At 49.3% G+C, this 562,818-nt stretch overlaps 12 protein-coding genes, 5 long non-coding RNA genes, 1 other non-coding gene and 3 pseudogenes across 29 annotated transcripts; 13 read left to right on the top strand and 8 right to left on the bottom strand.

Annotated features, from left to right (window-relative positions):
• The first annotated feature begins 8,337 nt into the window (after positions 1-8,337).
• Positions 8,338-9,284, top strand: LOC123581419 (annotated as a pseudogene).
• Positions 9,285-19,446: 10,162 nt separating this feature from the next.
• GAREM2 (GRB2 associated regulator of MAPK1 subtype 2) lies at positions 19,447-34,537 on the top strand. The gene is made up of 6 exons (XM_045447478.1): positions 19,447-19,682; positions 22,479-22,619; positions 28,594-28,724; positions 29,417-30,457; positions 31,434-31,603; positions 32,098-34,537. Exons 1-6 carry the CDS (start codon positions 19,571-19,573, stop codon positions 33,113-33,115), a joined length of 2,613 nt encoding a protein of 870 aa, XP_045303434.1. The 5' UTR covers positions 19,447-19,570; the 3' UTR covers positions 33,116-34,537.
• Positions 34,538-35,759: 1,222 nt separating this feature from the next.
• Positions 35,760-84,605, bottom strand: HADHA (hydroxyacyl-CoA dehydrogenase trifunctional multienzyme complex subunit alpha). Its single transcript, XM_045447479.1, has 20 exons — positions 84,497-84,605; positions 76,002-76,043; positions 75,838-75,908; positions 74,196-74,329; positions 71,411-71,549; positions 70,364-70,483; positions 67,464-67,566; positions 58,150-58,272; positions 57,542-57,660; positions 55,253-55,309; positions 53,277-53,386; positions 48,221-48,355; positions 45,566-45,737; positions 42,943-43,029; positions 39,315-39,455; positions 38,809-38,877; positions 37,835-38,030; positions 37,026-37,140; positions 36,339-36,484; positions 35,760-36,250 (listed from the first exon to the last, which is right to left on the bottom strand). The coding sequence occupies exons 1-20, from the start codon at positions 84,561-84,563 to the stop codon at positions 36,105-36,107; spliced, it is 2,292 nt and encodes a 763-aa protein (XP_045303435.1). The 5' UTR covers positions 84,564-84,605; the 3' UTR covers positions 35,760-36,104.
• HADHB (hydroxyacyl-CoA dehydrogenase trifunctional multienzyme complex subunit beta) lies at positions 84,573-124,630 on the top strand. 2 transcript variants are annotated; one of them, XM_045447481.1, is made up of 16 exons: positions 84,573-84,597; positions 93,476-93,550; positions 93,657-93,701; positions 101,712-101,811; positions 105,538-105,582; positions 110,664-110,763; positions 114,635-114,722; positions 116,303-116,490; positions 116,797-116,977; positions 118,117-118,238; positions 120,538-120,617; positions 120,698-120,745; positions 121,342-121,429; positions 121,753-121,827; positions 122,231-122,395; positions 124,077-124,630. In XM_045447481.1, exons 2-16 carry the CDS (start codon positions 93,484-93,486, stop codon positions 124,110-124,112), a joined length of 1,428 nt encoding a protein of 475 aa, XP_045303437.1. In that variant the 5' UTR covers positions 84,573-84,597; positions 93,476-93,483; the 3' UTR covers positions 124,113-124,630. The 2 variants fall into 2 exon arrangements, with proteins under 2 accessions (XP_045303437.1, XP_045303436.1); XM_045447480.1 differs by lacking the exon at positions 84,573-84,597 and adding an exon at positions 84,839-84,951.
• A 2,418-nt stretch (positions 124,631-127,048) lies between these two features.
• On the bottom strand, positions 127,049-127,886 carry LOC123581415 (annotated as a pseudogene).
• Positions 127,887-130,289: 2,403 nt separating this feature from the next.
• On the bottom strand, positions 130,290-130,393 carry LOC123581838. The gene has a single exon (XR_006704049.1). It is a non-coding gene; the product is annotated as a U6 spliceosomal RNA (small nuclear RNA).
• A 4,306-nt stretch (positions 130,394-134,699) lies between these two features.
• ADGRF3 (adhesion G protein-coupled receptor F3) lies at positions 134,700-144,766 on the bottom strand. Its single transcript, XM_045447482.1, has 13 exons — positions 144,207-144,766; positions 142,732-142,792; positions 142,186-142,326; positions 141,544-141,717; positions 140,822-141,067; positions 139,900-140,109; positions 139,251-139,394; positions 138,884-139,080; positions 138,302-138,481; positions 135,995-137,374; positions 135,482-135,523; positions 135,331-135,393; positions 134,700-134,874 (listed from the first exon to the last, which is right to left on the bottom strand). The coding sequence occupies exons 1-13, from the start codon at positions 144,288-144,290 to the stop codon at positions 134,815-134,817; spliced, it is 2,982 nt and encodes a 993-aa protein (XP_045303438.1). The 5' UTR covers positions 144,291-144,766; the 3' UTR covers positions 134,700-134,814.
• A 2,042-nt stretch (positions 144,767-146,808) lies between these two features.
• On the top strand, positions 146,809-150,132 carry LOC123581408. Its single transcript, XR_006703727.1, has 3 exons — positions 146,809-147,381; positions 149,005-149,977; positions 150,080-150,132. It is a non-coding gene; the product is annotated as an uncharacterized LOC123581408 (long non-coding RNA).
• Positions 150,133-150,195: 63 nt separating this feature from the next.
• On the top strand, positions 150,196-156,900 carry LOC123581407. The gene is made up of 3 exons (XR_006703726.1): positions 150,196-150,227; positions 151,515-151,754; positions 156,129-156,900. It is a non-coding gene; the product is annotated as an uncharacterized LOC123581407 (long non-coding RNA).
• Positions 156,901-164,330: 7,430 nt separating this feature from the next.
• SELENOI (selenoprotein I) lies at positions 164,331-211,522 on the top strand. Of its 3 annotated transcripts, XM_045447471.1 has the most exons (10): positions 164,331-164,566; positions 181,866-181,934; positions 182,396-182,504; positions 184,613-184,687; positions 190,598-190,860; positions 191,815-191,923; positions 198,028-198,076; positions 199,451-199,631; positions 201,878-202,060; positions 204,674-211,522. In XM_045447471.1, the coding sequence occupies exons 1-10, from the start codon at positions 164,510-164,512 to the stop codon at positions 204,770-204,772; spliced, it is 1,194 nt and encodes a 397-aa protein (XP_045303427.1). In that variant the 5' UTR covers positions 164,331-164,509; the 3' UTR covers positions 204,773-211,522. The 3 variants fall into 3 exon arrangements, with proteins under 3 accessions (XP_045303427.1, XP_045303429.1, XP_045303428.1); XM_045447472.1 differs by lacking the exon at positions 201,878-202,060 and having other exon boundaries at positions 164,348-164,566; XM_045447473.1 differs by lacking the exons at positions 201,878-202,060; positions 204,674-211,522 and having other exon boundaries at positions 164,346-164,566; positions 191,815-191,864; positions 199,451-199,498.
• LOC123581401 lies at positions 185,850-186,131 on the bottom strand (annotated as a pseudogene).
• Positions 211,523-211,640: 118 nt separating the features above from the next.
• Positions 211,641-258,128, top strand: DRC1 (dynein regulatory complex subunit 1). Of its 5 annotated transcripts, none has more exons than XM_045447467.1 (17): positions 216,096-216,337; positions 227,248-227,335; positions 231,537-231,649; positions 233,588-233,771; positions 234,373-234,510; positions 235,448-235,534; positions 236,404-236,526; positions 243,971-244,110; positions 247,285-247,419; positions 247,694-247,926; positions 250,206-250,315; positions 251,549-251,638; positions 252,183-252,269; positions 254,887-255,071; positions 256,113-256,256; positions 256,599-256,701; positions 257,884-258,128. In XM_045447467.1, the coding sequence occupies exons 1-17, from the start codon at positions 216,186-216,188 to the stop codon at positions 257,938-257,940; spliced, it is 2,169 nt and encodes a 722-aa protein (XP_045303423.1). In that variant the 5' UTR covers positions 216,096-216,185; the 3' UTR covers positions 257,941-258,128. The 5 variants fall into 5 exon arrangements, with proteins under 5 accessions (XP_045303426.1, XP_045303423.1, XP_045303422.1 ...); XM_045447466.1 differs by having other exon boundaries at positions 250,203-250,315; XM_045447470.1 differs by lacking the exons at positions 216,096-216,337; positions 231,537-231,649 and adding an exon at positions 211,641-212,261 and having other exon boundaries at positions 250,203-250,315.
• A 530-nt stretch (positions 258,129-258,658) lies between these two features.
• OTOF (otoferlin) lies at positions 258,659-353,399 on the bottom strand. Its single transcript, XM_045447465.1, is given in 48 exon segments — positions 258,659-259,586; positions 259,588-259,602; positions 259,604-259,712; positions 261,798-261,898; positions 261,990-262,168; positions 262,284-262,525; positions 262,657-262,755; positions 264,388-264,476; positions 264,860-265,002; positions 265,676-265,836; positions 266,487-266,657; positions 266,756-266,883; positions 267,219-267,356; positions 267,671-267,805; positions 267,931-268,067; positions 268,916-268,982; positions 270,944-271,075; positions 271,473-271,502; positions 273,043-273,173; positions 273,674-273,836; positions 273,939-274,100; positions 274,584-274,703; positions 274,864-275,025; positions 275,728-275,862; positions 276,212-276,336; positions 276,417-276,606; positions 276,984-277,136; positions 277,475-277,591; positions 277,745-277,835; positions 277,962-278,062; positions 278,650-278,770; positions 278,889-279,069; positions 279,583-279,691; positions 280,147-280,370; positions 282,335-282,521; positions 284,444-284,630; positions 284,989-285,148; positions 287,709-287,793; positions 288,181-288,243; positions 291,801-291,932; positions 298,008-298,062; positions 298,532-298,658; positions 300,262-300,335; positions 313,066-313,247; positions 315,705-315,804; positions 322,534-322,622; positions 337,607-337,665; positions 353,134-353,399. Coding segments are annotated over 48 exon segments (6,165 nt in total). The 5' UTR covers positions 353,213-353,399; the 3' UTR covers positions 258,659-259,361.
• Positions 288,659-295,085, top strand: LOC123581403. Its single transcript, XR_006703725.1, has 3 exons — positions 288,659-291,099; positions 293,962-294,051; positions 294,730-295,085. It is a non-coding gene; the product is annotated as an uncharacterized LOC123581403 (long non-coding RNA).
• On the top strand, positions 300,226-303,159 carry LOC123581402. Its single transcript, XR_006703724.1, has 2 exons — positions 300,226-300,425; positions 302,059-303,159. It is a non-coding gene; the product is annotated as an uncharacterized LOC123581402 (long non-coding RNA).
• Positions 353,400-356,911: 3,512 nt separating the features above from the next.
• FAM166C (family with sequence similarity 166 member C) lies at positions 356,912-369,844 on the top strand. 2 transcript variants are annotated; one of them, XM_045447458.1, is made up of 4 exons: positions 356,912-357,051; positions 366,688-366,961; positions 368,183-368,295; positions 369,637-369,844. In XM_045447458.1, exons 1-4 carry the CDS (start codon positions 356,978-356,980, stop codon positions 369,779-369,781), a joined length of 606 nt encoding a protein of 201 aa, XP_045303414.1. In that variant the 5' UTR covers positions 356,912-356,977; the 3' UTR covers positions 369,782-369,844. The 2 variants fall into 2 exon arrangements, with proteins under 2 accessions (XP_045303414.1, XP_045303415.1); XM_045447459.1 differs by lacking the exon at positions 356,912-357,051 and adding an exon at positions 363,699-363,787.
• A 1,661-nt stretch (positions 369,845-371,505) lies between these two features.
• On the bottom strand, positions 371,506-423,614 carry CIB4 (calcium and integrin binding family member 4). 3 transcript variants are annotated; one of them, XM_045447463.1, is made up of 7 exons: positions 422,910-423,137; positions 422,466-422,500; positions 414,831-414,927; positions 383,981-384,122; positions 374,141-374,250; positions 373,191-373,279; positions 371,506-371,700 (listed from the first exon to the last, which is right to left on the bottom strand). In XM_045447463.1, exons 1-7 carry the CDS (start codon positions 423,045-423,047, stop codon positions 371,670-371,672), a joined length of 642 nt encoding a protein of 213 aa, XP_045303419.1. In that variant the 5' UTR covers positions 423,048-423,137; the 3' UTR covers positions 371,506-371,669. The 3 variants fall into 3 exon arrangements, with proteins under 3 accessions (XP_045303419.1, XP_045303418.1, XP_045303417.1); XM_045447462.1 differs by lacking the exon at positions 371,506-371,700 and adding an exon at positions 372,106-372,461 and having other exon boundaries at positions 422,910-423,155; XM_045447461.1 differs by lacking the exon at positions 371,506-371,700 and having other exon boundaries at positions 372,940-374,000; positions 422,910-423,614.
• Positions 423,615-473,144: 49,530 nt separating this feature from the next.
• On the top strand, positions 473,145-510,936 carry KCNK3 (potassium two pore domain channel subfamily K member 3). The gene is made up of 2 exons (XM_045447457.1): positions 473,145-473,633; positions 507,726-510,936. The coding sequence occupies exons 1-2, from the start codon at positions 473,351-473,353 to the stop codon at positions 508,652-508,654; spliced, it is 1,212 nt and encodes a 403-aa protein (XP_045303413.1). The 5' UTR covers positions 473,145-473,350; the 3' UTR covers positions 508,655-510,936.
• On the bottom strand, positions 500,822-535,437 carry LOC123581397. The gene is made up of 5 exons (XR_006703723.1): positions 535,322-535,437; positions 530,180-530,219; positions 528,091-528,148; positions 516,503-516,637; positions 500,822-502,647 (listed from the first exon to the last, which is right to left on the bottom strand). It is a non-coding gene; the product is annotated as an uncharacterized LOC123581397 (long non-coding RNA).
• Positions 535,438-535,464: 27 nt separating this feature from the next.
• On the top strand, positions 535,465-553,157 carry SLC35F6 (solute carrier family 35 member F6). Its single transcript, XM_045447460.1, has 6 exons — positions 535,465-535,681; positions 544,217-544,289; positions 545,047-545,218; positions 545,471-545,683; positions 546,494-546,604; positions 548,168-553,157. Exons 1-6 carry the CDS (start codon positions 535,605-535,607, stop codon positions 548,635-548,637), a joined length of 1,116 nt encoding a protein of 371 aa, XP_045303416.1. The 5' UTR covers positions 535,465-535,604; the 3' UTR covers positions 548,638-553,157.
• Positions 553,158-553,778: 621 nt separating this feature from the next.
• CENPA (centromere protein A) lies at positions 553,779-561,316 on the top strand. Of its 2 annotated transcripts, XM_045447454.1 has the most exons (4): positions 553,781-554,068; positions 559,346-559,455; positions 559,977-560,054; positions 560,372-561,316. In XM_045447454.1, exons 1-4 carry the CDS (start codon positions 553,975-553,977, stop codon positions 560,504-560,506), a joined length of 417 nt encoding a protein of 138 aa, XP_045303410.1. In that variant the 5' UTR covers positions 553,781-553,974; the 3' UTR covers positions 560,507-561,316. The 2 variants fall into 2 exon arrangements, with proteins under 2 accessions (XP_045303411.1, XP_045303410.1); XM_045447455.1 differs by lacking the exon at positions 559,977-560,054 and having other exon boundaries at positions 553,779-554,068.
• Positions 561,317-562,818: the final 1,502 nt, after the last annotated feature.

Genomic DNA, 562,818 nt, shown 5'->3' with positions numbered 1-562,818 from the left:
ACAGTATCTCTCAGGTGAGACTGGAGTGTTAGTGGTTTTTTGTTCAAGAACCCAGTGCCTCCAGCCTTGCTGTTCGTTCAGGTAGGCCACACCGGAATCACCTGGGAGCCTGGGAGAAATGCCGAATCTCAGCACACACAATCTTACTGAGTTACAATCTGCGTCTAAACAAAAGCCCTAGGCGCAGCAGATTCCAATTTGAGAAGGGTTGACTTCCACTGTTCTTCCAGAGCCAGCCCAAATCCCACCAGCAAGGGCACCCGCTCCTGAGCAGGGAAGGGGCTTCTGCTTCTCCGTACTGAGAGGAGCCCTTGTGACCTACCTTCCCCCGGGGCAGACTTCCTTGGTTGCAGTTCACTGTCTCCTGTTGGCTCATCTCATTACCAGACTGTAAACTCTGCAGGGCGGGGACCCTGTCTTGTCCCCTTCGTGTCTTCACAACACTTCACACACTGCCGCAAGAGCTCAGGACGTGGGGTAAGTGAACCAGCGACTTTTACTTCTGTTTCTTTCAGGCCACCTCATTCCGCAGGGACTGCACTGGCCTCCTCGTTCCTACGGCCACCTTCATGCACTCACATTTGTATTACAATTTGAAGGCAACTCTGAATATGACTTTAAGAGAATTTTAAAATTCAAGCCTAGGGTCTGTTCCGACTGACCACTTCCGGATATAGGACAGATTGGTTGATTCCTGTGGATCTCCATTCCCTTGTCTCTAAAAGCGGGTGGACCAGAAAGTAATCTGAGACTCCTTCCCGCAGAAATATCCTAGATTGCTGGTTCCCCTCTGCTGGATTTAACCAAGATTCACAGTACTTTTAACTCTTGCCGGTTGGCTGGGGTAGTGCGGAGAAACTAGAAATTAAATGTAGAGTCACCGCGCCACCTTGTGACCATTTCTGGGAACTGCATGTCTCCATTGTGTCCATGAGAAATTTTCCCAGAGCCCATCAGTGTGAGATCCCGTCGTGTCGAATTTATGGTAAACATAGCCACACAAAATTAAGTGGGAGATGCAGACTTCCAGTTATGGAATAAATAAGTCATGGGAATGAAAGGTACAGCTTAGGGAATATAGTCAATGATCTTGTAACAGTGTCGCATGGTGACAGATGGGAGCTATACACCCGTGGTGAGCACAGCATAAGTATAGACTTCTCGAATCACCATGTTGTGCACCTGAAACTAATGCAACACTTTATGTCATTTGTACCCAAATTTAGAAAATATATTCAAAGACAAGTGACATCTGTGAGGATTAAAAGTTTTATTTATGCAAATATTGAACTAAGTCTTCTAAAAATGAGAGATGGGGAACAGAGCTAAAATGTCCTAGAGCAGAAGTTACAACCTCAATGTTTTCAGAGAAGAATGCCAAAAAAGAGTGAGATTTGCCCTGAATCCCCAGTTCCAGGATTTAGGAGCACCAGGTACCATTGAGATGTCAGGCATGTGGCCATAGATGGAACGGGACAGGTAGAGAGTCTGTATAAGAAATAATGGGGGCATCTGGCTGGCTTGGTCGGTAGCGCGTGCGACACTTGACCTCGGGATTCTGAGTTTGAGTCCCATGTTGGGCGCAGAGATTACTTAAAAGAATAAAATATATGTATTTTTTCATGTTTGTTTATTTTTGACAGAGTGAGAGCCAGCAGGGGAGGGGCGGAGAGAGAGGGGGACAGAGCAGGCTCTGTGCTGACAGCAGAGAGCCCGACGCGGGGCTTGAACTCCCAAATGACCTGAGCCAAAGTCAGAAGCTCGACTGACTGAGCCACCTAGGTGCCCCCCCCATAAAATCTTTTTTTAAAAAAAGGAATAATGGGGTCCCCAGGTGTCCCTGATCATCCCTTGCAGCCGGGAGTTGCAGGTTTTTATCTTGAAGGTTTATTATCTGCAGAAATGGAGTGACAGAGGTTCTGGACTCAAGGGCACCAGGCATAGGGAAAGGTGGGGATAAGGTGCAGGGTCAAAAGCAGGGCAGTGAACGGCTGCATCTTGAATGATGGGTTCCTCAGACTCTTGCCTTCTCACCTCCATTCCCCCAGAATTTGGGGGTGTCCAGGCAGAAGATGAGAAGATCTGCTCTGGGAAACCTGGCGCAAGAGAATACTGTCGCTTGGAGTTATACCACATAAAAGGCCAGCTCGCTGTGGCTTATGCTGTGCTGAAGGTTTCCAGTCACCTAGTTGGACATACATGAAGTTTTCAATCTACCTGAAACATATATGAAATCGCTCAAGCATACAGAAAAGTATAGAAAAACGAATAAAAATCCACGTACCCGATACCCAGACTTAACCGATACTTGCATTGAATCAGATATTCAGTTCTTCGTGGTGACATAAAAGAGAATAAAACAACCAACAGAGAGACAGAAAAAGGAAACAAAACAAAACAAAAAAAACCTGGAGAAAACCAAAGAAAAACCTCAAATGCACTTTAATGAATATCCTTGGATACAACATGATGTTGAATTCATAACATCATGTAGGATGCTGGGGCGCCTGGCTGACTCAGTCTGTAGAGTGCGTGACTCTTGATCTCAGGGTTGTAAGATCCCTGTGTTGGGGGTAGAGGTTACTTAAATAAATAAGAATAGGATGCTATATTTTAAATGTTTATTTATTTTGAGAGACAGAACAAGCGGGGAAGGGGCAGAGAGAGAGGGAGAGAGAATCCCAAGTAGGCTCCGCCCTGCCAGCACAGAGCCCTACTCCTCCTCGGGGCTTGAACAACCAACCTACCTGTGCCGAAACCAAGAGTCAGATGCTTAATGGACTGAGCCACCCAGGTGCTTCAGGATGCTATTTTAAAACAAAACAAAACAAAACAAAACAAAAACAATGAGAGAGAATTCACAAAAATAAAAATGGTCAACTGAAATAAAAGATTCAAGAGAAGAATTAGAAGGTGACAATGAGGGAAATCTCCCAGAAAGTAAAACACACAAACTAGCAAAAGATGGGGGGGAGGGGGGGGTGGGGAGTGGAGAGGGAAATGGAGACATGGAGACAGAAAAGTGGAAGAAATGGTAAGGAATTCAGAGGGCGAATCCAAAGGCCACAATCGGATTAATTGGAGGTCCAGAAAAAGAAAATAGGAAAAACAGAAGGACGGTGATCATTGGAGAGAGAATGCAAGAAAACTGCCCCAAACTGAGAGATACTAGTCTCCAGATTGAAAGGGCCTGGCACAGAACGAAAAACTACCCTGCACCAAGGAACGTCATCATGGCATTTCAGAACCGCAAGGATAAAAGAAAAGATTAAGAAAAAATAAAAAGTATGGGGGGGGGGAATACAAAGGATCAAGAACCTGAATGATATACATTGTCCTAAAGTAATGCAGGCACTTAGGAAACAATGGGGCAGTATCTTCAAAATTCTGAACGAAAGGGATGTTCTATGTAGAATTTTGTACTTACTCAATTTACTGTCAAATACAAAATGACATACTCAGATATACAAAGAGTTAAATTTTTCCTTCCCTTGCTCACCTCAGGAATCTATTACAGGACGTTCTTGCAAAATGAAAAAGTGCCCCAAGAAAGAGGGAGTCCCGAGTCCCAGGAAGCCAGCCCTGGACGGCTGTGCAGCTGGCCCAGGAAGCAAGCCGCCTCCAGTGGCCCCGGAGGACGTGGTCTCCAGAACAAGCAGGAGGAATCATATTAGTGCATTGTAAGAACTGTAAGTGCGTAGCCAAATTCTCAAGAGAGCAAGCACAATCTGAGGGACAGATAGGTCACCTAGAGATCTGGTTGTGGTGCTTTAATTTACAGACGCCGAGAGATGCCGCTGGACATACTCATGGTCACACAGCTGATGGCACCTGAGCTGCAGGGGGGCCCAGGTCGCTCTCTTTTCCCCATCAAGGCCATTTCCACTTTGTCCTGGCACCTCTACTCTTACTGGGCAACGAGCAGGATGAAGCACAGGCTTGTGGTGACCTGAAACCTTCCCGTCAGGGCTGTGATTAATCCTCACATGCAGTAAGAGGCAGAAAGCAGGGGTGCAAAACTCCAGCCCCTGGAACCTCCCTTTTTAAACTGGCTGCCACAATTAGAGAGGAAGCCGTTACTCTGGGCAAATTCTCAGCGTTGACAAAAATGGACTGGATAACTCAGAGGGAAAATGTTTTCTAGAGAAATGGCTCCAAACCACCTAGAACAGGGGGAATCTCTTCTAAGGGCACAATATTGCACACAAGGGCAGGAAGACCACAACTTGAAACATGCTGAAATATCTCTAATACTTAGCAAAAAATACAAGCCTTCTCCTTGGGATGCCCAGCTCCAACAGCCATTTCTCTGCTCTGCTTTATGCCAAATTCTCCGAAAGCGCCGTGTGTACTTGTCCCCAACCCTTCTAGAGCATTCCCTCAGGGCTCCTTCCCCTCCACCCCAGCCAGAGAGCTCCTGCCAAGGTCAGAGTGGCCGCTCACTCTTGAGATGTTGCCTCAATCTCTCCTTCCTGAAACACTTGCTTCACCTGGCTTCCAGAACCCTGCTCTCCACTCCCTCCCCTTCCCCCTCAGTCTTGCTGGTGTCTTCCTCTTGACCTCCAAGAGTCAGAGTGTCTCAGAACTCAGTTCTCAGAGCACTTGTCTCCCCTTTATCTGCACTCATGCCCCAGGGAATGCCATCAAACTCCTGGCTTCAGACACCATGTTTGTCCTTTTATTTTTAAAGTTTATTTATGTATTTTGAGAGAGAGAGAGAGAGAGAGAGAGAGAGAGCGAGCCAGCAGGGGAGGGGCAGAGAGAAAGGGAGAAAGAGAATCCCAAGCAGGCTCCACACTGTCGGCACAGAACCCCACGAGGGGCTCGAACTCATGAACTGTGAGATCATGACCTGAGCTGAAGTCAGATGTTCAACCGACTGAGCCTCCCAGGCGCCCCTGCCAGCCACCTTTTATAATCTGATTTCAACTAATCCTGACTTAGGATATACACTCCTTGCATCATTGTCCCCATTTAGCACATAAATAAATGCAAGCTCAGCAAAGTTACGTAATTTTCCAAGGTCACACAGCAGGGAGAAAAACTTTGGTTCAGTCCCAGGCGGGTCTGACTCACAGAAGTCTATGCCCTCATGAAGGGCTATTTTCACTCCTTGATATTTATAGTAAAAATAAAGCAGTACTGGGGACCTGGATGGCTCAGTCCATGGAGCGTGTGGCTCTTGATCTCAGGTCGTGGGCTTGAGACCCATGATGGGTATAGAGATTACTTAAAAATAAAGTCTTAAAAAAAATGAAGCAGTACTTTAGGAAATGATATAAAAAGTATATACGCTACGATATCAAAATGGGACTTTGGATCACACAGAGGTGTAGGTATACAATTGATTAGCGTTTACAATTCCCTTTTTCAGAACCGATTGTCTTTATTAATATTTAATTTCCCAGAATACTGTAATAATAAGAATTCACATTAAAAAAACAAGTAGATTCGTGTCATTTCCAAAATAGCACTACATTAAACAAGTATCAATACATTTAAAAAGATTGAAATCATCAAAAGGCCCCTTCTGTCTTGAAAATTACAATGAGATACCACTTCACACCCGTTAGGATGGCCGTAGCAAAAACAAACAAACAAAACCAACCGAAAACCCCACCGAGAAGACAAGTGTTGCTTAAGATGTGGAGGACCTGGAACCCAGGTACCTGGCTAGTGGGAATGTAAAATGGTGCAGCCACCATGGAAAACAGTTTGGTGGCTCCTTGAGAAATGAAACATAGACCTACCAGATGACTCAGCAATTCCACTCCTAAGCCTGTAACCAAAAGAAATGAAACAAACAAGAACCTGTTCCTGCGACTAAAGCAGCACTGCTCACAATAGCCAACAGGAAGAAAGTACCCAAATGTCCGTCAGTTGGTGAGTGGATAAACAGAATGTGGTCTGTATATACATTGGGCTATTTTTCAGCCTCAAAAAGGAACGAAGTACTGATATATGCTACAAAAGGGATGAAATCTAGAAGACATTGTGGTTAAGTGAATGAAGCCAGACACAGAAGACCATGTGGTGTAGGAGTCATTTATATGATACATTCAGAATAGAACAATCCTAGGGGCACCTGGTGGCTCAGTGGGTTAAGCATCTGCCTCTTGATTTGGGCTCAGGTCATGAGCTCGTGGTTGATGATACCGAGCCCGCATCTGGCTCCGTGCTGACAACAGAGCCTGCTGGGATTCTCTCTCTCCCTCTCTCTCTGCCCCCCGCCCCCCCCCCTCAAAATAAATATTAAAAAAAAAAAGAAAGAAAAATCCCAGAGACAGAAAGTAGATTAGTGGTTGCCAGGGCTGGGGAAGAGAGGGCCTGGGGAAGGACTGCTTAGTGGGTGTGGAGTTTCCTCTTAGGGCGATGAAGATGTTCTGGAACTAGATAGCAGTGATGGGCACACAATGTTGTGAATGTACTAAATGCCACCGAATTGTACACTTTAAACTGGTAAATTTTAGGGGCATCCTGGGTGGCTCAGTTGGTCTTGATTTTGGCTCAGGTCATGATCTCATGGTTCGTGGGTTCAAGCCCTGTGTCAGGCTCCGTGCTGACATTGCGGAGTCTGCTTGGGATTCTCTCTCTCTCCCTCTCTCTCTGTCCCTCCCTGCCCCCCACTCCTTCTCAAAAATACATAAGTAAACATAAAAAAAAATTAAAATGGTAAACTTTATGTTGTGTTACCACAAGTTTTTTTGTTACCATAGTTTTCAACAATAGCATTATATCGTTTTTCATTTTATCAGTGGTTCAGTAGTAAATGCTTTTCTTTAATAGAATTCCACTTAGAATACAAATAAGTTGAAATATATAATTTGCTAAAAACTTTGAAATTCTCGTGTAACTGCCAGTGATTTCACAGTGAGTTTGGAGTTTCTGCCTTTATCGGGTATCTACTTGTGAGGCCAGGATATCTACTTGTGACATGAGGATCGATCCAACTTACCAGGAGGGCTGTCCAGTCACTGTGTAGGTGACTGGGTAGGAGCTCAAGTTCTGGAAACTCCTTGGCTTGACTAGATCAGTAAGCCCGGGCCTCTCAGTTGCTGCCTTCCACCCCTGCTGCCAGGTGGCTGGAATCCTTGTTGTAAACAGCTGCAAAGCAGTGTAAGGGTAAATTTGTGGTTGATTTTCCTGGTTATGAAAGTATCAGCCTGTTGTACTTTTTTTTGTGATGGGAATAATTCCATTTCCCGAGGAAAAGGGGAAGCTGCCCTTTTCCTGTTCTGATTCAGATGTAGGCCCATATGTTAGTTCCTAGGATTTGTTGCCTTCTTCAAAATGTCAGATTTAAATCTGGAGAAGGAAGCTAACACTCTTTGGTAACCGTGAATATTGTCCACGCTCTATCCACTGCTCAGATTGGTAGAACAGAAGTTTGTAATTTTACTGAAGTCCAATTTCTCTTCCATGAATTTTTTCTTTCATGAATCGTGCTTTTGATGTCGTATCTAAAAAGTCATCGCCCACCCCAAGTCACTTACGTTTTCTCCTGTGTTAACTTGTATGAAATCTATAGTTTTGTATTGTGCATTTGGATCTAGAATCCATTTTGAATTAATTTTTGTGAAGGGTGTAAGGTCTGTGTCTAGATTCTTTCTTTCTGTATTTTTTTTACAATTTATTTTTAAAGTAATTTCTATACCCAACTGGGGCTCGAACCTACAACCCTGAGATCAAGAATCACGCGCTGCATGGTCTGAGCCAGCCAAGAGCCTCTAGATTTTTTTTTTTTTTTTTGCGTGTGGATGTCCTGTTGGTCCAGCAGCATTTGTTGAAAAGACTATTCTTTCGTTTGCCATTGAATGCCTTTGCTCTTTTGTCAAAGATCAGCTGAGTATATTTGTATGGGTCTATTTCTGGCTCTCTATTCTCTTCCATCGATCTAATTGTCTCATTGCTCAGATGGGAATTTCATTGGAATTATTGGACGGTCCGTCTCAGCAGACAAAGGCAAAGCTGTTAGATGCTCAGTGAATTCATTGACTTGATTCACTCAAAAGATGTTGGACACTTTCTACAGTTTTGCTTCATCGTTTGCTGTCGCTTGGGCCCAGAATACACGAAGTCCATCCGAAATGTTTATTCAAGCAAATGTGGTTCTGAACAGTATGAACGACACCCAGCGCAGAATCTCTCTTTTAGAAAACAATTTGAATGAAGTCATTCTTAAAGGATTCTGAAACTTGTCATATTGTGAAAATAAAAATATTTAAAAGCAAGATACAAAAAGGATAATGAAACATCAGATTTAAAAACGTCTTAGTTGGGGGGCGCCTGGCTGGCCCACTGGGCAGAGGTTGCAATGGGATGGGGAGCGGCGGGGGGTGGGTTCTGAATTCAAGCTGCACCTTGGGCATAGAGCTTACTTAAAAAAAAAAAAAAAAAAAGCGTCAGGCACCTGGGTGGCTCAGTCAGAATGCCAGATCTAGATTTAAGCTCAGGTAATGACTGTAGGGTCATGGGATCGAGCCCCCACGTGGAGTCTGCTTAAGATTCTCTTTCTTCTGCCTGCACTTGCTGGTCTGACGGCCAAGGGTGGGCACAGGTCCTTGAAGGCCCATAGCTGCAGACCAGACAAAAAGAAACCTTGGGGCCCCTGGAGTGTGGGCTGTCGGGGCGTTGGGTTGGCTTTTCGTGCGTGGTCTTGAGGCTCCTCTGCTGTTCAAGGGAGTGCGATGATGTCGAAGCGGCCACCCACACTGGTCAAACCAGGGCCAGTTAAAATGTTCAGATCTCTGTATACGTTTGAACCCAGAGCTGCAGATGAACTGTACTTTGAGGAGGGGCGTATTGTCTACACCACTGACCTGAGAGGTACCAGCTGGTGGAAAGGCACCTCCAAAGGCAGGACCGGATTAATCCCAGGCAACCGTGTGGCCAAGCGGGCAGAATCCATCGCACGAGGCTGCAAACAGAGACGATTTGCGCTGGTTGAGAGAGCGTTTGGACTACGGGGTCGGTGTTAACGGCTCAGACAAAGCCAGAAGCACTACTTTATCCCGGGCCACACAGATACAGGGGGAATGCTGTTCATTCAGCCGAACATTGAACTGAACCAACAGAACAAGTTGGGAGACACAGCTTTGCAGGCTGCAGCCTGGAGGGGTCATGCAGATATTGTCCAAGAACAGACTTCAGAAACGATGAGAAGGAGCTGGCCCTGGACCCGGCCACTAACACTGCCTTTGCCTCTGTGCCGAAAAAGACACGGGGAGCAGATGCTGAAGAGACTCATAAATATGGAGAACAAACTGAGGGTTACTGAGGGGTTGTGGGAGGAGGGGATGGGCTAAATGGGTCAGGGGCACTAAGGAATCTACTCCTGAAACCATTGTTGTAATACATGCTAACTAATTTGGATGTAAATTAAAAAAAATAAAAATAAATAAAACAAATTAAAATTAAAAAAAAAAAAAAACAAAAGACAACAGAAAATCATCAGCTATTCTGAGAAAAATAGACATTTTAAGAAACTGCTAAAAAAAAAAGATTCTCCCTCTCTCTCTGCCCTCTCCCCCCAACTCTCTATCTCTCTGTCTAAACAAACAAACAAACAAATAAATAAATAGTTTTGTAAAAAAAACTTTTAGTGAGGGCGCCTGGGTGGCTCAGTCAGCTAAGCATCTAACTTCGGCTCAAGTCATGATCTCATGTTTCATGAGTTCGAGCCCTGAGTCAGGCTCTGTGCTGACAGCTCAGAGCCTGGAGCCTGCTTCGGATTATGTGTGTCTCTCTCTCTGTCCCACCCCTCCTCATGCTCTGTCTCTCTCTGTCTCAAAAATAAACATTAAAAAAAAAAACAAGTCTTAGTAAGAGTGAAGTTTAATTCGAAGAAATTTTACAAAATAAAAAATAGGGATTAAGGAAAGTAATGAAACGTATTGATCACTTAGGACTTTCTTAAGCTTAAAATACTATTTAGAGTCAAAAGGTTTTGTTTAGGATAAACATGTATTATTTATTTTTGTAAAAAAAATTTATGTTTATTTACTTTTGAGAGAGACAGAGTGCAAGCTGGGGAGAGGCAGAGAGAGGGAAACACAGAATCCGAAGCAGGCTCCAGGCTCCGAGCTGTCAGCACAGAGCCCAATGCCTGGCTTGAACTCACAAACTGTGAGATCACGATCTGAGCCGAAGTTGGACGCTTAACCCCACTGAGCCACCCAGGTGCCCCTAAACATGTATTATTTAGTTAAAAATAATAACTAAACGAAAATGAATAAAGAAACATATTCATTTAAAAAATACACAACTTATAAGAGGCATAGTATGATTTACTGTGTTCGGCACTATTGACCCCAAACTTAAAATTCTAGCTTCCTGAGGTAAATATTTCATGAGTTATTTATTTTTAGGAAGGAGCATTTCAGAGACAGCCTATAGGTAAGGATTAGGTTTCAATTCCTCTTTCTCCTTACAATAGTCTCTTTTTTATGATAAACCATAAACACACAGAAGAAAAAAAGCCCCTTGATGGGTTCCTTTCCATGTTTTCTTTTGCAATAACAAGCTACGTTCAGTAAATTGCCAGTCAATCAAATTGTGGTTCTTTTATATCTTGCTGTGTTCTAAGTAATTTCCTAATTTACACCACAGAAATAAGAAGGAAAGTCTTCAGTGAACTATTCTTAACTGTAGAGGATGAATAAAAGTGAAACTACCACAGTGTTATATCCTGACTTGAATGAGGACTGAAAGTCAACAAATTAAACTCAGTTTTTAAATGTCCTTACGAATGGCTCAGCTAAACTTTTTAAGATTATTTATTGGGGCGCCTGGGTGGCGCAGTCGGTTGGGCGTCCGACTTCAGCCAGGTCACGATCTCGCGGTCCGGGAGTTCGAGCCCCGCGTCGGGCTCTGGGCTGATGGCTCAGAGCCTGGAGCCTGTTTCTGATTCTGTGTCTCCCTCTCTCTCTGCCCCTCCCCCGTTCATGCTCCGTGTCTCTCTCTGTCCCAAAAATAAATAAACGTTGAAAAAAAAAAATTAAAAAAAAAAAAAGATTATTTATTTATCTATTTTAAGTTGTATTTATTTAAGAAATCTCGGGGCGCCTGGGTGGCGCAGTCGGTTAAGCGTCCGACTTCAGCCAGGCCACGATCTTGCGGTCCGGGAGTTCGAGCCCCGCGTCGGGCTCTGGGCTGATGGCTCAGAGCCTGGAGCCTGTTTCCGATTCTGTGTCTCCCTCTCTCTCTGCCCCTCCCCCGTTCATGCTCTGTCTCTCTCTGTCCCAAAAATAAATAAACGTTGAAAAAAAAAAAAAAAAAAGAAATCTCTACACCCAACGCGGGGCTCAAACTCACAACCCCCAGATCAAGAGTCCCCCACAACTCCGATGTGGCTCAGCTTTTTTTGTTTTTTTAAGTGTATATATTTATTTTGAGAGAGGCAGAGACAGCGCGAGTGAGGGAAGGGTAGAGAGAACCCCAAGCAGGCTTCACACCCCCAACGCGGAGCCTGACATGGGGCTTGAACCCATGAAACCGTGAGATCATGACCTGAGCCAAAATCAAGAGGCGAACACCTAACCAATTGAGCCACCCAGGTGCCCCTGGCTCAGCTTGTTGTAAGAACACATGGTGACAGTACCCTCATGGCACTCCAATCATGAGCAGTAAGAAAGACTTTCAGACTGTTCTTTGGTCTATGCAGCCTGCCAGCAGAGAGGGCAGTGATTATTATGGTGTTGCATCCACAGAGATAAGCAGCAGGTGGGCAGGATTGTGGACACTTTTCCCTCAGATGACAACACAAGCTTCTTACTTGTCATTTCTGATGAGCATCTCTCCTCTGGACTCAAGATAGTACTGCCTAGAGTACCATCCACGGATCACTAACAGGAAGCAGCAGTTCTTGAAGAAATGGCTGAGTCCATTCTTAGGCGAGGCAGGGAATGCACGGAATGACCCTGGAACATCCTGTTGTTCCAGAAAGTAAGAAAAATTCCAAAGAATTATGGGACCATGACGGTGGAACCCAGGAACTAGCTGAAAGATGCTCCCACTGGTCAAATAGACTTCAGTGTGAGCATCACAATAAATGAAGAATTTAGAAGAATTTGTGAATTGTTAATAAGTAAAGGGAGGGTGGAGGGCAAGGTCCTCTTACTGTAGAATGCCAACTGATTCATGAGGAAATGATATAGTTAGGAAATCAGCATGTGGCAACCATCACAGTGGTAGCTGGCCGAGGAACCAGCAATGGATGCTATCATGGGATGTGAGAGTGTACTGGAAACAGCATGCTGACTCGGTCAACATTTTCCCACCAACTCTTTATTAATCACAAACGGGAAAAAGGTACCTTGGCAGTGGGGACACCCAGCAGACACCGCCTTAACTTAGTGATCCGAGTTAATATGAATAATGGGACAAACTGACATCACCTGTCTCCTGATGCAACGTGCTGAGTATTCCTGACAGTGACGCATCAGCCCAGACTGATCATTCTACAGAGCAAAGGGTCTATATTCTTGGAGATGGTCAATTTCTTAGAAGTTCGACAAAGGCTGAGAAACTGTTCTAGATTAGAGACATAACAACAAATTACAATGCATGAGCCTAGATCTTAGATTAATCTTAAAAAAAAAAAAAACTCTATGAAGTATAAAGGTCAATATTGGATAATAAAAATTAGATATGAACTGAATATTATGTATTAGGATTAAATTTCCTGAATTTAGTAATTGAATTCTAGCTGTGTAAGAGAATGTTCTAGTTCTTAGGAAACACACACTGGGCAAAGCAGCATGATGTCTAGAACTTGCTTTCAAATGGTTCAGAAAAAAGAAAGAGTAATAGGTATACGTGGTGAATATGGGACTTTGTGGTAATATTCTTGCAACTTTCCTATTGGTTTAACTTAAAAAAAAAAAAAAAGGCTTAATTGGAAATTAAGTTGGGATACGTCATCTACTTCTGGTGATGGTTGAGTAAGATCCTGCCAGAGCAACTTTACACAGGAAAAGAAAAAAAAGAGAGAAACTCTGGATTCAACACATACACACACACACACACACACACACACACACACACACACACAGCTAAATTAAGCCCCTAGGGAGTGGACTGTAAATACCAAACAAAAGTAAAAGGATATTTTTAAAGGCTGAAAAAAAAAAAAGTGTGTCAACTCAAAATTCTATATCCAGCAAAAACGTCTTTCAAGAATAAAGGTAAAATAGACATTCTTAGATAAAAGATAAGAGAACTTACAGATTTGCACACAACAATTGCTAAAGAAAGTCCTACAGGCTGAAGGGAAATAATACCAGGTGGAAACTTAGATCCTTAGAGAGGAGTAAAAGACCATCAGTGGGTAAGTGTAAAGGTCTGTTATTTTCTTCTTAATTTCATTATTATATGTGTCACTCTTTTTAAAATCTTTTTTAATTTTTAAAAAAATTGTTCATGTTTTTATTTATTTTTGAAGGAGAGAGACAGAGCATGAGTGGGGGAGGAGCAGAGAGAGAGGGAGACATAGAATTTGAAGCAGGCTCCAGGCACTAAGCTGTCAGCGCAGAGCCCGATGCGGGGCTTGCACTCACGAACTGTGAGATCATGACCTGAGCCAAAGTCGGACGCTTAACCGACTGAGCCACCCAGGCGCCCCTAAAAAAATTTTTTTTAATGTTTATTTTTTTTTGAGAGAGACAGAGGGTGAGTGGGGGAGGGGCAGAGAGAGCCTGACACGGGGCTTGAACTCACAAACTATGAGATCATGACCTGAGCTGAAGTCGGATGCTAAACTGACTGAGCCACCCAGGCGCCCCTATATGTGTGACTCTTTAAAGTAAAAGCAATGCCATTGTCTTGTGGGGTCAATAAGATGTATCTAGGAATCCATCTAGCACTATAATATATCAGAGAGGGGATAGATGGGTCTATATCTTACAAGTTTTCTACATTTAGTTTGGAACAGTACTGGGTAAATGTAAGAATGAATAATGTAATCCCTAGAACACACACACACACACACACACATACAGACAATGGAAAGAAGTATAGCTAAAAAGCCAGTAGAAAACGTGGGAAAAAAAATCTTTAAATAGAAAGAAAAAGAGGCAGGGAAGGAAGAACAGAGAACAAAAAAGAGAGGGGACAAACAGAAACAAAATATTAGGACTAGAAGGGAACTGCCTCACCTGATAAGTCACCTACAAAAACTCTACAACTAACACCGTACTCAATGGTGAAAGACGAGAGACTTTCCTTCTAGAAAATCAGGAACAAGGCAAAGATGTCCACTTTCAGCTCTCTGATTCAACCCAGGACTAGAGGTCCTAGCTGGTGTAGTGAGACACAAAATAAAGGGCATACAGATTGGAGACAATCAAATAAAATTGTCTTTGTTTACATAGGCAAGCAATTATGTGCATAGAAAAATCCCAAGGAAACTACAAAAACAGAAATGAAAACTGGTAAGTAAATTTAAGAAGGTTGAAGTTCGCTGTATACAAATCAACAGTGTCTATACAGTAGCAACGAACAATTGGAAAAATTGTCAGCCGACAGACATGTAAGGACACGGTCACAATTCTGAGTCTGTACAACGCATAGCTAGAGTCACTCACTGGAATAGTTATATTATTTATTTAAAAAGATTTTTTTTTATTTTGGGGCACCTGGGTGGCTCAGTCGGTTGAGCATCCGACTCTTGATTTTGGCTCAGGTCATGATCTCATGTTTGTTTCAAATAAACACTAAAAAAAAAAAAAAAGATTTTTTTTTAATTTTTAACTAATCTACACCCAAGGTGGGGCTCAAACTCATGACCCAAGATCAAGAGTTGCATGTTCTACCAACTGAGCCAGCCAGATGCTCCATATTATTATTTAAAAATTTTTAATGTTTTATTTATTTTTGAGAGAGAGAGAGAGACAGAGCACGAGTCTCGGGGAGGGACAGAGAGAGAGGGAGACACAGAATCTGAAGCACGCTCCAGGCTCTGAGCTGTCAGCACAGAATCTGACGTGGGGCTTGAACCTACAAACTGTGAGATCATGACCTGAGCTGAAGTGGGACGCTTAACCGACTGAGCCACCCAGGTTGCCCCCCCTTTAAAAAATTTTATTCAATAATTAACTCATATACCCCTTTAAATGATGAATCACTAAATTTTATTCCTGAAATCGTTACTACAATATATGTTTTGTAACTTGTATTTAAATGAGAAAAATAAGTCATATACCCCATAAGGAGCGAGTTGGGGAGGGGCAGAGAGAGAGGGAGAGAGAGAATTTTAAGCAGGTTTCACACTCATCGAGGAACCCAATGCGGGGTTCAGTCCTACAACCCTGGGATCATGACCTGACCGGAAATCAAGAGTCAGCGGCCCAGGCACCCCAGTTGTCTGATTCTTAATGTTGCAAAAGACAATCTGCAACAACCTGTAAACACAGGTTGAACAAAATGTTGGGGCTATATCCATGGAAATTACTTAGGGATTGTAAGTGAAATGAAAGGCAACTCCAAATAAAGCAAACGGTTATGTATGTTTAGTGCATGTAGTAAGTGCCTAAATTTGAAATAAAGAGGTAGTGAAAGAATTTTTCTTTTTTTCTCTGAAAGAATTTCTTTTATCAAAGAAACAGGTTGAGTGAGGACACTCCCTGGGTGTCCTATGAGGAGGGAAATTGGCTGCTATCCCCAGAACCCTCATGTGGTCCGGGTCCCCCCCCCCCCCCCCCCCCCCCCCCCCCCCCCCCCCCCCCCCCCCCCCCCCCCCCCGCCATCGGAGGCCTTCCCCCACCCCAGAGGGCGCTCGCCCTGCTGCTGTGAGGTCCCGCTGCGCCCTCTGGTGGGCAACAAGATGCCTGCTTGGAGAATATTCTCATACCAGAATCTTCCAGGTGAGCAGGGCCTGGGATACCGTCGGGTCCTACTCCCTCATTTGTATGCAAAGTTTAAACTGGCTTCTAACAAAAAATGCCTCTTCACTGTATAAAACTTCGAATATTTTAAATTTAGAGAAACAATATCACTCCATGACCCAGACACAAACATTTTAACATTAGAGCATGTTCCCTTTGATTGTTTCTTTTCCTTATTTTCATCCATTCATGAAATGCTATCCTGACTTTTTTTACATTAACGCTATACAATGAGAATTTCCCTAAATCATTGCAATTCTTTTGTAAGCATCCTTTCTAATGGGTGCGTGGCCTTAGACATGCCTAATGACAGTACAGCTGCCCAGTCCGGATACAAATGAGGAGACACAAATCATATTTATGGCAAAATCATGGTGATGGTGGCACAAGGTGATGAATACGCTGAAAACATTGAATTGTATAATTTATTAAAAATTTTTAAAAAATGTCTTATTTATTTTTGAGAGAAAGACAGCAGGTGAGGGGCAGAGAGAGGGGGAGACACAGAATCCAAAGACAGGCTCCGGGCTCTAAGCTGGCAGCACAGAGCCTGACATGGGGCTCGAGCTCACGAACCGTGAGATCATGACCTGAGCCAAAGTCGGACGCTTAACCGACTGAGCCACCCAGGGGCCCCTGAATTGTCTACTTTCAATGGATGAGTTGTTACAGTATGTGAATTAGATATTTCAGTAACACTTTTAAAAAACATATTAGGAGGGGGAGTAAGCAGCTACATAGAAATACGGGGGTTCATAAGCATATTACCTCTACCTTTGTGTACGCTTCGAATTTTCTAAAAGAAAAAGTTGGATGCAATATTTCCAAGATTTCTCAGAGGTGCTTACCCAAATGCTCTCTGCCCTCCCCCAGTTCATGGACTCAGAGACGGCTCTCTGTCCGCTAGACGGGATGGGGCAGGGCTGTTGCACACACCTCCCCAGCCACTTCAGGCCCCTTTCACCATCTTTCTACTCCGTTGACCTCTCTGCCCCACTCGCGGCCTGCTCCACTAACCCCTGCCGCTGCCTGGCCTCTGGGCCAACCGTGGGCCTCTACCAGGCTGTGTCCCCCGCCCTGCCCCCTACCTCCCTCACCGTACTTCGTGGCTGTGTCCTGCCAGCCATCTTCCAGAAACCTCAGCCTAAGAGCTAAGAAGTTCTGACTCTAAGCGAGGCTGCGTTCCTTCCTACATGGCTCCTGAGGCCCAAGCAAATCAAGGGCTATATGCATCTGGGCACTTGTGTGGGGTCCCTGGGAGGTTGGCCAACCGTTCAAAAGCCCTGGAGAGACTCCGGAACAATTTACAAAAGTTAGGAAATGGGTCCAACAGGTTAGGTGGTTCTGCCCGAAGTCTCACACCAGTGTGGTCCCTGACTCAGCCCAAATCCAGAGCTTCTAGGGCTTCGGGCATGGAAGATGAAGGGTGGTCCGGGGGAGAGAAGATTGCAGGAGGCACCACCGAAGGCACGAAGGGACAAGCAGGGCTGGCGAGGAGGAAGGGCGACTCGTGACGCACGGTGGGAGCGCAAGCGCCGCCACAGGGACTTGGCGGCCAGGTGGAGGTAAGTAAGGGTTAAGGAGAGATCCAGGTTGCGGGGCCAGGTGAAAGGTGTTTCCTTAGTGGGGATGGAAGATAAAGGAGGAGCAGGTGCTAGCCAGCTTTTTGAAATGGAAGGTCTCTGAATGCCGCTGGAGGGGTGAGGGCGCCTGGCCGGAAGCTGAGGTGGGACGGTACACGGGGCGTCTACATCCGGGGCTCACAGGTGTCTCTCGGGGATGGGGTGACCACATGGCCCAGTCCTGGTTTGCACTCTGTCCTAGAGTCTGGTTTATGCCTCTCGTTCCAGTTAGCACCTCTTTCACTCTCAAAAGTGTCCCCGTTCGTTCGGGTGACAAATTATATGGCCGTCCTACTCAAGAGAGGGCCTGCGGGGAGGGAAAGAAAAGTGACTAAGCCAGGCTCCTTTCCCTCACTTCCTTCTTTTGGCCTCCTCATCCTCCCGCCTTCATCCCCTCCTTAGACACTCGTATTTCCCCCTTTCTCTACCTCCTCCTTCCCTTCTGCCCTGTCTCTCTTTCCCACTTCCCCAGGAAAGAACTCACCCCCACCCCCACAGACCACCCCAAGTCACAACTCTGGTGGCTGAAGGAAGAGCGAGCCGGGGGACCCCCTGCCCAGGCTGAGCAGTGGACAGCGGGCCTGGGGCGAGGCGGCCTGGGCGGGACAGGGAGCGGGGCCAGCGGGGTTGTGGGGTTAGCCCTGGCTGGAGGCCTGCTTCCTAGTCCTAGTCCGGCTTTCCTGTTTTGTTGTCTCCGAGCGAAGCATCCTGCCCTTGGAGTTTCCCGTTCTGACCTCTGCAAAATATGGAGATTGAACAAGTGACCTGATGTGAATCTTCGCAAGGAGAAGTTGTGTTCATCTTATTTGATGCCAATTTTTATGGTGGTCGGGTCACACGATGTGGGAGGTTAGTCACCTTGAAGAGATGGTTTGTGTTGAATGTGTGTGGGGGTGGGGTGGGGGGGGCTCCCTGGGTGCAGAGGCTGAGAACTAGCGTCCATGGGGCCCTTTAAGGACCAACCTAGGGCCCACGGCCCCTCGGGAGCCCTGCACCAGCCCCTGGTCACCTGCAGAAGGCGGGCAGACACATTGAGGGCCAAGGGGGTCCTCTGGCAGGGTGGCCCTGCTGAAGTCACCGCAGCTTCTGAGAAGGGGCTTCCCAAGAGGAACTCCGGAGCTGGAGCCACGAGGGGTTGGGAGGAGGAGGTGAGGACAGCAGAAAAGGAAGCAGGACTTCAGGGCCTGAGAGCGGGGACGAGGGGTTCGGCAACTGCCTGAGAGAGAGGAGTCCACCAACGGTCACCCGCCCGGAGCTGTCCGCTCCTGGGCAGAGCGGGAGCAGCTTACACCGCGTGTGTGTGTTCTGGAGCTCTCTGACCCCCAGGACTTGGGAAAAGCGGTAAGAAGGCAGGGGGAACCTGGCAAGTGCTCTTTAGTTGGGGTTCAGGGGGGTGAGTACCGGGAAGGCAGTAGGTTTTGAAGCCAAACCAGAATTCAAGACCGAGCTGCCACTTGACCTCTCTGAGCCTCAGTTTGCTCATCAGCAAAATGGGGTTCATGAGGCGGCCTCGCAGGCTGTTTGAAGCCGGCGGTGATAAATGCCCTGGAGACCACGACCGCAGCTGCCGAAGATCAGGAGCTTCAGGGGCCGGGGCAGGGCCGGCGGCGACTCCAGGAGGCCACCGCACGAGGGGCTGAGGAGAGGCGCCGCTGCCGGCGGGGAAAGGGGGTCCAGATCCACCCGCCGGGGTGCAGGAGGCTGACCCCCGCCGCTCCCCCGCCCCGGAGGTGCCGCCGCGCGTCTTCCTTTTCCCTCCAGGCGCGCGCCCGGGGTTCTCCGAGCCGGGCTGTCACCTGGACGCCCGGGCAGAGGGGCGGGCGCGCGGGGTCGGGCGGGGAGGCGGGACTTGGCGGCGGGCGCGGGCCGGGGGGTGGGGCGAGGGCCGGGGGGCGGGGGCCGGCGCCCCGCGGGGAGGCCGGCCACGTGACGCCTGCAGCCCCGGCCGGGCCACCAGGCGGGGAGCGCCGCGGCGGCCCCAGGAGGTGGCGGCGGGGCGCGGGAGCCCGGGCCGCGCGGGACTGGCCGTCGGGGCCCCGGGACGGTGGCCCCGGGGGCGCCCATGCCATGGAGAAGCTGGCGGCCGGGCTGGCCGGCCTGCGCTGGAGCATGGGCGCCTTCCCGCTCGACCTCATCGTCAGCCGCTGCCGCCTGCCCACGCTCGCCTGCCTCGGGCCAGGTACTGGGGTGCGGGAAGGGGGGCTGGGGGTCCGCGGGGAAATCGGGGGCTCTCTGGGCAGGTGCTAAGGGGGCCGTGACGATGTGGCCCCTGCCCTCCCGCTCCCGGCTTCGGCCTCGCGCGGCTCCCGGCACGCTTTCCCTGGAGACCCAGGGCCCACGAGCCGAGGGTCCACCGCCTCCTGGGCCCTGCTCACGGGCACCGGACAGAGATCCGGGACAGGGACTGAGACCAGGTCGGGACAGAGTTTTCCCGGCCAGCTAGAAGCCGGAGCGCGGCGGAGGCCCCGCGGCCGCCCCGTCGGTGCATCCCTTTCCCTGCAGCCCTCAGACCCCCCGCCTGGGCCGCGCCCCCCTCCGTCCCTTTGTCTCCCGCTTCTCACCTCGATCCTCCCGCATCCCCTGGGCCTCGGACTGCGTCTTCCCACCGCCGCCACCACCCCCCAGCCCCGATCGGCCCCTGTTGGCACCCTTCTTGCGCTCTCCTTTCGCATCCCGGGGAGCAGTCTGCGGCCCCCGGCGGGCAGGTCACCTCGGGGAGAGGCCCGAATGATCGGGCCCTCCCGCCGGCCGTGCCCCCAAGTCCCGGCCCTCCCTCATGGTTTGCCCCACTTCCCAGGGGCCCAGGCTGCTCTGCCGATGGGACTGTGCATGGGGCCCCGAGAGGGGACGCCTGGAGGCCGCACGGAGCAAGGGGACCGTTTGGAGGAAGGGGGGGGGGGGCGGCTGCTTGGCTGGAGGAGGGGCGGGAGCCGGGGCTGGCAGCCAGGCCGGGGGTTTTGTGTGCGAGAAGAATAGGGGTTTGGCCCGCGTTGGCACACTCGCTTCCCTGAATGCTAATGGGGCCCGCGGCCACAGGCTCCTCTCCCCTCCATGGGGCCCGCAGCCCCTCCTCCGATCCGCAGCGGGGTGGACTGGGCACCGACCGGGCTGCGTGTCAGTGTCCGAGCCCGGGGCCGTCGGGCAGGAGAGCTCAGCAGCCCAACGTCTTGCTCTCCAGATCGTTAGCGAGTGATCCCGAGGCTGTCCGCGTCAGCATCGAGGCTGTCCCCTTCTGCGTGTGAATGGGATAAGCTGGCCCTAGGTTCTGCCTGGCCACTTCCCACACGTCCTCTTTGGCATCTCCCTTTCCTGGGGGTCCTTTCTGAGCTCCCCAGTCCCAGCAGGCCTCCTCTGGGCTCCCGTGGCGCCTTGGCACCCCTGACTTGAATCTGTACACGTGTTTTTATAGTTTATTGCCTTCACACTGGGCTCCAGGCTCCTTGAAGGAGGATATCCCGCTTAACAAAGATTCTGGACTTACCGGATGGATGAGTGAATGGACAACTGGTGTGATGGCCCAGCTGTCTGCCTGTCTGTGACCTGTCTGTGGTGGCTATGGCTGTGGTCACTGAGTGCGAATACGTGAACAAAAATGTGTCTTTAGTCTTAAAGGCCCTACAGCCTATGCATTTGGGAGAGGCCCCTGTAGTTGCAGCCATGGGACTGAGTTGTGTCAGTGGGGTGACAAGCTCCTGTCACTAGGCCCAGGGGCTGTGCTGGCTCAACTGTTGGGGGCCATGAACCATAGCCTTTGGTGTGTGCCTTGTGTGGTTGTGAAGGGTTGCAGAGTAGGAGGGCTTCCTCTGCCCCAGGACATGAGGGGTTGAGGAGGAAAGCTCTGACCCCCTCCAATGCAGTGGGAGCCTGCCCCACTCAAAGGGCCTCCCCACACCCTCATGGAGCCCTCAGTCATCAGGATAATCAGGATAAACCACTTCCCATTTCCTTGGGTGGCAGCAATTTAGTAAGTTGTGTCTGAGAGGGCTGGGAAGGAGGCGTCCCCCCACCTTCCCCCTGCCCACCAGCTGCATCCAGGAGACCAGGCCCCTGGAAGCTCTCTCTGGGCCAGCCCCTCCTGCTCTCCTGGAAACCGTTGCTGGGGTTGGAGCCTTCTGGGCCCAGGCCCCTCCCAATACCTCTGCCCTAGTGCAGCTTCCCCCAGAACTAGGTTCCCCCTTCAAGCTCCCTCCCCCCCCACCTCATCACTGTGTTTCGAAGACAGGGAGGGTGAAGGGCTGACAAAGGGAGAGCCAAGAAACAGCTTCTCTGAGAGGGGCTAGGGGTTATCGGAGACTTTGTCCCCTCTCCTTTGAGGTCCCCTGCATGTAGGAGACCCTTGTGGCAGTGGGTAAGGAGGGGCTGCCCAGGAGAGAGCCAGGAATCTCTGGGGGCCCCTCAAGCAGGGATCCACAACGGATAGCCCATCTCAGCCCTGTCTGTGCCCCCGACAAGGCCCTCCTCGCCTGGCTTAGGCATTGACTTGGGGGCTGAGAATTCTGCTGGTGGTCCTGAGGCCCAGCTCTAGTGTCTGCTCAGGGAAGACCTCACCTAGTTTGCTGCTCCCGTCTGGGAGTACCCAGACACCCTCCACTCAGCACCTCCAACGTGGCCTGTTTTCTGGGTTCACCTCTCTTTCCACCTCCCCGTGGGCCCAAGTGCTCTGGGAGGGCGGGGCTGGCTCATCTGCCAGAACCCCGGCTCTCAGCACAGGGCCTGGGACAGCAGGCCGTCCAGGCGAGTGGTGAATGAAGGACTGTGGCCGGGGTGGTTGCTGGGGCCCCGTCAGGAGCCAGAGCCCTGGGAGACCAGGCGTGACTCACAGCCCTGAGGCCACAGCTGACAGCGCACCTGTCCCCTGAGCGGTGTTGACCTGGACAGGGATCGTGGGCAGCCGTCCCCAGTCGGGGTCTTGGTGAAGACGTTAGCCTCCCTCGTCCCTCCTAATGTTCACTTTACCTTTCCTTCCTCTTCCCAGGGGAGTATGCTGAGGGTGTCAGTGAGAGAGACATCCTGCTCATTCACTCCTGCCGCCAGTGGACAACGGTGACAGCCCATACCCTGGAGGAGGGCCACTACGTCATCGGACCCAAGATTGACATCCCCCTGCAGTACCCAGGTGTGCCCAGCCAGGGACAGATGATATAGAGCCACTGGGGGATGCAGGCAGGAGGGTAGGGGGTAGGCCTTGGGGGAAACTGTTAGTGACCACCCTTTGCCTGGAGCCACAGGGATGAACGAGGGCATGGCTGGCCGGGTGGCAGTTAGGGCCCTGTGGTTTTCATAGTTTTTCTGGGGGAGTCCTGGGTTTCTGCTTGCAAAATTTTGATTCACATTTTATTTCGTTTAGTTTTTTAAACATTTATTTTTGAGAGAGGGTGAGCGCGAGTGGGGGAAGGGCAGAAAGAGAGGGAGACACAGAATCCGAAGGAGGCTCCAGGCTCTGAGCTGTCAGCACAGAGCCCGATGCGGGGCTCGAACTCCCAGACTGCGAGATCATGACCTGAGCCAGAGTCAGACACTCAATGGACTGAACCCCCCAGGCGCCCCATTCACATTTTATTTTAAACTGATGATCTAAAAATTAACCCCATTCTCACAATGCTGCAAATCAGACCTTAACCCTAACTAGAGACCTTGGGTGTGTACTGTGAGCTGCCTCATTAAGGCTTTTTTTTGTCCAGACCCTCGAAGAGAATGTCTCGTGCGGGGATCTTCTCAGTGGTTGGCGTGCAACCAAAATTCTTCAGAAACAAAGGGATGCTCAGGCTGACTTTAGAACTGCACTCGTCCACTCTAATCCTGATTTTTCCCAATTCTTGTGTTACACTCCTTGTTTTCACTGACTGGCTTTATCAGCGAATGTGAAAATTTTACACTTAAATGAGATGATGCTAATGAACTCGTACTTTTATCTGTTATATATATGATGTTGATATCTTACATACGATTTTGTTTGAAGAGAGGATTCTGCTGCTGGAAAGCACAGCCCTTGTATTTTACACGTGACAGAACAGAGGCTTTAAGAGGGAGGTGATTTGCCCAGGGTCACACAGCTAGGAAGCAGCAGAGCAAGGGCTAGAACCCAGGTGACCGGACTCCTGGGCTGATGCTTGCTTGCACCACACCAGCGACGCAGGGCTGTTGTCACCTGGGTGGGAAGGGTGGGAATCAGGTGGCCCCCTCCAGAGATGCCCCTGTGTGCCCCAAAGATCCCACAGCTCCTGCGTGTTAAACACACGCCGCCCTCCAGATGCTGAGCTGAGTGTTTCGTCATAACATCCTCACGGCAGCCGTGTGAGGAAGTCTTATTAGCTCCGTCTAACTCACAAAGTGAGGCTCCGAGAGCTCTGGTAGCTTGCCAGTTCTGTGTTTGTGACTGCTAGTCCCCTTCCCCTGCCCTAGTAGAAGTTGGGAACTCCTGAGCTGGAGCTGGGAAGGCTCCCATTCCTTTCCTCCTAGGTATTGGGGTCCCCAGCCCTTCTTGGGTCTCCTCTGAGCCAGGGGGACAGGACTAAGGCTTTTGCTCTTTACAAACAACGCTGTGAAGTTGGTACCCCCATAGCTCCCACACCCCATTTAAAAGATGAGGAAACACTCTGGTGTCTTTCTGACCCGGGGTTAGGCCCTGAGCCTGGAGCCCTTGAAAGGCCTGCTTAGCAGCTAGAAACTTCCCAGCCTGGCTATCTGGTATTGGTCCAGGAAGGGGCCCCAGATCTTCTTGGGATGAAAAAACAAAAGATTGGGAAAAGCCCTCGCTGACAGAAGTGTGACTTTACTGTCCCATTTCAGTTGTGTTATTAAACATCAGGGAAACCAAGGCACAGAGCCTCCTAGGGAAGAGTGAGTGAGTGCAGGAGGCCTGGGGCCCCTTCCCTTATGCAATCTTCTGGTGCCCCTGTGTGCATGTGGACGGTGTGGTCGTGGGGCAACAGCTGGCCTGCAGGGGAGTCGCATCCCTAGCCGCATCTTTCCGGTGGGTGGCTCAGTGGCCCTAGTGGGGGAGGGGAGGGACGGGGTTATAGCCTGGAAGCGGAGCGCGCAGCCCGACGCTAGTTCCTCCTAATGAATTAATAATGACGTGGGCGGGGGCAGTGGCGAGACCCCGGAGCCTCAGGGAAGGCGGGGGAGGGGAGTGCAGTGCAGCGCCCGTGGATTCGGGGGACCTGGCTGCCCGGAGAAGGCCCCCACCGCCCCGCACAAGGGGCTAGGTGGCTCAGGTCAGCGTTGGCCGGCATTCTGGGAGCTAAGCCCTGTGCTTCCATTTCACAGATGGGAAAACTGAAGCCCGGAGAGATTAAATAATTCGCCCAAGGTCGCGCGGCTGGTTGGTGCCAGAGATGGGATTCAACTAGGTCTGTCCGACCCCAAGCCCGTACATTTACTCACCATTCTTTAGGGAACGGCGCGGCCGGGGTCGGGTGCTAAGAGGAGGGGGAGACTGCTCTGGCTGGAAGGGACGCCAGGGAGTGCGAATGTGACGTAGGAGGGAAAGGGCAGGGAGCAGGGGCAGGCTGGGGTGGGGCAGGTCCCTAGGGTGCGGGGGCGCTTGGGGTCTCACTACCGGGGAGGCAGGAGAGGAAGCTGCCGGGGGGAGCGAAGGCTTCCAGGGGCTGGCGCATCGCTCCCGGGAGGTCTCCCTTCCTTCCTCCCGCGGTAATGACCGGTGCTGGGCCCGCGCTGCGGCGGAGGGGGTGGTGCTGGCTACCATGGTTACATCGATCCGCCGGCCACATCCTCTCCCGGCTGCAGCCCTGACTTGGCTCCAGCTCTCCCCACAGGGGGCAGCGGGCAGCTCTCCCCGCTTGGTTGCTTGTGGTGGGGGGCTTGTGGGGGGGGGGGGAGGCCGCGGGAGGGAGGGGTGGCACCCGCAGTGGGATGGTAGCCGCTGTGCGGCCCCTGCTGCCCGACCCCCCACCCCCCCCCCACCCCAGACCCCCGTTCCTTGCCAGGCGCCTCCCCAGTCTCTCGCCGCTGCCCTGGAGGGCTGTGGCACATTTCCTTACAAGGGTCTCCTCTTTCTCCTGGGCACTTTCCCTTCCCTTTCTCAGCTTCACTTCTTTCCCGCTTCTAGGTGCTGACGGGCTCTTGGTTCTTCATTCTCAGCACGTTGGGGGCGGGGGGGGGGGGTGTCCTCAGTCTGGGATTCTGGCTGGGTCTGGGGGGCTCCAGGACCCACATACTGTATACAACGCGGTGTTTGTGTTCACGCCAGGAGGACGCTGACATTTTTTTCTGGGAGGAGAGTTCCCAAAGGGTTGAGATCCGCCCTAGCTGAAGACCCACCTGTGGGTTCAGTCTGTACCTCCCACCCGGAGTCCTTGAGCCCTGCCCGAGCTTGCTCTCCCCCCTCGGAGCACCCCTTGGGGGGCCTCACTTGGCCTCCAAAGGACTGGCTCCTGCCCCACACGTTACTTCCAGGTTCCCAGTTTTGACTAGCAGCTCTGCCTGCTCCGGTCGTGTTGGTTTTTCTGTTTTTTTTGGTAGTGCCAGGTTTTTATTTAAATTCCAGTTAGGTAACATACAGCGCAATATTAGTTTCAGGAGTAGAATGTAGTTGAGCGCCCGGTGCTCAACACAAGTGCCTTCCTTAACACCCATCCCCCATCGAGCCCATCCCCTCCCCCCCACCCCGCAGCCTCCCCCAGTAACCCTCAGTTTGTTCTCCGTAGTTAAGAGTCTGTTTTGCCAGCTCCATTTCTGACCCGGCTGGTGGCCTGCGTCCTTTCCTCCCCCTACCTGCACCTAATCCGCTGCCCCAGTCTGCCTCTTGGTCTGCTTGATTTTGCCATTTCCCCAGTGGCTGTCCCGGCTCTCCTGCAGAATGACCTCTCTGCTTTCTTTATGGAGCTCAACTTGGAGCTTGGCATTTTCTTGCTCAAAACACTGCGACGGCTTTCATTTATTTTTTGGGCTGTGAGATGACCGTTTATTGAGATATTTTCCTTTGTCGTTCTTAGCCAGCTGGGTAGTCCGCTGCATCAGGTCATACAGGCTGTCCTGAAGGGGGCAGCCTTCAGCATTGCAGCCTACAGACTAGGCAGTCCCCAAGATCTCTTTAATGGTTCTAGAGCATTCTCTAGCTAAAGATGCATGCTGCTTTTGTTGGGCAACGTTGACAGTTTCGTCAAAAGTGAGACTTCCACCGCGCGTGATGTTTTTCTGCTTCTCTCTGTGTCTTGGTGGGTCCTTGAGGGCTTTGATGATCAGAGCGTAGGCGGAAGAAGGTCCCACTTCAGTGTGGGCCTGTTTGTTCTGAGTGGTCAGTTTCGCTGTCGTCCTCAGACCTTTCTGATCACCACTTGCCTTGGCGATGTCCTCACTAACCTTTTTGGGACGCGCACCCAGGGGCCGGTCTTGGGGGCTCTGCAGACATGGCAGTGACTACCCCACCAGGGCACCTTCCGTACGTGACTTCGATCTTTTGGGTGTCGGACTTAGGTGGCCTGGCGGAGGTGGCTGGTGTCAGATGAATCCGGATTCAGGACGATGGGAGAAAGTGGCACCTTGGCTTCCTCTGAGCTGAAAGCCAAAAGCTCATTTCTTACTGAGCAAAGTCTTTCTGCCTTAACCTGGCATTTAGAGCCTTTCATAACCTGGTTACTGCTTTACATGCCGTTGGCACTTTCCTCAAGTCCTGGGCATAGGCACTCACCATTTCGGGTAGGCAATCTGCTCTCGTGACTCCTGTTTTTAAAAAAAATTTTTAAGTTTATTTATTTATTTAGAGAGAGAGAGATAGAGCAGAGGAGGGGCAGAGAGAGAGGGAGAGAGAATCCCAAGCAGGCTCCACACCATCAGCACGGAGCCCGACGTGGGGCTCGAACTCACGAACCGCGAGATCATGACCTGAGCTTTACCCGACTGAGCCGCCCCGGTGACCCTGTCTTGTCCGTGCTATTTCTTCCATGTGGACTGTCCGTTCTATAAACCTTTTTTTTTTTAATGTTTATTTTTTTATTTGGAGAGAGAGAGAGAGAGAGAGAGAGCACAAGCGGAAGAGGGGCAAGAGAGAGGGAGAGAGAGGATCCTAAGCAGGCTCCACAGTGTGGAACCTGGTGTGGGGCCCGATCTCACCACTATGAGATCATGACTTGAGCCAAAATCAAGAGACGGTCGCTTGACTGAGCCACCTAGGCGCCCCTGTAAAACTCTTTTCATTCTTAAGATCCCCTCGGACCGTCAGGCGGGTCTTTGGCTCTTCAGTCACGAGTGTGTTGTAGCAGCTGTCCCGTCCTGCCATCATTGGGTGCTTTGTGTCGCACCAACTCTATCTGGGTCATCTAGGCTTGTACCCTCTGTCTCAGGGCACGTAAAGGGTGTATGTGACCAGTGAGGTGAGACAGTTTATACAAGGGGGTCAGCTTCATGGATTATCCTCGTTCTTTTAAAGTCTGTGCCTGCTGGGGGCATCTGCCGGGCCAGCTAAAACAGCCCTCGACCGCAGGTTAGGAAAGCCTCGTCGGAGGGAGGGAGGAGGTTTTGTCGGGCTCAGGTCAGAGGCCTCTGGGATGTTGCACCAGGGGCTCAATGTTGGACCAGGGCAGGGTCTGGGAACAGAGCTCGAGTCTGAGCAGCCCTCCTGGGGTCTCCAAGGCCCGGGGCTGAGCCCCTGGTCTGCCAGGTGCATCGGTATGGATCGGCAACCCAAGGTATGTGCGTTGGATGCCAGATCCAGACAGGACCCCAGATCGTCTGCTCCATTGCCCTCCGACGAGGACCCCGAGAGGGGAAGGTCACAGCAAGTCAGAGTGGGGCTGGGACGAAGCCAGGAGCCAGCATCTCCAATGCGACACTGATGGTTGGAGGCCAGTTTTGTCTGCAAGCGTTTGGCTGCCAATGTGCATTTGGATTTCTCTGGGCAGGCAGCTGCGGACCTCCTCACCCACCCACAAGCTCTCCATGGGGTTCTGGTTGCTAGGTCTGTGCTCACCTGCCCCCCTTGAGCCAGCTGCCTGGCCCCTTCCACCTCAGGCTGCACAAACCTGCCTTTCTGCAGTCTCGGTTCCAGAGGGGCTGGCTGATGCGAGGGGAGCAAGAGGGGGGGACCGGCGGGCAGGCGTGCCCTAGCAGCCTGTGTTTGTCCTTCGTAGGGAAGTTCAAGCTCCTGGAGCAGGCCCGGGACGTGCGGGAGCCGGTGAGGTACTTCAGCAGCGTGGAAGAGGTGGCCAGCGTCTTCCCTGACCGCATCTTTGTGATGGAAGCTATCACCTTCAGTGTCAAGGTCAGTCCTTGCCACACCAGGCCTGGTGTCCCCACGCTGGTTGGAGGGTTGTCCTTAGGGTCCAGGAGGCAGAAGGTGTCACAGTGGCCCTTGAGGGCCTTGGGCCATGTCAGAAGAGCCAGGTGTATGACCCACTGGCCTGCAGAACTTCCTGGAATAGGTGAAGTGTGTGTGGAGGGTCCTGCCTTGACTTGGAGATCCTCAGGGCAGCCCGTCCCTTCGGTAGGAAGAGTGGTCGTTGGGGGCACACAGTCCCGGCAGACCCCCACTGGTGTATGGATGGCTCGTTTCTGTTTACAAACCCTTATCCACCAGTTTATTCCTCTTCACAGTAGCCTTGAGTAGATGGAGTATTGTTACTGCCCAGATCGTATAGGCAATGATAATAAAAGTTGCCATTTACTGGATATTTTAGAAGTATGGCACACCAACATGTTGCAGTTCTTCCAAGTAACAGTTAACACACGAGGCAACTCAGGCCCCAGAAGTAGCTCATTTAAGGTTGCACGGCTGCTGTGTGGCCTCTCCGGGAGGGAAGGTGGGTTTCCTGACCCTGCAGTCCGGTGCTCTTGATCCTGTCTCAGCCTGGGAAAGGCTCCCGGGTCGGGGAGCGCGGGGGTGTGCGCGCGCCTCAAAGGAGGTCTTTGCCTGGGCCACCGGCTAAAGCCCCACCCGGTCTCTGAGATCCGCAGGTGGTGTCGGGCGAGTTCAGCGAGGACAGCGAGGTGTACAACTTCACGCTGCATGCGGGCGACGAGCTCACGCTCATGGGCCAGGCGGAGATCCTGTGTGCCAAGACCACCAAGGAGCGCTCGCGCTTCACCACGCTGCTGCGCAAGCTGGGCCGGGCCGGGGCGCTGGCCGGGGTGGGAGGCGGCGGCCCCGGGGGTGCGGGGGCCGCGGGTGGCGGCGGCGGCGCCGCCAGGCCCGTCAAGGGCAAGATGCCCTGCCTCATCTGCATGAACCACCGCACCAACGAGAGCCTGAGCCTGCCCTTCCAGTGCCAGGGCCGCTTCAGCACGCGCAGCCCGCTGGAGCTGCAGATGCAGGAGGGCGAGCACACGGTGCGCGCCATCATCGAGCGCGTGCGGCTCCCCGTGAACGTGCTGGTGCCCAGCCGGCCGCCGCGCAACCCCTACGACCTGCACCCGGTGCGGGAGGGCCACTGCTACAAGCTGGTCAGCATCATCTCCAAGACCGTGGTGCTGGGGCTGGCGCTGCGCCGCGAGGGCCCGGCGCCGCTGCACTTCCTGCTGCTCACCGACACGCCGCGCTTCGCGCTGCCGCAGGGCCTGCTGGCCGGGGACCCGCGCGTGGAGCGCCTGGTGCGCGACAGCGCCTCCTACTGCCGCGAGCGCTTCGACCCCGACGAGTACTCCACCGCCGTGCGCGAGGCACCCGCCGAGCTGGCCGACGACTGCGCCAGCCCGCGCCGCGCGCGCCTCTGCCTGCCCGCGCCCCCGCGTGCCCCGGCGCCCGCCCGCGCCCCCGGCCCGCCCGGCGACGGCGAGCAGGAGTACGTGAGCCCCGACTGGGCCGGCCCGCCAGAGCCCGGCGCGCCGTCCGCCGAGATCCCCTACGAGGAGCTGTGGACGCACCAGGCGGCCGAGGGCCTCGCCGAGGGCCGGACGCGGCCGCCCCCCGGGCCCGACCTCATCTCCTTCGGGGCCGCCGGGCCCCCTCGCCTGGAGCCGGAGGCGTCGCCGCCTCCCGTCCCTCCCAAGTCCGAGGCGGTGAGTGGCCGGGGTGGGAGGCAGGGAGGGGGGCTGGGGGTGTCTGCTCCAGGGAGGTGGCCGGCCAGAAGCAAGTTCTCCTGCGCCCCAGCCTCGTAGCTCCGCCTCCAGCCCCTGGAGCGTGTGACAGAAGGTGTCCCAGGGGTGGGGGAAGGAGAGAAGGACAAGGAGAAGGACGCTGGAGCGTTTGTGGTATACCAGGGCCGGTGTGGATACCAGGGACGTAGATGTATATGGTATGTAGATAACCAGGGGCGGTGGCACTGGGAGTTCTGGAGACAAAGATGCTCGTAGGTCTCTAGCTTGAGAGAGTTTGGGGATGAGCTCAGAAGGCTCCACAGAACAGGAGTCCTTTAAGTTGTCCAGGGAAAAGAAGGTCCCGTGGTGGAATAAGTTTAGAAAACGTAGTGGATGATTCCTAACCCGCTCCCTCCTCACTTAGGAACCACAGAACGCTGGTTCATTAAAGGCTCTGAGAAGTCCTGCACTAAGGAACCCTATCTGTGCCTACTGCAGAATTTTGCAACCACACTGGTCCACAGAAGTGGACTGCAGCCGTTAACATCCCAGGGAGTCCACTTGGAGTATTTGACCTATAAGGAAGGGATCTTGATGACCGATGGCCCTTTCTTCTCCTTGTCACACCATTTTCTTCCTCTCCTTTTCCTTGAGGAGGGAGTAGGTTTACTTATCTGTTTTGGATCTCCTCATATATATTCTTATATTCACGATGGCTTTCCAAGGCCACAGGAGATGGTGTGTATGTCATGGGCTCTCGTGGAGTGAAACAGGCTGGAGAGACTTAGAGGGCCGGGGTGGGTGAATGGCAGAGGTGAGTAAGGCGGGGATAGCCTCTTGGCAAAGTGGGGCAGTGTCCATCCCAGACACCCTCCTCGCCCAGCTGCTTGGGAACGGCGAGGCAAGGGGTGTCCGCCGCCTGGGGACAGGACGTGGAGTCACGGCCCTCTGCCTGCAGGTGAAGGAGGAGTGCCGCCTGCTCAATGCCCCACCTGTGCCTCCCCGGGGTGGCAATGGCAGTGGCCGGCCCTCGGGCAGCCCCCCGGTGCCCCCACGCTTCCCCAAGCTGCAGCCCATCCACTCCCCCAGCTCCAGCCTCTCCTACTACTCCTCTGGCCTCCAGGATGGGTGAGCCCCCTCCTTCTCTCGGTGCTGGGTCCTCCGGAAGGGGCCTGGGGAGGGGAGCCGGTGCTGAGGAAGAGTCCAGGCCTGGGGGTTCGGAGGGCGTCCGTTCCTGAGCAGTACCTGAGCTTGAGGGCGCTGGGGGCTGGGGCCACGCCTTGCTTTCCACCTTCTCGCTTCAGTTTGTTCCTTTCCTAACTGGTGTCGGTTGGGTGGGGACACGGCCCGGGTTCCCTCCAGACTGGGATCTGCCACGGGATGGAGTGCTCCTTGCCGTATGAAAATTTTACGTGATTCAGATTCAGCGTAGTCTCATTTTCCCGAGGGTGGGAGAGCCTGGAAGGAAGACTAGGGCAGTCCCGGGCGGGGGAGAGGGGGAGGGGTGTCTCAGGCCTTAGGGGCCGGGGCGTGAGCCGGCGTTGCTGAGACCAGCGTGGCAGTCTCTGCCCTGGCAGAGCGGCCTGTCGCATTTCCGTGCGTATCTGTGTCTCTGCCCGCAGGGCAGCCTCCCGCAGCGGCAGCGGCTCACCGTCACCGGATGCCTACTCCCTTTACTGCTACCCGTGCACCTGGGGAGACTGCAAGGCCGGCGAGGCCTCCGGCCGCCCACCCCCGGGACCCCTGCCCTCCACCACGCAGCCCAGCCAGGCCGCGCGGGCCCTCGCAGAGCCCCCGAGCAGTCGGGCTGCCTCCGTCTTGGGGGCTGACACCCCCGTCAAGGCGTACCACGGCTGCCCGCCTCTGTTCAAGCCCTCTCACCCACAGAAACGCTTTGCTCCGTTCGGAGCTCTCAACCCCTTTTCGGGGCCTGCCTACCCCTCGGGCCCTTCCGTGGCCGCCTCTCCTGGGCCCACGACCACCTCGGGCCCCCTGGCTACCTCCAGCCCTGCTTTTTCTCCAGGCCCAGGCTCACCAGGCCAGGCCTACTCAGCTGCTCCCCCCTCCTGTCCCACCTCCTCCTCCTCCTCTTCCGAGTGGCCAGAACCAGCCCTGGAGCCCTTTGAGCTGGGCCAGGGTGTTTCCCCGGAGCCCGAGCTGCTGCGCTGTCAGGAGCCCAGAGCTGTGGGGGCACCTGGGCCCGGACCCTGCCTCTCGCCACTCGGACCCCCCAAGGCCTTTGAACCAGAAGGTCTGGTGCTGCGGCAGGTCCCCACCCCACTGTCACCGGTGGCCCTGCAGGGGCCTGAGGCGGGCGGAGCTCGGCTCCTTCTCGCCCAAGGGCGCTTGGAGGGGCCTCCTGCCAGTCCCCGGGAGGGGGTCGCAGGCTGGGGAGGCCGGGATGCCTCCTCCTGGCAGCCCCCCGCTGACCTGTCTGCACTCTCCCTGGAAGAAGTCTCTCGAAGTCTGCGTTTCATCGGGCTCTCAGAGGACGTGGTGAGCTTCTTTGCCAGAGAACGCATTGACGGCAGCATCTTCGTGCAGCTCAGCGAGGACATCCTGGCCGATGACTTCCACCTCACCAAGCTGCAGGTCAAGAAGATCATGCAGTTCATCAAAGGCTGGCGGCCGAAGATCTGACGTTCCCGGCTCGTAGCTGCGCAACTGGAAGCTGGCACGGAGGCCCCGGGGCTGCAGGGGGACAGCCTGCGGGACCCAGGAGCCAGTCCCGCCTGCGAGGAGAATCTATGCCAAGACTGAGGCGGCCAGGCAGCCCCTCAGAGTGAATCCAGACACACTTGGAAGTGGGGGACTCTGGGGTCAGACCCCTACACGGGGACATCTGGCCTTTGTCCCCTTGAGTATGTGGGGAGGAGGCTGGAGGCACCGGGGCACACCTGGGCCTGGGGCCACACTGCTGTGATTCCCGTGGAGGAAGGGCATCAAAAGCTGGCCTTCGCGGTGACCTAACATCTTCCCGTGTCCTTGTGCGGAACTTCACAGGCCTCTTGCACTTCTCAAGCTTGTAGGCTGAGGTTAGAGACCAGGGAAGAAGATGGTCCGTAACTTAAGCACAAATTCCCCAAGTGCCCTCTCCCCTCTGCCCTGTGGGCTTTTGGCCTAAGCTGCCCCAGAGTCTGGGTGCCGTTTCTGTATCTCTGGGACGCCCTTCCTTCCCCCTTCTGTGAATCAGGGCCCTGGCCCCGAGCACTGGGGTAGCGAGCACAAGCCTGTGCCACCGTGCCTCGGAGGCTCCAGCTCTCGGTGCCGGTTTGCGGGTGAAGACCCTCGACGAGAACGGCCCTGCTGTTGACGTGCTCTAGTTGGGGAGCCGGGTGGTCCCCTGACGTCTCCGGTGCCCAGGCTTCCGCCTTCCATCTTGCCAGGCTGGGTCCGGTCTGCGAAGATTCTCACTCCGCCGAGGAGCAGGTAGATTTAGGCCAGCCGCTCCTGGATTCTGGAGGCGAGTGGCCTTCAGTCTCTCCCACTTCCCCTCTGCTCCCACTTCGCTTGATTCTGGCCAGCACACGGTGCCGTCCTCTTGCTCTCTGTAGCTGGCACAGGTGGGGTGGGTGGGGAGAAAGCACGGTGGTTTGGGGAGACCTGCTCGTTCCCCGTTCCTGGAGCCCAGGCCTCCTGCACTTGCTCATGTGCGCCACAGCAGGCCCTCGTCCCCCGGATCTCGGGCACAACCACCTGCTTGGCACCCGGAGGTTGGCCGTGGTGTACGAGCACCCATTACTCCCCAGCCCCCCGGGCTCTCCGCCTCCTCACCCAGGACCACACTAACTCTCGTGCCGCTGGCCTCAGGCCCCGGGTTACAGGCCTTCTCTTCTGCCTTACCTAGCCTTCCTAGATATTTATTTCCTGTTTTTCTCTTAAGAGTAGTGAAGCCATGCTGGTGCTCAGGCCCTGAGCTGATGCCTCCGCTCCAGGGCAAGGGGAGTCGGGAAGCAGGACACACAAACTGACGCTGAAGCATTTGGTTTCCTTGTCGATCCCTTAGTGAATCCTCCGGGACTAGTGAAATAAATGCTAGAGCACTGGACAGTGCAGGTGGAATGCTGGGTGTCAGCGGCTCTCTTCTTCCGGAACACAGGGACCGACAGGTACAATGTGTAGGCCTCCAGGCAGAAGGCTCTGGAATGGGTGTGCCCGTGGCCCACTCCTGGGTTCTCTTCTGAAAACCCCTCATCAGCCCCTACCCTACAAGAACCTTCTAGCTCCCTCAAAGGTTTCAACATCATTCCTACTTTCCATTGCTGCTGAGTGGAAAACTCCAGCTCGCCAGCCAGGCCCCAGGTTTTTCCTGCACTGGCCAAATGCCTGCCTGAGGCTCTCCCAGAGCGCCCTTTAGGAGCCCGTTAATGGCTCTGGTGCGAGGACCCGTTCTCTTTTGGTCACCTGAGAACCCCTAGCACCGAGGTGGCTTGATTTTAGAGTCTGGCTTTGTGGCAACCAACCAATCAACCAACGGTGAGTAGTCAGTCAAGCCGGAGCTAAGCTCCCTGCCCACTGGTCCCGGCAGAGCTGGGCCCGGGATGGTGTCTGGAGTCCCGGCAGCTGGAGCAGACGCAGGAGCAATGGGTCACGGTTCAGAGCCCGACACGGTGTGACTCGTTAGGATTCTGTGCACACGCGGTGGGGGTCCTTCTGCCAGGCTGGTCGGGGGCCCCCTAGCCGCTTAGACTGGGTAGCGCTTCTGCCGGAAGGTGAGCGTAGGGCCTCTCCGGCCCAGAGGGCACCACGAGGGCGGAGGGGGGGCTCTCGCAGCGTGTGGTGCTGGCGGGCCGCTCGGCCTTCGCCCTGCTCGTTGCGCTGATCATCCACGCATCCATCCTTCCGTGCTCTGGGGCAGCCAAGACGTGCAGGATCTATTGGCCAGGAAAATATTCATTCCTGTGCCTCATGCCCATGCTGACATCCTGAATATGCGTCCCGCCACACACACAATAAACCCTGGGTGACATTGTGCCATGAGGAAATGCCATCTGGGGAAAGAAGCCTCTTAAACCCCGGCCTCCAGTTCTCTCGCCCTTCACCTGCTCTGGTCAGGCGGGCCTCTTTCCCACGGCAAGCAGAAGCCTGCCCAAGTCTGTAAACACAGCCGGGTTTCGAAGGGTTTAGTTTGTGAAGTCCCCTAAATCCCCCCGTGTCAAGGGGCTGTCTAGAACTCTCCCAACACATGCACACCCCGAGAGCCCGAGGCTTTATTCTGACTCCTTGAAGGACGGGTTTAAACCAGAAGGGCAAAGAGCGAAGAAAAAGGAGCATACAGACAGGCTGAGAAGAGCTGGGTTTTATTGTTCTCGTGTACTGGGTAGGGTGCAAAACTGCCCTCCCGCCACTGGCCCGGGGGCGGGGGCAGGATGGTTCCAGAGACTCTGCCATTTTGAGTGTCAAGGCTTATGGGTTCACGAGCACGGTGGGTTCCACCTTCTAACATGAAGTGCAAACTAATTCACCAGGAGGGAGAGACAGTCCTAGCTGAAGGCACTTGAATCCCAGCACACCCCAATGCCAGAATTTGTTTTCCTTCTGGTTACCCTGATAAATCTAGATGCCACTCTCCTGGAGAGCCAGCACTGCTGGCAGCTGTGTTAGCCAGGGGGCAGGGTGTGAGGGCCTGTCACTGGTAGAACTTCTTGTTGGGGCTGTTAGCGTGGTCGATGAGCAGCTGGCACGGGGTGAACGGTTTTCCGTAGGCAGCCTCGTACTTCCTGAGCCTGTCCACTATCTTCTGGGCGCCATACAGATCCACATAGCGGAAGGGCCCTAAATGGAGAAACAGGACTTCGTTGAAGGCGACAGCAAAACGAGCTCTGGGGTAAAACAAGCTACTTTCCCAACTTGCGAGACCAACCTCCAAGGCACGGGGGAAAGCCAAGCCCGAAGACGGCTCCAATGTCTCCCTCTGCGGGCGTGGCCAGGATCCCTTCCTGCAGGCACATGATGGCCTCATTCACAAATCTTGTCACCAGGCGGTACTGGAGGTCTTCGTCAGAGCAGCTGCCGAGAGAGAGGGACGCTGAGGTAGATGAAGCGTCACGGGAGGGACGCGGGAACTGCGCGTGCGGGAAAGAGGGTTGCTGCCACCAGAGCCCAGAGGGTCAGCCAGGACGGAACTTCCAATGCTGGAGAGAAGGAGCCACTGGGAAGCCGCCCTTGCCCTTGGAATAGAGTCTTAGGGCTGCTTGTCCTAATCGGCCTGAAACTGGCGCTTAGAACAGCGGAGGGGAGGGTGGACAGGATCTCTTGACATCATCAGCTGCCAATTACAAATGATAAAAATGGTCTGGGGCTTGAAGGGACCCAGGACAATCGTCTTTCTAGTTCTCTCCAGACCTTCAGAGGGAAGGCTGGAACAGGGGTCTTTCCAAGGCTTGGCTGCAGTCCCCACCCCGATGCTTGGCAGAAAGCGAGTAGGCGCGTGGAGGGCAGGAGTATTCTGGTCAGGCAACGTGAGTATAACAAAGATGGAAGAGGACTGAGAAACTTTGGGCTGAAGAGAAACACGTTTCCACACTATTAGCTACTCAAGTTAACTCACACGTCAGACTTAGGAGGCACCTTCAGACTTGCCAAAATACCATCCACGTCAGAATTCAAACTCTTATTCTTCACGCCCTCCTGGTAGATGTAAAAGCCCTTCCCAGACTTGCGACCTAAAAGAAGCCGGAAAAGGGAGGATTACCATTTCTCAGGGCGCCAGCCTGAGGATTCTCTCCTCTGCTAGTCTGCTGCGAAGCTCTAACCTCTCGACCGTACTCCTGACCTGGCTGGCTGGCTAACCCTGGAAATTCGGTGTTTGCCAGCAGCGTTGGCAGAGAAGGAAAAATGACGTTGTGTTTCCCGGAGCCTGGAACTCTGTGTATGTGGCTGGGAAAGGCCACCTGGATCGGCTTTAAAGTCCAGACACGCAATGCCAGGCCCTAGTATGCCGTGTTCCCGGTGCCGATTTTGCCGCTGCTTCGACGAGAGAGAGAGAGAGAGCCACCTCTGCCGGGCCTCCCTCATATCCTCTGTGTTAGAAGCATCACCTTCTCTGCACGGGTGGCCAGACAGCATGGTGACGCCTGGGTGCAGAACTTGCTCCTGCAGGATGGCAGGTGTATTCCAGGCCTTGGGCCCCGATGAAAGTGCCTGTCAGTCTTGCATACCTTGGGCGGTGGCAGAGCCTCAGGCCAGAGTCCTGCCTTTGTCTGTAATCTACGGGCCCAGCCTAAGGGGTTGTCATGAAGTCATTTAAAAAACTCCCCGTGACACTGGGCTCTGTGTTTAGGAAGAACTCTTCCACACGGGCCTTCTGTAACTGTGTGTCTCAGGAAACTAGAATTACGTGTCTCTGAGGCTACTCACCTAGGAAGCCCCTGGACACCATCTGCTTCAGCAGTTCTACGCTTCCACCTTCAAACCGCTCCCCAAAGGCTTTGCCTAGATCTTCTGCCACATGTTTTGCCACGTCCACGCCAACTTCATCGACCAGTGTGGCAGCACCCACGGGAAAGCCAAAGCTTGTGGTAAGGGAATCCAGCTTCTTAGGGTCAACTCCTTCCTGAATGGGAGGTAAGCAGGGAAAGGCATTCTGGGCCCTCCCACAAAGGCTCCCCATGCCGGCCCTCCGAGACCGGGCTGCCGCAACACCCACTTCTCCCCTGGGCGCCGCCTGGCCAGGCCCAGGACTGGGGCTGTTCCACCCAGGGAGGCAAAGGAGCTTGGGGAGCCAGGAGGGGGAAAGTCTGAGCCTTCCCGAACCCACAGCACTTTAAGGAATGAACAAATTCATTTAGAGATGAACACATTGTTCATTTCCTTCTCGTTTGCAATTCTGAATCTCGGGAGTAATGAGATTCTGCGGCACACAGGGCAAAGTCTCCCATAACTAAGAGAAGAGGCCTCGCCACGGAGCAGTGCTGTGGAGCCCTCCGAGCCAGCGTCTGACGAGTGCCCGGCGAGGAGGTGCCACCGGAGGGGTGTGTGCAGCAGAAGCCGGTCCAGCACCCATCAGGCCAATGGGCCTGCGTGTTCTGGATGGTCCCTGCCTCCAAGGGGATGCAGAAACCGTGAAGAGCATGTCGGGAGGCCCTGGGCCTAGTGGCGTGGGGAGGCGGTTAAGGGAGCGGAGCTAAAATTCTGCCCACTGTAGGGCAGCAAAGCCCATGATTTCCAACCACCGTGTGGAAGGACCAGGCAAGAAGATCCCCAGGCATCTTGGGGATGCACCAGGACTTAGTGTATTAGAAGGAAGCCTGTTCCTCATCCCGACAGAACCAATTTCGAGGACTGGCGTAAGGGGTGGAAGATGCCTCCAACATTCCAAGAGCGGTACCCACCTGGAGGATTCGGAGGACTTCAGACATCATGGGTGCGAGACACCGGGTGGTATAGAAGCCAGGTCCGTCCTGCCAAGGGACAGAACGTGAGTTCAGCGGCTCCTCTGCTTCAGGTGCCACCCAAGTGTGATAGCAGGCTCCCTTCCCCAGGTGTCGCTTCAAAATTCAAGGCGGCTTATACTTTCAAACAGAATCGTTAAAATTACATTGCAGGGGAAGCCACAGCCAGAGCGGCATGGCTTCAACCAAACGGCACAGCACAGGGTTTCACAGTCACCTGAAAGGTCTGGAATGGCTGGGAGAACCCGCCGTGTCCCAGACACTCCCCTCTCAGACCGTGACTCAGCAGTACCGTCCGCAGCACTGTCCATGAGGCAGACAACCAAGGGGAAATCATACCCAAAGGTGACATATTTGCCCCAGAAGAGGTGTAAACAAGCCTGGAGGTATAAGGAGTCTTGACAGAACTTTCCCCAAATCTGCCACTCTGTTTCACAGCTCTTTACCTTAACCACAACGATGACCTTCCCCTGCTTGAGCCCGACTGCCACGACGGAAGCAGTTGTGTCTTTAGAAGTTTTCTCGGTTGTGATAATCTCCAGCAGTTGCATCTTGTCCACCGGAGAGAAGTAGTGCATGCCGATCACCTGGCAAGGGGAAGGCAAAGCCGACAGATCTAAGAACACCGAGGAGAGAACCCGCCAGCACGCACGCTTTGCTGGGAGAGCAAGGGAGAGCAAGGCAGTTGGGATACAGGAATGCTGCTCGGCACCGCCGAGCCGTGTGGCGCTGGGGGTTCTCTGAGAAAAAGTTCAGTATGTGCATAGGGCTCATCGGAATCCTCTTCTTCCATCTGCTTCTAGGGCTTTTCACTGAGGGCAACAGATCCTACTGACAATTAGCACCAAATCACAGCGAATGGCCAGATTAGATTTATCAGGGAAGAATGAACGAAGGTTCCACTCACATTGAGGATACTGAGTTTAGGTGAGAGGGCCCACTTTTTCTGGTGGGGAGGCAGAGGGAGGCAGAAGAGTCAGTATGCCAGACTGTCAGAGCTAGATCTCGAGTTTACAGATGGGCCTCACCACCAGGATACCGGGTTTAAATAACATTTATCAACATTCAAATGCACCTGAAGACTCATTAAACCAATGATTCTCAAAGTGAAGTACTGGACCAGTAGCATTAACATCGCCTGGGAAATGTTCGAACTGCAAATTCTCAGGCCCGCCCCAGACTCACATCTACTGAATGAGAGACTGGGGGCAGGGTCCAGATCTGTGCTCAAGAAGCCTTCCAGGTGATTCTGATTCATGCTGAAGTTGAGAACCTCCTTCTTAAGCTAACAATTGGTCCTTCCAAACTCAACTGCTGTGGGAGAGAACAATTTAACCATAGAACTTAGTTTTGCTCCCTCTACCCTCACCTTAATTGTAGGATAGAACTAATAATATCTAATAATATAACTAATATAATAACAGCAATACTGATTGCTGGCTATGCACTGTTCTTTAATACATTTGCCATTATTCCTTACATTTAATCCATCGCTCTGTGAACTAGCCAGTCTTATCTAGATGAGGAAAAAAGACATCAGGAGGTTAAAAGTGGTAGCTCAGGGTCAGTTAGTGAATGGCAGTGGGATTCTATCACAGTTGGCCTGTTTCCAAAGCCTGCCTACCCTCCATTATGTAATACACACATCATTTACATGTTCCATAAACTTACCAATCCAAAAGTTACTTTTCACCCCTCAACTGTTCTTTAACTAATGTCTAAAGCATTTAAAAAGGCAGGTCCTTATTCAGACTCAGTACTTCTGAGCAAAAGGAATTAGCCTATATGACATATAATTTATACACAAAATGTACAGACTTAAAAGTGTTCATATTGATGGGTTTTAACAACTGCATATACACTCGTGTAATTACTACCCTAAGCAAAATGTATTTACATCACTCATGAAAGTTGTGCCAAAGGTGACCAACTTGTCCTGGACTGCTGGGACTTTCTTGGTTGGAGCACTGGAGGTCCTACGTCCCAGGAAAGCCAACAGATGGCTGGTGACCCTACCTATGCCCCTTTGACCTTAATTTTATATAGAAAAGCAGAAGCAGGCGGCAGAAGCTATCCAAGATACCTGGAGGCCAGGACTGCAAAGCATGATGCTTGTTCCACTCCACTGGGAAGATGAGAAGTTAGCATCGAAGATTCTCCTTTATGGACTTCATTCATTTATTTTTTTTAAATGTTTACTTATTTATTTTTGAGAGAGACAGAGAGCACAAGCAGGGGGTTGGCAAAGAGAGAAGTGAAGAGAGAATTCCAAGCAGGCTCTGTGCTGACAGAGGGCTTGAACTCACGAACTGTGAGATCATGACCTGAGCCAAAATCGGGAGTCAGATGCTCAACCAACTGAGCCACCAGGGTGCCCCTCCTTTATGGACTTTCAATGTTGCAGAGGTGCTCAGAGTGATATGACATGGCCAGACTGTCCATCTACCTTTGTACTGTTTTTGTGTCTCCCCTCAGTGTCACACTATCAGCTGCCACTTCTCCCTATGACCTTCTCCTGCCATCCCTGAACCTGCCTCTATCAGGTCCTACATCACTTCTGATCTGCTGTGTGCTAGGAAATGAGATTACCTTGCATTAGCAAACTATTAGAATAGGAATAAACAGACTTTTGTGTTTTCAGTACAAGGACTTTGTGTTAACAAATCCAGCTGCTTAAAGGTCCTTTATATTTCCTGCCTACTTTTGGCTGACTCTGGCTAGCTGAGGCTAATTGCTATCCTCCAGAGAGGTGAGGTGTTTTATTTCTCCTTGGGTGATTTCACTTTCCTGGTGTTACTCTGGTAGACAGAAGCCCAAAGATGAATCTCTAAGCATCATTCCAAATGCTCACTGAAAGTGCTTCTACCCTTTCGTGTCCTGGTGGGAGGTCTGAGTGAACCCACAGGTGGACACATCTCAACACACTTCCTGATTTTCCATTCCTGGATATGAAGTTGGAACCAAACAGGTCTCAGTCACCGGTGTCTGCTCTGTAGCTTATGTGAGATTTTGGAGTATCCCCTCTTATTTTGGGGTCTATTTTTATTTTTAAAAGTTCTTTTTTTTTAATTTTTAAAGATATTATTTAAGTGATCTCTACACCCAATATGGGGCTCAAATTCACAACCCCGAGATCATGCGTCACACATCACAAGCTCTACAGACTGAGCCAACCAGGTGCCCTTTGGGCCTATCTTTAAATACCTTATTATAGGGCACCTGGGTGGCTCAGTCAGTTAAACATCTGACTTTGGCTCAGGTCGTGATCTCACAGTTCGAGGCTGCTTGGGATTTTGTCTCCCTCTCTCTCTCAAAAATAAATAGACATTATTTATTTAAAAAAAGATTTTTTTAATGTTTATTCATTTTTGAGAGACACAGAGAATCAGACCGCGAATGGGGGAAGGGCAGAGGGAGAGGGAGACATAGAATCCGAAGCAGAATCCAGGCTCTGAGCTGTCAGCACAGAGCCTGATGTGGGGCTCGAACTCACCAACTGTGAGATCATGACCTGAGCCAATGTCGGACACCCGACGGACTGAGCCACCCAGGCGCCCCCAAAATAAATAGACGTTAAAAAAAACCCTATTATAATAAAGGTAGGTTTCATTATTCTTTTATGTTTATTTTTGAATGAGAGTAAGCAGGGTAGAGGCAGAGAGAGAGAGGGAGACGGAGAATCCCAGGTAGGCTTCGTGCTGTCAGCGCAGAGCCCAATGCGGGACTCAAACCCACGAACCATGAGATTGTGACCTGAGCTGAGATCAAGAGTTGGATGCTTCACTGACTCAGCCACCCAAGCGCCCCAAAGAAGGTAGGTTTTATAGTCTGAACCTAAAAAATCAGAGCCGTTAGGGATGCAGATCACCCGTGAAAGTATACTTTCACTGTGCTTCCCTTACGCCAGCATCTCACAGTGGTCATGGGATGAGCTGCTCTGTGCCCAGTTTTTGGGGAGACCCCACCACCCCTCTACTTCACAGTCCACACCAGTCCCTTCTCATGCTCTAAGTCTTCCTCAGGGAGCCTGTGGTGGGAAAACATTTCAGGGTTTTCCCTCCGTTCAGAATTTACCTTCTCAGGTCTTTTGCTGACAGAGGCAATTTGACGGATGGGGAGAGCAGACGTGTTACTGGCAAAGACACAGTGATCCGGAACCACCTGCAAAGGAAAAGCATTTAAGAACGTGTCACGTAGGCCTGAGAGATGACTGCAGTCCAAACAAAGCTAAAGGTGACACCTGGGTCCAGCCCCGCTCTCCCCCAGAACCACTCAGACAGTGGATACTATTTGCCCAGGACTTCCGAGATGGGGAGTGTGTCAGCCTTGTTCTCTTTCCCATTTAGCTGCCTTCTAGCTCTGGCCCTGGCATCCTAACCTGGAGACTACACCTCGGCAGTTAGGTAAATGAGACAGCTCAGATAAACACTGACAAGATGGCTTTGAATCAAATCTCATTCGTTTCAAGAGCTGGCATGGGTGCCAATTCCTCTTCTTGTCTGGATCTGCACTCAAGTCTGAAAGCTCATGATACCCCCACCCTTCACTTTGATAAGAACAAGCCATACCGTACATGCCTAGCTCATTTTATGGTGTTATTAGAAAATGGTACACCACGGTAATTAATCTACGGCACGTGAATACTATTAACTATTAGCTTTATCAACCTGGAGAATAGTCTTTAATACAGACTGTGTCATCATTCTGTCCATGATCGCAAGTTATTCATGTTTTTATTCAGCTGCTTATATAAAAACATGGACAGCGCATCTGTCAAAATTGTGCAAACTGGGACAGGCAAAATTTTAACATCAGAGATGGGAATCAGGTTCAAGACACATTCAACACACTGAAAGGTGAGTATAAAATATTGTAACCCGGCAAAATACTGCATTAAGATTTTTTTAAAAAGAAAAAAGGGAAAACTCTAGAGAGGCCCCTGGTGGACGAAGCCTGGCTTAGCGGTCAGCTTGTGGTGAGGCCCCCAGGATCTCAGTTAATCAGCAGTGAGTTGACAGCAGAGTGTAAGTGCAAGGAGCTAACGGACTCTCTGGGGGCATGTCTTGGCGGTGAGGCGTTTCATGCTGGTGGTGAAACTCTCTATGAAGAGCAAACCAGTGTCTCCAAAGGCGGTTGGCAACAACACCCCCCCTCCTCGTTCCGGCGTCTCTCCTCCCATCCAGAGGTGGAGACTGCTTCCTCCCTCGAGTCTCGTGACTTGCTTTTACCAACGGAAAGCAGAAGTGAGGCGCTGAGCTCCAGGCCAGGCCCTGAGAAGCCCCACCGCTTCTGCTTTTGCTCGCTCGGCAGCCAGAGGCACCGCTGTACAGGCTCGTTCACAGTCTGCACTTCTCTTGATCTGATCCCTCCTCCCTCTCTTCTCCTTGGCCGCTAGTTTCCCAGCCGCTAAAACTAACAAACCTTTCTCCATGCCGGCACTCCCAAACCCAGACACTCCGGAAGCAAATACCATCACCCAGTCACCCGGCAGACGCTCTTCTCTCCATGTTGCCTGTGTCTGCTTTTGTCAGTCCTGAGGGTCTACCTGCCACTGCCTCGGCAGGTGCCCCCGGAGCCGTGGGAACACCACCTACACACGTGAGCTGACATGCCACCCGGCACAGACGGAACATAAATCTACCCGGCTCTTCGAACTTTTCCCCTCAGCTAATCGACATCACACTCTGTCAAAAGGGAAGATTTTGCAACGTATGGACTTCAAAGTGGAAGCTGTCCCCAAAAGAGCTGCTTGTCTTTAGTTTCTAAACCCCCCTTAGGTTCAGTCTATCACACAGCAGCGACCGTCCTCACACAGAAGGGCGTCGTGAGGGTACAGCCACTACTCAAGACACCCAGAGTACTGCCAAGTCTGTGCCATTTCATTTGCACGATTTATTAGCCCACGTTCTATTGATATAACTATAGGCTGGTCAAGACCCCGGTTCTATCTTGTGTCTGGATTATTGTCATTTCTTCTCTGGGCCTTTTCTTTATACCACCCACTATAACACTTGTTTTATTTATGGGAGGTAGAGCATTTGGGGTCAAAACCAAAGCAGCATTTCCACAAAGTGAGCATCTGAAACCTGCCAGGGGAAAAAAATTTCTCCCCTACTTCCTTTGTGGACTAGACCTGAAGAAGTATAGTTACGGCTTGTAGCCAAGCAAAAACGTCAAGAAAGCTGGCTATGCTCCATGAGGTTATCTGTAGGTCTGGGTGACTGAACTCCCACAGAATGCTAATGAACCCTGTGCTTAGGTTAATAAACTACTTGATTTTCTTCCCTCAGGACTCAGATTTGACTTTTGTAACTACGTAGTGTGCACAAATTGACATAAAAACTGATGTTTGGAGGGGCGCCTGGGTGGTGCAGTCGGTTGAGCGTCCGACTTCAGCCAGGTCACGATCTCGCGGTCCGTGAGTTCGAGCCCCACGTCAGGCTCTGTCTGGGCTGATGGCTCAGAGCCTGGAGCCTGTTTCCGATTCTGTGTCTCCCTCTCTCTCTGCCCCTCCCCCGTTCATGCTCTGTCTCTCTCTGTCCCCAAAATAAATAAATGTTGAAAAAAAAAAAAAACTGATGTTTGGAAATGAACAGCCCTATAAAGGGAACCATGAGTTTCTGTTTAAAAAACAAAACAAAAACCAGCCCGTGTCCTCCACTCACTGGGATTCAAGTACAACAGGCCTCTTACTTACCGCTTCTACTTCCTTTAACACTCTGTGCTTAACATTAAGATCCTCAAAAACAGCTTCAATCACCATGTCGGCCTTTTCAAAACCCTGGTAATCGAGCTGTCCAGTCAAGTTGCTGAAAATGGAGTCCCTTTCAAATGATGTTAGAGCTTTCTTCTTCACTTTATCATTCAATCTAGAAGAAACACAGTCCTAGTCAGAGTGGAAGAATAGGAAACTTAACATCTACTGAGCGTCCATGGGCCAGACGGTACACTATGTATTTTCAACCAATACTGTGAGGCAGTTATTTTACTCCCATTTTGAGAAAGAAGAGTTCCTCAAACAGGCTCAAAGGGATTCACGGGCAAATGGCTAGGTACTAGGGGGCCAAAGACAGGCTGGCCCCCAAATCCACATTCTTTCTCCTAGAAGATGCCTCTAAATGCAGAACTTGGGGCGCCTGGGTGGCGCAGTCGGTTAAGCGTCCGACTTCAGCCAGGTCACGATCTCGCGGTCCGTGAGCTCGAGCCCCGCGTCAGGCTCTGGGCTGATGGCTCAGAGCCTGGAGCCTGTTTCCGATTCTGTGTCTCCCTCTCTCTCTGCCCCTCCCCCATTCATGCTTTGTCTCTCTCTGTCCCAAAAATAAATAAACGTTGAAAAAAAAATAAATAAATGCAGAACTTACATAAACTCTATTACTCCTGAAACAGTTAAATTTGTCCAGAAGAGTAAACGCAAACACTAGAGTGGCAAAACAAAGGAGCAGCTCTATAACTCTCTAACAGAGGGAACACCCCACACGTGTCCTAGACCACATGGACTTCTACCTGATTACGCATCATTTTGTTATTCTATAATTAGAACCTTCTGGAAAAGAGACCAAGCATGACTTCTTATATTCTTTATTTATTTATAAGTTTGTTTATTTATTTTGAGAGAAGAAGAGAGTGCATAAGCAGGGGAGAAGGGCAGAGAGAGAGAGAGGGAGAGAGAATCCAAAGCAGGCTCTGTGCTGTCAGCATGGAGACTGAGGCAGGGCTCAAACTCACAGTGAGATCACGATCTGAGCTGAAATCGAGACTCAGATGCTTAACTGACTAAGCCACTCAGGCACCCCTATTTCTTTTATTCTTAAATCCACTTCCCAGTTAGCATGTGGTAGCACATTGTATTGATTACATAAAATATTAACTCAAGGTTTCTTATTTCCCATAGGGAGTTAAAAAGGATTTCTGCGATTTAGACATTTAACTGATTACTTTTCACTGCCAAGAAAAACAGGCTCTCTTAGGTTTTAATCTGACCACACTTTCAGAATAACTGACCTAGAGTTTTCCTCTGAAGGAAGAACAGAGCTGAATCACATTCACTAATTTCCTTAACCAAAAGAAAAATTCAAGCCACAGGGTAAGTTCAGACAAGTATTCAATCAAATTTCTTGGTTTCTGACAACTGTGTCAGCAGTCAGCAAACAAAATGCTCATCAGAGTTCAAAACATCATTAGTTGCTCTAATTCTAATGCCTAATCTTGAAACTGTCTTCAAGAGAGGCTAGGAAACACGTGTATGCCCAGTCAGCAGTATGGTGAGGGGCACCTGCCAGAGGCTGACGTTTCTGAAGCACAGAGGGAAACGTGGGGCACCTAACTCCAAGAGAGACAGAGTGGCACCTGTTCTCGAGCAGCAATTTCTCATTTCAGTGACCGTAGGAGATGGTGTTTGGGGATGCTTACATGCTAGTCTCAGGGCAACGCTGTTATCTAGCTAGCACATGCCAATTTTTGGGGGGGGGGGGGCTCAGAATCGTTTACTCCAACTCCTTGCTATCTTACAATAATCTGCCAAAATGATTAAACCTGCCATGTCTTGGGTAGCACAGTAGTAGCAGCAGAAGAGTCTCTGCAGAAAAGAGGTCAAACATGATTAAGCTACATAACGCATTGAAGAAAAAAGCTCATTCAACTACAAGTCACGTGTAGGGCAGTCCAAGTGCAGCAAGCTTATTCATTACACTGGAGCGGAGAACTGAGCTGAAACCAGTTCCTAGTTTGGCCAAGCTGCTGCTCTGCTTTTCCCCCTCTGCAAAACAGGGAGTGGGGACCAGGGGAGGAGGAGGAGGATGTGGGCAGGAGGGAGAATAATATTCACCTTTTATTAATTCAAAGGTAAGATGGAGACACATTCTGTAAAGACTCAGACATTGTGCAACCAAATCTGTTACCTGCTTCTCCACAGTAACGCAGCCAAGAAATATAAGGTACACGAGTTTTGATCCCAGCCCCAACCTTCAATTTGCAGTTATGACACATTTCCTCACATCCTCTTCTTCCACAGAGTCATGCTGTTTCAATGTTCCATGACAATACAGCAGTGAAATGGAAACTATCAAAATTCACAAACACGAGGATTTCTAGTCTTGATACCAAAGCGTAAAATAAATGGCATTTAAAAATATCTGATAGTTTTCTCTTCTGCATTCAGACATTACAGATTCCAGTGATGTTCATGGTTTATAATATGTACAACAATATGAAGGGAAAGGAATCACGGTTTCTAAAAATCAAAGGAAACAGCTTAACTACTGAGCATCCAGTACTCACCACGTTCAGGAAAAAGGAACCTGTAATGGCAAAAAACAAACAGCATTCTGCTGACAGAGGCGGAGAGCTGGCTCACCCTTTGAACACTTGTTGCTGTCCTCGGTCCAGCCCGGCTAGTGTAGCATCTTTAAGGATGGTCTTTATGCCCTTATCCACAGACACCTGGGCGATGCCGGCCCCCATCAGCCCTGCACCAAGAATGGCTAGGTGCCTAGAAGGAAAGCATAAATGACTTTTGGTAAACTTATCACTTCAGTAAAAGTGGGAGACTGTCCAAGTTATAATCCAGTACACCAACTAAAGTGGGCACAACGATAAGGTATTTTAAACAATTTTTATCTATAAAAATATGCCTTTAATAAGTGACTGATTTTCGGAGTTAAATGCAAAAATCCATTAGATCTACAAGAGTTGGCCTACACAAGAAGACAGAACTATATTGATCTTCAATCATACCTTAAGATCACTGAGAACAAAACAACCTGGTTTATTCTGAAGTCAACATGAGTATTTCTGTTTTCCAAACAAAAGCCAATTTGCAGTGATGTGTCCAAAGACATACCACTTCTTCCACTTAACTTGTTAGTGATTTTACCATTTTCCAGTAAGTTTTCATTTCTCCTGAAATTTGTGCCAATTTTACTCCTTACATGGATTAGATCAAATTCTCCTGGATGGCTTCTTTGCTTCTAGACCTAATCCCGCTATCCCCCAATACCTCCATATATCCACATTATTTTTGTCCTCTCAATTACATTCTAAGCATTTCATGGGCCAGAGATCATACCTGATTACTCTTTTTAAATTTTTAAAAATGTTTTATTTATTTTTGAGACAGAGCGTGAGCAGGGGAGGGGTAGAGAGAGAGCGAAACACAGAATCCAAAGCAGGCTCCAGGCTCTGAGCTGTCAGCACAGAGCCCGACGCGGGGCTCCAACTCACAAACTGTGAGATCATGACCTGAACCGAAGATGGACGCTTAACTGACTGAGCCACCCAGGCGCCCCTCTTTTTAGTTTTCCATAGTTCCGGAGCAATGTGCCATACTCCCAGAGCAAATAAAAAATTTTTTCCAGAACGATTTCCTTCAAAAAAGAAGCCTAAATTTACAGCACTATGTAGACATAAATTAGAGTTGTAATACAGGTTAAAGTTTCATTCCTAACAATTCTGATTATAATGTTCAGAAATCATATTTATGACCCAAAAAAGGAAACCTAATTTCAAGTCCTGGAAGCAACTTTCAAATGTAACTTTGTAGTAACGCACTTACATGGTTAATGTTAAGAAACTGGAGAACAATGAGAAAACAGGATAGAGACATACATATAAAGAACAGACTGAGGGGCGCCTGGGTGGCTCACTTGGTTAAACATCTGACTCTTGACTTCAGCTCAGGTCATGATCTCACATTTCATGATCGAGCCCTGCACGGGGCTCTGTGCTGACAGCGCAGAGCCTGCTTGGGATTTTCCTTCTCTCTCTGCCCCTCCCCACTCATGCTCAGTCTGTCTGTCTGTCTGTCTGTCTGTCTGTCTCTCTCTCAAAAAAAACACAAAAAACAAAAAACAGGGACTGAAAAGATTGATACGTTTATTGTGTGAAAACTAAAAATTTCTGTTAGACAAATGACCACACAAAATTAAGATAAACATAGGATAGGAGGAAATCTGCAACATATAGCAGCAAAGAATTACAACTTGGGAAATAAAGAACATGCATGTTATCAATTAAAAAAAGACAACCCAGGGGTACCTGGCTGCCTTACTCAGTGGAGTGTGTGACTTTTGATCTCACGGTCATGAGTTTGAGCCCCAAGTTGGCCATGGAGATTACTTAAAAAACAACAAAAAAGGACGGGATGCCCGAGTGTCTCAGTTAAGCATGACTCTTGATTTTGGCTCAGGTCATGATCTCATGGTTTGTGGGTTTGAGCCCTGCATTGGGCTCCGCATTGACAGCATGGAGCCTGCTTGGGATTCTCTGTCTCCAGCCCCCTCTCAAAATAAATATACTTAAAAAAAACAAAAAACAAAACAAAATGGACAACCCAGTAAAATGGGCAAGGGCTTATATGAAGCAATTCACTAAAGAAAAAACCTCAAACTGCCAATAAAGATGCTCAACTTCCCTGGGAAATGCAAATTAAAATGGGATATTCTTCCCCTACCAGATTAGCAAAAAGTTTAAAAGCATCAGTGAAGATGTACAAAAACTGCTTTTTTCACTGCATGGCTGATGGAAGTATGCTTTGCCCTACTTTGGAGGGCAAATTTCTTACAGCTAAAAATCACATACTCTATGAACCAATGATTCTACATCTCATTCTGTACTCTAGTGAAATGCACTTATGTACACAATGACAGGCTGTGATGAACAGTTGTGCAATGTTTGTAATAATGAAAAATTGGAAACAGCCATCAATCCAGCAGTAAAAGATTAAGAGGAAGGAGTTAATTGATATGTACCAATATACATAGTCTCCAAGTCATACCACTGAATAAAAAGAGCAAGTTACAGGCTTTATACTGAAGGGTCCCTTTTATATTACAACATTCAAACCATAAACACAAAACAGTATCAGTTAATATTTAATCTCATTTAAAACAGTTTTCTTAACGTTTATTTATTTTTGAGACAGAGAGAGACAGAGCATGAACGGGGGAGGGGCAGAGAGAGAGGGAGACACAGAATCAGAAGCAGGCTCCAGGCTCTGAGCCATCAGCCCAGAGCCCGACGCGGGGCTCGAACTCATGGACCGCGAGATCGTGACCTGAGCTGAAGTCGGACGCTTAACCGACTGAGCCACCCAGGCGCCCCTAAAACAGTTTTCTTAGAGAGAATAAGAATGCATTCTCTGCATAAAGAAATTAATTTATAAAACGAGAAAACAGATAAGGAACTCAAGTCATTATCCAAGGTGAGGGGGAAGAGCCCAGAGAGACAGAAGTGGAGGAAGCAGAGTTGTTACAACTGGGAAAGCAGGAAAAAGGATCCCCTTTCTTCAGTTCTTCGAGGTTTTTTATTCAATTCTGTTCAACCTATTCTGCCCTGAGAACCCTATAATGAATTCCCAATTAAATCCTCATTTCTAAGATGATGTTACCTTTTTCCTCAATTGATTTCCCAAGTTAGATCAATTCTTATATCATCCTATTTTTCTGCCCATTTAGTTCTAAGTTTTTGAATGTCTTAAAAAATTTTTTGTTTTAATGTTTGTTTTTGAGACAGAGAGAGAGAGACAGAGCATGAGCAGGGGAAGGGGCAGAGAGAGAGGGAGACACAGAATCTGAAGCAGGTTCCAGGCTCTGAGCTGTCAGCACAGAGTTTGATGTGGGGCTTGAACTTACGAACTGTGAGATCGTGACCTGAGCCGAAGTCAGACGCTTAACCTACTAAGCTATCCAGGCGTCCCTAAGTTTTTGCATTTCTGAGCCAAGGTGATTTTTTCTTATCTGCAAATACTTATTTAAGGATATTTAATTCAAGTTTGGAAGTGTTGTGTTACAGTTTTCTTCTGTATTATGGTTGTTTTTTGTATTTTGATTCTCATTTTTTTATTTCTTCTTATAGGAGATTCATGTGGATGTTGCCTATCTTTTTTGTGTATTTGGTATAACAACACCTTTCCAGATGGTATATGCTATCTACATATGACAGTAAAAAATATGCAGACAGGGGTCTGCATATATGAATCATACTCATATATGAGTTTGGAGTGGCTCATTAGGTTTCTTTCTTTTTTTTTTATTAAAAAAAAATTTTTTTTTAAGATTTATTCATTTTTGAAAGACAGAGAAAGAGCATTGAGCAGGGGAGGAGCAGAGAGAGGAGACACAGAATCTGAAGCAGGCTCCAGGCTCTGAACTGGCAGCACAGAGCCCGACACGGGGTTTGAACTCACTGACCACAAGACCATGACCTGAGCCGAAGTCAGACGCTTAACCGACTGAACCACCTAGGCACCCGTTTATTTTTTATTTTTTTAATGTTTATTTTTGAGAGAGACAGAACACGAGCAGGGGAGAGGCAGAGAGAGAGAGAGAGGGAGACACAGAATCTGAAGCAGGTTCCAGGCTCTGAGCTGTCAGCCCAGAGCCTGACACGGGGCTCGAACTCACAAACCACGAGATCATGACCTGAGCCAAAGTTGGACACTTACCAACTGAGTCACCCAGGCGCCCCAGACTAGAGGCCTGTTTCATGCACTGTAGGGTGTTTAGTAGCATCCCTGACCCCTGGCTCATTAGATGCCAGTAGCAGCTGTGACAAACAAAAATGTTTCCAGACATCTTCAAATGATGCTGCGGGGAGGGGGGGGGGGGGGGGGCAACAATGCCCAGGATGGAAACCACTGAGCTAGAAGGTGAGTTTAGGAGCATTATTAAATTTTGTTTTTTAAATGTTTATTTATTTTTGAAAGAGAGAGAGAGAGAGAGAGAGACAGAGAGACAGAGTGCAAGCAGGGAAGGGGCAGAGAGAGAGAGGGAGACACAGAATCTGAAACAGGCTCTGGGCTCTGACCCATCAGCACAGAGCCCAATGCCGGGCTCAAACCCACAAACTGTGAGATCATGACCTGCGCTGAAGTCGGATACTTAACCAACTGAGCCACCCAGGCACTCCGGAGCATTATTAAATTTAAAATGCTGAAGAGCTATTGGGCAGTATAGCATTGAAAGGCTTTCTGAAAAGAAGAGACATGAAACAGGCAAGTAGAATCTTTAATGTTTAGGCTGTAAGGAAAAGCCTTTAATAATCTGAACGAGGCTTTATATTTTTAATGAGAAAGTATAGTTCCCAGAGATGGTATCTCAAGTCACAGGGAGAGACAAGACCATTAAACAGCGCAGAGTGTGTTTGGTTTGGGAACAGGGGATGCAAACCAGACTTCCAGGGGACATCAATAGTGAGACAAGAAAGCCTCTATAGAAGCCCTTTTGTGGGGTGGGGGGGGGGGGGGGCGCGCCTGGAGAAAACTCAGCCCAGGCAGCACTTTGAAAGTCAAAAAGTTCTTAGTAGGAAAAGGGATCTAATGTGCTCAGGACAGAGGAGGCATAGGGAAGACCGAAGGTATAAATCTAGCTCTGTAGAGAAACCCACAAAGGCGCCCTAGGTGGCATTTAACTTACTTCACATCCTTCTGCGGAGTTCCAAATTTATTCTTCTTACATAGGACCTGACCATGATAAAGTCCCATCAAGGCCTTTGATTCTTTGGTCATTGCAAGCTCTCCAAATTTCTGAAAAGTAAAGGAGAACAAGAAAAGGTGGAACTTCACAGTCTCAGTGACGGGGGTTCCTTCGGTCAGATTTGTCTGCAGAGCAGAGGTAACACACGTGAAGCCTTGGGTGCTCTGGGGTGCGGTAGGGCCTTCTCACCTGCAGCACTTTCCGACAACTGTTTTGAAAACGCTATGGATACATCGGAGCTCTCAGACTATGTACACCAGAGGTGGTAGTAACCAACCTTTTTCATGGAACTGGAGTGTCAGGGCCCAAACAGACCTGCACAGTCATCTCAACCAACCTTCTCATTTTAAAGGCTGGAAAGAGGAGGCCCGGACAAATTAAGCTTAAGACCACACCACCTAGAGTGACAGAAATCGAACTCACACCCAGGCGGTAGGACTCCCAACTCTGGTCCACCCCACGTGACACCTGCCACTTTGAAAAGTGCCCTAATACTTATGGAGAGCAAATCTCAGCATGAGACTTAGAGTCTGGGTTTGACAGAACCGGGTTTGAATCCTGACCCTGCCATTTCCCAGTTGTGAAGCTTTCTTTATCCTTAAACGGGAAAAACAACACGTATTTTACAGTATTGCTGGAATTAATGAGAATGCTAGTAAAGTGACTAGGGCCTCAATGTCAGCTATCATCATCATCAACATTACTAGAATTAACTGGTATGGTTACAGATAGCACTTCAAAGGAGGAATCCCCATAATAAAGTTGTTCTCATGTCCTAATATAACATGAAACAATAGAACATAAAACAATGTTCTACCAAATTTTTTTTAATTACAAAAAAATTTTTTTTAACGTTTATTCATTTTTTGATAGAGACAGAGCGTGAGTGGGGGAAGGGCAGAGAGAGAGGGAGACACAGAATCTGAAGCATGCTCCAGGCTCTGAACTGATAGCACAGAGCCCGATGTGGGGCTTGAACTCATGGACGGTGAGATCATGACCTGAGCTGAAATCGGATGCCTAACCGACTGAGCCACCCAGGCACCCCTAATAATGTGGAGTCTATTCAATAAACCAGTGATATTCAAAGTGCAGGTAGAGATCCATCAGTTGTCGTAAATTTAGTGGGCTGTGGTAAGTAGAACCGATAGGACATGCTGCATACAACGTACGTGGTGAGGCCAACAATTGATCTGTGAAACCTAGGCTTCAATTTTTCTGTACATATGTATACATGTACCTGGATCGGAGACAAAAGTCTAAATCAGAGTGGACTGTAATAAGCGACCCAGTACAATACATGTTTTCTCTCGAACTAGTCCCAAGCTCTTCAGATACCTTTCGTCTTATTATCAGAGAGCAATCCATTCTTCAAGGACTGCTTAAAACTTAAAAAACAACCCACACCACTTAAATCTGCAATATCACCAACTTGTTGGAAAAGCGGGAAGAGGTAAGGCTGGTTCATATGCCCCTCTGTCTTTTAGTGGGTATGTGACAGTTCCTTCCATTTTCTAATTCACCAAGAGAGGCTGGCCTTCAAAGTCTTACCTCAAGGCCCTAACAAGTAAGAAACATAATTTTCTATCAATGTATTCATTTTATCACAACAAAACCAGCTCAACTCAGAACAAAAACATCTAAGTGATTCATTTTGAAAGGATTAGAACTCTGGCCCTGCTCTCCCTAGTTAAACCCTCATTACTGAAAGGAAGTTCGAACAGCTGGGACCACCAAGGTGTTCTTTAGTATCTACTCACTCATTGAGATTAGTCAATCCTAAGCAGTGATAACCACTGGAAGAAAAAAATTTGGGATAGGCTTTGGGCACTTTTTCTTTTTTCAGCTTTATACAGAGTTTTAGATCTTGGCTTTCCTGTATCTAGTAATAAAAAGTTGAAAGGAAATAACTTTACCTGAGATTCAGAGACATAGCCAGCATCATTCCCTTGCTCAATTCCAGTCTTTACCGCCTAAAAAATACATAAAGCACCTGTTCATTGTTGCGATGGGTAGGCAAGATGTCTAATAATGCTGAATAAAATTGCTAGTTTGTTAGTATTCAAAGAGTAAGTCAAAAGTCTGGAGTTGGAGTAAGAAAGCCAGGAGGACTGAGCGGCTGCTTAAGACTGACTTTATTGTCCATCTCCGAGGCCTTGCATAAAATCCAAGGAAATGAAACAGAAGGGAACAAATAAAAGTCAGAGTAGGAAAGGAAGACAGAGTTTCCACAGCTCAAACTCTACCTCCTTATCCACCTCTAGACCCTGTTATCTTGTCAGAGAGAGAGAGACAGAGAGAGAGAGCTGCCATCAGCTCTGTCCATTTCTTGGATTTGGAGCGCTGCCCAAGTCCAAGAAAAGATTTCCCTTTTCTTCTTAATTCCCTTCCCTCCTGCTTAAATTGCTCTTCCAGACTGTCCCCTACTTTCCTAACACAGGCACATCCCCAGAGGTCCCCCCTGAGCCCTTTTCTCCCTCTGTGCATTCTTCCCTAGGCACATCATCTAGTTTATCATGTGGCTCATGAACTCTATAGATTCAACTTAACGTTTGGGGGAAGTACTATCTCAAGTACAATGGCAAGTATAAATGATGAAGAAGTGACCCTGTAATCGCTCACCATAATTTATGGGAAAGACAAATTGATTAAAAACAAACAAACAGATAAATAAACCTACATTCTTAATTGACTTGTGTACACTCCTGTTGCTTGAGTTTCCTGAAACATCTAAACTCAACACTTCTAAAATTTAACTCACAATCTCTTCTCTTTGGCAATTCTGTTACTACCTTCGTGTTTTTACTGTTCGACCTTGGGGTCTCTAACATCAAGTCTGAGTTACCAAGATGGCTTCCGACTTCAGGTGTCTACTTTGTCTCTCCTTCTAACCTGTTTTTACTTGCTACTACCATGATCTCTATGATCTATCCAGAACAAAAGTCAAATTTCCAAACTCATTACTTGTCAATCTTCTAAAATCTAGGCTCATTCTGCCTTCTGGCAGACATTTCACTATTCTCCTACAAAAACGACCTCATGAAATGTTCCCTGTAGAGCCTCATGCTTTCTGGCTTCTGTAACTTTGCTCAAAATGCCCATCCTACCAGGTACTACTTTCTCTTCGCCTACTCTCTATACATTTTTCAGGGCTCACGTCAAATTCTGTGAGGCTCTTCCTAATCTCTCTGGTTCATAGTGATTGTTCCCTCCTCTGTGCATTTAACAATCTTCCTCTTTCCCCATTATCTGACAGTGATCCCATGCTGGCATCTAATGCCTCTTGTACTCCAGTTACCTGCCTTACCACATACACATGTCTAATCTCCCCAGCCCAGGCTGGGAGATGAATGGGGGAAGGGAATTACGTGTCATATTTTACACATTTTGGTGTCTTTTCCTCAAAACATATCTGTTGACTGATTTATTCTCCATATTTGAAGTCTTTTGATTATATGTTCTCTTAATCTTCGACTTTCTGGATTGAAGACTGAAGAGTTTTAGACAGAAGTTCTTAACCCTGTGATCATTTTAATTATCCTCCTTGACCTTTTCTTTTTAAAGTTTATTTACTTTGTGGGGGGAAGAGAGAGAATGCGTGAGCGAGCACAGGGGAGGGGCAGAGAGAGGGACAGAGAGAGAATCCCAAGCAGGCTCTGCACTGCCAGCACAGAGCCTGACGTAGGGCTTGAAACCACGAACCAAGAGATCATGACTTGAGCTGAAATCAAGAATAGGAGGCTTAACTGACTGAGCCACCCAGGCACCCCCTCCTTGATCTTTTTCAGAACTTTTCTGTATCACTACATCTTTTTTATAATAATGGCAAAGGAGAAGTCAATGAAATATTTTAGGTACTGACAATGGTTTAGACTGAGGCCATCAATTTTGTTTTGACTACCTCTTAATTAATTCCCAATTTTTTACTGGCCTTGTTATACTGATATAACATAGGTTCCTTTCCTGGTTTATAACCGGTAGTTAGTTTTAAACGCATTATGCCTGGCACTACTTATTACCAAATATGTCAGTTTATGAGCCCTCACATAGCTTGCTATGCTCCTCCTTCATTTTTAGTGAGTACTGCACTAGCAGAATTAAGAACTTTAGTACTGGAACACATGGTTCAGAATGGCAATAAAGGATACTGCTCTATTCAAAGGGAGGAAATATGAGAAATGTGGGATTATGGGGTGAAAACTCACATCGATTATTTTCAGAGGTGCAGGATAAAGGCCTTTGGTCTGTTTTCGTACTTTTTCTTCCACCTTTTTATAAATCTGTTGCCTGACAAATGGAATGCTCATGGCATATGATGTCAATTCTGTATAAAAAAAAAAAAAAAAAATGCTTTTAGATACTTCATGGAAAAAGCCTAGCCTTCCTTGTTAGTTTGTTCTGTAAACTCCATAAAAATGCAATAACTGCAGCTATCTGAAAGAACTTCTCTTTACTCTAATATAAAAAATCCAAATTGCAACCTAAGCACTTCTATACACATGGTTTAATTAGTTGATAAATGCTAAAGCTGGGTGTTGGGTGCACGGGTATTTATTACACTATTATACTATTATTCCACTCTCGTATTAATGCTTAAAATTTTCCAAAATAAAAAGTTTAAAAAAACGGCTTTAACCAACCAGTGTAAGGTTCAGAACCCTAGAGCAGAGTTGTTGTTACACTCCTTAAGGATGCCTCTATGCTTGGAGTAGATAATGCATTTATTACCTCTTTCTCATTTCAAATTTACAGCAAATAAAATTAAACTCCCTGGAAAGAACCTTTGTCTCTGTTCTTTAATAAAGACACTCACTTTCTACTAATCCTTTGTCTCTCTTTAGAGAGATTTTCTTATCAGATAGTTCTTTGGCAAAAGTAACTGCAACTTCTTCTAGATATTCAATTGTCCGTTCCTCTGAAGGTTTTAGTCCTGGTCCTGTAAAAATGAACACAATAGATTGGAATGTAAATCACTTTCAGCACAGCTTTCCAAGTCAGACAAGAGTCCTGAACTATGGACTCAAAAAACAAACAAACAAACAAAAAAAAAAAACCCTGAGCAATGGTGCAACAATGTCCTCTAGATAGAAAACAAGGTCTTAAGCCCTTTCAGTCTGGCTTCCAACAATTCTGAGTCAGATGAAGAAGGTCTCATTAGGCCTGTATTCTTGCTGCAAAACTGGACAAAAATGAATAAATCGTAAAATCACATTTGTAAAGAAACTAGAGAGTGGTGGAAGCAATGAGGACCATATGAACTAAAATTCCAGAGAGAGAAAAGCCTGTCTGAGGTGAACTGATGGTTGCTGGACATTTTCTTTTCTGAGGGTATGTTATGCTTTTGGGTGTCGGCTGAAGATTAGACTTGGCTCAAGCAGAAGGATGCTCCTGTGGGCAAGTGAAATGATCAGTTTTTGGTGGTCATGCACAAAAGATCAGAAACTAGAAGAAGCCAAATGCAAAGCTAGTCTTCCTCAGGGAACATTTGTGGAATTCTAAGGTTGATATAGGAAGCTGGAAGAGCTGTGTCAAAAAACTAGAGAGAAATTTCAGTTATCATAAAATTTAGTACACAAAGTACACTTCTATACAGAAAGGGGCATGCTAAAAATACGTAACTCATTTTCCACTTCAGGCATCTGCCCAATATTGAACTTGCTTGAGGCAAGAGACTAAAGAGCTAGGCCCCAAAAATTCAAAGGCTCTTTCTACAGAGCTGTAAAAACAGACATCTATCAGGCTCTCAGTCAAAAGCCTGGCAGGAGGGGGTAGCTGCAGTTGAAAAGGCAATCTTGTGCAATCTTGCAGTATTTAGGAAACAAAGTCCTGAGAGTGGAGGAGGCTGAAACAAATACACAAGCAATCTCTCCCTTAAGACATTTGCACTCTTTTAAAAGTGTGTGAAGGAGGAAGAGAAAGAACTAAGCCCCAAACTTCTGAATGGCAAATGCGCACAAGGCCCACGAAAGTCACAATGAACTTGTAGAGAGGCCAACGCAACTGGAATTTGCGAAGGAGAATATCGAGAGTAGCTGCTCCATGAAAAGAGAGCTCCAGAGATCTACAGAGGGGCCCTCGAAACTTTGGCCGAATACTGTTCTCCACATGCATGAAACGAAACTACCTGAGGCTTCTTTTTATAAAGGCATGAAAAGAAGCATGAAAAAAATGGCCTAAAGACAAGACGCAAATTGACTGATAGAAACAGATGCATAAACGAAGATAGAATTAACAGACACAATGTTAGAAAGGCTATTGTAAATTCATGCCATATGTTCAAGAAGGTAGAGGAAAACAGAGACTTATGAAGAGAAATTGAATACATAAAAGTGAGTCAAATATTACTTCTAGATATGAAAAAACCCAACACCTGAAATGAAAAATACACAGGAGTGGATTAATAGATTATAGTCAGGAAACTTGAATACATGGCAAGTATTGTATATATATTCTCTATATAGAATATATGTTTCATTCTATTTCTATATATTCTATTCTATTTCTATATATAGAAAATATACACACTGAAAAAGAAAAACTGCTTCATTTTAGGACAATATCAAGTAATCTAACATATGTGAAATTGGAACCCCAGAAAAAGGGTGGGGGGAGATAGGAAAAATTGGAAGAAATAGCCAAAATTTTCCAATTTAATGAAAACTAGAAGCCCACTATCCGAGAAACTCAATGAGTCCCATGCCTAACAAACATTAACAGACAACAGCAACAATAACAAAGCCAGGCACATCATAAATAAATAAGACCAGTAATAAAGGGAAAGTCTGAGAGCAGCTGCGGGGGGTGAGGGGGGAGAGAGACATACTATACACAGAAGAACAAAGATAAAAACAACAGACTTTCTATTAGGAATTATGCAAGCCACATCATAACGCTGACATCTATAAAGTACTAAAAGAAAAATACTAGAAACGTGGAATTCTATAGCCATCAAGAATATTTTGGGGGGCACCTGGGTGGCTCAGGTCCGTTAAGCACCCGACTTGGGCTCCGGTCATGATCTCATGGTTCATGAGTTTGAGCCCCGCCTGGGGCTCTGTGCTGACAGCTCAGGGCCTGGAGGCTGCTTCAGATTCTGTGTCTCCCTCTCCCTCTCTGCCCCTTCCCCACTTGCACTCTGTCACTTTCACTCTTTCAAAAATAAACATTAAAAAAAAAAAAGAATATCTTTGAAAAATGAAGTTGAAATAAAGACTTAGTCAAACAAACCAAAAGGTGAGGATTAATTGTCAGCAGACCTACTCTACAGAATATGTCAAGTGAAGCTCTTCAGCTGGAATAATATCAAACCAAAAGGGAACGTGGAACTACACAAAGAAGAAAGAGCACCAAAAATGCTAAATATGTGGGTAAATATGAAAGACTCCTTTCTCACTTTTAATCTATTTAAAAGATAACTGTTTTGTTTTTGAAATGTTTATTGCCCTTCCCTTCCACAAGATATCATGCTGTTCATTATATTGATGGTATTATCCTAAATGAATCTGGTGAACAGGAAGTACCAACTACTCTAGACATTTCCAACTAAGTGAAATTTCTAAGGGTCCGGTGGTGTGGGGCATGGTGACATCCCTTCCAAGGTGAAGGATAAATTGTCACACCCGGCCCATCCTACCACATAAAACAAGGCACAACGCCTACTGGGCCTTTTTGGATTTTAGAGGCAACATTTCATTCGGGTGTGCTACTCTAGCTCCTTTGCTGAGTAACTCAGAGGCTGCTAGTTTTGAGCGGGGCCTAGGAAGAAAAACTATTTGGACCATATGATTCAGATCTGATGGGGCATGAAGTGTCAGTGCTAGATAGAGATGCTGTTTGGGGTACAGGCACTTAGGAATTTGGAGCAAAGCCCTACCATTCTCTGTGAATAACTACTGTCCTACTGACAGATAGCTTTTGGCTTGTTAGTGGGCCTAAGTAGAGACTCAAAGCTTAACCATGGGCCAGCAAATCACCACGTGACCTGAGCTGCCCATTACGAAACGGATGCTGTCTGGCCCACTAAACCATAAAGTTCCGTGTGTGCAACAGTACTCCATTATCGAATGGAAGTGGTATATGGGAAAATGGGCTTGAGGAGACCCTAAAGGCACAAGTTGTATGAAAAGGTGGCCAAAATATCCCTACTCATTCTCTGTCCCAGTCTGCCCCTAGGGCCTCACAGGGAATTTCTTATGACCAGATAGATGACTGGGGAAGAGAAAACTCAGGCCTGGTTTGTCCACAGCTCTGTGTGATATGCAGGCGCCATCTGAAAGTGCACTGCTGCAGTCCCTTTCCAGGACGACGAACCCTGGTCACCAAGGGGGTGCGGGCTGCTACTGCACAATGGGAGTAAGGAAGAGTATGGCTTGACTGTGACAGATCTCTTCGGGGGTCTCTTAGTGCTACAAGGACCTGTAATTACTTAATGGAAAACTACAACAACTCAATTCACGCAGTACTGCTAGTGGCCCAGACCTTCTAGGAACAAAAGTCACCCTACTAGGCAAAGAACCATGACCAACTGAGGTACTTCCTGGGGGCAAAAGGAATATGGAACGGGAAACAGAAACAGGTAGTTATAAACCCCTGCTATGGCCACATGACTATTTGTAGAAATTGAGGCATCCAGCCCCTGGCCAAAAACCGTTAAGTGTGATTTTTCAGGCCCAACCACAGGCAATTAGAAAGGCTTTTACCCAGCAGGCCTCACTGGGAAAGCTGTCCTTCCCACAATCGACTTGGGGCACAGCCAATGCATCACAGACTTTCATGGGACTTGTAGTCAGTAACTCAGGTACCTCTTGCAGGCTATGCTCTTCCATATATTTGCCTTTTTTGCCCAAGTGCCTCATTTCTGTCTGTTTGGGACCTCCAATCAGGGTCGTCTTCAGGTGCCTCTGATGAGGCCTCCTTATTGGGGGAAGAAAGAGAAACCTTAAAGATACTTCTACTCTTGAGTCAGTACTTTTCCACTCCTAGCTCTCACCATTTTAAATAGCGAAATCACAACCGAAAAGCACACACACACAAAAAGAGAAGAGCATGGCACTAAACGGACCACGAAAAGGATACTTGTTGGCTCTAAGAGCTGAAATAAGAACGCAAAATGTTGCCTTGTTTGACTTCAGCTGGAACACGTGCACTGGGAGATGTGAAATTTTCACCACTCTGTATGTGTTTCTTAATGACTGCAAAAGCACCATAAGTATTATTTTGGGGTCACAACAGATTTTAGTGAGTAGGTAAGTTTACAGATAAGGAACTTGTAAATAATAAGGCTCGACTGTAATCACAACAAAATTAAACCAGAAATCAGTAACAGAAAGATATCTGAAACATCTGCAAATATTTGGAAATTAGGTAACACACTCGCAAATCACACACGGGTCAAAAAAATAATGAGAAATCTTAAAATATTCTGACCTTCATGGAAGTGAGAACATAATATTAAAATATGCAGATAAATAAAGCAATGCTAAGAGGGAAGTTGATCGCTTCAAATGCTTATGTTAGGAAAAAGGCCTGAAATCAATGATCTAAACTTCTACCTTAAGAAACTAGAAAGAGAACAAATTAAACCCAAAAGCAAGCAGAAATAATGAGATAGCCGAAAACAATAAAACAGCAAACAAACAAACAAAAAACAGAAAAACCAGGGGCACTTGGGTGGCTCAGCTGGTTGAGCGTCTGACTTCGGCTCAGGTCATGATCTCAAGGTCATGATCTTCGTGAGTTTGAGCCCTGCATTGGGCTCTGTGCTGATAGCTGGGAGCCTGGAGCCTGCTTCTGATTCTGTGTCTCCCTCTCTCTCTCTCTAACCCCTCCTCTGCTCAGCTCTGACTCTCCCTCTCTCAAAAAATAAACATAAAAAAAAAAAAACCAGAGAAAAACCAATGAAACTAAAAGCTATTTCTTGATAAATTTCTAGCCAGACTTCTCAAGGAAATAATAGAGAACACACAAATTACCAATATCAGGAATGAAAGAGTATAAATGATATATATCATTACAGAGCATAAAGATATCGAAGGAATAATAATGAAGTATTTTGAACAACTGCACTGTAACAAATTTGGAAAGTTAAATAAAATGGAGAAAATATTTTTTTTCCTTTTTTAAAAATTATTTATTTCTTATTTTTTTAAATGTTTTATTTTTGAGAGTGAGACAGAGACAGAGTGTGAGCGGGGTAGGGGCAGAGAGACAGAGAGAGAGACAGAGAGACAGAATCCAAAGCAGGCTCCAGGCTCCGAGCTGTCAGCACAGAGCCCAACACAGGGCTCGAACTCATAAGCCATGACATCATACGCTGAGCCGAAGTCGGACGCTTAACCGACTGAGCCACCCAGGCGCCCCCAAAATGGACAAAATCTTTGAGAAACAAACTACTACAGCTCTCACTCAAAAGCAAAACAACTGGAGAACCTTATTCAATAACCCTATATCTATAAAAGAAAGTGAATTTGTATATATAAAAAAAAAAAAACAAACCTTCCCAAAAAGAAAACTCTACATCCACCTGACTTCACTGGTGAATTCTATCAAGTAAAGAAGAAATAATACCAATTCTACAAATATTCTTCCAGAAAATAGAAAAAATAATTCCAATTCATTTTATGAAGCCAGCATTATTCTGATACCAACACCAAGCAAAAATATCACAAGAAAATTATCCTTGAGACCATTAGCTCTCATGACCAGACATAAAAGTCCTGTACAAAATGTTATACAAAGGATAATACATTATGATCAAGTGAAGTTTATTTCAGGAATGCAAGTCTGGTTGAATAATCAAAACTCAGTATAACTGATATTACTAACAGACTAAAAAAGACAAAAACCACACAATCATCTTATTAGATGCAGAAAGGCTCAACTGTACTCTGCATTTGACAAAATTCAACATCTATTTTCAGCGAACTGTAAAGGGAAATGTCTGTAATCTGATAAAGGGCATATATAAAAAAGCTATAGCTAACACTATACACTCCACAGCATCAGAGTGAATGTTCTTCCCCTAAGATAGTACCTGCTTTTACCACCTCTACCCAATACTGTACTATGGATCTTAGCCACTACAGTAAGTTAAGAAAAAAATAACAAATGCCAACCAGATGGGGAAGGAAAAAGCCAAAATGTCTATATTTATAGACAACATTATTTACACAGAAACTCCTTAGAAGTCTATAGAAAAAGCTACTAGAATAAATTTAGCAAAGTCACAGAATACAAGGTCCATGTACAAAAGTCAATTATATTTATATATACTAGTGATTAGCAATGAGAAATTAAAGGTAAAATAGCATGATGTCCTAAATGTATGAAGCACTAAGATATAAATTTAACAAAATGTAAGATATATTCAATGAAAAGTGTAGAACACCGCTGAGAGAAATTAAAGACGAACTAAATGAAGTTATACCATACCCATGATGAAAAGACTCAATATTTTAAAGATGTTAATTCTCCTCAAATTGATACAATGATTCAGTGCAATTTCAATCAAAATCCTAGCATGTATTTTTGTAGACATGGATGAGAGGATTATAAAATTTGTATGCAAATGCAAAGAAACTAGTATAGGCAAAATAAATTTTTGAAAGAGAACCATGATAGAGGGGGTCATACAACCTGATTTCAAGATTTACTAAAACACAATAATGAAGACAGTATGCTATTGGCTTAAGTAAAGACATTTAGATAACTGGAGACAGGAAATCCAGATACAGACCCAAACACCTGATTTTTGACCAAGGTGTCAAGGTAACTCAAGGGAGAAAGAAGAGTCTTCTCAATAAACTGTGTCAAGAGATTGGATATTCATTTGCAAAAAAAAAAAAAAAAAAAAAAAAAAAAAACCCAAACAAAACTCAATCTACCTCATATCATCATAAAGTTAACTTGAAATGGGTCACAGACCAAAATGAAAGAGCTAAACCACAAAACTTCCAGAAGAAAATACAGGAGAAAATCTTTGTGGTCTTGTTAAGAAAAGATTTCTTAGAGGTGCCTGGGTGGCTCAGTTGGTTAAGAGTCTGACTTCACTCAGGTTATGATCTCACGGTTTCTTGAGTTTGAGCCCTGCATCTGGCTCTCTGCTGTCAGCACAGAGCCCCCTTTGCACCCCTCTCTCTCTAAAATAAATAAACATTAAAAAAAAAAGAAAAAACAATTTCTTAGATACAACACCAACAGCATGATTCATGAAAGAAGATCCTGATACAATGGGCTTCCTTCAAAATTAAGAATTTCTGCATTTAGAAATGAAAAGACAAGCTGCAGACAAGGAGAAAATATTTGCGGATCTCACAAAGGACTTGTATCCTAATAAAAAGAACTCCAAAAACCTCAATAATAAGAGGGGGCACCTGGGTGACTCAGTCGGTTAAATGGCTGACTTCGGCTCAGGTTATGATCTCACAGTTCAGGAGTTTGAGCCCCGCATCGAGCTCTGTGCTGACAGCTCAGAGCCTGGAGCCTATTTCAGATTCTGTGTCCTGCTCACACTCTGTCTCTCTCTCAAAAATAAATTTAAAAAACATTAAAAAAAAAACCTCAAAAAGAAAAACTCAATCAAAATAGGCAAAACATCTCAACAGACACTTTACCAGAATATATACAGAAGGCATACAAACACATGAAAGAAACTTAATGACTCTGGTCATTAGAGTAATATAAATTAAAACCACAATGAGATATTACTACACTTCTATTGGAAGGTCTAAAATTAGGGGTGCTTGGCGTCCAACTCTTAATTTCAGTTCAGGTCATGATCTCGTGATTGTGAGACTGAGCCCCGCATTGGGCTCTACACTTAGCTTAAGATTCAGTCTCTCTCACTCTGCCCCTCCCCTGCTCATGCTCGCGCTTGCTCTCTCTCTTAAAAAAAAAAAAGAAAAGAAAAGAAAAGAAAAAGCTCTAAAATTAAAAAGACTGACCTAGCAAAGTGGTTGGTAACTAGAACTCTCATACACTGCTGGTAGGAATGCAAAATGGTATAACCACTTTGAGAAAACAGTTTGACAGTTTCTTAAAAGCTAAACACACATCTATCATATGATCCAGCCAATGTACGCTTTGGTATTTGTCCAAGAGAAATGAAATATACATCCACGTAAAGACTTGCGGATGAACGTTTACAGCAGCTTTATTTTGAACGGCCCCAAATTGGAAACACTTAATTTCCATCATTTACTGAATGGATAAACAAATTATGGTATACCTGTACAATGGCATAACGTTGAGCAATGGGAAGGAATTGTTGATATATGTGACAACTTGGATGAATCTCAAAAACATCAGGCTAAATGAGAGAAGACACAAAAAGCTATATACTAAAAACATCCTATTATATGATTGGGGTAGTGTTTACACAGCTATATACACTTGTCAAAACTCAAAGTGTACATTAAAAATTGGTAAATTTATTGTCACATAAATAACATCTCAATAATGCTGTGTTGTTTTTTTTTTAAAGAGAGAAAGTGCACATGCACGGGAGGGAGAGGGGCAGAGAGACAGAGTACCTCAGGCAGGCTCCACCCAGTGTGGAGCCCGACACAAGGCTTGCTCTTATGACCACAACCACGACCACGAGATTATGACCCGAGCTGAAATCAAGAGTTGGATGCTTAACTGACTGAGCCACCCAGGTGTCCCTCAGTAATGCTGATTTTTAAGAAATGCAAGACAGTGACAAACACACAATGTGGAATAGTGGTTTCCTTGGGTCAGAGGAGGAAAAGATGCTGTATGGAGGAAGTGGCACATTGTAGATGTCAACTGCTGTTAATATCCTCAGGTTGTTTCATACATGTTTATTGTAGTATTAAAACAGATGCATAAAACTGAAGGAAGGTTTTTATGAATAATGATACAGGTAATTTAAGAACCAAAAATAATGACTTGATTCAATTCTGTACTCTTGATGTGCAATTTATAAAATAAAACAAGAAGTTGGGGTGATGTTGGAAATGATTTAGTATTAGCTATACTTAGAAAACTTCACTCTTCAGAATGACTCATTTCTTAAGAGTATGAATTTTACTCTAACCAATATTCAAGACTTTAACTCTTTAATAAATAAATTCATAAGGCCCAACTCTGAGGCACGCTACCACTTACCCAGGGGTTCCACCAATTGGTCAACTAGTCCCATTTTCTTTGCTCTGTCTGCACGAATGTTTCTACCAGTCAACATCATGTCAAAAGCAGCAGGCACACCCACCTAACATGCAAGCAAGGATCAGAGTACAGGGGAAAAAATATGAGAGTGACAATTACAGTTTACAATTCATTCAACTGAGCAAATATTAAAATGAGAAAAATCAAACCAGATTTCTATGCTATCTACCAATCAGTTAATTTTTATACACCAATACACGTTTTAGGTAACTGTGGGATTAGACACCTCCAGTGGAAGCTAAAATGTCTGTATTTCTTCTTTTAATTCAAATGTTAAGATTTCTGTCTTATGAAATAGATAAGGTAGAGAAATAATTTCATGTTTCCTAAAATTCTGCACTTACATAGTATGTCATTTATATAATATTTAAAATTCCTTTTTTTTTTTTAAATCTTTATTTATTTTTTAGAAAGAGAGACAGAGCATGAGCAGGGGAGGAACAGAGAGAGAGAGAGAGAGAGAGAGAGAGAGAGAGAGACAGAATCGGAAACAGGCTCCAGGCTCTGAGCTGTCAGCACAGAGCCCAACGTGGGGCTTGAACTCACGAACTGCGAGATCATGACCTGAGCTGAAGCCGGATGCGTAGCTGACTGAACCACCCACGTGCCCCGATACTTAAAATTCCTTTATTGGAATTAGTGGAGGTTGAGAAACCTGGTAGTTTTGATAATGTCTTCGATAAAGAACTTTAGGCTTAAATGGGTGCCTGGGCCGCTCAGTTGGTTGAATTGACCAAACCAACTCAGTTGGTTTGACTCTTGATTTCAGCTCAGATCACAATCTCACAGTTTAGGGTACTGAGCCTCATGTTGGACTCTGCCCTGACAGCATGGAGCTGCATGAGATTCTCTTCCTCTCTCTCTGCCCTTCTCCTGCTTGTGTACACTTTCTCTCTTTCTTTCAAAATAAATACACACTTAAAAAAATGTAAAAAGCATTTTAGGCTTAAAAACAAAACTCAGCCAGGGCTTCTTATGCAGTTACTAGAAGAAAGGTTTCTAGCAACATACCAATTAAACAACAAAAGAAACTCAGCAGTATTTTCTATACCCATATCAATTCTTTCAATAAATTCTCTTGAAAATTTCAGTAAAGGAATGCACACTTATTATCAGAAAATTAACACTATAAATCTTCCCATTTTTCCGGGCCCGGCTGATATCAACTTCCCCACAAAGAGTATTTCTGCGGAGCCTTGTTTTCACTGAGCAGTCAATGGTGCCCAAAGCTGTAAGGCTCAGTGGGCCCTCAAGTCGGATATTGAGATTGCTCTGCGGCCTCCAGGTCTGATATGCTTCCCTTCTCCTTAAGAATTCAGAAGTCTGGGGCGCCTGGGTGGCTCAGTCGGTTGGGCGTCTGACTTCGGCTCAGGTCACGATCTCGCGGTCCGTGAGTTCGAGCCCCGAGTCAGGCTCTGCACTGACAGCTCAGAGCCTGGAGCCTGTTTCAGATTCTGTGTCTCCCTCTCTCTCTGACCCTCCCCCATTCATGCTCTGTCTCTCTCTGTCTCAAAAATAAATAAATGTTTAAAAAAAAATTTTTAAAAAAAGAATTCAGAAGTCTGGTTGGCTGCTGGTTCTACAGAATACAGCAATGAGATCATCCAAGTCAGGAGAAAGGGCTGCCTCTTATATTTATCATGAAATATGACCCATGGATTTGAAAAACCGGTAAAATGGTACTGTGCACAGAAGGAACAAAGTAAACCGTAAGTTCAAAGGGCACTGGACTGGCTTAGTCGGTAGAGCATGCAACACTTGATTTTGGGGCTGGAAATTTAAACCCCTTCATGGGTATAGAGATCACTTAAAACTAAAATCTTAGGCGCCTGGGTGGCTCAGCCAGTTAAGTATCTGACTTCAGCTCAGGTCATGATCTCACAGTTCGTAAATCTGTTGAGTTCCACATCCGGGTCTTTGCTGTCAGGACAGAGCCCACTTCAGACCTTCTGTCCTCCTCTCTCTTTGTCCCTCCCTGCCTATGCTCTGTCTCTCTCAAAATAAATAAACTTTAAAAAAAAATCTTAAAAAAAAAAATCTTTAAAAAGGTAAAAAAAAAAAAAAGGTAAAAAGGTAAAAAATAAAATCTTTAAAAAACTGCAAGTTCCAGAAAGACAAACATATATCTTATTTATCTTTATACTTCCTCAGAGACTAACAAAGAACCTTGATCAAATAAATAAATAATTAAAAAAACATTTTTTTAAGTTTTAAAAATGTTATTATTTATTTATTTTGAGAGAGAGCACGTGCATAAGCAGGGGAGGGGCAGAGAGAGGGAGAGAGAGAATCTCAAGCAAGCCTGATGCGGGTTCAATCCCATGAACTGTGAAATTATGACCTGAGCCAAAATCAAGAGTTGGACACTTAACCGACTGAGTCAGCCAGGTGCCCCCTTGATCAATCATTTTGATCAAGGAATTAAAAAAATAAAAAGTGGAATTGAAAAACTAAACACCAGGAATAAAATTTGTTATTTTTTTAAAAGTTTATTTGTGCACACATACACACAAGCGGGGAAGGGGCAGAGAGAAGTGGTTGGGGCAGAGAGAGGGAGAGAGAGACTCCCAAGCAGGTTCTGCATTGTCAGTGCAAAGCCCGACATGGGGCTTTGAACTCACAAACCAGGAAATCATGACCTAAGCCAAAGCTGGATGCTTAACTGACTGAGCCACCCAGGTGCCCCTAAAATTTGTTGTGGATCCTATACACTCGTATTTTATTTTGGTTCTAAATTCTACAATGAATACCCATGTTATGCCTTTTGTACCAGAGGAAATAGATCTAAAGGGGCCTATAGGTAATGAGGTTCTAAAGGTCACAAGGGGGCTTATACTCACCATTTTGGGCAGCCTTTGTGTGCCTCCTGCTCCTGGTAAGATCCCCAGCAAGACTTCAGGGGTACCTAATACTGTTTTCCTATCTTTTGTGGCTATTCTGTATTGGCAGGAAATGGCAAGCTTCAAACAAATGAAAGAAAATCAGAATGTTAGAAAATGTACATTTATAAAACCTTAGGTTATGTGAGGGTCTAAAGATTACTTAATGCAGGAATGTGCCCACAGAATAAATGGAAATTCACTAGGCTGGCATTTGATGCTTTCTATAATTTCTCTTTCTAGCCTTATTTCATACTTTCTCCTTAATTTATTAACCTTTTTTTGGGGGGTGTGGATCTCCCTAAAAATCTGCTGAAAGCTATGGAAGCTCTCAATAGAAAAGTGCACACACCATGTCCATTGCATGCCAAGTTAAGAAGGCCTGTACCATCTAGAGACCCTCCTTTTCAATCAAGAAGGCCTACTTATGATGTCCTAATAGGTTTTGCTTACCTTTGTCTTTGCTCATACCATACCCATGGGTGGAATGATTTTGTCTTTTAGGACCAGGCATATGTTTCCTTAATTAATATATATCAAAGTGTTTATCACAGAGCTCAGCATGTGATAAATGCTCAATAAATGTTATTTTATTTTTCCCTCTCTTTTCCTACATGCTCCAGTCTAGTAAGCATCTCTTCTCAGATCTGACATTATTCACCATCTTTACTATTTACAAAGCACTTACACACATATTATGCTCTGTGTGTCTCATCTAGACTTCAGTAGCTCAAGAGCATGAATCACACTTCTGAATCTTTGCCCTGCAAACCTGAACCAGGTTTTTGGAATTGAAAGAGACCTTAGAGATCTAGTTCAAAACTTCTAAATTTATAAAAATGAATACATCACACTTTGGTTTACTTGCTCTGTGCCATGAGGATGACTAAAAAGCTGATTCTCCTCCAAGAACTTTTTGCAGGCAAAACAGTAGCCTACAGGTTAGCAGTTTGTAATTCCCACCAACATGCTCAACAGTGTCTCAAAGACTTTGGAATAAATCTATACCTCAAGTCCTCCTCCTAAGCAGGATCCACTGATGGCAGCCACAATAGGCTTTGTGGACTTCTCAAGTTTCTCAAACATTCTCTGGCCTTCCTGCGATAGCTGCGTTACCTCTTCCGCGCTCTTACAAGAGGCTAACATGCTGCAGCAAACAAGAAAGCAGAGAAAAGAAACAAAGATGAAATTATACCCTACTTTGGTTCAATATGTCATCCACTGTATCCTTACCCTATCATATATGTCAATACTTGATAGTGAATCTTCAAATACTCAGAAGTTTAAGAATGGTTTTGCCTCAGATAGCACTAATATCAGCTACATCATCTCTCCATAAAGAATGTTAGATTTCCGGATCCAGAGAACACGAAACAAAACATGTTGCAAAATTTTATTTTCTATTAAAAAAATCATTAGATTACAAAACTCTGTACATGAGAAAAAATTCATCTTCTGGTAAATATTTTCCTATCACATTAAACATGTTCACTATAAGTAACCCTCAGATTGAACGCTAATCAAAATGACAGTGGAAAAAAAACGCTTTCAAGTTGTTTTTGGATCTCCTAATGATTAAAAAAGATTCACCACACTAATGTTGCATTCAATGTCCTTTCATTTCAGTTTGTTTCACTTGCTACTTTGTTCTTGAAAACATTTAAACTGTGGATTTTGTATGTTTGGTCAAAGATAACAAGTTTTTGTCATTTTATATACTGGGAGCTGCTCAGCTAGCTTCACAGAAGCTGCAAGTATTTTCCCATGGATACAGAAAGCTACAGCCAGGTAGCTTAGTGAGACATCCGTGTCTTTTTTTTTTTTTCAATGTTTTTATTTATTTTTGAGACAGAAAGAGAGCATGAGCAGGGGAGGGGCAGAGAGAGAAGGACACACAGAATCTGAAACAGGCTCCAGGCTCTGAGCTGTCAGCACAGGGCCCGACGCGGGGCTCGAACTCCCAGACTATGAGATCATGACCTGAGCTGAAGTCGGACGCTTAACCAACTGAGCCTCTCAGGAGCCCTGAGACATCAGTGTCTTGCTAGGCTCAAATAACTGAGCTAGAATAAAAAGCACTTGATACAGATAATTTTGCTTTTTCTAAGAAATACACATTAAATATTTATAAATTCTTAATTACTATGCATAAACAAAAAGAGTACACAATGTGGAGCAAGGTTTGAAACTATACAGACATCTTAGGTACAAATTACTCAGCCTATAATGCAGGCTATCGTTGTATAAGGTACAAAGAATAATATAACAAATACTCATATTTTGACAGAATTAACAACTGTTAACATTTTAAGCCATTAAACTAACACTAAGCATCTCACCTGCTTATAAATGTTTTAAAAAATTTTTTTTAATGTTTATTTATTTTTGAGAGACAGAGTGCGAGCAGGAGAGGGGCAGAGAGAGAGGGAGACACAGAATCGGAAGCAGGCTCCAGGCTCTGAGCTGTCAGCACAGAGCCCGATGCGGGCTCGAACTCACGCACTGTGAGATCATGACATGAGCCAAAGTTGGACGCATAACTGAGTACCCAGGCGCCCGTTTTTAAAAAAAAAAAAAATTTTAATGTTTATTTTTGAGAGACAGAGTCCTTATAAATGCTTTAAAGAACTGTAAACAAATTATATATGCATAAATCTTACCATTAAAAAATAACAAAATATTAGCTGCATCACTAAAGTTCACTCTGACAAACTCAAGTTTTTAACAGTCACTTCATTTACCTTGAAACAACCATTTTCGAATGTTTGCAGTGTATCCTTCCAGACCAACGACACGTTTGTATCCATAAATAAGACATTTTATGTGTGATTTTAAAATGTTTACATAAACTAGGGCGCCTGGGTGGCTCAGTCGGTTAAGCTTCCAACTCTTGATTTTAGCTCAGGCCATGATCTCCATGGTTCATTGAGTTTGAGCCCTGCGTCAGGCTCTGCACTGTCAGTGCTTGGGATTCTCTCTCTCAAAATAAATAAGCTTAAGAAAAAATATTAAAATGTTTACATAAACTACATACTGCATAGAACATTCTACAATTTGCTTTTTTTTTTTAAACTTAACATTATGTCTTTAAGTTCTAACATTATGTTGTGGATCTAGTTAATTCCTTTGAAGTATTTTGTAGTATTTTATCATGTGAAAATACCACAGTTTACTTATCCACTTCCCTATGGACTGACACTTAATTGCTTTAAATTCTTCATTATTTTAACTACACAGGGCTGAACATCCTCATAAATGGGTCCTTAAAAACAAAGGGTGGGATTTCTCTAGCATGTATAGCTAGAAGAATATCACTGAATTATATGATACATACATTTCAATTTTATTAAATGCTGCCAAAATGTTTTCCAAAGTTGCTGTACCAACTGGCATTCCTGCTAGTAATATATTAACTGTCTCATTTCTCCAAGTCCTTATTAACATGGTATTTTCAAACTTTTAAATATTTAATGGTCTGTTGGGTTTAAAAAAAAAAAAAGAGGGGCACCACATTGTTAGCTTAATTTTATAGCATTTTTTTTATTCTACTCAAATATTTTTCTTAGAACTGCTTTCAACCTCTTTAAGGAAAGGTTAGTCTTACATGGTTTAAACAACAAGCACCCCCCCTTTTTTTTTTTTTTTACCAACTTTAACACACTTGTGTAAATAATTTTAAAAAAGAAAACTCAGAGAATTTACTTCTGTCGTCTTTTAAATGGAGGAATGATTAGGCCTAAGAAACATACTATTAGCCAAGATCAAAGGTGACTTCAAATTTCTGAAAACTTACTTGATGTCAGCACCTGCAATAAAGCAGCCTGGCTTTGATGAGATAAGGACGGCACTTCTGATTTGATCACTAGCCCAGATTTCATTCATTACTTCTATGAACTCTGATTGCAGTTCTCTGCTTAGTGTATTTACCTGCCAAAGGGAAATACATATAAATCTAAGGGTTTAAATCTGAAGTACCAGATGTGCAAATCACCATGAAATGCTATTTTGATCGTAGGAACTTTGTTTATCCAGCAGAAATATATTGTTAGAAGCAAGAGAGGCAGGGGGGAAAAATCTAAACCCAGTAGTTTTCTATTCAGCTTTGGCCAACCATAAGCACCCTCCCTTTAAAAATAGATCTACTCAGGGGCGCCTGGGTGGCGCAGTCGGTTAAGCGTCCAACTTCAGCCAGGTCACGATCTCGCGGTCCGTGAGTTCGAGCCCCGCGTCGGGCTCTGGGCTGATGGCTCGGAGCCTGGAGCCTGTTTCCGGTTCTGTGTCTCCCTCTCTCTCTGCCCCTCCCCCGTTCATGCTCTGTCTCTCTCTGTCCCAAAAATAAATAAACGCTGAAAAAAAAAAAAAATTTAAAAAAAAAGTAGATCTACTCAAAGAAGCAACTCAGGGTCATACTCTTAAAGAGTTCAAAACATATGCAGGCTACAAATAAGTCTATGGAATTTGTTGGTATGGAAAAGTTTGTATAACATTAAGAATAAAAGAACTCAAAATTAGACCTATAGTATGATTTTACTTTGTAAATATTATTTGTTGAAACTAGATTAAATGTTAAAAGTGGTTATCTTTGGGTCTGTAGTATGAATGATGTTATTTTCTTCTTTATAGCTTTAAAACTTCCCACTGTAGGCATGTGTTGTTTTGTGTTCAGAAAAAATGGTCAACTTAGAAAATTCGGAAAAAATAGCTTAAGTTTGAATCATTGGTCAGTGGGCACCAAAATTTACTCTAGTGAGGAAGACTGGCTCTTGTTTTCCTTAATTTGTGATAGTTGTTAATTGCCTCCATTTAGGTACTGCTGTTCCCTCTAGACCTCTAATAATAAAACTTGACACCCATTTTAGATGGGGGAAAAGCATGAGCTCCTGCAACAGAGGTCTTCTTGGCAAAGACTGGATTAATGCTTTGTTGAAGTTGCCAAAAACAAATGAAGCTCCACTTGGAATAGAACTTGACTTCCAACATGTGAACTGCACTGTCATTCCAGTTCCTCAGGAATCTTAACACCCACATTTAACCCAGGCAATTTTCTATGGATAATGACTACAGCGGGCAGGTAATGAAGAAAGCCTGTTTAACAACAGGTAGTTAAGATGGATAGGTGAGTTCTGACTCTTATGAACAGAGCGTGCGCTTTGGTTCTTATCTAGTAAATCACCTCCATATTCTACACAGTAACAGAAGGCTAATTTCACTAGTCCTTGATGTTAACCTGACACTTAAGGTCAACTAGAAGGAATTCTTAGTCAAGGACCTCTGCTCCAGAAAACTGTATTCCTTGAGCAATTTGTCAAACTATTACAACTACAAATTCATATAAGATTACTGTCAGACTGGTGGATTTCTCTTTCTTTCTTATTTAGCACTGGATTCATGAATGTAGTTAGTAGACATAGACTGCAGCAAGTTAAATTAGATACCTTTGAATTGGGTGAGTTAATTCGAACAACAGCCACATCCCCTTTGACTCCATAGTTAATATGGGTTCTGGCTAAAAAGAGAAGGATAATTTATTCGTAAACATGTTTATTGCCAAACAAATCTAAAAAGCAATGTAAGCATGTCGACAAGAAATTAAACTTACTTAGCAAAGCAGAGGATGCTGAAAAGTTGCGGCAGGTATAACCTGCAAGAAAAAGGTATTCAAGTTTAATTACTATTTTGATTCAAATTCAATTACAAAATTAAGAGTTTCTGTAGTACCTGCTAAATATAACAAAGCTGGAATTTATAACCACAAAAAACCAAAATGAGATTAATGTATTCTGGGCCATGATTGTGACTACTACCATACCTTTTTCATTTTAATTATCAGCTTATAAAATTATTTAGATATTAAATGTGGTAGGTAGAAGAATCCCCCCTCAAAGATGTCCAGGTCCCTGGGGCACCTGGGTGGCTCGGTCGGTTAAGCATCCACCTTCTGCTCAGGGCATGATCTATCTCACGGTTCACGAGTTCGAGCCCCACATTGGGCTCTCTGCTGTCAGTGCACAGCCCACTTCCGATCTTCTCTCTCTGCCCCTTCCTCGTTTGTGTGCGTGTTCCCTCTCTCTCTCGCTCAAAAATAAACATTAAAAAAAAAAAGATGTCCAGGTCCCAGAAACTGTAAATATGTTAGGTTATACGGCAAAGGAAATCATGGGTACGAATGGAATTAAAATTGACCCAAACACAGGGAGAGTAGCCCGGATTATCCAGATGGGCCCGAAGTAATCACAAAGAAGAGAGAGTCAAAGAGGAACAGATAGATGGCAACATGAGAACTTAGTCCTACTTTGAGGGCTTTGAAGAAGTCAAGGAATACAGGTGGCCTTGGAAACTAGGAAAGACAAGGAAATGACTTCTCCAGAATGAACACAGAGCATCCTGAATGAACACAGCCCTGGCAACACCTCTGATTTTAGCCCAACGAGACTCGTTTCTGACATACATAATAAATTTGTATTGCTTCAGACACTGAATTTGTGGGAATCTGTTAGAGCAGCAATAGGAAAGAATTCCAAGTAGGCTCTATGCACAGCACGGAGCCTGACACGGGGCTAGATCCCATGACCCTGGGATCATGACCTGAGCCGAAATCAAGAGTTGGACGCTCAACTGACTAAGCCACCTGGACACCCCACATCCTCTTGTATTTTTATGGAGAAATGATCCAAAGTAAAATTATATAGAATGGAATATTAGCCCTAAAAAAGAATGAAATCTTGCCATCTGCAACCATACGGTTGGAGCCAGAGAGTACTATGCTAAGCAAAATAAGTCAGAGAAAGACAAATACTGCATGATTTCACTCTTATGTGGGATTTAACAAACGAAACAAATGAGCAAAGGGAAAAAAAGAGAGAGGCAAACCAAGAAACAGATTCTTAATTACAGAGAACTGATGGTTACCAAAAGGGGGTAAGTGGGAGAATGGGTTAAATAGGTGATGGGGATTAAGGAATGTACAGTAAGGAATCTGTACTGGACTACAGATCGAAAGTAAGGAACACTGGGAAATTCCTACGCAAAAATTCAGTTTGTTCTGGGCATTACTCTATGTCCTTTCTAGCATTGAAGGGTCACCTTTGCCCCGCTCTCATACAAATGTCTTGCTCTAAGCAGTAACCAAGCTATTCTGGAGGCCAGCACTGGGTCCGTATCTGTTAGTTACAACTTCCAAACTTCTTTAAAAACACCTTGCTCTTTCTTCCTTTCTCTTTCATATTCATGCTGCACTTCAGACCACATGTCACTTCAAACCATATTAAACCACTTCAAACTACGCCTCTTTGATTGCTTTCTCCTCCCTACCCACATCTTCCAAACCTTGTCCAATATCTTAAAGAAGTTTTCTCTTTAGCTCTAAAAATAAAAAAAATCATCCCTTGATAATTATTAACCGTAATAGCAGTACACAGGAAACACATGTATCCAGGAAAAGGCATAAGTTTTAAAGTAATATCAAATACAATAAAGAATTAGTGCTTTATTATTTTGTAAATGTTTATTTTTCAGAGAGAGATAGAACATGAACGAGGGAGGGGCAGAGAGAGGGAGACACAGAATCCGAAGCAGGCTTCAGGCTCTGAGCTGTCAGCACAGAGCCCGATTCTGGGAGCTGTGAGATCATGACCTGAGCTTAAGTAGGACGCTTAACTGACTGAGCCACGCAGGCGCCCCAAGAATTGGTACTTTAATAATATCCAGTGGCTCCTTCATGTATCCTTCTGTGCTAGCTTTCCCTCAGTATTTATTTCCTTCTTTTTAAAATAACTTACGTACATTTACCTTTATCAATTCATACACTAAATATTAGTAAATTTAATTTCTTTCCTTTTATATATTTTTTCATGATAAGTGCACTCTTTAATCCCTATCACCTATTTCACCCATGCATTCTACCATCTCCCCTCTGGTAACCATCAGTTTGTTTTCTATAGTTATGAGTCTGTTTCTTGGTTTGTCGCTTTTTTCTTTTGGTTGTTTGTTCTTTTTTAATTAAAAAAATTTTTTTAAATGTTTATTTATTTTTGAGAGAGAGCACAAGCAGGGGAGGGGCAGAGAGACAGGGAGACACAGAATCTGAAGCAGGCTCCAGGCTCCGCGCTGTCAGCACAGAGCCTGACACGGGGCTCAAACCCACAAACTATGAGTCATAACCTGAGCTGAAGTCGGCACACTTAAACAACTGGGCCACCCAGGCGCCCGTTTGTTCTGTTCCCTAAATTCCACATGAGTGAGTTCATATGGTATCCTTCTCTGACTTATTTCACTTAGCATTATACTCTCTAGCACTACTCACGTTATTGCAAGTGGTTAAGATTTTATTCTTTACAGTTGAATAATATTCCATCATTATTTCATTCTTAGTTACTAGTATTAAAACTTTTTTTTATGTCTAATTTTCAGTGAAACCATACTGCATTTGGACTACATTAGGGGCTATATACAGTCTTGGAATCCACAAGCATAATTAGAGTGTGGAGTGCCTGCCTAACTTAGGAGTGCATTAAAAAAAAAAAAAAAAAAAGGTTGGGGCATCTGGGTGGCTCAGCTGAGCCTCCAACTTCGGCTCAGGTCTTGATCTCTCAGTTTGAGAGTTCGAGCCCCACATCGGGCTCACTGCTGTCAGCCTGTCAGGGCAGAGCTTGCTTGGGATCCTCTGTCCTCCTCTCTCTGCCCCTCCCCAACTTGTGCTCTCCAAAAAAAAAAAAAAAAAAAAAAAAAGAATACTACCATGACATAAAATGACCAACATGGTTTAATTTTATTGTTCATTACCTTTGATTATCACTGCATGCTAAGGCAGTCTTAGACTCTTGAGATCCCTCAAAATCTAAGCCAGATAAAGGTAAGGGATTTGGAGAATGAGAGAGTAGTCACAGAGAGAGACAGATGGTCACAGGCTGGTGGAAAGGTTCAGCTGCTGAGAGGTTACTAGGGATTTTAACCTTTTTTTTTTTTTTTTTTTAACTTTGAGAGAGAGAAAGAGAACATGACTGGGGGAGAGGCAAAGAGAGAATCCCAATCAGGCTCTGTGCTGTTAGCACAGATCCCAACATGGGGCTTATGTTGAGGGTGGTCTATATTTGACAAGGAGGCGGGGACCCTTCTGGATTACGGAACTAATACACATGGCCAAAGCAGGACCCAAGAGACAATGCACCATATCTAGCTGGACTGGGATTCCCACAGCAGTATTGAGAAGTGATTCCAGGCATTAGAATCAGCTGGGGAGGCTCAAATATACTCACAGATGTCTGGGCGACATACAACCTAGAACCACAGGATCAGAATTTAAGGGGGCTGGGCCTCAGAATCTGCAGTTTTTAGAAAGGAGACTGAAACAGCAAACAAGTGGGCATGTGGGAGCCACTGATTTGGAGAACGCACTGATGGTGCAGTGGATTAGGAGAGGGGCGGTCGCGGTAACCAAGCCTCTTGCTTCCTCTTTCTTTCCCTCTATCCTGCAGTTCTTTAAGGGAGAGGAGAAAGCGCAGAAAATAGCAGCTTTGCACTGGTCTGAAAGGCAAGCAACATGTTAAAGAAAACTGTGGATGACACAAGCACCAGAGTCAGGTGATCTTTAGCTCTGTCTGCATTTTTCCTTTAAGCAATCCAAATCAGCAAGACAAAGGACCTGAGTTAAAAGACTTGGGTTCAAACATCAAGTTTATCATTTACTAGCTATATGAACAAGTCTCTTAGAGCATTTTGGCATTCTTATAAAGATAGAAGTAAAAGTGATATAATAATTATAAACGTATCTGTAAGTCACAGGGCTACAACCAAATAAATTAAGATAGGAGAAGCCAGCCAGCCATCTCCTTAACCACCATGCCTCTACCTCACTAATGATATACTTCCCTTCTCTGCTTTCCCATCTTTTAAAATCTGTACCATCTGTATTTACCAGTCTTCTTTCTTTATGTTTTGTATCATGGCCCCAACCTTTTCCACAAGGCGTTATCAAGAGATTCCATCTGTAATGATCTTTCTCTCCCCCGCCAATTTTGACCCTTATTATTTACTACTTTGTTCTTTAATCACTGCATTCCCCCAACTAAAGAGTATGCTCTTCCAACATCATCTCACAATCATTCATTGATTCAGCAACACCAAAAAATCACTGTGGCCTGCCATGCACTGTTCTAGGCACTTGGACTGAACAAAAAGATAAAAATCCTGGTCTTTGTGGTGCTTATATTCTACAGCAGCAGGGGATTATATATATCAGGAAGAATATCATAGGAAGAATCAGTCTCTCCTCAGTAGAGATAAATGAAGAAGTGAAAATAGGTCTGGCATAAAAAGAACTTTGCCCGTAGGGTGGAAATTCCAGTGGGAGGGGAACAGGGAATAGAACAGGGTAGAGTGGATGAGAGTGGGGATGGACTGACTAGGAATGCAGGGTGGGAGGGATGGGGTGGAAAAACAGCCGAAAAACAAGAAACATAAACATATGTAAAAAAAAGTAAGTTAGGAGGTAAGTGCTAAGCAAAAAGAAAATAGAGCAGGTGCCAGGGCTCGGGCATGGGTTGCATTTTTAAAGACCAACTATTTGAGACAACAGGTTGGTGCTCATTAGCTTATGGATCAAACCATTTTTTAATGTTTTAAAATGTTTATTTATTCTTGAGGGAGAGGGAGAGACAGAGTGTGAGCGGGGGAGGGGCAGAGAGAGAGGGAGACAGATTCTGAAGCAGGCTCCAGGCTCTGAGCTGTCAGCACAGAGCCAGACTCGGGGCTTGCCGTGAGATCATGACCTGACCTGAACTCGGACGCTTAATGGACTGAGCCACCCAGGCGCCCCATGGGTCAAACCATTTTAAACTCTTACCACTAATCTGCCTTTGCTGCACACGCACCCATATACATATACACAACACACCTCCTCCAAATCAATAAAGACAAAAAATGAAGGGGAAAATAAGGGTACAAACATATCTTGAAACGAATTCAAGCCATAGTAGAGACAAAAAAAAAAAAAAAAAAAAAAAAAGAACCAAGGGAAAATAAGTGTATAAATGTATCTTGAATTCAAACCACAGGCAACTAAATTAAGTTGGTAGCCACAAGGTAGCTTTGCTTTTGGAATCTAGCCGTATCCATTACCAAATCTGGACAGCTTACTCCATAGCAGCTAGGTGAACTTTAGCCTATATCAACTGTGCCAGCAAAAGAGATAAGCCTTTGTCCTACTTCTTAATCATCCCAATAACTTAACTCAAAAGATACCTACAAGACCTAAAACTACAGCAGTGGAGAGAGTTGGATTACAAGGACACAAATTTCAATACAAAAATGTTACTTGGGTTATACAATCAAAAGCTTTTCTCAATATTCAACCCTGGGGGAAGCCATAGGATTAAGGAAGTGAATCAAATTTGTTTATTTATTTATTTTTTAAATGTTTATTTATTTTAGAGAGAGAGAGCTCGAGTGAGCGAGCAGGGGAGGAGTAGAGAGAGAGGGAGACACAGAATCGGAAGCAGGCTCCAGGCTCTGAGCTGTCAGCACGGGGCCTGACACTAGGCTCAAACTCTCTAACCACGAGATCATGACCTGAGCCAAAGTCGGACACTTAACCAACTGAGCCACCAGGCACCCCGGGAAGTGAGTCAAATTTAAATACACATCTTCTACTTCGGTATTTGCCTCTAATTCATTTCCTGTGAAATTATTTTACCACTTACATATTAGAAATCGAGACTGAGGAGCGCCTGGGTGGCTCAGTCGGTTATGCGGCTGACTGGCTCAGGTCATGATCTCACGGTCCCTGAGTTCGAGCCCCGCATCGGGCTCTGTGCTGACAGCTCAGAGCCTGGAGCCTGTTTCAGATTCTGTGTCTTCCTCTCTCTGACCCTCCCCTGTTCATGCTTTGTCTCTGTCTCAAAAATAAATAAATGTTAAAAAAAAAAAAAAAAAAAGAAATCGAGACTGAGGAGTAGGAATTAAATAAAATATCTTGGTCAAGTTGTGGCTTTCATTTCACAGTCATATTCATAATTACAGAATTTGTGGAGGAGGAATGGGTTAGAACTTTGAGGATTAGAAATCAGTTTCAAGAAAATTTACCCATCCACCAGTAAATGTTATAATCTCATTAAACATTTGTTAATGACCATGGCACAGATTTTCATTTAGACTCAGTATTATGTTGAGTCTAAATGGCAATCCAGGTCGCAGGCAATTTTGAATCACTTTCTAGACATGTTTTCAAAATTCCTAAGTTGCTATTCAAAGGGGGTAATAACTATAATAAGCCACATTTTCTTATTGGTGAAAACAATGCAAAATATATAAACATTTATATGGGTATATATATTTCTATACAAAAAATATAGAAAAGTTAAGCTTCTCATTTATTCTCAGATATACAGAATCATAGTTCTTTAGGGCAGGAAAGAGTTAATAGCAGCATGTACTGAGAATTAATGAAAAATTGCTTTTAACCTAAAATAACTCCTTTGAAGTTCTCAAAAGTATTACTCCCCATTTCACAAATGAGAAAACAGACATAGAAATTAATTGTCCCAGGTCACTAAAGAATAAAAGGCAGAGCCAGATTCAAGCCTAAAAGACTCCAAATTTAAATGCTTTGAATTGCTCTTTCATGGTATTTCTAATGTCTAAGAAAATCCAAAAGTCTCATTCATTTCACAGGTGAGGAAAATAAAGCTCGGTTACACTAAGATATTTGTTCAAAGTTACACAGCTAGTTAGTGACCAGAAATCACACGACCTGACCACCACCTCAGTGTTACACAAGCTGCTAATCCATAAGAAGTACCTTAAAACCAATGAGGAGGCTAGTTCAAACATACATATTTGATTTCCAGAAAGCCTTAAGCCACAAATGTGGAAAAGAAAACAAGACAAAACTGTAAGGTAACATGTCCAAATGCTAACAATTACTGTATGTATTAAGAGAATGGGTGACTCTTTTTTCTTAACCCTTCCCCAAACTTTACATTTCAATTTTTTGTAATATAATGATTGGTATATACACACACAGCAGTCCGGGGGAGACTAAAATCACACGTTGAAATAAGAAGGCAGAAAAAGACTGAATCATCCAAAATTAATCCCTTACAGCAGACCCCAGCTAGGTCTACAAAAAGCATACTATTTCGGTGGTCCAGGAGGAAGGCATATTACGAGTTAAAATTCAAACTAGCCGGTATTAAGTGTAACATGCAATAAAAAGGTCACTTTTCACCTTACAGATTTGAGATGGGAGGAAAATGCTTGATTTTCCCTAGGCACCCACTTTAACCCTTTCACTGCCAGTCTGAAAAGAAAAAAGATAATATAGCTAACGCAAGCCTAACTGGGTACCATCAGAAACAAAATTAGAACAGTGCTTAAAATTATCTAACATTTTATTCCTTAAGGTACACGTATCTTATTTTTTCGACACTCCGCCCCCAGTGTGTCCACAGGCAGGACAGTGGTATTTGAGTATTTTTTAAAAAAATGTTTCTTCTGGTAAACTGCAGAACCTTCCCTTGAAATTTAACATACTAGACATTCACACCGGGATTACTGGAAGTGCAAGAGTCGAGCTCTCTATTGAAATGTGGTAATAGGCACACCAAAAAAAAGGTTTTGTGGGAAAGCAGCGGGGAGTGGCAGTAATTTGCAAAGCTGGTTAATACCACCTAAGAAGCTTTTAAGACAGCTCTTGTTAAGAGTAAGGTGCGGTGGGGCCACAAACGTGACGGATTTGGATTGCCCCAGTCCTCCTGGAACTCCTGATCTAGAAGGGACAGGTCCGAGGCCATCGTAAAAGAAAAGAAGATGGGCATGAGCACAGAAGTGCCACGAGAATTGCGGAAGGTGCCAGACCCGGGAGACAGGACTCATAAACGTTAGGGGTTACGGAGCCTGAAATCGTTGCAGGGCATGGGAGCAGTGAGAGAAGAGGTGTCAGTGTGCGCAAGGACACAGGAAGGGGGTCCAAGAGGGGCATCCTTTCCTTGCAGCCAGGACAGAGTTTCCCAGGCGGGGCTGGAAGGCGACAGCGAAAGGGAGACGCGCCTCCCCAAGAGTTCTGCCTGGGGCTGCGGGGTGCTCCCACCCAGGTCTCACCTGGGCAGCGAAGCGTCCTGGAGGCAGTGAAGCGGCGGAGACTACCTATCGCCCGGGAGGCCACCATCTTGAGCTGAAGAGGACGAGTGGAAAGCACTCAAGTGGGGGCTGCGGGTGGAGGATTTTTCTCCTTCAGCCTGGCCCCAGCCAGGCGCCCGACATACTGCCTGACTAAAACCCCCAATGTCGAATTGCCCTGGCTCCTTGCCGTGCCGTTCGCTTCCAGCTAACAGGGCGGGGAGGACTCTTTCTCCGCTGGAAGGAAGGTGGCCCATAGAGGAGGAGGCGCAGTGCTCGCTTTTCCATACAGGCGGCCAGTGGGCAGCCCGCGGAGTTCGCTGGCGGGAGTGAGGGGTCCTTTTGGGCAGGACCCGCCCCTTGGTCACGTCTAGTCCAGGCACTTGGGTTAAAACCTTGCTTGCCCGCAGCGAGAGCCGGAGAGGACTGAGGCTAAGGTGAGTCGAGGCGTGCGCTTGGCTTTCCGCCTGGTCTTTCCCAGCGGCGACATCTGCCTTTTCTTTCCCGTCTACTGCATCAGTAGCCGCGGCCGCCTCCCTTCTCGCGGGGAGGGGAGTTCCAGGGAGCAAAATGAGGCCCCTCGGACAGGGTCTCCAGGACCAGTGCAATAAGGACAGTAACTGGGACTTGCTCGAAGTCGGTAGCTCTGAGTAGCGGTGTCATCTGTGTCTTTAAACTTATCACCGCAAGTTAACGAATTCTTTGCTCGTGTGTCGGCATAAAGCGCTGGGCTATGTTGCGTTGTGTGTTTTTGTTTCATCCGTTTTGCCTGTAGCCAGGTCAGCGGCAATAGAAATTTAGAACGGGGAGTTGGGATTACCGTACACCAGCTACCTGGAGCGGGCCTTGGTCACGTGACCTTTTCGGGCCTCCAGTGTGGGAGGAGTAGAGCTATTCTTCTATCCTGCTGGGAGAGCCAGGGCTCCAGAGGATTTTCTAACGTAGGAGGGGCCTGGCCATCATCTGGTCATTTATCCACTTTATCGATGAAGCCCGTGAATCAGCGTCAGCGGGCTCATCCATGGCCACAGGTGGTGGAAATAGCACTAGAGCCGCTCTACTAACTTCTAGTCACGAGCTCTACATTGCATAATAGTTTTTTGTGTGTTGAAAAGAAGGGTTCGAGGCCTTAATGCAATTGATTCCAAAACGAAATAACGTTAATTTGCAAAAAGGATTCTTGATGATCTCCAGAAGCCCTCCAGCTCATAAGATTTTTTTTTACAGTTAAAAAACTTGTCTCCTGCCGTCATAATGCTATCTTCTGCATATAATTACGTTTAGCCACATTATTTAGATAAACGGTGGCAAATTCTTATATTAAGGGCTAGATAGTAAATAGTTTAAGTTTTGCAGACCCATATTGATCTCTCATATATTCGTTGTTTCGTTTTCTTCAGTTCTACAGTTCTTTAAAAGTATAAAAACTCTTTTTAGCTAAAGGCCTGTGGACTGTAGTTTGCCATCCCCTTTTGGCTCTTGACATTTTGTTCCTTGTACTCTCAAAATCATAAGTTCCATCAGAGCAGAAATGTTATGCTTATTGTGGCTTACATAGAGAGGAACTAAGTGTATTTCTGCCACCATCCATTAGTATTAATAACAAACATCTTTGACCCTTACTGTGCATATCAGGCACCGTTCTAATTGCTTGTCTGTATTAATTTAGTTATTCCTCACAGCAACCCTATGAGGTATGTACTGGAATTATCTACATCTTACTCTAAGAAAGATTAACTTGCTTAAGGTCAGAAAACTAGGGTGGAGCCAGGATTTGGCTTTAGGCTGATTTTAGAGTCTGTGCCTTCCATTATATTGTCTTTTTTTTTTCTCTATTTCATTTCATTTTTTATTTTATTTCTTAAATTTTATTTTTTAATTTACATCCAAATTAGTTAGCATATAGTGCAACAATGATTTCAGGAGTAGATTCCTTAATGCCCCTTGCCCATTTAGCCCATACCCCCCCCCCCCACAACCCCTCCAGTAACGCTCTGTTTGTTCTCCATATTTAAGAGTCTCATGTTTTGTCCCCTTCCCTATTTTTATTTTTCTTCCCTTCCCTTATGTTCATCTGTCCTGTGTCTTAAAGTCCTCATATGAATGAAGTCGTATGATATTTGTCTTTCTCTGACTGATTTCGCTTAGTATAATACCCTCTAATTCTATCCATGTAGTTGCAAATGACAAGATTTCATTCTTTTTGATTGCCGAGTAATACTCCATTGTGTGTGTGCGTGCGTGTGTGTGTGTGTGTGTGTACTACGTCTTTATCCATTCATCCATTGATGGACATTTGGGCTCTTTCCATACTTTGGCTATTGTCAATAGTGCTGCTATAAACATGGGGGTGCATGTGTCCCTTTGAAACACCACACCTGTATCCCTTGGATAAATGCCTAGTAGTGCAATTGCTGGGTCGTAGGGTAGTTCTATTTTTAATTTTTTGAGGAACCTCCGTACTGTTTTCCAGAGCGGCTGCACCAGCTTGCATTCCCACCAGCAGCGCAGAAGAGATCCCCTTTCTCCGCATCCTCACCAGCATCTGTTGCCTGAGTTGTTAATGTTAGTCATTCTGACAGGTGTGAGGTGGTATCTCGTTGTGGATTTGATTTGTATTTCCCTGATGATGAGTGATGTGGAGCATGTTCTCATGTGTCGGTTGGCCATCTGGACGTCTTCTTTGGAGAAGTGTCTATTCCTGTCTTTTGCCCATTTCTTCACTGGATTATTTGTTTTTTGGGTGTTGAGTTTGATAAGTTCTTTATGAATTTTGGATACTAACCCTTTATCTGATGTGTCATTTGCAGATATCTTCTCCCATTCTGCCAGTTGCCTTTTAGTTTTGCTGATTGTTTCCTTTGCTGTGCAGAAGGTTTTTATTTTGGTGAGTCCCAATGGTTCATTTTTGCTTTTGTTTCCCTTGCCTCTGGAGACGTGTTGAGTAAGAAGTTGCTGCGGCCAAGGTCAAAGAGGTTTTTGCCTGTTTTCTCCTCTAGGATTTTGATGCCTTCCTATCTTACATTTAGGTCTCTTCATCCATTTTGAGTTTATTTTTGGGTATGGTGTAAGAAAGTGACCCAGGTTCATTTTTCTGCATGTCGCTGTCCAGTTTTCCCAGCATCGCTTGCTGAAGAAACTGTCTTTATTCCATTGGCTCTTCTTTCCTGCTTTGTCAAAGATTAGTTGGCCATACGTTTGTGGGTCCATTTCTGGGTTCTCTATTCTGTTCCATTGATCTGAGTGTCTGTTTTTGTGCCACCATTATATTGTCTTAATGACACTGTAACAGTGAACTGTTAAGCCGCTCCATTTGGCTTTCATTACTTACCTAGGGTGTTTTTCCTTTTCTTTACACCCAGGTGCCTGTAACCTCATGCATCTTTCTATAGTTCCACACCCTGCTCTAGACTACTCTGCTGAGTTTCCACGCTTCCCAAATTCTTGAGTTCAAATGTCTCTTTCCTAAAGGTTAGAGCAAATGACAGTAAAGGTCAGCCTTCCATAGGGTAGTTTGCTTTGTCTCTTTTTTTAAAATATATTTTTAATTATTGATTTCATAATATTTTTCAGAAACTACAGAGAATAAAATAAATATACCTATAATTCCACTACCCAGAGATAACTACTGTTAACATTTTGCAATGTATTTTTCTGGACATTTTTTATGCATTTGTGTACTTACATACATATAAATATTAATTTATGTAGAGTTTTTTTTTTTTTTTCAACGTTTATTTATTTTTGGGACAGAGAGAGACAGAGCATGAACGGGGGAGGGGCAGAGAGAGAGGGAGACACAGAATTGGAAACAGGCTCCAGGCTCTGAGCCATCAGCCCAGAGCCTGATGCGGGGCTCGAACTCACGGACCGCGAGATCGTGACCTGGCTGAAGTCGGACGCTTAACCGACTGCGCCACCCGGGCGCCCCTAATTTACGTAGACTTTAAAAGTAGAATTAAACTGTACATAAAAAGTAAAGTGCTCATTGTAACAAAATTTTTTTGAGAAGACAGAAGAATATAAAATGAAAGCCCTTTCTTCATTCCGTGTGTAGACTCGTAGCTTTATGGACTTGTTTCTCCCTCTGCAATAAGAGGGTGTCTTACTGTATATATTCTGCATGTTGCTTTTTCATTTAATATATATTGTGGACATCTTTCCACTGTCAGTATTTACATGTATACTTTGTTTCATTTTTCTTTCCAAACTGCTGTGCAGTGTTCCATGGTATGTTTGTAGTGTGTTTAACCATTTCCTACTGGTGTGCTTTTACATTAGTTCCAGTGTTCCACTGAGGCAAACGGTGCTACAATGAACATCTTGACTATTTCTGTAGGCCAGAGATCTGTGTATGCTACATATACGTCTTGAGTATTTCTACAGGTTAAAGACCAATTCGAGGATTCACAATTCAGATTTTGTCAGATGACTAAAAAGTGCCTGCCAAAAAGGCCTTAGCAGTTTGCACCACTACCAACTGTATATGGAAGTGCTCAAATAGATCCGTTCTTACTAGAGTTATGTATTAACCATATTTTTTATTTTTGCCAATCTTACAACCCCACAGTGATACCTTGTTTTGATTTTAAAAATATTTTTATTGTTAGTGAGGTTGAACACTTAATATTTTGTTTATTTGACATTTTTACCTCTGTGAATTGTTCATTTGTTTTTGTCTTTTTAGTGGTGTATCAGTAAGGAGGCTTTTAGTTTCAAAGAAGAAAATTAAACTCAGCTTGGCTTATCAAAGGGGATTTACTGACTAATAGCTGAAAAGCACAAAGGGAGGATGGACTTCAGATATGATGCAGTTTTCCTTTTTTCTAGTTTCCTTTTCTGAAAGTCTCAGCTCTGTCCTCTTTTGGGGGTCAGCTCTCTATGCTTAGACTAACTTTTTTCATGTTTGCAAACTGTGGTAGCTGTGCCAAGCTGCAGAAGGAAAGATTTATATTCCAGAATTCCAGGCAGAAGATTTGCATGTCAGACTGACTAGATTATCACCAAGTCAATACCAGCAGTCAAGTCAATACCATGCACAATTGTTTTAGGCCTTGGTTATCCGAACCAATGATCTTGACAAAGAAAATGAAATTATTCTAATTGGTTTAAACTCTGGAGTTGGGCTGGATTCAATCCCATGTAAACGACATATGGCAACTGCATAGCAGGGTGAAATGGATATTTGGGTGAAAACCACAGATTCCATTGTATATTATTTCTCTTTTTTCTGTCATTTGTAACAGTTCTTTATGGATTATGGATACTAACCCTTTGTTTTACTTAAACCTTTGTTTTATGTGTTACAAATATTTTTTCTGAATCTATTGTTCGCCTTTTAACTTTCTTTTAGTATCTTTTGCTGTGTAGATATTTACACGTTAATTTAATCATATCCATTAGTTTCTCTTTTCCTTTATGCCTTCTGGATTTTATGGCATATGTTGGAAGCCTTGCCCCATATAAGATTACGAAAATATTCTCTGACACTTTTTTCTAGTACTTTTATAGTTAACTTATGAATAATTAGATTAATCTGTCTGGACTTGATTTGTGCATGTATGAGTTGTGGACCTAAAGTTTTTTCCAAATGATTAGCCATTTCCCCCAACAAATCCATTGAATAATTCATCTTTCTCTTGTTTATTTGAAATGTTATCTTTATTACATACTTAATTCTTTTGCATTTGAGTGTGCTTCTGAACTTGCTACATCCTGTTCTATTGACTAGGTTTATTGGCTCCTGTGGCAGCGTTGCACTACTAGTTCCTCGTGTTGTTTTTTAATTTTTTAATGTTTATTTTATTTTATTAAAAAAATTTTTTTTAATGTTTATTTATTTTTGAGACAGAGAGAGACAAAGCATGAATGGGGGAGGGTCCGAGAGAGGGAGACACAGAATCTGAAACAGGCTCCAGGCTCCGAGCTGTCAGCACAGAGCCTGACGTGGGGCTCGAACTCACGGACCGCGAGATTGTGACCTGAGCCAAAGTCGGCCGCTCAACTGACTGAGCCACCCAGGCGCCCCAATGTTTATTTTTTTTGAGAGAGAGAGCGCGTGAGTGGGGGAGGGGGAGACACAGAATCCGAAGCAGGCTCCAGGCTCTGAGCTGTCAGCACAGAGCCCGATGCAGGGCTCAAACTCCTGAACAGCAAGATCATGACCTGAGCTGAAGTTGGATGCTTAACTAACTGAGCCACCCAAGTGCCCCAGTTCCTGGTATTTCTATAGAAAGTTTTGGTATCTATTGGAGCAAGGTCCCCCACACCCACTCCTTTTTTCTTTATCGACATTTGCTTGATTATTTTTATGATGCTTAAGATGAACTTAAGGGAATTTGTATCCAGGACTCATGTGGCATCATGGGTAGCTTCTGGAAACAGTGGTGCTCATCTCATGGGCCAGTTTGTCTCTCCCTGGCCAAAGTCTTTTGAGCATCCCTAGGCCGGTGAGCCTGGAGTTTGGATTCCTTCATCTCTTTTCAATCCATATATCTGGAAAAATGGGATTTTTTTTTTCTTTATTGAAGTCATAGGGCATCCTCTCTTTAGTCTGTAAAGAGCCAAGAGAAGTTAAACAAGGCTTTTATATTTTCTATTGTATTTTTGTAACAAATTACCCCAAAATTTAGCAGATTAAAACAAAAATTTATTATTTCATACAGTTTTTGGGGGGTGACTTAGTTCGGTGGTTCTGACTTAATTTCTCATGAGGTTGCAATCAGAATGTTGCCCAGAGCTGTCATCATCTGAGAGCTTGCCTCTGCTTGAGGGTCCACGTCCAAGCTCATGTGACTGTTGGCAGGAGGTGGCAGTTCCTCACCATGTGAATCCTTTCACAGGTGTTGGCTCGAGATGTGCCAGCTGGCTTCCTCCCGGAGTGAGGGGTCAGAAGGACCAAGAGCAAAGTTGCAGTGTTTCTTATAGCCTGATCTCAGAAATGACACAGTCACTTGTGTTGTGTTCTTTTGTTTACATGGGCCACCTGCTGTATGATGTGGGAGGCAACTGTACAAGGATGGAAATACCAAAAGGTGGAGGTTATTGGGAGCCGTCTTGGAGGCTGGCTACCACAGTCTTCATAGGCAAATCTCACCAGCTTTTTTTTTTTTTTTTTTAATTAAAACATGTTTCAAAATTGAGAAATTATGAAAGACAGACAAATGACAAGTCTTCCTTACACCTTGCCCCCTACTTACTCAGTTTCTTTCCTCTTTTTTTTTATTTTTTAGGTTTATTTACTTATTTTGAGAGAGAGAGAGAGGTGGGGAGGGGCAGAGAAAGAGGGAGAGAGAATCCCAAGCAGGCTCCACACTGTCAATGCAGTGACACTCACAAACCGTGCCCAGCGAACTCACGAACCGTGAGATCGTGACCTGAGCCGAAATCAAGAGTCGGACACTTAACCAACTAAGCCACCTAGGCACTCCTCAGTTTTCTTCCTTTTTAATGTGTTTTTCTAGTTTCAGGGATATTTTTACACAGATACAAGGAAATAACATACATTATTTTTTCTCTTTTTAACATGAACAATACCTGCTGTCCCCTATTTTACACTTTTTCCATTTAATACAGGTTACCAATGTACTATATGGAACATAACCATTTCCTTATCTTTCATAGCTGCATAATATTTCACTGGGTGGTGGTTGTTTGGTTTACTTAACCAATTCCCTATTGACTCTTCTAATCTTTCACTGTTACACGCAGTAATGAAATGCATCCTGTCTCGTGTGTAGGTAACGTCCTTGAAATAGATTCATGGAAGTGGAATTGCTGGGTCAAAAGTTCTAGGCAACTGTAGTTGTGACAGTGAATTGCCAAATTGCCCTCTGTAGGGATTGCCCCAGTTTGCCCTCTCTACAGTAGTATGGAGAGCTCCTGCTTGTGTATACTCTTAACACACAGTGTATCAAACCTTCCAGCCTTTGCCAGTTTCACAGGTCAAATATTCTGTCTCTATGGTTTCAATTTGCCTTTCCCTTAGGAACTTCTCTTCATGTATCTAAGAGCCATTCGTATTTCTGTTTTTATGAATAGTGTGTGCATATCTTTTGTCCATTTTTCTTACTGATTTGTAGGAATTCATTTTTGAAGAATTTAGGGAAGCAGTGTATTTTAAATATTTTTAATATGTAGGGTCTTTTCATTTTTTTGTTATTTTGAAACAATAGCGAGCTTATTAAAAATAGCAAGTGCGGGGACACCTGGGTGGCTCCGTTAAGCTTCCAGCTCTTGGTTTTTGCTCAGATCAGGATTTGTGGGTTCAAGCCCTGCACTGGGCTCCTTGCTGACAGCAAGGAGCCTGCTTGGGAGTCTCTCCTCTCTCTGCCCTTCCCCAGCTCGCTCACGCTCTCTCTCGCTCGCTCTCTCTCTCTCACACACACACACAAAATAAATAAACTTAAAAAAAAAGTCACAAGTACAATACATGACCTTTTTTTTCTTACAGCAGTTGGTAGTAAGTTGTTGACATGACACTACACCATTCCTAAATTCTTTAGTGTACATTTCTTCACATACAAACATTGCACAAGGCATTATATCTAATCACAGCATAACCTTCAAAGTCAACAGATTAACATTGGTGGCTTCATGGTCATGTCCAGCAATCTCTCTACTCCTTTGACCCTAGAGAAGGATGTAACCTCTGGAGCTGGACTGCCTGGCTTCAGATCCCAGCTCTGCCCCTTACCTGCTGTGCATCTTTGGGCAAATCACTCAGTCCCTGTGTGCTTCAGTTTTCTCGTCCCTACAAAGAGTGTAATAATAATGCTTAAAATAGTGGTTTACGCACTATGAAAGCCATGTCAATGTAGCTATATTATCAGAGGAAGGATAGTTTGTAATACAGTAATTTTATAGTACTTTATAGCCACCATGGATAAGATGAGATCATAGACTATAAGCCACAAAATTGTTCAAGTAACCCAGGGTATATTTTTGGTCTCCTCTTTTTAGATTTCAGAATGACTTCCATCTTGACTTACACGCTTAAAAATCTTCCCAGTACATCAAAATGGGCCCTCAGATTTTGTAAGTATTTCTTCTTTCTTTTTAAGATTAGAGTTGGATTTATAAGTAACTTACACAGATATTGAATTGTTCTGCTTTTTGTAAACAGTCTGTTTTTATCTTCCAGCTTTAAGACCTCTAAGCTGTTCCTCCCAGCTACGAGCTGCCCCAGGTACAGTAATTTATAAAGTAAACATTTCTGGTTTAAAAGTTAGATTCTAGATTTGTGAATTATGAATAAAAACCAAGACTAATTTGCCAATTCTCTCTTTTTTCTGAGCAACAGGAACATCACGATTGCCTTCACATTAAAACAATATAGGGCTAGCCAGTAATAACGTTACATGGTGTAGGGTTGCCAGGAGGCTACTGATGGACTCACGGCAGTTCCGTGTACCTTGCTGGTCAGTGTAGTCGGCTGTCAGTCCTGGAAATGATTAGAATACAGACATTTTGAGACAAAGTTCGCTTTTTTACATTCGCGGTGAATGATGTGGGCTTCTCTGTCAATCCACATGCGGGAGAGGACCCATTCCTGAAATAGGGGTGATTGGGGAAGTCGTTAATAAAAGAATGTTGTTTAGTCGGGAAATGTGGTTGAATTTATATGGTCATGTAGACCCTTGGTAAGCCCAGTGTAGGTATGTAAATCTGCTGTAGGTATGTATCTTCACTGACCAGAGCTAAAAACACTCTGACGTGTTCATGCCATTATTCTCTTTGCCCGGATCCTATACTGACCTATGATTTAACGATTTTGGTTTTATGATGCTATTTCTACTTGGACGATAGCTTAATAGAAAAGCATCTTGCCAGGATTCAGAAGACCTTTACTCTGTTCCATCCAGTTCTGTCTCAAGTCACTGTGACCTTGAACTGGTCATTTTACTTCCCTGTGCTTTAATTTCTTTGTCTAAAAAAGAATAACAATTGTAGTCTTGTTAGAGTCTCAGATAGTTATGAAGGTATCTCAAAGCACTTTGAAAACTAAATTCAATATAAGTGAAAAATGGTATTTTTAGATACATACATATTTTTACGGTTTTTTAAAATGTTTTTTTAAGTTTTTTTTTTTTTTTTTAATTTATTTGAGAGAGACAGACAGCAGGAGTGGGGGAGGGACAGAGAGAGAGAGGGAGAAAGAGAATCCCAAGCAGGCTCCATACTGCTGGTGCAGAGCCCCACGTGAGGTGCAAACCCACAAAACCACGAGATCATGACCTGAGCCAAAACTAAGAGTTGGATGTTTAAATGACTGAGCCACCCAGGCACCCCTATATTTTTACAATTAAAAAAAATTTTTTTAAAGCAGGATCCCTGCGCAACATGGGGCTTGAACTCATAACCCTGAGATCAAGAGTTGCATGCTCCACTGGCTGAGCAGCCAGGCACCCCGATATTTTTATATTTTACATATAGTATGTTCTCAGAGGTCTATTGCCTAATCCCATCTAGCGAAGTTTAATGTTGTCTTATAACAAATAGATTTCTTCTAGCCTCTAAAGTCTAGCTAGAGTATCGATTTGTTTTAGTCTCATGAAGAATAATTCCTTTCTGTCTCATTTACCTTTTCCCTAATTCAGATGTTTGCCCTGATGCCTTTGCTATGCAGTCACATAAATAGACCTGATTCTTGCCAACTGGGAGAAGGTCAAACCGAATACCAACAGAGGGAAAGCATTTACCCAGCATTTAGACTATTTTTCTTTATACTTGTTTCTATCTCCACAACTGTATTGCAAGCCCTTGTGAGACCTGAACCTTTTTACATCCCTGGTGTCTAACAATGATTTCTTTTTTTTTTTTTTTTTTTTTTTTTTATAATTTAACTTTATTTTTTATTTTTTAAAATTTACATCCAAATTAGTATATAGTGAAGCGATGATTTCAGGAGTAGATTCCTTAATGCCCCTTACCCATTTAGCCCATCCCCCCTCCCACAACCCCTCCAGCAACCCTCAGTTTGTTCTCCATATTTATGAGTCTCTTTTGTTTTGTCCCCCTCCCTGTTTTTATATTATTTTTGTTTCCCTTCCCCTTACGTTCATCTGTTTTGTCTCTTAAAGTCCTCGTATGAGTGAAGTCATATGATTTTTGTCTTTCTCTGACTAATTTCACTTAGCATAATACCCTCCAGTTCCATCCACGGAGTTGCAAATGCCAAGATTTCATTCTTTTTGATTGCTGAGTAATACTCCATTGTATTACACCATACCACATCTTCTTTATCCATTCATCCATCGATGGACTTTTGGGCTCTTTCCATACTTTGGCTATTGTAGATAGCACTGCTATAAACATGGGGGTGCATGTGTCCCTTCGAAACAGCACACGTGTATCCCGTGGATAAATACCTAGTAGTGTAATTGCTGGGTCGTAGGATAGTTCTATTTTTAATTTTTTGAGGAACCTCCATACTGTTTTCCAGACCGGCTGCACCAGCTTGCATTCCCACCAGCAGCGCAGAAGAGATCCTCTTTCTCCGCATCCTCACCAACATCTGTTGTTGCCTGAGTTGTTAATGTTAGCCATTCTGACAGGTGTGAGGTGGTATCTCGTTGTGGTTTTGATTTGTATTTCCCTGATGTTGAGCATTTTTTCATGTGTCGGCCATCTGGATGTCTTCTTTGGAGAAGTGTCTATTCCTGTCTTTTGCCCATTTCTTCACTGGATTATTTGTTTTTTGGGTGTTGAGTCTGATAAGTTCTTTATGGATTTTGGATACTAACCCTTTATCTAATGTGTCGTTTGCAAATATCTTGTCCCATTCTGCCAGTTGCCTTTTAGTTTTGCTGATTGTTTCCTTTGCTGTGCAGAAGGTTTTTATTTTGGTGAGGTCCCTGTAGTTCATTTTTGCTTTTGTTTCCCTTGCCTCTGGAGACGTGTTGAGTAAGAAGTTGCTGCGGCCAAGGTCAAAGAGGTTTTTGCCTGTTTTCTCCTCTAGGATTTTGATGCCTTCCTATCTTACATTTAGGTCTTTTCATCCATTTTGAGTTTATTTTTGGGTATGGTGTAAGAAAGTGTTCCAGGTTCATTTTTCTGCATGTCGCTGTCTGGTTTTCCCAGCACCATTTGCTGAAGAGACAGACTGTCTTTATTCCATTGGCCCTTCTTTCCTGCTTTGTCAAAGGTTAGTTGGCCATACGTTTGTGGGTCCATTTCTGGGTTCTCTATTCTGTTCCATTGATCTGAGTGTCTGTTTTTGTGCCATAACAGTGATTTCTGTTGATGATGATCGTGTGCAGGAAGGCACATGATAAGACAAAGGAATGTGACCAGCTGGTGGGGTGGGGGTGGGAGGCATATGCTGAACAGGTTTTAGGTTGCAATAATTTTATAACTTACTCCTCTTCAAGCTCATGTGAATGTCCTTGCTTGACAACTCTTAGGATGAAGGATTTAGAATAGAGGGATACAGAATTTGTTGGTGTTTTCAGTCATTAGACAGACTGGAGATTATGGGCTGGTTCAGTGTTTATATGTTATGTATCTATATACACACGTGTGTATACCACTGGGATAATATGTAACACATATCTGCTTTGACTTTAATTATATATGTAAAATATAGAATGTGTATCAGCCATAAAATCCTAGGTTTTGGAGTTGGGAGGAGCCTTTTGAGGCCCTCTAGTTCAGCAAATAGTAAAGTTTTGGCAGGGCAGGGACTTGAACCCAGATATTTTAATCCCCAACTCAGTTTCTTAGAATACATTGTGGAATACATAAAAAGGAGCCTTTGAGAAAATTCTGATGTGGTTGGGAGCCAGTGTGTACAAGAAACAGAATGAGAGACCGTTGGGTGACTTCAGTACATAATGAGTAGCAAATATTATTTTTAAATGTGGCTTGTAACATTAGTTTAATTGCTTTATAATATGCCAAATTGTTTTGAATAGCCAATTTTTTCCCTAGAGGTTGCCAGAAGTTCAGAGGCAAGAACCATAGGTAACCTTAGTTATCAGGGACAGATTTCCTAGGAGGTGGAATGTGAACCAGCCTTGAGGGATAAGTAAAAATTAGCAGAGGCCACTCGGGTGGGAGGGTACATGAATGAAGGCAGGGAGGTTGAAATGAGCCCACGAGCAGTGTGAGGGACTGGGGCTCACTCTTCTTGTTACGTGTTGAATAGGGGAAAATGCTTTGGGAGAGTTGAGGTGGAACCTAGTGAAGCCGGGAATTCATTAGAAGAGTTAGGAATTTGAATCGTATCTGGAAGCGTATAAAAGGGACATGTGGTCAGTGGAAGGACACGATGGCATGTCATCTGACTTCCCCTTATTTCTTTATTGTGTCCAAGGTCAGTCACGAGTAATCTGCACATCTTCCAATTTCATGGCCTCTTTCCAGTCCTCATTCTCCTTGAGTATTGAATCATTTGACCATCTTGTGCTCCTTGATTCTCTCCTGCTTTTGCTGTCAGGCATTGATCTCTACTGACTCTCCTGCTGTCTCTCAAGTTCACCTTCTGTCCCACACCTTCCCCCTGCCCTCTGAATGTAGGGAGGTCAACAGATCCAAGTCCTTAATTGTGAGTAATGGACCTGCTCAAGTGAAGGATAAGAGGGCTTGAGTGTGCTGCAGCTGGGAAGGCGGTAGGAACCAGGAAGCCCTAGGGGCCAGCTATGCTGTCTTCTCCTGGACATGTGGTGTGTTCTTTCCTGGCTTTTCTCTTCTTTCTTTACATCTTTCTTCACTCTGCCTGCTGGCTTCTTTGCTCACTCAAGGTTTTTGCTTCACCATAACTGGCTTACAAGTGACTTCAGTTTACCAGTGCCCTGGTTTTCCCTCAGCATCCTTTCAGCTTCCACTAATTAGTATTTGTCTTCATGCTTCTTTGGATAGATTCCTAAGAGAGAGAATCTGACTGGCACAGCTTATCACTTACAGGTGGGTGACATGGGTTACTGGCTGGCCACTCTCTGGATTGTCCTTTGGTGGTCCAGGACCCACCTGGAATCTAATCAGCTTTGGCCGTGGGCTCAGGGATCAGATGTCTGTGGCTGCCCAGCTCCCTTTAGAGGGGGGATGGGTGAGCTGCTGCTGTCAAACCTGCCTCTTGTTCTTCCGTGTTCCGAACCGCAAGTACCTCTTGGGTCTCCCATCTACACCCCATTTGTCTTCAGAGCTTTACCTCGTCAAGTGGACATACCCACCTGGATGTCTCTCTGTCACTTCGAAGTCAGCATATTTAGGAGTGAAGTCATGTTTTTCCCCAAACCGGTTGTTACTCTGTGTAGAATAGTTAGGTTTTCTTAGTCTCTAAGCTTCCTTTATAATCCTGTTGTCCTTTCTTTCCATATCTGATTGGTCACCAGGATGCCTCGTCTTCCTTTATAAAATCTCTTGTCTAGGTCCCTTCCTTCCATTCATACACTGATACTGCCTGTATCCTGGCTTTTAGCACCACAATCTTGAGTCTGCCAGAATCTCCTTGCTGATCTCCCTGTGCCTTTGTGTCCTGCACCAGTACACCTCTGTTACAGCTGACAGGGGAATCTGTACCCCATTTTATCGTGGTTCTTAGCTCTGACCACTGTTGCCTTCAAGTTGATTGTGGATATTTATCATAAATAGTTCTCTATGATATCAGTAGGTGTGGTCAGGTCAGAAGACTGTACATAACACATAAGTGTATGCATGTATGTAACTTCAAAGAGAAAAAAGTTTGAAAGTTATACACCAAATTAGCAGTATCTCCTTCAAAGGAAATGATAGGACAGGGGAGGGCATCAAGAGGGAACTTTAGTTTTACTCTCCATCTTTTAGAGTTGTGTGTTTTTGTTTTTGTGTCTTTGCCACAAGCATGTATTCATGTTTGTGTTTTTTTTAATTAAAAAATTAGAGAAAGGTTGCTCTTTTTTTATTGAAGTATAATTAACTCTGTTATATTAGGGTCAGGTGTGCAACGTGATGATTCGGCAGTTCTGTACTTAGTGCTCATCAAGATAAGTGTATGCCCAATCCCTTTCGTCTACTTTACCCATTTCCCCCACCTACCTCCCCTCTGGCAACCCACCAGTTCTCTGTATTTAAGAGTCTGGTTTTTTGTTTGTCTCTTCTTGTCTTTGTTCATTCGTTTTGTTTCTTAAATTCCACATATGAGTGAAATAATATGGTGTTTGTCTTTCTCTGACTTACTTCACTTGGCATTATACCCTCTAGGTTCATCCATGTCGCAGATGCCAAGATATCATTCTTTTTTTATGGCTGAGTAATATTTGATTGAGTGCGTGTATGTGTGTGTACACATCACATCTTTATTCATTCATCTATGGGTGGGCGCTTGGGTTGCTTCCGTATTTTGGCTATTCTCAGTAATGCTGCAGTATACACAGGGGTGTGTATATCTTTTTGAATTAGTGTTTTTGTATTCTTTGGGTACGTACCCAGAAGTGGAATTCCTAGGTCATATGGTATGTCTTGTCTTTTCTTTTTTCTTGTCTTGTCTTTTCTCTTCTTTTCTTCATTGCTTATTTATTTTTGAGAGAGAGACAGAGTGTGAGTGGGGAGGGGCAGAGAGAGAGGGAGATACAGAATCCAAAGCAGGCTCTACGCTCCAGGCTGTCAGCACAGAGTCCGACGCACGGTTCAGACTCACGAATCATGAGATCATGACCTGAGCCGAAGTTGGGCACATAACTGACTGAGCCACCCAGGTGACCCTAGATCATACGGTATTTCTGTTTTTAATTTTTTGAAGAACCTCCATAATGCTTTCCACAGTGGCTGCACCAATTTGCGTTTTTCCCCCCAGTAGTGCACAAGGGTTCCTTTTTCTCCACATCCTCATTAACACTTGTTATTTCTTGTCTTTTTGATTTTAGCCATTCTGACAGGTGTAAGGTGATCTCATTGTAGTTTTGATTTGCATTTGCCTGATGATTAGTGGTGTTGAGCATCTTTTCATGTGTCCGTTGGCCATTTGTATGTCTTCTTTGGAAAAATGTTCAGACCCTCTATCATTTTTAATCAGATTATTTGGGTTTTTTTGGTGTTGAGTTGTATAAATTCTTTATATATTTTGGATATTAACCTCTTACCAGATATATCATTTGCAAATATCTTCTTCCATTCAGTAAGTTGCCTTGTTTCGTTGATGTTTTCCTTTGCTGTGTAAAAACTTTTGATTTTGATGTAGTCCCAATAGTTTATTTTTGCTTTTGTTTCCCTTGCCTCAGGAGACATATCTAGAAACGTACCGCTACAGCCAATATCAAAGAAGTTACTTCTTGTGCTCTCTTCTAGGAACTTCATGGTTTCGGGTCTCACATTTAGATCTTTAACTCATCAAAGTTTATTTTTGTGTGTGGTGTAAGAAAAAGTAGTCCAGTTTCAATTTTTTGCATGTCGCTGTTTGATTTTCCCAACACCATTTGTTGAAGAAACTCTTTTCCCCATTGTATATTCTTGCCTCCATTGTCATAGATTAATTGACCATATAAGCATGGGTTTATTTCTGGGCTCTCTGTTGTGTTCCATGGGATCTGAGTCTATTTTTGTGCCAGTCCTATACTGGCACGAAGGTTGCTCTTTTGATGTTGGAAAGTAACTATATAAATTGAGTCAAACAGAATCGGGAGGCATTCTAGGTTTTTGCAGAATGGCGATAATCACCAACCAAATGGCTTTTATTTCTACGTAAAAACAAGAATACTAAGCTATGTGAAGAGTAGATATCGTTTATTGAGACTCCTTTTTTTTTTTTTTTTTTTGAGATTTTTATTTTTTAAAGTAATCTCTATACCCAATGTGGGGCTCAGACTTAACAACCCTGATATCAAGAGTTGCATGCTCTCAGTTGCATGACTAAGCCATCCAGGCACCCCGGGACTTCTAATATTAAGGGAAGACCTGTGACACATTGGCTGCTCTCAATGTGATTGTCAAACACTTGATAACAAGAAACAATTTTGTTAATGGCATGAATACTCTCATTAATGAATATACCATTATTAGGTATAATCTCTGTATTTACCTTAAATATCGTTTGGAAACTTGTAAATGCTAGTCAGCTTCTTAGCCTTTTTTAAAAATTTTTAATTGAACTGGTTTGGTAAGTGGCAAATGCAACTTGGCATTGAATGTTGTAATTCTTCTTAGAATGTCTATTTTTGAAAATGTAAAAAGTCATCTGACTTCATATATTTGAATTAATAGTTCTTTGAACTTTACCTTAAAGCCGCCCAGACCAAGTCGAAGAAAACCTTAGCCAAACCCAATATAAGGAATATTGTGGTGGTGGAGGGTGTTCGCATTCCATTTTTGCAGTCGGGCACTTCGTAAGTATTAAATGATTGTGTTCTCTTCTTTTTTTCTTTTTTCTTTTCCAGCTTTATTCAGGGTATCACTGGCAAATAAAAAATGTATATATTTAGGTTGTACGACATGATTTTTTATGATGTACAATGTGATGATTTCATATGTGTATACGTTGTAAAATGATTACTAAAATCCGGTTAATTAACACGTAACTTTATTTATTTCTTCTTTTAAGACACTTTCAGAAGTGGTCTTTGCACATGTAACCCAGTCGGTAATACTGTCGCTAGTGAGTTAATGTATGCATAGCATTCTTTATGAAATTAATACAGAATCAGTCAGGCCAGTGGTAAAATAAAATGGCAAAATTTGTTTTTCATCCTTTCTCATGAACAAGCCTAGTATAGTTTTAGATTGAACCAGGCCAATTTTGAAAACCTAGTGTGGATCCAGATGCCTTGGTTCCAGCAGAGGTGTGCTTTCCTTGTCTGGAGATAAGTACCTTGTTTCTGTCCTTGTTCAGAAGTTTGAATACTGAGGCTGTGGGCCAGTGGGTATTCAGAAGGGCCTTTAATTCATTGCTTTAGCTTCCTGATCAGAATTGCAGTTGACAGGCTGGTCGAAACCCCAGCATAGCACAACCCCAAGTAAGTAGAACCAGAATGATCCTAGATGAGCACAGAAATCTCCTGGAACCAAACTGCTGTTCTCCTTAGACTTGTCTGCTGCTTTGTATCCCCAAGTGGGGCCTAGTCTGTCCAAAAGCTGATAATGGGCTTTGGTAACTAGGCACAAACTAAGTGAAACACTAGTTCTGTTTTGTTTAGGTTGTTTTGATACTCATATTTTGAACAAGCAGTCACTAACTTACTGCACTGGGGAATGTTGGGCATCTGCTAAGAGGAGTGAGGCCTATCAATATATACTAATATAGAAAGTTTCTGAGGATGTGTTAAGTGTAAAGAGCAAGGTGCAGAGCAGTGTGTTTGTCAAAGATGCATACCTTTGTGTGTGTATGTACATACACAAACAGTAAATGTTCTTTTTTAAACATATGGTTTAGAACCTAGAGAGTATTTTCTTATAGAATTAATGCTGTAAGTGAGTGGTGGTGAAGATTCTTCACTCACCCTCTTGTCTCAGCATCGTAAAGCCATTTTTCTCTATAATCTTTTCCTCTACTGACAAGAGCAATAAAAGTAAGAATCTCAAGCTGTAGCAGCAGGAAATTGAGGACAGGAGAGCCTCGTACTTCGCAGCAGCAGGGTAGAAAAAGAAAGTTCTGTCAAGAGCAGAAAGTTCTAGGCTAGGAAGACAATTCTTTTTTTGTAAGGGTTGCTTATATACTGTGTAGGTATTTATTTCCAGCTGTTTTACTAGTTATTAAGAAATTTGAACACGTTCAGCTATATCATTTACTTACGTTATTTAAACTCTTTGGTAATTAGTATTAGCCTAAAGTTTGATTTGAGATATTCAGCACATTGGTATGGGGTTCCTTTTGTTGTTTGTGGTTGTGTTTTAGTTTAATTCAGGATCTTAACTGACTGAGATGACAAAGTACGTGGGCAACTTAGTGGTACAGAGAAGAGAGAAACTTGGAATAACATAAGAAATTAAAGTTGATAGAAAAGAAGGAAAAAATTTCAAGGTAATATTTATGTAAAGAACAAAAGTGGCAATATAGCGAGAAGAATTTATGAAGAAGACAAATAAGTCATGAGATTGATGTTATGATTGAGGTGACAAATAGGTCTTCTATATATAATAGATGATTTTCTAGGTGGAAAAAGATCTTCTTCTGTTCAATTTGAGGAAACTTTGCTTTTAACTTGAGTGCTATTTGGAAGACAAGGTTCTTAAAAGGGGAGGGCATTTGGGAAGCACTCATAAGAATGGATGCCAGCAGTGGGATTTGGGAATCTGCTAATCATCCTTGTAGAGAAGGGTGTAGGAATGTGAGCGTTAACATTGTAAAATGATAATTTAGTGTTTGGACATTTTAAAATTGACACACAATGTTTCCCCAGATTATTCTGTTCAAAATTTGAGGGAACTCCTTTTACCTCTGAAAGATTTGGAAAACTACAGATAATTCTTCTGTGATTCAGAGTTAAAATAAAAACATTTTTGGATTTTTAGGTTTTGATTTTCAGGAACTTGTAGAATGAACTTATTCAATCCAATGGCCTAATCTTTGACTTAAAGGGAATTTATTTTTGACATTGAAACAGAGTTTGCGTGCAGAGCTCGGTTTCTAAATACCGTTCTTCAGTATAAGGAGCCAGGCCTGCCTAGAAGAATGACCAGGGCTGAGCCAGAGAAAATACAAGATGAGGCTGGAGCATTTTGTAGTGCCTGGAAGTGAAGAAGTGCTTTCAGAAAAAAAAAAAAAAATGACACGAGAAAAGGACAAGGGACCAATCTGAAATAACTTCCAATGATGAAAGCTAGAACAATTTGACCAATAAAATAGAGTATTACATCATAACCCAAAGAATAAATATTTATGTGAGTCCCATCTTACATAAATAAATAAATAAATAATTGAATAAATACATAAAAGAGAAGGGACACATCATCTTTACCAAAGAATTTCAGCTAATAAATATAGAAGGAATGATGAAAAGAAATGAATCACCATTGGAACACCACAGTAGTAATTGCTGCAAGGAGGATTTATGAATGAATGCTAAAATTAGCAGGTGAGAAATGTTGAGAAACGAGATACTTGCGTTGCCTCAACTCTTTCCCCCTAAATATTTAATTACTGTGGTGCTTTTAACATGTCCATAAATCCTTTGTTATTCCTTCCAGTAGGAAGTAGAGCTGAATTCTCCTCCCTTCGAGCGAGGTCCAGACTGGTGACTCACTTCTATAGTCAACTTGAGTACAGAAAGGGAAAAATAGTGATGAAAACTGGCAGATACTGCTTTAACCAAGTGATTCACTAGTAATAAGTCATGTTGCTATCATGCACGTTCTGATATGAAGCAATGAGAAGGGCACTTCACTTCTCTCATATTCTTCCCCCAAACCCATGACCCTAGTCTTCAAATGTCAAGGTCACAAAGATAAGGAAAGGCTGAGAAACTGTCACAGATTGGAGGAAACAAAGGCATGACAACTAAGTACATGGATTTGGTCTTAGAACAGAACAGGAAGCAGGCATTAGTAGAAAAACTGATGAGATCCAGATAAAGTTAGCAGCTTAGTGAATGTTGTAGCAGTACCAATTTCTTAGTGTCGACTGGTGCATCATGGTTGGATAAGATATTAGCATTAGAGGAAGCCAGGCAAAGGGTATTCAGGATCTCTGTTCGGTCTTTCCAGTTCTGTCGTAGATCTTAAATGACTTCAAAAAGTTTCCGAAAAAGTCCTAATACATCCCTCAGGTCCCTTTGGACGTTGAAAAATAATCTATTTTAAAAAATGAAGTAAAGAGAACTGAGAAGATGGAGTTTAGTTTTAAAGAGCGTGTAACATATGTCATGATGAACAATAAGATACTGGGCCACATCTTGGTTAGATTCTTAGCCAGCTCAGTAGGAGTTCAGGCCCGCCAGATTGCGAAGGATGACAAATAGTAGTCACAATATTGCTTCATTTAGAATGCTGGACTGCCTTAGATCATGAAGTGCATTTGCAGGAGCATATTAGATGGTATCTCTAGGTATTTCAAATAGAGTGAAAACACTGTTAATGTTCTAGGCTTTTAGTTTAAATTGTTTCTTTTCTTTCCTCAGATATAAGGAACTGATGCCACATGATTTGGCTAGAGCAGCACTTTTGTAAGTAGATGCAGTTTTATTTTAGTTGTTACTCTAGTTTTTACATGTGAAACATGTTTAATAGGATTTCCATATCTAGGATATATTACTTTTTATGTCGTGAGAAACACACACCTACTAGCTTTTTCAAGATTTACTGACGCTGCATTTTGGCCACGTGTGCAAAACAAATTCAAGCAGCTGGTAGGTGTCAGCAGTGTTTATTTTGCGGGCTTGACAAACAGTTTCTTAGTGTGACAGTATTCCTTCACGAGCACTGTAGCTACCTAGCTAGTTATAACCGATCAATGCAAATACAATGTATGTATTTGGTGATTATTTTATTTTATTTATTTATTTTGAGAGAGAGAGAGACAGAATGTAAGCGGGGGAGAGGCAGAGAGAGGGAGACACAGAATCAGAAGCACGCTCCAGGCTCTGAGCTGTCAGCGCAGAGCCCGACATGGGGCTCGAACTTACAAACCGGGAGATCATGACCTGAGCTGACTAAGGCACTTAACCGACTGAACCACCCAGGCGCCCCTGATGATTGTTTTAGATGGGAGCTAATATTTACCTACAAAGAAGCCTAGAATGAGACTTGAAGATCCATGTGTAAGCCAAGTAAGAATGTAAAATTAGGTATGGTTACAGGAGATTGAGCCAGGTGAGTAATTTGGTGAAAGTCCTACAATGTGTGGCTGTTTCTGCAGCGGGAGTAGCATGTGAAGCATCACCTCATTCATTTTTCATCAGTGCCTTGTTTCTGTGTCTTCAGAAACCAGCCACAGGTCTCTTCTAGTTTGAAAAAACCCTCAGGTGACATTTCTGCCCAACTGATTCTTTTTCTTCTCTTCCTGGCAGACTTTAAAAATGAATGAAAGCAGCAGTTGCTTCTCTTTTCTTACCATTCATTTCCTTTAATCTCGTAATAATTATTTCCATTCCTACTGTTCTTCAGTAACCATACTTTCGGGAGCTTCTCTCTGTAATGGCTTTTGTGGTCACTAAATGCACAGGCCTTTCCCCAGGCCTTTTCCCAGGCCTTGGTCTCTTTGTATTCTCTAGCATTGACCTGTCAGCTGTACTTGACCCCGTCTTCCTTTGACTTATTCATATTATGCCTTTAAGATTTTCCTTCCATCTTCTGAATGATTTTTCCCTACTTTAAAAAACTGGATCTTTCTAACTTTCCTACAAGTATTTCGCAAGTTTTAGTTCTTACAGCATTGCATTTCTATGTATGCATGCTTTTCCTTAAAAAAAATCTCATCTAGTTAATCTTTATTTTGTTATGTGGAGGGTTCCCAAATCTCTAAACTTGACCCCTTAGACACTTCCAAGTGCAGTGTATCAAAAATAAAACTTACCAGGGTGCCTGGACTCAGTAGAGCACATGACTCTTGATCTCAGGGTTGTGAGTTTGAACCCCACATTAGGTATGGAGCCTACTCAAAAAAAAAATAAACAAAAATTGAAAAATAAAAATTATCTTTTCCCTAAAACTAGCTTGTTTTTCCATTAAAAAATGTTTTTAATGTTCATTTTTGAGACAGAATGCGAGTGGGATGGGGGTGGCGGGGGGGCGGGGGCTCTCAGGCAGAGACAGAGGGAGGCACAGAATCTGAAGCAGGCTCTAGGCTCCCAGCTGTCAGCACAGAGCCCGACATGGAGTCAAGCTCAGCGAACCGTGAGATCATGACCTGAGCTGAAGTCGGATGGATGGTTAAGCAACTGAGCCACCTGGTTACCCCTTGTTTTCCTATTTCTTTTTTTTTATTTTTTATTTATTTTTTATTATTTTTTTAATGTTTTATTTTTGAGACAGAGAGAGACAGAGCATGAACAGGGGAGGGGCAGAGAGAGGGAGACACAGAATCTGAAATAGGCTCCAGGCTCTGAGCTGTCAGCACAGAGCCTGACGTGGGGCTCGAACCCACGGACCGTGAGATCATGTCCTGAGCTGAAGCTGGCCACTTAACCGACTGAGCCACCCAGGCGCGCCGTCCTATTTCTGATTATGATCCCAGACTGGTGCTTTGCAAGTTTTTCCACAACTTCTTGTTTTAAAAACTGTCAAGTGTACAATAAAATTGAAAGAATAATATAGTGAGCACCTAAATACCTCCCACCTAGATTTAATAATTGTTAACCATTTGGCCATGTCTATATAGTTTAATAAAGCATTTGACAGTGAGTTGCAGACATCTTGAAACTTCAGCCCTAAATACTTCAAGTGTTTATCTCCTGAGCATAAGGACCTCCAGGATGTTGTTACTACAGCTAAAACAGTAACAGTGATTCCATAACTAGTAATGTTCAGTTCATAGTCAATTCCCCCATAATTGTTCCAAGAATGTCTTTTCTTTCATTAGTTTTTTTTTTTTTTTCCTCCAAACCAGGACGCATTTTCTTTCATTAGTTTTTTTTTTTTTTTCCCCCCAAACCAGGACGCAGTTGAGGTTCATATTGCAAATGGGATAGGTCTCTTTTAGTCTCTTCAGTTTAGAACATTTTCTTTCTCCCCCAACATTTCCATGCCCCAAAGGACAGGGACTTTTGAAAACTCTAGGCCACCTGTTTGATGGAATGTCCCGTATTCTCGATGTTTCTTCATGGTGATATTTAACTTCCCTTATGAATTTCCTGTAAACTGGAGATGCGTTCTAGAGGCTTGACTAGTTTCAGGTTAAACTGTATTTGGGAAGAATGCTTTATGGGTTTACGCACGTGGTATTCTGTCATGTCAGGAGGCACATGATATGTGATACTAAATCTAACCACTCAGTCATGGTCAGACTGCCAGGTCTTTTGATTATAAAGGTACATTTTTTTCTTTTGCAATTAGTAATCTGTAAAGTGGTATCATAGCACCGTGTGACTAGCCCATTCCCCAACGGTCTTTCACCAGATGGTTTTTAGCATTCATTGACAGTTTTGCCTGAATCGGTTTTATTACATCAGAGGTTACAAATTTATGATTTTTCTAATTTTGTTATTCCTCCTACATTTATCGGCTGGTATTTTTCTGTAAAGAACAGCTTTTCTTTGTTTTAAGACTTAACGAATTTTTACTTACTGTGTTTTTTTTGAAGATTTTATTTTTGGACTGCCTGGGTGACTCAGTCAGTTGGGCATCTGACTCTCGATTTTGGCTCAGGTCACGGTCTCACAGTTCATGAGTTTGAGCCCTGCGACGGGCTCTGCACTGACGGTGTGGAGCCTGCTTGGGATTCTCTGTCTCCTTCTCTCTTTGCCCCACCCTTCCTCTCTCTCTCAAAAAATAAAATATATAACCATTTAAAAAGATTTTTTTATTTTTAAGTAAGCTCTATACCCAACACGGGGCTCAAACTTACAACCCCAAAATCAAGAGTCGAATGCTCCACTGACTGAGCCAGCCAGGTGCCCCATTTTACTTATTGTGTCATAGCTAAGGTTAGTCAATATTCTTTTTGAAGCTCACGCATTTTATCTGTGGGAGCTCCTGTCAAGTTGTTTCTTTTTTTTTTTTTAAGTTAGCTCTGCACCCAATGTGGGGCTTAAACTCACGACTCTGAGATCAAGAGTCGCATGCTCTACTAATTGAGCCAACCAGGCACCCCCAAGTTCTTATGTCCCTTTGTTTTTTAGCATAATGTTATTTTCTGAGGTATAACTTGAATATAATAAAAATGCACAGATTTAAGTGTATAGTATGATGAACTTTGACAAATGTGTACACCCATGTTCCTGTTTTTATATCCCCTTAGTCTTTAAGTACTTTCTTATTTTTGGCACAAAAAAGATCAGTGAGATTTACTTTGTACTTGTCTTGCCTTAGACCTAGCCTCAGTCATTTTTTTTAAAAAAGCTTATTCCTGGGGCACCTGGCTGGCTCAGTTGGTAGAGCATGTGACTCTTGATCTCAGGGTTGTAAGTAAGTTTGAGCCCAGTGTTGGGTTGAGAGATTAATTAAAAATAAAATATTTAGGCACCTGGGAGGCTCAGTCAGTTAAGTGCCCGACTCTTGGTTTAGGCTCAGGTCATGATCTCATGGTTCATGAGATCAAGTCCTGCCTCGGGCTCTAGACTGACACCAGGGAAGCTGCTTGGGATTCTCTCTCTCTCTGTCTCTCTGTCTCTCTGTCTCTCTTTCTCTCTTTCTCTTTCTCTCTCTGCTCCTCCCCCACTCTCTCAATAAGTAAACGTAAAAAACAAAATAAAATCTTTAAAAAAAAAAAAAGTAAATAAGCTGATTCCTTTAGTGGGGAATGGCATTTAGAAACCAAGTCTGAAAAAAAAAAAAAAAAAAAAAAAAAAAAAAGAACCAAGTCTGAGTTCAAGATTGGCTCATTCCTGGGGCGCTTGGGTGGCTCAGTCGGTTGGGCATCTGACTTTGGCTCAGGTCATGATCTCACAGTTCATGAGTTTGGGCCCCGTGTCGGGCTCTGTGCTGACAGCTCAGAGCCTGGAGCCTGCTTCAGATTCTGTGTCTCCCTCTCTCTCTGCCCCTCCCCTGCTTGCACTGTCTCTCTCTCTCAAAAATAAAATAAACATTAAAAAAAAAACCCAAAAGATTGACTCCTTCCTTTCCTACTGGAATGTGACTGCTTCTAGTCTCTATCAGTGGGTAAAACTAGACAAATGTATAGCTTCAATTATGGGTTTATATTGGTACTCCAAATTTAAATTTAATATACCTGGGATTTTATTTCATCTCTTTGATTTTATACTTGTCTCTCTTTTCTCTTTTGACTGAAACTTTGGTTCCTATTAACATTACTATATTTATGTATCTGCTTTATCCTTTTCTAAATTATTTAATGTTTTATTTTTGAGAGAATGCGTGCGAATGGGGAGGGGCAGAGAGAGAAAGAGGACAGAGAATCTAAAGTGGACTCCACACTGACAGCAGTGAGCCCGATGCGGGACTTGAACCCATGAACCACGAGATCATGACCTGAGCCAAAGTCAGACGCTCAACCAACTGAGCCACGCAGGCACCCCTCAAAATGATTTTTGATTCTTCCTATTTAGCTTGTCATTTTAAAAGAATTACAATGTTTTATGTGATGACCTGCGGCACTGTCTCGGTTTTTATTGCTTTGGACTTCTCTCAGGGGTTTGCTGCATCGGACCAATGTCCCGAAGGATGTTGTTGATTATATCATCTTTGGCACGGTTATACAGGAAGTGAAGACTAGCAATGTGGCTAGAGAGGTGAGTAAAACGAACTTCATGTTGTTCCGAGAGATTGATAGGAGAATCGATTGAATTTCAGTGAACAGAATTATTCTTCAAAAGTTATTAAAAAGTTTTAAGTAAGGTTATATTTGACTTAAAATGTGATTTTACAATTTGAATAATGAGTGTTATTTAATGTTTGAGAGAATTATAGTATAAACCAAATGACTTGCCCTGTACTAGCGTATATTCATACTATAAGTCAAATCAATTATTTGAGCTGCTTTGGGATATGTTCATTTTTCTATCCCTTAGGATAATAGAGATCGTAGGGAAGTATGGCTGATGTGACCTTGATAATGTTACGGTGGCTACTAATTAACTCAAAATTTCAACACTATGCAAAGAACTTATTTCACAACATGGTTTTTGTTGGAGGTGGCATTGCTGATTCATTTGTTCCCATTAACTACATGACACATAGGGTGTGTGTTTAAAACCATCTCATAGGAGTTTACCTTTACCCTAGTTGGCATAGCTCCAGGTAGCGTTCACTGGTGGCAACTGAGATTATAACAGACCTTAAACCTTGTGTGACACGTCACACAGGCATTTCCTGGTGAAGAGTCCAAACACATCTTCTGGGCTTTGTTTCAATTTGAAAGTGATTATTTGGATAAAGTTGGCTCCAAAGCACATTTCAGCGTGTTAAGCATTTTCTTTATTTCTAGCTTTGTGCCTGCCGTATCTGTGTTCAGTGCAGTTGTGGGGGCAATAATTTCCATCACTGTCAGCTAGGAGGGGACATGAGCAGGGCCAGAAGTATTGGTTCTGCCCCACATTTTTACCTGCCAGTAAATGCTAATATTGCTGAACATCTGGTGTTACTTAAGCCCACAGAATCGACTGTAGGATGTTAGGGAGGCAGAAAAAAAATGATGAACAGAAAATGGTTTTTTTCCCGTCCTGATTTTTTTGGTTTTTCCCTGGGCTTTCACGTTTCTGACTGGGTCGAATATGACAATTTTACGACTGCATCAAGCTAGTCATAATACATTTGCAACTTTTATATTCTGCAAAAAGCAAAGTGGCTCTTATAAGAGCACTTGAAAACTAGATACCAAGCGTTTCAGTTTTTTCAGTATTTCCGTTCTAATACTTAAAGCCGTAATGTTTTTCCCTAAATTCTGTCAGAAAATTTTACATCCATGTGCAAATCGCAGCTATGAATTGACGTGTGGTAGTTGCCTCTCCCTGCCCTGTACCAATACCAGGGGCATTCACTCCAGGGGAAGGTTGCCCTGGGGGAGGATGTTATGAGGATGTCTCTCCGTAGTTGTATTGTAACCTAAAAGCTAATGTACCTTCCAACTAGAGAGCTTTTGAAGGACCTGTTGTCTGTATTCGTCATGTTTGTAGGAAATGCTAAAGATTTCTGTTGCTGAGTTCCCATGAACCTGACTTTACTGAAAGGCCTCTGCAGATTTCCCTGCTCTCCTCCTTGACTGAGAGGCGTCTTCCTCCTTTTCTCTTAGTGTGCTATCTAGAGCCTAAGCGTGCCTTGAGAGCTGTTCAAGCTTTAAATAGAAGCATGTGGACAAGGTTCCCCAGAAACCACTTCTATTTAAAGCTCTTTCAGGGCTGAGAGTCAACTGGGGCCAAGGGTGGGATACGTGCTAGAAAGGACCTTATGAGGATCGGGCCATACGACCTGAGTGCCCTTTACACTTGGCCCACTGGTGTGCTCTCCTCCCCTGGCCCCTGGAGATTTGCTTCTTTCTTCCTTTTTTGAATTGGTCTGCATTGAGAGGCTGACGTGCCGTTGCCAGGGTGTAGTTTTCAGCAGAGTAGGTTGGGCACTGAGTATCAAGTCTACCTAGAAAGACCAGAATAAGGTTATACTGTATGTATGGTACTATGACATACTTCTATTTCTACAGATGATGATATATGGGTAGTGTAAATATAAAAGCAGGGCGCCTGGGTGGCTCAGTTGGTTAAGCGGCCGGCTCTTGGTTTCAGCTCAGGTCGTGATCTCACGGTGTTTTAGTTTGAGCCCCATGTCAGGCTCCACACTGGCAGTGTGGAGCCTGCTTGAGATTCTTTCTCTGCCCCTCCCCCACTCTCATGCGTCCTCAGGCGCTCCCATGCGCGGGCTCTCTCTCTCTCTCTCTCTCTCTAAATAAACTTTAAAAAAGTAAAACTTATTTAAGAAACATTCAGCCTTCCTCATCTCGACTTTGGAAACAGGTTTATTTTACCAAATTACAGGAGATCTTGTATTCTGAGCATAGTTAAATAGTTTCAGAAAAGGGCCACTAAAAAAGAATTCCCCTCATGGGAACCAGAATCTCATAGTTAAATAGTGGTGGTGGTGGCTGGTGGGGGGATAGTGAGAGCATTATTTTTAAAACGTAACTTTAATGTTATGAAATATTTTGTTATTGTATCTATGCATTAATTCTTAAGCAAAAATGGAATCAGACATTGGTTTTTTTTTGGCAGCATTATTTTCCCCAATAAGTATTAAAATAATAGGTGTCTTCATGTTATGTGTAACGTTTACTGTGCCATAGAGATAGAGGCCATTTTGCAAGATTAATGGAGGGCCTCGGTTCTTTTTTTTTTTTTTAATTTTTTTACATTTATTCATTTTTTTTTTTTAATTTTTTTTTATTTATTTTTTTCAACATTTATTTATTTTTGGGACAGAGAGAGACAGAGCATGAACGGGGGAGGGGCAGAGAGAGAGGGAGACACAGAATCGGAAACAGGCTCCAGGCTCTGAGCCATCAGCCCAGAGCCTGACGCGGGGCTCGAACTCACGGACCGCGAGATCATGACCTGGCTGAAGTCGGACGCTTAACTGACTGCGCCACCCAGGCGCCCCTACATTTATTCATTTTTGAGAGGCACAGAGAGACAGAGCACAAGCAGGGGAGGGGCAGAGAGAGAGGGAGACACAGAATCCGAAGCAGGCTCCAGGCTTCCAGCTGTCAGCACAGAGCCCGACGCGGGGCTCGAACTCAGAAACCGCGAGATCATGACCTGAGCTGAAGTTGGATGCACAACCGACTGAGCCACCCAGGCGCCCCTGGAGGGCCTCAGTTCTTGTCAAGACCCCTCAAATTGTTCTCTTTTGAAGCGACTATTGTGTCATCATCCTGGACAGGTTTGTCTTTTTCCAGTTGGTTAGCTGGTCTGACCTTATTTCAAAGATGCTTACTTGGGGCTTAGGCACTTTTGCAAAGTTTCTTTCATCAACTTGAACTCCTCCTTAATGGCAAGTTTTCCAAGTTGCCTTTGCATTGGGTCTTCAGGGTGCTGTCTGAATTCTGTGGCAGTCACAAAGAGAGACGGACTAGCAGTGGGAGGAATGAGTGGAGAGCAGGCAGGGACCTGAGTGGGAAGGCTGTTAGGGGAGTGGTTGGTTCTTTAGAAATCACTTTCTGCTTTGGTAACTTTTGCTTTGCCACCAAGCCTTTCAAGTGCAGGAACACAGATCGTGAGGATCTTACTCCATGACCTATTTCATCCTTCCACCAGGTGGATTTAAAAGGTTTACTTCAAGGCTATTTGGAAATTTAGATTAAAATCCAGTTATGTATTGATGTTCTTGAAGTCCCAGAGCACAGCATTGCTAAGGAATTAGGTGACCTGTAGCCTGTTCACCACACTGGAAACCGGCTACCAAGAATTTCATAGAGCGCTTGTCGGTTAATGGCTAGATGAAAAATGAGTGGGCCATTTCCATGATGGGCCTAATTTCATTCTGAATGTTACTCTGTAGAGTATTAACCTCAAACCCTTTCCTGATTCACCACACGGAGAAGTGGTGCTCAAATGACATCATTTCCACGTAACGCTTCCTTTAGAAGTGACCGTTTCGTTCCTGTATTTCCTGAAGGCTGCCCTGGGAGCTGGCTTCTCTGACAAGACTCCTGCTCACACTGTCACCATGGCTTGCATCTCTGCCAACCAAGCCATGACCACAGGTATGTTTACTTGAAAGCAGAAGGTACATGTTAATTCTCCTTGGTCGTTTATACGATCATAAAAAAAAGTACTCTTAACAAAAGTATATGATCAGCAGAGATCTCTGAATTTGTGTCGTTTTTCAAAAATAAGGTCATATTTAACATTTTCGATTTTCGAAGTAGTTCTCATCTTTTCTTGCTGTCTATGCCTGAGGGACACAACCATTCATGTAGTTTCTCCATCAGTAATGTGGCTGGCCACAGCAGGGATTATCAGCTGGAGAAGTATGTCTCTAGGAGGGTGCTTCTGAATTTGAGCCATGAATAATTTATAACCTGTTGGGTTTTATTTTTCTTTTAATTTTTTTTTTAACGTTTATTTATTTTTGAGACAGATAGAGACAGAGCATGAACGGGGGAGGGTCAGAGAGAAGGAGACACAGAATCTGAAACAGGCTCCAGGCTCTGAGCTGTCAGCACAGAGCCCGACTCAGGGCTCGAACTCACGGACCGTGAAATCATGACCTGAGCCGAAGTCGGCCGCTTAACTGACTGAGCCACCCAGGCGCCCCTAACCTGTTGGGTTTTAAAGTCAGGTGAATCCCAGGGCGGCTGGGTGGCTCAGTCAGTTAAGCATCTGACTTTGGCTCAGGTCATGATCTCACGGTCCATGGGTTCAGGCCTTGCATTGGGCTCTGTGCTGACAGCTCAGAGCCTGCAGCCTGCTTCAGATTCTTTGTCTCCCTGTCTCTCTCTCTCTCTCTGCTCCCCTCTCCTCTCAAAAATAAATAAACATTAAAAAAAAAAAAATTAGAAAAAAATGGTTAAGTTAGGGGAGTCTAATACATCCCCATGAAGGTTGTGGCCCAAGTGATAAATCACTGTGTAAGAAGTACAGACTCTTTCCTCTGCTTTCTCCCCACACCTGTGGAATTTTAATAATTAGTTACAAATTCTCCTGACAAACTCTAGCAAAATAGTGGGACATTTTGCAGTGGCAGTGCCTGTTGTGAAAAGACCGAAACCTGAAAGATGACTGTGCTCTTTTAGTGACATCAAGGCCAGGTTGCAGCCTGCCTCATGAGTGGCAGAAAATGATGCCACAGGCCGTGACTGGGGGCATTCACCACTCTATGAAGCATGTGACAACTTCCAGATAGAGCAACAAAATACTCGCCAGTGGCCAGAAAGAGGAGCAGAGGCTGCCTTACATCTTCAAAAGCTAGACTTTCTCTAGCTTGTAGTAAAAATTCCTGTTGTAGGGATCAAAATCTTTCTGAAAACTAAAGCTGGGAGTTTGTAAAATATGCAGAATGTTCTGGTTTAGACTGATTTGAGGGTTGGTCCAGTGGATATTTCCAGAAGCTGTTGTCCATATGGACTGAATGAAACTTGTTTTTCTCTAGTGCATTGAATACAGTTTTAGTCATTCAAAAAAATTATCTTAATCCCTCTGAAAAAGTTAAAATCGTAATTACACATGTTATAGAATGCTGATAACTGTCGTACAACAGGAATTTAATCAAGAAGCTTCAATTATCAGTGGTCCGTTAATTTCTGCAAAAGATGTTCATGTTCCTGTAACCTGTGCCCTGTAGGTGTTGGCTTGATCGCCTCTGGGCAGTGCGATGTGGTCGTGGCAGGTGGTGTAGAGTTAATGTCTGATGTCCCTATTCGTCATTCAAGGAAAATGAGGAAGATGTTGCTTGATCTCAATAAGGCCAAGACTCTGGGTCAGCGGCTGTCTTTAATCTCTAAATTCAGATTGAATTTCCTGTCACCTGAGGTAAGACTTGGGACCTCTTATGTAAAGACCTGTGCTTCCAAAGCATCCCACTGCAAAGATACATAATTAGTTATACGGTCGGTTATGCTCATTTGTAGATTCTATTAGTTACAGGGAAAAGTTAATTATTTGCTCAAGATGGGGAAAAAAGATGGTGCTTAGAAAATTTGAATTTGTAAGCCCTCCTTAGAGACGCCCTGCTCACAAAAAGCTTCTCCTGTCTTGGTCTTGACTTTCCCAGATAACCCTGGGCATGGTATAACACCTGTTGACAGCGTACCTGATCCTGTACGTTCCCTTCCCCAGCTCCCTGCGGTGGCCGAGTTCTCCACCAGTGAGACCATGGGCCACTCTGCAGACCGACTGGCCGCTGCCTTTGCTGTTTCTCGACTGGACCAGGATGAGTACGCGCTGCGCTCTCACAGCCTGGCCAAGAAGGCCCAGGATGAAGGACTCCTGTCTGATGTCGTGCCCTTCAAAGTACCAGGTAAAATGGTTTCCTCAGCTTTATAAAGGAGGATGCTTCATGCCACCTGTTAGGGAGTTCTGAGAGTTCTGAATCGCTTCTGAAACTCCAAAAGCCCCAAATGACTTCTCAGTAAGTATGTTGGTTCTGTTTCCAGAACACTCACTTTTAAACATGGACTCAAGGTTCGATTTGTGTTGTAATAGGTCAATATTTTATTTTTTTTAATGTTTATTTATTTTGACAGAGAGCATGTACACAAGTGGGGGTGGGGGCAGAGGGGGAGAGAGAGAGGGGGAGGGAAGGAGACAATGAATCCCAAGCAGGCTCTGCACTGCCAGTGCAGAAGAGTGCAAGGGGTGGGGCTTGATCTCACAACCGTGAGCATGACCTGAGCCGAAACCAAGAGTCAGACATTTAACCAACTGAGCCACCCAGGTGCCCCACAACATTTTTAAGAGAAGTTTTCATAAGAGTCTGCTTTTAGGTCTTCCTGCTGTATTTTAGTTTTTATGTAGATGCCCATTTAAAAATTCTTCATTCATGTGATTTCTGAATAGAAGAATAGCCAAATGTGAATAAATACCTTAAGAAAGTAGGGTGTCCTGGGCGCCTGGGTGGCTCAGTCGGTTAAACGTCCAACTTCAGCTCAGGTCGTGATCTCACAGTTCGTGAGTTCGAGCCCCGCATCAGGCTCTGTGCTGACAGCTCAGAGCCTGGAGCCTGCTTCCGATTCTGTGTCTCCCTCTCTCTGCCCCTTCCCCGCTCATGCTCTGTCTCTCTCAAAAATAAATGAACATTTAAAAAAAAAAAAGAAAGTAGGGTGTCCTTTTGTTAGATCATTTAGATTATTTCCCAGATGTCTTAAAAATATAGTTCAGGGGTGTCTGACTGGGTCAGTTGGTAGAGCATGCGACTCTTGATCTCAGGGTTGTAGGTTCAAGCCCCATGTTGGGGTAAAGATTACTTAAAAAAAAAAAAATCTAAAACCAAGTATTGATTAAGATTCGATGACATCTTAATAACTGTAAAAGATTTTCTCTTTAGTAAATAGCTATGGTTTACATTTCATTTGTTCTTACAGTTTTTAAAACATTTCTCTGGAGAAGATATATAAAGCTTGTACTTCTTTAGAGTTAAAAAGTTCATGTTTCTTTTAGGAAAAGATACAGTTACCAAAGATAATGGCATTCGTCCTTCGTCTCTGGAGCAGATGGCCAAACTAAAACCTGCATTCGTCAAGCCCTATGGCACAGTGACGGCTGCAAATTCTTCTTTCCTGGTAACTATGTGTGCCCTATGTGTTTACTAGTGACTTTTATATCTGTGGCCTTTCAGTAGAAAAGCCTACAATAGATCTATTTATATGTATTATAAATAGAGGCGTAAACATCTAGTTATTCATTATAAAAATATTAAAATGGGATTATTAAAAAAAAACAAAAAGAAGCCTAGTTTAAGGCCTTCAGAGTCACCTAATCTAGCCACCATTCTGATACAAAAAGCTGTTCACTTCAGGCATTTAACCAGTCAGGAAGCTCTGATGAGCTCTCCTAGGCACTGGGGGTAAAAAGGCCAGTGATGATAATGCCAGGAGAAGATGTGATGGAGGTTGTAACCTCAGGCTAACAGAGAAGACGCACACGGGAGGAGTCAGAGAGGCTCCGTAGAGGACGTAGCATCTGAGCAGCAAATCTTGAAGGAAGGGTACAAGCCAGTTCAAGAAGTGTAATAAATGCATTCTGGGCAAGGGGAACAGCAAAGAGGTATGAGAGCAAGGGTTTCTTTGGGGAAAAGCTTGGTTGGAGCATAGGATGTGAATTTGAGGAGTTGTATGAGATGTGGAAAGTAGGCAGAGAGTGTGACAAGTTATCTTTTAGCTCCGCTTGTTAGAAAATGATGCTCTATACTGATCCCCAATTACGTTACTATAAGCAATTTCTATAAGCGTTTTCCTATAAAACATATAGAATAAGTATATCTACCCTCATTTCTTGGGGTGGTGGTCTTATTTATCAGCATATAGCTTCATGTCCTTCCTTGTTTTTTGGCTCCTCCTTAACTAAACATCCCTTTGATTCTGTTTCTGCTCATAAGATGTGGTTTCTTTTCTCCTACCACCTTGGGGTATAGTCCTCTGGATAGAGTCTAGCTGGTCAGCATTTCTTTTACAACGTATCTTCCTTACCTGCACGTAATGGACCCGGAAACCTGGGTACATGTTGACATGTTTGACCTTGTTAAGTGACTACTTAACGCCCACTCTTGGGCTAGGGGAGGGGTGCCTGGAATGGTTCCAGCAGGATGGCACGCCACCATCTTGTTAGGCGTGAGCGGTGAAGGACTGGTTAGATAATCATTTCCACAACCAAATTGAATGATAGGGCCATATGGGGTGGGCTATACTCTTGCCAGATCTGAACTTCCTTGATTACTTCTGGTGTGTGCTAAAGGGGCAGGTTTAGTCATTGGAAGTCAGAAATACAAATCATCAGAGGCAGCACATCACAGATAGGTGGGTTTTGGGCAATGTGTTGATGCACCACATTCATTGTAACTTTGCAGAATGGCACATTGAACATATTAATGTAATGTCCATAAACCATTACTATGTATGGTCACCGCTGTTTCCAGACCTTATGGCTCCTCTGTTGGTGGTAAGGTAGCTCCATCGTGACTTCAGGGTTACTAAGTTAAAATAATATCATAGAATGTGGTAGAAATTGTTCTTATGTTGCAAACTCCGAAGTAGTGGGTTTTGGATTTTTTTTTTCTTTTTAATGTTTATTTTTGAGAGAAAGAGGGCAAGCAGGGGAGGGACAAAGAGAAAGGGAGACACAGAATCCGAAGCAGGCTGCAGCTGTCAGCACAGAGCCCAACGTGGGGCTCAAACTCACGAACCATGAGATCATGACCTGAGCTCAAGTTGAACACTTAAACGACTGAACCACCTAGGTGCCCCTGGATTTTTTTTTTTTTTTTTTTTTTTTGAGCTTTCTTTTAGTCATGGTATAAGGCTTTTTTTCAGTGGTAGCTCTTTGTCTCTCAACTTGATTTCTCAGTTGGTAAGAAGTATATGGGGTGTGTCCAGAGAGGAAAGACCATGGCTCTAATGTTCTCAGCTGCCTGCCTGTTTCTTTCATATTACCTCGAAGCCTGTGTTTCCTTCCACAGGCAGGAAACAAGTTCAGAAACAGTCCATAAAATGTAAAAATAAGTAAGTAAATGAGAGACTATTTTAATTCATAAGATTTCTCATATTCTGTGTCAAAAGCAAAAATCTTTTGGCTTAAGTTTATTATGAATACATACTTCTAATGTTACCTATTCTCTTTGTCCATTTTGATAATGATGGTACTTTTTGACAGGTTTTTCTACCCTCTTCCTTAAAACAATGGGTCAGTGTGTGTATTTGGGTCACCCATTAATTATGGATAAAATGAAAATAGTTTTGTTTTATAAAATCTCTGTATACAGTGTAATTAGTTGATAGATTCAGGAACACTACATAGAAAATGGTTGTACAGAGACTTCCAGAAAGGCTGAAGAATTTAACGTTATTGTTCTGCTTAACATTTCAGACTGATGGTGCATCTGCAATGCTGATAATGGCAGAGGAGAAAGCTCTGGCCATGGGTTACAAGCCAAAGGCATATTTGAGGTAAAGTAAATGTTCAAATAAATGGCCGCCTCAGTTTCTTTATTTTATTACTGGAGCTAACCCCTCTGTTTTTTACCTAGGGATTTTGTGTATGTGTCTCAGGATCCAAAAGATCAACTTTTACTTGGGTAGGTAACAGTGTAGAAATATCCTAGGACTATCATTAGAAGTATTTGATTACCCACATTTGTTATATAGATTTTAAAGTACATTAAGTTCTGAGTTCATAATTGTTTTGTGTGTTGGATTCTTAAAAATAATCCTTTACGTTGGTATATTATTTTACAGTTTTGGATTTTTTTTCCTCTTTTTTGTATACATTTCTACATATATAATGTATTCTTTTTTCATTAAGGTGTCATAAGCATTTTTTCATATCGCTACATAGTCTTTATAATGGCCTTTTATGAAAGCCTCATAGTGTTTAGACTGTCTTCCCATCCCTCACAGCTCTGTGTTTTTCTAATTCTTCACATTATTTGTTTGCCCTTCTCTTTCATAGTTTGTTTATTAGCTATATCCCTGACTCTAGAATGTAAACTTTGTAAGGACAGAGGCTATGTCTGTTTAGTTCACTATTGTGTCCCCAATACTTAATATTTGTACAGAAGCAGTGAATGAGTGGAGGGCATTATAATACCTTATGTAAAACTCACCTTGGAGGATAAGGAGTTCTTAGGTTAAAAATTAAAGTTTTAACACATTACTTATTTTTTCTTTTTAGACCAACTTACGCTACTCCAAAAGTTCTGGAAAGGGCAGGATTAACAATGACTGATATCGATGCTTTTGAATTTCATGAAGCATTCTCAGTAAGTCACTTAAAAGATACATATCAAAGGACTGTAATCATAAAAAATGTATTGTGTTGGGGAGATCCAAGTGTGTTTCATGATAGTGTTATAAAACACAATAGAGCTTTATATTTGAAATACTGACCTATACTGTTGGAAGGGGTGTTAAGTGGGGGGAATCCAGTCGTGCAGTTTTGAAGACATACCTTTTGCTGTGATCTCTTAGAGGGCCTTCAAAAGAAGCAAGTGTTTCCTTAGGAAGATTTCACTGAAAACAGATGTAAAGATTTGCTCAACTTTAATGTCAAGGGACATTAATAACAAGGTCCTTTCCCTTGTAGGGTCAGATTTTGGCTAATTTTAAAGCCATGGATTCTGATTGGTTTGCGCAAAATTACATGGGTAGAAAAACCAAGGTAAGTGATTAAAAGCATGCTTGAATTCCAAAGCACAGTAATATTTGGGCTGTTAATAAAAATATGAAGGGGAAAGCAATTCCTTTTTAGGAAGAATTTTTTATTTTATTAAATGTATTTATTTCTTAGTTGGAAAATAGTTCCTGGAAATCTTTAGAAAAAATGAAAGTAAAATTCTGTTTTGTCTTTTGTTCTTCCAGTTCTGGTGTTAGGTGAAGGTAAATAGACAGTGGCTTTCAGAATTGACCTAGAATTTCTTTCTTTACAATAAAGTAATACGTGACGTGTCTCAAGTTAGTCATTTTCTCCATCTCTGTTACCTTCCTCTTGCTAGGAGTCTGGCCTGATTCTTAATCTTAAGTAAACTCATCATTATATTTGTGTCTGTTTTTGTGGGAGCCAGGTTGGGTCACCTCCTTTGGAGAAGTTTAACAACTGGGGTGGATCGCTGTCCCTGGGACACCCATTTGGAGCTACTGGCTGCCGGTTGGTCATGGCAGCTGCCAACAGATTACGGAAGGAGGGAGGCCAGTATGGCTTGGTGGCTGCCTGTGCCGCTGGAGGGCAGGTATGTCACAGCAGCTTCAGAGGTGCTTCTGGAAAGTCATTTTCTTGGAAACCAAACCAGCTCATTCCAAGCACGTTTCATTTGGTTCACTTTGAAGCATCCTTAGAGCAGTATTTCTGATGACAGACAACTAAAAAAAAGCAGCCTATTTTGAGGGAGGAGGGTACAACTTTAATTCTTGATAGTACTTTGGAAGGAAGATAGTTTTTAAACTCGAGCTATTTCTATTCCTAAAATAATGTTTATATATATTTTTTAATTTTAAAAGGAATACATCCTCATTATGTTTCTATATACAAAAAGCGTGTAGAAAAAAATTAGAGCCGGGGCACCTGAGTGGTTCAGTCGGTTAAGCGTCTGACTCTTGGTTTCAGCTCAGGTCATGATTTCATGGATTCGGGGGTTCAAGCCCCACATCGGCCTCTGTGCTGAGTGCGAAGAGGGATTCTCTCTCTACTTCTCTCTCTGCTCCTCCCCCAGTTGCACTGTCTCTGTCTTAAACTTAAAAAAAAATTTTTTCTTAGATAAAATTTTACTCATTTATCTAGTCACCCTGAGGTCATATTTATAAAATCTCTCCGAAAAGTAAATTATCTTTCCTGAAAACTGAATTATACCTTAATTGGAAAATTAATCTACTGCTGGATAACATTGCTGTTTATTTGGGGGGAATTTGTTATTCTACAGATTTCTTTCATTGGCCTTACTTGCATTACAGACACAACTTCCTACCTGCTACATATGGCATTTCACTCTGGGAATAAAATCCAAAAGGAGGGCTGATTGTAATCTTTTTGTCCCCAGTCCTGAGGGAAACAGATCTGGTTTTCTTCCAGATTACAGAAACTTTCTGTTGCTGATCAAGATAAATAATAAGCTATATAAAAGTTTAAACATCTTGCATTTAAAAGCCTTTATTTATGACCTGTCTCAGAAACTGAAGAAACAAGGGGTCAGTTATTTGTAGGCTAGAGTATTTCAGACTTCATGATGAAAAGCACTTTTCAGTCTGTGTACCTTTGTCCAGAGAAAACCATAGTCAGGACTGGAGCCCCCCCTCCCATCTGTCTGTGCCAGGCTTAACTGAGGGAGATAACGAGGGCACAGTATCGTGCGGGGTGGGCAGCCCACGTGGGTTAGTGTCTTGTGGTTTCTAGTGTGTGCTCCCTGGTTGTTCACCTAGCACACACAGTAAAACCCAATACGGGATGCTTTTGTGGATGAATGAAGAATACCACCCAGTACCTTTCTTCTAGAAGTTTACAGTCTGGTGAAGGCGAGAGGAGGTGATTAAAAAGTATATTAAACTTGGCATTGTTTCATCAAGAGCCAAATAAGGGATGCAAATGTGACTGGGAGACCAGAGGAGGAATCCTGCATTGTGGATATAGAGTAGAGTATCTCAGCGTTGTCTCTATTAACATTTGGGGCCAGATAATTATTTGTTATGGGGGGTTGTGTTCCATGTTGTAGGATGTTTAGCGGGATCTCTACCCACTAGATGCCAGTGGCAACACTCCCCTTGCCCATACACACACAAGATCACACAGTGTTTGAAAGGCACGCCCAGGATCGGACTCCAAAGCCCGTACTTTTCCCATTGTTCCCTTTTGCCTCAGGACTGGCTGGATTCATTGCCTTCCGTTGCTCTAACGGAGCTCTTTTTTTTTCTCCTTTACAGGGCCATGCGATGATAGTGGAAGCTTATCCAAAATAATAAGGAGAGGTGACCTGGAGTTTCTGCGCAACACTCGCACTAGGCAATGCCATTCCAATGCATTACTAACTGACATCCTTAGTTCCTATCTCCTCTTAGGAAAAGACAATTTGTGGCCTTCTGTTCAATACTTTGCAATTAAGCCTTGCTAGTATTCTGAGCTTTTCAGTAATCACGGCTTACTACTCTTTCAGGGATTTCTTAATCAGCAGAATCTCTCAGTGTTATGTTTAAACAGTTGTTTGGGGGCTCTATTTTCATTAAATACTTAAATGAGTGGTTGCAGTTCAGGAGAGAGGTTCTCTGAGATTTGGAATCATCTTTGTAACATTTGCAAAGTATACTCCTTCCTATTTGTGACCTAAAGATGCGTGTTTTCTATAAAATACAAACCAATGTGCCTAAAGAAACTTAATTATGGAAAGGTAATTCAGAGTTTAAATTTCACTGAAAACTTACAGTAAATGTTTAGATATATAAGTACCCTGTTACACTTAATAAAGTGAGGGAGTATTGAAGAACTGTTTGCCTTAGTTATTACCAGAGGTAAAGCGTGGTTCCCTTGGCTTGGGGGCAGATTTTGCCTTTAATTACTCATTTGTAACTTTTAGCCATTTTAGTCAGTCATGTGGCTGCTAGGGGTATAAAGAGGGTCCTGCTTTAGAATAACACCTTTTTGGGGCTCCTGGGTGGCTCATTCGGTTGAGCATCCGACTTCCGCTCAGGTCACGATCCCACGGTTCGTTGGGTTCGAGCCCCGCGTTGGGCTCTGTGCTGACAGCTCAGACCCTGGAGGCTGCTTCTGATTCTGTGTCTCCCTCTCTCTGCCCCTCCCCTGCTCATGCTCTGTCTCTCAAAAATAAATAAATGTTAAAAAAAAAAACAAAAAACCATTTGAGAATAACACTTTTTTCCCCATTGCTCCTTGGGGGTAAATTTATTTCACTGTTTGGAGATGTCTCTGCCAGGATTTAAGTCAAGTAAAGTAATTTTATAAATAAAAACATTAAAAACCTTTTTAAAAAAGGGGTGCCTGGGGGGCTCAGTTAAGTGTCCGACTTTGGCTCAAGTGATGGTCTCACAGCTCATGGGTTTGAGCCCCACGCTGGGCTCTGCTGACAGCTCCAGGCTGGAACCTGCTGCAGATTCTGTCTCCTTCTCTCTCTCTGCCGCCCCTCCCCCCCGCCTGCCCGCCGTTTGCGCTCTCTCTCAAAAATAAACCTTAAAAAAAAAAAAAAATTGCCTGTGTTGAAATAAGAACTTTTGTTTATGTGACAGAATGGAAAGACAAACCACAAAAGGGACAAAGATACAGATACATCCTACAAAGGAGATACGTCTCTCTCTCTCTCTCTCACGATCTATGTCACCCTGATACAGATCTATCTTTCAAGGGATCCAGGTTATATGAAGAATTCCCGTACATCAGAAAGAAGAAAGATGACTTACAAAATAATGGGCAAAAGATATGAACCGGCATTTTTTAGAAAATAATGTAGAAATGGAGAATAAACATGAAAAGAGGCTCATTAGTAATGAAAAAATCAAATTAGGATCATAATGAACTATTCTTTTATACCCATCAGGAAAAATGAAGACTCAATATCAGGTGTTGATGAGGATGTGGAACAATAGGAACGATCACACACCGCTGGTGAGAATACAAATTGATATGAACCACTTGGAAAATAGCTTGGCATCTTGTACATTTGAATAGGACACACGGTCTGTGACCCAGCACAGGAATGCCAGGAGACGCGTGCAAGAGAGTGCATAGCAACATTGCTCTTTAATAGCAAAATATTGTAAATAACAAATGTTCATTGACAGGACAGGTTCAAAAACAGGCAAAACTTAAGTCTGTTTCTGAGAGGCCTACGTATGAGATAAAAATGTTTTCTAAAACAGTTAAGGGAAGAGAAAAGAGGTCTTTCATACAGAAGAATTCCAAATAATACGTGTAGACTCCGTGCTCCAGGAAGTGGGACATGTCCGTCCTCGGTTGAGTGTGGGCTGGACTTCATGTCTCAACTCCAGCAAATAGAGTATGAGAAGGGAAAACAAGGCATCTTTACAGTGGAGAAACATGGCAAGCACTAATTTCACTAAGTGGCCAAGGTTAACATCAGTGCTGGCATGTAGATACCACATACTTCCGGCATAATGTGATCAAAGGGGCACTTCACTTCAGGGGTGTTCTTTCCAAATACCCATTAGCCCAGTTGGCTCATAAAAAAAACATGCAACACAAACTGAGGGACATCTACACAGAATGTGTTCAAAACAATCAAGTTCACAAAAAATAAGAGAATACGGAGAAACTCAGACCAGAGGAAGCTAAGGAGACATGACAAATGTACTATGGTATCGTGGGTTGGATTTGAAACAGAAAAAGGACATTAGTGGAAAGATCTGGAAATAATGGTGTTTTGTTTTTTACCTTTTTACCCTCTTTAATCCTATAATCACAAAATAAGAAAAGTTTAGATTTCAGTTGATGTTAAAGTCCGTTTCTATTTCTAGTGGCTTTTAAAAATTTACATACTAGATATATATTTTGTAAAAAATCAAATGAATACTTATAGGCGCGCCTGGGTGGCTTAGTTGAGCATCAGCTCTTGCCTCTGGCTCAGGTCGTGACCCCAGGGTCATAGGATTGAGCATTGGGCTCCACACTGAGTATGGAGCCTACGTAGGATTCTCTCTCTTTCTCTCTCTCTCCCCCTCCCTCCCTCTGCCACTCTTTTCTGCTCGCTTGCATTTTCTCTCTCTGTCTCTAAAATAGTAAAAAAGAAAATGTCATTGCCAATCCACTGTACGTACTATAGGGGAAAAAAAAGCATAGCTTGAGATTGATTTTTCTGTTAACTCATTCACTTTAGTAGACCAGTCCCAGTGACCATCTGAAGTATATGAAACTCAGACTTACAGGCTCTTCAGCTCTTCCTCAGACTCTGGTTGCTACTGGTCACTAATACTGTCAAAGATGGACTTTCAGACACATCTTTCCTAAGGTTCAAAAATGGCACCTGGTGGCTCAGTCGGTTAAGCCTCTGACTCTTGATTTAGGCTCAGGTCATGATCTCACAGTTCCTGGGCTCAAGCCCTGAGTTGGGATTCTCTCCCTTTCTGCCCCTCCCCCGCTCATGCACACGTGCACTCCTGTGAAGGATCTCTCTCAAGCCTTTGTTTTCTTGTTCAAGTTGAAATATTTGTTCCAGTACCTTGCACCCCTGTTGCTTATCAGTGTCAATGGCTTTCCTCATTACTGCTGTCATTTCCGTTATCTGATCAACATGCAGTTGGAATTTCTGATTTGCTTCCAAGTGCCTCCTCTCCGATCCATGTTGAGATGTTTCAAAGGTGTGTCAGGATGCATCAAAGAAGACTCCAGAGCTGTTACAACAACCCATGTCAGTCTGGGAGTGCTGCTCTTTTGACTTCATCATTATATCCAGATCATCTTTTTTGCTAGCCGTTAGCAGTCTAACTATGGATGTTCTTCCAGGGATGTATGCAATTCTTTGTTCTTTGGTTGTACTTCTCTGATTTGTCTGCTTTCTTGCTGGATTCCCATAACCAACGCGGACTGTGGCCAATGTCTTGCAACTTCGTTAAGTTCTTGAATTTCTTCCTGATCCTGCTCATCACGTCTGCTCACTTGTTGAGAGCGGTGGTTTGCTCGGTGGGAGATTCTGCTGCGTCATCATGATCTCTCAGTCTTTCAGCAAGCGCATCGGCATCAGTGAGTGCCTTGTCAGTTGTGCAACTCATTTCTAAAGGAGTATTCTGGTCTCCCTCCCCTGCAGCCATCAGCTGTGGTGTTAGGACTCAAAGCCTCTGCTAACTGGGGCCCACGCGCCCAAGGGAAGAGACTCCTCTCGCCTGTTCAGCTTCTTCAGCGAGCAGACACAGAACCCAGCAGAGGCAGTCAGTGGAGGGGCGGCTGGAGGGGGCAGCAGGGCTGAGCCCCATCACTGGCCCAAGGAGACCCTTCTGGAGATAAGTTGGTTTTTGTTTAAGCCCAGAAATAAATCTGATGTGGTCCAATGATTTTTTGGCAAGAGTGCTAAGACCGTTTAACGGAGAAAGGACAGTCTTGTCCGCAAATGGTGTTGGGAAAATGGGCCACCTGCAAAAGAATGAAAGTTGGACCCTTACCTTATACCATGTACAAAAATTAACTCAAAGTGGATCAAAGACCTACACATAAGAGCTAAATTGATAAACTTCTTAGAAGAAAACAGGAAAAGCTACATGACATTAGATTTGGCAATACTTCCTTGGCCGTGACACCAAAAACCCTGGCAACGACAACAACTAAATAGGTTGGACTTCATCAAAATTAAAAATTTCTGTGCATCAGGGGTGCCTGGGTGGCTCAGTCGGTTAGGCATCTGGCTTTGGCTCAGGTCATGATCTCATGGTCCGTGAGTTCAAGCCCCGCGTCGGGCCCTGTGCTGACAGCTCAGAGCCTGGAGCCTGTTTCCGATTCTGTGTCTCCCTCTCTCTCTGACCCTCCCCTGTTCATGCTCTGTCTCTCTCTGTCTCAAAAATAAATAAACGTTAAAAAAAATTTTTTTTAAATAAATAAAAAATTTCTGTGCATCAAAGGGCAACCTATGGAAGAAAATATTTGCAAGTCATATATCTGATAATATCCAGAACATACAAAGAACTCTTACAACTCAACAACCAAGAAATAACCCAGTTTAAAAATGGGCAAAGGATTTAAATAGGCGTTTCTCTAAAAAACATATACAGATGACCGATAAGCACATGAAAAGATGTTCAATATCACTAGTCAACTAGTTCAACATCATTAAGCAAAACTACACCGAGATACCACCTCACATCCGTCAGGATATCTGTTATCAAAAAACCAGAAAATAGGGGCACCTGGGTGGCTCAGTCTATTGAGCATCTGGCTTCGGCTCAGGTTATGATCTTGTAGTTTGTGAGTTCAAGCCCCGCGTCGGGCTCTGTGCTGACAGGTCAGAGCCTAGAGCCTGCTTCTGAATCTGTGTCTCCCTCTGTGCCCCTTCCCTGCTCGCTCGCTCGCTTGCTCTCTCTCTCAAAAATAAATAAAAATATTTTTTTAAAAAAACCCACAGAAAATAGCACACGGTGGTGAGGATGTAAGAGAAACCAGAGCCTTTGTACGCTGTTGGTGGGAATATAAAATGGTCCAGCTGCTATGGAAAACAGTATGATCGTTCCTCAAAAGATTAAAAATAGAATTATTATATGATCTAGCAACTCCATGTCTAGGTACGTACCCCAAAGAATTGAAAGCAGGGATTTGTGCACCCACATTCATAGTGGCATTATTCACAAGAGCCAATAGGGGAAAGCGACCCGAATGTGCATTGACAGCTGAATGTGTGTATACACACAGTAGAGTACTATGCAGCCTTATAAAGGGAGGCAATCCTGTCACGTGCTACAACATGGATGAACCTTAAGTGAAATAAACCAGTCACAAAAGGACAAACACTGTATGGTTCTACTTATATAAGGTATACAAAACAGTCACCTTCGTTGAGACAGGAAGTAGAATGACGGTTACCAGGGACTGGAGCGGGGGGAATGGGGAGTTGCTGAATAGGTATAGAGTTTCAGTTTTGAAAGATGAGTTCTGGAGATTGGTCGCACAGCACTGTGAATGTACCTTCCACTGTGCAACTGTACGCTTGGTTAAAGTGGTAAATTTTCCGTGTTTCACCACAAAAAAATGTTCTTAGTGTTAAGTTGATCGCATTCAGAGTAGAAGTTACCTCTGGGCGGGAGGCAGTGGGATTGGATTGGAGAGGGCTTTCGTGGCGTCTCTGAAGTTCTAGGTCTGCAGTTAAGTCACGTTCACCCAGCTTTACATAAGTTATATGCTATTTCTAAACATTCTTTTTTTTATATTAAATATAATTTATTGTCAGATTGGTTCCCATACAACGCCCAGTGCTCATCCCAACAGGTGCCCTCCTCAGTGCCCATCACCCACTTTCCCCTCTCCCCACCCCCCCCCACCCACCCTCAGTTTGTTCTCAGTGTTTAAGAGTCTCTGATGGTTTGCCTCCCTCCCTCTCTGTAACTTTTTTTCGCCCTTCCCCTCCCCCATGGTCTTCTGTTGAGTTTCTCAGGATCCACATATGAGTGAAAACATATGGTACCTGTCTTTCTAAAAATCTGGAACGCTGCACGAATTTGTGTGTCCTCCTTGCACAGGGGCTGTGCTAATCTCTGTATGGTTTCAATTTTAGTATATGTGCTGCCGGAGCGAGCACTGTTTCTAAACATTCTATGCGTAAGAGAAACTGAGCGATTTTCGGTAGTGTGACTGCTACAAAAGACGACCCTTGGCTGTCATGGTTACAGATGCCTCCATCTAAAGTACACATTGCTGGGGCACCTGGGTGGCTCAGTCGGTTAAGCGTCTGACTTTGGCTCAGGTCATGATCTCACAGTTCGTGAGTTCGAGCCCTGCATCGGGCTCTGTGCTGACAGCTCAGAGCCTGGAGCCTGCTTCGGATTCTGGGTCTTCTCTCTGCTCCTCCCCTGCTCATGCTCTGTCTCTCTCTCCTTCAAAAGTAAATAATAACATTAAAAAAAAAATAAAGTACACATTGCTATTTGTTCTCAGGTACCTCGAACTGCTTACGCTATTTTTTTTAATGTTTATTCATTTTTGAGAGACAGAGAAGGAGAGAGTACAAGTGGAGGAGAGACAAAGAGTGGGGGACAGAGGATCCAAAGCGGGCTCTGCCCCGACAGCAGACAGCCCGACGTAGGCGGGGCCGGAACTCACAAGCCGTTAGATCAGGACCCGAGCCAAAGTCAGATGCTCAACCCAGTGAACCGCCCAGGTGCCTGCCCCCCTCCCCGGTTATGCTCTTCTTAAAGATCCCAACTTAAGTGCCTCCCTTTTCATATAAAACTTTAATTAGACCCTTTGTTCCACCAAATAACCATTTGGGAGGAGAGCCTTGACTTGCCCTCATTTTCATTCACACTTCAGAAGTGCGCTTCCCCGCCTTCGCCACCGGCCCTCCAGCTGTTTGCTTCTCATGGTCTCTGATTCTGAGCAAAAGTCCCTGTTCTTGCTGTGGTCTGTATAGTTCATTCATTCAATAAATACTTACTGAGTGCCTGTTACATGTCAAGCATATTTTAGATGCTGAAGCTACAGCAACCAGCAAACCAGACACATTCTTTGCACCTTTGCATCCATCTTTCCAGAGAGAGGAATCCTAATTCTCAGCCTATCTTCTCCCCCTACCCTTTCTCATTTACGTTTTAAATTTTTTCTCCAGGTCTCTCCAATTCCAGTCTCTCTCAAGGAATGAAAAGCAGTAGCAGAGTCTCCAGTCTTCTTCTGGGACTTAATGGATGACTCAGAGGTCCTCTGTCTGTGTCTGCTGTGGTTTATCTGGGACTCTGAACTGGGATGTATGCTCTTTCAATGAAGAGGGATCATTGGTTGAAAGGAAATGGGAGAATGTGGGGATGAAGGACAAAAACACTGAGGAAAAATACTACTCTGGAAAGAAATGCATCATTGTGAAAGAGACCAAGCATTTAGACATGTTGGCAATGTTTGTACCTGCCCTAAACTCAACCAGGAGCCCCTTTCCCCCTCCACGCTTAGGGAACTGTCAGCGATCACACAGAATTGATTCCCAAAACAGAAGTCCAAGCTTCCTCGAGAACCTCTAATGTAGTCCACCCTTCTGTACAAATCTAAATTCCAGGGGGTATTTTGTTTATGGGTTTGTTTTTTGTTGTTGTTGTTGTTTTTTGTTTTTGTTTTTTTTTTTTTTTGCTTGACAAGTTTCTATTTTTAAATATGCAAAATGTTCAGAAGAACTCTTTCAAAATAATGTTTTTTCTACCATAGAAACACATGCTCATTGTAAAAAATAATTCAAATAATATTTACAGAGCAAGAAAAAAGTGAAAAATCAAGTAGCAAGATACTGTTAATATTTTGATATCTCTCTTTTTCAGTGCACACATATTTGGACACAAAGGGACCCAATTTTGGTATGGACCAAAATTGGCTGGTATAATGCTGTTCTGGAACCCTTTTATCTTACTTAGCTGTAGAGCCTAAACATTTTCCCATATCAGTAGGTGTAGCTATATGTCGTCATTTTATTTATTTATTTAAAAAAAAAACTTTTTTTTAACGTTTATTTATTTTTGAGACAGAGAGAGACAGAGCATGAACGGGGGAGGGTCAGAGAGAGGGAGACACAGAATCCGAAACAGGCTCCAGGGTGTCAGCACAGAGCCCGACACGGGGCTCGAACTCACAGGCTGCGAGATCGTGACCTGAGCCGAAGTCGGCCGCTCAACTGACTGAGCCACCCAGGCGCCGCGATATGTCGTCATTTTAAATGACCACATAGCACTCCTTTGGTAGATATATCCTCATTGGTTTTACCAAGTGCGCTTTGTGGAGGATATAAACACACTGGAACGCACATCCTTGGTACATTCATCTGCTCACTTGTCTGCTTATTGCTTTAGGCCGTCTTTTTAGAAATGGAATTTAGAAATGAAATCTTTACTTTCTTATATTTACCTCCAGAACTTTCTTTTCAGTCTTTCTTTATGTGACAACCAAGGGAACGAAGGCTTAATGTCACTTCATTTGTCAATCCTAATGTGTGTTTTTAGCAGCAAAGCATGCATTGAGTGTGTGTCGTCATTTGAGAAGGAAATATGAGAACGTATATTTCTACAGAAGCACACTCAGGGGTCTCTGCTGCTTTTAAAGCGAACGCGTATTATTTGAACTATTCACAAATTATTTTATAATTTAAAAAATTAAGACTGTAAATATTAATGAAGTACAAGGGCAATTGAGACAGGACCCTGTGGCCAGGGAAACCAGCAGGCAAAGCCCTCGCTGTTTCAGTGGCTGCCCGCCTCCCGTGGGGGCTGGAACAAGTCCGAGGCATAGAACGGTTACAAGTGCCCTGCTGAGTTGGTATCTTCTATTTGAACGAAACAATTGAATCCATGTAGGGAACTATTTAGGCTGACTTCTGTACAATGAAAATACACAGATCCATGTTTATAAGAAAACTGTTTTCAAGAGCATATTCATTTCAACAGAAAGCATTCCCATTCCATTTTATAAAAATAGCCATGACTTTTGTAATTTAACAAAGGCTCATTCATAAGAATTTTTTTCCATTTCTCTAGTTGAAAAATTTTTCAGAACCCTCCCATCCTCTTGTGGATTCCACGAGTTGATCAATTAGATGTCTTGGTATCCTCTCAAGGCTTTAAAAAAATTTTTTTTTCTTCTCCATATCTGGTCTTAGCTTGAGCCGGTCACATTTATCGATTGATTGATTGATTGATTGATTTGTTAGTTTATGTTTTTGTTTACTTTTTGAGAGAAAGAGAGCAAGGGAGGGGCAGAGAGAGAGGGAGACACAGAATCCCAAGCAGGCTTTTTTGCACTGTCAGCTCAGAGTCTGATGTGGGGCTCGAGCTCATGAACCTTGAGATCATGACCTGAGCCCAAATCAAGAGTCAGATACTGAACCGACTGACCCACCCAGGTGACCTGAGCCTGTCACTTTTAAATGCCCCTTTTTGTCATCTTGTTGCCTTAATTCTTAGCGGTCTGTGGCAACTTCCTCTCTGCTTTAAAATCATTAATGCGCTCTTACAAAGGTTCTTAGATCAGTGATTGTATACATTCGTACATCGATGAAACTTACAGTTATACTGATATTGTTGGAAAAGTTAAAGAAAGAGGGACCTATTAACTTCACCTTTTCCTAAACTTTGAAAAGAAACGAACCAAAATCTGTCCTTCACTTTTAGTGTTTGCAAGAGTAGAGTTCCTGTCATCAGTCATCCTTTCATCATAGCTATGGAGAAGAAATAATCAGAAAAGAAATCACCGAGTAGTTAAAAATAAAACAATTTTTAGCAAATCTATCTGTACCAGGAACTGTCGATTGGTCAAAAACTGGTTGAGACGGTTTTACTTGCAATTATTTTGAACTTTAATATCTGTCGATTACGTTTACAGCAAAGGCAGGCTTATTCAACAGGTAGCTTTAGCTAGTTTTTCATGCTCTTTTTGCTTGGATAGTTTAGGGGTGTGGGCAGGTGACCTGCGAGAGAAGGGAACGTGACGAGTGGAGACATTAGCCTGTCTGTGCGGGGGCGCTGAGCTCTTGGATGGGGGAAGGGCTCAGAGATCCGGGCCATGGCTCATCCTGGTGGATTCTGGCACGTTCCCCCAACTCCCTCGGATGGGCTCTGTGTGTGGTTCACTCAAAGCCTCTGCCTTCTCCGCGAAAGGGCTCGCCCTGAAGCTCTGGGCTGGTGAAGCAGACCTTTCACCGCCTCTGCAGGCTGCCCACCCCTCTGGACACCAAGCCCACCAATGGCGATTCCTTCAAGGCAAGGGTTTTCCAGGACGATTAAGAATTTGCCAGCGCACAAAGGAATTTTCAGAGTGGACTGAACCAAGGCTTGGTGGTGGTAAAACTCCCTGCTCTCTGAGGTCTCCACCTTCCCCATCCCATCAAGAAATGCCTCTGCTGGAAAAGTCTGTTTTCCACCCGTGGGCCGGGACCGTCAATCACGTGAAGAGGAGCCTTCTTGGCCAGGAAGCCCTTTGCTAGCCTCCGCTTCCATCCATGCCACGCACGCTGCCCCCAGGAAGGCCTGCTTCTCACCTGGTGTCTTCACTTCTTCCTTTGCTCTGCTCCGGGATGTAGGTTTCATATGTAGCCTAGGAAGGGGCCGGAAGGCCCAATTGCAGGGCAACTATTATTATTATCGACTCTCTTTTGATGAGCTTGTGCCCATTTTCACATTCTCACCTGCCTGGGGCCGCAGTAGCCCTAAGGAACTTGGTTCTCAGCTATGCTGACTCCCATGCTCACCGATCCTACATTTCCCTTCATATAGTAACTGGAGGCAGATTTTCAAATGGAGAAACCAGGGGCTAAGAGAGTCCCCAGCAGTCCAGGTTGTAATCAGGAGCCCAGGAACCTGACTCCGACTGCTCTGACGGAGCTCCTGTCTCCATCGTTGGGGACTTCGAGCCTGGAAAGCGCTCATTCTAGAAGACAATCCCAAGCTTCTCTCAGCCTCTAGCTGTGCCTGTCTCCTCTCGGGAAGGCTGTGGAACGGCTGCGTCTGACCCCTTAGTGGGAGAACTGAGAATTTGAAGCCAATAACTCACCAGGGAGATGGTGGAGTTGGGGGACTGGGAGCGGCAGAAGCGTTTGAGTAAAGCCTCTCGTACCTGCAGGACAGGTAACGCCCTCGTTACGCCAGCCAAAGTCCTGGCCTGGGCACCGCAAGTTGGGCGGAGGTTAGGTGGGCAGACTCACCTTCTTGTCCATGAGGCAACCAAACAGTAAGATGAAGACACCCTTAACGGGGGGATACGGGGATAAGTTAGTCATGGAGGAAGGAATCAACCGAAATCGACTCCCTCCCCCTCCTCTTCCTTCAGCCTCTGTCGTCCTGTCTAATTTGTGTCCCGAGGCTTCCCATCTAGGGTTTTCTGGGCATTAGCACCACTCGGTGCATAGAATCCATTTCAGGTGCTTCTCTGACCACTTTGGTTACCAAGGGAATATCAATATCAGTTTGGGTACTGACAATTCCCTGACGTCTCTGCCCAAACCAGATACTGTTTCGCAGATGAGAAAACCAGAGCTCCCAGAGGTTTGTCCAAAGTCCTCCCGCGAGTCCGTGGAGGGACTGCGGCCCAGACCTACGTCTCCTAAAATTCCTGAGACTGCTTCTCCTGCTCCACCTCGACCCCTCCTCGAGAAGGCACTGGCAGTGACCTAGACCATCTAAAAGGGCAAAAGCACAGCCGGCGCTTTATCACCCACCTGGGTGGTGTTGAGAATCGTGAAGATGTAGTGAGGCACTGTGGAGACTTCCTCCAGCAGGGTGGCCAGGCCCAGCCCCCAGGTGAGGCCGAAGATGGGCGTGAGAACGAGCAGGGCTTTGATCACCGCCAGAAGGGCTTGGCGCCTCTCCGCCCGGGGCCCCTCTGACGGCAAAGGCCTCAGGAGCTTCCGCACGGCCATGGCGAGTACCAGCCCGTTCACGCCCACTATGGCCAGCACTGGCCCCACGAAGGTGTAGAGCGCCCCTCCCTTCCCACTTAACCAGCACGCCCCCTCCCTCAGGTATTGCCCTCGGGGTAGGTAGAGGGCCAGGGCGGCACCTGCAAACCCCATCGGGCACACGTAGCCGAGGACCACCATCAGGGAGAGTACTCGGCACTGGGACAGCTGATCGAAGACGAAGAGCAGCTGGTGGGCCAGCATCAGGGCCTGAGCCAGCATCCAGAAAAAGGTGGCCAGGTAGAGGAAATGACAGAGGAAGGCAGCGGCCAGGCAGAGCGGGCTTCGGGGCCCCGGAGGAAGCAGTGGGGCTCCCAGGAAGCAGGCGTCTGCGGCCAAAAGGCAGAGCACCACATTGAGCAGGGCCGTGTGGCGTAAGTAGGCGACTTGGCTCTGTACCACCACTCTCCAAACCAGCCTGTACACACCTAGGCACACAAGCAGTGCCACGATGGAGGCCCCCAAGCCCGCCTGACTCAGCCGCTCCAGAGTGAGGTTTTCTGGAAGAGTGTTTGGGGACATGAGGACGGAGAAAGCGGTGAGGTGCCGACAGACGCACCGGGTGGTGGGGCTGGCACGAGCTGACTGCACCTGGCACCCTTCGTCTGACCAGCCCCCCTTGCCCCGGAAGAGGCTGTGGTCCCAGAAGACACAGTGCGGAGTGCTACCCGTGCCCCCGAAGTCCATGATGACTTCTCCCTGGTCGAAGGCCTGCCCACCTGCCATGACGGAGATGGCGAGGACCAGGCCAGGAGTGGCATAGACGGAGTCCCCCAGCCCCTGCCCGTAGCTTGAGGGCAGAAGGCGGTCCAGTTTCTGCAGCACCAGGCTAGTAATACTGACGTTGGTGCCGTTACGGCCCAGCGGGGCCAGGGAGCACCTGGGAATGTGGGCCCGCAGTGGGGGCCGAGTGGGGAAGGAGACTCTGTAGTCAGCGGGAAACGGCCCAAGCAGCTGGGTCTGCAGCCGCACGTTTTGCAAGCTGAAGGAGAAGGGGTGATCCTGAGGGCACAGACTGCGTGCCAGGGTCTCCACAGCCAGCAGGAGATCTGAGCCTGTCGAGGGCTTCTGGGCCTGGGCTGGGGTCCACAGAGAGCTGGTGTCCAGGTCTAGGACCTTGTCTGTGGTTTTCAGGAGAGCCTGCAGCACCCAACAGAGAGAGCCCAGCAAAGAGATGAGCGCTGGCCACTAGAACCCACGGCGCTGCGTCAGGGGCGCTGGGAACCAGAGGCCCCAGACCTACCTTTCCTAGGCTTGCGCAAGAGACCCAAGAGGGGAGGGAGAGGGGACGGGGAAGACAGGCCCGAGAAGGGAGAGTTTCTAGATGGGAAGAATGGGCAGCCGTTGGGCTAACCACCAGGGTGGCTTCAAGTACGTGGTCTCCCGATGTGCATCCAGCGCCTCCATCTGACGACCTTTCTCTCGCCTCCATCCCTTGGGCCACCCAGGGTGAAGGGGGCCCCTCTCCAATGCCTTGACCCCAATAGGTCTGTAAAGCTAGGAGTGGGGCCCAGTGGTTAGCGGGCACGATGTTCTGAAGTGGAAGGCCACATGCATGTCTGTCCACCCACGTGTGACATACATTCCCAGATAGGAAGAGGGCGCAATGCCATTGGCGCTGGTTATTCTTTTGGATGCAGCTTAATGGTCATCAGTCGTTGCCCAGGCTGGGAGCTGGTTCAGGTGAGTCCAGCAAAAGCTGAGGGCGTGAGGACCTCCATGTAGGTATCGTGTGTGTGCGTGTGTCTGTTTGGGCGCGTGAGTTTACACCATATCCACCCATCTCCGCGTGTACATAAATGCTTCTGAACTCGTGTCTTCACATCCCTTCCTGCCTTCCCCGACCTCCCACGTGTTCCCAGCCTCAGACCTCGTCCATATTCCATGGCCTTGGAAACCGATGTCCAAGGGGCGAGATGGACCAGGAGAGCAGACACTCAGACTCTCTCGAAAGGTCTGCCTTCTGACAGCCCATGGTGATGCCAGAGGGACAGAAATGCCCAGAGGTAAAGAGCTTCGGGTCCCCACCACCCCGGCGGCCCCCCCCCCGTGGCTCAGAGATCTCACCTCCAGGGCGCTGCGGTTAAGCTGTATTCTGGCATCCACCACCACCTTGGCCAGGAAGGATATGGTGCCCAGCAGTGCCAATAAGTCAGAGGGCGAGCTCACCACCATCGCCTGCTCCGACAGCTCAGCCAGGATCTGTGGCGCCTCCACAGCAGGCCAGCCCTGGCCTGCCCGCAGCAGCTGAGACAGACCAGACACAGCAGGAAGTGGTGGGGGGGGAGGGGGGGATGGGCAAGTCGTCACAAGGGAGGGGCCACTCCTCCCCCATCCAGCTCTTTCCTCCCCAGCCCTGCTCCAGTCCCCGGGGGAGCGGGAAGCCACACGGAAGGAACTCACACCCGTGTTAGTGGGCTGGACACTTGGTGGGATTAGGATTGGAGGAGAGCGCCCTCCCCACCATGAGAGTCCCGGGCATCTGTGGCCCCCACCCTCACACCCTGGCTCTGCCAGGCTCCGGTTCAGGGAAGGTGAGGGGCCTCCAGGCCAGGCCTCAGGGGGAAAGGGTTCTAAAGCTAGGTCCCAAGCGAGAAAGGGGTAGGTCATGGAGGGCGAGGCCCGGAGCAGCGGGGCCTGAAGCTTTACCCAGGCTCTGTGAAACAAGGCCAGGACCCCTGCGTCCGTGCAGCCACCGTGGATGGGCTCCCAACTGCCATCAGGCCCACAGGTCCGCTTCACCACACCTGTCCTGTTCACTGGACACGGGGCCTGTGCCACGTGGCCAGCCTTGGTGACATTCCAGGCAACAGCTGAGGAGTCCTCAGGGCAGGTGGTGTCTCCGTCTGAAGAATGATATCAAGGAGGCTCAGCAACCGTGGTCTAGCCCCAGCCTCCCCCGCGTTCGGGGTCTGGAGACTGGCCGTGTGGCCCAGTGTGGGGGAAACGTCGAGGAGCTCCCAGGGCGAGCAGGTGAGAGCTGGACCCAACCTGCTGGACCCCGAGCCCCACATACCCTGGATGATGGTGACAGAGACGGGGACCCTGAGAGGGGTCAGTCCTGGGCTCTGCAGCTCACAAGTATATGTGGTGTCAGCGGCAGGGCAGCGCTGAACGGTCAGCACGAGGCACCAGGAGCCTGGCGTGTTGACTAAGGAGGCTGAAGGTGACACGAGAGAGAGGGGAGCGGTTACTGGGCCTGGAGCAGACCCAGAACCCGGCAGGCCCAGAGATGCCCTTTCAGTCTCTCTAGCAACTTCAGAAGCAGATGATGCCGTGGGGCAGAGCGGAGTTGTGTGCGAGCATCAAACTGCAGAGGCGGAGCTTGGATCTTGGTGAAGGGCGCCTGGGGGTCTCTAACCAGCCCCAAGACTCGAAGCCAGCTTGCAAAATGGGGACTATCATCAAAGGAACTTCACAGAGCGTGTGGCCAGAGTTCATTAAGGTCGTGGGAAAACATTTTGTGAGCAGTTATCTACACTCATGCGGTTACTGCTGTATCAGGAGGGTTAGGATCGCTCACGGGGTAACTACGGTATTGAATGAACTTGGACCCGGAGCCCCACGTTGAACTGCAGCCTCTCTGCTTCCTGGGAGTTGAACAGCCAGCTGCTTGGAGAACACCAGCTGCCCCTTGTCCCCTGAGCCAGACACAGCGCTGGTACCTTTGCTGCCCTCTGCGGGGCTCCAGGAAGCCGTGTAGACCAGGTGTGTGCTGGGGAGGCAGCAGCTCAGCTGGAAACCGGGGCTGGTGGCGCAGGAGATGGAGAGCTGGTCGGGAAGCCGGGCCACGTCTGTCGCCTGCAGGGGCACCTTCACCACCTGGTACAGCTCCCACCTGAATCCCTGAGCTTCGAAGCGGCACATGTACTCACCTGCAGATACACACCTGCTGTACCTCCCGGCTCCTCCGGCCCCACCCCTGCGCCGCAGAAGCTCTCCTGCCCGGTCTGGCCTCTGCTTAAGCCCAGCAAGAAAGATCCCTGCCTGGGTGGCTCAGTCGGTTGCACATCTGACTTCGGCTCAGGTCGTGATCTCACAGCTTGTGGGCTCGAGCCCCACTTCGGGCTCCGTGCCGACAGCTCAGAGCCTGGAGCCTGCTTCGGATTCTGTGTCTCTGCCCCTCCCCCACTCGTGGGCGTGCACGCGGGCTCTCTCGCTCTCAAAAATAAATATTAAAAATTTAAGAAAGAGAGAGACAGAGATCCCTGCCTTGGAAGGGGTTTCTAGGAGGAAAAGGACTGGAGAAGAGGCTCCTAACTTTTGTTTTTAATAGCCTGGAACCTCGAATCCTAAGGTGAACCTCTTCTCCACCAGGAGATGCCTTTCCAGCACTGCCCGCTGCCACTGCAACATCTTGAAGAAAAACAGGCGTCTGTTCTCGGCTAAAATGGAAGCCCATTCTCTCGATTGTTCACATCCGGGCCTTTGTTTCCCCAGAATGGGAAGATGAAAAGGGAAAAGAAGGGGAGAGAAGAAGAGCAGGAAGGAGAGGAGAGGGAGGAGGGGGAAGGCAAGGTGCGGGAGGAAGGACAGAGAGAAGAGGAGGACGGAGAAGAGAGATGAGAGGAAGGGCAGGCTGGCTACCTGCCCATTTATGCGAGATGTTGAGGATGCTGAGGACAGCCTGGCCCGGGCTGGAGGTCAGGGACACCTGTGTCCCCGGCTGCAGGAGGATGGGTCTGGGGCTTCCCGCAGGCCGCAGGAACCAGTTTCGGTTGGTGGTCTCATGGCTCGTGACGAGGGTCAGGTTTAGCGTGTTGCCAGGCATCTGCACCTGGGAGTTCAGGCTCAGTGTTCCGGGGACTGTGGGGAGGCAGGAGGCAGGGGCCGCTTAGAGCATGAATTGTGGCCCTCCACGTGGCTAAGCTCTCACTCCTTCCCCATCGTCCGAAACCCATTCCTCCTCGCTTCCTCCCCACGCCCCCAATACTGTTTTGTTTTGTCCCTGGCTGCTGCAGTCCAGACCTATCTGTCATTGGGAACCAACGGGGAAGCCTTTTGGCCGGTGATTTCCACTTCCCTAGGTAACCTGGGGCCGCCGGAGCCCCTTCCTGGCCTTCCGGGGTCAACAGCAGTTACTCTAGCACTTTCTCTCCATGTCCATATGTCTCAGGAGCTCTGTTGTTCGTTCGTCTCCCTACTCGGGCCCCAGGCTCAGGGCTGTGATCTGCCAGGATAACTGGCATTTCTCCCACCACCGGGAGCCACTGGGCTTGGGCCGGCTGGCAGAAACACAAGGGTCAGAGAGGAGAAAACACGGGCTTTCACTTGGGCCCATTGGTTTCCAAGTTCCCAAACCTCCTCACCAGGTGGCAGCAGCTGGCAGTACCCGGCTTCAGGAGGGCCGAAGACCAGACAGCCACAGGGCCCGCGGCTGCGGGGACTCCGGCAGGGACGGCGACGGGAGCAGACACTGGCGTTCCACTGGTACCCAGGGAGGCAGGCACAGTAGGTGCAGCCATCGTGGTGGACATGACACTCTGGGGCAGAAGGAGGGGACGAGAAGTGGGCAGCCTGTGTGAGACAGCCAGGTAGTCAGGACCCGATGCCCGAGAGGCTCTAGGGCTGGGTGCCTGGAACAATCCCGAAGTCACAAGAGCCTCAGCCATCCGGGACTGCCTCCTCAGGCCAGGGTTCAAAGCAGCGGAGGTCCTGCTGGGCAAAGTCCTCAGGGGTGGGGGCGGAGAAGTGCCAGCCCACCACCAGCTGCCTCTTGGGCCTCTGCAGAGTTTCAAAGAGGGGGGCATAGAACAGGAAGGAAAGGGTCTGTCTGGGGGGGAGATGGGGAAGGAGCTGGGCCATGCAGACCCTCCAGGAAATGGAAAGGGGCAGCCGTTCAGGCAAGCTGGCCGCAGGCCTGGGAAGCCCAGGTTCCTTTCCGTCTGAGCCTCCTTCCCCCACAAGCAGTGTAAGGGCCGCGAGGCAGGGCTCCGTAGAATCCCCCCTACCTGTGGTGAGGCCGAGGCCCGCGAGAGTTGCTGGGGGAGAGGAGGCCGAGGCAAAGGGGGGAGTCAGGGTCCTGGAGAGTGTCAATGGCCAGGTCTGATTTGAAAAGTCCAGCTGTACATAGACTGAGACCAAGACTGATTCTACAGAGGAGAGACAGCAAGGCCAGGGTCCCCTTCTGCCTCCCACACCTGGCTGGTGACTGCCAGGACCCGGGGCAGGCCCCACCTCCCATAGGTCAGCTAGGAGCTGACAAGCCTCAAGAGGGCCATAGCCCTCGCTAGCTGGGGTGCGGTCCACACGCAGCTCCACGCCACCCTTCCCCCCAAACCCTCAGCTCATAGACGAGCCTCTCCAAGATGGAGGATTTTCTCAAGGCCTCTCAGCCAGAGAACTGGAATCTGGACCTGTGCGGCCGCCATGACCAGCCGTGGATCGGTACCTCCACACGGGTGCCCTCTTCAGCCTCATTCCCCGCTCCCTCTGCTTCCCCCGCTTCCCCTCCCTCCCCTCACCCCTGCCTCCTCCTCTCCACTCCGTCCACTCACCACCTGCTCCGCTCTTTTGGTTCAGTTGCTGCCCCGATTCCCCTCCAGCCTGACTCTGTCCCTGGAACAGAGCACGAGGAGAGACCTCTGAGAGGGGGCTGACCCCACATTTCTTCCAGGGACACCTTCTTCCCCAAGCAACTTGGGGACTAGCCTGAGTCATTTGGCATGACTCTACCTCTTGGAAGCTCTTCTCTCTTTTTTTTTTAATGTTTACGTTTGAGAGAGAGAAAGAGAGAATGGGGGAGGGGCCGAGAGAGGGTGGGGGGACAGAGGATCTAAATTGGGCTCCGTGCTGACAGCAGTGAGCCCCAATGTGGGGCTCGAACTCATGAACTGAACTGTGAAATCATGACCTGAGACGAAGTCAGACGCTCAACCGACTGAACTCAGACGCCCCTTGAAGCCCTTCTTTTTGCCTGTAATCCAGCAGGCACATCAGGAGGGGAAAGCAGGCTTCTGGGAGGAGGCGGCAGGGATACAGCCCCAAGGACCCCGCCAGGCCCTGCAAATGCCACCTGAACCCAGGAACCAGGCACACCCTGGAGAGTCAACATGCTTTGCTTAGTTCCTTCCCGAATTTACCTGTCCCTGGGCCTCTAGGCTAATTGAAACGCTGTGTCTGGAACACCAGTGGGGAGGGCTGGGCAGAGCTGGCTGGGGCTCAGAGGCTTGGGGACTTCTATTCCCTCCGAAGGAACTGCGACCGAGGGTGGGCATAAGGCAGCATCTTCCCTCGGTCTCTTGTTCCTGTAAATTATTTCCTCACCAACTCCTCCCTCTCCCAAAGTTGTACGTGAATGTGGGTATCTATCCAGAGACAGATACAGATATAGATATGGGTATGGATACAGATACAGATACGGATACAAATACAGGTACAGAGAGATACAAATATAGATATAGACGCTACCTGGGAGAAAACAGATCAAAAAGTGTTAATTCCAACTCTGCTGTCTTTCTTCAGATTCTCTCCTGTCCTCTATGCCGGTGGTTCCCAAATCTGGAAAACTTTTCTTTCCTTTTCATTTTTTAGTTTTAATTTATTTTGAAAGTGAGACAGTGTGAGCAGAGGAAGGACAGAGAGAGGGAGACACGATCCGAAGCAGGCTCCAGGCTCCGAGCTGTCAGCACAGAGCCCGATGCGGAGCTCAAACCCACAGGCTGGGTGGTCATGACCTGAGCCAAAGTCGGATGCTCAACCGACTGAGCCACCCAGGCGCCCCTTTTCTTTTAATTTTTAAAGGGCAAGCTTGACTGGGAGAGCCTTCTGGCATCACTGGAGTTCACAGTGACTCAAAGAAATAAAAGCTATCCCACAGCCTGGAAAATAAGACTGACCTCTCAGAGATTTTACAACAAACTGGCCTTTCTTTTTTTACATGACTTCTCCCCCTGGCCCTTGCCCCTCCACCTGTCCCTTCATCCACAGCTTGCTGCGTCTTACCTGGGTCCTCCCCCCGAGTTTTACTCACAGGTTGGGATACTTGGGCAGCTGGTGACCCCACCAGAGGGAGAGTCACAGCCAGGAGTAGCAGGGGGACAGCCGAGTAGATCATGGCTCAGTGGATCAGTCCTCCTGAGTCCTCAGGCTGCTGCATGATGCAAATTTCCTCCAAGAGGAGTTGGCAAGGCCCAGCACAGCCGGGATGGGAGGGAAGAGGGGACAGGAGTCGCCAAATTTACAGAGGAAGTGCTACAGCCTGTGACTAAGTCACATGGGCATCTAGGTCCCTGTGGGGCCACCTGGAACCCACATGCCCCAGTGAGAATGGTCTGCTCAGGTTCTGGGGTCTGAACCAAGAACTCAGTGAAGTGGAGACGGCTTGGGGCTGGGGGGGGGGCTCCTAGGTCACAGCCAGCAATGTGTCAATAAGCTAGGTTCAGTCATGTCTCCAGGGATCTGGGAAATCTGGATTGTCCTGAAACTTCCAGGAAGCTGGGTCATTGATCCCAGAGCCCAGAAAAGATGAACATTAGGGCTGTATGTATCACACAGCCTAAGATAATTTCCAGAGTCTTAAATTCAACAAAGAACCTGGGAAAATGCTGGGAGAGATTATCAAGTAATTTCACAAAATGGTTTTGAAGTGAGGATGGCTTTTCTCAACGTTTATTTATTTTTGGGACAGAGAGAGACAGAGCATGAACGGGGGAGGGACAGAGAGAGAGGGAGACACAGAATCGGAAACAGGCTCCAGGCTCTGAGCCATCAGCCCAGAGCCCGACGCGGGGCTCGAACTCACGGATCGCGAGATCGTGACCTGAGCTGAAGTCGGACGCTTAACCGACTGCGCCACCCAGGCGCCCCAAGGATGGCTTTTCTAAACAAGACACAAAACCCAGAAAGCCAAAAAGAAAATGAAGCTTTAATTTGGGGATGAAAAGGGCATTAGGATAAAAAGGCAAAAGGTAACATGTTTGTAGTATGATGACTGAATAAAGGGCCAACCTTAACATAAGAAATTTTTATCTTACAGCATTAAGATAGAACACGGATAAAAATAAGAAAAAAAATCAGTTTACTGAAAAAGCAATGTCAATAGTTTGATATACATAAAAATCCACACTGAAATAAGAAAATACTGTCATCTACTAATTATCAAAAGACAAGATATGTATTGATCATATTCAGTGTTGACAGAAGTGTAGTGATATGTGGGTACAAAAATGTGTGTATAAGGATGTTCAAGGCAGAGTTATTTGTGATAGTAAATGAGGTAAACAACCAAAATATCCATTCAAAAGGGACAATTCCAAACAACAAGACATTGTTGTGGAAAAAAAGTCAAACTCTATTTTGGACTGCATCTCAATATATATGGTGAAGTTTAAAGTGTATATTATGCTCACCTTTATGTAAAAAAAGGGAATCTATATTAAATACCTGTGCCTTCTACACCTAGAAAAGATATTTCTAGAATGGCTATTTCTGGAAAAACACATCAGAAAGTTGGCGAGTGTTGCTTCTGGGAAGGGGAGTAAGGATCTGGGTGTGTCTGGTATATATTTTTTCTTAACAGAAGCATGTATTTTTGTAATCAAAAAAAAAAAAAAAAAGAAAGGGTTGATTTAAACACACACACACACACACACACACACACACACACACACAGATCCTAGAGTAAAAATCCAGCCCCAGTACATTTCTACTTCACTACCTCCTCAAGTCTCCCCTTGCTAGACGGCTATGGAAGGCATAGGGGACACACAGAACAAATACATGCATGGGAAACAAAGACTTTGTAAGTAATTCATTTCAGAAAGCTTGAAAACGGTGAAGAATCGAGTTTGAGAACCAGAGTGAGAAGCTACAATGCTGGGCGTGGGATGCTATCAGCATGGCGAGAGCCGTGCAGTGTAGCGGCAGGTGGTCTGAGACGCTCCTGGGGGATACAGGACACTAACAGCATCTGCCACGGTCACCAAAGTGCACCAGTCAAAGCATGAAGTGGCCCCGGACAATGCTCGACAGGGGCTCCAGAGGAGCAGGGACTACAGAAGAGAGAAATGGAGCTGTTTCTGTAATTTTAGAGAAGTTCGACACATCCGTGCCAGCACAAAACAATGCCTAGAAAAGATTGGAAGGAAATGCTACAGGCTCTACAACGCGTCCGTTGGCTTGACCTCAGGATTCCCCAGGACCTAGTACCGTGCACCAGAGGCCTTAAGTAATATTTGTTTCAAGTGAATCAATCCACAGATGAAACACACCAAGATGTTAATGGTGGTTCTAACTAAATGGTAGGATTTGGCATGTTTTTCTGTGTTTCTGTGTTTTTCAATTTGGTACTCCATAATGGAAAAAAAGCCTTAATAAAAATGTCAAATCTTACAGTCTCAACTCCTTTCTTATGTACCAACCGGGTTCAGAGTTCTTCATGTTTGCCCAGGTGTCCTCAGTTGCCAGGAAGCACCTGCAGGTTGACTCAGGTCTCAGGCTTAGGGTGGGGTTCAGACAAACAGGTACTTATTGCTGCCACCAACGTACTCCCCAAGTCCAAGGCCAACCATATGGCTATTGGCCTCTATTGGCCTCTGCCCTGCCGGCAGCTTTTCGGTTGCACCCCGGGCAAAAGAAATTTCTTTTCCATTCCTTTGGGCTTTGAGCCCTCCAGGACACGTCAGCAGGGTCTTCGATAACAAAGGTTTGCGATCTGGGCTTCTCTTATCTGTATCCAAGCAGGTTATCTTAAAACCTCCTTTACTATATAAACTACTAATAGGTTACTAAAGAATAAATGTAGCTTAGACCTTTATCCCATGAGAATCCTAACTTCTTATTCTCTTTCCACCAGACATGGCATTACATTATTGGCAACAGTAAATGATAGATTGTTAGATTGGGAAGGGAACTTAGCTGAGATATTGATGCAGGCAGGCTGGGTCCAAGGATCCATCGTGGCGGGGAGGGGGGGGTCCTGCAGGACCAGGCAAGAGGCTACAGGGTAGAAGTCAAATGCAAGCTAGGAAGAAGAGAAAACAGAGTTTACTGAATAGCACGAGTGACAGAGAATAACAGATGAGTGCCTGGGAGACTCAGAAAGGAAAGGAGAGTTAGTCTCATTGTAGCTTGGGGTTAGCGGTTTATATTGGAAAGGGGTCCTGTATACGTGTTCCTTCAGGAATCCAGGGTCGGTCCCATCAAAGGTGAGTGACCGGTGAATAATAGGTTTTCTCCCTTCTGTCCTTCCTTCCTTCCTTCCTTCCTTCCTTTCTTTTAAATATATTTATTTATTTTGAGAGAGACAGAGACAGCATGAGTGGGGGAGGGGCAGAGAGAGAGGGAGACAGAGAATCCCAAGCAGCCTCCATATTGTCAGCAAGGAGCCCGATGCAGAACTCGAACTCATGAAACTATGAGATCATGACCTGAGCGAAACCAAGAGTTGGATGCTCAATCAACTGAGCCACCCAGGCGCCCCGATAGGTGGTATTCCACAAATCGTTGAAGGTGGGGACTACTGATGCCACCTTCAGCAAGGTTTGTTTGACGCTAACGTTCTGGAACATATTTGGGATCCGGCCCTTCTTAGATCCTGTCAGGTGTTTGGGGCCTGAGGACGAAAAATGATGAACTCTCTTGCTTTCCCCCTTGGAGTGGAAACCCGAGTAGCTTCTCTGGTTTTTACTCAGATGCAAATAGAAATACAGAACATGAGTCAATAGGGCCGAGCAGGAAAACGGAGATGGGGCCTTTTAAATTTTTTTTTTAACGTGTATTTATTTTTAAGACAGAGAGAGACACAGCATGAACGGGGGAGGGGCAGAGAGAGAAGCAAACACAGAATCAGAAGCAGGCTCCAGGCCCTGAGCCATCAGCCCAGAGCCCGACGCGGGGCTCGAACTCACAGACCGCAAGATCGTGACCTGAGCCGAAGTCAGACGCTTAACCGACTGAGCCACCCAGGCGCCCCGAGATGGAGCCTTTTAAAAATGGAGTCTCTTCCTCTTAAATACAGAGAACAAACTGAGGGCTGCGGGAGGGGAGGTGGGTCGGGGCGGGGGGGGGGGGGGTGGTGGTTAAATGGGGGATGGGCACTAAGGAGGGCACTTGTTGGGATGAGCACTGGGTGTCATAAGTAAGAGACGAATCACTGGGTTCTACTCCTGAAGTCAAAGCTGCACTGTATGTTAACTAACTTGAATTTAAGTAAGTAAGTAAATAAATAAATAAACAAACAAATAAAATGGAGTCTCCTCAGTTTCCCTATCTCAGTATTATCTACTTCAGCCTTCTCACTTATAGAGGAGGAAAAGGAGCCAAGAGGAGAAACTGACTTGGCAAAGATCACACAATTAGTGGATGGCCGAGCCAAAGCTTAAAGCCAGGCGTTCTGACTTTGAATTGAGGGAATTTCGATACAGGGAATTAAGCTGGATTAATTTTAAATATAGAATAACTAGAACTTCTGGCTACAAAAATGAATTAAAGATAATATGAGATAGCATTGATCCCACAAAGAAAGCAGTTCTTCAAAAAGGCTTCTTTTCCTAAGGAGGAGAGGAAAATAAATACAATCTAAAACCAGGCGAGGGTAGGAGGGTATGAATCAGGCAGTTTCTTTGGAAGTCAGCTCATGAATACCTTACTTATCTAGAGGTCCTTAATTTGGCAAATGTGACCATTGGGAACAAACCTGTGATCTACAAGGAAAAATACAAGATACCTTATACAAAGCACCAAAGGCTTCCAGATGGTAATATAACTCCATGAAAGAAGTTTTGTTTTTTTGTTGTTTTTTTTTTTCTTTTTCTCCTCTGAGTGAACAGCTATGTATTAAGGTTTGATGAGGGGCAACTAATGGAGAAGCAGACACAGGAGTCAGACAGCTGGGGATCCAAATCGGCTTCATTACGGGAAGAGCTGAGTGGGAGAAGATGGTTTGGATCTCAGCCAGATGAACTTCCCAATACATCCTCCTCGAGCTGAATTTGCGAAGCTGGACCCTGACACAGCCAGGCATCTCCGGGTCTCCCTTGCGGGGACGGGCTTGCTGAGAGCGAGTCTGGAGGACGGGCCACTCCCAAAGAGGGAACACCCAGAGCCTGTTCTGCATGTCTTATCAAGCAGTTAAACCACTTTTTTGCTTGGGGAAGAGGTTGGGGGGTGAGGGGGGAACAAACGGTCTATTCTTCCGGGGAGGAGAATTTCCCTCCCTTCAGTGGAAAGAAAGGGGAGAAGAATTGAAGAAGCTTCCTTGCCAGCACCATCCAAGATGATAACAAGGTTTGTTTCAATATTCTAGTGAAAGAGAAAACTGGAGAACTTCACTTAACTAATTGACGAAATATACAAATGGGTAGATTTTATCAAGTCAGTAAACCTAGAAAATGCGTTTCAATATAAGCCATATAGGAAGGTGTGCGAGAGCAAAACATAGTAGGTACTTGTACTGGAAAACCTACTTTCATGCTTATATTCTACTTACTTTTTGACTCGCTTCCTAGAATTACCTTCCATCCATAATCCCCGGGTTACTGTGGAACTAGTCGTTTTACACGTCATGCTGCTCTCTGATCACAGTGGAGTCAGTGAGGACACATCTAATGCCACCTTGGGAACATTTCTCTCTTCTGAGATATTCTAGGAGTTGGGACCTAGTAAGAGCCTGAGGTCGGAGCTGCAACACGTAAAACTCAGCAGCTACTGTTTTTCGGCTGCGTGGACTGGGGAGATGGTCCGGGCTCAAAGGAAGAGTGAGACTAACGTGTGGACGGAAACAGAAGAAGGGAAAATTGGAAGGTGTGTGGAAGAGGGAAGGAAACGGACAGTCCATCGTTTCAACTTTAGTTTATCCTTTCTTTTATTTTTTTCTTTTAATGTTTCTTTATTTTTGACAGACAGAGCGAGCAGAGGAGGGGCAGAGAGAGAGCGAGACAGAGGATCTGAAGCAGGCTCTGCGCTGTCAGCGGGCGATGCGGGGCTCGAACTCACCAACCTCGAGATCACGATCCCAGCCAAAGTCCGACGCTTAACTGACTGAGACACGCAGGTGCCCCCAACTTGAGTTTATTCTTGATGCTTATTCGCACTCCTGATCTTGAGTCCCATCAGGGACCCCAACTTCTTTCAATGATTTCCCTTCTTGCTTGAGCTAGTTAGGGCAGGTTTCTGTTATTTATAATTAAAGGAATGTGTATGGACACGTGCTCAGAAAAGCCAAGGCAGCTATAATAGTGGAAAAGTGGTTATTATATTAAACTACAGGATTACAGGACCTTGTGATTCAAGACAATCACTTCATCTTTCTAGAGCCCTCACTTTTCACATCAATACAATGAAGGAGTTGAATTATATGATCTTTGGAGCACAGTTGACCCTTGAACACGATGAGTTTGAACTGCGCGGGTCCACTTATATGCAATTTTTTTTCGGGGCGCCTGGGTGGCTCAGTCAATTAAGTGTCCGACTTCGGCTCAGGTCACGAGCTTGTAGTCCGTGAGTTCGAGCCTCACGTTGCCCTATGCTCTGCCTTTTATTCCCATGACCTATTCATTCCATACCTGGAAGTCTGTACCTTCCATTCCCTTTCACCCCTTTCACCCATCCCCCTCCATTCCCTTTCTTATGATTTTCTCAAGATTTCACTTTCTCTAAGTTACTTTATTATAAGAATGTAGTATATAATATATGCAACACACAAAATATATGTTAATTGACTGTTTATATGATCAGTAAGGCTTGCCCTCAACAGTAGGCTATTTGTGGTTAAGTTTCTGGGGAGTCAACCGGTATACGTGGATTTTGGACCGTGCTAGGGGTCAGCACCCCTAACCCTTGAGTTGTGCAAAGGTCAACTGTACTTTAAAAATGTTGTTCCGCTTCTTTCTGGCCTTCATGGTTTCTGATGAAAAATCCAAGGTTATTGTTCCCTTGTGAGTAATGTATCATTTCTATGGCTGCTTTCAAGGTTTTTTCTTTGTCTTTAATTTTTAGCGGTTACAAGGTGGCTAGGCGGGGCCTTTTTTTAAGGCTTACCCTGTTTTGGATTCACTGAGCCTTTTCCATACGTAGCTTTATGTGTCCCATCAAATTTGAGCCATTATTTCTTCAAATAGTTTATCTGCACCACATTCTTTCTCCTCTCTTTCTTGGACTCTAATGCCAAATATTAGACTTTTATTTTCTGTATTTTTTCGTAGACCTGTGTTCAGGTTTTCAAGTTTTTTCCCTCTCTGTTGTGAATAACAGGTGTGATTTAGTTAAGGATGTTGAGACAGGAAAATTATCCTGGATTATCTGGGTGGGCCCAATGTAATCACACACTTCCTTATAAAAGGATGACAGGAATATGAGGGACAAAACAAAACAAAAACGATCTACAACAGAAGCAGAGGTTGGAGTGATGCACTTCGAAGCTGGAGAAAGGGACCACGAGCCAAAGAACGCTGGCAGCCGCTAGAAGCTGGAAGAAGGAAGGAAATGGATTCTTCTCTGGAACCTTCAGAAGAAATGCAGCCCTACCGACATCTTGATGTCAACCCTGCAACATTCCTTCAGACTTCTGATCCTCATAACTGTAAGATATGACGTTTGTGTTGTTTTAAATCCTTATGTTTGTAGTAATTTGTTACAGAAGCAATAGGAAACCAATACAGAGTCTATGCAGTAATTAAAAAAAATGATGATTACGGTATTACCATTTGGTTCTTTATATTTTCTGTCTTCGCTGAGACTTTTCATCTTCTCATTCAACAGTGTTCATACGACATTTTTATTTTTATTTTTTTTTATTTATTTATTTTTTCAACGTTTATTTATTTTTGGGACAGAGAGAGACAGAGCATGAACAGGGGAGGGGCAGAGAGAGAGGGAGACACAGAATCGGAAACAGGCTCCAGGCTCTGAGCCATCAGCCCAGAGCCCGACGCGGGGCTCGAACTCACGGACCGTGAGATCGTGACCTGGCTGAAGTCGGACGCTTAACCGACTGCGCCACCCAGGCGCCCCTATACGACATTTTTAAAATACTTGCCTTAATGTCTTCTTTTTGATCATTACAACGTCTGCGTCATTTCAGCATTGGTGCCTGTTGATTGTTGTTGTTTTTTCTTTTTTTTCCCCACGTGAGTTGAGATTTCCTATTTTTTTATATGCCAAGTAATTTTGGATTGTATCTGGACATGTGATATTATGTTATGAGACTGCAGGGGCGCCTGTGTGGCTCAGTTGGTTGAGCGACCAACTTCGGCTCAGGTCATGATCTCACGGTTTGTGAGTTTGAGCCCCGCGTCCGGCTCTGTGCCGACAGCTCAGAGCCTGGAGCCTGCTTCGGATTCTGGGTCTCCCTCGCTCTCTGCCCCTCCCCCACTCATGCTCTGTCTCTCTCTGTCTCAGAAATAAACATTCAAAAAACTTTTTTTAATTTAAATCCTATAGAAAATGTTGCTATTTTTGTGTAAGCGGGCAATTGACTGGTTTGGTTCATGTCATGAGATCTGCCCAACCTACCGTGGATTGTATTTTTCACATCAGTTCCCTTTTCACCAGCCGGCACAGTGCTCTTCAGGTCTGCTGCGTATATGCCCCCTAGTGGTCAGCTTGCGCCCTGGTGACGGTCTGTCTCTTAACTGTAGTTCTATCTACGGTATGCTGTTTGGGGTCAGATTCACGCAGGCACAACTGGAAGATGAACTCAGGAGTTCATAAAACTCAATGGGGTCGTTTTTCTAAACTCCCTCTCTCTCAAGTTAGTCAAAAGACTCTGGAATGATACTCTTGTCAAAGTAGCAGGCACGTAGCACACTTACAACTGTCTCCATTGCATGTGTTTAAAAACATTGTTAAGAGCATTGCAGAATGTTTATCACACCGATTCCCTTAAGTAGCACTCTTCTCAAAGTAGCACAGCACTCTTATAACCATCTTTATTACATTTTTAATTTATTTTTTTTAATATAATGTACTGTTAAATTAGCTAACATACAGGGTGTACGGAGTGCTCTTGGTTTTGGGGTAGATTCCTGTGATTCGTCACTTATATACAGCCCCCAGTGCTCATCCCAACAAGTGCCCTCTTCAATGCCCATCACCCATTTTCCCCTCTCCCCCCACCCATCAACCCTCAGCTTGTTCTCTGCATTTAAGAGTCACTTATGGTTTGCCTCCCTCCCTCTCTGTTGGTAACGATTTTTCCCCCTTCCCTTCCCCCATGGTCTTCTGTTAAGTTTCTCAAGATCCACATATGAGTGAAAACATGGTATCTGTCTTTCTCTGACTTATTTCACTCAGTAAAATAGCTTCCAGTTCCATCCACGTTGCTGCAAATGGCATAATTTCATTCTTTCTCATTGCCAAGTAGTATGCCACTGTATATATAAACCACATCTTCTTTATCCATTCATCAGTTGATGGACATGTAGGCTCTTTCCATAATTTGGCTATTGTTGAAAGTGCTGCTATTAACATTGGGGTACATGTGCCCCTATGCATCAGCACTCCTGTACCCTTTGGATAAATTCCCAGTAGTGCTATTGCTGGGTCGTAGGGCAGTTCTATTACATTTGTGTGTGTTTTTTAAATTTTCTAAATGAATTATAGAATGACAATCATATCCATCTCCTTAAAACATTTTCTTAAATTTTTTTTTTTTTTAACGTTTATTTATTTTTGGGACAGAGAGAGACAGAGCATGAACGGGGGAGGGGCAGAGAGAGAGGGAGACACAGAATCGGAAACAGGCTCCAGGCTCTGAGCCATCAGCCCAGAGCCCGACGCGGGGCTCGAACTCCCGGACCGCGAGATCGTGACCTGGCTGAAGTCGGACGCTTAACCGACTGCGCCACCCAGGCGCCCCTAAAACATTTTCTTTATAGCAGGTGAGTGGCACTTTTACAGTCATCATTATTACATGTGTTTTTAAACACTTTTCTAAATTTAGAAGAGCTAAGTATTCTTACAACACTCAAGGGGCACCTGGGTGGCTCAGTCGGTTGAGCTTCCGACTTTGGCTCAGGTCATGATCTCACGGTCTGTGAGTTCGAGCCCCACGTCGGGCTCTGTGCTGACAGCTCAGAGCCTGGAGCCTGCTTCGGATTCTGTGTCTCCCTCTCTCTCCCCATCCTTGCTCACGTGCTGTCTCTCTCTGTTTCTCAAAAATGAATAAACATAAAACATTTTTTGAAAAAAAGGAATAATTCTTCTGCAGGACCAGGGTGACGGTGACCATGGCTGCCAGGGACCCCAGCCACAGGCACCTTCTTCATGAGAGAATTATTTCTTCTAATATATACCTAGGCTTTCATTTCTCAAATGAAATTTCTAGCACTGCATACAATTTAAAGGCTGTGCCTGTATAAAGATGGGATTTTTAAAAATAACCTATCGAGAGGGCTTTATCCTACTTAATTCTCCCTTGGCTTGTTACCTATTGCCTTAGTTGCAAGCCTTATTCCTTTATTTATCCCTTCCCACTTTATAAAATGTTAGAACTGTATGGTTTTATGCTAAATTGTAGGACTTTACAGTTCTACGGTGTTAGCTCTGCACACTTTGCTATAATGTTCTGACAGATATGTCTTTAAAGGTAGTACATTTGAAGCAACTCTACCAAAATAATAAAAGGCCCGATAATAATAATAAATAAAATAATAAAACACCCAATTCCTGGTATTCTTCTGTCTTTCCCTACTGGTCACCAATACATTTTTGGTTGGAAGAAGTTTGTATGTGTTATTTTGTGCTTTTCTTTTAAATACCATGCTGTTTTACCTTTTTAAATTGAGATAAAAATTCACTCCACGTAAAATTTTAAAGGGTACATTTCAATAGTTTTTAATATATTCCCAAGGTTGTGCCACCACTATCTAATTCCAGAACATTTTCATCACCCCAAAAGAAACCCCATGCCTGTAAGAAGTTATTCTCAGTCCTCCTCACCCTCATTGCCTGGCAATCACTAATCCACTTTCTGTCTCTATGGGTTTACCTGTTCTGGAAATTTCATACAAATGGAACCATACAATATATGGTCCTTTGTGCCTGGCCTCTTTCACACAGCATAATGGTTAAAGGTTCATCCATGTTGCAGCTCGGATCAGGCCGCCATTCCTTTTTGTGGGTGAATAATATTCCACCGTGTGGATATACACATTTTGTTCATCCATTCATCAGTTGAAAGACATTTAGGTTATTTCCATTTTTTGGCTATTATAAATAATGCTCCTGTGAGCATCATGTACAGGTTTTGGGGTATATTCCCAGGAGTGGAATTGCTAGGTCATATGGTAACTCCATGGTTAACTTTTTGGGGAACCGTCCAACATTTTTGCATAGGTGCTGCATCATTTTGCAATTCTACCAGCAACACACACAAGAATTCCAGTTTCTCCTCATCTTTGCCAACAATTGTTATTTCCTGCGTTTTCCTCCTTTTTTTTTTTCTTTTTTTTGCAACCACTCACTTTTTTTTTTTTTTCAACGTTTATTTATTTTTGGGACAGAGAGAGACAGAGCATGAACGGGGGAGGGGCAGAGAGAGAGGGAGACACAGAATCGGAAACAGGCTCCAGGCTCTGAGCCATCAGCCCAGAGCCTGACACGGGGCTCGAACTCACAGACCGCGAGATCGTGACCTGGCTGAAGTCGGACGCTTAACCGACTGCGCCACCCAGGCGCCCCTCACTTTTCTTTTTAATGACTGTATATTTTACCACATTGGTTTACCATTGTTTACAGTTTGGGTCCTTAATTCACTGGACATTTTGATTGCCTGCATTTTCCCCCTCCAGTGATAAATATGGCTCTTTATAAATCTTGGCAATAAAGATTCTTTTCTTTCAGCTTACTTCCTGGACGTATATTCTTCCAGTGTGGGGTCACTAGGGTAATGAATATGAAGAGTTTTATAGGACTCCCTGGTGACAGCAACACATATTTCTTTATCCCCTCACAGTTCATTTAATTCAGTGAAAGCTTAACAAAGCCCCTCTCTTCCTCGCCGCTCACTGGGGGGTGAGCAGCCATCTCCTACTTGGCATCACGGCTGCCCTCGGACCTTTGGTGAAGCCCGAGATCATTAAAAAGAGGACCAAAAAGTTCATCCGGCACCAGTCAGACCGATCTGTCAAAATCAAGTGCGACTGGTGGAAACCCAGAGGCATTGACAATAGGGTACCCAGAAGTCGATGCCCAACACTGGTTATGGGAGCGTCAAGAAAGCCAAGCATGTGCTGCCCAGTGGCTTCTGGAAGTTCCTAGTCCACAACGCCAGGGAGCTTGAAGTGCTGCTGATGTGCAGCAAATCTCACTGTGCAGGGATTGTCTACAATGTGTCCCCCCAGAGACCCGCGAAGCCATGGTGGAAAGAACAGCCCAACTGTCCCTCAGAGTCACCAGTCCTGATGCCAGGCTGCACGACGAAGAAAAGTGAATAGACAGCTCATATGCATACTGTGCTTATGTTAATAAAACCATAAAAGTACCAAGGCGGGGGGGGGGGGGGGGGAGGGCGGCGAAGGGACTTACTGAGGACTTGCTGAGTACAAGGCATTATGCTAGGTTCTGGGGTTTACAGTTGTGGTCCTTACCCTCAAGGCACTCAGAATCCAGTAAGACAGATAAGACAATAGAAAATTTCTGGGGCGCCAGGGTGGCTCAGTCGGTTAAGCATCCGACTTCGGCTCAGGTCACGATCTCGCAGTTCGTGACTTCGAGCCCCCGCGTCGGGCTCTGTGCTGTCACCCCAGAGCCCGCTTTGGATCCTCTGTTCCATCCCCCTCTCTGTCCCTCCCCAGCTCGTGCTCTCTCTCTCAACAATAAACATTAGGGGGTGCCTGGGTGCCTCAGTTGGTTAAGTGTCTGACTCTTGATTTCGGCTCAGGCCGTGATCTCACAGTTTCATGGGTCCAAGCCCTATGTCAGGCTCTGCGCTGACAGCACGGAGCCTGCTTAGGATTCTCTCTCTTCCATTCTCTCTACCCCTCCCCCACTCAGGCTCACTTGCTCTCTCTCTCTCTCTCTCTCTCCCTCTCTTTCTCTCAAAATAAAGAAATAAGCTTAAAAAACAAATACACATTAAAAATAGAGGATTTATAACATGTAAGTGTGAAGAAAGAGGTACGTACAGTGAGAAGGGAAACAAAGGCAAGAGAAATGTAGCTGAAATTGAATCTCTTTACAGCCTGCAGCCCACTGATAGACACCTGAAACACGCAGAGCGTGACCTTCCTCAAGCAACTCATGGCTGCCTTACTTCCTTCATGGTTTTGTTTTATTAAAGACTAAAAGTAACCTTATCTTAACAGCAGCTAGCCCCTCAAGGTCCTAAAAGCCTTGCTTTCAAGTTTCTTAGAGACCTACGCGATCCCTAACCCCCACTAACTTAAAAGTATATAATCAGTCACTCCTCACGACCCCAGTGCAGCTCTTTCTTCCCACAGGTCCTGTCCCCGTGCTTTAATAAAATCACCTTTTTTGCACCAAAGATGTCTCAAGAATTCTTTCTTAGCCATTTGCTCAAGAGTCCCATCACACAGGATGCTCTAGAAGCGCAGAGAAACAGTGGGATCAAGCCCGTGTCTGTGTGTGTGTGTGTGTGTGTGTGTGTGTGTGTGTGTGTGTGAGTTAAGAGGAGTCAGAATAAAAACAGAATTCAGAGCAATCACGGAGGAAGATGTTTCAACGAAAGACAGCAGGCAGTGTAAGCGGATGAAAAGTCAGATAAGAAGTCTTAAAGAGTCTATCTGATTTAAGAACAAAGTGAGGAGCCCCGAGGCAACCATTTCAGGAGAGCTGGTGAGGTTGGAAACCAGAGTGGAGAGGGTTGAGAGTGGGTGGGAGATTTGGAAGCAAGAGACAGCTTATGTTAATTAAAGCCTTGGGACAAGGGGTTTTACTGTTTTTGTTTGTTTTGACTTCTCTTTGATCAATACCTTAAAAGAATTCATGGGCAATTTAGTGATTTCGAAATCTTTTCCTGATGAAGCTTAACTTACTGTCTCGTCTTCATTGTAGCTAATCTGGGGTGGTAGAGTGTTTGCAAAGATGATTGCAATAATGCCCTCCCATTCTTCTGTGCAGGCCTCCTTGCCAGGTGACTTTGTCATTCCATCCATTAAGAGGTGAAATCTAGAGGCGTCTGTGTGGCTCAGTGTGGGTTAAGCATCTGACTTTGGCTCGGGTCATGATCTCACGGTTTGTGGGTTCGAGCCCCGCGTTGGGCTCTGTGCTGACAGCTCAGAGCCTGGAGCCTCCTTCGGATTCTGGGTCTCCTTCTCTCTCTGCAAGAAGTGAAATCTATTTTCCTTCCCACGAATCTGGGCTGGCCTTGTGATTTACTTTGTCCAGGAGAATGAGACAGAAGTGACACTGTGTGATTTCTGAGCCTAGGCTTTGAAAGGCCTTGCAGCTCCTACTTACCCCCTCTTGAAACAGCCCAGCTAAGCCCACTCCAAATTGCTAACCCACAGAATTATAAGCAAATAAAATGGCTGTTATTTTAAGCTACTAGGTTTTGCATGATCTGTTATGTGGTGATAAATAACTTTTACATCTGCTTCACCTTTTGTTTTCTTGGGGCACCTGGGTGGCTCAGTTGGTTAATCGTCTGACTTCGGCGCAGGTTATGATCTCACGGTTTGTAGTTCGAGCCCCGCGTCCAGCTCTGTGCTGACAGCTTAGAGCCTGGAGCCTGGTTCGGATTCTGTGTGTGTGTGTGTCTCTCTCTCTGCCTCTCCCCCACTCATGCTCTGTCTCTGTCTCTCTCTCTCAAATATAAATAAACATTAAAGAAAAAACCTTTTATTTTCTTGCAGCTTATGCCAACTGATACAGAATTTCATTATGAAAGACTATCATAGTATCATTAGTACACTTGAAGAGCTGTTTCTGTATCTCATCCTCTAGATTATTTATTTAAATTTTTTTTCCATTTATTTAGTTTTGAGAAACAGAGTGAGACAAAGCGTGAGCGGGGGAGGGGCAGAGACAGAAGGAAACACAGAATCTGAAGCAGGCTCCAGGCTCTGTGCTGACCGCTTGCTCGGAGCAAGTGGTCAGCACAGAGCCTGATGTGGGGCTTGAACCCATGAACTGTGAGATCATGACCTGAGCCGAAGTCAGACACTCAACCGACTGAGGCACCCAGGCGCCCCTAGGTTATTTATTTAAATGTTAAATCAACATCTATGAGATTTCAGAGTTTTTAGAAAGTTTAGTTTTGGTTCCAACCCTTTGTTTCCAATCTTCAAGTCAATTCTCTGAAACAAAATATCTCAAACTTTTAACAGTGAACTTTTCTTTTTTTTTTTTTTTTTAACGTTTATTCATTTTTGAGAGACAGAGAGACAGAGCGTGAGTGAGTGGGGGAGGAGCAGAGACAGAGGGAGACACAGAATCCGAAGCAGGCTCCAGGCTCTGAGCTGTTAGCACAGAGCCCAATGCGGGGCTCGAACACACTGACCACGAGATCATGACCTGAGCTAAAGTCGGACGCTTAACCGACTCAGCCAGCCAGGTGCCCCTAACAGTGAACTTTTTAAAGGGGGTGTGGTGGGAGGCGGGAAGAGAGAAACTTGGAAGAGCTAGGGCATTGGATGGTACTGGTCATTCACAGAATGCAGTAATAATGTATTGCTTGTGTGGCATCCACGTTTTATTCCATTTTGCATCTCCATGGTCTATAATGGTATCTGTATTTGGCACATGGCTGGAGTGCAACAAGGATACAGGAGGAGATAACGAACTGCTATTTCTACACATTGTTTCATATTTGTAAGCCTTGTTTCCTGAAAATAGAACCAGCTTCTGCTAGAGTTCTGGTCTAGCAGGCGGCACAGCCTTGGGTATATCAAGGAAGATCTCAAAGCCCTATGCAGTAGATATCTATGTTGACAACCATTGCCTGAACTCCTGCCCTAGATTTCTGGGGATTCTTACAGGAAAATGAATTACAGCAATATTCCCTTCTCTCTTGCTCCTCTTAGGTTTCTCTGCTGGTATCTTTCTCTTCCACGGAAAACTAAATAACTGTTGATCTCAACTCCAATGACTCAAAGTTTTAGGAAGACAAAAATAATCCTCAAAAATGGAGTGTCTTGTATGGCTCTATGTTCAAATTGAAATAATAATAATAATGAAAAGAATAGTGGTTATATTTGGTTGTATCTGCAGATCTGGCATTAGATGAAGCCAAAAGGAATAAGGAGATGAGGTGATGGCACTCTGGCTACCCATCTGAATGATTTGTACTTGGTTCACCTAGAGTTCTGCTTCCACTCTAGTGCGATAACAATGGGGCTGGGGGATGTTTGTGTAGGAGGGGTATCAACTCTCTGCTTGGAAAATCAGATGCTGGGTCATTGCCAGAACTTCAAGAATGCTCAAAGTAAGAGTTTGCCCACTATAAAATTTTGCCTGAGATCAATTTTTAAAAAAGATTTTATATTTAAGTAATCTCTACACCCAACATAGGGCTTGAACTCATGACCCCGAGAGCAAGCGTTGCATGTTCCACCGACTGAGCCAGCCAGGTGCCCCTGCCTGAGATCAGTTTTTTTTTTTTTTTAAGTTTATTTATTTTTGAGAGAGAGAGAGAGAGAGAGAGAGAGAGAGAGAGAGAGAGCAGGGGAAAGGGCAGAGAGAGAGGGAGACAGAATTGCAAGCAGGCTCCGCGATGTCAGCACAGGGCCCACTGAAGAGCTTGAACTCACGAAGGGTGAGATCAGGACCTGAGCTGAAGCTAAGAGTCGGATGCTTAACCCATTGAGCCACCCAGGTACCCCTGAGATCAGTTTTTTAAAAATAACTCTCCTTTTATGTATAATAGCCATGCTCATGAATAATGGCTATAAAAGAATAATCATTCATCTCCAAAACAAAGAATGGTAAGTATGTAGAGAGCGTAAATAAATTACTAGACCTGTCATTTTATTCTTTAAAAAAAATTTTTTTTTGACATTTATTTCTGAGAGACAGAGCGTGAGTGGGAGAGGGGCAGAGAGAGAGAGAGAGGGAGACAGAATTGGAAGCAGGCTCCAGGCTCTGAGCTGTCAGCACAGAGCCCGACACGGGGCTCGAACTCATGAACTGTGAGATCATGACCTGAGCCAAATCCGCACACTTAACCAACTGAGCCACCCAGGCGCCCCTGTCATTTTATTCTTACTTCATATGACACTAGGTTGAAACTTTACAGTGATTATCTGGGTTTTGAATGACTATGGACACAATTGAGTTTGTATTCAAAGGTTAAGGGAACAAAAATGACCAGAAAACCATTGGGAGGCAGGTGGGATGACAAGTCACAGAACAGCAGAGAGCCTCCACTGACTTGGGGAGTGGGAAGTACAAAGCAGTATTAGCTTATACTGAATCTCAGTATGTTGCACAGATCTTTTCTGTGATAATTGATTGATGACCCATTCAAATAGAGTTCTCTACACATTTTTACTTAGGATTATGTTTTTGAAAAATGTGAAATACAGCAAAAACCAAGCAGACAAAACTTAACTAGAGAAGGTTCACTCTAGCAAGGGAATTCTATTTTTAAGAAACAATAAGCAATTTAATGAGTCTGTTCAGTTCTTTCCTAGTTTTTTTTTTTAACCCCCTCTAGCCTGATTTAAAACTGACTTGTGAATTTTCCCTTTTTAAATATCTTTTATTTATTTATTTATTTTATTTTTAAATTTTCTTTTTTTTTAACGTTTATTTTTTTGACAGAGAGAGACAGAGCATGAATGGGGGAGGGGCAGAGAGAAAGGGAGACACAAACCGGAAGCAGGTTCCAGACTCTGAGCCATCAGCCCAGAGCCCCAGGCAGGGCTGGAACTCACGGTCGGTTAGATCGTGACCTGAGCTGAAGTCGGACACTTAACTGACTGAACCACCCAGGCGCCCCTCCCTTTTTAAATATCTTACTGTGGTAAATTGTAGAAGCAAGGTGTAGTGGAAAATTATTTTAAAATTATTTAAAAATTTGATGACCCGTGCTCTTATTCCAATTTTACCACAAACTGGGTAATTTTTGCGTGAGATATAATAGAATACTTCTGCCGTTCTGTTCTGTACAATTAGAACAACTATCTGGCCCATGGCTCAGGCTTGTTAAGCTGATCTAGTGAGATACCAAATTCCTTTGAAAATCATAGAACTTATTATATAAGGCATCAGTATTATTTTAAAATGCAAACCAAATCAGTATCTTTTTATAACCTTCCTTGGGAAACCTCGGCCATTTTTATGGCTTTAATAACTTATGTTGGAGTTTTTAACTATGTTAGTCCTTAACTTCCAATTTTCTAGGTATCTATTTATCTGACACTCTCATACTTAAAACTAAATAAAGCAGGAATGCCACGAATGAAAACACTTTTTTTTTCCAGTTTATATTACAAAGGTGGTAACATTGCTTCTAGCACAAATATTTTCTATGATGATTATTTTGGAAAGCAGAAAGCGTGGTCAGTGTATGAGATAGAGAGGACAGATAAGCGTCAGTGGGTGATGGATAAGCACAGGCCTTATATCAACAAGCATTTGATGCGAAGATTTTTTTTTTTTCTCTTCATATTGATTAGAAGAAACACACAGCAGATGAAATCTGTAGCGTATTACTTGGGACGGTAGCCTCAGTCTGATTAATACATTGTCCAAAACACATATTTAGGGCAGAGACCTTGTCAATTCAGTTTTCTTATCAGTACACAGAAGGATTTTAAATACAGTACATGCACAAAGGAAATACTTTTACACGTCGAAGAAGGTGGTTTCATAGTTTTCCTTTCATTAGAGGACATTTTCTTCCTAGATTAAAGGGAGATCCACATTTCTAATGTCCTCAAAGCAGACACTGCACACCATAGCAAAGAGATCGCTGCTCATTCATTCAAGGAAAGGTATTGACCATGTATTATCTGCAAGGCACTGGACTATAAGGACAAGGGAAAATTAAGGTGTACAAGATACAGGTCCTTTCCTTAGGACAAGTGAAGGAAAATGATGTTCAAGTTTATTGATCATCTGCCATGTATCAGGTGTGATGATAGATGCTTTATATCTATTACCTCATAAGAACCTTGTACTTTAGAAAGTGAGATGAGACACACGCAGAAATAATATTCTTGGCATATATTGAGCACCAAATAATTATGTTTAACGAGTTAATATAAGGAACATAAGAGATCTTAGAAGAATCACCCTTGTTTCAGAGACCCAGAGACTCAGAATCTTTCTTAGGTAGTGGTTTCCGACACCAAGAACCTCATTTCGTGTTGGGTTGACCACTTCCGAGCTGTATAATTAATGGCCTGATCCTGGGCAAGTTAGGTAATCTGAATTTTTATTTCCTAATCTGCGAAATAGGGAAAGTGCCTTCCACTTAATAGTATTGTTATGGGGGTTGGTGATAATGTATATAAAGTTCCCCTTATAGAAGGTGCTCAAAAAAAGAAAAGGGAGCAATTATTACTGTTTTTAAATTTTATTATTAGCTTGATACACACTAGCCATTGATCTAGTGTTCTTTCTACTATTGGCTCCAGTTACGTGCATGCACTTCCTGCAAACGCACTTAAAGATCCCTAGAGACTCAGAGACCAGTGCTTTTATCTGGTTGGAGACGTGAGCAATTTCAATTTGCAACAGTTTGACAGAGCGGAGAGCGAAGAGGTCTGAGGGGTTCGTCTCCAGCGCCCTTCCACGCCACTTTACAGACGGAAAAAGCCTTTCCCCGAGGCTCCCCACTGGTTTCTCTACGTCCAATCACCTTCCTGAGCTCCTACAGCCTGCCAGAAGCCGCAGCGCGCCGGGCACACACCCTTTCTCCGGCAAGTTCACGTCACGGCTCTTTCCTGGGTACTTCTGAACTGGTTCGCAGACAACCACCGCAACCCGAACGAAACCAGAGAACCACCCCAACCCCCGGAGGGAGGAGCAAGGCCCCCTGGGAAATTGACCTTTTACCTCCACTCTCGCCTTACTTCAGCTCACCAATTTTGACGTTAGCGAATGAAGAGACGAGAAGACCTGGAAGGCGGGACTTCGTGTTGTCCGATCCACGCTGATTGGACTGCGACGGCGTGAGGGGGCGGACCTCGTGAGCAGGCTAGCGATCCTCCCTCGGTGGGCGGGGAGAGGTGGAGGCTGCGCTTGCGCCCTGGGAGGCGGCGGAAGTGGCCTGAGGCCGCTACGCGTGCGCGGTGGGCGGAGCGCAGCTCTCCTACCACCTTTGCCTGCCCAAACCTTCCCATCCTTGCTCTGCCGGTGTGGTGCTCGTGTTTCCGCACCTCGTCGCGGAGAGTCGCTGCCGAGTGGGCGCTCGGTGTTCGGGTCGTCATGGCTGGTTACGAATACGTGAGCCCGGAGCAGCTGGCTGGCTTTGATAAGTACAAGGTAGCGCGGGGCCCCGCGGACGTCCCTCTCCCTTCTCGTCCCGGCCTCTCCCTGGCGGCTGAGGGGCAGGCGCGGTCCGTGTCACCTTGTGCCGCGTGGCCCTGGGCGGGCGGGCTGGCCGGCGTTTCCCCGGGGGTCCTGCCGAGACCTGGGGCTTAGGGGTCAAGGTGCGTGGGAGCATCCTAGGGCCGCCGCCTTGACTCGGTACCCTCCCCGGGGGATTGCCTCTACCTTAGGAGACCTCTCCACGGGAGTGGAACCAGAGAATTCCCCGCGCTTCTTTACTTCATCTTCATCATCATCACCACCACAATCATCATTATTAGCTGATGCAGTTCCTTTCGTGGTGTCTTAATTGTCTTCATTTTAATGAAATCTCCACCCGCCTCTTGCACACAACTTCAGATGGAGCTAGTCTTTGGCAGATGAGGCCCGGGGAGTAGGAGTAACTACTGAGGTCGCACTGCTGATGCACTCCACTTCAGTAGCTTGTGGCGCTTGGGCTGCCAGATGAAGTAAATGTGCACCGAACGAACTGTGTAGTAGAAAGAGCGCGGGCTTTGGAGCACATAGAAACCTGATCCCAAACTCTAATTTCTTTACTTGGCTTTGGGCCAAATAATAGTCTCTATGGTGCAAAATGATTATAGGAATTTGAGAAGGGCCTGACACGTAATGAGCCTCCAGTCAATGCTGGTTGTTAACTTTCCTCCAAATCTGGTTTTACTCCGCTGCTCCCTTATCAGTGAATGACTCCCCTGCCCATCCAGTTTTCCTAGCCTGAAATCTGGGCTGTAACCTTTCATCCTTGCTCTCTGTGTCGCTTTCACTCTCAATTCCTCTACCTCACCCACCAACTAGTGAATCACTAGGTCCTGTACCTTCTATCATTTTTAGCCAAAGCTAGACGAGTGGTTCCATTACCACTCTTCCCACGTACGCTTTAAGTCATCTTTTTATTTTAGAATACTTTTAGAATAGATTCACAGAAAAATTGTGAAGATAGTGGAGTTCCCCTATGCTTCATACCCAGTTTTCTCTATTAACATCTTAGATTAGTATGGTACATTTGTCACAATTAACCAATATTTACACATTATTAACTGAGGTCTGTACTCAGATCTTCTTAGTTTCTACCCAATGCTCTTTTCCTGTTGTGGGATCTCATCTAGGAGATCACATTTCATTTAGTCGTCCTGTCTCCTTAGGCTCCTCTCGGCTGTGACGATTTCTCAGACTTCCCTTGTTTTTGGTAACCTGGATAGTTTTGAGGAGTTCTGGCTATGTATTTTGTAGAATGTCCCTCACTTGGGATTTGTCTGATGTTCTCATGATTAGGTAAGGGTTATGGGGTTTGGGGAGGAAGAGCATTAGATGAAGTGCCATTTCATTGCGTCATGTGATAAGTACGTGCTATCAGTATGACTTGTCACTCACTGTTGATATTGATTTGGGTCACCTGACCAACGTAGTGTTTGTTAGATTTCTCCCTGTAAGGTTACTCTCTTTGGAAGGAACTGACTCTGCACAGCCCTCACTTGAGAGTGGAGAGTTATGCCCTCCCTCCTTAAGGGCAGAGTAGTGACATAATTTGTTTGCAATTATGTACGGGAGATTTGTCTTTTCTTCCCATTGTATATTTATCCAACTATTTATATCAATGTGGATTCATGAATATTTAGTTTATACTTGGGGTTATAACCTGGTACTACTTTATTTGGTTGCTTGCCCACATTCCCTTTTCCCTCATAGTCTTTTCTCTGGTTCATAGTGATCTTTAAAAAAAAAAAAATGTGCATCTGGTCACATCACTCCTTTGCTTAAAACCCACTACTGTCCTCTCATTGCTCTTGGAATGAAGTCCAAACAGTCCATAACATGATCTACATGACTCTGAATGTCATGGTCCTTGCTGGTCTTCGGCTTCATGTCCATGTCATGCCTCTCACTCTCTGCCCCTGACAGCATTAGTAGCCGTCTCCTCCCTCCTGCCATTTTTTTTTTGCTCACATCTTTAAGTAACGTTGTTACTTCCGCCAGGAATGTAGCTTCCCTTCCCGTTTATATTCATCTTCATGTCTTAAATGTTACTTCCTCAGAGAAGCATTCCATAAGCTCTCCTCTCTTCTCTTTTCAAAAAAACAAAATGTTTATTTTTTGAGAGAGAGAGACAGAGCACATGTAGGGGAGGGGCAGAGAGAGCCGGAGACACAGAATCGGAAGCAGGCTCTGGGCTTCGAGCTATCAGCACAGAGCCTGATGCAGGGCTCAAACCCACGAACGGTGAGATCATGACCTGAGCTGAAGTCGGACGCTTAACCAACTTGGCCACCCAGGTGCCCCTCTCCTCTCCCCTTAAGTGTGCTGTCAGAGCACCCTCTGCTCCCTTATGGAATTTGTTAGTGTGTTTCCCTATTAGAACGTAGTATCCAAGGTTAGACTTGTACGGACCACCACGACCTGAGCACAGTACTGTTGTGCATACTAAGAACCCATTAAACATATGTAGAATGAATGGATTGCTGAAGGAAATCATAATGGATTTGGCCTAGTTGGCATTGGAAAAACTGCAAAGGACCGTAGCAAGTCATATAATACATTCCAATGCTTTCAAGCAATGTAGTATCATACAATTTTGACCTGGGGTGCTGACATGTCTTAAAACTTAAGTGGAAAGAAGTTCCAGAGCCTTCTCGGTAACCATGACTGGGGCTTTACAACTTCATTAAAGAAGGTCATTAACCCAGATACCTCCTGTTTTGCCTTCAGCTCTACCCCCCTTTCTGTTATCTCTTCTGCACTGTAAATATTGACATAGAAAACTTTTTCTGGGAGGGGGGAGAGCGGAAAATGGGTGATGGGCATTGAGGATGGCACTTGTCGGGATGAGCACTGGGTGTTGTATGCGAGCCAATTTGACAACTATGTTAAAAAAAACAAAAACCAAAAAACAAACTTTTTTCCCCTACTAGGATCTGCTTTCTGGGTAAGTGCCAGTAGGATAGCTGTTTCCTTTGCAGCAGGGTCTGTAATATGGAATCTACTTTTTCTTATAAGCAGTGTTCCCTAAATTTATATTTCCAACTAGGTAGGTGTTCTAGTCTACAGGAAATTTTAGTGTGCTTTTCTATTCCTATCTTTTCCACTCTTCCATTATCTGACTCACTTCCTGTGTCTGACAGCAGATTTCCTATCATCCTGGAAAACAAAGGTCATTTTAACAAGTGTCCAACGTTCACGAAACTATAGCGCGTTGATGTTATTTTAAAAGAAGGAGGGTCACAAATGTATAACCTCAGCTTCTTCTAGTAGAGGGTTCCTTACTGAGTATTGTGTTTATATTAAAAATATGAATCTAAAGGTGTCTCAGGAAGAATCTGTGTAGTCAGTTTCACTGGAATGTGAATTGCCCTAGAGACACTTCCTTCCTAAAGACCACACATTCCCATTGTGTGGTCTTCACCAGTAAGTGCTTTATAAATGCTTATTGAATTAAAACAGCTTTTTTTTTTTTTAAGTTTATTTTTTTATTTTGAGAGAGAGCACAAATTGAGGAGGGGCAGAGAGAGGAAGAGACAGAATCCCAAGCAGGCTCTGCACCATCAGCACAGCCTGATGTGGGGCTCAAACTCACAAACTGTGAGATCATGACCTGAGCCAAGCTCAAGAGTCAGGCACTTGACCGACTGTGCCATCCAGACGCCCCTAAAGCAGCTTTAAAAAAAAAAAGGTTATTTTTGAGAGACAGAGACCGCGCATGCGTGCGCACATGTGAGCTGTGTAGGGACAGAGAGAGAGGGGTTCAGAGGATTCAAGGCGGGCTCCACGCTGATAGCAGAGAGCCCGATGTGGGGCTTGAACTCATGAACCATGAAATCATGATCTGAGCCGAAGTTGGACGCTTAATCGACTGAGCTACCCAGGCGCCTCTAAAACAGCTTCTGAAGAAGATCATCCCATAAATGGGTAAAGACTCAAAACAGTCAAGAGATTTTTATTCCCTAAGGTGACCCTACATATGACAGCAAAGAGATATAGAGAAAACTTGATAGTATAAAAGCTGCTGGTGGCAAAATTACTTTTGGTTAGTTTAATTTCTTTGTCTCCCTAGAGGTACATCTGAGAGCTACAGTTGGGAACCTGGCTGTTATTCAGAATAACTGCGGATAGGTTGTGCACATGTAGAGTGGTAATTAGATTTCAGTAGTAAGCAACTAAGACGATTGCTTTTCGGTGCAGAAGAAAGCATGGGATGGATTGTATGTTATGTGCTGTCTTAACACCTGTGTTCTCCATCGAGTTACCACAGTTTTATTAAGCAGGTGAATCATTACTTGAGAATCTGCCTTCTCTGTTAGAATATGAGCTCTGGGAGGGTAGGGCCTATAGCTGTCTTATTCAACATGACCAGGGTCTAGTGTATGAACAGAATAGGTGCTCAAGAAATATTTATCCAAGGAATGAAAGTGTAGAAGAATATAAAACATTTTGGAAGTGTGGTAAAAGGGAGCTGTCCATCTCCTGGATATCAGAAGGATACTTCTGTATTTTGAATGTGAAGACGTCAGGGCTTTAACTGCCATTTTCTCTGTTGCTTATTCATGTACCTTTGGACAATTATATTGAGGGATTTTACCTTTGTGAGGCTTAGTCCTCCTTTCTACCTGTCCTTTCTTTGGACAGGTCTTTATAGTTGAAGGATTTTGCCACTTAGCTAAGGGTGAAACGTCTGTCGTGGTTTATGTAATCTGGCCTGGGGGAGACATAGTTTAATTGACAGTGTAACAGTCAGTTTCAAATTGTATCATTTTGCTTCAGAGAGGAGGTAAGTGTGCTTTGAAATATTTTGTTTGGTTTCATGCGAATAATTTTATGATGAATTGGTTTCTGCTGTTACGGTAGTTCTACCTTGCATGTCAAGAACAGCCTGATTACGGGACCTATGATAATTGTGAATTAATTAGTGTATCGCAGTTAACAGGTTGTAAAGAGAGACTGTGTGCATCCTGATGGAAATGCTCAAAGAATCTAGCCTTCACCCTTACTGGTTCATACAGTTTGATTCCGAGTATTCAGTAAGCATCTATTGAGGGCCTGGTCTGTGTCAGGCATAGCACTGGGGCTGCAAAATTAAGCTAGTGGCATATGGGCAAGTAGATAGACAGCTATAGATAGTTAGTAAGTGCAGTTAGGTAAGTGCCGGGCACGGTGGGAGAGGATAGGGAAGCAGCTCCAGGGAGTGAGGGTTAAAGCTGAGAAAGGCTTCAGGGAGAGGATGGAGGGAAAGGCAGAGTTCAATCTAGAAAGATCAAGCTGAGTGGGTCTCACGTGACCAGATGATGACTCGGGAGTAAAGGAACAGAGGAGCAGTGGATTGTAAAAGGAGTGAAGGCCTGGGAGTATTTGCTGGGAACCCTCAGAGGGCAGATTTTAGGCATACGGTGGAGGGGCAGGAGAGGAGGCTGAAGAGAGGGAGGTGGGGCTCTGTCACAGGGGATGCATGCTTTGGTGGAAAGGGCTTCTAGATTTTATCCTTTAGGGAGATCTGTGGTCTAAGGACTATCAGCATCAGCATCGCCTGGCAAAGTGTTTAAATAGCAGATTCCTAGCCTGACTTTGGGAGATCCAGATTAGGTAGATTACTGTTATCAGCATGTTAAATACCTCAGGTGATTTTTAGGCACATTGTCATGCTCTAGGCTTGGGGCAGCTGTTTGATTTTAAACAGGAGCAGATTTTAATTTTAGGAAGGTTGCCTTGGCAGCTTCCTAAACGGATGGAGTAATCTGGAGACCTTTTAGGATCCTTCTGCATAAACTTAGGTAAGAAATGAGGGAGGCCTGAATCTAAAAGCAGTGGCGTGGGTATTTTAAAGATAGAAGTAAAAGCTGGTTAACCTGCCCACTGAATTTGGCCAGCAGATATGTTTAATTTGGCCCACACGTACTTTGTTTCAAAAATTGGCGTCTTCCCCATAAAAAAATCCAGATTTCTGGGCTAGTTTGAAAAACCAGAATAGTGAGGGGCGACTGGGTGGCCCGGTTGAGCGGCCGACTCTTGATCTCAGCTCAGGTCTTGATCTCAGGGTCATGAGTTCGAGCCCCATGATGGGCTCTGTGCTGGGCCTGAACCTACTTAAAAAAAAGAAAAAAGGAAAACTAGAAGAGTGGAAACATCGGCCCAGAACTTCCTCTTGGCAAGACTCCCCTGGAGCTAAATGGTGCCTGCCCTGTTTCAAAAAGGTATTTGCTCTCCAGTTTGCCATCTCCCTACCAGTCTGCAAACTTCATTCAGGCCTGCTATGTTCAGTTTATCCTCCCCATCCCTGTTTGTGATCCCTGATTTAAGATCGCAAACTGACAGAACACGATGAGTGACCAGCTGGAGGTGTTGGTGGTGTGAGGGAAGGGATGAGGGATGAGGGGGTAGGTGTCTGGGATGACTCAGGTTCTCTGGTAAGATGACTGGGTGGGTAGAGGCAGCAGTCACCGCAATAAGGGTTTTGTGAAGCATTAACTCTGGAAAGGCACCTTGGCAAGAATAGCACCTGACATTTGTTTTGTCTAAGATTTAACCTTCTTGATTTCCTATCTCCTGAGTAAACAAACTCATGAGAGACTGACCCTTCTAGCACAGAAGCATAAGTATAATTTAAGTGATAAATGATGCTGAATCTGGCCGGATAACAGAAATCTTTTGCGCAGGGCTCTTCTCTTGGATGGGGCCCTGTGAAGGTGTGGTTTGTGGACAGGGAGTTGAAACAAAGTAAACTTCATGTTCTAAAGAAATAGCACTTATGGATGCATTATTCTCTACTAGAGGAATATTCTGTAATGATATCAAAGATCAGAACACTTCTGGGCCACAGTAGACACATGAGAAATTCTTAAACCTGATTTTCACTTACGGCTGCAGGCCAGCTATAGTATGACATGTTAGTGATGGCGTTATCCAGATACGTTACAGTTAGTTCAGACGTAACTCATCTTTAGTTGTGCGTGGTCTCCTTAAGTAGATCGAGGGAGCTGCCCATTCCCACCTATAAACACATTTATAAGGCTTGAAAAGCATTTTAGTGGCCTTAGGTATAGATTTGTAAATGGCTCACGGAGAGAATTATTTTTGTAGTTGGCAGAGGCAGAGGAGTCTCTCAGAAGCAGCGAAAGAGGGCTGGGTGGGGGACTTCTGCAGAATGACGGAGAAAAGTCAAGGTGGTGGGAAGAAGGTAGGTCTACTTTTAGGTACTATTTGGAAGAAACATCTTGGTTGTTTTACTCTTTTCTGAAATATCAATTCACTGATGATGGCTTGTTTTCCTAACTCCTGTAATGTTAAAATGTGAAGAACTTTGCTGAAAGAGAATTTGCCCAGCGCATCAGGGAGAGTTGGAGAAATGTTCTAGAGAGACTGGTAGTGGGAACCGAGGCACGGAGACCAGGAAGACCGTGGTAAATTAGGCATAAGGAAGTGGCTCTGTGAGGTACTGGGCTGAGCCTGGTGAGCCCAGTGAAGGAAAGTTGAAATGGCAAGGGCAATATTGTTGTAAATACTGAGTAATAATAATGACAGTGATAGCAGACATTTATATAGCATTTACTATATGGCAGGCATTGCTTTAAGTGCTTTACATATATTATCTCATTTAATGTTCACAAGTGCCTCTTGAGGTGTAGGTACTAGTACTTTACTGAGACACAGAGATTTTAAGTAACTTGTTCAAGGTCCCAAAGCTGAGATTTGAACCCAGGCGGTCTGGGTTCGGAGCCCATTTTCTTCATGCTTTGCTTCCTCTCAAATCTAAGAATGAAAGGTAGGCTTTGCCTTGCAGTTCCTGGGTGTTTTGTAGCAGATATAGAAACATCCAGTAAAGACCTTCAATGACATGCCTGATTGGGTTTGTGTCTAATATTTGCAGATGGGAAACATGCACAGTGAAAAAGAAAGACGTGTTTTTGTTTTCTTTTCCCCCCATTTAAAAATTATTACCAGAGGTGAGTAGATGACTGTAAATTTACTAGTCTTACATTTTGTTGAGTATTAAGAACATTTCATATAGTATTAGCTTTAATTGAGGTAAATGTCTTTTGATTAAATAAGTGGCTTTGGGTCTAATTTTTGTTTTTTGTTTTTTTTAGTATTTATTTTAAGAGAGCGCAAGTCGGGGAGGGGCAGAGAGAGAGGGAGAGAGGGAGAATCCCAAGCAGGCTCCGCCTGGTCAGTGTGCAGAGCCCCACACAGGGCTCGCACTCATAAAACTGTGAGGTCGTGACCTGAGCCAAAATCAAGAGTCGGACGCTTAACCGACTGAGCCACCCAGACACCCCTGGGACTAATATTAAGTTAGAAACTACATATTAGCGTTACGACCGTGAGTAACAGTGTCTTCTCTGACCAGGTTTCCTCATCTGTGAATAGATCACAGATTGTAACACTTACAAATAGTAACTCACTCAATTTTGATACTGATCTGCCTCATAGGATCATTATCAAAATTGAGTGAGTTACTATTTGTAAAGCACCTGGCACATAGTGCTATATTAATGTTAAGTAAATAGGAAATAAAACTTGACATTTGTGCTTCCCTGTTTGTCAGCATTGGCTAACATAAATGGACATGTGAACCCACACCACAAGAACTTATAAGAGAAAGGGTATTTTAAGAAAGTAAGTTAAGGGTGACAACTTAATGAATGGGAAGAGTAACTGACAGGTCACCGTCTAGCTTGGGTCCCACTGATAGTCTTGGCCTTCAGATTTCGCCTCTATTTAGTCATATCAACTGGCAGAGTAGGTAAATCTTCTCAAATGTTACTCTCCTGTTTAAGAATCTGCAGTACCTTCCATGTGTTTCCCATGCATTTGATAATACAGATTTCCTCTGTAAGGATTTCTAGTTTCTTCACTACATGACCCCTGCTTTTGTCCTCTCTTCTTAGAATTTATTATAGATTATTTAAGTTTAGCAAGCAAATCTGTCGTCATGACTTGCTTGTTCTTGCTGCTCTAGCTTCTCCAATCTTCTGTCACCACCTTCCCTCTGACTTGTTAGCAGATGGAAATGATAATATTGACTGAAATGAGATCTCCTTGCCCACGGAGTCATGTTCTGTTATTGTAGTTCTTAAAATCTTGTATTGATAAAAAAGTCTTTTAAGAAATTAAAAAATTTTGTCCTTGGGTTGGTTGGTCCCTCCCTCCCATCCTGTTTCTTTGTTTTCCTTCCTTCCTTCCTTCCTTCCTTCCTTCCTTCCTTCCTTCCTTCCCTTCTTGCCTTCCTTCTCTTTTCCTTCTCTTCCTTTCTATCCTCCCTTCCTTCCTTTCCTCCCTTTCTCCCTTTCTTTTGCATTTTAAGTTTAGCTTTGGTGTTTTTATACCACAGATTGTTCTAGCACAATGCCTTGTACTCAGTAAATTTAGTGAGTACTTGCTGAATTTTATTATATCGTGTCTCGTGCTTGCACTGCAGTATTTGAAGTTACCATAAGGAGGAATAGGCGTTGGTCACCAGACTAATGGTGTGGTTTATCCCTCAGCCGCGGAGTGGTGGAAGTGCCGTTAATGTTTGTTTTCAACATTGAGGAGAGCAGTGCTCCTCAAACCTAGGCGTGCTTCCGAATCACCAGGAGGGTCCGATAAAAGAGATGGCTGGGCTCAGAGTGTCTGATTCTGTATGTCTGGGGCAGGGCCCGAGAATTTGGGTTCAGTTTGGTGATTACAGTTTGAGAACACCTCATCAAAGAGATATTCAATTCTATTGCAATCTGAAGAGCAGTTGAAACCAAGAAATGGATGTAGAGCAGTAAGAAACTCTGTTACTGTAATGTAGTATGGCAGCTCTCAGGCATCAGGTGTTCTTGATTTTGTGGGTAGGAGCCTCAAGATGGCTCTTTGTAGAAAAGATGATGTAGTGCTTTCCGAACTGTGCACTAGTTTCCTATTGCTGGGTAATGAATTATCACAGACTTGGTGGCATAAGACAGCACACATTTATGATCTCACATCCTCTGTTGGGAGTCTGGGCATTGTTAGCCAGCGCTTCTGGTCAGGGTCTCACCGGGCTGCAGTGAAGGCGTCATCTGGGCTGTATTCTCATCTGGAGCTTGGGGCCCTCATCCAGGCTTGTGTGGTTGTTGGCAGTCTTCAGTTCTTTCCAGCTCTAGGGCTGAGGCTCTTAGCTCCTAGAGCTTTCCCATTTTTCCCTGCCCCATGGCCCTCACCACAGGCAGTTCACATCCTTGCTGTTTCCTTCATAAAAGTCAGCAAGAGACTCCTCCAAACTGCTAAGACGAAGACTTACATAATGAAATGTATCATGGAAGGATATCTCATCACCTTTGTCGTAGAGTGTATCCTAATAGGCAGTGCCATCTGTCACCTTTGCTATATTCTGTTGGTTAGAAACGAGTCACAGGGTCCACCTCAGGGGAGTGGAATGAACCATCAAGGGGAAGGGATTGCTTATACAAGGGCTCGACTCACTGGGGATTACTTTAGGTTGTGCCTGCCACAAATTGGAAGACAAAAAGTGTGTTTTGGAGGATATTATGAGAATAATGATTTCAGTAAATTGGGTTTAGGTAGGTCACGATTGTATTTGAGCCAAGGAAGTGTAGTCTGGTTTCAAACAAAGTGATCAATTTCATAGACGTGTTTCAGGATGAATCAGAAAGAACTCACAGTTTGGACCTTTCTGTTTATTAGCTGTTGGGATCTTTGAATTTTACAGTCTTTTACACTCCCAAAAACGTGAATAATTTTGGAACTCAAGAATTTTGGAAATAATTTTTAAAAATTAGAAATGTCATTTTGAGTTTGCTTGCATTCTGAAGTGATTAACATGAAGTGCAGTTTATGAGCTACTGTTCACTTGTACTTGAGCCACATTTTGTGGATTACTGCAGCAAACTAAATGTGTTTTATAAGTGTGAAGCTTATATTTCAGGTGGGTAAGGACGGGCCTTATATTAAAATTGATTTGACGGTAAGAGCCCGGTTCTCCTTATGCTGTTTAGAAGACAAACGAAGCAGGGGAAATCTGCTGCTGATTGTAGATAGTAGAGCATTACTTGGGACAGTGGCCTCAGTCTAATTAATCATTTGTCCAAAGCTCTGTATTTAGTGCAAAGGTGTGTCAGTTCATATCCGTTTTCTTATCAGTACAGAGAAGGGATTTAAAATACAGTACCTTTATAAAGGAAATATTCCTATGTCTAAGGAGGTGGTTTCATAGTTTTCCTTTCATTAGAGCCCATTTCATTGTTAAATTAAGGGGAGTCTTGGGGCGCCTGGGTGGCGCAGTCGGTTGAGCGTCCGACTTCAGCCAGGTCACGATCTCGCGGTCCGTGAGTTCGAGCCCCGCGTCGGGCTCTGGGCTGATGGCTCAGAGCCTGGAGCCTGTTTCCGATTCTGTGTCTCCCTCTCTCTCTGCCCCTCCCCCGTTCATGCTCTGTCTCTCTCTGTACCAAAAATAAATAAAAACGTTGGAAAAAAAAATTAAAAAAAAAAAAAAAATTAAGGGGAGTCTCACATTTTTACTGTCCTCAAAAATGTGTACCTCACAGCATATTTGGAAATAATGTAGAAGTTACTGTACTGCTACTAGCCTCACCCATAATCCTCTCTGCCTGATGTACTTTAAGTCTCATAACTGGTCTCTGTTTGCACTTTGGTACCCTTCCAGTCCATTTTCTGCACTGTAGTCAGTATGACCCTTTAAAAATGTAAAGCAGGACATGCACTGGGTTTACAATAAAATCTGGCTCACTGTGGTCTGGTCAGGCGGTGCAGGCCCACCTCTCCAGTCTCATTTACATACCTCTCTTCCTTGCTCACTAGACCATAGCTGCGCTGGCCTTCTTCCAGTATTCAAAGTATTTCTAGCTTTGTGGTCTTTGCACATTTTGTTCTCTCTGCTTGGAAGGTAGCTTGGCACGCACTCCCCTCCCTGCAATATGCGTGGGTGTGTGCATGCACACACGCACACGCTGCCACACATGTATTCTTTATTTTCTATTTCATTTCAGGTATAAGTTACATATAGATGCACAGATCTTAAGTGTCTAATTTAATGACATTAAAATTTTTTTTTTGGATTTGTTTTATTATTTTTGAGAGAGAGAGAGGGAGAGAGAGAATCTCAAGCAGGCTCCGCGCTGCAGACTCGATCCCACAAACCGTGAGATCATGACCTGAAATCAAGAGTCAGATGTTCAACTGACTGAGCCACCCACGTGCCCCTAATTTCATGAATTTTTACACATGTATATACCCATATAACCACCACTGCGATCAAGATAATCGAATTGATTCTGGCAACTCAGAAGGCCCCCTTTCAGTCTTTCTCATCAAACTACTATTATGACTTCTTTCGCCATAAATTAATTTGTCTGTTTTTGAACTTCATATAAATGGAATCTACAACAGCATGTTCTCTTTAGTGTCTCACTTCTTCACTCCCTATAATGTCTCATATGTTCCTTGCCGGTCTTCTCATCTTTTAGGACCCAGCCGAAGTGTCCCTTCCTTAGTGAAGCTTTCTCTGACCACTCAGACTAGGCATACTCCCTACCCCTTGGCCTCTTGCAAAATACCCTCTTATTCCTTCACAGTATTTAACACAACGTGTGATTTTTCTTTGTTTTTGGGCTTATCGTCTATCTCACAAAAGACCATAGACTTGGTGAGCATAGGGAACGTTTTAGTCTTGTTCATCATTCTCTTCACTGGGCCTAGCAAAAAGTTGCCTGGTACAATCATAGGTATTCAATCATAAATATTTGTTGGCTTTCTGAATGAATGAATGAGTGAAGAATGAACGCTGCTCTATTTTCTGCCTTGTACTGAAGTAAAAAAAAAAGTTCTGAAACTTTCTGATTTTTGGCAAAAGGTAATGTAAAGTAATTCTGATCTTACTAAGATTTTAAGAAAATTTCTTCTCATGGGCAAGATGGACTAATTGCCATAGGTGACGGTACCGAATTCTATACCTAAGTAACAATTATTCAGTATACCAAGAGCAATCTTGAGGGAAAAGTTCAGAAGTTCTATCTTGATCAGCATTTTTACAGAGACTTCAGTGAAGGTACTATTATTAGCATGACATGCTGAGGGTTTGGCGAGGCATAACTATCACCTTGATAAGTGAGTCTGAATCTGAAAAGATCTGGAAGGGATAGAAGGATGAGATAAGATAAAATAATAAGATAAAATGTGGTAAGATAAATGTAGAGTCTAGTACTGGGTTCCAACAGGCATCATATTAGTGTAGAGAAAGGTAGTTTAGCAGTCCAGCTGTGTGGTTGTGTTTAACTCTGCAGAATGCTTTTGTTGCCATAGGAAAGTAATATGTTGGGCATCAGAGAAACAAGTCATTGAGGAAGAGGGGCTTATGGTCATGTTCTTTCTATTTACTCCTGCACCACATGAAATGTTTCTTTTGCCCTGATCACATGTTCGTGTTGGCTTAACAACATTTTGGGTCGTGTGGAGTATAGATTGTCAAACTAAAGCCCTCAGGCACTTGTTTTTGTGAATAAAATTTTACTGGACCACAGCCGTGCCCATTTGTGTACTTATTTTCTGTGACTGCTTGCTTGCTTCAGTGGTAGTGTTTGTTACAGAGACTGTATGGCCTGCAGAGCCTAAAATATTTACTATCTGATGCTTTCCGGAAAAGCTTTCCAACCTCTGGTCTAAAGACTAGACCTAGATGAGGAAGAAGATTGAAGGCATGGCAAGAGGAGCAGCAAGAGGGACATGAGATGTTTAAGCAGGTGAAGAGAAGAAGTGGGTAGGACAGGGAGAGAGCAGTCTTCAAATATTTGAAGCACTATTGTTTGGAAGAAAAATTGGACCCCTGTCTGCTTAACTTTGTAAGACAAAATGAAAACAGGATAGAAAATACGGGGCAAGGGGAGGATCTTGTTAGTGTATAGAGAAGTTAGTTTAACATGGGTTGCGTTGCTTCTGGAAATAATGAGTTTTTTGCCCCAGAGGCATTTAAAAGGAGGCCAGATGATTGTTGTACCTGTTTGCATAGGCAAGGGTCAGGCACATAAGACCTAGACATCTCCTGAACGCTTATGATTCTGAGATTTTCTCAAACCCAGGCTATGGTTTTCAGCCATTTCTCCAGGGTGATAGCTTCCTCCAGCCTTGCAGTCTGGAGATCAAGCAAGTCACAGTGAGCTTAACAGTGGATTGCCTACTGGGTTAAGATACTCGGATATATGCCATTCCAATAGAAAATAAAAATATGTTTACTGAGCATTAACAAATACCTAAATCTAGTTTAACATCTTTAAAAGTGTATGTTTTACTTATTTTTTCATGCATGTGGAAGGTCTGAATCATTTTTTTTCCTCCTGTTGACTCACAAGACAGTTTTAAGTTTCTTTGTTTATACTAAGTGATACGTGATCTTGAAAAATACTCAGGTGTGTAAGGCTAGAGCACGGAGTGTTCTTTAGGTTTATTGTTTGCTACCTTTTGTGATCTCCTATTACATTTTCTTGCTTACTTGAGCTTAAATGTGGAAGATCCATTTAGGCAGACTGACTTTCTTATATTTAGCTGTTTGTTCTTTTCATACTACCGATCTCCTGAAGTAGAAGTTTAATGGTAAAACTTCAGGGTTTAAGAAGAGGAGCTTTTCAGATCAAAATACTGTCATTTAAGGACCTCTTTGTAGTTCTAAATTAAATAATGGAAAACTGCTGAAAGACACTCATTCAGCAAACATTCCAATTAAGAACATTGTACTTTGTACACCATATTAGGTACTCATGTGATGTCTTAAACAGTTTCCTTCTGATTTGGACTTCTTACAACTTTTGTACTCTGCAGTAGATGGTGGACTTGAAATGTGTGGTTTCCCCGTTTATCTGACCCACTGGCTACATCAAGTGGGTCTGGGTGCGGCCAGGGCCTCCCCCTTGTTATTGGCAGCTGCCAGGGGCTCCTACTCGTTCTGTGTCCTCAGGTGCAGAGACTTAAATCCAAGCAGTCCTGTCAGTTGAGGACCCCTCATTCTGCAGAGGTGTAGATGTAGCTGTGTCTATTATGTGGAAAGGTTTTGTGGCCTGTAGAGAGCCGTGCAAGTACCAGTTTTATTTTATTTTATTTTATTTTATTTTATTTTATTTTATTTTATTTTATTTTATTTTATTTTATTTTATTTTATTTTATTTTATTTTATTATTTTATTTAAAAAAACTTTTTTAGAGAAAACTTCTTTTTTTTCTTAAGGTTTATTTTTAAAAAAAAATTTTTTTTTTTTCAACGTTTGTTTATTTTTGGGACAGAGAGAGACAGAGCATGAACGGGGGAGGGGCAGAGAGAGAGGGAGACACAGAATCGGAAACAGGCTCCAGGCTCTGAGCCATCAGCCCAGAGCCCGACGCGGGGCTCGAACTCACGGACCGCAAGATCGTGACCTGGCTGAAGTCGGACGCTTAACCGACTGCGCCACCCAGGCGCCCCAGGTTTATTTTTTTAAGTATCTCTCTGCACCCAATGTGGGGCTTGAACTCGTGACCCTGAGATCAAGAGTCCCATGCTTTTCCAACTGAACCAGCCGGGTGCCCCACAAATTGGTTGTAGTCAGAACAGTAACCTGCATTTAAGTAGCCTCCCGCCTGGAGTCTGGCCGAAGCCGCACAGCCTCTCACTGTGGCTGGCAGAGTTCTTCTCCGTTTTCCTCCCACCGTGTAGCTCAGGTCCTTTGTCCCACTGATCCCATTTCAGTCGGAATGGGTTGGAGAAATGAAGGTACTCAGACATGGAGTCTGTTCGATCATTTTGACTTAACTAGTTATCTGTCTTTGCTCCAGTATTTTAAGTTATTTCTGTTTATTTACTATTTTTGTTCCATCACACTTGTGAGTCTTGAAACACTGATGAGAAAACACTTCCTGTGTATTCAAAAGCATTCAGGGAGAAATTTGACCTTTATGATTTTTAAAAAATTAGATATTCAAACACTTACTACTAATTTTATGTACATACTAAGCATAAATATAAAATACAAGACTTTTCAGGTGGGGGGGGGGTGGGTGTTCCTGGGTGGCTAAGCCAGTTAAGCATTCAACTCTTGATTTTGGCTCAGGTCATGATCTCATGGTTTGTGGGTTTGAGCCCCACGTTGGGCTCTGTGCTGACAGCGGAGCCTGTGTGAGATTCTCCCTCTCTCTCTCTCTCTCTGCCCCTCCCCTGCTTGCTGTCTCTTTCAAAATAAATTAATTAATTAAACAAAACCCAAAACTTTTTGGGGTGTCTGGGTGGCTCAGTCCGTTAAGTGTCTGACTCTTGATTGAGGCTCAAGTCATGATCTCACCGTTGTGTGACTGAGCACCGCATCGGAGCCTACTTGGGATTCTTTCCCTCTCTCTCTGCCCCTCCCCTGCTGTCTCTTGCACACACTCTCTCTCAAGATAAATAAATAGACTTAATTTAAAAAAAAAAACAACACAAACTTTTTTTCAGACATTTGACTCTTTGTGACATTGTGTAAATGTCAACTGTACGAATTAGGTAATATTCCCACTCTTTGAGGTGGGAATGATCCCTTACCAATTAAGTATCCCTTCTTCCCCACACCTAGTGGAGTGCTTCCAGCATGCCAGGTACTCCAGTATGGGTGTATCTATTTGTTAAAATCTCCTTTGAATTTTTACTGAATAACTCCATAATTAGGGAATAAACTTGATTACCACAGAACCCTAACCTATTGTTGTCTTCCGTTGCTTATGTATGTGATCCGTTTTCCTGCTGTAAAGGGATCTGTCATCCTTTGGTGGTTAAAGCACAGTTAGTAATATGTAATAGGTGGAACTCATGCGTATGGTTAATTTGCCTAATTTTTATGGCAGACCTTTGGGGTAGAAGCTATCATCCTCATTTACAAGCGGACAAACTAAGGCAGAGATGAAGTAACCTGCTCGAGGTTGCACACTTTAGTAAGCGTATTCGGAGGAGGTTGAGAAAGTCCGTGTTTGAATGTACACAGTGGGAGCGTTTTTGATCTTGCATTGTGAGTGAGACCTTGTAAGCAATATAAATCTCCCCACCGAAACAGTGTAACACTATAAAAGTTGGTTGAGTGAAACAGAGAAACGTGGCTGTACTTGACTGTCTTTGCCCTATTTATATTGTTCCTCCAGTTTTGTTATATAGACCAGGACATCATGTAAACAGACATGTTCTCTGGGTTATTTTTGTAGTATTACTTCCGCTCCAGGATTATTGTACTACTTGCCAGTGTGCAAGGAGAACTGAATATTTTCTTTTCATTTCTTAACAGTACAGTGCTGTGGATACCAATCCACTCTCTCTGTATGTCATGCATCCATTTTGGAATACTATAGTAAAGGTAAGACGATTAATAGGCTTGTACTTACGTTTTAGTAAGTTGTAAGTATTTTAAGGAGTGTCATGGATACAAGTGTTTGTTTAGTAAGATGTCTAGAGAAATTACTCTCTCATTCTCCTTTCCCTCAGTCACATACCTTTTGATTTATTTTATTGTTGAAGTATAGGTTTATATTCTTATACTAGAATTTATCATTTTTATAAAATGCATTTAAACATTTTCTAAAATAAATAATATTATGATTATAAGTTTGTTGATTATAGAATTTAAAATACAGAAAACAGAAGAATGAAATGCTTATTTCTATCAACTGAACATTGTGGTTTACATTTTAATATATATACCTCCTAGATATGATCTGTCAAGTTTATAGCTTTTATTATGACTTAAATTTCATATTGCATAATGGCCAGAGCTCTTCCTTTACTTTAATTATTTTGTAATTATTTTGAAACAAATAGGTATTTCCTACTTGGCTGGCTCCAAATCTGATAACCTTCTCTGGCTTTCTGCTGGTTGTGTTCAATTTCCTACTCATGGCATACTTTGATCCTGACTTTTATGCTTCAGGTAAGATTATTACTTTAATATAAAATTTAAAATGCCTAAATGGAGAAAAATGACATGTGGTTATTTTCTGGTTCAATTGATATGCTTGTCTGTTGGAGAAGTTCTCGATATTTTAAAGGTATGTAAAATGTTACAATTGGGTGTAAAAGCTAAGTTGTGTTTTCACAATCTGTTATGCATATTTCCATTAAGTTGTAGAAACCAAATTGGCTACTTAATGTAGATAGGCTGTCTAAAAAGCAGTGGGGTTTTGATAAATAAAGAATAATTGGATTTACAAGAAGACAAAATATTTAGGACTGTGACACTTTGCCTGAAAGTGAGCATAAGCAGGGTCCAACGTATTTACCAGTTCCAGAAATATCCCTTATCTTTTTCTTTTTTAAATTTTTTTTTTTTTAACGTTTATTTATTTTTGAGACAGAGAGAGACAAAGCATGAATGGGGGAGGGTCAGAGAGAGGGAGACACAGAATCTGAACTAGGCTCCAGGCTCTGAGCTGTCAGCACAGAGCCCGACGCGGGGCTCAAACTCACGGACCGCCAGATCATGACCTGGGCCGAAGTCGGCCGCTTAACCAACTGAGCCACCCAGGCGCCCCTCCCTTCTCTTTTTCTAATGATGCAAGAAAAATCACCCCCGGCCTTTGACGGGAATGTGATCTCTCTTTCCCTCTGCTCAGCATCCACATTTGCCTTGAATAACTCCCAAGTTTCCTGTGAAAATGGTTCTTAGACCGTGAACATTTATTGACAGAAGTCAGTTGGGGAAAGGAGAAGAGAAATGCTTTTGGAGGCAGTTGTTGGCCTGCTTCCACCCCAGACTCCAGTGTTTTCTTTCATAGTTGTTCCTGTCTTCACATTCCCTTGCCCTGTTTCTGCCCCAGGCCATAGGACAGAATCTGGCTGTATTTGGGATGAGGGGGGATAAATGGCCGAAAGAGTTTATTTTCATTGCTCAGCCGGTTGATAGGGTTGAGAGGAATAGAAAGATGGAGGTAGATGAATAATTTTTGCATTCTAAGTCAGAGTATGTATTTTCCAGTAAGAATATTTATCAATGATGTAGTAAATAGTCTTAGTGTTATAATTCACTGGTGTTGTGGGGTTAGCAGACTTTTGTGGACTGACCTGGAGAAATTAAGTCACCAACAACATTGTTTTTTTAGGAAAGTTCAGAGTTTCAAAAACTTGCAACTTGATCCTATAGAAATTCTGAATATTGAAACTGTATGTATGCCTACCTTTAGCAATTGAAATTTTAAGCCATAGCTTTTGTACATGTAATCAAATGACAATCGAAGATCATAAGGTACTATGTGGATAATAAGATTAAATTTTATCAAGCATGGTTTTGATATTAAGCGGCTTTTAAAAATTTGTATTTTAATCTTTAGAACGTCTTCAAAAGTTTCTTTTATAACTAGAAATATTAATTTTTCTAACTACTCTAACATTATTTACTAGTTATTAAGAGGGCTAAAAATATGTAAATATTATGTATATTTCCCCAAATCATAGAAACTAGAGGACCAGATAAACCATCTAGTCCTGGTATATTTGGGAAATGGAAGATAGGAAAGGCTAAACGATCTATTCATGGTCACACGGCTGCTTGAATATAGAGCCAGGACTGGAACCCAGACCTTCTGATACTTAGTCACCCAAATGAAAAGGTCTTTTGTTTAGCTAGTTAATAATGTAGTGAGAAAATATAGATTGAAGGTTCAATACATGTTTGTAGGATATTTGTCAACAATGAAGATCGGATTAAACACAAGCAATGTTTAAGTTCCAAAAACATTACTTTTCATTCTTAGCATGTAAGTAATTTTCAGGTAGAGATGAACAGTCAGTTTTGAGTTATGATTAAAGCTCAAAACAAGTGCCTATTGTTTATGAGGGGTTGGGCAGTTACTTCTTTGGTTTTGTCAGTGTCCTGATGTATTCTAATATTTACCTAAATCTGCATTAAAAGTGTATTGTAAACTTCTATTTAACTTCTATTTAATAGAACTTCTATTTAATAGAAATATTTCTCAATGGCAGTGTGTGCTGTAGTAAGAACGATCATACTTTGTATTGAAGTCTGAGTGTTTTCCTTTGCAGCACCGGGTCACAAGCATGTACCCGACTGGGTTTGGATTGTGGTGGGAATCCTCAACTTCATAGCCTACACTCTAGGTAAGAAATTGGCCAATATTCATTTTAGCCAATGGCTGGTGACTCTTTCAGCAAGGATAGCCATCCACTAAATTAACATTTTCTCCTATGCTTAATTCATTTTAACTAGGGCTTACTGATTTCCTATTCAGTATAATAAATATGTTTTTGAGTTTCTCTCTGGAAAATATTGTCATTCATTGCTAGGGATGCAGAGAATAAGATATGAGTTGGCAAACTGCCTCTTGCAGGCCGACTCTGTCCTATTTTTATAAGTAAAGTTTTGTTGGAACACTGCTATATTCATTCCTTTACTTGTTGTCTATGCCTGCCTGCCTGCTTGCTTGCTTGCTTGCTTTCTGTCTTTTTTTTTTAACGTCACAAATAAGACTTCTTATTTGTCACCATTAAATGACTGAATTTTAAACAGATTCTTGGACTGGTGGCTCATATCCATCAGCTCGTTCAACTTTAGCACTGGTCTCATCCCCAGTAGCGTTTCTAGAACTACTGCCTTCACCATGAAGCTCCATGAGCTTTCCCAACTCAAACCTGGGCTTCTTTAGCACTTTTACTTTTCTTTTTTTTTTTTTTTTTTTAAATTTTTTTTTTCAACGTTTATTTATTTTTGGGACAGAGAGAGACACAGCATGAACGGGGGAGGGGCAGAGAGAGAGGGAGACACAGAATCGGAAACAGGCTCCAGGCTCTGAGCCATCAGCCCAGAGCCCGACGCGGGGCTCGAACTCACGGACCGCGAGATCGTGACCTGACTGAGGTCGGACGCTTAACCGACTGCGCCACCCAGGCGCCCCGCACTTTTACTTTTCTAATGAAGATATCATGGAGTGGATAAATAGATTGACATGCCTTTTCTGTGTCTTTTCCGATGCTGTCTGGAATCAGTTTATTGACCAGTGCTTTCAAGTCATTTGTCTGCACCTCTCGGGTTAGATTTCCATTGTCTTTTTCTGAACACGGTGGACCTGTTGGTGCTGAGCCTAAAGGCCTTCCAAATCTGATTGTTGGGTTTTTTAGTAAAACCAACACAAAATAGATGAAGCAAATAACTGTCGGTGGCTTGACATCAACATGAGCTTCAATCGTGGTCTGCCATTTTGTGACCATGGAACTTTCCTAGAATTCCACGGGTGAGATCCACACAATAGAACTTAGGCAGTTTCTGCCCTGAACATCCTCAGTTATTAGCTTGGATTTTCTAAATGCAACTTCATCATTCTGTAGATCAGCAAGGCTCACTTAAAAAACACAACCCTTGAGGCCATCAGATGCAGTTTTGGCTCCCTGAGTTCTCGTGACTAGTGTTTTTCCAATATTTCTTGTATCAAGCGTAGCTGGTGCTTTCACTTCATACTGATCTTTCCTAGCAAATGGATCAACCACTTTCTTCTTGGCCCCCTTTTTTGCTGCCTTTTGTAAGGCCCTTCTTCTTACTGATTGCCATGGCTCTGCTCGGGGAGCCAAAAAGGCTCTATGCTTGCTTTTTGCAACAAAGACAAGGTTGAGTAGTAGCAACGGTGTCTCCTGATGACCCATAATGCCTCAACTATTTACTATCTGGCTCCTTACAAAAAATATTTACCAGCAACTGGAATAAGACGTCATTTTTGCCTTCAGTTTGGGAAACAATGCCGACCTGTCAGATAATTGTGGAGTATGGAGAGAGCTGCTACAATAGAGCACAGCGGGGAAACAGGAATGAGTGGGAGAATAAGAAAGTAATTAATTCTTATTTGGTGCAGGAGGTGGTGAGGGAGGTCCCTGTGCTAGGCCATAACTGTCTATGTTGCCAAGAATGCTTTTTGTTGGTTCTGTTTGCATGGCTTGTCCTGCATTCTCCTATTCTCCTTCCCTGCTTTATTTTTCTCCATAGCACTCAAAACCATATGACCTACTTGTCTCTCTACTCTAAAGCGTACATTCTTTGAGGACTGTGTGCCCAGTATTTAGAACAGTACCTAACACATAGTAGGTAGTCAGTATATAGTTTTCATTTTTATTTATAAAATTTATTTTTTTATTACTTTTTAAAATGATTTTTAAAAAGTTTATTCATTTATTATTTCTGAGAGAGAGAGAGAGAGAACACAAGTGAGGGAAGGTCAGAGAGAGAGAGGAAGACCCAGAATCCGAAGCAGGCTCTAGGCTCTGAGCTGTCAGCACAGAGGCCTACACAGGGCTTGAACTCATAAACTGCGAGATCGTGATCTGAGCCGAAGTTGGACGCTCAACCGACTGAGCCACCCTGCCCACCCCTCCCCCCCAGCTTTTCATGATTTTTTTAAGTATATAGTTTTTAAGTGAATATAAAATACCAGACCCTGACTTAAAGTTGCTTAGATCTCTCAGATAAAAATGACTCATAAAACCAGTATAATCTGGTATATGATTACATGCTGACATTGCAGGTGACCAGAACTGCAAGAATTTGGGGAAGGAAGAGAGTGAAGTCCAGAAGAATTAGGAGAAAGCTTAGTGAAAAATTACATTTTAGGCAGAAGCTTTTGCATATTTGTTCTTAAAGATGAGCAGGTTTAAAAATTCTGCTGTAGGGGCGCCTGGGTGGCTCAGTCAGTTTAGTGTCCCTCTTCAGCTCGGGTCATGATCTCATGGTTCAGTTCATGTATTCGAGCCCCACGTCAGGGCTCTGTGCTGACAGCTCAGAGCCTGGAGCCTGCTTCAGATTCTGTCTGTCTGTCTCTCTGCCCTTCCCCCGCTCACACTGTCTCTCTCTCAAAAATAAATAAAAACATTAAAAAATTAAAAATAAAAAAATTCTGCTGCAGGGGTGCCTGGGTGGCGCAGTCAGTTAAGCCTCTGACTCTTGATTTTGGCTCATGATCTTACGGTTCATGGGGTCGAGCCCTTCTGTGTTGACAGCATAGAGCCTGCTTGGGATTCCCTCTCTCCCTCTTTGTCAAAATAAATAAATAAACATTTTGAAACATTAAAAAAAAAATCTGCTCTAGGGTTTGGTTGCAAAGGGCAGGGAGGAATAGGGAAAAAGGTGAGAGTGGCCTGAGGGCTCTGACTTTTAACGGCAGGTCATAAGAGCTTTTTGATATACCATATTATCTACCTTTTTCACATCCACAGTTTTGGCAAAAATCCTGACCGAACGTGAACTATTTGTTGCAAAACTGCCTTGAACCAACATGAGGCAACTTTTAAACTATATTCTACTAGTGTGATTGTTCTTACATTTTGCTGCAGAAATATTAATGTGTTTGATCACAGGGTGCTGCTCTGGGTCCGCCTGAGGTGTTTTTGTTTTGTTTTGTTTTGTTCTTTTGTCATAATATATGCTATATACCCTGAATTACCTTTCTGAGAAAACATTGTGTAACTTTGCACACCCCAGACTGGTGGAGCTGGAATGGGTTCAGTGGGAAGATGTACAAGACCTAATTAGTATGCAGTTCACGGATTTAGTATTTGTAACAAATGCACAGGAGTTGCCCTGCAAATAGTAAATTAAGCCAGCAAATAATGAGAAAAGACTTTTTGGAAATACTTCAGCTAGCAGAAATGTTCCTAACGCTATATAACAGAGATCTGCAGTATTTGGGCAGGAATCTGGGATTCATCCTCTCATGTGTTCCTTCAACAATATTTTTAAAGGCCTTCTTTTTGGGGAAAAAAAAAAAAAAGATTTTTTTAAAGTTTATTTATTTATTTTGAGACAGAGAGCACAAGCAGGGTAGGGGCAGAGGGAGGAGGGGGAGAGGGAATCCCGAGCAGGCTCTCCACTATCAGCACAGAGCCCGACGCGGGGCTTGAACTCCCTAACTGTGAGATTATGTCCTAAGCTGAAATCAGGAGTCAGACACTTAACCCAGGTGCCCCTAAAGGCCTTCTTTGCCACAAACTGAGCTAGACACTGGGATAATACTATAGTGAGCAAGATAAGCACAGGTAATTATCGGAATTTTTAATTCCTGAATCTTTACTATTAGCCTAATCCTGCTGCACTTGTTAATAGAACTGTTTCTTTTGGGGAGAAATTTTTATAGTTCAGATTTTTTTTTTTTCCTTAATATTGTCTCTCCTACTAGACTCACGGTTCCTGAGACACCACAGGAATTGTGTCTTATTTATAGCAGGGTGGTTGGTTCTTGCACAGCGTGCAGAGCAATGCTTCAGACTCTTTTTTTTTTTTTTAAGTTTTATTTAAGTAATCTCTACACCCAACGTGGGGCTCGAACTCACAACCCTGAGATCAAGAGTCACGTGCCCCTCCAACTGAGTCAGCCAGGCGCCCCTCAGACTCTTCTTTTTAACTAGGTTTTACTGTTCTTCCTCTCTTTTTCTCTCCCTACACCCCTCACGCCCCAGCTCCTCTGTTTCTGCCCCTAAATGAAGGTGTTTCACTGTGCTGTATCCTCAACTTTCCCTTTCCTCTTATTCCCTCGATAATTCTGATCACTATTGAGATGACTCTTGTGTTTCTATCTAGCCCTCATATATTTTCTGAGTTGTTAGTAAGTACCTGAGGTTGAGTTGCTTGACATGACCATGTGGATAATTCTGCCAACAGTTCAGTTTTAGCATCTAAACTTGTACTCAGCATCTTTTCCGTCAGGCAGGCTCTTTGGACTTCCCCATTTCCACCACTCTCTTAGTTACCCAGATGGGAAATCGGGAGGATCTTCTGGTCCTTTAGCCTCACCACTCATCTTTTGCTGCATTGCCAGTTTGACTTTCTTAATATCTCACCTGCCTCCAGCCTTTCATTCCTGCTGTATTCCATGTCAATGCGGGCCTTACTGGTTAGTGTTCTCTCTCCAGCCTGCCATTCACACTGCTGCCAGGTGAATCTTCCTGAAGCACGTCACTACCTTTACCCCTGTCATTCCCGTATTCACATCCTTTTCGTAGCTCCCCATACTCCCTGAAACTTTTGAGCTGGCTCCAGCCTCCCTTCTGGCCTCTCTACCGCCCTCTTTACCTACTGGTTTCCTCTGGTCGACCTAAACTACTTTGGCGTTCTCTGAACACGCATGTGCTTTTCCATCTTGGTGTTTTTACTGATAGCACTCCCTCCTCTTGAAACAGCATACTCTTATCTACTGAAATCCAACTCATTCTTTGTGTCCCCACTCAGGTTTCATCTGGTCTGGAAGGCCGTTCTTGATTATCTTAGCCTGAAAAGTGCTTGTCCCTTTTCCGAACTCTTTTGTGGTTTGGGATGTACTGTATCTTTAATCGCCATGTTTTGTCTCCGTTCTCAGTTATAAACACTGAGGACGCAAACTTACTTTATTTGGGGATTATTCTTATGATAATCTTCACAGCATCAGGAACAGTGCCTTGCACAGTTTCAGTACATTTAATTCTTACATTTACTGAACACCTGCTGTGTGCAAAGCCTTTTCTGAAAGCACTTAAAATCGGGGAAGGAGCACATCTGTAACAAAGTGACTGTAATTTCAAACAAGATGAAATAGGTGTTACGACTGAAGTTCAGGATGTTTTTGGATCCTAGAGCAAGGAGTGGTTAGATCAGTTGTGATGAATAACTATTGCATATTCTCTGGAGGCCTGAGAATTTGTGGCTAGCAGAACAACTCAGTTGTTAGTCCGATTTGGAAGAATTCAGAGTCCAACTACAATGCTTTGTCCTCACATCTAAAATTGACACCATTTAGTTGACGTAATATACTTTAAGTTTTAGGTTAAACTCTAAGAAATTAAGGTGGGTTTTCTTGTTTGTTTGTTTTTTTCTGAAATCTTTGAATTGTAGGAATTAGAGGTTGGATTTTTACAGTCCTGGCTGGTCGCTGTACTTTAGTTCATCAACATTCCTATGATACGCTGATTTGTTTTGTGTTTCTCCAGTTTGTTAAAGAAGATTTTCTCCCTGCGGTACCGATGTTGACCTTTTCCCATGGTAATGTGTTTCTGTTGCAGATGGTGTGGATGGAAAGCAGGCCCGGAGAACCAATTCCAGCACCCCTTTAGGGGAGCTTTTTGACCATGGCCTTGATAGTTGGTCATGTGTTTACTTTGTTGTGACTGTGTATTCCATCTTTGGACGAGGACCATCTGGTGTCAGTGTTTTTGTTCTTTATCTCCTACTATGGGTAGTTTTGTTTTCTTTTATCCTGTCCCACTGGGAAAAGTATAATACAGGGATTCTTTTCCTGCCGTGGGGATATGACATTAGCCAGGTGGTAAGTATGTGTTCTGCCTTAAATTTTCAACAGTGCTATGAATTTTTTGGGGGGAGGGAGAAGGGAGTAGTCTTTGTCATTGTCATTCCTTCTTTATTGCCCTTATGCTTTTTTGGCCAGAACTGATGTGTGCTTTTAAAAAAATTTCCTTTTTATCTTGTATTATTTGTTGCTTATGTATGAAAATCTCAAGCACATAAAAAAGTAGGGATAGCATAGTGAACCCTTATGTACCTGTTCCTTAGGTTCAACGGCTATATGGCCAGTCTAGTTTCATGTATACCCTTCCTCCCAATTATTTTAAAGGAAATTCCTGATACTATGTGATCAACATTTTCCCATCTATCTCTAAGTAGTAAAAGCACTTTTAAAAAAACATAATCACAATGTCATTATTAACTAAAAAATGAGCAGTTTCTTAATGTTAATAAATATTCCTTTGAACTGTTGATTTTGTAAAGAGAGAGATGCACATATAATTGTTGCTTTTTTGTCTTTACTGGGAGCTTTCAATGAGTAGAGATGCTTGTTTTCTTTTACTTAAGAGGCTTGCTATTAACTCTCCCTGCCTTTGAATCCCAGCTTTTTGTGTTGCCATTTTGCCCATTTGTACCTAAGGTCCCAGTAAAGCCTCAGACATTGGAATGTTTGAAGAAAGTGATCGGGTAGGCAAATTGGACCGTGACGTACCTTAACCGATTCCTGAAGTGCCTTAAAGTGTTCTAAATTATGGCCAGTTGTTTGCATTGTGTAGAAGTTAGTTATTTTATGGCATCGTTGGCTAAAAAAACCGCAACTTTTAAAGGGAAGAAGACTTGCCACATTATCAAATTTAAGTGTACTTCTTGCTTTTACTAAAACTACGAGATTTAACGCTGCGTACAGCATTGCGGGCTCCTTGACCTTTCCAGCTGTTAATGCCTCTGTATGCTTTTGTCTGCATTTTCCTTCCAGACTATATCTTTTGTCTACATAGTGACTGCGATTGTGGGAGTTGAGGCCTGGTATGAACCTTTCCTGTTTAATTTCTTATATAGAGACCTATTCACTGCAATGATTATTGGTAAGAAGCTCCATGTTGAAGCCTATTTTAACATCACTTTGTTATCCAAGCCAGTGTTTCATTGATTACGAGCAGTAACACCTGTCCCTCTCTCCCGTTCCCTCCGGCGAGCAGAACAGCCCTATAGCCCTGTAGGGTTTCAACCAAACCAGTAAGGAAAACAAAATTCCTGTGTTGTGGTTTTTTTGTGTGTGGCACCAAGCTGTTTCTAGTCCGAAGAAAATAAATACCAAAATCGCATAAACCTCGTAAACTAACTGTTTAAATGAATCTAGACTGTTTGAGAGGATCCACATTTAGGTGGACATTTGGTGTAGATTTCGTGCCTATCTCAGAATTGAAGACCATTAGTTTGTAGGAAATAGATGACACAGATTACTTTGTAATACATTCATTGGAAAGTTGTGCTATTCTCCTCCCATACTCTCTTTTGCCACCGGATATTAGGTAAAGGATTTTGGTAACAATGTTTTATTTGGTAAAAAATTTGGATCGTGGTAACGTTTCCCTTTTGATTTTAGCCAGAGGGAATATCTACGGGATGATTAACTGAGTGGGGCAGTGTTTTCTATGCAAAGAGGAAGTTATCTGGGCTGTTACTTCGGGGCACTAGGAGTGGCATTGGGACCTCTGTAGAAGAAAAAAACAAAGCAAAAAAAAGCAAGCTGTCGGCTATTGCTCTGTTCCCTTATCTGAAAAATAACCCCCCTCACTACCCAGTGCGCCTTGCTAATAGAATGGGCGTTAGATAAAGCTTAGAAACGGCTGAGAAGCTGGTGCGTTAGGCACTGGCTTTTAGGCAGTGGTTTGGGCCGTTCTCTGTTGCTCTGGTCTACAGATATTTTAGAACCCTGCTGTAATCTTCCAAATGTTCTTTTTTCGGGGGTTTTTGTATGAACGGATTTCTTTAGCCTGACAAGGCTAGCTTCTTTTCACTCCCACCACATAGTGAATCTTCTGATTTAAGTGGCTAGTCTTGTGGCAGGATTGTTGCATTTTACGTTGAAGTGTTCAACTTAACGAGAAGATGGAATCCTCTGAGGTGTGAGATATATTTGGGGATGGTAAAGTGGATACTTTTAATAGACACATAATTTTCCATGTAACTTATGAGTTTACCTGAATTCTTCTTTCTGAAAACAAAAGCCCACATGTTTCTGTATAAGTAAATAAAGCAGCTTTCCCCATACAGGCATACCTTGTTTTATTGCACTTTATTGTGCTTTGCAGATACTTGTCTCTTTTACAAATTGAAGGCTTGTGGCAGCCCTTTGTTGGGCAAGTCTGTCAGCACCATTTTCCCAACAGCATTGGCTCCCTTCATGTCTCTGTCTGTCAGATTTTGGTAATTCTCACAGTATTTCACACTTCTTCATCATTATTATATTCGCTATGGTGGTCTGTGACGTGCGGTCTTTGATGTTACTGTTGGAATTGTTCTGGGGACACACAAAGCACGCCCACGGAAGACGGCCATTTAATAGACGAATGTGTGTGTCTGACTGTGCCACCCACCCTCCGCTCTCCCTCTCATTTCTCTCCCTCTCCTTGGGCCTCCCTATTTCCTGAGACACAGTATTGAAATTAGGCCAGTTAATGACCCTCCAGTGGCTTCTGAGTGCTCAAGTGAAAGGAAGAGTCACACGTCTCCCTCTTTAAATTACAAACTAGAAGTGATGAAGCTTAGTAAGGGGGGCATGTCGAAAGCCGAGATAGGCCCAAAGCCAGGCCCTTTGCGCCACACATTTAGCTAAGTTTGTAAATGCAGTGGAAAAGCTCTTGAAGAAAATGAAAAGCGCTCCTTCCTAAACACAAGAATGATACGAAAGCAAGAAGCAGCCTTATTGTGACATGGAGGAAGTTTTAGTGGTCTGAATAGGAGATCAAGGCAGCCACAACATTCCCTTGAGCCAAAGCCTAATTCAGAACAAGGCCCTAGCTCTCTTCACTTCTAGGAAAACCGAGGGAGGGGAAGAAGCTGCAGGAGAAGCGTGAAGCTCACAGAGGTTGGTTCGTGAGGTTTAAAGGAAAGAAGCCTCGGGGCGCCTGAGTGACTCAGTCGGTTAAGGAAAGAAGACTTCTCTGTGTCGTAAAAGTGCAGGATGAGGCAGCAAGTGCTGATGTAGGAGCGGCAGCAAGTTCTCCGGATGATCCGCCTCAGATAATTCAAGAACGTGGCTACACGACGCAACAGATTTTGAGTGTACCTGTAGCGGCCTTAATATCGGAAGGAGATGCCATCTAGGACTTTCATAGCTAGAGAGGAGAAGTCAATGCCTGGTTTCAGAGCTTCAAAGGACAGGCTGACTCTCACGGTAGGGACTAATGCAGCTGGTGACTTGAACGTGAAGCCAGTGCTGATCGACTATTCTGAAAATCCTAGGGCCCTTAAGAATTTGCCAAATCTACCCTGCCCGTCCTCTATACATGGAACAACAAAGCCTGGACAGTAGCACATCTGTTTACAACATGGTTTGCTGAGTGTTTTAAGCCCCCTATTGAGATCTGCTCAGAAAAAAAGGATTCCTTTCAAAATATTACTGCTCATTGACAAGCACCTAGTCACCCAAGAGCTCTGATTACAGCGTACAATGGGATTAACGTTGTTTTCCTGCTTGCTAACAAAGCATCCATCCTGCAGGAGCTTGAAGAGTAATTTCAACTTTCAAGTCTTATTATTGAAGAAATAAATAAGATTTATAAGGCTGTAAGATCTGATAGATCTAGGCAAAGTAAATTGAAAACCTGGAAAGGATTCAGTATTGTAGATGCCACTAAGAACATTTGTGATTCATGGGGAGAGGTCAGAATATCAACATTGACAGGAATTTGGAAGAAGTTGATTCCAGCCTTTATGGATGGATGACTTTGAGGGGTTCGAGACTTCAGCGAAGGAAGTAACTAGCTGTGGTGGAAACAGCAAGAGAACTGTAATTAGAAGTGGAGCCTGAAGCTGGGACTGAATTACTGCAATCTGGTGCTCAAACTTTGTAGCAGATGAGTTACTTCTTATGGATGAAAAAACAACATGGTTTTCTTGAGATAGTATCTACTGGTGAAGATGCCCTGAAGATTGTTGAAATGACAACAAAGGATTTCGCATATTGCATAAACTAAGTTGAAACAAAGCGGTGGCAGGATTAGAGAAGATTGACTATTTTGAAAGAAGTTCTACAGTGGATAAAACCCTATCAGACAGCCTCACATACTGTAGAGAAATTGTGAAAGGAGGAGTTAGAAGCTTCACTGGGAAGCTTCATTGTTTCTTGTTTTGAGAACTTGCCACAGCCGCCCCAATCTTCAGCAGCCACCCCCTGATGAGTCAGGAGCCATTAGCCTCAAGACACGACCCTCCACCAGCAAAAAGACCGCACCTCACCGAAAGCTCAGATGATGGTTAGAGTCTTAGAGCCATAAAGTATTTTTTTTTTTAATTTTTTAAAAAAATTTTTTTTTTCAACGTTTTATTTATTTTTTGGGACAGAGAGAGACAGAGCATGAACGGGGGAGGGGCAGAGAGAGAGGGAGACACAGAATCGGAAACAGGCTCCAGGCTCTGAGCCATCAGCCCAGAGCCTGATGCGGGGCTCGAACTCACGGACCGCGAGATCATGACCTGGCTGAAGTCGGATGCTTAACCGACTGCGCCACCCAGGTGCCCCATGTATTTTTAAATTAAGGCAGGCACATTTGTTTTACACATAATGCCATTGCACTCTTAATAGACTACATTATAGTATAAACGTAACTGGGAAACCAAAAAATTCACGTGACTTTCTTGTGCTGTTCGATGTTTGTTTTGTTGCGGTGGTATGGAGTCAACCTGTAATACCTCTGAGATATGCCCGTCCTTTTTATGGAAAGCACATTAGGTGCCGTTGAGAGGAGTAAGAGAAGATGTGGTATGTCTTTTTGGCAACCCGTATAGAGCTCAAACTTCCCACATGCTTGCTGTATTTAAGCTAGAGCTATTTCAAGATATTTTAAACTCAAAATACTCTTGGTAGCAAATCTTTTGCCAGTTTGTGTCAGCCTGCTTTCGACACCTCAGCGTCGCAGTGATTCTGGGTCAATTGATTCAGCCCCGGTTCCCTACCTGTGCTTCCCAGCACGAGGCCAAGTCACCTGCTAAAGATTTCTGAGGACACCAGCCTGTCTGCTCCTTCTCTCTAAGCTCTTCTGACTTGAGGAACTTTGTTCCAGTTGGGCTCGGGAGTGGCAGAGTAATTCATCTTCCCAGATGGGATTTCTGTTTGGTGGATTCCAGTCTTTTCATCTCATTTTAGCAGAATGTCTTAGGAGCTGTTTTGAAGGAATCTCTTTCTGTCGTTGATCCTTCAGGCCACAGCTGCACTGACCACCTTCTCACCCCAGGCCAAGTGTGGTCAGTGGGAGTCTGGAGTGTGTAAGCTGGGGCTCATCTGTTGAGTGACAGTGAAATATCCAAATGAAGTATCCAGAAACTTGCCACATGTGTTGATTTGGAGTTTGACAGAGAGAAAGATCAGGAAGTTACATCTCTATAATCTGTAGAATCAGAGAGGTTTTTTTTTGTTTATTTATTTTTAAATATTTGTTTATTTTGAGGGAGGGAGAGAGAGTACATGCACGTGCATGGGTGGGGGGGGGGGAGAGAGAGAGAGAGAGAGAGAGAGAGAGAGAGAGAGAATCCCAAGCAGACTCCATGTTGTCAGTGCATCGGGCTCAGACAAACAGTGAGATCATGACTTGAGCTGAAATCAGGAGTTAGATGCTAAACTGACTGAACCACTCAGGTGCCCCGGATCAGAGAATTTTAATGTTTATTTATTTTTGAGGCAGAGCATGAATGAGGGAGGGTCAGAGAGAGAGGGAGACCCAGAATCCGAAGCAGGCTGCAGGCTCTGAGCTGTCAGCACAGAGCCCGGTGTGGGGCTCGAACTCACAGACCATGAGATCATGACCTGAGCCGAAGTCGGAAGCTCAACCGACTGAGCCACCCAGGTGCCGCCACCCCCCCCCCCCCCCCCGCCAGCAAATCAGAGAATTTTAAAACTGCAAGGGACATTAGGAAATCATTGAACCCATCCACATTGGACAACTGTGGAGTCTGAAGCTCAGAGAGATTGTCTGATTTGCCCAAGAGTACATTGCCAGCTTTTGGAGTCATCTGCAAGAAGCTTCTAGTTAAAGCTGTAAGAGAGGATTCTCTGAGGGAGGATAGAAGCACAGGTGAATGCCCAGTTAGGAATGCCCAGGAGACAGAGTTGCCAATAAAGGACACCACACGTAGTAGCTGGATGGCTGACAGGAACATTGGGAGGATGGAATCACAAAGGCAAAGGGAGGAGAGAATTACAGTTAGTGGAGAGTCAATGGAGTCCTCTCACTTAGAAGTCAGGAATGAAGAAAGAATATCGAATCTGATCATTAGGAGAACTTGGTAAATTCACGAGTGCAGTTTCTGCAGAGGGAAGGCAGAAGGAATAAAAGAGTACTGAGGAAGGCCATGGAAAAGTCTGGCGAGTGATTGGGAATAGCAGAGTCAGCTAGCAGAGAGCGAGGGCGGCAGAAGCAATGGTAGGGCTTCCTGGGAGGGCTTCTTTATTAGGTCTGAGGGGAAAGAACTGGTGTCTGTGGGCGGAGCGGGCGGAGAAATGAAGAATGCTTGGGAAAGAAAAATCAGTGGCAATGGGAAACCGCGGAATCCATCGGTAATTCACACTCGTGCGATTTACTGTATGCCAAGCCCTGCTCCAGGTGTCTTTACGTGTAATAACTCACTTATTTCTCAAAAACCCTGCGGGGCCAATTCTATCTCTGGCTTATAAAAGAGGAAATTGAGGCACGGAAGCGTTAATCTGCCTGAAATCACATAACCTGTGGGCACAACCGAGATTCGAGCCCAGTCTGGCTCCCGAGCCTCCGCACTGAACCACCAGACTGCCCTGCTGCTCTTCTGGTTGTCACTGTTGTTCAGAAATGTATTTAATTTCATTACAGAAGTAAACCCGAACCTGCGAATTACTGGGTCTAAAACTATTACATATTTTGTATGTATTCGATAATTATAAAAATCCCTCTTGAATAACAATTCACAGTAATTTAAATATTCTCCCTTTTAGGCTGTGCATTATGTGTGACTCTTCCGATGAGTTTATTGAACTTTTTCAGGTGAGTACCTTATTTATTTGGGCAAGAAGTGTGACAGTTGTTAGATGAATTTTAGGATCTGTTTTGCTTTTGGAACCTGGACATTTTGAGAAGGTCATAAAAGCTGTATTTTGAATCTGGGATGAGTTTAGGACCATTTAGGGTATCTACAGTGGCTGTGTGGTCATTTCAACCACAGCACAAACTACTAGTTCTTTTGTTACAGTTTTTGGTTCACCAGACAAGTCTTCTAATTTGTCATTTTTTGTGAGTGAATTGGGAAGGAGCGTGTTCCCGTTGAATAGTGACAGGTTTACGTCCTTTTTAGAAATTGATGGTAAGTTTTTATGAATTGATTCTGTGTAAGTTTAGTCGGCATGATCATAAAATTAAATTTCTGAATTTGTGTAGTTTGGGACCAAACCCCGGATCTATGCTGACTTCCAAGTCGCACTATATAAAAATTCCCGCCCCGAGGAGTGGGGCCGGGGATACTGTGGGAGTTGCCTGGGCAGAGTTTCATTTCTCTGATCTGCACTTCACCTTTGCTCAGCCACGCTGAATTTTCTTACGGGCCCTGAAAGTACTTTGCTGTTTTCTCTCCTTGGTAATTTGGCCCCCACCTCCCTCTAGTGCGGTCTCCTTTACGTGAAACACTTGTACTTCCCACTTCATCCTTCAGTTCTCAGATCTGTCTTGCAGAATCCTCTCTGTCAAGCCACACTCTATGAATCTTCCCTGTCGATGGCAGCTGGCAGCCATTCATAGAAACCATGACATTTAAAGCTCTGAAGGCCTTAGAGATTGAGACATTTCCTCTTCTTCTAAGGATGAGGTCCTCATCAGGCAATATCTTGTCCAGAATCATGTTGTCAGTGACAGAACCAAGACGAGAATTTGGGGCTTTGTTCAGATGAGCAAACATGTATGGGAGTGTGTGGCCAGAGACAGTGAGATATGCTAGGACAGTCTCAGTGCAGAGTCGTCCGCTCTTAGATTCTCTGTCACTTGGTATCATAACAACACAGCCAGGTACTTGCTAGTGCTGTTTTGTGTTCATTTTATTTCCCCTCGTAGAGCATAAGCCTTGTAAAACAAAAGATCAGGTTTTATTTATCTTTACGTTCTGGAGGCCCCGGGGTCAGAACACTTCCATTCTAGTCCTGGCCCTGCCACTTGGTAGGAAGTTATATAAATTTGAATTCTCACGTTGTCACTTAACCTGTCTGTAAAATGGGGTTTAGTAATGTCGGTTCTATGTGTGCTGTGGGATTATTGTGAGTGTAAATTGAGAGGATAAGTGTGAAAAAAGTTTCAAAACTACAAAAGTTACAAATACGGAATGATTTTTACATTGTAATAATGTTCTTTGTATTACTTGATTTTTTTTTTCAGAAGCTATAAAAATAACACCTTGAAACACAATTCAGTCTATGAAGCTATGGTTCCCTTTTTTTCTCCATGTTTGCTCTTCATTTTGTCTACAGCATGGATCCTTCAGTCACCTTCAGATATTTTAGAGATACATCCTAGACTATTCTACTTTATGGTTGGAACAGCCTTTGCCAACATCACAGTAAGGTTTTTTCTTTTTCTTTTTTTTAATGTTTATTATTTTGAGTGAGAGAGAGCACATGCAAGGGAGGGGCAGAGAGAGAGAGGGAGAGAGAGAGAATCCCAAGCAGTCTCCTCGCTGTCAGCGCTGAGCCCAACGTAAGGCTCGATCTCACTAAGTGTGAGATCATGATCTGAGCCTAAGCCAGGAGCCAGATGCTTAAGCTGAGTGACTCAGGCGCCCCAGGTTTTTTTCATCTAAGTCATATCTAAGGAATATATGACAAAATGTGATAATTGGAGAAATCTTTAGAATTAAAAATAAACAGATTTTAATTTTAAGATATTTTATAGCAGAAACTTTAAAGAGTAATAAACCCAAACACAGAACATGCTAAAAATTATTTTTTCCTTTTCCAGATGGCTGCAGATCTAATGATTAGTTTAAGGAAACTAAAAAGGGTTTTTGAGAACACACACACACACACACACACACACATTTTTAAATCAGCTGATTTTAAAATTAAGAACAGGTGTAAAAACTTTGTAATAAATACAACATATTTTTCAAAAGCCCTTTCTCTGCCATGGCCCAGCAAGACAGCAGCCAGGAGAGATCGGGCGCAGTTGAGAAGAGACCTTAATAGTCCTGACAACCCGGGAGCATGTGCTCTAGCTCCGGTCAGGTCCTTAATAAGTTTTTACTTTAAAAGCTAGCCACTGAGCTTATGTTTCCATGTGTGTAATACGTGTTCATTGTCACTGGTCCTACTGATTTCGCAGGGTTTAAAGATCTGAAAATAATACATTGTATTAAAAAATTATCTCTGAAGGAATAAAAGTAGATTTGAGTAAGGTATTGGAAGTAAAGGAAGCCAGAGAGGTTTTGAGGTGTTAAAATGACAATATGACTGAATTGGAGATAGCATCTCTTCATCACTATAAAGAAACTTAGGTGTATGGAGCTATACAAGGCTATTTTGAAAGTTCTTTTCAGATATCACACCATCTTAAAATCGGGAGAAATTCCTTTTATCCAAACTGTTACCTAGCGGAAGAATGCCTTCTATAGCATCCTTACTAAATTATTTTCCAGCCTTGTCTGACCCACACTCTGAGAGTCCACGGGTTTGGAGGTGGGACAGGGGTTCCGTTGGGCTTCTGAGCAGTTGAGAACTTCTGAACTTAATAATGTCGTGTAACTGTGTTGGCTCAAGTACTGGAATGCTTTTAAATGTTGGAGTGACTTGTTTTGAAGTGCTTTGCTAAATGACATAGCAGATAAAGGGCTAGTATCCAAAATCTATAAAGAACTCACCAAACTTCACACCCGAAAAACAAATAATCCAGTGAAGAAATGCGCAGAAGACATGAATAGACACTTTTCCAAAGATGACATCCAGATGGCCAACAGACACATGAAATGATGCTCAACGTCACTTCTCATCAGGGAAATACAAATCAAAACCACACTCAGATACCACCTCATGCCAGTCAGAGTGGCCAAAATGAACAAATCGGGAGACTATAAATGCTGGCGAGGATGTGGAGAAACGGGAACCCTCTGGCACTGCTGCTGGGAATGCAAACTGGTACAGCCACTCTGGAAAACGGTGTGGAGGTGCCTCAAAAGATTAAAAATAGATCAACCCTACGACCCAGCAATAGCACTGCTAGGAATTTACCCAAGGGATACAGGAGTGCTGATGCATAGGGGCACTCGTACCCCAATGTTTATAGCAGCACTTTCAACAATAGCCAAATTATGGAAAGAGCCTAAATGTCCTTCAACTGATGAATGGATAAAGAAGATGTGGTTTATATATACAGTGGCATACTACTTGGCAGTGAGAAAGAATGAAATCATGCCATTTGTAGCAATGTGGATGGAACCTGGAGGGTATTATGCTAAGTGAAATAAGTCAGGCAGAGAAAGACGGATACCATATGTTTTCACTCATATGTGGATCTTGAGAAACTTAACAGAAGACCATGGGAGAGTGGCAGGGGGAAAAAAAGTTTACAGAGAGGGAAGGAGGCAAACCATAAGAGACTCTTAAATACAGAGAACAAACTGAGGGTTGATGGGGGGTGGGGTAGAGGGGAAAGTGGGTGATGGGCATTGAGGAAGGCACTTGTTGGATTGAGCACTGAGTGTTGCATGGAAGCCAATTTGACAATAAATTATATTTTAAGAAAATGAAGTGCTTTGCTAATTAAATTTTCATTCTTTTTTTTTTTTTTTTTTTCCTTTTCCCTAACTTCAAGTGTCAGCTGATTGTTTGTCAAATGAGCAGTACTCGGTGCCCAACTTTGAATTGGTTGCTGGTTCCTCTTTTCTTGGTTGTCCTGGTGGTAAACTTAGGAGTAGCCTCTTACGTTGAGAGCATTCTCCTGTATACCTTAACAGCTGTTTTCACTCTGGCCCACATCCATTATGGAGTACGAGTGGTGAGTCATCTAGAGCAAAATTGGTTCTATTTGGTTCTTGTAAGTAGTAGAAAAGTGGCGAAGGAAAAATTTCAAAAGAAAGTTGCTTATGAAAGTAGCTGGAAGAATTGGGATAGTCCCTATAAATATTGGATAATATCCAGGTACATAATATCAGATATTGTTTCTCTGATGAGTATGTTACAGTAACTACAAATAACTTTAAAACTCAATAGTTATTATGAGGAGTTCTTGTTTTTAGGTACAAATGTGAACTGTTTTCTTGGTGAATGGAATTGTAAGCTCTTGTGTGCTTTTAGTTATATGAGACCAAGTAATCCCATTTGTTGATTATCTATTTCTATACTTTTAAAAAAATTTTATTTATTTATTTTTAACGTTTAATTTTGAGAGACAGAGAGAGACAGAGACAGAGCACAAATGGGGAGGGGCAGGGGGAGAGGGAGACACAGAATCCAAAGCAGGTTCCAGGCTCTGCACTGTCAGCACAGAGCCCGATGTGGGGCTCGAACTTGTAAACCATGAGATCATGACCTGAACCGAAGTCAGACGCTTAACCGACTGAGCCACCCAGGCGCCCCTATTTATTTATTTTGAGAGAGAGAGACAGAGAATGTGAACAGGGAAGGGGCAGAGCGAAGGAGAGAGAGAGAGAATCCTAATCCTGACATGGAGCTCGAACTCACAGACGGTGAGATCATGACCTGAGCTGAAGTCAAGAATCGGATGTGCAACCAAGTGAACCCCCCCAGGTGCCCCTCTATACTTGCTTCTTTAGCTTTAGGGGAGTTTTTATCAGGAGAATTATAGAAGAGAATGGATTTAAGAAGTATTTTGCAAACCTTAATATTCTCTTCTAAAAAGAGACTAGTTTCAGGGCAAATGGACTAAGGTAGATATAATAAAATGAAAATCAGAGCCATGCAATTTATTTTCTTTTCCTCACACTTTAACATTCTTTTCTAATCATGTATTTTAGCATGGTCTTATAATTATGGTTTTTAATTGTACAGTATTCCAGCAAGGAGATTACTTAATAATTACCCAGTTTACTTAATTATGATCCAGTTATTTTAATCATCTAGGTTGTTTCCAGATTTTCACCATTACAAATAAGGTTGGAAAAACAACAACAAGAACAACAATAACAATCTGGAATAATATATTTTTCTTTATTTTATTTTCTGAGGATAATTTCATAGCATTGAGGTTATGTAAAAGGGTATTCATGTTTTTATGGCTCTTAAAATACTGCTTTTATTTGGTATGCTTGTTTTGAAAGGAACTCTACCATGACTCAGTTTGAGACACATGTCTTCTGTCATAATATTTTAAAATGAGCGCACCTAGGGGCACCTGGGTGGCTTGGTCGGTTACGTGTCCGACTTCAGCTCAGGTCACGATCTTGTGGTTTGTGAGTTCGAGCCCTGTGTCGGGCTCTGTGCTGACAGCTCAGAGCCTGGAGCCTGCTTGGGATTCTGTGTGTGTGTGTGTGTGTCTCTCTCTCTCTGCCCCTCCCCCGCTCAACGCTCTGTCTCTCCTTCAAAATAAACATTAAAAAAAAACTTTTAAATGAGCACACCTGTCATGCCTTTTACCTTGTATATGTTGCTAAACTTCGGTTTCTTCCCTTAGTGTTCTCCCCAAAGCAGCCTACATTTGTTAGAACAAAGTAGATGAAAAAAATCCACGATAACTATGGATTGTGACATGAGGACATAATCATTTATGTTTTTATTTATGCATACTTAACATAAATGCTTTATTTTATGTCAACACTCTTAGGCTTTTATATTTCACATGCATGAAGTAGAATATAGTTGTAAATTTATACTTGTTCTAATTTTTTACAAACCTTCAGAAGCATATCTTTCGGAAACCGTACATATACCAAACCAAACCAAAAAACCTTTTTCGTTAAATTACAAAGGCAGTATATTTTCAGTGTTAAAAATCTGGAAAATAAATCAAAGTAATTGAAAAAAATTCTAGGAATATCTTTTTTGTCGGTCTTTGTGCTCTCTTGCCACGTTTTGCAACTTCTGACCAGAAGGTGAAACTTGCAAGCTACACAGAACATTCATTTGAACTGTTGAAATATAAATGACAACAACAGAACTAGAACTTTGGTAACTGACACATAACCAAGGTCTTGCCTGCCCACTAGGGATACCCTAACCTAAAATGTAGAGATCTGCTTTTCTACTGTTTCATCAGGATTAGGAATGATTATCTAGAAATGCTGTAAGCAGTTGAATAGAGAGTCTATATATGTAAATATTAGACCTACTAGATATTATTGTGTCAACTAACCCAGTAGATTTGGGTGTGAATCTGGGTGGTCTGGAGGGCTCTGGAAGAAATTCTAGATTTGGGAGTTAGGCAGACCCATGTTAAGTCCTAACTGTCCCAGGGTAGTTCTAGTATTCTGTAGAATTCTATGGCCCTCTAGCTCTGTAGCTATCCTAGTCCACAAAAGCCTCTTCGTTATTTCTGCTGAGTTTTGCTGTTACAGTCGGTAAATTGTTGTCTCCAGTGGGTGAATTTTGTGTGCTTTTTAAAAATAATTAGGAATGTATCTGTCACCATCTCATGTTCTGATTTTCTATATAGGTAAAGCAGCTGAGCAACCATTTTCAGATTTATCCCTTCTCATTGAGGAAACCAAACTCGGATTGACTAGGAACGGAAGAAAAGAGTATTGGCCTGTAATCTACAGAAGGAAGTACTGTAAATAAGATGCTTGTAAATATTTCATCCATCACCATTGAACTAAACTGATCTGCTTAACAGACACGGGAACTCAGTGTGTATAGTACTTGGACAAATGATCTGAATTTACGAAATTTTGGACCTACTAATTCCCAACTTACTTTTTATAAAACTGTGTGGCATTTTGGTTAGGCATAATGTACTTTAGACCAGCAAAATGTTTCTAGTGATGTTAGCTTCATGAGTCCATGATGTTTTGGTTCGTACAGAGTTAAAGATGCTTTGTTTTTATTTTTAGAGCCCCCAGATTGGTTTAGGAACACTGATAACATTAAGAAAACCACAAAATGTTTTCATATTTGATACTGTTTCAGTAGTAGGTCTTTCGCTATGGAAGTTATCAATAGCCCAAATCTAATACGGGGAAAAGATAAGAGGAAGTTACTGTTAACCGGAGATGCCAAATGATTACAGAACAATATACAGTTGCCAAATACTCATTTCTCTTTCCCATGGAAATGCCTTTTGTCCTCATGTGCTAAGAGAGCTAATATATATATTTAGATTCTCTAGTATTCTGGCTCTCTTTCTTGGGAACAGATCTTGACAAATGGTTTAATTTAATTTAATTAAAAAAAATTTTTTTTTTAAGTTTATTTACCTAGTTGGAGAGAGAGAGAGAAAGAGAGCACAAGTGGAGGAGGGGCAGAGAGAAGGAGAGACAGAATCCCAAGCAGGCTCCACGCAATCAGTGCAGAGCCTGATGCGGGGCTCGAACTCACGAACTGCCAAGATCATGACCTGAGCTAAGATCAAGAGTCAGACGCTTAACCGACTGCACCACCCGGGCGCCCCCGGTTTAATTTTCTTTTAAAGAGAAATATTCTATTGATACTTAGTAGAGAATGGATCATAATTGTAGCTCACACATTAACATGGTTCATCGTTTAAATGTGGTATTTTCCCCCTCAGAGGCAAGTTGGTGAGATTTGGTGCCTGCAAACTATGATTATATGAATGCATGTGACAGTCCCAGTCCTGTGACAATTACTCGTAAGGAACACAGATAAACTTCCTTATAAGAGAAATTTACCTTGGAGTTAGAAATCTCACGAACCTCCCTATGAATTACTGCTATGAACCTCACTCTGAAATTAGTTTCCTGATTCAATTTGTTCTTCCGTTCGTCTGTCCTGTCTCTTTTTTTGTGGAGGAGAGAGTGCTGTGTTTTTATTTCATACAGGATAAGGAAGTAGAAATTCTTTCTTCCCCAACTTGCCCACTTCTCCACTTCCCCAGTTGAAGAAAACTTTTGAGATATATGCCTTACTTAGTATCTACTCTCTTTAAAATGACTTGGAATAATTTTTGAGGTTTACTGACAGAGGTAAAAATCCCTTTGACTTCAATGTGGTTGTTTTTTAGATGACACCTTCTCATGACTTTCTTTTTGACTTTGTCTCCGTGTAGTTTGGTGGTGGTGAAATTTACTTGCTGATTTTCCTTTATTTTCCACTGAATGAAGTTTGTGCTTGAATGAAGAGTGTATCTTAAACCCTTTTTTTTTTGGATGGATTGCACTTGGATAAAACTGGCACCACTGTGTTGATATGTAATTAAATTCTCTACCATTATTTATCTATGAATGTGACCATCGTTAAATTTAATTATAATGTATTCCTTTTTAAATTTCAGTCTGCTGCTTTGTAAAAATAACTATAATTGATATTTCAGGTTTTAAATTTGTAAATTCTAATCATTGTCATCCAGTTTATTAGAAATGAGGAGTCAAGGAGCTAACTCATGGTTCTGTACTCATTTTTAAAAACGGCTCGTAAAGGTTGAGGTATATCTGGTGACTTTTTCTGAGACTGAAAATAGGTGAGAAATTGATGCAGGAAAATGTGGGTAGTGATTCCATGTTTGTTAGTAACTTGCCATCATGGAGGTCAGAGAATGAATGAATTAAGTAATGGTAACTCTATTTTTTGTATACCTTGTTCTTTGTCATCTGCAAAATTGAACTGCATCAAGTGTTATTTTGGGCCGGGAACAAAGCTTCATTCAAAGGTTTCTGAGCTAATCATTTTACTATTTTGTTGACCTTGTACACAGAATGAGAGTAATCTGTATTATATAAGGAAAGAACTGATAAATATTTATTAAATGACAAATTTGGACCACAGGCTTTCTTCACCTTGTACAGTATAGTTATACACACACACACACACACACACACACACACACACACACACACACCCTTTCTGGCATGGGGTCGTGTCCTGTACTTCTGGGGCTGTTTTACCTCAAAGTGTGTTCTGTTCTCTTTCTACTGCATTAAGTTTATTTGAAATTATTTGTGCCTGTACCGTATATTTCCCTACAGTGGTAAAGAATTATGCCATAGTTTCATTGGCACCGTTAGATGAAAGAAAGGTGGCCGTCAGCAAGGTAAAAGTGAAACTGAGTGTTTCAGAATACTGTGGACTTGTGCATCGTTAGTATACTGCTGACGTTTTCTTGGTTTCGTCTGCCATCTTGAAGTGCATCTCGAAAGCCCCATTTGTTACGTAGTGATACAGCAGCTGAAGCAGGACTTCATTACAAATAGCTCTGAGCATTTGTGTCATGCCAATTACCACCGCATTTCCAAAGTATAAATATAAATATACAAGATCTTTCAGGCTTCTGCATGATGCTTTGGGGGTGAGTGGACCACCCCAGCCTTTCTCCCAGCATACGCTGAGCTGCCTTTAGGGGAGCAATGGCGTGGTTGGCCACACATGCATGTTTTCTGTCCATTTCAGAGTAGAGTGCCTTAGCCAGGCCGGAGGTTTCCTTTGTGTCTCTGCTGACCAGAGTTACCCAGACCTGTGAGAAGTTTCTTGTCAGGTTATGGTATGAAACATGCCCTTTGGTGCTTGACAGAAATTAATTCCCCCACATTTGAGGGGGGCATGGGATAGAAAAATCTTTACCTGACTGGAGTATGTTATTGCCGTCTTTCCCAGTCCTTTACTAACATTCGTGACCGTCAGTGCATCGCACAGTTTAAAATTGTCACGGGTTACGGCAGCGCTCCTCCATTCGCACACAACCGATGCACACAACCGGGTAATACACAAACAGCAAAATCGTCCTTGGCATTTGAATCGCACCATGCTTAAAATGCTCTTAATTCTAATTTTAAAAAAGCTCCGTGCTGATCAGTCTAGAATGTACTTGTACTACTACCAACATGTCACTTACTTTAGTAGAGGTTTGGGGAAGAGGAGTGTACGTCTAGGGTTGCCCACATTCTAAGTAGGTACCAAAAGAGTATTGATCATGATCCGGAGTCTGGGCTCTGGGGGAACATGCAAGAGAAAAAGCAGGCATCGGGTCCACTTTAAGGAGAAAAAGGGGTCACCTTAGTGCCCAGTGATCCTAGTGCAATACAGAATTTAAACTTCTCACATTTCAATTTAAATCGTCATTCCGCCACTAATTTCAAATTCAAAGGTGAATTTGGAAGTTTCCTAAATGCTCAGTTTTCCAAGAATTTATCTTGTAGTCCGTTGAAAAACCTTTGGAATGTACCTTGCTTGCCAAAGTAGACTTTGATTCTATCACCTGTGGAAAATAAAAAGGTAAACTGAAGGTGTTTGAGTCAAAGGCTCCATTTCCCCTTTCTATTCTAACTAGAAGCCTGTGTGTGACTCTTCCTTTCATTCTTCTGGGCTTCCTTTGAACTTGCCACCACCGAGGACAGAGGTGCCAACTTGCTCTGTAGCGCCTAGATATTGCCACATTCCAATCTCCTTGATTGCCTTAGATCTCTTTGCTGGTCTAGGACTGGGAATGTGCTGGAGGCAACAGAATGAAGCCGATGGGCTAGAACTTTTGGCTGTGGGTCCCCAGAAAGGCCAAAAATAAATACAGAAATCTTTGGTTGCGTTGATTCCTATGTTCAGAGTGGCCTTTAGCAGTTCTGGACTTGGTTGAGCACTCTGTGGGAGATTTGTGAAGTCCAGGTAGAATTTTCTTTTTCTTCTCAAGTGTCTTTGTAAGGCAGCATGCCCTTTCTTGAACACCCTGTGGGTGAATAACCTTCCTAAATTAGCTGCCGGTACTGGAACCTTCCAAGAGGAATTTTAATTAGTATGCTGCATTTGAAGCACTTTGACATGTATATTTTAAGTGACAGTTTTAACAGGCAAATGGTGTTAAACTAATCACCGTGAAACTTGAAAGTGTGATGCTCTCTCTGTTTTAGGAAGCTTAAGTAAATTTCTGATTTTTCTTTTATTAATTTTGTGACCCATGTGACTTGCGTAGTTTACTTTCCGTCTTTGACAGTGGCCCAGATGACTGGCATTGGCAGGCAGTTACGCTAGGGTTTCTGGTAAATACTGGTTGTCGAGCTTTTCCAGAGAGAGTGGCGACATGTACCTTCTTCCTCGTGTGAAGCCGTGGGAGTGGAATCTGCTGGCTGATTCGTTGCAGGGCTTCCACAGTGCAAAATAAATGTAACCTTACTTTCTAACCCACATGCTAGTACTACGCTTTGCTCTTCAATAAACAAATATGCGAGAGATAGTAATCTAGCGGATTTTTCTGGTTTGTTTTTAAGCGGGGACCTGCTCTTACGTCAGAGAGATCTTAAATGAGCTAATATTTAGGGAAGCAGAAAATGTTCTGCCATCTGTAGCCGCCTCACAGGTGGCCGGAGTGAGGAGACTGTGTTGCATTCGGTCAGAAAGGCCGGGTTCCCAGAATTGGAAAGTGGCACGTGGACTGGTTTTAGAATATCTTAACAAGGGCTTATCTCTATAGGAAAGTCCATGTGGACCTAACAGAAGGATTGCGTGGTCCATTCACATTGTCTTACTCTTCACAGAATCATTTGTAGAAAGGTAGGCTAAACCAAAGTGGTGCTGTTTTTAAAGCTTGTGAATTGGATCATGGCCATAGAGTACCTAATGCTACATGGAACTTAAAGTCAGTATTAAAGATACCAGGATTGGCTAAATGCTGGGGATGCTTTATGGCTCTTTGGCTAAAGTCTTCTCTTGAGCAGTTTCTATGGGTAACCATTAAAATTTGGAATTGATTTTGTTTTTTTATTAAAACATACACAACTTGCCATGAGCCCAAGATTCTTATATTCTTGACGAGCACTTTTTAATTCCAAGGAGTAAGTTCTTGACCTTACGTGGAACACGTTTAGTTAGTACTTGATATTACTAACTCGTTACCGGAGGAATGTTCATTTCACAAGATCTGTGAATGTTGCATTTTACATCTGTGTGAATTACTGGTATCATTCAGCATCAGACTTTAACAACTGCTGATTGAAACTGCCCACAGTATTAACATTGTAGGTTATTTTGTTTAGATAACTTAAACGAAATGAGTCAGCTTTCGGGAGACAAAGACCCAGCTACATGTAATGACATGCTCGTTCCAAAACGTGCCAAGAAAGCAGACTTCAGTGTTACACTCCAAATTTTAGTTGTTTTATGAAAGTAGCATTTCCTCTGGGTAGTGGGGAAGCAGTGAATTACTGCCCAGGTGCAGACTCCCTGACCCCTACCTCGTCCCCTTCCCCTGCCGTAGGACAAAACAGGTTACATTTGTAGCCACCTGTAGGAAAAGAAATGGCTACTTTTCTGAGTAAGGCTTCGTGCCCTGTGACTAAGGACAGGTGGCAGGCATCCTGCCGAATCAGTTAGTACCTTGTGTGGCTCAGACCCGTTGCAGTTTGCTGTGTGTGGTATTCTGGAACAAGGACGGCTCCATGCCTTCTCAGGTACCTATTAGCAACACCACTTACGCAACTGGAACGTGTGTGCCACAAGCAGAGTGTGTCAGTGAGATAAAGGGGAACACAAAGTCTTTCATTTCCTCTTTCAGATAGTTGAATGGAGCATATTCATAATGGGTCTGTCTAGAACTTGCTGTGTTCGTGGTAAGTAATGTAGCATTTATCTGGTTATGTGTGGTGTGTGTATATATACGTATTTAATATGTACACATAGGTTTTCTGCATATCTATGTATGATATATTCATATATACATGCAGTGTGCTCTTGATTATCTGCAAAATGGTACACCCTCGTTAGATTGTCTCTTCCCGTCGACCTAATCGGCACGTAGCCCCTAACTCCGAAGCCTCTTCCTCCTCTAGAGCCACAGTCGTTCCTACTTGCAGTTCATCTCAATCCCCACGGAAGGCCCTTGTGAAATACGTCTCTTTCTGTTTCCCTTCCACCAGGGATTGTGAGCCAGAAAGACAGTTTTTGAAGAAGACGGCTGCTTCCATCAGGTTTGAGTCTTCTGGCTCTGAATGGTGTTGGGGCCCATCCCTGGCCAGAAGGCAGCTCTGGGAGCAGTTGTTGTGCTCAAGAGCTCGAGGGGGGAAGAGATCTAGCTCTTGCAGAAATGGGGCTTTACAACTTGCTTAAAAGTTCCTTATCTGCAGTGTTGTGAAGTCGTAGACAGTTTGGTCCACAAATAGATCCTATCACTGTTACTTTTGCATCGTTGGTGTTATTGTTCCCCATTGCTGGCCCCGATAATCAAGACCTGACTGTTTCTTGCCAGTGGATTCTGGAAGCCTTGCCTTCTGAACTGGATTTATGTTTATTTCTGCTGCTGTGAACCCCAAAAGTAATGCAGTAGGTTTTAATTTAAAATTGTTTCATTCTATTATTGATAAATATTTATTGTAATAAAAGTAAAGAGTAAATAATTTTTAAATCCTTTTAACTGTTTTCAGATTGTCTTCTTTATTTTTCCTTGGTAGATGCAAGAGGGGAGGGTGCTCTGAGGGAGAAGAATGCTGTCTCAGAATCACTGATTACTTTAGAGCAGCATAGTGCAAGGTTTTTTGTTTTGTGTGTTTAAAGAGTGATCCGCCTGCTTGCTCCTGGGTGTTCTACAACCCTGTGACTTGTTTCAGAAAGCCGAGTACCAGGCAGGTGGCAGTAACAGCTCTTCGTAGTGTCCTGCTCTTGACTGCCCCAGAACTGGGTGCTGGGCAGTGTATAATAATAACTGGGTCACACTTCAATTAGTTGGGAGGGTGGTTGTCTTAAACACATTTTCTCACAGAAAAATGTATGGTGTTAATTTCCCAGGCTAATTCCACAAGAATCTAATGACATACACTTAGTACACCCAAACTTTAGTTCAGCTTATAAATCACAAGCTTTTATTTTAAAAACCCCTATTTTCTAACATTGCTTCTGAGAACATTTCCTATCTTTTACATCGGAAGTGGTTCCCAGCTCTGGCAGCAGGCATTTAAAGTTTTTGTCTCTAACAGGCTTTGAAGAAGGTGAGGGGAAGATGCCCCGTATTTTGCCCCGGGGCTGCCTCTCCAGCGGTGTGCTTTTAATCCCCTGCGCCACCCAGCCTCTCGGTCGCCCCAGCAGTTCCTCCTGCCCTTCTGTCCGCAAATCTCGAACACCTGGCGGGTACCTGACACATAGCAGGCACGCACCAGGTAAGCAGCTTGGGTCCGTCCAGGCTTAGACCCTGCACCTCCAAAGCGTCTTTGCTTTTCTTCCTACTTTGCATCTTTTTTCCTTGCTCCCAAATTTCCTTAAGGAGAACTTGGTATCTGCTCCTTCCACTTGTCTTTTTGCTTTCATTCTGAAAGTTGCTCAAGACCTCCCAGACTTTTAATGCCATGACTGTTTCTTAGTCGTGTTCAGCTTGGCAAGCTTTGGCCCGGGGCAAGTTACTTATTTTTTCTAAGCCTCCAATTCTTCGCTTATAAAATGGGATTAGTAACATGTGCTGTGAATGATGCACGGAGGTATTTGGCACAGTGGGTGGGTGGTCTGAGGTAGGTGCTCAGTTTCTACTAACATCTAGTTCTCTATTTTTTTTTGCCTCTGAACTTTTCCCTAAGCCTGATGACCTACTCATGACTTCCCTTCTTTCCTTCTCTGTACCATCCTTTGTATCTTTTGTTGTCAGTACATGATGATGGTGAGGCAGTTCGAAAAATAACTTGAAATGAATAAAGTAAGATTGCCTGCTGAGAATCGTAGTAAAATTCACACAAATTGGGAGACAAGAATAAGCCAAGAAATTATGTAAATGTCTGATGAATCCCCAAACCCCAATTAAAGCGATCTGGTGTAATTTTATGGATGTGGAATTAAGTATGTGACTGGACTTGGTATACTAAAATCTAGTCTGGAAAAAGACTACGTTGAAGGTAGACGGCCAGCCTGTAGCCTGGCAAAGGAAGCCCATATAGCCAGAAGGGTTTGCATGTGTTACCCCAAACTTACCCAGGGATGGGGGTGAAAGGACTTGACCTACCTAGTCTTTGTGGCAAGTTATACCCATTGTGGGCCCTTGAGTTCATTACAGCCAATCACACAGCATCAAGAAACTTGCCAGTTATAGTTGGATTCCATTTGTAGATCAGCCACAGACATATGCTGGTCTCAAGCCATAAATAAACAAGCTTTGTATGTCAATTGCAGTGTCCTGCTCGAATTAGGGTATCCTTTTTTTCTTTCATGAGCTCATTAGTGTAAGTCCATTCTCAAATCAGCTCTGCTTTTGGAGTAGTGCCTACCAAGGCGGACCAGACTCTGGATGCTTGTGAGTCATCACGGCAGACATCACCTACAACCCTCCCCCACATCCCTCTCACCCGTGACATTGGCCTGCTGCAGTCTCTTCAGGATCTCCTGTTACGACCCTTTAAAGACAACAACACAACAACTGTTTTATTATGTCAAAAGTGATTTGTTATTTGTAAACTTTTTTTAATTAAAAAAAAATTTTTTTTGAGTTTATTTCAAGAGAGACAGAGTAAGCAGGGAAGGGGCAGAGAGGGAGGGGGAGAGAGAATCCCAAGCAGGCTCCACACTGTCAGTGCAGAGAGGGGTGTGGGGCTCAAATTTCCAAACCCGTGAGACCATGACCTGAGCCAAAACTAAGAGTTGGAGGTTCAACCAACTAAGCCACCCAGGTGCCTCGGTAAACTTTTTGTTTAGAATAGAAAATTAAAACCACCTGTGGACCCAGCCCCCCGAGATACCCACTACTTTGTGTTCTTTTTCTTTTCTTGCCAAATCGAAAGCTTTATGAAAGCACTGTATATTTGGGCAAATATACATTTTAATTCTTTCTCCCCCCCCCCCCATGTTTTTATTTGAATTCCAATTAGTTAACATGCAGTGTACCATACAGTGATTCAAAACTTGCATATAATGCCCGGTGATCATTACAACAAGTACACTCCTTAATCCCCATCACCTATTAACCACCCCCTCCCCCCACCTCCCCTCTGGTAACCATCTATTTGTTCTCTATATAGTTAAGAGTCTACTTCTTGGTTTGCCCCCCCCCCCCCCCCACTTTGCTTGTTTGTTTCTTAAATTCCACATATGAGAGAAATCATATGATATTTGTCTTTCTGACTTATTTTGCTTAACATAATACTCTATCCATATCGTTGCAAGTGGCAAGGTTTCATTACTTTTATGGCTGAGTAATAGTCCATTGTATATATACCACATCTTCTTTTTCCATTCATCAGTTGATGGACCCTTGGGCTGTTTCCATAATTTGGCTATTGTAGAAAATGCTGCTATGAACATTGGGGTGCATGTATCCGGTTTTTTTTTTTTTTTAATTTTTTATTTAAATTCCAGCTGGTTAACATACAGTGTAATATTAGTTTCAGATGTACAATACAGTGATTCAACACTTGCATACAACACATAGGATACAAAATCAATGTATAGAAATCTGTTGCATTTTTGTATACCAATAATGAAGCAGCAGAAAGAAAAATTGAGGAATCAATCCCATTTACAATGGCACCAAAACCAATAAGTTATCTAGACATAAACCAAAGAGGAGAAAGACTTATACTCTGAAAACTATAACACAAAGAAAGACATTCCATGCTCCTGGATAGGAAGAACAAAGATTGTTAAAATGTCTCTACTACCCAAAGCAATCTACACGTTTAATGCAATCCCTATCAGAATACACGTTAATTGCATTAAACGTGTAGATTGCTTGGGTGGTAGAGACATTTTAACAATCCCTATCAGAATACCAACAGCATTTTTCACAGAGCGAGAACAAGCAATCCTAAAATTTGAATTTTTTTTTTTCAACGTTTATTTATTTTTGGGACAGAGAGAGAGACAGAGCATGAACGGGGGAGGGGCAGAGAGAGAGGGAGACACAGAATCGGAAACAGGCTCCAGGCTCTGAGCCATCAGCCCAGAGCCTGACGCGGGGCTCGAACTCACGGACCGCGAGTTCGTGACCTGGCTGAAGTCGGACGCTTAACCGACTGCGCCACCCAGGCGCCCCTTTTTTTTTTTAAATTTTTTTTTTCAACGTTTATTTATTTTTGGGACAGAGAGAGAGACAGAGCATGAACGGGGCAATCCTAAAATTTGTATGGAACCACAAAAGGCCCCGAGTAGCCAAAGCAACCTTGAAAAAGAAAATCAAAGCTGGAGGCATCACAATTCTGGACTTCAAGTTATATTACAGAGCTGTAGTCATCAAGACACTATGGTACTGGCATGAAAATAAATAGATCAATGGAACAGAATAGAAAACCCAGAAATGGACCCAGAACTAGTTGGTCAATTAATCTTCTACAAAGCAGTAAAGAATACTCAATGGGAAAAAGAAGTCTCTTCAACAAATGATGTTGGAAAACTGGACAGCAACACGCAAAAGAAGGTAACTGGACCACTTTCTTGCACCACACACAAAAATAAATTCAAACTGGACTAAAGACCTGAATGCGAGAACTGAAACCATAAAGATCCTAGAAGAGAACACAGGCAGTAACTTGATATTGGCCCTGCTTTGTGTTCATTTTTCTCGTGTAGGTACTATATATATTTCAAGTAAAATTTAGATCACATTCTGTATACTGGGCTGCATCTCTTCCTCATGTAATATAGCTTTATGCCTCTCTAGGTCAGCCCCATTCTTGGTGACTGCATTGGCTTCTATCCAATGAAAGCTGGATCAGTTCCCTTACTGGTGGATGGACTTTGGGGTCATGCCAGTTTTTTAATATAATAACTGCAGTGAGCATACAGATACATCTGTGTACCTGTCATTCAGCAAAACACTGGTTGAGCACTTACTACACGTTAGGTGTTATGCTAGGCGCTATTTGTACAGGGCTGAGTGATGTAATTTTCACCCCTCCAAGGTGGAGCCTCGGGCGTATTATCTCTAGGATAAAAACCACCAACTGGCACCACGTTCTGGATGCCAGTAGGCGGAGCCTGAGGAGGCCTGCGCGCGCACTCCAGCTGCGGGTCAGGTGACTGCACCCTGGCAACGGCTTGTTGCTGGCAACGGGGCGGTGGTCTCGCGGTGTTCCTTAGGCAGCTGCTTGCGGCGGGAGGCACCTGCCATGAATCCGCCGGGGCCCTTGGGGGCCCTGGAGAAGGAGGAGGAACGCTCGTCCACCCCGATTCTTGGGCCGTCCATACACTCCGACAACCCTCAGGAGCGGATCCAGGCCCGGCGTCTCCGCATCGCGGCGCGCCTGGAAGCCCGGAGGCGGTGAGCCGGGGGTCCGGGCGGGTCCGCAGCGGAGCGCCCGGGGTGACGGCGTCGCAGGGCGGGGACGAGGCGGGCGCCTTCCTGGGGCGGGAGGTCCTGCGGGGAGGGGCCGGCGGGCCCCACGTGTGAGCGGGACTTGTTTCTCGATGAGATAGGAAAAGTTTCTTCCAGAGGGTTCAAGCAAAGTACGGGATATTAAGACATTCAATACACCTGTAAAGTCAAAGACGGAAATAATAGTCCCTTCAGCACTTTTATTGAGACGCTGCTATGCCATGCACTGTGAGCAATACACTGAAGACACAGGCCGTCCGTGACCTGCCCTCAGAGGTCTTTCTTTCCTCCTTCCATCCCAACCTGCCTGCCTTCCACATGCATTTCTGGAGTGGACCTCAGCTGTCACTTCTGCTGGTCCCAGGGGCTTATCTGGTTGTGTGACACACAACCTCGTTCCCTCGTTCCTGAAGGGTCTGAGACTGATAATCATGACCTTCTCAGGCTAGGGTTGTTGCACCTGTCCGTTCACAGACACAGCAGGCTGTCATAAGGGGGTGCCAAGAGGCACCTGCATAATCTTCTGAATTCCTAAACACCTTCACTGCCTAACAGCACTTATACCTTGTCCTGCTGCTCGGGGTCAGCTACCCTACCATGGTGACTTCTTGTCTGCTGGCCATTGGACACAAGGGGCCCAGAGTGGTGTGGCTGTGTTCCAACAAAACTTTATTTATGGACACTGAAATTTGAATGTCGTGTAATGTCCATGTGTCACAAAACTTTCTTTGTATTTTGATCTTGCTTTTCTACGTTAATAAGCTTCACTTTTTAAGAGAAGTTTTAGACTCACAGCAAAATTGAATGGAAAGCACAGGAATTTCCCATATACCTTCTGCCTCCACACACGCACAGCCTGTCCCACTATCAACATCCCCCACCAGAGTGGTACCTTTGTTACAAATGATGAACCTGCATTGACACATCATCATTACCCGGTGTTCATAGTTTACATTATAATTCACTCTTGGTGTTCTGTGGATTTGGACAAAGACGTAGTGACAAGTATCTACCATTATAATGTCATACAGAGTAGTTTCATTGCCCTAAAAATCCTTTGTGCTCTGCCTATTCATCTGATCTTTTTCTTTAACCATTAAAAAGTGTAAAATGCATTCTTTGCTTGTGAGCCCTACAAAAACAGGTGGGTCATATTTGACTCACCTGCCAGTCTGAATGTATTGGATCCGTGTGATGTTTTGTGGGGTATCTAGATGGTCCTGATCTATTCAGACTATATTTTGACAGCGACTAGAATTAACATGACCCTGTGAATGTGAGGATTATATGAGTATACATTATTATCTATTCCATGTAAATGTGAACTTCCTGATCCTTTTTCCCGATTGAGGTAGAAAATAATACGTTTGGCCCGATCAGCGGCCACCTTGTATGTACCTAAGGCCACTCTAATCTGCTCTAGCAAAGGTAACACACTTGTGTGGCAGCAGCAATCAGGGCTGCTACTTGGGGGAACTTGCAGTATTGACAATCATTTTCTCAGAGCCATCCAGTTTTTGCAGTGGCCAGACCCATGACTTAAATGGAGACTTGATAGGGACCACCCCTCCTGCATCCTTGAGATCCCTAAGGGTGACACTAACACCCACCATACCCCCCCCCCCACTTCTGGTTTTTGATTGTTTTTATGTACTCAGGTGCAGTTGTAGAGGTGTCCATTTGTCCTTCCCTGCCATGATAACTCTTACAGGTCAAGGACTAATGTGGGAATTTCTCAAGTTTCTAAGTATGTTAAGGTCACTCTGGTTGCTCTTTGAGGGAGTAGTTGGAGAAGCCAGAAGTGCAAGTAAGGAGACCAGTTGGGAAGCAGTTGCATTGGTCCAGGTGAGGGATGGCTGGTCTGGACTAGTTAGTGGCAGTGGGTTTGGAGAGAAAGCGGATGTTACTCAAGACATATTTTAGAGCTTAAATTTCTTGGATTTACTGATTTTGGATATGCTGGTCAGAGATCGGGGGAAAAAACAAGAATGGCTTGAACAGCTAAGTAGATGGTAGTGCCTTTTATTGAGATAATGAAGACAGTGATGGGGAAAGTGAGGCAGGATTTGGAAATCAAGAGTTTGGCTTTGGACATATTAAGTGAAGCTGGATTTGGGGAAGGCATTAAAACCTAGCGGTCCATTAGACAGTTGGACGTGGGTCTTAAACTCAGAAGACGATTCTGGATTAGGGCTGTCAGTTAAAAGAGTCAGTAGCATTATGATTGTATTTAAAACCATGGGAATGGATTAAATTACACTGGAAAAGAGGATAAAAAGAGATGAGAAGAGAGCTCAGGCCACGCCCTAGGAAAGGTCTGCATTTAGAAATGGATAGAAAAGGAAACTCTGGCAAAGGGCTGTCTCCATTTTATAAGGATGACACAGAAGGGCCAGTTGGTGCTCGTGGGAAATAAGCGATGTGCACCTAATTTAACACCTGGAGCTGGTAATTTTTATAACACAGCTAATAATAATAATAGCCTGGAAAGAAAAGCAGACAGTGAACGTTTTCTTTGACTGAACTATGAATATAAACAGGCCAGCAAAATAATTCTACAAATAAAAGTAAAATTCGCAATACGAAATAAGAAAATAGCAATGGATCAATACCTTTTAATTATGTTAATGTATTTTTTTGGGCGGTGGAGAGGGGGAGGAAGAAGAAAACACGAAGAAAAGTTTCCACAAGTGTTTTCAAAAGAATTCCGCAAGATGTAGAGAATGATCGTACATAAATGGCAGAACTGAACTAACTCGGCTACGTGCATGGCTGTCACAGGCCAACTCTATTCTCCTTCTCCATGTTCTGTGAATTAACTTCCTTGTTAGTTTAAAGGATAACAGATAGAAAGGTGCTATATCGAAGCCTACGCATATATTATTAAAAGTCAACAGTAACTGCAGAAATTGTTTAGAACTTAGAGCAACAAAAGATTTTTCAGAAAAGAGTGTTTTTATCACTGATCTTGTTTTGTTCCTGGCACATGTTGGTAATAAAAAGCAGACTTTTAGTCCCTTGTGTTGTTTTAAATTATTTAGAGGCTCCTTGACTGCCTCTGGTGCCCACTGCCCTAATTGCTTGGGTCTTGATATGCCACGGAGGTGGAGCTTTTGGGAAGAAGCTGTTAATAGAATCAAATGTCATATAAAAATAACAGAATTAATAGGCTAAAGCTCCTGAAAATCCCAATCTCTACCGTCTCGGTTGAAATTTGAAATTCCTGGGAGATGTGATTCTGGAGTAAAAATGACAGATGGAACACATACATTTATCTTGGATCTCTATCAAAACTCCATTAGCGTGACATTTAAAGGGATTAAATAAAAAAGACATAAACCCACGAAGTCAAGCAAAACAGAAGGACTCAATAGCAACAACACTTCGGGAGCTGAGAAGCATAAGGACAGATGGTAGATGGCTTAGCAGATTCAAGAATATGGAAATATAAACTAGTAGTGAGGAAAGCTGAGCGCCCCCTTGATTTACTCTGCAGTAAGTCTGCAAAAGGCCAGGAGATCGGAAGCATCACCTTCATATGGAAGTAGAGAAGAAGAAGGGGACTAAAATAAGGTTTGGAAAGTTAGTAGTTGGGTGTCAAGAACCTTTTTCCCACCTTGCACAAAAGACTGGGAGTCTGGAGGAAGTAAAATGGAGGGTCTGTGGTTTGGGGCATGCTGGACAGAGAAGAGGCAAGAGCATTGTCCTCAAAGCAAAGGGGGGCGCCTGGGTGGCTCAGTCGGCTGAGCGTCTGACTCTTGATTTCGGCTCAGGTCATGATACCAGAGTCATGGGATCGAGCTCTGTGTCTGGCCGAGCATAGAGCCTACTTAAGATTTTCTCTCTCCCTCTCTCTCTCTCTCTCTCTCTCTCTCTCTTCTGCCCCCCTCTCCTGCTCACACACACCCACTCTCTTTCTCTCAAATAAAAAAGAATTAAAAAAAAAAAGCAGGGGGGTTCTGTGACCATGTGCACACTGGAGATGAGAGTTTGCTTTCCTTCTGCCCATTCCGGAAATTGGGGCAGTTGGAGCTTCACCTCGCAGGCAGGAGATTGACATCTCTCTGTAGAACCTGACCAGCCTGCAAGGAAGGATTTAAAGGCACTGAAAGCCAGATTTGCACACCAGGCCATCCAAGTAGATCGTCCTGCACTGAAGTTCACTGTTAAGCTACACCCTTGCATTCAGAGCTTTCGTTCAGCTTTTCAGTCTTATGGGGATAAGGTAGCCAATGATTTCTAGATGTCTGAGGAAAGTCTTTACCATGAAAGGTAGACACCAAAATGAACACACAGAAAAAGCAACTTAGAGGAACTTGAGACTATGTAGGAAGAAAGGGCAGTCAATACTGATGCAACAGCCTATCATTAAGATGATCCAAGGAGAAAAAAGAAATGATATTGCAACCATGGAACAAGAATGGGATGCTGTTGAAAGAACAAAATAGAGCTCTTAGAAATTGAAAAATGTGATTGAAATGGAAAACTCTAGAAGGGTTGGGAAGTAAAGGTCGTGGAATCACATAGAAGATAGAGCAAAAAGAGAAACCAGTAGAAAAAAAGATTTTTGAAAATTAGAGGACTAGTCCAGGAGATCTAATATTGCTTTCTATTCTTTAAATGTTTGTTTTTGAGCAAAAGAGAGAGAAAGTGTGAGTGGGGGAGAGGCAGAGAGAGAAGAGCCAGAGGATCCAAAGGGGGCTCTGCGCTGACAGCAGAGAGCCTGATGAGTGGTTCAAACTCGAGAACCGAGCCATGAGATCATGACCTGAGCCAAAGTCGAACACTTAACCAACTGAGCCACCCAGGTGCCCCTAGTATCTCCTTTCTGGATCCTTAAAGAAAGGCCAAAGCAAACAAAGGGGAGGAAATTATCACTGAAAGTATTTGAGAAAATTTATTAGAACTGAAGTCTATGAGTTTTCCAGCTGGTGGGGAACACCTGACTGAAAATGTGCAGCCAATGGATGAAAGTAGACCCACGCACAGGCACACCATCGAGAAAGTTCAGTGTTACCAAAAAAAAAACCCAAGTTTCAGCTGCCTGTAGCTTGAAAAGCCAATACTCAAGAGACAAGTTTGGATTGGAAAAGAATATGAGCTTTATTCAGAGGGCTGGCCACCTGGGGAGAGGGCAGACTCTAGTTCAAAAGCCACCTCAGGTTTCTGCCTGGCCCAAAGATTTTTAGAGTAACTTTAGTGCAGTGCATCAGTAAAAGGAGAACACAGTGGTCCCTAACCCTTCTTCATTGCAAGCAGACGCAATGGTGCCAGCTAGACGTTATCATGGCAGTCAGAGGTCAGAGGTGGTGCCTGGGGTGGAGGGGTGGGGGAAGGTTGTGTGAGAGGGTTTGGTCCAGAGTCTTTCTAGGAAACAATGCAATGCATAATCTTAAGATACACAAAGAAAGGTTTAATTAATCGATCTCTTAGGCTAAAGGAGCTTGCTAAAATGTAGACTACTAAGGTGGCTGGAGGGGCCAAGGCAGTGGCTTCAAGAGCACTGAGAACCAAGAGAAGGAGCCTCCAAGTTTCCAGAGTGGAAACAACTGTCCCACGCAAAGAAAGGATTAAGAAACGGCGACTTCAGGTTTTTGAAGTAGCAATGATTTCCAACCCAGCCAAACAATCAATGAAGTTCCAATTTTTTTACTCCTGAGAAGGGATTTGATTGGTCAGGAGGTGGGATATTCAAGAAGATGGCAGCTCCATTGAGACCACATGTATGGCAGCAGTGAGGAAGCAGTTTCCCGAAAGAGGGATTCCACTCAAACCCGAGGAGAGAGAAGCCTGGGACAACTCCTTTGGAATATGCTAGGTCAGCATCAAACAATAGAAATACAACATGAGGGGCGCCTGGGTGGCTCAGTTGGTTGAGCAACCGGCTCGCAGCTCAGGTCATGATCTCACGGTTCGTGAGTTCGAGCCCCGCATGGGGCTCTGTGCTGGTGGTGCAGAGCCTGCTTGGGATTTTCTCTCTCCCTTCTTTCTCACTCCTACCCCGCTTGTTCTCTCTCTCTAAATAAATAAATAAACTTTTAAAAAAAGGCATACAATATGAGCCACATATGTAAAATTAAAATTTTCTGCTGAACCAAGCTTATAAGTAAATTTCTCAAAACACAAAACAAAACAAAAAATTTTTCTAGTAGCCCCATTAAAGTGAACAAAAGAGGTGAAATTAAATTTTGTAATTTGTTTTATTTAATCTTCTATATAAAAATATTGTTTTAACATGTGATCAGTATAAATCATATTGAGATAGTTTGCTTTTTTTGTTTGTTTGTTTTTCATTCAAAGTCTCCAAAATCCATGTAGTTTGTATTTTATACTCACAGCATGTTTCGGTTTGGATCAGCCGGCTACCATATTGGACAGTGGCTACCATATTGGACAGTGCAGTGCTAGGAAAGTTAAAAATGATAAGTAAAAGGAAGCAATGGGATTCACGTTAAAACTAGGTAATAAGAGTTGGTAGCATAGTTATTTTTCTTTCTGGAGCACTGGTCTTTGCTTCAGGAAGTTGTTGGAAGGCTTTTTAAATAGAGTTGGTAATTAATTGGTGGTTTAAGCAGAAAGTCAAGAGAATGAGTGCATTTTGTCTGATAATGGGAAAACCATTAACCTGCAAGGTCTGAAGACCTGAGTAAAATGGAACAGTTAGTTTTCTTACTAATGGCAAAGAGTAGGTTCAATAAGAACAGGGAAGTGAATGAAATGACAAGAAAGAAAATGAGGTTTTGGTTCGATTTGGAGTTGGGGGGTGGTGTTAGCTCAACTCCAGATTTCAAAAATGATGTACACTATGTAGAGCTGTGCTGAACTTTGAACAAGGGAGTGGAAATGGAAGTCAGTATTACGGAAAATTTTAAGAGTCGCCTGGATGACTCAGTTGGTTGAGCATTTTTTAAATTCTTTTTATTTTATTTTATATGTATATAATTTATTGTCATATTGGTTTTCATACAATACCCAGTGCTCATCCCAACAGGTGCCCTCCTCAATGCCCATCACCCACTTTCCCCTCTACCCCACCCCCCATCAACCCTCAGTTTGTTCTCTGTATTTAAGAGTCTCTTATGGTTTGCCTCCTTCCCTCTCTATAACTTTTTTTCCCCCTGCCACTCCCCCATGGTCTTTTGCTAAGTTTCTCAGGATCCACATATGAGTGAAAACATATGGTATCTGTCTTTCTCTGCCTGACTTATTTCACTTAGCATAATACCCTCCAGGTTCCATCCACATTGCTGCAAATGGCATGGTTTCATTCTTTCTCATTGCCAAGTAGTATTCCACTGTATATATAAACCATATCTTCTTTATCCATTCATCAGTTGAAGTACATTTAGGCTTTTTCCATAATTTGGCTATTGTTGAAAGTGCTGCTATAAACATTGGGGTACAAGTGCCCCTATGCATCAGCACTCCTGTATCCCTTGGGTAAATTCCTAGCAGTGCTATTGCTGGGTCGTAGGGTTGATCTATTTTTAATCTTTTGAGGCACCTCCACACTGTTTTCCAGAGTGGCTGTACAAGTTTGCATTCCCAGCAGCAGTGCAAGAGGGTTCCCGTTTCTCCACATCCTCGCCAGCATCTATAGTCTCCCGATTTGTTCATTTTGGCCACTCTGACTGGCGTGAGGTGACATCTGAGTGTGGTTTTGATTTGTGTTTCCCTGATGAGTGACGTTGAGCATCTTTTCATGTGCCTGTTGGCCATCTGGATGTCTTCTTTAGAAAAGTGTCTATTCATGTCTTTTTCCCATTTCTTCACTGGATTGTTTGTTTTTCGGGTGTGGAGTTTGGTGAGTTCTTTATAGATTTTGGATACTAGCCCTTTATCTGATATGTCATTGAACATCTGACTCTTGATTTCAGCTCAGGTCATGTTGTGGCTCACGAGATCGAGCCTGGAGTTGGGCTCTGAGCTGAGTGTGAAGCCTGCTTGGGATTCTTTCTCTTCCTCAGTCCTACATCTCTTTCTTTTTCTCCCTCTTTCTCCTTCAAAATAAATAAATAAACATTTAAAAAAAAGAAAAGAAAAAAGGGGGTCTTGGGTGGCTCAGTCATTAAGTGTCTGACTCTTGATTTCAGGTCAGGTCATGATCTCCTGGTCTGTGGGTTCAAGTCCCATGTCCAGCTCTGTGCTGCCAGCTCAGAGCCTGGAGCCTGCTTCAGATTCTCTGCCTCCCTCTCTCTCTGCCCCTCCCCCACTTATGCGCGCGCTCTCTCTCTCTCTCTCTGTCCCTCTCTCCCTATCTCTCAAAAATAAACATTTAAAAAAATCAAGAAAAAATGAGACAAAGGGATCTGCTTATTTCATTGTGGATGAGATGCTAAGATGATGGTTTCATTTTTCTTTCTTTTTTTTTTTTTAGAGGATTTTTAAAAAGGTTGTTTATTTATTTTGAGAGAGAGAGAGAGAGAAAGAGAGAGAGAGAGAGAGAGCATGCACAAGTAGGGGAGGGGCAGGGAGAGAGGGAGAGAAGGAGAGAGAGAATCCCAGGCAAGCTCCACGCTGTCATGGCAGAACCTAATGCGGGGCTCGATCTCATGAACCCTGAGATCATGACCTGAGCCAAAATCAAGAGTCATGGACTTAACCATCTGATCCACCCAGGTGCCCCATCATTTGTCTTAAGGCAGTACTGGGAGTCCTGGTGGTCACTGTTCGCCAGAGGAGAGAGTGGACCTCCATGCTGTAATGGTGTGGTTGGTGGGGTCATGCCCCCATGCCTCCTCTAAAGAAGCCCATAATCTAGAACCTTGTTTTACCCCCTCTGCTTTGGTCTCATTTTCTGATTAACACACACGCACACACACGTACACACTGTTTGTAAAATTCAAGTAATACAAAAATATAGAAAATAGAAGTCCTCAGTAAAGTTCCCTTTCCTTAAATAACTACTGTCACCTTCCAAAAATATTCCCATGTGTACATAAGCCTACTTTAAAAAGAAAATTGATGTTATAGTTTACATATTGTTCTACAACTGGCTCTTTTTACTTAACTATTGTGGACATCTTTGCTTACTGCTAGATATCACATAGTACTCTTTATAGGCTACAAAATACTTTCTTCTATTGGCTCCTAAACTCTTAAACAGGCCGGTATTGATATGTGTGTAAGAATGTTTCCATATTCCTGCTAGTGTAGTCAGTGCTGTAATAATCATTCTGCACGTTTCTCTGAGTACTTGCACGGATTTCTTCGAGTTCTTTCTGTAGAGAATTCTTGATGGTTGGGTCAGAGGGGAGGCATATTTAAGTTTGCGATAAATCTTGCCAAGGCACCTTTTAGACACACTGTTACAGTTCACACCCTCAGCCGTGGAGTGATAACAATAGTTGGGCACCCACACCATAGCCCACACATGATGTTATTAATCACCTTTTAAATCTTTTCTCATCTGATGGGAATGCAAGCTGGTGCAGCCACTCTGGAAAACAGTATGGAGGTTCCTCAAAAAACTAAAAATAGAACTACCCTACGACCCAGCATTGCACTACTGGGCATTTATCCAAGGGATACAGGTGTGCTGTTTCAAAGGGACGCATGCACCCCAATGATTACAGCAGCACTATCAACAATAGCCAAAGTATGGAAAGAGCCCAAATGTCCATCGGTGGATGAATGGATAAAGAAGATGTGGATGGATGAATGGATAAAGAAGATATACAGACACACACACACACACACACACACACACACACACACACACACACACAATGGAATATTACTCGGCAATCAAAAAGAATGAAATCTCGGGGCGCCTGGGTGGCTCAGTCGGTTAAGCGTCCAACTTCGGCTCAGGTCATGATCTCACAGTCCGTGAGTTCGAGCCCTGCGTCGGGCTCTGTGCTGACAGCTCAGAGCCTGGAGCCCATTTCAGATTCTGTGTCTCCCTCTCTCTCTGCTCCTCCCCTGTTCATGCTCTGTCTCTCTCTGTCTCAAAAATAAATAAACGTTAAAAAAAAAAAAAGAATGAAATTTTGCCATTTGCAACTATGTGGATGGAACTGGAGGGTGTTATGCTAAGTGAAATTAGTCAGAGAAAGACAAAAATCCTATGACTTCACTCATAGGAGGACTTTAAGAGACAAAACAGATGAACATAAGGGAAGGGAAACAAAAATAATATAAAAACGGGGAGGGGGACAAAACAGAAGAGACTCATAATTATGGAGAACAGACGGAGGGTTGCTGGAGGGGTTGTGGGAGGGGGGATGGGCTAAATAGGTAAGGGACCCTAAGGAATCCACTCCTGAAATCATTGTTGCAGTATATGCTAACTAATTTGGATGTAAATTTTAAAAAATAAAAAATAAAATTAAAATAAATAAAAAAAATCTTTTCTCGTCTGATATGGAGAGAAATAATACCTCACAGGCTTTTCAATTTCATTTCTCTGGTTCTGCGTGAAGTTGAACATATTCCCAAATGTCTGTTTACTATATGTGTTTCTTCTGTAAAATCCTCGTCCACATCCTTTGCCGGTTTTTCTAATTGGTATTTTATCTTTTTTGTACTGATTTGAAGGAGCCCATACTACTTTCTAGGTGGCAAAATTTTGTTAAGTATCTTTTACCGGTTTATGCCTTGATTTTCAAGAAGAGTTTTAAATGTTAGGAAGTAAAGTCTTTCAATTTCCCTCCCCCCGCCTTTAGCCTTACTCTCAGATGGGTTCCCTCCTGTGTTTACTTCTCGTGTTTTTATAATTGCGTGTTTTAAAAATATTTAACTTTTTATCCACGTGGGATGTATTTTTGTATATGGCGTGACGTGCTGTGGAAACTCTAAATATAGAATCTGTGTACTAGAAATAACTTCAGTCTTTCCACTGTCTCCCATCGTAGGGAAGCGCTTGGAGAATATTTAGACGGAAAGAAAGAGAGTGAGGAAGATCAAAGCAAGAGCTACAAGCACAAAGAAGAAAGCAGACTGGTATGAGCTGGGTGGCAGATGGGTCCCATCAGCCTGGGACACTAGGGAGCTGGGTGTGATGTCACGGCTTTCGTACTTTGCTAGAAGAATCTCAATAGAGATCCCATGTTCCTGCCTGTAGGCGGAAGTGAATTTGAACCTTTCCCATTTTGAGAGCTCTCTAGGAGTGAGCTTTCATGTTATCTGATGGACTGTTCATAAGCTCAAGTCCAAATGTTCAGGCTGCCCATTCAGGGCCTACCGTTCCCATCCTAATTTCACGGTCTTCGGTCCCACTGGTACCTACCTTGGGCCTTGGCTCTGGCTTGGCCGATCCACTCGCTGACCTCCAGTGGGGCTCTGCGCTTCCGGTTGTGTGCCTCTGATCATCCAGAACGCTAAGCCCCTCCCCTCCTCTCTTCCCCCCTCTCCTCTACCTTTCTGTTCTCATCTCCTCTCATCAGGATGCCTTCCCGTATTTCAAGACCATCTCAAGTCCCAGCTTGATACACGTCCAATACTTCTTTGTGCCACGCCTTTAATTTTAGACCATGTTCTCCCTTCTGTGACTTTAAATGTGCGTGCCTGCAGTGTCCCCAGTGTGTACGCTCTGTATGCCTGTGGAGTAGTACAGAGCTCGGACTCCACATCAAAAGAAATTTATTGATGGCTCTCCCACGGCAATGCCAGGGCTCCTGGGACACTTAATAAAGGACTTGGAACAAGAGGTGCAGGAAGAATAAACAACAGTTGCAAACAGCAAGCAGAACTGGCAAAGTGCTGCCTTTAATTAATTGCTAAATGAGTATCAGAGGCAGTGGGACTGTAGGAATTGGGGTAAGGAGGAGGGCTCCCCAAGGGGGGGCTGATTGGGAAAGGTTATATGGAGAAAGTGGGATGTAAGCTGCGTCTTGGGAAAAAAAAGTGGGACTGATAAAAACAGAGAGGAGAGAGATGATTCCTGGCAGAAATCGAAGTGCACTTGGAGAAAAAAAATATTCAACTTACTGCAGGTCATTACAGAGCATAGAGATACACGGAGAGCACTGCACGGTATGGTGTTAAGGATAAGATACTTTACGGCCGTGGAAAGAAGACCGCAGTGCTGTGTGCTTTTGTTCCAGATCTGGTGCTTCCTGTGAAATAGAGTCACGCCATGTGTTTTTACTGATGTTACTTCATTAAAGGGTCGAGGATCTCTGGGCATTGCTGGTTAGGATAAAAAGGATATTGTATTAATCTGGAATGTACTGTTATAGTTTCTACTGATATGATCTTGAAACTACCGATACGTGGTTCATCCTGAGCACTCTTTGAGCGTAAACCAGAAGAGATAATATTGTTTTCATTAGTAGTTTCTCCAGCTCCCTTTCACTTGGGACTTAAGTCATGTAACGTGTTGGCATAAAAAAGAAATGTATAAAAACCAAATGCTCCCTTCCTCAATATCCAGATATTAATCACCAGTTTTGCCCTAAGACTTGGACAGGAAGGGCCCCTGTCGTTGGCTTTGCACCTTATCAATCATTTTTAACCGTGATTCTTTTGTTTCCTGTTTAATCTTGGTCTGCTCCAATTTTGTAAAGATGTCTTTCCAAGTTTTCTCTTAGCAGCTTTATTGTTCTACCATTTACATTTTGGTCCATAATCTATCTAGAATTGATTTTTTTTTTAATGTTTATTTTTGAGACAGAGAGAGACAGAGCATGAACGGGGGAGGGTCAGAGAGAGAGGGAGACACAGAATCGGAAACAGGCTCCAGGCTCTGAGCTGTCAGCCCGGAGCCTGATGCGGGGCTCGAACTCACAGACCGTGAGATCATGACCTGAGCCGAAGTCGAACGCTTAACCGACTGAGCCACCCAGGCGCCCCTAGAATTGATTTTTGTATGTGGTGTAAAGATCAGGCTCAAAGTTCACTGCTTTGTTTATGGATTTTTAATGGACCCAGCACCATTTATTGAAAAGATCATCCTAAAAAAAAAAAAAAAAAAAAAAAAAGAAGAAGAAGAAAAAGAATGTATCATCCTTTCCCCACTGCATCATTTTCCCCATCTTTTTTGTGAATCAGGCGATCACATATGTGGGTTTGTTTCTAGATTCTGTATTCTGTTCTATTGGCCTATTTGTCCGACTTTATTACAATTCCACATGATTTTAACTACTGTAGCCTTATGACAGATCTTGACATCTGGTAAGGTAGGCCCTCCAGCTTTGTGGTTCTTCAAGATTGTTTTGGCTAGTCTTGAACCTCTGGATTTCCATATATACTTTACAAATCAGCTTGTCAATTGCCACCAAAAAACCTGCTGGGATTTTAATTGAGGTCAGATGGGATCTATAGATCAATTTGGGAAAGAATTGATATCGACAATGAGATTTGTGATCCATGAGTATAAAATAGCCCTCCACTTATTTAGGTATTCTTCAATTTTGCTCAACAATGTTTCACACACTGTGTTGAGGCTGTAACTCTTTACTGCTGGTATATAAAAGTACAATTGTTTTTTTTTTAATTTTTTTAATGTTTATTTATTTTTGAGAGAGACAGAGTGACAGAGCGTGAGTGGGGGAAGGGCAGAGAAAGAGAGAGACACAGAATCTGAAGCAGGCTCCAGGCTCTGAGCTGTCAGCACAGAGCCTGACGTGGGGCTCAAACTCACAAACTGCGAGATCATGACCTGAGCTGAATGCTTAACCTTAAGACTGAGCTACCCAGGCGCCCCAATAAAAGTACAGTTGGTTTTTATATAGTGACCTGATGTTCAGTTAACCCTGTCAAATTCACTTGTTAATTCTAAGAGTTTACCTGTGGTTTCTTTTGTTTGTGTGTTTATTTTTTACATATAGAATCGTATCATCTGAAAATGACAGTTTTAGCTTTTCCTAGGTCTGTTGATCTGTTGGTGACTGTAGCATTTTCAGTTTTACTTTGAGTCTGAGATACTCGATGCAGAAATTTCTCATGTTTGCATCGTCTGAGCAGACAACAGAGAATCGCTCAAAACTACAGGAAAGCCTTTACTTCCGTAGGCATGGAAAACCATTTGGTACCAGTGATAAAACTGCAGCCATTTAAAAAAAAAGTCTGGAATACCCCGGATATCTAGGTGAAGGCTCCATTCTGTATTCAATAAAAGTGCATTTCCAGATGTCTTTAGAAGGATGAGATGAGATAGAACCTCTGATCGTCTCAATGACTCCTTCGTGCGGTGATGTTTATTGGTTCTCGTTCAGAAACGATTTGAGAGCTGGAGAATTTGTGAGTTCCAAAACGGACTTGGAAAAACCCAGGCATAGCCTAAGGATACCTGAACTTTTTGTTGAAAGCGCGTGGTCACCCAAAGGCCAGGAGTAAAGACACGGAGTGTGGAATTCAAAGAGGGAGTTAAGGGGTGGGGGGTCCGAATTGCAAACTTCCTGAGCCATTATTGGCGACAGCGGGGCGGCCAGCAGCAGCGGTTCTCTCCTGTTTCAGAGACTCTCAGAAGATCCCACGTAACATGAGCTGAAACCTCGAAGCTCATTCCCTTGGCTTACTTAATAGTTCGGAGCATAAGTACACTGTCCAGGGCTGATATGGGGGCTCCTGGATACTGGGGCCCTCATCTCCTGCCTGTCCTTAGGTGGCTTTCATCTGCCCATTGCGTCGTACTCGAGCGCTACACGCCAGCTCGGGAGAAGGGGGGACGGGGCAGCAGAGGGTACGCCTTCTCCCTTCAATGCATGATTCAGAAGCGGCACACATCACTCGGGCTCATGTCCTGTTGATCGGACTGTATTCTAGCTGCAGAGGAGGTTGGGAAGTGTATCCACTTGGGGAGGCCAAATGTCCAGCTAACGTCGGGGGATGTCGGAGGATGACTGCCATTTTCTGCTTCACCCCTCCCGCTGAATTCTCAGAAAGACCCCTGGCCGTGTCACTCACTTTGGAGGCGTACCGGGGGGGCGAGTGCTGAGATGCTCCCGGAGGACCCGCCGGCGTGCAGGTTGGCTGGTCCACACTCTAACGAGAATACACAGCGGTGCCTCCGGAGTCACGTGTGCTGTGAAATCGTCAGCCCTGACACCACACCCCAGACGTCCTGAGGGAAATGGATTGCCAAATAGACGCTACTCTTAAGGGTCTTAAGGTAGCTTTTGATCCCTGTGTGGCTGCATAGAACGGCTACAGACAGTTGTGCAAAGTGTTTCCAATTCCGTAAATTCTTACCTGTTTTCAGAAACTGGCGAAGCTGCTGCTCTGTGGCACTGAGCTGGTGACAAATATCCAGGTGGCCGCGGATATCCGGGAGATCCACAGGAGAGTGGAAGAAGGGGAGATAAGGCGTCAGAGGTGAGGACCCCCCACCCCGTGCTCTGCAGCCTGGGGACATGAGGGCATCTCCTCTGTGGCTCCCCGAATTCTCCCCAGTTATGGGAAAGCGGCTGTGTCGAACAGTCTAGTAGAATCCTTTTACGGCCCCTTCGGAATCCCTTCCGTTCCTCCTTCCTTGCTTTCCTCCCTTCTTCCTCCTTTCTCCACCGGACCGTTGTGGCTCATGTCCACGAGTACATACACAGTATGATCTTAACAAGATTTTTAGTTGTCCGGCATAAGGAATTCTGTCAGCAACTTGACTAGCTTTACCAGTATACAGCTGGTGACTTTATTCTTGCACCTTCCCTCTGCCTCTCTTGGGCTGTGGCCGGAACTGACTTGGTTGATTCCCAGCCCTGCCAAAGAGTTAGGCTTTGATCTGTAACCCCTGAGGAAAAACTGAAGGTCTTTTTTAAAAATATAATTCTTTTAATGTTTATTTACTTTTGAGAGATAGAGAGACAGACTGCGAGTGGGGGGAGGGGCAGAGAGAGAGGGAGACACAGAGTCCGAAGCAGGCTCCAGGCTCCGAGCCAACAGCACAGAGCCCGATGCAGGGCTCGAACTCACGAACCGCGAGATCATGACCTGAGCTGAAGTCAGACGCTTAACTGACTGAGCCACCCAGGCGCCCCAGAAAAACTGAAGGTCTTAGGTGGCAGAGTTACAGGATCAGTGTGGGTTTTTTGAAAGATGCCTTTGAAAAGGCTCTTTTTCATTTTCTGAGGAAAAAAGTCAAGTGCAATGTAACATGTTCTCTGTGCTCTAGCTCAGAGGGAAGGAGAAAGGGGAGCACGAAATGGTTCAGTGGTGATTCCTGTCCCTCAGGGGTTTGAACTGTTGTTTGGAGGCAGTCTCATAGGCTCACAGTGTGGGTAAGGTAGACTCTGCATCTGTCCTAGCGCCTGTGCTCAGGGGGGGTCTCATCTCTCAGCCTTCATGCCTTCTTCTTTCGGTCTGGTCCCATCCTCAGAATACTCCATCACAGAGTCTCTTTGGAATTTCTGGAAAGGCCATCCCTATTCTCCATTGCTAATTGTGGAGTTTCCCTGTTTGTGAGTCCCGCTATTCATTTCTTAGTAATTTGGGAGAGGAGGGGCACCGGGGTGACTCAGTCAGTTAAGTGTCGGACTTCGGCTCAGGTCATGATCTCACGGTTTGCGAGTTCAGGCTCTGTGCTGACGGCTCAGAGCCTGGAGCCTGCTTTGGATTCTGTGTCTGCCTCTCTCTCTGCCCCGCCCCGCTTGCACTCTGTCTCTCTCTCTCTCTCTCTCTCTCTGTCTCTCAAAAATAAACATTAAAAAATTTTTTTTAAAGTTGGGAGAGGAATGGCCAGACACTTGAGGTCATGTTGATAATCAAAAATAGTAATGTGGGGACTGTCGTGTTGAGCACTTGTGCTGAGCATCACCTCACTTAATGCCACAGCAGCCGTGTGAAAGTGGATTTTTTTCATCCTCTCCATTTCACAGGTGAGAAAAACGCAGCTTGCAGAGGTTAAGTGACTTGTCTAAAGTTGAGAGTCACTCAGTAGCAAAGTCAGGCCTTGAACACAAGCTGTACGACTCCAGAGATCAAGTGTGTGTGTCACAGAGGGATGTGGCAAAGTGACTCTTGATCTGCGTGTGTGTGTGTGTGTGTGTGTGCGTGTGTGCATGCGCGCGTGTAAGTAGGTATAGCTTTAAGGTTGATCTGTTTTTGTAATGTGCTGCTTTGTTTATTTGATCTCTTACTGATAGTCCAGCGTTAAACTTAGAGAAGATTACTGACAGCCTGGTTTGATTGCGGGTGAGGGTCTCTGGAGGCAGTGCTTGGTACCTGGATCTCGTATTACAGACTCTCGAGAACCCGCCTGCCCTAGCCGGAGGTAGGGCCACAGCTGGGCTGGCGTGGCGAGCATGTTTGTATTTGCAGACTTGAAAAGCTGGAGAACGAAGTCAAGACCAGCCAGGACAAATTTGAGGAAATCACCATGAAGTGGGAGGAGGGCAAACGGAAGAGAATTCCCCAGGACCTGTGGGACGTGCTCAACACCCAGCAGGTGCACTGCGCTGGGCTGATAGAAGACAAGAACAAGCTTATCAGCGAGTTACAGCAGGCAAGGGTCCGGGGCCCCTCGCCCCCAGCCGCGTGGGCTCTGATGGGGGGAATTGACTGCCTTATTGGTTTGCTCTTCCCGAATGGAAAAATGTGGAGGTCTTACTTCATTACTCAGATTTTCGCACAGCTCGGGCAACAAACTCACCCAGAGGGAAAAGCTTTTTAGCAATTTGAGAATCACTGGTGACCTTTGAAAGATGTACGTTCACAGCGAATGCTCTTTCAGGTTTCGTCTTCACAGTTAAGGAATGGAGCTTAGTCTGCAGGAGCTGTGCTCCCGTGCTGGAACCTGGGTGTTAATGGCTCAGCTGGGATGCCTTAGCTCTCTGGGAGCTTACAGGGAGATTTGCAGCAAGTGGTCACGGATGGTTTGATCCCGTGCTGCTCATTCGGGCTTTGCCCCGCGCTGAGGCCACTCTGCTCCATCTGCCTGTGCCTTCTCCCAGGCGTCCTCAGATTCTTCTGAAGCCGCTTTTGCTTTGTACAGTCGCGATTCCTAGTGTTCTCGAATATTGACGAGCGAGGTCCAGGTGGAGCGTGCTTGGCACCTCTTGCTTTTGTCTCACTTTGTGACCAACCTTTGACGTGCTCTTTTCTAGGAGTTAAAAACAAAAGATGACCAGTATGTGAAGGATTTGAAGAAGCAGTCAGATGACATCTGCCTGCTCCTGGAGAGGATGGAAGAACAAGTGAAGAATGTGATGAAAACCTTCCGTCAGGAGCTCAATTCCATTGAGGTAACAGGGTGTGAAAGAACTGCCTTCTGGGAGGAGAGCTGGGTCTGTCCGGGATGTCCGGGACATCTGGGAGGGGCCCGGTTGTCTTGTCCTCTGCTTTCTGCCCCTTAACTTATTTACCCATTCATTCACTCGTCCAACAAATATTCTTCACGTGGCTACTATGCCAGGCACTGTACCAGAGGCTGGGGATACAGCCACGAACAAAACAAAGTCCTCGAGGGAATCTGTGTTCTAGTAGAAGACAGCTAGACCACAAACAGATAAACCGCTAAATATATCCTTGGACAGGTGGAGATTAGTGCTTTGAAAGAAAATAAAACCATGTAAGGGTAAGAAGAGTGGAGGAGGGGGGTATGTGAGCTGTTTGCTGTATTTATGGCAGCCAGGGCTGGGGCATGGGAAAGCGGGGGGTCACACAGGTTCAGAAATCAATACTGGGAATTTGAATGAAATGTTAAGGATTGAGATTGAGACCGGCCTTCCAAAATGGAAGGGAGCCAAGAGGGTGGAGACTTCTCTCCTTGGATTATTATAGACCCATTTCTGCATTCCCAGGCCTACCCCTTGTGAGCAGCATGCTCCTTTGTTTTCGTGGGAACCCCAGCCATAGCAATGCAGCAGCCCTGGGCATGACTGAGTTGTATGCCAGGCTTTGCCCTGTGACTGCCACCAAGGGCACACGGCCCTTCCTCCAGCTCCTTCCTCAGAGACCGACTGAGCCACAGGACAGGTGGTACATTTCCTCCCAAAATTTGTGTGAAGCCCAGACTCGATAACACTAATTAACACGCAACTCCTTCCATAGCCATTTGGTTCCGTGAGACTTGGCAAGTCTGCATTTGGCTCTGACTGTGCCATTACTTATGAGTTGTTTAATGCTGTGGGACCTGCCGAATCAAAACAGACACCAGGCCCTCTTCCTTCTTGGTCATAGAAAGCATTTGAGGCGGAACGACGAGAACTGCTGACCAGTAATAAGAAGAAATGGGAGCGGGCCCTGCAGGCTCACAACGCCAAAGAGGTAAAGGGGCGGCGGGTAGGGGAGGGGCTGGCGGATGCGTCAAGGGCGACCCATGGAGCTGGGACAATTTCTACTGGGACTGAATTTGCTAGCCTTTCTGTGTCTTGGGGAGGATTGCCATGGCAGACACTTACCACTGCCCTTCATGGTTAATCAGTGTGGCCCTGCGGATGGTGGCTGCTTCTGGTGGTGACATTTGTCTCTGGTGATGGTGAATACCGTGGTCCTGTGGCTCTCTTCTTTTCAACCTGGGCATCTACTCCAGCCATGGATATTTGTGGCCCAGCAAGATGTTTTAAGATGTTTAAAAGGGTGTGGGGTTATCACTTTACTTGGGAGGCACAAAAACAAAGAAATAGCTTGACCCGGACCCAGTGGGTCCTTTTTGAGAAATACAAACGTCTGACCGCAGTGTCTGTGTCTGATTTCTATTTTTTTTTTAAAAATTTTAATGTTTGTTTATTTTTGAGAGAGAGAGAGAGAGAGGGGGGGGCAGAGAGAGACACACACACACACTGTGAAACAGGCTGCAAGCTCCGAGCTATCAGCACAGAGTCCGACCTGGGGCTCAAATTCACAAATTGCAAGATCATGACCGGAGCCAAAGTTGGACACTTACCCGACTGAGCCACCCAGGCACCCCCGTGTCTGATTTCTTAAGGAACATTCCTCTTGGAGTTTCTCAAGTAAGGAAGCTCCAGATTAAGTGAAACAATACAAAGTCTTGCGGGCACAGGAGCTTCTGAGGGCCGACCAGCTCTCTCTAGGGCCACGACACTTTGAGACCCTTCCCTGTGTCATGCTTGTCAGGCCCCCTGAGTCGGGGCAGGGACAGGGCTGACTTTTCCCTTGTCTTCCTGTGCCTTCAGCTGGAGTATCTTCTGAGCCGCATCAAGAAGGTAGAGGACTATGAGAAGCAGCTGAACAAGCAGCGGGTGTGGGACTGCGAAGAGTACAACACAATCAAGATCAAGTTGGAGCAGGACGTGCAGGTCTGACTTGTTGCTCGGCGTCTGGGTGGCAGAGCAGACGGAGCGCCTGTGCGTTTTATCCTTGGTGATTGCCCCGCGTGTTCTAGAGTTAATCTGTTCAACAGATAGGTATTCGTTATCTGCTCTCTTTCAAGTGATGCTCTCTGAAGGAGCTCATGGGCAGAATGTATGTGGAGGAATTCTTTCCTTAATGAACCATGGAGAGCTGCCAGGAGGCAACACTGGCAACCGTGACCTGAGGAATCGCTGAGAGGATTGTGCATTTTAGCCGAGCAAAGGGAAGGTATCCCCAGGGCAAGTTTATCCCCAGTCACCATCTACTGAGCCATCATCTGCTTAAGGCACAGTCTCCAGTCCTCAACTAACATGCAGGAGAGGAATCACAGTGTTTTATATGCCAGGAAATAGACTCAGGACAAGGCTGCTTACTTAGTAAATGGTGGGTCCTGGAATCAAACCCAGCTCTGTCTGGCTCAGTAACCGATAATGTTCCTAATATTCCAAACAGCCCCCGGCTGATGGGTGGACATCTCAGTAGGGCAGATTTCGACTTGCCATCAGAAAGAACTTTCTAGGGGCATCTGGCTGGCTCAGTCAGTTAAACTTCCGACTTTGGCTCAGGTCATGATCTCACAGCTTGTGAGTTCGAGGCCCACGTCGGGCTCTGTGCTGACAGCTCAGGAGCCTGGAGCCTGCTTCCGATTCTGTGTCTCCCTCTCTCTCTCTGCCCCTCCCCCACTTTCACTCTGTCTCTCTTTTCCAAAAATAAATAAATATTAAAAAAAAATAAATAGTGAAAAAAAAGAGCTTTCTAATAGACCTATCCCCCATACAGAAAGGGTCATCCCACAAAACAAGGCTTCTTTTCTCTCATAAAGTATTTAAAGGCCACATGAATGTGTCTGTCTTCAATGCTGAGGAAGGATTCTTGTAGCTGGAAGGAGGTTAGATTTTCTGGTTTCTAAAGTTCTTTCTAAGCCTAGGATTCCGTGCTTCAAAGTTAGTTAAAAAAAGCTCATCTCTAATTACATTTAGGTGTGATGTAATTACCTCCTGATATTTAAGCATGGTCTATTCAGTTGAATTTCTGTCTTGACAAATGTGTTAGACTAAAGCTTTTCCACATGGCCTTTGGTAGAATTTCAGGTCTTACTACTCTTGTGGCTTTATCTAACAGGGTTGAATCAACACCCCACCAGACTACAAATATTCTTACCAGCCTTGAGAATTTTTCCCGGGCCTTTCTCATATCAATGTCATGAAAATGAGAGTCACTGACAAAGAACAGTGGAGGTCTGTGAGGGCAGCGCCGTTTATGTGGGCTGTATACATTACACGTTTAATAAAAATGGCTATTGTTCTGCTTTCTTAAGTTATTTTGGTTCTATGATAATTTATGTGACAACACTTCGTGTCCCTGGCCTCAAGCAGTGAAATAATGGAAACTCATGTTCTTTTATTTGTTGCTTTGTTTTTCCTTTTGTGTTAAGAGCGTGTAACACAAGATCTACTGTCTTAGCAAATTTTTAAATGTACAATAACAGCATTGTTACTCATAGACTTTCTGTTGTACCGTTAGAGATCCCCAGAACTTATTCATCTCGTCCCGTAACTGAAACTTTGTGCCCTTTGACCAACACCTCCCTGTTTCCTCACCCCCAGCCCCTGGCAGCCCCTGGTAGCAGAAATTCCACCCTATGCGTCTACGAGTCTGGCTGTTTTAGATCCCACATACAAGTGAGGCCATGCAGTATTGGTCTTTCTGTGTCTGGCTTATTTCACTTAGCGTAATGTCCTCCACATCCATCCATGTTGCAAAATGGAAGAATTTCCTTTTTTTTTTTTTTAAGGCTGAATAATATTTCACTGTGTGCATATACCACATTTTCTTTTCCTGTTAGCCCCTCGGTGGACAGTTAGGTTGTTTCTTTATCTTGACTATTGTGAACGGTGTTGCAATGAACATGGCAGTGCAGATACCTCTTCAAGATCCCGATTTCAATTCCTTTGAATCTATAGCCAGAAAGGGGGTTACTGGATCAAATGGTAGTTCTGTTTTTTTTTTTTAATCTCTTGAGGAACTTGTATATTGTTTCCATAGGGGCTGCAACAGTTTACATTCCTACCAACAGCGCGCAGGGTTGTCTCCTCCGTATCCTTGCCAGCACTTGTTGTCTCTGACAATAGCTATCCTAAGAGGTGTGAGGTGATATATCACTGTGGTTTTGATTTGCATTTCCCTTTCTATAAACTTATTGGTCATTTGTATGTCTTTTTTGGGAGAAATGTCTATTCAAGTCCTTTGCCTAGTTTTTAAAAATTTTATTTATTTATTTGGAGAGAGAGAGTGTGTGCATGCGAGTGGGGGATGGAGAGGAAGGGAGAGAGAGAGAGAGAGAGAGAGAGAGAGAGAGGGAATCCCAAGCAGGCTCCGCACTGTCAGTACAGAGCACGATGAGGGGCTCAAACTCGCGAATCATGAGATCATGACCTGAAACCAGGAGTTGGACGCTCAACAAACTGAGCCACCCAGGCGCCCCACCTTTGCCTATTTTCTAATTGGTTAATTTATTATTATTATTTTTGCTACTCAGTTGTAGGAGTGCAACCTCATGTTGTTAATCTAATCTTCAAAGGCTTGAACAAAGCCAAAAAATCCTGGAACGTGGGGAGATTTTGGGGTGGGGAGTGATGTAAGACTAGGGAGATGAGGGACAGAGAGGCAGAGTCTGGGGGACCAGATCTCCTGGCTCACCCTGTCTGGTTGGACGCCCCCCGTGGAGTGTGGGTGTGCAGGAGGCGGGCAGGTGGAGATAATCAGAGTGGGGAAGTGTGTGCAGTTCGTGTGCACAACAGTTCTTTCCTGTGTTAGAACGGAAGCCAGGAGTACACTGTACCCTCCTACCCTTTAACCAGGAACAGATAGTCAAATTGGGGATCACCATATTGCAATACGTGGGATATTTTAGTAGATCAAACTTTATCCTCGTGCCTCTTAGGTATACTTTCACTAGCCAGGAAAGTCAGATAGCAGCGATTTTTGTCAAGAAGATACAACTTGCAGCTCACGTGAGATTCACCCTTCCTAAGTCATTCGTGGCACTGGCTCCGTTCTAAAATACAGAAGTAAAAGCTTGCAAACCGCAAAAGTACGAAGGATCCAACGCGCATAGATTTGGTTTGATGGGTAAAGTACAAGAAGTAAGAAAGAGAATGTATACTTCTCGAGCGCTTCCTGCCAGCAAGGTTGCATTATTAACAAACAGAGAGAAGCCTATAGACATGATGCCCTCGAGAAGGATTTTAGCACACTGCCCCCCCCCCCCCCCCATATAAGACTACTGGAAACACTTGGTTCTTGATGCAGGAAGCAAATGTTTTTATTTTAGATCCTATATGTGCTCTTAAGGTTGGAAAGTGGTTTAGTTCAACTTCAGGGACTGTTAACGTTAACTGTTACGTAAAGATCGTAATCTTTGTACGTTATTCACAAAAACCAAACACAATGGGTCACCATCCGTCTTGATAACATAAAGTACAACTTGGCAAAAATACCTTTGGGTAATTGAAGAATAAGTCCAGACGGCAAACACAATCAATTACAATTTTAAAGGTATAAAACTATCTTCGGTGTGTGGCCACCAAGGATGGCTTTACGGTGAGACTCAAACCTGAGATAGTTAACGACAGAGTCCCTGGGAGCAAAATTATCTTGAGCGGAAGGTGTTGAAAACAAGTAGTGGGTGATGTAATTCATAGAACATCCTGCCGTGGTTGCTGTTCTGTGAGACTACAAGCCTGTTAGTTCTGAAAGTTCGTTGACTGCACTGCCAATCACTCCCAAGTGGCATCATGACTGTGGGGCCAGCAGAGGTCTTGGACCAGAGCTGGGGGGACGGAGGGGCTGATCTGTGATCCGGTCGAGATCTCATAGTGCATGTTGCATTGCTAGTCCTTTTAGGCACCGGTCTCCTGGGGACATAGTCTAGCGAAGAGCAGGAGTTGATGTGTTCCACAAGGGAAAGCTAATAAATATTTAACCACTGGCTCAGGCAGAGACATGCAAATTAACACAGTCAGGTGACAGAGCTTCTTTGTGTGTTGTTTTGCCTATAAGATCGGATCAGAAGTGAGTTCTTTCAGGCCACGACGGAAAAGACGTGGCCTGATTACTTCAGTTCAGAGTTTTGAACTCTGAACTGCGTTCGGCTACGTGAGGTACTGGTGGTAGTTTCATAAAACGAACAAAGAAAGTGAGCCGGTGCTTTTCTTTTTTGTCCTTTCAAGATGTATTATGTAGGAAAACTACAGAGTCCATTTTCATGGTGTTATCTAACAATCTGCCTGCAAGAGTGGAATTTACACGAATGTTCACGTGATGGAGCTTGTATTTGTAACTCGCGTGCTCTCACTTTGCTACAAACACAAAAACTGTTCCATGGCCAGATCCCTTTGGGAAATGTGTGATAGTGACAGGGGCTTATTGCAAAGCTGCAAGAAAAAAAGAGGTCCCTGGACGTCACCAGAGGAAACACCAGGGTCTCTCTCACCCTGGGTCTCAGGGTCCCTGACGCGTCAGTCAAGACCGAACAGCCACTCATTGTCATTCCAAGTCAGAGCAGCTCTGGAGACCTTCCTTCTCTGTGGGTGTTCGTGCCTTCCCAGATTGTCTCCACCCAACAAGAAGCTTTTCTATTGGACTTTGTCCTGAGCCAACTCACAGGTCAGTGGCCTCCCGGTGTTCAGGGCTGACCACATTTAAAGCAGTGGCACTGTTTTCATTTGGAGCACGGGGGCATAAATCATTGCGAGTTTGCAGGAAGAGGTGCTGAGATTCCCTTTCCCTTGAACACACGCAGGCCCATCCCTAGAAGGGGACAAGGCCGAGAGTGATTCAGCCTGGGACCACCCAGGACAATCACACTCGAAATGAGGCAGTTTCTGAACTGTCGGCATATTTGCCACTTCGGGAAATTGTTCGAGTCCACGCCCTACCTGAGGGCTGAGGGCCTGTGCTTGGAGCTTCACGGCCGGCCCCTCACCGTGCTCCGTGCCCACGGCGTGTGTGAAAGCGGGCGCTTGCACGCACGGCCAGTGGGAGTGGAAACTGTAGACCGCTTTTTGGAAAGCAATTTGTTGACAGCCTTTGACCTAGTAATTTTACCTCTGAGAATCTACCTTAAGAAAATAAACGAAATACCCCAAAAGTTTTGAATAGAATTGGTCCCAGCATTATTTTGATAATATCAAGAATTATCAAAACAATGCAAATGTACAACAGTAGGGAAATGGTAAAATAGTATGGCAGATGATAAATATTGCAAGTATTTTATATATGATAAATCGTATATATATAGTATATAAAATATTATAGTATATAAAAATATACTATAGTATATAAAAATATTACGCACCATTAAAATAACATCGCCAAAACTAACATGGAAAATTCTCGTTATAATATTAAGGGAGAAAAATAGCATATAAAATTGTAGCTATGGTTTCATCTCAGCTATGTAAAGAACACTGGAAAGAAACATGTTGATATGTTAACAGAAGATGCCTCTTTGAGATGGAATTTGGGTAATTTTTCTTCCCCTTCTGTGTCTTCTTCTTTCTCCTTTACTGTACTTTCCACATTTTCTACAACGAGCAAATATTACTTTCACAAGCAGGAAAACTTTTGATACAGAAAAGCGTATAATTAGAAGAAAGTAACCAAAAAGTTGACTAAGCCAGTATGGAAATTGAGAGGTACAGTTAGTTATAATCCCGGCGACCTGTATGTTCATTGGCCACCTGTGATAGGTATCGCAGCCTTCTGTTCTGAAAAGACATCCAAATGCCTGCCCCATAACAGAGATTTAGAACTCCCTGGGATAGGTAGATATTTGGATACTCTGGACTAATTCTCTCGTTTACAACAGGGGATCAGTGTCAGTGCTTTTGTTCTCTGCATCACCTCCTAGCCAGTTACTTTCCTTGAGGATGACCCAGGGGTCTAGGGGGAGCTGCCTGGAACCACTCCTATGTGTTTTTTAAAACGTTACTTATTTAGAGAGGCAGGGAGGGCAAGCAGGGAAGGAGCAAAGAGAGAGGGAGAGAGAGAGTCCCAAGCAGGCTTCGCGCTCAGTGCAAAGCCCGACATGGGGGTCCATCCCATCTCACAACCGTGAGATCATGACCTGAGCCAAAATCACGAGTCAGATGCTTAACTGACTGAACCACCCAGGCGCTCCAATCACTTGCTATGTTGATTCCTTGGCAAGGCTCTGTAGCCCTGTGGAGGCAGATGAGGGAGAAGGAGGCTTGAAAGAGCGCCACATGTCACATGTCCCTGCTTTGCCAAGATCTGATTATGCTTAATTGCACCCTCTGTTCCTGCATTTCCACTTGGAGAGGCAGGACCGAGCTTGCCTGGTTTTGCCCTGCCTGTAGCCTTGCCCTGCTCTCAGCAGTTTTTGTTCGTTTGGTTCTGTTTTTTTTTTTAACCAACTGTCAAAGTAATCTTTCTATACTGCCCGGACTGGTCACTGCCCTTTCCTGCTTGAGATCTTTCGTGGCCCTCCATGGTTCTCAGGATAAAGCTTTAAGTCCTCACTTGATAGGGCCCTGCTGCTCTGTCAGCCTCTTTTCTGACCGTTCCCAGCCTCGTACCTCACACCCTACCTTGCTCGTGATTTCCCCAAAGCACCTCACTCCCCTTGCGTCTCTGGAGTAAGTGTCCCTTGGAGTAGCCACCTGAGTCACTCCGGCTCGTTTTCTGGGTCTCGGTTAGACACGCTCATGCCAACTGTTCAGGGATGCCTGCCTGGCCTTCGAGGCCACAGAGAGTCGCATGCCGCCCTGCGCCTACCCCACCTCTTACTTCTTGTCCCCACCGCTTGTTAATATCTCCTAGCGAGGGCTAGACTGTGCCTTTTCCACCAGCGTTTCCTCAGCAGCACCTGGAGAAGTGTCGACGTTTATCAGGCACTGAAATATTTGCTGAATGAATGAACATAGCTAACAGAAATCCAGAAAGAAGGAATGGTTGTGTCTGTCCTCCTTTAAAATGAACACCATTTGCTAAACACTAACACGGCCAATGGAAGGTCCGAGTGGGACGTTGCAAGAGTCTGTGGCGATATTGTATGGTGTTTTCAGTGGGGCGCCGTGTATCTCCAGAGGGTCTGGTGCAGAGCAGCGGAGGGGGCCACACTTGAAGGGTCTGTCCCCTCTCTTAGGCTTTAGGGACATAGGCTTGAGCTCGCAGCTGAATGATGTATTTTTTTTCTGGCTGGCCTTTCATTTGCCTCTACTGACAGATTTTCTAAGAAATCAGGTGGAGACACCTGTGCCTCTGTGTCGTCTGACGTGACTCCAGAATCAAGTGTCAGGGACCCCCGGGCACGGCAAATGATACCAGGGCCAGTCCGAATTATTATTGTTTTTTAACCTTTAGATTCTTGAGCAACAGCTTCAGCAGATGAAAGCAACCTACCAGCTAAACCAAGAGAAGTTGGAGTACAACTTCCAAGTGCTGAAGAAGAGAGACGAAGAGAGTGTGGTGATCAAATCCCAGCAGAAGAGGAAGATCAGTCGGTGAGCTAGCCCGCAGACCATCGACCCTTCCATGCTGAAAACGGGGTTGGGGATGAAGCCTTCCCTTCCGGAGGAGCGGAAGCTGTTAAAAACTTAGCTAGTTCTTCATTAAAAGAGTTCTTTTTGCAAAAGGTGATACTTTCAGCGGCCTCCCCCCCGACCCTCCGGAAAGAATGTGCAGCAAGTCTGTCTCTGATCCCCCATTTTGTGTGGTCCCTCTTTCCCACCTCTGTAATCGTTATTCATTTCTTTTGTTTCTTCCAGAATTTCTTGAACCACATACCAGCACAAATCCTCTCACCACCCCCCCTCTGTTTTTAAGCCAAATGATAGCCTTCTGTACACGCTGTTTTATATCCCGAAGGTGTTTCCATACCGGTTCGTAAAGAGTTTTCACGTTATTTCTTAGGTTGCCTAACCTCCACTTGCGCATACTGTGACTTAGTGTCCCCGTGGGTGGACGTTTAGATTGCTTCTAATCCTTCGCTATCGCAAATGATACCGACGTAGGTGCTCGTGTCGCTGTCTCACGTTGCATACGCGCAGAGCTGTCTGTAGGATACATTCTCAACTTGTTATTACAGAAGTGGTACATGTGCATTTTAGAGAGTTAGGAAGTACCCCAAGTGAAAGGAAGATAAAAACGTAAAAAACACCATATTCCTACCACCAGGGATTGTGGAGTGTGTATCTTTCTGTATCTCTCCTCTCCCTCGCCCTCTCTCGCCCTCTCTCCATCCATCTGTGATGGCCACACATCTGTACAGTCAGTGAGAAGGAGTTCCCTGGGAAGGATTCCAGAAGAAGTGAAACAGGGCAGGGGGGAGGGATGCGAATTGGGAAAAAGGAGTTAAGCCTCTGGGGTTGGCGGTGCGAGAGCCAGGAATGAAGGTCTGAAGGCAAGGAAGCAGGAGGCAGGAAGAGCCTGCATCCTGGGAGAGGGGAGGTTGGTAGGACGGGAGGTGGGCCGAGGTACACGAGGCAAACCTTGGTTTTGATCCGCAGGGCAGGAGGACGAGGGGCATCATCCCCACCCTCCCTTCCCTGGTTCTGTCCTCTGACTTTGAGCTGGAGTCTCCCTTATCAGCAGACCCTGCTGCTGCCCGGTCAGGCCTCATCCGATTGTCGTTGGGACCGAATCTCCGAATTTTTCTGCTTTGGCTTTTATGACTCTAAAATACCTACTCCTCTTTCTCAGCGGATTCCTAATTGGCTTCCTTTGGTGGTTCTGTGTTTTCTTGCCTGATAGGATATTCCAGAAAGCATCTCCCCCCTTTTGCTTTCTGGTTGTATCCCATCCACCCTCCACACTAGTCTCATGGCTTTGAGTGGGACTTCTTTCTCGATGACTCCAGCTCATCTCCCCAGTCCCGACCCCACCTCCTCGCTTTGTCCGGGACTTCCAGGAGACATTGCAGCTTGGACAGTTGCTGTCAAGGCCAGTGGACAAGTTTTGAAACCAAATTTGCCTACCTTCCCGGCTTCCCCCTCCTCCACCCCTGACCCTTCCATCTCTAGCTGCCAGCCAGTCACTAAGGACGGTGTGTGATGTTTCCTTGAGCTCCTTCCCCCTTGCGGCCACCTGTTCCTGTCTGTCCCCTGTCCTGCCCAGACCTGCAGCATGCACCTGGAGTTATGTTTTGGTTTTATTAGCTTCTGTGGTTAGATGACACATAGGCGCTCCTTTACCGGGTGACATTGGGAAAAAGACTTTGGGATGGCCACCTAAAAACATTTTTTTTTGACACCTATATGTGGATCGTCTCCTAGAATGCCGTAGTTCAGAAAATGAACGAGATATTGCTTTTTAAAAAAATTTTTTTTAATGTTTATTTATTTTTGAGAGACAGAGCCCAAGCAGGGGAGGGGCAGGGAGAGAGGGAGACACAGAATTTGAAGAAGGCTCCAGGATCTGAGCTGTCAGCACGGAGCCCGACACGGGGCTCGACATGGGGCTCGAACCCACAAACCTCGAGATCATGATGAGCCGAGGTCGGAGGCTCAACCAACTGAGCGACCCAGGCGCCCCTACATGCTGCTTTTTATCAGAGTCCAAGTTAAGTTGTTTTTGCATTTTGTTAAGGATAAAAACACGAAGGATGGGTGTTTGTGTGTTTAGGGAGCTTATGATTCTTTCAGAATGGTGCTTAAGAGAGAAAACCTTATTTTTAGAATTTTTAAACTGAAAACATGTAGGCCTTCAGACTCTCTATGCCCGTGTAAATGGGACGCTGACATAAGACACCTGTGCACTGGTCTAAAGTCTGAAGTATGGTCCTGGGTCTAAAAGCCATGCCTGCCACGCATATTTCATGAGACGAGTCTCCACGCACAGAGCTCCCAGAGCAGTGAGATGTGGACCCGTGGCATGCCCGGACTCCCAGTGCCCTTGACCAGGCTATCACTGTCTCTCTCCGTGCTGGAATCTTCGACCACTGCCCTTGCCTCCAGGCCGGGATAAGTTCCCTGCCTCACCTCTGGGCTCCCCTGGCATCCTGTGTAAACCACCCCCACGGTGCTTTCACTCCACTGCGACGAGTGTTTGTTTTTCTTTGTTTCTGGCTGAACCGATAGTGCCTTTTGTCCAAACATATGCCTTGTATTCATCTTTTGGATTCAAACAGATCCTTGGCGTGCGAGAGACCTTTCAAGTGAATGAATGAATGAATGAATGAATGAATGAGTTATTGGGCTTGTGACCTGTGTCAGCTTTTTGGGGATGGAGAACTCATATATCATAGACTTGTGCCGTGAGGTTTTAATTTTTTTCTTTCTAGTTTTCTTGTTTCAGAAGCGAAATGAACATCCAAATCATGGCAGTGAAATAGTTGAGATACGCTTCTTAAATACTGTGAGGTTGAGGATGTGGACACACTCCCAGATGGCGTGTTGTGAAGGATTCAGTCACACTTCTGAGCAGGAGACTGCCCCTCAGTGGGTCTGGGCTTCTGGACTGTTCTAAATGAGTTTAGTTCTGGACAATCCCCTCACCTCCTGCTGCCTTCCTTTCTTTGATCGCAATCAGGGCAGCTGGGTTTTGGAACCAATGGGAGGATCTTCGGCGCTTGCGCTAACCTGACCCTGGGTTCTGTAGAACCGTGTGAAGCAGCTGAGGGGAACGTACGTCACGGCTTCTGTTCAGCTACAGATGAACTTCTCTCCCCTTCCTCCCAGCCTGCATGATATACTTAACAACCTGAGATCAAAATACACCAGGCAGATCAGACAGTTTGAGGAGGAGAACCAGTCACTAACCTCCGACTACATACGCCTTGTGACGCAGTTCAAGGAGCTACAGAAAGCCATGAGGTATCTTGGGGACCTGGCTCCCACGGCACGTGCCCTAGAACAGAGGTGGGCCCAGGCACTAAGAGTCTTAGCGGGCTGTCTTCTCCGCCCCCTGTACTGGCTTGTCACCCGCCTTCTCTTGAGACTTGTGGGGATGGCCTCCAGGCTATCATGGGTGAGGCCCGGCGGCCCCGGGCCCGGGTTGCACCCCGGCGCTGCCCCAGCTCTTGCCCTACTGCTAACGGAGGGCACCCTGGCCAGGCCCCGGGGTCCGCTGAGCAACTCTCCTTCACAGGCATTTTGCTCTTCTTGATGACAAGCGGTTTCGAGAGATTTGGCTGATGAATGAAGAAGAGGCAAAGGATCTGATAAGCAAAGCCTTTGATGTGGACAGGATCATCCACACCCAGCATCTGGGGCTCCCCTGGACCGCACCTGATTTCTGGTTCCTGAGGAATGTGGGACCTATATCTCAGCAGCAGCAGAGGTCTGCTACACAGATATTAGAGGAAGTGCTGATTCAAACAGGTGTCTGGAATGGAGTCCTGGAGCTGGGGGGCCCGTGAAACTGTAGGGTCAACACATTCATCTCACAGACAAGCCAACTGAAGGCCAGAGAAGGGGGGGAAGAGGTCTCATAGCTGGGAGGTTCAGAGTCTCTAATTTAACCTATAGCTTTACCCTCTTCCCTCCATTATAATCTGGTAGTTCTATCTAGAAGCTTGATCAGGTTCAGGGTCAGTGTGGTTTTGCTAAGTACACTGTGGCATGCTCCCATTGGGATAAACTAACATCAGGGTGTCTCTTTGCGAGGCTAGCAACCATTGGGAGTCCTTGTCTGAGATCCATTAGTGGCCTTAGGGGTTGCAAAACGGTGACACTCTAAATTCTATCAGATGTCTTCATTTATTAGCTGGAATACTTCTGAAAAGAGACTCTTCTCCTCATCAGCTGTTTGCTACCCCGAGGTACAGTTCATACAGGAAAAGCAGAATAGATGCTTGTCCTTTCTCTATTTAGTAGCTTTCAGAATAAATGGGTTGGGTCTCTAGCATCTTCCAAGAGTGACCAATGGCATTTTCTAAAGCGAGTATCATTACGAACAGATTGGATTTAAACACATCTGATGTGTTTTGGTTTATTGCACTTGGTTTCCCTTACTGGTGCCCAAATTGTCCCATTTTCAGCCAGTGGGAGTCTCTTCGTGTTGGCTTGCGGGTCCCTCTGGCACACCCAGGTGCCCCACAGATGGCTGTCTCTTGAAGTCACTTCGAATAGTTTCTATTTGGTTAGGTCACCATCTGAATACATATTTAGGTCCTTTTGTTTTGTTTTCCCTTTGATAATTAGGGATTGCTTTTTACAACTTAATTTTGTTTTATAGTTCTGTAGAATACTGACATGTTTCCAAAGTCAAATGTACAGAACAAGGTATACTCAAAGAAGCTTTATCCCCTCTCTTCTATTTTATCCCTCTCCTATAGGTAGTTATCTAAAAACGTATGGTTTCTCTTTCCATTGCTTTTTAAAACAAATATGTATATGTACGTATGTATGTATGCATATATATTTGTTTATATTTATGTAGACCCACTTTAAAAAAATTTTTTTAACGTTTATTTATTTTTGAGAGACAGAGTGTGAGTGGGGGAGGGGCAGGAGAGAGGATGACAGAATCCGAAGCAGGCTCCAGTCTCCGAGCTGTCAGCACAGAGCCCAACGCGGGACTTGAACCCACGAACCATGAGATTCATGGCCTGAGCTGAAGTCGGACGCTCCACCGACTGAGCCACCCAGGCGCCCCATGTAGACCCACTTTTTAAATGACGCTTTTCGGGGCGCCTGGGTGGTGCAGTCGGTTAAGCGTCCGACTTCAGCCAGGTCACGATCTCGCGGTCCGTGAGTTCGAGCCCCGCGTCAGGCTCTGGGCTGATGGCTCAGAGCCTGGAGCCTGTTTCCGATTCTGTGTCTCCCTCTCTCTCTGCCCCTCCCCTGTTCATGCTCTGTCTCTCTCTGTCTCAAAAATAAATAAACGTTAAAAAAATTAAAAAAAAATAAAATAAAATAAATGACGCTTTTCTCCGTCTTGCTTTTTTCACTTACAAAATATCTTGGAGAAGATCAGTTTATGGTAGTGAGAAGAAACATGCTTTCCTCCGTTTTTATTTGGTATGGTGTCATGTGGCCGTGCAATGACTTATCCCAATAGTGTTCTGTTGGTGGCCACTTGGGATATTGCCAGGTTTTTGTCTGCTTGTTTGTGCTATTGCGAACAATGCAGCGATAAATAGCTGCGTGCGTTTGTGTTCGCATGTGTTTCCTGGTGAATTGTTGGGCTAGCCCCTTAAAAGCAGGACTGCTGGATCAAAGGGCAAATGCCTCTGTGACGTTACTGGGTGTTGTTCCATACGGATGGTGCCATTTTGTAGTTCTACCAGCAAGTTGGCATCTTGTACTTTTCAAACTATTTTCATTTATCTTATCTCATTTTATCTTTTAAGCAAACTAGTAAAACCTATAAATAGGTTCATCTTCTCCCTTCCACTCCCTGGTCACGGCCGGGTTTTGAGTATGATGTTTCCAAGTCGATGAAACTTAGGAAAGTGAAGGGTTATAGAATGGCAGAATTCTCTGGCTAGTCTCTTATTCCAATCCCCAGCCTTCCTGTTTTCCCCCACACACCAGGCTTTCTTCGGCTTTTTAAGAGGTAAATTTTCTCAAGGAAGGACGTTCGGCTGTTTCTCAAAGTCAACAGTTATCTTCTTTTTCTCTCCCACCCTCTCTTCTCTCTGCCCCACCTGCAGAAGAGGAAGGGATGGAGGAGGCCACCTCAGAAACAGAGTCTTACCTCGACCTGCCAAAGCAAGTTTCCACGAAAACGACCAGAAAGATCCTGATGCTCCTGTGTGATGAGTCGGTGAGTCCGGCTGCACGGGGCTGCAAGGGACTCCTGGCCGGTGGCTTTGCTGACCTTCTGCCCTTGCTTCTCGTGTGCTGCTTCTGACGACCCTGGCCTGGTGGAACGTGTCCCCGAGGCAGGAGTGCACAGGCATTCGGGAGCAGAGCTGGGGTCGTTTACCCTGAGAGGCTATGCTTCAGAGCTGCCCCAGCTGCCAACTGGGTCCTCCCTTAGTGGGTCGGCCAGGTGTGGGCCAGGTCGGTCCACAGGCACCCTGCTGATAAAAAAAAAAAAAAAACTCATTCTGCAAGAGAAGGGACGCCAGCCTCCCGTCTGTGAACCCACCTGCCAAGTAGTGTGGCCACAACTGATGTGGCCTTTGTCTGGGAGCTCAGTCTGTGATGACTCTGGGTGTGTCAGGCTTTGGCCACCCGCTCTGTGTGTTAGCAAACCCACCAGATTTAGTGTGAAGGGTGTGCTGGGCTGGCTCAGCTTGGGGAGGGGGCGGGGCGGCGTCACGGGACGTGACCGGTGTGCGTTTAGGTCCTGCAGTTCTGAGCGGAGATTAAAGGAGATGCAAGGCCTGCCGGCCTCCCGTCCCCTTGGGACAGTTGTCTTTGGCCAAGAGCCGACTCTTGCCGCTGAGGGGGCTCCCGCTGAACGAGACGGCAGGCAGGTACTCCTCTCTCTATTTGCAGGCTTGTGCCGGTGGCCCCCTCTGCCAGGGGCCCTCCCCCAGGCGTTCCCAGCTCAGAGTGGGTGCCGGGCCCCCAGTCTTCCCACTCACTGCCAACTTTGTGCGTACCGTGTTGTGACACGGCGTGTTCATCTGCCTCCGTGCCTTCCCCTCCTCCAGCTCTGTGCCTACCGCCCCGTCCTGTAGATATCTGAGGGCTAGCACAGGAGTGCAGTGACACTGGACGGGTGAGAATCTGTGACTCGATGAGGTCTGGGCGGCTGTGGAGAACTCAGGTGTTTGCCCAGTGGCTTGTGGGTGAGATGAGGCAGCACCCTTTCTTAGGTGGGGGGGGGAGGGGGACTAAATCCATGGTGAGCGTTGGGTTTACCCCTGGGAAGGGCCCCTTAGGCATCCTAGGAAGGCCTTCCTCTGGGGCCCCTGCTGCCCCAGTCTCATCCCTGAGGTCCTGCTCTGTGGAGTCACCGCTGGCTCGTCACACAGAGGTAGGCTGCACACCCGAGCACTGGTTTCTGAAACCTGTGTCTGACTGGAGATATCCTCTTCCCTCTCAGGGTTTCCTCATAGAGAGCAAGCTGCTGAGCCTTCTCCGTCCCCTGGAGAAGAGCGAGTGCTATCTGCTCAAGTTGGACGCCATCTTCTCAGTGAGTCCCACTGGGCTGAGTTGACGGGGGGTGGCGGGGGCCTCATTCCAAGACAGCCCCCCATGTTTTTTGCAACGTTTCCTCAGTCCTGGGAGTAGATATGGGTCTTCCGGGGCTTCCCTGGGCTGGCACATCTTTCCCTTTCCTTATTCTCCATGCGACAAATTGGCCGTGGAGTTTAGATGTCTCCCACCCCGGACGCTTCCTCTACCAGCTTCTCTCCCTCACGACCCAGCTCTCAGACTGTGGGTTCTCCCCTACACCCTTAAAGTCGGATGTGTGTTCGGCCTCCTTTAGCATTCTTACACCCACCGGGCCTGTATCGGGCTGTTCCTGACTCTGAGCAACGTTGCTCTGTTCTGCCGTGGTCTCGCTGTGCTTCCCCAGTGTTGAATGGCCTCACTCTGGGCCATGGCGGGTGCTGGGGACGTTCAGGGGAACAAGACGAGCCTCCCGCTCTTAGGAGCTGAGGGTCTCTGAACTCCCGCAGCAGCCGGGGGCCTTCTTGCTCTGGTGTTTGAGCCATCCTCCTGTTTTCCCCCAGGCCCTTGGGATTGAAAGTGAGGATGACTTGTACAAACTGGTGAACTTCTTCCTCAAATACCGAGTTCATCATTCACCCTCCGGTCAGGTAATGTGAAGTTCAATCAAAACGAGAGCATTTGAAATTCTGGAAGCCCCCCTGGAGGGCATTGTTGTCTTTGAGTAATACTCCTGGAAAAATAGTGAGGGCTTTATGTCAGAGAGAGCTAACTTAGTGTTTTCCTTAATATTGTCACTTTTTCTATTTGTGGTGGGAAGGATGGCTGGGGATGAGAGGCTGTTCTCCCTCACAGCCAGGCCTCAGCCACTATGAGCCCTGGGCCCACCAAGTTCTGAATATTTTGATCCCTAACACTTGACTAAAAATTATTTTTAGTATTGCTGGCCTCTGGGGGGAGTATCCTGACATGCTTTCAAAAAGGGTTGGCTGGGCCTCCTGGGTGACTCAGTCAGCGAAGCATCAGATTTCTGCTCAGATCACGAGCTCGTGGTTTGTGGGATCAAGCCCCACGTCAGGCTCCATACTGATAGCTCGGAGCCTGCTTGAGATTCTCTCTCTCCCTCTCTCTGTCCTCCCATGTGCACACGCTCTCTCTCTCTCAAAATAAACTTAATTTACACTTAATTTATTTTTTTATTTTATTATTTTTTTTAAAACAAATACATCTTTTTTTTCTTTTTTCTTTTAATTTTTTTTTTAACATTTATTTATTTTTGAGACAGAGAGAGACAGAGCATGAACGGGGGGAGGGTCAGAGAGAGGGAGACACAGAATCTGAAACAGGCTCCGGGCTCTGAGCTGTCAGCACAGGGGCCCGATGCGGGGCTCGAACTCACGGACCGCGAGATCGTGACCTGAGCCGAAGTCGGCGCTCAACCGACTGAGCCACCCAGGTGCCCCAATTTACACTTAATTTAAACTTAATTTTAAAAAAGGATTGAAAAAAAAATGAAAAAGAGTTGCCTGAGTGAACGAAACCTAGAAGCCATAAAGAGGGAAAACTAAGATCTATTTGATGACATTAACAAAAAAATCCTGTAAGGCAAAAATCACTATAAGCAAAGTGAAGATACAGATGAAAGTTGGGGGGAATTAAAAAAAAATTTTTTTTAATGTTTATTTATTTTTGAGAGAGAGCAAGGGAGGAGCAGAGAGAGGGAGACACAGAATCCGAAGCAGGCTCCAGGCTGCGAGCTGTCAGCACAGAGCCCGACACGGGGCTCGAACCCTTGAGCTGTGAGATCATGACCTGAGCCGAAGTCGGACACTTAACCGACGGAGCCACCCAGGCGTGGGGGGAAATATTTTTTAACTTACATTGCAGTTAAGGGCCAGTTTCCTTAATATACAAAGAACTCATATAAACCAATCAGGAAAAAACAGCCACAACTCCATGGAACAGATAAGGGATATGAACAAATATCTCCTGTAAGAGGCAATACAAATAACTTTTAAACATATGAAAAGGTAAGCAGGCCTCTCGTAATAAAAGAAGTGCAAATTAAAACTGCCCCAATTCCATTTTCACCTGTCAGGTCGGCAAGACTCTGCCAGTTTGATTGCACAGAGTGATGGCCGAGGTGTGGGAAACAGGCACTGCTGGGAGAGTAGATTGTTGCAGCCTCCGTGGAGGGCCGTTTGGTGGCACCAATTACAAAACTGTATTTACCCTGCAATTCTTCCAGGATTTCATTCTGCAGATATGTCTCAATACATTTGAAAGAATGTGTTTATTTGTAGCTTATACACTGCAGCCCTGCTCGAAATGGGAGAATAGTGAGAACAACCTACAATTCCATCTTGAAGGACTTGATTACCTACTAAGTAGTGCACCTACAAAACAGAATATTAATGCAATTAAAAAAAAAGAACAGGGGCGCCTGGGTGGCTCCGTCGGTTAAGTGTCCGACTTCAGCTCAGGTCCTGATCTCGTGGTTTGTGAGTCTGAGCCCCGCATCGGGCTCTGTGCTGATGGCTCAGAGCCTGGAGCCTGCTTCGGATTCTGTGTCTCCTTCTCTCTCTGCCCCTCCCCAACTTGTGCTCTGTCTCTCTCTGTCTCTCAAAAATAAATAAATGTAAAAAAAAAAAAAAAAAAAGAAGAACAAAGAAGTTCTTTACGTATTTATGCGAAAAGATCTCTAAGGTTTATTGGTATGTGAAAAACGCAACGTGCAGACCTGTGCATGTAATAGAGTATCGTTTTGTCAAAACAGGAGGGAAAGCGTGTGCCCGAGTGGACTGTAGTGTTTCTTTGGAAGGATACATAAGAAGCCGATGACGTAGGTTTGCCTGTGGGGTGTGAACTGAATGAACTACAAGACAGGAGTAGGAGGAGGACTTTTGAATTTAAAAATTCAGGTGTAACGTGTTACGATTCAAAAATATACATACTTCCAGCATAAGCCTTATGGATTTCAATAGAATGGACACCTATGAATCCCGATCTAGAAATAGAAGATTATCACTGTTTGGAAGATCCCATGCCCCCTCTTTTCCACTCTTTCCCCTCACCATTTCTTCCTTCCTGAAAACATCTACCTTTGCATCTGTTCCGTAACTTTCTGTAAACTTTTCTCTGTTTTTTTTTTTTTTTGTTTTTTTTTTTTTCGCTGTCTTCATACACTTAGACTTGTTGAGTGCCCCAATCCATAGTCACCCTGGCGCCTTTCTCCAGATCAGCCCCTGGAATCTTTCACTCCCACAGGAGCGAACAAGCCCAATGTCGGCCCTGGACCCAGGAGAGCAGACAGACCTCGAGAGACAGAAGGAGGGAAGCCTGGTGGGAGGGGAGCCAGAAGAGAAGGAGGTCCCCCCTTCTCCCACGCTCATCCACCCCAACGACGTCCTCAAGATCCTGGAGGCCTTTGTCATGGGTCTGAGGAAACCCAGGTATGGTGCTAGAGGGCTTGCCCGAGGCCTGGGGAAGCCAGGCTGGGCCGGGGCTGAGAAGATCCCAGTGCGGGGCAAGCACCTGGGCAGGAGGAAAGGGATGGGGAGGGCTGGAGGCGTCAGTGGACACGGATGAAAGGAAGGGGGCGTAGAAGTGATTTGCATTTTCTCATTCGTCGTTCATTCCACGGCCATTCACTGGGGTCTGCACTGTGTCGGCCCGTGGAGCTCACACCTTGTGATCGGAACCATGGTCACAGCCTATACCAGGTGTCACCAACGGCAGTCAGAGAGGGCTTTAGGAAGAGACGCACCAGTACCGGGTTTTCCTACATGGATACAGTGGGGGAGAGAGCATTTCAAGGTGTCACAGTGTGGGGAAAGGCCTGGTGTGTTCGAGAATCGTGGCAGAGGTGTGGCTGGTGTCAGGGTCTTCCCTGGGAAGTGGGACCGGTGGGTAGGGGAGCCGGGCCAAATCTTGGAGAGCTGCGCCTGCCATGGCTGGGACCTTTGCCTTTACTCTTGGGTGGACCGGAGCCACAACATGGTCTTAAGCGGTGGGGGAGCCATGATTAGGCTTGCATGTTAGAAAGATCCATTTGGTGGCAGGGATGGGGGTGACGCTGGATACAAGGAGAGCAGCCGGAAGGTTCGTCTAGGTGGAGGCATGGATATCCTGGGTCAAGGCTATTCTCGAGGGGATGCCGGAATTTGAGAGCCGTTTGGATGCACTAGTGAAGGAAACGGGCATCGTAGTGGGATGTAAAGCCAATGAGGTAAACTGGCTGAGAGAAGGGGGGTGGATAGAACCCCAGTGATGCTTTCACAAAGGTGACAATGGCACCAGAATCAGGAACACTGATGATAGGCATGTGCACTTTCTGAGAATCAGCCGTAAACCGAGACACTCGCACAGCTGAGTGGGAAGGGGACAGGTCTGCAGGCAGAAAGCCCGGGAGGGACAGGCACCGTGGCTGGCGCTGCGTGGGAGCCTGGGGGGTGCCAGGTGGGGGTGACGGTACTGCTGCTCTTAACCCCCAGGGACCCCCCGGCCCCAGTGAAGGTGGTGAAGTATGTGCGAGATACCTCGAAGGACTCTGCGTATTGGGAGGCCCTGGCCACGGTTCTCCCTTACGCCACGCAGAACCTCTGGGACGCTCTGTACACGGCCTTGGAGAAATACCAGTAAGTGTGTAGGTCACAGCCCAGGAGAAGGAGGGAGCCAGGCAGTTGGTGGAGGAGGATCCTGCCTGCGGTGGCCACATTTGCCACCCCCCTGGCTTGGAGACAAAAGCTGTCTTTGGAGGGAAAGCTCCTGTTGGGGGGTCATGTGGCGTTGGGTGGCTGGCCCCTCGCTCCTTATTCGGTTCCTAGCCCGGTGTGTTCGGGGCAGGAAGGTTGCTTGGGTGAGTGAAGCTTCAGGGCTCCTCTCCCAGCTCCAACCGGCACAGAGACATAGAGATCCTGGCCCCTGCCTGGTAGATTTGGAGCGTTCGATGAGCCTCTAATGGATTTTTCCGCCCAAAGCCTTGTTCTGACGCAGAGGGCCAAGCTGCTGATAGAAAACAACTCCCTGGAGAAGCAGAACACAGAGCTCCAGATGCTGCTTCAGCAGTATCTAGATTCCAAGGTGGGCGACGGGGCCGAGGAGGGTGGGCAGGAGGCCGTGGCAGGAAGCGGGACTGGAGATGTTAGGAAGTAGAGTCCCACCCCTCACTGGAAGCAAGGGAGGCTTGGGATGTGCCATGACATAGCAACCGTCACACCTCAAGTTGGGCCCGAATTATCGGACAAGGGAGTCCTTTGGACTTTGGACGCTGCCCGAAGTCTCCTTCAGGACGTGTGGGTTGTAATAGTGCCCTTTTGATGCCCATGGTCCTTGGTGCCAGATGCTTGTTGGACGTCTCTCGGAAGCGGGACCCGACCCCGCCGAGAGTGTCACAGCCCAGAGAGCCCTTCCTTATGGAGTTTCTTCTTTGGTCTTAACATCCCCTCTGTGAGGTCGATAGGGCACAAGTCATTCTCCCAGAGAGGAGAATCAAAACTGGGAGACTCTTGCCCACTCTGCTGGGCCAGATTGTCTGGCCCGGGATGTGACATGGCCAGAGGAGGCTCCAGCTGGGGCAGGTATTCCCCGGTCCTCACTCCTGCCCACTCCGGTGATATTTGGGGCAACTTCCCCATGGCCTGCAAGGGAAGAATCTCACCGTCTCTGCTTCTAAGGTTAGAATCCCTTCGTAACGTAGTTGCTGGCTCTGCTCTGCTAGTGTGGGATGCTTCATGTGGCACTGAGACTGTGGGCCGGGAGGGTCATGACACCCTGGGCTGGGGGTACGCCCTCCATCATCAGCTGTGTGTGTGAGAGGTGACCGAGGCCAGCCACAAGCCCGGGAACTGGGGATGTGTGGCCCCGTAACAGTCATTAGAGGACTGTCCATGCTGTCGTCGATGCCGCTGTGGGCAGAGGATGGGGGAGGAGGAAGGAAGGGCAGGGCTAGACTGGGGACGGGATGTGCAGGTGGTGGGAGGGGGTAGAGGGAAGATGTAAGAGAGTGGCTCAGGGCAGAAGGTTCAGAATGTTACCAGAGGTCAGCTAGCTGGAGCAGAAGCCAAACAAGAAACCTTAGGACTTCTCTTCCAAAGGAAGGCAGACCGTGGGCTTTCCCAGGCATCCGGAAGCGCTTGGCGGGGGGGAAACGCCTGCCGAGGTTTGGAGCCCTTAGGAGAGCCGACATATGCACCTGACCCGCAGAGGTCGTGAAGCAGGAGGGCCCTGGGGAAACTGTAATGACCTTTACTCTCTCTTTTCCAGATAAACTCTGAATTGCATGTTCCACCAACTCAGGTGTTACGGGCGCCCACCAAATAGAGTCGGACCTCCAAAGGCTGCTGTGTTACAGTGTATGCGGGTGCCGGGGCTGGCACGTTTCACCTGGGGAGCTGCCTGGGACTACTCTGGATTTTCCAGAGCTACTGGGATAGGGCCTGTCGAAATAAGGCCACGGGAGGGGTTACCTGTATCCTGTAGTCGTGATTGATTAAAGTCTTTAAAAGGTTGTGGCTGAATCTTTTCACAGAGGTCAGGTCCAGTGAGACCCTGGCCCATGACCCCACCTCTGTGTCACGAGGGGACTTTGTCCCCACCTCAGACTGTGGTATGAGAACGGCATGTCCCTGTGAGACTGGACCCAGGCCAGTGGCATGGGACTTCCTTCTTGCATTTGGAGCAGGTCTGTGAGTGGAGGCTGGAGCTTTGGGGCTCTTGCAAGGTCTTAAGCGTTCTGACTGTCCTTGGGCCTGCAGGACCCTTTTTGTGAGTTTTTGGGGTCCCTGGTTCCACCTGGTATAGTGTGAGGCTCCTCCTGTGGGCAGCCTGCAGGTGCCCTGGGCAGGTGTCCTGGGCAGGTGGCCCCGTGCCTTAGGCCCTCCTTCAACCCTCCTTCAACCCCAGTGCCTTGAGGCCACTTACCCAAAGGGGAAAAGCCAGAGGGGCCCAGCTGGTCCTGAGTTTGCCATCCTCAGAGTGCTCACAGATCTCGCGCCCCTATCCCGGTCCCCCAGCTTGGCCAACTGGAGACCGGTCAGCCCAGTGTTTCATTCTTTTATTATTAAGAGAAAAATCACCACGCAAGAAAGGAACAACAGCCAAGAGAAACCCAGCTCTCACTGCAAGTACCATCCCCCTGCCTGGCCGAAATGAGGTCCTGGCAGGGCGGGGCGGGTCGGCACTGGGGTGGGGGTGGGGCACAGGGGTTCACTCTCACTGCTCCTCATCTAGGCTTCTGAGCACTGGTCCGGGCAGAGGAAGCTCTGGGAAGCGATAAAAACCCACAGGCAGGGCTGGGCCTGGGCTTGTGCTCCCACCAGGGCGTCTCCCGGGCGGGAAGAAGATCCACTCTCAGAGGGCGGCAGGGAGGAAGCAGCCACCTCCCCACCATTGGTAGGAAGGGCCTGGCCCACGTTTGCAGGACAGACTGGTGGTGTGGCTGTCCTCACAGGATTCTGTTGGGGAGGGAGGGTGATGCTTTCTGCTTACTCATTCTTTTTTATAGCTCTGGGCACTGGCCCACGATGGAATTCTCAGTCAATTCCATTAAAGTTTTACTCTTCCATTGGAGGGCCTTGGGGACATCTGGGGTGGCCTCCCCCGGAGCCAGGGCCTGAAGAAAGTAGTGCCTCAGCAAGGAGGGGCAGACCCCCACCCCTGCCCACACTTCCCACCCCTCGGGCAGGGGCCGGAGGGGTGGGGTGAGGCCCGCAGCCGGCTCAGGTGGAGCAGGGGCAGGGGTGTCACCAGCCCAGCAAGCAGGAGGCTGCAAGGGGAAGGGGGACACTGGGCTTCTCGAGCTCCCCAGGGAGAGTGCAAGGTCCACGCCAGAGGAGGGGCAAAGGCACAGGTCCAGGCGGGGAGGGGGGGGGGTAGCGGCAGCCAGGCCTGGGGGGGCGGTGGGGGGGGTGCTTCACGCCCCCAGGAGCTTCTTGACCATGTAGCCAGGGAGGCTGTAGAGGAAGAGGGCCAGCATGAGCAGCCCCAGCAGCGCCAGCACGATCTTGATGATGAGCCACTTGTACCTCGTGCAGATGAGGTACTTGATGGACTTGAGGGGGTTGAGGAACCAGACGAAGGCGGTGTCAGGCCGGCTGGGGGAGGGGAAGCCGCGGTCAGGCAGCGGGCCTCTCCAGGGCACCCCAGGCCCTCAGCCTTCTTAGGGCCCTGACACAGCCCCGGTCCCCAAAGTAGTGCGTGCCGGAGCCAGGTTCTAGCCCTTTCTAAGCACTAGGTTTGCTGCTTGCGTTCCTGTGCGTTTGGTGGGACTCTTTGGCCCCCAGCCTCCTCCCCAGGCCCGGAGGGCTTTCTGGCAGTCGGGCAGCCGTCCAGCTAACACCTGGACGATGGCGGCCTTGGCCTTGGCCTTGGCCACTCACCATGTGAAGACGCAGCCACAGGGCTGCAGGCTGTTCTGATTCCTGGGAACCTCGTCTACTTAGCGGCTCGTTGTACGTGCTCCAGACTCGGCCCCCGTGTCTTTCTGTGAATCCGTGATCCTCAACCTCTCCCGCTTTTCTGAGGAACAGGGGCTTCTGGCCCCACCAGCCCTGCCCAGGGTCTGAGGAGCCCCGGTTGGGGCGCCAGCCACACTCAACCACCTGCCCGCTGTGGGGGTGGGGTTACGGCTCTGCCTTCTGCATAGGCTCCCGGCCAAAAGGGGCTTGCTAAGCTTTACCTTCTGTGGTTTACGTTACAGGAATGGTAGGTTTTGTAAGATGTCAAGATATAAAATTCCAATACTGGGTATGCTTTTTCAACCTCCTGGGCCAGCGGCCGCCGGAGGACACAGACCGTGCCCTCCCAGAGCCAGGCGCAGGGCACCTGGTTTCCAGCCTTAGCGGTGACGGGCAAGTTGGACGCCTGAGCCTCAATTTCCTCCCTTACGTAGTGGGGTGCCTAGTGGACCCTGCCTCCGGGGTCAGTGAAAGGGTAAGGAGAGAAAGTGCATGTGAAACGCTAGGCGCGGTTCCCGGCCCTGAATAGCCGCTCAGCTGGCTGCAAAAATGTGGGAACTGAATGGGGTTCCTTACCGCCCTGCCTGGCAGAAAATGGCTCTGGGCCCGGAGGGGAATGCTGGTAGGAACTAGTCAGGCCTCGCTGGCTAATCCTAGCCAAACCCTCTCCCCGTTCCCCGTCCTCATGTCAACTCTTTCTGCCAATGGCCCTGGGTTAGTATCTGTTGGTCTGTCACGAGGACAGGGGGTGGGGTGATGCTCAGAAGACTGGGTGGCAATTTGAAGGCCGAGGCTGGGTCTTAGCCCTAATGTGCTGGGCGACCTTAGGCGAGTTGCTTCACCTCTCTGGCCTGACACGCACTCATGTAAAACAGTGATTTTAGTTCTGAGAGCCCGTGGTACCGTTTGACAGCTTGCAAGTTGCTGTGTGTGTGTGCATGCCCTGTGTGTGTGTGCATGCCCTGTGTGTGTGTGCATGTGTGTGTGCGTGTGTGTTCTGCATGCTGCCAAGCTCATCGGCCCTGGGTCCGGAGGAAGAAGTGAGGAGGACCAGAGCCAGCAGGATGCCAGGCTCAGGCCCCCAGGTCTTCCTGACCAGGTAGCCAGGCACAGAGCAGAGAAAGAGGGTGAGGAGGAGGAGCAGTTTGAGGAACCGCCAGCGGCTTGTGTGCCACAGGAAGTAGAGGGCAGACTTGAGAGGGTTCAAGAACCAGATGAAGCTCGTGTCTGGCCGCCTGGATCAGCAAGAGGGCGGAGGGAGCACGGAGAGAGGACACAGAGGATGAAGGCTCAGGGTGTGGTCAGGGGTCTTGCGACAGGGGGGCGACCCTGGGCTGAGCACCCTGGGCTGAGCGTGCGCACTTCCCGGCACCTCCCCAGCCATCAGGGCCCCCCTGGGCCCCCAGCCCGCTCGCTTCTGGCAAAAACGAGGAAGAGCGTTTCAGTCTGTGAAATGGGGCCTTCCCTGGGAGAGGGGCTGATCCCCTGCACGGAAGCCCGGTCGCCCGTGCCCCGGTTCAGAGCGAGGGGTGCATTCCAGGCGGAAGTGGAGAAGGGAGGAGGCTCCCTCGCAACGAGGCTACCGCCCTGAAAGGGCTAGAGAACGCCAGAGGTGCCTGCAGCGTGGGAGCAAGAAGACCAGAAGGTTCTGGCCCCTCCTTCCTGCCCCCATGGCCCCAGGGACCAGCGTGGCAGGGGCGCCAGGCAAGGCAGCATACTCACTTGGGTTTCTCTAGAGGGTCAGGTTCATTGCGGGCCAGGCCCACCGGATTCTTCTCTGCCTCCTCCGCTGTCAGTAGATGCAATTCTGCCTCCACCTTGCCCTGCGGAAAGGAACAGAAGGATCCTAGGGCTCAGGCGGGGTGCGCGGCCCAGCCCTGCCCCGCCCTCTGCGGGAGCCGTGGCGGTCCCCACCGTGAGCTCGAACTCATCGTTCTCATTGCGGGCCAGGAGGGGCCACCAGCCTTTGACGCGCTTCTGCTTGAAGATGGAAACCAGGGGCACGTCCACCTCCCCCGTGGCCATCTCCATGGTGCACTGCTTGGCTGTCTTGGCGCCCCGGGGAAAGCGGTTGAGGTCCAGCTCGATGGCCCCTGTGGCAACCTTGGAGTCAGCTCTGACAGCCTGGGTCCCGTTGATCCCCACCGGGGTGGGCTCCCTCCGCCCCTGCCTCCCCCTGCCCTACCCCTCCGCTCCCCAGCCCTGCACCCAGGAAGTCGTCCGCGGAGAAGTGGTCCGCGTCCCAGATCTGCAGGGTGAGCCGCGCGGGGATCTTGTACTCGGTCTCGTCCCAGGAGAACATGGACTCCTTCTTGGAGATGACAATCCTTTCCTCGGCGGCCAGGTAGTCGAAGGGGAACAGGTAGCGCCAGTTGAAGTTGCCCTCGCCGGTGAGGGAATGATAGTGGACATCCGTGTCCTGCTTGTCCTCCTGCTGGCCCTTCAGCCACCTGCCGGGTGCCATTAGCTCCAGACCCGCGGCCACCCGCAGGGAGCCCCCTCCCTCCTCCCTGGCCTCCTGGGAAGGTGGGCTCACCCGTCCCAGCACCCCTACCCCCCAGCCAGGGGCCCTCTCACCCACCCCCGCACAAAAATGTCGCTGGACTTCTCCCCAGTAAAGAAGTCATCGTCCTCCAGGACCACCTCGTCTGTGTTCCACACGATGACCCGGAGCTCATACCTGGGCAGGGGAGAGGCTGGCTCGCAGTCTGGGGCGGGGGGGGGGCGGCCCCAGGGTCTTGGTGTAGATGGGGCAGGTACCTGAGGGGAGCGCTGGGACTCGTGAGCATAGGAGCTGGCCCAGGCTGGGGTGCAGACAGCCCATTCGGGTAAGAGGGCAAGGAGGGGAGCGGAGGGGACCCGGGTGAGGGAGAGAGGGTCAGCCGGCCGGCATGGCTGTCGTGAGGAGAACCCTAGGGGAAGCCCGTCTGGCCGGCTCTCCAGGACAGAGCAGGGAGGCTGACTCAGGCCTGGGAGGGGCAGGGGTGGCTGCTGCGGGGTGGCTCAGCAGGAACTCGGTCTCCAGAGGCTGGAAGACACTGTGTCTAACACAAGTTTACGTGTGGGCCCAGCAGCTGGCATGCTAATGGCATCTGGTTTCCTTTAGGTCCTTGTCCCAGAAAAGGATTTTCCCCCTTGCGGTGTAATTGTCATTATAAATAGGTACATTTCAGCCTTTACGAGTTGGCTTTACGAGTTCAGCCTTTACGAGGTTGGGTCGCCCCCTCCGCTCTCCTCAGAGTGGGGCTCTCGCCCGGACTGCAAGTCCCAGGTGACACAATGGGGTCGGGTGTCCCCTGGTGGCCATCCCTGGGACAGCACACCTGTGACCTCAGACCCGGAGGCGATTCCAGGCAGAATTTGCCGTATGATTTGCAGGGCCCGGTGCAAAGTGGAAAGGTGGGGCCTTTTATTAAAAAAATCATTAAGAATTTAAATATCGCCATTTTGAAGTGAGCGTGGGGCCCCTCTGAGTGTGGGGTCTCTGCTACTTCCCCACCCATGCGGTTGGCCCTGGTTCCAGGCACTAGGATGTTAGAAGCGGCAGCAACTCCATCCTGCCGCCTTCCAGATGGGAAAACCAAGGACCAGAGAGGTAAAATGACCTGGCCAGGGCCAACTAGGAGAGGCGGGTGGCCTGGCTTCTGATCCAGTGCTCTTTCCACTCTATCAACGTCCCCCCTCTTCCAGGCGCTCACTCCTACATACCTCCTCGGCAAGGGTTTTAAAGAAAACCTGGCAGAGCTTGGGGAGCCTGGGTGGCTCAGTCGGTTAGGTGTCTGACTTTGGCTCAGGTCATGATCTCACAGTTCGTGAGTTCGGGCCCCACGTCCGGGTCTGTGCTGACAGCTCGGAGCCCGGAACCTGCTTCGGATTCTGTGTCTCCCTCTCTCTCTGCCCCTCCCCTGCTCATATTCTGTTCTCTTTCTCTCAAAAATAAATAAACATTAAAAACTTGTAAAGAAAACCTAGCAGAGCTTAATGACAGCCTGGAGTGGGGACAAGGGGAACGGGCTCTCAGGGGTGATGCCGCTGTGAGGAAGAGAGTCCCCTGGAGGGTGCTGGTGAGTACACATCACCTCATTGCCCGCACACTGGGTGGGGGGTGGCTGTGCCTTGGCAAAGGGGACCCACCTAGGGTAGGCCCCATAGCTGTCTCCATGGGTTGCCCTGTTCCCCCCTGAAGGCCACATGGGAAACACCACTGACCAAGGTGATGCAGGTGGTCTGGGCCTGGGGCTCCCACAGGAATGAAGGCCATGGGGGGAGGGACAAGAGATGGGGGAGGTAGTGCTGGGCCCCAGAAGCTCACTTCTTGGGCTTCCGGGGGGAGATGTCCAGAGGCGTCCCAGGGGCCGGCATGTCCATGGGGAACATGTCCACCCACAGCTCCAGGCGGCCCTATGGAAGAGAGGGCGTGGCAGATCTCCCCAGGGACTCCCTCCCTGCCCAGGAAGGCCAGCTCTCCTCCCTCCCAACCTTTGTTCCCTCAGGACCCGGTTCATCAGTTTTCGTCCTTGGACGCCAGAATCCCTATGACCTCACCAACAGCCAATCACAGCGTCTAAGGGAGACACCGCAGGCTGCACCTGAGCTCATGGGGCTCACACTCAAAGGAAAGACACAGGCCCCTGGAGCTACCGTGAGGGGCCATGCTAGGAAAGTGCCTTCCAGGCTTTTGGGAAGGCAGCGAATAGTTGGAGGATCCATTTTTATGGGCCTGGGTAGGGACTCCCTGATCCCAGATACCAAAGAACCTCGGATCTAGGCCTGGCGAGCGTCACCTGCTCGATGCCTGGCTTGTCAGGGTTGAGCAGGGGCCGGGTTTCCACGTGTTCGGGCACCAGGCGGCAGCCCACGCGGGGGATGTCCTCCCAGTGCCTCAGGGCAGATAGAGCCACGTGCTCTTCCGTAGGCTTCCTCTGACCTGTGGGTGCCGGTGGGTCAGCGGCACATAGGGCCTCAGCACAGCAAGGGACCCATGCTGGGGCTAGACTCGGGGGCACAGAGCGGCCCCTGAGCCATCACTCATCCATACGGTCTCCTTTTACTGTTGGGGAAACTGAGGCACGGGGGCAGCGTGGCTTGCCCGAGTTCTCAGCTGCCCCATGGGGCCCAGCGAGACCTGTGCTCTTGGGTTTCCCCTGCCTGGGGAATCTGACCAGAGAATCCTGCTGGGCTGTGAGAGCAGGGAGGGGGGGAATCCACTTCCTGTCTCAGCACCCTGCGGGGCCGCAGCATGAGTTCCGCAGCACGCGTCTCCTGTTCTCTGGAAGTGCCACGTGACAAAGGAGTGGGGCGAGTCAGCTGGGACCTGGGCCCACACCCTCACTCTGCCCCCGAAGGGCCACGTGACTTTGGGCAAATCACTGTAGAATGGGAAGAACCTCCCTACCCCACAGGAATTCTGGGAGGGAGAGAGAAGGCAGCAAGTGTGCAGGCGCTTGTGCCGGAGGGCAGAGGCTGGGCAGAGGGGAGCGGGGCGCTAGGCTGACGGGCAGAGGGTCTAAGGACGCCCCAGTCTAGGCCTTGAAGTCCTGCCGCAGGAAGCGTGGGTCCCTCTTGGCCTCTGACACCCCCCGTGTCCAGCGCCTTGTTACCATTCTCGTCCTCGATCTCGGAGGGCCCAGTGAAGACACGGTTGGACACCTTCACTCTCCCGGGGGGCCCAAAGTGGGGGCCGTCCACTTTGCCCTCCTTGCAGAGGCGGGTCAGAATCTGGCTGGGCTTCATGGGGTCCCGCCAGATATTGTAGCCATGTCTGTGGGAGGGGGCACACAGGTTTCGTGGGGCTCAGGGTGGGGCTGGGGCCCATCCCCCGGTGGCAGCTGGTTCCTGCCAGTTCTCTTAAGTTGGCTGCTGCCCCATGTCAGCAAGCAGGCCCTGCCCGAGACACTAGGGCTGCTCGAGGCTGATCCCTCTTACCCCAGGCTCCAGCCTCACATGTCCCGTGTCCTGAGGATGAGCTTTCAGCCTCCCTCAACACAGCCCAATCCATTCCCCAACTGTGCCCTCTCCTCTGGAGCTTCAGAGACTCCCACGAGGACACTGGTAACCAGAGAGTTTGGGGACGTGTCGAGAGTCACACAGCCTGTCAGTGGCAGAGACTGGCTGGATCCCCAGTGGCCTCTGCCTGGCCTCTTCCCAGCCCTGGGGTTCTCTCCTTGCCCGGCCTCCCCCGTCCTAGAAGCCGCGCCCCCCCTGCCCCGGCTCTCTCCTCGAATCTGTGGTCTGCTCGGTCTGTACGGATGGACGCCTGGACTGGGACCGAAACTGTAATATATCCACCTTCCCAGACCACGATCTCTGAGTCTTGGGTTTCCGAGTCAAGATGCGGCAGGTGCGCCCACCCCCGCCCCGCCCCGCCCCTGCCCCTGCCCCGCCCCTGCCCCTGCCCCCCACCCCACGCACATGGAGTAGGTCTGGGCGATGCCACAGGTGGCCCGGTGTTTGCTGTAGAAGCGGTTCTCCAGGTCAATCTTGGTTTCCCCGATGAGGTCATCGGTGCCTACCAGATCCCAGTCGTACACGGCCACTGTCAGCATGGATTCCATGGGGAAGGAGGCCTCGATGTCAAAGGACCTGGCGGGGTGGGGATTAGAAGGACTGAGGGTGTCTGGCCGGGGAAGCCGGGTGGGGCCAGAGGGGGCGGTGGCCCGTGGGCCGCCAGGAGGCCTTACTTCCCAAAGACAGGGTTGAGCTGCTTGGAGATGTAGTTCTCCTTGTCTCGGATGTCAGTTTTGCCCAGCCGGATGGCAATGTAGGGGTCGGCTTTGCCGTTAATGTCTGCGGGGTGCAGGTCCGTGGCCTGGGGTGGGGGAGGGGTGCTCCTGAGCAGGCTCCCCACACACCCTCTTCGCCTTCCAGTGCCCTCACCCCTCTCTGATGGTCCCGTGAGAGCAAAGGGCGGGAGCACTGGACCGGAGAAAGGAGAGTTGCTGTGTCACCTGGGGCAAAAGTCGTCGCCCATCTCAGGTCTTGGCTTCCTCCTCTAGAGAAGGTGGGAACTAGGCCAGGTGACCTCTCTGGTGCCTCCCAGTTGGGGCTGTGACACTTTACACTGACACTTTGGAGCGCTGCTTTAGCGTCTCCTGGGCAGGAGGACTGGGAGACCGGGGGGAGGAGATTTGAGGGGAGTCTTACCCTGACCACATAGACTCGGACCAGCACATTGATGGGGTCGTTGCTGGGGATGCCCTGGAACATGCCGTAGGTGGGGTCGTAGCCGGCTTCCCGGGACACGTCCTCTGGGAGTGGCACTTTATACACGCAGAGGGAGCCCTGGGGCAAGGCAGGGGCTCAGGCGAGGGTAGCGTTCCAAACGGTCCACAGTACAGAGGGATGGCATCCTGTGCTCAGGGTTGATGGATCTGAGGGGGGTCCAGGGGCTCAGGAGGGAGTGGCCAGGGCAACGTTGGGGGTGGGGCACTCAGGGCAGATGCTCTTTTTTAAGCAGCATAGAAATATTTTCATGTTTACCAATCAGGGTAGCTGACAGTTCCACTTGACTGTCGGCCCTGGGCTTGGGGTGGGGAGAAGAGCTGGTGGACGAGGGGTACGATGCTCAGGGCCTGGGCGCACACTCCTTGCCTCACCTTGAACCGGCCCACGATGCGCTCCTCCTCCGTGGAACCGTCCTCGTCATCCCCCGTCTTGCCCCGCAGCAGATTGAAAGTGTGCAGCCAGTCCTCAAAGTTGTCAAACTCAGACTCCAGCTCCTTGGGGTACACCTGAGCCAGGCCAGGCCATCAGGGGGACACGGCACGACCACTGCACCCTGTCTTGTCCCATCTGCCCCCGCCCCTGCCCCAGGCAGGACCCCACACCCCTGGTGGGTCTGCCCCCAGACCCTCACCTTAAGCTCATCAATCTTGGGTTTCTTCTTCTCTGGGGCCTCAGGCCCCTGGCCAGTGCCGGGGCTCTGGGTTCTCTTTTTCTTCTCCTCTTTCGCTGTCTTTGCCTTCTCCTTGCCCTTCATCGGCCCCTTTAGGCCTGGCCAGAACCAGAAAAGGAGGCCCTGGTCAGTTTGGGGCAGAAACGATGAAGCAGGAAGTTCTGGGTTAGAGACCCAGATCGGCTGCTAATTGACTTTGCTGATGTAACTCCTCTGGGCCCTGTGTACTCATCGGTAAGATGCAGACAGTACTCCCTGGCATGCCTGCCTCCCACGGGTGGGTGCAGGGCGCCCATAAAGCCACACTGGGACTGTGTACAAAGACCGCTGCCGTGCCCTCCGGCAGAGCAGAGCAGGGAAGGAGCGTGGGTCTTGAGTCGGGAGGCCTGAGCCGCACAGCACTTTCTGGCCTCAATCTGCTGTCGGTCATATCGAGAGCATTTCCCAGCATTTCCCAAACCGCACGCCGTGGAACAGCCGCTGTGGATGTTCTTGGAATGTTTTAGAAGAGAGTGCCTATTGTGGTCAAAGAAGCTGGGGAAATATTTTATATTCTATCTTCCTTTTAGAGACTTATAATAACATTTGCATATTAAAGGCACTGGGAAGTCCTGTGCCAAGAGACCTGTTTAATCCATTTGACCAAAGAATCCTCTTCTCCCTCTGGAATACCCATTAATAGCGTTTCATGGAAAAGGCTTGGAAAACGCTGAAGCTCTGTTGTTCTGTGGCTGTAAATGTCTCTCACCATGGTGGCTGAACCGGTCGCTCTAGATTAGAGCCTACGCCTGCCCCCTGGTGCCCAGGGATGGCTGGTGATAGCTGCCCTTGGCTGCTAGAGCGGCGCAGGGCCCTGGGCTGGGAAAGACAAGCAGCTGGGGTGGCGGGTAGAGGAGCCAGCCCTCCAGGGTGGCAGGGAGGCAGAGACCCAGGGTCCCGGGCTCACCCTCCGTGTTCTCCACCTCCTCCTTCTCCTCCAAGTCAATGCCGGAGGCCTCTTGCTGTCGAAGTTGCTGCCAAAAGATGAGGTGAAGAGGAGAGAAGGTGGGCTTCCTGGGGAGGGGTCTTTCGACCCCATCCTGCGGTCTCAGACCAGTCTTAAATGCTTAGAAACTTTTGGGGGTGCTTGGGTGGCTCAGTTGGTTGGGTCTTGGACTTTCGGTTTTGGCTCAGGTCATGATCTCGCGGTTTGTGAGTTCTAGCCCCACGTCGGGCTCTGCACTGACGGCACGGAGCCTGCTTGGGATTTCTCTCTCCCTCTCGCTCTGCCCCTCCCCGGCCTGCACTCTCTCTCTCTCTCCCTTTCTCTCTCTCTCAAAAAATAAACAAATAAAAATAATTTAAAAAAAAAGAAACAGACGCTTTTTCCTATTGGGGTTCAAACCCATCATGCACTCTGTGTGTTTATGATATTGTGTACAGTATGACCAACTGTGGTCAGGAGTTTATGATTCTTTAAATTGTGCACCATTTAAAAATAAAATGCCCTTTAATGTTGATTCTTAGTGGTATTCTTTTTTTTTTAATAGAAAAAGTATAGTAGAAAAGCATAACTGAATACGAAAAAATGTGCTTTCTGTTCTACCCAGTTCACTGCACCTGCTGGGAACTAAATCCCCGGGTTTCAACCAAGGCACCACCTGGTGGCAACCTATGCAAATTACAGGATTAGACAACAGGAGTCAACAGGCAGCCCCTTGGAGCTCGAGCCTGGCCAGCTTGAATCCAGGAGATGATGGTGGGAGAAGATACTAGTAGGCCACCCCCAATTATCTGCCTTCCTGAGTTTTAGAAGTTTTTCTGGACACACAAGCATGTAGGTAAAGATTACATTTCCCAGCCTCCCTAGCAGCTAAGTGTGGCTCCAGGGACTAGAGTTAGGCCAACACGAGTGGAAGTGATATGTGCAGCCTCTAGGTTGGGGCTTTAAGAGGAAAGGGCTATGCTTCCTCCTCTTCTCTTTGCCCTTTCCTGGGCACTGGTATTCGGACGTGAGGGTGAGTCATCTCCAACCACACAGGGTCTTAGTGCCTGCCACCATTATGTCACTATACCAGCCTAACTCCACTCTCTGAGACGTTATGTGAGACAGAAAGAAGCTTCTGTCTTGTTCACACCAATCTAACTTGCTACAGCAGCTTAGCCTGCTAACTAACGTGCATCGGAAACCTTGCACACAGCCTGGGCCACAGAAAGGGCCTGGGGAGAGAGGATGACTGGATCAGCTCAGGTCCTACTGAGGAAGCACAATCATGGGCACACGTCCCTCCTGGTCGGTCAGTAAGTCGGGGAGTGCCCTGAGCCAGGGAGAGGGACACGTGAGGAAGAAGAGAAATGCACTTTCTGGAACTTGCAGTCAGTTTCAGCAGACAGAAGCTGAACGCGCACAGTCGGGGAAGAATATTTCACAGCCACAGTGACGGAGATGTGCAGAATGAAGCATTGTGAGGAGGTGCAGGAACTACTAAGAAACCATTGCTCCCTTTCGGCCTCGGCTCACATGTTTCTCTTCTTCCTCAAAGGTCACCTTCCCCGGGAAGCCTTCTCTGACTCCTCCAAGGCATTGCTCCGGCTTTGTCATCACCCTGTAGTGTAGCAGCTTACGTGTCCATTTGCCCAGTAGACCGAGGGCTCCTTAGGGCAGGTATGGACTTATCTTTGGCTCCCACAGTACCTAGGAAGGTGTCTGACTCATCATACATACTCAAGAGATGTTTGTGGAGTGAGTGAGTGAAGACAAGAGGAAACCTGGCCAGGGAAGGTAGACTGGACCGCCATTTTGGAAGAGGTGGGGCCTGAGCTAGAACTTGAAGGATGTGAAACAAGTGTGCTCCAAGCTCATGTTGATGGAGTCGGGGAACTGGCCCTGGTGGGGATGGGAAAGAAGCTGGATTGGAGGGGCCGATGTGGAGTTTGGGTCACCTCCCCTAGCCCCATTCCTCCTTGGCTCCCCAGCCCGGACCTGAGGCCTCACCTCCTTCATGGTATCGATGGAGGCAAAGTACTTGGACCACCAGTCCAGCATGCTCTCATCGGGCTCCTCCTCCTCTGGCTCTTCTGAGCTGCCCTTTTTCTTCTTTTTCTTCTTCTCTTTCTCCTCGTCAGCCTGGAGGGGTGGCCAAGTCGAGAGTCCCGCATACATCCCTGCTCCCTGGCCGTTCCCAGGGCCCTAGACCATCCAGGGGTCCCCCATCCATTCTGACCATCTGATTCTGGGAAGCCTTAGACTCCGTGAGGCTTCTTGGGGCCACCAATGTCAAAGGGTCAAGGGCCATGTTTTGTGGAGGAGGATGCCATGGCCCAGAGAGGCTCATGACCTGTCAATGTGAGGGGCTTTGCTGCCTGAGTAGTTCTCTCCTTCTGCCTCTTCGGAAGGGTGTGCTGGCCCCGAGCATCCAGGGGCTGGGGAGTGGCTCAGTCCCTGATGTCAGGCCCCTTGGCCTGATACCCTATGTCACTGCAGGGTCCTCTCTCCCCAAAGCCCTCGATGGGCCCGCACTCACCACATCCACCTTGATGACAGCATCAGAAGTCTGCAGAGGGGAACCAAGGAGACAGGGGCAGAATTAGCTACCAAGGGCGTGAAGCGGCAGGCGGTCCATCCAGGAGAGGAGAGGAGAAGAGCGGGAGCTGAGAGGGACCTCGTGCAGGGCCATTCACCACGAGCCCCTGTGCTCTGTGGGCCTTGCCCTGACAGGAGCACACTGCCTGGTGAACCTGAAAAAGGTCTGCTTGGCAGATGTCTCCTCAGACTTTCAAGGACGGTGGCTCTCAACCCCGGCTACACGTCAGAATCACCGGAGCAGGGGGGGGGGGGGTTTACAAACGATCAGTGCCACGTTGCCACTGAGTCCAAATGTGGGGGCTGGGCACCTGCACAGTTGTAAACCCCCCAGATGGTTTCAGTGGGCATTGAGGGTTGGGCAGGGAGCCTGACCCACATGTGCTGGGAGTTCGGTAACGGTGGCTGGACAGGGTCAACTTCAACCCTACTCTCCCCCCTTACCAGGGCAAGGGCTTTAAAAATTTAGTGGATGCACACACAAATGCGTAGCTGAAGAGGGCCCTGGTGAAAACGCCCCAGCAGAGCCCAGGGCCTGGGGAAAGGTGACAAAGCTTGGGCCTGTGCTGTCCTCTGTCTTGTTCACTGATGGTCTGAAATGACAGGGCCCACCCCTGGCCCCAGGAGGAGCCCCGGGGGAGGGAGCCGAGGGGGCATGGGATCTCCAGGCCCAGCCCCCCAGCAGCGGGCTTTCCCGGCAGTGCTGTGGGCCAGGCCCTGGCCCATACCTGCTCCCCTTTCCTGAGAACCATGCCCAGTGCTAACTCAGCCAGCCGGCGGGGACTCTGTGGGGTTAAGTAAGGACTGTGGGCCAAGGGAAGGTCATTTCAGACCAAGCTCAGACCTCAGAAGCTAGGAGGAGCCCCAGGCTGCGTGGAGCACGTGAGGTCAGGAATGGGATGGAGATAACGTGGTAGGGAGGAAGCCCACATCCAGCCCCTTGGTGCTGTCTGGACTCAGGATGGCCTGGTTCAGGCCGGCCTCCTCCCCACCCTCCCCTGCAGGTGCCATCTCTGCATCTAAACCCCAGAGGCCAGGTCCCCCTCTGGCAGATAAATGTCCCCTAGTCCCAAGACCAAGAGGAAGAAGGAGCTTCCACCTGGAAATCCTTCCCCAGCCCAGGCCTAGGCAGGGCTGCTCTTTAAAGGCTGGGATGGAAACGCAGGGACCTTCTGGAAAGAACGCTGGTGTTCACACAAGGAGCCTCGTGTCTACGTGGTGTGGCTTGTTGGAGTAAAAATAATTACAGGCTATCACCTCAAACGGTCACTGCTCCCTCTGTCTCTCGTACGTGCACACCACTCGCTCGTGCACGTGTGCACGTTCACATGCACACTCAGGCACGCACACGCGGGACCGACAGTCTTACATTCCAGGACAGTGTTTGGATGGACCGCTTGCACACGTAGCCAGGGTGGGCCCTCGACCGTGACATGCCAAAGGAGGCGGCCCCGCTCGCGAGAAGTGTCACACATTCCCAGCAGGCGCAGGACTGACCCCACGCGCCTTACCGCGTCCAGCTTCACCATGGTCTCCAGCTTCCGGACAGGCACCTCTGGCTCCATGTTCACCACGACCTCCCCTGGGGGGTGAGAGGAGGGACCGCCATCGCACAGCACACGGCGACCCCGAAGGAGCCTGCCTGGACAGAGAGATGGACAGACAGGCAGACGGACAGAAAGGAGCAGGAGTAACAGTGAGAGTCGGAAGTGGCTGGAAGGACCAGAGGCCTAAAGCTGATTCTGGAACTTTCTGAGGCAAGAGGGAGGGACAGAGCAGTTGGGCATACGGAGAGGCAGAAAGGGAGCCAGAGAGAAGGCTGAGCTGCAGTGAAACAGGGGAGGTTGGGCTGGGAGGGAGGCTGGAAGGGAGGCTTGGGTCTCCTCCAAGAGCCGGTGGAGGAAGCCACCTGCCCCCGGGGCCCTCTAAGGGTGTGTCTGGCTCCAGCCCTTTCTGGCTCTAGAGCGAGGGGCGGCCAAAGGTAGCCTTGGCCCCCAGGATGGGGCCTCCCCTGGCCTCCCCCACACCCACTTGGGGATGCCCCCTGCAGAGCCAGCTGGCGGCTTCGAGGCCTGGACTGCGGGCAGGAGCCCCTCCCATGGGCCGATGCAGCCCGGCCCGGGCTTCGGGGTGTGGCCGTACCCGTGGTGTTCCAGTTGGGTGCCGAGCGGTCTGGGGGCCTGTAGATGAAGCGCCTCAGAGAGCTGACGGCGTGGGAACCCACCAGGGTGTAGCGGCCGAAGGCCCGGCAGTCCACCACTCGGATGTTCAGGGGCGGGTGCAGCAGCTCATTCTCCGGGAGGTCCTGGGGGATGTGGGCCGAGGGCAGCCCGGGCTCAAGGGGGGCCCCGAGGAGCCGGGCCACCCCCAGCCACACCAGCCGCACCCCGCCCCGCCCGGCACCCACCACTTCAAACCACTTGACGAGGGTGTTGAAGTTGGGGTTCTTCTTGTAATTGTGGATCAGGGACGACTGCACCCCCTTCCCCGCACACTCGATGTCTACCCGCGGCCGGTCCACCTGGGCCAGGTTGACCCGCTTCAGGTCCCGCAGGCCCCAGAAGAGCACCTGGGCCGGGGGGGGGGGGGAGAGGAGAGCCCCTCAGTGCGGCCGTTTGAGGGTGGGCTGGGCCCCCTGAGAAGGAACTGGGCTGTGGGTGGGCAGCAAGACTGGAGGGGCAGGGTCCCGAGAGCTGATGAGAGGCAGGTGTCCCTAAGGCGCTTCGGGGTGAGGGTGGGTATGGGGGCGAGGACAGGAGGGCTGGGGAAGGTCCCGGAACGAGGCAGTGTAACTCAGTGCAGGCTGGGCAGCCACTGGATGGGGGGGGGGGGGGGGGGGGGGGGGGGGGGAGGAGCCTGGCTCTGTGCTGGCTCTGGGTGTGACCTTGGACAAGTCACTTTCCCTGCTAGGCCCTCAGTCTCCCGGGTGCCAACCGCATAATGTGTGCACAAGAGCCCTGCTGGAAAGAGAGTGAAGGGGGCAAGGAAGCCAGAACACGGCAGGGCCTGTCCAGGGCAGGGACAGGAGGACCGCGACGGAGCCCTCACACACCTCGATTCGGTATTTGCTGAGCACGGGCCGGATGCCGACGGGCACAGGCATGATGGGACCTCGGTCCATGTCCCCCGGGCCGTTGATGGGTGGCAGGTCTGCCTTCCCCGCAGGCCCAATCTGGGGAATATCACAGTATTACACTCTCCTTCCCCGTGCGTTCTCTGTCAGGTGAAATGGCCGATGCCCCGGGCCACCACCAGCTTCGGTCAAGCCGGCCTCGCGGCGGGACGGGGAGGATAGCCGCCCCCGGCCCTGGCCCCCCTCCCCGCGGCCCCACCTGCAGCAGCTCGAAGGCAGCCAGCAGGTCCCCGGCAGTGGCGTTGCCACGGTAGATCTGGTAGTACTCGAGCTGGGGTGGGAAGCGGGGTGGACAGTACGCCTCGTCCGCCGTCTTCACCAGGGGCTTGGCGAAGGTCCGGCCCATGAAGTCGGCCTTGCCCTGACGGGACAAATGACCGAGGTGGCCTCCCAGGTCCCGAGTTGACCGCGCACGTTCACGCCTGGGATCCCGGTCAGTCCTCGCCGTAGCCCCGGCAGCTGAGGGGCGGGTGCGACCACCCCATTTTACAGATGGGGGCGCCAGGCCTTAGGGCCCACCGCAGACTCGGCCAAGGCCACGCTGGCAGCGAATGGCAGGTTCGGGACTGGCAGTGAGATCGTCCTACGGCTAGTTCAGGGCTCTCGGGGTATCCCAGCAGCTGGAGCGGTGGCTCCCCAGCTCTGCGGGGGTCGCCTCAATCCTTGCTTGCCCACTCCAGAGCTCCCCCGGAGAGCCATGGGGCCGTTGCTGACTGCAGTAGGTGTGGGCAGGGGGCTGAGGGGCCCGGGGACGTGGGCAGGCTGGCGGTAGTAGGCCTTGCTGGCAGATGTCCTGGCGATTCTGGGCCTGAGCTGGGCCGGTCTGTGGCAGGAGGTAGGGACACCCTGGCCCAGCTCCTCCCTGAGATCCCGGCGGCCCACGGCATCGGGAAGGGGTTGGCCGGCAGTGACAGGGCAGGAGACACGTGGCTGCTGACCCGCCCCCACCCCAGCTTCCCGGCAAGCACCCTGGTGCTGGGTGCAGACAGCCGGAGGTGGCTGTCGAGGTAGGTGCAACGCAGGGACGAAGGCGTAGGTCCCTGGTTCCAGAGCCCACCCGTACCATGGTGTCCTGGTCGTAGATTTCGATGACGATGATGGGGGGGTCATCCCGCAACTCATGGGCTTCGCCATATAGCTCCAGGTTGTCGAACACCAGCATCTGGTCCCAGGTGGGGCACAGGGTCTCATTCAGCACCTGCGGCACCGGGCAGCGGGACGGTGGGTAATGCGTGGGGGGGGGGGGGGGGTGTGGGCAGATACATGAGCAGGAGTCACCCCCAGTCACCACAGCTTCCAGGGACTCCAGGGAAAGGGGTGTCATGTTGGTCCCAGGACCCCTCCCAACCCCCATGTCTTTCCTTTCCTCTGTGGTGGATGCAACCACAATTAAAGCCTTTACCAGTGTGGTGGGGGCCTGCAGACCTCTGCGAGGCTGTCCTCCAGGGATCTGGGGTGCTGGCTGATCTGTTCTTCCAGGTCCCACACACTCACAGGCTCCCCAGTACTCCAGAGCAGAGCCACTCCCTCCTGCCCCGGGCCCTCACCTCCGTGCACTGACTCTGGTTGATGAAGAAGACGCGGGCGAAGGGGTCCGAGAGGCCGCTGCTGTCGGCAGCGAAGAGGCTGCGAGCCTGGTACATGTGGGCCCGGAGCTGGAACGCCTGCTTCTCTGTGGGGTAGAGCAGGCTGAGGCTCCCGGAGCCGGGGCTGGGAGCCAGGGGCGGCCCAGGCCCAGGGGCCGTCACTCACTGGTGTAGACCAGGCTGATGGGCGGGAAGGCGTGCAGGCCCAGGCCCTGGGCTGCCTTGACCTCCTCGAAGCCGCAGGGCAGGCCGCACAGGAAGTCCTTGCGCTGTTTGCTCAGGCCCAGCCACAGGTAGAGCTCCAGCTTGGCCTGCACCGTCCAGCCCACGGAGCCGAAGCCCCGCTTGCCCGGCAGCTGGGGGTGGGCGTGGGGTCAGCTGCCCGGCCCCGTGGGGTGAGGGAGGGGCGGGGGGCCTGGCAGAGGCCTTGGTCAGAGCTGCCCCTGCCCCTCCACAGCCCTCCCACGGGACGGGGGGGCGGGGGAGGGGGGCTGGGGTGGGAAGAGTGCGGGGGGGGGGGGCGGGCCAGGCGCTGCCCCCTCCCCCTCTTGCTGTTCTCTCCAGCTCTTCTCTGAGCACCTGCTACTTGAGGGCTCAGGCCTGCCAGCCCCAGGGCTGGGGACCCACTCCCTCCAAGGGGAGGCTGATCCCTTGAAGGAAGCCAGATGCAAACCCTGGCCCCTAGCCCCGCCCCTGCCCCCCCACCCCCCAAGCCTTGCTCCCCTTCTGGCACCTTGAGGAAGAGCGTCTTGACCTTGGCGCAGTCCTTGCCCAGCTCCTCCTCAACGATGGAGAAGAGCAGGTCCTTGGAGGGCACCCTGGCGTAGGCGGTGCGCTTGTTGTTGTTCATCATCCAGATGAAGACGTCGGGGATGCTGTGCTGAGGCTGGGGTCAGGGGCGAGGGGGGCCGCTAAGGGAGGGGTCCTGCCACGGGGCCTGACTGACCCTCAGCATCTCTGCCTCAGAGGGCCAGGCCTGGGTCTGCAGAGCAGAGGGGACCCGGATGCCGGGTCCTCCTTCCCCTCCCACGGGTGGAGTGGAGAGAACACACGACAGGACGAAGGGCTTGTTCACCACCCCCGTCCCCTGCGGGCTGTCAGAGAAGGAGGGGCCTCCTCCGTGGTCCTGCCCAGCCCCTTCCTGTGCAGCAACCCCTTCTCCGCTCTAGTCACTCCAGTTTAGGGGACGGGCACCCCCTCTCCGCGCGCTGACGGGGGCCACACCTCATCTGCCAGGAAGCGCAGTTTCTGCAGGAAATTCTGGCACAGCCTCAGCTTGTCCCGCACCGTGTGCCGCTTCACCTGTGCCCGCAAGGTCTTGGCCTGCTGCCCCATACTCTCCTGTGTGTGTGTGGGGTGGGGGGGGGGTGCTATGAGTGGGGCTCAGGCCATGCTGCACGGTGGAGGGGGCTGGCCCTGGTGGCCGTGACCTCGGAGACAGATGTCCCCCCACCACCTCCGGCACCGTCCCCCCCAGCCCCGGTGTGTCCTCACCAGCTCCCGCATGCAGGACTTGAGGCGCTCCCTGTCCAGCCTGGTGCGGGACGAGTGGCCCTGGTCCTTGTCAGCGAGGGAGAGGAAGCGGCTGGGGGGCAAGGGGGGCAGGGCTCAGCGGAGCCCACGGGCCAGCAGGGGGCCTGCAGATACCTCCTTCCTTGCCCAGACACCCCCCCCCCCTTCCAGCCCCTTACTCCCCACCCTCCCGTCTCACTAGCAGCCACAGCTGAGCTCCTCCAGGACACCCCGCAGGCGACGCTCCGGATAGGACTTCTCCGTCTTTATCATCTCCTGCACGTCGTTCAGGCCTTCTTCCTGTGGCCCCAGAGTGAGGGTGTATGCTGAGCCCCAGCCCCCCAACCTCAGCCTCCCCAGACGTCTCCCCCCATGCATCAGGGGACCGCGGGGCTAGCGACCTGGGACCTCTCACTAGCGCCATGCTCCCCCGCCCCCTTCCCCAGGGTCCTGCCACTTTACGGAAACCACCAATTCCCCAGGTTCTGTTTCTTCCAGAAGGAAGAAGCCCCCTCTGGGCTGTGGGGCTGTCGTCCCGGTGGACTTGCTGGGACTGGGCAGAACTCAGGGCTAGATGGGGGGTGGGAGGGCAGTGCGGGCCACAGACAGAGGGAGTGGCCAGCGGCCCCCAGGGGACACCAGGACCGGATGGGCCAGGACTTCTGGACTCCACTCCAGGTAGCCCTTGGGCCCTCTGCCCACTCCCGGGACATGGGAGCAGGGACAGGAACAGAGGTCCTGCTGAGGCTATTCCTGCGATCCTCACCCCCTGTCCCCCACCCTCCCCACGGCAAGCTGCTGGGCAGGCTGCCTTGTGTGTTGCAGGGGAGGCTCCCAAGCTGGGCAAGGCCCTCCGAAGCACCCCGCGCCCCCAGCCTGGTCCTGACCAGCTTGTCCGCGATGTGGTCCATGATGTTGGCGTTGTAGAGGCGGCGACGCTGGTCGGGCCACCAGCTCTTGATGTAGATGCAGGGCTTGCGCTCCAGGTAGGGCAGATGGAAGTAGTTCCTGGGTGGGAGGAGGTGGGGGGTTGAGGACTGGGGCCCCCGGAGGTGGGAGGGCCAGGCCATGAGAGTCGGGAGGTGGCAGGCAGGGCCTCTCAGGACCTTCCATGCACTTGGCTCACCTGTCGGTGATCTGGGGCCGCATGGGCGGAGTCGAGGACACCGAGGCCAGGTCCCCACCCTCACCGGCATCTTCATCACTGGAGTTCTGGATCAGATCTACTTCCTCCTCATCCCCAGGCTCCTTCCGGGGCCTAGGCCGCTGGGGCCGCGACAGGCCATCAACTTCATTCCCATAGTTGCCTGGAGGCAGAAAGCAGCGGATGAGGGCCTAGAGTCCTTTCCCCCCAGGCTCCTGCCAGCTGATCCACTGCTTCCGGTTTGTGGGAGCGAAGAGGTGAATCAGGGAGTGGGGAGGGTGCCACGAGTCTACCTGCTGGGACGCGACAGAACGCTAGCCGGGGGAAGGCGCCCACGTCCTCCGCCCCTTGCGAAGATCTTGCTAGCGGCCCTGCTGACCGCTGAGCTCGAGGTCCAGCTTCGGGCATGGCTGTATTCCTACTCTGTCCCCTCTCCCTTCTGCAGGGAAGACTTTCTTCCTCATGTCCGGAACACAGCTCAGCCCTGCAGGTGGTACCCCTGTGGGCGGGTGTGTGCCCTCGCGTAGGTACACTGGGTACTATGTGGGTGCTTCAGGACGTGCAAAGGGAAGCGGTCAAAGTTTCCCTCCCCTGCCCCCGCCTGTGGTGCAGGGCCTGGCGGTCACTACCCAGCAGCTCCCAGGCCTGAAGACCCCTCTGTGAGCCCAGCACTCACCTATGGTCACCTCAAACGTGATCGGCTTGTCTCCATTTTTCCGGTCGATCATTGAGGCCTCTAGGAAGGCGCCGAATAGAAAGAATTCTTCCATTTTCCCCGTGCAGCTCTGTGGGGAAGGTGGTTCAAACCATCCCCAAACCTCAGCAAGGATGTTGGGCCCGGTGCCAGGCTTCTCCCTACTACTTTACAGACGGGCCTTGTGGGCCGATGGTGGGGGACATCCCACCCCATTGTGCCGAGGCCCAAATTCTTTTGCCCTCCAGCCTGGACATCCCTGGACAAGGACCACCATGGCCAGGAACGAGGCAGAGATGAGGCTCCATTTGGGGACCTCCAGGCAGAGTCAGGAACAAGCAGTAGGAAGGAACAGAGGCCCCCAGCAGGGCGCGGGCTCCTGCTTCCCTGGGAAGGAGGCCTCGTCATGGGGTCTTGCCCTCTGAGGCAGACAGGACAGCCACAGGCAGAGCCCAGGCCCAGGCTGCCACGGCGGGAAGCGGGCTGAGCTGGGGGCTCTGGAGGACAGCCCAGCGCCCCCCCTCCCCTCCGCCCCCGGGACCTCACCTCCGAGACAGGCGTGGCCTGCTCCACCTGCACCTCCGTGGAGCTGGTCAGCTCAGGATTGGAGGTGTCCAGGATCTCCACCGCCAGGCCCAGCATGAGGCGGGCGCGGAACGACACGCCCTCCCCCAGGCCCTCATTCAGGTCCTGGTGCTCGTCCAGCAGCGTGTAGTTGCGCGTAGAGCCGTACATGTTCACCCAGGCCGGGCCCAGCGTGGGCAGGAAGCCTGTGGGCCACGGGGAGAGGGACAAGGGGCTCACCCGGGGTGGTGGGACCTCTTGTGGGGGCTCCGGCCTGCACCTCCTGGTTGCAGAGCTGAGGACCCCGTGCCTTGCTCGGTGAAATGTCTGAGGCCAGAGACAGCCTGCGGGGCCGGCGAGCGGCTAACAGGAGGCTGCAGGGAGAGCTCGCGTCTGCTGTGCAAGGGCAGGCTTGGGGCGGCCTTCCCCCTGGCCAGGAGCACTTCCCCGGGTTACGCTCCCTGCTTCCTGGCATCTGGAGCAGGGCTGCCCACGGCCTACTTGAAAGACGGATGCCAGCTCGTCTCAAACTCCTCAGCGTGGCCTTTTGGCCCTTTGCTGCCTGTGTAGATAGGCACCTCACCGGGCATCCCACCCGCTTCCGCTGACCTCCCCCCTTCCTCTCCGAAGATCCCCCCCTCTGTCCGGGGAGGCCGGCCCAACTAATTTCTCCCATTTGTTGGAATTTGTGGTCTCCTGTGTGACACAGGGTCCAGTTCTGCTGCGTGTGCTTTGTCGGTTTGGTTTTTGTTCTGCCTGGTTTAAAACAAATTATAGCCTTTTGTAGCAACGTGGATGGAACTGGAGAGTGTTACGCTAAGGGAGATAAGTCACACCGAGACAGATACCATATGTTTTCACTCTTATGTGGATCCTGAGAAACTTAACAGAAGACCATGGGGGAGGAGAAGGGAAAAAAAAAAATTAGAGAGGGAGGGAGCCAAAGCATAAGAGACTCTTAAAAACTGAGAATACACTGAGGGTTGATGGGGAGTGGCGGGGTGGGTGATGGGCATCGAGGAGGGCACCTGTTGGGATGAGCACTGGGTGTTGCATGGAAACCAATTTGACAATAGATTTCATATTAAAAAAAAAACCCCAAATTATACCATTTAAAAAAAATCAAGATATACTTTACAGGATATAAAATTCACCATTTTAAAATGTGATCCTTGGGGCGCCTGGGTGGCGCAGTCGGTTAAGCGTCCGACTTCAGCCAGGTCACGATCTCGCGGTCCGTGAGTTCGAGCCCCGCGTCAGGCTCTGGGCTGATGGCTCAGAGCCTGGAGCCTGTTTCCGATTCTGTGTTTCCCTCTCTCTCTGCCCCTCCCCCATTCATGCTCTGTCTCTCTCTGTCCCGAAAATAAATAAACGTTGAAAAAAAAAAATAAATAAAATAAAATAAAATAAAATGTGATCCTTTACATAATAGAAAGTTCGCCGTTCTAAAATGTGCATTTTGGAGGTTTTGAGTATATTCACCGTGTTGTACAACCATCACCTAATTCCAGAACACTTGCACCCCTTCCCCCAAGAAACCCTGTACCTATTCGCAGTTAGTCCCACTTCCCCTCCCCCACAACCACTAACCTACTTCCTGGTTTTACGGATTTGCCTATTCTGGACATTTCGTATACACGAAATCATATAATATGTGGCCTTTTGTGCCTTTGGCCTTAGGTTTTGAGCATTTGGTAGCACATCCGCCTCTCTAGCCCCCAGTGAACACCATGAGGACAGGAATGGATACTTCTCTTGCTCTATTTCCCTGGTACCCAGTGCCTGGGTCCTAGAAGGGGTCAGTCCCTACAAGTCTGTAGATAGGGACTATGGCAGCAGTCCACACATACATATATGTAACCTATATGTATACACACATAATTATTTTCATCTTACAGATGGGAAAACAAGTTCAAAGATCACACAGCTACTAACTGTCAGGGCTGGGGTTCAAACCCAAGCAGCCTGGCTCAGGCAGGCTCTGTCAGCTCTGTGCAGACCTGAGCCATGACTTTCCTTTGAGGCAGGGGTTGCTGACCAAGCCTTCACGATGCCCAGGCCCTTCAGGCTGAGGTGTGAGATGGTGGAGGTGTGGAGGTGTGAGGGGGGAGGTCTTACTCCCTCCTTCCGTTCAGTCCCCTCCCCTCTAACCCAGTCTCCTGCTGCTGACCTTTGTCTCCATCATTAGAAATCTTGCGCAGGTCAATGAAGTGGGTGCCGATGGCCACGTCGTTGACCTTGTCGGCATCTCGGATCTGCACCTTCATGCGCTTGCAGAGTGGGGGGAACAGGTCTGTAAAGACGACCTGCTCATTCCACAGTGGCTCGTAGCTGCTTTTCTGTACTGATGTCTTGCCCTGGTGGGAGGGAGCGAAGGTTAGGGTTTGTGTGTGTGTGTGTGTGTGTGTGTGTGTGCGCGCGTGTACGCATATGTGTGGTGTGTGTATATCACATGCATGCATATATGTATATGTATGTGTGGTGTGTGTATGTGTGCAAGTGTATGTGTCTATGTGGTGTGCATATGTGTGCACATGTATACGTGTATATGCATGTGTGGGGGTGTGTGGGTACATGTTTGTGTATGTATGCATATGTATATGTGTATGTATGTATGTGGATATGTGTGTATGCCTGTGTGTACGTGTGGTGTGTGTATGCATGTGTACATGTGGGGTGTATGTATGTGTATGTGGTATGTATACGCATGTGTGTATTGTGGTGTCTGTATACGTGCATGTATATTATATAATGGTGTGTGTATGTGCACACATGTATGTATGTGTGCATTCATGTGTGTGGGGTATGTATACATGTGTACATGTGGGGTGTGTGTGATATGTATATATGTGTGTATGCATGCGTGTATGTGTGGGCTGTGTGGATGCATATGTGTATGTGCATTATGTATGCATGCATATGTGTACGTGTAGGATGTGTGTATGTGTGGAGTGTGTGTATGCATCTGTGTATGTGTGATGTGCGCATATTTGTGTGTATGTGTATGTGTGGCATGTGTGTATGTATATGTGGTATGTGTATATGCATGGGTATGCATGTGTATGCGTCGTGTGTATGCATGCCCATGTGTATTGTATGTATGTATATGGGCTATGTATATATGCATGTGGTATGTGTGTATGCATGTGTACATCTGGGGTGTGTGTATGTGTATATCATATGTGTATATGTGTGCATATATGTGTACGTGTGTATGCATGGTGTCTGTATATGTGCAATGTGTATGTGCACATATGTATGTGTATGTGTGTATTCATGTGTGTAGGTGTGGTCTGTGTATGCATGTGTACATGTGAGGTGTGTGTATGTGATATGTGTATGTGTGTGTATGTGTGATGTGTGTATTTGTGTGTATGTGTATGTGGGATTATGTATGTATACATGGTATGTATATACGCATGTGTGTGCATGTGTGTATGTGTGTGTGGGATGTGCATATACACGTGTATGCATGTGTATGTGTGGCATGTGTGTACCCATATGTGGTATGTGTACATGTGTGTATGCATGTGTGTATGTGGGATTGTGTATGTGTATATGGTATGTCTACATGTGTGTGCACGCATGTGTGTATGTGTGTATGTGGTATATATATGCATGTGTGCATGTGTGTATGTGTATGTGTGGGATATGTGTATGTATATGTGGTATGTGTATATGCGTGTGTATGCATGCGTGTGTGGGATGTGTGTATGTGTACGGGGCATGTGGTATGTATGTATGCATGTGTACATCTGAGGTGTGTGTATGTGTATGTGTGTGTATGGATGGTGTTTGTATGTATGCATGTATGTGTGTATATGTGCTGTGTGTGCACACATGTATGTATGTGTATGTGTGTATTCATGTGTGGGGTATACGTGTATGCATGTGGGGGGATGTGTGTATGTATATGTGGTATGTGTATATGCATGTGTATGCATGTGTGTATGTGTATGTGTGGCATGTGTGTATGTGTGTGTGTACTTATATCCGGCAGGCGCTCTCCCCCATTCCAGCCTCTCTTTCAATGCTCCTGCCTTAGCTCTTGGTGTCTAGAACACAGAGGCAGGGAGGACCCCCAACCTGGCCTTGGCCCCAGCCCCTCTCAGCTGGAGCTCCCCTCACCTCTCACTCTCTTCCAGTGCACCAGGGGATCGAAGGCGTCACCTGGCTTCTGATTTTGCCCACATCCTCCTCCAGACCCCTCCCCCAATCATCCTGCACCTCTAACGCTTCTCACCCCAAACCCAGCTTCCTGTATCCTGCACCCCAGTACCTTCTGGCCGGCAAAGAAGACTTGCACGTAGGGGTCAACCAGGTCCTTGTTCTCCCCGATGAACGCCTTCTTCACATTGGCCATGAGGCTGGTGTTCATACGGGGCAGCCCTTCTGCTCGGTAAATCTTCACGTAGAACCGGGCCCACTGGCGTTCGGGGGGCACCCCCTCGGGGAGCAGCAAGTTCCTGCCAGTATATACAGCTAAGGCTGTGGTGGCCCGGCCTGGGCACCCCGGTCCTGCCCTGGTGTCGGCAGACCTTTGGGGCCTGGAACAATCTCCGTGAACTCCTGGCCCCCCGGCCCCCCTTCCCCATGCCCCACCACCTCAGTCCTTCCTCTCCTGGGAGGAGAGTCTGCAGACGCCGAGACCAGCCCTGCCCTCGGTCTTTCTTGGAGGAGCTGGGTTGTCTGGGGGTGGGCGAGGACAGGGGTGAGGGAAGTGAGGGGTGGGGTCTGAGGGCCAAGTCCTCCCCAGGGTCTCCTGCTGGGGAAAGGAAGGATTAGGTCAGGTGTCCAGGGGCTGTGGCGGGATGGGAGCCTCACCCTTCAATGTCATCCTCGTCTGTCTCGTTGGCCTTGTGGGGCGTCTTGATGTTGTCCCCCTTGCCCACCACGGCCACGTCACACTTCACGTAGCCCTTCAGCCCGGCGGAGATGTCGTCGGGGTCCGACAGGATGGCCCACTTGTGGTGGAACTGGTGCTCTGCAGTGGCGAGGGGTGGGGACTGCACCTGCCGCCCTGGGACAGCTGCAGAGCGGCGGGGCCGAGCGTCTTTAGGCCCCCGGTCCCCAGCATGGCCAGGAGGAGACAGAGGCTCCCAGAGGGGCGAGCAGCTGGGACAAGGTCCCGCATCCCTGAGTGTGGTGTCTTTGAAGAGAAGACCCTCCAGACTGGTTTCTTGGCCTGCAGCCCTCCTAGCCCACCCCTGCGGACAACCGGCACACAGCTGCCGGACAGAAACTTCAGAGAGGCTTCCCCTCCCTCACTCCTCCTTTCGAACCATCTGGGGCTCGCCAGTGCTTGGGGTATCTAGACCACGGACCTTGGCGTGGTCTGTGGGGCCTCCCGATTCAGCCCTGCCTGGCTCACCCCACTCATCCTGCCCTGCCCCTGTGCTCCTGCGGGGCCCGGCTGCTTTCTCCTCTCTGAACAATTCGAGGCGCTCTTCATACCCCTCTGCCTTTATAGCTGCGGTTCTCTGAGCTTGGAATGGCTCCTTCCTACCCTTCCCCCATTCGAACTTCTCTGACACCCGCCAGGGAAGGCTTGTTGGGCTGGGAGGTTGCAAGCACTCCAGGCCTCCTCTACGAGGTACCAGAGGATGGGCGTGGCCTCGTACGACCCTTCCTCATCTCCAGCAGGGAGCAGTGGTGACTGAGCAGTGTCCCGAGGCTGCATCTGATGGCGCAAATGTGGTCCTGCCAGGGTGAAAACAGGCCCCGGTCCCCGGGAAAGCCTACCAGCTCCATAAGATCCTGCTACCACTGACTCCCAGCAGCACCCAGGAGTCCCGTGCCCCTGGCATCGTGCTTCCAACGACTCCGTGGCTGGGTCAGCGACCAGGGACTCATCGGGGAGGTCAGGCCAAAACAGAGGCCATCAGAGTGCAGACATCAGTGCCCCAGCTGAAGGGACCATGTGACTTCAGTCTCCTCTGAAGGGTACCAGGCTCAGGAACAGATTCAGGAGAAGCAGCAAATCTGGCGGTGGGTTACCCTAGCAGAGAGCCTGGACTTTGGGCCCCCCCTGGGCCTGGGTTCGCATTCTTTTCCTTTCCCTGGACCCGCTATGTAAGCTTGCTGAGCCTGTTTTCCTGCCGGTGAAACGCAGTGATGATGTCTACACGGGGCCGTGGGGGGTAGGCCCGCTGGGATGGTGTGCAATAGCCGTGTGCCTGGCACTTAACAGGTGCTCCCTGAGTGGCGGTGGTTCCCTCACCAGAACTCTACCGCCGGGAAGCCCAGGGGCCCACGTCAGGCTCCTCACTCACGCTCCAAACCCCTGCTACCGGTACGGCGGTGGGATGCCTCCTCAAGGATGCCAGTGTCACGCCAGCCCACGGCCCACAGCGGGGACTGCTTCCCCGGGAGGCACCAGATCGAGACTGGCCCTCTTCCCTGCTCCCTACAGCGCTAATGGTCACCGGGGCCACCCTCTGCTGAGGACCACGGCGTGTGTGTGGCAGTGGAAAAGGCTGGCCTGGAAGCCGGGAGACCAGGTTCTACTCCCAGGAGGCTCCGGGCAAGTCTCTTCAGTACCCTGGGCCTCAGTTTCTTCATCTTCATAGAAAAGCTGGACTAGATGTTTCCAGGTCTCTTGCAGGTTGAGTGTTCTATGATTTTGTGATGTTTGTGTGTATCACCTTGGGTCTGGGCTCCGATTCCCTAGTCTAAGTCACAGAGCGTGCACCAGCCGAATGTCTACGAGGTCGAACAGGAAGAAATCGCCAATTTATTTAACTTAATAGTTTAGTGGCACCTTGCCTCATCTGTAAAATGGGAAGGAACGCTGATGCCTACCTCCCTGTTTCGTGAGGGTCAAATATGACACTCTGGGTGACATTGTATTGTCCCTGTCCAAGGGCCCAGTGGAGTCATTATTGCCTCCTGAGTGGTGGGTTCACTTCAGGGACACGGGCTGGGGCCCAGTGCTGGCTTGGATGCCCGTGGTTCCCGAGCTGGCCGTGTGCTCAGTTAGTCATCATCATCTGGCAGGCTGAGGGCACCTCCCCTGCCCGGCCCATGCCTCATGAGTCTTCTGGGCCACCCCTCAGGGTTCCCTCACCAACCGCATCCAGTGTCGGCCCGCGGGGACCCACAATGCTACTAGTCACCACAGCCCCTCGTGGCTGTTCTCAGGAGGCCCGGGTCCCTCGATGGATGGTCAGCGGGCCCTGCATCCCTCGGAAGCCACCACACTGCATGTGTGGGGAGGACGGTGTGGCTCCGTGGGTGTCTGGAGTCACACAGCCTGATTTCGCCCCAGACCGACTGGGTGACTGGGGGGAAGCCCCAGCGCTTCTCTGAGCCCTGGGCCCCTCAGGTCAAAAAAAGGGGGTGATGCCCTTACCCTGCGGGGCTCCTGTGAATCCGGCAGCCTGAACACAGGTAGTCACGGCGGCCGGGTGCAGCACCCCATCATGCCACGCCCCCCAGTGGCCTCACACTGACTTTATGGTCCTGGCCAGGCTTGGCCCAGGGATCACCAGGGCGGGAAAGACGGCGAGTGCCACACTTGCTGAGCTGTGGGCACAGATACTCACCAGGCTGGGCGTACACAGTTCCCACATCCATCTTGAAGGACCCCACCAGGGTACCGCTTCGCAGCAGGTTCTTGGAGTGAATCACCTTCCGGGCAGAACCACCAGCCCCCAGTCAGGTGGGGCAGGGCTGAGGCTTTCCGCGGGGTAGGGGTGAGGTGGTCTGATGGTGGCACCACCTGTCTTTCTGGGCCATGGAGCCTTTCGGTGAAGCGGGAGGGCATTTGGCAGGGCAGGGACGGCTCGCTGAGGCTCAGCATCAATCTCTCCTGCCCTCATTTTTGCTGACTGCCAGGTACGGGTCACTAGGTCAGACCCTATACAGAGGCACCTGGCTAAACAGGTGACAGGGGCCCAAATCAGCCTGGCTGTGTGTCTGGGCACGGGGCTGCCTTTTAACGGTTGGTCTGCCCGGAGGGGTGCCCTTTTGGAGGGCACACGAAGGTGCAGTTTGAGCTAGTGGCTCCCCACTCACCGAGATCTTGATGATCTTGTCGAACATGACGTCCGGAGAGACGTGGAAGTCGAAGACGAAGTACTAGAGGGGGAAGGACCCAGAGCTGCTCTCACCCAGCGGACAGCGGCTAACGGCCTAGGGCAGTGATGAGTCCCTCCCTCCTAGCAGCGCCCGTTCGTACTCTGGTCATTTCCCCTGAGCCCCGAAGTTCAGGCGAGCAGCGGTGGTCGCCACTGGTCCCCTCTGACCCCGCGGCAGGTGGGAGCTGTGTGGTTTTGGGCGGCACCCTGTCTGAATCTGTCTCCTGAGCTGTGAAATGGGGGTAACGACACCCAGCTCAGAGCCTCGGTAAGATACCACAAGATACCGTGCAGTTAATACAGGCAACACAGTGCCTTTAAGCCACGGTGCTCTACTGCCTAGAAGGTCTGTCCTGATTTCAGCGGCGTTGAAATGTAAAATAAGGCTGTGAAGGCACCTAATTTGCTGTAAATGTAAAATGTGGTGGGTGTGAACTGCCTCCCTGAGCTGGGAGCTGCCACTCACCCCCTGCCCCATTTCTCCTGGCCTTGGTGTGCAGGTGCCAGGAACGAGAGTGAGGGGCAGCGCACAGAGGGACCACTGCTTTGGTGAATGTGTGGGCAGAGACAAGGAAGAAACGTTGCCAACAGGCTTCGGGTCAATGTCTAAGGAGAGTCTGTTCCTGGCTTCTGGGGACTCACGCTAGAGCACTGTGGGTAAGAGCGCTGCCTTTAGAACCAGACCGACCGAGTTTTTACTGTTAGGCCGATCGCTTCCTCCCTGGGTCTCAGTTTACCACCCTGGGATAGTGCTCGGGGCTGCTGTGTTGAACTGCCCCAGGGGCACCATCAAAGCAGGGGGGGGGGGGGCGGGTTTGGAGGCCTGGTCGTGAAGTCTGAACGAGCTGACCCTTGTTAAGCGTTCAACCCATGAGTGCACGTGGTCAGTGCCCCGTACACGCCAACTGCTGTGTGTGACGCAACATGTCCGGGTGGCACTGGCCGGGGGCACTGAAGCTCTGGAGACGTGGGTGGAGATCTAGACACGCAGGTGACAACTGACGCCTTGGGGCTGGGGGCGGTACCCAAGGAGAGAACGGGAAGGGACCGGTCCAGGGCAGGGCTCCAAGAAGCAGCAGAGGGCACAGGAAGCATGTCAGGAAAGGCAGTGGGGGAAGGGCTGGAAAGAAGGGGAAAGGAACAGAGAGGCCCCCAGGGCGGGGGAGGGGGGATGGGTCGTGGAGAGGATGGAAGGGGCTGGGCACTCAAGAGAGAGGCACGTGGACTTATGCTTAGGGACCACATGGTCTTTGGTGACTCAGAGGAGGACAGTTTCAGTGAAGCCAGGGGGCAGAGATCGAGGCATGACTGGGACGAGAGGCAGTGGGGACAGCCCACATAGTTGGACTGTGAGTGTGAGGACAGAAAGGGGCGGTCCCTAGGAAGTACGTGGGATTGGGAAAGACATGGCTAGATGGAGGGGCGGGTGGGTGGATAGACAGACAGACTTCTAGTTCCTGTCCCTGAGCAGTGGGGTTTCCCCTAGTTGTACTCGGAGAGAATATTCAAGAGTAGAACACCTTATAGGCAAAGGAGGAGCTGAGGGAAAAGTGAAGGCAGAGTTGGGGGCGCTGCGTGGACTGGGTAATGCTAGATTCTATGGAAAGAAGAAAGAGAAGAATCTAGGGCAGAGGGGAGAGGTGGGAGATGCCAGTGACTTGGACCAGATGTGCCCACGGAGAAGGGGTCTTGGCCTGGTCTTGAACAGTCAGGCTGTTCTAGGAGGGCAACGGCCGTGAGCCTCCCTCCACATGAAGACAGGTCTCGAGCTGGGCAGGAGGCGAAGGCTAGGCCAGCTGTCTCAGAGCTGTGTCAGCCCCAGCAGAGCGAGCTAGCCAAGCTAGAACCAGAATTTTGCACTCTCGGAGTGGTCTTGTGGTCATATTCCCTGTGTTTCCCGAGCATATTTCCCTTGTCTAACCACCTAGAAGTCTGCTAAGTCGTGCTGATTGTTCTCATCTTCCCTCCCTTGCGTTCAGTGGAGTCAAAGGAAGCTTCCTGCCAACTCGGAGAATTAGCCAGAAGTAGTACACCCCCGGGACCAGGGACATTTTTCAACGAAGAGGAACATGGCATAGGACAAGAAGCAAAAGAAAAGAAAGCCCCACTTTGGGACCAGGAGGAATCACGGGAAGATCATTTGCAGTGGTGGTTCTCAACCGGGGCGATGGGGCGGGACATTTGGCAAGGCTCGGAGACCGGTGGGGGTTGCCACTGGCATCGAGTGGGTAGGAGCCAGGGATGCCGCTCGACATCCCACCATTCACAGTCCAGCCCCTTATACCAAAAACCGGCCCCGAATGTCCACAGTGATGAGTTTGAGAAACCTTGGTTTAGAGGAAACAAATTAAATCAGAGCTACCTGGGTTTGTGAAAAAGAACAAACGCGATGGAGAACAAATTTAAGATTCACGTGAGCGGAAGGAATAGTCTTGGTGCGTATAAACATGGGGTCTGGGCAACTGTTTCTAGGCTAGAAGTAGGCGGTGGCCTGTTCGGGCAAAAACTGTCATCTTTGCGGCCCCCGCGTTGCCAGGCATGGGCTTGAAGCGCATCACATACTCAGCAATGTTTGGTTCTCTCCTGGGGGGCGGGGGGGCTGGGGGGAGGGGGGGCGGGGAGGGAGTAACCTTCTGCAAAGTGTTACCCAACACTTCCAGGGACACGCCAGGCTCTGGGCTGGGCCACAGTGATGCAGGAGACCGGGAGCCTCCAGTCCACCAGGGACAGAGACACGAAGGACCAACCGCAATTCAGAGACGTTATTGCCACAGAAAACGAAGTGCATTGACTTCTGACCCAGAGAGTGCAAGGGGGACCTCTCCGTGGCAAGGACGCCTGGCCTGGGCTCTGGAGGGTGAGTAGGAGTTTGCTGGGGGCACACAGAGTGGGGCGAGCAGCTCTGTTTTCTTGGGACGGAGGAAGCAAGCTGGACGAAACACGAGGTGTGCGGGGCGGGTGCGAGGTGAGCCCCTGAGTCAGCCAAACGTGGCTTTGCCACATCAAATAACCATGGAAGGCCAGGGGCACCTGTCTCCGTATCCATTAAGGGAAAGCAGACTCTTATCTACGTTGGAGGCTTTTCCAGTGAGGGATGTGCCCTGATGTAAGATCAGAGATGTGGAGGCGAAATTTCCTGACTCCTGGGAAGGTCGTTACATGGGGCTGGGGGCTGGGGATTTCCTGAGCACTGGTGTCCCAGCCGTGCGGGCCTGTGGGCTTTTTCTCTCTCATGCCCTAAGAGTCAAGGCCAGTGCTCTGGGAGGATCCCCACAGAGGTTCAGGCACCATGGAGGCAGCCCGGCAGACAGGGTGGCTCTGGCCCTTAGCATCTGAGCAAGGACTTTCTTCAGGACCTTCAATGTCCCCTCGTGTAAAATGGGCTTAATGAGTTGTAACAGCACTGGCCACGGTCCCCCTTGCTGGTAGCCCTTCGTGCCCCTTGACTCCCAGCTGCTCCTAGTGGGCCTTGGGTGGGGGGGGCCGGTGGCTGGAGCCCAGCCTCCTGCTACATTTAGGGAAGTCTCATCCCCCCACCCAGGGCCACAGGGCACTGACCTCATTGTAGTAGGGGCAGTTAGTGGACTCCTTCATGGATGTGTACTTCTTGTCGTCGCCCACCTCCACGCACACCACGGGGTCCATGTTCAAGCCCACGAGCTGCCGAGCCTCAATCACAGTGATGCTGACCTTCGGGCGGGAGAGGGGGAGGCCAGAGGTAAGCCGCGTGAGCCTTGCCACTCGTCCTCCTGGAGTCGGGGCCCAGGAGCAGGGAGCCAACAACGGACTTGGGTTCCAGCCCGAGCACTGTCTCTAATCTGCTGCGGATCCCGGGCTCTTTTCCCCACTAAGCCTCAGTGTCTTCATTTATAAGGAAGGGCGTGGGCTGGATAAGCTGGAAGTGTGTGTTGCAGTTACCAGCGGGGAGGAGAAAGGCGCTGGTTAAAAACCAGGGTCTCTGGTGTCCCTGCCAAACTCCAGGCCGGCCCAATCCAACCTTGGGCAGGGGGGCCAGGCATCAGTATTTTCAAAGCTCGCAGGGATTTCAAGTGTTCCCCCAGCTTCCAGGGCTCCACCGCCTAGAAGGCTGCAAACCACTCCCTGGGTTTCATGCACTCAGGGATTAAGCTTTCTATGTCTTCATTGATGTGCCTTTAATTTTCTGCCCCAGCATCTCTCATTTTAAGATTGCAGGCCTCTGAGAGTGCTTCGTGTTTCTGGAATTCCACCCCCCCACACCCCCTTTCCACATTCCTGGCTTCCCCCTTTTGTTTAATCTTTTTGGGAACCTGAGCCACCTTTGCTGGCTTGATGCTGTGTGTTTTGTGGGTTCTGTGTCTTTTCAGGGGGTGTCCAGCTCCCTGGAATCTTACGTGTATGCTGGGAAGCCCTTTTTAAGTTGTTCATTCATTCAACAAATGTTCATGTTCTGCACTGTTTGTGCAGAGCCTGATGTGGGCCTTGATCTCACGAATTGTGAGATCATGACCCGAACTAAAGTCAGGAGTCGGACGCTTCACCGACTGAGTCACCTAGGTGCCCCCTGAACCTTCATTTTAAGCCATCAGTTCTTGCTTTGGATTTGGAGGTGTCAGTCCCCATTGGGGTGGCCAGGACAAAATAGAAAGAGGCACAGGTTTGGGTTGGCTGGGCTGGCATTCAGCCCCAGACCTTATACGTGACCAAGGGTGAGAGGACGCACCTGTGCAGGCTCACAGAGTGAGCTCTAAGTGGAAACACCATCCGTCCACAAAGTTGGGTGAAGGTTAAATGAGATAATGTGTGTCACAGTGCCTCATAAACAAGTTCTAGAAAATATGAGCTATTGTTATAAATGGCTTCTCAAAGTCTCCCAAATAGGTAGGGTCCTGCAGATGCTTACGATTGTTCCGTGTGACTCTCTCGAACTTGCGTTTCAACAAAACAGCCTGTGCTAAGCTAGCGTTAGCATTTACCTCAGCTCATTCCTCCAGTGAAACTGTGGGCCTTACTTTTTATACTTCTCATCTTGGAGATTTGGTATTTCAATCGTTGTGCTTCGATGCAACTTCTAAATACGATTTTACTGAAGAAAATCACGTTCCCGTTTCATAAAAAAAAAACTGTAACCATGAAAATGATCATCCACTGTATCCATCAAAGTCTTGTAAATATTCCAAGGGCCAAGAAGAATCCACACATCAAAACTAACGATGTTAAGAAAAATAAAAACTTCAGTGCCAATGAGAACATTGCCAAGAAAGTCTACAGAACTGGAGACTGAATATTTACTAATTGAAGCAACACTTGAACTACGAAAGTAAGCGTTTCTATTTGGAACTTAAAGTGCCAAAGGCAATGAAGCTCAGACTCCAGAGCTCTGGAGAAGTTTAATAATTACCATTTCTTCAGGGAGCTAAAAAGGAAATATAGCTAATCAACTTAGCTCTGGGAAGTTGCCTGTGAAGAGAGTAGGCAGGCACTACAAGTCCTTCTGGAATATCCTTGCACAGTAGTTTATAGGGTTTTAACCTCTATGAAAGTTTGTATGCCAAAGGCTTAAAAAAAATCTCATTAGATTTTCCCACAATTAACCCCCTCCATTAAAAAATAAAAACACTTTCTGTAACTCAAGACTGGAAAGTAGACAGTTTTGGCATAATAAGGCAGTAAGATATGCCATCAAGAGATTAACCTTCCAAATGTGAGCAGTTGGTTAGTTTTTATGGTTTTTATCCAGAGGCCCAGGCGTGATGCCAGTGTTTTTGCCCTCTCCTCCTTCTCAGGACCCAAAGTTTCCACCTTCTTCCACTGAGTAGAGCCAACAATGGTGAGCAACCCTGGTTGGAGCTCTGACACCGGGAGGGAAAGGGTGGGGAGGGGAGGAGGGCAGAGGGTTGAAAGGAGCAAAGGGTGGGGGCGTGGGAAAAGAAGGCCTCCAGAAGGTGCTCTTTTGTAGCTGAGGGGTGGCCCTGCAGGGAACCCTGAAACCATTGAGGTTACTGCGTGGTGTTGGTGGGGGAGGGGAGTGTTATTCCTGCTGCATCCCCATCCCCCACCTGGGGCTCTATGGGGGGGGGAGGGGCATATGTCACTTGGACTTGAAATTTAAAACAAATTTTGAATTAGTCAGTCAGACAAAGACAAATGTCATACGACTTCACTCATACGAGGACTTTAAGAGACAAAACAGATGACCGTAAGGGAAGGGACACAAAAATAATATAAAAACAGGGAGGGGGACAAAACAGAAGAGGCTCATAAATATGGAGAACAAACTGAGGGTTACGGGAGGGGTGGTGGGAGGCGGGATGGGCTAAATGGGTCAGGGCCATCAAGGAACCTACTCCTGAAATCATTGTTGCACTAGATGCTAACTAACTTGGATGTAAGTTAAAAATTAATTAATTAAAAATAAATAAAACAAATAAAACAAATTTTGAGGGAGGGGATTGGCCATCCTTTCCTTCCATTCTCCAATCATCGGCAGAGGACTTGATTTTTCCAGGGTAGAAGATGAGAAGGCAAATAGACCCATGAAGGGCCTGACTGGTCAGCTGATCGGGGAGACTCTTGGTAATCGCCTATTCAGCCCTCTCCTTCCAAGATAAGGGGCCTAATCCCCAGGTGGCTTCATGAGGCCGTCACAAGGAACAGTGCTGACTGTAAACCTATACCTCTGTCCTGGAAGAACCCAAGAGTCACGGTGCTCTGTGACCTGCTTCCAAGGGATCCGATTGTGCCACAAGAACATCGGCGGGGAGCTGGAGACAGCAGGTGGCAGGCCCGTGAGAGCCGCCCTCCTGAAACACCCTTTGCCTTTTCTCATCTCCAGATGGCTAAGATGGGACATGACCAGATATGCATTTTTTTTTTTTAATTTTTTTTTTTCAACGTTTATTTATTTTTGGGACAGAGAGAGACAGAGCATGAACGGGGGAGGGGCAGAGAGAGAGGGAGACACAGAATTGGAAACAGGCTCCAGGCTCTGAGCCATCAGCCCAGAGCCCGACGCGGGGCTCGAACTCACGGACCGCGAGATCGTGACCTGGCTGAAGTCGGACGCTTAACCGACTGCGCCACCCAGGCGCCCCCAGATATGCATTTTGAGAAGATCAGTCCAGTGGTGGCATAGAGGTTGGAGTGGAGGAGGCATTATGAGGGTGGGGAGATCAGACAGGAAGTGGGTGCAATATTGCAGTTGAGGCTGGGGTTGAGGGTCAGTGGCAGGGAGATGATACAGAGGTGAGAATGTATTAGGTCTTGGCGCCCAGAAGAGAGGGCAGGGAACACATTCAGGACCCCATGACCCACCGAGAACATGTCTGCGAAGTGCTCAGATTTGCTCACTCTGGTGGGGGAAACTGCATATTCGCTGGGATGAGAATGTGGCTTCTCGCCTTGGAGACGCCAATAATCAGGAAAGGGTTTGCACATTACATACATTCTAACCAGAAGAAACAAAGGGGATGGGTATGCCATGGCCTTTTCCCTGTTCCCAGTCCTCGGGGTCCTTCCCAGATCTGAGTTCATCTAAGTCCCTCTCCTCCCACAGCTGGGTGCGCTTTCTCAGGTCTTTCTAACTGGGCAAAGCCAAGTTCTCCAGAGAGTGACATTCCTTTGGTAGGTTTTCTTGCTTTCTACATTGTATTTATTGGAAGTAAGAATAAATCCACGCTCGTACCCTCAGAGTGCTCTGTCCAAGTGTGTCGATACTTATAGTTGAGATGTGAAGGAGTCTGTCAGAAAATACTATGTTACTCGGTTAAATACGACAACTGTTCTGTTCAATTCAGGACGTTTGCAAAGTCTTTGGCGGGGGAAAGTGGGGTCCACTTAATAAAGGTCTCTGTCAGGAAGCAGTTTGAAAGAGCTTTGAAAACAAGCAGTAGGTAGTGAGCCAAAGATAAATGGGGGGGGGGGGACCAGAGGGAGTGACTGTCCAAGAGGCTCAATTAGAAAGAAATTAGTCACTCGGACTGCTTAGGTTGGACACCCTTGCACTTGAACCCTGAGTTGACCTTTGAATAACTGTGTGACCTAGGGTAAGCTCCTCACTCTCCTTGTGCCTCAGTTTCTCACCTATGAAATGTAGTAATACTTATATTTAGGAGGGTATAAGAATTATATTAACTTAAATGGAAAACACACACACACACACACACACACACACACACACAGTTCCTAGCATAGTACCTGTAAGCCTTCTAGAAAATAACAGTTATATTAACCATTTTCTATGTGCCTTTACGTGGCAGGCCGGTGACACTGTAAAGGAAACAGTATCTGGAAATACAAAGACAAACAGATCTTTGTCCTTTGGAATTTTCCTGTTCTCAGAAAACAGAGGAGCCGAGCCCTGGGCCCAGCCCCCTAGAAAAGCCTTCAAACGTCTTACGATATTCTGTGTTTGGGTTTTGGCAGAGAGGTGAGGGGGCGGCATTTCCCAAACCTCCAAGGAGCCCAGTGGCTTGAGGCTGTCTAAACCACAGGGCCAGGGCCAGGGTCACTTGACACTGCTTGGGGCTAATTTTCAAGCACCCGGAAAGATGGCCACCAACTGGTTGAAAACAAACTGAAGCGAGGATTAAGGGAGACAAGGTGTGTCCTTGAGAAAACATGACCAGATGCACCTGATACAAAGACAGATACCTCCTCGTCCTTTATATCATCACCTGAGCGAGGTGGCCGGGGGGCTGTCGCCTTGAAGAAGGGGTGGTGCGCATAGGGTCGGGGAGATGAGCGTTCAGAGATAAAGCTCTAACCTGGGAGAGGAGGCTCACTCTGATTCTGGGCCCGGGTTCTGACACTTTGGGCAGGCGCTACAGTGGTAGCCAGGCGGGGTCTCCTAAAGGCTGTTTCCTCTGACCAGTGAGCACACTCACTCAGTCCTAGGAATGCCCAGGCCTCTGACCCATATCTGGGTCTTGTTAGACCCCAAGTGAAGGGTCTAGAGCAATGGGTCATCCATGGGCCCTTCCTGTTTCCAGTTTATAAATAAGTACGAGGTGCTTCTGGCTTGTACGTTAGTCCATCGTGGATTGTGTTAGTGTAACTGAGTATCTCAGGCTCTGATCAACTCCGCAAGAAGAAACAAAATTGGGGGTGTGGCCCTGGAAAGCCCATGATCGGGCCCCAGGCCTGGAGGGCTGTACTGGGGTTCAGACGCGCTGTGTGGCCCTCTCTCAACAGCTCAGCCCTGCTCGTGACACATCCTGCCTGCACTGTGGCCACATTAACAATCCTACAGCTTCAAATTTCTCCCTATCTCAGTCATTTTGTCTCCAGTTTTAGAAACATACAAACAGAAACATTAAGTGTTAATTTCAGAGACCAGAGAAGAAAAAGAAAAAAAAAACAAAAAACCCCACCCACATTCTCACCATCTATGGACAACCAGGACTGACATTACATTACTTCTGGCATTACAAATATAATGGAAACAACAATTTTAAAAAGCACATCAAAAAATCTTTCTTCAGAGACGTATATGATAGATAGTGGTGCCCCTTGGTCTTTTCAGGGTTTTTCCAGGTCCCTCCAACTTGATGAAGTCCAGTGCTGGACACAAAGTCCTCTGCATAAGCAGAATTCTCAAGCTCTTTAGGTTTGTACCTCTCTAGTTCCGAGTGCCTCCCGGACACAAGCTTAGTTTGGGAACTTACACTGAGCTTGTGGTTCTCTGTGACCCTCAGACCCATGCATCCAGAGTCTATAATGCACGCCTGGCCAGAACCACCCACTGGAGTGGAGTCTCAGAGCGATGCCTCTAGTTGCCCCGCCTACCTGGTAATCCATGGGCCGCCCGGCACCTGGCACCATCTTAATGTCTGGCTTGGATCTGAGGAGGAGAAGGTACCGTCAGGCCCGGTGTAAGGGGATTGCCTGCAGGGGAGGAGGAGGGCGCTGGCACTGGTTGGACCTTGGCGAAGGGCAGAGGACAGAATCATGGTATTCGTATACTCCAAGACTGTCCAAAAGAATGGGGATTAATTGTTTTCAGAGGCCCCAACAGAGAGGATTAACGGCACAGTGACGGAGAGATAGACAGTAGGTCAACAGGTTCAGATGTGTGCGGGGCAGCTCTGTGATCCCCCTTGGCCCGCGGGTGTGCAATGACTTGGGAGCAGCCTCCTGCCTTTGTAGGAACAGCGGAGTGAGAGACATCCGGGAAAAGAAGAAAGGGGCAGGGTTAGGAAGAAGCCACCCAGGGACCTTGGTTCTTCCCCATCCGAATTCCACACACGGCAAGCTGGGTCCTGCCTGAACAGGCGGAGGCGGTTTGGGCTGCGGGACTCCCGTGTGCTCACCGTTTGTTGGAGACATTGGTGGTGAGAGCTGTGACAGAGGCCAGAGACACAGAGTCAGGGTCCAGCCCATCCCCCAGCCGAACGGCCAAGCGGTCAAGGTCTTCCATCTCCAGCACGGCCGGTTCATCTGCAGAAGAAAGGCCATTAGATGGGCTGGATGGTGGAACAAGTGACTGTCTTTCCCCTTGCGCTTTGCTATCCAGGAAGCTAACGGTCAATTTCCGGGCTTCCTTGGCAGTATCTGCTTAGAATGTATGGCCCGTTTATCCGCAGTGTTTCCCACCTGATCTTGATCTTTGATTTTAATTGATATTATATCTAGTTTCGCCTCTTAAAAAAATTTTTTTTTATTTTTTTAAAGATTTTTTTTTTAAGTTTATTTATTTAAGCCATCTCTACACCCAACCTAAGGCTCAAACTCACGACCCTGAGATCAAGGGCCATATGTATGCTCTCCTGATTGAGCCAGCCAGGTACCCCTAGTCTTGCTTTTGTATTTTGATTGAATGTAACTCTTCTTGTGTATTTCTTACATAAGCACTGAATACCCTTTGTGGAAGAAGGGGAGGGGCAATAAAAAATCCATACTTATGTACCTTTCAAACGATGGCTACTGTTTATCAAGAGGCTACTCTATGTCAGGCACAATGCCAGGCACTTCGTGCACGTATCTCCTGTCCTCATATCCATGTCCTGTCAAGATAGGCACTATTCTCACGTCACAGACTGGGAAACTGAAGCTTAAGAAGTAACTCATCCATGTAAAATAGCTGATGGAATTCAGACCCTAACGCTGCGCTGAGGTGTAATATCCAATGAGATGAAGAATTGACCATACTGAGCAACCACGGAAGAATGGTAGGTTTGGGCCTCAGCCAGCAGCCATGCCCTCTCCAGTCGGAAGGAGAAGGGCACCGCTAGAACTGGCATGGAGGCAAGAGGGAGAGAGATGCTGGGGCCAGTGGGTCACCCAGGGGATGCTAAGGGGGGAAGCCAGGAGCTCTGAAGGAGGGCATGTGATCAACAGACTTGGGTGGGAAAGCTCCACATTGCTTCCTTATCTGATCCAATTCTCTCCCGTCTTCTCCCGGTCCCCCCGCCTCCTTTCTAACAGCTGTCTTGCCCTCCCCCCAGGCTGCTGCTCCCGTGGCACCAGGGCCACCGGTCACTTCAGCCTCCCAGGCTCCACCCTGCCTCTCTCCCCCAGGGCTTTCCCTGCAGCCTTGTGAGAAGGCATGGGGAAAGACAGGGCAGTGAGTCTTGCCACTGGGTAAGCGGTCCTGGGACGCTGGTTTTTCCCCAGAAATAGGGAAGTGGCCAAATCACTTTCGGTTTTGTTTTGTTTTGTTTTGTTTTTTGTTATTCCCTTCTCTAATGAACAATCTCTAGGCTTCTGTGTGCAGGAAAAAAGGTGGGGGGGGGGGTGGGGAGCAGAGAGGGCAGGAGGAGCCTTTCAAACACAGGCCCACCAGACAGAGAGTACTGCTAAATTCTAGACCAGTGGCGATGCCCTTCCCACCCTTTGTGCCAGGAGCGCCCCCTTCCTGAAGACCACCCCCAGGGCCCGGCTCTGCCGGCAGCCAATGGGAGGCTAGGGCCCACCTAAGCGGCCTCGCCGGCCAATCGCAGGCGAGCCTGCTGGGGCGCTGCCCGCGGAGGGGAGGGGTTTGGTCTCTGTCAGGTGCGCAGAGATGGTCCGGGGGTTGGCCTGGCTGGGGGCGCGTCTGTACCTTGTCTTTGGGGTTCCTCCTTGTGGGACCGGTTCTTGCCGAGCTTCATGGCGGAGAACACACTTCTCCCAGCTCTGTGAGGCGAGCCGCCAGAATGAGATGGAGGGAGATGGACGCCGGGAGGAAGACACACAAACACAGGAGAGCAAAACCCGAGACAACACGTAAGAGAAAGAGAACTTCATACTCCAGCCCCTCACGTACCGGTCCTGAGATAGCGTGGGGGCCAACCTTTCTAAAGCGGGAGCCACGAGGGGGGATTAGGGCAGAGAGGAGACCCCACTGCTTCCTTCTTTCTCATGCCTCCACACCACTGAAGAGCGGGTCAGGGCCCAGGGATCAGAGAAGGAGATCTTGGGCTGGAAAGAACGACTTTGAGTGGAGCCCTCCCGGGTCCTGGGCTGTCCTCAGCTCCCTCAGTCCAGTCTCAGAGCTCTGAGTTCCACCGTGCCTCCGAGCTCGTCTTCCTTGTCCGTGCACCCCACCTCAGCTGGTCGGGAAGAAAGCCAGATGACCAGAGACAAAGCATCAGGACAGACAGACAGGAACAGGATCAGAGGGGCAGAGGCCAAGGAGGAGGTCTGAGATGTGGTTGAAACTAGCTGCTCAGTTCTCAGATGGCCCTGGTGTGCAACTCTTGCCTTGTCTTTCCCAATTTCTCTGCACCCTCAGATTCTGTTCGGTCCCCAGCAAAAAGGAAGAGATGGGCCCTTTCCCATCTATCTTTGGTGCTGGCTTCCACCCTTTCTGCCTGTCCCTGCTCACTGCGGAATCCCCCCCCCCACCCCCCACTTCAACCAACCCCCAGGAACGTATGGCAAACTCCATAGTTCCTACCTCTTTCTCTGGCTTGGTGTGGCCTTGTGCCCCCAGGTGAAGGGCCTCGCAGTCAGGGGGGCTGAGGGAAGGGGGCAGGGGTCGTCAGTGTCCCTTCAGTGATGTCCCTGCAGCTGAGCCCGTGATCCCTGGTGCCAGGAGGGACCCGGAGTAGGATCAGCAGGGGGTAAAGTGCAGTATTCCATTACCCCATCAATATTGTATGAGCTGGATACCTGACTCTCTCTTCCCATTCTCCCTCCTCGTGGGTGTGGCCCTGTCATCATGTGGCCTCAGGGGGGGGCCAGGCCAGACTCAAACTCTGAGCTCACCTACAACAGAGCCCGCCCACCTTTGGGTCATGCGTCTATCTCCCCATGGAGGCTTGACTTTGGTTCCCAAGATCCCCTGGGTAATGGGTATCCCAAGATAATGGGTAATGGGTAATGGGTATCCCAAGATACCCATTATTCTGGGTAATGTGAGGTTGGGCAAAACCTTTCTGTCCTTGTAGGGATGGCCTAAAAACCTTAAGCCCCTCTACTCAAGGTTGGGGCCAATCTTATTCCCCCAAATCTGGCCCCACCCTAATCCCGGGCCTTTCTTTCCTCTTTGCTCTCTTTACTTCCGGGCAAGACATAGAGGGCTGTGAGTCTGTATCCCAGTGAAAGAGCAATCAAGAACCCTTCCATGAGCAGCAGCTCACAGTTTAGGAAAACACTAGTGTGTTCATGGCTTCCTAAAAAGCCATGAGGTGGGTCAAGGAAGACTGAGGTAACACTGATGTGTCTATACCGGCCAGCATCGTGTTGTCTGGAACATAACAATGGAGGAGAAGGGAAAGAAGGGAAAGAAAGTGTCTCCCCTTCTAATAAGGGGAGGTATCTATACATATGCCAACATGGCATTATATAATTTTTTCTTGAGCAACTACTATGGGCCAAAGCCTTTTCCAGATGTTTACTCATTTCATCTTTATAGCGATCCTGGGAGGGACATATGCTTCTCTTCATTCAACCCAAGACGAGACTGAGGCTCAGAGCTAGAGTTGAAGCACACTGCTCCTGCCCCCTCTGCCAGAACTGCTACGTCCTGAGTCCTGTGGGATTGCACTTCTCTGTCAGTGGCGATCCCATCCTGACCGTTTGGAACTTCAGTGAAAAGTTCCCAGGGCCTGCACTTGTAGGTGTACGTATGGGCCGTGTGCCAACGTAGTGTGCAGATGGGGGTGCCATCTTGAAGAGCCCCACAGACGGTGCCCAGGCTTACAGAGAAGGCGCTCACTCACAAATGGTCTTAGCATCAACGCATTTTGGAAGAGGCTGCCGTGAAAGTTAATGACTGGTAATGAAACGTCACACAGGTCAATGACTTGCAGCTTTCTGACGCCGGTCCCGAGGACCCACCCAAGTGGAAAAGGGCCTGGGGCTTCCCCTGGGCAGTTATGGCCCTTGATTTTGAAAGTCACTTTATTTCTTAAAACAAACGTATTTGGAAACAGAGATTGAGACTTTAAAAAAAAAAACTATACTATCCTACTATTCTCTCCCTGAAGTCAATCAAAGGAGAAGCCCCTCTTCCCAGACCCTGCCTCACTAACCATCTCCGGTGGACAGGTATACAGACGGTACTCCTGTGTGCCTGGGGGTATCTCAAAATGAAGATTTATCCCTTAATAAAAAATGTGGAACGTGTCGGGTGAATGTAATGTCCAGAATTCGTACTGTTTGTTTCTCCTGGATTTGTTTTTCAGTTCATCTGGACAGCGTGCACTAGAGCGTGATGGCCTCAGCTCTCCCTGCCCTTTGGAATTTTCTGGTCGATGACACATCAGAAGTTGACCATAGAAACAGTCTCTTCTGCCTAGTGCTGCACCGCTTCCCAGAAACGGCGTGCCTGCTTCTCTCGGCCAAGGGTAAAGGTTAGTTTTGAAATAAATGTTAATTTAGTCAGGGATGTTCGAAGATTATTGGCTTGTATCAAAGACTTAGATTTCCAAAATGTGTAATTCTTTGATGAGGTTGCTGATACGCTGGGGTCCTGAGTGTTTGTTCTTGTTTTGAAATAAAATGCGGCAGCTGGTCTGAGTTCTTCAATAACTAAAAATATAATGTGGTGAGAAACAGACAAAGAAAACAAGCCAATAATCAGCTCAGTGAAAAAATGCTTTGCCACCAAGTGGCTCCTTACTCCTGGCTTCAGGGAAGCAGAAGCAGGAGCCAGGGAAGGTGGGCCTCTCTAGGGCCCTCTGGGGATTTCCGGTCCCGCTTGGGCTTCCCCATTGCTGGATTCACTGAGGTCAGAATGATAGGCACCCACAATTTAGACCACTATTTCCCTCTAGAGAAAAGATTTTAAGGTTAGTTCACTTATTTCTAAATTCTGTTTTCATTTATGGATCTGATGGTTTCATTGCTGGTTCCACGGCTCAGATCTAGAAGGATGTCGTGGTTGGGGTCCTAGGAGGGAGCTTGGTATTCAGAATGACTTGGGAACATTGGCCGAACTAAATTTAGTGAGCTGGGCATGACATTAACTCAGGTCTGTGTATTCTTCTGGAGGCTGTGACTTAGGGGCTGTGCCTGACGATCTGAGACTGCCTTCAATCAGAACAACCCAGGCTCGCTAGCTCAGGCCTCAGCTAATCAGGAGAAACTCCTGCCTAAGAGAAAAGGGGTCTATGGTGCTTTGAATTGTTTAAACAGCCACGTTTTCAAACCTTGGGGGCGTGTTCTGGTGCCCCTTGGTGGGTGTATTTCTTTTATTTCCGATGCCCCAAGAATAGCTAATTCATAATTGCAGGCTCTACAGTTGTTTTTTTCACAGTGTGTTGAATTTCAGTTAGTTTCAAATATCTTGCCACATCTGGGCAGGACAGGTTGGCCCTTGATACGAGGACTTGTCCCCAAACTGGCCTGTTCGCCTCCGTGCCCTCGTGGAACCAGGAGGCGTGGGGGGCCCTTGTGTACTTAAGGGGGCCCTTGTGTGCCAGGGAGCTGGCTCCTCAGCTCTCCTCGGCGGCCCAACCCCTTGCAAGGCTCGAGCAAACAGCATCAGGGAAATAGATTTCCCACGTCTCCAGACCAACCTCTCCCAACATCCCACGTACTCAAGGGGAGCATGAGTTCTTTCATGGCTGGATTCTTCCGTTTTTCCTACAGCAACTTGCACACGCTTCTGCTTACTTCTCAGCAGAGCTTGAAACTAGCCAGCTTTGCCACACGGTAACCTTTCAGAGTTTTAAAACTGTTTTTATAGCTTTTCTTCACCTGGCTACAGAGTTTCAACTTGCTTAGTCTCTTCTTAGAAATCTCATTTCTGGGGCGCCTGGGTGGCGCAGTCGGTTAAGCGTCCGACTTCAGCCAGGTCACGATCTCGCGGTCCGTGAGTTCGAGCCCCGTGTCGGGCTCTGGGCTGATGGCTCAGAGCCTGGAGCCTGTTTCCAATTCTGTGTCTCCCTCTCTCTCTGCCCCTCCCCCGTTTATGCTCTGTCTCTCTCTGTCCCAAAAATAAATAAACGTTGAAAAAAAAAAAAAATTAAAAAAAAAAAAAAAAGAAATCTCATTTCTGGGGCGCCACCTGGGGCGCTGGGTGGCTCCTTCGGTTAAGTGTCCGACTTTGGCTCAGGTCATGATCTCACAGTTTGTGCGTTCGAGCCCCACATCGGGCTCCGTGCTGACAGCTCAGAGCCTGGAGCCTGTTTCCGATTCTGTGTCTCCCTCCCTCTCTGCCCCTCCCCTGCTCTCACTCTGCCTCACTCTGCCTCTCTCTATTTCTCTCTCTCAAAAATAAATAAACATTAAAAAAAAAATCTCATTTCCGTCCCCTTTCAATCCTCCTAATGCCCCACACATGAAAATATGACTGTATCCCATGAGAGGACTAGGGATGGCAAGAGACTCGGATCAGGTAGTGCCAGGGAACCAGCATTTACTGCGGTTTATGTGCTCGCCACTGTGAGGTGCCTCTTAGTCTGGCCGTGGCCAGTGTGAATCCCTGGGGGTCTGGCCCAGGACAGATTGGGGAGCTGGAAATCAAGAAGGGCCCTAGGGCATCGCCACTCTCAGCCAGAGGCTGGGGAAGAGACAGGTTGTTTACATCTCATGAATAGGCCTCTCGTGTCTAAGCGTCCATGCGGGAAACTGAGCCCTTGAAACAGCTCCCGAAGAGGGACTCCCAGCTCAGCCATCATCTCTCACCCTCCACCCCTACCTCCCTGGATTCAGCTCTCCGGCTCCCTCTCCAAGCTCCCTATTCTTCCCTTGCTCAGAGCCTGACAGCCTCCTCAACCCTTCAGGTCTCTGGGCCTGAGTTTTCCCCACGCGGTGCCTTTGTCTTGTTGTACTTTTGTTTGTGGGAGTTGGAATTCATGTGCTTTTGTTGAAGCAATGATCCACGATGAGTCCCCTGGGACCTTAATGCAGGCGGATGCCTCAAGCCCATACCTGTGCTGACCACCTGAGACCCCTATAGGCACAATCCTGGTGTCCCCACGATGTCCTCCTGTCAACCAGTTTTTAACTTCCTGGTACCACAGTGTGGGGCAAATCCCTTAACATCTCTGACGCTCAGTTTCCCTATCTGGAAAATAAAGACCCCATTCTTGGCTTTTCAGCTTGCACTGGTGTGTTTGGAGAATTAAATTAAATTTAGAGTACAGTCAAGTGCTCTAAACTCCCCAGGTCTCTTGTGAAATTCCCCGTGTGGCTGTCCTAGCTCTGCTCCTGTCCCGGGGCAGGTCACTTCCCCTCTCTGGGACTCAGATTTATCATCTCGAAGAAAGGGCTTTGGACCAGAGGCCCCCTCCAGCCGGTCAGCCCTGACTACTACTGCTTCTGTGAACTCCCCACAATGCTAGAGAGTTCTAGAGATGGCATGTGCTTCAGGGGGCCTCTGAGACCCACTCATCAGCCCCAGGCCTTGAGCCTTTCCAACTCCTGTGGCTGGCCTCTCTCATCTGGGGTCCCCACCCCCCTTCTCCCAGACAGGCCCTGACCTCTCCCTCCCCCACGAAGCTTTTTGCGGGATGGAGACGGTGAGGAAGGCCAGAGGGGACGCATATGCTCGTCCCTCCTTAGCTCTCTGGGGCTTCATGCCCCAGCCACCCCTGGGGCCACTCCAGGCCCAGAGTCTGTCCTCTGTGGGCCTCCAGGCCTTCATGCCCACCTGCCCAGCCCTGCCTTTATTCTTAGCGGGAGGTGGCCACTTCTTGGGCCTCCCCCACCCCTTTGCCTTCAGTCACACCTTCCCTGACAGGAAAGCCTAAGGGCCTGGCCCGTGGGCGTGGAGCTGAACAGGGAAGTGGAGGCAGAATCCAGACGTTGAAAGGAGGGAGGAGGGAGCAGAAACCAGAAATGCCCAGACACCTGCCCCACCCCCACCGCCTCCCTCCCTGACCCTCACCCCTCACGGCCAGATGGACAGACCTCCCTCGCCCTGCCATCCCCCGGTGCTGGCTTCGCCAGGACAGCCCACGCCTAAGCCCTCTGAGACAGGCCATCCCGACATCCGCACCCTGTGGTGAGGAGCCTTTGGGCCCCACGGACTCCACCCTGGCCTGGGACACCTACTTGTGCTCGCCATCTCTGCCTCCCTTGGTCTTCTCTCTGCCTTTGCTGAGTAGGGGGAAGAAATGAGGAGACAAGGGGATGTGAGTGAGAGGGTGTGGACCAGAGACACTTGCAGATTTAGCCCCTGGCCCTGTTGACCCCCCACTCCCCAAGGGCCTCCTCATCCCAGGGACCCCCTCACCCCACAGCTTCTCGCTGCAGCCTAGGCCTGCTTGGCAGGGGTCTGATGGTTCCTAGGCTCTGCCCTGGTCGCAGGAGCGGGGCTGGGTGGCCACTTCCCAAGCCCAGGAGAGCCTGGAGCCTTGAAATGGGAGGAGGCCTCAGGGTGTCACCTGATCTCCTCCATTCGCAGGCAAGGGCTTGGTGATTTCTCCTGTGGGTCTCAGATGCCTCAGGGAATGCAAGGTTAGATGAGCCTGGCCACCCTCCAGGCCTGGGCCACCCTGCTCCTCCTCACCACCTCCCTGGATCCCCTCCAATGGAGTGGGCAGCTCTCAGGCTCTGACGGCCTTGGAGGGCAAGGGTGGGCCAGGGAGATTCTGGGGATGTGGCAATAAGAGAGCTACCACTTCGGGGCGCAGAGCAGGGTAAGAACCGTGCCCTTCTCCCTCTTTAGGGAGGCTTTCAGAAAAGCCTGGAATGTTCTCTCAACCCTTCCCTAATGCTATGGCAAGGAAGATGAAGAAAAGAAAGCAGGCAACAATTAGGAGATGTTTTAGTGATGTTTTCCCTCTCCTCGTGCTGCACTGGCACAGGCCTTGCCCAGGGGGACATGATTCTGTGCCATGACAGCTCAGAACCTACAGGCCTACATAGATCACAGCTGAAGTCCAGCTTTGGCCAGTTGTCCTTTCCATTAGGCAAGCTGGTCAGTTTGTAATTCCTTTCAAAGTACTTAGCATTAGCCAGGTCTCTGCTGGTCACAGAACACCTCGCTGCAGAGAAGGGGAGATAGTCTCAGCAGCCCCGTGCTGGCCCCAGGCCTGGCTTGGAGGCGGGCAGGTCAGGCATGGGTCCCCATTGGGACCCACTGAGAGCTGCATGGGGCTTGCCCCAGTGGAGCAGGAGCCCCAGTGAGCTTTCGAGAATGAGGGCCGAATGGGAGATTTACTGACTGCACTGTCACCTTAATCCAAACAGGGCCGCCTTTCTCTGAGTTACCCATCCAAGTTTTGAAGGAAGTTTGTTTGCTTGTTGTTTTTTTAAAGAACTCTGTGACCCTGAAGAATTGGAAAATCATTGCAATAGGGGAACCGGAAGGGGAACTGTATCCCCTAGGACTGGGCAAGGATGGAACGGGAAGGAGGAATTGATACACCTGAACAATAAAACGGGAGGTTCTATCTCTTTCCCTTCCGGTTTTGCTCTGAAATCTTGGGGAGCCGTCAGGCTGGCCCAGCGGGGGAGCTTCTCAGGCACATAGCAGGCCCAGGTGCCGCACAGCACAGGCTGCCTGGAACATGCCTGCCTCACCCCGTCCTCACACACTCCAGGCCGCTGGGCCTACAGAGGGGCCGCACACAGGCCCACACTCTGAGTGTGGAAATGGAGAAGGGAAAAGGACTGTCTTTCTGTGAAAAAAAAGAACATTCTCATGATTTTACCACAACCGCTATTAATGACTACAACGAACATGAATAATAAAGCTTCAGCGTTCTGTGCTCAGCCTGCCCTCAGTCACTCGGCCACAAGCAGTAGGGATGGGATGTGGCCCGGCCTCTGTCCTCCTTGCTCGGAGACCTCTCCCTGAAGGCCTGGATGGGTCTGAACTTTCCTCCTAGAGTCCACATTGTATTTTCAGCGGGTAGGTTGGGTGGGTTCTGTTCCTCAGCCAGCCTTCTGTCTTTCTGGGCCTGGGTTTCACTCCATCTCTTCCTCACACCCCCATCCACATTGCTCTGGGTGTGCCGCTGAAAGCAGCCACTGCGTGGGAGATTCAATATGGCGGCCCGCTGGGGAGCCCTGAAGCTTGCTGGGACCCAGTGCTTCACGGGGCCAGACCTCACTTGAACACTCAGCCCTGGGCCGGGGGTGGAGGGGACCCTAACCTCGGGTGAAACAGCTGGTGAAGCATCGCTTCACCCCTATCCCAGCATGGCCCTGGCCCTGGCTCCTCTGTGCTGAGGTGGGGGAGGGATCATGGGAACTGGGGGGGTGAGGCCGGCTGTGCTGACCCCATGCACATCCCAGGGCACACACTGTGGGGATACCCTGCTGCCCCCTGACCCATGGTATAGGAGTGGGGATACCTGGCTTCCATGGATCTCTGCTGGAGTGGAAGAATGATCCGTAAGGAGAACAAGAAAAGTGGTCCCTCCTTGCTCTCCCAAGATGAGACCCAGCAGAGAGGAACCCAACGGGAACCTCTGCCTTCTCAGGCAGGGGGGGCTGGGCGGAAGGGGGTGGGGCCGTGGAGGGCAGGAGGGCCAGGCAGATGGAGAAAATAAGGAGAGAGTCGCAGAATAGAGGAAATCCGCAGGAAAGCCCTAAGAGAAGCTGCACCATTAAAGCTGGGCTTCCTTTCCGTCCCTCTGGATGTGGCTCCTAGAGCCGCATCAGCAACGGAGCCCAGAAGCCAGCGGTGTGTGCGGCTCCCTGGTGTCACAAAGACACATGCACCTGAGCGGCGCTCGTAAGTGTGTGCACGCTCATGCTGGGCCGAAGTCTCCTTCCCCTTCAGGGACCGGGGCAGGTCACAGAGACTGGAAAGGAAGGAGGAAGACATCAGGCACTGGCTGAGCACCGACCACACGCCGGGTGCTGCGGTGGGCGACTCACATGAAGCATGTCATTTGATCCTCACGTCCCTGATGCCCCTCTTACAGGTGGGCAAGTGTAGCTCCGGAGACCAGAGCCGGGATTTGAGCCCTGTGTCTCTCCACATCATCGCCTTGCCTCTGGAACATTCCCAGGGTATTTTTACAGAAACCTGGCCAAAATCGGAGGCCCCTGGTTGGGGGCAGAGACTAGAGAAGTAGGCAGAGTGGCTCAGAGGGCACGAGACTGACTGGGGCCTGGGATTGATGGAACCGTGGGAGGAAAGGGTTAATGGGCTACTGGTGTCGGGTTGGGGATTGGGGGGGTGCTCAGGCAGAGGTGCCTGGCAGACATTCCCTGAGGTCACATGGGAGAAATTTCCAGGAAGATACTTAAGGCCTTCAGAGTGAGTTCCCTTAAGTGAGTACCTCTGCCGAGACCTGTCCTGGGGTAGTGACAGCAGATGGCTGGAGCCCAGCTGGGGGGTGCCCAGGCCCCAGAGGGAGAAGTGTGGGCTCACCAGGACCTCCCCACATCAGCCTCCTCTGTCATCCATGGCAGAGTCCCTGCCAGTCCAAGGCAGAGGCTGTTTCCTGCCCATTCACGCCACCGGCCCCCCACCTCCGCCCTCCAGCAAGCGCCCTACGGAGCCATGTTGGACGGGGAGGAATGGATTCCCGCCCCAGACCCCTGTGGATCCAGAAGACCAGGTGAGACACTGCTGTTCGCTAGCAATGAGGGTTTCCTGCTGCTGCTGGTTGGCCAGAGGAGAGACAAGAGAGGCGCCTAGTAGACTGAGCACCTTGATCTTTGAAGGGGTGGGCCTTTTTAGGAATGAACGGAGGGCAAGGGGCAGATGTGGGGAAGGAAGACTTCGCTGGGGGTCAGAGGCTAGGCACATATATCCCTTTCCTCCTCCGTCCCTTTGTTGACCAAAGCCTGTCTGGAGGGCTCGCCAGTCCGGAAGACGGTGGCTTTCTCCCAGACTCCAGAGCTGACAGGCCTGGCTGGTTGGTACTTGTGAGACGAGGGTGAGACATAACACCTCGGGCTGCAAGGCCAACTATCGGGTTCCTGCAGCACCCACACTCCTTGACCCAGAGGTCACATGCCCTTTACATGCAGCCAGAATTAAGCCGTAGGATGAGCCCAAATGCTCTAAAGCTGTTCTACCTTCTCCTCACCAGCCCTCCCTGAATGTTCTCACCTCTTCCCCACCACCCCCCCCCCCCCCGGCCTGCTGGCTGCATGGCTAGGCCTGGCAAGGGCACCGACCCCCAGGTGCTCTCAGCGTCTGGGCCAGTGGCCCCTGCGACAGCAGGGGAACCGTGCGCTCCCTCACAAAGCCCCTCCAACACAGGGCGGTGCCATCTGGAAGACAAGAGGGCTCTGACCGCGGTTGTCACCCTCTCCCAATTCCCAATCCCAGATAAAATCCTCCCTCCTGGGGCGCCTGCGTGGCTCGATCGGTGAAGCATCCGACTCTTGATTTTGGCTCAGGTCACGATCTCACAAGTTTGTGAGTTCGAGCCCTGCGCTGACAGCGTAGAGCCTGCTTGGGATTCTCTGTCTGCCTCTCTCTCTCTCTCAAAATAAATAAGTAAACTTAAAAACACACACACACACACACACACACCAACAACAAAAACCCTTCCTCCTGCTGCGGCCTCCTGCTGCTGCCCTGGGAGAGGCCACTGAAACCAGGGAGAGGTGGGGAAACCCTAAGCCAGGTTGAGGGAGGATAGGAGAGGCCCTCTGCTGGTCTGGGGACCAAAGCTCCTCACTTTGTTCTACTGCCTCCACTCAAGCCCCATCTGTCAGCCTTCTGGCCCCTTCTCGTGAGCCCCGAGCCACAGTAGCCACAGAGGGTGGCCCTCGGCTGTCAAGAGCTCCCAGACAGCTGTTTCACACTGGTGCTACCCATGAGATCCAGAGTATCCCTGGGTCCCTCGGGACATCACAGTTGTAGAGCGGCCAGGATACATAGCTCGTTCCTGTAATTGGCCCAGAGGGGTAGGGGACTCGCTCACTGTCATTCGGCTTAGTGGCAGCCAGGATGGGGCCAAATGGAACTTAGCTTCCCTGATTCAGAGCCGGTGCTCCTTCCCTTCAATCGTTGGCCGTCACCTGGCTTCCAGTCTTGCTCCCCCTCCTAGAGCCCAGCTGCAGAGTCCCCAACAGTCCCCACGTGCTCTTCCTTCGTGGGGACAGAGGATTGGGACGGGTTGGTGCCCTCTGCATCAGCGTCTTCTGGCTCCCGTCACCATTTCCAGCCTGATTCCTGACCCTTTGCGTTGTCCAGCTGCCAAGAGCCTGTCTGTCCCCAGCCCTTATGTGGGGCAGCACTCGGCACCCCGGTTACAACCTGTCCCCCTGTGGTCCTTTCGTCTCTCCTAATGGCAGGATGGGGGGAGCGTTCGCATTGTTCCGGGTCCCATTTTACAGGTTAGAAGAGACAGTAAAGAGGGTATGTGACCGGCCGAGGGCCACAAGACTCGTTGGAGGCAGAGCTGGGACTCAGACCTGAGTCTCCTGAGGCCAAATTGCATGCCCTCTCCATCCGGCTGGCCAGAGTCTAAGGAGGACAGGCTCCCTCCCAGCTGGAGTGGGTGATGCCACCCCTCCCCCGGCTGGCCTGGAGCCAACGTCCGCTGTATTTGTCACACGCATGGTCCCTTTGACCTTGTTACCTGACCTGGCTCCCAGGGTCTTAAGCTTGTATAGTGTGTGTGTGTGTGTGTGTGTGTGTGGCCTGAGAGGAATGGCTCAAGTACAAAGAAGAAAAGCACATTCGTCTAACAAAAACATATCAATTCAATTACCTTGATTTACATAGGTGGTTTTTTTCAGAACAGGGACTGAATACATTTTTTTGGAAAGCAAAGGGCAGGAGATTGGAGGGAACGATCACCGGGAAGGGGTCCCCTTCTCTAAAACTTTAGAGGTGCCACTGACTTACCTGCATTTTGCACGTTATTCCCAGCAGGCTAGGAATCCGTAGCCAACATTTTACTAACTTAGGGTCTGTCTCTCAGAGTTCTAAGAGTAATGTCATTGCATTTCCTTTTGGGGAAAAGTCCTGCATTTAGAATGAGCAGGCCTGGACGCAGCTTCCTGACACCCGTGTGTGGTAGGACATCACAGGGGTGAATCCTAGACACTGAGGGTGTCAGAACACATTCTTCTCAACAAGAGAGAGGCTGGGTCCCGACCAGGACCTTTGGCTTCACCCCGGCAGGAAAAGGCCTCCCTCTCTTGGGCCTGCCTGGGGCCAGGGTGGACGGCGGGCTGCCTGGGGCTGGTCTGGCACTTCTGGGTCTTGGACCCAAAAGGTTAGGGCCCCCTCCTGTCTGCTTCACCCATTCTGTCAGGAGGCAGGGGTCTGGCCTCTTTCCCTCAAGTCCTCCCTCAGGGGAGCAGGAGGCCGGGCCCCCCAGCCTGATCCCAGATACCCTGCCCCCCACCCAGTGAGCCTGGGGTGGGGGAACAGGTGTCGAGGGCCCTGTAGAAATACACTCCTGCCTCATGTATGTCTCTCCAGCAACTCAGCCCTGTCCACTGAGCCCAGTCATGCCGAGAGGGCCCTTCGCGGGGAACCAAGGCCCAGGAATCCTCCCAGTGTCTTTGGGGTGGTGGGAGGCCAGAGGGCCCAGCCTCTTACCTCCGGAAGCTCTTCTCGCCTGGTGTCCGGGAGCTGGGGCGGGAGCCGGGGAGCAGTCCATCCGTCTCCTGGCTGTCCTTCTCTTCCTCATGAAGGGACTCATCCCCCAGGAAGTCTCCATCATCCCAGGAGCCCACCGTGCCATCTGTGGCCTGATATCGGACCTCCACGCACAGGCTGGTCTGGAGGGAGAGGGGCGGGTGGTGAGCGAGGGTACAGCAATAGCAAGGACCATCCCGCGCACTCCTTGTGATGTTTACAAAGTGCTTTCACTTCCTCCCCGCCGCCGGCCAGAGGAAGGCAAAGTGCGTATTAGCCTCCCCACGCCTCCCATTTTACAGATAAGAAAACTGAGGCTCAGAAAGACTGAGACTCACAGACTCAGCCCGCTTAACGGGTTCTGGCCCCTGGTCCTGTTGCACTTGGCTCTACTCCTCCCTGGTGCCCAAGGTGGAGGGCGCGCCCGGGACAAGCTGAGCCCAGACGGCAGTAGGCTCTCTGGGCCCACTGTCTACGAAGAATATCATTCAGTGTCCCCAGTGCTAGAGGTCCCCCCCCCTCGTCCTCAGAAGCGGGGCTGCCCTGCTCTCACTCCTGATGCGAACCCGAGATGGGATGTGAGCAGGACGTGCCTCCAGGAGAGGGGACCCCCGGACACCTCCCGAGGCATGGGGTCGGCACATCTTCCTGTTCATCTGACACTCCTGCTCTGGAGAAGGGACTTGGGGGTCGCTCTGGGCTTTTTCTCTGGGGAAAAGTGGAGCGCCCACCTGGGCCCAGGCTGTGCGCCCGAGAATCCTGGGAGGGCCTCTTGCTCTGGGTCCTTGGGCCACTTGCCTCCTTTCAGCTCTGGGTTCTCCCCGTTGCACAGGGAAGACTCATTCTAGTTCCTTCCTCAACCTGCACGGGTGTCAGTATGCCTCCCAGATGCACTTGCCCTCCCTCAGAGATTGGGGGTTGGCTTGCTCCGGCGACCCACACAGGCAGCCTTCGCTCGGCACGTGGGCTTCCGAACGATTTTCCGGGGGGGGGGGGGGGGAGTCGAAGGAAAAGCCCTCGCTGTTCTAGATGTCATGCTAAGATGCTTTACTGTAAACTCATTTCACAGGCCTGAGCCAGGCTCAGCTCAAACCTCATTTGATCTTCTCAACACTTCAACGTATCCTACCTAACATTTCCGAGAGGGTAAATTACTTGCTCGAAGTCACACAGCTAGAAAGCGGTAGTGCGGGCGTTTGAGCTGAGCCAGACTGACTCCAAGCCTCATGGCCTTCCCGCCGAGCCAACGTGGCCCTTTGGATGGGACCAGGTATGTTGTGCTGGCAAAATGGTGGCCTGGAATTGGAAGCCCTGGGTCCCGGTGTCAGCTCTGCTGTTGACCAGCCGTCTGACCTTGACTAAATTCGTTCCCCATCCAGGACCTCAGGGCTCCCATCCACAAAACGAGTGGCAGAGGTGGGTGGTAGGTGCACTAGATAATCTGTGAGGCCTGTCCTCCGCTAAATTCCTAAACCCGATTCTAGAAATACAGAACACGGTCCGTGCTGCCTGCTCGTCTCTGCCCGCTTCCTCTGTTCTCTCTCCTCTCACTTCCTCCCACTGGTGACCGTAGCTTGTTCTGCACCCCGCCCCCCTGCTGGGGTGGCTGAGCTCCCCTGACTCTGGGAAGCCCCGCTGCCCACCTCTGCCCCTGGAGAGAACGGCCTGGCTGGGGCCCAGCTGAGAAGTCTCAAGTGCCCTCCTGTCCTCTGCAAGGAAGTATCCTGAGATACAAAGGCACCGTGGGAACGTCCGCTCCGCCCTTGGCGCTCCTCCCACTCTGGCTCCCCCGTGGCCGCCGCCCTGCCTTCTGAGGCTATTCTGACTTATCCCAAGTCTTGCTTAGCTCTTCTAAGCACCATCTGTATATTCTCTTCTAATCCTCGGACAATTCCTGTGGAGCAGATACTATAATTTGGCTCACTTTGCAGAGGATAGGCAGCCTGCCCAAGTCCCACAGTTGGTGGCCCAACCGCGGTCCGTGCGCAGGGGCTGTGTCCCTGCCTGTGAGCGGGCATGAGTCAGCCGAAGGGGACAAACGCATCAGAGCAGAGTCTGGGATCGGGGCATCCAGATGAGCTCATTTCTTTCCTTCGTTAGAACAGGCGCCGAGAGCCCACAGACTGTGCGTCGTTCGTACGCGTGTGTTCGTGTTGGAGGTGCTGAGATGGGAGGTGACAACGGGAATAGAAACAAGGCCCCCGTCCTCGCAGAATGGCCGGTCTTAGGGAGGCTCCAAGGCAGGCATCCAGAGTGAAGATCACGCCCTGGAGTGGCCAGCAGGGCTCAGCCTGGCCCTCGGGTGATGGGAGAGGCCCCTGTGGCGATTCCTGAGGTGCTCAGTGGAGAAGGGAGGGGATGTCCCAGGCCCCTTTGTCTTGTGCTCTCACCGCAGGAAGGGCTGTGGGACCTGGGACGGCAGACCCCGAGCCCAGGGCTCTGGCCACGCCCCGCCGGCAGAGGGGCTCTGGCAGTCTAACCTGAGTCTCTTCCTCCTGCCTCACCTCTCCATCCATTAGGAGCATCCCCCAGACCACCCCGTGTGGCCCCCAGGGGACCCCACCAAGGGCAAGTCCAGGGACTTTCTGGGGCCAACCCACCTTGATGATAGCGTTGTTGTCATCGATCAGTGTGTCGGTCACCTCCACGCGCTTCTCCTCCACCACCTTCTGCATCACCATGCGGAAGGTCCCGATCAGCCTGTGGACGGGAGAGGGGGCATGGCCGCGTCACATGAGAGAGGAGCTCCCATCCCAGGATGGCTCCAGGCTAAGCTTGGAGAAGGTGGCCCCAGAGCCAAGGCTGGTCCTGGCCAAGGCAGCGTGTCCGGGAGCGTACGTGACCCCGACCAGTGTGAGTGTTGTCTGCGTGAGACCCATTTCCCTGGCGCTTGTGGGCAGAGAACCCCCTGGGGGGATGTCCACAGACGGGGGGCAGGGTACCCCCTGGCTTGTGGAGTTGGGGTTCAGCCGAGCCCCTGCCCAGATGCCCAGTGTGGAGGCTACCGGCGAGGGTCCACGAGCAGTATCTCCCCCTTCCGCTGCCCTAACCACCACCAAGGTCTCTACCCGCCCCAACACCACTGGCTCACTGGTCCCGTTTAGTCAGCAATGCCCACACCTGCCTTCTGCAAGCCCATTGAGGGCAAGGGTCCATCTGGTGGCAGGATCCCCATATTCCCAGACACAGTGCAGGGCTCTGAAGAGTTCAGTCCTGCAGTTAGAGGCGGGGACTTGAAGCCCAGCTCTGCCACCAGCCAGTTCCCTGCTTTCCCTGACAATTTAAGCTCTCTCCGTCTGTGTTCTCCTAAGGTGAGCTACTAAAATCCCTGCTTCCCAGAGCCATTTAGAGGGCTGAGAGCCTCGGTGCCAAGTTCTCACCAGAGCGTCTCGCATTCCATCACCGTCAGCATTCCAGAAGCAATCTGGTTGATATCAAGGGGTGTTGCTATACTAGCGAGCCTCTCCGGGGCAGGGGCCGTGTTTCCTATTTCCAGCCCCTATTTGAGTTTCTCAGCACACAGGAGATGTCAGTATCTGTTGGCTGAATTAATGACCAACAGTGGGTGCCTAATAAATGCTGACCGAGCTGACTTGAACCCCATTTCACCCTGCGGTTTGAAGGTTATTGCTCTGGGAGAGAACAGGGTAGTCGGAGAGATGTTCTCACGTGGTGATTCCAAATGGGGTAGATTAAAACGTGCACGCCATTTCCGGTTGAAAGGACAGAGACCGAGGGGAGCACCTGCAGCACGTGAGAGCCAGAGGGGGCCTTGGGATCACCCGGGGCCGCCCTTGATTCACGGAGGAGGGAAGGCGAGGCCGAGAAAGCAGGAAGGGACTCCGTTAACCGATGGCAATTTCGAGCCAGGTGAGGCATCAGGTGAATTCTGACTTTAATGGACGTATCTGATGTCTGTACTCTCCTGAGGAACACGGAGGGTGAACACTATATATATATAATTTTTTTTTTTAAAGGGCCTCCTTTCTGTGTGAGGAGGGGAAGTGGTGGGAGCAGCCACCGTGGATAAATATGAAATTCTTGCCCCTGGAGCTCAGAGCCCTCTCGGCTGGCTGTTCTGCCTCCTTGAGGGTGAGACTGTTCATACCATGCCTCTACTGGAGACCCCTTACCAGGCTTCTAGGTGCTTCTCAGACCCAGTCCAGCAGACGCCTCCTCCCTGGCTGGGTCCTGGCCTCTCCCTGGCTTGAGCAGTGGCCAGAGAGGAGAAGTGCCGGGATGGGATCGAGGTGGGGGCGGCGGGGGTGGGTGGGAGCCTGGGGGAGCTGTGGATGCTCAGGCACAACTTTCCTAGAAGACGCTCCTAGCACCGCAGAGGATTGGCAGACACGCTGTAATGTGGCAAGACACCCCCAGGGGGCAGGGTGGTGCTAACTAAGGTCAGTCTCAGACCTTGGACTTGGAGGGCCCAAGAGGAAGGCTTGTCCAGCATTTTGTTAAGGAGGGTCCCTCAGCATCCTCCCTGACATTCAGTCTCCAGCCCCTGCTAGACACCCTGTGACAGGGATCTCACTACTCCACGGCTGCTCTCACTGCTTTAACCCCACAGTGAGCCAAGGTCCACCTCTTGGCAAATTCCCCACTCCTGGTCTAAGCCTTGTCCGCACACAGACTCAGTGCCATCCTTAACAGAAGCAGTGTAGACAGCGGATACAGCCTGGGCTCTGGAGTCAGATAGAAGTGGGCTCACCTTGCAGGATCTAAGGGGGAGATTCCACCACCTGGCGGCTGTGTGACTTTGGCTAGCTCTCCAACCTCTCTGAGCCCCACAGCTCTCCAAAGCAGGTGACACTACCCGCTTCACTGGGTGGCGGTGAGAGCATTCAAGTGAAATTCCTCCGACACTGCCTCACTCAGACACCTGGACCTCCTCCCTCCCCTGAGTGTAGGGCTTGCTGTCTGGAGGGCCCAGGCAGTGCTGGTCTTCTCTGCAGGATGGGCTCTGCGGGCAGGTGCACAGCCTCACAGAGCCAGGGTCTGTCTGTGCCCAGAGGGTGGGGCTGGGACCCTGGGACCCAGGGGGTGGCTTGGGGCGGCGGGGGGGGGGGGGTTTCACTCCTAACAGTGTCCCCCAACCTCCTCCAAATGAAAATAAAAAATAGTCTTCTTTGAAAAGGACAATTGCTATTATCCCAGTCGTAAGTAAAGTATGAAGGAAAGCGTTTTTATAAAACTTTGCGTTTTTTTGTGGGTCCGTCCGTAACGCACCGTTCTAAGCAACACCTGGGTGCCCGCTTTGAAAACACAGCGTTGACACAAGTGTCCTAACACTGCTTCCGACCGAATGCCACCCCTCAGCTCCCTCCGTAAACACTCTCTGGGGAAGGAGGTAGTGCAGGAAACCCCAGCTGTGGCCTGTGTGGTGACCCCAGAGACCACCCTGTCCAGCTGGGCTGCCCTTTGTCCGCCCGGCTGCAAACTCATGAGGTCGGCCTGTTGCCTCTTCTCCCCCGAGTGGTTCAGCATGGAGGGGCCGCCTAGGAGAGGGGGCCCAGGGTGACCAGGCAGGGTGGGCTCATGTGCCCTTGGACACACGCAGCGTCCTTTCCCTGGGAAGTGGAGGTGTGAGGCCGTTAGTCCTGTGAAAGGACAGGAGCACTGGCCTGGGGGTCAGGAGGTCTGGGTTGAAGACCACCTCTGCCCTGCCCCTGCCATGTGACCCTGGGTAAGAGCCCTTTCTGGGCCTCGGTTTCCCCCAAGACTGTTAGATGAAGGACCTGGGACCTGATGTTCTGTCCTCTGAAAATCATGCTTATGTGGCCCATGCAAGTTACCCGTCACAAAGAAGGCACCTCCTGCAGAGCCCGCGTCCCCCCAGGAGGCTGGGCTGGTCTCCACGGAGTGGCCAGGTAGGCTGGGCGGGGACAGAATTCCTGGATAATTAGCCAGCAGGGAGGGGGCCTCAGGCATGAATGGGTCCACAGACTGACCACAATAGAGCGGCAACCAGGCACCAGGGCCTGTCAATAATTCATTGCTTTCCCCCTGGGAGCCCGTGTCAAGTGCCCAAGGCCTGGCCAGGCCTCCGCTGCTCTCCTGGCTCCTGAATTATTCAGAAGTCCCAGGAGACTGGCGCCTGCATCAGGCCATTCCCCCCGCTCCCCCCGCCCCAAAGGTTCTGGACAGTTCTGGACAGGTGAAGGGGGACACCCAAGATCCTGTGGACCCAGCACCTTGTTCTCACAGGAGGCCCACGGTTCCTGAAGGAAGACCTCGTTCAAGGTGGGCCAGGCAGACCTACCATGTCTCTTCCTCCTGGAAGCCCCTACGGCCACTGGGTAAGGGGCCAGTGTCCAAGCCACCCTCTACTTCTAGAGCAAGTCTTTCTCTGAGATAGGTGGTAATGGGCTCAGGGCCATGAATCCTGTTTATCACACCAGCTTCCTTTACCTCAGTTTCCCCGACTGCCTCAATCATGTGACCTGGCTCTCACCCTGGAGGGTGCCATGAGTTCTTCAGAGAAGAAAGGCCATTTGGATCTCTGCTTCCAGACCCTTCCACCCTGCGTACCTTCTGCCTCCTGACCCCATGGGGGCATTTATTCATTCATTCATTCATTCATTCATTCCACAAAGTAATTGGGGGCCTGCTCGGAGCCAGGTATGGCAGGTGTGGCTTTGCTGGCTGGTGAGCCCGGTGCGAACCCCAGAGGCTTCCCCTCCATTCGGCTGCCCCTTGGGAAGCAGACTGGCAACTGCAGGGTGGGCAGACCTGGGCCCCACCCGACTCTGAGTACCTTGCCCTCCCACGCCGCCCCCAAGCTGGCCTGTGTCAGGATGGACTCTGTCTGTGCTCTCCACGAGACGGGCACCCCTTTCCCCATCCCAGCCCTGTAGCCAACAGTGTTTCAACATTCCATGGGCTTTCCGAGGAAATGAGAGGACCCTCTCCCTTCAGGCCCAGACCTCCCTGGGAGGGGTTTCCTGCCTCCTCGTGGGTGGGTCAGGGAGGATGGGGAGAGAGGAAGAGGGGAGAATTAGGTTAGAATCTCTCCTCTGTCTCCTCTGGCATTTTAGAACAACTAATTGAAGCCTGAAGTTTCGGCGTATTCACTGGGATGGTGTTCAGTTTCTCAATTTAACAAATATTCTTCGATTTGTTTGTAGCCAGGATTTGGCTATTTCTAAGGGTTTCCAGCATGTTGGGGGCTGTCTAGCGGCTTCGCTGGAAACAACGTACCTATCTCTTTCGTGTCTGTGGTTTCTGCAATCGCTGCTCACAAATCCTGGTTTCTGGAAGGTCCAGGATTAGGAAGGAGACGAGGAAGCAGACAGCCTTACTCCGGCCCTTCCACTGTCCAGTGGCCTCACTAGCCTCTCTGAGATTCAGTTTCCCTACCTGTGCAGCAAGGGTTGCCCTGGCTGACTTCTGAAGCTTCTGGAAGCTCTGACATCTGCGTGTGGGTCCTTGCTGGGGTGCCTGGATGTCTCTCCTGGCTCCCAGCTTCCAATTCTTTGTTTTCCACACCCACTTTGGTCTGCGTGTGGGCCCTTCTCTGTTCCTATTTCTTCTGTCCTCACAGGTCACCTGACGTCTCATCCCAGGGAAGAAGGTTTTGCTTCCTCTTGGGGGCCCCTGGTGGGGTATCTCACTAACTTCTCTTGTGGATACCAGAAGCAGCTGCCTGAATGATGTGCCACCCCAAGAGGCCAAGGGGAGGCCTCTCTGCCCTAAATTTCTCCCCTGTGGGCCTGCCAGCAGGCTGAAATTCCCATACCCCATGCTCAGCTGAGATGTCGTGGGCTTCTAATAAAAACCACAGAATCCTTGAAGTCTATGTGGTTCAGCCCATCTCAATCCAACACCCCCCTACAACATCATGGTCCACTCTCTGCTTGGCCTTTCCCAGTAATGGGGAGCTCATTATTTCCCAAGAGCTCATTGGTTGGAGAGCTCAAGCTACCTTTCAGCTGTCTACTGTCTCCCAGCAATGCACCCTCGTCCTGGTCCTGCCTCTGGAAATGGCAGAAAACTTTCTTGGGGAACAGGCATGGTGACTTAGTCTCTCATTTTAGTACCTCTAACGACCACCACAGTGTCTGTCTGGTACAGAATATTTGCTCAGTAAGTGTTTGGTGAGTGACTAGAAGAGTGGGTGGATGGATGGGCGGATGGATGGATGGATGGATGGATGAATAGATGGAAGGACGGACCGAAGGATAGACGGAAGGATGGATGGAAGGATGGATGGAAGGATGGAGGGATGGAAGAATGGACAGAAGGTTGGATGGAAGGATGGACAGAAGGATGGATATATAGATGGATGAACATGTCCTCTATGGTTTTCTCCTCCAGTTCTCATCCTCTTGTCAGATTTAAAGTCCCTTCCCTTGGCAACCACAAAGAGCCGACTACTGGTATTCTCTCCAACCAGCATGAGGGCATTGGAACCCTCCTCTCTCAACACCTCTGCTCTGATTGTCCTCCTTCTATTAAAATTACCTAGGATTATGTCCCCCCCTTTTTTTATTTGTAGTCTCCTCCCGCTGTTGAGTAATGCACTCTCAGTGAGTAGTGTTTCCATGTTTTTCTGGACATGTTGCTGTTCAGCCATGACACCCTCTAGCTGGTATAAAAGCAATTGGTTTTTGACCCCCCAAATGGGACTTTACATTTCTTATGTGCAGCCACCATTCCAGACTCCTCAAGTCATTCTGAATTCTGAGAAGGATGGGCACTACTTTTACTGAACCCTTTGTAGTGATTGTGCTCATGTCATAGGTGTGTTCATTGAAGAATGGAAGCTCCATGAGGGCAGGCACTCGCTATCCTCAGCACCCAGTTCAGTGCCTGACACACAGTGGGCACTTAGTTAACATTTGGGGAATGAATGAATGGACATCTATATCCTTTAATTCTCACAGCTTCCTTTGAGATAAGTACCTACCCTTTCTACACGTGAATACATCCAACACAGAGAGGTTATATAACCAGTTCTGGGTCACACAATAGATGACTGAACTGGAAATCTGAGGTGAGGCTTGCCTGACTCCCAAACCACCACACCACACTGCCTCAGAGCCTCTCGTCCTCCCCGGGTATGACAAGTTTGTCCTCAAGGCTACAGATGGCCCATTATATTATCTGCCATTATATTAACTCCTCTGCTGGGTAACTGTCACCCAGGATGGTATAAATGGGGAGACTTACAGAAGGGGACAAGAAGCTGAGGTGGGGCTGGGGACAGAAAGGGTGAAAGGGAGGATAGGGTGTTCTCGGCTGACAATGGTTGGGAGGGCTGAAGGACTCCGAGGACGGCATGAGAGGGCAAGGAGGGGGGTCTCTGATGATCAATCCAGGGTAGGCTGGGGGTGTGAGTCGCCTTTTAAACCCAAAGGAGAGAGCAGCCCAAGGAGAAGGGCAGGCCCCCAACCCCTTAGGGCCCCACCTCTCCCACCCCACACTTACTTGTTGCTGAAGACTTTGCTATAGTTGAAGATCTGAATCTCCAGTATCTCATTGCTGTCAATGCTGCTGGCCACTGGCCACCGGAAGGTCTAGGAAGAGAGAGAGACAGCTGTGGCCTTAAATGGAAATGACAGGGAGGGGTATGAGGAGCAGGAGGGGGATTCCTTAAAGGTAGCCCTTCACATCGGCCCAGTGCTCCACAGGAATAAGTTTCACATCTAGAATCTCATTTAATTCCAACCAGCACCTTGTGACCCATTCCTCTTTCAAAGATGGCGCACAGAGAAGTCTAGTGACCTTCCCAAGGTCATATGGTACGTGGAAGAACCGAGGGCTGACCAGGACTTCTGACTCTCAGCCCAACGCCTCGGGCATGCTCTGGAGTGGGTGGTGCAGCCGGGCGGGGGGAGGCTGGGCTCCGGGGGAACAGCAAGGATTGTGGGCATGGGCTTGGTTTTTGCTGCGCGCTGAGTGGAGTTGTAAGCTTCCGGCTCTCTCCTGCCAGAATCACGCCGGCCAGTCCAGGCTCTGCTTTGAGTGGGAGGTCCTGGGCTCCCCCATTCAGGTCAAATCACCCCTCCCATGTGTGATGTTAACTTTGGGGACAGATCTCAGCTGTGATCAGGGTCAGGCCCACAGAAGAAGGACAGCCTGGTTCCAATTCCCTGTTTCTAAATTTACTCTCACCACTTCTGTCTTGGCTTCATCATTAAATCGATTAATAATGATGAGCAGGAAGCTGAGTGGGATTTTTCCCGATGCCCTAGAAATGGCACTGTGGGCCCAAAGCTGGGGCCAAGGGTGCTAAGTACCCCATGGTCTAAAGACAGCTGCTGAGAGAGAGGCAGGCACCTCCCTCAGGGCTTCCCTGAGGGCCTGCTGCCCCCCCCCCCCCAACCACCACCCTAGCCCTCCTTCTTCCTGGGGTGTAAAGAAGACTGGGGAAGGGAAAGGTGGCCACGGTCATATCCTAGGCACAGTGTTTTTGCGGCACCTTGCCGGGAGAATTGTTCAGAGAGACTGAGGCACCTTCAGGAAGGGGACCCTGGCTGACCCTTCAGGAAGGGGACCCGGGCTGCAGGGGGTAGATGTGGAGGGCCTGAGCCGGCGTCCTGTCCCACTCTATGTGCCGAGCCACCACAAGCCTGACAGAAGCGAGAAGGTGTCAGGCTGGAGTAGCAGACCTTTCTGGACCGGACTTTTGGATGACTGAGAATGACCAGAAAGCTCTGAGGTCTGTTCACGATGCCGTGAAGAGATGGTATCCAGGGGGATTTTGACAGAACAGATGGAAGGTGGTGACTTTTAAATTTGTTTCATGTTTCTACCCCACCAAAGCCAGACTGCTCCATAGGCTAGAAATACGTAGTAACGATTAGTAATCTTAATCAGAGCTGCCATTTAGAAAGAACTTTTCATTATGCAGGGGGTCTGAAGGCTTTAGATGCACTAATTCACTGAATACTCCAGCCCAAGAGGCTGCTCCTGTGTTCTCTTTTTCGAGAAGCCAGGTCTCACAGGGGTAACATGATTCAGAGAACTCTGTTGGTGGTGGCTGAGCAGGCTCAGGGGGGGCGGGGGGGGGGGCTCTGAGAACTCGCCCCGCAAGCCATTCTGAAGCTTCCTTCCCCCAGACTGGGGACAAGGGGGACTGGGAGGCACCGGGCCAGCTTGGCAGGTCAATACCCGATGTGGACAGACCTGTCTCGGGAAAATGGCCCCACATCCCTCTCTTCAGTCCCGGGGAGGATTCGGCTGGAGTGGGCAGGTGAGGGAGGGAGAAGCAGCGGAAGGAGAGGGGGTGGAGGCTGAGGAGGGAGAGGGTTCTGAGCTGGGCCTGGGGAGGATTTTGGAGGCCATGGACACAGGAGGGCAGGATGAGTGAGCAAGCCCGGCCCCGGGCCCACAGGCCTCCTTAAGCAGCTTCTGCCCCTGCTGTCTGGATGCCTCGAGCTTGGCCAAGTATGTGGTTTCCTTAATGAAGTTGCTTTTAATTGAGCTGCAGGGAAATAAGCCAGATCGTGAATTCAAGCCCAACTCATTAGCCACGGTGCTGAGGGGAGAGGCCTGGGGAACCTCCAAGGTTTCAGCTTCCCTGGGATGAAGGGGGCAGGGGTGTTTGGTCCACCTGAGGGTGTGTGGGTGGGATCTTGGGCTTTGGAAGGAGAGACAGATTAGGAGAAAAACGACATGACTGTGGAAGTGGGACCGTGACAGGGAGGGGTGTTGAGCAGTGACATTAACAAAGTGACCACAAAGGATCAGCAGAAGTCATCTCGAGGAAAAGGGACCCAGACAAGGAGGCTGCTTGCAACTTCTGCTTGCCTACCCCTAGGCACGGACTTGCCTAGTGACTGGGGTGCGGTTTACCGGGTCACGGGGTGACAGGAACACCAAGCTGGTCGTCACGGGCCCTTGATGCACAGAGAGCAGGGGAGTCCGGGCGGGTCGGGGAGCGGGGCGTCGGCAGCCGGGTCTGCCGATGAGACTCCACAGGATGGGCCCTGGGGCACAGCTTGGGGTGCCCCTTCTGGGATTGATCAGGGGTTGCCCTTTCCAGAACTGATCACATTCAGTGCTTCCCAGAAGGAGCCCCAGGAGGAGGAAACAGGAGGAAGCAGATGGTCAGGTGAGGCTGGGGTCAGGGGACAGGGAGCGTGGACGCCAGGGACCAGGGCCGTCCAGAGGCTTTCACGTGGTAAGAGCCGGCCTAGTCCCCAGGGAGTCCTCGGGCCAGCCTCACTCACTCTTCCCGCCCCTCACCTCTCTGGCTCCCATGTCCGCCCACCCCCCTTCTCTGTCCTCCTCTCCTGCTCCCCTGCTTTCTTTTCCGCCTCGCCCTCATTACCAGCCTCTCTCAGTCCCTGTCCTTCCCTCAGTGGTTCTCCATCCTGCCTGTGCACAAAATCACTTCCAGAAGTTTTCAACCATCCTGCTCTGCCTCTGGAGGTCCGGGCGTGGGATGGTAGGCGCCTCTAGGTTTTCCCACGTGAATCCAGGTCTGAGGCCCCCTGCTCGAGGGAAGGACCCTCCCGGGACAGTGAAACCCCAGCGTCCTCTCTCTCCCCCACCGCCATGAGGCGGAGCAGGCAGGCTGTGTCCAGCTAAGGGAAAGGACTTGGGGCCCCGGGAGCTCTTTGCTGTTCCCGCTTGGCCTCTTCCAGAAGCAGAGGCCTGGTGTTTGGTCCGCGTCTAAATGTTCCTTGGCTCTTCCCTCCATTTTCACTTTTCTTTGGTGAAAACTTTTCCGTGGCTGGCCCGCTGCTTCCCCAAATAGGTCTACAGCCCCCCTTCCCGGGACTCACAGTCTCCCTGGCTGTGACCCACGCAGCATTTCCTGCTCCCTTCGCGCAGCAAGTACCTACTGAGTCCCGGGAACGGCAGTGAAGGACGTGCCCTGTGTCACTTCTCTCGGCCCCTCTGACAACCAACAGGGTAGTCCCGGAGGTGCCGCCAGTTAGCTGTGTGACCGAAGGCCACCCCTGGCTCTGTCTCAGCCTCGGCTCCCTCGTCGATAAAACGAGGGCCACACTATCTCCCTCACGGGGCTGTTGAAAGAACCCAGTGAGACCACCCAGGTGGATTTTGTAAAGCGACAACACAACACTGCAGAAATCCGAGGCATGGCTTATTTTGTTTGGTCGCGTTTTTCCCCCCGTGGGGACTTTCGACCTGTCTGGGGCTGACCCTCACCCCTCCCTGACCTTCCGTGGCCTCTCCCTCTCCCTCCATCGCTTTCTGCCTTGGCCTGTGGGTTTCCCCTTTCTCTTTTACCAGAAAAGATGTCGTTTCTCATGGCCTCCTCAGTTTCGCTGTGACTTCCTCCCCAGTGGAGGGTGTCGTGCTCAGACGTGTATGGAGAATGAAGCAAGACCAGAGTGCGAGGTTTGGGGGTCTCAGGAGCTTCCGGGCCTGTGCCCCCGGAGAGCATGTCTGGGTAGAACGAGATACTTCTCCGAGCACTTTCCGCTAAGAACCGAGGCTCACAGCGACGTGGCCAAGATGGGCTTCTTTTACACATGGGGAAGCGGAGGGCGTGAGCCGTGTCATAGGGCACATAGGCAGTTGGTGGCAGAGGCAGGATTTGAACTCAAGTCTCCTGATACTTGGCTCAGGGTTTGACCCACCAGCGAAACCAGGGAGATTCGCTGAGGGGGTCTGTGGCGCTGACAAGCCTTCTAGATCGACAGGAACAAGAACGTTTATTTATTGAGGGCTGACCATGCGCGAGGCTTCGGCTACACGCTTCATACACATCACATAATTTAGTCCCCGTTTTGCAGATGAGGGAACTGAGGCTCGGACAGGATTGGCCCAAAGTAATTCAGCTGGTAAGTGGGAATGTAGCTTAGTATTTGAGATTACGGTTAGACCCTCTCAGAAGTCAATTACCAGGTAAAGGAGTCCAGGCTACCCTGCTGGAGAGACCACGTAGCGAGAGGTCCTGGAGAACGTGCGGCCACAAGGAGGCCCAAGGTGCCCCAGACAACAGTCAGCACTGACTGCGCTCCCAGCCGGACGCAGAGGAACTGCCCAGCTGAGCCCAGTCCACTCACACAAGCGTAAGAAACACTAGAATGTGGATATCTCAGTCCCTGGATTTTGGGCTGCTTTGTTCCACAGCAGTAGCTAACTGTGACACTCTCTCGAACGCATGCCAATCTCTCGAACGGTCAGACTCACGTCAGGGAGGCCTGGCAGCAGTGGTGGACCTGTGCTCCCTGCCCTCCACACACTGATGCTTTGCTCCCTCTCCTTCTGTTGCCCCAAGAACTCCAGGGATAGCTTGACTGCTGCTCTCCGAGCAGTTCAGAGCATGAGCAGAGTGGACAGGCCTAGTTTCTTTCGTCTTGTTCATGGAGGTGTCCCTACATCTGGCACAGGCCCTGGGACACAGGAGGCACTCAACAAACGGACCTCGACTGGCTGGCTGGGCCGCGGCACTGCTCCCTGCTGCCGGGTGAGCGCGGGTAGGTTAGTTCACCTCTCCATGCCTCAGCTTGCTCTTCTGTAAAGTGAGGGTGACGGTCACAGTACTGTTTCTCTGGGGTTACCGCGAGGCTGGGGCAACACGGCCCAGAGCCTGGCCCAGGGTAAGAGTGCAGCCAACATGGCCGCTTATTATCGCGATTCATCTCGTATCGTTAGTTCCAGGAGCCGGGGGCAAGGCCTGGCATTGCTGGGCATGGCACTCTAGGAACTGCAGGAGGCTCCTGAGAAGAAAGGGCCTCTCCCCAGCCTGAGACAGCACTGGCACGATTTTCTTTCCGTGGCCACAACAGCTGAAAGTTGTGCCTTCTATTTCTGGAGGTGCCCTGAACATTAGTGACCCAGAGACTGGGCCAATTTAAGATTCCACGCCACGTCAGCATCTAAACACTGTGGGGGACTCAGACAGCAGCTAGGCCAAACACTGCCACTCAAGATGTCACGGTCCGGGAAGCCTCATGCAAATGTTTCCCAAGCACCTTCTGGGTTTGCTGAGCACCTCCTTGCACAAGGCTTTGTATATGGCACTGTGGGCAGTACAGAGTGCAAGCATGTTTCCTAGTTCTGTGGGAGTTCCTGGATAGTTCTGGAGACAGCCACGGACCTGAAATTGCCACCCGTGATAGGAACACTGACAACAGTAAGGTGGCAAGTGTTAGGGGCAGAAGGGGGAAAGGAGGACCCCTGGCAGGAGGAGGGGGTCTCAGGATCCTCGGGAATGAGGAGCTGTGACCTGGTTCGACAGCTCTAGGCTTGGGCCCGACCTGGCAGGTGCTGGCCGGGGCGGCGAAGTTTTGCCTCCTATCAGCCCTGGCGATCTAGAACCCATGGAAAGGTTTCCCTGATGCAGGACGGAGAATGACCTGGATTATCCTGAGCTTCCCTCACTGACTAGGTCTGGAAACATCCCCAGTCAGCAAGACAATGAACTTAAAGGGACAGTCCTCCAGAGTTGAGGGGGGGCGGAACTGGAGTGTGTTGCAAAGCTTTAGGAAAGAGATTGTTTGGCAATGTAAAGACCCAAGACTCAAGCTGGGTTCATTCTTATGTTCGTTCTTTTGCGTGGCAATATTCCCTGTGCCCTGTGCTGGGTACCAGGCCAGTGATGAACCAGTCAGGTGCATTCCTGGCCCCATGGAGCTCACAACCCGTGACTTCCAGGGACAAGCAAAGTGGGCAGGTAAGGCCAGCCCCTGTCCCCCACCCCAGGCTGATGACTTCTCCCTCCTCTGGGTTCAAAAGACCCGTGGTCTACCTTTGTCTACACCGGGTCCATCTCCCCACTGGACTGAGCCCCTCGAAGGTAGGACTGAGTCGCATTCACTTTGCAAGTGACCAGGGGCTCTGGAGTCACATAGACTTGGGTTTAAATCTTGGCTTAGACCCAGGCTTGGGGTGGGCTAGGGGGACCACTCCCATTCCTCCAGGGCAGGGGCCTCTGCTAGCTACTGGCCTGGCATAAAGGCTCATGTTCTCTCTCTCTCTCTCTCTCCCCTCCCTCCTTCCCTCCCTCCTCCGGAGCTGTAGGTTAAATGCAGGATCTCAGGTTCCAGCCTCAGGGAAAGGAGACACCTTGTCCAGGTTCTGTTTCCACCCATTGTTGTCCGAAGCATTGTCTTTCTTCCATGGCCACCTCCTCCCCACTCAAGTTCCTCAGCCCAGCCTGCAGCAGCCCCTCTCACCCTTGTCCGAGCACAGAAGGGAGAGACATTTGCTGTCTTGTCTTTTATTTCATTTTTCAGCCATGTGACTGTTCTACAAGGTAGTGCAAGGAATACATCCCATTTTACAGAAGGGGAATCTGGGGCCCAGAGAGGTTGAGGGCCCAGCCCAAGGTCACAGAGTTTGTAAATACCTCAGTGAGGACCGTAGCTCGGTTCTCATGACTCCCCGGCCAATGCACTTTGTACCTCCCTGAGCTGGTTCCTAAGGCCCCGGGCACGGTAAGCAAGTGTGAGAAAAGAGACTTTCTGAAAAACCAAGATGCCTTCAGAAGTTTTGCGAGGGGTAGATGGGGTTCTTTTTCCAAGCTTGTTCTGGAACCACAGACAGGCTGGTTCTTTCAGGGACCAGCAAGAGAGTTCATGACTTGCCCACCCCAGTCTGCAGAGACAGGTGTAAGCATGGGTGCCCTTCAAGGCTCTCTTTGGGGGCTGAGCTGACCCAGGCCCTGGGGCCCTCCCTGAGTAGGGGGTAGTGGGGGCTGCCTTCCCTGCTTCGTGGGGGTGCGCTGCTGGCCACTTGTCAGAGGGAGGGGTGGTGGCAGGGGGCACGGAAGGACCCAGTAAGGCCTTGCAAGGGTGGTGGGAGGGTCAGACCCAGGAGCAGCTTCCGGCGGCTGCATCCACAGAGGATTCATAATCTAATCTGAACGTGAACTTCGAACCCTGGCTTTGCCTGGCCCCATTCCACCAAGTGCCGGTGGGCTCCCCACTGTGACAACCAGAAGCTTCCCAGTCAGCTCGCGAGTGGGTGGAATGTTCCCCAGGCAAGGACCACTTCTCCCCAGCTTGGGGCTACTCTCTGACTCTGGCCATGTGCTTTTGCTCATTACTCCCTGGCTTCTGCGCACCACCCCCCCCCCAACCCCACCATGGAACCAGAGGCTCTCCCGTGGCCACGTTCCTACGTGGATTCTCATGTGCTGTCGAGCTGCTTCCCCCTCTGGGGTATCCTAGCCTGTCACACGGGAGGCACTCAGAACGGGGCGCCATGTCGTGTTGGGGCCAGAGGGACTGACTCTCCACCTGCCCCATGTCGAGCGGCATCGGGAAGAGAGAGGACACGGTGATTAACTTTGAATGTCATGTATACCTGTGGCTCAGGTATCCTGGGTGCCGTGAATGGAAAGGGGTGGTAGTGCCCTTGGAAGGGGCATCAGGTTGCTCACTGGCTGAGGCCTGGGCGAACAAGTCCCCTGGGAGACTTGATGAGAAGGAGGCAGTCAGACGCTCTGCCTGGACGACTGGGGGCAGAGGCCCAGGGAGGCAGGACTGTGAGGGACTGAGCCAGGCGGCCTGTGTCTTCACGCAACCAGTCTCTCCCCTCGGAGCCCTGACTGACGAACTGGGGAGGGGAAGGGAGCATAGGTTGCATAGCCGGGCCAGCCTAAGGCCAGGATGCTGGCTTAGTATGCAGTAATGGGTCCACCTTTGCATTATCCTTCATTCTGTTCATCGTTTGACAATAACTTCATATCCATCATTAGCCCCATTTGACACATGGGTAACAGAGGCTTAGAACCTGAGGCTGAAAGTCACACAGCCAGGAGGGGAGACCTCCAGAACAGAATTCTCCCTGGGGAGGGCAGAGCCTGCAGGTGGTGATGGCCAATGGCTGCTTTTGAGCGCAGGAGAGAAGGTCAAGTGCTTGCTTCTCTGTGCCTGTGGCTCTGGGCCTACAGACACAACCACACTGTGTGGGATGGGCCAAATGAGAGGAGGAGACAGTGATTCTGGGTGGCCCCTCAGCCTGGTGGCTTCTCAGCTAAATACCAGCGTCAAAGGGAAGAGTCTGCCATGAGGCCCTTCCCAGTGCAGTTGAGCCAAACGTGAGAAGCAAAGCCCAGGAAAGTAGGGACAAGCTATTCTGGGGGTCACAGTAGAGCTTTTGTTTCAGGCCAGGATGGTAACTTAAGACTGCTGGTTCTCACCCCAAAATCAACCCTGGAGAAACTATGGAAGCCAAAGGGAAATACGGATTCTAGGAAGTAATAAACAAACAACTGTGAGAACACGAGACCAAAGCCTCTTTGAGCAGATCTGTGGATCTGTGTTGGGGGAAGATGGAGGCTGCCCAGCAGAGGAGGTCGGGGAGCAGATTCAGCAGTAGGATAGCAGGTGGGAAACAAATTTTCCTGAATTCTGCGCTGACCAATCCCTGTCATCACCTTCGGGCGATCGCTGCCTGCTCCTTTACTCATGAAATGGTGACGACAGCCCTACTGCGATGAGGAAAATAGGTGGAGGGGCGCCTGGGGGGCTCAGTTGGTTAAGCGTCCGACTCTCGCTTTCGGTTCAGGTCACGATCTTGCAGTTGCGCGGGTTCGAGGCCTGCGTGGGGCTCTGCGCTGATGGTGCAAAGCCTGTTTGGGATTGTCTGTCTCCCTCTCTCTGCCCCTCCCCAACTCGCACTGTCTCTGTCTCTCTCAAAATAAATAAATAAACTTAAAAAAAAAAAAAGAGAGAGAGAGAGAATATGTGTTCATGGACCTCCTGTCAGTGAAACCCCAAAGCTACTTTGTTAAAAAATCTAGCCTGCTTTCTGTGAACCATGCTTCTCCTTAAAGGCTTAGAGATGAGACCCTGCCTGTTTCTGCGGTGACTGGGGCGCCCCTGGTACTCATGCCTGCCCTTCAACCCTTAGGGCCTGACCCAGCTGGCCTCTGATGCTTCCCCAATACTGGTTACCAGACAGAGTGGCTGATACCACGAGCACTTGAACAGGGCAAAGTAAATAGACCCTTGGAGAGACATCTCTTAAAGAGGCAAGACCATGCGCTGAACGGTATATTCCAACTGAAGCACGATCATTAGAACAACATGGACCATTTTGGCATAGATTCGCAATATAAAACAAGAACAAGGGATCATAAGAAAAAAAGAACAGATTAGTAAATTGGAAGATCATTTTGAAGAACTCTCTCAGAAAACAGCAGCAAAAGACTGATAGACAAAAAAAAAAAAAAAAAAACCATAAAAGCCAAGAAATGGCAGCTAGAGATACAAGTGGTGGCATCTGATAATAGGAGTTGCAGAGGACAGAACAATATAAAAACTGAATGGAAGGAATATTTGAAAAAGAATAATGGAGACAGAATTTTCTACAATAAGTGAAAGATGAAAAGCCTTGGATTTGAAAAGAGCTCACAAAATAGTGCAAAACAGGAAAGATAAGAAACCCTGCAGTTAGACACATTATAATACAATTTGAGAATATCAAAGATAGAATTATACTTTCTTTTCCAGAGAGAAAGAAAAGATCCCGCACAAAGGTACAAGAGCCAGATGGCCATCAGACTTCTCAACAGTAACAGGCACTGATGTTTTTGAAGTTGTAAAGGAAAGAATTTTGAGCCTCGAATTTTGTATCTGGTGAAAGTCTCATTGAGATCTGAATAAGAAACTGTCCTCAGATTTACAAAGCTTTAGAAGGTTTGCTACACAAAGACCCAATTTGAAGCCGCTTTTAGGGGAAGTACTCAAATAAGAAGAAAAACAATGCCAAGAGAGGCTTCAAGAGATAGGAGAAGTAAAAGTGATCAGATATCTTGGTAAAAAGACTACTACTGTCCTCAAAAACAAAAAGAAGGCTTGGACAAATAAAAGAAGAAGACACATTCATAAGAACCTAGAATGAAAACTGTATAATTTAGGGGCATTTGGGTGGCTCAGTCCATTGGGCTTCTGACTCTTGGTTCCAGTTTGGGCCATGATGGCAGGGTCGTGGGATCGAGCCCCGGGTTGGGCTCCATACTGAGCATGAAGCCGCTTGAGATTCTCTCTTTCTCTCTCTCTCTCCCTCTGCTTGTCTCCCCCACTTGCACTCTCTCTCTCACTCTCTAAAAAATGTATAATCCAGACTGTGTGGGCTGAGGAAGGGAAATCAAAGAGACATAGGAGAGTATTACAATACTTGTCATGATAGGGGGGGTTATAATTACCAATTTGTTTTTCAGCCATGGACAGAGATACATAAACATGACTAAGGAATGTTGACTGCCTGGGAAACAAACATAGAATGTATAACTTTTCACCTAACAAAAGAAAACCTGATCTAGCCAATGGAAAGCTGGAAAGGAGAAAACAAAACAACAAACAAAAAGTTCAGTAAATGGAAAATATAAAATAAAATGATAGTAGAAATAAAAATAGTAATTATAATAATAGCAATTACAATAGATGTAAATGAAAAAAGCTAATCAAAGCACGAGATTCTCATATTGGGTGAGAAAAATTAATCTAATAATGCAAGCCCTAAAAAGACACACTTGAATTTAAAAGCATAGAAATATTGAAAATGGAAACATGAACAAAGATATACCAAGAAAATAAAAGAATTAAAATAGATATACCAGGCAAGTGAACCAAAATTAGCTGAGATAGTAATCTTAACATCTGATAAAATAGAAAGTAATGGAAAAAATACTGTAAGAGACAAAGAAGGATATTAAATACCAGTAAAAGGAAAAATAAGCAAGTAGACATAGCCATCAAGAACATATAGAACTTACTAGTAATACAGTTTCAAAGCACATCAAGGAACAACTGACAGCCACAGGAAGAAACACACAAATCAACAGTTGTAGAAGTGGGTTTCATTGCAATCATTTTTGAAACTGACAGATCAAGTAGAGAAAAATAAAGCAGAATATGTGAAGAACCGAATAGTGTAACTATGAAGACTGAACTTACATCATACAAGCTTGAAGTGACATTGCTCTCTCTAGAGAATCCCGCACTGAACACATTCTTTGTAGGCAGAGGGACCATTTATGACCATGAATAGAGGCCATCACCGTGGTCTCAATAAATTCCAAAGGATCAATATCATACAGACTGCTTTTGACCATCACGAAATAAAAGTAGAAATAAAAAAATAAGCAGCTAAAACATCATATGTATTTGGAAAGTAAATAACATATTCTTATTGAGTTAACTCTTGGATTTAGGGGCGCCTGGGTGGCGCAGTCAGTTAAGGGTCCGACTTCAGCCAGGTCACGATCTCGCGGTCCGTGGGTTGGAGCCCCGCGTCAGGCTCTGGGCTGATGGCTCAGAGCCTGGAGCCTGTTTCCGATTCTGTGTCTCCCTCTCTCTCTGCCCCTCTCCCATTCATGCTCTGTCTCTCTCTGTCCCAAAAATAAATAAACGTTGAAAAAAAATTTTTTTTAAATAAAAAATAAAAGAAAATTATGGGTTGCTTGGGTGACTCAGTCAGTTGAGTGCCCGGCTTCAGCCCAGGTCGTGATCTCGCGGTTTGTGAGTTCAAGCCCCACATTGAGCTCTGTGCTGACAGCTCAGAGCCTGGGGCTTGCTTCGGATTCTGTGTCTCCCTCTCTGTCTGCCCCTCCCCTGCTCATGCTCTGTCTCTCTCTATCAAAAAATAAATAAACATTAAAAAAATTTTTTTTACTAAATAAAAAAGAAAAGAAAAGCATAAAGGAGTATAAAAAATGTTTAAAGCTGAAGATATGAAAATACTACCTATAAAATTTTGTAGGATGTGGTTAAAACTGTGTATAGGGGCTCCTGAGTGGTTCAACCAGTTGAACGTGTGACTCTTGATTTCGGCTCAGGTAATGATCTTGCAGTTTATAAGATTGAGCCCTGCTTCAGGCTCTGCACTGACATTTCAGACTCTGCTAGGGATTCTCTCTCTCCCTGTCTATCCATCCCTCCCCACTCATGCTCTCTCTCCCTCTCAAAATAAATAAATAAACTTAAAAAAACTGTATATAGAGCAAACTTTATATCTTGAAACATGTTTATCAAGAAATAAGAAAAGTTAGGGGCGCCTGGGTGGCGCAGTCGGTTAAGCGTCCGACTTCAGCCAGGTCACGATCTCGCGGTCCGTGAGTTCGAGCCCCGCGTTGGGCTCTGGGCTGATGGCTCAGAGCCTGGAGCCTGTTTCCGATTCTGTGTCTCCCTCTCTCTCTGCCCCTCCCCCGTTCATGCTCTGTCTCTCTCTGTCCCAAAAATAAATAAACGTTGAAAAAAAAAAGAAATAAGAAAAGTTAAACATAACAAGCTTAGCACCCAGCTCAGGAAGTTACAAAAAGAGGCACAGAGGAAAACAAAATAAACAAGGAGGAGAGAAATAATTTAAGAGGCCAGAAATCAATGAAATGGAGAAGAACAGAAGAGATTAATGATCCAAAAGCTCATTCTTAACAAAGATTAATAAGATAAACGGATCTTTAGCAAGGTTAAGAAAAACAGAACGAAGACACAAATACATTCAGTATGGAATACAAAAGGGGAAATAACCATGAGCACAAAAAAGATTTTAAAACAATTTTAAAACTTTACCTGCAAATAGGTACTAGTAAATTTGAAAACCTAGATGAAACGTCAAAAGGTCTAGAAAAATATAGAAATCCAAAACTCGTGCAAGAAGACACAGAGAAATTGAAAAGGGGGCCGAAGAGCCCCCTCCCCAAACCATCCAGACTTAGATGAAAGCAGGACTTCTAAAGGAGAGGAAAGCCTTCTCGAGGCCAGTAATAACCAACTAAAAAATGTAGTAAAAGTAAGACACCATTCGTGATAACAACAAAACCAGGAAGCATCTAGAAAATAATCAAGATTATATGACTCCTATGCAGAAAACTTAAAAATGCTAGTAAAGCATGGTGGATAATTTGAATAGATGATTTAATAGTATAAAAATCTTTGAATAGATGATGTAATATTATAAAGTCAAGATCTTCCTAAGTTACTTTGCAAATTTAATCCAAATTCCAGTTGGGTTTTGGAAGGATTTCATAAACTTGCTTTAAAATGATCTGGAAGAATAAAGGTCCACAAATAGTTCAACCTTGAAAAAGAATAGTTCCCTTGAGAGTACTTGCCTCATTAGATACTAAGACATACAAAAATGCCATATTAATGGACACAGTGTGGGAAAGTTCAAAAACAGACAAACAGATTAAAGGGATAGATTAGTAGGCTGAGACACAGACCTTAACATACAATAAATGGAGAGAATATAATTGCTTAGCAAGTTGATGTTATGAAAAGTGGCTTCTTATATAGAGAAAAATAAAATGATCCCTCTCTAAAACCACACACAAGGTAAAAGATTCCACATACATAGAATCAGAAAATGTAGGGAAATATATCTGTAACCTAGAAGACTGGAAAGACATCTTCAACAAAACTTGAAAACACACCAGGATTAAGGACTTCTAGTCAATGAGGGGGCAAAGTTAGTAGGTGGCAGGCTGAGAGAAATGTTTAGTCTCTAAATCCAACACGGGGTTGATATCTTGGACATACAAAGAACCACTGCAAATCAATAAGAAAAAGAAAAGACAGCTATACCAACAGAGAAAAAGGGCAACGGCTATGAACAGGCAATTTACAAAAGAGGAAACTTTAAATGTCGTATTAAAACAACAGTGAGGCACCACTGTTGGACTGATGAAGATCAGAAAGCTGAATAACACTAGGAGTAGATGAGGAGGTGGGAATCAGGGATCCTCATGCACTGCTGGTAGAAGTGTAGACCATGGCAGTGCTGGGTAACTGAAGGGTATGCATACCCCTGTGAGCCAGCAATTCCATGTCCTGCTGTATATATATTCCAGAGAAATGTTCACACAAGTCCAAAGGGGAAAGGCCTAAGAATAGTCATTGCATTTCTGATGGTGGGGATGGGGGTTGGTTAGAGGCAAGCTGGAGGTTCTTTTCTGGAGGAGTAAGTAGGCAAAGGATGCGCAGGATGACCAACTTATCCTAGTTGGACCAGGATTTTCCGCATTTTATCACTTAGAGTCTGTGTCCCAGGAACCCCCTGGGTCCTAGACAAACCAGGCTGGAGGAACACCCTAATATGTGTTGGATGGGCCCATAGAGTACTGAGCAGCGGTAGAAGCAACAGATTAGTGAGGCAATGTGGATGGAACTCAAGAATCTTACACAGTGAAGTAAAGTAAAATCTATTTAAGTAACATTTTACTGTAACAATGCCATTTACTTTAACAATGCCATTTAAGGAAACAAAATTACGTACTCAAAAATTTGTGTCAGAACACACAAGAAACCAAAGGATGCACGTTAAGCACATTAGTATGGTTGTAGATGGAGGGAAGGCATATGGGGATAAAAGAGAATGACACAGCCACGGTACATGCAAACATACATCAAAACCAGAGCACGGTTGTAGGAACACTGAGATAATGCACCATAAGCAGGGGCACGTGATTTACTCGACTCTCTAAGCCTGAGGTTCAAAAGAACCTTTTGGGGGAATCTCTCCCCCCGTGTCTCCCCGCAGAAGTCCCTGAGAAGGATCTGGGTGGAAGGGAATGCGGGGCCAGTGGGCTCCTCGGTTGGGGCTTGAGTTGCTCCCCGGGGCATCCTACCTCGTCGAAGTCAGCCACATCTTCACGGTTCTCCAGCACCCGGGAGTAGAAGGACTGCCCTGGGTGGGGAAAGAAAACAAGAAGCTTGGGGTGAGGCCTCCCCACCTGGCAGTCACCACTGCAGCATTTCGATTCGCACAGCACCAACCAGGGGCCCCAGGTCTTGTGCTGCACTCCCCAGGATGTGGCAAGTTCCGGTGTTGTCTCCCCTGACCGCCTCGGGAGCCCTGCGACACAGGCCTAACTGCCATCAGCTCTATTTTACAAGTGGCAACACTAAAGTAAAAAAGGCCCGGGCTGGTCAGAGGTAGACATGAGAGGGGACCCAGGACTCTTTTCTCCACCTTGCCGCTCTCCCGGTGGCTTTCTTGGCCCTTTGCTGTCCCCTTGGCTCCGCTGGCTCTCCCTGGCCTGCGGTTGTCCTGAGCAGAGGCCTGGTCCCCGGGGCCGTGGGCGCCCTGCCGGCCGGCAGCCGCCTCTGCGACCGTGTCCGCAGCCAGGCCTGGGAGCTGCTGCGCAAGCCAAGCCCCGCCACAACCAGCCACATCCCACACCTTCTTCCCCCCAAAGCCAAGGGCCTTCACCTTCCCGGGCTCTCTCATTCATGGTCCCGTGGGCCTTGGACCGGAAAGCCTCTGGGGCTTTCTCCGCCGTGCCGCCCCCTCCTTTCCCCACGGCCCGGGGTACTAGCGAGCGTGATATGGACGCGCATTTTCCCAGACTCCGGCACCCCACATCCATACGCCACCTGCCAGGGCAGAAGCAAAGGTGCCCGCCCTTCTGGCCCATCCAGTCAGAACCGGCCCTGTTTCCGGAAGAACCGGAACCGGGAGAGAAGGAGGGCAGGTTGGGGGGTCTGGGGAGGGCGAATGCGTGCGGCGCGTGGGCCGGCTCGGTTTGCTCTGAGCAACGTTCACTGGAGTCTACGATGTACCAGGCTACCCCCTGGAAACTCAGGATAAAGGGGTGGATGAAATGCACAGATGGTCTAGTAGGAGCTGGAAGAGGCTGCCGGTTCAATGCCACAGAACTCATACCGCAAGGCACGATTTTGTGTGAGCTAGAGAGTGGTACAAGCAGGGAGGCTAAATATTGTTTTTTTTTGGGGGGGGGGAGGGTTGGTTTTTGGTGTGTGTGGGGTGGAGCATGTGGGAAGGATGTGTAATTTCTGAGGAGAAACCCAGAGATAGGGGTATTAGAAAGAAATGATTATCGTCTGTCAATTGCACACCAGCGGGGGGAAGAAAAGGTAGCAGATGTAATGACAGGATCCTGTATACAGCTCCCGCACCCCCAAAGACCCAAACCAAGGCATTTTATCTGTGAATACGCAGAGATCTCAAACCATGAGAAATGGTCCCCTCGGGCTAGCAGGGGGAAGAAGAGATTGAAAGCAGCATACTTTGACCTTTCACCATACACACTTAAGTTCGAATTTTTTTTCCATGACTGTGCTTTACTTTTGAAATTGAAAGAAAGATGCTTTTATTTTCTTAAAAAAATGTTTTTTAATCCTTATTTTTGAGAGAGAGAGAGAGAGAGAGAGAGAGAGCCAGAGTGTGAGTGGGGGAGGAACAGAGAGAGAGGGAGACACAGAATCCAAAGCAGGCTCCGGGCTCTGAGCTGTCAGCCCAGCGCCCAACGCGGGGCTCGAACTCACGCACTGCGAGATTATGACCTGAGCTGAAGTCGGATGCTTGGCAGACTGAGCCACCCAGGTGCCCCCCCCCCCCGCAAAAAATGCTTTTAAATCCCCGCCAACCTAAATCAGTGGTCCATGTCATTGAAGGGCTGTCTCAAGGTTGAATTCGGCCCCCCACTCTGAGGCCTAGTTCTGGTTCTGAAGGGCAAGCTGGGGAATCAGGAGAGGACTTGGCAATGGAGAGGGGGTGCATGCAGTGACCCAGCATGGCCAGCACCAGGCCACGGGGTACTGGAGTGAGCCCCCTCTGACCCTGCACTGTGCTGGGGCTCAAACCCTGGGAACCACTTCTCTCCCCTGGCCTTGGCTGCCTCACTTCCAGGATAAGAGGGTTGGTACAGAGATCTCCAGGGCCTGCCTGGTTTTTAGGAGCCAGTCTGTACCTACTCCCTGACAAGAGGGAGGCTGGGGGTATGATGTCAGAGGCAGGTGCATGGTCTGAGGAAGAATGTGTGTGTGTGTGTGTGTGTGTGTGTGTGTGTTTGGAAGATGGGCATATTGGGGAAGGGTTGCATCTCAGATAATGAGGAAGAAGCTGGAAAGCAGAAGCTACAGAAAATAGATGTGAAGTAGACAGATGGGAATAAAGACTCTTTAGCACTAGCTAGGGACAAAACAAAACAAAAAACCAAAAAGAAAAATCTTAACAACGAACCCCAAGGCAGCCGGGGGAGGACAGGGAAACCTGAGAGATGGTGCCTGAGCTTCTTGTAATTTTCCCCACAGGAAACATCCAATATAAACAGAGAATCGGGTGAGCACATGTGTGCACTGGGGCTCCCCCAAGGACCCGCCTCTCTGAATAATCAAAGGCCTCTTCGTCCTAGAAGATCGTAATGAGCCTGTACCTGGCGGTATTCAAGGGTTTTCCGGAGCAAAAACCAAGCAGCCCAGCCGGAGCAGAGGCAGGGAGGGACAGTCCAAGATGGGCATGAGGCCACGGAGGCTCAAACCCATCCCTCCTTGCGTATTTCCTACAGCCTTGTTAGAGACGACGTAAAACACGGTGACATTAGCCACTGCAGAATGTATACATCAGGGCTCTGTTTCAAAATGCAGGAAAACCTCATTGCTTCCGGCTCTGGGGATTTAAATGTAGTGAGTATTGTCAAACAGGATGAGCTAAATTCTACCTCTAGATATTAAAAAAAAAAAAAAAAAAAAGGTTTGCTAAGACAACCGAATCAATTGTACAGGAACAGAGTGCCCTTAGGCATTTTTGAAACGCCATCTTTTAGGAGGGTCTATACAAACGGTGGCAGGGATCATTCCTGGGGTCCTTTGCATTCATTAAGACAGAGCCAGGGACCTCTTGTCACCCCTTCCAAGTTATCAGTGGGGATTACTAACCCTGTCTCTCCTTTCAAGCTCCTTTCCACTTAACCATCTACTCCAGCACCAATCCGGTTGACATTTCAGCTCCATTTTAAATGGCTTTGAGACAAAACCATTTAAAATCCCAATATCCAGTCACCTTTCTTGCCACAGAGAAGATTGCGAATGAGGCTTGGGAGAAAGAAAATAGCCTGTTCCTTGCAGCAAGGAGGCTTTGCGGATAGAGCGAGCAGGAGATTAGGTGGGGAAAATTGAAGAGCACCCTCCCTTCCTTCGGAGGCAGCTGCTCCTGGGATAGCGGAGCTGTTTGGTTTGGAAAAAACTCCTCTCTGAGTCAATTAATGAAGGTTGAGTGGTTGACTCTGTGTTCACGACTATAATAAGTGCCATGGCATCGGATACACCCAGATGGAGGGACTCAAGAGTCCAAAGCTTAATAAAAGTATCTGGTATGTCATTTGCCTTGGAAGATATCCCTCGTGCACTTCACCGAGATGAAGGTGAGCTCAATTCTTGTCTCATTTGCGGGATGGAGTGCTCTGCTAGGCTTTCACGTGATGCCACTTACGGGTACAAATGCCTCATTGGCACTGAACAGCTCCCTCTTCCAGACAGTTGACCTTGCTAGAGGCAGACCTTGAGAAAAGGCAGGTATATAGGGACTGGGTTGTTAGCTGGGGTGCATTCAGTCACTCCCACGTGCCAGGGGGTCTTCTCCTGTTGTGGCAGTGAGGCCATTCGGCCCTGGAGGAAGGGGTGGGGATCTACAAAGATATTTCATATTGGGACGCTGACTGAAGAAGCTTATTACAATCCGGGAGGCGGACGGGTCAGACGCGTAAAAGGCTACTGTACAAGGCAAAATGTCATCACTGGCGTGCACAAAGTATGAATAAAGTGAGCCTACAGGAAAAGGAGCAAAGAGCTCAGCTTAGCAGATCAAGGAAGACATTGGGCCTTGACTCCGGGGAGACAGGAGAGAGAGAGGGACGTCCAGGCAGAGAGGACAGTGTGAGCGGAGAACGGAGCCCTGAAGGAGCAGGACACAGGACAGGCGAGTTCTGACGGCGAAGGGGAAAACGAAAAGCGTCACCCCACCTCGGGGTGGGGTGGTGGACCATCTAAAGGGGAAGGAGAATGTCCTGAGGACAAGCTTCAGGGACATCATGGCCTGTACCCATGCCTGGAGCTGGCGGTTCCACCCCACGGAGTCTTAGAGTTATCATCTATAAACTGGGGACAACTGTCCTGGACCAGCCTGCATCCTGGAACTGGAAACTGAAACTCAGTAAAGCGTCAAGTCCCTTACAAGCACAGGGGGTCACAGGATAGTGGTAAGGCTCTTCGGTGAGACATTCTGAGTTCAAACCTCAGCTCTGCCCCTTGCTAGCCATGCGCCCTTGAAGAAGTTAGCCTCTCTTCGTTAGTTTCCTCATCCCTAAATTGGAGCAAAAGATAGTACGTGCACTCCTGCTACATAGTTCATCACCCAATAAAAAATGGCTATTATTCCATTAAAGGGTCCTGTTTTTCCTTTTGACATTTAAGTTATGTCTTAAATATAAAAATGGTCTTTTCTACTGTGAATCACATTGTGTAGCTTTTTTTAGTCGTCTATAATCAGAAACAATTTTCTTCCCAAGCTATGTAATATTTTTCAAGTTTTAGATATTTGAGGTATGATTAGCTTCTTTTTTTTTTTTTTTTAACTAGGTACAACTTACATTCACAGATCTTAAGTGCACAGCTCGGTGAGTTTCAATAACTGAATACATCTGTGTAATCATCATACATTCAGGATATAGAACATCGCCATTTCCTCAAGATGTTCTCTCACCCCGTTTTCCAATCAGTCTCTACCCTCCATAAGCAGCCACTGCTCTGACTTCTATCACCAAAGGTTAGTTTTGCCTGTTTTAAACTTTATATAAATGGACTTATACAGAATGTATTTTTTTGTGTCTGGCTTCTTTCAGTCAATGTAATATTTTTGTGATTCATCCATGTTGTTGATGTATCGGTAATTCATTTATTTTTATTACGGGGTCATAGTCTGTGTGTGAGTATTCTTGCCTTGCTAGTGATCTTAATGTTCAACGTTTCAGGATTAAGTAGGATATGAGCTGGATTTTTTAAAGTTTATTTATTTATTTTGAGAGACAGAGAGAGAGAGAGAGCAAAAGCAGGGGAGGGACAGAGAATCCCAAGCAGTCTCCATGCTGTCATCATGGAACCTGAGTTGAAACCAAGAGTCGGATGCTTAACCAACTGAGCCACCCAGGCACCTCTAGCTAGCTGGATGTTTTTTGTAGTTACCCTTTATTAGATTGAGGAAGTTCCCCCTTACTCCTAGTTTGCGGAGCGTTTTTATAATGAATAAATGTTGGATTTTGTCAAAAGCTTTTCTGTATTTGTTGGTGGTTTTTCTCTCGTATTGTGTTAATATGGTGAATATGTTGGTTAGCTTTCTAATTTTATTTTTCTAATGTTGATTTATTTTTGAGGGAGAGAGAGAGAGAGAGCGAGCAAGCATGAGCGGCAAAGGGGCAGAGAGAGAGGGAGACACAGAATCTGAAGCAGATTCTAGACTGTGAGCTGTCAGCACAGAGCCTGACGTGGGGCTTGAACTCACAAATCGCAAGATCATGACCTGACCTGAAGTCGGACGCTCAACCGACTGAGGACACCCAGAAACTGATTAACTTTCTCATTTTAAACGAACCTTGTATCCCTGGGATAAAACTCACTTGTCATGATGTGTCATCCCTTTCATGGATGGATGGCTACTCAATTGACTAATATTTTGTTAAGGATTTTACATCCTTGTTCGTGAGGGATATTGGGCTCTAATATTCTTTTTGTATAAGGTCTTTATCAGGGTTTGGTATCATAAAATGAGTTGCAAAGTGTTCTTCCTTCTCTATTATCGAGAAGTTTGTGTAAGATTAGTATTATTTCTTCCTTAAATATTTTCTAGAATTCACCAGTGAATTCTATCTAGACCTAAAGCATTCTTTATGGGAAAGCAGTGTACCATCACAATCACCATCATTTTTATTTTAAATTTCATGTCTTTAATAGATCCTGAACTATGTGTCAGTTTGGCAAGTGTTTTTTTCAAGGGATTTGTCCATTTCATCTGAGTTGTAGACACTTACTGAGATACAGTTATTCATGGTATTTTCCTATTTTCTTTTTAATAAAATGATATCCCTTTTTTCATTCCTAATATTGGTAATTTGTGTTTTCTTGGTTTTTTTTCTTGATCATTCTTGCTACAATTTACCTATTTGTTTTCAAAGAGTCAACTTTCAGCTTTGTTGGCTTTTTCGTTTCCTTTTTTAAATTCTCTTAGATTTAATATTTTTTTAGGTTGTATTTATTTCTATTTATTGAAATCTAATTCGCAAACCGTACAATTTGCCCACTTCGAGTGTACAATTCAGTGATTTGGGTACATTTACAAAGTTGTACAACATTTACCACGATCTAATTCCAGAATATCGTGCCCCCCAAAAGAAAGCCCACACTCATTAGCCGTCATTCCCCATTCTCTAGCCCCAGTCCCTGGCAACAACTCACTTTCTGTCGTTATGGGTTTGTCTATTCAGGGTATTTCGAGTACACTAAATGGATTCGTTTGATATGTGGTCTTTGTGTCTGGCTTATTTCAATTATCATGATGTTTTTAAGACTTGGGTTTAATTTGATCTTCTTTCAGCAACTTCTTAAGGCAGAAACGTAGATCATTGATGTTGGACTTTTTTCTTTTCTGCCATAGGTATTTAAGACTATAAATGTTGACATGTTGTACTTTCTTTATCACTCAGCTGGAAATATCTTATAATTTCTCTTTGGTTTACTTCTTTGACCATAGGTTATTTAGAAGGGTATTGTTTAATTTCCAATTATTTGGAGATTTTAACATCTCTTATCGTTATTAATTTCTAAGTGAATCCCATTAGGGTCAGAGAACATGCTTTGTGGGATGTCAGTCTTTTGAGATATATTGAGACTTATTTAATCACCCAGCATATGGTCTATCTTGATGAATGTTCCATGTGCGTTTGAGAAGAATGTGTGTCTTTCAGTTTGGGGCGAAATGTCCTAGAAACACCAATTAGATCAAGGCGGTTGATGGTGTTGTCCAATGTTCTATATCCCTAATGATCTTGTCTGGTTGTTTGTAATTATCTCCTGTAATAACACTTTCCTCTCAACTGTGTTCCGTAAATAATGTGCTCTCTTAAAATCGCCAGCAACTCGGCGAGCCAGATTTGGGTTCTGCGGTCCCTGGGTTTCCGGCAGGGGAAAGTTGTCTCTTCTCTTTCTCCCATTTCTCAGCCAGATGGAGGCTCCAGCTACTTCCAACGCTTTACTTTCCACGAATCTTATTCAAATATAATTTCCACCTTCACTCGTGTATTTCCCCTTGCCCCATCCTATTAACACCCAGGTACACACAGCAGAAACTCAGCCTTGTGTCAGAGATTCATCAGAGAGGCAGGAACAGGTCAGGGATAATAAACCCCATTTTTCTGGCCCAGCTTAAGCCTATCCTTCCTTGTAGGTGCTCACTCGAACTCTCACTTTGCCGTGTAACTAACTGATGGCCCCCGTTCTTATTATTCAGACCCAGGCACGGAGGCAAAGAGAGGGTGGTGTTTCCCTTCAAGCCTAGAACAGTGCCAGCCACGCACTCAGCAACTGCCAGGTCTTAGGTTCGCCCATTACCGTGCCAGATTAGAGGAGCTTGCGGTCCTAGTGATCCACAAACCACACAGAGCACCCGCTCTGTGCCAGGCAGTGGGCACACAATAAAGCCTGGTGGGAGAGTGACTTTTCACATTCTGAAACGGGGTAAAAATGTTGTTAAAGCTGCAGTCACAATTTTATCTTAAACCTCGGTTTAAAAAAAAGTAAAGCAAGCGAGTGGAAATTGATTCCCAACTAAGCCAATGAGCCCTTCTGCTTGGGCGGGGGGGGGGAATAAAAAGTGGAAACAAAGACAGTGGAGCCAGTATCTCGAGGGTGGATCAGTCCAGGCAGGAGGTAGACAAGGGCTGAAGGTAAAAAATGATCACATGACACTCTCCGTCTCAGGAGACCCTCCTGGAACTGGCAGTTTGAGAAGCATTCGCTGCCAGGTGCTGCCGGGTTGGGGGCCGCGGAGTGGCCCCTGCTACTAAAACTGCTCCTGCTGAAACCGTGGGCCCTGGTCCTTCTGGGGTCACTCCGACTTCAGGCACCGTGCTGGCGCCGCTGTCTGCCCTGGAGGAGCCCACCTTTGTGGCTCCAGGTGTGTTTTCCTTCTGTCCTCTCATGGCTGGCAGAATCCGGGGTGTCAGCAACCGCCAGGAATCCCAAAGAGGATCCAGTAAGGCTCTGCCCACCCCCCCTCAAATCCCTGAGTCCACGGAGTCCCTGAGAATCACAACATGCCCTATTCCTGTCTCTCTAGAAATCTTGCAGCAGGAACAGCCCGGGACGGAGCGCAGAATCCTTGTATTTGCATAAACCCTACAGCGTGTAGAGCCTTTCGTGTAGGTCACCTTTTTCACTTGACCCCAAAGCAGCCCTGTAAGGACTCAAGCATATTTCACCCTCTCTTGACCTTCAACGTACCCCCTGGGTTCCCACACCACTGGGCTCCACCCGCCTTCTGGGCACTCACTGTACTAAATCGGATTTCTGGCTTCCTGGAGGGCATTTTCACTAGAATGGCTGACAGGCAAGTCTATTCCTCTCTGTGCCCCCTGCCCCCAAACCCGCTCTTCCTTCCACGCTACGCTGCTCCATCGGTGGCCTCACTGTTCATCCAGGTACCCAAGTACGGAATCCAGAGCCACCCTCGTCCTGCCCTCTTGCTCACTACCAACCCACTACCCCTTCTCCGAACCAATGTCATGGCTTCTCTCCAGACCCACGGCCTCCTGCACCACCCACCATCTGTACCACCGCCCCAGGTTCCTCCCTGAGGCTCCCGGCCTGGGGTCCTGGCATCCGGAATGTCCTTTCCAAAACCAGATGTCCCCATCCCATTCTCCTGCTAAAAGCATCATCGACTCCCATTCACTTACAAAGCGGAAGTTTAAACTGCACAGTGTGATACTGAAGACGGTGTTTGCCCCCAGCCTCCCCACCGCGCCACTCCCACCCCATCCCCAGCAAACACTTCCAGCTTCCTCAACCCTCGACAAGGATCCACACCATCACATTTGGACTGATGTTAGCCCTTCTGCCCAGAACGGGGTCCTTTGTAGGTTTTGTCCAGAACTCCTGGTCTGAGTAGGCTTCCTTTGCCTCATGCTGCCTTGCACCTGTACCTCCCTTTCCAGAATACTCATCATGCTGCTCATGGTGACCTGTGCCATGACTTGTCTTTGCCTGGAGGGCGGGGACCACGTCTTTCTAATTTATTGCCGTCACCCCACTGTCTAGAATCACACTTGGCACATAGCTGGCCCTCACCCAATATGATCCTCTGGATGAATGACAGAATGAGTGAACGAACGATAAAATACTTGATTTACCAAACAAGTGAGAATATAGCTTTCAGGGATGCCTGGGTGGCTCAGTCAGTTGAGCATCCGACTCTTGATTTCGGCTCAGGACATGATCTCACGGTTCCGAGAGTTCGAGCCCTGAGCCTCACGTCCCGCTCTGCACTGACAGTGAGGAGCCCTACTTGGGATTCTCTCTCTCAGTCTCTCTCTATGCCCCCCCCCTCTCAAAATAAATAAACTTAAAAAAAAAAAGTAGCTGTTAATGAACTGGAAAAAATTATGACACCGATGAGACAATTAGAAATTTGATAATATTAAGAAATTATTCCTTTTTAGGAAAGATGCAATCTGTGGGTTAAAATAGATCGAGTCTGTCTTTTCTAACTACGTACTGAATATTTACAGATGAAATGGTATGGTGTTTGGTCTTTGCTTCCAAATAATGTGGGGTGTGGGAGTGGGAAAGAGAACAAACAGAACCGGATCGGCCAGGAGTTGATGGTTGTTAAGACTGCGAGGGGAGAGCTTGGGGGCCGAGGCGCTACTTTCCCAGCTTTTGCATGTATTTGAGACTTTCCATTATAAAAAGTTAATAAAAAAGGGATCGAACACAGCCACGGGAATCGGTGGGAGAGATGTAGCATTTATGTTATGAGTAAGAGTGGATCAGAGAGCCAAGGAAGACGTACAGTTCAGGGGAATTATTTGCAGATCGATTCTTGAGCGCATTTCCAGCAGCATTTTTGCTGAGGGCCTTTGTAGCAGAAGACAATTTGATGGTCATCTCCATATCACGAAAACACACTCATCAAAGCGGGAGAAGCCTGGGGAATGTTCAGTGCCCTGTGCCTACATTGGCTTGCTCTGGGTGGGAGGGGGAGGACATTTGCCACCTGGAATTTAGACAGAGGAGATCTGTCCCCACCCCCAGGTGGTGAGGGGCCTGTGTGTGCTGGGTACAATGGAGGATGTGGGAGGCATAGCAAAAGCACGGGCTGGGTCCACAGCCAGCCGTGGACCGCAGAGGCTGTCCTGAAGGTCCCCTCCAATTGTCCCCTTCGGTAGGGGCAATGCCCACCCCCTCGTGGGGGGAAACACCTATCCCACAGCCTCCCAGAGAGGAGGCACGGGGCTGGGCCAGAGTGCACATATAGGCCCAGGCATCCTGGGAGTGGCTCCTAGGACTGGGGGCACTGAGGGACCCTGCCTCCTTCACCAGGGATAGCAGAGAAGTCTCCAGAAAGAAGTCGTATTTATTCTCAAGAGGGAGACCTCCTCCATTTTAATGGGGAAAAATCTAATTTGGAGTTCAGGTGGTCCCTACAGCCAGGCCACCTTGTCCCCAGTGCCTAGGCTGGGGCCCCACCCCCTCCCAGCACGCTGTCACTCACCTAGCCCCAAGGATCCTGATTTATCTCCCTCCCCGTCCACTTTCCTGCAGCCTCTGCTCCAGCCGAACCTGTGGCTTCCCAGTCAGTGCCCTTATCTGGGATTTCCTTTCTCTGGCCTCTGGTCAGTCCCTCACCCAGAAAGTCTTTGCCTCTAGCCAGGACCCTCCCTCAAGCTCCCTTCTGTATCTCCCGATGTGCTCCAAGTAAGCTGCTATCCCCTGAACAGGCTGCCCTCCCTGTCCCACAGCGAGGAGCGCCTTGGTCCTCCTGAGGACAACATTTCCCCATTATGTCTGCACACGCCTCTGCTCCTCTATCCAACGAGGAGACCCTGGTTTGCCTTTCAAGCCCCACCCTGTACCACGTGTTGTAGGCAGCAGTGTTTAGAGAGAGCACGGCCTGTGAGGGGCGGGGGCCACGTGTGGCCCTTTGACATCTGACCCGTGTGCTGGAGCCGGACTCCCCAGTGTTTGCTAGAGAATGAGGTCAGCCTCCCTCTGGGGTCCCCAAAGCCCCTCTGGCCTGGGACGTCAATGGAGGGTGCTTGGTTCGTAGCTTCCGAGGCCTCTTCCAGGCCCTGATCCCTCTTGGATGGAAAGCTGGGGTGGGGGTGGGGGGGCTCACATTTGGGGACATTGAACCCAAGAATGGCAGGGCCACTGTGGAAGATTGACAACCCACTAGTGAGTGAATACTCAAAGACAGGGGCTGTTTCATACTCATTTGGATGGTGGGACCCAGTGCTTAGCATGGGGCTCAGTTAGGCTAGCTCAGGTGGGACCCCTGTCTTAAAGGTGCTCAGACACGGGTGCAGCATCTAGAACTGGGGTGGTTTCTAGAATACCAAGTGCCCTCGTTGAGCTGTGGCAGGTGTATGCACACAGTACCACAAGGGAGGGGGAAGGCTTCACAGAAGAGGCGACGTGTGAGCTGGGTCTTGAAAGGTGGATAGAATTAATGGGAGTCTTCAAGAGGGAGGGCGGGAGCCATTCCGGGCAAAAGAAATGAATGTCTCAAGGTCTGGAGATATACTGGGCTTGTATCTTTGGGGAATCGCAGGAAATTCAGAGTTACAGGAATACAGTGGCCGGGGGGGGGGGGGGTGGGGGCGGGGAGGAGGAGAGAGAAGTCTCTGGGCCGAGGGGGAAGCCTTGATAAAGCAGACCTTTATCACCAGTTCTGGTGAATTAAGTGGAGATCAGACCCAGCCCCCAGACAGCACCCATCTCACACATCCAATCCCCAAACCCGGTGTCTTGGCCAGAAAGCTCAGGGACTTGTCCCAGGCAGTCTGTCACCATTTCCCCAGGTTTGGATGGGCTGAGTACTGGGCACAAGGTTGGACTAGAGGAATGTAGAGACCCTCCCATCCTGTGTCCCCTGGTTCTGATGGGTGCCAAGAACTATTTTAGCAGTTGAAAAAGGACAAACCCCAGGTGAATACTGTTTCTCTTTGAGTAGCCACCTGCCATCAAGATGGCTCCTTTCTAGACACTCCTGATTCTGGCTGCAGTCCTCTGAGTTAAATTGGGACCATTGTCTCATCTTGTTCATGGGAGGCCAAGGCTCTGGGACTCTGGGGTCTGCGTGCACCACTGGGACCGGGGGCCAAGCCTTCTGGTGCCTTCTGTCTGACCCAACAGACTGTAACTCTGGCAGGCAGGGGCTGTGTTTTCACCTCCGGGGTCCTAGGCTCGTCCACAGATATCAGCACGGCCAGTGAATTAATGAGTAAGGGCAGGATCATGTTAGGAGCCGCCGTTGGGGTAGTAAAAGCTAAGAGCTCGAGACAGGGCTAGGTGGTGAGCACTGTGTGAGCTTGAGGGTGGGACGGCCAGCTGACCCAGTGGCAGGGACAGAGGGATGGCCAGGGACACAGCTGGTGCTTGCCCAGCCCACTTGGGAACAGGGGTCTCAAGGGCCGTCTGCTCTGGGCCTGGATCATCTTGCTTCTGGGCCAGGGGGTCCCTACGGAGCAGAGGCCACGCCCAGTTTGCTTGCTCCTGGCACAGGTCGGGAAGCCCTCAGAAGGGCTCTCCTCTCCTCTTTGTATCTCACAATGTGCCCTCTCTCCTGCTCCTGGGCAACAGAAGAAGGAAATCGGGCTGGAGAAAAGAGGACTCGAGATCCCATAGCTGCCCCAAGCAGCACAAAATGCGCGCCTCACAGACCTCTCAGTCATCTGAATGCTCCTTCCTTAAATTCTTCCAACACCTGTTGTTTCACAGAAGCAAGCTGGTGAGGTCGATATTATCAACATGCCCATTTTTCAGATGAGGAAACTGAGGATCAAAGAGGCGAAGGGAGTGGCAGAACCTAGGTACGACCCAGGGCTTCTGATTCCATATCTGGAGCTCTCTCCACCATAGCCCCATAGAGCTCCTGGGTGGCACAGCACAGAAAGTCAAGCTATATTCCAGCCAGGTCATCTGGTCTACCAGGGTCACTGCTGATAGACACAACTCTCTAGGGGTCCCCCACCCAAACTTTGAACTTCACTCAAGGGATTAGGGGAACTCGGGGCCAACATCTCCCTGTGGCTGTTCTCCAGTTTCCCATTTCCCCCTGCAGCGGTTTGCCTGGACATCAGTGGTTGCGTATGCCAGGAGGTGCTGTGGAACATTCTAGATTGGGCCGGTTCCTCTGAATTGTTAGTGTTGGTCTTTTGAAGTATCTATGGTTGTCAACGGCTGGCTGCAGCAGACAAATGGCTGAGAAATATCTGGTTGTTATAAAGGACTCTTTCTGGAAATCTCCTTGTCTTCTGCCTATTCCTGCTGCCCAGCTCCTTCCCCAGAGCTCCGTCTCTGGCCACCTGCTGCAGGCACAGAGCGTGAAAGTGGGTCTCTCCACTCAGTCCAGAGGGCACAGGTTGCAAAGAGGCAAATTCCTGTGTGGTCAGTTGAGGCTGGAGGGCCGGCCCTACTGCTCAAAGAAAAAGGTGGGCATCAGGTAGGTAGGGTGCTCACCCCCAGCTGACCAGGAAGAGGTAAAGGGGCTCGCAGGATTGAGCAACCAGGGCCGGGGGTGAGATGTCTCAGTCCCTCCACTGAGGCCGTGCGGATCTCTCTACAACTGGGCCTTGGTTTCTCTGCCCGCCAACGGGACTGGTTTGCACAGCCAGGGACTGTCCTGACGGGGCCCCAACAGCATAGCCATCTGTAGCGAAACAGCCAAATACTGTGCTGTCTGTGGAACACAGGGACACGTTTCACAGATGAAAGGACACACTTGCTTTTTCTAAAGCCAGCAGGTGGCACACAGGGATCCAGGGTGCCGCAGACAAAGCCGTCCTTGGGCTGGTGTGGGAAGCAACGGGCAGCCCTGCCGGCCCTTCCTCTCGCACCTGCCAGCAGGGACACTCCAATCCCTTGGCCCCCTCCCGATTCCGTGTACAACAGGCTGCAGAGTGGACAACGCGGACCTCCTGCCGGAGCCAGTCCAGCTGAGGAGTGATGCGGGCACCGGGGCTGCTGCCCCTGGTCACCCCTTTCCCTCCTAACCCAGGTGTGGATGTGCGTCCCGCCTGGGCCCCGATGCTCACTTTGCTCTTTAATCTGGTGGGGTTCTCTCAGCTCCTGTCCCACCCCCAATCTCACCCCCTCTCTGGGAGGAAGGGCCATGTCTGGTGAGCAGGGCTCTGGCCTCTGGCCAAAGGCCACCAGAGATGCCCCGGCCCCAGGGCTGGGAAGCAGAGGTGGGTGGCACAGGTAACCCTGGCCTTACTTTTTCTACTTAAACCTTCAGGGGCTGCCCGCCGTCCTCAGGGTGAAGGCAGCCTTGGCTCTTTGCTTCCGCCAGCCTCTCCCGCCTCAGCTTCTGCGCTCGGTCTGGGCTCCAGCCTCATGGGTCCTCGGTCTCTCCCCTGTTCCATGTTCTAGTTCCTTCCTCCCCCAGCCATGAGCATCCTGTCTCCTGCACCTGCTTTGCCCTCACCTCCTCGCCTTGCTCCCTCCTGCTGGTCCCTCGGGTTTCAGCCAAGGGGCTGCCTCTTCCAGGAAGCCTTCCTGGACCATCCTGCCCCAGCCTGGGTTGGGGCACTGCTTCTGTGGCTCGCATGTTGTACTTGTCCCCATCTTCATCATATCACACACCTGTCCTACTTGTCTGCCCCCTGGTTCTTCTGTCCCACTGGATGTGGGCTCCTCAAGGGCAGGGCCTGGGTCATGCTCAGCCCCCGGCCTTGGCACACAGACCACAGTAAATGGTTGCTGGATGCACGAGAAAGGAGGAGGATAAGAAGAGAATTGACAGGGGAAGCCAGTGGGGCTCGCAGGATCCCCCTGAGCTCGGAGATGGGGTCCTTACTTCCACCTCCCCAGGACACCCCCGCAGGCAGACGACCCTGCACCCCGCCAGGCACATCCACATTGGCAAGTGCAGCGAGGGACACACAGATGCAGACATGGAAACACAGGGCACCCTGATTTTCAGGAAATCACAACGGCCAGCCGGGCCAGGAACAGATAGCTGCCCATGAAAAGCCTCATCACCCCAACCCTCCTAGGACTTCTTTTCCCACCCATCCTCCCTGCCCTGCCTCATCCCCATCAGCGCAGAGCTGGGGACCCTCTCAGACCAGGGGTTCCCTACCTCGGAAAGTCACTTTGGCGATCCGGTCGCCCCTGCCCCGAAGCTCCGAAACCGTCTTGAGGTGGACAAACAGGGCCATGCTGGTGTGTAGAGCCTGGACGCTGCCAGGCGGGAGCAGCTGGAGAAGGAGAGAGCCTGGTGCAGCTCGGCTCACACGCCTCCCTCCCTCCCTCGCCGCCTCCTCCTGCGCCCCCTCTGATGCTGCCCACAGAGACCAAGGCAACCAAGCCAGCGAGCTGCTCCTTCCAGCGATCACAGAGACTCACAGCCCTGCCAGCCCCCGCCCCTCCAAGTTGTCAGCCCAGCGTGTGTGTGTGTGTGTGTGTGTGTGTGTTGTGCACCCTGCGTGCAGCCTGGGAGCGCAGGCTCAGAGTCAGAATTCATTATTCAGCAGCCGCCTGCTCCCAGATAAAGCCCTGCCCAGCTTCAGATGTCTTTTCCCAGCTCCTGGAGCAGAGGCTCCGGCCCGCCTCTCAGCAGGGCTCTGCTGCGCCCTGCTAGGCAAGCTCTGGCCCCAGGAGTGGGCAGATGGGCACGGATGGGCGTGTGTGTGGAAGGCGGGGGGCGGGGGGCCAGGGGCGCATACCCCTGCGGGGGAGAAGGAGCTCCACCGTCTGCGTGCACAGGAAGCTGGGCTGTCGCACTGGTGTTTGGTGGTGATTCAGTCCCCCCAGTCAAGTTGGCCACCAGGGCTGCGGGCGTCCATGAGGCTCAGGGAGCCTGGATGGGCCAGGCCTCGCTGGGTCCCACTGTGCTGTCTAGAAATCCCAACTCAGGGTCCCCCAGCTGGAAACTCAGCATCTATCAGACAACGTTAAGGCTGTGCCCGGTGGCTGCTGTCAGAAAAGAGAGTCCTAAGAGAAAAAGGGAATGTTCTGCCTCCACTTGCTCTCACAGAGATTGTACCCCCAAGAGGCAGGGTCCTGGCCTCCTGCTCTGGGACTCCTGGATCTGGGAAGATGTCGTGCTCGGAAGCCAGGCTGAGCGTGACCGGAGATGCCCAGCTAGGAAAGCTTCAGAGGCTTATGTTCCACGAAGGGTGATGCTTAAGGTCCAGGACGCTAACCCAGCCCCATCCTGGGGCCTGGGGATGGAGAAGGCCGGGCCGGTGAGCCTCACTGGAGCAGAACCGTTAGGACTTGTAGCCCATTAGCTGCTGGGGTCGGGGGGCAGTGGGGAAGGGATATCTGGCAGAATTTCCAAGGACCAAAAAAGAACTGCCCTCTCTTCCAGCAACATACCCCGGGAGGCGCTTATAGAGAAAAAGACCCTGGGGACCAGGATCCCCGAACCTGGGGCCTTTGCAGGACCATCTGCACCCTTGGCCTTGCTGCTTGCTCTGTAAGGTATGCCCCCACCCCACCGCTGCCTTCTGGCGGGGACTCAGCCCAACTGGTGCCCATTCCTGAAAGTCTCTGCCCCCACCCCCACCCAGGCTGGGGTGCTGCCCCCGCCCCTCTCCTCTCACTGCTTCATCCTCACCATGGGGACACCCTGGTGTCCTACATCTTTGCAACTCCAGAGCCTCGCACAGAGTCCTGTGTATAGTTGGATGCCCAGTGCGGGTTGACAGGATAGGGGGCGAGCTTGGTGACCTGGAGGGAACAGAGTCTGAAGGTTCAAAAAGGAAATACTAAATTTTTCACAGCATGCTAATCAGAGGTTACTCCGTGGGAATTCTACAGTCCAGTGGCCCGCGGCATGTCACAAGAGCCTCCTTCTAGATGTTTCCTTGCCACATTGCCTCCTTTTTCTTTTTAAATTTATCTTCTATTTTCTTCTCTCCCTTTCCTTCTCCAATTCCTGTTCTTCTCTCCCACTTTTACTTAACCACGCTGAAGCGAAGAGTATTTTAGCATATTGTATTTGGTCAATACGCATGAATGTCCCAAAACATTTTTAAACCAGGCAAGTTTAATGTCTCTTAAAAAAAAAAAAAATTAACTAGCATGTTCTATAAATAAGGTTATTAGGTGACCTTTGTTCATAGGGCTTGGTGGCACTTGAGAGGGAAAAAAAAAAAAACCCTCCATCTCCTCCTTAGGCCCTTGGGTGGTTCTCTCTTGTAGGGGGTGAATTTCATGAGGTCTGTGCATCTTTAGAGAAAAGCCCATGAACTCGCCCTAAACAAGGCATTCAGCTCAGCCCAACCTCAGTTTCTATATCGATAAAAGGGTAGTAATTCCATTCTGCCAACACATGGCATCCCTTTAGCGGAGCCAGCTGACCTTCTGAAACCTAAGCCAGATCTTACTTTTTAATTTCCTCCCTCCTGACCATTATCCATTTCTGGAACTCTTAGTATAAAATTTATTCAACAAGCATACACTAGCTCCTTCCAGTAACAGGTGCTGGGGATTCCGAGGCCAATGTGATCCAGTTTCTGGCCTTAAGCAGAAGAGACAGACTGGAACACAGGCAACACAAGAGTGCCAGCTTCATGGGCACAGTCGGCTGGCAAATTATAATGGGGGACCCAGTGGGCACTCGACCTGGGCCAGGGGAACACCTTCCTAGAGTATAGCACACCTGACCTGAGGGTTGTTGTTGTTTTGTTTTTTTTTATAACTTTTACAAATGTCTTTCTCATTATTGCTGGTATTCTGCAGGGGGGGATTTAGAAATACACAGATCTGACCGCAGTTTGAAGGGCGGGCACAGAATTCCACCTGGTTACAAGCACCCACTCCCCTTCAGTTCCTTTTCCTCCCCAGGCCACTGTTTTCCTGCTTCTTGCACTTCTTGGAAGGCCTGTGCACCCCCTCTCCCCCGACTCCATTGTCATCTGCCAGAGAAAGCCATTTGAGAATTCCGCTTGCAAAAGCATCCTGCGAGCTCATTAGTGTCTGTGGTCTTCATCAACTGCCGTTTACAGAATCAAGCTGTGAAGAAAACACTTCTCCTCGGACAGGATTGGATGGAACCGTGAAGGCCAAGGGTAAGCCGCAGAGGGTTCTTGCTGATCTCAGGGCTGCTGCACCGGGAGCTGGGGAGGCAGGTCTGGCCCCAAGTCGCAGAGCATGTCGCCTTGGAGGCTGTCACCACTCTCATGCCCCAGTTACAGACTCCGGCCGGGAGGAGGACCGCTGGAGAAACCGGACCTGGGGGCACCAGCTACAGGAGGGGGGCACTGTTACAAGAAAGCCTCACCGGGGCCTTTGGCAAGTTTGCTCTGTGGCACAATTACGCCAACTGAACTTGGGTCCCGGGACAGGTGGAAATCACACCCCCAGACCTTTCCACCATTTGCTTTTTGCCCCTTACTTGTAAACCACTCGTGTGGAGTAGTTTGAGGGGCAACACGAGGTGAGAGGGAAGTTCCCAGGGAGAGATGAGAGATTAATGAAGACAACTCCCCTTGAGGAACGGGGGTGGGGGGGGAGTGAGGGGGGTGCTGGCTCCTGGGCTCCCTGCAGCCCCTCGGGCTCCTGGAGCACAGCCACGGTGGGGCTGCTGCTTTCTGCTCTGTCTCCAAAGCGCGGACGCTCCAGGCCAGGTCAGCGAGTCTTGCAGGGGGCAGAAGGGCACTTGGGGCGCATGGGGGCCGGGCCTGTCCAGAGTTTCCACCCCATCCCGCGTCTGAGCGGCGCCACACCCCTGCTGGCGGTGACGCGCATAGATGAGCCCATTCCCGGACGTGAAAGCTGAGCTTGGAGGCCCACGGGAGAGCGCACAGCGAGAACAAGTAGGGGGCTGGCCCCGGAACAATGCGGCGGGCGGTGGCTTGGCCCAGGTCACGGTTCACGTTGCCAGGCACGCGGTTGCCAGGGGACCCCGGGCTGTTTACCGTCGTCGGGCAGGGAGGGGCAGGCGCCGGGCTCGCTGCGCACTCGAGGCACCCACCATGGCCTCTCGCAGCGCGGGCACCTTACTGACCGAGTTCAATGCCACCTACGTGCCCCCCGGCCTCATGCCCGGGTAAGGCCGTTGCGCCCCCCCCCTCCCCCCCGGCCCCTGCCTGAACCATTCTGTCGGAGCGCCACCCCCCACCCCGCAAAACCCTCCTCTCGCTAGAAACTGGAAACTCCGCCCTTGGCTTTTGGGGGTTGAAAGAATCAGGGCTCCAGTTGTTCACTTGGCTGGGTGACCTTCCTGGAAGGGGTTGCGTGCCCTGAGCAGGCGGCGGCTGGGCGCGGACAGGGGCTCTCTCCGCGTCCCTCTTCCTGGGAAGTGAGTCCCCAGCGAGCGCAGAGCATGCCCAGCCTGGGACCCCGGGGAAGGGGGAGGAGAGGGAGCCACCTCGTGAGCTGGGTTTGGAGACCCCTGGGCAGGAGTGACAACGTGAAGAACCGGAGAAGGGGAGCTGGCCTTTTGCACCCCAGCCCACCTAGGATCCAGGCAACAGTAGTGTTTGTCGGATGAAGGCGAGAAGAAGACGGGTGGGCCCTGGGTGGGGTCCAAGAATCTGGCCAGGTAGTTATTGCTTCATTTGGACATTCCTTTGGTAAAGACATGTTGAGCGCTGGGGAGGTGCCAGAGGTTGTGAGAAGACAAGCAGGGGGCCGCCCTCGATGGGTTCCTGTGGTGGTGTAGATACAGAAGGTTTAGTTCAAAGCCATCTTTGCAGCCTTGGAGAGTGGTGTTTACACCGCATTCTGGGTGTTCACGATGAGGTTTCATTCTACGCGCAATTATATTTTTTTCTAATGCTCCCCACGGTCCCCAGTTGGAAACTTAACCCTCCCAAACTGTTCCCCTGCTCTGCCAGGGGAAGTTGCATATTTCGGAAGCAATCCTAGGTTGCTTCTGTCGCCGCACCGCTTGTCTGCAGTTCCCTTGAGCACTTTGTCCTGTGATTGATCTAGAAATTGTGGTAATGAGTGAATCATAAAGAAGGCTCCAAGCATGAACTGGACTAGTTTGGAGAGCCGAGCCTGTATCTGTGGCTTTCTCTGCATGGATCTTTCTGGGAGGCATGTGCTCTCCCTAAAGATCCCCATCAGTGAGGAATGAATGGACTTATCTTATGTTTCTAAATGCTACCTCATTGGTAATTTTGTTAACTTAACGAAAGAATCCAAGATTCCCCACCACACTTGGATAATTATTATTTTTGTGCCTTTTCGAACATTAATCACAGGATTTTAAGCAGAGCCAGTCTCCTCCGACGCTCCGATCATCCCCCTTACCAGTTTGATTCGTAGAGGCAGGGAGTGTTCACAGTGGTAAAGACCTTGGAGATCATGTAGCCCAGCCCTCTTCTGTTCCAGATGTGGTCACAGAGGTCTGGGGCCGGGGGGGAGGGGGACTTGCACGAGCCCCAGGCTGGCGTTGGAAGAGCTGGCCTGGCACCGGGTCCCTGATGCCTTGTGGTGGCATTGGGAGCCCCCAGGTAATGAGCACCTACTACGTGCCAGGCACCGTGCTGGGCTCTTTACAAACATTCTGTAAAAACCCTTTGCAACACCCCAGATGAGAAATAAGCAGCTTGCCTCGGGTCATTCAGCAAGCTACCCAGCCGTGTCTTTGTGACCTCAGCACCCAGGCTCTTCTGAATCCCTCCAACTGCCATCTATTATCATTAGTTAGATCCCTGCGGTGTTCAGGGACTGATTCTCGGTACCAAGGGGAACAGGATGCTGGTCTTCAGACTCGCTGGCCAGGGTGCTCTGTCTGGTCCCTTCCTGCTCTGGGCAGCACAGCCCTCAGGCACCTCGCCACTGTCTGGGCTGTGTGCCCCCCCCCCCCTGCCGTGAGCGGGGGATTCTTGGGTCCGAGTCCCTGGGATTGTGAGGCTTTTTAAGGGATGAGATCAGCCTCAGCGGGGCTCTGTGCCTCTTGCTAGCAGGTCGACCTCAGTGGTATCCACCCCCGCCCCCACCCCCCCCCCCCCCCCGTCTCCGCCTCCCACCACACCTCACCAGGCTCTTAGTCCAAGCACGTGACCTGTCACCGTGCGTTCATTCACGGCCAGGCTACTACTGCCCCTGATGCCCCCCCCCCCGCTCCGCCAGGGGCTTTCACCAGCAACCCCCCCCTCGCCCGCCCCCGACTTCCCTGCATTTGCCTGGAGTGGCAGCTGTGCCCATATCTGCCGCGGAGCTGGCCTGGGCTCCGGGACCCTAAAGTCAGTGCCTTCCACTATCAGGAGGGTGGCCGTTACCTCCAGGACGGCGGTCCCACAAAGGCGGCTGTATCCACTTGCCCAGGATCCCCGTACGATAGATCTGCTGGTAAATGTTTGACAACCAGCTCTCTGGAGACAGGGTGGGTCGTGATCTGTAGCACTCATCTACTATCTGCGGCATCAACACCCCCACCACAGCTGACTTCAAGCCGCCAAAATGGTGTCACAACTGCAGAGCCGGGGCGGGACGCAAAACAGCACACACAGTCATTCCGCCCTCCAGACACAACAGGCACAGCTAACCCCAAGAACACAGACGGCCACGAAACACGGCGATACGATTAGGTGGTGATGAGCATTGGGTGTTTATTGCCTTTGCCGTCAACGTGATTTCTTTCACAGTGACTTTACATAATTTCTTGTATTTTTGTATAATTTCGCTTTTAAGCCGGGCTTGTTTAACCACAGCCCGGAAAAAAATCCTTGAAATTTAGTCATCAGCTCTCGTCAGCCAGTATGAGCCAAGACAGGCCACCTCTAGCACACCACCGTCTCCTGCCAGCTGCTTCAGGCCTGAGACCTCACCTTCCGGGTGGGAGAGGGGAGCCCCTTCCATTTCAGCCCCAGCCCTGCCACTGGAGGCGCGGCCCGGGACAGGCAGGTGCATCCCGGGCTACCAAACAAAGACCACCTGCCAAAGGGACATAGGAGACCCCGCGTGTCCAGATAGGTCACTGAAGCCTCTCATGCAACCCTAAGGAACTGGGGAGCCTTTCTGAGAACAGGGGGTCAGGTGCTCCTGGAGACCGAGGCTTCATAACAGGGCCCCTCCTTCTTTCCAGAAGAATCATCAGCCCTTAAAAATGTGCCTCCGTTTGTCAGTTCATTTCAACAAATATTTGGAGAGCAGCTACTGAGTGCCAGGACTGACAGGGACGCAGATAGAACTCCTTGCTCTCCCCCCCCCCACCCCCCACGGAGTTTATATTCCAGAAAGGAAGACTACACTAAAGGCCCAGGTAATTGCACACAGCGAGAATGTGAGGTGGGACATAAAGAGGGTCACAAAGGGCACAGACGGTTCAATGGAGAGGACAGGCAGGTCTGTGGGTGGCTCCTTGGAAAAGAGGGTATTGGACCTGGCCCTTGAGGCTGAGGTGACAAGGTCGGTAGAGGAGGAGAGAAGCCTCTTGGGGATGGAGGGGATGGCCTGAGGGAAGGCAGGGGTAGAGGTGCTGGCCGGCTCTGCCTCCAGAGCTGCAGATGGCCTACTGAGCGGGAGTAGGGAGGACACGGATGTGGTTTAGAAGCTTGGGAGGCCCCCCTCCAGGAGGCCCGTGTCAGGCCCGGCCTGGAGTGCCTGGCTGGTTCCTTCCTCATTTCATAGATAGTGGGGAGCCCTTGAAAGTTTTTGCCCAGGGGAAGGATCTGAAGGAACTGCACTCAGCAGGAAGTGTTGAGGAGAGGAGAGCGCCAGCGGAATGAGGATGTGCCGAATAGTTGCAAGTTAATTAGTTAATAAGGCTGCTCGTGGGATCTCTGATGGCTCCTGGTAATTAATTTTAATGTCAGCTATGGGGCCATTTTGCTCCCTGTACACTCTCTGTACGCACAGGGATACACACACACACACACGCACACACGCGCGTGCGCACCCACGGTGGCTGCTGGGGACCCAGCTGAGCACTGTCTCCCAGCTTGGGTGCAGGTGGGTGAGGAGCCGGGCAGCAGATGAGGGGGTCCAGGAGGAGGTGTGGCAGTGCCTGTGGACTGTTGGCAGCCGGGGGACTGTTGGATGCCCTGTTACAAAACCTGTCACTCATTCCCCTCTGTTTTCTCCGCCTTAGCCAGCCCCACGGCCAACAAAAACAGGCCTTGGGAAAGCTTTACCATAGGACCACACAGGGGCTTGCTCGAGGCACACAAACGCAAGTGCATCCAGGGGACACGGACCTGGCTAGCCAAGGCGTGCCCTCTGAGCGCTAAAGAAATGTGACCGTGTGTACCTCTGTGCACACACCCGTGCCCCTCCGTGAGCGGCAGGTTCTGAATAGGATCCCCAGTGGAAGCAGAACCTTAGGAGGATTGCGGAGGAGAGGGCTTCTATTGTACTGGGATGCAAATATCTTGGCATTCAGAGAAGGTGGAAAAGCGGGGAGCAGAGGAGGAGTACAGCAGAGAGCCTGGGGGTGGTGAAGACAAGAATCCCGGGAACACGTCACATGTCTATGGCTCCTTTCTTCCAAGTACGAACGCAAAGGCCCCTGTGGGTGGGACACTGCGTGCGCTTTGTAGATCAGAGCCAAGCCCGTTTAAAACCGTGTGCGGGGACGTGGTGGCCCCCGGGTTTCTGGACTTCTGCCTCCTCCAGCAGACATTTATTGAGCACTTGTCCTGGGTTAGGTGCCACATAGGTGCCGAGGATAAAGAGAGCACAGGTTAGCACAGGAGATGGACGAGTGTGCACCTGACTGTGCCCGAAGGATGTGACACACAGTCTAGGTAGAGGGTGTGTGGTTAGGGAAGGCGTCAGAGAGCCCTGGTGCTGGGAGTGGGTAGGGAACTCCCCCACCCCCACCCCCGGGACACGGCATCCCAGGTAGAGGAAATGTGTGCAAAGCCTCAGAGGTGCGGACAGCACGTGAGGCCCAGAGATGTGATGCTTCCGGGACCTTGGGCGCTTGTGGGGAAGTGAGAAGGGAGAGAGGTGACCACGGTGGTGTGACACGTGTTTGAGAAAGATCACTCCGGCAGCAGCGCGGACAACAGGCTAGAGGGGTGAGACTTCAGTCTGGGAGCCTGGCTCGGAGATTCAAGACCACCCCGGTGAGCGAAGAGGGAGGCTGGCTGCTATGGGGAACGTCACTTGGGAACTTGGGGAGAGGGGAGGGGTGCGGAGGGGGATGGAGAAGGGAGGATGGGGTGAGTCCTGGTTTCTGGCTTAGGTCATGATCTCACGGTTCGTGGGTTCGAGCCCCGCGTCGGGCTCTGTGCTGACAGCTCAAAGCCTGGAGCCTGCTTCGGATTCTCCGTCTCCCTCTCTCTCTCTCTCTCTGCCCCTCCCCCACGCACGCTCTGTTTCTCTCTCTCAAAAATAAATTTAAAAACGTTAAGAAAAGAAAAGAAGCATAGAGACACAGATCCGGGCATCTCTGGTGTATGGGAGGTGTTAGAAGTCTAACATAAATGAGCTCTCCCAGAGGGAGAGGGTCCCTCAGAAGAGAAGGGGACTCTGGGGCACCCAGAGGAAGAGAGCCAGCTCCCAGGCGATTCCCCTCCACCATGACCCCTCTTCAAAGCCTGACCACAAAGGCAGGCCCTGGGTGGAGTTCCCCAATACCTCTACCCCGCCCCCACCCCGGGAACGGGCCTCCCTCCCTGCATTTAATAGCATCAGCCCCTCCACCTCCAGCACAGCTCGTGCACCCACCGTGTAACTCAGTAAATAATGGAAGGAGGGGGTGGGCTGCAGGAAGAAAGGCTGAGCTGTGGACCTCTGCGTCCCCAGTACGCAGGGCACAGCAGCTTCCCAGTAAAGTAACTCCCAACACTATCCCACTGTCTTAAAAAAAAAAAAAAAAAAAAAAAAATGCATGTACAAAGCGTCAAGAAACAAACCAGCCCAAATCCAAACGCCTGGAATTAACCCGGGTTAGCATTTGGGGGGACGGCATTCCAAGTTTCTCTTTGCGTGTCTACTCAGCTAAAAGACAAGAGGCTGGCTGGCTGGCTGGCCGGCCAGAAAGATAGACAAAGCAAGGCTAGAAACATATGATCGTGCCATAGTTGCTACTTTAAAATGAAAATCATGAAATGTAATCTTACTAGGACTCAAAAGGAGGAGAAAGATACGGACATAAAATGGGAAGGATGGCCAGACTTTAGACCAATGCTAATTCAGCTCAAGAGAGATTAATTCGTAAAAGATCCCTCTAAAGTAGGGAGAGGGAGAGGGAATAAAAACCATTCAGGGGCGAGAGTCACTGCGTTGCGTGTTTTTCAACGGCGTGTTTTAATTTTAGGTGCCGCGGGTTGACTCTGCCTTACAAATTCCTAGCAAGTCGTTGCCCCTCCACCCACCCATCCCCCAATTTTTGTGGCGGAAATTATTTTTCCCTCTGACAGGTTTTATAACATTTACATTCTGTTCTGCAAGCAGCCTTCACCCGGCTGATATTTCTAGTTCCGTACTTACATAGACTTGAAGCTAACCAGTCATTTTAACAATTTCTACATTTGTGGGTATTCCTTTCTTTTGACTCCTCTCTTCCTTGGCAGGATTTTGTCCCTGCACACCGCTTACAGGAGCCTGTGGGTTTTGCTTTATTTCCTGAGCCCTGTCATGCCGGGAAAGGCCCGGGGGGGCCGCCTTTACGGCTAATGACCGCGTGGCCCGGTGGGTCGGCGGTCGGGCTGAGGGAGGTCGAGGAAAGAGTGGGGGAGGAGGAAGCAAAGGCAGAAGGTACGGTGTTCCTTCCACAGAGAAATTCGGGAAGAAAGGAAGAGGAAGGGGGACACGTGAGGCCGCAGGGTCTGCCGGAGGATGTCGCAGCCTGGGACAAATGCCCCAGCAAAACGTGCGTCTCGGTAGGCAGAGGAGGAGAAGCCAAGAGAGGAGAGGTTACGGATGGCAAGGAGGGAGGGCAGAGGCCGAGAGAGACCGGGAGGGGCCGACTGGACGCGTGAGGCCTTGGGAGGGGCAGGAATGGGGGCTCCAGACCCAGGAGGGGCTAAACCATGGCAGAGAGGAGGGCTCTGTCCCGGAAGTGGCTAAGGTGACCTTGCAGGCATCACCAGCCCCAGCATCTTTCCAGGACAGAAGGGCAGAGGCAGGAGGGAGACGGCTGGGATCCCCGGGGTCGTGGTCTCCAGGGCAGGAGGGGCGAGGCCGGACAAAGGCCTGCGTGTGGCGGACGGCTTCTCCCCTCACTCCCCGCTTGGGCCCGGGGAACCTCAAATGCTGCGAGGCTCTGGAAGGGACACGCTGTGGAGGGGCGGTAGGGCCAGGGGCCCGGGAGGGGCTCTTCTTCTGTTTCGCCTGCTGTGGGGAGCGATCGGAAGCCCCGTCGGTAATCACCGTGCTTGGCTTTCTCGCCTCCCACCTGAAGACGAGGAGGAGGAAACCATGCAATGCCATCTGACTCTACTGGGGAGGAGGCCAAGGGGGCCCCGAGCAGCCGGCACAGGTGATCCTGAAGCGCTGACCCCAGAGGCCACCGTGCCCTTTGGCCTGGTGAGAGGGGGACGCCTGCGATGTCGCAGTGGCCCTCAGGCTCCCCGCACCCCCTGGGGCTTCCCTGGTAAGGGAACTCGGCTGAGAGAAGGGGACGCGTCAAGCACCACAGTAGGGAGGTCTCAGGACAGGTGCCGGGGTCCCTGCAGCCTGGTCTTCCGGCGTTTGTGTGAGTAGGTCCGGCCGCAAGCGTCGCTGGCGCCCTAGGGGCATACCCGCTCATCTTTTTGTTTGTTTCCTCGACATTTCCGACTCAGACCGTGCGCCAGACCTGGTACGGAAAACTGAGGATCTGAAGGTGAGGAAGACATGACCCAGCTGTGCCCGGGAGGCTCCCAGTAGTCTAGTGACGGAGACACAGACATGAAAACAGACACGAGCATTGGAAGCAGGCACGGCTCGCGGTGCAGCAGGGAGAGCAGGACCGCCTAGACCTAGAAGAGGCGGCAAGGAAAGGATCTTCAAAGTGACAGGGCAGGTCTTTAGTCCTGGGGGGGGCAAGCATCCGGGGCCGGGGGCCCAGGGCAGAAACCCAGGGGAGAAATGCAGGCGGGCGGTGGGAGAAAGAGCATGTAAATGGTTCTTTACAACCGGGAGCAGGGAGGCCGGTGAGGCTGGAGAGGGAGACATAGTCGGCTCGCGGACAGCCTTGAATGCCACGCTGAGGGCTTGACTTCAGAAAGGTCGCTCTGGTGGAGGGAGGGGGAAGGGGCGGGAGGTAAGAGCGCAGTTAGGAGGATGGGGGGGCTCCTGTGCCCGCAGCCCAGCTAAGAGGCCGTGTGGCCCACGCCCAGGGCAGAGATGGAACCCTGGGCTTGAGGACTAATTGCACGTGACGGGTGAAGCTTGACTTGGCCACCTGTGGAGTGCCCGTCACCAAGATGGGACTAGAGGTTGGAGGCGGGGGTGCGGGTAAAGCCCAGGACACCCGCAAGGGGTGTGAGGTGTATGGCCGTGTGCAGGAGTCTGACGGGGCTTCGGGGCTGGAGATGTAGACCAGGGTCGTCCACACAAGGGGGAAGGTTAAGGCCCTGGCATGGATACCATCCCCCAGGGGACCGTGTGGGCGCAGGACAGGCCCCAGAGAAAGAGAGCAGAAGAGGCGTACCATACGGGGGAAACTGAGAAGAAACGGTCAGAGAGGCGGGTGAAGCCAGCAGACAAGGAGAGAGCAGTGTCGTAAAGTCCAGGAGCGGCGTTTCAATACTGCAGAGGTTGGCAATGGCCAATGCTGTGGGAGACCCCTGGCGCCCTTGTCAAGAGCCATTTCTTTTTTTTTTTTTTTTTTTTTTTTTTGAGAGAGAGAGAGAGAGCAGGGCAGGGTCAGAGAGAGAGGGAGAGAGAGAGAATCCCAAGTAGGCCCTGCACTGTCGGTACAGAGCCCAACGTGGGGCTTGAACCCACGAACCGTGAGATCATGACCTGAGCTGAAACCAAGAGTGGAACGCTCAACTGACTGAGCCACCCAGGTGCCCCTGTCAAAAGCCATTTCACTGGCACCGTGGGGCCGGGGTGAGGTTTTAGGGGGTGAGAAGCGACTGACTGGAAAAGCATGACTCTCCGTCATTTGCACAAAGTCTGACGCTCATGCCCTTTGGCCGTCACGTGGCCAAAACAAGTCTTTGGCTCTCTGTGGAAGTCTCACCCAACCAGGGCTCCTCAATGTACTGTGTGTGCTTGTGTCCTCTGTGTCTCCAAGAGTCCCCGCCCGCCGGTCCCCTGTCCCTGTTGCTGGCCTCCGTGGCTGCAGAGGGCGACGGGACCCCTTGCAGGCCGTCTGAGTGGTGCCTCGTGAGGTGGCTGAGCTGGAGCGAGCCCAGCCTTGGCCACCACAGATCTGATGTCACACGTCACTGCTGCGTCCCCACCAACCTCTTAGATCCTTCCTACCCCTGATGAGATAGTGGCAGGACACCTCCCCATCTTCGGGCCAAACCCTGAGTATATGGAGAGTGATGTGCCCGCGGCCCTGCCGAGGGCTCAGGACGGGGCCCCGGTGCTCTGGCCCCTGCGGGAGCCGCTGGTCTGGAGGGGTGACCAGCCTCTGTCGGGAAGGAGAGGCCCAGAGTGTCCTTCGCTCGCCCTTCCCCAGAGCCCCGAGCTGGGCAGTGCATCCGAGGGAAGCCTCTCAAGGCCCAGAAGTGACCCACGGGGCCTGCCGCCATCCCCGCCCCGGGCTTTATGGGCCTGTCTTGGAACGGGCCTCAGAGCCGTGCACTGACCTGCCCCCCCCCCCCCACCGTGGCCATCGCAGGTACCAAGGCCACGTTCCCGGCGTGGCCTTCTCCTTTGGCTCCCCCTACGGCACCGCCACCCTCAAGTATTTCCAGGACCGCCGCAACGCAGCCCTGGAGAAGAGCCGCACTGTCTTCAGCAAAGGCGGCCACTTCCCCACCCTCTGCTCCTCAGACCCCAACCTCGTGCTGAGTAAGCACTCCCACACCCGGGACCGCTGGCTGCACACCCCCAGCTACACCCGCTTCAACCTGGACAGTGGCCGCTCCGCCCAGCTCACCGGCTTCTACCAGGTGGGTTGACCTGGGCCCGGGTGCTGTCCCCCCAGCAACCCGGGCGGTGGGGGGAGGGGCTTGGAGTGATCCCCGTCACCCTCCAAGAGGGACTTTGTTTGCTTTCTCCGAGCCCCTGAGCCAGCAGGGAACCTAGTGAGTTTGGCTGGGGGCGTCGGGGACAGGGCCTAGACTGCTTCCCAGATGACCCCCCACCCCAGGGACTCCTGGGGCTCTTGCCCCAGCCCACCCCCAGGGAGGTGTTCTCACCCCCAGGGAGATGTTCCCACCCTCACCTCTGCCCCATGACCCCGTGGACCCTCGCTTACTTCCTACTAGAGTAAAACATCAAAGGTCCACCTACAGGATGAACCCTGCCCCCCACCACTCACACACAGGGCCACTAAGCCCCCAACCCTGGTTCCAGCCCCAGGTCTAGTCTCGATTGTACCCAGGTCCTGGTGCCCACCTGACACCTCCTTGCTTAGCAGCCCCTCTGAAGCCGTACCCCAAGTCAACCTCAGCCCCAGACCGGAACCTAACTGCCCACACCCCGATGTCCTTGTCCTGCCCCTCGGGCTCTTACAGCCTCCCCTGGGCCTGGTGCAGACGTGTCCCGGTGGGTCACAGGCACCTGGGTGCTCGCCCACCTCACTGGGGGCCAGGGCTCATTCTCTGCCGTGTCCCTAGAAACCCTGGTCTCTCCCTCACTTCTCTTGCAAACATGCCTCCAGCCCGATTTCAAAGACGCAGGTGCCCCCTGGTCCTCAGGGCAGAGAACTGTATGAGAAGGCAGGTCCTCAAGGAGAGGACCAGGTCAATGCTGTCAGACTCCAAGGGGCTGTGGGGACCGTGTCAATGGGCATGGGGGGGGGGGCTTTGCTTTCCCTCATGGCTCTCACGCATAGCACCCCCCAGTCCAGGGGGGCGGGAAAGGGAGAAACAAACACACAGAGCTTACCTGTGCCGCCTACTGAGCCAGGATTCACACCCTTGACCTCCGCTGGTCGCTCGCCTCATTTACTCTCCGTAGCAAAGCTGGGGTGGGGTGAGCCATCATCGCCATTAGACAGATGGGAGCTGGTCTCAGAGAGGACACCCAGCTGGGGACTCCAACAGGGGCGTTAAGGGAGACGGCCCCACCCCCTGCCCAGGTGTAGATAGCCAGGCAGGAACTGCGGGTGCCCCAGGTCACTCCTGCACACTGACAACCTGTCATCTCTTCTTTGGGTCGAGCCGTAGATGGCGCAGTGGCATCGGAAGTACTATCTAGACAAGACGGGCATGGTGCCCCAGGTGCCCTACTTCGTGCTGCCTGTGAAGGAGTGGGAACGATACCCCCTCCCCACCGACCTGTGAGTGCCTGCCCTCCCCCCCTTCACGCATGCTACAAACACATGTCCGTGGGGCACCTGCTTCCAGCCAGGCACACAGCCACTCACGCCGAGAAATGAGTGAAGACCTCACCCTAAGGAGCCTACGGTGCAGAGGGTGACAGTCACACAGCAAGGGGGTCAAGGTTAAGGGCAGCCTCAGAGGGATGAGCAGAATGAGCAGAATCTGAAAGAGTGCTTTCCTGGCCAGATGCACGGGGAGTCTGGGAGCAAACCTGTCATCTTGGCTGGCCTGAACCTTGCAGGCTTCTCCCCACTGCAGTGTCAGCCTTGCAGCTACACTCGTCCAAACGTGGGCACCGCTGCTTCTGAGTAGCAAGGAACTGCTGCCCTCTGGTGGACACAGAGGGCACTACAAGAGCGGGAAATGCGTCCCCCCAGTCCCGACCAGACTCGGAAAACGTTCTCCTTGGGACCTCAAAATATCTTTCAAAGTCCAACTGTCCATCTAACAAAATACGAAAGTTCCCCACTGCCTGGACCTCGCTCCTTTTATCTGAGAGAGCTGCTTTCCCCAGGGAAGGCCAGCTCTGCCCTTTGAGATAATCCAGGCACGTGGTTCCCTTGCTGTCCCTCCTGTCACCAAGGCGCGGGAATCGGAAGTCTGTGCTTCCAAGGTGTTGTGTGGGGAAGGAGGGGTCAAGAGGTCAGTGGAAAGATCTTGGGTTTCCAACTACTTGCTGACCATCGCCATCATTTCTTATAACATTTGTTGCGTATCTGTTCCTTGTCCAGCATTATTTAAGTGCTTTATATGCATTACCTCATTTAGTCCTCAAAACAAAACCAGCAGGGATGGGAGGTACCAACACTGGTCCATTTTTTTTTTTCAACGTTTATTTATTTTGGGGACAGAGAGAGACAGAGCATGAACGGGGGAGGGGCAGAGAGAGAGGGAGACACAGAATCGGAAACAGGCTCCAGGCTCTGAGCCATCAGCCCAGAGCCCGACGCGGGGCTCGAACTCACGGGGCCGCGAGATCGTGACCTGGCTGAAGTCGGACGCTTAACCGACTGCGCCACCCAGGCGCCCCAACACTGGTCCATTTTATCCGTGTACCCTTCCAGCGGGAGTTGAGCCGGAATCTTTCCCAGGTCTGTCTGACACCCACGTTCTCCCTCTTTACCTCTGCGCCATTGTGCAAATGCAAATTATTCTGATCTCGACTGCAGGGTGACTTACAAGACGTTTGAGCTGATGAGCAGCCAGCTCAGGGTGGGCTAGAAACTTGGGCACATCGGGCTGTGGGTGGGCACAGCCTTTCTGGAACGCTGCATAACCCTGTCTCCATCCTCCCCCAGTCCTCCTCTGAGCCCAGAGAAGAAGTGGCACCTTTTAAGAGTATCTCCTGAGAACTTGAAGACCTACCAGAGGTTCCCCTCGGGGAAGAGGGTCACCCCCCACGAGCGGCAGAGGAGAGACTGCTACTTTGAGTTCAGAGCGTGATGCTGGAGAGCATGGCCCTGACCAGGTCGGCCTTTCGGAATAAAATCTTTAGCCACGTCCAAACCCGTGGTCTTCGCCTCTGACCTCCAGGAACGTTTGGCCGTAGCGGGACAGCGCCCAAGGGTCCCACCCAACACCGAGTCTTAAGGGCTGTCAAAAGCTCAGTGCAGGGGTTCAAGCCAGTAGGAAGCAGCGTCCACTGACCCACTGGGCCCATGCAGCCCTCCTCTGAGGTGGGGGCAGGTAGAACTGAGGACTATAGGGCTCCCGAGTCTTGGTGGCAGGGTCACTCAGGTCCAGAGATATGCCCCATCGGCTCCCACTCGTGTAACAGAGGAAGCCCCGTTATTGTACATCTGAGAATGAAAGTGAAGTGACCCCAGAACAATTGCACAGGGGGTCCGATGCAGAAGAATTCCAGTCTGAGCCCTGGCCTGGCATCATCTAATCCACCCGATAGCTTGAGAGGGAAGTAGCAGTAGCTTCACTTTACTGATAAAGACACTGAGGCTCAGAGAGGCTGAGAAAGTTGCCCAACCTCACACAGCTTAGAAGGGACCCAGTTTTTTTTGACCCAAGCCCTAGTTTTTCCGCTGCATAACCTGCTTGTGGCCCATGTGGAGACCGGGGAGTAGGGATAACACAGTGCTGAAGGACCTCGTGTGCCTGAGAGGATGATCTGTGTAGAGCAACCACTGTCTGCATTCTTTCCAGACCGGAATGGACAGGTTGACTTGGCATCTACCCCCGGGGGCGTCTTCTAGAATAGGACACGAAGGAGTGATGCCGACTAAGCCACTCTTCAAGGAAACCGGGGGAATGGGTTCCCAGGTCACGTGCGTGAGGTTGGGGGTTTGGAGTGTCTGCGCTCGCCCAGCTGCTGCTCCCCACTTCCTGGGAGACCTGCTGGGGCAGGGGACGGGATGTGGGTGACAGCCCCTCGATAGACAAGATCTGGGATGGGGACCTCAGGCCAGGTGTGTATCCACAGGACAAGAGTTCTCCAACATTCCAGGGCCTCTTAGATTTGATCGAGGGACTTCATCGATCAATAGGAAATCTATTACCTCTTGAGTGGGTGAGTCAGGACCGAAAGACAAAGTCACCACTGTAGGTTCAGGTGAGGGCGAAACAGCCCTTCCCCTGGGAGCCAGTGTTTAGACAGCTCCCCAGAGGATGATGTAAACAGGAAAAACCATGTGCCTGTCAGAGCATCTGTCGGCTCTCAGAGGCCTTATAAGGGCCTGCTCCTGTGACCCAAGACCAGTCGGGCCCCGAAGGGTCCCTGTGGTGGCCAAATCCATTCCAGGATGTGGCTGAATACAAAACAAATAAATCCCAGTTGTTGGTCACACGCTGTCGCATCCCGGGGCTTGGGGGTGCCAAATGGGGCCAAGATGTCTTCTCCCTTGACAAGGACCGGGCAGCCAGAGGCCGACTGGAGTGACCGCTATATACATGTCTCTGTACATTGGCCCCAGAGGATGCTGGGAGGTGGCTCCAGTGAAGGGAGGGGAGGATGTAGATTTTCTTGGTGAACTTCAGTCCATTTGGCCTGGTCCCTGCTGTGCCATGTGTTGGGATTTGAACCCTGTCCCCCAGAAGACTGGTCACCCAGTTTTCACGGTCATTGGCAAGCTGAAGCGCCAGAACGAGGGGTTATTAACAAAAAGCACTTCTACGCGATCCCGTAGTCAAAAGATGAACCAATGGGGCAAGGGAAAGGCTTTTTCTTCTGCTTTATTGAATAAACAATAGCCTAGAAGTGAGGGAGGGACAGGGACAGAATCGTACTTCTGATCAAAGTCCCCCAGCGCCTGGAGGGGGTTGAATTCCAAGTTCCACTCGTTCCCCCTTGAAGCTGCCAGATCAGGTCTTTGTAGCCACATCAAAATCCCCAGAAGTGAATCCGAAAGGAGCTGAGGGAAAGCATCCCATGAGCCACCTTGAGCTGCAAATCTAAAGTACCCTCCGATTTCTGGGTTCGTAATGGCCCTGGTCTCATGTCCCTCTGTCTGAGAGATGGCCAGCTTGCAGCTGTCACAAGCCAACCCAAAGGCCTCTTTAGGCTCCTTTTAGCATCACCAGAAAGCAAAGGGCGTCAGAACCTCACAGTCCCAAAATTAATGGAAAGAAACGGGAGAGATTCAAAGAAAAAGTCAAGGAAGAGAGGATTCTGGCCTCACTAATGTGCTGGGCTGTTATGGAAGAAGAGGAATTACCCTTAGTTGGGGTGGTTCCAGGTGGGGGCCCTCTTTCAGAGGGTCTGCCCAAGCCTCAGCCCCATAGCAGCCATGACAGAATGGAGAGCCCTGTCCCCAAGCCATCGGGCCAATTGGATTCTCTCTCTGGGAATCTGGAGTCAGAGCCGAGAGATACTACTTAGGAGTGGCCGAGGGTCATTCAGAACCCAGGAGCTATAAACCTGACTGCTGCGGGGAGGCCACGTTCGGCCTCGTGTCAGACAAAGCAGAGATTGCCGATTCGCACGTAGAGCAAAGCGCAGGGGAGCTGAGGTGAGAGGCAGAGACCCGAGGCACGGAGATGAGAGAGAACATGCTGTCCTCGGTTCCTGGTTCCTGGCTGGGTGTTCTGAGGTGTAGCTGTCTTTGTCCTTTTTTTCTAATTGCTTTGTCAAACCATCTTGAGTGGGCATTCTTTGCTATCAAAATCACCTAGACTGTGAGACCAAGGGCAGAATAGGGCCCGGGAGCAGCAGACGCATGCAAACTGATGCCAACTCAACACAAGGAGGGCACTCCAACAGGGCTGTTCGATCACGAAGGGGCTGCCTCCCAGGGGCATGGGATCTTTCCCGATACCGGAAGGATCCGAACAAGACTGTTAAACGTGGCCTGGGCGGTATGGAGTTGGCCAATCATCTTAAGGGTGTTTGAACCAAGATATAAGACCGTTAAGGCCCCTTTGCCTGAAACAAGGTTTGGAAATACTCGAGCTTTCTCTGAGTTCCGCAACCGGCATCTTCACACCCCCATGCAAATCCCCAGCTCCTGGTGACCGCGGGAGTCGTTGGGACAAGGGAGCAGGATGGGCAGTGGCAAAGGCCACCACCGCCAGGCAGTCCCGGAGCCCCCTGGGCTTGGGGAGAAGACACCGGTGGGCCAGGCCAACTATACATGGGCAGCACCCACGTCCGGACCACCCACGTCATTCGCAAAGCCGGGAATGCAGCCTTGCCTTTGCTGGTTAAAACCCCACTCCCTCTCTCTGAAGGTTAGAAATTTAGGGCACCTAACTTCTCAGAAGCCCCGCTTTTGCCAATTCTGAAAGAATTGGCCAAGTATCCTGGACACTCATGACCCCCTTGGGAAGACGGAGGCTCCCCATTGGCCCTTCCTGCCCCCGCCCCACCCTGGGTACCGCCACCTCCCACTTTGGAACACCTTACTTCATGAAGTCTGGAGACTTGGCCATCGCGTGCTCAAACTCTGAGAAAGACAGCATGTTGTCATTGTCCAGATCCGACTCACTCAGGACCTGGCCAGGGGTACAGGAGGAGCCAGAGAGCAGAGGGGGGCCCAGGGTGAGAAAGTGACGTGGAGACACAGGCAGAGGGGGGAGGGGTGCCTCTCACCAAGTGCGGCCACAGGCCAGGTTCTCTGCTAAGTGCCCGGCACATATCCGAGTCCCGGGACCCCCTGCGAGACAGGTGTTCTCCCCACCCCCCACCCTTGTTCCTTCCCACCCCAGACAAGGGCATGAAAATTCAACTTGTGTGCGCTGAAGCCTGGGACCTCATGGGCTGGTCTCATTGCGGAAGAGTCCCCTTGGTGCCTCTAACACAAACGTGGCAGTAGAAATGGGCACGGAGGCGAACAGGGTGGCTTCCCCCACCCCCACCTGTCACCCAGACACAGGCAGGGGCTCTGTAGGGCAAGGGGCCCAGTCAGGTCGAGGAGGCAGTGATGACCCCTCCTGGTTTTATCTTTGCTTCTGGTTTCGACCTAGACCAAAAGCACTTGAAGGTTCTCGTGGTCTTAGGACAAACAGATTCACGAGGCTGTTTTCACGGCCTGTCACCCTGGGGCTGTCACTGTAGGACATCCGGGCATTGTGTTGTGCTGGGATAATGTGGGCCAGGGGACGTTGTGATGTGTCCATCTGATGCTAAGCCTCCGTTGGGCCACCTGCCTGCGGTGACTGCAGTGTGGGTGGCTCGGGCACCTGCTCTTGGGGACCCCGGAAGGGAGTTAAGATCCTGGAGGAAAGACAAACACTTAGGGGGTAGTTGCCTACATCCGTGTACCCGTCCCTCAGGACACCTCACCCCGCCTGCCACCCAGGGGCTTTGGGTGATAGCCTGGCCCAACCCGGCCCGTGTGGCCCCCGGGCACACACGTGGTTCGTGACGTCGGTCAGCAGGTCCTCCGACACGTCGTCGCTGTTGAGCAGTCGGAGGACAACCTTCCGTAGGTCCTCGTCGTCAATGAAGCCGTTCTCGTTAAAGTCTGCAGGGAGGAGGCAGAACGTGAGAGGAGGGGGCCTTGCTCGGCCTCCCAGGAGTCCAGGGAGCCGTGGCCACCCAGAGCCCCGCTGTCCCAGGCGGGCCTAGAGCCTGGCCCCTGGTGACACCTGGGCGGGCGAGAGGGGAGGGCGCCACGGCAGCAGGGCCGGCTGTAGGGAAAGCAGCGCTAAATAACACGCTAGAAATAGCGACAGCACTGAGCGTTCAGTGAGCGCACGCTACCCGCTCAGACGTATCCTGAGAGCTTCACCGGTTCTCGGTCACTGGATCTACACGGTCAACCTGTTCTTGGTCTCACTACCAAAAGGACACGAGCACAGAGGCGTCAGATGTTGGCCTCCCCTGCCGGTACGTGCAAGGCGGGGACGGGGACCCAGCCGGGCTGGGCCCCGAGCCGGCCTCAGCCACCGTGCTGCGGGGAGCTCCAGCTCACAACTCACAAGGCAGTAGGTGGCTTGGTGGCTGGGGGCCGGGGGCACGGAGGAGCAGGACGACGCCTGGACTCGAGCACAGGTCCTGGCCCCTGCCCCTGCGCAGCGTGACCCGAGCGCCTGCCTCACCTGCGCCGAGGATAACGCCTGGTTTCCACTCCAGGGGGCACCCTGAGCCTTGTCAGACCTTGGGTCCTCCTTTCTGAGTTCAAAAATAGGGGTCATTCATACGAAACTAATATCACATTGTATGTCAACAACGACAGTGGAACGGGGGCATTACACCAGCTCCCCGAACACTGGACCGCCAAGGTGCGTTTAACCCGGTTTCCTACAGAGACCCCTTGGAAGGGTGTCATGGGTCCTGTCCGTGTAGGTCTTCTCTACGGGCCCAGAGCATTTCTGCCTCCGGCCTTTGCAGAAGGCACCCCCCTGGCGAGAGGGCCCCCCTTCTCCTCCAAGCACTGGGATGCTCTGGCTCAGCCCGAGCTTGCTCTCCCTGGCCTCCCTGTGAAGTCTCCCTGACAGCTCAGGCCCAGGATGGCTCCCTCCTCAAGCTCCAGCAGCTTCTCACATAGGACTTGTCCTCCTGGACTGCTGTCCTCGGCACCAGTGGCCGAGGACTGCCTCGTCTTCCCGTTGCGGTGCGTGCTTGTCACCACGGCCTCACTCAGGTGTAGTGGGCGGACACGGTGGGTGCCTGCTGGGTGCCCATCCCCGAGCTCTGGCACACGGCTATACCAGACTGGTTCCTGGGGCTTCTAGTCCTGGGGTGCAGGGGAGACAGTTGGGCACCTGAGTAGCTTGGCTCCAGGGAGAGAGGAACGGGCATCCCAAGGGTTCCAAGGGTTTCCAGGTGGCCAAGTTCATGTCTGATTGGGGTTGGGGGCGTGAATGAGGAAGACTTCTTGGAGGAAGAGGCAGCAGAGAAGGACCTACAGAAATGGCCACTAGAGGAGGTGCCAGGGTCCCTAGGGACAGTGGTGGAGAAGGAATGGCACCGGAGTGATCAGTCTGGGGTGAGGGGAGCAGAGGCTTGGAGGTCTGGGAGAGAGAGTCAGAGGTTAAGTGTGGAAGGTGGGCTGAACTGCATAGAGCCTTGAATGCCGAGTGAGGCAGCCCTCCTCTGGGAACCCCAGCACAGTCCCTGAACCACTTGTCAGCCATGTGTAAGTGCAGTAAGCTTAGGCAGATACAGCGGCCACCGCGACAAACACAGATGTGCCAGGCAATGATCTAAGTGCTTTCCGTTTACTGCATTTAATCCTCAGAACACGGATGAAGAAAGTGAGGCACGCTGAGATTAAATAACCATCCTTACTTCCTTAATCTCATTTCAGCCTCTTGCCTTAAATATCTATCTCCAGCCTGGGCTTCTCCTGCACTCCAGGCACATGTATCCATCCACGGCCCCTCCTGTCCTCCCCACTTGGAGGTATGATAGGTCCCTCAGATTCAACTGATCCCAACCCAAACTGTTGATGTGCCTCCCTCTTCCCTGTCCCCAAACCTGCTGCTCTCAGCTGTGCCGTTTCCTGGCAATTGGGCAACTCCACTCTTCCGGTCACTTGGCCGATGAGCTTGGAGCCGTCCTGGACCATGTCTTTTCCTCGCTCCCCACAGCTAAGGTGTCAATAAACCCTCCCAGCTCCCCCCTGGAGAGACAGTGGACCCAGCCTGATGACCTCCCCATCACACTGCCTCCACCATGGCCCAGCCATCGTCACCTCTCTCCAGGATTACCCTGGCGGCACGCTAACCAGTGTGCTTCCTCTCCATCTGCCCCCCTCAGTCTGTTCTCCACTCAGCAGCCTGTGGTCCTTGTACCACATTCCTCCCTCAGCAGCCCTTCTCACAGCCTCCCATCTCTAGCCAGAAGAAAGCCCGGGTCCTGACCGTGCTCCCCAAGGTTTACCCTGCCCTCACTCTGCCTCCTTGCCTTTCCCCATCAGGCAGGCACGATCCTGCCCCAGGGCCTTTGCACTGTGCTTCCCCTCCCTGGAACACTCACCCAGGGATCCTTTGGGTCTTCATTGAGATGCCACTTCTCACCAGAATCTGCCTAAAATTACGCTTCCTGTCCCGTTCCCTGCTTTATTTTTCTCCCAGCACAGAACACTGCCTAACGCATTGTATATTTCACCTATTAGCTTTATTTCTCTCCACTAGAATGTAACTTCCTGGAGGGCAGAAGGTTTTGTCTTTTTGGTCGCCACTGTGTCCTCAGCTCCAGGAACAGTGCCTGGAACAGAGTAAAGGCTCGCCGAATATTCCTTGAGTAAGTGAATGCATGAACTACCCAAGGTCACACGTTGATGAACGATGGAGACAATATTAAACCCAGGCGGTACAACGCTGCGGGCTGTCTGCGGTCTTAATCACTCATAACTGCTTTCATGGTATTCAAGTGCCCATTTTTTAGCTGGGTATACGACCATCTAAAATGAACACTACATTTCCCAGCCTCCCTTGCTGCTAGTTGTGGCCCCGCATGTTAGAGTTCTGGCCAACGAGACACGAGCAACTTCCAGGAAGTCTTTAAAGAGAAAGCATAGCCCTTTGTGACAGTGAGGCGACGCTAGGAAGGGAGGATAAAGGGACACCATGTCCCCGACATCGCCGCAGTCACTTTGCTGCACCCCGACATTGCAGAACCCCCAGGGACCACCGCATTGGAATTCCTGCATCTGAAATAACAGGCAGCTGCCAGAGATCTGGGAAGCTGCCTTGTGTAAACCACTTGGGGTTCCCTGTCATCTGCAACCAAATTTAATCCTAACTAATGCATCATCTGGGCCTCAGTTTCCTCATCCATAACACAGAAAATAGCCATACTTCCATACGGTGGCTGTGAAGATTAAAGATGCAACTACAGGGAAGCCATCCGGCATGGGGCTTGGACCACAGAAGACGCCCAGGACAGAAAGCGCGTATTAGATAGAGCAGAGGCTCAGTTCTATGCCACTTGATGATTGTTAAACCCTAAAAATGCAAACCCCCGAAACTGTGTAACATCTCACTTTGAAGAATGAAAGCTAGAGCTATCCGGGGCCTAGAATGGAGGCGCGAGGTTGCTGATGTCCCAGGCTCCTTCAGGGTTAGAGCCCAGACTTCTGTCTGTCTTCTTTGGACAGGATATGGATATGAAAAGTACAGCTCACCACCTCCCTTCTGAAGCAGGTGGCTCTCCCCTGGCCAACTGTTTATCAGCCCCAGGAACTGGAGGCTAAGGCCTGAGATGGTCCATCCAGGCTCTCCCTGTGCTGCTGTGCTGTCACCCGTCGTGGGTGATGGCTGGGAGCAGGTGGAGGGGTGGAGGGACCAGCACCCGGACCAGAGCGAGTGGGCAGCCGCAGTGACATTGCACTGCTGGTAAGAAGTTCCGCAGCCTCTCCCGGAGACCCCGCAGTGTCCCCGGGCGTCCTGCTGGCCCAGGTCCCATATGCAGAGACTGCAGCAAAGTGACATGGCTTTGGTCCCAGGCCATCTGAAAACAGAATAATTTGCTAGAGTAGAATGTAGTCCTGGACAGTTCCCCTCCTTTGGGGGTGCAAGGGCACAGCAGCCTGGGAAAGGGGTGGGGGCTGAGAGCTCTGGGCTGCTGGCCAGCCCGTGCAGACTCGGCAGCCTCAGACCTGCAGCTTTGGGTCGCTCTGAGAAGGGGGGAGGGCCCACCTCTAATTCTTGCGGTTTCCCGACAACGGGAAGGTTAGACGGCTTGGAGAGCTGGGGCCCCGCCTTCAGGTCCCCCCAGAGCACTCTTGCCATCATCATCTCAACCTGTCATGGTACTCCTTGCAATTTACAAAGTACTTTTACAGAAACTAGCCCATGTGGTTGAGTGAGGAAGGGCACGCTTTCACCATTATTTCCCAGGAGAACTGAGCCTGCCTCCCTGGCCTCTCCCGGCCCTTGGCACCGTGTCAGATCTTGGGGCGGTGTGGGAGGATCTCCCGCTGGCACTCTGGCACCTGTCTGAGAGTCGTTCACATCTGATGGAAGCCGTGCTGATGGAACAGGAAGGCAGCGCTGGGGTGTTGGTCTCTGGCAGGTAAAAAGTCCCTCCAGAGAGGGCCGGGGGTGGATCTGTTAGAGGCCAGGAATGTCCCTCAAAGCGGAAAGTGGAGCCCAGCAGGTACATTCCCGGTGCTGGATTCTTGACTGATGGTCATTCACTCCTTCCTTCCGACTCTCAGCAGCACAATTCTCGTTCAGGGTGACACCGTGTTCGGCTTAAAATACTCAACTTTCCAGTCTCCCTTGCAGCTATATGTGGCCGTGTGACATCATTCTGGACAACACAGTACGAAGCTGCCGGGTGGGGCGTCCAAGGACACTCGTTAAAGAAGAGTCAACTTAATCTGTGCCCTTGAATGTACACTTGATTCTTATCCCTTCTCCCATCCCTTTAGCTTCCTGTCGGGAACGAAGACACAGTCTGTAGGCACAGAAACCATCTTGTGATGATAAGGACGACAGTCCCATACAAAAGATGGCAGATGAAGGGGCTTGAAGGAGCCAGACCCTTGGTTACTTCCCCCTGGCTCTGGACACCCTAATTCCAGGCTTTTTTTTTTTTTTTTTTAACATGGACACTCTTACATGTAACTGAACGCAGGCCTACCTGGTATAGTGGGTCTGAAACTCCACTGCACTTTAGAATCACCCAGGGAGCTTTACAAAAGCCTGCCCACCCACCAGGGCACACCCAACACCCTTACATCAGATCTCCGCAGCCGGGGCCCCAGCAGCCGTGGGTCTTAACACGCCAGATAGTGTGCAGTATGCAGCCACGTTGGAGAAGCAATGAGTTAGAGGAGTGTTGCCTAGATTTTAAGATGTGGAGGGACCAGCTGGGGGTCTTGCTAAAATGTGGACCCGGCTCCAGCAGGCACACAGAGGGGCTGGAGATGCTGCGTCCCTCACAGGCTTCCTGGAGATTTTGATGTTGCTGGTGCATGGACCACAAGTGGAGTACCAAGGCGTCAGTCAGAGCATCGAGTTAGGTCTCTGGACTTTGGCTACCAAGGGTCACCACGGCATCACCACCACCACCTTCTCCTTTTTTGTCTCCTCTTCCTTTTTAGTCCTCCCCTTCTGCCTTCAGTGCTGCCATTACCACCTCAATGTACTGAGCCGCTTACCTTGAGCCAAGCACCGGGCTCCGAGATTCACTTGTCCCATCCCTAATCCTGCTGACAGCTCTGTAAGGCGACAGATCTTCGGAGCCCAGAGAGAATTCAGATTTGTCTGGGTATATCTGATGAAGCCTTGGAGTTTATGAGTCCCCAGGCATCTATTTGCACAGCTGATTTGCATGAAGGCTTTGCGCTTTTTTGTTTTTGTACTTGAGCTCAAGGAGGAAGGAAACCCCTTAAGGGGGCCTGGAGAGAGGGGCTGGAGGAAGATACAAGGACAGTGTGGGGGACAGGTGGTATCTGACCCCTGATCTGACCTGAGGCACTCAGTCTGACCTCCTGGGAGTGAGGACATCCTCCCTACTTCTGAGCTGAACACAATTTAGCTCCTGTGCCTTGAAGCTTAAAGAGAACCTGCTGTTCTTGTAGCTCCCTGAAGGCTTGGGTGTTTTTGTTTGTTTAGCTCTGGAAACCATGGAAAGACAGCTGAGGCAGACATCTTTGGGAACATCTGCTCTGCCTACACTTTGCCATCTCTGAGAAGTGTCCCCACCCCCAGCAACAGGGCTCTAGAGCTAGGTTTATTTATGTGACTCTGCATCGTTTTGGCTGTGATTGATTGGACAAGGCTGTTTACCCAACCTGGGGGCAGCAAGACCATTGGTTTGGCTGAGCCATCAGTATCTCCTGAAAAATGGGGGACCAGTGTTCATCTTTGGCCCATAGGCACAGAAGCATAAAAGTCTGCAGAAAGAGAAATTGCACAGGGAGAAGCAGAGTTGAGAGACCAGGGAACCACAGAGAGAAAAGAAGAAAGTAGCTGCCTCACTTCCTGACCACTTGCCAGCCGCATCCTCAGGAGGCTGCTTCGGTTCTACCATGGGCTCCATGCCGTTCCTCATGGACAAGCTCTAGTGCCTCCCTCCCCCCGCCCATGACCTGCACCTCTTGGTGTTTGTGCATATATAACCCCCACATCCCTTTGGTGGCTTATAACTAACCAACAGAATTTGGCAACAGTGATGGGATATTCCTTCCGTGATTACAATATTGTATAAGACTCTACCTTAGCAGCACACTGGCTCCAGAGGCTCTCTCTCTCTAGCTGTCTTTGAAGAAGGAAGTGGCCGTGTCAGGGGATGCCCATGGGGCGAGGAGCACGGGTCAGCCTCTGGAAACTGAGGGCAGCCTCCAGCCCATAGCCAGTGGAAACCAGGGCTCTAAGTTCCATAGATATGAGGAAATGCATTTGCCAACAACCAGGGTAGGCTTGTAAGTGAATTCCTCCCCAGTCAAATGCAGCCCAGACAGAGCCTTGATTGAAGCCTTGCAGAATCCTAAGAGAGGACACAGAGAAGCTGCGCCAGACTCCTAGCCCACAGAAACTGTGAGATTATAAATGTGTCACCTAAATCCACTAGGTTTGTGGATATACTGGCTCCAATATACTACTGTCCCTCATCAGCTGCCTTTCACACAGGTAAGTCCCTGATACTTGCAACCCAAAGACTCTTGGCTAATATGAGAGCACTCAGCCTGGGCCGGTGCTCTGCATTGGGTAGAGCTGTCCATCCAGGAGAGTATGGACAGGAGGCGGAAGAGGCTAGGGACAGCACAGCAAGTGCCATGCAGCACAAGTCCTGACACAGAGGGGGCAGCAACTAGTGGGCTAGACTTCCCCGCGGAGCCCCAGAAGTACTTGGGGTAAGGAAGGAGGAAGACTAGTGAACAGGTGGGAGCCACTGAGCCAACCAAATCTGGGTATGTGATTTCATTTGCACTTAACCCTGCTTGAAGTTCATTGTAAATGCATGTCTTGTGTCAAACTTAGGATATGTGGGGCCATTACTTCTTCGGATATCTTTTCTTTCCCATTAATTCTTTCCTTCTGAGATTCCAGTTGAATATATATTAGATCTTCCTATTGTCCTTCATGTTTCTGAAGCTCTGTTTCCTTTTTCTTCTATTCTTCAGATTAGATTATTTCCATTGAACTATCTTCAGGTTTCTGACTCTTCCTTCTGTCATCTCAGTTTTCCTATTAAGTCCATTCAGTGAATTTTTAATTTTATTTTTTATTTAAAAAATTTTCAATGCTTTTGTTTTGGAGAGAGAGAGAGAGACAGAGACAGAGTGCAAACAGGGGAGGAGCAGAGAGAGAGAGGGAGACATAGAATCCAAAGCAGGCTCCAGGCTCTGAGCTGTTGGCACAGAGCCTGACGTGGAGCTCAGACCCATGAACTGTGAGATCATGACCTGATCCGAAGTCAGATGCTCAGCTGACTGAGGCACACAGGTGCCCCATGAATTTTTATTTTAGATATATATTTTATTTTTCACTTTTATATTTTCCATTTGATTCTTATAGTTTCTATTTCTCTGTTGAGAATCCCTACTATTTCTTTCATTATGAATTTCTTTTATATAACTGGCCAAGGTTTAGTAGCTCTTTTAAGACACTTATCAGCTAATTCCAACATCTGGATCACGCCAGAGTCAGGCTCCATTCTTGAGAATATATCAATTTTTATTTATTTTATAATTGTATATTGAATAATTTTGTATTATACCTTGGACATTTCTGGTTTTCTAAAATTTTTGTATGTTGAATAATTGTGGATTCTATTTTAGACATTATAAATGATTTATTGTAAAAACTCTGGATTCTGTTATATTCTTCCAAAGAGTGTTGATTTTTTTTTTTTTTTTTTTTAATCTATCAGGAAATTGACTGGACTTAAACTGCAAACCCCATCACCCAGGGACCTTGTTAAAATGCAGTGGCTGCTAAAATCTCAGTTCTGTTATCCTTACCTGAGCTGCTTTGAGTTTGCCTTGCATATGTGGTTTAGAGGTCCTTTCTCTCGCTTTCGTTCGTGAACTCTCCCTATTTGCACTTTCCAGGGGAAAAGTGCCCCAAACTCTCTGATTCTTCAAGTCAGAAAAAATTTAGGGTTTCTATCAGTCCTGCATGATGCCCCTCACTGAAGCCCACCTTTAGGCTAAAGAAGTTTGAAAAGAGTGAGGGAGAGGACCATCCAGTACCATTTCCTCCTTCCAAGTGTCAACTCTCTGCCTCTGGTAACTTTCTAGTGCCATCAGGTAGTTGATTTTTATATGTAGTTTTTGAGTTTATAGATGCTATCTGTGGAAGTGACAGTATGGTAGGAACTTACTCAGCTATTCTCAACAGGAAAATCTGTGACTTCATTGGAGTTTATTGGATACTAAGCCTGAGGACATAGGAGATACAAAAATATCACTGATTACTTTTTACAGGTGAGAAACCTGAGCCCTCACAGGTCCATCAGGCTTAAAACTCCTCCTCCACCCCATTTTATCCAAGTCCACTTGGGCAAAGCAAGAATAAGACGGTGTCCACTGTGTGGAGACAAGGAGGACCTGGCAGGAAAGAGAGACAGAGGAAATGCCAAACTGCGCCAGCCTGAATGTTCAAGTCCTTTGGGACCAAGGAGTTGCCACATGAGCTTAAAGCCTTGCACATGGTCTGTTTGAAGACTTCTCAGATCTCTTTGTTTCTTTCCTTTTAATTTCTCTTGAGAATTCCAGCCATCTCAGTTGTGCTAAGGGCATATAAGTCTGCTGACAAGCAGAACTCTGGCAGTGCTTTATGGCTACCCCAGACAAAACCAGAGACCAAAAAATGTCATAGGACCTCAGAGATGATCTTTCTCAAACACCTCGTTTTAAAGCCGATGAAACTGAGGCCTAGAAAGGTGAAGCAATTTGCCCAATACTTCCCAGCCATTCAGTGGCTGAGCTAGTTCTGGTGTTCAAGTCTCTCAATTCCTGCCAAACAAGCATAGCTCCTTCATACCCATATGTAGTCCTCAATCTCTCTCTCTCTCTCTCTCTCTTTGGCCTGTCCACACTGCTACCATGAAATATCAACACCAATGACTCCGTTTGACTCTGATGGCATGGAGGGGAGGGCATCCATCTATCCATTGAAGTAGTAATTCACAACCATGTTATAGTATTCAGGAAAGATGATAATACCCATAAACGCCCAAGTGAATCCCAATGAACATCATCCCACCAATGAATTGAGGTTGATGGATTCCAGAGTGATGTCTACTCTATGGTGCTTCTCCCCCACCACCACCACCACTAAGTCACCCACCGTAGATGCGAAAGGCATACTCGATCTTCAGGCTGGGGCAAGCCTGCTCACTGAAAACAGATGCCATACCCAGGACATCCTCAAAGGAGAACACATCATCGTGGGAGAACACTTTGCAGATTCGGTCTCTAAAAGGGTTGACCTGCAGGGAAGGAGGAAGAGGAGTGAGGAGGCCTGTCGGGATCAGGTTCATGCCTCCCTGGCCCTCACATATCTATCACAAGCACAGCAAATTCCTCTTGGGCACCGTCCTCCACTTTCTGTTTGCCCAATTCATTTCCACTTACCTGGGCTCCTTTCCCCCAGTTGCTCAGTGGCCCGGTCCTGGCTGTTCTAAACTCTCCTTGCCTGCTGCCAGGTCTTATCAGATCCCAACTTTGCTGTAGTGTTCTAAAAGGACCCCGATCCCTCCCCTCAACCGACCCAGATTCTTTTTCCTTAGATGCACCTCAGCCAAGAAAGCTATTTGATTCTTTCTGTGAGTTCACATAGTAGATCTGAACGGCCAACTGTGCCCAATTTTTAATTAGTTGAAACAAATCTCTGGTTGATTGTTCTAGTCACTGACAAGATACCTCTTCAAGGCTCCAAGCTGCATGCAAATGGATTAGTTCCTCTGCCTCAAGCACCCAATGGGCCTATTACCTCCCTCAAGGACAGTTGAGCCCCAGCCCCAGCCTGTATGCTTGTTGAACTCTCCTTAGGGTTTTTCCAGCAACAGCCAATGCGTATCCATCTGGTTTTGATTTCCCCATTTACAACACATGAAAATTTCTTTTTCATTTCTTTTGAACTGAGCTCCACGTTGAAATCTATGGTTTAGGGGTCCCTGGGTGGCTCAGTCGGTGAAGCATCTGACTTCGGCTCAGGTCATGATCTCACGGTTCGTGAGTTCGAGCCCCGCGTCGGGCTCTGTCCTGACAGCCCGGAGCCTGGAGCCTGCTTCTGTTTCTGGGTCTCCCTCTCTCTCTGCCCCTCCCCCATTCGCTCTGTCTCTCTCTGCCTTTCAAAAATGAATGAATGTAAAAAAAAAATCTATGGTTTAGTTTTATTTGGTATTCCTATGTATTTCAGATGAGAGGGAGAACATTCTGTGTCACCTCAGGTGGCCATGTAGCTCTCAAGCTTTTGTGAGCAAGCGAGGTATCTAAAGTCCTTGTTAAGAACACGAATTGTGAGCTCCCACCCTCAGATATCCCATTTTAGAAAGCCTGGGATGTAGCCCAGCATTATGGATGGATAGTGTCTTCCCCTAAATTGGTATGTTGAAGTCTTAACCCCCAGTATCTCAGAAAGTCACCTCACTTGGAAACAGGGTCTTATAGATATAATTAGTTAAGATGAGGGCATATGAACTAGGGTGGGCCTCTAATCCAATATGACTTGTGTCCTCAGTAAAAGGGGAAATTTGGACACAAAGACACACACTCGAGGAGACCACCATGTGCAGAGGAAGGCAGATATTGGGGTGAGGCATCTACAAGTCAAGGAATGCCGGACATTGCCAGCACGCCACCAGAAGTCAGGAGAAAGGCATGGGACAGATTTTTCCTCACAGTCCTCTGAAAAAACACACGCTGCAGACACTTTGATCTCAGCCTTCTAGCCTCTAGAACTGGGAGACAATAAACTTCTATTGTTTAAGCCACACAGTGGTGGTACTTTGTCACCGCAGCTTTAGCAAACTACCGTATCTAGGAAAATGCGTTGTGAATAAGGTCCCTAGGTGACAGGGTTAGTCTCACCTGTATATACATACGTATGTCCCAGGAGCGACCAGGGGCCAGGAGAATCTGGAGAATCCCAGCTACCTTGCTAGAACCTCCAAACAAACTCTTGCAGTGTCTGCTTCCTTCACCCTTTCACTTCAACACCCCCACTCCCTGAAAAGCTTATTGCGATGGCCTCAGATGGATGCCGATAAGGGCTCTCCACTGTGATGTGTTCCAGGTCACGTGTATCTAGCTAAGTGGCTTCACAAATTACTTTGCCAAATTTTAACTCAATTAACTCTTGCAAATGGTGGCTTAACAAGATTCCTGCAAAGAAATGACAATCCAAGATAATTCTTGCAATGCAAGTGTGGTGATCAAACCAGAAAATGTCAGAGCGGAACCTCTGCTACTTAAAATACAAGTTCCTCTTTATTTGGTAGTTGAAATGGTGAGAATCGAGTCAGACATAACTGAAGCCCCGGCTTCAATTCTCATTTCCTGTGCTCAGACAGGGGCAAGGCAGAGCAGCAAGCATTGAGCCTAAACATACATCCAGCCAGGGAGTGAGATACCAATCTTCCCTTCCCTGGGGGCCCACCTTCAGGACTTGGCTTTTCTGGGAGTGATGGGGGAGGGGAGATGGTTGCCAGGAAGCCAATCCACTCCCTCTTAGATCCACGTCACGTGACTGTCACACACACACACACACACACACACACACACACACACACCTTACACCTTGTCTTATAAAGAAGATTGGGAAGGAGACGGTGTGGTAGTGGGGGAAGGGGGGAGGTAGCCAGAATAAGACATAGAACGCAATGTGTTGACTGCAAAGACTTTCGGAAGATGTGGGGAAAATATTGCTGAAGATGTAGCGAAATAAGCATTAGAACAAATTTCACACTGTGGGAAGTTTGCTAAGTAGTTGAAGGAAAGTACAGATGTTTCTAACATGGTTTTCCTAGATTCGGTTTCAATAATGAAATACATAAAGAACTACATTTCTGTGAGCCACTAACGGAAAGAGGCGATATTGACTGAACAGTACATTACTTCTTTAATGAAAACACCAGTGATGGGAAAAACCGTCTGAGCGCAATCACTGATGGAGTGGCTGCTCCGTGATGAAAAGGATTCTGGGTAAGGGTTCAGGGATGGCCACATGCAAAACCAATGCCCTGCAAAACTTCCTGCAGGCTACCACAGTCAAGAGGTTAAGTCTGGGAGTACACAAAGTGCTACAGGATGCATCGTGTGGTTCGTTTTTTTAAAAAGAGTTTAAAACACAGTAAAACATACACCGTGATTTGTGATCAGAAGGGAAGTGGCTTTGAAAATCTTTTGAACCACATAGAGGTTTGCTGGCCATCTCCTGGCAGAACACTTAAAATAGCCATCAAACTTTAAGAGGAATTATATGTGTTTCTTGTACAAAAAGGCAAACATTCCAAATTCGCTGAGCGTTTTATGATGACAAGGGATTGTTGGCAGATATCCACCGAAAAATGAGCTCAAATTCTTCTGAATCTTCAAGGTAGAGGTGACTCATTTTAACAGGGAGTGAGAAAAGTCCTTGCTTTTCCAAAAAAACTCCTGCTTTGGAGAGAATGTTTTGAACATCAGATTTTTGTTGTTGAAAACATGTGGAGTCACCTAAAATAATGCTTCTATCTGTGTACTTGAACATATTAGAAACAGACTTTTCTAATCTGTTTGAAAACCATCCAAATGGAAAGCGTCAGTGGATTTCGGGTCCATTTGTTAAAAATATAAAAATGCAGTGTTTTCCAATTAGCTTCTAAGAGCCACTGACTGGCATGAGGGAAGATGGACATCTACTAGCTTAATTTCAATAAAAGGCCTTTAATTGGTGGATGGGATTGAAAATGAGTGCCATAATTTGATACAGGCGGCCAATGATACATTTCTTCTCTTTGGATCAGCTGTGACAGCCACTAAAAATAAACTCAACTAGAACCAGACCCCCAAATGATTCCATCTCCAAGTGTTAAAGCAAGATTTTAAAGAATAATGAAGCTTATCCAACCACGTTGCTTGCCCTCACCCCATGATTATTAATTATAAGCAAACAATACAATTATGAGAGGAGGAAATTTTGTTGTACAAATGAAAGGGGCATTTGTTTTTAAGATATTTTATGTTTATTTCGTTGATAAAATAATTAGCTTTTAAATTTTTAAATTTTTTTTTATGTTTATTTTTGAGAGAGAGAGAGACAGAGCATGAGCGGGGGAGGGGCAGAGAGAGAGGGAGACACAGAATCCGAAGCAGCCTCCAGTCTCCGAGCTGTCGGCACAGAGCCCGACGCAGGGCTTGAACTCACAGACCACGAGATCATGACCTGAGCCCAAGTTGGACGCCCGACTGACTGAGCCATCCAGGCGCCCTTAGCTTTTAAATTTTTTGTTTTGCATGTTTCTGTTGTAACATACTGGTGTCATAGTAAAGGCATAGGGTTGGGATACACACATATTACAGGTGTGCAACCCCATTTTTTAAGTGCTGGGGAGGCATGATTAAAAATAGCTAGTGATCTCTGGTCTAGTCTAATCCCCTCATAAATCATGGACGTGGAAAAGAGTCCCCAGAGTTGAAGGAGTGACTTACCCAAGGTCACTCAGCCTAGGACCCAATTCTGAGTCCAGCACTGTTTCCACTATGGGCCCCTGTGGCAAATAAACATAAAAGAAAAGGTAACGACGAGGCAGAACATGTGACCTTTAAAACATAAAAGTCCTTGCAACTAGAACCTCTTAAAAGTCTTACTTTAATATAACACACACACACACACACACACACACACACACACACACACACATTTTTGACACAGAATGCCAAACGGAGGCTAGCCTGAAGTCAAAGTCATGGCACCTGACTGTGAGAGCTCCACGTCTTGCCGGCTAGCCGGGAGGGGCCATGGTGGCCGTCCCGTTAGCAGCCCTAGAGGAGGACAGTGAGAGCAAACACAGTGGAGCCGACAGGAGGTGAAGTTAACAGGGAGCTGGCAGGCTGGGGCGTGGTGGAGGTGCCAGAGTGAGGGGTGGGGGATGCTGTTCCAGAGAGGATGGCAGGGCAGATGACACACAGGGCCAGGCGTCACCAGAGCTGTTTCTGGGCCCCGAGACCAACGGGTGGCTGGTACGTCCTCTGCGAGACCCGGCGGGCACCTGCCAGGAGGGTGTCCCTGGCCTGTCTCTGTTCCAGCAATGGCAGCTTCCCCCTCTCCCAGGTTCCCTGCCTCATCCCTTCCCAGGGATGATCCCAGGGCACAGACTTCCCCTGTGGCGACATGTCCTCATCACGCCTGCAGCTCTCTGCAAAGGGATGCTCTTAGTGCTGCAGGGATGGTTTCTGAGCGTCCAGGAGAGGCCCATACCTCTCCCTGCTCTCCACCCTGAGCTGAGCGCCAGTTCAGCCGGCGTCCTTGGGTCCAGCCCAGCCACCAGCAGACAGAACAGCTGGGAAGAGGCGGGAGAGGAGCAAGCCTCTTGAGTGATCATAGTTCCAGTTTACTGTGTTTCAGATTTGTGTTGCTATTACTTTAAAAGTCTGAAATCTGAACCAATGAATCTTGGGATCTATCTAGAGAGTTGCAGTCTGTATTAAATTTCACACTCATTTAGAAGCCGCCAATACTCCCAAGGAGGAAGAAGATGACATTTGACAAAGCAATGCCTTCGTTTCAAGAATAACACGTACCCCAGTGCGAAGGCCTTCTGAACAAGGGAACATAAACATGTCAGCATAGAAATTTATACAGGTAACTCAGTAGTGCGATCTCCATCGATGCATGACAAAACTAAAAAAGATGAAAATAAACCCCAAATGCTGGGGATTTTTTTTTTTTTGGAAACAGAAACTACAGTTTGTTGACAATAAAAAGATTGCAGTCCTTGCCAAAAAAACTAAAAATTTTTAAAAGATCTTCTCAAAGTTATTGAACAAGAGATTTGATTTGAAGATGAAAATCAGAAGGAAAATATTTGGACTTAGTTTAAAAATATCTCCTCACCATTTCTCCAAGTAGCACACAGTCAAAAGGAGCTTTTTACCGTTGCTGGAAAAAATTCACACAAAAATACGCTAGTGACTCAACAGTGACGTCACTGATGAAGTTTTATTTTCAAGAGCTTGTTTTTTAGGGGGAAAAAAAGACCAAATAGTAGTATTTCATGTAGAACTTCTCATGGCTAATTAAACTTTCTTAATTTTTGGTGTCTGTTGGTTTTGAATAAGGCTTCATTTTTGTTCATTTTGCCTGCTATCAATACTTGTTAAAAGTACCCGATGAATGTGTGTAGTTTTTAGATTTTAAACAGATGTAAAGCATGTGTCAAGGAAGGGAGTAGAGGGAGGTGTCTGCTGGGAGGGGTACAGAAGATGCCAGTCCCTTCTGGGTCTTGTGTGGAGGCCTGAGGTTACTGACACAGACTCCTCATATCTGTGCAAGATTGGGTGAGCAAACACCAAGTCCCAGGAGAAGGGTGTAACAAATCTTTTGTATTTTAGTGCCTTTAAAAACTTCCCTTAGGGGCATCTGGGTGGCTCAGTCGGTTGGGCGCCCGACTTTGGCTCCGGTCATGATCTCACGGTTCACAAGTTCAAGCCGCGCGTTGGGTTCTGTGCTGATGGCTCAGAGCCTGGGGCCTGCTTTGGATTCTGTGTCCCCCTCTCTCTCCGCCCCACTCTTGCATGCGCTCTTGTCTCTCTCTGTCTTTCAAAAGTAAATAAACATTTAAAAAAAATTTTTTTTAGATTCCCTCAGATAAACCATATTTATGGAGTGGCAGACTCAATATTACTAAGATATTGATTCTTCCCAAATTGATCTGCAGAGTTAATGCAATGCTAGTTAAAATCTTCCAGCTGGTGTTTTTGTAGAAATTGACAAGCTGATTCTAAACTTTATATGGAAATGCAAAAGATGAAGAACAGCCAAAACATTTCTGAAGAAGAGGAAGAAGGTTGAAGCACTTATATGAATCAACATCTTGCTATAGCTTTAGTAATCAATACAGTGTGGTACTGGTACAAGGAGAGACAGACCAATGGCCATAATAAAAATTGTGGAAACAGACCCACACATATTGGGCTACTTGATTTATCACAAAGATCACATGGCTACAGAGTGGGAGAAAGGAGAGTCTATTCAATAATTGGCGCTGGGTTGATTTCTACCTCACACCATACGCAAAAGTCAATTCCAGATTGATCATAGATCTAAGGCGGAAAACCAATAGTAAAACTTGGAGACAAAAGCAGGAGAACGTTTTCATAACCTTGAGGCAAAAATTCTTTACCAATATACAAAAAGCATTAATCATGAAGGGAAAAAAATCCATGAATTGGAGTATATTAAAATCAAGAATTTATGTTATTCAAAAGACATCATTAAAAGAGCAAAAAGGTAAGCCACAGCAAGTGATAGGTACTTCAACAGGTGACTGGATAAACAAAGTCTAGATTATCCATACATGAGACTACTTCTTAGCAATAGATAGGAGCTAACTAGTCAATTCCTGCATGTCGATTCTGTTAGTCAACTCTGTTGCATGTTGATTCGTGCAACAACGTAGACAATTCTTAGATGTGTTTTGCTAAGTAAAAGAAGTCGGATCCAAAAGACTATGCATCGTATAAGTCCATTTGTATGACATCCGGGAAAATGCAAAACTATAGGGATGAAAAACAGATGAGTGGTTGTCAGTAGTTGGGGGAGGGGACGGAGTTAACTACAAAGGGGCCTCACAAGGAAATTTTTCAGGTGATGGAATTGTTCCGTATGGTGACACTGCAGGGGCAGGTCCACCCCCCTATGCATTTGTTTAAACCCATAGAACCACATACCCCACAATGGGTGAAGTTTATAGGATGTGAACAAAAAATTTAAAAAGTTTTAAAGACCCAGGATGCTAGTAAACCTAGAATGACATGGAGACCACGATAAGTGAAAGTGACTGTATTACAAGCGTAAGACAAAACCTCACCAAAAGGAATTGGGAGGGAGGGGCTGACCAAATGACTTCGGGAAACGGTGGTTTGACTGAGTACATAAGTCTAAAAAAAAAAAAAAAAAAAAAACCCACAAACCAACACTGTGCTCTAGCTAGCAAATTTTTTTCACACGGGGGGAGGGTTAACCATTCTGAAACTACATGGATACTGGGGTTGAGCAAACAGGTAAATAAAGAACAGATAGTAGGACCCAAGTGTCTCACTGTCAAAAGAAGTTACAAATAAGCAAGAGGGGAAGTCTGGATGTGGTGCTGGGTTAGTCAGAGAAATCAGTATGAATTCATGGGTATCGGTATATATATACATACACAGAAATACTGGTGTGTGGTATATATGAGTTAATATACATACGTGTATTTTCTGGCTCCATCTACTAAGTAACTTTACAGTGGAGAAACCTAGAAACAACACCTTGATTAAGTGATCAAGGTTAACATTACCAGTAATAGGTCATGTTGATATTATGTCTTCCCTGATACGCTGTGATGAGAAGGGCACTTCACCTCTGTGGTATTCATTGCACAAATCCATAACCCCCGTCTAATCAAGAGAACACAGGTGACAGACCCAAGCTGAGGGAGGTTCTACTAAAACACCTGGCTGGTGCTCTCCAAAAAATCATGAAAGACAAGACTGAGAATCTGTCACAGATGAGGGGAGACTGAAGGCAGTGTGGGAGCCTGGAGTGGCTACTGGAACAGATAAAGGACATAAATGAGAAAACTGGTAAAATGTAAATAAAGTTTGTCATTAGTTAGCCACGTCCCACCAATTTTAATTTATCATTAGGGTGGAATACATACATATAGGGGAACAAAGATAAAAAGGAAACTAGGCAATCCAAAATATAGAGAGCAATAGCTTTAACTCTGAGAGAAAGAAAGAAAAAAAGGCTCTCATCCTATTATTCTATACCCAACAAAAATATCCTTCAAACTTAAAGGCAAAAGACTTGTTCTTCCCAGGCCAACAAAAGCAGAGAGAATTCATCCGCAGACCAGAGCTACAAAAAGATTAAAGGAAGTCCTTCAGGAAGAAGGAAAACAGCAGAAGGAAACTTGGATCTACACAAAGGAATGAAGAACACCAGAAATGATAAATATGTGAGTAAATACAAAAGAACTTTTTCTCATTTTAAATCTTTTTCAGGGCTCCTGGGTGGCTCAGTCGGTCCGACTTCGGCTCAGGTCATGATCTCACGGTTCATGAGTTCAAGCCCCGTGTCGGGCTCTGTGCTGACAGCTCGGAGCCTGGAGCTGCTTCAGATTCTGTGTCTCCCTCTCTCTCTGCCCCTCCCCTGTTCATGCTCTGTCTCTCTCTCTCAAAAATAAATAAACACCATACAGAGAAAGACAGATACCATATGCTTTCACTCTTACGTGGATCCTGAGAAACTTAACAGAAGACCATGGGGGAGGGGAAGAAAAAAAAAAGTTAGAGAGGGAGGGAGCCAAACCATAAGAGACTCTTAAATACAGAGAACAAACTGAGGGTTGATGGGGGGTGGGGTAGAGGGGAAAGTGGGTGATGGGCACTGAGGAGGGCACCTGTTGGGATGAGCACTGGGTATTGAATGGAAACCAATTTGACAATAAATTTCATACAAATAAATAAATAAACAAACAAACACCAAAAAAATATTTAAATCCTTTTCAAAGAGACATATCCATATATATAGCTAGAGATTTCAATATCCTTCTGTCAATAGTTGGTAGAACAATAGACCAAAAAATCATTAAGGATATAAAAGGCTATCAACCAACTTGTGTTACTCAACATTTTACAGAGCACGCCACCTTACACAGTACAATACACATTTTTCTCAAGTGCGCTTGGCACATTTACCAAGATAGATCACATTTTAGGTTATAAAGGAAGTCTCAATAAATTTTAAAAGATTTAAATCATACAGAATATGATCTCTGACCGCAACAAAATTAAATTAGAAATCAGTAACCGAAAGATACCTTGAAAACCCCCAAAGTCAGAGAAATCACAAGGGAATTCAGGAAATGATTTGATCTAAATGAAAATGAAGACACAATATATCAATACCTGTGGTATTTGGTACAAGCACTGTGTACAAGGAAATTAACAGCATTTGATGTTTATATCAGAAAATAAAGGACTTAAATATCCATGTAAATGGGATAAAAAGGCCCTTCACCCAAGAGTTGGAGTTGGTCACTGGAGGAAAAGGGAGTCAGAGATTCCAGGTCTATCAGGTGGAGCCCATTCTAACCCCGTGCTCCTGGGCCACTTGCCCCAAGAAGGTGGCCGCTGAGGACATGAAGGAGCTTGTCACCAGAGGCAGTGCTTGGAAGCCACGAGTGGATAGAGCTTCTGGGCTGGACTGAGAATGGACAAGTTGGATGTCCCTTCACAGACGGCTTCTCTTCCTTCCATCCCATTGCCCCGGAGGAATTCCTAGATCTGGGTCTGAACCGGGTCACCCTTCAGCACGAGAGTAACTCTGCCAGCAGGTGGCAGTGTTGAGTTGAAGTTGTTCAGTCAGCTCTCAAACCCAGCACGGGTGAGCACCTACTGTGTGCAAGTCACTGATCTGGGCTGTGCCTATCTCGCAGGCAGATGGCAGGATACACATCACCACTCTGTTTTACAAAGAGAGGAAAGCCCAGGGAAGAAGAATTCACACTCCTAATTCAATGCTTTGTCTGCACCGCTGCTCTTGACTCCATTGGGTATTTAATTAATTTTTTTTCCAAGACAATATCTCACATTCATATTTCTGCACACACAAAGCAGGTGGGGTTTGAGGCATTACCCTGAGTCCCAGGCCCCTGAGAGTTGGCAGTCGATCAGAGAACAAACCAATAGAGCTTGAGGATATGGCTTCTCAGCTAGGGACACAAAGGCACAAAGCTCGTGACCTGAACTTCAAGTCCTTGGAGCAAATGCATAAGGTGAGTCACCGCACAGTGGGCACTGAGCAAGTTCCGGGACCCCCCAAGTGATGGGAGATGCCACCTCCGTCCTTTATGGGACTCCACCCAGGCACTCAAATAAGTCCGTTCAGAAACAGCGGGGGCGAGGGATAGAAGTATCTGAATCAAGTACAAGTAAAATGACAAGAGCCTGGACAGAGTAGTGTTGCTACAAGGTAGGGTAGACAAAGGGCCCGGAAAGAGAAACCAGCCAGGAGACAGAGAAAGGACAGGAGCCAAGGCCACATCAGGCAGGGAGCAAGATATGGTGGGACTCTGGGGCGGGGATGAGGAAACCAGGCCAGGCAGCAGGGTCCCCTTCCTTCTCCCCATGGCCTGAAGCCCCTCCCTCCCCTTCCAGCCGGGCCAGGTTTCAGCCGGATGGATAAAAACGTTCTGTAGGAGAGAGCAACCGTGGGGCTTAACCTGGACCCTCCAGCCTCTCAAAGGCCCACACTGGTCTGTATGATCCTCACCAGGTGGAGAGCAGCCTGACATTTCCATTTAAGGGGAGTCGGGGACAGAGAGCGTGAGGGATGGGCGATGCGCTTAGGTGAACGCACTCTTAAGTTGGCCAGGACTTTGTTTATAAAAAAGGGACAGTCTCTGCATTTTAGATGTTCAACCTTCCTGAAGTCTAAAAACAGAGAGGCCCGTATGGGAGCTGTCTCCTAGTGACAGATGGGTTGGCAGGGACAGGCTGAGGATGTGTCCTGCCGGCAGCTGGAGGCAGATCACTGCAAGAACAAACAGGGGAGAAAGGCAGTAAAAAAATGTTCAATATTATTAAACATCCATGGGACCACGTGGCTTAAACCTGGCTCAGGCCCACCAGCCCCATCTCTCCCCAGATTTCAGGCCCACAGGTACCTGCCACTGCCCCGAGGAAACTTCCAGAAGAGCTACCTGCCACCCCAGAGGAGTTTGGGGAACTGCATTGTTTTCGGGGTGGCCCAGGGGCCTGGCATCGTGCTGTGGGGCACTCGAGGTGGGGAACGGAAGGAGCACAGGCTCCGGAGTCAGACTGACTCTAAAAAGCCAGTAGAATAATTTTGTTTGACATCTGTAAGATTTTGGTATCTTGCAGCTTCTGAGGTTTATACAATCTCAAGTGCAACTTGCCCAAGCAAGAAAGGAAAAAAAAAAAAAAAAAGGGAGCCAAAAAGACCAGTTGTCCCTCACTGGTTTACCAACACTTATTACAGGAAAGACGGACTTAGCCATTTTATAGACGAATGTCTATTCACATCCGTACATCCCGCCACCTCCTTTTTAACAGCTCAAGATCAACTCTAGAAGCCAAACAACACATCACATCCCTGGGTAACAAGAGCCACAACAAAACCAGCTGCGTGACTTTGGGCAGACCATGGGCCCCCTCCACCTCCCGTATGTAAAATGGGCAGAATCGTAATTTTGCTCATGGGGTTTTATAGGGATCGAATGGGCTCATGTTTGCAGAACAACTGCTCCTGGCGGGACCTCAATAAGCATTAGCTTCAATTAGTAAGCCCCCCAACTTCACCATCCCCTACACCAGGATCGCCAGCACCCCTAGGCCCTGGCAGAGCTGAGAAAATTTTTTTGAGATAGAGAGCTGGGGAGAGGGGCAGAGGGAGAGAGAGGCAGAGACAGAGAGAGAGAGAGAGAGAGAGAGACAGACAGAATCTTAAGCAGGCTCCACGCCCAGCATGGAGCCTGATGTGCGGCTCGATCACACCATCGCGAGATCGTGACCTGAGCTGAAACCAAGAGTCGGACACTTAACCGCCTAGGCCACCCAGGCGCCCTTATACACTTTGAGCTCCCAAGCAAAGATGTCACCTGGGCCTACATGTTGCCCGGAGCTCACCCTGCCTGCCGATGGGGAGTGGAAACGTTAGTTCTGGCTCCAGGGGATGCCCGTGGCCCAACATTTCCTCAGGGGCACTGCTGACTGTGGCCAGAGGCCTCACCTCTGTGCGACATCTCCAGGGGACTCAAGGGAGAGCAGTCTGAGGAGAAGCTGGGTGCGAGGGGGGCTGGCTAGAGACTCACCAAGATGCTTAACACACCCACTGGCTTTGCGTCTGAACCCACAGGTACCTGTCACCAGAACTTGCACTCATTACCCCATCAGAGGCTTGGTGAATCAGTTCCTGCCACAGCAGGACCCAAGAATCCGTATCTTAACAAGCTGCCCAGGTGGCTTTCATGGCGCGGATCCTTAGACTACACTAAGTGACCCTGTCAAAGTCACAGTGCTTATCAATGACAGAGGCACGACATCAGATGCGGCCCGCCCCCACCGTGTCCCCTCCAGGACACAGCATGCCCAGCCAACAAAGACGTGGGTGGGGATGGGGGCCAAATGGGGAAGTGGTGGGCAGCACAGGCAGCCTCCAGCCTCACCCCAGGGCCGATGCCCAGCTGGCAAACATTTGCTTTGCACGAATACCTCACAAACTTCCTTTGCCTCCCTCTCGCTTCCCTCCGCTCCCATCCATCCCACAGGACAGCCCCTGCAGAGGCAGGTGGGGTCCATCGCCCCCACCCCACGGGGGCCCTCCCTTATCTGAACTCTGGCCGCACATGGTCAATTCCACCCGTGGCAAACTGTCGCTCCTGCAAACGTGTCCTTCAGCTGCTTTCCCTCTCACTTCCCTCTTCCAATTTCTGCCAGATTTATTTCGGAAATGTTTCCATTTACTGCCTTAGACCTTCTGATGAAAACCACTCCTCCCGGAGTACCAAATAAAGCGCTGGTGTTGAACGAACGACTCTCTAGTTCAATCCTGTAGCTTCGCTGTTTTGTTGAATTACTAAGATAATGAGAAAAAAAAAATTGCTCTTGATACTAAAGCAGCTGGCATCTGGGGAGGGGGGTCGTGTAAGTGGGACCCTGTGCTCCAGGAGGTCTGGGTGGAGAGAGGGAGAGGGAGAAGCAGGGGCCCCCAAAGGCCCTCTAGGCTGTGGAGAGTGAGGGGGACAGATGGGAGAGAGGGGCGGGGGCGGGGGGTGGGGGGGAAAGGCAGTGGATGCAAATGATTCAAGATGGTACCCTTCCTGGGACCTACCTGCCCCTTCAGCAGTGCCAACCAAAATCCATACAGTGGTCGGCGTGAGTGGAGTGGAAATCAGTGAAGAGGTCAAGGATTTTGTTGGGTAAATAAGAAGTGAAGCACATGTGCATGGAGATGGAAGGAGAAGGGACATAAGCATAAAGGGAGACATCAGAGCCCTTTGTCCTTGCAAGCCCTCTCCTTCCAAGAAGAAAGAGGAGGAGGAGGAGGAGGGGAAGGGGAAGAGAAGAATGGGGGGGGGGAGCTCTGCTCTCTCACAGGGCATCGTATCAGAGGGAAGGTGGCTCACAGCCAAGTCAGCTGGGTTTTCCGGGGCAGGAAGGCCCCCAGGTACTTAGGGCTCCACGTTCTGCAATCGCAGCAGGACGGGTCCCTCTACTTGAACGAGGCTGCACCGTGAGTGGCGTCAACCTGTGGTTCAGGCTGGGAACTTAACAAGAGTTTATCCGTTTTTCTGTGGAAAATGCAAACAAAGTTCCAAAGAACCAATATAAAAACGGCCTGTACCTGTACTCGAAGGGCACTTTGTGCAAAGCAGGACACGGTGACTGACGCAATGAGGTCACCCAGGGCAGACCAGGCCCGAGACGCTCGGGGAGCTGGCCGGAGCTGAGCTCCCCGGCTTCTCACGGGAGGGCAGGCTGCGTGTTGTTGCCCCTCGGCCCGCCCGGTTCCGGCCTGCTGTTTATAAGCAGCCTTCCTGTCTGTAAGCAGCGGGGGCTCTCAGAGTGTGGGGGCTGCTTTGCAGCTGTTTGGGGCCACCCACCCCAGGGCCCCCTGGGAACATGTTCCTCTGTGAACTCTGCAGAATGTATATCTTTGTCCGGAGACAACAGTCTCTCTTTTATCAACACATCTAAGCAACAGCAGTTGCTGTATCTCGTCACTCACTCTGCATCAACCGATAGAAACCGAAATGGGCTCGCCCCCCAGCCCGGTAGCGGCTACTCTCCCTCTGCGATGCTCAGTGATCCTTTAAACATCACAAAGTCCAAACCGAAGCGACTCAGAGGCCCTGGACCCTTTCGGTCCCTGATCGTTGGGATTATTGGCCTTTCGAAGCCCCCAACTTCCTCTCCTTCACTTTCCCCTTCATCCCGGGAACGTTACCCCAACCACAGCAGGCTGTCCTTGGCGGCTGAGGGCCCAGCCAGCACGGCTCGTCATTACTTAGGCATTCATTAAGTGCCTACTACGGGCCCAGACCTCTGGGCACCATGACTTATCCACATTTCCCCTTGGGCCCGCGGGGGAAACCGGTGCTCATTAAACATTTATTGCACGTCACATATTGTGCCACTCACACTCACATATGTGACCCCATCTGTTCTTTACAACAATCCACGCGGTAGATATGACTAAGGTCATTGTGTAGATAAAGAAAACCCAAGAGCTGAGAGGTGGAAGAACTTAACCAAAACAAGAGGGAGAGCGGCCATCAGATCCCAGGTCCGTCTGACCCTCAAACCTGAGCCCCCTCCATGGATTGTGTCCCAGGAAGATGCTGCATCAAAATGGAAAAAATGCTCACGGAGGGGTCAGGCTCTTGGGTCGGCAGGTGGGTCCAGGCTGAGCCCCGAGCAACGTGCTGTGACTGGTGCTGGTCCTCCACCAAGGGGAGGACTGAAAAAAGTGTCCTGTGAATCCTGGCATTGGGGGTGGGGGGAGGAGTGGTGGTGGCAGGACGCACTGATGCTGGGCCACAGCAAGGACGTGGAGCCCTGCCCCCGGTTCACAGCAGCACAGAAGGAGGAGCCCCAGAGCTAGGGCCACCACATCTCAGCAGGAAACGCCGAGCGAGTCCCTGATGCACGGCACGTCTGGGGAGGTGCTCACGCCGGACCCTCGTGGAGGATGGGGAAAATGGATAGGACCCCAACACACGCCTATCGAAAAACCACACGCAAAGCGACCTTTCCGTCAACTTGGAGAGCGGTCTCCAGGGCTCTCTCTCTCACCATTGACTTGGGTTAGGGATATTTCAGAGACCAGGTTTTACATTTATTTTGTCCCTCTTTCCCCCCTAGAGGCATAAATGTTCCTTGGTGTTGCTACTTAGTATAATTATCATTTTAATGGCTGCATAGTTCAAATTCACCAAGTGGACGGCCCTATCTCTCTCCTGCCTCCAAGGGGAACCTGGAAATCTAAACTAAGAAAATAATTCCCTAAAATGAAGAAAATAATACATGAGGATGTGTATTGCAAAATTATTTATAGTAGCAAAAAGAAAAAGAAAAGAAAAATCCTAGACTGGGAACCATGGTAATGTCCTGCAATGAGAGGGTGGTTTAGTAAATCAGAACGCAATGCAATTATGCCACCATTAAAATGATAATTACATGAACTATGTAACAACACGGAAAAAAAAAAAAAGCCAACATTTACGCCTAACGGTAGAAAAAACACAAAATAAAATTGCATGCCTGGGTGTCTACAGTGATGTAAAATAGTGTGCCCAGGAGGGAAAGGTCCCAGAAGCAATGACAACTTCCGTTAGGGTGGTCGGATGCTAAGGAATTCATTTGTAGAAAACGTATGTTAATGCTGACATAGCATTTGAACATAAATAAAAAGCGAGTTAAAAAACAACGTGTGCTTCAGAGACATTTTGCTAAGCTTAAGAACAAACTCTCCTTCCCAGGAGGTGGGAAGCAGGGGCTTTTGCTTTGCTTTCCTGTTTCCTTCTCTGCAGAGCAAGGGCTGGGCCCCAGGCCGAGCTGGACTGGGCTCCCAGACCCAGCGAGAGGGCCGGTGGATGTACTTCTCCTGCAAGGCCAGCAGGGAAGTGCCCGACTGGACCGAAAGTTTGGTGGAAGAAGGTCACTGTACCTTTCCAGATACACTGTAAAGTAGAGAGCCACGGGTTGGTAACTAAGTAGATAGTGAGCATTTTTCCTGAGAATTCTATGGGATTTTATTGGCTCTCTTGGTTTGCATGACTGGGGAACCACAGTGGTCCCGGCCTCCCTTGCCCCTCAGGGTCCCTGCTGGCTCAGAGGCCTCTCTGAGGGGGAGGGGGGGGTCCCCCACCTCAACTGCCTGGCCTTGCTGGGCAGCCTACCCTTACCTCCGGGATTCTCCCTGTTCCCGGAGGCCTTTTGCCGGGAATACAGAGAGCAGAAGCGGCCGGCCAGCTAGGACACTGCTTGTGCAGAGAAGCGACCGACCTGTCCCTGACCCAGAGCTGCCCACCAGCTGTTCTCCCTGACTGACCTCCTGAAAACGGGGGACACCTGAGTCCTGGGGGTGCCGGGTGAAGGAGGGGCTCTGGATCAACAGGGGCCAAGGAGCAGGATGAACTAGGTGCCTCCAGCCATCTCCAAAGAGAACCCATTTCTTTTTTTTTTTTTTTTTTTTTCAACGTTTATTTTATTATTTTTGGGACAGAGAGAGACAGAGCATCAACGGGGGAGGGGCAGAGAGAGAGGGAGACACAGAATCGGAAACAGGCTCCAGGCTCTGAGCCATCAGCCCAGAGCCCGACGCGGGGCTCGAACTCACGGACCGCGAGATCGTGACCTGGCTGAAGTCGGACGCTTAACCGACTGCGCCACCCAGGCGCCCCAGGAGAACCCATTTCTAATCTTTGCCTTTTCTGCCACCTGAGAAGTGCCGTCTTGGTCTAGACGTCTGCTTCAGTTCCCCCTGACGCGGGGTTGGCCTGCGGGTAGCACTTCCCTCAGGCGTCAGGCAGAGAGGAGGAGGGGGAAGAACCCTCTCCCAAGAGCCTGGCGGGAGCTCTGGAGGCAGGGACATGCACGTTCAGGGGATGGAAGGACATCGATCATCTCTGCTCCTACTCTCTGCTTCAGCGTCCTAGGCAGGTGGGCCACCCCCGCCTCAAGTCTGATCCCCCTGCACTGCTCTCTGGCCCGCTCGCTCCGGGATGCCTCCAGGGACAACCAGGGACAAGGAGCTTGCCGTCCGAACGAGCCTGCTCCGGCTTCTAAAAGTGTCATGTGTTCAGGGATTTTCACCTAATCCAAGTGATCCAACTCGTCCTCCACTTACATCCTCTGAGCCTTTCTTCAGGTGGGACACGCCCACTTCTTAGCTGCCTTCCCGGTGGTGGTGGCGTTTGGGGACCCTCCGACAGCCTGGTGCTAACCGGGGACGCTGCCCCACTCCCTCAAGCCCCTGCTGCGAGGTCAGAGGGCAAAGCCACTGCCTCCCTTCCAGAAGTTCTTCCTCTGGGGAGGCTGCCCGAGATCCTCTCCACCTTCCCAGACCATTTCGGCATCTTCACGGCCATCGTCTCATCCAGCCTTTGTAAAAGCCCTCGAGGTAGGCAGAGAAGCTATCGCTACGTCCTTCAGGCGGGGAAAACCCAAGTCCTAACACAAACTGCAAACCCTGGTCCAGGACCGTGAACAACAAACCCGTCAGCCTGAGACTTGTGGGCAGAGCCCCGGGGGTCGCAGCCAGTGCCTGGCAGGGCCCGTGGCTTCCGTAGGGGCTAAGCTAAGAGGAGGGGAAGGTCCCTGGCAGGTCCCTGGCAGGTCCCTCTGTGGTTGGGCCTGTGCTGGGCCTGGCCTTCTGCACCTGGGTGGATGTGTCCCCGGCCCCAGCTGTGTGGAGCCCCAGCGGCCCACAGCTCCAGGCAGGCTGCGCAACGCCAGCCCCCACTGGCTGTCGCTCACGCCCCTGGGAAGCCTCCAGAGCTATGGGGCGTCTTGTCCCTGTGGAGGCGGCGGGAGGCCTGAGGCCTGCGGAGGGTGGAAAATCCTGGGAACCGAGCCCCAGCCAGCCCAGCCAGCACCTCATTAGGTGGCCCAAAGCTGGGGGGAGGGGGCATTTCAGGAACATTGTTGTTTATTTTTCTATTTTTAAACAAGTCTGAGGTCTCTGGGGGCACAAATGAAGTTATCAGAAAAGACATGAGGGGAATAAAGCCTCAAGCCAGCAGGCTGAGAAGGGCCCTTGGGACCAGGAGTCTTGAAAAGCTGAGATGGGGTCTGTTTACCTTGTACTCCCCGACACAGGACTGGGACCAGGGTGCTGGACAAACATGTCCCCAAGCCCTCTGCGGCCCGTTCTCTTGGGTGCTGCCAGGGAATCCGGGCGCAGGCAATGCTTTTTAACTGATCCTGTCAGTGTGGTCTCCACCTCGGGAAGGAAATCCGGATTCCCTTCTCACCTCAGCCTCGGGAATGGTTTTCCCAGGGGCAGGGAGCCCGGTGGGGCCACTGCCCCCATGGCGTCCAGGCCCAGCCCTCGCCCGGCCACCGGCTGGCTCTGTGGCCACACAGCCCCTCCACCTGCCTGACTTTCCATTTCCTCATCCAGCAGTGGGGCTGGCCACTTCTGCCTCGACCCCCCAGATGCCTGTCACAGGGACAGGCAACGAGATGATGTGTCACCTGGGGAAGGCTGGCACCCTTACTTCACTGGATCCTAACACAGCCCTGACACGCACGGCCCTGGAAAGGAGACTTGGTGTTCCCATCTTATTTATTTATTGTTTTAAAGTTTCTTTCTTTTGAGAGAGAGAGAGAGAGAGAGAGAGAGTTGCGGAGGGGCCGAAAGAGAGGGAGACAGAGGATCTGGAGCAGGCTCTGTGCTGACAGCAGAGAGCCCGATGTGGGGCTTGAACTCACAAACCATGAGATCATGACCCAAGCCAAAGTCACCAAAGTCGGACGCTTCACCGACTGAATCGCCCAGGGGCCCCTTGGCGTTCCCATCTTAAAGGTAAGGAAGCTGAGGTTCTGAGGGTTTGTCTGAACGACTCCCCGAAGCATTCAGACCCAGGCCTGGCTGGTCCACAATGCCAAAGTGCCCCTCGAGTGCTCTCAAGGGTAAGACAGCTGCTGCTCTTGGGAGCTTTGGGAGAAATCATGAATCATGGACACAACCAGGTAAAGGCCCGAGTGGGTTTGGCTGCAGGAGAAATACTTTCCAGAAATGAGAGGTGTGGTAAGAGGCCAGGGGAGCAGAGCAGGACTTGTGGGCAACAGTCCTAGTTTGACTGGGGTTTGACCTGGAGGCAACGAACAGTATCTACTTCCCAGGTCAGTGAGAGGGCCCAAAAACAGATGTGGCACGCGAGGTGGCAGGAGAATGCTCGAACTCTGCAGATGAACCCAAAACACCTCTCCCGCCCTGCCCCGGACGACCATGTGACGTATGGGCTGAACAACCGTCACTCCTGTGAGTAGAGGGGAGTGCTACGCATGACCCCCTCCCAAAGGCCCCCCGCAGAGGCAGCCCTCAGCATCTCCCATCAGGACCCACTGGGGGAGGGGCTGCCCTTGGCCATCCCACGGGCTCCCTCCTCCCCCCTGCATCCCCAGCTTAGAGCAACAGGGCATCCGTGCCTCGCTCCGGGGTCCAGATAGAAAGCTGAGGCCAAAGTTCACCCAAGGCCAGTCAGTCAGCAGAGAAAAGAGCCACAAGTGGAACCCAGAGCCCTTCCCCCGCCTCCCAGGCTTTCCTAACTGCTTGTGTGGGAGGCATCATCACCCCCATTTGGAAGATGAGGAAACTGAGGCTCCGAGGTGGACAGCGACATGGGCTCAGGGCCACTGGTGTCCGCCATGCGACGACCCACGCCGAGGGCCAGATCCGTCTTCCCCTTGCTGACTGCTCACCCGCAGCAGAGGCAGCTTCCCACATCGCTGAGCTTTTTCTGAAACCAACCACTTCTTAATTCTTTGGCTGAATGTCTAAATACGGATTTTTGCCAATTCTGAGCCCTGCTAACTGATGAAGTTGTCAGAAAAAGATCTAATGATGCTTGAAAATGCAGGGAGTGAGCCAGCTGCCAAATTGCCCTCCCAGCTCTGACTCTGCATCAGAGTCGGGACCCTCCCCCCGGGGAGGAGGAGGGAGTCGGCCGTGGAGCTGCTGGCGGAGGCTGCTGCCCTTCATCAGCTGTGTGACTGTGGACAATTTGCTTAACCCCTTTGCTCCTCTGCTTCCCAGCTGGAGGGGAGGATAATAACTTCCTCCTCACCGGGAACTTTAAGGATTAAATGAGATGATGTGTCCGTGACATCCCAACACAGTGCCTGGCACAGCACAGATTTCAGGGTAGGCCGGGAGGGTGGGACAGACGGGGTGGCCGGCTGGCCTGCACGCTGCTGAATGGACCCCCGTGGCCCTGGGTCTCCCGCCCCTCGGGGGAGGCGCTGGGTCTCTGATCAGCACCCGGTATTTATCTTGGGAGGGGGTGCTTATGAACTAGCTTACTTCTCTCCTAGGAGTTGAAAGGCTCAGAGCGACCTCTTGCCCTGTGAGGTGGGGCCTCCGGGTGGGAGCCTGGGAGGCTGGGCTGGGGTGTCCGCGGGGCAGGACTGCCCCTGGGTTGTCTCTTCTCAGTGGAATATTTGTTCCACTGGGGAGTCTGGGCACTGGGGGGGGGCGGCGGGGGGGAGCGTGGCTTGGGGACTTGGGAATCAGACAATTCCCAGGCTTGCCACAGGAGCCCCAGGCAGCTGGGCTCCGGGAGGGGCCCTGACGAAATGACCTGGACCTAAAGGCAGGCCTCCCCAACATACAAGACCCACATGTGTGATCTGTCGCCAAGGGAGGGCTCGGGAGGGCATCTCGGCTAGAGATGGGAAAAGCCATTCCTCCCTCAATCACCACCTGTCCAGGCCACCAGCTCCTGCCCGTCCTCCTTCCTCCTTCGGCCGCACCCATGCATGTGCCACCTGCTCGGTGACCTTGATGTCATCTGCCCCCAGAAGATGGAGAAATTGTGTGTGGACCTGGGGAGAGCTTTTCACCTCTCGTGGACTCAGTTTCCTCATCTGTAGAATGGGGATGTACCACCGTGCTTCACCCTCCTGCTGTGAGAAGCAAATGAGGCAGGGCATGCCAAGGGGCTTGTTGTTGTGTGCTTTGCATGAAACACACAACTAGTGGCGGGGGACACGTGGGGCTGGACAGTAGAATTGCTACAACCGTCCAATCTGCTTCTATTGTCAGCAAGCCAGGGAGGATATCCGAGGGGGCGGAGGGCCCAGGGCAGTGGCCTAAATACAGCATGAGGATTACCACTGGGTCCAGCTGTCCCGGCCTGGGCCGTGGGTGATCAGACAGCCCCTCCGGCCTGCAGGCTTCCCTCCGCGCTCCGGTCTCTGTCCTCTGGCTGAATACAGATGCTGAGAGGACTGCCCTAAGCTCATGGGAGCCAAGAGGTGAATGTTAGCGGCGGGCAGGCCAGCCCCCCGTCAGGGATCTAACCTCAACAGGAGCTTCCTCAGGAGGCGGTGGGAGTTCAGAAGTGAGGCGTGGAAACAGTCTAGTCTGAAGCAGGAGGCCTGGGTTCCAACCTTGACTCGGCCTCTGACGGGCCCCGCGACTTTGTATGGGTCACGTGCTGCCTGTGGGCCTCCGTTTCTTCAGCTGCAGATGCCTGTCCACCCTCGGGAGGTGCAGCGAGGTGGTAGCCATTGAAAGGCTCTGACAAGGTGGATCAAAAAGTGTACCAGGAAGACGCCCGAAGTCCCGGTACAGCCTTCCCACCGGCCCGATCTCTTCTCAGTTGGACAGGCAGGTTCCAGTCTCTCCAGCTGTGCCATCCACCTGCCAGGGAAAAGGGGCTTGGGAACCCACAGGCCTCTGGGACCCCTTCCAGCCCAGGCTCGGAAAGACGAAGCAGGATGGTCATTTATAGTAGTAGAGTTTTCAGTGGACGGAGTTTTCAGTCTGCTCCCCTTGACCCTCTGCTTCCCCAGCTGTCAATGCGGATAATGACTCAGCGGCCAAGGCTGCTGGGAGAGTTGACGTGCAGGTGTCTCTGTGCCGAGCCACAGCCCTGGACCAGCCACAGGACAACTCTAGGGGGGTCCTTCCAGAACCCTCAGGGAGGGGTGCTGTGCCTAGACGTGCTGGCTGCCCCAGAAGCCACTTGGCATCCTAAGAAGTGGGGAGGAGACGCTCACAGAGATGACCAAGCGTCTTGGGCAGGGTCTCTCCAGGCGCGCTACACGCCCCCGCCCCCGCGGGGGCCTGGGTGTGCCTGTCTGGGCTCCAGCATTTGGCACTGGGGTCAAGAGTTCGGCAAAGCCCCCACAGTTTGTGATTCTTCTATTTGTTCTTTACCCAGAATTCCATGAGAAAGGAAGCCCCCGAGACCTCACTCAACGCGCCATGCATGGGAAATGCACGATAACTATTATAGGGTAAATGGATGGAACCCGGTGTGAGAACCCCGTTCATCAGACTGAGTCCACAAATGTGTCTTATCCGTGGGAATTTCTGCCTGGTAAGGAAATCAGCTGGACAAGGAGTGTCATTTCCCAGGGGTCCTCAGGGAGGGAGGGGCTCCCAGAGAAGCCTGGCTACGCTGGAGGGTGATGTGGGGACAGGAGGAGGGAATGAGCAGCACAGGAGCTCTGAGGACGCGAGCAGAGTGGAGCATTCAAGAGGCTGGGAGTGGGGAGCGGGAACATTCTGGGGGCAGCTGCTGCGTGTGGCATATTCTGAGACAGCAACAGTGAGGAGAGGCTGTCTTTGTAAAGCTTTCCTGAACGTCAGGAACGCAGGTGTTATTCCTGGGTAAAGATGACGGGCTGAACGCCTGCATCTATTTTCACTCTCTCTGACACCCACGAAAACTACTAGGAAAGGGAGTTTTTAGAGGCATCACCCACAGAAACGGAGAGAACACGAGAGCAGAGCAGCGCCTTGACACACACAGGAAGCAGGTGGGAACAGGATTGGTAACTGACCCGGCAGACATGAGAGAGCCCAGCCCTGAGCCCACAGCGGGAACAGCTAGCAGCCTGCTCTGCATCCCAGGACCCTTGGAAGGCTCTGGAGCCGGAAGCACCTGGCCGCACTGGAAATTCATAGAGGTCGGGAAAGGAGGATCGATTGAAGATGTTGAAAGCACTGGAGTCTAGAACCCTCCACCCGATGCCGGGTGGCTGGCCCTCCCAGCCCCTGCACAACACCGGGAAAGGTGTTCTCGGGAGAGACTTAATAGAGGCTTTCTGCACCGGCGATGTCAGCCACATTGAGACCCGGGGATCAAATAAATATACGTGTGCTGAAGTCTGAGACCCCGGTAGCCCTCTCTGCAGAACTTTACCCCCATCCTCTCTAGGGAGACCTCAAGAAACAGCCCCCCTCGGCTCACCCTCCAGGAAAGCTCCCCGTCGAAAGCCCACGCAGGGACTCCAGCTTTGACCCCCACTCTTCATTATGAGCAGACGATTTCCAGATAGCCAAGGAAGGCCTCTGACACAAAGCTGGAGACCCAAAGAAGCCGGGGGAGAAAGCACCGTGGAGAAAAGATGGGATAAGACGTTGCGTCAACATCCTAGACCTGAATGACGGTTTCCAGACCGAGCGGGTCCTGTGTTTCCTGTACACGGACAGAAAGGCCCACGCCAACTCACGTCACTGGGAATTTCAGAATACTGGGGCCGAAGAGAAGAGCTGACAAAGTTTCCAGAAAGAAAAACTCAAGTTACCAAAAAAAAAAAAAAAAAAAAAAGTCGGGAAATGGAAAGGCTTTGGACTTCTCAGTAACGACAGCGAAAGCTAAAATGCACCCCAGTGCTGCTTTTCCAATTCCAAGGAAAACTGACAACCAGCCTGTAGTTCAATTCCGTGTAAACGCTCCATCAAGTGTGAGGGGAGAATAAAGACATTATCACCTGGGTCAGGTGTAGGTATGGTGGCAAGACGTTTACTTCCGTGAACCTTTTAGGAGGAAGCTACTAGGGGATGTGTGTCACCAAAACAAGGGAGTACACGGAGAGAAATTTAGCCAAGAAAATGGACCGTCCAGGGGCGCCTGGGTGGCTCAGTTGGTTGAGCATCTGACCTCACGCTCATGGTTCGTGAGTTCGAGTCCCGCATCGCGCTCTCTGCTGTCAGCACAGAGTCTGCGTCAGATCCTCTGTCCCCATCTCTCTCTCTGCCCCTCCCCGGGCTCATTCCCTCTCTCAAAATAAATAAATAAGTTAAAAAAAGAAAAAGAAAAAAAGAAAATGGAATGTACAGAAAGCATCTCACTCCTGAAAGCCGTAGGGGGGACTTTCAGGTGATTGGCGGAGGTTTGGTGTGAACTTAATGATAAGTACGTAGAAGCATAATCAAAAGCAATGATTACATCCTGGAAGGACAAAAACAAAAAACGTGCAGAAAGGGAAAAGTAACCATAGCCGATTTCCTGGCTCAGCTCTGAGTAGCATATGGAGTCATAACAACGTATACACTGAATACTGATCCAATCGAAACATTTATATACCTACACTGGGAGGGTGGGGGATAGGAGCGAGGTGGGGGATGGACATGGGGGAGGGAAGCGCTAAGCCTCTTCTCTAGGAGGTCAAAGGCCGAGGTATGAAGAGGGGGCCATACAAGAGCCCTCTCCAGGGATATGGAGGCAAGAGCCAAGAATCAGCCGAGAGCTGCAAATGTTTGCTTCCAGAAAAGGGAAATGAGGGTAACCCTTGTAGGGCGACTTGACTCTTGGCGTCTATAAACAATTTTGATTTGAAAACTTAAAAAAAAAAAAACCCTTTTAAATAAAAAAATACACTCCCATTCCTGCCCCCCTGCTACCCTGGTAGTTTCTCCAAAGTCTGAATAAGTATGAGGACTCTTCGTTTGCTGAAAGCCTTGGGAGTGGGTTCTTTGCAAAGTATTTGAAGTGGATAGGCCCAGCCTATCAGTGGGCATCAGAAAGGTTCAGAGAAACTGGGGACAGACAGAAACTGACACGGAGCTGGAACCTTAGGAGCCACACCCACAGGGCCTCCTGCTACCTCGGGCAGGTTTCCTAACCTCTCTGTGCTTACAGTGCCGAGTTGATGCTGGAGGCAAATGCAGAAGAGGCCAGGCTGTGCACACCCCACCTGCCGTCAGGAACCCCGGAGGGGGAGGCGGGAAGAGGCCCGAGAGCAGTGTGGTGGCCCCTTCAGGGTGCGAGCCTCCACCCTACTGGCTGTGAGACCCCGGGATCTCCCACAGGTCCTTCCACCCGCCATCCTGGGCCGGGAAACCAGAAACCCGGGTCACACTGTGCCACTACTCATCCAAGTTTACAGAAAGCAAGATGGTTATTTACAAGAACAGAAACATTGAGCTAGTTCGCTTTCAAATACACCAAAGAAAGCCGCAAAGAGAAAACAGAAACTTCTGAGTGGAAAAGGGCCACTGTGTCCCCGTCCTCAGGGTCCCCCCCTCCCCGCCCCGCGGCCCTCGGCTGCCCAGGCAACTCTCTCGCCTTGTTCATCTGTTGATGGGCAGACCCTTCCCAATATTAACCAACCCACTTTTTCCACCAGTGAATCCAAGTTAAGAAAACAGAACTTTCTTCCCAGACCACTCAAGCCCCTGAGCCAAGTTATAGCTGTACCCGGAGCTCCCTGGGGCCCAATTCTCACAGCCTTTTCCAGAGATGTGTTCTGGGCAGTGTGAGTCAGACTGCTCCCATCCTTGGGCCCTGAGGACCCAGGGACACTCGGGCCCTCACCCCCCAGCAAGCCTCTCCTTGCTCATTTCGGGAAGCGAGCCTCCCTCTGCGACCAAGATTGGAAAGACCTGGAGGGCAATTTAGTCCTCAATCCCCAAAAGCTAGTCTGAGGACCAGTGATGACTGGTGACGAAGTGCTTAATGACCAGGAGAAAAAGTAGAGAAAGAAGCACAAAAAAGAGATGTGTACGGGAAGAACTGTTCTTGCTTCTGGGATTAGATCCTTCTTATATTTTTGATCTAGAATGAACGCGCTTAAAAAATGAAATGATGGTGATGGTGGATCCCGTCGTTCGTAAATGTCCTTACTTGGCAAAATTGGAAAGTTGGCGTCTCTCATGGTTCTTTCTCAAAAAGAGAAAAAAAAAAAATTGGGGGGTGGGGTGGGGTGGGGGGGGAGTTTTTTCGGACACTGAACATCCAAAGCCTGGGACATACTATGGAGGTGGGCACAGAAGACAGCAAGAACGAGTGCCAGGGCCAGAGCCCCAGGCTCGGGAGGTGAGGAGGAGGGAACACCCCGGCCACATGCTTGTCTGGCCCCGCTTCACACCCTTCAGTGACAGGGAACTCGTGCCCTCTGCATGCAGCTCTACTGATTAGAAAGCACTTCCGCATACTGTCACGACACCTGCATCCTTGGACCCAGGTCTACGCCTGGGAGCACCTAGAGCGAGGCCTCTCACCTGCTTTGGAAAACGGGCTCTCCACGCGGCACCCCTCCCGCCCAGTCTCCTTTGCTTGGGGTCTATTTGCTTCCTCACACCCTGAATCATTCCCCTTGGGAAGTGACTGGCCTCAGATCACTTAACTAGCAAGCGAGTTCTAACCCAGCGGCAGTGGTCGGGTGTCCCAAATGTGTGAGATCGTTCTGGCTGTTCAGAACCAGCTGGAAAAGGAACAAAGAAACCAACATGGGGGAGGGGGGGGTGGGGAACCATGCAAAAAAGTCCAGGGGATCCCAATAAACACTTCACATATCTGCTTAGAAAAAAAATCTGAAAGGAAATAAGGCAAAAGAGTCATGACCGTCATCCCTTGAGGTGAGCTACCCTGACAGTTTGTATTGCATTTTGACTTTTCTGTTTTCTGGGTTCTTTTTTTTTAACGTTTTATTTATTTTTGAGACAGAGAGAGACAGAGCATGAACGGGGGAGGGGCAGAGAGAGAGGGAGACACAGAATCGGAAGCAGACTCCAGGCTCTGAGCCATCAGCCCAGAGCCCGACACGGGGCTCGAACTCACGGACCGCGAGATCGTGACCTGAGCTGAAGTCGGACGCTTAACCGACTGAGCCACCCAGGCGCCCCTGTTTTCCGGTTTTTCTACAACGATCTGGTTTGTATTTGTACAATGGAGTAAAGCGATGGCCATTCAGAGGGAAGAGATAAGTAAAATTAAAGAAGTCTGGTCCCAAGATCCCGTCTCAGTTCCCAGCCACTGTCCAGTAAAGTGCCTGGGGGTCTGGCGTTCCAGAGGTGGCCTGGGCTGGTGCTCCCTGTGGGCAGCGGCTGCCTGCACACACCCCCACAGCCCTCCCACCACCGTGGGACGCAGACCCCAGGCCACCCTTCTGCCCCTCCTCTGTTCTCAAGCCTTGCAGTCTCTCACCCCTCACTTGGCTCCCTGCCCCGGAGACGGAAGAGAGCAGCGGACAGGGGGAAAAAATGGAGGGTGCGGAGGACTGTGGCTCGTCCCTGCACTTGTTACACAGCAGAGGGCACACACATTGTTTTGCAGACAGGGATTCATGCTTAGAGGGAGACGGCACAGGCGGAGTGTTGGAGCCGGGCCCTGACCCGGCCCTCTGATGCCAGTGCGGCGTGCGTTCCTCTGGGGCTCAGGACAGAGCCCCCAGGCCCGCCTAGGGTGCTCTGGGGCCATGTGGCGTGCCAGCCCACGCGTCACCCCTCACTCTCCAAGCCGGCCCTCCATGGCTGGTCTTTGCCAGGCGCTCCCCCTGTGCCCCCAGGGCGCCTTGCAGACCCAGCGCTCAGTCAGCAATGAGCCAAGCCCTGATCAGAGCGGGGGCCCCCGGTTGGACGTGGGGTCAGAGCCAGCCAGGCTCTGCGGTCACGTAGCCCGAGCAAGGTGTTTCCCTCTTGGGGCTTCAGTTTTCTGAGGGGTAAAGCCGGGGCAGAGAGCATTTGGCAGTGATTCCCTGGTGATGCCTGATTTTAAGGCTTCACCTTCTGATATTCTGAGACTGCCTGAGTGACACTGTCCCCCATCTGGGGAGCGGAGGGCACAAGTTTCCCATTCGGTCCCAGGGCCCGAGTGGATAGCCTCCTTCTGAGACACGCGCCAGCCAGCGCGTGTCTGGGTGTCTGAGCACACGCGTGTGCGTGCATGGGTGCGTGGGGGGCGGTGGGGACTTGGAAGTGTGTGTATGTCGGGGGTGAGGGGGTGGGGATGTGTGTGCGAGCAGGGGGTACCAGAAGGACAGGCTCCCGTCTGCCTGGGCCAGACACATCTTCCAATTATTTCACCTTTTTGAGGATTGTGCTCCTTCCCTCTCCAAGACCCCGGCTCCAGCTCCCCCATCCTACTCCCCCCCTCACCCCCCTTCTCACTCCTTTGTCTTCTCTGTTCCTGCCTCCATGTCAAGCCCCAGCTCTGTGCTCTCTCTTGGTCTCTGCCCAAAACAAGCTCCCTCGCTTCAGAGATGCTGCAGAGCCCTAGTTGAATGTGTGTCCCCTCCACCTGTGCAATCTCCTCCTTAGGACCCTACCCGAGTCCCCAGCCCTCTTCCAAGAGGCGCCCACGGCTCTCAGAGCCCGTCTTGTTCCAGACAGAAGAGTAGACGGGCTCCCGTCGCACAATGACAAATTCAAACCATTGTTCTGCCGAGATCCGAATGAAAAATCGGGCAGACTGACACCGCCATGATCTGTTAACCCGACACTGCCTCACTACGCACTGCACAAATTTTAATTAAAAATCTTAGAAGTGGGGCGCCTGGGTGGTGCAGTCGGTTAAGCGTCCGACTTCAGCCAGGTCACGATCTCGCGGTCCACGAGTTCGAGCCCCGCGTCGGGCTCTGGGCTGATGGCTCAGAGCCTGGAGCCTGTTTCCGATTCTGTGTCTCCCTCTCTCTCTGCCCCTCCTCCGTTCATGCTCTGTCTCTCTCTGTCCCAAAAATAAATAAACGTTGAAAAAAAAAATTAAAAAAAAAAATCTTAGAAGTGATTGGGGAGCCCTTTTATTGTGACTCCTTGGCCTCTTCCGGGTGCTTTGCGGGGAAGGGCAGAGCCTTGTCACAGCAGGAACAAAAAACTCAGGGATGGTCCTTAAAAGATTGGTGGTGGTGGGCGGCCTGGGGGGATGCAGCGAGCCTTCGGGAGCATGTGCAAACAACCCCCAGCCACCCCCACCACTCCACCCATTTCACAGGGGGGGAGACTGAGGCACAGGGAGTGGTTTGTACAAGGACTCTGCTATAACAAGTGCAAGATGTGTGTGTGTGTGTGTGTGTGTGTACTGGGTGTATGAGTTATGAGATTTGGCCCAGGAAACTGGGAAATCTAGGAGAAGATATGAGCATCTGGCCCACCTCTCTTCTCTATCAGGCTCTCACTCAGGGAGGATCAGCTAAATTCAGGGGAGAGGATAAAGGGACCAAGAAAAATGCACGTGTCCTTTCCTGTAGTCACACCTGGAGATAGACGGAGGCAGGTTGGGATGACAGTCCCCGGGCTCCAAGTCTTGCTCCTGGCTTCTCAGGGAAGAAACTGAGAAGGTTCTCAGTCGTTCTAGAAAAGCCCTAGTCCAGTGAGGCAGCCTGAGCAGAAGAGAAGGGCTGAGGAGGGGGCTGGGAGAATGACCTGGGGTGGCACCCTGGTTTCCCCTAGGCCCGAATGATTCTGCAGGGGATCCTCGACCTTCCTGCTTATCTCATTTGGGGCATAAAAGAGAGGAGAGAGAGCTGGCTGGTGCAGGGTCCTCTGGTGGGGGAGGGGGCGTCAGGTAAATGGCCGGCAGGAAGCCGGAGGGGGGTGCGGTGCGGTGTTTAAGCTGAGGCTCAAAAGGGAATCACAAGCAGGCTCTGGAAGATCAGTCAGCAGAGCCAGGGGGACCTCGGCTAGACCTGCCACCTTCACCGATAGGACCTGGAACAAGTGGCATTGCCCCAGTGCACCTCTGCCCCTCACCGAGAAATGGTGACTGTTGCCATGCCTGTCCTGCCTATGAGACTGATACAAGGATAGAGTGAGGCCAGATTCATATGAAAAGTCCTGGGGGGCGGGGGGCACCTGGGTGGCTCAGTCGGGTAAGTATCTGACTTCGGCTCTGGTCACGATCTCACCGTTTGTGAGTTCGAGCCGTGCGTCGGGCTCTGTGCTGACAGCTCAGAGCCTGGAGCCCGCTTTGGATTCTGTGCCTCCCTCTCTCTCTCTCTGCCCCTCCCCTGCTCATGCTCTGTCTCTCCCTCTCTCTCTCGAAATAAATAAACATTAAAAAAAATTTTTTAAAGAAAAGTGCTGGGGAAGCATGCCCTGCTGGGCCCGTGCCTGGAGGTCCAAGAGCCCCTCTGGGGATGTTACCACCAGACGGCCCACGGTCAGAGTGCCCTCCCCTCCCCCGGTGTCCTCCACCCCTCCATGGCCCCCAGTGGCACACCTCCCCCTGCCCCCATCCCGCACTCACCCTCAGGGCCGGCAGGGAGCTGACCTGGTCTGTGGTCAGTGTCGCCTCCTTGTAGTGCTTCCCAGGGGGACAGAGCTTCAGGAAGGTGTCATGGATGCTAAGAAGAGAGGCATGATGAACTGCAGGTTCAGCTCATGGACTGCAGACCGTGTGCCTCTGTCCCCCCGGGATCTCTGGAGGAAGGGGACTTACAATTGAGTGACATAGCAAAGGCAGTTAGACCTTTCATTCCACCCTTCTAGAAACATCCTTGAGGAGTCCAGGGTGCCCAGCACACAGTAGGGGGTGCAAAGATGAGCCGGGCATGAGGAAAGGTGTGTGAGGGTGCTCTATAGCATGGAACATACGCCACAGGTGTTCGTTATAGAATGTCAGAGCTGGAGGGGACATCTGTGGTCACACCGTCCAGTCCCTCACTTGCAGATGGAGAAGCCCGCAGGGCCTTGGGGAAGCGAGCGCGCAACCCCAAGCCATCTGCCCAGCCCGGCCATACTGTGCTGGGGGCTTTGCTTGTGAGGGGCAGGCAGAGGGCGAAGGGGCTGTGTGACCTTCGAGTGGGGGGGAGGGCAGGAGCCCCAGGCCAAGAGAGCACAAGCCCTCATCCTCCTGCCCTCCTACCCCATCCTGGTCACAGGTCTTGGGTCTGTTAGGACGGGCGACCCAGAAAGTGGAGAGGAAATGTGGTGGCCTGGGACACAGGAGGCCCACACTCCAGTTCCCGCCCTGCCACTCCAGTGCCGTGACCTCGCCTTACTCTTGAGCCTTAGTTTCACCATCGGGAAAAGGGGCAATAATGATATTTCTCTTGGGAAGCCAGGAGGCGGGGGTGGGTGTGACATGATGGAGAGTGCAGGGCCTTCGTGTGACTGTGTGTATGTGTGTGTGTGTGTGTGTGTGTGTGTGTGTGTGAGTGTGTGTGAGTGTGTGAGGGGTGGGGGGTTAACACGCGCTGGTGAAAAACGGTCTCTAAAGCCAGACAGACCTGAGTTCAAGTCCTGACTCTGCCCTCTGGTAGCTCTGAGACGTTGAACAGGGTTCTGACACCACCTGAGCCCCAGTCTCCTCATTGTCACGGTGGGGCCAATCTCCCCTCACAAATATGTGAGGAGTAAACGGGAGGAGCTGTATAAAGGTCAGCCTGGCGTTGCGTAGGCCCTCAGGAGATCCCGAGCCTCTCCACACCCCTGTCTGTGCTCCTGTCCTGCAGCTCAGACACGCTGTGCCCTGCCTCCCAGAGCTCGGCCCCAGATCATGATGGTGGGTGCCCTCTAACCTGACCTGGGTCCCTGGGCCTGCCCTTTCTTCTTCCCCTAGGATCCTTCCTGCTCCAAAATTACCCTCTCTCCTTTGGTCCTTTCCTTCTCTTCTGCCCACCATCCAGCTTCTCATCTCGGCCGAGCGCTAGGAGGCGAGCATCTGGCCAAGTTAATCCCTACTCGGGAAAGTGACTAACAGCCCCTCACTGTCACCTGCGGGGTGTGTGGTTTGGTGACCCAAATGAACCTCTGATTGGTGGGATTTAGGGACATGTGACTAAGTGAAGCCTTCAGAGGGTGATTTTACAAGTGAGGATTTGCAGGTAGACAAGAGGCCCTCCCAGGGCCCTGATTATGGTAAATGGAGGCCCAACACCAGGAGAACTGACAGCCAGGATCTGCTCCCCATCCGGCCTCTCATGTTTTCACAGCTCACCGACTGGGAAAATGTCCTTTAGATCCCGGCCGTGGGAGAGTAGAAAGAACATCAGCTGTGTCTGTGCTCTTACTGTTTTCCCACTGGCTGCCCAGGCGCGGCTCTGATCTCTATGGTGCCTCCCACCGCCCTTGCCCTCTGGCTTCCAGATGCTTCCAGATGGCTTTGGCCCAAGGGAGGCACCATAGGGAGACTGGAGGTAGTGAGAGAGCCTGGTGGGGTGTGTCCCCCTCCCCCTTCCAGCCTTGGCCGGCTCCGGTAGCATCTGTGTCTGTGTGATCCCTCCAACGTTCACTCAGCTCCGGCGCTTGACTGGGCCGTGGGCCTCGGGGGCAGTAATCGCTAGTCCCTGGCTGTTTCCTTCAGCCTCTGAGAGCAGTCCCTTCACTACAAAGTCCCTTCAAAGACCCCAACTGAGCGTATGATCTGTTTCCCCGCTTCCTGCTGGAAGGCTGCCAGATCAGTCAGGGGGACCCATTTGGACCCTGATCCCTCTCCCACTAGCTGTGCGATCTGAAGCAAGTTGTTTGACCTCTCTGAGCAGAGAGACCTAGGCTTCAATCCTGACTCTGCCGGATGGGGAGCTAATCCCCATCACTGGCCTTGTGCTGACTCATGTCAAGGGCCTGAAAACAGGAGCCAGACCGGTGCATGGCTATTCGTGAAGAACAGGCTCCATCAGCCTCGTAAGGGGCCCTGAACTTGTCACCAGACACTTCTCTGAAAGTTCGGGAGGGAGCCGAAAAGCGGGGTACGGAAAAGGTGAGGGGAAACATTCTCCAGGAAAGCACGCAGGACACTAAAAGGCATCGAGGAGAAAAGGAAGGCCATCATCCCCAGAGGACCCAGTGGCCCACGAGGAGAAGGGACAGGGGGGAGGGGGCGGCAGGAGCTGTCACTGTCACTGTTAGAACTCCGGCCTGAGGTGAGAACAAGCAGACTGACTTTCAGTAAGTTGTACTAATTTTTTAAAATTCTCTGAGGTCCCAGGGCGCCTGGGTGGCTCACTGAGTGAAGCCTCCGACTTCAGCTCACGTCATGATCTCACAGTTAGCGAGTTCCAGACCCGCGTCAGACTCTGCACTGACAGCTCAGAGCCTGGGGCCTGGAGCCTGAAGCCTGCTTCAGATTCTATTTCCCTCTCTCTCTCTGCCCCTCCCCCTCTTGTGAGCTCTCTCTCTCTCTCTCTCTCTCTCAAAAATAAATAAATAAACATTAAAAAAAAAAAAAAAAAGAATTCTCTGAGGTCCTGCGCCATTATGGCGGGCGCCCAGGATGGACTGCTCCCTGGCTCCCCACGGGAGTGGCCCGAACCCCACAGCGGGTTCTTCAGGCTGTGCAGCCCTCACCCCCAAGGATCCACCCCTACCCAGGTGTGAGTTCCTCGGCCCCGCCCTCCCCTCAGAGCTTTCTGGCGGGGAGGGCTGCTGTGGGGAGGGCCTTGCCCAGATTTCATGCCATCCCAGGCCTCCGAGTGGGTGGGCTGCCCGCAGATGAATCGTGGCTGCATCTCAGCTGCCACAAAACGTTCTCCTCCTCCAAATATGGATCAGCCGGCTCTAAGTGGAACTCTGAATTAATCACTAATGGACTCAAGAGTCAAAGCCATTTGAAAAACTCACACATTCAGCCTGCCAGAAATCAAGGAGCCCATGCTGTGGCTCCCTCCCAGACGAGGGGAGGGGCCGTCGGCGGGCTCAGAGGCCCCAAGACAGGGGAGACCAGCCCTGCAGCTCACACTCTGCGCGACCGTGGACCTGCCACAATCCCTTCTTGTGCCTCAGTTTCCCCTCTGTAAAATGAGAGACTCAACGATCCCTCCCGCCCCCAGCGCCCTCCAGTTCGGGCATCCTACGGCTGCTTCTGTACCTTTCTCTGCACCCTTGCCTCTGAGGCCCTCTGTAGTGGTGTTCAACTGGGTCCCACGTTAGAAACCTGTGGAGACTCTGTGAAAGGACCCGGGCCCACCCCCTAGAGGCTCTCATTCAAGGCCAGGGAGGGGGCAGGACCTCTAAGTCCCGCGAGCTCTCGTGTTCCTCTTGTCCAGGCAGGACGGAGAACACGGTTCCGTTGCCAGTCTCCGCATCCACTCTTTTCCTCTGGGCTCAGCTCCCCGGGCCATGGGGTCAATAGTTCTTTGCCCAACAGCACAGCCTGAAGGTATTTTATAAATAGCCCTATCTTTAGCCTGAAAAGGTGGCTTTTATGGTCTGCTCCTTTCAAGCTGTGTGGCTTGGGCAAATCACTTCATTTCTCTGAGCCAGTTTCTTCATTGCAAAAGAAAAAAAAAAAAAAAAAAGACAGAGAGAGAGATAATAATAGCATGAAAATAACAGCTATACCCCACAGTCAACACTGGCCCACGTGCCGGGGGCTGCTCTAACCCCCTGACATGCATTCGATCACTTAATTGTCCTAATAACAACCATGCGGGGTGAGGTTCCAGGACTTGATGTCGTGCTTTTTATAAGTGTGGGAACAGGTTGAGCAAAGGCTCAAAGGTAAGAAATGTACCCACGGTCACAGAGCTAGAAGGTGGCAGAGCTGAGTCTTGAACGCAGGCCTCTGGCTCCAAGGAAGCAAGCTTGTAACCACTCTGCCTGCTGACCTTCTGGGGCCCCAGGAGGACCAGCGCTAATGGCCAGGATGGGGCCTGGAGGCTAGAAAGTGTTGGGCACTCGGGGGCGCTAAGAGGAAAGAGCGGCCTCGTGGCAGGGGCTGGGGGCAAAGCTTCAGGCTCCCAAAGCGGACCTACGTGCAGCCCGAGATCAGGACAGGAGAGGTCACTGAGGGTTACAGAGTCATCCAAACTGCTCAGACGGAGGCGGGCCGACCTGGGCTCCAACCGTGGAGGTCAAAAGGAAGCCACGCGTGCCCTCTTCGGCTCAGGCCCCAGAGGCAGAGTCCGCAGCCACAGCTGCAGATAAGAGCCTGCGAGGGCTGGTGCACTGAGCCCAAAGAGACATCTGGAAGGCTTCTCCGGGAGCAATTCAATCAGAAGTCAGGGAGGGCTGACCTGGAACGGAGGCTGAAAGGGACTTTCTCTTTAAAAGACCAACGAGAAGGGGCGCCTGGGTGGCGCAGTCGGTTGGGCGTCCGACTTCAGCCAGGTCGCGATCTCGCGGTCCGTGAGTTCGAGCCCCGCGTCAGGCTCTGGGCTGATGGCTCAGAGCCTGAAGCCTGTTTCCGGTTCTGTGTCTCCCTCTCTCTCTGCCCCTCCCCCGTTCATGCTCTGTCTCTCTCTGTCCCAAAAATAAATAAACGTTGAAAAAAAAAAAAAAAAAAAGACCAACGAGATGAGATAGAAAATCCCCACAGGCTAGAAACTTAGGGTGGACAGATCCCTTCCTGGAGGGCCAAGCCCAGGCAGCCTGGCACAGGGAAGGGGCGGGCTCGAGAACCAGAGCCTGTCACATGTGGTCTGCCCTCCCAGTGTGCCTCCCCTGCAGATCTGGTGACCAGGCCTCTATGGCCTATGCAAGTCACAGGTAAGAGCATGGGAACATACTAGATGAGGCAGAGCCACCCTCTGGAGGTTACTCCTGTCTGGTGGTGTCCCGGATACTTTTTTTTCAAATGCACTGATCTATCCAACTGCATTGCCATCCAGGCCGCGTTTCTTTGTCACATTAGTAGGAAAATCACAACACGTCTTCAGAGGCCACATAGGAAAACTGTCTAAAAGCGACTGGGGCTTAGTCTAGCCGAACTTGGCCACTTTCTCCGGTGCCATCAGCTTCCTAAGCCACTGCAAGTGCCACTGGGTGTCCGTGTCAAAGCTGCCCCTTCGCTTTCCAGACGAGGCACCGACACGAACACTGATACGGTCAGTCCTCCGGGTCCCCTCCGACAAGCTAACCTGTGATCGCCGCGCGCACGCTGTGTGTGTCCTTCCAGAGATCTTCCCTTCGTGTGTGTGTATGTGCATGTAGAACCTTATGTTTTACAAAAACGGAAGTACGTTGTATATACCAGTCTAGTTTACCAGAGTAACACAGTTTCCTTACTAGTTTTAATGGAGCATGTCCTCCAAAAGCTTCCTCAGACAGCATGCATAAGAGGTACTTTTTTTTTTTTTTTTTTTTTAAGACAATGGTAATTTTTTTTTTTTTTCAACGTTTATTTATTTTTTGGGACAGAGAGAGACAGAGCATGAACGGGGGAGGGGCAGAGAGAGACAGAGCATGAACGGGGGAGGGGCAGAGAGAGAGGGAGACACAGAATCGGAAACAGGCTCCAGGCTCCGAGCCATCAGCCCAGAGCCCGACGCGGGGCTCGAACTCACGGACCGCGAGATCGTGACCTGGCTGAAGTCGGACGCTCAACCGACTGCGCCACCCAGGCACCCCAAGAGGTACTTTTTAAAAATAATTTGCGGGGCGCCCGGGTGGCGCAGTCGGTTAAGCGTCTGACTTCAGCCAGGTCACGATCTCGCGGTCCGTGAGTTCGAGCCCCGCGTCGGGCTCTGGGCTGATGGCTCGGAGCCTGGAGCCTGTTTCCGATTCTGTGTCTCCCTCTCTCTCTGCCCCTCCCCTGTTCATGCTCTGTCTCTCTCTGTCCCAAAAATAAATAAACATTGAAAAAAAAATTTTTTTTTTAAAAATAAAAATAATTTGCATATCAAAAAATAGTCACTTCACCTTCACTTTTGATTAATAGATTAGCTATGACTTAATTCTATATTGGGATTTTTCCTTATAATTTTGAAGGTCTTGGGGCGCCTGGGTGGCTCAGTTGGTTAAGTATCTGACTCTTGACTTGGGCTCAGGTCACGATCTCACAGTTTGTGAGTTCGAGCCCCACATTGGGCTTTGCACTGACAGCATGGAGCCTGCTTGGGATTCTCTACCTCCCCCTCTCTCTGCCCCTCCCCCGCTGGCTCGCTCACTCTCTCTCTCTCTCTCCTCTCTCTCTCTCTCTCTCAATAAATAAATAAAAATCTTCAAAAAATAATAATAATTCCGAAGGTCTTTAGCTGCTGTCTTCCAACCTTTCCAAGTCCCAAACCATTCTGATTCCTGGTCCTCTGTACGTCTTTTGTCTCTGTTTTTTTCTCTACAGAGGTTTTTAGGCTCTTATTATCTCTGGTGTGCTGAAATGTTATGATGGCATGATTTAACGTAGGCTTTAAATTGTTCTCTTCAAATAGCTAGTGTCCCTCAGCTTCCAATTCATACCTAACAAGTGGGGCTCAAAAACGCTGACCCGGAGCTCATCCCTGCTTATCACTGGGCCTGGCGGCCCTGAGGTTGGAGCCTGTGTGCTCGGCTCTGTCCAGATGGTAAGCGCCTCTCTTCTGCTGGGCTAGGGAAGGGGTGCTGGGCAGAGCAAGAGGAGTCACATGGGACTTCCGGTCAACCTTCTGGCCTGGACGGAGCACTCACCCACCAAGCCAGTCACTCTCTCTGCAATCCGATGAGGAGGGCGCCTGCAGCCTCTCCGTGCTGCATGACGCTTGTCTTTGGCCCGGAGCCTTCCCTGCTGGACAGCAACCCGCATGACAACAGGGACTGTGGGCTGTTCCCCATTATGCTCCCAGGGTCCTCACAGGGCACATTCCAGGCCCTGAAGAGAGGCTTGGAGAGGGAGCCTGGGCTTAGAGCGATTCAGTAATGCATCCAAGTTTATCCAGCCAGGCTTCCGACCTGTTTCCTAAGTCCTTTCTTCCTTCCCCCCATCACCCCGAGGAGGCCCATGATTATGTGAAGAAATCCTGCATTGGATCCCATAGTGGCTTAACGCCTGAGGTTTCACTCAACTCAAGCTGGGCCCTGGGAATCGCGGTGCCAGCTCTCCTGACTGGGGTCTGTCTCCGCCCGCCCTGTGCCAGCCTCATCTCCGGGGCTCCACAGCACTGGGCAGGAACCACACTCAGGGACCAGCACGGGGCTGTACCAGGATGAGACCTCAGCTCAAGGGGAGGCAAGGGGCCCCTCTACTCACCACAGGATTTCATTCCTGGTCAGGAAGGTCAGGGCCTACAACAAACCACAGAGAGATGACCTGCCCACTCCATCCGGCCCTACCCCGGCCCCCTGGGGAATGGGGAGCTTCAGGGACTGGGAAGGAGAAGCCCATTTTCTCATCCCGTAGCTGGTGAAATGGAGGCACCCCAGCCCTCTGCAGGGGATGCCCCCAGTGGTGGCAGAGGAGAAACTGGTGCCCTTCTCTCCTCCCCAGGCTCTGACAGCATGGAGAGAGGATTGAAGCCACAACTAAAACCCTGGGCTCTGAAGCAGGAGACAAATGGGGGAGGGAGCCTCAGAGTACTGGCCAGGGCTCACATGGACGCAGGTTCAATGGCCACCACATCCTTGCCTGGGAAACTCCCCACCTGCTTCGGGAAGCTCCCCGCTCTTCCCAGAATCTCCTGGCCGACCTACCCACCTGGTATTCTTCTAGGTCCTCCCAGTGTATCTGGTGCCTCAAACATTGCCCCATGCCAACCCCCCCTTCTCTGTGCTGCAGTAGGACCACAGCCCCAAGGGCCCAGCAGGTAATGTGACCAGGTGATCCGGTTGCCATGGTGACCTACATTCCACCTTCTGCCCATTCTACTCGATTGGGCCTCTGAGTGGGCAAAGAAACAGATTCTTTGGGTTCCCAAGACTAATAGGCATCACCCGCCTTACACCCAAACGACAACCAGAAGGCAACCCGCTGGCGGGGTTGAGAGTCATCCTGTTGGCTCAGGAGTCACACCGGCTGGGTTCAAACCCCAGCTCTGCTACATGCTGACAAGACATGTGACCTTGGGCTAGGTACTCAGCCTCTCTGGATCTTACTTTCCTCAACAGTAAAATGAAGGTGATAATTGTGGGATTCTTGTGAGGATTATTTGAGTTAATACAGGTAACAATGTTGGCACATTATAGGTGCTCAATAATCTTAGTTAGCTATTAGAACCACATCCCAAGCACGGTGCCAAGTGTGGGGACATAGTGATGAATGAGCACAGACCCCGACTTCAAGAAATGACTGAAAGAGCACAGGAAAGGGCATTCCCCGCCATCAGCCAGGGTCCCTTCAGGAATAGAAGGCACGCTCAAATCAGAATAACTTGAAGAGGAAATTAAAAATAGAACTACCCAGGGGCGCCTGGGTGGCTCAGGCGGTTGAGCGTCCGGCTTCAGCTCGGGTCATGATCTCGCAGTTCGTGAGTTCAAGCCCCGCATCGGGCTGTGTTGTCAGCACAGATTCTCCTGCTTCAGATTCTGTGTCTCCCTCTCTCTGCCCCTTCCCCACTCATGCTCTGTCTCTATCTCTCAAAAATGAATAGACGTTAGTGCTCGCTTCGGCAGCACATATACTAAAAATGAATAGACGTTAAATTTAAAAAAATTTTTTTTAAATAGGATTACCCCACGACCCAGCAATAACCCTCCTAGGAATTTACCCAAAGGGTACAGGAGTGCTGATTCGTAGGGGCACATGTACTCCAATGTTTATAACAGCACTTTCAACAGTAGCCAAATTATGGAAAGAGCCCAAATGTCCATCAACCGATGAATGGATAAAGATGTGGTTTATATATACAATGGAATACTACTTGGCAATGAGAAAGAATGAAATCCTGCCATTTGCAGCAACGTGGATGGAACTGGAGGGTATTATGCTAAGTGAAATAAATCAGTCAGAGAAAGACAGATACCATATGTTTTCACTCATCTGTGGAACTTGAGAAACTTAACAGAAGACCATGGGGGAGGGGAAGGGGAAAAAATAGTTTCAAACAGAGAGGGAGGCAAACCATAAGAGACTCTGAAATACAGAGTACAAACTGAGGGTGGATGGGGGTGGGGAGAAGGGAAAACGGGTGATGCGCGTTGAGGAGGGCACTTGTTGGGATGAGCACTGGGTGTCGTATGTAAAGCGATGAATCATGGGAATCTATCCCCAAAGCCAAGAGCACACTGTGCACGCTGTTGTCAGCTAGCTTGACAACAAACGATATTTAAAAAGAGGAGAACTTGAAGCGGGTCTGACAAAGGGACTCACCACAATGGCAAGGTCCGGGTGTAGGGAAACCACCCAGGATAACGCAGATTCCTGGGCTAGTAACCACAGAGCTGTTATCCGCCCTGACCCATGCACACGGAATAAAGAGCCCGACCTCACTCTCTCCTCTTCCTCTACTCTCCTGGGAGGATGAGGAACAGGTAGAGAGTGAATCTGGAAAGGCGAAGAAGTCCAGCACAGGCCATCAATGCTAAGGCCAGGAGGGTCCTCCCAAAGCCCTGTTCCCTGCCCTGCCTCCGGGAGGGTCTTCACGTCCGCCCTCACTGTGCCAGTGTCGGTCTCCTGGTTCAAGCCCATGTCTTTCCACACGCTCTCCTAGGTAAACATCCCAGGGGCTTTCTGATGGAGCTAATTTATATCTCTGGAAATCCAGCTGCTCATTTTTCTTCATCTGTCCTCCTCCGAGACGGAGCCTGGTGGAAGAAATCCAGAAGCCTCCAGTCCTTGATTTACTTGGGGACACAGGTGGAGTAGCCACGGTGTGCCAAGTACGCGGCTTGACCCTGGGAGAGATGAGTGAATGATTTCAGCCCTCAAGAAACAGATACTTGCCACACACACACACACACACACACGCACACCCCAAGGGAGATTGAGTGGATTCCACCAGAGAGGTAATAGCGCAGAATTATGGGCATTTAGAAGTGGAAACCATGCGGGGCAGGAAGTCTTCGTGGAGGTGGTAACATTTCTGTGGTTGTTACAACGTCATGGTCGAGAACCTAAGCCGGCTGCGTCACCTCGGGCAAATCACCAAACTATATTCTAACCTCAGCTGTATAATGGGAACAATAAATCCCCACTTCGGAGGATTATTGAAAGAATACAACGAAATTGTAAATTTACTGAGTGCTCAGTAAAGAGCTGAATTATATCACTACTTTTAAAAGTTGGGCCTGGGGAAAAGGGGTAGGATATCGTAGCAGGCCGTGTCAGTGCTTACATCCCATCTTCTGGAAAGTCCTTTGAGCTCTGCTCCCTTTGAACAGCTTCTCCGCCTGATATGTCTGTGAGGCTGGCAGGGGACAGAATGGGTCCTTTTACTCTGGGGAAGGCGGACACAGGGGCGGCTCAGTGATGCCGTGGGGTCACTCAGCTGGCCAATGGGCAAGCGAGGACCCGAAGCCTGCATTGCGGCTGTGGCCTGAGGGGTTCCCACAGCGCGGCCTGGGAGGCTGGGGGTGGGGGGAGGCGCTGTGGGATCACACTCAGAAAGGCCGCTTCGTTCTCAAGCCTTGCGCCGTCCCCCCGTCACAGCAAGGTGCAGGTAGCAGTGTGGCACTGTCCGGGGTGTCCTTTAACGCCCGGTTGACACACACTAAGAGGAGAAAAACAAACTAGAGAATAACTTTGCAGCTTAGATGAGCTACTCATTCGGCAACTATTTATTGAGCTAGGGAGTGGAAATAGGGAATAAGACAGCCCCTGCCTGCTCAGAGCCAGACACACATGGGAAAAACGATGCCCCTTAGATAGTGATGAGCACTGCCAAAGAAAGAAAGCAAGGATGGAGAGGCGTAGGCTTAGAGAGGCCCTCCGCCCCCGGGGGGCACCCTTTGAGCAGAGGCCTGAGTGACAAGGAGAGGTGAGCCAGCAGGGAGCAGTTTTTCCAGGCCTAGGAGACAACGGCATCCAGATAGCATTAAATAACACTTTGGTTTTTGTTCTGTTTGTTTATATGGCACATTCCAGTTTGAAAATGAAGCAGGTTTGCCATGTATAACTGTGATATAAAGTTTCCTTTGTAAACATATTTAATTAAAAGAAAGAGGCACCCATTCAAAGAGAAATATCAAATAGATAATCACGCAGGTGGTAAAAGAACATGGCAGAAATCACAAAGGTCTTCTTGTCCGTCTCTCTCACACACACAAACGCACACATGCACGCACACACAGAAGGAACTAATGTCTGGAAACTCTCCCACCCTCCTCTTTCCTTTACTTTTCATCCCCCACGTTGCCCCTAAAACCCTGCTCACCCCCCACCCCCCAGGCAGGCTCTGTGATTTCTTTCTAGAGAGCGTTTTCATCGGTTCCTACATAGAACACTAGAAGCAATAATATCACCTTACATTTGCATATCCCTTTGTAATTCCAAAATGCTTTTCTATGTACCATCTCATTTGCCCAAGAAATAAAAGCCTATGCTAAAAAAAAAAAAAGAAAGAAAGAAAGAAAGAAAGAAAAGAAAGGAAAGGAAAAAATGCCCCAAATGGATTCCACCTTCAATATACTAACCAACCAACTTCCCCACCCACCTCCAGCCTGTTAAATCTCTCAGACTCTTCTCCAACAGGGGTTTTGAAAAGGGTGTAACTGAACAGAGAGCAGGCCCAGGCCTGCCCCGGCAGTTCCAACTCCTTCTTCTCCAAGGTCTGCCCCTGCGTGAACCCTCTGCGTGGGGTGCAATGCATTCTTTGCAAGGTTTCTGTTACCTTGCGGTGAACTCTATAGACTATCAAAGCGGCAACCCCTGGTCTGACCTTGATTTAGAGGTCTCTTAAAATCCAAAAGGGGCCAAAGGGGAATCTGTATCCAGAATATACAAAGAATTCTTACAACTCAACAATAAAAAGACGTATAGCCAAGTAACAAATGGACAAAGGATTTGAATAGATGTTTCTCCAAAGAAGATACACGAATGGCCAATGAGTGCATGAAAAGATGCTAACGTCATTAGCCATCAGGGAGATGCAGACTAAAAACCACAGCAAGACACCATAGCTCGCCCGCTAGGATGGCCAAAACCAACAGACAGTAAGTGTTGCTGAGGATGTGGACAAATTGGAACCCTCCCGTGCTGCTGGTGGGAATGTTAAATGGTGCAGCCACTTTGGAAAAGAGTTTGACACGTCCTCAAAATGTTAAGCAGGTTACCATATGACCCAGCGGTTCCACTTCTGGCTATGTACCCGAGAGAAATAAAAACATTTGTCCACATAAAAACTTGTACATGAACGTTTATAGCATTCTTCATAATAGCCAAAAAGTGGAGACAGCCCAAATGCTCACCAACTGATGAATGCATAAATAAAATACGACATATCCATACAACGGAGCATTAACTGGCAATAAAAATAAATGAAGTAATGATACAGAGTGCAACATGGATAAAGCTTAAAAACATTATATTAAATGAGGAAAGCTCATTTACATGAAATGTCTACAAACAGACAAATCCATAGATACAGAAAGTAGATTAGTAATTTCCAGGATCTGGGGGGGAGGGAATATGGGGGGCGGGGGTGGTTTACTGCTAATGAGTATGGGGTTTCTTTTGGGGGTGTTGAAAATATTCTAAAATTGGATAGGGGTGACGTTTGTACAACTCTCTGAATACAGTGAAAAATATTGAGTTGTTCACTTTAAGACTAAACCGTGTGGTATGGCAATTATAGCTTAATAAAGCAGTTATTAAAAATAATTTCAAGGAGTGTTTATGTCCTAACTTAGCAACTGGCACACAGTAAGCCACCATATATATCATTAGAGGAGCATGTAAATGGGATTATATTTTGAAATAGTTTCAGATCTATTTCCTCAGCCTGTGAGTCTTGGAGCCCAAGGGGTCCCACCCACTGTGGGAGGCGAGGGTAGATCTTGCTAGAGCAAGTCACTGCCCAGCTTTGAACATCAACTAGATTTCTGTTTGAGTTCCCAGCAAGGAGACTGGAAAGCCACCCTTTGTCTGGAGAAAGGATTTTCTAAATTCCTTTGTTGTGGCAAGAGGCAGGCCTAGGCGGTGTAGATCCTGGACTCTGTAGGGGCATCCCCAGCAGGCATAGAGGAAAAGGATGAAAGGTTTGCCCTCCTGGTCTTGGGAACAAAGAGGATGAAGAAGATAGCAAGGACATCACACCATCATGAGCTCACTACCCAAGGGCGAGGGTGCAGGGGTGCCGAGAATCTCAGACGCTTGAGTCATGCTTCCCTGAGCTCACTGATTGTGGAGGGTGGAGGAGGGGGCCTGACACCTCTAGAAGTCCGCCCCATCCAGCGGGGTGCAGAACAAAGGTGCCTTAGTGGCCGGGGAGGCAAGACCAAGGCAGGACCCTGCCTTCCCTGGCCATTGTGGGGACCCAGAAGCTCTCACATGCCCCAGGGAGAGGATTGGAGAGGCAGAGAGCTCCAGCAAAGGCCTGTCCAGGATGAAGAGTCCACTAAAGCACCTTCCCAGGAAGAAATGGGACACTGCAACTCCCATAATGCATGTCAGCACATTACCCAGAAGGCCAGGTGTGACCATCGTGCCTCATGGGACTCCAGCAAAAGTATACAGAACAAGTATGGATCCAAGGATGTCTCCCCATGGCCAGGGGAGTGTCCTCATGTGGCCAGATACTGACATGGGGTAGAGAAGTGGGTGCAAAATCTGAAATTTTGAACATTTGCATAGAGGGGACTAGCTCATCCAAAGAGATATTTAAACCAGTTCTTTAGTTTTCTATTTACATTGCCCTGGGGGAGTAGGATTGTTCCGAGTGGGGCTAGAAACAGAGAATAAATCTTTGAATAGATGGAAGATTTTTATTTTTAAAAAAATCGTTAATGTTTATTTAAACATTAGAGACAGAGAAGGAGGGACAGAGTGGGCGTGGGGGGAGGGGCAGAGAGGGAGAGAGACACACACAGAATCTGAAGAAGGTTTCAGGCTCCGAGCTGTCAGCATAGCGTCCGACATGGGGCTCGAACCCACGAACTGTGACATCATGACCTGAAGTCGGACGCCTAACCTAACTGACTGAGCCACCCAGGTGCCCCAGTGAGTAAGGATTTTTTTGTTTTTTAATGTTTATTTATTTATTTGGCCGGGGGGAGAGAGGAAGGGGCAGAGAGAGGGAGAATAAATGGAAGATTTTTTTTTTAATTTTTTTTTCAACGTTTATTTATTTTTGGGACAGAGAGAGACAGAGCATGAACAGGGGAGGGGCAGAGAGAGAGGAAGACACAGAATCGGAAACAGGCTCCAGGCTCTGAGCCGTCAGCCCAGAGCCCGACGCGGGGCTCGAACTCGCGGACCATGAGATCGTGACCTGGCTGAAGTCGGACGCTTAACCGACTGCACCACCCAGGCGCCCCAATAAATGGAAGATTTAAATGGGAAAGAAATCATTCAACTTGGAAGACACCAAAATATTATTAATGGCAAGTTCAGGAAGTAGAAGCTTGAGGGAATGTGAGGAGTTCGAGAACAAACTCTCTTTCCTTTGTGCGCACACGCGCGCACACACACACACACACACACACACACACACACACACACACACAGGAAAGACTCAGCCAGGAAGAGAGCGCTGGAGTATGAGTAGCTGAAGGGACCAGGGAAGCAAGGGAGAGCTCTGGCGTAGAAAGGGCCGATCCAGCCGGCCCCAGTGACCGTCCCCAGATGAGCTAGGCTGGAGCCTGCACACCGACAGCAGCAGGGAGGAGGAGGGGGCCAGGCACACCCCATACCTCCCACTGCCCTCAAGCAAGCTGGCTGCTCTCTGCACCACACATCACCTTCTTTGCCTGGGCCGGTTCCACCCGGGCCCAACTCAAGCCTCTGGGCCTGCCTTCTGGGGAGAAGGTGGAAAAGAACCTATGTCTGGGGGAGACTGAGCCTCCCCCAGGCAGTGGTAGGAAGCAGATAGAGATATCTAAGGGCAATGCAGCTCTGATCCTGGAATTGGCACAGACTTCATGGGTTAAAGACCCCATCAGCCACAAGACTTCCCCCACTTCAGACACCAGCCACAAGCTTTATCCCCTCAAATTTGGTAATTCACTAGAACAACTCGCAGCACTTGGGAAAGCACCGTACCGGTGACCACGGTTTTATTATAAAGGGCACAAATCAGGACGAGCCAATGAAGAGACCCCTCTTAGTGTGAGTCTGAAAGAGTCTCAAATATGAAGCTTCTGCATTCGTGGGACGCACCACCATCCTGGATCACGAATGCGTGTAACACAAATTAGGAAGAGTTGACCTGAGCCCCAGTCCAGAGTGTTTCTTGATGTAAACATTATTGATGGAATCAGTGGTCATGTGATTGAACTTAATCCTCAGCCCCTCTACCCTTCCCAGAGGTCAGGCTGACGTCACTTGTCTCGAAACCCCAACCCTCTAATCGCACGGTTGGTCCTTCTGTCCTGAGTCATCTGATTAGCATGAACACAGTCACGGTCTGAGTGGCCCACAGAGAATAATGAAGACACTCCTGTCATTTGGGAAATTCCCCAAATGTAGAGGTTACCTTCCAGGAGTCAGGGACATAAGCCACCCAAATTCTTTATTATACAACACCAGGAAATCTGGGGTGCGGATGGGGTGTACGGTCAGAGAAACAAAGGCCCTTTCCTCTCCTGGAGGAGGATGAAATTTATTTGGGGGTCGAACAGATTCCCTCAGAGGAAGAACGTGGGCAGATAATATCTTAAACCTTAAATCCTTGCGTTTTTTTATCCACCTTCCCATAAAAGACATTTTTTTTCCCTTTAGTCTCCCATTCACATTGCCTGGGGACCAAGTAGAATTTTTATAGCGGAGGAAAAAAGCTAGAAGCAGCCACTGTTCCTTTTTTTTATTAACAAATCAGACTTCTGAGGACCCAAAGGGAAGGCTGAGGGAAGCTGGGTCCAGAGTTTATAACAGAAGGACAGAGAAGGAGCATCACAGCATCAGGGAAGAGGAGCAAGCACCTCCCAGCTGGGAGCACCGCCACTGCCAGGCCTGGGGAGCCCCAAGCCCGCAGGCAGACCCTTTGTTAACCTTTGGGGGAGTACCCCCTCCTGCCAAAGGGAGGAGCGTCGTGAGCGACCCACTCCCTCACAGTGAGACAGGGCTCTCCATCACAGAGTCAGCCGGCCGGTGCTCAAGGATAGCCCAGGAGGACCACGGCTTGTTCTCCAAGGCTCTGCCGGAGCCCCATCTGAATTGCCCGGGTGGACAGACACCCCCCCACCCCCATTTTGATGGCCCTGTACACTAAGAACTACACAGAAAAGAGGGTGGGGGCATCGGCACTCCCAGGGCAGAGGACCGGTGGGGACAGCGGAGGAAAGTCCAGGACCATTGTTGCAAGGGCCCAGACGGCGGTGCCCCTGCCCCTTTGCAACCTGTGTCAAACGTCCTGGTGCCCCAGGTCCCACCTTGACTTTGGGCGCTGTTGCGGGGACAGGTCTCCGTGAGCTTGGCCTGCCTCCAACTGCCCTCAAGGATTCTTGAACTTTCTGCCCTGCGACGTCTCTACCAAGAAGTCTCCTCAGTCTGTGGGTGAGCACAGCCCAGAAGTTCAGCTGACACTCCCGAGGGCAAACGTCCACACTGCTGGAGAAAGGCTCCCGCGCCTGTAATTCTGGGTGACAGCTCTGGGATGGGTTCTGTGGCTTCTCAGGAGGTCCCAGTGAGATCATGGCCCTTCAAGACAGAAGCCATGATCTGCACATACTAACCTAGCTGGGCTTTTCCCTCTACCTCTGCCTCTCCCCAGCCTCTCACTCCTGCTTCTTGGGGCTGGCTCTCAAAAACACCACCTACACAAAAGTCCTGCTTTCTGTCCTGCTTCCTGCTTCCTTGTGAACCCTCGCTGGGGCGTCCACGGTATTATCAGGAGCAAGGGGGCGAGGGATACGCTACCTTGCTATTGTGCTACTTTGCTTTCTGACTGGAGTAGTTCTGAATTTTGAGTTCTGAATCGCCATTGACAAGGCTTAAAGATCATCTCGTCGGACTCCTTCATTTTACAGATGCGTGGGCTCAGGGCCCGGGAGGAACCCTGCCTGTGATCCCAGGGGAGAGAGGAGGGTTCTGGAACCCCACTCCTCTCTGGTGTCCTCCCTCCCAACAAGCCTCTAAGAGTTGCTTGCCAGAGGTCACTGAGTTGATTCAATGAAATCCTATCTGTGGAAATGCCCTGTGAAGCATTATACAAATGTTATTTGTCATGATTTGTGCCAGACCTGGGACTGGAACCCAGATCTCCTGGCTCCCCAGCCAGTGTGCTAAGTCCGACAATAAGAAGACTTCATTAGACTGTTTAGAATTCCTCATTTTTATAGCCACACTCTGACACTCGCTAGCTAGAAACCCCATATCCCAGCCGCCCTCTCTCTGCCCTATACCCCCTGTGTTGCTTTTTCTGCTGGGGAGCTAGGGGTGGGAGGTGGCTGGCTGTCCTTGTTGGTCTTTTACTCACTCCAAAAATTATTTATGAATCTTCTAGGATGTTCCAGACACCTTGCTAGAGCTGGGGATAGAGTGCTGACCAAGACAAACAGCCTCCGGCCTCAAGATTAGAGCCCAGGAGGGGAAAAGCATCTTCGATAATCACCTGATTCACTGTTTATTCTGATGTGCTGAGTTCTATGAACTCAGAGTGCAGGATGCAGTGACAGCGAGCTCGTATGGGCACCTAACCAACTCTGGGGGTAGGGAAGCTCCTACGAGGAGGGGACTTTAAGCTGAAACCTGAAGGATGAACTTCTCCTGGCAGGAGAAGAACATGCATGAAGGCCCGCGGGGCCGAGAGGGACTCAAGATGCTGGCAAAACCAAGAAAGCCCTCAGGATGGGCCATGCCAAGGGCAACAGTCCGTTAAGCTGAGCCCGGGAGGCAGCTGGGGGTAGAACACGCAGGGCGGTGGCTCCTGGAGGGTTTATCTTCAAAGCTCTCTTCAAAGCAATGGGAAACTGAGAACAAACTGAGGGTTGATGGGGGGTGGGAGGGAGGGGCAGGCGGGTGATGGGTACTGAGGAGGGCACCTTTTGGGATGAGCCCTGGGTGTTGTATGGAAACCAACCTGACAATAAATTTCATATATTGAAGAAAAATAAATAAATAAATTTCATGAGATCAGTAAAAAAAAAAAAAAAAGCAATGGGACGTCATTGAACAATATGATGCAGAGAAATGACACAATCAGATTTTTGCTTTCAAGAGATCACTCTGCTGTCGGGTGGCCGGTGAACATGCTGGAAGGAGACCAGCGTGGCTTTGGGGAAGAATGTGAGGAGACTACTGAATGTCCCAGGGGAAAGGAACAGTCCTGGGACAGGGCTGTGGTGGGGAAGAGAGGACTGGATGATGTCATGTGACATTTTAACGTGGAGTCAGCAACGTGGGCCACTGATGTGGGAAGAGAAGCGGCGGCAATTGTCAATGTGACCTTTGGGTCTCGGACAAAGGCAGCAGGCAGATAGGGGAGAGGCCTCTTCCTGAGCTGGGAGCCTGGGACAGGGACAGATTAAGGGGGAAGAACAAGATTTTGGACATGTTGAGTGTCTGTCCAGCAGCCACGTGGCAATGACAAGTGATAGATACGTAGGGCTGAGAGTTCAGAACACAGCTCTGGGCTGGAGACAGCATGCGAAAATTTCCAGGCGTAGTTGATACTTAAAGCTGTGGCTGAGATCAGCCAGGGATCACAGTGGTGATGCAAACACCCTGCCCTCAGGGAGCTTACATTCTAAGGAAGTAGATAGAAAAATCCACTTCCTGTAATGTCAGAGTAACCCATTAAAGGCCAGTGCTCCTGCTAGGAATGATCTGGACAAAATCCAAAAGCCACCTGTTTGCAGGTAGCCAGGACTTGAGAGGTCAGCACCCCAGAGAGAAGGGGAGCTCACGGAGGTGACACTCGGTGCCACCCTCCTCCTTCCAGCACCACTGATTAGTGATTTGCACGGAGCCAAGAGGCTAAGAACCAAGCAGAGAGTGATAGATAAGAGCCTGAGAACTTTAGCTGGAGGTTTCGGCAATCTCAAGGGGCAGGGAAACAAATTTGGAGTTCCAGATGCTCAGGCCAGCCAAGTCATCTGGGAGAAGAGAAGCTGTCAATGCCAGGCCCTTTTCCCCGAAGGCATTTGCAGATTCATAAGCAGCAGGGGCCGGGTTAGTAAAGGGCTGAACCCAAAGCACCGCTGAGAAACTGGGAAGCCAAGCCGAGTTCTTGGCAGTCAGATGGGACAGGGGGGATAAACGGGGAATCAGAGCCCCACTGAAGAGGAAGGGCACCAGAAGACAACCCAGCCTCCCATGGAGAACCCCAGAGGGTGAGGCACCAGGAGGAAGGGCGAGCTGGGAACAGGGCAGACCTCTCAAAGTCCAATAGGCAGCTTCAGACCAGCTCAACCCGGACTGGACCAGGATGGCCTTCCGATGCCTGAACTGCCTTTCAGAGAGCCAAAATAAATCCTCTGATGAAAAATAACATCAGTCAGAGCCAACAAAGCATCTCCATCCCAGAAGCAGATCCACAAGTGATCCAGGTATTGGCGTCATCTGACCCAGACTTTCAGACAACTGGGGTTCATACGGTCAAGGAAGTAAGTGACAAGATCGACAATTTCACCAGGGAACTGGAATCTCTATGCAAAAGCGTCAAATGGGAATTAAAGTGGAAGGGGCAGAGGTTGGAAATTAACATCCTTGAAGAACGGCTAACGTCTTCCATCAGCCGGGAGGAAGGGCACCCGCAGGGCCCCATGGGTTTCGGCCTGTGAGAAGGATGGAGAACAGGGCGGGGCTGGTAAGGCCAGCATTCTAGGGAGGAAATTCAGGGCAGGCCAGTTGGAACCACGTTATGTTGGAATTTGAATGTTGGAGGAAGAAATACGATTCCTGTTCTGCAGAATGAACAGTAGTTACATTTGCGTCTCTGTTTGGCTTTAGTGTGCTGCAGGGTCCGTTTAGAAAAAGCAAAAAAAGAAAACAACATCATTTACATTTTACAAGAATTACTCTTCTTTTCAAGCGTCAGGAAATACAATATCTGCACCAGTACTTAAAGCATTTTTAATTTCTTCCCCATCCTGAAAGAGTCTTATCTTTGGGGCTATTTTTATAAAACTACATAATAAGCCTGTAATATAGTTTCTGACTGCAACATTGAACTTTTTACACAAATTTTGGTATTGAGCAAGACTGTTTTCAGCCGGTTTATTTTGTCCTTCCTTTGCTGACCTTGTAAACTACTTAATTGCGAAATGTGGTTTGTCTCAGAGTGCCTCTTAACATCGTATTCTTTAAAATAGAGATTTTTCCATTGCATGGGAGACCGACAGCCGCATCTTTCGCACACGCGCACACAAAGCAGGGTTCCTCATTCCACTTACTTAGAGACATATGGTTTTTATCAGCACTTCTCTCTTCTTGGCAGAAACCATGCTAAGGATTTAAATTTTATTTAGCAAATAGCCCACCCCTCTCACACCAAGCCCCTATTTGCGGTTCTCTCTCTTCTCCTGTCCCCGGTGACCCTCCCTCCTTCTCCATTCCCAAAGATGCCCCCAATCTCCTGCCGGGCAAAGCCAAACGATTGAGTCGCCCTGCCTGCCAGACCCAGCCAGTAGAACCCTGCAGCAGGAAATCAGCCCAGAGGCCTCTGGGAGTTGAAGCAGACCAAGCTGAGTGTGAACCATCTCTTGGAAGAGACGGTTCCTGAAATTAGATCAGCTGGCCAGCTGGGAGCCATTCCTCACTGCCGTAGACAACAGGCAGCTAATAAAGACAGTTCAGGGACTGGAGACCACTGACATTTGGAGTGTCCTGCCCCGCACCGATCCAGTGGGGAAGCCAAGTGCCACCCCCTTCCCACCTTCCGTTGCCACCAGTTCTTACCCTTCCTGGTGCCCCTGTGAGGGAGACAAGAGGGTCCCACCTCAGTCTCTAAGGTAAGCTGGCAGCAAAGTTCGGTGAGCCCTCAATCCCCCTGACCATCCTTGCTCTGGAGCCTGGCTGAGCCTCCCTGATGTATAAATGGCCGGAAGGAAGTGAGTGCTAGCGAGCATGGCCCTAAACAAAGTGCTGAGAGACCCAGGCATCCGGAACTTTCACCACTGCCATATTTATTACAAGAACCAACCATTTCTGCCTCAAACATATCCTGAATCCATGCATGTTTCTCCAACTCCACTGCCTCACCCTGGTCACCTCTCTGGTCTGGGCCACTGCACCAGCCACACCTTGAGTGACTCTCCTTCCCCCACTACCCGCCCTCCCAGCCGCACTGGCCTCCCTTCGGTCCCTCAGAAATCTCTGGCATCCTCATCCTCCAAGGTCAAGCACCAGCACAGCCTCAATCTCTGCCCCCAGCTCAGGGCTACACAGCCGCTGCCCACACAGGTGAGCCCGGTGGCCCGCAAAGTAATAAGTTCCAACCCGGAGGTAAGATGGCCGCCTCCCCCCCGCCCCCCCCGCCCCCCCCCCCCCCAGGACTGGGCTCTAGGCCTCTGGACCTCATCTAGTCCAACGTCTTGTTTTTCAGCTGAGGAGACAGAGACCCATATAGGGGCAGGGGTGTCCAACGGCTGAAATGAGTTTATAGAAGAACCAGCCCAGAAGCCTTGGGTCTTCCTTCACTCTCAGGGTAGTGTCCTTTTGTCCACCCCAGGCTGCCAGGTCACGGACCCACAGGGGCAGTGCAGGAGTAGACAGGAGTCAGGTCTGCAGTTTGTGCAACATTTGGGAGACCAAATTCCAGTCTGACTGCTTCCCTCCGGGGCCTGGCTGCAATGGAGCTCCGATTTAGACAGATGAACATTTCTTGATGCTTGCCATCGGCTGGGTGCTCCAGCAAGTACTGGGGATTTGCCAGGGCTCACCATTCTTTGACCATGTAGGGCTCTAGGGGCCCTGGGTTTGAATCACACACTGTGAGACCCTCAGCCACATAGAGACAGAGTGGTCCCAGGTAAGCCGAAGCTGCAGAACTCCTAAGATCTCGCTGCTGGAGGGGGAAGAGAACCTTCTTATGGCTCAGGGTACCCTTGGGCAGCAAGAACTGGGAAAATAGGAGTTTGGGCTGTTTCCAGAGGCTCTTGGATGGGGGAGGTAGGATGGGACTAAGGAGGTGCTGACAAGGGAGGGGTGGTGCCTGATGCAGAGGTGGGGGAAGGATATATAGGACTAGGCAGGTGGGGCCGACAGAAGCGTCCCTGAGCTATAGTAGGAAAGACAATGCTGCAATTTTAACAACAACAAAACTGTTCTGGCCACTTCTGCCTTCCAAGGGAGTGGCGTACTTCATATCAAGGGATGATGGATCTTCACATGCCTGTAGAGATGGGTAGGCGAAGGAGTTAAGATGAATAATTTGATTGTGTTAAAGGAAAAAGTAATTTCACAGCTGGTCCTTAATGTTTTCTGGGCAGACAGAGATTGGCCCAGAGGCAGTCTGGGGCAGTGGGTGGGAAAGAGCTGCTCTGGAGGAGAAACTTGCTGTGGAGGTGGGGAGACGAGAGAGAGAGAGAGAGAGAGAGAGAGAATGAGGGAAAGAGAGAGAGAGACCTGGAACAGGTGAATGCTGGGTCTCAAGAGGATGACCTGGCTAGCTGGGGATGGGGCGGGCTGGCCAAGAGAATATCTGACATCCAACTTTAAGGTGTTTTCTGAGCTAAGACGCAGCACAGATCTCCCAGATTTGTGTAGGGAAAATGTGTTACATATGCTCTGTGCTAGGGCTACTGTGGAGAAATCAAGGAAAAGGATCTCGGTTTTCCATTTGTCTTGACACAAGGCGTAGAGAAGAAAACAGCCTCAGAAAGGGAGGGGTGTGGGGGGAAAGAGGAGGGAGAGAAGGATGGAAAGAAGGAAGGGAATTCAATAGAAACAGTAAGAGGAGATTGGGAACAAATCCCCAGAAGCCCGGGGGGGCGGAGGGGGGGGAAACCTGGGTTTTGCTGTATGGTGGGTTGAGGGTTTGATCCATTTTCTCTTGCTTATTAAAAGGCAACGTGACTCCATATGGCCAAGGACTTGGGAACACCCAAAATGGTAGACTTTGGGATTTTACTCTTGTGTGTAACTTATTTTGTGATTACAGTAGAAGAGAAAAGCAGGATGCAGTGAGGTTCAGAGCAGTCTATAAGGGGCACTTGAGAAGATTCATCACCTGGGAGTCTAAGCCCAGGACTGTTCTGTTGAAGTCAGGTCCTCAGCCCACCTTAACCAGAAGGATTACAGACCCTTGGAGAATAAGAAAGGAAGTGGACTCACTATTCCCTTCTACACACACACACACACACACACACACACACACACACACACACTCAGATTATGATAAGGTCTGGCCCTAGAGTCTCCCTGCCCCCTTCCTCTTGCTGTTTCTTAAAGCCACTTTTAAATTATTGATTGGCTCATTAACAGCCAGTTAAGATGACTGAATGGTTTCATCTATATTTTAGAGCAGGCTGGGATATTGTTGGCCATAAACGAGGACCCATTTTTTCCCACTTTTCTTCCCACTTAGAATCTGAAGTTGCTCAAGGTGCTGGCCTCTGGGAACTCCCCATGGTACAGCCAAGGTGCTTCATTCTTTATAGAAATGTAGGTACCTCAAGTCATATATTGCTGCGACTGAGAGCCCCCTCAAAAGGCCTCCCAGCACCTAATCCACAGGTATCAACCTTATATCTTGATTTCTTCAGAGAAGAGTTAATCATGTACTTTATTGTAAATATAACCCTTACAGAGAAGGTCCCCCAGGGACACTAGTGTGGATATCTCCATCCAGAGGACCATGACCACAGTGGAAAGGATCCAGGAACCATCTCAAATTGCCAAAAGAATTGGGAATATTGAATCTAGGGAAGAACAAATCAGGAGCACATACAACTGTTAGTGAGAACGTTTACTTCTAAGCGAGAGAAATACAACAGATTAGATTAAGCAGGAAAAAAATTATTGGCTTCTGTAAAAGAAAGGACTGGCTGGGATCCAGTAGCTCAACAATGTCCTTGGGGTTTCCTCTGTCTCTCTCTCATCCTCTCTCTCTCTCTCTCTCTCTCTTCCAAGTGCCTATTTCTACTTGGCATTACCCACGGCTGGATCCTGTACTTCAAACTACAGCCTGAGGGCTCTGTCTCACACCATCTCTCAATTATTTGCACTCCACATGGCAGGAAGCCTCTTGGCCACCAGGAGACCTAGATGCATGTTCTATCAGTTTAGAGACCCCACTAGAAACAGATGGTCTCTTGAACAGCTGTCAGAAAAGTCCTAGGCCTGATTCGCGAACCCAAAGTTGAATCACAGACTCCTCCCTGTGGCCAGGAGGTCAGTTGCTCCTGTTGGCCTGGCCCGGGTCACAGGCACATTCCCTGTTCTTGAGAAGATTAAACTCAGCTCTACTCACATCATACGGAATAAGTACACCACAGGAAAGAGGGGGATAAAAGAGTGCTGGCCACACAAAGGCAGAAGAGGCCACCATCTTGCTTGGTATCTTTCAATAGCTCCCCAGAGCCTACAAGGTAAAGTGCAGTTCCTTGGAATGGTTTATAAAGCCCTCTATGCTCTGGCCCTGGCTTCCTGCTCAGATCAGTGCCTACCACTCTCTGCCTTGTTCTCTTCCCAGGCATCATGACACCCAGATCCAGACAGGCCATGGTTCCTCACCCAAAGCATGGGCCAGGATCTCTCCCAATTCTTTACACCACAGCCAAAGACAAGTTAACAATGCCACCTGAAATCATAGGCAGAAATGGGGAGGGAAGTACATACTGGAAAGTATACTATAACCGTTCTTAGAAGTGGCTCTGCTGAGCCCACAGCCCCAAGCTAACTTCAAAGTCCTTTGCAAGTCTGCTATGTGGACTAACTGCCTCTATGTGGCCAGTGATATCCCAATTATTCCCCTTCCTTGGAGTCCAGATCTAAGTAATGCCCTCACCCCAGCACCTGCAAGTAGTTTTTTCCCTCTCACTCACATCTAAGATCTGCCTTCCAAGTCTTCCTTTCTTGCCCCAGAGTTTGCCTTTTCCAAGCATTACTGACAATAGCGATACCAAAACAAAATACCTGTCAGGACATCTCTCCAAAATCGGGATGGTCAGTGAGGTTAAAGCAGAAGACATGTGGGACACCCACTTCCAAGGTCTAGGCTGGGCTGTGCCAGGCCCAATGTGGTCATTTGCATAGTTGTTTTCTCCAGTCTAAGGTGAAGAAGTAAGCACTCCTCTCCCACATTCTTCTCCATCCCAGCCCCACGTCTTTTGCAAACAATTGTTCCCAGAGTAACACACACCACTTTGCAAGAACACACCAATTTCAGGGATAGGGTAGTCTGATTCCAAATTAGGAGACGGTGATGCTCTAAATAAAACAATGCTCAGGGGCAGAATTTCACAAATTAATCCAACGTAAATTACTAAAAGGTATTAACAATCTAAGAAATCTCCTTTAGGGCCCCATCAATGTTCTCCCATACTCACCAAGAATGATAGGCAGGTCCTCACTTTAGAATAGCATAGCTAAAAGGGCCAACCCAAGCAGTATGGACTAAAACAAAGGAACATCTTCCATAAAGCAAATTTTAGTATTCATCCTAAAAGGCACACAGTTTATAATCCCAAAATGACATTTTTCCCAGTTTAACAATACCCAACTTATTACAAACTCATTAAAAAGTAATTTTAGAATTCCAGGACAAAGGACAACAAGAAAAAAGATTGGCTAAGGATCATTTCAAAGTTTTATCATAGGAAACCTTTTGACACATTCTATCAAAACCAAAAACTAATCTGACATGAGAATTTCCCAAACCTACTCTAAATAGCAAAATATTACATGATTGTTTAAAACTTTATTTTAAAACATAGCTAAGTGAAAGAAAGAAAGAAAGAAAGAAAGAAAGAAAGAAAGAGAAAGAAAGAAAGAAAGAAAGAGAAAGAAAGAAAGAAAGAAAGAAAGAAAGAAAGAAAGAAAGAAAGAAAGAAAGGGAAAATTTCTCAGCACCAGAAATTAAACAGAAACCTATAACCTTAGAGGGTCATAAGGGGTGAACCCAAAAAATAATAGGAGGCAACAATAGTTAAATCACCACATAAGAGGCCTTAATAACTCAGAACACTTACAGGACTCACATGGAAAATAATCTCTGTTGAAGATGAGCTCATAGACAAAAATTATAAAATATACAGAGAAGTCCAATGCCAAGATAGACATTCCATCCTAACAAATGGAATAATTCACACAAGAGAAATTAAAGACTAAAAAATTATCCAAAAAGGGCCTAAACTTTGATTGATTTAAAGACATATCTCTTTGATTTAAAGAGACAAAGAAACAGTAGAATAGAAAATTGTGAAATAAAGACAAGAGGACTTGCAATCTCTGACTATAATTTTGTGTTTGTCCATTTCTCTTTGCAGTTCTATGTGCTTTGTATCATGTATTGAAACTTTCTTATTAAGTGCACATACATTTAGAATTGCTATGACCTCTTCATGAATTGATCCCTTTATCATTATGAAATGACTTTCTTTATCCTTGGAAATATTCTTGGCTCTGAAATCTGCTTTGTATGATATTAATATAGCTTTCTTTTGATTAGTATTAGCATGGAATATCTTTATCCAACCTTTGAGTTTTAACCTACTTATGGCCATATTTAAAGTGGGTTTCTTATAAGCAGTATATAATTGGATCATGCCTTTAAAAAAAAAAAACCAAACTCATAATCTGTGCCTTTTAATTGTGATGCTTATAACATTTATATTTAATGAGATTGTTGATATGGTTGAGTTTAAATCCACCATTTTGCTATTTGTGTTCCATGTATCTCATCTGTTGTTCTCGATTTCCTCTTTTTTGAGTTACTTAATACGTTTTAAGATTCCATTTTATCCATTCATAAGATATCATATGGTACTTGTTTTATCACAGGTCTACCTCCTTCTTTTTAACCATAGTGTAGTATTCCATAGTGTGGATATACCATAGCTTATTTGCCTATAGATAGAAATTTAAATATTTTTTCAATTAAAACAAATTTTTAATATCTATTTATCTTAGAGACAGCACAAGCAGGAGAAGGGCAGAGAGCAGGAGACACAGAATCTGAAGCAGGCTCTAGGCTCTGAGTTATCGACACAGAGCCCCACACAGGACTTGAACTCACAAGCAGTGAGATCATGACCTGAGCACCCCTATTTTTTTCAATTTTTAAATATTACAAAAAATACTGCAATTAACATCTTTATGCATGCTTCTTTGTGCCTCTGTATTTCTGTAGGATCAAGTACCAGAAGTGAAATTTCTAGGTCCAAATGTATGTACTTTATATGTTGATAGAATCTGCCAAATTGTCCTCAACAAAAGCAGTATCATTTTTTTCCACCAACATGAAGCAGTTCCCTACATCCTTGCCAACCCTATTATTATTTTTGTCATTCTACTGGGGAGATTGTTGGTTATTACTCTTTTTAATTTGCCTGTCTCTGGTTTTGGATGTTATTACACATATTGACATAAATTTATTGGCAATTTGTACTTCTTCTGTGAATTTTCTACTGTTATGGGATGAATTGTGCCCCTACCTCCAAAAAATTCATATGTTAAAGTCCTAACCCTCAATAGCTCAGATGGGACTATATTTGGAGATAAGTGTTTTAAAGAAATTATTAAGGTAAAATAAGGTCATATGGTGGGCAATAATCCAATGTGATTATGTCCTTACAAGAAGAGGAGATTAGGACACAGACTTGTGCATGCACAGTAGAAAGACCAGATGAGGACACAGTAGGAAAGCAGCCATCTGCTAGAGGTCTCCAGAAGAAACCAAACCTTCTACTACCTTGATCTTGGACTGCTAGCCTCTAGAACTGTGAGAAAATTAACTTCTGTTGTTTAAACCACCCAATCTATGGTATTTTGTTATGGAAGCTTTAGCAAACTAATACACCTATTCATATAGATTGCCCATTATTCCCCTGGATTGTTTGTCTTTCTTTATTGCTTTAAAAGAGTTCTTCATATATTACCAATAATAACCTTTTGTCTAGGGTGACCAGATAATTGATCACTTAAACCAAGACACTTAGGGCGCATGGGTGGCTCAGTTGGTTAAGTGTCCAACTCTTGGTTTCGGCTCAGGTCATGATCTTGCGGTTTGTGGGTTCAGGCCCTGCCTTGGGCTCTGTGCTGACAGTGTGGAGCCTGCTTGGGATTCTCTGTCTCCCTCTCTCTGCCCCTCCCACCTTGTGCTCTCTCTCTTTCTAGAAATAAATAAATAAATAAATAAATAAATAAATAAATAAATAACAACTTAAAGGAAAATGAACCAAGGCACTTAGAGAATGATAAGTACTAAACCAGATGGGACACCAGGACAACAGGTATAAACCAGAACTTTCCTGAGGAAACTAGAGTGTGTGTCTGTTATATTTGCTGCCAATTTTTTTCTCTAAGCATATTAATTACTTGTAAAACTTGTAATAGACTATTTTTAGAACAGTTTCAGGTTTACAGAAAAATTGAGCAAAAAATATAAAGACTTCCCCCATATACTTTTTTCCCCATCACAAAATTCCCCTTACTCCCTCTCTACCTGTTCATGCACAATTTTTCCTATTATTAACATCTTACATTAGTGTGGTACATTTGTTACAACTGATAAACCAAAACAGCTATATTATTATTAACTAAAGTCCATGGTTTACATTAGGGTTTACTCTCTGCATTGCACATTCTATGGATTTTGACAAATGCATGCTATCGTGTATTCACCACTACAACATCATTCAATATCACCACTCTAAAAATGCCCTGTTTTCCACCTCTTCACCCCTCCCTGCCTCCCTCAGAACCCCTGGTAACCACTGATATTTTTACTGTCTCTACTGTTTTGCCCTTTCCAGGAAGAATGTCATGTTGTTGGAATCACACAATACAGAGCCATTCGGGCTGGCTTCTTTAACTTAGCTATATGTATTTAAGGCTCTTTCATGTCTTTTCATGGTTTGATAGCTCCTTTTTCTTTGCTGAGTAATATTCTATTACATGGATGTACCATTGGTTGTTTATTCATTCACCTATTGAGAATATCATGATTGCTTTCAACTATTGGCAAGTATAAACGAAGCTGCTATGAACATTTGTGTGCAAGGTTTTGTGTAAGCAAAGTTTTCAATTCACTTGGGTAAGTACTTAAGAGTGTGATTGCTGGGTTGTACAGTAAGTTCATGTTTAGTTTTTCAAGACACCACCAAACTGTCTTCCAAAGTGGCTATACCATTTGTGTTCCTATCAGCAATAAATGACTGTTCCTGTTTCCCTGCATCCTCATCAGCATTTGGTGTTGTCAGTGTTTTGGATTTTAGCCATTCTAATAGATGTGTAGTAGTATCTCATTGTTGTTTTAATTTGCAGTTCCCTAATGACATATGACGTTGAACATCTTTTCATATGCTTATTTGCCATCTTTTTGTTTTCTTTGTTGAGATATCTGTTCAGATCTTTTGCTAGTTTTTTAATTGGGTTTTCTTCTTATTGATGAGTTTTAAGAATTTGTTGTATATTTTGGATACAATTCCCTTATGAGATATGTCTTTTGCAAAGATTTTCTCCCAGCCTGTGTCTTGTCTTTTTATTCTATCAAGTGTCCTTCACAGAGCTGAAAGTTTTAATTTTCATGAAGTCTAACTTAGCAATTTTCTCTTTCATGGATTGATTTTGTGCCTAAAAAATCATTGCCAAATCCAAGGTCACCTGCATTTTCTCCCATGCTATCTTTTAGAAATTAAAAATTTTTGTGATTAAATTTTGTGATTCATTTTGAGTTAACTTTTGTGAAGAGTGTAAAGTCTGTGTCGAGATTGTTTTTGCATGTGTATGTCCAATTGTTCCAGCACTCTTTGTTGAACAGACTGTCCTTTGTATTGCCTTTGCTCCTTTGTTGAAGATTATTTGACTACATTTGTATGGGCCTATTTTTAGGACCTTTAGTCATTCCATTGGTCTATTGATCCTTTCACCAATGTCTTCATCACTGTAACTTTATAATAAGTCTTGAAATCAGGTAATATCAGTCCTTCAACTTAGTTCATCTTCAATATCATGGTAACTGTTTGGGGTCTTTTGCCTTTCTATATAAACTTTAGAATCGGTTTGTCAATATCCACAAAATAATTTGCTGGGATTTTGGTTGGGATTGCGTTGAATCTTTGGCTCAAGTTGGGAAGAACTGACATCTTAGCAATTTTGAGTCTTCCTATCCATGAACATGTGTTTTTTCACTTATTTATATCTTCTTTGATTTCTTTCATCAGAGTTTTGTAGTTTTCTTCACATATATTCTGTACATATTTTGTTAGATCTATATGTAAGGTTTTCTTCCTTTCTTTCTTTCATGCTAATGTAAGTAGTGTTGTGTTATTAATGTCAAATTCTAATTATACATTGCTGGTATATAGTAAAGCAATTGACTTTTGTATATTAACCTTGTATCCTGCAACCTTGCCATAATCACTTACTAGTTCCAGGAGTTTTTTGTTGATTCTTCTATACAGACAATCATATTATCTGCAAACAAAATCATTTTTTTGTTTGTTTTTCTTTTCAAATGTTCATTTAAATTCTAGTTAGTTAACATACAGTGCAATGTTTTGGTTTCAAGAGTAGAGTTCAGTGATTCATCACTTATATACAATACCTAGTGCTCATCATAACAAGTGCCCTCCTTAATACCCATCACCCATCACCCATCTTACCCATCCCCCACCTTACCCACCTCCTTCCATCAACCCTCAGCTTGTTCTCTATTTTCAGAGTCTCTTACAGTTTGGGGCACCTGGGTGGCTCAGTCAGTTAAGCCTCCAACTCTTGATTTTGGCAAATCTCACAGTTCATGAGATCAAGCTCCAGGTAGGGCTCTGTGCTGACAGTGCAGAGCCAGCTTGGGATTCTCTCTCTCTCCTCTCTCTGTGTCCCTCCCCAGCTCATGCTCTCTCTCTCTGTGTCAAAATAAATAAATATTTTTTTAAAAGGTTGTCTTATCGTTTGTTTCCCTCTCTCTCTTCCCCCCTTCCCATATGTTCATCTGCTTTGTTTCTTAAATTCCACATATGAGTGAAATCATATGGTGTTTGTCTCTCTCTGACTGAATTATTTTGCTTAGCATAATACACTCTAGCTCTCTCCGCATCATTGCAAATGGAAACAAAGATCATTTTATTTCTTCTTTACCTTTTTTTATATTTCTTATTTCCTTTTCTTGTCCTTTTGCATTAGCTAGGTCTTTCAGAACAAGTTGACTAGGACTGGGGAGAGGGGACTTTCTTGTTCCCAATCTTAGAAGAAAAGCTTCTAGTTTCTTACCCTTAACTATGTTAGTGTTAATTACTTTTTTAAAACATAAAAATAAATCAAAACTAATTTAAAATATGCCTCTGTATTTTTTAGATTTTGTGTTTTTCTTGAAAAGCAAATTTAAAACAACAAAATAATAACATGTTATGCAGAGTTCTAGATTTCAGGCAATAAAGTACATGTCAATAGCCTGTTCCTGATAGATTATACAGCGGCCTAGGCTCAAGAAGATTCTTAAGATTCCAGAAAACGCCTTCCCTATTCCAAGGTGATGGAAATATATTCCTATGTTTTCTTATTGTAATTGTATAAGTTTGTTCTTTACCTGCACCTCTTCAATTCAGCGAAAATTTATTTTGTATATGGTGTGAGGTAGGGGTCAATGGTAGATAAACACTATATATTGGCTGGATCAAAATTCATATCAGCCCTTTTCTAGTGTGTCTCACTGTTTTACAGGGACTCCCTTGAAACTAGAATTCCAGATGTAATGGATCTCTCAGTTAAATGTCTTCAGGATCTGCAATGGCCCTGAGCCAATGACTGAGCACAGAGAGGAAATAGGGCATGGTCATTTCTTACCCACATAGAGGGACTCCTCTATGGGCAATCTTTGTGGTGGCCAAGACTTTCTCAAGGCTGCATCACAGTCTGAGCCTTTTTCTACCCAGTCTTTATTCATCTCCCTTTCCTTTCACAGGTGTCAGACTGATACCACAGTCTGAAGGCTTTGCCTGCTACTCTTGCTTCCTATCCCCTTTATCATTCACAGGAATTTTCCCAACAAACCTTCTGCTTTCTAACTTCATCTTGGTGTCTGCTTCCTAGAAGGCCTAGGCAGATAGAACTCACATGAAGCTTTGAGTTATATGAGGAAAAGGCAACACAGCCTCCGTTCTACTAGCACCGATTCTGGCAGTGGTGGTAGGGTTTTGGAAGAGCATCATGGTAAAAAAAAAAAAAAAAAAAAAAAAAACCTTCCTGCTATCTGGCAGCTTCCAGATTGTAGCAGCAACAGCATCTTTCAGTGGCTCAGTTCTGTGCTGTGGCTTTAGAAGTTGTTCTGATAAATTCAACCTGAAATCTTTTTCTCCTACACTCCCTGCAATTCTGGCATCTATACATACCTTCCATAAATTTCTTTCTGATTAAAATAAGTAGAATGAATTCTCTTTTCAGGAAGTAAAATCTTCACCAATATAATATCTAAATGTTTTACCAAGTGGATAATCTATTGTTCAAAAACCATTCTTGAACAGTCAATGCTTTCCCAGTAATTTAAAATGCTCTGTTAGCATACAGTAGATTTCCATGGATCTCTTTCTTTACTCTGTTCCATTGTCTGTGTTATCTGTTCTTACACCAATATCACTCCACATTGACCACTTTATAGTAAATCTTTACATGTGAAACAGCTATTTCCTCCCCGTTGTTCTTACTGTATAAAAATATGCCTGGCTATTCTTGTGCAATTTTTTCTTGGTGACTTATAAAATTAGCTTGTAAATTTCCATTTTTAAAAACTCTTATTAAGTTTTTATTGGTATTTCACTGAATTTATCGATTAACTTAAGAACTTGCGACTCTACAATATTGGATCTTCACCAATGCCCATTTATGTTAGGTACTAGCTAAATGGCTTGGGAGTGGGCCTGAAGCTTGAAGGCACTGGGCTATACCAGCCTAATAAACTTGGCAAAAAGTAGATTATTGGCGTCTTAGAGAGAGTGAGAGAAGTTTTGCAAAATGGTGAAAATGCAAACCAGACCACCTGGAGTTAAGAAGTGGTTTGATGACAATATATTGAAGGGAAATAACCATCTTACATAGAAAGGAAGAACTTTAAGCCATACACCATGCCTGAAGAACGGACTCTGGAGTCATGAACTCTTCCGTGAGAACTATCTCTTTGATGTAACCAAAAAGGCTCCCAAATTCTAGGTATCATCAAGATGGGTTGGAGAAAAAACAACACTGAAGCCTCCAGAGAACTTGGAGCTAGGGAGGAATGGAGGAAAAGATCAGGTTCTGGTTCCCTGAAGACCAAGGTAATCGAGAGACAGCTTGGCAGACGCTATGGGAGACTGAAGTGAGACTGGGAAGGGAAGACAGACTTTTGGAGAGTCGGGAAAAGAGGGACTAGTCTTGAAAGAGACTGGATGTGGGCTGGAAGAAGATTTATAAAGCCATACCATCCCTATGCAAGATTCACCTACAATAGTGACCACAGATTAGTCTTATGTCCATTATCTGGGCAAAGATACCCTTTGGCAAAGTTTCCTTAAACAGTCCTTCCTCTGCGGGAAGAACTTCAGTTCTCAATACCACTGGCTTGGGTATTTTTGTTATTGGTGACTCACTGCAAGTGGGAATGAGGGTCCATGGGGGGTTGTATCTCCTTCCCAGAGTCAGAGCTTTAAGCTCTGGTTGGTGGCAGAGGAAGTGTCAGAGAAGGCAGGGAGCTACCCTGGCACCTGCTTAGAGCTTTCATACTGGAAATGCTCTCCATAGGTTTTCTGGACTGAGCCAAGATGTCTGGAAACATTTGGGTCCCCACAGCCACTGCTGACTTCTGGACTGGATCTTTTCTTCTCTACCTTTTTATAATAAAACATCCGGATAGCATTTCAGAGTTTAGATTCATTACCTCATTTGATCTCCTAAAAACACTAAGATTTAGGTGCAGCTATAATTACTGAGGAGGAAACTGAGGCTCAAAGAGACGATTTGGCTTGCCAAAGGGCACAAAACTACTCAGTGATTGAGCCATTGATTCATTCAAACTCAATGTTTCCTGAGGGCTGACTGTGGGCCCAGAGCTGAAAGACCTGAGGAGTCATCAGGGAGCTCCCAGGCATAGTGTCGGTCAAGAACACGCAGTTCTAAAGAAATATTATTTCCCTGGTGGTGATCTGTACCAATCCAGAGATTACACTGAAGAAAGCCCCCAGGGTGACCTGTGAGAGTCTTCACAGACATAGAGGCGGCATTTGAGCTGAGACTTGAAGAATGACTAAGAATTTTCCAGAGAAAGCAGTGGTATTCCAGGAAGGGAGCAACATGGGCAGAGATACCCAGCATGAGAGGATGCAGAGTGTTGACAGAAACCACAAGATGTTCTGGATCACTGAATCACACAGAGGCAGGGAGGGGGCGTGGCGCAGAGACTGGGACCGGCTAGGCTGAAGAGACATTCGTGTGATGGCCAGCGTGTATGAAAGGCACAATCCTAAACGCGTGCGAACTCAGGGAATCCTTCTCTTGCCTCGGGGCTGGGCCTCCGGAGCACAACTTACCCTCCAGAGCCCCTGAGGGGTCCGGCGGGAGCTACCTTCTGAGGGACTTCATCTGCCCTAGCTTGGGCTCCTCGGTCCTGCCCTGCTTCTCTTTCCCCTACTCCTCTCCTTGGGAGCACTTCCCTAACAAATGCTCATCTCAGCGACTGCTCCTGGGGAGCCCACCCCAAACCCCTGCTCTATTATTTTCAACCACTTACGGCTACTTGGGCTGTGCTTTATTCGTTCACTGTCTGTCCCTTTCCACTAGAACATAAGCACCACGAGGACTCACTCACTTGTGCCTTCTTGTGCCCGGAATGGCGGCTGGCACAGAGTAGGCACCCAAAAGGTATTTTGCTGACTAAATGATCTCGATTAATTCTCACACTGACCCTGTGAGGTAAAAACGATCAGCCCATTTTACAAACGAGGAAACGGTTTCAAAGAAGTTTAATAACTTGGCCAGGATGACACAGGGAGCGTCCCGCACCACTGTCACTCCAAACCAAAGCTCCAAACCAAAGCTTAGGCCTTCAAACCCAAGCCCGTGTTTGCAATTTCCAGAACATTCCAGCATGCAATAATCTAAACTGCTTCTTTGGCAAAGAAGTATCCTCCTTCCTCCTTACGCCACCCCCAGTTGACTACTTCAGTGCCCTGTGAGCGCCCCCCACGCCCCCGCCCCGGTTCTTGGACAGATTCTGGCTCTTTCTCACGTTTGTTTCCTCTTTCCTGCCTGTGAAATCTTTTACGATAAGACTTTAGCTTACTCATCTTTGCTTCCCTAGCACCACGCTGGGGCCCGACAGAAGACTGGCGATCCGCGCATGCTTGTTCAATGGAAGAAAGCAAGGACTTGTCAAGTTTGTTCATTTCTGTGGTATAAATACGTCTACCGGGGTCCAACCTCTGTGTTACTGGATGCGGAACCGCAAAGGATATGCACAGCTGGCTTTCAGGAGCCACAACGAGCCGGCTCCAGGGCATCACTGACGGCGTCCACTTTATGCAAGAGAACGTGGAGATTCAGAAACTTACCCCAGTTCACACAATCAATACCAGCAGGGGACGGGACTGAGACCCAGGCCTGACTGCCTGCAAGCTCGCTACCCCTTCCCCCCGCACCACACAAACCCTCTCTGCTGAGGCCGAGGGGGACTGTGTTCACGGAAAGAGTCAGAATTTAAAATCAGGAGACGTAGGTTTGGAGCCTGGCGTTACCACTTTCGAGCTGTGAGGCCAAGTGGCACCACTCGGCTTCTCCGAACCTAAGGCCTCAGGCTCCTCATCTGTTAAATGGGAGTGTGTGATCAACCCACATGGTTTCTCTGTGGGCTCAGTCTTGAAACGAAAGCAGCGCCCCCCCCCCTCAGTGGGATGAGGGCGAGGAACTGCTCCCCGAGGAGCCTCTCTGCTCTGAGGACACTGCTTCCCCGCCGCCCTTGGGGCTCCCGTCCTGCCTCCTTCTGTGTGGGGGTCTGTCACTAAGGCAGGAGGAAGCATCCTTTGGCGCCTGCTTCAGGCCCACCACAGGCTCCGTCCCTCAACCTCCTAACTCCGAACATTCCAGCGCAGGCCCCTCCCTTCTGCCTTTCCCCAGGAGCTCAAGCCCAGCGAAAACCAGAACCCTTCCCAGAGCGGCTGGAATCCTGTGCCCCATAAATCAGGATGCGTCCTGAGCGGTGAGACCAAAAAAGTGCTCTGGAAAAGGGAGAGAATCCTTTGATGATCATTTCCAAATGCCATCCCACACCCCAGAGCTCAGACCCATCACCTGAATTAAGCCATCTTCCACCACCCCCCATAAGGATATCTGGGCTCAAACCCCCCTCCCTCGACACCCAACATCCCTTCAGACCCCGCACTCACTCAACCCAGCTGACTTGGAAGGAGGGAGGCAGAAGGTCTTTGAGGACCCTTGTAAAAGGGAGACTGTGCTCTCTGGGGACCAAGTACGTCCTCAAATCAGGCGAATTCACGCACGCACGCACGCACACACTCCCATCTATACCTCTATACTGATCTGAGCCTCCCCGGATTTCAGAGCTGCACGTTGTGATGTTGACTCCAGGCCTCAGAAGAAGCAAAAGCTATTTCCGGGTGACCTGAATCCCCGCGGAGCACGTAGGGAAGCAGAGTAGGGGAGAGCATGGGCTGGAAACAGAGCAAACCAGAAATAGGAGGAGAAATTTCCTGAGTGGTAGGGCTCCTGGAACTGACAGGAGGACCTCCTGCCCTGCAGCTAACTGGTAGCACCAGCAGCTGGGGCCTTCCAGAAGGCAGGTTCGGCCTGGTGCCCAGGGGACGACTTGGGTCTGAGAGAGGGACCCCGCATTTTCTGATTTGACGGGGAGCTCAGAGAAAGTGCTCTAGCCTTAGAGGATGGAGGAAGGCTGGCCCACAGCAAGGTCTGGAAACCTCTCCCCACTGAGCTGGTGTAAGCAACCAGCCGGAGTGGATCACAGGGGCCAAGGTTGTCCTTGCCCTGGCTTGTGTGCAGGGCCATTCCAGTGCTTTCCTTTAAGTATGCGCCTGAGGGGTGGTGTGAGCAGAGGCAGGCTGGGGACAAGCAGAGTTCAGAAGCAGTGGTGGCCTGGGGTCAAGGTTTGTCACATCTCCTCAGTATCAAAGGGCGAGGTAAAAGGCACTAAGAAACATTCTCTTTGTGGGAACCTGAGCCAAGAAGAGGTGATTAACAATGAGAGGAGGATCCAATAAGCCAGGCAGCATGACCAGGGGACCAGATGACCATGCGGCATCGCCCTGGTGAATTGACCATTCTTCCAGACCAGACCTTGCCAGGGTCTCAGGACTGATCCAATCCATGGAGCTGACTTGCCAATAGAACTGCCCAAAGTCGGGAATCTGTAGACCGGCCTTGGCCGGTGCACTCAACTCTAATGGGGGCTCTGAATACCCACAGCCCCCACCCAGGCTGCCACTGGACCCCCCTGGACAGCTGAGGCTGCGAGTGTGGGATCCGGGCAAAGTCTGAGGGCCACTCCCTCCTGGCTATGGTGAAACACGATGACCTTCTCAGCCCACATCAGAACATGAGGCCTGATTCCTGGAGTGTTCTAGATTCAAGGACTTGCCCCTGCATGGTGTTAAACAAGCATTGCCCCCTGTGGCTCAGGTCTCTTCTTTGCCTCTCCCAGGTCCATCACCCCTGAGCCTCTGCCCCCAGTCTTTGAGTGGAGTGAGTCCATTTCATTAAACTCACCCTGAGCCTGCCGCCCCGGAAAACTCAGCGGGTGCTTGAAAGCTGTCAAAGTCATTGTCCTACAGCTACAGATAACCGTTGGCTGACGTCTTCAGAGGGTGAGCGTTAAGTCTCTTGAGGGCGGCTTCTGAGAGTTGCCCCAGGTCCTGCCCACGAAAGGGGCCTTGGGCTCTCCCAAGGCAGATGTGGAATCCCTGAGAAAATATAGGCCTCCACCCACAGAATGCCAGGCCTGGCCAAGAAGGCTTGATAGACCTCCCTGTCCATACCACACACGACACAGACAAGGACCCTGAGACCCAGAGCAGGGACATGGCTACTCCCCGGTCACAGAAATGGGTTCCGGGCAGCCCTGGGCTGAACCTTGGGCTCCTCTTTCTCGTGCAGTTCACCCTACCGCTCCTGAGCCCCTGCTCAGACATGGAGGCACAGCTTTCCTGAGCCTAGGTGCGTACCCACACCTCTACTCACTCTCCCAGGATGAGTGTTGGTAAAGGCCAGGGTGAACTCTGGCCAGGGCAGGAAAGTGCTGTCTAAACACACAGTGGGGCCTGCGCGTCTGGCTCGGCTGGCTGTCACCCGGGCCAGGTGGGCCTCTGACACACAGCAGGAATTTTCCATTCGCGCATCCTTTGGCTGGTTGGGATCCAAGGCATTCTTTAGCCTTTTTTCTCCACCCCCCAGGTGTCTCCCCTGCCCTATGAAGTTGCACTCTGGGGTCCAGAGCATGGGTTCCTAAATTCACAGGGAGGCTTCAGGGACCCCCACCTTCCACCACCCCGGAGCCACCAGTTAGTACTAAAATATAGGATTCTAGAATGTAGGAGCCAGAAAAGAGCTTTTAAAAATTCTCCACCGTGCACTTGAAGCTCAGAGAGAAAGGTGACATTATGTCCGAATTCACTGCACCAGTGAGTGGTGCCACCACGATCAAACACAGGTTTGTCTAACCCTGACACTACTTTCCAAGGTCACCTAGAGACACCATAAGCCACGGGAGGGAGTCTCAAAGATGAAGCTGTAAGCAGGAGCTGAGCCACCCATGTGGGGAAACTGCCAGATCTCAGGAGAAGACCCCAGAACGGACAACTGAGTCGCCAAGGACACGCGCCTTCCGTCACCCCTTCTCTTGGCCTAGCGACAGCTGCAGTAGCTCCTTCTCAAAGGCAAGGCCAGGGAGGGGTTGCTGTCCCCCTCGTGGGCCCGTGACCCTCTCATCGTGCATCACAGTGGTGGGGAGGTTTCCCGGGTTGGGGTGAACTTGACCCTGTTTCCAGGGCATTCCTTGGGCAGTAATAAGGGCCTTGACCTGGTGGACATGCACGAAATGCAGATAGAGAGGCCGGGCCCACATATTGGAGCTTGATTCTTGTGGGATCTTTGTCAAACTGTGCAGGGGGCTGCAGAAGGCTGCCATAGGCAGGAGGTTTGTCCCCAAGGCAGGGTCCCTGGTGGTTAGAGCAATACCTATGCCTGCAGACCAGGTTCACAGCCAAGGGGAAAAAACTGACTTACAAGTTGGATGGCCTTCTGCGCGCTCCTCCCTTGGATCCTGGGAATGTTCCCCAGAGTCATAACTAACACCCCAGAGTGGGGGTCTTCACAAAGCTGGAACTCTGGAACTCTGTTCAGGGAGGTAAAAGTGGGGGAGGCGATGGCAGGGAGACCTTTTTGCCCCTGGGGCCATTTGGCCCATGCAACTTTCAAGCCCCATGAAATTCCTAGAATGACGTCCCCAGTTACCAGCCCAGCATTTCTCCAAAATAAGTTCTGTGAGATAAAATCAAAGGGTGCTACAGGAAAAAATTTTCCGTGGTCAGTAAGGTTAAACCAATCCTGGTTCCTCAAACATATTACAGATTTCCCACAGATCTCCTGAAGCAGCGGTTCTCAGCCAGGGGCAAATCCATCCCTGGGGAACATTTGGCAATATATTTAGACATTTTGCGTTGTCACGACTGGAGGACTGCTGGTGGCATCCAGTGAGTAGGGAGCTGGATGCTGCTGGACATCCTGCAGTCCACAGGACGGCCCCACCGCACGGAACCGTCTAGTCCAAAACGTCAAACAGGGCTGAGATCCAGAAACCCTGGCCTGGAGCTTTGCAAACTCCCAAGGGAAGTGTCCAGGGTCCACAGTGAAGAGAACGGTTGCGATTCTTAGGGGGCACTCAGGGTCTGCTCTCCCCTGCCGTATGTGAGGCTCTCCTCTCTGTTGTGAAGCGGCGGCTGCCGCCCAGTACAGAAGCTGAAAGGGGCCAATTCACACTGTTCCAGCCTCTCGTGAGGTAGGGTGCAGGCGCATGACCTCACCCAACCGACAGGATGCATCTCCCCAGGCTTTGAACCCCAAACTCGTGATGCAAAGTGGCGGGAACTATGCAGAAGCCACTCTGGAGAGGACGGCGGCTACCTTCTACCTCCAGAGGCTACACTGGTGACAGTTCTAGAGGCAGCACTCAGTGTTGGTAGAGCCGGTGGCACAAGCTAATGTATGTGCCCAGTGGTGGCAGCGTGGGGCCAGTCCTTTGGGCCTTGTTCCTGGCTGCTTTGCCTCTGACCTTGGTTTTCTGGCTCTACAAGAGATTCTGTGAGCTACCCAAGATCCTTAGAATAAACCCCTTTTAAACTTAAGTTAGCAGAATTGGCTTCTGATGCTTGCAAACAAGAACGAACTCTGAGTGATGCTCAGTTCCCCTAAATACATTTGGACACAGGATCCTTTCTTCTGGAGAACATCTCAAGGAGCCTTTGTTCCATGAGCCTACCTTGAGGGATGCTGACCAGAATGACAAAGGGGGTTCCTATAACCTCTGCTCCAGCCAGAACCAGACCACCGTCATGATCTACCTCTCCCCAAGGCCACTGAGGATACCCCGCACCTCTCTCCTGGTCCTCGCGGAGTCAGGGCTAGCCCACAGCTGCCCTCCACCCCAGGGCCCAGAATAACCACTGTTGGCTCCAGCCCTAAGAGCGGAACAAAATCAGGGGCGCCTGGGTGGCGCCGTCGGTTAAGCGTCCGACTTCAGTCAGGTCACGATCTCGCGGTCCGTGAGTTCGAGCCCCGCGTCAGGCTCTGGGCTGATGGCTCAGAGCCTGGAGCCTGTTTCCGATTCTGTGTCTCCCTCTCTCTCTGCCCCTCCCCCGTTCATGCTCTGTCTCTCTCTGTCCCAAAAATAAATAAACGTTGAAAAAAAAAAAATTTAAGGGGCGCCTGGGTGGCTCAGTCGGTTGAGTGTCCGACTTCAGCTCAGGTCACGATCTCACGGTCCGTGAGTTCGAGCCCCGCGTCGGGCTCTGGGCTGATGGCCCAGAGCCTGGAGCCTGCTTCCAATTCTGTGTCTCCCTCTCTCTCTGCTCCTCCCCCGTTCATGCTCTGTCTCTCTCTGTCTCAAAAATAAATAAACGTTAAAAAAAAAAAAAAAAAAAAAAAAAATTTAAGAGCGGAACAAAATCAAAGGGTGAAAACGATCGGGCTTGTTGGAAGATGGAAGGAACCGAAACGTGAAACGTGGATATGAACTCTGTTGCTTGCGCAGGCTGATAATGTCGGCAGGTCAGAGAAACGTTTAAAAAGAAACTTGAGGGAAAACGAGGAAGCTTTAGGAAAGGCCAGCTCTCTACCCAGAGAAGAGTAAAGCTATTTCAGGGAACTCTGTGCCCCGATTTCATGGAAGGTGTGGAGCCGTGTTTCAGGTGTGTTTAAAGACAGCAATTTTGGACGCCAGTCATTCGTGTACTCAAAAGTACATGTTGAGCATCAGACGTGCAGGTGCTGGGGAGACAGTGTGGAACCAAACAGACGCACCGGCCTGTCTCTGCCTTCCTGGAACTTACGGTGCAGTGGGAGAGACAGACATCCAGTGTTTGAGGTGCCACTGGTCTTTTCGTTGGGATGGTGGTTCATCGTCAGGGAGGAGAGGGGAGCCAGAGGACCATAGCATGAAGGACCTGACCTCTCTGGGGCCAAGGAGGATTTCCCTGGAGAAGGGACCATCAGAAAAGCAGGTGTGTGCCGGGTGGAGACAGGGTGAGCCCAGGCAGAGGTAGGGTTCACGCTGAGATGGAAGGAACGTGGTGCGTTTGGGGACCTCACAGAAGCCTCGCAAAGCCCAGAGGGCCAGGGCAAGTGGACCTCAAAGCCAGGCTGGGGAGGTCGGGGGAGAGGATCCCTAAGAGCCCACAGGCCACAGTGAGGTCCAGGTCTTCAACCTGAACACACAGAGAACCACCGGTGGGTTCAGACTGGACCCACGTGACACAGGCTGAGGAGAACTTAAACTAGAAAAAAACGATGTGGCTTCTTCCGTGGGTGAGGCAGATGAAAGGGAACATGGTCCCAGATGGGGATAGGCATCCAGGTGAACTAAAAAGAGGGAGCAGGAGGGGGAAAGTGGGCTTTGGGAAGCACCTACCTCATGCTGAGTGCTTTCCATGTGACTTTGCACCTTACAGCAGAGCTGAAAGAACCAGAAAAGTCATCCTGGCCCAGCACAGATCCAGAAGGCATGCCTCTCCGTCCCCTCCCTCCCAGGGTTTGCCTGAGCAGGCCTGAAGGCTGTCAGAGAAGTTCTGGAAGACACAGGCAGGGCCCTTGAGAAGTTGGGGGGAGGAGAAAGAGTGGGAAATAAGGGAGCGGGCAACCCACAGTGCTCGAGCAAGCAGCTTCCAGAGGGCAGGCTGGGAAGGAATCTTAGAGAACTGGTTGGTCCAACCACCGCCTTTACAGATGAGGAAACTGAGGTTCAAGGTTCAGTGACAGAGCTGGAAATAAAGCTCAGGTTTTTGGCTCTTTTTCCAATGTTCTTTCTACTGCCCCAGGTGTGTGTGTGTGTGTGTGTGTGTGTGTGTGTGTGTGTGTGTGTGAGAGAGAGAGAGAGAGAGAGAGAGAGAGAGAACATATGTAAATATGTGGCTAAGACAAGGCCATCCTCCTCTCCAACCATCCACAATCCAGGCTGGCCATGATGTTGGCATGAATTAAGATGCTTATGGAAATGAAAAAAAAAAATGCTTATGAAAGAAGTTAATCTCTATATGGGGGTGTCCAGTTTCATAAGGTCAATATCTTGCTTTTTTAGAAGTCCTCTTCCTGTTTTTTCAAAGAGGATTTGGTGTTCTGAGTCCCAGCTGGGAGCTTAAGAAAACAGAACAGAGTTTCTCTGTCTGCTATATTTCTTGCAGCTCTAGGCCTCTCTTGCTGGACCTGGGGACAGGGACGTTGGCTCCTGGCCTTGGTGCAGGCCAGTTCTGTGCCTCAGTTTCCCTCTGTGTACAGAGGCATGGAGCTTTCCCTTCCTGAGTCCCTCTCTCCATTCTTGGGGAGAAAGTTGGCCCAGCCAGAAAGCAAAAAGGCTCAGACACAGGAGCTAAGAAGTGGGACTCAGTTAAAGGAGTTCAGGGGACCTGGTCTACCAGCTGAAGGGAACCACAGGCCACAGGGAAGACTCTAGAGGCGTAGGCAGAGGGAGGAGGAAGATGCCAAGACCACAGGGTGTTGTGGGGAACAACCCAGGAGTCCTACATCCACCATTTACTGTCCTGGTGGACCGTGGAGACTTCCTCCCTCCTTGGGAAAATGGATGTGACAGTGCGACCATACGTGCACAGGATATGTGCTCTTACAACTGAGTTTGGGGGAAAATAGGAGAATTATTTCTGGGGTCATCACTGGCGGGTGGACAGAGGCCTTAGTGTGGCCATTTGTTTTTCCCGAATTTTTAAAATTTTTTAAAATGTTTATTTATTTTTGAGAGGGAGAGATCATGAGCAAGGCAGGGGCAGAGAGAGAGGGAGACAGAATCTGAAGCAGGTGCCAGGCTCTGAGCTGTCAGCACCGAGCCCGACACGGGGCTCAAACTCACAGACCGCAAGCTCATGACCTGAGCTGAAGTCAGACGCTTAACCAACTAAGCCACCCAGGCGCCCCTTAGTGTGGCCATTCGTATCCCCCAGCCAAGCCCCTGGAGGTCAGCCACCTTTTGGAGTCCCTGCCTACCAGACCCCAAAGCTTCCTAGCCCAAAATTGCCAGAAGAAGACCCCCCTCTGAAGAAGGCTGGGCCCCCCCGCCCCGCCCCACCAGGGCAGCAGGAGGTGAGCTGGAGCCCCACACAGGGCTAACTGGATTCTCAACAATTTGACTACAGTAAAAAAGTAGGTTCCAGTTTCTCCAGATTCCGAAGGTCAACACAACTACCTCCTCTCAAGTCTGGTGCCCTGGCCATTGCCTGGAGGCCCATCACCTTCTGCGCTAGGCAGAAACTCAGCAATGGGGTTCCGACTCAATCAAGATCCAGGCGCTGTCATCATGTTGCATTCCCTTGACCCTTCCCCTCTCTGGGCCTGTTTCCTCACCTCTTAAGTGGCAACTTAGGCCAGTTGAACCCCCCACACCCACCAACCCACTTACACACGCATGTAAGTTCCCTTTGGCGCTTATCTCGAGATTCTAAATCTCCACTGGGTCTCTGCTGAGTGGCTCGCCTGCCTCTAACCAGCTCAGTCTTTCCACGGCCCACCCACCCCAGTCAGACCCAGCAAGCCCCTTCCCTCGGCCAGATCACCTCAGCCCACTGGGGATTCCTCCCTGGGCTGTGCCTCGGGGTTGGTTTTCCCCAGCCCTTATCCAGGAAAGAGGGAACAGAAGGAAGGGAAGGAAGTCCTCTCGGCATGCCAGTCCTGATTTAAGGACTAGTGGTCCAGTATCTCACCCAATCCTTCCAAGCCATCTTAAGAAGGTAGGCAGGTTCAGGGTCACCTGAGTGGTTCAGCCTGTTGAGCATCCGACTTCGGCTCAGGTCATGATCTCGCAGTTCGTGAGTTCGAGCCCCACATCGGGCTCACGGCTGTCAGCCTGTCAGTGCAGATCCCACTTCGATCCTCTGTCCCCTTCTCTCTGCCCCTCCCTGGCTTGCGCTCTTCCAAAAATAAATAAATATTTTTTAAAAAGAAGGAAGGCTCCCAGTCGGGCAGGAGTAAGACCCACCCAGGGACGCCAAGCCCAGAACCTGGCCTTTTTCCTCTGCCTCACAGCAGCCTCCCTAGATCTACTCCGTTGAAACAGGGCAGAGTTCTCTGGCCAGCAGGTCTATCCTGACTTAATTCATCAAGCCTTTATTAATAGACCAGAAGGTTTGTTTGCCAAGGTATTAAGGGACAGAAAGGGTCGGCGAAGCCTATAGGGTGATTCTATTCTGGCCTCTGGGCTGGGGCTCAGTCCCTCCCCCAGGGCAGTGTCAGGCCATCATCAGACACCCCTGTGCCTCTGGCAGCCGTTTTCCCATTTGTCCTTTTGGATCCAACAAGTTACAGCTCATTCCTTTGGCCACATTGTTCCTTAACGACATCATTTTTTCCATCTCCCTGACAGCGTGGTGCCCTTCCGCCTGAGTGCCGCCTCCCAGCTGATCTCCATCTCCCCGTCGTGCTATGGATTCCATGCACCGTCTCTGGACCATCTGAGATCTGCACAGCGCAAAGACCAGGTACCCACCTGTGCCTCCCCAGGATGACCCAACGCCAAGACCCGCCCTCGACCAGATGATGGAATGGTTCTTCCCTGTCATATCCCTTGGTGCACTGAAAACACTGCCCTTCTCCCAGGCACCCAACTCAAAGCCTCAAAGCCATCCTCTAGAGACCCTTCAGAGTCCCTGTCTGGGCCAGGTGCTGAGCACTGTGCTAGGGCTGGGCCATGGGCAGCTTGGCCTCCTCCGTCACCTCGGATTGGTCACCGAGTCCCGATTGTTCGCGACAGTCCTATCTCTCAGCCCCTTGGCAAGCTGGCCTCCCCCTCAGTTCTGCCCTGTTTCCTACTCAGGGTCAAGCGTCTGTCCCTCTTGGAGCAAACCCGGGTGCTGGGTCCTGGACCTTTCTATGGCCATCCTCTCTGAGCTGCCTATTCATTCACACAGCTAGTATTTTTTTTAATGTTTATCTAGTTTTGAGAGAAAGAGAGAGACATAGCGTGAGCAGGGGAGGGGCAGAGAGAGAGGGAGACACAGAATCCAAGCAGGCTCCAGGCTCTGAGCTATCATCACAGAGCCTGACACAGGGCTCGGACCCAGGAACTGTGAGAACATGACCTGAGCCAAAGTCAGACACTTAACCAACTAAGCCACCCAGACGCCCCACAGCTAGTATTTTTTTTTTTAATGTGTGTTTATTTGCTTTTGAGAGAGAGCCAGAGAGGGGCAGAGAGAGAGGGAGAGCAAGAATCCGAAGCAGGCTAGACACTATCAGTGTAGAGCCTGATGCGGGGCTCGAACTCACGAACCATGAGATCATGGCCTGGGCCGAAATCAAGAGTCAGACACTTAACCAACTGAGCTACCCAGGCACCCCAACACAGCTAGTATTTTTTAAGCTCTACGTGCCAGGTCCTGTATTGATAGCACCTTCTGTTCTTCCCCCCTATTGCTACCTTGTTCTGCCCTCAATCATTTTCTAGAGAGGCAATGTGGCAGAAAAGTCAAAGCATAGACTTCGGAGTCAAACTGATCTAGGCTTGAATGCTGTATCTGTCGTGCATTTACCTATAAGCACTTAGACAAATTGCTTCACGATGAGCCTCAGTTTCATCATCTGCAAAATGGGAATGCTGCCATTCCAAGGGCTTTGGGGAGCACTAAGTGTAATTACATACGTACCTGGGAAGATGTGCATTTCTGGCAGAAAGGCAAGAAAGAGCCTGGAGCATTTGGAAGGATCGTGAAGGATACAGGATGGCTGGTGACAAGAGCCCTAAGTGGACCAGAGGGGATGAGGCCAGAGAGGTCGGAAGGGCAGATTGTGGAGGCCACACCGAGGAATGCAGGCTTGGCTCGGAGGGCCACGACCTCGTGCTGGAATAGCTCTGCCCACACACCTTTCGGGCCCCTCCACTGCCTCCAAGTAGCACTGCAGATTCTCAGGCTGGTGCTCCAGGCTTTCCAACAAGCTCTGGGTCCAGGCTTCCCTCCCACCACTCCTGGAATAACATGGGGGAGAGAGTGGCTCCTTCCTTTTGGCCTCTCTCCTGGAAAATGATTCGTGTGGGGTGCTGAGGAGCAGGGCAATCCAAGCTTTCTTGGTGCCTCCACCTCCCTGCATATCCTACCCCCGTCCTCCTCCCTGCCAGCCTAATCCAGGAGACTCAGCTCTCCTCAACGCCAGCGTCTCAATCAAGGTTGCTTCTTCTCCCCGCAACAAATGCCCAAAGGCTGTGCATGGCCAAGCAAGGCCACTGGATGCCAGTCAGCACGAGGGCTCCTCTTTGAGGACAGACCAAAGCTTTGGTCTAATTACACCAGCTATCTGAGGTCACCAAGGCCAGGGAAAGCTGGAAGTCAGGTGGCCCTCACGGTCTGCTCCCCCAAGGCCATCCTGCTCTCAAAGCTACAATCATGAAAACTGAAACAGAGAGAAGGGCCGGAGAGGGAGAGCTGGGTCCCGGCTGTTAACAAGAACATTCTCGGGGCGCCTGGGTGGCGCAGTCAGTTAAGCGTCCGACTTCAGCCAGGTCACGATCTCACGGTCCGTGAGTTCGAGCCCCGCGTCAGGCTCTGGGCTGATGGCTCAGAGCCTGGAGCCTGTTTCTGATTCTGTGTCTCCCTCTCTCTCTGCCCCTCCCCCGTTCATGCTCTGTCTCTCTCTGTCCCAAAAATAAATAAACGTTGAAAAAAAAAAAATTAAAAAAAAAGAACATTCTCATCTTTCTTTTCTTTTTTTTAATTGAGATATAACTGATATACGCCATTGTATTAGTTTAGTGTACAACATAATGACTTAACATCTGTGTACGCTATGAAATGATGACCACAATAAATTTAGCTGGTACCCATCTCCACACATAGTTACAAGTTTTGTTCCTATTATGAGAATTTTGAAGGTCTACTCTCTTAACAACTTTCAAATATACCATACGGCATTGTTAATTGCAGCCACCGTGTTGTATGTTACATCCCAGGAGGCTTTCTTTATCTTATAACTGGAAGTCCGTACCTTTTGACCACTTTTACCCACTTTGCCCACACCTCACCCTCTGGCAACCATCACTCTGCTTTCCGAATCTGTGATTTCAGTTTGTTGTTTTTTGGGGTTTTTTGTGTTTTTTTTTTTTTTCAGATTTCACATATAAATGAGATCACGGGTGTTTGTCTTTCTCTGACTCATTTAGCTCAGTGCAATGCCCTCAAGTTCCATCCATGCCGTCGCCAACGGCAGGATTTCTTTCTTTCTTCTGCCTGAATAATATGCCATTGTGTATATATTTTCTTTATCCACTCATCATCAATGGACACTTAGGTTGTTTCCATGTCTTGGTTTTGTAAACAATACGGCAATGAACATGGGGGTGCAGGTATCTTCTCAAGGTAGTGACTTTATTTCCTTCGCATACCCAGAAATGGAATTGCTGGATCACACAGTCGTTCTATTTTTAACGTTTTTGGAGAACCTCCATACAGTCTCCCTAATGGCTGCCTCAACTTACGTTCCCACCAACAGCGCGTGAGGGTTCCCTTTTCTCCTCACCAACACTTGTGATTTCTTGTCTTTTTGGTAATAACCATTCTAACAGGGGTGGGGCACAACAATCTCATTGTGGTTTTGATTTGCCTTTCCCAGGTGATTAGTGATGTTGAGCACTTTTTCAGGTACCCATTGGCCGTTTATGTCTTCTTGGGGAAAATGTCTATTCAGATACCTGTCCATTTTTAAAATTTTTTAATGTTTATTTATTTTTGAGGCAGACAGACAGACAGAGCGTGAGCAAGGGAGGGGCAGAGAGAGAGGGAGACACAGAATCCGAAGCTGGCTCCAGGCTCCGAGCTGTCAGCACAGAGCCCCATGCGGGGCTCGAACTCATGAACCGTGAGACCATGACCTGAGCCAAAGTCGGACGCTTAAATGGACTGAGTCACTCAGGCGCCCCTGTCCATTTTTTAACTGGATCGTTTGGGGGGTTCTTCTACTAAGTTGTAGGAGTTCTTTATATATCTTGGATCTGAACCCTTATCAGATAAATGATTTGCAAATATTTTCTCCCATTCCATAGGCTGCCCTTTCATTTTATGGATGATTTCCTTCACTGTGCAGGAGCTTTTTAGTGCATAGTCTCACCTCATAATCAAATTAATTAGTCTTAGTTTTACATTCATCATCTTGGGGTCCCCCAACCACCATGTGAGGGAGGCAATGTGGAGACTGCTCCACCGTTTAAGGAGGAAACCGAGGCTCACAGAGGGGCCATGACTGGCCCAGGTCCCACAGCTGGTCGCTGCCTTCTGTTTCCTCCATGAGCCTACTCCTCGGATGAGTTTGGGTCACACACCAGTTGCTTGGTCCCGACCCAGAATTTCAGGGCTGGAAGGGGCTGGTGTTTAAAATCTCTCCTCCACATCCTACCAGTAGCCGGAGATCTTTCACAGAGTTCTTGCTCTGGGAAGGAAGCAAGCACAGATAGAAGGGGCCCTGCCATGGCCCGGATGTCACCTGTCTCCGTCTTGCTCATCTATTCTCCAGGGACCTCCTCTCCCATTTTCTCCGTCTCTAGCATCACCTAACTTCCTTCGAGAATCTGGGACTCAGAAGCCACTGAATTGTGGTTAAAAAAAAAAAAAAAAATCATGGCTAGTTTTTCAGAAACACACATTTCATTCAATTTCTAGAGGAGGGCATCCATCATTTTTAAAAATATATCATTTCAGGGGCACCTGGGTGGCTCGGTCGGTTGGGCGTCCGACTTCGGCTCAGGTCATGATCTCACAGTTCATGGGTTCGAGCCCCACATCAGGCTCTGTGCTGACGGCTCAGAGCCTGGAGCTTGCTTCGGATTCTGTGTCTCCCTCTCTCTCTGCTCCTCCCCTGCTCACACTCTGTGTCTCTCTCTCTCTTAAAAATAAATAAACATTAAAAAAAATTTTTTTAAATATATCTTTTCAGTTATTTTTAAAAACATAGTCTGAGTAATTAGACCCTGCAGCATATATTTCCATCCTGGACTAGAATCCAAATATGGACTAGATGGACCACGTTTCTGTTTTGTTTTGTTTTGTTTTGTTTTGTTTTGTTTTGTTTTGATTAAGCCACTTTGTTGAGATATGATTGACATACAAAAAGCTATATATATTTAACGTCTACAACTTGCTGAGTTCAGAGATAAGGATACATCTGTGAAGCTATCACCGCAATCTATGCCATAAACATAACCATCACCTCGAAAAATTTCCTTCTGCTCTCCTCGCTTACTATGATTGTTATTTGTCACAAGAACACTTAACAAAAGATCTTCCCTCCTGGGGAATTTTTAAGTATACAGTACAATATTGAGATGGACTACAGTTTTAAACTCAGAATGAATCCTTTTCAGGTTATCTTATTCGCTTGACAGACCGGGAAACTGAGGCTCAGGTCAGAGAAGTGCTCTCCCCAGTGAAATTTGGCTCTTTAGCGGAAGTGCCAGATCTCGACCTAGATCTTTGAGTCCGCATTCAAGGCCACCTCCACATGCTGCAGCCCCACTGTGGCCTGAGATCTGGCAACCTGGGGAAGGGACCAGGGGACCACTTCCTGAGCAGCCCCTAGCCCCAGACCAGCCCGCCTAGACCTGAGCCTCGCGCTGCTTTGATGTTCCTACTCACACACGTGTCTGGCTCAAATGGCTGTCCCTTTGGACTGCTGCAAGGGGCTGATTAGATGTAATTGCTTTGCCTAGAGCGAGCTATCTGCTTAATAGAATCAGCTCCCAGTAATTAGCCTGCCAAAGGCCCATTTCCCTTGCTGGAGTCCTAGGGCTTCCAGGCCCTTACTGCAACCTGTGAGCATCGGGCCTCTGCAGGCACATTTGGGATATAAGTCGGCGGGCCTTTGGTCGGGTTGGGGTGGCTGGGAGAAAGCAGAGCTGTGGAGGCTTAGCAAGGACTCTGGGTGCAGCCTTCCCTGGGGCTAGGGAATTACAGCCTTTCAAGGTCGGAGGGACAAAGTGCCTGGCACAGAGGGACTGCTCCTTACATGTTGACCAGAGTCCGACTGAACCTCAAGGGGCAGGTCGTCCAGCCCCAAACCCAGTACATTCAGCAACCAAGTCGAAAGGCATTTCTTGCAGACCTACTATGTGGCAGGCACTGTACTAGCTCCTTGGATCCTTCTAAAACAACCTCAACCCAAAGGACCAATCCGGCTATGCTTGCATACCTCCACTGCCCAGGAGCTCATTACCTCACGGGCAGCCCATTCCTTCTCCAGAGCCGTAGAGAAAGTTTGACCGGTTTTGAGCTGAAAGGTCTTCCACTGTGCCATCTCCCACCGCTCACTGGTCCCTCCTAGGCTACCCAGAGCAAGGCTAATCCCTCCTCCGCGGGACGGCTCACATGTCCCCTGCATCTTTGCCCCAAGCTGAACATCCCAAGTGCTTCTGGTTGTGCCAGGTACGTCATGCTGGTGAGGCCCCTCGGTAATCTCAGTAATCATTGATAGGTCTGAACCCTGCTTCTGTGGGTCGATTCCTGTCTCCCAGCATGGCCAGGAGCCCAGCAACAGGCACCACAGGGGGCAGGAGTCCTCTCCCAACAGAAAGGACTGCAGCCCCAGCCAGAACAGGACACTACCCCAGGAGTGCCGCGGTGGTGACCCGGCCCCTCCACTGAGGGAAAGACACCCAAAGCCTGCTCACTGGAAGTAAAGTCACCTCTCTTGCTCTCCCCCTCCCCCCACCCCGATCTGGACACACACATGCGCACACGCACTGCTGTGCACGCTCACGGGCGCCACTCAATACTCACTGGCTGATTAATCATTGCAAGTGCTATTATAATTATTGCGTTCGGTCCTGAGACAAGGCTGCCTTTGCTTGTTTCTCAGAAGCTATAAACCTGCAAAGAAGGATTTCAAGATTTGTGAGGATGCTGACTAGATCTTCAGACTCTCTTTTTTTCCTTAGTGGCAACATGTTTGTTGGGAAATACAGGCCACGGCCAGTCCAGAACCTCTGTAGAGGACAGGCTCTCAGGGACTTAATTCTTGCTATGGGAAGGAAGCAAGTCTAGGGACTTACCCTGCAGCCAAAGGCTCGGCGGTCAGGAGAGCGGGGCCTGAGTCCCAGCTCTGGCCCACAGTCTGTGAGGCTTGGAGGTGCTCTCTCCCCGCGCTGGGCCTGTTTCCTTATCGGACTGCATGGTCTAAGGTTTCCTCTAGCTTGAACTATTCTGGAGCCATGGCCAAACACAGAGAGGATGTGAGTGGAGGGGAAAAGAAGGACCGGAAGATGGAAGAAGGGAAGACTAGGACCAAAGCCAAAAGTCTTATACTCACAGCCCACACACACACAAGTCTTATACTCACCACACACACACACACACACACACACACACACACACACACACGCCCCGGGCTGGAGAACAGTGGCTGGTTTTCTCCCAGACCTCTCTCATCACCTGCTGGCCTGTCCAAGACCCCCAGTATTGGGCGCTTTGCTCACTGCCCCTGACCCAAGTGTGGAAGAGAGGAAGGTGTTAAAGGGAGAAGGGAAAGGGAGGGAAGTGGGAAATTACTAGAAAATAGGGAGGCATACAAACGGCAAAAACAGAAGTGAATCAGGAGCGCCCGGGTGGTTCAGTGGGTTATGTGTCCAACTCTTGATTTCGGCTCAGGTCATGATCTCACGGTCCATGAGTTCAAGCCCCACATAGGGCTCCAAGCTGACAACACAGAGCCTGCTTGGGATTCTTTCTCTCCCCTCCCCAACCCCCACTAAAGCTCATGCGCGCTCTCTCTCTCTCTCTCTCTCTCAAAATAAATAAACTTTAAAATTTTTTTTTAAAAAGGGGAAGTGAGGGCCAAGTAGGCAAACCTGTGCGTTGCTGGGGAGAGTAAACACCAAGACAGATGCACTGAGGACAGCCTGGCCGTGCTTAGGGACACTTGTGGGTATGCGTCCCAATGCAATTTCTCCACAGGTCCTCAAGGACACACATGCCAGGAGGCTCATCTCAGTGTGGTATCCAGGACCAGAGATGGAGACCACCAAGGAAGCCCTCTCTAGGGGAAGGGATTCGCCAAACGTGGAGACTGTAGACTTTGGAGCAGGTTTTCTGCGAATGAACGAAGCAAGCCTGACCCCCCACAGCCACTCTGGGAAGACCGGTTGGTTCCCACTCTCACTAATAGGACAGGCAAGTCTGTACGCAGAGCTGCTCGCCCAGCTCATCTGGGGCAGGACTAAGACAGAGCCAGGTATCCACCCCCTAGCACGGCGCTCTCTCCCCAAGGCTCCCACAGCCTCTCCTTTGTGAACAGCTGCCTTTTGTGTTTGGTTTGGGCTTGAGATGTTAAATAAATAGTGTCTCTTGACAAATGCAAGCCGGCTGCACTGGGACTGGTTACGCTCTGTAAATCCAGACTAATCCTCTGTGTCTCTCCCTCAGGGATACACCAAGAAACACCTCAGTTGTACCCGGAGCGCCCTGAATCCGATCAACCGGCCCCCCGGCCATCAGAGGCCACGATTCCTGGCGCCGCTCTCCACCAACCGTGTCCCTGTCTGTGCTGCAGCTCCGGGGCCCACCAGGCCCCTCCCCGTTCTCAGGCCTCCATCTAGCTGGATCTTGAGATGGTTCTGGATACTCCTTCCTACAGCAAACCAGGGACCCTATCCCAAGGCCTTATCCCTGCTCTGCAGGAGCCTATGGTCTGGTCTAGACAAGATAGACCAGAATATCATGGGAAGCTCTGTTCCAGCTAGTAATGAATAGGGTCAGGATTTGAACCTGAGCTTGTCTGAGTCAGGGTCAGCTTTTTTACTCCCTACCTCACCCCTTTCCCCCATCCTCCAGCCAAACTGGCCAAGGATGGGGGCCTGGTTCTGGAAAACAATGGGCAGAGAGGGCCCTGGGCCCCTCATCCCTCACACCACATTCTTGGCCATTGTAGGATGAGCAGTTGCTAATCATAGGGCCAAGTCTGTCATTAACATCACAAAATGTCAGAGGGAGGGGACTCTTTGAGATAAGCAACTCTTTCATTCTACAGAAAAGGAAACTGGGGCCCAGAGAGGCGATGTGAGTCTCTCCAGTCCACCAGCTAGTTGGTAGTTGGTTGTAGCTGGGACCAAACTCCAAGTGTCTAGACTCCTCTTCACTGCCCTCTCCACATGCTTCCTTGGGCCTTAGGACACTCACATGGGTCTTGCCGTCTCTCCTTAAGCCAGGTAGGGCTTGCTCCAACTTTAGAAGTGTCTGTTGGCAAAGAGTCACAGAAGCAAATTGCGTGGATTTTTCTCCCTCCAGACTCTGCTGTCCGTGCTCCTGTCCCCGCTGACACCGATCTCTAACCCCGCAGGTGTAGGAGGCTTTAAGGACGTCACCGTGTACTGAATACACGACAAACATAAGAGCAACTCTGATGTGCAAAGCACCGAGCTCCCCACTGCGGCGAGGCGTGGCACAAGAAGGGACTCCACCCTGGAGAAGATAATGAGCCAGTGGGGAAGACAGATATTAAAGAACTGATCGATCTGCTAGGTAAGAGGAAGGTCTGCTGAATTGAAGCTTTGACAACGTGCTACGGAAGCCCAAAGGTGCTGGGGGTTCTGACTGGAGGTAACTGGGGAGTGCTTCACAGAGAGAGTGGCCCTTGAGTTGGGTCTTGAAGCCTGAACAGGAGTTCAATAGATAAAAAATGGAGGAGTCGAGGAAGTACCAACATCCCAGCTTATGGGAGCCACATGAGTCAGAAGTAAAGCATGAAAGTACTTAGATGTGTCTAGAGCTTAGAGAGGAATGGTGTGGAAGATAAAGCTGGAAAATAATATGTGTATAATGTTGAGTGCATAATAATACGCAGCAACGAATGATAGTTAAATTCTGTACCATTTATCCTACCTCTGATTGCGCCCTTTTCCTCACAAACTAAAGTCCTAAAAGCAGTGACTAAATCTTTTCACCTGATTCTTGGAATAACTAGCGAAGCAGAAGCGGGCCAGGAAGGTCATGGGATGTTATAAATGAAGGGAGCAGAGACATGTCCTGGTCCAAACCACTCCATTTATGGACATGCAAACCAAGGCCCAGGGAAAAAGAGTGACTGGCCCTGAGTCCCACGGGAAGCAGGTAGAAGAGACGGGACCCCAGCCCAGGCCTCCCAACTCTCTGCCCCATGTTCTCTATGCTGCATCAGATTCCAGAAAACAATCACACATGAGGCTGACCAGTATAATGATTGGAGGGATGTAAAATATCTCTTTCTAACCAGCCCAAGGCTTCCTCCACTGGAGTCACCAGTGGAGTGGGAAAAAATAGAGCATGGAGAAGCCATCGCTGAGCAGATTTTGTCATTTATAAAAGACAGGATTGATAGAGGTGCTTTCTGACACTTGGCCCTGGGCAGAAGGTGAGGCAGCCCCATCAGGGGTGGGGACGTACAGGCAGGTCACAGGAGTCCTGGACAGAGGGAGAGGTATAGGCTTCTAGATCTTTGGCACTATCCCACCTAGGTCAAGGGTGAGCTGATGGAACTCCTGTCTGCAGGACCCAGGGCCTTCTCAGAAATCTAGACCGGCACTAGCATCACTCCCCCACCAACCAGTCTCCCCTCCTGAAGAGTAGAAAGGGAAAAGGGGCAGGGGAGTGAGAACCGAGCTGCCCTCCTGGGCTCCAGGCACGCCGTGGATGTGTTGTGTTCCCCTGGCAGCAGGTGTCCTGATCCCATATATATGGGGGCTACAGGAGAGACCCCAGCCACGGGACATAAGTCTTGGCCCCCTTTCACTCCCTGTGTGACCCTGAGCAACCCCCTTCCTACTCTCTGGGCCTCGGTTTCCTCATCTGTAACATGAGAGGATCAGGTTAGCTGATCTTTAAAGGTCCTTCCCGTTCTGAAGTGCTGTGAGAACAAGCTTCATCGTAATTAATAATAAATGCCCTGCCCCTAAAGAGAGCTTTTTCCCTTTTCCAAAGCTCTTTCACTCATAATATCACCGTTCATCTGCCTAGCAGTCTGGCCTGGCAGCCAGAAGCAAGCAGACCCTGGACACACAGTCTTTCACCCTGAAAACCGGGCCTCTTGAGCCTTGCTCATCTAGACTGGCTTTGGGGGAGTTGGCTTCTGGGGTAGTGTGGCCAGGAGGATGGAACCTAGCTTGCACCCTCACCCCTAGGAAGCCAGGAGAAGCAGCTCTTGTCTTCTAGGGAGCCAGAAGATGTCAAGGGGGAAGGCCTGAAATGGGCTGAGTAAACGACCAAGGGTGTGGGCCCAGGAAGTTTGTGTCAGATCAATGACTCTGGTATAATTACCTATCCCAGTTACAGGTAAAAAAAAACCTGAGGGTCCAGGAGTCATTATGGAGAAGAGAATGGGTTTGGAAGGCAGACTGAAGTCCCTTCCTGCCGAACAACCTCGGACAATTCTCTGCACTGCCTTTTGCCTCAGTTTCTCTATCTATAAAATGGACATAACCATACCCACCTTTCAGGATGGTGGTAAGCCTAGAGCTAATAAATGTAACATGCCTAGCCTGACACACAGCAGATGCTTGATACATACTCTTTGGATGAATGGTTGAAAGAAGCAGTGGGTTGGTGGTCTCCCTCAGAGAAGCATTAAAAGGCTCAACAGTGACAGGTCAGGCCCGGATGTGGGCAGATGGCGCTCCTGCTTCTGGATGGCTGCCTCCTCAACCTACCCTCAGTCAGGGGCCTGGGGCCTCTTCCATCCTGTCTCTCCTCGTGGCCCGTGCCAGGGTCCCGTGAAAGACTCTCTGACCCTCCTTGGCAATGGGATTTGCATTCCGATCATTCTGCTCACTCAGCCCATCCAAGTCTGGAGTTGTTTGAAGCTAAGTAAGGCCTGCGGGATCATCTGCCACGGCACCTCATCGAGGAGATAAGGAAGTGAGACTCTGAGAGGGGCAGTGACGCCTCATCTGAGGTCCCACAGCCTGCGCCTCCTCACCACCACTGCCACCATGTTGACAGAAGAAGAAACTGAGGCATAGGGAGGCCTCCTGGTCTTCAGCAAGCCTGATCTGGTCTCTAGCTGCCCTATTCTGTTCGGTTGGGATGCCTGATGTTGATGTCCAGTGCTCTCTCTGGCAGCCCATCCCAAGCCCAGGCTGGCCCACTGGTGCAGGACAGGGGCTATGGATGTCTGGACAGCCGGATAACCGCGGGGGGGGGGGGGGGGAGCAGAGGAGGAGAGCCTGGGATTGAGTGCTACTGGCCTAGCCTCCCAGCCTGTGTTTTCTCAGCCAGTTCCAGGAGCCATGCTGACCTGGGAAGGGTCACATTTCATGAGAGCAGGGCTTTCCCTTGGGTGTTGGCCCACCGTGCCCAGGTCCACAGCTGCGCCCTGCTGTTTCTAAGACAGCGGTGGCCCGGCAGCGCAGGGTGGGGGGTGTGGCCTGGGCGGAGGGAAGCTTGGCTGAGTCCCAGTGCTGGCACTAATTCACTGTGTGCCCTTGCTTGTCACTCGACCTCTCTGCGCCTCAGTTTCCTCACCGACATAATAAAGGGCAGGACAGCGAGGCCCAAGGTCCCTTCCAGTTAAAGCACGCTGTGATTTCGGTGGAGGCTGGGGGGTGGGGGTCGCTCTGCCCGTTCCTTTTCCCTTCCTTACTCTTCTTTTTCCGTCATCAATTTATCTCCAGCTACCCAGGTCTCCCTGTCTCTGTCGCTCTTTCTGTTTCCATCTTTCGCTCTCTGCCTCTCTCGCTCTGTATTTTTCTGCCTACCGCTTCTTTTACTGTGTCTGTGAGTCTACCTCTGGTTTTATCTCCCTATCTGTCACACCCCCCTCTGCCTCTTTTTCCTCTCTTTCTCTGTAGTTAGAGCCGTTTCTCTCTGTGTCTAGTTATCTCTTTCCCTGGGTCTCTCTCCCTCGGTCCTGCCCGGTCTCTCCGCGGCTCTCCCGTTCGCTCCCCCACCCCTCCCCCTCCGCCAGCCCCCCTCCTCCCTCCCTCGGCGCGTCTCCCCAGTCCTTATTTGGCTGGGCGGGAGGGCTGGCGGGAGGAGGCGGCCTGCGGGCGGGGGGCGGGGGGCGGGAGCGGGGCCGGGCGGAGGAGGGCGGTGGGTGGTGCTGAAGGGACAGCTCCGCGGCGGCAGCGGCGGCGGCGTTGGCGGCGGCGGCCCCGGGGCGCGGAGCGGGTGCCCGGCGCGGGGAGAGGCGAGCGCAGCCATGCCCCAGGCCGCCTCCGGGGCAGCAGCAGCGGCGGCCGGGGCCGGGGCGCGGGCCGGGGGCGCCGGGGGGCCGGCGGCGGCTCGGGCGGGACGATGAAGCGGCAGAACGTGCGCACGCTGGCGCTCATCGTGTGCACCTTCACCTACCTGCTGGTGGGCGCCGCGGTCTTCGACGCGCTCGAGTCGGAGCCCGAGATGATCGAGCGGCAGCGGCTGGAGCTGCGGCAGCAGGAGCTGCGGGCGCGCTACAACCTCAGCCAGGGCGGCTACGAGGAGCTCGAGCGCGTCGTGCTGCGCCTCAAGCCGCACAAGGCCGGCGTGCAGTGGCGCTTCGCCGGCTCCTTCTACTTCGCCATCACCGTCATCACCACCATCGGTAACTACTCGCCGACGGGGGGCGGGGACCCGGGGGCTGGGCGCCGTGTCCCGGGGTAGTCCCGAGCCGGCCAGGGCTGGGGGGATCCCCCGGAGAGGGTCTAGGCGCCGAACCCCGCGCTGCCAGAAACCCGAGTTCAGCCTGGCTTGTCTGCTCCGCGGGGACAGGACTCGGGGGAGGCGTCGATTCCTGGCTCCGGACCTGACTCTCTGGCCGGGCCAGCCCTAACTTGTCCCTGCCAGGCTGCGCGAGGGCCTCAAGGGACTCTGAAGTGTGTGAGAGGGGCAGGAACGACCGGCGGAGGCTGGGGAGGAGGGGTGTGGCCGGGCCAGGCCCTGGAGCAGAGAGCTGAGTGTAGAGCGGCGGGGAGCGCGCGACTCCTCCGTGTCCCTGGCAGATGGGCTTCCGCACCTTGGCGTGTCTACACAGGCTAGGGCTCCAGGGAGACGTGTGGATGCAGGTACTCCGGCACTCCGCGGCACTCCCTCCTACTCCCGGTGCCTGAAACAACCCATAACTGCTTCAGTGAGTGCCGCTTGGAGTGTGTGTGTGTGTGTGTGTGTGTCTGGGTGTGTGTGTGTGCACGCGCGCGCGCGTGTGTGTGTGTGTGTGTGTGTGTGTGTGTGTGTCCAGATCCCAGAGTTTGGGCAAAGCCAGCCAGTGCGTTTAATTTTCTTAGGGCAGCAAATCTGATGCTGGAAGCCAGATCCAGCTGTCTGCCTTCTCTGCTGTCCCAGGAAAACAGTCACCTCGCAGGAATGGCCTCAGTTCTCTTCTCCAAACAGCGGTGCAGCAGGCCACACACACACACACCCAGACTCTCTCACAACATAGACACGGGCACATGTACACACAGGTGCACACACAAGCACACACAAGACATACACAGGCACACGTACACACAAAGCACACGAATGGATACCCAGGAAAGGGATCTCCAGAGAGGCCCTTGACGTGCTATTCAAAAGTGTCCAGATAGGAGTAAACACCTTACTCGCTGCCCAGGACTCTGTGATTCCAGCCCAGCTCCATCACTTTTCCCACTATATGACCTTGGGCAAGTCCATTCTCCTGTCTGGGTTTCAGGCTCACGTCCACACAATCGGGGGTTGGCCGAAATGATCTCAAGCATCCCTCCTGGTCCTGGCATGCTCTCAGCCCACCTTCCCCCAAAGCCCATTGGGATGCCTCCAGACCTCCATCCTTCCCATTCCTTCTCCTCTCTCTGATCCCCCTCCTTGCCTTGGCTGAGCTCCCAGGGGCTCATTGCCACATGGCATAGCCCATGACAAGATGGCAGTGTTTTCCTGGGAGTCCACAGAAGTTGAGGGAGTAAAAGGCAGGACTGGACATTATTCCTGCAGTTTATCCACTTGGGACTGTGTCCCAAGGCTCCACTCCTCTCTGGGGCCCATGGGGAACTCTGCTATATAGTCTCTGCATTCCCCTCTTGGAAGAGGAAGAAAAGGGCCCCCGGAGTGGATAGGGGTACCTCTGAGTCCTGCTGACAGGGCAGAATAGTCAGACTCAGATCTGCCCCAAAAGAAGCCTCCCCTCCCCACTTCCCTGCTACCTGCCAAGGTTTCAGGAGCAGTGAACAAGCACGTTAGGCCTTCCCCCCATCTCTTCCCCCATGTGGTACCTCTGATTATGTGTCCCCTTTCTTAGTCCTGTGGTCCCTAGGTCCACAAGTAACTTCCCAACTGACTTTGCCTGCAGCTTCGTTCTCCCATGGAGCGAGCGCCCCTGGACAATGCCGCCAGGAAGAGTCTCCCCAAAGTGCAGCTCTGACCATACCAATACCCTCTCAGAGCCCTCAGTGACTTCCAGCTGCCCGTGGAATCTGGCCCATGCTCTTTATCCCAAATTTTAAGGACCTTCATACCTGGCACCAACTCTACGTCCGACTTCATTTCTCACTTCTTACTGGCATGATTCCTCCACTGCAGCCATGCGGTCTGTCTCCTGAGAACACCTTAAGCGTGCCTGTCTGGCACACCTTTCTCTCGGTCTTCTATTTACCTTGTCCAAGCTAATCTTGCAAGTCAAGCTCAGATCCCACTTCCTCCTTGAAGTCTTCCAGACCATCTCAGGCCACCACTCTAGACAGCTACAGGACTTACTGTCACGACAACCTGGGTGACACAGTGTGGGCTCTCTTGCCCCGTGTGGGCATGGTTATTTACATTTTAGGGGATGTGTTTTGTCTCTTTGACCACATACTGAATTGACCTCCACGTGGGCAGGGCCCTGTGGTTCCCATCTCTGTTCTCCCAGTGCCGGCACGGTACCCTGCCCCACGCGTGAGCACTCAGAGAATGCTGTCCATGGGCTTAAGGTGTGCAGAAATGAAAGAGTGTCCTCCTTCCCCTCTATCCCTGCCATTTCCCAAAGTGCCTGTAGTCCTTACCAAGAGAGATGCTAAAAGCTGGGGGTAGAGGCATACAGAGTGCAGTTCTGGTGATATTTGTTGATATAGTGCTGGGCAAGAGGAAAGACAGCATCAAAGCACCACCCTAGTTCTGTGGGGGCCCCAGAAAGGCACTGCCCACTTCCTGCCCCACCCAGCCATCCCTGGCTTTTTGTCACCTCTCTCTCTGGCTACGCCATCTGGCTGGAAACAGTCCACAGGGGCTCTGCTCTAAGAAAAGCCTGTCTGGGCTGTGATCAGATGGCTGGAATGGGCCCTATATTAAGCTGATCTTGACCCAAAACTCAAAGCCAACAGCCTCTGTCCACCTGATCCCTCTGGAGACCCACATAGGTCTCTCAAGGCACCAGGACTCACACTGGGATAGAAAAATGACAGAGCCTGCCACTTAGTGATCACACTGCTCTCCCATCTCACCTCTTGAATCTCAGCCTTCACCACTCAGGAAAGTTGCCAGGGCAGGCATCGTTAGCTCCGTGGCATAGATGAAGACTTGGAAGGGAAAGTAGGGGAAGGGACTCCCCCAAAGCCACGCAGCTGGTGAGCAGCAGAGTCAGAGCAAGAAGCTAGGTCTTCTGACTCCAAGCCCAGTGCTCTTTCCCTGCCGGTCTCTTGGCTGCTTCTTCTGCTTCCATATGCTGTGAAGCCCGGAGCCAGCTGAAATTGGCATGGCCAGGACGTGCTCAGTGATGCCAGCTTGCAGGGCGCTCCTGGGCAGCCCTGATTGGTCGAGGGTCGGCAGGGTCTGAGTTAGTCATTCACCTGGTTAGTCACAGTCTCCATGAGCTGCAAGGATTCCTCCAGCTCCCTCGTCCCTGGCCTCCCAGCCAGGAAACCCTTCCTTTGTTGTGCCCTAAGTTCATCAAACGCAAATGGAAACTCTTTTCTGGGAAAGCTTAACCTCTCTAGCTGTTGAGTCATTAAACTCCTCCGGGGCCCCAGCCCCATCTATTCATAGCCCAGAGGCTGTCAGAGCTGGAAGGGGACTCAAGATCAGCTCGTGCCACCCCCTCCTCTTACAGATAAGGAACCAGAGAGGTGACAGGAGTCACACAGCCAGAAGTTAGCAAAACCTGACTCCCCGGTCTCTGCTCCTTCTACCTGTTCAGGATGACTCTTTACTTATTATTGTGACTAGGAGCGGTAACAGCAACAATAATAATAGCGGCCACGATTTCTTGTCTACTCTTTGTCAGGCTCTATGCCCTCTCGTTGGATTCTCTCACCAATCCCTCCAGAGGAGCATTATATGACCCCCACTTTTCAGCAGAGGAACCCAGGGCTCTGTGTGTAGATGACTCACCCATGGCCTTGTGACTTGAAAGTATGGCACCTGCCCAGATTCAGCTGGGCCTCTTTGACTCCCAGGCCCTGGGTTTTCCGCCAGTTCTTTCTCAACTTCGAGAACCCAGGCCAGACCCTTAGATCTTGAGGGCACCGAGGCAACAAGGCTTGTCTTCTCCCCTGGCAAATCCCTTCCCAGGCGAGGGCCTCTCACTCCAGCGCCCCGCAGCCAGCCTGCTGCTCCCTGCACCCCGGCCGCTGACCAACCCAGACCACGTGGCAGAGCGGTGCCCGGCACCGGGCCCCAGCTGAGACTGCCGCGGGCTCACAGGTGCTGTGCTCCCACGTGGGCCCCCGTAATCCTCGGGGCTCTAAGGCAACGAGAGGCCAGGTGATTGATTAGCTGATGGAGCTGGGGCAGAAAACCTTCTGTTCTGCTCTCTCCTCAGCTTCCGGCCTGTTCTCAGCTGAGCACAGGCTCCCATCGCCCACCACGTGGCCTGGGAGTCCTTAGATTGTGAACTCAAGCAGGCAGCTCATGAAGGAACCTGTACTTTTTACATCTTTCCAAGAAGGAGGAAAGTACAGAAGTGACCTGCCACCCTCTACATCCCAGAGGCCTCCGATAAAAGAGTGAAAGGAGACATCAGCAGTCATCCAAACACCCAGAGAGGTGCAGGTACAACCCTGATTAGAATCGAGGGCTTTGGGAGCCCCCCACTGGAGTTCCCTCCATCACCCCAGCCTATTCCCCTCACGACCCACCATCTCTCTTAGCACCGAGACCTCTGGTTGCTGATCACTCCACTGTTCCCAGGCCTCTGTTGGCTTGCCGGGGTGGGGTGGAGGGGCAGCCCAGCCTGGACTGGTCCTACCACCCACTTTCAATCAGCAATTCCCTCCTCCCTGCCCACAGGCCACCCCTCTGCCTTTTCTGTGGCGGTGTAGGAAGGTGGGCCAGAGCGCCTGGGTTCGTTTCTCGACCCACCTCTCCGCTCGCCTCCCCACCCCCCACCACTAGTTATGCGATCTTGAGCAAGTTACTTAGTCTCTCTGAGCTTGTTTTGTCATTTACAAAATGGGGAGAAGAATATCTGCCTCCCGGGATTAAAAGGATAATATAAAGGAATGCCTGGTACAGAGCAGGTACTTAATAAGCAATATCTGCAATGATTAGTGCAATTAACATTATTTTTCACGTATGATTACGAATACTCCCCACACAGAAGGGAACTGCTTGGTTTCCCAAGGATTACCGAGACCACAGCCACCTCTGCTCCCTCCTAACAGGTAGGGGACAGGGGGTTGGGGACCAGAGGCTGCCACATCCTTCCTTCCCTTTATTCTCCTGATCCCACTCTCCCAGCCCAGGCTTTTCAGATCCTCCTTACCCATGACTGGAGTCCACCTGACATCCAGGCTCAGAGGCAATGCTCCCTCCTTTGAGCAGGCAGACCCTGCAGAAAGCCAGCTAAGGACAGTGAGGCACACAGTAGTAGGAGAACCTGCCCTGGACTGGAGCGAGGAAACAGAAGTTCAGCTCCACTTAGCCCAGCTGCTGATCCTCTGTGACCAGCAGTTTCCTCATCTACAAAGAGGGTGTATTTGATCAGAGGTCCTTCTGACTGTCATGCCTCCTACCTAAGTGTCCCATTCCCACCCATCACGGTTGGGGGACTGGAGACACGGAGGGAGTGGGGGCAAGAATAGGACGGAAATAGAAGACACACGCCTGGCCACAGTGGGGACAGGACAAACACAATAACTATTTTCAAAGAAAACATAAACAAGCACAGATGAGTGTAGTGCAAATCACCACCATAAACAGCTTTCAGCTGGCAGCACAAACGGTGAATCTGCGAGTCAATTTTGTAATAAAAAAAAAACGTAAAATGATTTCCCTGCAGCCAGCCAGCCGGCAGCAAGGGAAAAGACCCAGGTTCTGACGGAGATCATTATCAGAGACCCAGATGGGCACTCCCTCACCCCCCATCCCTGCCCTGGATGCAGGGAACTGATGTGTGTCCATCACACGTCAGGCAGTGTCTGGGGCACTTGTCACAGCCTGCATTCCCACTGCCACCCTGAGAGGGCAGGCGTTTTCATTCTGTTCCCAGCAAGGAAAGGGAAGCTCAGAGAGGTTCCAAAATTGGCCCGGGACGCTACAAATATAAAATGATAGTGCCAGGGCTCACTCCCAGGGCCGTAGGGAGTATCTTTTCACAGAGCCATGCAGCTCCCCGCCCCCCAGCACCCCCGCCCCTGGAACGTCTGCTGCCCCTTCTGTATGCACGTCACAAATGATGTAGGATGGGTGCCAGGGTCCAGCTGTGGCCTCAGCTTCAGGATCTCTAGCCCTCAAGAGTATTTAGCCCAGAGAGAAATCAGAATTTTAGCTCCAACCCTCTTATTTTACAGAGTGGAAACTAAAATTCAGATGGGAGAAGGGGCATGGTCAAGGCTGCAGTTATTGTCAGAGCTGGCCTTGGAGCCTCCCTTGGTGTTCTTGCCCCCCTCCCACCCCACCCCCCCCCACCCCCCGTAGGCTCTTAAATAAAAGAGCAAGCTGCCAGCCAGCCTGCTCTGCTTGCCCTGGGTCTCCTCCTGACCCGCCTGTTAGCCTCTGGCCATCAGACAGCCACATGACAAATGCCTTTCTAGGCTGTTGTCGCCGTGGAGAGAGCAGTCAAGGGTCCCAGTGATGCCGCTGCCTCCCCACTTGTCCACAATTCCTCGTTGTGGACAACTGCGTTGTCCCGAAACTGAGGTCCCAGGCAGCTCCCGGAGACGCATCCCGCACCCTCACCTGGAGCCACCCCACCCCAGGCCACTGCCACAAGTCACACCTTCCCCTTCCCCTTGTCCAGAGCCGGCCTCCGCTGCCATCTAGAGCAAACAGCTCCAATCCTCCTGGTCCTGTGGCCTCCTGGGATCCCTGCCAGGTGGGGGCCCACCTCCCACCCTCCACCCCCACAAAAACTACCTCCTCACTGTCCCTGATTCCCAGTGACACACAAGGACTCCTTAGTGAGGGGACACACAGCTGCTGGCAATTCAAAGCAGGAGCCAGGCCTGGGAGCTAGAAACGGGGTTCTTTCTCTCTCCTTAGACAAATCCTTCCAGCTCTCTCTCGCTTCTGCTGCCCCTGAACTCACAGGAGGAGCAGACACTTCCCTGGTGTGCCTCAGTCTCCCCATCTCTACAGAAGAGATGTTCCGCAGGGGAACTAAAGAAGCCCTGCTCAGCAATGTGGAGCCACTAATGGTTTGCAAACACCGCTGTGTAGGGAAAGACCTGGTTGATCTTATTTAAACGCAGAATCTGAACCAGTAGGTCTGGAGTGGGGGCCCGAGATTCTGCATTTAGAAATGCAGAAACCCCCAGGGGACACTGATGCTGTTAATTCATTGTCCGCACTTTGAGCGGCAAGGATCTAAACAACCTGGAGACCTGGGAATAGACATGAGGTGTAGACTGTGGTTTTAAGGACGAGAGTGTGTAGAACTGGAAAAATCCCTAGATATCTGGTTGCGGAGCATCAGAGCCAATGGCCTGAGCCGGTGGATCCCTACTCTGAGGCCGGAGCGGGGCTGCGGCTTGCCCCGCAGGACAGGAGCCCTCAGTGGAGCCTAGGTGGGGCCCCGAGCTGTGCGGTCACGCAGGTGGGGGAAAGTGAGGAGGGGAGTGAAGGGCTTGTCCCCCTGGGAAAGCCTGAAAACAGGTGTCTGCTGTCCTCAGCTCATCCACCTGGGAAGCTCCTTAGATCCATGGACAATGGGTGCCCTGGAGATTAAATGACCAAGTGGGAAACTGGCTTCTCCCTCATGGAGACTACCCGTAGTCCCAAGGGGCGGTGCAGCCCCCAGTCCCCATTAGAAGACGAGGTTTGGGAGCATTTCTTCTTTTAAGAACCCCAGCTTCCTGTGGGCTGGGATCCAGACAGCGAGGGCCCACGGAGGTCCCCAGGCCCAAGGTCCTCTGGCTACTAGATATACTGACTCTGCCGTAAGCGACGGTGTGGAAAGCAGCTGGCAGGTGAAGGCCAAACTTTTAAGAGAGACATCAACAACCTAGGAAACAGTCAGGGCAAGGGAAGAGCATGTCAAATGAGGTACACTTGATGGGGACAGGCGTGGAAAGCATGCATGCTGCCTTCAAATATTTGCTGGGCTATTGCAAGATTAAAGACCCGACCTCAGGCTGCTTGGGCCCAAGGGGTTGAACCAGCACGAGGGGGTAGAATCCATAGAAAGACTTGATTAAGTCCAATCTAAGGAGAACTTGTTAAAGTTGCAGCTGACCAAAGATGGACTGTGCTGCCTCGAGAGGCGGTGAGCTCCCCATCACAGGAAGCATACAAGAAGACACTGGATGGGCAAGCTGCAGAGGATGCCTGTATCAGTCAGGGTTCAGTCAGAACCAGTAGAAGAGATATATTACAGGGAATTGGCTTACATGACAGTTGTGGCTAGAGTAGACCATCAGGACAGACAAGCTGGAAGTCTTTCCAGCAGCAACCCTAGATTAGTGTTTGATTAATAACTAAGGCAAGTAGATACATTAAAAAGATCATTGGGGACTAAAATAAATGGCTTTTAAAATTCTTCCCGACCTTGAGATGCTCTGATTTCTTGATCTTTAAGGGGGCAGCCGGGAGAGCCCAAGTACCCAAAGTGGACTCAGCCGTGTCCTGTGGGCCCCCAGGGCCTCCGGATCACCTTCCAAATAGAACTGTCTTTAGCCTTCATTTCAGTTCAGTTTACCAAAAATCACTGAGGTCTCCTGAGTGCTAGGCACGGTACTTGCCACCAAAAGAATAGAAAACTAAGACCCAGCTCCTGCCCCAAGGAGCCTCTGGTCCAGTGGCATCCTGAAACCACAAGTTGAATGTTATCCATGCTAAATCCTAGTAAAGTGACTCAAAATAGGGATCTGAGAAGGCTTCTTGGAGCAGGTAGCACTTGAGGGAGTTTGAACGAGGAGTGAGGACTCTAGTAGGTGACAATGGGCAGTGAGAACTTTCTGGATGAGGGAATAGCATCAGACAGTCTGAGGGGCATGAAGGTACCCAAGGAAAGTGGCAAGGGCAGATCCTAGAGGGGTAACTTCTGGACTCTGGTGGGTGGACTTGATTAAACCACTGGGTGCCTCATGACCCTGGATGAACCAGTGGATCACCTTCATTGAATAGTAGGTACCTCCATGACCTTGGTTGAACCCGAGGGTGCCCCAAAACACAGCTGAACAAGTGGGTGCCCCCAGGATTCCAGTTGAACCACAGGGTCATGAACCTGAATCCCGACTGTCTCCCTTCACCCTCTCCCTGGTCACCCAGCAGACCTCAGCCCCCAGGGAAGTCTCTCCCTCCTGTCACCACACTTCCTTTTCTGGGCCACAGGGGCCACTCGGGAGCCCAGACCAAATCCAGTTTTATGGATGGTATGCAGGAGCCCCAGGGCAGCACTGAACTGAAGGAGATGATACTGTCACACAACACTGTGTGGACATCTTCTGCATGGACAGCCCCAGACCCCAGCTCTCAGACCCCTTCACTCTCCTTGAGACTTCACAGCTTGGCATGGACTCAGTGTCCCTCTTCAGGAATGTGTGGGGCCTCTCCCGACCACAGCCCCAGTGCAGAAATAACCATCTCAGAAACATCCGGAGAGGCACATTCCAGCCCTCCAGCCACAGGACCATCTGGGGGGCTCTCTCCAGTGACCCAACTGTCAGGCCCCAGTGGAGCAGCCGAGAGAGAGAGAGAGAGAGAGACAGAGAGAGAGAGAGATGCCAGACTCCCATACAGGAAGCAGCTCTCTCCTCTGGGATGGATCCAGTCCTTCTCCTAGTGTAGAAGGGCTCCCTGGGACCTTGGGGGCAAGCGGGGGTGCAGGCAGTCGCAGGCAGGAGGAAGCCTCCGATTGATGCACCAGGGGGGTCTGCCCAGGGCTGTTCCGTCCTGATCTTAGACCTGATGAGAAGCAGCCACTCCCCACAGAGCCTGCCTCAGTTTCCACGGTTAGGAACCAGAGCTGCCATTAGCTGGGAGGTTTCTCTGGGCTGAGCCTGTGACACGATCACCTCATGCGATCCTCACAGCCAGTGGCACTGTTACAATCCCCCATTCTACAGACCAGGACCCTGAGGCTCGGAGGGGTTAGGGAGGGCGTGCAAACGCACACTGCTGGCAAGTGGCAGAACAGGGATGTGTAAAGCACGCGCAGCCCTTGGCGTACAAAGCACTTTTTCATATAGTATCTCTTCTGAGGGTCCTGTGGACCCAAAATCACGGGTATCATTACTCCCACTTTGCCAATGAAGAAACCAGACTGGAGAGCATAAGGTCACTTCCTACAATCCTAAGCCAGTGATGTGGGAGCAAGAGTCAAATCAGGACCCCTCCCCAAACCTAAACCACCCTCTCCCCCAGAACACAAATGCCCTCGCCTCCTACACAGTGGCTAAAGGTGGGTTATTCCCATGACACGGATGTGGGGACATTGCAGATGCCAGCCTATGGAGGGCAGAAAGGGAAATATGGGGAGGGGGGGGGGACAGTTGTCACTGGGTGGCCTGAGTTTCACACATTTGCCAAAGCCATCTTTCTGAACAGGATGGGAGCCCAAGACTAGAAATGAGAACAGAGTGACGGTTCTTAGGAGTGGCCAGTGAGTGAGAGAGGGGGCTTTGCCAGGGGCCACTTGGGCAAGTCACCTGCTTCCCAGTGTGTAGGGACAGGTGAGATGGCCCCTGCGTGCCGAGTAGGACACTTGTCCCCAGTAACAGCTGTTGTCTGGAGCCAGAGTGATGGGTGTCAGGGCCTGACTTAATTCATTAGGCCTGAGCTAAGCCCAGGAGCCTGGAAGTTTTAGAGTCCCCCAGCGAAGGGTCTGCAACCAGGTTTGGGAAGCACAGGAGAGAAGAGAAGTTATTAGAATCAGCATTCTGTACTTTGGAGGCTGGGCCACTTGCCAGCCAGCCTCTAGCATTTTCTTTCTGGGTTTCCATGGTACTTAAGAAACATTCAAGGGATGGCTAAAGAAGAACCTTTGGAGTTTGCAAGTCAAAGCTCCTGGGGCGAGCCAGGTGGCGGAGACAGCAGGAGTCGGTGGGTGGCCCCAGGAGAAGGCGGCACCCCCCCCTCCAGGTAAAGGGGACTGGGAGTCTTAGTGGGGTCCTAGGGACAGGCTCCACCTTCACGGCTTTAGCTCTCAGGCTGCTCTTAACCCCAGGGAAGGGAATCAGCCCCAGCGAGGCCCGTCAGCCATGTGAGCATCACTCACCTGCGAACAAATCGGGGGGCTTTGGTCCAGCTGAGCCACGTGACTCCCTCTTCACTATGACCTTGCATCATGGGTTTTCCAACAGTGAGGGTTAAACATGGTAAGACCCTCTGGGGCCGCCCTTGGTCTTTGATCCACCTCTAGGTGGGGCCAGAGAGAAACCTGGACCCAAATTCAGTGGCAGGCCTCCTTCCCTAGCGCGTCACGCCCAGCTCAGTGCCCCAGAGTTGGAAACGCTCGTCTTCCGTGGGACCACAGAGGCCCTGAGGTCCCTGCCTGCCCCTCAGAGTCAGCCACTGGGTTCATGGAGGTGGGCTATGTGTCCTTTCTCAGAGCTGTGGCTAACGACAGCTTACTGCAGTTGAGTAAGGAAAGTGGGACACACGATCCCCTCCATGTTTCTCAGTTCTCTGGCTGGGAGACCCACAGCAGGTCACATCCCCCCGGCCTTATCCGTGAGGGACCGGACTGGTGTGTCCGAGCCCCCCGTACAGCTCTGACCGTCTGTGTTGGACCTGCTCCTGGCCTCTACCTCCAGCCCTTCCTAAGAAGCACACTACTCAGGGTGACACGCTTGTCCCCACTTCACCCCATGCTGGCTGAGCCCTGGAGGGACTTCCTCTGTGTCGGTCCCAAGAATAGAGCTCTGTACAGGACCTCCAAGTCACCCCTTTCGGAAAGAGAGCATTTCTGACTGTGGCCGAGGCCGCGCTTATCAGCAGAGCAAGTCTGCTATCCCAGCCCCTGGGACAGCTGGAATGCAGGAGCCTCCCACCGGAAAGGGCGGCACCCCGGCTGGAGCTCCCACAGTAGTCCGTGGGTGGGGTGTGGGAGGCAGTCACGGTGCTGGGAGCAGGCTGACCCCAGCCAGCGCCGTCTGACAGGGGGTGGCCAGGAGAGAGGCTGCAGGGTGAGCTCAGGGTGCTGACGCTGGCATACTTGTGCAGAACAAGGGCTCAGCTTGGCAGTGGATGGCATCGCAGCGAGCCCTGGGGTCCTCGGGATTCTTTGAGAATCACTGATTCAGTGCAACACTTCTCTCTTCCAGACGAGGAGACGGGGATGCAGGGCTGGGGCGGAGGGAGCTGGAGAGTGAACCAGAAGTTCACAGAGCCAGTCCTCAGACCCAGCCTCCCGGCCCGCACAGTCATCCCTCCGCTCCCTCTGGTTCTCTGAGCATCTTGCATGTGTCAGGCACCGCTCTAGGCCCCAAAGACTCAGCTCCTGTCCTTACAGTGTCTACAGTTGAGAGGAAGTAGGCAGGTGTACCCAGGGCCACGTGGTCACAGATAAACAACGTCATCTCACTGGTAACGAGTGCCAAGAGACAGCAAAACAAGAGGATGTGGCAGAGACAGGGATGGGCAGAGGGTTCTACACGATGCAAAAATCAGGAAAAGCCTCTGGGGGGCAGAAGAGGGAGGGACAGCAAATGCGAAGTTGCCCGTGGGCCAGAGTTGGGCATGTTTGAGGAAGAGCGCAGGAAGGGCAGTGAGCTACAGCATACTGAGCCGGGGGAGGAAGCGTGGAAGGGTTGGGTCTTGCAGGGCCATGGAGGCCACGGTCAAGAGCTTGGATTTTGCTCAAGGTGTGACGGAAGTCACTGGAAGATTTTAAGCGCTGTGTTGTGTGATATGACTAAAGTTTTTACCAGATCCCTGTGGTAGGGGTCGGGGGAGGTCAGGTGGTTGTAATTCAAGAGGGAAGCAGGGAGACCTGCCAGGCTTCCGGTGGCCTGAGAGAATGAGGGTAGGTTGGACCCAGGTGAAGACTGTGGACGTGGTGAGCAGGCGTGGATTGAGGGCATGTGTTGGGGCAGAGTGGCCGGACCTACTGCTGGACGAGATGCGTGTGTTGGGGAAGAGGAGGGTGGGAGAGGACTGTACGCATCAAGGAAAGAGGATAGTCAGGGGCGGCCTTTGACCTAAGCAACCGGACGGAGGGTGAGCATTGTCTGAGACGGAACGTAAAACCCGGAGAGTAACAGGTTTGGTAAAGAGATGAGATTCGAGACTTCTGTTTTCAGACATACAAGTTAATTTGCAGATGCTTATTACAAGCCCCCGTGGGCAGTTAGATAGACAAGTCTGCAGCGCAAGGGAGAGGTCAAGGCTGAAATACAAATCTGGGAGTTATCAGATGGAAATAATATTTAAAGTCACGAGGCTAGATGAGATCACCTGGGAGGAGCGGGGAGCAGGGGAGAAAAGCCCAGGGCCAGCAGCACCACCACCGCCCCCAACACGGGGAGGGAGGGAGAGCAGGAAAGGGGGCCTGCCAGACACTGGAGAGGAACCTGGAGACCAAGAGCAGTGTTTCAGGAGAGAGGGAGCTGTCAGCTGCCAGCTGCTGCTGGGAAATCAAGTCAGATGACCGCAGGGAAACCACCAGTGCAATTGGCAGCCTGGCGGCCATGGGAGACACTGACTATGAAAACAGAGGGCCACGTTCAACAGCTTGTTCCGGGAGCAGAAGGTGGTAGGGGCGACTTTTGTATCTGTGGAGCCGGAGGTGGAACAGAGGGACCAGGTTTCAAGAGAGGCAAGGGAGAGAACACACGGCCGTCACGGCTCCCCGTCTTCAGGCCTTTTTCATAAACGCTTCGCAAACCCTCCTGCAGAGGCCCGTGAGCAGTTATCATTATGTCCATTATGCAAACGAGGTCCAAGTTCCAGCTCAGTTATCAGCTCAGGGCTCCCAGCCAGGGATCCAGTCCAGGCCCATCTGCCCCCAAAGCCCCCGCTTGTCGTGCAGCAGCCCCCCCAACCGGCCCCTGGTTCTGCCAGTCTCTCCTTGCTGCTGCCTCCCCCGTCTGCCCCGTCTGCCCCACCTCCCCATCCATCCTTGTCCTTTGATCGTTTCTGCCGGCTTCCAGCAGTCTTGGCCTCTGCCTCCCTCCTCTGGGTGAGCTCTGCTTTTTCTCTTTGATCCGGCAAGTCCGTCCTCAGCTGTGTCCTCAGCTGGGCCCTGTGTCCCTCTCCCTGTCAATGCAGGATGTCCTCACACCTCTTCCCAAAGGTGGGGGGTCTGCAAGCACAAGGGCCTTGGGGGAGCCCGGGTATGTGGGATGGGAGTGTGGTTCCTGCCCACCCCGCAGCTGCTGCTGGGGGCTCTTCAGGCCGGGCCCAGCTGCAGTCCAGTCCCCACTTAGCACTGAGGGTCCCGAGATGCGAGCTCACAGGCCACAGATGCACGTGGAGGCAGCCAGGAGTGGGCAGCTGGAAGGGCCAGGCATTCTTACCCTGATGGATCAAGACGGGCCTCAAAGTTCTTCTCAAGAGAATGGGACACATGGGAAGCGGTGGTCAGGAGTCCCAAATAGGGCAACATAGCTGACAAAACGAGCCACCTGGCTGCCACCACATGCCTCCAGAGAAGAGCGGGACTCAGGACCTCAAAGTCCCTTTTGGAGCCAGATGATTCCAGCGGAAAGTCACGAGGCAAGGCCTAGAGACAAGTAAGGTAGAGAGGAAACCTGCCGGGACCTGGGCCACGTCACTCTCCACCCAGCCTGGCTGCTCTCCTCCCCACCTTGCCTACATCCTGACCCAGACGAAGGGAGGCCCAGAGCCACCTTCAGCTCCTACCTCGGATTCTGAGGCCCTGCCCGCCCCCGGCTGTGCTGTGACCCGGCTCCCAACTGGATGAGATGAGGAGAGGGGACACGCAGGCACCACGGGGCCCAGCCACTCCCCAAAGCCCTGACAGGGGGCTGTGGTAGTAATTAGCTTCTCACACATCCCCGGGGTTATTTTTAAGCCTCGTTCTTCCCTGGTTTATTTTTAAAGTAACACTGGCACGCGGCTGGCCAGCTGCCCTTCCCAGGTGCCGTGCCGATTTGGGCCAGGAACGGAGCAGGGCAAAATGCGTCCCTCCCCTGGGGCCCCCCACCGGGTGCCAGAGTCAACCAGCCCCTCACTGGATGGCAAGGGAAGTTCCTGCTGCTCTGAAAGCCCAGGTCCAACCTGGGGCGAGCAGGTGGGCTGGCGGCGGGAGAGCCCCCCCTCCTCCTGCTCGGCCCGAAAACTCTCACATCTCTGTCCTGCCACTGATGCACACGCTCCATGACCTCGACCCGGTCAGCTCACCTGCCCCGGCCTCAGCTTCCTCACTGCTCAGCTGGGAGAGTGATAGCCATACCTGCCTCCCTGACTGTCAGACACTCAGAAAGAGAGTGAGAAACTGAAGCAAGGCTCGAGCATACAGGAAAGCACAGGGATGAACTCTCCATTCAGCCGGGCTGCCCCCCACTGTCCCACTAAACTCCCTTGAAGTCCTGCCTCTCCCCCTGGGCGAGTGACTCCTCCGTGACAGGCTCCTCAGTTCCCTTCATCTCTTACCCACCTGCCCGGAGACCAGCCTTCCACATTTGCAGTCCGGCCGAGCTCTGATCCAGGCTGCCCGGGGTGCAGGGGCAGCTGTCAGGCTGCTGGTGGCCATTACAAGGCTTCTGCTTGGGATGGGGGTGGAGAGGGCAGAGCCCCCACCCCCACCACCCCCACCCACCTCCTCCCTGGCAGCCTTCCAGAGAGCTCAGCTATGGAAAAGCACTGCCAAGGGTGAGCTCCAAAACACTTTCCTCAGCTCCAGAGCAATAGCTAAGCCTGGAGAGATATGACATATGGTAGAGGACACCGAAAGGCAGGTTGAAAGTTTGGGCTTCTTTCCCTGTAGTCAATGGGGAGTCACAGAAGGTTTTTGAGTGGAGGAGTGAGTGACATTTTGAGCCGAAAGCAGGTTTTTACGCAGAGAGCCGAGTGGGGCATAATCTGGAAGTTGGGGTGGGGAAGATTAGGGAAGGGGCTGGAAAGCTGCCAAGGAGGTCAGGAACCACTGCCCAGGCCCAGACTGCAAAGGGTGAGGGCCTGGATGACTCTGGTGGCTAAAGGAACAGAAGAAAAGGACAGGACTAGGAGGACTAGGACAAGGTGTGCAGGGGAAAAGAGGAAGGGACGGTGTTCAGTCTGGCTAAGGAATGAGCACATTAACAGGAATCGGGCAGTACAGAGAGAGCCAACATGGGGCAGAAGGGTGCTTTCGGGTTGTCCCAACAAGCTTGGGTGTCCCAGTTCGACCACGTAGAGCATGGCGTGGAGCTGGAGGCAAGTTCTTGGCGGCCCGCTCTGGCAGCCAGCATCGGAGCAGCTCATGCAAAGTCCTGCCCCACGCTTACAATCAGGGTGCAGCGGCTGAGACTGCAAAGGACCAGCAGAAGCAGGAGAGTGGAGTGTCCACAAAGAAGGCAGAGGAAGACTGGCCATCGGGGATGAGCGTGGCCAGAATATGAAGGACAGGAAGGATGCCCACATCCAAGACCCTGTGTGTGGTTGTACAGGTTGTACACGGTCCAAAAGAATCCAGCTGATGGGTTAGGAAGCTGAAGTTCAACATGCTCAGCCAACTATGCACTCCCAGAGGCTACATCCAGCCAGAGGGGCTCATTTTGTTTTTTTCTAATTTATTCTAGAGTTGCCACATAGGTACGGACAGCCCTGTGCCACGGGGTCTGACACTCAGGAAATTCCCGAGGTTTTCAGCAAGAGTGGTCTTGGTGAAGTGGGGGCAGCTAAAGGGGTGAGAGGGGAGGCAATTCTCGGGGGAAGTAAGACCAAGGAAAGAGCATGGTAGGCCTGTCTCCCTCCCTTTAAACAAACAAACAAACAAACTTGCGGCCAATACTGAGACACTAGGAGAGGACAGTTTGAAAATACCGCCAAATGGGGGGCCTCCAGAAACAACGCCAGGAGGAAGAGCCCAGGACCGGGGCAGAGTGCAGTCAGGGGGTTGGCCTTGGGAAGGGAGTCTCTCCTCCTCTGAATGGGAGAAGCTGGAAGGGAGCAAGGCCCACAGAGAGAACAGGAGAAACAGTATGGGGAGGGCCTCACTCTGCCATGTTTTAGATGTATGACCTTGAGCAAGTCACTGAACCTCCCTGTGGCTCAGCTCCTGCATCTTTAAATGGTAATAATAATAGTACCTACCAAATAGGGTTGTTTGAGGATTAAAAGAGGAGCATGTATTAGCTCGCTTAGAGCAATGTGGCACGTGGTAAGCACCATATAAAAGTCAGCTAGTATTGTTTTGAATTGGGGAGGAGGGAGCCGTGACAGAGGCATTTAATCATTTGAATAAAGTCAAGTGCAGAGAAAGCTAGCTTGCCCAGATTCCACATTGAGGAGGGGTGGGGAGGGGGGGGTGCACAGCAGAACTGTAAGCAGTAGCTGGAGAGAGCTGGGTCCCGCGGAGACAGCCTGGGTCCTGGGGACGCTGCCCAGCTTGGAGCTCTTGGCACCATAAAAAGCAAGTTCAGGGCACCAATGCATAAATAGGAGCCTCTATAGGCCATAGGAGCCATGAAGTCATTCTCCTATTATACCGGATTCTGGGCTGTGAACAGCGGTGAGGGTGGAGGGCTTAGAAGGCGGCAGAATGGCAGAGATAATTGAAAAGGCTGGGAAATCAGAGGTCAGAAGAGAGGTGGCAAGCCCAGGGTGAGTCAGGCAGTGGGAGGCAGGCTGGGGGACGAGCGTCTGCATCCATGTCTCTGTGAGAAGGGCAGCGTCCCCAGGGATGGGGACAGCTGCTTGCTGTCTCCAATGAGGACAACAGGCTGAAAGGGAAGGGTCCGAGCCTTGGTCATCTCATTCTGCCTGAGGAGCATTTCCGACAGGGCGTAGGGTGCAGTGAAATGTGTTTCCATGGAGAGTGATGGAATCTTAGCCTCTGAGCGGAGTCTGTCTTTGTGGGGGAGGGGCTGGATCTGGGGACTTCTTTAAATCCTAAACAACTTGAAGGGACAGCAGGGCCCAGAGGCCAGGTCCTGTGAGGGGCTCTTCCTGTATCGAGGTGCAGACTGTCCGCCCATCTGGTTCTTGCATTCTCTGCCCTGGATGGTGGACAGAGTCACGCCAAGAGGCTACTGTGGGGACATGTGGGGTGCTGGAGCCAGTGTGTATGTGCATGTGTCTGTGTGTGCACTTGTGCACACACGCTTGTGTGACTAGTGGGGGTGGGGACACCACATCTGCAGGCCGGCTCAGAGGGAGAGAAGGTCCCGGCAGCTGGCTCCAGGCTGAAGTCCCTGTTGCCTGGAGTCCCTCTCCTCCTGGGCACTATGCCAATCTGCACCATCTGAGCTCCTGAGCCCTGGGGAGAGTGCTGAGCCTAAGAAAAGCCTCCTTCACATCTCCTGGCATCTGTTCCCAAATTCCCTGCCAGTCCAGAGCTGTCTGGGCCACTAGCCACGACCAGAAAGGGGAGTGTGGAAGCAGGTGGTGGAGACAGGGTCCACAGGGGCCACACTCACTCCAAGACCATCCCACCCAACCCAACCCCTCCATTAAGACTGGCTCCCTGCATCTGCTAGGAATCCGTTGTGGACGCTGGGCAAGGTGGGCCAGAGGAGAGAGACCCACCTCCGTGCAAAAGCCTAACACCTGGCAGAGAGTGGCGAGGGCAGGAAAAGGTGCCATTCTTCCAGTTGGGGGAAAGTGTGTCCAAAGAGGGGGCCCGGAGCTGTCCTTGGAGGGCAGGAGAGACGGAGGAGGCAATTCCAGGCAGCTGTAACATGAGGAAGTGCCCAGAGGTGGGATGTGGGAAGGATGCAGGGAAGCCTTGCAACAGAAGGTACTAGAAGTGTTGGGCCGTGCCAGGTAGGGGGTTAGTTGTGGACACCCCAGACTGCATTTATACATCTGGGGAATAAAAGAAGGCTTCCGAGGGTGGGTGGCAGCTCAGAGCTGTGCTTAAAAAAGTAATGACACTAATAACAGCTCCTGCCTCCTGAGACTCTCCGTGTGCCAGGCCTTGTGCTAGGCACTTTACCCACTGTATTTCTAACGCCCAGGCCACCCAGCTACCTAGCAAGAGAGGGGCTCACAGAGGCAGTGTGAGTTGTGGGAGAGGCAGCAGGTCTGGAATCAGGAGACCTGGGTCTCAGGTTCAGCTCTGGGGCTCTAACCTTGGGTGAAACACCCACTTTCCCAGGCTTCACTGTCCCCAGCTGTTGAACGTGGACCACCCCTGCCCGGAGGGCCACACGGGGCTGCCGTAAGGATCAACAGGAATGTTCCTAAACACTGTAGAGTGCTGTGCCCACGTGGGTCTCCTGAAACTCAGCCAGGGCCCTTCCGCTGTGCTGCTCACCTCGTAGGGCACACCTTGTCTGGTGCTTGGGAGCCCAGCCCCTCCATCTGTAGCCGCTGGCGCTTAGTCAAGGCCCAGCCCCTTTGGGCCAGCGCAAGTACAAGGGAACAGCAGCGCTTTGCCAGTGTGAAGGCCAGTATTCAAAAGCCCAGGCCTTTCCCTCTTTCTCTCGGGCCACCCCTGTCTCTGCTATACCCAGCCACCCTGGCTTCTCTTCCCCTGCAACTCCGACTCCCGCGTGACTTTAACTCACACTGGTCCTAGCCAGGACCCAGCTCTTTGTAACCCTGCAGCCCAGCTCCCCAAAGCTGACCAGCCAGTCAGCCTGTAATCACAGTTCCTGAAAGAGAGAACCTGACTGGCTCAGCCCAGCGGACAGTTTGGGTCCTCTTGGATCAGGTGTCCGTCAGTCGTCCAACCAACTGCAGGCTAGGCCGAGGTCACATGGGGCAAAGGGGCTGGCCAGGCCCTCGACTAAGGTTGTTGCAGGAAGGGGGAAGGCACTCCAGCCATGTCCACCGAAGACAGCCTTCCTTGGGGCCCTGTCCCTTTGCCCTCCAGCTTCCCCCTCCCCACTTCCTGCTCAGGGCCACATTGAAGCATCCTAGGAGGCTCCAAAGAGACCTCCGGAGGGCTGCTCCCTGGGACAGAAAGGACCAGCCTTTGGAGGGACACCATTTCCCTCCTCACATGGTTTGAACACCCACTGTCCTGCCCTGAGGCATTTACAGTACTCTTAGGATGATGGCCCACTACACACATTTTCCATGAGCTGTCAACCAAGTGCATGGTCCCAGGGACACCCAAGAGTGTCTGGACTCCGAAAGCCAAAAGATCTATGTCGAATCCTGGTTTTGCCCATTTTTATCAGTCCTTAGCTTCCCTGAGCCTCAGTTTCCTTATCAAAATGGAGCTAACAGTGCCTACCTTGAAGGTCACGGTGAGGACTGGAGATAATTAACGTAAGGGTGCTGGATTGGGTTAGCGGTAGGGGCACTAAGGCCAGAGAAAGCATAGGCTTCCCTCTGGCCTGGGAATGCCCTCCCTTGCTCTCCCTCCTTCCTCACACACTCCCCCCCTCCCCATTCCCACCTGCCACCCCACACTCAGCCTCACACAGTGGGGGCCAGGAGGCAAGTCTCCACCAGGGGACCGAGCCTGGGCCCTGACCGCCTCTTAAAAACTGTTGTCCGGTGTCCAGCACCACCCGGGCCAGCTGGCCCCCTCCCTGCTTTCCGTGCAAGCAGACTTGACTAAATGAAGCTTTGCTCACGGAGGCATCACTGCGCGTTAGGAGCTGGGTCAATATGGCAGGCGGGGTCCGCCAGGAGAGGCAAGGGAGTGGCAGAGACGGACGCCGTGCAGAGAGCTGAGAGGACAGGATGCTGTTGGGGCCAGAGCAGGAGGAAGGTTCCTCAGAAGGCTCCTCAAGAGGGAGAAGGCAGGGGATAGGGGGGCAGGGGATAGGGGACAGCAGCCGGCATTGCATCGGCACAGGGAGGCAGTGAGTGTGGAAAAAGGGAGGAAGGTCTTCACCATACGTCTATAAATCGAGGATTGTGCTAAAACTAAAAATTTACTTAAACAAAAGAGTAAATGGTAGAAGGAGGAGGAGGACAAGGAGGAGAAAGGGGGACAGAGAGAGTATGGCCTCAGACAGTAACCTTGGCCCAGTTTCTGGCGACAACAAGGGCCAGGCAGCTCCGTGCACGAGCCAGGTGTCACGCCAGCCCTGAGCAAGACTCCCAGGTATCCGGGGACACCTTTGGAGGCCTGAGGGAACATGAGTGCCACGTTCCCAGCCACAGGAGCGCTGGCAGGATTGCTGTGCCTTTCAACTCCCTCCGGTTTCCGGGTGCCCACAGGATCCCTCTGTCTGGGTCCCCCTGTCCCAGGAAGGTGCCTCTGGCATAGACTCCACACATCCTGGGGCAAGTCTTTACTTCAGGGACTGTCTCCTCTCAGCCTGCCACTCGCCTGCTTCTCTTCCCAGAGGGCAAGACCGAGCCACCCTCAACTCCATGTCCTCTCCTGGCACGGAGCAGAGTAGCTGGCGCAAAGCAGGGGATGCTTAAGAAATGTCTGCTCAATTAATTAACTAAGACAGGTTAAGAGGAACGAAGCCATCTTTGCCCCTCTGATTTTCCAACTGATATTCCTGAGACCAGCCAGGTGCTGCAGCCTTCCTGGGTCCCCTGCCGCCCACTTGGCCTCTGTAGGCACCACGCCCCCCTCTTCCAGGGCTGGCTCTGAGCTCCCCTCTGCCTCTTGCCATCCGGCTCAGGCCAGGAGGGCACCTTCTGGGGCACGTCAAGGCCCAGCCTCCTGGGAGAAGGGCCTGGATGGGAAGAAGGGGGAATGGTAGCTGGAGGGGGGCACCTGCTTTGACCCCAGTCCAGAAGCCCGGGAGGCCACCGAGACGCGGAAGAAAGAGCGGGAAGGCCTGGCCCTGCCACGTGCCCGTGTGGCCTGGTCCAAGTCACCCAGCCCCTAGGCTCAGTCTCCTCTCAGCTGAACACCCCAGGCACCTGCCTTCCAGAGTGCAGCATCTAATCCGCCAATGTTGGCTAGACTGTGCACGGCGACAGGCCTGAATCTGTGCCCTGACTCGGCCACTCACCGGCTGTGTGGTCTTAAGTGAGTAACGGGAACTTTCTGTGTCTCCGTTTTCTCACCTGTGAAATGGAGATAATACCTCTCTCATATAGGGTTTGTGGAGATGAAAGTAAATGATGTGCAAGAAAGCACTTTGTACGGTGCCTGGCACAGCAATGCTCAAATAGATGTGAACTTGGTCGTTCTTACTATTATTACTACTGCTACATTGTACTACCACCGGACCTAAAAGTACAAGCTACCACTCACCCTCAGAGTCCAGAGGGAGACTGGGAAAACAAAATGAGAAAAGGAGGAGGCGGGGGGGGTGGGGGGTGCGCAGCGCCTAGGTGGCTCAGTCGGTTAAGCGTCTGACTTTGGCTCAGGTCATGATCTCACGGTTCCTGGGTCCAAGCCCACGTCGGGCTCTGTGCTGACAGCTCAGAGCCTGGAGCCCGCTTCCGATTCTGTGTCTTCCTCTCTCTATGCCCCTCCCCTGCTTGTGCTCTGTCCCTGTCTCTCAAAAATGAATAAATGTTAAAAAAAAAAATGTAAAGGAGGAGGGGGAGGAAAGAAGGAGGAAAAAGAGAGAGAGAAGGAAGAAAAGGCAAAGAAGAAGCTAAAAAAGTAAAAAGAAGCAAAGATTCCAGGGCCCAGGAGGCTGGACTCCAGGGCTAGATGGGGGTCCATTGGGGACCCCTGGGGGCTCAGCAGTCAGTAGGGGGAGCCTGGGGACCAACAATACTCCCTAACGCCTTGGCCCATGTTAGCCCTGGGAGACCTAGACAGGGAGACGTGGTCATCTCCTCCCTGACTCCATGTGGCCTCCTGCGCTAGGAGGCTGCATGGGGGTGGGGTCGCAGACTTCAGTCTGCCTCGGCTGTGGGCCATATTCAGAGCACTGCCGGCCAGGCCAGCCTAGCTCCGGCCCCCTTGCAGGAAAATGCAAAGGGTTCTCGGGCGACCCACGGCATCCGCTCAGCGCGGACTGGAACAGCTCTGCGGACATGCGGGCCCCAGCGACTGTGCGTCTGATGTGCAACCAGAGGCCCAGTGCCATTGTTTGGGGGACCCGACAGTGCTTTCTCCACTGTTTGTGGGGCAGGATGCACGGCCCCTCTGGAGGTCCAGAATCCTAGAATGTCACAGGGCCTCAAGAACATCTCTAGCTTCTTCATTTCCCACAGGAGGGCCTCCAGGCCAAGAAAAGGGCAAGGTCTTGCCTGTGATTACACAGTGGAACAACTCAAACCAGACCCCAGCCAGGTCTTCTGACTTTCACTCCTGTGGAAGAGTCCTGGGGCAGCCTGGGGCAGTGGAAAGAGAACTGCCTTCGAATTTCAAGTTTGGTTGTAGCATCCACGGCCAGAGATAAAACCCTTTACTTCTCTGAGCCTTAGTTTTCACATCCGTAAAATAGGAAGGAAAAGAAGAAGAACGCCTAAGGGTTGCTGTGCAAGCTCAAACGATAGGAGGTAAAGAAACTGCTTTGTAAATGACAAAGCTCTGCACAAGTAAAACACAGAACATATTACTATTTTAGAACTTAGAGCGCTCGCACGTATTAAGGACTCAAAAAGCCTGCTGGTTGAGGGGATGAAGGTTTGAGGCGTGTCGAGTGATGAATAAAGGGCTCTGAGCACTGATTTGTTCAGGTGGGTAGGATCAGGGAGGCTTCACCGAGGGGGTGACTTTTGAGATGGGCTTGGATGGAAGAGTAGAAACCCATCAGGAAGAAAAAAAGCATGAGCAGCATCCACATACGTGCAGGTGCAGCTGGGGCCTCCAAGGAGCCGTGGATCCCAATTTTACATGCAGGTTTGAGCTCCAGACTCTGCTCGAAACTCACCCCTCGCCCCCGGGCCTATGCATGGTACATGGAACAAGGGGAGCTAGCAATTTATTAAATCTTCAACTGTAGCATGGTCAGAGAAGAAATAACCTTCCGATCTAACATCCCATTTGACAGATATGAAAACTGAGGCTCAGGAAGCCAATGTGCCTTAACAAAGGCCCTACGGCAGACTCCGCAAACTAGGGCCCATAAACCAAATCTGGCCCACCACCTATTTTTATAAATCAAGTTTTGTTGGAACATGGCCACACCCCTTCATTTACATATTGTCTATGGCTTTCGTCTCGATATAATGGCAGAGCTGAGTAGTTGCAAGAGGCCATACAGACTATGAGACCTAAAATATTTACTATCTGGCCCTTTAAAGAAGAAAGTTTGCCAACTCCTGTCCTACAGCAAGGTAATGGCAAGAGCTGGGATGGGAGCCAGGCCTCTGACTCCTGGTTGGGTGCTTTTTAATTCCATGCACCCTTGCCCCTCTGGGCCCATGCTGTCCCCTGTAACACTGCCTGAAGGGTGAGCTTTCAGGCAGCCAGGCTCTGCACAGGCTCAACTCCACGACGCATGGTGTAGCCAGCAGGGAACACCTGGGCGGGCCACTGTTACCCTCATGACAAAATAGGGCTTCTTGCTGGAGGCAGTTCAACCCCTTTGGGGGGAGTCTGACACGGAAATGCCAACATGTGCCTGCTTCTCCTCCATGGGCAAAGCGGAAAGAGCCAGAGAGTGTTAAGTGTAGGACTCAGGCCAGCCAGATGCCAAAGTTATAGACACAGCCTTTCAAGAAGCCCACAGAGGAGGACTGGCATCTCCAGCCATCTGCTGAGGTGGCCAAGTCCGCTTTAAATTGCGCTGTAGAATTACTTTCTCGGTGCCAGACTGTCCGTGGTGAATTCATTTAATTAAAACCCCACCAAATCCAATCTGTTAGAAGTTCTGAGTTCACACATGTCCTGTCCAATCGGTCATAAGGATGCAGATAGGCCACGGGCCTGGGCCACAGCCACCTGGTACAGTGACTGGCCTATAACAGACCCCATAAGCCCCAGGTCAGTGCGCTTCCAAGGACAACCGGAGTCGCTGCCCTATTGTGTGACAGAGCCCGCTGCGGACCTCACGCTCTGTTCATCCTCCCTGTCTCTACCCCATTCGCCTCTCAGGCTCAGTGTTGAGCCTTCCTTAATTTACTCATTCAACAGAGATTAATTAAGTGCCAGCTATGTGCCAAGCATTCTTCTGAACGTGGGGAAAATAGTCGTAACAAAAGAGACAAAAATCCCTGCCCACATGGAGCTTACAGTTTAAACCCAGAAATGCAAGAGTATCTCACACACTATGTCTCTACAAGGTTAGAACTCTCGTTTAGGGTTCTACTGAACTCAGTTTAGGCCTGAGCACTTGACAATGGAACTGTGCAGAGGCCTCCTAATTAAACCTCCTGCCCTGCCCCCCCCCCCCCCCCACCAATCTCCTACTGCCAACCATCCCCTGCCCCCACCCCGGAAACAGACACCTCTTTGGTATGTCCCTCCCCTACTCGGGAGCTATCAACAGGTCCTCATTGCCTCCAAGTTGAGATTTGAACTCCTGCCCCTACCCTTCACCTATCTTGCTCTCCTCACCAACCTATGCGGCTCAGGTGAACTTCCTGCTCCAAGAAATCCAGAGTTTTTGTTGCTGTTAGATTTACAATATTCATTGCTAGCTACTTATAAAAGTAATAGTTTTCAGAAAATACACAAGACATAAAAGCAAATTAAAATTAATCATGAGCCCCATGATTCAAAGATAAGCTCTCCGAGCTTTTTCGTGTATTTCTTTCCAGGTGTGTGTAGATACATTTTTTTATATTTATATATTTAGCGTGGGATCCCATTATACATAAAGTGTTGTACCCTGCCATTTTTATTTAACATTCTATGGTGGTTTTCTATGTAATTAAGAGACTGCTGAGGAGTATATTTAATCGCTGCACAATATCCCACCACATAAACACACCTTAATATGTTTAACCAAACCCTATGGGTGAACATTTGGACTGTTTACAATTTTTCACAATGAAAATGCTGCTATAAACATCCTTGTTCATAAATCTTTGTTCCGATCTCTGGTTATTTTCCCAGCAGAGATTCTTAGAAGTGGCACTCCAGGGTCACTGGGCAGACACGTTTCTAAAGGTTCTTGATGTGTATCATGAAGCTGCCTTCCTGAAAGTCTGTTGGTCCCCCTCCCCTCTCCCTTTGTGAGAATACCCACTAGCCTCGGACAGGTATATTTTCTCTGCCTCCAATGTGCCCTGTGTCTCTTTGCATTGTGTCTTTGCTTCAGCAGCTCCCCTCAGTCAGAACCCTGCATTTCCCGTCCATCCTTCAGAGCTCAGGGCAAAGACCACCTCCTCCATGAAGCCCCTCCTGATACGCTAACTAAAGTTCTCCACCTCTAGCCTTCCCTCGGCCTCTGTCTTAAGTTCTTCCTAAGATAATTCCCACCGTTGCCACGCATTTTAATAATGTGTGTAATAATAGCCTCTTCTTTGTAAGGTACATTGAAGTGCTTCCACTGAGATGTGTCATCTGATTCACTTCAGACAGAATGTGTTTTGAGGTCAAGGGCCATGGTTTCATCATCAGAGTCTACTTACTCTGGCCCCATCACCAACCTCAAGTCTAGCCCAACCTCAAGCTAGATCCTGATTTAATGGAGTTTTACAACAGCCTTCCCTATTCCTTGGCCTACCAGAACAGAGTTTGGGATGTTCCCCTCTGCAGCAAGGACCGACTGGGACAGGGGGCCCTCGATTCCAGTCCTCGCTCTGTGAGGGACTCACTATGTCTTAGGGCCAGTCTCCGTCCCTCTCTGGGCCTCAGTCTACTCATCTATAAAATGAGTGTGTTGAACTACATAGTCTCTCACCCTCCCGGACTGATTGCCGCTGCAGCCCCAGGGACCCAGAGCAGCCCTGGGGTGCCTCTGAGGGCCCCTGTGCAAAGCCAGCCTCTGGGATAGGCCGGAGGGAGCTGGCCGGGTAGGCAGGCCTGGCTCCAGGCCAGGCTGTGTCTGCAAACACTGACCTTGGCTGCCGCAGGGATTTTCCATGACACCAGCACCCTCCCCCTCCCCAGCTCCCCCTAATCCCACGTGGGCCTGGGGAGGGTGGGGGCTGGGAGTGGCGGGGGCTGTCCTATACCAGAGGACCCTGAATCACAGCAATGGGGCACCTGTGGATGGGGTACAGCTAAAAGAGAGAGAGAGGAGAGAGCAGTGGTCCTACAGGTGGAAAGTCTGGTGGGAAAGCAGGAGTAAAAAGAGCAGCTGCCAGTGCAGAATAGGGAGAAGAGCCGAAAGAGGGGCTGGGGAGATGGGAAAGAGGCCTTGGAAAGGGGCAGGATGGAGGGAGGGAGGGTGCTGTGCTTCAGAGCTGTCCTTCCTGAGAGCTCTAGCCTGGAGGGGACAAACTCCAGACCCAGCTCTGCACACTGGTCCCTCCCCCCAACCCAGGTCCATGAGGCCCTGGTGGTTTCCCAGGCCTCAGTCAGGGCCTGGCCAGGCCCAGGGTAGGGGGGATTCCTCCTGGGCCCCTGAAGCTGACCTCATTTTGCAGGGGCCCGGGGCCACTGGAAGGACAGGAGGTATGAGTCACTAAAGGCCTTCCTGCCAAGGCCACCTCCCCTCCCCCTTGAGGGGAGGTTCCTCTCATCCGCACCCCAGACTTAGCAGCTTCCTGGGTTGAACAGCATTTTCTTTTCTTTTTTTTTTTTAAGTTTTATTTATTTATCTTGAGAGAGACAGCATGAGTGGGGAAGGAGCAGAGAGAGGGAGAGAGAGAATCCCAAGCAGGCTCTGCGCTGCCCGCTCAGAGCCGAATAAGGGGCCAAACCCATGAAACCCTGAGATCATGACCTGAGCTGAAATCAGAAGTCGGACGCTTAACTGACCGAGCCACCCAGACGCCCCTGAACAGCATTTTCTGAGCAGCGGCTCCTACCAGGCCTTGCACCGGACACTGAGGGGACTTGCTGGCCCCCTGGGAGCTCAGAGCCCTGCAGAGCTGAGGGCAGAAAGGTGAGCACTGCAGCCAGGCAAGGGGAGCGGAACCTCCAGCTCCAGTGAGGGATCCAGGAAAGTTCTGGAAAAGGCGTTGTCTGAGCTGGACCCTAAGGCTAGAGGAGAAGGCGGGCATTCTCTTCCCTGTCTCCACCAGGCAGCCTCCTCCCTCCTCCCCAGAGCCTGGGCACTCCTGCCAGCTTCCTTCCGCCTCATCTCCTTTAACACACCAATTAGACTCCTGCGGAGCCTCCTATCCCACTTCCTGGCTCCACAGCATCTCTAGACCAAGGGGGCAGCTCCCTGTCTGCGCCTCAGGCCCCTGGGGAGGCAGGGTGTTCAGTGGGCCTTTCTGAGGGGACCCACGGGTTCAGGCCTGACTGCCCCCCTGCGGACCCCGCAGGAGAGCCCGGCCTCCCTCGGGGGGCACCCGTGTCCTGCAGCTTGTCCGCTGGCTGCCGGTGTCTCCCTCGAGCCCCCACTTCCCTCTGGCTGCCCCCACCAGGCCCAGGCAGCAGCTCCAAGGTCAGGCCCCCTCCCCATGTCCAGCTCTGCACCAGCCCAGCTTAGCCCAGAGTTCGCCGCCTTTGGGCGCCTGAGGCCACAGGTCAGATCCATCTTCCCTCAGGGCAAACATTAGCCTCACTGGTGCCCTTATTTACATTAGATAACTAGGGCTACGGGGAACCAGGAAACGGGATGCAGCCAGGCATTGCCAAGGGCTGTGTGTTTCTCATCTACAGAAGGGACCGGACATCCGAGAATCTCAAAGTCAGAGACCTAGAAGGAAGACCTTAAAGTTCTAAACGCTATAGCGGAGCATTTTCCAAACTTCCAGCAACACGCACGGTGAGGAAAGCCCTCGAAGGCCAAATAAGTGGAAAAACTTAGCCCATTCCCCCAACTTTGACCGACCTTGCACATGTACGGCTCTGATAAAGCCTACACTTAAATCCAGTGACAACAAACCCTGTGAAATTCAGCATTCCTCCAGTCCAATTGAACCAAGCAACCCTCTCCTCATCCAACAGTTATGAACAGTCCATGGAACTGGTGTTCCAGGAAATTAACTTTTGGGAAACACTAATCATAGGCTGCTGGTGCTAAAAGGAACTTTAAAGACCATCTAATCTTGATGTTTCCCAAAATATTCATACTCATAATTAATATTCATCGATCCCAATGTCCTAAGCATCCAAAGCCTGCCAAGGCCTCAAAGTCCCTACAGCAACTCTATGAGGTAAGTATAATCATTATTCCCATCTTACAGATGCGAAGACTGAGGCACTTAGAAGTTTCCGTTACTTGGCCCAAGTTGAAATATGTCTGGCTCCAGGCACTCTGCCGTCATCTATGCCACTAAGCTGCCGAGATCCCCTGCAGAGAGTAGAAATATCTGTTTTTAGTATTTCAAAAGCATAACAATAAGTTAATTCAGTCTCTAGAATCAGTTAGCCCCTGCTAATTCAGAAGTTCTGATTGGCAGGTGGGTTCTTAATTAATTTTGGTGGGGAAAGAATTAATTATTCCTTTCACAATGATCTATTCAGTGCCCGGTCTCTGTAGGAGACTGATTGACACGTGGCGCTTCATAAATAAAGGCTTTCAAAATTTAGAATCTACAAATGGGTGGGTTAATACAAAAAATAATAAAAGGGGGGGGGGGAGTTGACGGACACCTTTTATCTTGCCCTATCCTGCATGTCACAAAGGAGGAAAGTCGAGGACCAGGGAGGGGAAAGGACTAACTCGAGACACAAAACTAGTTCTGGCCAGGGCCAGGTCAGACCCCTGGATCTCCCACCTCCTTAGCCCCATGCTTTTTTCCTCCATCCAAGGCTGTGGCCAGAGTTCTGGCTTTGTAGCCAGCTAGGCCAGGGGCAGGAGGTCAAGCACTCAGACTGACGGGCGCACGGTATCAGTGGGGAACAGCAGCTGAGCCCGATCTGGCCAAGGCCACCACGAAGGATTCAGACTGGCTATCTGTGCTTTAACTGGAAGGAAATAGGCTATAGGGAGAGGCCCTAACCCCCTGCATCTCCCTGGGAGACAGCTTTGGCCAGTTTCTGAGGTCCTTGGTGATACCAGGAGGAAAACAAAGAAACTGAGGCCTAGGGCTTCCTGTCCCACCTCTCATTTTTCCTGCTGCCCCAGACAGCCAAAATTAATATTTATGTCTAACCACATAGTTAATTTTATTATGTCCAGCCACCTGGCTTCCTCAGGTGGATTCTATGCCTCCAGCCAAGTTTCAGGGCCATCTCTTAGCCTAGTTGCTCCCAAGCAGGGGCTGCTGGGCCCTTGTTGAATGAACAAGTCAACCTTGGTCACACTGAGCCAGAGGGCAGAGGACAGAGCACTGCGTTGGGAACCGAGTATCCTGGGTTATAGTCCTGGCTCTGCCATTCGCTGGCTGTGTGCCCTGGAACAGATCACTCTCCTTCTCTGGGCCTCTATTTCCTCATCTCTACATCATAAGGACTGGATCATATGATCCCTGAGGGATTTTCTGGCTCTGAGAACCCAGAAGTCTAGTGGATTCAGGAAGAGGTGGCTGGGAGAGGAGAGGGCAGTGACAGCCCCGGTCAGTGCTCTGACAGGCAGCAGCTAGAGTCTCATGATCAGGGGATGAGTTCTGGCTGGTTAGCCCGCCAGGTCCTGCGAGGGAGGGTCCTCAGGGGATCAGGCACGGGGCGCAGCTTCTGTGTGTGTCAGTGACACACGAGGACAGACGGAGCCCCTCGCCCAGTGAGTCACAGAGCTGGACAGCAGGGAGGAGACTGGGATTATCTTTTGCCCCCTCTCTCAAAACCCACGCCTGATGTGGGCAAGGACCAGGCAGGCAGCGGGCCTGCTGGCAGGCAGACAGGCCTTGCCAAACTCCCAATTACTTCCCAGAAGTTCCAGGGCCCCCCGGGAGTGGCTCCACCCCAGCTGGCACCGCTTCCAGCTGGGCACCCACGTCAGCAGGTCCTCACAGCTCCCTTGCCCTTTCACCCAATGACAGGGAAACAGATGAAGGGACGGGGCCGTGCTGACCCTGGGCCAGGTACTTGGAGAAGCATCTGGCTCCCCCGGCGTCACACTCCTGTTGCCACTGGGCCACGCCTGTCTCGGAGCAGTGCCCGAGGATGCACCCCCTAGTGGAACGCTCCCCTCTCGGGGCCTCAGTTTCCCATCCCGGTCACCCTTCCTGGGTGATGAATCGGCTCTGAGGCATCGGAATGAGCGATGAGTCAGAAAGTCCTAGAGGCCTTGGCCAACTCACAAGGCCTCTCCAGCCCTTTTCAGCTATAAAACAGAGATCGTCAGAAGAATGGCCTTGTGGAAGTTTTTCAGGATTAAGGTTCAAAATGTGTCTGGAGGATAAGACCTCAAGCCTCAGCCTGTGGCAGGGAGGGATGACGAGCCCCGGGGGGGGTGTCTGACCCCAAGGGTGAGGTACATCCAGGCTGGGGACACCCTGGACAGGACAGTGGGTCGAGTGGGGCATGAGGCTCTGGCTGGAGAAGAGCCTTCGGGTAAGCCTGGCTGTGCCACCGCATAGCACCAACAGGGGGAAGGCAGGGAATGGAGTTGTCACTTCCGGCCGGGAGCTGGGGAAGCACGAGCACACTCAAGATAGATCTGAGTCGGCAGGGGCAGGGCGGATGCCCTGTGCGGACAGGCCCAGGGGAAGAAGGTGGCCGGCCACATGTCTGCTGGCACGTGGGCTGTACTGAGACCAGGGAGGGCCTCTCTGCAGCTAGGGGACTTTGTTCGCAGCTACGGTAGACACTGGGTTTTCCTGAAGTCAGAGCCTCTGAGCGAGCACAGGGAGAGGTGGCAGTGGCAGTGAGAGGGGGTCCTTCTCGCTAAGCCCGCACAGGTGGCCCCCCACCCCGGAACCACGCTCTCAGGCGGCCTTTTCCCTGTGAGGTCCCGTCCCCCCTGCTCCTTCACGAACCCCACAGGTTCTGAAGTACTTAGGTGTCTAGCTTACATGGTGCGTCGGGCAACCAGGCTGGGTATTAATAGCTGTAGCTCAAACCCCTAGAGTGCAGACAAGGGCAAAAGAGGTCCAGAGAGGGGAATGCCTGTGCCCAAGGTCACACAGCCAGCGTGCCGTCAGGCTGGGGCCGGGCCCACGCTACCTAACCCCTGTCCAGCCCCACCCGTGGTGCCATGCCCTCCCCCACGCCCAGTGTGGCGCTGGCCTGGGGGACAGGGAAGGACAGGATAAGAAGCAGTTCTGGCTCAGGGCCTGCCCAGCTGTCGAGGTGAGTTGTGGTCTGGCTGCCGTGGCCGAGCTGGCGGGCACAATCTGTTCTCACCCTGCTGGGACGCAGACAGGCCGGGCATGGCAGCTCAACAGCTCAGCTATCCAGGCCCCTGGCACAGAGTGACACAGTCAACCAGCTAGGTGTCCTGGTTGGGGTGGGGGGGAGGGGGGAAGGGGAGGAAGGGGAGCCCATTCTAAGGGCAGCCCACAGCCTCACACACTCCAAGCGGCTGTCCCCAGATCTCCCTGAGCTTTAAGATTCAAATGGCCTTGGGCTAATAGAGATGCCAGCTTTACTGGAACTGAGCTGCCCCCCCCCCCCGCCCCCGGCCTGGAAATGTGAGGGAAATCTGGCACCTCGCTCATTAGTAATCATAGCGAGCCATTATTGAACATTTGATACGTACCAGACTCTAGGTTAAGTGCATTATACACATTATCTCATTTATTTCTCCCGAAAAGCCCTGGGAGGCAGGTTCTACTTATCAGCCCCATTTTACACATGTGGAAACCAAGGCTCACAGAGGTTTAAAAAAAAAGGCAGTCCTTGGAAGAGTATGAAGATCTGAATTCATATCAGACACCAAAGCACATGGTATCCTACCTGGCCATGCACATATTCTGAGCATACTTCCTGGGCATGGCAGGCAATGTGGAGGGGGAAGCTTGAGAGAAACATGACAAGGTCCAGCCAGGGCCCACCCTGCCACCCCAAGCCAGTGTTTAGCTGTACGTATGGGGCGCTGGGGGATAGGGCAGGGGTGGTGGTAATAGTGGCCCTGGAGTTCAAAGCTGAACATTCTCGGTGTCACGCAAAACACAGAAGGTCACTTCCGGTGAGGAATCCAGGACAGCTGCACGGAAGAAGCAAGCACTGGGTTGGGGCACCTGGATGGCTCAGTCGGTTAGGAAGCAGCATCGGGTTACGTTTTGATAAGGCTTAGAAAGGAGGAACTGGAAATCCTGCCAGCCAGCAATATTTTATTATAATAATCCTATTGATAAAAGTAATAAATATCTTAACAGCCCAGTGAAAACAAGCAGGGCCAGGACCGGCAGACCTCATTTTACAAATGAGGAAAACCAGCTCAGAGAGGGGGTGTAATTTGCCTAAGGTCACACAGCCACAAGTGACAGGGCCAGAACTTGTGCCTAGGGCTTCTGAGTTCCCATCCAGGGTCCTTTCCCCTCCAGGTCTCCAGGCACAACTCCTGACTTAAGGCCACTTGATGGTTGGCTCAGAGGGAAGCTTTGCCGCTGCCCGGCTCCCGGCGCCTGGCTCTGTGAGGGCCGGGCATTGTGTGGAGGAGATGGGGGTTGGGGTTGTCTGGCTGGTGATAGTAACAACGGAAGGACAGGCAGGGGCCCTGCTTCAACAAGGGCAATGCCACCCCCCCCCCATGAGGACAGACCCTACTTTGGGCACAGAGGATGACCCCGGGGCACCAGACTGGGGGCTAATGGAGACCCTGGAGCACCACGCATCCAGCTGGCAGACAGGCACCGTCCCCTTTCTCCCTGACACTGGTAGGCCAGCTGCCTCAGGGACACTGGATGGCCCCAGTTGCCAACTACCCCTCCTAAGCTTCGGCTGGCAGCAAGGAAGTTATCAAGGAGCCACCATGCCTCAGTGTCCCTCCCTCCACACTGAATCACAGGCTAGCCAAGCTCCACCCCTTACAGGCAAGGAAACTGAGGCCCAGAGAGGACAAGGAACAGGTCCAAAGCCGACAGACACTGAACTAGAAACCAGGTCTCCCAAATGACCTACGAGTACCCTTCACACTATCCCTGCTGCCTCTGGACGAAGTTCCCACAGCACTATGAATCAGCTCCTTCTTCAGGTTTAGAAAACGGTTAGGTCTTTGAAGTCAAAACAGACTCTGGTTCAAACGCAAGGTTGCTCTACTTCCAAACAGTGTGACCTCAGAAAAGGCGCTGAATCCTCCCTGTTTCCTCCTTCCTCCCTACCCTATGGTGTCAACCAGGGGCATCAGCAAGGAACTAGCATGGCGTGCCGGGGTCAAGGATGTGCCCATAATCGTGCGCTGTCTTCTCTCCGGTTGAAAGGAGAGGCCCGAATCGGCAAGGTTGGGGAGGTGGAGGGCAGAGATCTCGGGGAAAGGGGTCAGCGTTTCCGGAAGTCCAGCCCCACAGCTCGTGCCTTCTCTCCTCTTCCCCGGCTTTCCCCCAGGCTACGGCCACGCGGCACCCAGCACGGACGGCGGCAAGGTGTTCTGCATGTTCTACGCGCTGCTGGGCATCCCGCTCACGCTCGTCATGTTCCAGAGCCTGGGCGAGCGCATCAACACCTTCGTGAAGTACCTACTGCACCGCGCCAAGAGGGGGCTGGGCATGCGGCGCGCCGACGTGTCCATGGCCAACATGGTGCTCATCGGCTTCTTCTCGTGCATCAGCACGCTGTGCATCGGCGCCGCCGCCTTCTCCTACTACGAGCACTGGACCTTCTTCCAGGCTTACTACTACTGCTTCATCACGCTCACCACCATCGGCTTCGGCGACTACGTGGCGCTGCAGAAGGACCAGGCGCTGCAGACGCAGCCGCAGTACGTGGCCTTCAGCTTCGTGTACATCCTCACGGGCCTCACGGTCATCGGCGCCTTCCTCAACCTCGTGGTGCTGCGCTTCATGACCATGAACGCCGAGGACGAGAAGCGCGACGCCGAGCACCGCGCGCTGCTCACGCGCAACGGGCAGGCGGGCGGGGGCGGCGGCGGCGGCGGCGGGGGTGGCGGGGGCGCGGGCGGCAGCGCGCACACCACGGACACCGCCTCGTCCACGGCGGCGGCGGGCGGCGGCGGCTTCCGCAACGTCTACGCCGAGGTGCTGCACTTCCAGTCCATGTGCTCGTGCCTCTGGTACAAGAGCCGCGAGAAGCTGCAGTACTCCATCCCCATGATCATCCCGCGGGACCTCTCCACGTCCGACACGTGCGTCGAGCAGAGCCACTCGTCGCCGGGAGGGGGCGGCCGCTACAGCGACACGCCCTCGCACCGCTGCCTGTGCAGCGGGGCGCAGCGCTCCGCCATCAGCTCGGTGTCCACGGGCCTGCACAGCCTGTCCACCTTCCGCGGCCTCATGAAGCGCAGGAGCTCCGTGTGAACGCCCTGCGGGGCCTGGAGCGCCTGGGGTTGCGGGGCCGGGGGAGGGAGGGGCTCCTGCCGGGAGGAGCAGCCGGGGTGGGTGAGGAGGCCCCATGGGACCCTCCCCACACCCCTCACCACCCTCCTCCAGCCGCGCCCCCCCCCCGCCCCCCATCTCCCGACTGTGCCTGCTCGCACCAGCCGGCAGGAGCCCGGGCTCTGAGGATGTTTCAGGACATCCGCGCCCTGCAAATTCCGACAAATGTGAAATGGGGGGGGTGGGGGGTGGGGGAGGGAAGGCAGAAGCTGGGAGCCTCCCATCCCTCTGGAAATCTAAGGAGCTCCCTCCGTTCTCAGAGGCCCTGCTGGTACCCAGACCACCCCCCACCCCCCCTCCTCCATCCGGAGGAAACTTCGTGTTCTGTGTAAGTTTGCATCTCTATTTATACCTCTGTCCTGCCAGGTCTCCCACCTTCCCCAGGCTCCGAAAGCCAGGGTGTCTTTGTTCAGGTCACCCCCACTCAGCCCCACTCCCCTTCCTCATCCCCAGCTGTGTCTCCCAGCCTCCCACTACCTTTTGTGTTGTTTTGCATGGCTTTGCAGTTATGAAGAAAGTGGAAACCCAGCAGTCCCTAAAGCTAGTCCCCAGAAGGCAGGCAGACTGAAGCAAGGACAGGCAGGCTGCAGGAGGGACAGAGGAGGGAGGGGAAGATTGTGGCCCTCTGGTCTGCAGGGCAGCCCACGGGGAGGTGAGAGTTCACTGGCCTCCAGCCTCCGACACTGCCCTTAGAATCAAACAGAAAACTTCGTACCTGCCGTCCCCAGCTGCTGCTGACAATGACCAACTCTTAGATCTGTGGAATGAGTTTCAGCCTCTGAAACCCTGCCCTGACTACCCATTCATCTGATTCTCACAGTACCCGGTTAGGTCAGCAAGGCAGGAGTTCTCATCCTCACTTTACAGGGGACACTGAGGCCCAGACAGGTGAAGTGACTTGCCCAAGGTGGCACAGACAGCAAAAGGCACAGGGGAACAAGAACCCAGGCTGCTGCTTCTGAGTTTTGGTGCCCTTTCCTCCTGACCACCCTGCCCACTGTTGAAAGCAGAGCTCCTGCCCCGTGCACCCAGGCACTGCGTGAGCCAGCACTGGGACTCAGCCTCAACCCCACTTGGCCAGGAGGCAGGGGCTCTGAATGGACCCCTGAGGCCGAGTCGGACCCCCTCAGTGTCCGGACTTCCCGCTTACAAACAGGGAAGCAGGGCTGAGGCTCGTGGAAAAAAGGGCAGGAGCCAAGGGCTCTAGGGGTTTGGGGATCGGGCAGAATGAACTAGAGAACTGTCGGGCATATCCAAGTGGGACCTTATCCCTGGCTCACAGCCAGTGTTGGTGCCTGTGTCCCAAGTAGCTAGAGATAAATTAAGGCTGCAGCAAGGAGCGCCCCTCTCAGGTAGGGAGTTTGGACCTGGTGTACCCACTACCTACCCCACCTGCAACCCAGAAACTCAGGTGCAGAGCAAGCAGACCGAGGTGACGCCCTAGACTCCACAGCTGGAGCTGGTACCGTGTCTCAGGACAGCATCAGAGGTGGGTGAGGGGCGTCTCCCCACTCAGAACTGCCCTCCTATGTCATTGCCACGGTGGCTCCCTAACCCTGCTGAGCAAGGCCAGCCCTGGTATTCAGGAATGCTGGAGTGGGGGTCCCACAGGGTGGTCAGCCTCAGCCGCGCCCCAGCCTCTGGGAACCCCTAAGAGAGAAGAAGTCTGGCCTGTGTGGGAGTCCTGTCTCAGCGTGGAGGAGCTTGCCGCCCAGGTGCCAAGAAGAGGGCCCAGGACCCAGGGGTGACCTCTGTGTTTATGTGTGGGGCTGGGGGACAGTGCTGGCTGCCTCTGTCCCACGTGTGACCCTGCCCTCGAGGGGTCCTGTCCCGTCAGTCCCGAGGGAGCCACAACCAAAGTTGCAGGGAGATGGCGAGGAAGGAGGCCAAATGGTCTCGAGCAGAGCATGGCAGGCTGCTCGGCCTCCAGCGGGCCTTTCCCAGGGAACTAGAAGGCCAGAGTGGCTTCCCCCCTCACCCCCTCCCCCACTGCAGGCAGCCTTTCTGCTTCCCCAATGCCTTATGCCTGGGCACACTGCCACAGAATATGCAATACATGTGGGTGCCCCCGCGCCCACACCCCCACCCCGGGCAGCCCCTGGACCCCAAAGGCTGCAGCTGCCACGGCCTCCCTTCAGCCCCTCCTGCCTATCTGTCTTCACAATGAGAATGGCGCCTAATAAATGCTGTCCATGGAGACCAGGTTCAGGCTCAGCCGCCTCTGTATCGTATACCCTTGGCGTGCCAGGGAACAGCCGTTTCCCCGCCGAGGTCTACAGACACACCTAGCTGATGCACCTCAAGCTGACTGAACCCTTTGTGTCGGGGGTCTTAGGAAGAAGCCTGGGGGCAACACTGGTGTCCCTTTTGTAATTTCCTCCAAGGTCTCCCGATTGTCTCGGTGTCATCCTGGAATGACTATGAGAGCAAGATAAGACTTTAGAAGAGAAATCACCTGGTCCAGTGCTCCCCTCGCACGTGAGTACACCGAAGCCCAGAGAGGGCAGGCCGCTTGTCCTGAGTCACACAACAGCGAGTGGCAGACCCAAGATCAGAACCGGAACCGGGAACACCGAGTCCCGTTCCCCCTCCTCACACAGCCTGCAGAGTCCAGCCGGACACACCCCAGCTGATGGTGACACCTCCCTCTCTGCCAGAGTGGGGATTCCCTTCCCCAGTGGGGATCCTGGCCTCAGTGGTCTGATGGACACAAAACTGTCTTTACCAGAAGGGGACACATCACAAGCCCCTGTCTTCAGGGTATTATTTCTCTCTGGGTGTGGAGGGGCAACTCATCCTGGGACTGGGCCCCAGATGCACGCTCCCAGCTGGTGCCAGAGGCTTCCAGACGTCACCGAGTACAACCTACAGTAACCTTGCCCACCACAACCCCATTTCTATCTGCATTCCTCCCTGCCTACCTATGTCTCTTTCATGAGATAATACTTAACCCCGACCGTAGCCAAGGCATTCTAATACTTCCTCTCCTAGCTCATGTTATAAAATGCTGGTCACAACCCACTAGATTGATTTCTCTGTCCACTAATGGTTTTCTCCCTGCACGTTGAAATGCTCCAGGGAAATAAAGGGGGAGGGGGTTGCTAGGGGCATCTTCTCCAAGTCCCCCACCTCTACCCACTTGGGTCGCTTGAAATATACAGGGAGAGACCCATTTATTGGGGGCTCAGAGTTCAGAGAAGTGGTGATCCCTGCACCCTCTCCCAGGAGGCAGGACACAGCCAGTCTTCACGTGACAGTGCCCCTGGCTGTTCCTCACAGCTGCAGGCAGCCTCCTGGGACACGCCCCTCACTGGCCCACGGCTCTGAGGGTGGCCACGGCAGAACTGGACTTTAGTTCCTGTTGGCTCACCCATACCTAAGACCACCTCATCAAAACCCAGGGCTTCCTGCCCATGGCCCACCTGCCTCTGTCTTTCTTAGCAAAGCTCAATGCAACAACAGAAACGATGTCATTTCTGAGGTCAGCAGTGACCACTACGAGGTTGCTCTTACTTTCTGAAGTAGTTCCTGCAGGACATATACATGCTGACACCTTCTCTCCTTCCTTCCTCGCCCGGGGCAAAATCATCAGAACGCAAAGGAGTCCCCAAGGGGCTGCAGGCACCCCCGTCTTTCGAGGGCTGATCAGAATGATGGTAGTGATGAGCTATGCCCCAGCCCCGGCCCCCAGCTCCTAAGGGCCCAGAATTGTCTGGGGAACTAGTGTGGGCTCTCTATCTCCACAGGACGCCGTCCCCACCCTCCTCACTTCCCACCGCATCTGAGGCATCCTGCACTAAAAAATATATGTACAGCAAAACAAAAATAGAAAACCAGCACCGCAGAGTGGATGTGGGGTATAAATATACCAAGAGCTCCGCTGATGTGGTTACTCAGTGTAAGCTTCAGATAGAGACAGAATCTTCCTGGGAGCCCAGAAAGAGGCAGGCAATGACAACTCTTCCCCAAACGTGTCCCACGGTGTGCCTTGTGGGAAAAGGGTTCCGTGGGCGAATGGATCTGAGGAAACGCTCACACATCACTCGCTCATGGAGCTTTCTGAGCCCCCTTGGCTTAGTAAAGGTTAGGAAAAGCCCTGCGGCAAACACAGCCGTTTACCTGTGCTTAACCCAGCACGGCCCAAACTCGTTGGTGGCACCAGACCCTCTGCACGACATCTCCGCACCCCCTGTGTTCCACGGAGCACGTTTTGGGATATGCGGGCCTAGCGACATCTCTGCCTCCTAAAGAGAGAGGCTGGTCCTTCCTCCTCAATAAATTGCAAGAGGAGTTTGGCTTATAAGCCCTTCTATAACGGGAGGCCGTGACCTTTGCAAAACACATAGGTTATTCCCAATCTTGTGTCCGCTCAAACCAAGGCTTGGGAACAGCTCACTTGCCAAGATCGAGCAGTGGACGAGTGGCAGAGCGGGGATCCGAGCCCAGGCCCCACGGTCCACAAGCGTGTGCTCTCACCCACTCACGGCGCCCTTTACCCAGGGTGGTCCACGGCTTCGGTGAAGGTTTGGCAGAAGTCACAGAGCTGTTCGGGACACGTTTCTAATTCAGAACCTTGGTGAGAGGGGATACTACGAACCTAAAAACGTCACCCTCCAAAGATGGCAGATTCCGGTGGAGCTGAGGGTCCTCCCTGAGGTCCTCCCACCTCCCACTAAAGACTAGTCTTTTCTGCAGGCTCAGCATGGCCCCGTCGGCCAAGCCCACCGGCATCTCCACAACTTATCTCAGGAAGCCAGGGCTGGGGGAGGACTTCTGTAGGACAGACATGCTGCCAGAGGAAAGACCAACTACCCATGTTGGCCATGCCCGCCTCCCCACCCAGGGGACACCTCACCGTCTCCACTGAGAAGCATAAAGTGGCGGGGGCGTGGGGGGGGCGGGGGGGGGGCTCTCTGACTCTCAGAGCTGGGTTCAGGTTTGAAGGCTGAAAGACTCCATTTCCCGAGAGACCCCCAAACAAACAGTGGACAGTGGATACAGTCCCCTCCTCTTGCCCGGGTAGCAGCGATGCTGGAACAACAGCCTTAGGCACTGCCTAGGAAGATTGCAAAGAAACACACCCACACCCCCACACACTCCCCTAGATCCCTGGCCCAGCTCCTCTTTTTCAGAGGATGAGATTTTGGCTCACAGAGAGGAAGTGAGACGCTCAAGGTCGTGAAGCAAGATAATGACGTCGCCAGGATTAGTATCCAAATGGGCTCACTTTTCCTTTCCCCTCCTCGCGCACCCAGAGTAAGGGCCCAGATGAAAGCCGCTAATCTCTGAGGTTGAGTCATTCTGATGCTGGAAATTTCCCACATGTACATCTGGAGAGACACCAGGACACCCCCCTGCCCCTTCGTCTCCCAGCTGCAGGGGAGGACTGTGTGTGTGGTGCCAAGCCCTTGGGCCAGGGGCTGTGATGGAACTGACCTCAGTGATCTCCTCTGGCCGTGAACTCCCAAGAATTCACATTCTGGCATTTTCCATTTACGAGGCTCTCTCACTCCGTTCTTCATCTATCATTGGAAGACTCTGCGATTTAGGTGAGGATTAACATCCTCGTTTTACAGATGCCAGAACGAAAGCTCAGAAAGACCCAAGGTCCTGAAAGCTGGGACTGTTTCACACTGACCTCTGTATCTGAGAGCCAAGCTGACCACTGGGGCATCTCCTTAGCAGCAGGTGTGCTGGGCAGGGGCTACTGCTCAGCCCCAGAGCGTCCCACGCAGTTGCTGTTCCATGGGTCGGGGAGCCCCCAGGTGGACATGGTTTGTGGAACCCATTAGCACAAGGAGACAAGGGGTCATGAACACTTTACCCACTTCCTGGGCAAACACTGCCCACAGCCCTAGACTTTGGACCGAGGGAAGCAGAATATCCAGCCAACAACCCCTGCCCTTCAGATGAAAGGGCCGAAGGTTTCTGGGGAAAAGGTCATGCCTTTGACCCAGACCAACTCCCCAAAACAACACTCTTCCACAGTTCTGGCTCCCTAAAGAGGGAGCATGTAACCAGGTCATCCCCAGTTACAGAACATTCTGGTCTGACGACCGGATCAGAGTGGCAGGAAGAAAGCCCACATCCCTGAGCCTGCTTTGGAATTATCCTCGGGGTTGGAGAGGCCCTAGCCTCCCAGCGTGCACGGGTCCAACTGGGGAGACCACCAGGGGCTGCTGGGGCCGGGAGCCTGACCTGGGCTTTGCTGTGCTCTGCCCTCAACTCCATAGTAAAAACTCTCCGGGGGCGCCTGGGTGGCTCAGTCGGTTCAGTGTCCGACTTCGGCTCAGGTCATGATCTCACAGCTCGTGAGTTCGAGCCCCGCATCGGGCTCTGTGCTGATGGCTCAGAGCCTGGAGCCTGCTTCGGATTCTGTGTCTCCCTCTCTCTCTCTGCCCCTAACCCACTCACATTCTGTCTCTGTCTCTCTCAAAAATAAATAAACATTAAAAAAAAAAAAAAAAAAAAAAAAAACCCTCTCCATCTGCCTCATCCAGGGCAGAAAAAGCTCTAAGGACACTTTTGGTATGGTACAGCGGGTGTCCTTGCCAGCTTCTCTCCAAAGGTAAAGGACACCCCAAAGAATTAAGGGTCCATTCATCCTTGAGTATCTACTATGTGCCACAGACTTTATGGAACAACCACCCTGTGAGGCAGGTACTGTTACCCTCAGTTTGGTAGATGAGAAAGGTGAGACTCAGAGAGGTTAAGTGATTTACCCAAAGTCACACAGCTAGTAAGCGGCAAAGCCTATCCAGGACCCTCTGACTCCTAAGCTCAAGCCCTTTCCACTGCAACTCCATGCCTGGAAGGCCTCTAATCCAACTTCCCTACCAAAGCAAGAACTGCCTCAGTGGCTTCCCAGCAGGTCATAGAGCCTCCATTTACAGGACCCTCACCCTCTGAGGCAGCCCCTTCGTTCACTGAGCAGCAGCTCTAGTGACCATAAATGTCTTCCTTCTATTGAGATAAGGACTGCTTCCGGGTCTGGCTGTGCCCTCCAGAACCACATGAAGTGATTCCCTCTGTTGTGGGCATCTCTCTAGGATTCAGGATGGCTCCCCATATGGAAAGGTGTCTCCCAGTGTTCTCCCGGTTCAATGCCCTGTTCTTTCAGCCCTACTTCCCATGACAGTGTGCTAGACACCCACCCATCCCACTCCCTTCTCTGTAAGAGCTTCCGCTTACTTCTTCCCCTGCGACTTGACACACCGTGTGTGGCCCAGCCAGCTCAGAGACACAATGACCGCTCTCTCTCTCTCTTGCTCTGGATGCTACTCCCTTATTAAAGCAGCCTAGGAGTCCATCTGACTCATAGGCTCACACAGAGCTTGCAGCCCACCCAACCTTCCCCGGAGTTTGTCGTGTGGGCCACTGTGGCAGGTACTACCGGTCATCTAATCGAAAATCATCCCTGCGCCCTTCTGCCTCGATGGCAGAGGACTGACATTCTTCAGGTGCTCACCCTTTCCCAACCTCAGTTCTAGAGACTAAATCAATCACGGTGACCTCCGGCATTCTTTCCAAAGATCGGATCAGTTATGAGTGTGCTCAAGTCCGGCTAAGGGTCTCTTTGGGGGAAGTCTGAGGGGGCAGAAAGGCGTTTCTCCTCCTAAAAGAAATCGCGGTGGAGGAAACGCCACTACTTGGACCGGACCTCGCCAGGTCTACGTGCGATGCCCGGAACAGTGGCAGGCATCTTGTGACCAGGAGAGAAGACATCGCGGACACAGTGAGGATGGCAGAAGGAGGAGACGGAGAGCTTACTTGTCACTGTGACGTTGAGCGATCCCTGGAACCGCCGACAGCAGTAACTCGTGTCACCGAAGGCGGGAAGGGGTGCTGCGGGGATAGGATTTTCGCCTTCTTGGCGCAGCTGAAAGCCCCGTGGCCCCCAGACTCCTGCAACAGGATTATTGCACAGTGTGAACCAGGCAGGCCACAGGGAAGAAATGGCTTTGTCTTCCCTCCCTTCACGGCCCTTAGCAACACTAGGTTGAGTTCCCCTGTTCCTGTCTCTTAAATAACAGCCAGGGCCAATCCCAAAGCTTTGTGGTCACTCTTCGGTATAAGGAAGTCCAGTCCAGTGTAGCTCCATTAACAACTTTAATCTCAAATCCGTTTTAATGCTAATAGTCTCCCGGCTCCAGAAGGACTTCGAAAGGGGAGGAGGCACATTCTTCTCCCCCACTGCCACCCTCTATTTCTGGCGGTTCCACAGTCGGGCTGCCAAAGGGGGCTGAATGACAAGGGAAGCCTGCCCTGTGACCCGGCTCTAAGTGCTGGCCCTCCAGGGCCCTGTGTGTGATTTTCAGAAGGCATAGACGAGCCCCTTCACCGTTCTGTTCCACAGAGGGGCAACCCAATGTCCCCACAGCTCCAGCCCTTGCTGGGGGGGTGGGGGTGGGGGGTCCCCTCCCAGCTACCTCTGGCCCCACAGCCAGCACTCTTGTGGAATGCTGTAAAAATCCCAAGGTGACCGCACCACCTCGCAGGGTCTATGTGACCCACAGGGATATTCACACATCCTAACCATGCCAGATAGTGAGACGGCCCCCAGTGAGCCTTGCCACCACTCCCCAGAATTTTCTCCCTTGTTCAAACAGGCAGAGGGTAGAGCAGCAATATCACTTCGGCCGTAGACGCCCAACCTGGGAAGAAGAGGCCATCTCCCCCTGTAGCGTAATTTGTATGAGTAACTCCCTGGAGCCCACTGCCGCACTTGGCCAGGTTGGGGGAGGGGGACCACAGCATTCTTCCCCCAACCTGACAACTCACAGCTAAAGTGATCCTCCCTCCTCTCCCTGCTTTCCTGCTTATTGATCCAAGCCAGGGAGGACCGAGGACATCACTCTGTCCTTGACTGGGCATTCTGGTAGCAAATCAGAGAAAAAGTCAGTGCCCGTTAGGTACGTGGCGAGCCAGGCCTCTCCTGCGCGAAGCCCGGCGGTTGCTCTTTTTAATGTCAGTGCACAATCTCACCCACTTAGCACTGCTAGATCTTATCTGGTTTGTTCCAGGCTTTTGATGGCGTTCCAGGTGTTGAAGCCAGGTTCCACTATTAAATCTATACCCACTCTCTCCCAGCTCCATATCACCCACAGATTTGATAATCCAGCCTTCGGTGCCATTATTCAAACCTTTGATGAAAATATCAACGAGGACAGGACAAAACAGAGGGCCCTTAATTCACGGTGACATTTATTCCCGCATGTTCTTGGTGAACTGTTATTGCCTCCATCTACTTACCCCCTTCCTTTTATCTATGCTCTAAAATTGTCTGCTTAATCAAAGCTCACAGGTGGCTGGGCTCCAGTCCCATCAGCTCCGTTCCTGAGTTCCCGGATGTCATTGACCTGGGCCGGGGATTTGAATTTGCTGAAAATAGCAAGCGCGTCCTCGCCTGGCTCAGCTTTCACCTCCTTCTCCACACCTGAGCCCCAGCTCCGGAGCGGAGCGCGGCCCTTCCTGCCTGCTTCCCAGCTCAGACCCAGCCCCTCTCTCAGCCACCTGGCCTGTCCCTGAGGGGAGGGCAGTCGCTAGAGCAATCAGGTGGCCCCAAGAGTTGAGATCTGCCACAGGAAACTGCCGGATATCCAAGGCCCTTAGGTCAGTCGGGGCTGAGGTGGGTGGGACCAAGAATATTTATTAAGCGTGTGTCAGGAGCTGGGCTAGGTGTTAGCAGAGCCTCATCACAACCCAGGGGAAGGAGTGAGGAGAGGAGGCCAGAGTGAGGAGAGGAGGCCAGGGCTCTCACATCACTTGCCTAAGGTCACCCGACCAACCAGTAAGTGGCAGAACCAGGGTCTGAGCCCAAGATTGTGTGGCTCCACCTTCCACGCCCAGCCGCCACAGCCCGTGGCTAGTTGTGCCGCTTTGTCTTTTCACCTTCCCAGGTTCCCCTCCCCAGGTACTGCTTCGGCAGCCTCTGGAAGGCAGGGTGAGCCCGAGCACAGCGCTTCCCGACCCACTGGAGGGGGGGTGGGGAGCAGCAAGTTGCGGGGGGACATCAGGCTGCAGGGAAACCATTGCATTGTTCCCAAGTCCTGAGCGATTTGGGATTAATCTTCCAGATTTGGCACCACACACGCGATACAAGCCTGCTGCCACCCCACCCCCTCCAGCCCGTCACAGTGAACAGATGGGCAGACCCCTCCCTGGGGTCTAAGTAGGGCGCTGCTGAGGCTGCTGGGAGCAGGGAGGGAGGCCAGCGAGCCAAGGGGAGAGAGAGCAGAGACAGACCCGGCTCCACCCCACCCCGTCCACCTGTCCCCAGGAGCCGGTGGAATCAGAGGGCGGGGCAGTGGGTGGGGCGGCCACGTGAGGCAGAGACTCCTGTCCCTGGGAGTACCCGAGCAGAGCCTGGGCCAGCAGTGCAGGGGACTTGTGCACGAGTCAGGGGTCCTCTCAGATTCCAAAGTCCTCAGCCTAAGCCCCTGGAGCTGCCGAGCAACAGGACGTTCCCCCCTCGGGGCTCCAGGTGAGGCTCAGGCGGCGAGGCGCCCGCAGCATCCAGGTCCTGACCAGGCCCTCACTGGCCATGAGCCCAGCAGTGTGCGGGGGGGCCACGGAGTGCTCCGACAATGCAGAAACGTAAAGACAGCCAACTATCAGCGTTGGTGGGACCTTAGGAACTACGTGTCCTCTTTATGTGGCAGAAGCCATTACTGAAACTCAGACAGGAGAGGGGATGTGCAGGCAGCGAGTGGGGGGATAGAGCTGGGGCCTGCAGCCTCCCTGATTAGTGCTCCTTCCACATCAACACACCCCTCAGGGCTGCATTTGTAATAGCCAAACACCGGAAACAACCCCAACATCCACCAGCGGGTAACCGGATAAACCAACCGCGATACCCATGCCGAGCACAACTCGTTACTCAGAAACGCAGAGCGATGGCCAGCGCTACGTGCAGCACGGACGGGTCACAAATCACCAGACAGAAAGAGCCCACATCGTACGATTGCATTCATATAAAGGTCTGGAAAGTGCAAACTAATCCAGAGGGACAGAGAGCAGATCAATGGTTATGAGAGAGGGTAGCACCAGGAGGGGCATTAAAAAGGGAGCGTAGGGAAGGCTTGGGGTGATGGGTACATTTGCTGTCTTCACTCTGCTGTGGTTTCAGCGACAGGAAGTTGAGCTGGGCTCAGGCAAAGGAATGTTCTCGGAAGGATCTGGAACAATGGGAAGGCTGCCTTGGGAAGGGAAGGGAGTGGAGCTGAGAAGACCAGCTCTGTATCCGTCGCCTCCGTGGCGATGTCGCTGGGGCCTCACAGGCATCAAACGATGGTGTGCAAGTGTGAGAGGGAGGGAAGGAAGAAGGACAGGAGGGGGAGGAGAATGGAAGAAAGATCTTGGAGGCCTCCACCCAGCCGGGAGCGGGTATCTTAGCCCACAGGCAACGGGGAGCCAGGGGAAGCTTCAGAACAGGGCAACAATGCGTATGATTTAGAGTTTCCAGAAAACGAGCCCGGCAGCAAAGTGCAGGCTGATGGAAACACCAGCTCCCCAGGAGGGGGGCTCCCACTCCACACAGCCTAGACAGAGGAGTGGCGGGGAGCACGCAGCGATCCAAGAGCTGGCAGGGCCTGGGATGCCCAGCTGCTGCTTCTAGAGCCAAGAACGAGCTACTCCCCCTGCCAGGGAGGCCAAGGAGGGCCCACAGCAGAGTCCAGAAGGGAGAAGATTTTTAAAACCCTGTGATGGAACCTCGCTGGCTCTCCCTGGCCTCACGTTTCACAGGAGCTTCCAGCCCACAAATCAGACCCCTGGCAGCGGCAGAGGCAGCCATTGCCTCCAGGGCAGGGAGGAGGGGCAGAGGCCTGCAGGAGTGAGCTGACGACCCGAGGAGCAAGTGCCCGAAGTCCACCTGGCTCCTCCACCCCCCAACAGCTGAAGACACTCAGGAAAGCCAAGTTCCCCTGAACACACCTCCCTCGGGGCCAGCTTCGGGCGAGGGGTCGGGGTGGGCAATTGAACGGGTTCCCAAGAGGCCGGGGCCAGCTGTGTGCCTGGACCACACTGCTGTCCTACTATTCCCACTTCCGGCATCGACAATTGACCAGCAGCCGCTTTCACTCCATCCTGCTCTGAGGTGTTCAGATGGGCCTTGTAATCCATCATCCCCGGCCCCCCACTTTACAGTTAGCCCCTCATCTGCCCCCCCTGAACCTATGAAGCGGCTGAAGTCATGCCCACCTTGCAGATGAAGTCTCCACACTTCAGCTAGTCCGGGGGACTTGCCCAAAATCCCAAGCCAGAACACCTAGGAAGAGGAAGCTTTCACATCCAAGCCCGGAAACAATGAGGGCTGGATGGACCTTCATGGGGAAACTTACAGACAATTCAGGTTAGGACCAACCCGTCCCAACCTTGCGGGTCTGCCATTACGGAAAGGCCAGACCAGGGAGCACCTGACTCTGCCCCTCCATTTGCGAATCGGGAGACTCGATGTAGTAAGCCGAAATAACGTGTCCAAAGTCATACAAGGGAAGAGGCAGAGCCAGGCTCGAGCCGAAAGACCTCTCTGGCTTTCACAATCGTGGAGAGTCCTTGTCCCCTTCCTTCCTGTCAGGCCAGGGCCAAAAATCTAACCCCTGTATCCAGACATTGCCCCGTGGTACCAAGGATGCACTAAGGGCTGTCAGGAGTCAGTGCGGGCCCCAGGTCACATCTACAGCAGTGTCATGAAGTATCCGCGTGGATCTCCCCTTTCCCTGCCTCAGTTAGCATAGCGCAGAACTAATCATTGTACAAATTTGGCCAGAGTTGGAAGGAACCCCAAAGGCATCTCAACCTGTCTCATTTCACTCATCAGGAAACTGAGGCACTAACCAAGGAGGTGGTCTTGGGAGTCTGCACCTTCAGCTGCTCTGAACTGAGAGACTAAGAGTCAGAGAAGGCCAGCCATGCTGGCCCAGGGGGGCCTTGGCAAGGGGAAGGGTGGGTACGGGCAGAGTTATGGGGAGCACAGGCTTGCCCCCCCCCCATCCCCTGTGCCCATAGCACAGGCAAACACGAGCCTGCCCCCAGGGACCCATGGGCCAAGTTTAAAGGACCTATTACAGGGAAGAGAACAGCTGTCACTGTTGAATACCTACCAGATGCCAGCAATCACTCTCCCCCTTTTACAGATGAGGCCAAGGCTCAGGGAGGTTGAATAACTTGCCCGCGGTCACAGGGTGGGAAGGAGCAGAGCGCAGACTGAAAATACAGTGTTCCCCTGCCCCTCATTCCCCCCAGCCTGGGCTCCTGGGTGGCTCTTCGCTTTGGGATGGAATGGTCCACTTCATCTGCTCAGCCAGCATCCCTGAGATTGGGCCTCTGTGGCCCCTCAGCTGGCTCTCCCCAGCCCCTGCTTCTGGGATCATTCCGTGCCGTCCCCTGGCCCCTGGCCCCTGCCCCAGGGCCCCTCGCGCAAGATTCCCATCCTCACACAGGGCTAAGGCAGCCCAAGGCCTGCCAGGACCAACTCACCAGACCCACCCCTTGAGACTCTCCAGGTAGTCGACCTGGGTATCTACATTCTAACAGGAACATTCTAGAAGCACTGTTTTGAAGAAACAAAGTGAAAAAAAGTCTGAGATCTGCGGCTGTTTGGGCCTCTCTCCATTGGGGAAAGGAAAACCAGTTTCCACTCTACCCTCTGAAGGCTAAAGCAAGCAGGGATGTGCCTTTGGTAGAACCGAAAAGGAGCCCCTCCTGTGAGGGACAACCTCATGGGCTGAGCAAAGAGCCCCTTTGTGCGGCAAAAAGGATGTCCCTTCCTCCAGGCACATCGCACAGGGGGATGCTCCGCTGGGCCAGGGAGCCAGCACGGCCAACGCCCCTCCCACACGGTCACTTTTTCAGCCAGGAGAAGACTGTCATCCCCTGACCCGTTTGCTGCCTGCCCCCTCCCTGCTAAAGCCTATCTCTGCTGCAAAGAAAAGGTCATTTTTCCCCCGGAGCCGCTAAAAAAGTACACATTAACGGCCCTACTGATTTCCAGCAGTTTCAAATGCTGGCTTTGGCCAAAAACTTCTTAAAAAGGCCATCCTCCCTTCTTATTCCATAGCGTTTACATTTTGTAACATTTAAACCGAACTGCTTTTAAGCGAAGATATGCAGCACTTTCCTCTCATGTCCCCATAAAAAGTAAAATCTGGGAAACGTCGACATCAGATGGCTAGGGAATGCCTTCCGAGCCCAGCAACGATTAGCAACTTCTGCAAAATAGTGCGGAAAGACTGCTGCCTCAAACCCGGGAAGCTCCTTTCTCTGAGGAGCCCCATCTGGGCTCGGGGCTGGGGATGTCAATCCCCAGGAGAAGGTGTCCTCTGTAAAAGCGGCCTTTCCACTCTTTATCCACATGACAGCTATACCTACTGACCCTTCTGATGTGTCAAGGGTAGAGACTACGAAAGAGAACCACACGTAGCACTTTATTTGTCAGATCAACCCTGTAGGGTAGCTGTGATTATTACACTCCTTTTACAGATGAGAAACACAGGCTCGGAAAGGTCAGCAGACCGCCCACCCCTGATTCCACAGCGCATGCCCTTCGAGGCTCCCTGCCCCCCCGGGCCAAGGCATCCCTGAACTGACAGGGAGCCTGAAACCTTGAGCCGGGCCTGGGGTCCCGCCACCTTCTCAAGCGAGGCCCCCCTGCCCCCCTTGACTGAGGATACAGTCACGTTGAGGCCACTTGACTGTATCCTCCACCTCAGCCTTCAGCCGCTCTGTTTTGTCATTCGGCACCCCTCTGAATCACTCACCCTACGATGCTCAAGACGGGGAGGTTGCTTTTTGACGTAAAAAGTCCCTCGGGTGACTCAGTTGGTTTTAAAAGCTGGGTGGGCCTCAGCCACAGCGTCTCTTTCAGCGGCAGGGGCAGCGCGCCATCTAGCGGCAGTGCAGTGACCCTCACGTTGGCCCTCCGGCAAGTGCGGAGCCCGGGATCTGGGAGGCCCATAAGTTGTCAGGTAGTCCGGCTTTAGTTCACAGAGGGGAAGTGACCGGCCTAAAGGCACACAGCAAGTTAGAAGCCAGTCTCTCGGGCAGCAAGACTGTGCTTCCCAACTCCCCTGGTATTCTGGGGAAGCCGTGGGCGTGGAAGCAGCCGACACCCCTGGAAGTTTCGAGTGTAAAGGAACGGGTCCCATCCCCGGGGTGCACCGTCTTCCTGGTGCTGCGTCCTTTGTTCTGCTTACCACTTTTGAATAGGTAAAGGTCCATGGTATAAAATCCAAAAGGTACCAAAAGGGTGTGTCGTGACAAGTGAGTCTTTTACCCCAGCCCCCCAGCCACAGGGGCATCCCGTGTTATCAGTTTCTACACATCAGTCCACAAATTGTCCTGTATCTTTACAGGGTTGTATTTCTTAACACTCTTTACACAAATGGTCGCACTTCTGACACAGAGCACTCAACAAGGCATCTTGGAGGTCATCGAACACTGGCACATAAAGAGCATCCTCGTTCCCACGTAAAGCCACGCTGCATTCTGGGGGAGGGTGTGCGGAGGTGCCACCACTCATTTAACTACTTTCTTAATTAACTTTTTAAATGTTTTCATGTGTATTTATTTTTGAGAGAGACAGAGACAGAGGGTGGGCGGGGGAGGGGCAGAGAGAAAACGAGACACAGAATCGGAAGCAGGCTCCAGGCTCTGAGCTGTCAGCACAGAGCCCGATGCGGGGCTTGAACTCACGAACTGCGAGATCATGACCTGAGCCGAAGTCGGACGCTTAACCGACTGAGCCACCCAGGCATCCTGCTACTTTCCTTTTGATGGACATTGAGGTGGTTCCACTCCGCTCCTATAACGCACATATCGAACAACTTTTAGAATAAGTTCCTTGAAGTAGCATTGCTGGGATTATCAGTTAGGACTCATTTTGGTCTCATACACCAGAAAACCCAGCATAACAGGAGCTTAGTACCGAAGGCCTCTCATGTAAGACAAACCTAGAGGCAGATGGCTTCAGAGGGGCATGGCAGTCCCGTGCAGGCACAGGTGTGCCTATATAAATGTAATAGATGTCACCAAATAGCCTTCCTCAGAGGTTCTGTGTCTTTATTTCCATCATTGGCGTGAAAGTGTTTCCCTACAGGCTGGCCAATAAATTTCACATTGTCACACTTTGCTTAAAATCTCCCAACCGTGGGGTGGCTGGGTAGCTCAGTCAGTTAAGTGTCCGACTTCAGCCAGGTCATGATCTCACAGTTCATGAGTTTGAGCCCCACATCGGGCTCTCTGTTGTCAGCAAGGAGCCTGCTTCGGATCCTCTGTCCCCCTCTCTCTCTGCCCCACCCCTGCATGTGCACCCTTTCTCAAAAATAAACATTTTTTTAAAAAACTCTCCCAGGTGTGCTTAGGTGGCTCAGTCAGTTAAGCATCCAGCTCTTGGTTTCAGCTCAGGTCATGATCTCACAATTCATGAGTTCGAGCCCCGCATCTGTCTCTGCCCTTACAGCATGGAGCCTGTTTGGGATTCTCGCTCTCCCCCTCTCTCTGCCCCTCCCCAACACACTCTCCATATCTTTCTCAAAATAATTAAAAATAAACTTTAAAAAATATTTTTAAAAAATCTCCCAAATAGGTGAAAATGGTACTCATTATCATTTTAATTTATATTTCTCTTCTTACGAGTGAAGTTGAACCTCTTTTCATGGGTCTAAGAGGCACTTCCCTTTCCATGGATTGTCTGCTTATGTTCACGTCCATTTTCCTTTTTGTTTCTGGTCTTGTTTGTATTAAGTTTTGGTTGACATCTTAATTAAGAAACAATTCACATCCCACCTACATAAAGTTGTACAGTTCAGGGGTTTTAGTCTCTTCGCAGGCTGTGCAATCATCACCACCGTTGGATTTTAGAACATTTCGTCTCCCTCACAATAAGAAACCCAGGGTACCCATTATTAGTCCCTGCCCCGCAACTCCAGTCCTCACCACCCCTGCCGGACTGAAGCAACCACTAATCTATTCTCGACATAGTTTTGCCTATGCTGGATGTTTAGTTCACACGTATAGAATCATATGGCTGACTTCTTAGCATATTGTTTTCAAAGTTCACCCATGTTGCAGCAGATGTCAGAAATTCATTCCCTTTTATTGTTGAATGATACTCCATTGCAGGGATACACCTCAGTTGGTATTCCTCTTTCTTCGGTTGATGAACATTTGGGTTGTTTCCACTTTGTGACTATTATAAATAATGAACATTACTGTAACAGTTTTGGAGTGGACGTATGTTTGCTTAGGGAGAGAAGGAGGTAATGGAGAGAGAGAGATGGAGCAAGCATGGGAGAGGGGCAGAGGGAGGGAGAAAGAGAGAGAGAGAGAGAGAGAGAAAATCCCAAGGAGGCTCCATGCTCCGTGCAAGCCCGATATGGGGTTCGATCCCCCGACCCTGGGATCATGACCTGAGCTGAAATCAACAGTCGATTGCCCGACTAACTGAGTCACCCAGGCACCCTAGGTGGATGTATCTTTTAATTTCTCTTTGAAAAATACCTCAGAGTGGATTGCTTAGTCTTACGGTAACTCTCTGTTTATGTTCCCCATTTTGAGGAACAGTCAAACTGTTTTCCAAAACAGATGTACCATGTTACACTCCCACCAGCAATGTATGAGGGTCCCAGTTTCTCCAAGTCCTCTCCAGGACTTGTTATCTCCCCTCCCTGCTCCACTCTTTTTTTTTTTTTTTTTTTTTTTTTTTAGAGTGGGGGGGAGGGGCAGAGGGAGAGGGAGAGACAGAGAATCTTCAGCAGGTTCCATATCCAGCAGGGAGCCCAGCACAGAGGCTGACGCGGGGCTCAATCCCTCGGCTGTGAGGTCACGACCTGAGCCAAAACCAAGAGTCAGCCGCTTAACCGCTTAACCGACTGAGCCACCCAGGCGCCCGCACTGTGGTTTTGATTTGCATTTCCTTAATGGCTAAGCATGGCTGAGCACCTTTTCCTGTTCTTATTAGCCATCTATAGACTGTCTTTGGAGAAATGCCTATCACACTGATTGCTGAGACCTCTTTACATGCCGAGGAAATTAGCCCTTTGTGACATGAGTTGCAAATATTTTTCAGAGGCATCTATCTTTGATTTTATTTATGCTTTTTTTTAACCTCCAGGCAAGGTTTTGTATCACACTTAGAAAGGCCCTTCCCCCCCCCTGCCAACACCGTTACAATTTTTTTTTCTTTCTTTTTTTTTTTTTTTTAATTTTTTTTTTTTCAACGTTTATTTATTTTTGGGACAGGGAGAGACAGAGCATGAACGGGGGAGGGGCAGAGAGAGAGGGAGACACAGAATCGGAAACAGGCTCCAGGCTCTGAGCCATCAGCCCAGAGCCTGTCGCGGGGCTCGAACTCACGGACCGCGAGATCGTGACCTGGCTGAAGTCGGACGCTTAACCGACTGCGCCACCCAGGCGCCCCCCGTTACAATTTTTTAAATGGCTTCACATGTTTACTTCTAGCAAACTTATGGTTTAACTTTTTTCTAGTTAATCAAATCTTTTATCAAATTAGAATTCATTTTGGTATAAGGCAAGAGTTAAGAACCCAGATTTTTTTTCCCACATATCTAACCAACTGTCCCAATACTTTTTAGATATCCCTACTGATTTGAAATGCCACACTTTTATTTACTAGATTCCTACAAATATTTGGGTGTATTTCTGGACATTCTATTCTTTTCCATTGACTTACATATCTATTTGTGTTTTAGTTTCATAAAGATTACATGTTTAAGACTCATAAATACAGAGAACAAAATGGTGGTTGCCAGTGGGGAGAGGATTAAGGACCCCCTGGGTGGCTCAATTGGTTAAGTGTCTCTTTTTTCTTTTTTTAACGTTTATTTATTTTTGAGATGGAGAGAGACAGAGCATGAACGGGGGAGGGTCAGAGAGAGGGAGAAACAGAATCTGAAACAGGCTCCAGGCTCTGAGCTGTCAGCACAGAGCCCAACGTGGGGCTTGAACCCACGAATTGTGAGATCGTGACCTGAGCCGAAGTCGGCCGCTTAGCCAACTGAGCCACCCAGATGCCCCAAGTGTCCGACTCTTGACATCAGCTCAGGTTGTGATCTCACGGTCATGGGATCAAGCCCCAAGTCAGGCTCTGCACTGAGCATGGAGCCTGCTTGGGATTCTCTCTCCCCCTCTCTCTGCCCCTTCCCCACTAGCACTCTCTCTCTCTCAAAATAAATAAAATTTTTTAAAGTTCTAAAAAAACATAAGTGAAGAAGATTCAGAGGTATGAACTTCCAGTTGTAAAGCAATGAAGTCACAGAGATAAAAAGTACAGCGCAAAGAATATAGTCAATAATACTGTGTAATAACTTTGTATGGTGACGGGTGGTAACTATACTTACCGAGGTGAGCGTTTTGTGACGTATGTAATCACTGAATGATTATGTTGTACACCTGAAACTAACACAATAGTATATGTCAGCTCTACTTCAGTTAAAACTTCTAAAATTTCTTTTAAAACTTGCATATTTGTTTTTACTGTGGAAAATTTCAAACGCGCAGAAAATCTTTCAAACAGTATAAGAGCCCCACGTCTCCAAAACTTAGCTTCAACAACCAGCAATTTCTGCCACTCTTGTTTCCTGTTTGCTTTGGGGGATTTTTTTTTTTCTTTTCTCCTTTTTCTAGAGTTGTCTCAGTCTTCTCCGGCTGCCATAACAAAATACCGTAGACTGGGGAGTTTAAACAACAGAAATCGATTTCACACAGTTCTGGAGGCTGGGAAGTCCAAAGTCAAGGAGCTGGCCAGTTTGTTTTGTCGTAAGGACTTTCTTTCTGGCTTGCAGATGGCCACCCTCTCCCTGTGTCCTCACATAGCCTCTCCTTGGTGTGTGCATGAGGAGAAATGTCTTCTTATGAGGCCACTAACCCATCATGAGGCCTCTACCCTCTAACCTAATATCACCCCAATTATCTCCCAAAGGCCCCATCTCCAAATACCATCACATTAGGGATTAAGGCTTCAGCAAATGAATGGAAAGGTTGGGGGTGCAGGAATAAATACTCAGTCCATAACAAGAGCATTTTAAAGCAAATCATTTCACCTGGGACTACCCCGTCTCTAATTGCTAAGAACTTTTTTCAGAAATGTAATTCAGACACCTCTATCATAAATGTGGTAGGAAGAAAAATGGACCCCTAAAGATGTTCATGTCGTAACTGCCCAAACCTGTGAATATGTTCTCTCATGTGACAAAAGGGACTTTGCAGATGTGATTAAATTAAGGCTTTTGAGGGGCACCTGGCTGGCTCAGTTGGTGGAGCATGTGATTCTCGATCTTGGGGTCATGAGTTCAAGCCCTGCGTTGGGCCTAGAACTTACTTTAAAAAATAAATAAGTAAAAATTTTTAAAAATAAATTAAGGCTTAGGTCACGATCTCGCGGTCCGTGAGTTCGAGCCCCGCGTCAGGCTCTGGGCTGATAGCTCAGAGCCTGGAGCCTGTTTCTGATTCTGTGTCTCCCTCTTTCTCTGCCCCTCCCCCGTTCGTGCCCTGTCTCTCTCTGTCCCAAAAATAAATAAACGTTGAAAAAAAAATAAATTAAGGCTTTTGAGATGGTGGCGGGGAGGGTGTCCTAGATCATTCAGGCAAGAGGGTCAGGGTCAGAGAAGGAGATATGATTACAGAAACAAGTCAGAGTGACGTGGGGCCAGGATCTAAGGAAAGCAGGCAGGCTCTAGGAGCTAGAAAAGACAAGAAAACAGATTCTCCCTTAGAGCCTCCAGAAGGAACACAGTTCTTGATTTTGGTCCAGTGACTAAATTTCAGACTTCTGACTTCCAGAACAGTAAGACAATAAATTTGTATTGTTTTAAACCACTATGATTATGGTCATTGGTTACAGCAGCAATTAGAAACTGATATAACCAATAAAATTAGAAATAACTCATTGTCCAGCCCATGTTCAATTTTTCCCAAATGTTTCAAATCTTTTTTCAGTTAGTCTGTTCACAGGTTGTGTATATTTATTTATTTATTTATTTATTTATATTTAAAAATATATAAATATATAAAAATAAATTTTGATAAAATAAATATATTTATATATAAATATATAAATATAATAAATATATATATTTGAGAGACAGAGAGGGAGAACTTGAGGGGGAGGAGGGGCAGAGAGAGAGAGAGAGAGAGAGAGAGAGAGAGAGAACCCCAAGCCGGCTCCACACTCAGCCAGGAGCCTGACGCAGGGCTTGGTCCCATGATCCTGGGATCATGACCTGAGCTGAAATCAAGATTCAGATGCTCAACCGACTGAGCCACCCAGGTGCCCCCACAGGTTGTATTGTTTTAAATGTAAATTAAGCATATACAGGGTCGGTGAGTTGTTTTATTACGATCTGGTTTAAACTAAATTAATAAAAACTGAATCCAAATAAATAAATACATAATAACTAAACATAGCTCACAAAGTCACTCACTACTGACCTGGGCAAGTCGCCTGCATTCTGGGCCTGGGCTTCCTAACCTGAAAAGCAAGAACATTAGGCTAGATGAGGTGTTCCCTGTGCGGGCTCCGGGTCTGGGCTGCACGGGACCTGGGAAACCGTATGCAAAAGCGGGAGAATGCTCAACCCTGTCTGTGTCTTAAAAATCCCCGACAGGGGCGCTTGGGGTGGACTTCAGCTCAGGTCACGATCTCGCGGTCCGTGAGTTCGAGCCCCGTGTCGGGCTCTGTGCTGACAGCTCAGAGCCTGGAGCCTGTTTCGGATTCTGTGTCTCCCTCTCTCTCTGCCCCTCCCCCGTTCATGCTCTGTCTCCCTCTGTCTCAAAAATACATAAACATTAAAAAAAAAAATCCCCTACAGATGCCCTCACCCCTAGCCAGAAGGGTGTTAAACACAGGAGCCTGTGGGGTTCCCTGTGTGAGGCTCATTTCCTAGAGGCTGATGTAAATTTAGAGACTTAACAGAGTCAGAAAAAGAAAACATCATGGGCTTACTCAGCAGCATATTCAAAGGACGATGTTTACCTAAGACACACCAATTCAGTGCAGCCACCATCATGGCTCATTCTCTGTGAGTGAGGGGACTGAGCTGGGTGCCAGTGTGAGCAGATGAAATTCGGGATGCCCAGTTAAATTTGAATTTCAAATAAATAACGAATCACTTTTAGTATAAATGTACCCTCCCACACAACCTTGGAGATACGCTTACACTGAAAAATGATTCATTGCTGATCTGAATCAAATGTAACTGGAAGTCTGTGCTTTATCTGGATCCAACTTGATCATGCTCCCAGAGGACCAAGGCAAACACCTTGCTTCCAGGATCTAGTGACCGGCTCTAAAGGACAGATAGAAGGGGCTCCAAAAAAAAGACGCTAAGGAAGAAAAGCAGAGAGAAGGTTTGAGAATGACCTTATGAGAGTCTGAAGCTGGAAGGAGCAGGTGACTCCTAATCTGATCATCTCCGGTCACCATAGAAACCACTAAAGTCAGCCGGAAAGAGCTGGTGAACCCCAACACCCACCTCCGCTCCACCAGCATAGATCGCTCACATTCCCTTCCTAGGTGAGGTCTGGTCGGACGGGATCTACTGTCTCGGTTGCTCTCCCAGGAAACAGCTGGGACCTGACCCTGCCCTCTTCCTCCCAGCCTCAGGTGGCTGCCCCAAAGCACCCACCCTATTCTGAGTGATAGCACCTGAACACCTAACCCTGTGTCAGAGAAAAACCAGGGCCAGAGAGGAGTTAAAGCAATAAAAACAGATTTCATTCAGGACTATTGCGCTAGAGGACAAGAGACCTTGGTGTAGAATCGGGCTCCATTCCAAATACAGCAGGGGCAAGTGGGAATTTATAACCAAGGAGTGGGGGCAGGGGGTGGGCGGATGGAAAACGACTAAGAAGAAACCTCAGCGATAAACGGGGATTCTGGCTAAACCAACCTAACCGGATTCGTGCTGAAGACGGGCCCAGGTGATCAGACACCTGGGAGATGGTGGGGGATGAAGAATCCGGTAAGATATGGAAGTCGAGCAGAGATATGGAGAATACAGGGTCCCGGTTACACTAACTTAGCAGGGCTCTTACCAAAACTGGATTTTATACGGAAGTGCCCATACGAGCCTAGGAGAAGATTCAGGACTAAAGTCTGGTTGAGCAAAAGAAGTCTTTGTCACCTGCCCACAGGGAGGTCACATTCTAGCAGGGGAACAGAACCCAGGAGGGAAATGGCCCAAGGACATACAGCAAAAGCCTGTTCAGAACAAAACAGGCCCGTCCTGGACTCCCTGTCCACGTATCTCTCTGTCCCTTCCTGGGTAAAGTAACGCTCCTCATCCAAAATGTGATTAAATTGATCAGGACAATGTTCAATCTTTCAGACAAGACATGGGCAGGCAGTAAGCTCTGCATACAAATGCAGGAGTTTGCAGTGACACATTTTGTATTTGACTCCGGAAATTAGAGGTGCTTTGGAGGTAATGCAAATTGATTCAAAATGTCCCCGGCCAGAAGCCTGGATCATGCACTTAGGCAAATCATGCGAAGTGCTTTTTAATGCACTGCCTCAGATCCTTCTGTGTACCTCTCTGCTGGACCAGCCCTGACCTCACAGCAGCTACACTGATCCTCCCCATGGGGCCTCCAACTGCACTTCTGCGTCTGTCCTCCTTCCCTTTGCACACAAGCTCTGAATGCTATCGTTTCCACTTTACAGACAGGTAAGTAGGGCGCTGAGTGATTAAGCGACTAACCCATGGTCAATTTACTCTAAGGGACAGAGCCCGCTGGAGGCCACCCTCTCTCTCTTCCCTAGTCTAGGACAGCTTGCACAGATGTGACTCCATTCCTCTAGGTTCTGCAACCTTTAGAGGATCATGAAGAACGTCATATGTCTGTCCGTCTACCAGCCTATCCACACACAGGATTCTGCGGAAGGAGCACCCCTAACGCTTAGTAAATTTCCTCCCTTTGCTAAAAATTTGCTAAATTTCCTCCCTTTCATGTAACTCCAATCTTCACAGAAGCTGCTGTCTTTAATCAAGACAATCAAATCTGAGCAATTATGACAGCTGTTCCTCTGATGGCCAAGATCACCACACAGAGAAGACTGACCCACCTTTGACTTTCTGCAGGCTCAGAAAGTTTTAAGGTTTGCTTTGTGGACATGTTGCTTAACCCAGGAAACCAGGGCTTCCAAAATTACGAGGCAAATTTGTACCCAACATACGGATTAAGCTCTATCCCTGAATTTCATCAAATAAGAATCCAGAGGATTTTGCAAACATACCCACCCAGATTCCTCTCTACTTTTCTCGGAATCTCTATCTCCTGTGACTCCAATGGCTTTGTCCTGGGCTCACTGCCACCTATGGTCACTAATGTCAACCCTAGTTTTCACCTGTAAACAGCCTGGCCAGGCTAGGCTGTCAGTGTGAAGGCTGGCTGGCCACCTCCACTGTGTCCACATGGTGGCCTCTGCCTGGAATGCCCCCGTCTCCACCTGGAACAATCCTGCTTCTCCTTCAAGTCCCTGCTCAAATATCCCTAGAATTCCAGCTTCATGGGGCTGCTGTGAGGACTAAGGTCAAGCACAGATGGGCACAGACAGGGGAACCTGGTCCAGGACAGCACTGACTGTCACTGTCACGCCCTCGCTCCTGCCCCTCTTAGGGAAACCATCCCCTTCCCAACTTCCTCTGCCTCTTCCTCACACTACTATGGGGTTACTCGTGTGCTCACCCCTATCCTCCATAAAGTCCTGAACTCCTGGAGGGCAGGGGTCTTGTCTTGCTTGTCTTTGGGGCCCCACACCTGACTCAGGGCCTGACACTTAGGGGGTTCCATGTATATTTGCCCCCAAAATCCTCCTGTCTCCTGGGCTCCAGGGACAGCAGCTTGATGAATGGTCAGAACACTGTGATAAGTTAAAATTCATTGTATGATGTGGCTGTGGACACAGACAAAGACTGTGCTGTTAGTGACATCATGTCGGGCTGGTGACACCACTGGTCATTAGGAATGTTTACTTCAGGAGAGAGCCCTTGGCTTGTCGGGAAAATGGTCCAGAGTCCCATCCAGTATGTCACTATAGCCTGTAGGAACTGTCTCCAATAGGGATGGGGCGATCCAGCTGGTGTGGTCTGCCTGTCTGCCTTCATGCACCTCTACAGGCCTCAGCGTCTCGGTGAATATATTTTGATAACTGCATGGATTCCTTTTAATATCACATGATGGGGCACCTGGCTGGCTCAGTCAGAAGAACATGGCGACTCTTGACTTGGGGTCGTGAGTTCAAAACCCACGTTGGGTGTAGAGATTACTTACATAAATAAACTTGCAAAATAAAGTAAAATGGGGGTGCCTGGGTGGCTCAGTCAGTTGAGCAGCTGACTCCAGCTCAGGTCATCATCTCCATGAACTCACGGTTCATGAGTTCAAGCCCCACATCGGGCTCACTACTGTTAGCCCAGAGCTCGCTTTGGATCTTCTGTCCCCGCCTCTCTCTCTGTCCCTCCCCTGCTCGTGCTCTCTCACTCAAAACTTAATAAATATTTTTAAAAAACGAAAATAATCATGCAAACAAGTAAATTAATAAAATATGTAAGTCACATGAAACTAGTTGCATTACTGAGGACAAGAAGCTGGGAAGAACCCTCCTCTGTATCTGCACGTCTCCCGCTGACAGAAGAGAGCAGGCGCCAATGAAGGAAGCAGAAAAGTTCCTGGCAGGTCTGTGGGAGACCCAGACACACTCCATGCCCACCCGTGCCTCCGTGCCATCCCACTGGCATTCCCTCCTCCAGGAAAGCCCTTCCCCTAGTAACCTCCTACATTTTGTCCAGGACCCCACTCGTGCACCTTCTCTTCCAGGTCTTCCTGCAATAAAGAGGTCTGCTGCAGTCCCTTCAGAGTTTTTCTGATTCAACCCTGGCCGTTTTCACAAGTTCAATGCTGGGTTAGGGCAAGAAGGAGGAGCTGGCAGACAGGTCCTGTGTCCGCACCTCAAGTAACAAGATCTGCAGTAATGGGGAAGATGTGTCCCCTGGGACTTAAGCAGTTTCCCCAAGGCTTTGCACTCCAGCATGTGATGTGACAGGCATGAGGTGCAGACTAGAGGCCTGGAGAAGAGAACAGAGGACATGGGGGGTGGGGGGCGCTGAGAACTAGGACTAGGATCTTAAAAGCCGGAAATCCTCAGCAACCAAACCTAGGTCTTTCGGCCGAGGATGCCTCAGAGCAGCATCCTGGGAATGCACGTAGGGAGCCCTGGTGGAGGGGCTGTGTCAGAGGTAGGGATCTGAAGGAGACTGAAGAACCCCCGTGCAAACCCCCCACTCCATCACTCACTAGCATGATCGTAATGACGCAAATCACTTGACTTGCTTTGATTTGGTTTCCTCAGCTATAACATGGTCTTCCGGGGACCAAAAGTGGACTACGCCACTTTTCTGGAAGATGTGAACAACACATCTTAGGGACACGTTCCAGGCCTCCCGGGTGCTTCCCTGTTCAGACGAGACTCCCAAGAGGCCGTTTCCACTTTGTGGTTCGTCTCTGACATCGCTCAGCTCAATCTCTTTAAACGGTTTACAAAACGCTCCGACATCAACAATGCATTCTCACCGCTTTTACAAATGGGGAGACCTGGGTCCGTAACTTGCCACCGTCACGCTGTGGGGACCGGCGCGCGCCGGGCGGCTCCGCACCGCCTCCGCACGGCTGCCCGGCGCCCTCCTTGGCGGGGCGGGGCCACGGCGCGGGGCGGGACCTGGACTGGTCACGTGACGCCCGGCCCGGAAGCGCTCGCTCCCGAGACCCCCTGGTGACGGGGTCGGGAGCTGCTACCTGGAGCGAGCGCGGAGGTACCGGGGGTCCCTGCAGTTTCTCGCTCCCTGCATTCGCCGCCATGGCCTGGACCAAATACCAGCTGTTCCTGGCCGGGCTCATGCTCGTCACCGGCTCCATCAACACGCTCTCGGCCAAGTGAGTCCGGGCCTGGCTGGAAGGGGAGGGGGCTCAGCCGGACCTGCCGCGGCCCGCGAGGGCGCCAGCGACCCCGCGCACCTTTCTCGCCCTCCCCTTCCTCGGCTCTCCTTTCCCGGCTTCACCGGCTCGCCTAGTTTCTCCGGTCGGTTCAAGCGATTTGGGGGCCCCTAAGGGGCGCGAGGCCCGGGGAAATATGGACAGAGGCCGGGTCGCCAGCTGGAGGACCCAAGCCCCGGCTCATTTGATCGCTGAGTGTTTGATCCCGGCGAGTCACCTTCCGTCTCCGTGCCTCAGTTTCCTCGTCTTTAAACGGGAGGGTTGGAGCCCAACGCTGGGGTCGGAGGCAGGCTCTCCAAGAGCTGTAGGCAGAGGTGGGGTGAAGGGGCACTCCCACACTTGTGCACACGGGCTGCGGTAGAACCCATGCAGGCCGAGTAATCCGCGAGTGTGGAGGCGACAGAGAAGGGGTGCCCCGTGGGCTTCTCACGGAGGAGAGGTCACAGCTGGGCCTTGAAATTTCGGTGGGATATCTACATGTGGCTGGACGTCGAGGCAGGCAAGAGCAAGGTCACATCGAAGAGTGTTATAACCAGCCCCAAATGCCCAGGCCGCATTTTAATCCCACAATCAAAGAAGGGCTTTTGAGCAGAAAGTGACAGGTTACAAATAGTATGATGAACCTGATGGTCAAGATGAAGAGTAGTTTGGTGCAGGGAATACCACTCCAAGCCTGCTACATAACAGATGAGGGAGGTAGGAAAGGAAGGGACAGGTGGGAGAGACCAGGTACAGAATGAAGCCATAAACCCTGACCCACGGAATGGAGAGACAATGACCAGTCCAGGGTTTCTGCCTGCGAGAATACAAGTGTCATTAACCCAGACAGGGAAGGCAGGTGGGCAGTTCAGCCCTGATGCATGAGGGTAAGGTGCTTGTGGGACAGAGGCAATAGTCCCGAGGAGGTTAGGGCTTGAGGACCCAGGGCTGTCATGAGACTGAGGGGTTGAGCACGGCCTCCTCTCTGTAGTGTACAGGAGACCCTGGAGGCAGCCCCTTGTCTGGGCAGTGCTTTGTCTCTTGCTCTGCCCCCGCCTCAAGACAGGGCTCTCCTGCCCCCTCTGTTTACCATCTCAGAGCCCCCAGTACCCAGATCCTGGCCTCTGAATCGATTCCAAGGTGCACGTGGAGAACAGTGGACAGTGGCCCTCTCCCAGCCAGACCTCACTTCCAGCTGGGCCCTGCCAGCCTCCACAGCAAGGGGGAGGCATGCCAGTCACCCTCTAGGCTGTGTTCCAGGCCCCCTGAGGGCTGGGGGAAGGGCGCAGTCATCTCCTATTCATTTTTGAGGTGTTTGTTCCTAGCACAGTCCATCAGTGATATGAGACATGTTCCAGAGGAGAGTTTGGAAGAGAGGCATCCTGTTCAGTTGATCAGACATGTATAAGGTACCTACAGGGTGTAAGGCACTGTCTGGACCCAGGGAAGGAGGCTGAAGCAACCAAAAGAGAGCTTGAGACGGTTAGAATCAGAGGTGAAGGGGTTAGAATATACAGCCTGGCAACCACGGTGTCCTCCCTTCTCCAAAGGAAGTAAAGCTCTGGGTGAACCCCACTGTCTCTGGTTGGGTTATGGCCGGCTGTGTCTGTGCCTTGAGCTGGTCTCCTGGGCCCTGTGGCCTCCTGAAGGTCACTGCTTTTGCTGAGCCCTTAACTGTAAAGGTGACTCAACATGAGAGCTCCCATTCTCAGGATCTGAACACAGCGGCCAAGTTGTCTGTCTGCCCATCTGTCGTACTAGCTAAGGCCTTAGCCAAGTGCTTCCAGAGTGGCCGTGGGTCTGCCAGGGCTTCTGTCCCCAAGGAGAGTTGAGACTGCCAGTTACTACTGGGGTAAACTGTGCTAACTCAGCTCCTTCCTGGTCAGGTAGGAGGCCAGGGGAATCCTTGGCCCCAGGAGGCCTTGCCCTTGGAGGCTGCCTCAGAGACGGGAAAGAGACTCCCATGTGAGGACCCAGCCTTTGATCCTGTCACCTGATGTGGGGTCTCTCAGGAGCCTCCCTACCTCAGATGGACCACCAGAATTGGGCCCCAAACATTGTTCTAAGGCCAGACTGTGAGAAGGACACCCTCAGAGAGAAAATGTGAGAGAGCAGCTGTGTACATCCTGATGGGAATTAGCAATTTGAACTCACGCTCTGACCTGCAGTTTCTGACAGGGACAGACTGGCTAGAATGTGACCACAGCCAGTGCTAACTAAGCAACTGCTATCCAGAGGGCATCCCGTGCCCGGTCCTCCTGCGGCCACCTTTCACGTGTTAGTTTAATGAATTCTTGTAACCAGCCTGTGAAGGAGATACGCTCGTTGTCCCCGGATGAGGATCCTGAGGTATGGAAAGGTGGAATTGCTTGCCCAAGTTCAAGTCACTGTCAAATGGCAGAGTTGATAATTGAACCAAAGTGATCTGGCTCAAGAATCCGGGCTCTTCATCGTCAATATGGGATGAGGCTAGAGACTTCTCTATTCATTTTTCAGGGCATTTCAAGTTGTTAGAAACGTAGAAATCACCCATTCTCATCCCCACGATCTGTGGTCAGGGTCCCATGAGAAGTTTCTTTTTGTGGCCCAGCTGACTCGTGTCAGAGTGGGCACCAGAACCTGGGTCTCCGCATTTTTTTTTAACATTTTTTTTTATTTATTTTTGAGACAGAGAGAGAGAGAGCATGAACAGGGGAGGGTCAGAGAAAGAGGGAGACACAGAATCTGAAACAGGCTTAAGGCTTTGAGCTGTCAGCACAGAGCCCGACGCGGGGCTTGAACCCACGGACCGCGAGATCATGACCTGAGCCGAAGTCGGCTGCTTAACCGACTGAGCCACCCAGGTGCCCCATCCTGGGTCTCTGCATTTTAGCCCAGTCCTTCCACAGCTGCAGAACCCCAAAGCCGCTCTTCCTTGGGGATCTCCTCTCGTATCTCCGCAGGCAAGAGCAGCCAAGCGTGACCCTTGGGAGTTGTGATCCCACAAGTGGCAGCTCCCCTCCCTGCCACCAGAGTGCCCGACCTCCGGGACTGGGCAGCAGGCCTGCGTCCCAGCCCAGGGGATCCTGCTGTTACCCTGCTTATTCCCCCCCCCCCCCCCCCCCCGGAGCCAGGGGCTGCTCTCGGTTCCCACGTTGCATCTCCAGTAGCCTCTTTCGGTTCCTTGGCCTGTTAAAAGGAGCACGTTTCTGTCCCCGGCGTCCAGGGGAGACTAAACATAGTAGAGACGGAAGTGGCTGAGCACACGCCACCTGCTGTCCTGGGACCACAGGGCAGCTCTCCCCTGGAGGGGGCCACTGCCCGCTCGGCAGGTTTGGGGAGGCTGCAGGAGACAGGCCTGCCCTGGCTGGGGCCGGAGCAGGGGGCACATACCCACAGGAGGGAAAGCCGCCCATCAGGTTGGCCCCGTGGCCCTGTCCCCGGGCCTTGGCAGAGGGCCCCTCCCGGTAAAGTAGCTGCTTCTCCTTTCTTGGCTGCCTTCGCACCCCCCCCCCCCCTCACCGGGACCTTCTGCTGATGTGTCTCCTGCAGACCAAACGTTTCCCCCGCTCAGCACTGCTTAGGGCTGTCTGCCTGAACCAGAGCCTGCCTGTGGGGTCCTGTCCCTTTCAGAGCCCCCTTTTCCTGAATCCCGCTGGGGGGTTGCATGGAAAGAGCCAGTGCGAGTAGACACTCACTAAGTAAGGCTCAGATCGCCACCTAAACCGCCACAGACTGGAAAGCTCACCCGGCCCGGGAGGGGCCGGTGGGGGGCGGGGGGGGGGGGTGACTTCCTCTCCAATGTCAGGCCCCTGGTGCAGGAGCCCTGCCAGGAAGGTGGCAGGAGGCCTGGAACCACCGGGCCTCTATTAGGGAAGGACTTGCATATGGCCTTTCTGTGCCAGGTCTAACTTTTTTACCTCGGTGGCTGTCCCTACCCTTAAATCCCACGAGCTGGCATTGGATAATTGCTTCAGAGGGTTCCTTTGCCAGCCTCAGGAGGGCCGTATGTAGAGTGGAAAGAGTTGCAAGGCTTGGAAGCTATGGGATTAGGTGAGTCATGGGGCCTCACCAAGCCTCAGGTTCATCTGTAAAATGGGCGTCATTTCCCCACCTTCCACCCAGAAACAAGGGATCCACTGAGGAAGATTTTGCAATACTTAGATGAGAGGGCTCGTGACTGTTTATTACCAACCGCTGTGACACCCAGAGAGTGGAGAAGCTCTGTGGCCCTTCCAAAGATCCCAGGCAGGAGAAAGAAGCTGACTCACCAGGCTTGACAAGCCGGGGGCGCCAGAGGAAGTGGCAGAGATTGTGAGGGGGATGGGACGCACAACCGGTCCGTCCGAGGGAGCTCCATCAGCCACATCCTCAGTCTGTCCGCACCCCCTGCCCTCACGTGGTTGTGCATGCTTCTCAGAATGCTGAGCTTTGAGTTTGGCCATGCCAGAGTGATTCACCCCCAGCACGGGGAGCCCACACCGCCCCCTCCACCGGCCTGCCGAGACCCCATCTAAAAGAAGCCAGTCTCCGCCAACAGAAGGCCTCTACTCATGTAGCGTGAGCCGGACCCTTGCGGGGTCCCACAGGCCTCCTGCCCATGAGACCATGGCTTTCCCTTAGGGTACATTATCTAGAGAGAAGAGAGGGCCCATCTGCAGAGCTGACCTCTCTCGACTTCAGCGAGGGGAGTGGGAAGAATCTGGAATAAGAAGGTGATGGGAGAAATTCAGGTGCTGAGGAAGGAGCACAGAACTGGAGGAGGAGGCCCCTGGGTGCTGGCCTTTCCTCTGCACCCGAGGAGCCCCGCGTCCCTCAAGCCAGCCCTCTCTGGTCCCCGGGTTCTTTGTCAAATACGGTGCTTCCTGAGATGATGGTTGCGTTTCTTCTCCTGTATCGGCACGTGTTGGCCCTGTGGCCCCTCCAGCCGCCCCTGCTTCAGCCAGCAGGGTGGGTCCCAGAGAATGCTCCAGCTTTAGGGCTGGAGCAGAGCAGGTAATGTTGACCCAACACGAGGGGTGAGACTCCTGCTCAGTAGAGGGGAAAGAGGGAGAAGGGGCAGAAAAGGACTTTCATTGACTACCCGCCATGGGCCACCTCTTACATATCTCCTATTATTTATTGCTTTTAACAGTTCATCAGTATTGGCATCATCATCCCTATTTTATAAATGAGAAACCTATTCACTTGTCCCACCTATGAGGCTCAAAAGTCGTGAGCTTTCCACCTATCCTGCCGCCTCTTCGGAAAGCATGTGAGCAGTTGGGTTTGGCGCTAGACCCGGCCCTTTGTTAACTGTGTGAGTCTGAGCCCGGCTCCCTCCACCCCTCCACCCCAAGCCCACAAGTCCCCGCCTGGAAAATGAAGTACGTGAATTGCTCAGCACAGGCCTGGCACGAAGTCAGTGCTCAGTGACTTGTATCTTCCTAAAAACATGTAGTGAAGCGTTTTGCAAATAACAACCCCACCCTAGGGGCCATTGCTGTCATCCCCCCACGAACTGGAGCTGGTTTTGGTCTCTTGTTCTGTGCTGTCTGGGGTCCACCTGTGCCGACACAGTGAGCTGAAGCCTGTCTCAGGACCAGGACGAGAAGCCTGACTCCAGCCCTAAGTGCCTGAAGGTCCAAACTCTTCCCTGCCTGCAGAGAGGCTGGGCAGGGCCGCCGGTCCTGACACCCAATCCCTTGGGCTGCAAGCCTGCTCTGAGCCTTCAGATACAAGAGGACTCCATTTCCCAAGCTGGGAACACTGCCAGCCCCAACTTGTTGAGGCAGACCCACCCCTTGGGGAAAGCAAAGAAGGCCTTCGGGGCAGGAGGGGGAGCTCAGCATCTGCCTTACAGCCGGCTCTGCACTCACTGCCCACCCCTGGGGACAAGCCCGGCCGGCCCCACCAGCAGGTGGCATCTCACCCAAGTGGGCAATTAGGACCCAGAGGACGTTGCCTCTGGGACTGTAGTACCTGCCTGTTTGCTAGGTGGAGTCTGGCAGTCCCATTTATCCGACCACAAAATGTTGGAGCTTCCGTATAGTAATGTGCCAGGAGCTGGGGGTCCAGAGGTGGAGAAGTTGCCGGATGCTGAGCTTCTCTTAAGTGATAGTGACTCTGGAACACACAGTGAGACATGTGAGTTGTCGTTGCTATAAGCTGCATAGGCAGTCACCCAGGGGGAGTCCCGGGAGATGGCTCTACCCCTAGATCGAGGCGGGGGGCAGAGGGGGACACTTTGTGAGCCTACCATGTATGCTGGGTGTAGTACCATGATGAGGAAGGGGCTTGCACGCATGCCCTCGCCCTGAGCTTCTGGCTGATCTTCACGGACTTGGCAGGACCTCCCTCATTCCTCCTGGCAGAGCCCTGGCTCCAGCTCCAGGAATTTCCATCTCTGACTTGACCTGGGGCAGTTGGCTATACACCTTGGTAAAGCCTAACCCCTTTACTCCTCCTCGCATCTCCTCTGTTACACTTGGGTGCCTCACCCCCAGGTCCTCCCAGAGTGAGAGTAGTCCTTCCTGCCCGGGGATCCAAGAGCCCGAACTTGCCGCGAATCGGACAGAAGTGAGACCTCAGAGAGCCGGTGGTTTCTGTAGTGGGGGCTTTCTTTGCCACATTGGTACTGGGACTGCTCACAGCCTGGTCCCCTGACCCAGATTTCTCCCTACATTTCCAACCAGTCCTGTCAGAACTCCCACCCTTCGGCTCTCCTCTGACCCTCACCATTCCCAAGAACCACAGGCCCTCCTACCTGCCCCTGTTGGCATCTCTGGAGTGCCGGGGTCTCCTGCTCATTCACTGTGAGATAAGTTTGCCACGGCCCTGTTTTGTTCACTGGCCCTGGGGTGTGGTCAGATCAGTGAATGGATGTGGTCTCGCCCTCATGGCTGCCCAGGAGCTCTACCTGCCCTACATGCTACCAGCATCCGGGCCTTATGCCTTTGCCCCGGGCTGTGGGAAAGAGCTCCCTGGTCCCCTCCTCAAACTCAGGGCAGAGAGAAGCCAGGGCTGGCCAGGATCTTTGTCAAACCCAGGCCCTAACCAGTGGCCCGTACTTGTAGCACTGTGGAGGGCACAGGAAACAAAAGCCTCCCCTTACCTTTTGGGACCTTGGCCTTGTTGCAGAAATGAGCCAGCAGAGTAGGGCTAGGTACTACCGTGTGGTTGCTCTTGTCAGACATTGCAAGGAAGGACATTTAAGAAAAAGAAAGTCCTGGGTCTTACAGTTTACAGACAGCCGCCACCTATGCGTGGGGTGCTACACAAGGAGCAGGTCCGTGGCCCGCAGGACATTGCCCTGGGTCTGCATTGGCTTGAGTCAGCTTGTGATATGACAGACGCGGTTGAAGCCATGTCGACGAACGGCAGGATATGCAACATGAGGGGGGTGGGGGTGCCCTCCTGCCAGGCTCAGTCCAAGCCAGATCACCCAGCTCTGGGCCCGGGCCCACCTGCACACTTCCAGAAGTCAGCAGCCAGGGGACTAAAAGGTTAGGAGGAGCTGTGGCTCTTTAGGCAGGAGATGAGAAGATTCAAAAGAAGGTGGAAAAGTCTCCAAATATCTAAAGGACTTTCAAATGGAAGAGGTTAGACTAGACCTCAGAGACACGACAAAGCCCAGCAAAAACGAAGTTCGGGGGCGGGAGCTGTAGTGCACGGACGGCAGACGGTGCAGAATGATTGGCGGTAGCTGCCAGGGCACAGGGCCGTGAGGGGTCCTGGGCTTGTGTCTGGGGTTGCTGGGGAAGCACGCCACACTCGGTTATGCCATCTGCCAGGGTGCCGGCTGGGCGTCCCCTCTGCTAGAGCCACGCACTTGCCACCTGCTTTACAGTCAGTGCTAGAAAGACCCTCCAGACCCTTCAGGTGATATGAAGGTGACCGGCTGCTGTCTGCCAGACAGTCATTTCCCAGGGCCCAGATGCCCTCGTAGACCACAGGCGCCTGGTACTTTTCGTGCCATGGGCCCCTTTGACAGTCTGGTAAAGCCTGGAATGTTGTTTTAAAATGTGCAGATAAAGGATAGGATTACAGAAAAAGCCACTTATGTTGAAGTAAAGTTATCAGAACATTGAAAAATCCTATTTGTGATAGAGTGATATGTGTGTATATGCTTCTTAACACAAAATGATAAGCAGTAGGTCTAATTGCCGTAATTTTGTAGTAGCGATAGATGTAATTGGCACTTCACAGTATCCGCAAGGACTCCGATGGGCTGGTGAGAGTAACTGTGACTTGTGCGTGTGACAAAGTCACAGGTACTGCGGGGCTACGTTCCCAGTTTGAGGAAATGCTGTGTTTTGGCTAAAAGTTTCTAGGCCCCCGCTTCCTGTCCATGGTCCCAGATGAAGACTGCGTGCTGTGGAATCCGGCCCCTTCGAGCAGGAGTCTCACGCTGGGCCAAGTCCCCTAAGTCTGGCCTCTTGGCTCTGAGAGGAGCCAGCTTGTCCGCAGGCCCCAGAGCCAGGCTTGCAGAGCCCGCACGCGCCCCAGGATTTGACCTTCTCTCTCTCTCCGCTGCAGGTGGGCAGACAACTTCGTGGCCCCGGGCTGCGGAGGGAGCAAGGAACACAGCTTCCAGCATCCCTTCCTTCAGGTATCTAGCCCCGTCCCTGCCTCCCCACCTCTGACCACCCAGGCCTCAGGTCACGTGTGCCCACCAGGCCCTGCTGCTTCCTGACCCAGGGTGGTGCCTTCCCCTGCTCCCGGGAGAACCATCTCCTTCCCTCCCTCCCTCCCCAGAACAGACGCCAGGGTGTGAGTGCCTGTGGAAGAAGGCAGAGGGCACAGCCCTCTCTGGAAGGCCTGCGTAAGTCCTGGTGAGCAGTCCTGCCCCGGACGCTGTAAGGCCAGCCCTCCCACGTCCAAGTCAGGACACATTTGGAAAACATCAACCCCAGGAGCAAAGCCCGCTCTGCACCCATGGGCAGCCCGGACTCCTCTGGGATAGAGCAGACACCATAAATGGAAAGCACCTTATTGCTAGGCTGGGAAGCAGGAGGCTAGTATTTCAGCCCCAGCTCTGCCAGCAGACTTGCTCTGTGACCTTAAGTAAGTTCTTAACCCTCTCTGAGCCTCTGTTTCTCAATCTGGAGCTTGACCAGAGGTTGGCCTACCCTGATGGTTTTCAGACCAGCTGTACACAGCCTTAAGGTTCCCATCAGGATGTTTCTAGAGCTGAGGGCTTAGACCTAGGAGGTAGTGTCTGGCCTTTCACACACAGTAGCTCTGCTTTTGTCTGTTGGACGCATCAAGTTATAGATGAGCTTTTGTTTGAAGAAAGGCTGTGTTAAAATTTTGTCAAAGGTGATTCTCCTTCCAGCTCTAAACTTCTAGGGTTCTGTCCCCTGCAGGCAGTGGGCATGTTCCTGGGAGAGTTCTCCTGCCTGGCTGCCTTCTACTTGCTCCGGTGCAGAGCTGCGAGGCACCCAGAGGGCAGCATGGATCCCCAGCAGCCCTTCAATCCCCTTCTTTTCCTGCCCCCAGCCCTCTGCGACATGACGGGTACCAGCATCATGTATGTGGGTGAGTAGCTGGGCCAGGCTGAGAAGAGCCTGGGGGGCCACTGGTGAAACAGCCACCCCCACCCCAGTTCATCTCACTCCTGCCCCACTCCCAGACTTACACACACACACACACACACACACACGCACGCACACACACAAGATTTACTGAGTACATACTATGTGCAAGGTGTGTCTTCAGCCCTGAAGACACCTCAGTGAAAAGATAGCCTTGGCCCTTGGGAGCTAACATTGTGTGTCTCTCCTCTTCTAGCCTTGAACATGACCAGTGCGTCCAGCTTCCAGATGCTGCGGGGAGCAGTGATTATATTCACAGGCCTGTTCTCGGTGGCCTTCCTGGGGCGGAGGCTGGCGCTGAGCCAGTGGCTGGGCATCCTTGCCACCATCGCGGGGCTGGTGGTTGTCGGCCTGGCTGACCTTCTGAGCAAGCATGACGATCAGCATAAGCTCAGCGAAGTGATCACAGGTACGACAAGGGCCAGGGACCCAGGGGCTGCCCATCCTGTCCTGTCCTCCCTGGGAGCCAAGCACAGAGTCCGTCACCAGACTTTTGCAAGCTCTTCTGTATGCCAGGCCCTTGGTGAGGGCACAAGGGGGACCTACAGGCCGACTTGGGCACGCACCTGCTCTCGAGGTGGCGGATAGAGTGCACAGAGGCACAAGCAGCATGAGAGAGGGGTGGCTAAGGAGGGGAGGTCAGGAGGGAGAGGGTCTGTGCCATGATAAACACACAAACTACTGGGTCTGTGAGAGGAAGGGAACGGATGTCTCTTGAGCATTTACTAAGTACCCAGCCCGGCGTGAGTGCTGAAGGTCATCATCATAGTAATCCCCACGTCCCGGAAAGAAGGCCTTGCAGCCTCTTCTATGATGATGGGACCCCTCTGGTCCTCCGAGGACGGACTAAACCAGAAATGTCTATCACAAAGGCTTGTGCTTCTCAGAAGACCTGCTTATCACCCTGTTGTGCCACTCGCAGTCCCAGGCAGGCCTCTGGGCCTTCTGGAGCCTCGGCCCAGAGCGGTGACAGTGCCTGCCCTGCGGGGCTACCCCACCCCTCAGGGACCAGGAAACCAGGCATAGGACTGTCATGATTGCGTCATAAACTATATGGTGCCCTGCAAAAGGCAGGGGCTGTGGGGGTGGTTGTGTCACTGTGGGAGCCGCCTAACCCTGCACTGGGCCTGCCACCCTGCCTCTGGCTCCACAGCCATCCTCCATCCCTGCCCCCCAGCCCCGTGCAGCCCAGTCTCACCCTGGCTCACTTCCCCCACAGGGGACCTGTTGATCATCATGGCCCAGATCATCGTCTCCATCCAGATGGTGTTAGAGGAGAAGTTCGTCTACAGGCACAATGTGCACCCGCTGCGGGCAGTTGGCACTGAGGGTATGTGAGCACGGGGGCTGGGAGCAGGGCGCTGCTGCCGGGACACCCGGAGGGCGGCACGTGGAGGGGACACACAAGCAGGAGCACGGGGCAAGGTGCCAGGGTCCACGGGGAGGGGGTGGCCCCCCCCATTCCTCCCTCCCTTCACCACGTGTGTGTTGACAGATACTCTGACGCCTGCCATGCACAGAGCCAGGAGCTAGGGGGGCCGAGGTGGAGGATGAAGGGGATACATGCCCCGCTGTAGAGGAGTTGGCCAGCAAGAAAGGACCAGACAGCGCATTTGGGCTCCGGCCTTGTGCTCAAATGATGTGTCACTTGCCAAGCACATCTGAGTGTCTTTAGGACAGGGAAGGTGGCACGTGAGCTGCAACAGGAGTGGGAAGGAGGGAACTCCAGACAAAGTGAAGGCGTGGGGAGCTGGCCATGAATGTGGAAACCAGTGAGGAGTAGTTGGGTGAGGTATGGGTTTGATGTTGGGACAGTGATCAGGAAGTGAATGGGTCAGGGTCTTATCCCGGAGAACCTTGAACGTCCGGGAAGTGGATTAGACTTTCAATGATGGACAGGGAGGAACCACCAAAGGTTTTTATTTTTTCATGTTTTACTTATTTATTAGACATAGTGCGCGTATGCACATGCCAGTGGGGGAGGGGCAGAGAGAGAGAGAGAGAGAGAGAATCCCAAGGAGGCTCCGTGCTTCCAGCACAGAGCCCGATGCGGGGCTCCATCTCACGAGCCATGAGATGTTCTGAGCCAAGATCAAGAGTCGGACGCTTCACTGACTGAGCCATCTAGGCCGCCTAGAGGCGTGAAGGGTGTCTGAGCAGGAAAGTAACTCCCGAAGCGGATAAGGTTTAAAGGTATGAAACCAGCAGGGCAGATTAGAGCAGTCCTAGCCAAGTGTGGCCTGCGGGCCAGTCAGGGAGCTGTGTGCGCCTGGCCCACAGGGCGCCGAGGGCTTCTGGCACAGTGTTAATCAGCTGGATCATCGACTAGTTAGTCAACCACATCATCAAGCAGTTTGTTTGGATCCCCTCGTTTTTTTTCTCCCTTGCAAGACTTTCCGAATGGAGCAGCGCATTGATTTACGTTCAGATCCAGCTCCTGGTCACAGACCAATGGCACTGAATTAGAGAACGGTGTCTTTCCACACTTGGGAGAGCAGTGCAGTGGCGGCAGCGGCCATTCTTTTTTAAATGAATACCATAGAATTTAAAAGAGCCAGAGAACATTGCGAGGGTGGCTGTTGGTTTGTGAAAGTGCGCATACAAGCGTATCCGTGCCTGTGCACACATATACTGGTAACGATATAGCGCGTGTCGTACTCTGGGTCCAGACAGAAAACACGATTAAAGTGGAAGAGGGCAGCTAGAGCCCCCTCAGCAGGCCGCTGTGAATTCCAGATGAGCAGGCAGCCCCAGGCCCTGCAGGGAGGCGCAGGTGTGAGGGAGGAGCTGGGAGGGGTGGCGGGAGGGACACCAGGGGAGCCCCTGCTGGGCGGGCTAAGCTGGGGATCTCGGGGTGGGCAGAGAGTGCCGCATACTTCTTCCACTCCCACAGGCCTCTTCGGCTTCGTGATCCTCTCCCTGCTGCTGGTGCCCATGTACTACATCCCTGCCGGCTCCTTCAGCGGAAACCCGCGAGGGACGCTGGAGGACACGCTGGACGCCTTCTGCCAGGTGGGCCGACAACCGCTCATCGCCCTGGCGCTGCTGGGCAACATCAGCAGCATCGCCTTCTTCAACTTCGCGGGCATCAGCGTCACCAAAGAACTGAGCGCCACCACCCGCATGGTGCTGGACAGCCTGCGCACCATTGTCATCTGGGCCCTGAGCCTGGCGCTGGGCTGGGAGGCCTTCCACCCGCTGCAGATCCTGGGCTTCCTCATCCTGTTGATGGGCACCGCCCTCTACAACGGGCTGCACCGGCCGCTGCTGGCCCGCCTGTCCAGGGGCCGGCCCCCCGCAGAGGAGGGCGAGCACGAGAGACTGCTCGGCGGCTCTCGGACTCCCATCAACGATGCCAGCTGAGCCTCTTGTGGGTTCTCTGCTGCTACCTGGATGCGCCTTGTCCACCCTGAGGCTGAGGCCACACGGGCTGGGGAGCCTCCAGCGCCCCGTCCCTAAGGCCTCACCCTGCCTCTCCCCACAGACCCCCGGGGCAGCTGCCACAGAAGACCACCAGACACCCAGGTCCTCCTCTGTCACCACCCCCTGCATCCCCCACAGGCCTGGGTGCAGTGACCCACCCCTGGCAGGCTCCCCCCAGCACCACCACCACCCCCGCCTGCAGCCCTAGCACTAAATCATGAAGTGGGATCGCAGGAGCTAACAACCCTAAGATTTCCTCCTGAACCATAAGCTAAACGTGGTTCTCCAAAAAAGAGGTCAGTGAGCAAATTCAAACCAGAACTAAGCACCATATTTTCTAAAACGTGTAGGGTATTCCCTAACCCTGTCTGGAGACCTAAGTTTTAGCTGGGCTGTCCCATAAACTCAGCGAAAGTTCCCTCAGCCCATCACCTAGTTGCTCTGGGCCTCGGCGTCCTCCTCTAGAAAGCAGCGGATGTAGACGCTGTGGCCTCGGTGCTTTCCAGACTCAGCTGGGCCCATTCTGTGGGAAAGGAGTAATAGCCGCCCCTTCTTGGGAATTGTCCCTCTGCCCATGGCGCCTCCTACCCATGCCAGTCCTGCTGTCCTTGCTCACACACTCAAGGCCTCCCTGCCTGGCAGAGATCATGAGGGGAGTTCCAGGCAGCCCTTAATAGCAGCTTTTATGATCTCTTCACCTTCCCTTTTAAAGATGAGAAAACTGAGGCCCAGAGATGTGAGTTGTTTGGCAAAGGGCTCTCTGGCTGTGGACTCTAGCCGTGCAGCCACGTGATCCGATCTGGCAGCAGGCTGGGATCCAGAGCACATGGACCTCAGCCCCACCCCCAGCAACCTGACTCCACCGATTACCCTCCAGGGCGATGAATTTACCGGGACTCCACCATTTAAAGTAACTCTGGTGTCCTAGGCATGTGTTAAAGGCTTAACTTTTGCATAACAGCCTGACAGGTGGATGCAGATGAGGAAACCGCTGGCCCAGAGAGGGTTAAGTGACTGCCTCACGGAGCCAGCTTTCCGAGCTAGGTTTGCCTGATTCCCAACCTACGGCCCCACCCACCTTACTGGTTTCTCTGGGCAATTTTCCCATGGCTGGGTTAGAAGCTTCATGTGCTGTTGTCCTCCCTGTAACCCCACCACAAAGGGAGGGGACTGGCAGTGGGGACCCCAGGGAGCTGAGCAGCCCTTCACTGCTGAGTTCCTCACTCTGTGGCAGTTTCTGGAGCCTCAGACCATTTTTCTGGGCAGCTCCATCATAAAAGAAAACACCAAATGCCTTCCTTAAAATAGATTCTGGGGGAAGAGATATTTGACAAGCAAAGCCTTCAGGCTGTGTGGGAATCAGCAGGTTATTACGGTTTCTTGGGTGAGGAGGGACTCTCCCTATCAGCAGCTCCAAGTCCCAGGGGCCCCCGAGCTTCTGCGGGGAACAGTGTGTAATCAGAGAGTGAGTGTGCTGGGACTCCAGCTGCCCTGTCCAAAAAACTGGGGCCTTAGAATGTTTTAGGCTTTATTTTTAAAAACAAAAGGGAAATGAGCAGTGTAAGCTCTTTTTTTATCTTATTTATTTATTTTTTTAATGAGAGGGAAGGAGCGCAAGGGTTAAAAATCAGGCCTGCCACTGACCGGGGTGAATCACTTTACCTCTGGAGCTTGGGTCTTCACATCTCCCAAATAGGAAAACCAGCCTCCATCTTGCAGAATGAGCATGAAAATTACCTAAGATAATAAATTGAAGGTGCCTGAAAGTGTCAACACACAGTGGAGCGTCCTGTAAGGCTGCACTGCCCACCAGGGTGGTCCGCCAGGGGCAAGGAAGTCCCAGCAGAGGCCCAGCACAGAGCATCGGTCTTGCTCAGAAGGGAAGAAAGGTTTTATTAAAATTCACCATCATGGAGTCCAGTGTAAAATCTCCATCTATTTTAAGACAACAAGATGCCTCAAGAACATTTTACGGTGACAGTAGGTTCACTCTCTCCTGTTGTCAAGGATGCTTTGGAGGGGGAGTTCCCGAGGCCTTGCTGGTCATGTGGGTGGGAGGGTAAGGACCACCACTCTCACTGAAGCTGGAGGGTTGTGGGGAATATTTTCAGTGGAGTAAGGGGGTCCTAAATGGTGGAAGTTTGGTGTGAAGGTTCTGAACCCCCAAATCAGAATTGACTGATAACAGACTTCTGTAAACATCGGTTCAAACTGACGTTCAATTTAAGCGTCTGCATTGTGGTGGACTGCTCAGTCCATCCCCCTCGCGGGGTGGTCCTGGGAGAGCTGGGGGGGGGCCGGGGCTTCCTGCAGGACTGCCATCCGGGACCTGGAGTAGCTCTCAGGCTCCTCTCCTCCAGGAAGCTGCCCACAAGGCAGAGATTTAGGACCAAGCCAAGTGGTTCTGTTTTGTCTTCACTTTGTCCAAGGGTCTCTGCTACTTTAACAAGCAAACAGCATTCAAAGAGGTCAGAAGCTCTGACCCCTGCTGAGGACAGGAGGAGGAGTGGAGCGAAGGGCCACCTAGTATAGGGGAAAGAAGCAGAATCCAAAGTCAGAGAGCTGTGTCTCAGCCCCACCTCTACCTTGGCTGGGTGACCTTGGACACCCTCTCAAGACCTTAACTACCTATAAAAAGGAGAGGTTCTCAGCATTGCCAAATATGTACACCTGCCTGACCTGCTTTACAGATTGACCTCGTTTCATAGTTGCCTTGGTTCAGAACCCTTCTGGCCTTATGTTAACTACATCCTTTCAAAACGTAAAAGTCAGCAAGGAGTTTCCCCTAGCTATAAAAGTTCATTAATCACCCTTCTTCATTAGGAACATTTGTCCAAGAGTCTTTAGTAAAGGATTACTATCCCAGAATTTACTGAACTGTGTTGAGAACTGATGTGCTCCAAGGACTGTGGGTCCATGAAAGAAAACAGGAGATGAATGTGGAAGGAAAGAATTCCAGCACAGCATGACGTGCATAAGAGGCCTTTGAGATACAGAGGAGGCAGCATGACTTGAGCTGGGTGTTACAGAATGAGCAGGGAGTCTCCCAGGCCGGTGGGGTTGGAGGGAGCGGGTATTCCTGGAGAAAGGAGAAGCTTGTAAAAAGCATAGAAACATGCAAGTGATGTATTCAAGAACTGTAGGTAAGGAGACCAGTATGCCTGGCAACAAGCACGCAACACTAAAAGTGGCCAGAGTCAAGGTCAGAGAGGTGGGCAGGCGCCCAGATGGTGTACATTTTAGACTTTGCTGAAGGATCAGAACTCAATCTGTAGACCGTAGAGTACCATGGGGAGTTTAGGCAAGGCAGTGACATGATCCAAATTGCTGTTTGGAAAGATCACTAAAGGTAGAGACAAGTAAAACAACATTTGATTATAATTAGAGTCTGAACTAGAGAAACGGTGGAGAGGATGAATACAAGAGCCAATCAAAGAGTAGGCTCACATTATAGAGGCCTTGGCTCTCGGATCTTCTGTCGCATACGGCACCACCAAAGAGTGGGTCTTCTAGACCAGGCTGTTCACCCCATTCCCCCCACCACCAGTGGACCCACTGAGTATCCCCAGGTACAGCTCCTTCCCTTTTCTTCCCTTCCTTACTTTGCTCCTTTTCCTCCCCCCCCCCCCCTTTTTTTAATTAAGTAGGCTCCATGCCCAATGTGGGGCCTGAACTCACAATCCTAAGATCAAGAGTCGCACGCTCTCCTGACTGAACCAATCAGGTGCCCCCTTTTTCCCTCCTTTTAAAAATTGTGGTAAAATACACACAACCTAAAACTGACCATTTTGAGCGTTATTAAGTGTTCAATGGCACTGGGTCCGTGCACATTGTTGTGCAGTATCACACCATCTCCAGACTTCCTCATCTTCCCAAACTGAAACTCCATACCCATCAAACACTAACTCCCCATTCCTCCTTTCCCCTGGCCCCTGGCAACCACCATCCTACTTTCTATGAATTTCGTGAAAGTAAGACTCATGTAAGTGGAATTATACAATATTTCTCCTTTTGTGTCTGTTTTACTTCGCTTAACATAATGCCTTCAAGGTTCATTCGTGCTGTAACGTGTCATTTCCTTTTTAAGGCTGTATAATATCCCATTGTATGTATGTACCACATTTCGCTTATCTATTCATCTATTTGGACATTGGGGGCTGTTGTGGGTAACATTGCTGTGAGCATTAGTGTACCAATACCTGTTCAAGTCCCTGCTTTTGAGTGTATACCCCGACGTGGAATTGCTGGATCATATGGTAATTGCACATTTAGTTTTTTTGGCCAGTCAACATACTGTTTTCCACTATGGCTGCAGCATTTTACATTCCCACCAGTGAACAAGGGTTCCATGAAATCACTGATTTTATAATGACATTTTCCCCTGATTACGTGTTAACTGTAGAACGTTGAGGAAATGCAAGAAAACGTGTGGAAAATAAAAATTCCCTTTATTCTAACTACCCAGATGTACATTTGACCTGAATGCGTACTATCCTCGATAGTGAAGGGAAGGGAAAGGGGTCGTTTCTCTAGGAGGATTCCATTGCAGCGCTGGAGAGTGTGATCCAGAGCCCGGATCCTGGCTGCCCCGCGACCCCAGTCATCAATAACGTCCACGCAGTTAAACTGGCTTCTGAACCATTTTCGTGGGGTGTTCCTGGGAGGGTCACAGGGGCGACCTGTGGTTGTCACATTCTCGTGTGAATCTGCCTCCTCTTGTTTAAAAGCCACCTCAGGGGTGACAGGGCAAAACATAAAATGTCTGAGCAAAGTGATTTTTCTAGAGAAACGTGTTCTACTAACTCACCGTCTCCATCTTCAGAATAGAGCTTTCCTTTTTGGACCATTGGGCACTCAAAAATGAGCACCACTACAAGCAAGCAGAGGGCGGGAGAAGTTCCCGCCTCCTTTCATTTCTCCAAGTTCCCATTGGCTGATTCCTACCGTCGAACCGCCACAGCCCCGCGCTCTCCTCTTATCACCGCGCGCCGCTAGCCTTCCGTCCTGTGCCCTGATTGGTCCTCTCCGCAGTCGCTCTGCGCCAGGGGCGTTCCAGAGGCAGCCACTGAGAGTTGCTGAATTCGGGTTTTAAAAAACGCCGCCAGTGAATCAGTGGTGCGGGAACTTGGAACCGCGGAGGCGCCGGGAGCGGCCGAGCACGCACCCCGCCGGGGCACGCGGCCAGGACGCTCCCGGGCTTCTCCCGGACGCCAGCCTCTGTCCCCGGACCCCGAAGGCCGAGAAGGAGCCGCGGGGCAGCCACCCTCCGCGCCCGCCATGGGCCCGCGCCGCCGGAGGCGCAAGCCCGAAGTCCCGAAGAGGCGCACCGCGAGCCCGACTCCCAGCCCCCCTCGGCGGGCCCCCTCCTTAGGTAACCGGCCGCGGCCCCTCGCCCTCGAGCAGCCGGGGTGAGGGGTGGGCACGGCCGCATCCGCGTGCCCATTTCACGGAGCAGAACACCGAGCTCGCGGGCGGAGTCCGGGGTTCGAGTCTCCGGCTGGCGCTCCTCTGCGGGCGGGCACAGCCGCGCGGCCGGCGAGCATCTGCTCGGGCCGGCCCAGTCCAGGCCCAGCGAGGAACCGGGGAAAGCAGTTCCGAGGGGGAGAAAGGGCTGGCCCAGGCGGCCTGGCTCCTAATATTAATTCTTACTACTAGCATTTATGGAGTACCTACCACCAACTAGACCTTGTGTTCAACTCTTTACGTGAATTACCTCAACTTTATAGTGTGCCCATTTTACAGACGAGAAAACTGACGCGCGGGCAGGCCGGGTAACTTGAACAAGGTCACACACGGCTTGCTCCAGCAGACAGGAGTTTAAAAAAATAAGTGTTTGTGCTTTTTTATTTTATTTTATTTTTTTTTTAAATTTTTTTTTTCAACATTTATTTATTTTTGGGACAGAGAGAGACAGAGCATGAACGGGGGAGGGGCAGAGAGAGAGGGAGACACAGAATCGGAAACGGGCTCCAGGCTCTGAGCTGTCAGCACAGAGCCCGATGCGGGGCTCGAACTCCCGGACCGCGAGATCGTGACCTGGCTGAAGTCGGACGCTTAACCGACTGCGCCACCCAGGCGCCCCAGTTTGTGCTTTTTTAAATTGCAAAGTTCTTGTCCGCTTTTTGTGACCATTTCAAAGAACTATTGTACTTTTAGAAGGTGCCCTTCCAGGTATTGTATGTATTTTTGTTTTTTCTTCATTGAGGGCTGTGTTGGGCCTCAAGTAGAATGCTCTCGCCTTGTTCTCTTCCTGAGATCATGGGCTGGGACGGAAGACTGGTCTGTGGTCCTGTTTCTGTACTGAGGTCTGATGGGTGGCAGACCCACGGGGCGAGGGCTGTGCCTTTGTGGCAATAACTGCTTTACTTGTCTTCTGCCACATAGTTAAGAGCAGGGTGAAAAAAATATATTCTGGGTTATTTTCTTTCCTGAACGTTAATAACCTTTGCATCCAGGCAACTTGCTGACTTCTCTCGTTAGTTCTAACTAGCATTCAGTTACTTCAACTGAAATGTTTAAGTAGGCTATTATATCACCTGCAGATAAGGACCTCTGAGTCTCCTTTTTCATTTTTACACGTTTTATTTCGTAGTGTATTGTACTAAGGAGGCCCTGAGATTAGTATTGAAATACGAGCAGCGTTTGGACCATCCTTGTCCCGTTCCTGATTTTAACGGGGTGCTGTTAAGTGTGTTTGCTGTTGCTTTGTGATATGGAAGCATCCTGCTATGCCTGGTTTATCTCCACGCTTCCTGGCAGTCCCCCTGCACTTGTCTGGCAGTCCGGCTCTTCCATTCTCCCCAGTGACTATTCCACACCTTTGTTTTTCTTCTTCAAATTCCTACAACTCCAGCCGCCCCCGCCCCACTCACGCTCAGCTGATGATGACCTGGTCTCATGCTTGCCTCACTGAGGAAATAAGAAGGCTCCAGACTGGATTCCCTTGTCTTCTCACAGCAGAGAACCCACATATCCCCTTCCTAGTAAAAACCACTCCTCCTACCTGGGCTTTTGGTCATATTTTTCTCTCTCCGTCCCTGGGCTTTCTCTTATCCTCTCCACCTGCATTTAGAATTACATTCTTACTCCCCACATTGGCATTCCACAAATGCTCTGTCTAAAGAAAAAGGGCAGGGGTGTTTCCTGCCCCTACCTTCCCTGCCTCTCGCATACTCCCCATTTTTCTCTACTGCCTTTCATAGCTACCTTTTTTAGAAATAGCCAGATGTAAGAGTACACACACGTGTGTCTCCCCTCTTCCCAGGCACCCTTGAACCCATTCCAGTCTGACCCCCCACAACTACTTCCCTTCCTTCTAGTGCACTTGAAGTCCTCTTGTCAGGGTCACCAGCTACTTTAGTGTTGCTAAATCCAATAGACATGCCTGTGTCCTTTTCTTGCTCCGGGAAGCATTGGACACAGCGGGCCATTTTCTCCAGGAAACACTCTATCCCCTTGGCATCCGTGACCCACACACCCTGCAGTTCCTGCTTGGTGTATTTTACTGTCTGTGTCACCTCTTTAACAACTTGATGTTGGACTTCCTTGCTGTCCGGTTCCTTTCTCCCCACCCCCCCCCCAGCCCCCCATGTGGTCTCATCCCATCCTGTGGCTCTGCATACCACCCCTACAGATGGCGCTCACATTTACGTGTCCAGCCCAGATCTCTCCTCTGACTCCACATCCCTGTGTCCAGCTGCCTTTCTGCCTGAGAGCTCGTGGTTACGTCTGGCGCAACCTATCTGAAGCTGAACTTTTGATTACTCCCTTCCAACCTCTGCATCCCTGGTTTTCCCCATCTCGGCAAATAGCACAGGCACGTTCCCCACCCGCAGCTGTTCAAGCCAGAACCCTGGGAGACGTTCTTTTCTCTTGTCCCCGTATACAAATAAGCTCAGCAATTCTACCTCCAAATCACATCCTTAATCGCACCACTTGTCATCTCTGCTCCCACCAGCTAGTCCCAGCCACCAGCACCCTAACCTGACTGCACTCCACTTCCACTCTTGTCTCTTTTCAGTTCTTTCCTTACACTGCAGGTGGACTCCTCTTTAAAATGTAAGGAGATCACCTCTCCGACTCCCTCAGCTCCCTGTTATTTAGGATCAAATCCCAACTCCTTATGTTGGCATTGCCAGACCCAACTGTTGAATTTTTTTTTTTTTTTTTTTTGAAAGTAGGCTCCACGAAGGCAGCTGGGTGGCTCAGCCAGTTAAGCATCTGACTTCGGCTGGGGTCATGATCTCGCGGTTCATGGGTTTGAACCCCCGTCGGGCTCTGTGCTGACAGCTCAGAGCCTGGAGCCTGCTTCGGATTCTGTGTCTCCCTCTCTCTCTGACCCTCCCCCGTTCATGCTCTGTCTCTCTCTGTCTCTCAACAATAAATAAATGTTTAAAAAAAAAAAAGTAGGCTCCACACCCAACAAGGGGCTCAAATTCACAACCATGAGATCGAGATGCTCTACAGCCGGAGCCAGCCAGATGCCCCCCAACTACTGAATATTTAATCCCAGTTCTTTCCCATGATCTTTAACCGCTTAAAGATCATGGGATCTTTCCCATGATCATTTTCATAACCGCTTGTTCTGGGACATAGATTACATGCCTTCTCTTACCCCTCTGAGGTTATTACATATATGGCTCTCAAAGTCTTTTCTCTCTATTCACTCAGATTCCTCCAGCATTGGTTATTTGTTGAGCTCGGTTCCTTCCGCAGTGTTGTCCTTCTTGCACGGGTGATACCTAGTTGTGCTAATCTTTCCATTCTCTGCGACTGCTGCGCCGGTCTGTTAAAGGCTGCCTCCAGATGACCGTGGATTGTGGACCAGTGGTCGGGAGAGGCAGATGCCAGCAGCTTGACTCCTGAAGTTGAAGCCTCCCTCTTTCTCCTAAATGTCCCCAGTCCCCTGGACACTGCCCCTGTTTCTCTGACCCACATTCCCCACACCAGAGATAAAGTCTCCAGGGCCAGCTGTGTGGCACAGGCGTCTCTGGATTGTCTCACTGTCCCCATCTGCTCATGCAGCTCTTCTAACACTTTGTAATTAGTTCACTATGAAATCCCTTCCACAGAACTACTTGGTTTGCTTCTCCTTGACTGGACCTTGAATAACATTTCTTTCTTTTTTTTTTAATGTTTACTTATTTTTTGAGAGACAGAGACTGAGCACAAAGTGGGGAGGGGCAGAGAGAGAAGGAGACACAGAATCTGAAGCAGGCTCCAGGCTCCGCCCTGTCAGCACAGAGCCGGACGTGGGGCTCGAACTCACAAGCTGCGAGATCATGACCTGAGCCGAAGTCGGACACTCAACCGACTGAGCCATCCAGATGCCCCTTGAATAACATTTCTGAAACAATTTTATCCTTCAAAATGTTCATTTTCATGTTTTTTTTCTTTTTTTTTTTATTCTTTGTTCAGCTTATGAGAAGTTCATTCATTTTTGTTGGTCCTTGTTTTTATTGACCTAACAACAGTATTGTTTTTTGTTTTATTTTCTTTTTCATTAATTTATTTTATTATCTTGAATATTTGGTTGTCTTCTTTTGGTTTATTTTAATAATTCTGTTGTTAACACTTGAGTTGAACACTTAGCTGTCTTTTAACATCCTTGTTTTCTAATAGAGAATCAATCTGGAGACTACATTTTCTTCTAGTACTATTTAGCTGCATCTCATAAGTTTTGAGATGTAGACTTTTGATTCACTTCTAAATAGTCTAATTTCAGGGGCGCCTGGGTGGCTCAGTTCGTTGAGCATCTGACTTCGGCTCAGGTCATGACCTCATGGTTCATGAGTTCGAGCCCCGCGTCGGGCTCTGTGCTGACAGCTCGAAGCCTGGAGCCTGCTTCGGAATCTGTGTCTCCCTCTCTCTCTGCCCCTCCCCTGCTCACGCTCTGTCTCTCTGTCTCTCTGTCTGTCAAAAATAAATAAACATTAAAATAAATAAATAAATAGTCTAATTTCAATTAAGTTTCCTTGAGTTAGAAGATTTTTTTTTTCTTGTGTTTTTAATTTCAGATCAGAGAGTTTGGCTTTTTGACCTCTACTTTGGGGAATATTTTAAGATCTTTTTTCTTTTTTGTTGTGGTTGGAACCAGGCCAAAGGCTCTGGCTCCATTAGCCCAGTGACCCAGCACTGGCACTGAGTTATGCCAAATCTGAGGTCCCTCCTTGGCCACACATAAGCTCTAGCTAATTGTCTTCACCTCTCAGCCTCAGGGTAACCGAGACAGAGAGTTGTGCTAGATAACCTCTCCAATTCCTTCCAGCTCTAAAAATAGACCTGAACACAAAATCACTGAGTTTCCAACCTAGATGGCAAAGATAGAAGAGATGCCCAAAGTACCAGGGGGCTCAGAGGAGGGAGGTAACCTATCATTCTGGAAGGGACCGGGAATCAGGACAGGCTTCATGAAAGAGTTGGCGTTTAAGAGAATACCCTCAAAGGATCACGCATTCATTGAACAAATATTTGTTTGGCATCTAACTACTATTTCTAGTTGCTGAAGATAATGGCAGGAAATAATGGACCGGAATGCTCGCTTCTGTGGAGCGTATTACAGACTATGATTTGACAGTTTGCATCTCAGGCAGGCTGCGAGGCCCCACCTACTGACCACTACACTCTATGACCGAACTTTTTTGCTCAGGCGCTTCCTCCCGTCAGCGTGGTCCCCGGAGAAGTCGGGTTCTGAAGGAGATCCGAAAGCTTCAGAAAAGCACAGACCTGTTGTTAAGGAAGAGCCCCTTTGGCCGCCTGGTGAGCTCCACCAACCCCCATGCTGCCTTCTTTCTTTAAATCCCCCAGGTATTGGGGACCTCATCATCTCTTGTCTGAATGGCTAGGGGTCCTCCCCCCCAACCTGGCAGAGGACTCTTCACCTTTTGAAAGCATGAATCCGCCAAGGGCTCCTTATGGTTCTTCATGGAATCAATTTCTAACCCTACCACCTCTGTAACCATGTTCTTGGATTATATAAATAGGAGCCCTCTCATCCATCCCCGCTTTGATCCCTCTTCCTGCCCTGGGAGATTGCCTCCCCCTGTCCCCACCACCGATAGGAGACATACCAGTTCCTAAGCTCCCAGGAGTTGACACCGGCTACTGCTTAGGTTCTAAGATTAAGGGGCAGGAAGGTGTAATAGAAGTGAAGATTCATGGAAACTCATGGAGAGAGTCCGTCTTCGCTTGAATCTCTCTTCTTTAACTCTTCACTCCTCCCCACACTCCCCTTCTCCCTTACCTGCCCCCCCCCCCCAACCATCCCCACTCCTTCACAGGCAAGAGAGATATGTGTTAAATTCACTCGTGGTGTGGACTTCTACTGGCAAGCCCAGGCCCTGTTGGCCCTGCAAGAGGTAAGAAGGGGGGCCGAGGTACAGCTGGGTGACGATGGGAGAAAGGCACTCTGGAAATCCACGGGGCTGCCCGAGGAATGTCACGCGCTGACTCTTGCCTCCTGAGAGAGAGCATCACGGAACGCCTGGGTTTGGAGGCCAGATCCTCATCTGCTGGTAGCAGGATTCCCAGGCAGGGTTCCCCCTCGTTCTGTGACGGTCTTTCACACAGTCCCGTGAGCCCTCGGAGACAAGGTGCAGCAGGGCTCCAAGAGAACAGCAGCACATGCCCCCTCCCTCCCATGTGGCAGTCTTTGGACTTGTCTTTCTGCCCCCAGGCTGCAGAAGCATTTCTGGTTCATCTCTTTGAGGACGCCTATCTTCTCTCCTTACATGCCGGCCGCGTTACTCTCTTCCCGAAGGATGTGCAGCTGGCCAGGAGGATCCGAGGCATTCAGGAAGGGCTTGGCTGAGCTCCCGCCACCTGTCTCTAAGCCTTTCCTGCCTGCCAGAGAGAGCGCTCTCTGGGGAGGAAGCACCCAGCGTCTCATCGCCGGGATGGGAGTTGCTCTGAAGGAGTTTCCATCCTTGGTCCCTTGCTGTCTCACCTTCCCTTTGTTCTCTAGGAAAGGTTTGACTTGGTTTTAGCTTGAGCGCTTGGGATTCTATGGCTCATGCGCTTTTGTACAACGTTGAATAAAGATCTTTATCTATTTAGTAATCACCAGGCAACATGAATCTGTCAGAGTTCAGCCTCTATCTCACAAGGACCAGATGACTCGTTTTGATTAAGAAGAGGTTTTCTTAACTTTTGAAAATGTCTTGTTTGGTGTCAAATGTGATGCCTGAATTTCAGGGATGATACCAGGGACTCTGTCTGGAGCCAAGAACCGATCCACGAAGTGCAAGGAGATGCCTGGACTTGTTTCGGAGAGGGGTACACGTTGCTTTTGTAACTGGTTGTTTTAAGGAGAAGGCTACGGGGCTTTCCTCTGTAACAGAGGTGATCTGTGAGAAAATCAACATCATTCCAAAGGACTCAGAGTTCTTTTTAGCTAATGAGACCCCAAGGTTCACTTCGGTTTGCAAATTATTCACGTGACTGCTGAATGATTTTGAAGACCTCAGATTTTCTGGGTTATGGGAAAAAAAGGATATTTCCTTATGGTTTTAGATCTTCCTGTACCGTTTAAATTTTTTGCCCGATGTATATTTACTTTTCTTTAAAACATAAGGGAAAAAAATAAAAGCCAACCGCTTCCATCGTTTGCAGGAAGAGCCGGGCACACCTAGCGCTTACGTCCCTGTCCCTCGGTTACTGTCATCATTAGTGGCGGCGGCCAGTTCTCGTGTGAGCTTCACCTGTCCACAAGTGTGTAGCTTTTTAAAAACCCAATTCAGGTTAAAATAGGAGATCTTTAAGTTCTGACGTTCTGGTTCCTTTTAGCAAATTCCTATCAAAGGCATTCAGAAATTCCAGCTTTGCAGGTTTTATTTTATCCTTCTTTGTGAATCATAGAAGACGCGTCTTCATTTTTATACTTTAGAATTTGTCGTTCCAGGATTGTAAAGCGCCTTTTCAAAGTTTTTACAAGTGTTTCTTTTTTTTTTTTTTTTTTTTTTAATTTTTTTTTTTTCAACGTTTATTTATTTTTGGGACAGAGAGAGACAGAGCATGAACGGGGGAGGGGCAGAGAGAGAGGGAGACACAGAATTGGAAACAGGCTCCAGGCTCTGAGCCATCAGCCCAGAGCCTGATGCGGGGCTCGAACTCCCGGACCGCGAGATCGTGACCTGGCTGAAATCGGACGCCCAACCGACTGCGCCACCCAGACGCCCCAACAAGTGTTTCTTATAACTACTTTGCGGAGAGAGAATAAAAATTAGACTAATTCTTTAATGGCAAAAACGTAAAGCAAAGTTTCAGTTACAGCGTATAGAGATACTACATGTCGTATGTGTGAATGTTCAGTTCTTCATTTGTACGCTGTTTTGCAAGTAGCCACTCTTTAAACAAGAGAATTGAGGGGTGTGTTTTTGCCTCCCGTGGAGTAGAGTATGTATGAGCAGATAAAAACGTTGCCCTTCCGTTGTCATAACTGAAAGCAATGTAAGAAGTTTGCAGAGAAATGGAAAGCGCCACCAGTAGGCTTTTAAGATTTTGCGTGTGATGGAAATGATTAGCGAGGGTGGACTTCTGACACGGATATGCCTGGCAACCAAATTCCAAGACTAGCTGAAGGCAAGGACCAAGTTCTATCACTGAATAAACTTTAGCCCTTTGGAAAAACTTCTTCCTGTTCAACATCAATTCCTATTTATGCAGACATCTGAATAACGCTTATCTGTCAATGAATATATTTAAAATGCTTGTCAGAGTATTATTAATTAGAAGACTGTCTCCTCTCTTAAATTGTACTAAGCAGGGTTGCCTGGCTGGCTCAGTCAGCAACGCATGCAACTCTTGGCTTTGGGGTTTGTGAGTTCAAGCCCAGGTCAGGCATGGAACCGTCTTTCCAAAAAAAAAAAAAAAAATTTTTTTTTAAATAAATAAATAAAATGTACTACCCAGGACACACATGCAACACTGGTCACACGCCAGGCAGGACCCACCAAGTAGTATTTACAGGGTAACACCAGAATAAGTAATTTAAATCATGATAATGTTATATAATAATGTTACAGTTTACTATAAACAGTACTTAACATTGTTGGAGTTCTGCGTTTGTTTTTCTGGGTGATTCCATCACCATCTTTAACCTTTCCGTTCGATTTTATTTCTGCT

Source organism: Leopardus geoffroyi, chromosome A3 (assembly GCF_018350155.1).
Source record: "Leopardus geoffroyi isolate Oge1 chromosome A3, O.geoffroyi_Oge1_pat1.0, whole genome shotgun sequence".
NCBI lineage: Eukaryota > Metazoa > Chordata > Mammalia > Carnivora > Felidae > Leopardus > Leopardus geoffroyi.
Note: the sequence above shows the minus strand (reverse complement) of the source record. Positions and strands in the feature narration are given on the sequence as shown.

What these genes read in the sequence shown, in the direction of transcription:
- HADHB (XM_045447481.1), top strand. Translation starts at nt 93,484, where the DNA reads ATGACTTCCATCTTGACTTACACGCTTAAAAATCTTCCCAGTACATCA. An exon ending in AAAGATCAACTTTTACTTGG is followed by an intron (nt 120,746 to 121,341) that starts GTAGGTAACAGT and finishes TTTTCTTTTTAG; the next exon opens with ACCAACTTACGCTACTCCAA. An exon ending in CCTGTGCCGCTGGAGGGCAG is followed by an intron (nt 122,396 to 124,076) that starts GTATGTCACAGC and finishes TCTCCTTTACAG; the next exon opens with GGCCATGCGATGATAGTGGA.
- GAREM2 (XM_045447478.1), top strand. Translation starts at nt 19,571, where the DNA reads ATGGAGAAGCTGGCGGCCGGGCTGGCCGGCCTGCGCTGGAGCATGGGC. An exon ending in CATCCCCCTGCAGTACCCAG is followed by an intron (nt 22,620 to 28,593) that starts GTGTGCCCAGCC and finishes TGTCCTTCGTAG; the next exon opens with GGAAGTTCAAGCTCCTGGAG. An exon ending in TCCTCTGGCCTCCAGGATGG is followed by an intron (nt 31,604 to 32,097) that starts GTGAGCCCCCTC and finishes CTCTGCCCGCAG; the next exon opens with GGCAGCCTCCCGCAGCGGCA.
- CENPA (XM_045447454.1), top strand. Translation starts at nt 553,975, where the DNA reads ATGGGCCCGCGCCGCCGGAGGCGCAAGCCCGAAGTCCCGAAGAGGCGC. An exon ending in AGAGCCCCTTTGGCCGCCTG is followed by an intron (nt 559,456 to 559,976) that starts GTGAGCTCCACC and finishes ACTCCTTCACAG; the next exon opens with GCAAGAGAGATATGTGTTAA. An exon ending in CCCTGTTGGCCCTGCAAGAG is followed by an intron (nt 560,055 to 560,371) that starts GTAAGAAGGGGG and finishes TTCTGCCCCCAG; the next exon opens with GCTGCAGAAGCATTTCTGGT.
- KCNK3 (XM_045447457.1), top strand. Translation starts at nt 473,351, where the DNA reads ATGAAGCGGCAGAACGTGCGCACGCTGGCGCTCATCGTGTGCACCTTC. An exon ending in CACCGTCATCACCACCATCG is followed by an intron (nt 473,634 to 507,725) that starts GTAACTACTCGC and finishes GCTTTCCCCCAG; the next exon opens with GCTACGGCCACGCGGCACCC.
- DRC1 (XM_045447466.1), top strand. Translation starts at nt 216,186, where the DNA reads ATGAATCCGCCGGGGCCCTTGGGGGCCCTGGAGAAGGAGGAGGAACGC. An exon ending in TTATCAGCGAGTTACAGCAG is followed by an intron (nt 233,772 to 234,372) that starts GCAAGGGTCCGG and finishes GCTCTTTTCTAG; the next exon opens with GAGTTAAAAACAAAAGATGA. An exon ending in GGAAGTGCTGATTCAAACAG is followed by an intron (nt 247,927 to 250,202) that starts GTGTCTGGAATG and finishes CCCCACCTGCAG; the next exon opens with AAGAGGAAGGGATGGAGGAG.
- FAM166C (XM_045447458.1), top strand. Translation starts at nt 356,978, where the DNA reads ATGGCCTCTCGCAGCGCGGGCACCTTACTGACCGAGTTCAATGCCACC. An exon ending in CCCCCCGGCCTCATGCCCGG is followed by an intron (nt 357,052 to 366,687) that starts GTAAGGCCGTTG and finishes TGGCCATCGCAG; the next exon opens with GTACCAAGGCCACGTTCCCG. An exon ending in AGCTCACCGGCTTCTACCAG is followed by an intron (nt 366,962 to 368,182) that starts GTGGGTTGACCT and finishes GTCGAGCCGTAG; the next exon opens with ATGGCGCAGTGGCATCGGAA.
- CIB4 (XM_045447461.1), bottom strand. Translation starts at nt 423,047, where the DNA reads ATGGCAACCGGATCACCTGGTCACATTACCTGCTGGGCCCTTGGGGCT. An exon ending in AGGACCTAGAAGAATACCAG is followed by an intron (nt 422,501 to 422,909) that starts GTGGGTAGGTCG and finishes GGTTTGTTGTAG; the next exon opens with GCCCTGACCTTCCTGACCAG. An exon ending in ACCAGGAATGAAATCCTGTG is followed by an intron (nt 414,928 to 422,465) that starts GTGAGTAGAGGG and finishes CTCTCTTCTTAG; the next exon opens with CATCCATGACACCTTCCTGA.
- ADGRF3 (XM_045447482.1), bottom strand. Translation starts at nt 144,290, where the DNA reads ATGATCTACTCGGCTGTCCCCCTGCTACTCCTGGCTGTGACTCTCCCT. An exon ending in CCTTGTTTCACAGAGCCTGG is followed by an intron (nt 138,482 to 138,883) that starts GTAAAGCTTCAG and finishes GGTCTGTCTCAG; the next exon opens with CTGCTGCGGGCAGGCCAGGG. An exon ending in GTTGCCTCATGGACAAGAAG is followed by an intron (nt 135,394 to 135,481) that starts GTGAGTCTGCCC and finishes CCTGTCCTGCAG; the next exon opens with GTACGAGAGGCTTTACTCAA.
- SELENOI (XM_045447473.1), top strand. Translation starts at nt 164,510, where the DNA reads ATGGCTGGTTACGAATACGTGAGCCCGGAGCAGCTGGCTGGCTTTGAT. An exon ending in CTTCATAGCCTACACTCTAG is followed by an intron (nt 184,688 to 190,597) that starts GTAAGAAATTGG and finishes TTTCTGTTGCAG; the next exon opens with ATGGTGTGGATGGAAAGCAG. An exon ending in GATATGACATTAGCCAGGTG is followed by an intron (nt 190,861 to 191,814) that starts GTAAGTATGTGT and finishes TTTTCCTTCCAG; the next exon opens with ACTATATCTTTTGTCTACAT.
- SLC35F6 (XM_045447460.1), top strand. Translation starts at nt 535,605, where the DNA reads ATGGCCTGGACCAAATACCAGCTGTTCCTGGCCGGGCTCATGCTCGTC. An exon ending in TCCAGCATCCCTTCCTTCAG is followed by an intron (nt 544,290 to 545,046) that starts GTATCTAGCCCC and finishes TGTCCCCTGCAG; the next exon opens with GCAGTGGGCATGTTCCTGGG. An exon ending in GCGGGCAGTTGGCACTGAGG is followed by an intron (nt 546,605 to 548,167) that starts GTATGTGAGCAC and finishes CCACTCCCACAG; the next exon opens with GCCTCTTCGGCTTCGTGATC.
- HADHA (XM_045447479.1), bottom strand. Translation starts at nt 84,563, where the DNA reads ATGGTGGCCTCCCGGGCGATAGGTAGTCTCCGCCGCTTCACTGCCTCC. An exon ending in CACCTCTGAAAATAATCGAT is followed by an intron (nt 55,310 to 57,541) that starts GTGAGTTTTCAC and finishes TGTATTTTTTAG; the next exon opens with GCGGTAAAGACTGGAATTGA. An exon ending in TCAGCAAAAGACCTGAGAAG is followed by an intron (nt 39,456 to 42,942) that starts GTAAATTCTGAA and finishes TCCCCTTGCCAG; the next exon opens with GTGATCGGCATGCACTACTT.